Genomic DNA, 576,716 nt, shown 5'->3' on the forward strand with positions numbered 1-576,716 from the left:
GATCCTAAACCCGAGCCCTGAACCCTTAAAAGGAGCCTGAAGCCTCATCCTGGTGCCCTAAACCCTAGCTCCAAGCCCTAAACCCTAGCCCGCGCCCCTGAAACCCTAAAGTCGGACCCTGAACCCTAAAAAGGAGCCTGAAGCCCCATTCCGGAGTCCCCAAGCCTAGCACTGAGCCCTAACCCTGGCCCGCCGCCCTGAAACCCTAAAGCCGGACCCTAAACCCGAGTATGCATTTGTATGCCCAGATAGCAGCCCGTTAAAGTGAAGTCTCGCTCAATAAGAGTGGTGGATGCCGTCAGAGGGATGATTATGGACTTGGTCCAGTTAATTTATAAGCCTGAAAGTTCACCAAATCGAACAACTTCCCTAAGCACCGGGGACAGGTTGACCTCTGGGTTTCTAATATAAAGCAATATGTTGTCCGCATATGAGGACACTACCAAGTTTTAGGCAGGAAACCGGAGCCCTCAAGACAGATGATATTCCCTGAGAGTGCATGCAAGAGGTTCTGCTGGTGCTATAGCATATAGAAGATGTGATAGCTGGCATCCTTGCCTAGTGCCCCTAGAGATTTTTACTGGGGCGGTACCCATATCACCAATGAGTATTCGAGCAGTAGGCAAATTATCCAGTACTACAACCAATTTCAGGAATACTTCACTGTAGGGAAGTCTGGTAGCAGAGTAATCACGCAGGAGAAGACTTAAGGATGGACGAAGTTTATTAAGATGCTCTCGTCTTAAGTTACAGGCTTGTAAAGTCTACAACGGTTCTCAGCACCTTACACTCCACATTCCAGATATTCAAATAACAACATAGTATCCCAACATTCCCCCAAATGCACGAGCTTGTCACGAGCTATCAAACACCTGAGCGCTCGTGACAGCTCACATAAAACATATGTACATACCCAACATTCACCCACCCCCATTCTTTCCAATACTGCATGCATAAATGGCCATTCTACCAAATCAAACGCTTTCTCTGCATCTAGAAATACCGCTGTATCTTTGACCTCTGGGTTTACATGTTGGAGTGCGCCACAGAAGGTGTGCAGGCTGTATGTTGGATTACGACCCGGGAAAAACCCTGCCTGCTCTGTGCTGGCCAGACTCAGGACTAAAGGAGCAAGACGATTAGCAAGAATTTTTGCGTATATCTTGGTATCTAAATTCAGTAGCGACAATAGGCAGAACGAGGAGCACTCCTCTGGGGGCTTACCTGGCTTGAGTATAGTGACTATCATGGCTTCTCTCATTGATGTGGAAGTTCCCCAGATTCGTAGAGCTCTTCGAACAACATTGCTAAATAAGGAGATCTTTAAATTATTTGTAGAAGGCCACTGTTAAGCTGACTTGCCCTGGGGGCTCCCTGATCGCATATGGCATAAAGCCTTGTGTATTTCCCAGGCCTCCATCAGCCTCATCAGGTACTCTTGTTGTTCATTCGTGAGCCAGGATAATTTTATGTGCTCTAAATAGTTGCAGACCGTGCTATCATCTGCTTGGGATAGGGAGCGATAAAGGGATTTGTAGTACTGCCTAAACTGGTTGGCTATGCTTTCAGGGTCTACCAACATTTCACCCTCCTACGACCTGATTGCCATAATTGTTGATGCCTCTCTTCTGTGCCTCAATAACACCGCAAGTGTGGCTCCCGGCCGTTCTCCCTCCCCGTAGGTTCTAGCAGCTGCGTATTTCCCCATGTGCTTAACTTTGCTGTCAACTACCCCCTGATATTCCGCAAGCATTTTTTGCAATGTGTCGTCCCATCTTAACACAATACCGTCTTCAATTCAGTCAGACGTTTCTCCAGGAAGGCAAGCCTGCTCCTAATTGCGCGAAGCACCCTGGAGTGCTTTGATATAGCAATGCCTCTGATGTATACCTTAAATGCTTCCCAACACATGTAAAACTGCAAAGCCTATTGAATATTGTTTGCAAACAAGTCTTCAATTACCTCAGCCATTTCAGCTTTCAAAGCAGTGTCAAGGAGCGAGTACGGGGAAACTGTGCCGCTTCTGTGGACTGCGCAAGACCAAGAGTATGGGAGCAAGATCTAACATGGTTCATGGGTGAACCTTACAGAGTCTAACCTCCAAATACATTTCTCGTGACAATACCCAGTAATCTTTTCTCGCGTGGAGACCATGTAGAGCAGAATAGTGTTTATAGCCCCCTTGCCCCGGTAATCGAGCCCTCCAGACATCCACCATATTTAGTCATATTGTTGTGTCCATAATGAGTTTTGCTGAGGCTGAAGTGTGACACTCTGGGCCACCAGAGCGGTCCAGCATTGGATCTAAGACACAATTAAAATCTCCACTCACTAACAGCTGTAGTTCTGCTTCCAGCTGGGGGATGTGAAAAGGGATTGATAAAAGGGAGGGTTATCGTAATTATGTCCATATACATTAATTACAAGTAATTCTAGGCCCATCCCCCTGCACCTGGAAATGGTGAACCGCCCCTCTACATCAGTCACACATGGGTCTGTTTTGAATCCTGATTTCGGGTTAACCCACCTGAGCACCCCTCTGGTGTGGGAAGTAACCTGAGGTGTGAAACGAGCCCTGCAGCACTCTCTGTGTTAACATTGTGCTATCCATGAGTAAATGAGGTTCTTGCAGTTGGGCAATATCTACAGAGTGCAGTTTAAGATAAGCAATGACATTTCGCACCTTGCAATGACTATTAAGGCCTCTGACATTCCATGTTAAGAATCTGATTAACTGTAGAGTAAATGAAATATGTAACTCATGGTCTTTGCTTTTACTGTGGCTCAAAAAAAGGTTCCCTACAAACACCCCCCCACCCACATTGCATTAACCCCAACTCGACACAAACAATTTGCCCCCCCATAACTCGAACAAGTATGGCATAATGCCATCAGGTGGTGCACACACAGGGGTGGATGTTGCCTCTCCGCCAGCGCACTCTTGGCTACTGCTAAGAGTAACAAGCAGCCAACTCAATACCATCATGGCAGGTTGCATCTCAAACCTTAATGAATCATTCAGTCAGAGGTTGCCCGACCCATAACCACCTCACAATCAATATGTATCACTCTCCTTGTGGACAGTAGTTGCAGTACCGAGGCCCCAGCTTCCTTTAAGTGGAGCGCAACAATTTTCCCTGTTACCAATAAATTAACAGGGTCTCCTCCAAGGACTGTTTCGCTCACGTCCCCAATGAAGTTGTGAATCCACTAAATGAGCAGGCCCAGCATCCATACAACCCTATCAACTGTGCACATGAATGAGGGGGTGCGTAAGCACAATGCACCAACTCATGCTGACAGGCTAAGTGGTGGACAGCTAGGATCGATTCAATGCATCACCCAATTTAATTATGAAGCGTCAACTTGACCTGAGCATCTATGGAAACTTCAACATTCCTCCCCACCCCTCACCCCCACAACATAAATATGTCCTACTGATAGCCCAGCGTACTGTGCAAATCTAATTGTTTTCATCCTTGGGGGCCTCCTCAGCTCCCTGCAACTGTTCCACAGCAGCTGTGCATTGTTGAACTTTGGTGTAGTATGTAAGTGCTTTCTGCAGGAATTCGGGATCCAGAAAAGTATTTAAAATCCCATTCATGGTCACTCGCAGACGCACAGGGTAGAGCATAGCGTAGTCTTGTTCTTGGGCACGTAGTGCACGCTTTAATGGGGCAAACTGTCTCCGTGCCTCCTGAACTTTAGCTGTAAATTCAGGGAACAGCAATATTGCGGAGCGCTCATATTGCAATGTCCCTAAGTCTCTGGCTATCCCTATAATATAGGAATTTGGTGATGATCGGGTGCAGGGGGCATCAGGAGGGAGTCATGGGCCTAACGAGCAATGCACCCGCTCAATTACAAACATTGTAGAAAAAGTGTTGGGGCTAGCCGGGTTTCGGTGAATAGTTCCATATTCCCCGTGGGTGTGAACTCAGGAAGACCAGTAAGTCATAAATTGCTCCTCCTAGACCTAGCTTCACGGTCTTCTGCTTTGTCTTGCAGTTGCACTAGGGCCTTGCCAATCTGCTTTTGCATTGCATCAGTCTCCATGTGTGCCTGCTCAATCTCTGTCACGCACCTCTCTGCCATGTCTACCCTCTTGGTATGTTTGTCAAGGAGTTCAGACATATGGTCCACGCGATAGACTGAGTCTATTTTGCCATCTATGGCACTGAGACTGGATTGTATTGTGGACAGGATTTCCTGGAAATCTGCAGGGGGTCACCTCTCCTACATCTCCCTGTTGTGGGGGATGGGCTATTGCTGGGCTCTCGGGTCCTGGTTTCGCACTGTTCGAATGGGATTTTAGACATGACCTTGTCCACCTTCCCCATCGCTGCAGGTAGCGCCCCAAGGGGAAACACCTATGATACTTACAGTCATGGAATCTCAGGTGCTGGGAGTCGGTCAGGCATGTGTCCCCCTATCAGTTTACCAAGACAGCGTAGGGTGTAGACAGAGATCCAAAGAGGGGACGGAGGGGGGTCCCCCACAGGCCCACCCCAGCCCCGGGGAGCTCACTGAGATCACTTTGTCTCTCCGCCTCCCTGGAGGTAATCATTTATTTGAAGCAGCTTTATTGAGACACCAACCTCTGTGCTTATATTGTTATTTTTTTGTCTCCGACGCTCTGAGTATACACTGGCCACAATACCCCTGTGAAGTAGGCCAGACTGATCACTACTCCCAACTGCGCCGCAGTTCTGCAGGGGCTCCCCCAGAACTCAGGCCCCAGGGATAAGATTCATCAGGTGGAACCAGGCTTTGACCAGCGCTTCTGCTCACTCCTCGCGCCCAGAGGGCTTAGCTTATTTTCCTCAGCCCCCCAGGGGGGCCCAGCTACGCCACTACCACTAATCGCCAAGTCAGTAGACAGTCTTCCAGGGGGCACACAGACCTCTGAGCTCCTCCCTGCACCTCAACGCTGGGCCTCCAGTTTGCTGTCGTCGGGGTACTTCCCAGGGGACTTGCGGTCCTCCTCGCCGCTCACCACCGCACTGAGCAGGACCTTAAGTCTTGGTTGCTGGGCGCAGCCATGCTCAGTTGCAGGCCCACCGGGTCATCTGGACGGAATAGGGAGGGCGATCGAAGCTCCCAGCCTGACCGCATGCTCCTCTGACCAGTAGAGGTCGGCCATACCACCCCAGCTATTGGTGGTCCGGTGCTCCTTTTTCACCACCAATCTTCATGGCAGAATGCTGCCCTTCACCGTAGCTCGCAGATGGGCTCAGGGTGCTTGTCTCCTCTGTGCAGGAGTATCTCTGCTTTCTCACCTCGTAGCCCATCAAATACCCACAAAACAGCACCCCTGTGAATCCCATATAATAACTACAAAAAGAGGAACAATCCGCTAAAGAGACAAACAGGAAAAATCATCCAAGAAGGGTAGGCAATACTCCATCGAGACTGCCACTCAGATCGTGAATACCTGAGAATGTTACTGCACTGCTGTGCCTATGCCAGATCCTTAAATGTCTTTGTCTATTGATCTATCAACATGGTTTTCAACAGCATAATCACCAAGAGCCTGTCTGTGTATATTCACCTTGGTATTGTTGGCCAATATTTAAGCCTGCTCTAGCAACCAGTAGAGATGATATTTGGCCAATTAATGTCAGCTGTAGATGATAGATCCCCAAACAGTGTCATGTATGTGCATGTTTGTTTTGTACTGAGGGGATTACCAGGTAATCGTTTACGCAGCTCTCTGATGAATGTCACATGATTTTTTTTCTGAGTCCCCAGACAGATCATGCAGTTTGTGTTTTCTCCTTTGTACTGCAGGTCGCTAGTGTATTCAACTGTGTAGCTTTGGACCGTGTCATGTATGTGCATGTAACTTGCAGGATCGAGGTAACTATTAGCGGCGATACTACGTGACTCTCGGACATCTTTCAAGTGCTCTACTTTTTTCTCCTGGCCCTCCTGCCCCTTTATCCCCCAGGGGCAGCAATCTGAGGGATAGCCCCAGGTGCCACAAGCTCTAGCTACGCCTCTGTCTCCATTTGTGTCTGCATTCGCTGTTGGGGGGGAAGCACAGTGTTTCCTCAGATCGCCCCCGGGGCCTATGAGTGTGGCCGCTCATCGGGGGCTCATCTGGCAGCTCTGCTACTGCCGCACGTTTTCCGAGGTCCCCGACCGGCGCGCAGCTTCAGTGGCGGGCAGCAAGTTGTGTGTTGGGCGGCTCCGTAGCTTCAGTCAGGTGGCCATGCCCCGAGTTGTGCCACTTTATTGTCTGTGTCGCATAGTAGTAACTTCATCTCCCGCTGGGAGAGATTGAGGAAATGTGTACTTTACTCGCATTGTCATTTTTATGAATTTGTCTGAAATTATTAATATTGTTCTATGATAAAATATGGCATTGAGTTTGCAATGAATATTATTTATTATTCATGGTAGTGGGAGGTGACTGCTGGAAAAAAAGTCTTTGAAACTCTATTCCAAGCAATAAATCAAATAAAAAAAAAACCCAAAAAAACATTATGATACCGAAGCACTTGTCCCTGTGAGCTCTGCTTACTTCAGAATAAAGCAGTCTTTTTCACAAATTGAAGCGTGTCAGGACTCAGGGTGTACCTCTTGCAGAGTTTGAGCTTCCATTGATGCAGTAAATGCAGTGGCACCGGGGCCCAGAGGCCCTGTTTTTTGCTCCATTTTACCTTTCAAACAGTGGTGATGGGAACCATTTCCTTCCTTGTTCCAGGGCCCAGGACACACTGGCTAGGGTGTGTAGCTTCCATTGGTGCAACAGGTGCAGTGGCGCCGGGCACTGAGCCCCGGATTGATGTTTTATTTCAGAGTTTAAACAGTGGTCAGGGGTCCCATTTCCTTCCTTGCTCGTGGGCCCAGGCACCCTCTCCATATCTAAGGTGAATATTTCAGAGGAGCCCTCCAGTTTACTCGGTTTGGCAGAACCTTTGACCTCTGACTCCGACTTTTCTTTTTCTCTCTCACTGACATGTTCTAGTTTAAATCACTTCACTCTGGCTTTTAGAAAGATTCACAGACACATTTGTTCAACTGTTTCGTATTTTATTGAATAGAATTGCCCTTCTCAGCAGCTTCCAGTATTTTTACATAATTTGTGATTTCAAAATATCATGAAAAGAGATCAATTTATTATACACACATTTTTTGCTTTTGCGTGATTACTGCAGATAAGCACTTCTTCCGTATGCCAGGCAGATGAGCGGATATATTTTCTCTTTAAAGGTGGCGGTGTGGGTGTAGAGGTGCTTCTTTGTGTCGTCGTTGTAGAAAGACACCAGCCCCTCCTCGTAGTCCACGAAGATGCCCACTTTGGAAAGCGTGCCAATAAAACGGTGCTGTTTGTCCGTTTCATCGAAAACATCATACACTGACAACCCCTGCGTGAGGACCCAGATGCCCTCTTTGGGGATATACTGCAAGTAGTTGTGTGTGCTCACTGATGCACTGGAGACCCCCAGCCTCCATTGGTCATAACTCGCATACTCTTCCGGGAGCCACACTGACTGGCTCATAGTCACCACCCAGTACCACTTCCCAGAGAGGACCCCCGTGGTCCCCCGGACACAGCGGCTCGTGTCGAGGTTGTTGATTTCCTTCCCGTTACTGCTGATGAGAAAGGCCCTGTCTGCAGCCTTCGGATCCACCGACAGGGGCGCTGCGGAGACAGAGAACATCATGAGGCCACTCACAAAAATTGTCAACACTTCCAAGAATGCGCAGAATTTGCAGGCAGAGAAAATATAGTTAAAAATAAGGGCACTATTTATGAACGCCTTACACTGCTGTTACATCACTTTTTGTGACGCTGCAGTGGCATAAAAAATGTGCCAAGCTGCGCCATATTTACAAAGGGATACCTCTAGACAGATGTGTCAGATTGAAGCCCCTGCGCCACATTATACCTAAGATAGGTATAATGTATCCAGGGTGGGCGTCCGAAACAGGAAAGCCAGGTAGAAGTGACGCAGTGAAATCTATGAGGTTTCACTGCGTCACTACGTCAAATCCTTACCCCTGCTTGAGAAGGTGAAGGATGAGGCAGGGCTTTTCTTATTGCTGGAGTTGCATTTGTAAATCCTTGTTACAGAGCACAGTCTTGTTTTTTCTCAGCGATGTGACACTTTCCATGAATTAGGACCTGAGGGGCTTAATTACAAGCCCCTTGCACCACAGATGAGTCACTTTTAATATCTGAGAAAGTGATGCTCCATTGGGGCAAGGGGCTTGTAATAAAGCCTCTAAAACAAGGGTACTGAAAGTACGTCCCGCGGGCCAGTAGCGGCCCGGCAAGCTTTAGTGGCGACCCGCGGACCTTGAGACATCGCTCCTGTGTTATTTTTTTTAAACTTCAGCAAACACCTCTGCTAGCAGCAGTGCGAGTCAGAGACATTGCTCTGTGGGGGCCTGGTGATTCCAGCCACAGTCAAGAGTGGAGCTGCAGGGGCGCTAAGAGGTGAACAAAGCCTCATTAACAAACAAATGGTCTTTTAAAGACCTGTGAAGTACTGGGGTGCAGCTGTGTGTGTCCCCAGGCTGACACACATGGGGGGGGTGGGGGGGGGAGGAGGGGAGAGGACAGCAGGAACAGAGAGCCCGGTGAGGTGGGAGGGCAGAGCAGGGAGTGAGAGCTTGGTGAGGGAGGTGGGAGGGCAGAGCAGGGAGGGAGAGCCCGGTGAGGTGAGAGGGCAGAGCAGGGAGTGAGAGCCTGGTGAGGTGGGAGGGCAGAGCAGGGAGTCAGAGCCCGGTGAGGTGGGAGGGCAGCAGGGAGTGAGAGCCCGGGTGAGGGAGCGGGGAGGGCAGAGCAGGGAGTGAGAGCCTAGTGAGGTGGGAGGGCAGCAGGGAGTGAGAGCCCGGTGAGGTGGGAGGGCATCAGGGAGTGAGAGCCAGGTGAGGTGGGAGGGCAGGGCAGGGACTGAGAGCCCGGTGAGGTGGGAGGACAGAGCAGGGAGTGAGAGCCCGGTGAGGTGGGAGGGCAGAGCAGGGAGTGAGAGCCCGTTGAGGTGGGAGGACAGAGCAGGGAGTGAGAGCCAGTTGAGGTGGGAGGGCAGAGCAGGGAGTGAGAGCCCGTTGAGGTGGGAGGGCAGGGCAGGGACTGAGAGCCTGGTGAGGTGGGAGGACCGAGCAGGGAGTCAGACCCCGGTGAGGTGGGATGGTGGAGCAGGGAGTGAGAGCCTGTTGAGGTGGGAGGGCAGAGCAGGGAGTGATAGCCCGGTGAGGTCAGAGGTCAGCAGGAAGTGAGAACCCGGTGAGGTGGGAGGGCAGAGCAGGGAGTGAGAGCCCGGTGAGGTGGGAGGGCAGAGCAAGGAGTGAGAGCCCGGTGAGATGGGAGGGCAGCAGGGAGTGAGAACACGGTGAGGTGGGAGGGCAGAGCAGGGAGTGAGAGCCCAGTGAGATGGGAGGGCAGCAGGGAGTGAGAGCCGGATGAGGTGGGAGGGCAGAGCAGGGAGTGAGAGCCCAGTGAGGTGGGAGGGCAGAGCAGGGAGTGTGAGTCAGGTGAGGTGAGAGGGCAGAGCAGGGAGCGAGAGCCCGGGTGAGGGAGGTGGGAGGGCAGAGCAGGGAGGGAAAGCCCGGTGAGGTGAGAGGGCAGAGCAGGGAGTGTGAGCCCGGGTGAGGGAGGTGGGAGGGCAGAGCAGGGAGTGAGAGCCAGGTGAGGTGGGAGGGCAGAGCAGGGAGTGAGACCCCGGTGAGGTGGGAGGGCAGCAGGGAGTGAGATCCCGGGTGAGGGAGGTGGGAGGGCAGAGCAGGGAGTGGGAGCCAGGTGAGGTGGGAGGGCAGAGCAGGGAGTGAGAGCCCGGTGAGGTGGGAGGGCAACAGGGAGTCAGAGCCAGGGTGAGGGAGGTGGGAGGGCAGAGCAGGGAGTGAGAGCCCAGTGAGGTGGGAGGGGCAGCAGGGAGTGAGAGCCAGGTGATGTGGGAGGGCAGGGACTGAGAGCCTGGTGAGGTGGGAGGGCAGCAGGAAGTGAGAGCCCGGGCGAGGGAGGTGGGAGGGCAGAGCAGGGAGTGGAGCCCAGTGAGGTGGGAGGGCAGAGCAGGGAGTGGAGCCCAGTGAGGTGGGAGGGCAGAGCAGGGAGTGGAGCCCGGTGAGGTGGGAGGGCAGAGCAGGGAGTGAGAGCCTGGTGAGGTGGGAGGGCAGAGCAGGGAGTCAGAGCCCGGTGAGGTGGGAGGGCAGCAGGGAGTGAGAGCCCGGGTGAGGGAGGTGGGAGGGCAGAGCAGGGAGTGAGAGCCCAGTGAGGTGGGAGGGCAGCAGGGAGTGAGAGCCCGGTGAGGTGGGAGGGCAGAGCAGGGAGTGAGAGCCCGTTGAGGTGGGAGGACAGAGCGTGGAGTGAGAGCCAGTTGAGGTGGGAGGGCAGAGCAGGGAGTGAGAGCCCGTTGAGGTGGGAGGGCAGAGCATGGAGGAAGAGCCCGGTGAGGTCGGAGGGCAGCAGAAATTGAGAGCCCGGTGAGGTGGGAGGGCAGAGCAGGGAGTGAGAGCCTGGTGAGGTGGGAGGGCAGAGCAGGGAGTCAGAGTCCGGTGAGGTGGGCGGGCAGCAGGGAGTGAGAGCCCGGGTGAGGGAGGTGGGAGGGCAGAGTAGGGAGTGAGAGCCCAGTGAGGTGGGAGGGCAGCAGGGAGTGAGAGCCCGGTGAGGTGGGAGGGCAGGGCAGGGACTGAGAGCCCGGTGAGGTGGGAGGACCGAGCAGGGAGTGAGACCCCGGTGAGGTGGGATGGTGGAGCAGGGAGTGAGAGCCTGTTGAGGTGGGAGGGCAGAGCAGGGAGTGATAGCCCGGTGAGGTCGGAGGTCAGCAGGAAGTGAGAACCCAGTGAGGTGGGAGGGCAGAGCAGGGAGTGAGAGCCCGATGAGGTGGGAGGGCAGAGCAAGGAGTGAGAGCCCGGTGAGATGGGAGGGCAGCAGGGAGTGAGAACCCGGTGAGGTGGGAGGGCAGAGCAGGGAGTGAGAGCCAAGTGAGATGGGAGGGCAGCAGGGAGTGAGAGCCGGATGAGGTGGGTGGGCAGAGCAGGGAGTGAGAGCCCGGTAAGGTGGGAGGGCAGAGCAGGGAGTGAGAGCCTGGTGAGGTGGGAGGGCAGAGCAGGGAGTCAGAGCCCAGTGAGGTGGGAGGGCAGCAGGGAGTGGGAGCCCGGGTGATGGAGGTGGAAGGGCAGAGCAGGGAGTGAGAGCCCAGTGAGGTGGGAGGGCAGCAGGAAGTGAGAGCCAGGTGAGGTGGGAGGGCAGGGCAGGGACTGAGAGCCCGGTGAGGTGGGAGGACAGAGCAGGGAGTGAGAGCCCGGTGAGGTGGGAGGACAGAGCAGGGAGTAAGAGCCTGTTGAGGTGGGAGGGCTGAGCAGGGAGTGAGAGCCCGTTGAGGTGGGAGGACAGAGCAGGGAGTGAGAGCCCATTGAGGTGGGAGGGCAGAGCAGGGAGGAAGAGCCCGGTGAGGTCAGAAGGCAGCAGGAAGTGAGAGCCCGGTGAGGTGGGAGGGCAGAGCAGGGAGTGAGAGCCCGGTCGGGTGGGAGGGCAGAGCAGGGAGTCAGAGCCCGGTGAGGTGAGAGGGCAGCAGGGAGTGAGAGCCCGGGTGAGGAAGGTGGGAGGGGAGAGCAGGGAGTGAGAGCCCAGTGAGGTGGGAGGGCAGCAGGGAGTGAGAGCCCGGTGAGGTGGGAGAGCAGGGCAGGGACTGAGACCCCGGTGAGGTGGGAGGACAGAGGAGGGAGTGAGAGCCCGGTGAGGTGGGAGGGCAGCAGGGAGTGAGAGCCCGGTGAGGTGGGAGGGCAGAGCAGGGAGTGAGAGCCCAGTGAGGTGGGAGGGCAGCAGGGAGTGAGAGCCGGTTGAGGTGGGAGGGCGGAGCAGGGAGTGAGAGCCCGGTAAGGTGGGAGGGCAGAGCAGGGAATGAGAGCCTGGTGAGGTGGGAGGGCAGAGCAGGGCGTCAGAGCCCAGTGGGGTGGGAGGGCAGCAGGGAGTGAGAGCCCCGGTGAGGGAGGTGGAAGGGCAGAGCAGGGAGTGAGACCCCAGTGAGTTGGGAGGGCAGCAGGGAGTGAGAGCCAGGTGAGGTGGGAGGGCAGGGCAGGGACTGAGAGCCTGGTGTGGTGGGAGGGCCGCAGGAAGTGAGAGCCGGGTGAGGTGGGAGGGCAGAGCAGGGAGTGAGAGCCCGGTGAGGTGGGAGGACAGAGCAGGGAGTGAGAGCCAGTTGAGGTGGGAGGGCAGAGCAGGGAGTGAGAGCCTGGTGAGGTGGGAGGGCAGAGCAGGGAGTCAGAGCCCAGTGATGTGGGAGGGCAGCAGGGAGTGAGAGCCCGGGTGAGGGAGGTGGGAGGGCAGAGCAGGGAGTGAGAGCCCAGTGAGGTGGGAGGGCAGCAGGGATTGAGAGCCAGGTGAGGTGGGAGGGCAGGGCAGGGACTGAGAGCCTGGTGAGGTGGGAGGGCAGCAGGAAGTGAGAGCCGGGTGAGGTGGGAGGGCAGAGCAGGGAGTGAGAGCCCAGTGAGGTGGGAGGACAGAGCAGGGAGTGAGAGCCTGTTGAGGTGGGAGGGCAGAGCAGGGAGTGAGAGCCCGTTGAGGTGGGAGGGCAGAGCAGGAAGGGAGAGCCCGGTGAGGTCAGAGGGCAGCTGGAAGTGAGAGCCGGGTGAGGTGGGAGGGCAGGGACTGAGAGCCTGGTGAGGTGGGAGGGCAGCAGGAAGTGAGAGCCCGGGCGAGGGAGGTGGGAGGGCAGAGCAGGGAGTGGAGCCCGGTGAGGTGGGAGGGCAGAGCAGGGAGTGGAGCCCGGTGAGGTGGGAGGGCAGAGCAGGGAGTGGAGCCTGGTGAGGTGGGAGGGCAGAGCAGGGAGTGAGAGCCTGGTGAGGTGGGAGGGCAGAGCAGGGAGTCAGAGCCCGGTGAGGTGGGAGGGCAGCAGGGAGTGAGAGCCCGGGTGAGGGAGGTGGGAGGGCAGAGCAGGGAGTGAGAGCCCAGTGAGGTGGGAGGGCAGCAGGGAGTGAGAGCCCGGTGAGGTGGGAGGGCAGAGCAGGGAGTGAGAGCCCGTTGAGGTGGGAGGACAGAGCGTGGAGTGAGAGCCAGTTGAGGTGGGAGGGCAGAGCAGGGAGTGAGAGCCCGTTGAGGTGGGAGGGCAGAGCATGGAGGAAGAGCCTGTGGTTCTGAAAATTCCGGACCCTGCCATAATGGTGTACCAAGGCCTAAACACTCGTGCAGAAAATATCATCATACCACGACGAATTTGGTATCAATAGACCGGTAATGATCAGGACATTATGCCTGTGTATTTTCGTCACGATCGAGTGATGCTATCACCCTTAAATCACTGTTCTTGTCCTGAGCCCACGGCATCCATCTTGTGTCTTGCCCTTATATAGTCAATTGATTAAAGTCTGAATTTGATCCAAAGGACACGTCCACCTTTCTCTGACTTCTCCATGACCTGAACAGGCTGAATCTGCCTACGTGATGTTGGCCTCACCAAACCAGTCCATGCCCTCTAGTCAATCTATATTAAAGATCTGAGCAACTTGTTGTGTACATTGGCCTGAGCAAGATTAGAAGGCCGAATACAGTAGCCATGCCTGTTTATGACCCACAAGCATCCCTTATCCTACATTTCTATCTTCCACACCTGGCTCTGTTTCTCTGCTCCTGGGCTTTTACAATGGGGAGGTGACTGTTTATATGATGGGGAGGAAACCAGATCTATTGTGAGCTTATCCGGCCTGCACAGAAAAATATGTGAAGTTTGACATATGTTCATGATGGAAGATGGGTTGGTCAGTTTGGGCAAGTAGAATGGAATTCATAATTATAGCCTGCTTTGTTATGGTACCATGGGAGCGACCTACAATGATGTGTTTCACAGCAAGAATGTGAGCCTAGGGGCAAACTTTTTGTATAAAAGGCCTGTCTGAGAAAGCTCAGGCAGGCTCCCTCTTTCAATTGTAAAACTACGGTTGGACGACGAAGCCTCATAATAATAATAATAAAGATGTCTTTTGATTTTACAGATTGGCTGTCAATTCCTTACCTGCTTTATTATGCAAATTACTGGATAGATCCCTGGTGGGGAGAGTGAGTCATTTTACACTTTTCTTCAGTTGGCTGCCCAACTCGGGGCCTTATCATGGAGTGGTTATCTACAGGAGTATTTTGTCAAAGGATGGAGGAACTGCTGGGGAATACAAGACAGAATTCTACCAAAAAGAGGTACTCTGGGCACAGGGTTTTCTGGGGGATTATCTGTCTTTGTGGCCCAGTATGTTTTTCGATTTTTCTGACTTAAAACTCTCCTAAAGATGTCACACCTGACTAAGGAACCCATTCTTTTTTTTGCTGTCAGTATTTTTTTAAACAGACTGTTAGTGCAGTGGGGAATTGACAGTTATAATCTGGACAAATATATGTGTATATGCAAATTGCAATTTGTATAGGCAGTTGAAGAGATATTTTCTCCATCTGTTTTAGTTGAAGAATAAAAATGGGTCGCTCCCAGTCCTTGGTTATTTATTGGTCGCAGAAATGTGACGCAGTCCTTGGTTATTTATTGGTCGCAGAAATGTGACGCAGTCCTTGGTTATTTATTGGTCGCAGAAATGTGACGTTTTGGTTTGGGTACCGGTACATTTGGTTCAGTTGGTAGGCCTTTTGGTTGCTGTGGTTCAGATTATCGTTGGATAATCTTCCTCAGTATTGGTTCCTTGGTTTTATTTGAACACTGCAGTATTCAAAAACCGTGGGTCACGTACATTTGCGTGTATATCGTTGGAGATAGCCCCATGAAGTTTGAAACCCGACTAGTGAGCGCAGATGCCTGGTCGCGGTATTTTGTTTGGTATTAGTATTGACTAGGTTGCAACAAAGGATTCCCGGTTGGAGGATTCGCGTCTGATACCTCCAGTTGGAACTCCAATTTATGAGCTCTCTTTAAAGGTCTGTGAGGCTGTCTCTTTTGCAGCCTTCTGGAAATCTGTTGAAGAATTTAAAAAAAATAGGAACTAAAACGTTTTTGTTGTAAATATGGTTTACAACTAGTTTTGGCAGGTTATTTTTTAAGACAGTCTGTAGGCTGTTCCTTGTTCCTGTCCTAAGTGTTGACCTATGGGTTAAAATGTGTGTTTAAATGTCTATGTTGTTTGTGGGTTTTGTTGTACATTGCGACGGCGCTATGTACAAGAACGGCGCTATGTATGAGAAATGGTTAGAGTGCGCTGCTTTGTGTGTCCTGAGTGTTTGACCCCCCTTCTGTTTTGTGTCTGGAATGAGCTCAATGTATGTATGTGTATGGGTCACGTTCAATAGATGTAAATAAGGCTCCAAGAAGAAAAATGAAAAAACGAAATTGCGTGTTCTTTAGACGCACGGTGTTAGATGTTCGCAGCCAAGTCTTTTCAGCTGTAGTATATCTAATAAGAATGTTCTTTCAGTTCTTTCAGCTAACACCTCTCTAGTTAAACACGGGTGGTGGAATTTTGCAAACAGTCCTTTTTAAATAAATGTGGCGCAATCATCTCACGCATTCCCAGTTAGGCAGCTGCGCCTAGGCTTGTGTGTTAATATGTATCTAATTAATAGGCAAGGGATGTAGTGAGCGTTTTATAAGTAGAACAGTCACAAATAGCAATAATTAGGCTTCATTAGAATTTTTTTTTTTATTAATTATGAAAAATAATTATTAAAAACAAGTGCTACAAAAATCGTTTTTTAATATTTGTGAAGCTTAACACTCATGCTATGACCCCCTAGCATTAAAATGTTTGATTTAAGTTATGTTGTACCACGAAAATGACCAAACACTTCTGTGCGCAATTTCCCTTACCCCAGGCGCAAACAAGCTCATTTCTATAAGGTATAACTTAGTATTTTCAAAAGCATTTCTCGTAAATTGGATAGTAGACATTCTAGTAATACCCATTAACCAATAAAATTTTAGAATATTTATTTCTTAGTATCCAGAATACTAAAGTCGATTTTCAGATAAATAGACTGTTTTAAATGGTTTCAGGGCCCCTTTTTAAAGTGTCTCTTTAGTAAATACATACATTTAGATCTTAATATATATGTTTGCAGGTTGTGCCTTCTTAGGATTCAGCGAGGCAATGTGTCATAGAAATTATTTTAAATATAGTGAAATATTGCAGGTTATGTGGAAATGGTTAAACCTACTGGCCTTGTCAGCTTCAGTTACCAGGAGCAGGGGACTGGCAGAACCTGTATAACTTGTTTCCAGCAGTAGCGGCCGGCCGAGATGTTATCTTGTAAGGCTGTCTTGTTGACATTTGTGACCTTTTAATTAGGGCCTCGCCTGTGGAATGCAGCATGACATGGTTAAGCATGCATCAGCTGCCTCTTTGTATTTAAATCCCTGCCCATGCCACGGTCCTGACCTGAGGTCACTTGAATAGCCTGACTTGCTCTGATAAATTTAATTCCTGATCATGTTCATAATTTAAAAGTGTCTTCTTGTTACAAATTTGACATTAGCTGGGATGGGGTTTTTGTTTTTTTGAACTAAAATGAGCAGAGGATGCAAGGCATATGTACAGCAATGATGATTGCATTTTAGCCAAAGAATAAATAATAGCTCTAGCATGTTCCTCAAAACGCTTGTTGTTTGGTAAATTATGTCACCAACACATTCATTTTCAATTAGATATGTGCTGACACAGCATTGCATCCCGCTAATAATAATAAAAGGAACACCACACGTGGTTTGCATAGCTCCCAGTTGCTTTCAAAATGCTGCACACAAGCGCTTTATATGAGATGTAGTTGATTGTATATGATTTAAATCTGTAACCTTCATTTCATTGCAGGCTGGCTTGTTCTCATTTGCCGCATTCACATTACATCTGCGTTAAAAGCGCACATCTGAGATAATAAACAAATAGGAAAGGTATTCCTCATGCAAAATTGTAGCACCTGCACTTCATGTCTTACAAATTAAGCACTGTGTAAAATGAAGGAACATGATTTAAAAAGGGCAAATGCAAAAGTGATTTCTTTGAGAAGACAAATATCAAACATTCTGCTAAATGATCTGTAGAACTGGTATATGTGTGTCTCCATGCTAGGAACGAATTTTTTTAGTTAAGTTTATTTGACAAAATGAAAAACGAAGTGTTACATTGAGTTTTAGATAGGCAATAAATAGAAGCCCTTCCCCAAAGTTCTGCAACTTAAAGGCCTTAGGCCTGAGTGAGAATGCGCGTTTTTGCAAGGTACATGGAAAATAGGTTACAGGTAAGTAATGAAAAGTTTTTGTATGTCACGTTGTGCCATGTTTTGTAGTCTGATAAAAAGGGTTAAAATTGATGTTGTATTATGAGAAATGTGTGTGTTGTGTATCTTTTCTGCTTCTTCCTACAGATAATTCATGGATTAATTCACAAGACACGTGAGTTGGCTGGTTGAAGAGAAATGTTTTTTTTGCGTAATTTCTTTAAGAAAAAATGTGTGTGTTTATGTTTCATTTGTACATTTGGTCCATTGAAACGCGTTATTTGATACAGCAACATTATAGTTGACTGCAGAGTATCAATTACCTGATGCCCTGCTGTCAAAAGAAGGGCATGTGCCATGGTATTATGCATGACCGTTTATTCATATATGCTGTTTGTTTGTCTGGGCTGTTTTTCCTTGTGCTTGATATACAGCAAGTATATCTTATGGCTTGAGAAAATTGGATGAATATTGTATTAAGATAAATTTCACAGATATGGACCTCATACTGTGAGCAGTAAGGCAGCAGTTTTTCCAGTGTATGCCTAATTTGGCTGTAATTATTTTTTTAAGAAAACTAAAATGATATACTGGATTAAAGTATGCCATCCGCTGTTAGTCACTTAACTGCCCTTTTTCCTTAAGGACAGGCAGCTCTGCATTTATGTATCCTTGATTGGGCCTAGGGATGGAATTATAGATCCGTGACTAAAGGTGGCCTAATTTTGATATCGCATTTTTTATCACATTTTTTGATTCCTGAATAAGCCTATGGATTCATTTTTTTTCGCTGAAGAGACAACCGAACATTAGTTAGAATTATCGTGTAGGGTATAGATTGTCAGCGGTAGAGTTAAAATTCTGTAACATTGGTCTTTTCATGTATCCCCGTGCTCTTGGTGCTGTGTCACATGCCTTAGGCCACCCAAGCAAACTCTTGTCCTTCCTATAGATTTTTCTTTTTGCTTTTTCCCTGACCAATGTTGCATCATGTTTAGTTATTGAAGATTTTAGTTGTGTCCTACTTCCATTTTTTTTTCCCTTCTCCATCTTCCTTTCACCAGTCAGCCCATTTATTATTATGGGTGTATTGTTCATGTTCCACATACATTCCCTTTTGATTGATGAGACTAATTTTCAAGAATTTACTTTAGGCCCACTTCAAATGTCTTTTTCAGACTGACTGTCAGGATAGTGATAGCCTGGTTAAATGACCCAATACAAGTTTTCCATCTCAATAGGAGATATCTCAAGTTTACATTCTTTTTAGTATGGCATATTTTTATGTCTATTTTTAATTTTTCAGTTCCCTTCTGTTTCTGCTGTTTCAATTTTTTAATAAGATGTGTTCTAATCATGCAGATACCAGGACTCTCTAGTTCTTGTCCTCTTGTCTGCACAGTTGATCATTAGCCTTTGTATTACATAGCGCACTTGATGCACATTGTTTTAAAAAGGGACTTTTCTTCATGTCCTTGATAATATGTATTATGCCATTGCTCTATTTGAGATGTTCTAGATAAGGAGTTTAGGAACACCTAGGCTTCATCATTAAGGAGAATATGTATTTACCCCATTAAATAATGTACCCCATTAGACAATGCCACTGTGTGAGGGCATCCATTTTGGTTCCCATGGTGTATTGCCACTCCTTTGCAGTATTCAGGCCACTTGCTTAACTGTTTTTATATCTGACTTGAAGGAAACTAACAATTGTGTTACACTTGCCACATCACTAGGGTCCTGCTGGATTTTCCAGAGTCAAAGGAAGAGTGATTCCCTGCAGACCTGTGATCAACACTAAACCCACTCCCCATCAGTAAACATGGCAGACGACTACAGACTTCTTGGCCCTGCAATTCCTGACAGCAATCAGCAGCGTGAACAGCAATCAGCAGCGTGGGCAGCGGTCATCAGCATGGACAGCGATCATCAGCGTGCCTCCAGTGGTACCTCCTAAGCAAGCCATTTGTTTCATCAGAAGGCGTTGTGAAAAGAAAAGAAAAAAGGAGCTGTTTTGCCTCAGAAGTTCAGTGCAAAGATGCGGAGGATCCCTGCTTTTGATGGCAGGACTGTCATCCACTTTGTGCAATTTGTTCAAACTGTCATGTGCTTGAACCTCTGGCAGCGCGCGGTCCCCTGACCCCCTTGGCCTGAGTTTTTGGCCTTTCCCCACACACACCTATTTTCCCTTTGCTCCAGCAGAAAGGCAGTGCACCTGAGAATCCAAGTTTGGAAAAGGCACTACATTCCGGTGCCCATGAGAAGAGCAGCTTGATCGTCCTCTGACACTAATTGATGAGTGTTGGAGTCTGAAAGGAGTTACTGATCTTGAGAGGTTGATTCTCAGTGGTGCTTGTTTCTGCACAAGATGTTTTGTGCCCTTGATCAATGAAGAGCACATTTCCTGAGGTGTCACAAAGAAGAGACACTGGTGCATTGTTTGAAGACATTGAGACTTTCGAGTGAGCTGTGAGTGTTTGCCCGGAGGGCACTCGTACTAAACAGTATTGTCTTCTCATGAAAAAGCCTGAATTGAAGAGGCCCAACGCGAAGAAGACACTGGAAGCGGATTTGATGGACAATAGAAGCCTGCAATGAGAGGCTTTGGCGGACTCTGGGTATTTTCTGTGAGCTTGCATAGAATTGGAGTTTGGAAACTAATTTTTGCTGCTTTGCTGGCATTTGTTTTAAAGTACTATTCTGTCTAGTAAAAGCAGAATGAAGTCTCTCTGTGGAAGTGTATCCCTTTTTCATCTGAGAGCATTGATCAGGAACGCCACTGTTTCACTTGAACATATAATAGATTACTGAAATGCATAGGAAGCTATATAAAATGTTATTAAATTCTAGGATTTGCTTTTTGTTTAGGATTGTGCAAGTATTTTGCATTTGACTTTTGTTTTTCTTTTTCTCTTGCTTTTTCTGAAATTGTATTATGTTTTTTTTGTTAAATTTTTGATTGGTTACCATTTGCCAGTTGCAGGGTCACGTAGGAGTACCAACGGTTCAGTTTGTGACCTGAGTAGTGGCAGTAGGCCTGCAGGACTTGCAGTGTCCCTATGACCTGCTAATAATCACAGCTGAAGTACTCTATCAAGATCGCGTGAGCGACATTAGAAAATGGAGATTGTATTGAGGAATGACGATGAAAAGCAAGAGATGAAAAACCGAAATTATAGAATGTGGTTCTCTAAGGGTGGTATAACTTTCTCTATTTTTAATACTTTTATGTATTCTATTAGTTATTATATTACGTCTGCATCAATCCTTCTCAACCTACTCTTTCTTTACTGTTTCTTCACATAATTTTCATATTTTACCTGAACATACATTGGTTAGGCCAGAGTTTACTGACAGACCCTTCTGTACAGCTTCTACATCAACACTAGAAGATCACTAATTGTTGGGTGGGTGATCTTATAAGTATAGACCTAGATTCAGACTGACATGGGTTTAGGTTATTGCCTATATAAGGGCAAAAGGGGCGTCTGTGGTTCTGAAAATTCCGGACCCTGCCATAATGGTGTACCAAGGCCTAAACACTCGTGCAGAAAATATCATCATACCACGACGAATTTGGTATCAATAGACCGGTAATGATCAGGACATTATGCCTGTGTATTTTCGTCACGATCGAGTGATGCTATCACCCTTAAATCACTGTTCTTGTCCTGAGCCCACGGCATCCATCTTGTGTCTTGCCCTTATATAGTCAATTGATTAAAGTCTGAATTTGATCCAAAGGACACGTCCACCTTTCTCTGACTTCTCCATGACCTGAACAGGCTGAATCTGCCTACGTGATGTTGGCCTCACCAAACCAGTCCATGCCCTCTAGTCAATCTATATTAAAGATCTGAGCAACTTGTTGTGTACATTGGCCTGAGCAAGATTAGAAGGCCGAATACAGTAGCCATGCCTGTTTATGACCCACAAGCATCCCTTATCCTACATTTCTATCTTCCACACCTGGCTCTGTTTCTCTGCTCCTGGGCTTTTACAATGGGGAGGTGACTGTTTATATGATGGGGAGGAAACCAGATCTATTGTGAGCTTATCCGGCCTGCACAGAAAAATATGTGAAGTTTGACATATGTTCATGATGGAAGATGGGTTGGTCAGTTTGGGCAAGTAGAATGGAATTCATAATTATAGCCTGCTTTGTTATGGTACCATGGGAGCGACCTACAATGATGTGTTTCACAGCAAGAATGTGAGCCTAGGGGCAAACTTTTTGTATAAAAGGCCTGTCTGAGAAAGCTCAGGCAGGCTCCCTCTTTCAATTGTAAAACTACGGTTGGACGACGAAGCCTCATAATAATAATAATAAAGATGTCTTTTGATTTTACAGATTGGCTGTCAATTCCTTACCTGCTTTATTATGCAAATTACTGGATAGATCCCTGGTGGGGAGAGTGAGTCATTTTACACTTTTCTTCAAGCCCGGTGAGGTCGGAGGGCAGCAGAAATTGAGAGCCCGGTGAGGTGGGAGGGCAGAGCAGGGAGTGAGAGCCTGGTGAGGTGGGAGGGCAGAGCAGGGAGTCAGAGTCCGGTGAGGTGGGCGGGCAGCAGGGAGTGAGAGCCCGGGTGAGGGAGGTGGGAGGGCAGAGTAGGGAGTGAGAGCCCAGTGAGGTGGGAGGGCAGCAGGGAGTGAGAGCCCGGTGAGGTGGGAGGGCAGGGCAGGGATTGAGAGCCCGGTGAGGTGGGAGGACCGAGCAGGGAGTGAGACCCCGGTGAGGTGGGATGGTGGAGCAGGGAGTGAAAGCCTGTTGAGGTGGGAGGGCAGAGCAGGGAGTGATAGCCTGGTGAGGTCGGAGGTCAGCAGGAAGTGAGAACCCAGTGAGGTGGGAGGGCAGAGCAGGGAGTGAGAGCCCGATGAGGTGGGAGGGCAGAGCAAGGAGTGAGAGCCCGGTGAGATGGGAGTGCAGCAGGGAGTGAGAACCTGGTGAGGTGGGAGGGCAGAGCAGGGAGTGAGAGCCCAGTGAGATGGGAGGTCAGCAGGGAGTGAGAGCCGGATGAGGTGGGAGGGCAGAGCAGGGAGTGAGAGCCCGGTAAGGTGGGAGGGCAGAGCAGGGAGTGAGAGCCTGGTGAGGTGGGAGGGCAGAGCAGGGAGTCAGAGCCCAGTGAGGTGGGAGGGCAGCAGGGAGTGGGAGCCCGGGTGACGGAGGTGGAAGGGCAGAGCAGGGAGTGAGAGCCCAGTGAGGTGGGAGGGCAGCAGGAAGTGAGAGCCAGGTGAGGTGAGAGGGCAGGGCAGGGACTGAGAGCCCGGTGAGGTGGGAGGACAGAGCAGGGAGTGAGAGCCCGGTGAGGTGGGAGGACAGAGCAGGGAGTAAGAGACTGTTGAGGTGGGAGGGCTGAGCAGGGAGTGAGAGCCCGTTGAGGTGGGAGGACAGAGCAGGGAGTGAGAGCCCATTGAGGTGGGAGGGCAGAGCAGGGAGGAAGAGCCCGGTGAGGTCAGAGGGCAGCAGGAAGTGAGAGCCCGGTGAGGTGGGAGGGCAGAGCAGGGAGTGAGAGCCCGGTCAGGTGGGAGGGCAGAGCAGGGAGTCAGAGCCCGGTGAGGTGAGAGGGCAGCAGGGAGTGAGAGCCCGGGTGAGGAAGGTGGGAGGGGAGAGCAGGGAGTGAGAGCCCAGTGAGGTGGGAGGGCAGCAGGGAGTGAGAGCCCGGTGAGGTGGGAGAGCAGGGCAGGGACTGAGAGCCCGGTGAGGTGGGAGGACAGAGGAGGGAGTGAGAGCCCGGTGAGGTGGGAGGGCAGCAGGGAGTGAGAGCCCGGTGAGGTGGGAGGGCAGAGCAGGGAGTGAGAGCCCAGTGAGGTGGGAGGGCAGCAGGGAGTGAGAGCCCGGTAAGGTGGGAGGGCAGAGCAGGGAATGAGAGCCTGTTGAGGTGGGAGGGCAGAGCAGGGCATCAGAGCCCAGTGAGGTGGGAGGGCAGCAGGGAGTGAGAGCCCGGGTGAGGGAGGTGGGAGGGCAGAGCAGGGAGTGAGACCCCAGTGAGTTGGGAGGGCAGCAGGGAGTGAGAGCCAGGTGAGGTGGGAGGGCAGGGCAGGGACTGAGAGCCTGGTGTGGTGGGAGGGCCGCAGGAAGTGAGAGCCGGGTGAGGTGGGAGGGCAGAGCATGGAGTGAGAGCCCGGTGAGGTGGGAGGACAGAGCAGGGAGTGAGAGCCAGTTGAGGTGGGAGGGCAGAGCAGGGAGTGAGAGCCTGGTGAGGTGGGAGGGCAGAGCAGGGAGTCAGAGCCCAGTGATGTGGGAGGGCAGCAGGGAGTGAGAGCCCGGGTGAGGGAGGTGGGAGGGCAGAGCAGGGAGTGATAGCCTAGTGAGGTGGGAGGGCAGCAGGGATTGAGAGCCAGGTGAGGTGGGAGGGCAGGGCAGGGACTGAGAGCCTGGTGAGGTGGGAGGGCAGCAGGAAGTGAGAGCCGGGTGAGGTGGGAGGGCAGAGCAGGGAGTGAGAGCCCAGTGAGGTGGGAGGACAGAGCAGGGAGTGAGAGCCTGTTGAGGTGGGAGGGCAGAGCAGGGAGTGAGAGCCCGTTGAGGTGGGAGGGCAGAGCAGGAAGGGAGAGCCCGGTGAGGTCGGAGGGCAGCTGGAAGTGAGAGCCGGGGTGAGGGAGGTGGGAGGGAAAAGCAGGGAGTGAGAGCCCGGGTGAGGGAGGTGGGATGGCAGAGCAGGGAATGAGAGCCAGGTCAGGTGGGAAGGCAGAGCAGGGAGTGAGAGCCCGGTGAGGTGGGAGGATGGAGCAGGGAGTGAGAGCCCGGTGAGGTGGGAGGGCAGAGCAGGGAGTGAGAGCCCGGTGAGGTGGGAGGGCAGAGCAGGGAGTGAGAGCCCAGTGAGGAGGGAGGGCAGCAGGTAGTAAAATCCGGATGAGGTGGGAGGGCGGAGCAGGGAGTGAGAGTGACAGAGGGCAGCAGGGAGTGAGAGCCGGGTGAGGTGGGAGGGCAGAGCAGGGAGTGAGAGCCGGGTGAGGTGACAGAGGGCAGCAGGGAGTGAGAGCTGGGTGAGGCATGAGGGAAGCAGTGACTGAGAGCCAGGTGAGGTGTCAGAGGGCAGCAGGGAGTGAGAACCTGGAGAGGTGGGAGGGCAGCAGTGAGTGAGAATTGGGTGAGGTGGGAGGGCAGAGCAGGGAGTGAGAGCCCAGTGAGGTGGGAGGGCAGAGCAGGGAGTGGAGCCCGGTGAGGTGGGAGGGCAGCAGGAAGTGAGAGCCGGTTGAGGTGGGAGGGCAGAGCAGGGAGTGAGAGCCCGGTAAGGTGGGAGGGCAGAGCAGGGAATGAGAGTCTGGTGAGGTGGGAGGGCAGAGCAGGGAGTCAGAGCCCAGAGAGGTGGGAGGGCAGCAGGGAGTGAGAGCCCGGGTGAGGGAGGTGGGAGGGCAGAGCAGGGAGTGAGAGCCCAGTGAGTTGGGAGGGCAGCAGGGAGTGAGAGCCAGGTGAGGTGGGAGGGCAGGGCAGGGACTGAGAGCCTGGTGTGGTGAGAGGGCCACAGGAAGTGAGAGCCGGGTGAGGTGGGAGGGCAGAGCAGGGAGTGAGAGCCCGGTGAGGTGGGAGGACAGAGCAGGGAGTGAGAGCCAGTTGAAGTGGGAGGGCAGAGTAGGGAGTGAGAGCCTGGTGAGGTGGGAGGGCAGAGCAGGGAGTCAGAGCCCGGTGATGTGGGAGGGCAGCAGGGAGTGAGAGCCCGGGTGAGGGAGGTGGGAGGGCAGAGCAGGGAGTGAGAGCCCAGTGAGGTGGGAGGGCAGCAGGGATTGAGAGCCAGGTGAGGTGGGAGGGCAGGGCAGGGACTGAGAGCCTGGTGAGGTTGGAGGGCAGCAGGAAAAGAGAGCCGGGTGAGGTGGGAGGGCAGAGCAGGGAGTGAGAGCCCAGTGAGGTGGGAGGACAGAGCAGGGAGTGAGAGCCTGTTGAGGTGGGAGGGCAGAGCAGGGAGTGAGAGCCCGTTGAGGTGGGAGGGCAGAGCAGGAAGGGAGAGCCCAGTGAGGTCGGAGGGCAGCTGGAAGTGAGATCTGGGGTGAGGGAGGTGGGAGGGAAAAGCAGGGAGTGAGAGCCCGGGTGAGGGAGGTGGGATGGCAGAGCTGGGAGTGAGACCCCAGTGAGTTGGGAGGGCAGCAGGGAGTGAGAGCCAGGTGAGGTGGGAGGGCAGGAGAGGGATGAGAGCCTGGTGTGGTGGGAGGGCCGCAGGAAGTGTGAGCCGGGTGAGGTGGGAGGGCAGAGCAGGGAGTGGAGCCCGGTGAGGTGGGAGGGCAGAGCAGGGAGTGAGAGCCTGGTGAGGTGGGAGGGCAGAGCAGGGACTCAGAGCCCGGTGAGGTGGGAGGGCAGCAGGGAGTGAGAGCCCGGGTGAGGGAGGTGGGAGGGCAGAGCAGGGAGTGAGAGCCCAGTGAGGTGGGAGGGCAGCAGGGAGTGAGAGCCCGGTGAGGGAGGTGGGAGGGCAGAGCAGGGAGTGAGAGCCCAGTGAGGTGGGAGGGCAGCAGGGATTGAGAGCCAGGTGAGGTGGAAGGGCAGGGCAGGGACTGAGAGCCTGGTGAGGTGGGAGGGCAGAGCAGGGAGTCAGAGCCCAGTGATGTGGGAGGGCAGCAGGGAGTGAGAGCCCGGGTGAGGGAGGTGGGAGGGCAGAGCAGGGAGTGAGAGCCCAGTGAGGTGGGAGGGCAGCAGGGATTGAGAGCCAGGTGAGGTGGGAGGGCAGGGCAGGGACTGAGAGCCTGGTGAGGTGGGAGGGCAGCAGGAAGTGAGAGCCGGGTGAGGTGGGAGGGCAGAGCAGGGAGTGAGAGCCCAGTGTGGTGGGAGGACAGAGCAGGGAGTGAGAGCCTGTTGAGGTGGGAGGGCAGAGCAGGGAGTGAGAGCCCGTTGAGGTGGGAGGGCAGAGCAGGAAGGGAGAGCCCGGTGAGGTCGGAGGGCAGCTGGAAGTGAGAGCCGGGTGAGGTGGGAGGGCAGGGACTGAGATCCTGGTGAGGTGGGAGGGCAGCAGGAAGTGAGAGCCTGGGCGAGGGAGGTGGGAGGGCAGAGCAGGGAGTGGAGCCCGGTGAGGTGGGAGGGCAGAGCAGGGAGTGGAGCCCGGTGAGGTGGGAGGGCAGAGCAGGGAGGGGAGCCCGGTGAGATGGGAGGGCAGAGCAGGGAGTGAGAGCCTGGTGAGGTGGGAGGGCAGAGCAGGGAGTCAGAGCCCGGTGAGGTGGGAGGGCAGCAGGGAGTGAGAGCCTGGGTGAGGGAGGTGGGAGGGCAGAGCAGGGAGTGAGAGCCCAGTGAGGTGGGAGGGCAGCAGGGAGTGAGAGCCCGGTGAGGTGGGAGGGCAGAGCAGGGAGTGAGAGCCCGTTGAGGTGGGAGGACAGAGCGTGGAGTGAGAGCCAGTTGAGGTGGGGGGGCAGAGCAGGGAGTGAGAGCCCGTTGAGGTGGGAGGGCAGAGCATGGAGGAAGAGCCCGGTGAGGTCGGAGGGCAGCAGAAATTGAGAGCCCGGTGAGGTGGGAGGGCAGAGCAGGCAGTGAGAGCCTGGTGAGGTGGGAGGGCAGAGCAGGGAGTCAGAGTCCGGTGAGGTGGGCGGGCAGCAGGGAGTGAGAGCCCGGGTGAGGGAGGTGGGAGGGCAGAGTAGGGAGTGAGAGCCCAGTCAGGTGGGAGGGCAGCAGGGAGTGAGAGCCCGGTGAGGTGGGAGGGCAGAGCAGGGACTGAGAGCCCGGTGAGGTGGGAGGACCGAGCAGGGAGTGAGACCCCGGTGAGGTGGGATGGTGGAGCAGGGAGTGAGAGCCTGTTGAGGTGGGAGGGCAGAGCAGGGAGTGATAGCCCGGTGAGGTCGGAGGTCAGCAGGAAGTGAGAACCCAGTGAGGTGGGAGGGCAGAGCAGGGAGTGAGAGCCCGATGAGGTGGGAGGGCAAGGCAGAGACTGAGAGCCTGGTGTGGTGGGAGGGCCGCAGGAAGTGAGAGCTGGGTGAGGTGGGAGGGCAGAGCAGGGAGTGAGAGCCCGGTGAGGTGAAAGGACAGAGCAGGGAGTGAGAGCCAGTTGAGGTGGGAGGGCAGAGCAGGGAGTGGAGCCCGGTGAGGTGGGAGGGCAGAGCAGGGAGTGAGAGCCTGGTGAGGTGGGAGAGCAGAGCAGGGAGTCAGAGCCCGGTGAGGTGGGAGGGCAGCAGGGAGTGAGAGCCCGGGTGAGGGAGGTGGGAGGGCAGAGCAGGGAGTGAGAGCCCAGTGAGGTGGGAGGGCAGCAGGGAGTGAGAGCCCGGTGAGGGAGGTGGGAGGGAAAAGCAGGGAGTGAGAGCCCGGGTGAGGGAGGTGGGATGGCAGAGCAGGGAGTGAGATCCCAGTGAGTTGGGAGGGCAGCAGGGAGTGAGAGCCAGGTGAGGTGGGAGGGCAGGGCAGGGACTGAGAGCCTGGTGTGGTGGGAGGGCCGCAGGAAGTGAGAGCCGGGTGAGGTGGGAGGGCAGAGCAGGGAGTGAGAGCCCGGTGAGGTGAAAGGACAGAGCAGGGAGTGAGAGCCAGTTGAGGTGGGAGGGCAGAGCAGGGAGTGGAGCCCGGTGATGTGGGAGGGCAGAGCAGGGAGTGAGAGCATGGTGAGGTGGGAGGGCAGAGCAGGGAGTCAGAGCCCGGTGAGGTGGGAGGGCAGCAGGGAGTGAGAGCCCGGGTGAGGGAGGTGGGAGGGCAGAGCAGGGAGTGAGAGCCCAGTGAGGTGGGAGGGCAGCAGGGAGTGAGAGCCCGGTGAGGGAGGTGGGAGGGCAGAGCAGGGAGTGAGAGCCCAGTGAGGTGGGAGGGCAGCAGGGATTGAGAGCCAGGTGAGGTGGGAGGGCAGGGCAGGGACTGAGAGCCTGGTGAGGTGGGAGGGCAGAGCAGGGAGTCAGAGCCCAGTGATGTGGGAGGGCAGCAGGGAGTGAGAGCCTGGGTGAGGGAGGTGGGAGGGCAGAGCAGGGAGTGAGAGCCCAGTGAGGTGGGAGGGCAGCAGGGATTGAGAGCCAGGTGAGGTGGGAGGGCAGGGCAGGGACTGAGAGCCTGGTGAGGTGGGAGGGCAGCAGGAAGTGAGAGCCGGGTGAGGTGGGAGGGCAGAGCAGGGAGTGAGAGCCCAGTGTGGTGGGAGGACAGAGCAGGGAGTGAGAGCCTGTTGAGGTGGGAGGGCAGAGCAGGGAGTGAGAGCCCGTTGAGGTGGGAGGGCAGAGTAGGAAGGGAGAGCCCGGTGAGGTCGGAGGGCAGCTGGAAGTGAGAGCCGGGTGAGGTGGGAGGGCAGGGACTGAGAGCCTGGTGAGGTGGGAGGGCAGCAGGAAGTGAGAGCCCGGGCGAGGGAGGTGGGAGGGCAGAGCAGGGAGTGGAGCCCGGTGAGGTGGGAGGGCAGAGCAGGGAGTGGAGCCCGGTGAGGTGGGAGGGCAGAGCAGGGAGTGGAGCCCGGTGAGGTGGGAGGGCAGAGCAGGGAGTGAGAGCCTGGTGAGGTGGGAGGGCAGAGCAGGGAGTGAGAGCCCGGTGAGGTGGGAGGGCAGCAGGGAGTGAGAGCCTGGGTGAGGGAGGTGGGAGGGCAGAGCAGGGAGTGAGAGCCCAGTGAGGTGGGAGGGCAGCAGGGAGTGAGAGCCCGGTGAGGTGGGAGGGCAGAGCAGGGAGTGAGAGCCCGTTGAGGTGGGAGGACAGAGCGTGGAGTGAGAGCCAGTTGAGGTGGGAGGGCAGAGCAGGGAGTGAGAGCCCGTTGAGGTGGGAGGGCAGAGCATGGAGGAAGAGCCCGGTGAGGTCGGAGGGCAGCAGAAATTGAGAGCCCGGTGAGGTGGGAGGGCAGAGCAGGGAGTGAGAGCCTGGTGAGGTGGGAGGGCAGAGCAGGGAGTCAGAGTCCGGTGAGGTGGGCGGGCAGCAGGGAGTGAGAGCCCGGGTGAGGGAGGTGGGAGGGCAGAGTAGGGAGTGAGAGCCCAGTCAGGTGGGAGGGCAGCAGGGAGTGAGAGCCCGGTGAGGTTGGAGGGCAGAGCAGGGACTGAGAGCCCGGTGAGGTGGGAGGACCGAGCAGGGAGTGAGACCCCGGTGAGGTGGGATGGTGGAGCAGGGAGTGAGAGCCTGTTGAGGTGGGAGGGCAGAGCAGGGAGTGATAGCCCGGTGAGGTCGGAGGTCAGCAGGAAGTGAGAACCCAGTGAGGTGGGAGGGCAGAGCAGGGAGTGAGAGCCCGATGAGGTGGGAGGGCAGAGCAAGGAGTGAGAGCCCGGTGAGATGGGAGGGCAGCAGGGAGTGAGAACCCGGTGAGGTGGGAGGGCAGAGCAGGGAGTGAGAGCCCAGTGAGATGGGAGGGCAGCAGGGAGTGAGAGCCGGATGAGGTGGGAGGGCAGAGCAGGGAGTGAGAGCCCGGTAAGGTGGGAGGGCAGAGCAGGGAGTGAGAGCCTGGTGAGGTGGGAGGGCAGAGCAGGGAGTCAGAGCCCAGTGAGGTGGGAGGGCAGCAGGGAGGGGGAGCCCGGGTGACGGAGGTGGAAGGGCAGAGCAGGGAGTGAGAGCCCAGTGAGGTGGGAGGGCAGCAGGAAGTGAGAGCCAGGTGAGGTGGGAGGGCAGGGCAGGGACTGAGAGCCCGGTGAGGTGGGAGGACAGAGCAGGGAGTGAGAGCCCGGTGAGGTGGGAGGACAGAGCAGGGAGTAAGAGCCTGTTGAGGTGGGAGGGCTGAGCAGGGAGTGAGAGCCCGTTGAGGTGGGAGGACAGAGCAGGGAGTGAGAGCCCATTGAGGTGGGAGGGCAGAGCAGGGAGGAAGAGCCCGGTGAGGTCAGAGGGCAGCAGGAAGTGAGAGCCCGGTGAGGTGGGAGGGCAGAGCAGGGAGTGAGAGCCCGGTCAGGTGGGAGGGCAGAGCAGGGAGTCAGAGCCCGGTGAGGTGAGAGGGCAGCAGGGAGTGAGAGCCCGGGTGAGGAAGGTGGGAGGGGAGAGCAGGGAGTGAGAGCCCAGTGAGGTGGGAGGGCAGCAGGGAGTGAGAGCCCAGTGAGGTGGGAGAGCAGGGCAGGGACTGAGAGCCCGGTGAGGTGGGAGGACAGAGGAGGGAGTGAGAGCCCGGTTAGGTGGGAGGGCAGCAGGGAGTGAGAGCCCGGTGAGGTGGGAGGGCAGAGCAGGGAGTGAGAGCCCAGTGAGGTGGGAGGGCAGCAGGGAGTGAGGGCCGGTTGAGGTGGGAGGGCAGAGCAGGGAGTGAGAGCCCGGTAAGGTGGGAGGGCAGAGCTGGGAATGAGAGCCTGGTGAGGTGGGAGGGCAGAGCAGGGCGTCAGAGCCCAGTGAGGTGGGAGGGCAGCAGGGAGTGAGAGCCCGGGTGAGGGAGGTGGGAGGGCAGAGCAGGGAGTGAGACCCCAGTGAGTTGGGAGGGCAGCAGGGAGTGAGAGCCCGGGTGAAGGAGGTGGGAGGGCAGAGCAGGGAGTGATAGCCCAGTGAGGTGGGAGGGCAGCAGGGATTGAGAGCCAGGTGAGGTGGGAGGGCAGGGCAGGGACTGAGAGCCTGGTGAGGTGGGAGGGCAGCAGGAAGTGAGAGCCGGGTGAGGTGGGAGGGCAGCAGGGAGTGAGAGCCCGGGTGAGGGAGGTGGGAGGGCAGAGCAGGGAGTCAGAGCCCAGTGATGTGGGAGGGCAGCAGGGAGTGAGAGCCCGGGTGAAGGAGGTGGGAGGGCAGAGCAGGGAGTGATAGCCCAGTGAGGTGGGAGGGCAGCAGGGATTGAGAGCCAGGTGAGGTGGGAGGGCAGGGCAGGGACTGAGAGCCTGGTGAGGTGGGAGGGCAGCAGGAAGTGAGAGCCGGGTGAGGTGGGAGGGCAGAGCAGGGAGTGAGAGCCCAGTGAGGTGGGAGGACAGAGCAGGGAGTGAGAGCCTGTTGAGGTGGGAGGGCAGAGCAGGGAGTGAGAGCCCGTTGAGGTGGGAGGGCAGAGCAGGAAGGGAGAGCCCGGTGAGGTCGGAGGGCAGCTGGAAGTGAGAGCCGGGGTGAGGGAGGTGGGAGGGAAAAGCAGGGAGTGAGAGCCCGGGTGAGGGAGGTGGGATGGCAGAGCAGGGAGTGAGAGCCAGGTCAGGTGGGAAGGCAGAGCAGGGAGTGAGAGCCCGGTGAGGTGGGAGGATTGAGCAGGGAGTGAGAGCCCGGTGAGGTGGGAGGGCAGAGCAGGGAGTGAAAGCCCGGTGAGGTGGGAGGGCAGAGCAGGGAGTGAGAGCCCAGTGAGGAGGGAGGGCAGCAGGTAGTAAAATCCGGATGAGGTGGGAGGGCGGAGCAGGGAGTGAGAGTGACAGAGGGCAGCAGGGAGTGAGAGCCGGGTGAGGTGGGCGGGCAGAGCAGGGAGTGAGAGCCGGGTGAGGTGACAGAGGGCAGCAGGGAGTGAGAGCTGGGTGAGGCATGAGGGAAGCAGTGACTGAGAGCCAGGTGAGGTGTCAGAGGGCAGCGGGGAGTGAGAACCTGGAGAGGTGGGAGGGCAGCAGTGAGTGAGAATTGGGTGAGGTGGGAGGGCAGAGCAGGGAGTGAGAGCCCAGTGAGGTGGGAGGGCAGAGCAGGGAGTGGAGCCCGGTGAGGTGGGAGGGCAGCAGGAAGTGAGAGCTGGTTGAGGTGGGAGGGCAGAGCAGGGAGTGAGAGCCCGGTAAGGTGGGAGGGCAGAGCAGGGAATGAGAGCCTGGTGAGGTGGGAGGGCAGAGCAGGGAGTCAGAGCCCAGAGAGGTGGGAGGGCAGCAGGGAGTGAGAGCCCAGGTGAAGGAGGTGGGAGGGCAGAGCAGGGAGTGAGAGCCCAGTGAGTTGGGAGGGCAGCAGGGAGTGAGAGCCAGGTGAGGTGGGAGGGCAGGGCAGGGACTGAGAGCCTGGTGTGGTGAGAGGGCCACAGGAAGTGAGAGCCGGGTGAGGTGGGAGGGCAGAGCAGGGAGTGAGAGCCCAGTGAGGTGGGAGGACAGAGCAGGGAGTGAGAGCCAGTTGAGGTGGGAGGGCAAAGTAGGGAGTGAGAGCCTGGTGAGGTGGTAGGGCAGAGCAGGGAGTCAGAGCCCGGTGATGTGGGAGGGCAGCAGGGAGCGAGAGCCCGGGTGAGGGAGGTGGGAGGGCAGAGCAGGGAGTGAGAGCCCAGTGAGGTGGGAGGGCAGCAGGGATTGAGAGCCAGGTGAGGTGGGAGGGCAGGGCAGGGACTGAGAGCCTGGTGAGGTTGGAGGGCAGCAGGAAAAGAGAGCCGGGTGAGGTGGGAGGGCAGAGCAGGGAGTGAGAGCCCAGTGAGGTGGGAGGACAGAGCAGGGAGTGAGAGCCTGTTGAGGTGGGAGGGCAGAGCAGGGAGTGAGAGCCCGTTGAGGTGGGAGGGCAGAGCAGGAAGGGAGAGCCCGGTGAGGTCGGAGGGCAGCTGGAAGTGAGATCTGGGGTGAGGGAGGTGGGAGGGAAAAGCAGGGAGTGAGAGCCCGGGTGAGGGAGGTGGGATGGCAGAGCAGGGAGTGAGAGCCAGGTCAGGTGGGAGGGCAGAGCAGGGAGTGGGAGCCCGGTGAGGTGGGAGGGTGGAGCAGGGAGTGAGAGCCCGGTGAGGTGGGAGGGCAGAGCAGGGAGTGAGAGCCCGGTGAGGTGGGAGGGCAGAGCAGGGAGTGAGAGCCCAGTGAGGAGGGAGGGCAGCAGGGAGTAAAATCCGGATGAGGTGGGAGGGCAGAGCAGGGAGTGAGAGTGACAGAGGGCAGCAGGGAGTGAGAGCCGGGTGAGGTGGGAGGGCAGAGCAGGGAGTGAGAGCCGGGTGAGGTGGGAGGGCAGAGCAGGGAGTGAGAGCCCAGTGAGGAGGGAGGGCAGCAGGTAGTAAAATCCGGATGAGGTGGGAGGGCGGAGCAGGGAGTGAGAGTGACAGAGGGCAGCAGGGAGTGAGAGCCGGGTGAGGTGGGCGGGCAGAGCAGGGAGTGAGAGCCGGGTGAGGTGACAGAGGGCAGCAGGGAGTGAGAGCTGGGTGAGGCATGAGGGAAGCAGTGACTGAGAGCCAGGTGAGGTGTCAGAGGGCAGCGGGGAGTGAGAACCTGGAGAGGTGGGAGGGCAGCAGTGAGTGAGAATTGGGTGAGGTGGGAGGGCAGAGCAGGGAGTGAGAGCCCAGTGAGGTGGGAGGGCAGAGCAGGGAGTGGAGCCCGGTGAGGTGGGAGGGCAGCAGGAAGTGAGAGCTGGTTGAGGTGGGAGGGCAGAGCAGGGAGTGAGAGCCCGGTAAGGTGGGAGGGCAGAGCAGGGAATGAGAGCCTGGTGAGGTGGGAGGGCAGAGCAGGGAGTCAGAGCCCAGAGAGGTGGGAGGGCAGCAGGGAGTGAGAGCCCAGGTGAAGGAGGTGGGAGGGCAGAGCAGGGAGTGAGAGCCCAGTGAGTTGGGAGGGCAGCAGGGAGTGAGAGCCAGGTGAGGTGGGAGGGCAGGGCAGGGACTGAGAGCCTGGTGTGGTGAGAGGGCCACAGGAAGTGAGAGCCGGGTGAGGTGGGAGGGCAGAGCAGGGAGTGAGAGCCCAGTGAGGTGGGAGGACAGAGCAGGGAGTGAGAGCCAGTTGAGGTGGGAGGGCAAAGTAGGGAGTGAGAGCCTGGTGAGGTGGTAGGGCAGAGCAGGGAGTCAGAGCCCGGTGATGTGGGAGGGCAGCAGGGAGCGAGAGCCCGGGTGAGGGAGGTGGGAGGGCAGAGCAGGGAGTGAGAGCCCAGTGAGGTGGGAGGGCAGCAGGGATTGAGAGCCAGGTGAGGTGGGAGGGCAGGGCAGGGACTGAGAGCCTGGTGAGGTTGGAGGGCAGCAGGAAAAGAGAGCCGGGTGAGGTGGGAGGGCAGAGCAGGGAGTGAGAGCCCAGTGAGGTGGGAGGACAGAGCAGGGAGTGAGAGCCTGTTGAGGTGGGAGGGCAGAGCAGGGAGTGAGAGCCCGTTGAGGTGGGAGGGCAGAGCAGGAAGGGAGAGCCCGGTGAGGTCGGAGGGCAGCTGGAAGTGAGATCTGGGGTGAGGGAGGTGGGAGGGAAAAGCAGGGAGTGAGAGCCCGGGTGAGGGAGGTGGGATGGCAGAGCAGGGAGTGAGAGCCAGGTCAGGTGGGAGGGCAGAGCAGGGAGTGGGAGCCCGGTGAGGTGGGAGGGTGGAGCAGGGAGTGAGAGCCCGGTGAGGTGGGAGGGCAGAGCAGGGAGTGAGAGCCCGGTGAGGTGGGAGGGCAGAGCAGGGAGTGAGAGCCCAGTGAGGAGGGAGGGCAGCAGGGAGTAAAATCCGGATGAGGTGGGAGGGCAGAGCAGGGAGTGAGAGTGACAGAGGGCAGCAGGGAGTGAGAGCCGGGTGAGGTGGGAGGGCAGAGCAGGGAGTGAGAGCCGGGTGAGGTGACAGAGGGCAGCAGGGAGTGAGAGCTGGGTGAGGCATGAGGGAAGCAGTGAGTGAGAGCCAGGTGAGGTGTCAGAGGGCAGCAGGGAGTGAGAACCTGGAGAGGTGGGAGGGCAGCAGTGAGTGAGAACTGGGTGAGGTGGGAGGGCAGAGCAGGGAGTGAGAGCCCAGTGAGGTGGGAGGGCAGAGCAGGGAGTGGAGCCCGGTGAGGTGGGAGGGCAGAGCAGGGAGTCAGAGCCCGGTGAGGTGGGAGGGCAGAGCAGGGAGTCAGAGCCCGGTGAGGTGGGAGGGCAGCAGGGAGTCAGAGCCCGGGTGAGGGAGGTGGGAGGGCAGAGCAGGGATTGAGAGCCCAGTGAGGTGGGAGGGCAGCAGGGAGTGAGAGCCAGGTGAGGTGGAGGGCAGGGCAGGGACTGAGAGCCCAGTGAGGTGGGAGGGCAGCAGGGAGTCAGAGCCCGGTGAGGCGGGAGGGCAGCAGGGAGTCAGAGCCCGGGTGAGGGAGGTGGGAGGGCAGAGCAGGGATTGAGAGCCCAGTGAGGTGGGAGGGCAGCAGGGAGTGAGGGCCTGGTGAGGTGGGAGGGCAGAGCAGGGAGTCAGAGCCCGGTGAGGTGGGAGGGCAGCAGGGAGTCAGACCCCGGGAGAGGGAGGTGGGAGGGCAGAGCAGGGATTGAGAGCCCAGTGAGGTGGGAGGGGAGCAGGGAGTGAGAGTCAGGTGAGGTGGAGGGCAGGGCAGGGACTGAGAGCCCGGTGAGGTGGGAGGACAGAGCAGGGAGTGAGAGCCCGGTGAGGTGGGAGGGCAGAGCAGGGAGTGAGAGCCCGTTGAGGTGGGACGACAGAGCAGGGAGTGAGAGCCTGTTGAGGTGGGAGGGCAGAGCAGGGAGTGAGAGCCCGTTGAGGTGGGAGGGCAGAGCAGGGAGGAAGAGCCCGGTGAGGGGGGAGGGCAGCAGGAAGTGAGAGCCCGGTGAGGTTGGGGGGCAGAGCAGGGAGTTAGAGCCCGGTGAGGTGGGAGGGCAGAGCAGGGAGTCAGAGCCCGGTGAGGTGGGCGGGCAGCAGGGAGTGAGAGCCCGGGTGAGGGAGGTGGGAGGGCAGAGCAGGGAGTGAGAGCCAGGTGAGGTGGGAGGGCAGGGCAGGGACTGAGAGCCTGGTGTGGTGGGAGGGCCGCAGGAAGTGAGAGCCAGGTGAGGTGGGAGGGCAGAGCAGGGAGTGAGAGCCCGGTGAGGTGGGAGGACAGAGCAGGGAGTGAGAGCCAGTTGAGGTGGGAGGGCAGAGCAGGGAGTGAGAGCCTGGTGAGGTGGGAGGGCAGAGCAGGGAGTCAGAGCCCAGTGATGTGGGAGGGCAGCAGGGAGTGAGAGCCCGGGTGAAGGAGGTGGGAGGGCAGAGCAGGGAGTGATAGCCCAGTGAGGTGGGAGGGCAGCAGGGATTGAGAGCCAGGTGAGGTGGGAGGGCAGGGCAGGGACTGAGAGCCTGGTGAGGTGGGAGGGCAGCAGGAAGTGAGAGCTGGGTGAGGTGGGAGGGCAGAGCAGGGAGTGAGAGCCCAGTGAGGTGGGAGGACAGAGCAGGGAGTGAGAGCCTGTTGAGGTGGGAGGGCAGAGCAGGGAGTGAGAGCCCGTTGAGGAGGGAGGGCAGAGCAGGAAGGGAGAGCCCGGTGAGGTCGGAGGGCAGCTGGAAGTGAGAGCCGGGGTGAGGGAGGTGGGAGGGAAAAGCAGGGAGTGAGAGCCCGGGTGAGGGAGGTGGGATGGCAGAGCAGGGAGTGAGAGCCAGGTCAGGTGGGAAGGCAGAGCAGGGAGTGAGAGCCCGGTGAGGTGGGAGGGCAGAGCAGGGAGTCAGAGCCCGGTGAGGTGGGAGGGCAGCAGGGAGTCAGACCCCGGGAGAGGGAGGTGGGAGGGCAGAGCAGGGATTGAGAGCCCAGTGAGGTGGGAGGGCAGCAGGGAGTGAGAGTCAGGTGAGGTGGAGGGCAGGGCAGGGACTGAGAGCCCGGTGAGGTGGGAGGACAGAGCAGGGAGTGAGAGCCCGGTGAGGTGGGAGGGCAGAGCAGGGAGTGAGAGCCCGTTGAGGTGGGAGGACAGAGCAGGGAGTGAGAGCCCGTTGAGGTGGGAGGGCAGAGCAGGGAGGAAGAGCCCGGTGAGGGGGGAGGGCAGCAGGAAGTGAGAGCCCGGTGAGGTTGGGGGGCAGAGCAGGGAGTTAGAGCCCGGTGAGGTGAGAGGGCAGAGCAGGGAGTCAGAGCCCGGTGAGGTGGGCGGGCAGCAGGGAGTGAGAGCCCGGGTGAGGGAGGTGGGAGGGCAGAGCAGGGAGTTAGAGCCAGGTGAGGTGGGAGGGCAGGGCAGGGACTGAGAGCCTGGTGTGGTGGGAGGGCCGCAGGAAGTGAGAGCCAGGTGAGGTGGGAGGGCAGAGCAGGGAGTGAGAGCCCGGTGAGGTGGGAGGACAGAGCAGGGAGTGAGAGCCAGTTGAGGTGGGAGGGCAGAGCAGGGAGTGAGAGCCTGGTGAGGTGGGAGGGCAGAGCAGGGAGTCAGAGCCCAGTGATGTGGGAGGGCAGCAGGGAGTGAGAGCCCGGGTGAAGGAGGTGGGAGGGCAGAGCAGGGAGTGATAGCCCAGTGAGGTGGGAGGGCAGCAGGGATTGAGAGCCAGGTGAGGTGGGAGGGCAGGGCAGGGACTGAGAGCCTGGTGAGGTGGGAGGGCAGCAGGAAGTGAGAGCCGGGTGAGGTGGGAGGGCAGAGCAGGGAGTGAGAGCCCAGTGAGGTGGGAGGACAGAGCAGGGAGTGAGAGCCTGTTGAGGTGGGAGGGCAGAGCAGGGAGTGAGAGCCCGTTGAGGTGGGAGGGCGGAGCAGGAAGGGAGAGCCCGGTGAGGTCAGAGGGCAGCTGGAAGTGAGAGCCGGGGTGAGGGAGGTGGGAGGGAAAAGCAGGGAGTGAGAGCCCGGGTGAGGGAGGTGGGATGGCAGAGCAGGGAGTGAGAGCCAGGTCAGGTGGGAAGGCAGAGCAGGGAGTGAGAGCCCGGTGAGGTGGGAGGATTGAGCTGGGAGTGAGAGCCCGGTGAGGTGGGAGGGCAGAGCAGGGAGTGGGAGCCCGGTGAGGTGGGAGGGTGGAGCAGGGAGTGAGAGCCCGGTGAGGTGGGATGGCAGAGCAGGGAGTGAGAGCCAGGTCAGGTGGGAGGGCAGAGCAGGGAGTGGGAGCCCGGTGAGGTGGGAGGGTGGAGCAGGGAGTGAGAGCCCGGTGAGGTGGGAGGGCAGAGCAGGGAGTGAGAGCCCGGTGAGGTGGGAGGGCAGAGCAGGGAGTGAGAGCCCAGTGAGGAGGGAGGGCAGCAGGGAGTAAAATCCGGATGAGGTGGGAGGGCAGAGCAGGGAGTGAGAGTGACAGAGGGCAGCAGGGAGTGAGAGCCGGGTGAGGTGGGAGGGCAGAGCAGGGAGTGAGAGCCGGGTGAGGTGACAGAGGGCAGCAGGGAGTGAGAGCTGGGTGAGGCATGAGGGAAGCAGTGAGTGAGAGCCAGGTGAGGTGTCAGAGGGCAGCAGGGAGTGAGAACCTGGAGAGGTGGGAGGGCAGCAGTGAGTGAGAACTGGGTGAGGTGGGAGGGCAGAGCAGGGAGTGAGAGCCCAGTGAGGTGGGAGGGCAGAGCAGGGAGTGGAGCCCGGTGAGGTGGGAGGGCAGAGCAGGGAGTCAGAGCCCGGTGAGGTGGGAGGGCAGAGCAGGGAGTCAGAGCCCGGTGAGGTGGGAGGGCAGCAGGGAGTCAGAGCCCGGGTGAGGGAGGTGGGAGGGCAGAGCAGGGATTGAGAGCCCAGTGAGGTGGGAGGGCAGCAGGGAGTGAGAGCCAGGTGAGGTGGAGGGCAGGGCAGGGACTGAGAGCCCAGTGAGGTGGGAGGGCAGCAGGGAGTCAGAGCCCGGTGAGGTGGGAGGGCAGCAGGGAGTCAGAGCCCGGGTGAGGGAGGTGGGAGGGCAGAGCAGGGATTGAGAGCCCAGTGAGGTGGGAGGGCAGCAGGGAGTGAGGGCCTGGTGAGGTGGGAGGGCAGAGCAGGGAGTCAGAGCCCGGTGAGGTGGGAGGGCAGCAGGGAGTCAGACCCCGGGAGAGGGAGGTGGGAGGGCAGAGCAGGGATTGAGAGCCCAGTGAGGTGGGAGGGCAGCAGGGAGTGAGAGTCAGGTGAGGTGGAGGGCAGGGCAGGGACTGAGAGCCCGGTGAGGTGGGAGGACAGAGCAGGGAGTGAGAGCCCAGTGAGGTGGGAGGGCAGAGCAGGGAGTGAGAGCCCGTTGAGGTGGGACGACAGAGCAGGGAGTGAGAGCCTGTTGAGGTGGGAGGGCAGAGCAGGGAGTGAGAGCCCGTTGAGGTGGGAGGGCAGAGCAGGGAGGAAGAGCCCGGTGAGGGGGGAGGGCAGCAGGAAGTGAGAGCCCGGTGAGGTTGGGGGGCAGAGCAGGAAGTTAGAGCCCGGTGAGGTGGGAGGGCAGAGCAGGGAGTCAGAGCCCGGTGAGGTGGGCGGGCAGCAGGGAGTGAGAGCCCGGGTGAGGGAGGTGGGAGGGCAGAGCAGGGAGTGAGAGCCAGGTGAGGTGGGAGGGCAGGGCAGGGACTGAGAGCCTGGTGTGGTGGGAGGGCCGCAGGAAGTGAGAGCCAGGTGAGGTGGGAGGGCAGAGCAGGGAGTGAGAGCCCGGTGAGGTGGGAGGACAGAGCAGGGAGTGAGAGCCAGTTGAGGTGGGAGGGCAGAGCAGGGAGTGAGAGCCTGGTGAGGTGGGAGGGCAGAGCAGGGAGTCAGAGCCCAGTGATGTGGGAGGGCAGCAGGGAGTGAGAGCCCGGGTGAAGGAGGTGGGAGGGCAGAGCAGGGAGTGATAGCCCAGTGAGGTGGGAGGGCAGCAGGGATTGAGAGCCAGGTGAGGTGGGAGGGCAGGGCAGGGACTGAGAGCCTGGTGAGGTGGGAGGGCAGCAGGAAGTGAGAGCCGGGTGAGGTGGGAGGGCAGAGCAGGGAGTGAGAGCCCAGTGAGGTGGGAGGACAGAGCAGGGAGTGAGAGCCTGTTGAGGTGGGAGGGCAGAGCAGGGAGTGAGAGCCCGTTGAGGTGGGAGGGCAGAGCAGGAAGGGAGAGCCCGGTGAGGTCGGAGGGCAGCTGGAAGTGAGAGCCGGGGTGAGGGAGGTGGGAGGGAAAAGCAGGGAGTGAGAGCCCGGGTGAGGGAGGTGGGATGGCAGAGCAGGGAGTGAGAGCCAGGTCAGGTGGGAAGGCAGAGCAGGGAGTGAGAGCCCGGTGAGGTGGGAGGGCAGAGCAGGGAGTCAGAGCCCGGTGAGGTGGGAGGGCAGCAGGGAGTCAGACCCCGGGAGAGGGAGGTGGGAGGGCAGAGCAGGGATTGAGAGCCCAGTGAGGTGGGAGGGCAGCAGGGAGTGAGAGTCAGGTGAGGTGGAGGGCAGGGCAGGGACTGAGAGCCCGGTGAGGTGGGAGGACAGAGCAGGGAGTGAGAGCCCGGTGAGGTGGGAGGGCAGAGCAGGGAGTGAGAGCCCGTTGAGGTGGGAGGACAGAGCAGGGAGTGAGAGCCTGTTGAGGTGGGAGGGTAGAGCAGGGAGTGAGAGCCCGTTGAGGTTGGGGGGCAGAGCAGGGAGTTAGAGCCCGGTGAGGTGGGAGGGCAGAGCAGGGAGTCAGAGCCCGGTGAGGTGGGCGGGCAGCAGGGAGTGAGAGCCCGGGTGAGGGAGGTGGGAGGGCAGAGCAGGGAGTTAGAGCCAGGTGAGGTGGGAGGGCAGGGCAGGGACTGAGAGCCTGGTGTGGTGGGAGGGCCGCAGGAAGTGAGAGCCAGGTGAGGTGGGAGGGCAGAGCAGGGAGTGAGAGCCCGGTGAGGTGGGAGGACAGAGCAGGGAGTGAGAGCCAGTTGAGGTGGGAGGGCAGAGCAGGGAGTGAGAGCCTGGTGAGGTGGGAGGGCAGAGCAGGGAGTCAGAGCCCAGTGATGTGGGAGGGCAGCAGGGAGTGAGAGCCCGGGTGAAGGAGGTGGGAGGGCAGAGCAGGGAGTGATAGCCCAGTGAGGTGGGAGGGCAGCAGGGATTGAGAGCCAGGTGAGGTGGGAGGGCAGGGCAGGGACTGAGAGCCTGGTGAGGTGGGAGGGCAGCAGGAAGTATGAGCCGGGTGAGGTGGGAGGGCAGAGCAGGGAGTGAGAGCCCAGTGAGGTGGGAGGACAGAGCAGGGAGTGAGAGCCTGTTGAGGTGGGAGGGCAGAGCAGGGAGTGAGAGCCCGTTGAGGTGGGAGGGCGGAGCAGGAAGGGAGAGCCCGGTGAGGTCGGAGGGCAGCTGGAAGTGAGAGCCGGGGTGAGGGAGGTGGGAGGGAAAAGCAGGGAGTGAGAGCCCGGGTGAGGGAGGTGGGATGGCAGAGCAGGGAGTGAGAGCCAGGTCAGGTGGGAAGGCAGAGCAGGGAGTGAGAGCCCGGTGAGGTGGGAGGATTGAGCTGGGAGTGAGAGCCCGGTGAGGTGGGAGGGCAGAGCAGGGAGTGAGAGCCCGGTGAGGTGGGAGGGCAGAGCAGGGAGTGAGAGCCCAGTGAGGAGGGAGGGCAGCAGGTAGTAAAATCCGGATGAGGTGGGAGGGGGGAGCAGGGAGTGAGAGTGACAGAGGGCAGCAGGGAGTGAGAGCCGGGTGAGGTGGGCGGGCAGAGCAGGGAGTGAGAGCCGGGTGAGGTGACAGAGGGCAGCAGGGAGTGAGAGCTGGGTGAGGCATGAGGGAAGCAGTGACTGAGAGCCAGGTGAGGTGTCAGAGGGCAGCAGGGAGTGAGAACCTGGAGAGGTGGGAGGGCAGCAGTGAGTGAGAATTGGGTGAGGTGGGAGGGCAGAGCAGGGAGTGAGAGCCCAGTGAGGTGGGAGGGCAGAGCAGGGAGTGGAGCCCGGTGAGGTGGGAGGGCAGCAGGAAGTGAGAGCCGGTTGAGGTGGGAGGGCAGAGTTTAGGGAGTGAGAGCCCGGTAAGGTGGGAGGGCAGAGCAGGGAATGAGAGCCTGGTGAGGTGGGAGGGCAGAGCAGGGAGTCAGAGCCCAGAGAGGTGGGAGGGCAGCAGGGAGTGAGAGCCCGGGTGAGGGAAGTGGGAGGGCAGAGCAGGGAGTGAGAGCCCAGTGAGTTGGGAGGGCAGCAGGGAGTGAGAGCCAGGTGAGGTGGGAGGGCAGGGCAGGGACTGAGAGCCTGGTGTGGTGAGAGGGCCACAGGAAGTGAGAGCCGGGTGAGGTGGGAGGGCAGAGCAGGGAGTGAGAGCCCGGTGAGGTGGGAGGACAGAGCAGGGAGTGAGAGCCAGTTGAGGTGGGAGGGCAAAGTAGGGAGTGAGAGCCTGGTGAGGTGGTAGGGCAGAGCAGGGAGTCAGAGCCCGGTGATGTGGGAGGGCAGCAGGGAGTGAGAGCCCGGGTGAGGGAGGTGGGAGGGCAGAGCAGGGAGTGAGAGCCCAGTGAGGTGGGAGGGCAGCAGGGATTGAGAGCCAGGTGAGGTGGGAGGGCAGGGCAGGGACTGAGAGCCTGGTGAGGTTGGAGGGCAGCAGGAAAAGAGAGCCGGGTGAGGTGGGAGGGCAGAGCAGGGAGTGAGAGCCCAGTGAGGTGGGAGGACAGAGCAGGGAGTGAGAGCCTGTTGAGGTGGGAGGGCAGAGCAGGGAGTGAGAGCCCGTTGAGGTGGGAGGGCAGAGCAGGAAGGGAGAGCCCGGTGAGGTCGGAGGGCAGCTGGAAGTGAGATCTGGGGTGAGGGAGGTGGGAGGGAAAAGCAGGGAGTGAGAGCCCGGTGAGGGAGGTGGGATGGCAGAGCAGGGAGTGAGAGCCAGGTCAGGTGGGAGGGCAGAGCAGGGAGTGGGAGCCCGGTGAGGTGGGAGGGTGGAGCAGGGAGTGAGAGCCCGGTGAGGTGGGAGGGCAGAGCAGGGAGTGAGAGCCCGGTGAGGTGGGAGGGCAGAGCAGGGAGTGAGAGCCCAGTGAGGAGGGAGGGCAGCAGGGAGTAAAATCTGGATGAGGTGGGAGGGCAGAGCAGGGAGTGAGAGTGACAGAGGGCAGCAGGGAGTGAGAGCCGGGTGAGGTGGGAGGGCAGAGCAGGGAGTGAGAGCCGGGTGAGGTGACAGAGGGCAGCAGGGAGTGAGAGCTGGGTGAGGCATGAGGGAAGCAGTGAGTGAGAGCCAGGTGAGGTGTCAGAGGGCAGCAGGGAGTGAGAACCTGGAGAGGTGGGAGGGCAGCAGTGAGTGAGAACTGGGTGAGGTGGGAGGGCAGAGCAGGGAGTGAGAGCCCAGTGAGGTGGGAGGGCAGAGCAGGGAGTGGAGCCCGGTGAGGTGGGAGGGCAGAGCAGGGAGTCAGAGCCCGGTGAGGTGGGAGGGCAGAGCAGGGAGTCAGAGCCCAGTGAGGTGGGAGGGCAGCAGGGAGTCAGAGCCCGGGTGAGGGAGGTGGGAGGGCAGAGCAGGGATTGAGAGCCCAGTGAGGTGGGAGGGCAGCAGGGAGTGAGAGCCAGGTGAGGTGGAGGGCAGGGCAGGGACTGAGAGCCCAGTGAGGTGGGAGGGCAGCAGGGAGTCAGAGCCCGGTGAGGTGGGAGGGCAGCAGGGAGTCAGAGCCCGGGTGAGGGAGGTGGGAGGGAAGAGCAGGGATTGAGAGCCCAGTGAGGTGGGAGGGCAGCAGGGAGTGAGGGCCTGGTGAGGTGGGAGGGCAGAGCAGGGAGTCAGAGCCCGGTGAGGTGGGAGGGCAGCAGGGAGTCAGACCCCGGGAGAGGGAGGTGGGAGGGCAGAGCAGGGATTGAGAGCCCAGTGAGGTGGGAGGGCAGGATGCAGTGAGAGCCGGATGAGGTGGGAGGGCAGAGCAGGGAGTGAGAGCCCAGTAAGGTGGGAGGGCAGAGCAGGGAGTGAGAGCCTGGTGAGGTGGGAGGGCAGCAGGGAGTGAGAGCCCGGTGAGGTGGGAGGGCAGAGCAGGGAGTGAGAGCCCAGTGAGGTGGGAGGGCAGGATGCAGTGAGAGCCGGATGAGGTGGGAGGGCAGAGCAGGGAGTGAGAGCCCAGTAAGGTGGGAGGGCAGAGCAGGGAGTGAGAGCCTGGTGAGGTGGGAGGGCAGAACAGGGAGTCAGAGCCCGGTGAGGTGGGAAGGCAGCAGGGAGTAAGAGCCCGGGTGACGGAGGTGGGAGGGCAGAGCAGGGAGTGAGAGCCCAGTGAGGTGGGAGGGCAGCAGAGTGAGAGCCAGGTGAGGTGGGAGGACAGAGCAGGGAGTGAGAGCCCGGTGAGGTTGGAGGACAGAGCAGGGTGTGAGAGCCTGTTGAGGTGGGAGGGCAGAGCAGGGAGTGAGAGCCCATTGAGGTGGGAGGACAGAGCAGGGAGTGAGAGCCCGTTGAGGTGGGAGGGCAGAGCAGGGAGGAAGAGCCCGATGAGGTTGGAGGGCAGCAGGAAGTGAGAGCCCGGTGAGGTGGGAGGGCAGAGCAGGGAGTGAGAGCCCGGTCAGGTGGGAGGGCAGAGCAGGGTATCAGAGCCCGGTGAGGTGGGAGGGCAGCAGGGAGTGAGAGTCCGGGTAAGGGAGGTGGGAAGGCAGAGCAGGGAGTGAGAGCCCAGTGAGGTGGGAGGGCAGCAGGGAGTGAGAGCCCGGTGAGGTGGGAGGGCAGGGCAGGGACTGAGAGCCCGGTGAGGTGGGAGGACAGAGGAGGGAGGGAGAGCCCGGTGAGGTGGGAGGGTGGAGCAGGGAGTGGGAGCCTGTTGAGGTGGTAGGGCAGAGCAGGGAGTGAGAGCCCGTTGAGGTGGGAGGACAGAGCAGGGAGTGAGAGCCTGTTGAGGTGGGAGGGCAGAGCAGGGAGTGAGAGCCCGTTGAGTTGGTAGGGCAGAGCAGGGAGGAAGAGCCCGGTGAGGTCGGAGGGCAGCAGGAAGTGAGAGCCCGGTGAGGTGGGAGGGCAGAGCAGGGAGTGAGAGCCCGGTGAGGTCGGAGGGCAGCAGGGAGTGAGAGCCCAGTGAGGTGGGAGGGCAGCAGGGAGTGAGATCCCGGTGAGGTGGGAGGGCAGGGTAAGGACTGAGAGCCCGGTGAGGTGGGAGGACAGAGGAGGGAGGGAGTGAGAGCCCGGTGAGGTGGGAGGGCAGCAGGGAGTGAGAGCCCGGTGAGGTGTGAGGGCAGAGCAGGGAGTGAGAGCCCGGTGAGGTGGGAGGGCAGCAGGGAGTGAGAGCCGGTTGAGGTGGGAGGGCAGAGCAGGGAGTGAGAGCCCGGTAAGGTGGGAGGGCAGAGCAGGGAATGAGAGCCTAGTGAGGTGGGAGGGCAGAGCAGGGAGTCAGAGCCCGGTGAGGTGGGAGGGTGGAGCAGGGAGTGAGAGCCCGGTGAGGTGGGAGGGCAGAGCAAGGAGTGAGAGCCTAGTGAGGTGACAGAGGGCAGCAGTGAGTGAGAACCGCTTGAGGTAACAGAGGGCAGCAGTGCATGAGAGCCGGGACAGAGCTAGATAGGGTCAGAGACAGGGAGAGAGACAGATAGAGGCAGAGACAGAGAGAGATAAAGGCAGACAGCTTTAGAGACAGAGAGAGAGACAGAGAGAGATAGAGAGAGACAGACGAAGAGAGACAGAGGCAGAGAGAGCGACAGAGAGAGAGACAGAGAGAGAGACAGAGGGAGAGAGGGAGACATACAGAGGGAGGGATGGAGACAGAGAGGGAGACAGACAGAGGGAGAAAGACAGAGGGAGACAGGCAGAGTGAGACAGGCAGAGGGAGACAGACAGAAGGAGAGAGAGAGACAGGCAGAGGGAGAGAGAGAGACAGACAGAGGAAGAGAGGGAGACAGAGGGAGAGAGGAAGACAGACAGAAGGAGACAGAGGGAGACAGATAGAGGAAGACAGAGGGAGAGAATGAGACAGACAGAGGGAGAGAGGGAGACAGACAGACAGAGATAGACAGAGGGAAGGTGACAGACAGAGGGAGGGAGACAGACAGAAGGAGACAGAGGGTGACAGAGGGAGAGAGGGAGACAGAGGGAGAGAGGAAGACAGACAGAGAGAGAGACAGAGAGAGAGAGAGAGAGAGACAGAGAAAGGGAGACAGAGAGAGGGAGACAGACAGAGGGAGACAGACGGGGGAGATAGACAGAGGGAGGGAGACAGAGGAAGGGAGGGAGACAGACAGAGTGAGGGAGCCAGACAGATAGGGGAAGGGAGACAAATAGACAGAGGGAGACAGACAGAGGGAGGGATGGAGACAGACAGAGGGAGACAGTGGGAGACAGAGGGAGAGTGGAGACAGACAGAGAGAGAGAGGGAGACAGACAGAGGGAGAGAGACAGAGGGAGACAGACAGAGGGAGGGAGACAGACAGAGGGAGGGAGACAGACAGAGGGAGACAGAGGGTGACAGAGGGAGAGATGGAGACACACAGAGGGAGAGCCCTGTCTCCTTACAAGTAATTTACTGCACCCATTGCCATAGTAGGCCCATGGCCCCGCGCATTGCACAAAGACACGTCTGCACCCACTAGCATTCAGTGATGTACGGCCTCTGCCCGAGAGACCTTTTACTTCAGACAATACATCCTCCAAACACGAGATACCAGATACACTATAGGTGCAGGTCGTTCTGACATCCCAGACACCAGACTCCTCTACTCCCCGGCATCTCCACCAGTCAATACCACGTCATGCTCAGTTGCGCGCGCATATGTGGTAAAGGTTTCTGCTGACCCTGCAGAATTTCTCTATGCATCCGCCCATCTATGACACTTCTGTGACGTTTCCAGCACACACCTCCGTGTACGCCCCTGTACACACCTTCTTTTACGCCCATGTGTTCTTATCTCTTTCTTTTTCACTTGTTACGCCTACTGTATTCAATGCAACTGTACAGTTTTACTATATATAATGTGTGATGTTAATAAACCATTGAATATCCCTTCCTGAACCTTAGTGGTGATGGAACCCGATGTCCAGTGACTTGAGCCACTTAATTAAAGCCCGTATGACTCAGATACCACGGACTCTGCCTCTCATTTATTGAGTTATCCTTATTGTCATTTAATGTATAGAAAAATAGTCCCGGTAATTTTATTTACCACATAATCTGGCGCCCGAACAGGGACCCCTCCCCTTCCCCACGTGCCGGCGATGTAACGCAGGCCCCCTGACCCCTTCTACAGCCGTGACGGACCCCTTTCTGTGCGCACTCGCAGGTTATCCTGCTAACTCCCTCAGGCCCACGGAGGAGACGGAGACTGCGTTCCAGCATCCAGACGAGGCGGTGAGGAATGCGGAGAGTCCCAACCAGAGCCCAAGCCGAGAGAGAGCAAGGTCCGAGGTATCCGGAGGCCCACCTGTTCCGAAGCGCATGCGTGGTAGCAGCATAGTAGCAGCATAGTAGCAGCCAGACGTCGTAGCAGTCCAGTCCAGTCCAGTGTCAAGTTTCCGAGGCCTTCAGTTTTGCTTCCTGGTGAGTACCGTTGTTGGGAACGCATCTAGACGGGTTCATTAATTTGTGCCCGGTCAAGACGGGTCTGGGTACGCAGACCCGGTCCAGACATGTTCACTTAGGTGAATACGGTATGACGTGTCTCTTTATGGGACCGGTATGTCTGTACTGTTTTAGCAGTGCATTCAGTAATCCAGTATTCTAGTATTGTTTTCTCGAGAATTTCAGAATGATGTTTTACTATGTACCAGGTAGTATCTGTCTGAAATGTTTTTAATGTGTTAATGTGTTTAATGTCGTGGTATGAATGATTGTTTGCAATTCATTACTGTGGTCATTGTATTCACGTTCAAGTAAGTTCAAATATGCCGCTGTTTTTGAAATTACGTCAGATAGGAACCAGGAAAGGGATACTCGAAGAAGCAGTTCCCGTCCCGCCTAGGGACACTCCCGGACATTTCATGTACCATAAACATGGCATCGATGCCATATTGTATTTAGACTTATGGGTTGACTACACCAGAAATCTGGAAGAGAAATATAGATGGCCTGTCTCAGGGACATGGGATGCTGAATGCATCATGAGAGTAGAGGAAGCATTGTGGAAAAAGAAAGCCAGACAATCCCAGAAAGACGCCATAGAGTTGTGGCGTAAAGAAGCGCATAGAAGAACAGAGAAAGAAATTAGGAAAGCAGAAAGAAGTAGAGAATCATCAGAAAAATCCCAAGAAAAGGAGTTACTAGAAGAAGGTGAACGAGTTAGAACAGAACAGTTAGACAGACAAAGAAATGCCCTTATTAGAGGCATGTACCCCCTTCTCGCCGAGGGCCTACCTAAGGCTACCCCGGAAGTACCCCGTAATTTACCGCCACCACTGGTTCCGACTAAACTCCGTCATAAAGAGACCGCAGCGGAAATTTTCCTTTCTTCTTACTTAGATGATACTGTACCAGAGTATGCAAATACAAATCCTCCTCCGAATATTCATCCTCACAACCCTGTTAACGACACGATTCCCCCCACTGTTTCTCCTGCCACTGGTCCTGGCAATCCTTTTAATCCGCCTATAACCCAGGACCAACCTGCATTACCTACACCTACTTTACCAGTTACACTACCATCAGCGACAGCACAGCCAGTCATATTTGACGATCACACTCCAGGAGGAGCAGTAGGAGGAACATCTCTCACCCGCCTCAAGTAAAACGAACATCATTAAGGGAACTAGCATTGCAACGCACACCGAAAGTAGCTACATTTGCAGCCCTTAAACAGTGCCTTACTGATTGCATATATGATCCAGTACCAGGCGAAGACCAAATGCTTGTATATTCGATACGTGTACGACGTGTTACAAACTATTTACTCATTTTACCAGATATGAGGGAACATTTAGACAAGATATATCACTTCATTAGAACGGGGGAGGGACCAGAAATATTCATGAGGCCATGGCACACAGGAAAGTGGAGATCCAAAATATGATCTTACAGTTTTTGATAAATTGTTTGATAAGGGAACAAGATCAGCCAGGTAAAAGCAAAGAAGAGATGAAAGTCCTGACAAAATGGAGTGACAACATAGCCGATGGTAAACATAGTAAACAAGGTTGTATAGAATCCATGTATAGGAAGATTCGTAAAGAAATTCTAGACATACACAGAAGGGAAAGAGCAGAGAGAGAAGCCGAGAAGGCGGAGGATGAAGTCTCTGAAGACGATGATATAGATACTGAGCATCCAGATAGAATAGCGTACGTAGGTAGGACGAGACCCTTTGATAAACCCATACGTCCAGAATGTAAGAAAAGTTTTCTTTCTCCCATACCAGAACAATGTTCTCTTGAGCATCTATTCCAAGCCACTGATAAAGTACTGAAACAACGAATAGGTTATAGTGAACTTAGTACCATGCATGAACAGGAACTAGCCTGGTCAGCAGTACAATGGGCTGGCAATACTAGCGTATATAAAGATGACATAGCAGCGCAAACATTTTTGAATCTTTCCCCAGACGAACAGCGATTAGCTGGTATGTACATGATTCAACATCTCATTACATCGTACGAAAGTCAGCATTCTGATCCAGGTCCTCTATATAATGTATTGGAAGAGTTACTCCTAGGTAGATGGAGAGGCCTAGGTACCGATTTAATTAATGTCATTCTAGAACAGCGACACAAATACAGGACTTTCCTGACACCACATTTCGTTCCTGTTCCACCCCCAGTAAGGAAAACATTTTACATAGACAGACAGAATCCCTTACGAGAGGTTCATCCCGTTAGAGATGCTGGAGGTACCCTCCATCGAGTATTCGTATACACACCTTTGACGAAAATTGAATTATTGGAAATGAAAAAATTAGTGCCCTGTCATGATAAAGATCCAGCAGGGTTCCACCGTGAATTAAAAGACATGCTCCGCATGGGAGAATATACATATGCTGATATACTTAAAATGTTAAAAGTTCTGTTGCCTGCAGGTATTTACGAAAAACTCAAAGAAAAAGAATGGGAAGTGGGAGAGAAAAAGATTAATTGGACAGAATTAGAAGACGAGGAAAATAGACGGACCCCTGGTACCGGCCTCGGGCCCAAAGCTAAAGAATTACCAGAATTATTAGTACAAGTCTTGCCGAGGTTATTGACAACTAAAAAGGAAGACTGGGATGCTATCTCAGCCTGCAAACAGAAACAAGACGAAGACACTAGCGATTTTTATTCCAGATTCGAGAAATGTTTCATTATTAATAGCGGCCTGAAAACAAGTAGTGAATCATATCCACATCTTTTTGTGACCAAATTAGTAGAGAATTCCTTAACACAAGTTAAAAATAGAGTACTAAAAGTTGAGAGTACCTGGCAAGCTAATACCCCTTCCCAAATGTTACAAATATTACAGTACCACCAGAACCGAATTATAGAAGAACACAAACACGAACAGAGACGTATAAAAGACACGAAAATGAAAGTACTAGTTGCTCAGTCTGTCCCAGCTGATGGTCAGAAGAGGGGTATGGCACCGACTGGTCATTCTGCAGCTCCTGTTAAAGGGACATGCAACTACTGTAAACAGCCAGGTCACTATATAAATGAATGTGCCGTCCTGAAACACAATATAGCTACAGGCAAGACGAAAGAAAGACCGCGTCCTCCAAGACAGGAACATGTTCCACAGAACACGCAACCTCCTCAGAACACGCAACAGACAGTAGCAGTACCCCAGCCTATAGCTGCCACCCAACAAGTTACACAACAAATGTACCAGTATGCTCAGTCAGATTACCCCGATTATCAACAGTATTCATGAAATAGCCTAGAGAGGGAGGTTGGCTTTCCCCTTATCGAGGTTCCTGTAGATCAAGAGGGTCCCTATGTACATAGTCGGGTATTAGGGAAAGACAGAAAATTTTTGATTGACACAGGGGCGAGCAGAACTATCATCAGTCATGACGAGGTTCCAGGGGCACCCCTCTCAGGCTCAAGAAATGTTTCCCTGGGATTTTCAGGAAAGCCTATTGTTAACGAAGTGTCAAAGCCAGTTTCCCTAGAAGTTGGTCCATTGTCCGCACTACTGACTTGTTACTTACGAAATCATGTCCAGAAAATTTGCTTGGTATAAAAACATTGAAAGAACTAGGAGCAGTGATTTGTTGTTCTCCGGAAGGAGTGAGATTGTTTTTACGTGATTTTAAAGGACATTATGTGTTAAGAGATTTTGATCCAAGATTGCAGAATGTACCACAGCATTTATGGGCACAAGGTCCAACTGATGTAGGTTGTATGCACATTACACCATACCGTGTCACACTCAAGCAAGGAGTTGTACTACCCCGAATTCAACAATACAAGTTACCACCTGAGGCTGTAGTGGCCTTATTGAAAATTATTGACAAGCTCATTGCACAAGGAGTGGTTGTAGAAACTGACTCCAATGTGTGTAATTCTCCTATCATTCCGATTCTTAAACGAACTGACCCGACTGCATCACCGGTCTACAGACTGGTGATCGACCTTCGAGAATTAAACAAATGCATAATACCTCAATACCCAGTAGTTCCAGACATTTCTTCGCTATTGACTGCAATTGATTCCGAAGCTGCGTTCTTCACTGTAATTGATCTCAAGAACGCCTTCTTTAGTGTCCCCATCCATCCGGAAAGCCAGTACCTCTTCGGATTCTGTTTAAATGGCCGAAGCTTCAAATTTGCAAGGGCTCCTCAAGGGTTCACAGAAAGCCCTAGTATTTACTGTCAAGCACTGAAATGACAACTAGACAGTATTCACATGCCTACTGACACTGCCCTGCTCCAGTACGTTGATGATCTCTTGATCATAGCACGAACAGAACGTGATTGCGAACGTGCATCACTGACAGTCTTGTATTTTCTGGCCGAAAAAGGACATAAAGTGTCCCCTTCAAAGCTACAATTCTGTGCCCAGCAAGTGGTATACCTTGGACACTTGCTGTCAAAGAGGGGTACACAGTTGACACCAGATCGCATTCAGTTAATTGCACACCTTCCACAACCCAAGACACAAAAGGAAGTACGGGCCTTCTTTGGCCTCACTTCTTACTGTAGACAATGGATTCCCCAGTACGCATATCTAGCCAAGCCACTCATACAGTTGACAACACAGGAGGCAGCAACTTCGACTGTCCTCCCATGGACTCAGGAACCTACACTTGCTTTTGATGAATTAAAGAAAGCCCTATGTCAAGCACCTGTTTTAGCGACACCATGTTACAGCAAACCTTTTACACTTTTTGTCACTGAACGCGATGGCACAGCGTTATCTGTCCTCACACAAGATCAAGCAGGAAAACACAAGCCTTGTGCTTATTTTTCCAGTACATTGGATCCAGTAGCCCAGGCTCTGCCTGCGTGCCTAAAATCAGTTGCAGCAACAGCTCTAGCTATCAGACAAAGCGATTCCATAGTGTTAGGACATCCCCTGACAGTACAGGTTCCACACTCCGTGGAAGTTCTCTTAAACAGGACCCAGACTCAGCACTTGACTATAGCACGACTGACAGGTTATGAACTGACACTGTTCCAGCCACACATAGAGATCAGACGTTGCAACATATTAAACCCTGCTACTCTGTTACCCTCGATTACAGCAGACCCTACACCACATGACTGTGTGGAAGTCATTAACACCTTGACGAAACCAAGACAAGACTTGACAGACATTGCATTACTCGACCCAGACCTGACACTTTATGTGGATGGTTCGTGTATGAGAACAAGCACAGGAGAGTTAGTGGCCGCATATGCAGTGACCACTGAAACTGAAGTCATAGAAACACAACGAATTGACACCTTGTCTGCCCAAGCAGCAGAGCTAATCGCTCTGACCCAAGCCTGTATACGAGCCAAGAACCTGAAAGTAAACATATACACAGATTCACAGTACGCATTCAGAGTCGTTCACGACTTCGGTGTTCTCTGGCAAGAGAGAGGTTTTCTGACTTCTCATGGAACCAAGATTCAGCACGGTCCCCTCATTCAATCTCTGTTAGACGCAATACAATTGCCTACAGCCATAGCCATCATGAAGTGCAAAGCACATACTAAAGTCACAGACATTATTTCCCAGGGTAACGACCTGGCAGATCGAACAGCCAAACTCACAGCTCAGACTCATATAGCCATTCCAAGCGACATGACAAAGACTGAAGCACTGACAAATTGCATGACAGTCAGGGATCCCACACAAGATGTACTCGACATACAGACACATGCTACTCCAGACGAGATCAAGAAATGGACTGAACTAGGAGGGGTCCAGACAGATCAGGGTTGGTTGACGAAAGGCAAAGCCACATGGTTTCTCCCCGACTCCATGGTTCAAATTATCATTAATACCGCACATAGTCCAGCACACTTAGGAGAAAAAGCCATGTTAGACAGTATACAGCATATTTGGTTCAACAAACATTTACGTGCAGCAGCAAAACAGAAAGTGCGTACCTGCATGATCTGTTGTCAATGTATATACTTTTTTCTCATTTTAGGTGCCATCCGAGTATATTAATTTGAATAACCATATAGAAAGTCCATGTCTTAATATCCAAGAACTAGGTGCAATATCGAGCGCCATCTTATAATGGAATCTCCTACATACTAGTAAGTCCTATATAGTCCTTAATATGTCCCCCTTCCCATATAGAGTATATCTTACAGATATATGTAGGATCCGTTCATAATATAGACATACCACATTTGTATGTAAAATTCGCCTTTAATACAAAATAGCGTGCATTATTATTCTTCGGTTTTTCAGCACCATTATTGGAAGTTGTCTCCACATATAAGATTCGATCGAGACATTTCCCTTTTTCTTTTTCTCTTTTTCCATCACAATTCGTGGAGGATTTGCCCCTATCATCAGATAATGTGCGCTAGTATATCCTCGTTCTTTCAGCGCCATCTTAGAAAGGTGTTTTAATATATGAGAATCCAATGATGGTTTGTCCATCCTCTCTTTCTAATATACCCCGGTTCGAGTAAACTTTTCGCGCCCTTTTTTAACCTTAAAAGAGCTGTCATTGCCAAAGCGCTTATCCTTTTACACCGGCGAAGCTGTCCCGCTACTTGGCCGTCTGGAACTGCACCATCCTGCAGCCCACGAAACTTCTATTGCGTGAAGGTGAGAATAATACCCTCTTTAGTTATCTAGAACCACATATATTGCTATATGTGGGCTTCCATTAAATCTCCGCATATTTTGCGTTTGTCTGTAGAAACCATCCTATATAAGGAACCAAGCCACTCTATGACCGGCCAACATTCTTACTCGTTTTATATAGTGGAACAGCACCACCTTGCTGCCGGCATCTAGATACCCCTTTGAAGGTAATGATTCATCAGTCATATCGGCATATGATTAACGCTCGCGTTTCTAGTTATATGATGTGTTACATCATAAGTTATTTGTGTCATCCACTGAACCAGCGTTCTTTAAGCCTTGACATACACAGTTATAGTTGGCTTTCATTAATGCTCGTCGCCGCTTTATTTATATCTTTCAGCCTATCCAATGCCTTGGGCATTTTTATTCCGTCATTTCATCCAGTAACTAATGCGAACCACGATTGGAATATCAGCAACTACATAATTAGAGGTAATTTCCATGATCTTTTAGTTGTCAACTATGCGAGCATTTTTGAGCTTGATAAGTTACACTTCAATGTTTGTTTCTGAACATCTGAACACCTGTTACACAATAGGAATGATCTAAGATCCGTTTGTATCTTTTGTATACCTACCTGCAGTGATTGTTACTTACCACGTATTGAACATTACCATGAAGCGAAACTTCTCGTTATAGTGAACCACAACATCCATGCCGTGAAAACAATAGGTAAAGGACATTACCCAATTGATGATGGGTTCTAAATCGATATCTTAAGTGGCATAGTACTCCATTTATAAGATTTCTTATCTTTCTGTGTCTGTATTATCGCGAGCACAGTGATCTGCAACTTCTAACTTCGATCCCCACAATGTCCCTTGTCTCCAGTGATTTGCTCTTTCCGTATCAATAGATTCAGATACAGGACTAGCCGTATTAGGTTACAAAAAGAATGGAAACATATAACTCCCTACTCGACATGTATATCTTTTTTTTGACAACTACAGGTTTATTAATTTTATGAATCATACAACCCTTTCCATTAGATACTACATTGTTTGCATTAGGCAATTGTTTAAGTTAACCCATTGTGTTCAAAGTGTCCTCTTCCCTTCTCAACCATGTAGTTGACCGCATAATAATTTCTGTTCTAATTAGGTATCAGCCCCATCAAGTGGCCCTGTGTCTTTGGCCTTCTATTTTATTTAAAAAAAAACAAAGGAAGTTATCATCGATTCCTTTGTCACGAATGGAATGATATACAACACCACAAATGTAAGTGAACTGACATGTTTGTATTCAGAACTGAGATCACAATACATCATTCGTAATCAGTTTAAATTATGAGACTCTCATTGAGAAATTATTTGTAAATGTTCTTTATGACCATCAACTGTACCTATACCAATAATGAACCCTATATGATTGCCAGTTCTTTTTTGTTTAACTAAGTACTGCACTAACTTTGCACATATATCGGTCTATTATATGACGTTAAGTGACTAATTTCTATGTCTGGACCTCTCGGTTAGATCAAGAGTTGTTAAGAATTCTGTATTGTGTAATAATTAAATAGATATGCAAGTAGATAGGAGTAGTAAGTTTGTAAAAGAACATATGCACTGTTATATATAACATTCTTTCCTATAATATTCTTTCCAGAGTTTGATCAACGACTCCTGAAGAAGGCAGTTCTCCTACTGCCGAAACGCGCGTCGAGTCTACTTAATAATCTTCCAATAATTTGCAACTGCCATTTTAGTAAAAATCTTTTTGTATATAATCGTTAAAATCAGTCGTGATCTACACTGTTACTATGATGTATTTGTTTTTTAATGAATGTGTTTGATGTATTTTTTTCAATGATTATATATGTTACTATTTTACTGTATCATATAGTTTGACTTATAAATTTGAGTCTCTATATGATTTTTATCTATGTCTAATTAAATATATATATTTTTTAATATACACATTAGTTTTCGACAATTCTTTTTCTCCATTGGTCCTAGCCTTTATAGTCACTTAATTTGTGGATGGCCTAGGATTTGTACTCACATCTGTTGTCAGTTCAATCCAGGCAAAGGCATTCCCGTAGAGCAAGGTGGATTTCATCCTCCTGACCACCCTTTTGAAGTCCTCCAGATGGATTATATTCAGATGGACAGATGTCGAGGATTCAAGTATGTCCTCGTAGTTGTATGTGCCCTATCTAGATGGACAGAAGCCTACCCAGTCCCAGATTACACTGCTGTGACCACTGCCAAACAGTTGGTCCGTGAGTTTTTCCCGCGATACGGCTTGCCCGGTGTCGTGTATTCAGATAATGGACAGCCATTCTCGTCCGAGCTCATGAAACAGGTATCTCTTCTGTTAGGATACCAGTGGAAATTTCACTGTGTACGACACCCCGAAGCAGCAGGTCTTGTCGAGCGCCACAATCAGACGCTTAAGACAAAGTTAGCGAAAGTCTGTGCAGAAAAAGGCGTAGGTTGGATGGTAGCCCTGCCGGTTGCCCTCTTTTACATGCGTATGGTAGCCCATTCCAGAACCGGACTATCTCCTTATGAGGTTATTTTCGGGAGACCTCCAAATATGTGGGGTACACCTATGCCTAGAAAAATCACCGATGTTGACAGTAATATGCTGACAGATTACCTGGCTTCCTTGATGTCTGCACTACTCTCTTGTCGTTCACAGGTTGCGGCTGCTTTCCCGGACAACACCGAAGTGAAACCGCATGAAATCGTTCCGTGAGATCTTGTGTGTATACGGAACTTCGACCGCTCAAGCCCTCTGGAGCCCAAGTGGCGGGAGCCGAAGCTGGTGTTGATGACCATGAGGACCGCAGTAAAAGTGGAGGGAAGAAAAGGCTGGCTTCATTCCAGCCACGTTAAACGATTCCATGGACTGTATCCAGAGACATTTCCCAAGGACTACCCTGATTCTGATACTGACACTAAACTCCCTCTTTTAGAGAAAACTCCGCAACAGGAGTACAAAGCTAAATTACGGTCTAGTAAGTCAGACAGCGTTTAATTGTTTAAGGCCCCCTCGGGTGAAGCGGTTAGACAGGTTTCTGACATGTATGAGATAGACCCACATAGTGAGAGAGATAGACAGAAAGTCAAGAAAATGAAATACTGTAAATATCTACGCAGTAGATGCATGGTTACATTGCTTTTTATGTTTTTTCTGAGTATTACGATCATATGTATAAGCTGGACGTTACATGTTTTCTTTCCTCCTCTTGGTTCACATGTACATCCTTCTTTCAATGAGACCATAGAGCATACATTCAGTGACCTGCCCCCTCACGAACGTTCCTATCGACTAGCACTGCGCAACAACACTTTTATCCGTATGTTACACCATGCTCATCAGACCAGCAATGTCACGAATTGCTGGGTGTGTGGCCGACTCCCACCTTACCAGAAATTGAAGGGAGCTCTGCCCCTCTTTCCCTATCCGTTTACGTACAATGGTTCGTGTGGAGCATGGTTTGCTTTAATGTCCTCATTAGACAGTAAGTCCACAGTTTCCCAAGGCAATTGGATATGGGGAGACCTGAATACAGTTATGAATAAGGCATGTTTCCCAGACAAGGACGGTCTTCCCCAAAGGACAGGGACCGATCTAGAAAATGAAGTGTATGGATTAGGAAATTTTTCCCTTAGCCTCATGATTCTGAACGTTCAGTCCGAGACTACTTCGGACTTGCCGTTTATAACAGTATTACCAGTAAAAGGTGAATTATGTGTCAGAAAAAATGGTTCAGTACGCCTAGGACACAGTGATTGTAATACTGTGGTCGAATTCCATGATAAAGGAAAGTCTACTTTCAAAGCTTCCCGCCATTCTTATTTCATTTGAGGTCAGACAGCCTATATACGTCTGCCCTTCGATTGGAGTGGAACGTGTTATATTGCGTTCCTACTGCCACCTGTTTTCCTAGCTCCATCCCATTATCATCGAGATTCCCAGCTTATTCATGTAAGACACAAGAGGGAGATCGAGTCCCCAGTTGTCGACCAGACTGAGACAGCATTGGAGCAATATACAGATTTCAATAAAGGATTCTTTTTCTTTATAGGTCCCGTCCAGAACAGTAAATTAATACGCAAATTAACCAGAACATTGGAAGCAGTAGTAAATGAGACTACTTCTGCTCTAGGTAACTTGACCGAGGAGCAGTCTGCTATGAGACTTGTTGTTCTTCGGGACCGCCTTGTTCTTGACGTCATATTGGCCGATAGGGGCGGAGCTTGTAGCGTCATCGAATCGAGTTGTTGTGTGTTTATTCCTAATAACGCACCATTGGTATATAAAGCAATAACAAGGCTCCATAAGATAGCTCACGAGATACATCAAGACCCAGGCGCCTGGACTTGGTCCGGTTGGCTTTGGAATATGATATCAGCCTGGGGATGGAAAGTGTTGTCATTCCTAGGAATAATACTGCTCGTAGTATTCAGTTGCTGTCTCTGTCTGCAATGTGGGCCAGCGATTTGCGGCTTGTGCACCACTGCCTGTATTCCACGTCCACGTTCACTTTCACGTTCCCGAACAAAAAAAGATGAGCAAATGATGTTATACGAACAAATAGATGGTCTCATGAAAATAGATATATCCTAAAGAGCGCAGTAGGGGCCAAGGAGGGAATGAGGAAATAGAAATTTTTAGGTAGTCAATGTGTCCCCCACTCGCACCCTATCCATGCACCCGTGCCCCATGTATGTCATGTAATTCCCTTTCCGTGCCCGCCATGATAATGCCTCTGCATTTCCGTCCAATGTTAGCATGTCAGTTAGTGAGCCCTCCATGTATAAAGTACCGATTCCGCATTAGGGCCTACGTTTCCAATGCTTTTACATGGTGCACTTTTACATATTGCAAAGCACACGTTTTCCACGTTTTTCTGGCTCAGTCGAGCCAGGCCTTTAATTGAGGCTCCGAGCCTCTTCTGTCTCTGAAAACTGCAGTGTAGGTATGCATCCCTGACCTCTACCTTACTTCCTGCCCAGCGAAGCGGTGCCCGGCTCGGCCTGTCCTGTCTGCCAAGACGGTATTTTGCCTACAGTTATCTGCTCGGCCTCCGCAAAAACACATTCCAGTCTAGTGAAATAGGTAAACATATTCCAGCCTGCAGGGCGAAGGGCCCGGCCTTCCTGTCTCCTTACAAGTAATTTACTGCACCCGTTGCCATAGTAGGCCCGTGGCCCAGCGAATTGCACAAAGACACGTCTGCACCCACTAGCATTCAGTGATGTACAGCCTCTGCCCAAGAGACCTTTTACTTCAGACAATACATCCTCCAAACACGAGATACCAGATACACTATAGGTGCAGGTCATTCTGACATCCCAGACACCAGACTCCTCTACTCCCCGGCATCTCCACCAGTCAATACCACGTCATGCTCAGTTGCGCGCGCATATGTGGTAAAGGTTTCTGCTGACCCCGCAGAATTTCTCTGTGCATCCGCCCATCTATGACACTTCTGTGACGTTTCCAGCACACACCTCTGTGTACGCCCCTGTACACACCTTCTTTTACGCCCATGTGTTCTTATCTCTTTCTTTTTCACTTGTTACGCCTACTGTATTCAATGCAACTGTACAGTTTTACTATATATAATGTGTGATGTTAATAAACCATTGAATATCCCTTCCTGAACCTTAGTGGTGATGGAACCCGATGTCCAGTGACTCGAGCCACTTAATTAAAGCCCGTATGACTCAGATACCACGGACTCTGCCTCTCATTTATTGAGTTATCCTTATTGTCATTTAATGTATAGAAAAATAGTCCCGGTAATTTTATTTACCACACAGTGGGACACAGATAGAGGGAGACAGATGGAGGGAGATGGAGAAATGGAAGGAAAGAGAGGGAGGGAGAGAGAGAGAGAAAGAGAGGTGAGTCAGAGAGAGACAGAGGTAGACATAGAGAGAGGGTGAAGTTCCGTGACGATTTGAACCCGTATTTTCAACATTGTCGTAAACTCATAATTTTGATACCAGTGAACCGCAAATGATCCATTTAGTATATCCTGGTGTTTTCGCCATGCTACGAGCAAGAGCACTCTTGTTATAACCATATTTATTATTCACCCATGGCATCCATTTTAGATTATGGCATCCATCTTGTATTCTTGCCCTCACATAGTCAACGAACACACAGTGACCTCTGATCAATTCATTTCACTTAAGGACACGTAGGCTTTAGCCGGCAATTCACTTTGCTAATGACACGTGCACCTTAGGACAGAAACGCTATGGCCGCATGACTCGGCAAAAGCTGCCTCCTCTGCCTGAGGCCAGTCCTGCTCGACTGGTTCTCGTGTTCGTTGGCCTGATCATGATTAGGCGGCCGAAGCTGGTAGCCTTGCCCATTTACGACCCACAAACATCTCTTATCCTGTTTTTCTATCTTCTGCACCTGGCTCTGCTCCTTTCCTTCTGGGCCTTTATTAGGGGGAGGTAACGAAATTTACGATGAGGCGGTCCGGCTTTTGAATGCGAAGATGACATGGGATTATGATTGAACAGTGGGAACCTCTCATTCGTAATGTTTTGACATCAGAAATTGCTGACGATTCCTGTGTAACGCCAAATATTTATTGTTTAGGACATAAAGGTTAAGAAACGTACTAGTATGTGGAGAATGTTGCCCCCAGCTAAATAATTTGTATTTAAGGAGCAAACCACTTTGTACAAATCGAACAGGCTCCTAGATTCTGCCCGTGTGTAGTTTCTGTGACTTCTGTGTCCCTGCAGTAATAAACCTTTGGTCCTTGACGCCACCATCGAGAAGCCTGTGTTTCTGTTTATTCGTGCACCAAGACAGGTAGAACTCAGGGGTCTTCGGGTGTTGTCCCTGACACCTCTGGACCTTAATAAAAGTCCAGAACTCCAATTGGCGCCCAACGTGGGGGCGACATCATTCGGTACCGGTCCAAAAGCCTGAAGAGTTCGAGAAGCTTCGTGTGAAGATTCCAGAGGGAGGCGCCCCACTTCATCGATCCCGGCATATCGCAAAAGTGGCCCGACGTTCTCTTCCACGAGGGTTCCCGTTCGGACGGCTGCAGTGGTCCGCTGCCTTGACTGTTGCCCTGTCTTGGACACGAGGTGCAGACCTTAGTACGGCGACACATGACGGGTTTCTCCTTGGTGACGTCTTCAGTGCCTCAGTTAAGTATTTTAGTCGTCGCTACTTTGTAAGGGTTTGCTCCTGTTTGGATAAACCTTTTAGTTTTGGTTTGGTTTGGTTCCGTAAGATTATCACTGATTGTTCTGGTTACGATAGTCTTTTGGTTTGGTTTGGGTATCGATACATTAGTTCGCTTTGGTAGGCCTAAGTTCTCAGTTCGAGTGCACATCTGTGTTTGTGTTTGTTCTGTGTTCCAGTTTGTAAAATGGTAAGTCGGAAAATTTTGTATGTTTTCATGTTTTGGTTGCAACAAGGATTCCCGGTTGGAGGACTCGTGTTCGGTTCCTCCGATTGGAACTCCTCTTTATGATCTTTACTGCAAGCACGGTGTGGGTCCTATATCTTATAATGAGGTATGGATCCGCTATACGGAGAAGGATGGTGTCCTTAGTTAGCCACTACATGGTAGATTTGAACCTGAAATTCTTGATAATTTAGAAATAAAATTGTTTAAGAAGAAAGCCCGGCCGGCAATGTTTGATTCTTTCCGTTGTTGGCGAAAAGAATCTAAACAGAGAGAGACTAAAAAGTTGAAGAAAGAGCAAAAAGAGCAAGAGTTGACTTTAGAACAGTCTGCCAAGCAGCTGCAATTGAGAGAATCTGAGAGAGCGATAGAGGTAGCTGATAGAAAGCATAATTTAGCGATAGACAAGTGCTATCCTGCCTTGCCATCAAGTACTGCTAAGACAGTAGAGGACCCTGAAAATGACCCCCTGTTGTCTTACTTGTTGAGGTCACCTCCACCGTATGCACAAGGTGCTACAGCTCCACCTCTGCCAAATGTTTTGTTACCGGTTGCTGGACAGCCTGGTATACCTGCCCCTGCTCCCTTGAATCAAGCTCCTGCAATCCCTCTAGTTAACAATATTCTTCAACAGCCCCTCTTCCAGGGTTGAGGCTCCTCTGCCTATGCCTGTACCTCTAATACCTACTGTTTCTCAAATTACTTTGCCTACTACTCCTACTATTGCTGTTACTTCTGTGCCAAATACTACTCTACTTCAAACTTCTGCAAGCTATATGACTCCGCTTTCCGTTCGACGGAAAATCACTGAATCTGTTTCTAATATTCTATCTCCCTTTTACAAAACCCTAATTAAGAGTCCTGCCTCTGAATCTGTTCAGAGACGTAGTCAGCTTCCTTGTGTTGAGGAACAGGGAATATTGGATTCTACAGCCCTCAGATGGATTTTGAAAGTTGGAAGATATGACGTACAAGATGTATTAGATACATTTTTGCAATGGAATGAACCGACACAGCGCTATGCGTTTGATGTTATGTGTTCCCTTTTACGTGAAGAATGGGAGGAGAACGATTCTGAACAAATTCCGGATGAATTAATTCATGTCCAACAAAAATTTGCTGCAGGTATGATAGTTGGTCAGAGATAAAAGAAGCAATGGAACGGATTTTAGGCTTCAGGTCTGATCCTTCCCTCCATTCACCAAGGGAATTAGAGAAACGAAGCACGAAACAAGGTCGCCAATATCCGATGAGAGAAGTTCCGCCAATATGGCACGAAGCTGTTCAGGCTGATGCGGCCCATGGTATTGTAGCCGCTCCGGCTCAGTTCCAGAGAGTGTGGATACACATTCCATGGAAACGAGCTGAAGTATTAGCAGTAAAACAGGCCTTGCCAGATCCGCGTAAAAATCCCGCTGGATATTACAAAGAGCTGACCCAGACAGGTGAAGCTTGTGTAATGAACTTAGCAGACATTGACATGCTATTCGGTAATGTAGTACCACAACCAATTTGGGCTAAAATTTGTAGAGAGATCCATCCAGTTGCCCTAGGTGGTGATTGGGCAGCTATAATAGCGGCAGATGGTCAACAAATTGGTGGTTCCAAACCAGAGCCTCTAATTGCTAATTTGCCTGGTAGAATAATCGACTTAATGAAAACTCTGATGCCAGCATTGCGCGTTAACTGGGACAAATTGTCCGCATGCAGGCAGAAGAAGGACGAAAACGTCTCCGACTTTTTCACTAGATTTGAAGAAACTTTCGTAGATCACAGTGGGCAGGATATGAGCACGGAAGGAGGCCAGAGATTATTTGTTGATAAATTTGAGCACAATCTGTTGGCAGAGCTTAGTAATAAATTAAAAGATTCTGAAAGTGCGTGGGCTGTCTCTACGACTGCGCAAATACTTGCAACTGCCCAGTATTATGAAAATAGGGATAAAGAAGAAAAAGAAAAGTCAGAAAAGAAAACAAAAGATTTAAAAACTAAAGTCCTTTTGCAGCAAGCATATCCACCCCGCATGAATCAGACCAACACACAGCCAGGGCCATATCAGAGGACCGATTATGGTTCTCCGAGACCGCAATATCAGTGGAATCAGTGTGCTTACTGCAAAAAGGAAGGTCATTATAAAAATGAGTGTCCAGTGCTAGCACAAAATAATGCTGCTGCAGCTCAAAGAGGTCGTGGTGGTTCAATGCAAAATTCTAGAGGTCGAGGATGAGGTGCTATGCCTCCACAAACGAATGATCGCCCTTCTAATTATTTTGATCAGCGAAACGGATAGTCTGCTCAGCCAACTAGATCTCAACAGTATCACGTTGAGGATTACTGTGAAGTTGGTGAAGAATTCCAGCAAAGTGAATACTAGGACAGCCATGGACAAAGAGAGGGAGTAGTATCAGTTCCAGTAGATCAGAGTGGGCCTTATGTCGCAGTAGCCACATCAGGTGTAGTCGAACCGTTTCTGTTGGATACTGGTGCAGCAAAAAGTTCGATCATACATGCGAAACTCCCTGGCACACCTTTGTCCGGCTTAACAAATGTTTCAGTAGGTTTTTCAGGCACCCCTGTTCACAACCCTGTTTCTGGCCCTTTGTCTATTTCTGTTGGGCCCCGTCAATTGAAAGCACCCCTGATTTTGACGACCGGATGTAATGAAAATCTGCTTGGTTTAGACTTGTTAAAACGCCTATACGCGACTCTGTACTGCTCTCCATCAGGGGTACAGCTTACATTGGGTAAGAGAATCATCTCCCCGATGTACTTGTCAATGGATGCGCTCCCACTGGAGCTGCGTTCTCTCCCAGATACTCTTTGGGCGACTGGTCCTAACGATGTAGGTCTTTTGGAAATTCCACCTTATGTAGTTACTTTGAGAGCAAATGTCAAATTCCCACGAATCCCACAATACAAGATCTCTAGTGAAGGCGAACATGCACTTTTATTGGTAGTGCAACATTTGATCAAGAAAGATGTAATAGAGGAAACTAGAGGACATGTCTGTAACAGTCCTGTACTGCCAATCCTGAAACGCACTGATCCCTCCAAGCCTCCAGTCTATAGATTTGTAATCGACCTTAGAGAGGTCAACAAAATTGTGATTCCACAGTTTCCTGTGGTTACAGACATTACTGCATTGTTAATGTTGATTCCTGCAACAGCCACATGGTTCTCAGTGATCGACTTGAAGAATGCCTTTTTCAGCATTCCAATAGCTGAAGAAAGCAGAGATATTTTCGGCTTCTCTCTAGGAGGCCGAAGCTTCAGGTTTAAACGTGCTCCACAAGGCTATTGTGAAAGTCCATCTATTTACAGTCAGGCATTAAAAAGTCAGTTAGATTCTTTTGTACTTCCTCCTGGTTCTGCTTTAGTGCAATATGTTGATGATCTTTTAGTGGCTGCCGATGACAAGGAAACTTGCAAAGCAGCTACGATTTCACTACTGCATCATTTGTCTGATTTAAATCACAAGGTGTCACCTTCCAAAATGCAATATTGCTGCCAAGAAGTGACCTACCTAGGTCATCTCTTGTCAAAGGAGGGAAGAAGGTTGACCCCAGAGAGAATAAAAGCAATTACGCAAATGAATGTTCCTAGCACACAGAGAGAAGTGCGTGCGTTTTTAGGTATTACCTCATACTGCAGGCAATGGATCCCAAATTTTTCACTTTTGGCAAAACCATTGGTGGCTTTGACTGGAAAAGGTGTTCCGAGTCCGGTGCCATGGTCTGACGAATGTCAGCAAAGCTTTTCTGAGTTACGAAATGCACTGTGTTCAGCTCCTGTGTTGGGTACACCTGACTACAGTAAGCCATTTACACTCTATGTTCACGAGAGAGAAGGTTGCGCATTGAGTGTTCTGACGCAACGATTTGGTGATAAACAACGTCCTTGTGCGTATTTTTCATCAACATTAGACCCGGTAGCCCGAGCGTTGCCAAGCTGCTTAAGAGCCACAGCCGCAGCTGCAGTGTCCATTCGACAATCTGCTGGTTTGGTCATGAATAACATGCTAGTGGTCATGGTTCCACATGCCGTGGATACACTCATGAACCGAACAAAGACACAGCACCTCACAAATGCCAGATTATCAGGGTATGAGCTGACACTGCTAGCAAGTCATATTCAGATTAAAAGATGCAATGTATTGAATCCAGCAACACTGTTGCCGACTAACCAAGAGTCGAGTGATTCTGAACCACATGACTGTTGTTTTAGAACCGAAGAGGAGACAAAAGGACAGATTGATCTTAAAGATGTTCCGTTATCAGACCCAGATGGCACGTTGTATGTCGACGGGTCCTGTGTTAAATTGGAGAATGGTGATGTAACAGCTGCTTATGCAGTAACGACTTTGAGTACGATTGTGGAGACTGCAAGAGTGAGTCAGAATTCTGCCCAAGCTGCAGAATTAATTGCGTTGACTAGAGCGTGTGTTTTAGCTAAGGGAAAGAGAGTGAATGTGTTCACAGATAGTCAGTACGCGTCCGGCGTAGCGCATAGTTTTGGCCGATTGTGGAAGGAAAGAGGTTTTATTACATCCCATGGGACTAAGATCCAGCATGGTCAGCTAGTCAACGACTTGTTGGAATCTCTAACCTTACCAATGTAAGTTGTGATTGTGAAGTGCAGTGCTCATCGAGCAGTTACGGATGATGTCGGTCGTGGAAATGCTTTTGCTGATGAGATAGCTAAACAGACAGCTAGGAATACGATGAGTGGGATGTATGTTGCGACGTCTGCGAGATGGGTTGCTGAATCGGGAATGTGTGAGGACACAGTGGAAAGTGTGAAAGCGATTCAGGAAGAAGCGACTGAAGAGGAGAAACTTGCATGGAAAGTGAGAACGGGTAAATTAGACTCGAGTGGATGTTGGATTGATTTGTCTGAACAGCAACGTTGGATGTTGCCTGATGCGTATGTGCTTGCGGTGGTCACGATGGCGCATGGAGCAGCGCACATCAGTTCTAAAGGGATTTGTAAGACGTTGGCTCCAGTCTGGAAGAATGATGGAATTAGTAAATGTGCAGAAAGAGTGGTGAAAAATTGTATGGTATGCCTGATGCATAATCCTGGCAAGGGAACCCCCACACCCACTGGTCACTTCCCTCCTCCTTCTTGCCCCTTCGAAGTGATTCAGTTGGATTTCATTCACATGGATCGAGTTAACAATCTCAAGTATGTTCTAGTGGTAGTCTGTGCTTTTTCAAGATGGATCGAAGCCTACCCAATAAAAGATAATACTGCCTTGTCCACTGCCAAAATTCTCTTGAAAGAATACTTCCCTAGGTATGGAATGCCACGGATTGTATGGTCAGATAACAGAAGTGAATTTGTAGGGAAAGTTATGCAGAGTGTGTGTGCAGGCTTGAGTATCAAGCAGAAATTTCACAGTGCGAATCACCCCCAGTCAGCAGGTTTAGTTGAAGGGTACAATGGTACCCTGAAACTGAAACTAGCCAAGATACAAGCCTCCACGGGCTTGTCCTGGCCAGACGCACTACCTTTGGCCCTGTTATCCACGAGAGCGACCGTGCATTCTCGAGTAGGGCTTAGCCCCTACGAGATTGTGTTCGGTCGCCCTGCTAATGTTTGGGGTGTACCAAGACCTAGGGAGTTTAAACAGCTGGAATACCCAATGCTAATTGATTACCTTTTTGACTTGACTGCTAAATTGAGTCTCATTCACCAACAGGTTTTCGATGCATTACCAAAGCCTCCGGAAAGTCCAGGTCATCAGCTGAAACCCGGTGATTACATCGTTATCAGGAATTTTGGACGGACCAGGAACCTTCAACCCAAGTTCGTCGGCCCGTTTCAAGTGCTGTTGGCAACGAGGACTGCTGTACGTGTGGCTGGAAGAAAAAACTGGGTCCATGCGACGCACACTAAGCGTGTACCTCTTCCACTCCCTTATGACAATTGGGTTAGACAAGGAATTGGTGCCTCTGATTCAGAACCTGTTCCTAAATATGTCCCTTTCAGTGATGCAGAACTGATAACTGATTCACCGAACTCTGACTCCCCTTCTGAAACTGCTCCCTTGAACACTGACCAGAACACTGCATCAAACGAACATTTGTCCTCTGCGAACTCGAACATTGTTACTCCTGCTGAAAACAGACTATTTCCAGATCAAACCACTCCAGGAAAACTGAGATACAACCTACGTTCTCACTCTAAGGACAAATAAAGCAGGAAACTGCCTATTTTTCATATTTCAATCTGATACATTGCCTCCAGCCAGGAAGCTTGCTGAATATTGTGTATTTTGTTGTTCTGATTACCTTGCCGTCTGGGTCGCCGTAGGGTCGTGGCTTTGTGCCTAGTTGAATCTGCGGGGGCCAGACACAAGGTCGATCTTTCTGTTAGTTCTGGGAACTCCCAGGGCTGGTAGAGGCATTTTCAACTACGTACATATCATCAGTGGTCGCGAGCGGTTGTAGAAGATGGAGCTTCCTGTGCTGCACCGAGAGAATGCAATTTATGTTCGCAGAAATAGATTATACAAGATTCTTCATAGCAAATGTTTTTGGATGCAATGCGCAATTACGTTTTTGATTGTTTTAATAACGTTGGTGGGTGGAATCGCCTTTGGTATCCATTTAATTTTTGCACCGATAGCAACTGCAGCACCTCCCCTTGATCTTGTTTCTTCTACTGTTGCTTCTTTTCATTCCTTTCATTCATTTCCCGAACATGAGCAAGCTCGACGCTAAGAATTCATAAATAACACTTTTATACAGCTCTTGCATCAACACCAACTGGTAGTTAACACAACAGACTGCTGGGTATGTGGTTTGATACCACACACTATGGATAAAGGCATTCCCTACCTGGTCTTGCCTTTTAGCTATAATGGATCATGTCGGGCCTTCCAGACTGTATTTGTCTATGCTCTCGAGACCTATCCCCCGCGTCCTCCACGCTCCGCTAGGTATAGCTCTGTTAATAAAGCCTTGATAAAGGTAATAACTGACATGATTAAAGACGTCAATAATTCCCCATTTGTCCCTAGAGATGAGCTTCGAGTATATCTAAGTTGGAACACTACGGAATATAGCATTAGTTTGAGTGAAAGCAAGCGTAGAAGCTCCACTCCAGTTTGGGTCGTACCTCACCGAGGTAAATTCTGCTTGCAAGGTAATGGGAGAAATCTCAGAGCTCGGCTAGGAAAGAGTGACTGTGTTGAAACCTACGTGTATCCGACAAAGTCTTCCCCTGCCTTCCTCACTGCTAAGGGTACCTACTTCATCTGCCGAGATAGGGCATATACATGGTTACCTGCTGACTTTTCAGGTTCATGCTATATTGCTCGACTGTTGCCTCCGACATACACTGCTTCCCCAAACTATCACAAGACCAGAGTAGTAAGAGGTGTTTTCAGCACAGAAGATACCGCTGGTCAGGAAGCCAGAGACTTTTTCAAAGGTTTCCTTCCGTTCTGGGGGCCTATGGCCAATAGTAGAAATTTACGTCAGCTAACACGGGTAGTTGAATCTACTATTACAGAAACTGCTGGTGCCCTTAGTAATTTAACAGCTGAGCTCCAGGCGGATCGTCTCATGACGGTACAGAATCGGATGGTTCTTGACGTAATACTTGCAGATCGAGGTGGGGTATGCAGAATGATCCAATCGAGCTGCTGTGTTTATATTCCAAATAATGCTCCGACCGTATACGAAGCAATCTCTAAACTACACAAGATTTCCGACTCTATACATGTAGACAAGGGAAATTGGTCATTAATGGAATGGCTTTGGAATTTACTATCAGCGTGGGGATGGAAGGTTCTGATGGTCATTGGTATTATCTTAGTATTCCTATTCTCGTGCTGCCTTATCATCCAATGTGGTCCTGCTCTGTGTAGCCTCTGTGCTGCAACCTGTCTCAGAAAATCGCCTATGTTTGGAGACAAGGTGCGAGAAAGGATGATGCTGTAACAACATATCACTGACCTAATGAACATCCAAATAGACTCTGACATAGACTGAGTAATTGCCTATGTAAGGGCAAAAGGAGGGTCTGAAGTTCTGTGACGATTTGAACCCGTGTTTCCAACATTGTCGTAAACTCATAATTTTGATACCAGTGAACCGCAAATGATCCATTTAGTATATCCTGGTGTTTTCGCCATGCTACGAGCAAGAGCACTCTTGTTATAACCATATTTATGATTCACCCATGGCATCCATCTTGTATTCTTGCCCTCACATAGTCAACGAACACACAGTGACCTCTGATCAATTCATTTCACTTAAGGACACGTAGGCTTTAGCAGGCAATTCACCTTGCTAGTGACACGTGCACCTTAGGACAGAAACGCTATGGCCGCATGATTCGGCAAAAGCTGCCTCCTCTGCCTGAGGCCAGTCCTGCTCGACTGGTTCTCGTGTTCGTTGGCCTGATCATGATTAGGTGGCCGAAGCTGGTAGCCTTGCCCATTTACGACCCACAAACATCTATTATCCTGTTTTTCTATCTTCTGCACCTGGCTCTGCTCCTTTCCTTCTGGGCCTTTATTAGGGGGAGGTAACAAAATTTACGATGAGGCGGTCCGGCTTTTGAATGCGAAGATGACATGGGATTATGATTGAACAGTGGGAACCTCTCATTCGTAATGTTTTGACATCAGAAATTGCTGACGATTCCTGTGTAACGCCAAATATTTATTGTTTAGGACATAAAGGTTAAGAAACGTACTAGTATGTGGAGAATGTTGCCCCCAGCTAAATAATTTGTATTTAAGGAGCACACCACTTTGTACAAATCGAACAGGCTCCTAGAATCTGCCCGTGTGTAGTTTCTGTGACTTCTGTGTCCCTGCAGTAATAAACCTTTGGTCCTTGACGCCACCATCGAGTAGCCCGTGTTTCTGTTTAAACGTGCACCAAGACAGGTAGAACTCAGGGGTCTTCGGGTGTTGTCCCTGACACCTCTGGACCTTAATAAAAGTCCAGAACTCCAAGGGAAGGAGGGAGCGAGAGAGAGAGATAGAGGGAGGGAGACAGAGAGAGGGAGAGAGAGAGAAAGAGAGATGTGTATGTATGCTGGTTCATTGGCTCAGTGGATGAACGCGTTGGCTGCAGGGGCCAGTGTTCAACTTCATAGTCACAGTTTTTTTCTTTCTAGTCCCTCCCCCTCTCCCACTGACCCCACCTCCACCGGTGCGGTCATCGGCCACAAACCACAGTGTAAATTTGGCCCCCGAGAGAAAGTTTGTGAGTACCCATGCTCTAAAAGCACCTGACAATGACTTGTCCCTCACATTAACTGATGTCTTCAACATCTGCAGTGTGAGAGAGGGGCAGGCCTCTTCAAATGAGTGCAGAGCACTGGTGCAGCAGGTGCAGTGGCACCAGGCTAACCGGCGATGCTGAGCCTGTACTAGCACAGTGTGAGCAGAGGCGTACCTATCAACTTTTCAGCAGGTGCAGTGGCACCGGGCCCAGCTGGCCATGCTTGTGCAGGGGCGTAGGTCTTGTCGTAATTTGACGGCAGTTAGATTAAGCATTAGCAGAAGACATCTTAGTTTTAACTGTTAAATTGACATTTAGCGGACTCCATTTTGTATTCCCGGCAGCCATTTTGTCTGCTTCATGTTGCCTTGTGTCGACCATGTGCTTTGTCCTATCTTCCTGTTCACGACACCTGAAATCTGCCCAGCAACAAGTTATATTTATCATCCCCTACTTTTGCGCATGTCAAATAGAGTCCACATCTGTTAATGATTAGTTCCAGATAGAAATGTGTTTGTCGACCCCCAAAACTTGTAACTCCTCCCACTGATCGATTGTGCCTCTCGATATTACCTTATATGTACATAAACTGCACTCTTGTGTTTGTACCGCCTTCTTTTGAGCCCCTGTGTGGGTATAAATGAACCATGCATTCTTAGCTCGGGATGCTACTTCTTACAATGCCAAAGGGTGCTGTTTGAATTGTAGTGCCACCTCTTGAGGTTTAATAAATGGTACCTTTTGTATTCTAGTTTCCGTGCCAACTTCTTTCTATGGTCTGAGGACTTGTGCTGAGAAGGGCGAACCCCTTGCACTAGCGGGTCTGGCTGAGGCCTGATACGACAAATTGGCGCCCACCAAGGGGCTCATCGGTGACTTTGGTGCCTGAAGGAGTGGTCGTGACGAAGGACTGGGATCTCGCTGCGGACGCGTACGCATGCCAGAGGAGACCCAAATCTTGGCATTCAAGGCATTTTTTCCCTTCTTTCCGATCTGACCATCCAGGTGACGCCGGTCCTCGACTGAGATCCCTTCTGTCGACTTGCTGTGCAGTAGCCATTTAGTCGATTTAGAACTTGGCAGTCAGGACCTGGACACCCTATGATTGGTAAGGGCCGTTTTACGGCACGTACTACAGGTTTGGATACCATTGTATGGTAAGGTAGGTTTAGGAACACTTACCGTGACATATTTGTATTTGGTAAAGACCGGTCTTATATGTATTTGGTATAACTTGGTAAGATATATGTGCTGCAACACATATAGACAGGTAATGTGGACATTTTTCTCCCAATGAGTTAAATTTGAACGGCGCAACGTACTAGAAGTACCTTAAGTGCCATTTTTGTATAATAATGCATATTTTGCTTTATTTTTAGCATGCCAGTTTTTAGCACACTTTGAAAGATGTGCTGCCTTTGTATGGGGGCCCGATTTAGACTTGAAGAATCGCAACCGGCTTCCCCAGATGGGACGCCTAATAGAGACATGTACATAAAATTTGGTCTCTCTTCCATAATGTACAGCACTTTGTGGAATAGATATACCAAGAAGAATCCTGAGTTACGTTGGCCTATGCATGGGTCATTCGATGTGCGAAAGATTGAGTATGTGGAACGATGCATGTTTGAGCGGAAGTCTAGACGTGATATGTTTGAATGTCTGCGTATGTGGGAGAAAGAAGTACGTGAACGAGCGAAGCGTGAGTAAGCCTTGATTGAGAAGGAGCACCGGAAGAATGTGTATGAGAAAGCGCTGGAGTTGAGGAAGAAAGAAGTGAAAGAGCTGAAAGAGAGAGAGGAGAAAGAACACAGATTGCAGGTATCTGGCCAATATTTTGTCCGACAGCCTCTCTATCCTGTCCTTAATAATCTACCAGATGATTTTTCATTATTAGATCGACCTCCACCTCCGTATGCCGTTCCGTCCGCTCCATTCAAAGGTGGTGAGGATTCCGACTTGGATCAACGAAAAGAGCGGGACACCCGTTCTATGCTATCTGTACAACGTGTAGCTGATATTAGACAAGTTGCTCGTAAAGCATTAGGTAGTACTGATCCTGCTTCCGGTCTTTTAGCTAGTGTACAGGGATGGACGGAAAGGGAGCAGATATATTTCACTGAAACGTTTGCTGTAGAAATCATTGAATTATTTCGGAAATTTTCTCAAAATTTAGAACCTGATGATGTAGCAGCTGATTGTAAAAGTATGCGTGATGGTCTATTTACTTTCCCTCAGGTGGCTGACATGATTAGACGGTTGGTTAAAGTACGAACTGAAGCAGTTCACCTGAAGGAGCAGAAAAAGCTTGCGGACGACGCTGTGCAGAAATCTCAGCCCGGGGAGTCGCAGTCGCCTATCTTCGGAACAGATAAGCAAATGGCGGTCTATATGAAGCCTATGCAGGAAACCACTCCCCTGTATGTTCCTCCTAAAGGAGCAGGCGATAATGACGATAAAGATTCTGCAGATACTAAGGGTTATTTTGATTATAATTGGGTTTATACTCCTTGGAATAGGGCAGATGTAATGGCGCTTAAAGCAGCATTGCCCGATCCACGTAAGAATCCTGCCGCTTTCTATGAGGAAGTTAAAGGCGCTATAAATTCTTGTACTATGACTTTGTGTGATATTGATTTGTTTTTCGGGTTAATCGTACCTCTGGATATGTGGAGGACTGTTCGCAAAACTAATGACCGTGCCACTTTTGGCACGGAATGGAAAGAGTTAGAACAATTAGATATGGAAAGAAAACCCGCTAAAAAGCTGCATCAGTTAATATTAGACCTCCCTGCAGCTATATTAACTAAACTCAAAACAGTTATCCCCCCTAAAAAGATTGACTGGACTTTTTTAGCATTGTGCAATCAAAAGGTAGACACATCGGTTTCTGATTTCTTTACACGTTTTGAAGAAGCTTTTCACAATTTCAGCGGTCAATCCTTGACCGATGATACAGGCCAACATTTGTTCATTGACAAGTATGTCACAAACTTGTTACAGGGATAGCTAGTCGCCTAAAAGCCAGTGAGTGTTCTTGGACTACATATTCCCCAGCATCTGTTTTGACGATGGCTCAATATTATGAGCGGCAAGGTACTGAAGATAAGAAATCAAAAGAATTAAAAACAAAAGTTATGTTGGCTCAAGTCTATGGCCTGCCTTCTAGAGGCTATGATCATGGCAGACGTGGTTCTTTTAATCCTTCCTATAATCATGCAAATTTGTCTATTAATCAATGTGCGTATTGTAAGCAATTTGGCCACTGGATGGCCAATTGACCAGTGTTGCGTGCGCAACATGGCTCGCGAGGTCAGGGACAAATGAGGAATCGTTTTGGTTACTCAGGGCCTCGAGGAAATATAAATGATCATGCTCGATTATGATACCAATGTACGAACACAGGATAGGTTCAACACCTTTGATAAACGTAACCAGTATCAAATGCCTGATTATGTGCAACCCCATCTTTACGATTCAGCTCATGCATAAGATTGCCTAGGATGGGGTACGGAATCAGTTGAAGTTCCAGTAGACCAGAGGGTCCCTATGCTACAGCACATGTTTTCGGTTCTACTGATCAGTTTCTGGTTGATACAGGAGCTACTCGTAGCACTCTGTCTAAACAATTGCTTCCAAGGGCTCCCTTGTCTGCGTAACTATTACTTCGATAGGTTTCGATGGAACACCTTCCCTTTGTTCACTATCACAACCACTTGCATTTCATGTAAATAAGTTTGTTGCTCCATGTCCGTTTTTGCTTTCCCCAAACACTCCAGACAATATTGTGGGTCTTGATATGCTCAAGTATTTCAGAACCACAATATGATGCTCTCCTGAAGGAGTACGTGTCATTTTGAACAATAATTATTCTGTACCTGAAAGAGCTTGTCTTGTTAAAGGGAATACTGCCTTAGCCTCACTCCCTAAATCTTTGTGGACCAACTCGGACACTGATATCCGAGTTGGCCCACCAGTTCACAATATTGTCAAGGAGGGAGCTGTGTTACCACGGTTGCCTCAATACAGAATTTCACAGGAGGGTGAGGAAGCGCTACCACAAATTGTACATGACCTCATTCAAGTAGGAGTTGTTGAGGAAGTTCCCTTTAATGTTTGTAACAGCCTGATTCTCCCGATTTTGAAAAAAGACACTGACACTAGAGTTTACAGGTTCATTATAGACTTTAGAGAGGTGAACAAGATTGTAATACCACAATACCCTGTGGTTTCTGATATCACAACACTTCTTACTTTAGTTCCTCCAACAGCAACTGTCTTTACTGTGATAGACTTGAAAAATGCCTTCTTTTTGATCCCTATTCACCCTGATAGCCGATATCTATTCGGCTTCACTTTGAATAATCGATCGTGCAGATTTTGTAGAATTCCTCAAGGCTACACCGAGAGTCCAAGTATTTACAGTCAGGCGTTGAAAAGAGAACTTGATTCCTTTACTTTACCTGAAGGTGTTGCTCTCATACAATATGTCGATGACATCCTGTTGGCAGCTGATACTCCTGAACAATGTGAAAAGTGCACTCTGTCTTTGCTTTCTTTTCTTGCTTCACATTATCACAAAGTGATTCAAAAGAAATTGCAATATTGTAGACCAAAGGTAACCTACTTAGGTCCCCTTTTATCTAAGGAGGGACGTGCATTGACATCAGATTGCATACAAGCAGTTTTATATACTCCAGTACCTACCACACAGAAAGGAGTGCATGCATTGTTATGCTTTACTTCCTTTTGCAGACAATGGATTTTGGGGTTTTCGTACATGGTTAAACCTTTGTTAGCACTTTTGACAAAAGACACTTCAGTGCCCCTCTCATGGTCAGATGAATGTGAAACTGCTTTTTGGCAGTTATGACAAGCCCTTTGTTCAGCACCAGTGTTAGGTACACCAGACTACACAGAGCCCTTTACACTTTACGTGCACGAGAAAGATGGGTGCATATTGTCAGTTTTAGTTCAGTTGCACTGCGATAAGCAACGTCCCTGTGCATATTTTTCAGCAGTCCTTGATCCTGTTGCCCGAGCATTGCCTGGATGTTTTCGCTAAGTCGCAGCAACAGCTCTGTCAATGCGACAGAGTGAAGGAATAGTTTTGGCACATAAGCTGTTAGTGTTGGTACCTCATGCTGTTGATGCCCTTTTAAATCAGACAAAGACGGAGCACTTAACTAGTGCTCATCTGACAGTATATGAACTTATACTGCTAGCTCCTCACATTACATTGAAGAGATGAGCAACTTTAAACCCAGCTACTTTGTCACCGTATCCGGTGACTCAGCCTCAGTCACAAGAAACACATGATTGCATATTCTTGACTGAGGAACAGAGAAAGGGTCGCATTGATTTGCAGGATACGCCTTTTCCAGATGTGGATGGTGAATTGTGGGTTAATGGGTCTTGTTTGAAATTACCGGATGGTACGACCTCAACCGCGTATGCAATCACCACACTTGAGACAATAGTGGAGACAGCTCGTATACCACAGAAATCGGCTTAAGCAGCTGAGCTGATAGCCTTGATACGAACATGTGAGCTTAGTACAGGCTTATGTGTGAATATCTATACAGATAGCTGCTATGCCTTCGGAGTAGAGCATGAATTTGGCCTGCTCTGGAAGGAAAGAGGTTTTCTCACATCTCATGGAATGCAGATAATGCACAGAGACTTAGTGCATAATCTTTTGACTACATTGACCTATCCGAAGAAAATAGCCATTGTTAAGTGTAGTGCACATAAGAAAATGATAGATAGGATTGGACAAGGTAATGCCTTTGTAGATCACGTGGCACGTGAAACTGCGATGCAGAGAAGCACAACTTCTATGTATGTAGTGAAGTCACAAGTTGAGTGTTGGCATGATGCAACACAGGAAGTACGAGAGATACAGAAATCTGCTTCTGAAAAAGAACGTGAACAATGGTCTGAAGAAGGAAAGTTGGATGACGAGGGTTATTGGCTAAACAAGCAAATGGATAGGTGGAAGCTGCTTATAGCTTTGTACAACCTATGGTTCAGATGGCACATGGGCTAGCACATGTTGGAGCTTCAGCAATAACGAAATTGCTTACGCAAGTTTGGGAGCATCCAGAAATTGCTAGTAAGAGAGTTGGACAATCCTGCTTGATTTGTTTGCAATATAATCCAGGAAAGGGGACTCGAGCTCCAGCTGGAGGATTTGCGACACCAACTGCACCTTTTGAAGACCTGCAAATGGACTATATCCAACTTGAGAGTTGTAACAATTTGAAGTATGTCCTAGTGATGGTTTGTGCTTTCAGTAAATGGATTGAAGCATTCCCCACAAAGGATAATACTGCTATTACTACGGCTAAAGTGTTGCTGAAGGAATTCTTTGCTAGATTTGGTGTTTGCAAACTCCTATGGAATGATAACACACCTCATTTTGTTGGGTAAGTTATCAAGTATGTCCTGAAGGGATTAGGAATCAAACTGAAGTTCCATGCAGTGTTCCATCCACAGTCAGCAGGATTGGTGGAAAGGTATAATGCTACTCTGAAGCTGAAAATAGCGAAGATACAGGCTTCTACAACTTTGACTTGGCCAGATGCGTTGCCTTTGGCATTGTTGTCAATTAGATCAGTGCCACACTCTCGAACAGGCCTCACCCCTTACGAGGTGGTGTTTGGACGGCCTATGAATATTTGGGGAGTTCCGAAACCGAGTTCTATATGTGATGTACCTTGTGTTTTAATGAATGACTACTTGGCACAATTAACTGATAGCTTAGTTTCTATTCACCAACAGGTCCGAGAAGCACTCCCTGACAGATCTACTGGTGAAGACCACAACCTCCGACCTGGGGACTAGGTGATGGTGCGGTCATTTGAGAGGTCGAGCAGCTTGGAGCCTAGATGGTGTGGACCAGATCAAGTTCTCCTGGCGACAAGAACAGCAGTTCGAGTTACAAAAAAGAAAAAATGGGTGCATAGTACCCATTGTGGCAAGGTATTGTGGACCTTGGTGGAACCTGCTGTGCTGACCGATCATCGAGAGATCTTGACTACGGAGAAAGGCCAAGTTTTGCCATCTGACGAATCTGTGGAGTTCTTCCCTGAACAGACGATTCCTGGAGCATCGCGGTACAACTTGAGGCCAAGGATAGATCTACGATTTTGACAGAGACAGGTTGAGCAACCACCCTGGGTAGTAGAAACGGAATGCGGATATGACAAGGAGGGGGGATCAGCCCTGCCTAGTTTAGTGACACCCGTCTTGATCTTCGGTGAAGAAATCAACGTCTACCCTCGGGAGAAGAGCTCTTAGGGTCATTTTTGTTTTTTCTGTCTGTGTTCTCTTAGTTTTTTTTAGAAGAAGTTGACTTTGCTGCTGAAATGAATAAAAAACTAATTTTTGGTGTTGTAGGGTTGTTTGCCACTTTGACAATTATAGCATTGATCACTTGGTCTATTAAAGTGATGATCCCTGCTTGTGAACTATTTGTTGTTACTACTCCTGTCCCAGAAGAGCACCAACATTTTACTCTTCCATATCATGAACAAAAACACTGACAGTCTTACCTAAATATTAAGTTTGTTCAGATGCTACATCACACACACAGCGCTACTAATACCACTAATTGTTGGATATGTGGTATGATTCCGGCGCATCAAAAGAAAGGAGGAACCCCTTTTATCCCACTTCCTTTTTACCACAATGGCTCTTGTAGAGCCTGGTACACTCTGCTGTTTTCAGCTTGAAAACCTACAGTGGGAGGACTTTTTTTCCGTTTGAATAAAGAATGTTATCAGGACAAAGATGGGTATGCTCAAGCCAATGGAACTATATGGGAATGGGAAGAATGCCGACCGTACAATTTCTCTACGCCATATGTCTTCACCCATACAAGAGACTTTGCCAAAAATGAACAATTTGTAATTACTGTAACGAACACTAAAGAGGACTTGTGTGTCCAGAGTACTGGACGAATTCCAATTGGTGTGAGCGAATGTATTACAGTATTAAATGTAGATGGAATAAATAATAGCTCATTTTTTAAGTTCGCATAACACATATTTAGTTTGTGGCAATAATGGATATCATCAATTACCAATTGGCTGGTCAGGTATATGTTACGTTTCTTTTCTATTACCACCTGTTTTCTTGGCACCTGCATCATATCATAGAGATTTTAAACTGTATCAGAATGCTTCATTAAACAGGAGTAAGAGGACCATAATTACTGACTAAATAGATCAATCAGATACTAGCCTACAGCAATATGTTGATTTTAATCTGGGATTGTTTTGTTTTGTGGGCGCTGCACTGAACAGTAGAAACGTAAGAAGGTTACCCAGAGTGGTTTAAGCTGTCACTAACCAAACTGCTATAGCATTAGGGAATGTTACAGAAGATTGTAGCTTTACAGAATCGTATAGTCCTTGATGTGATGGTAGCAGATCGAGGAGAAGCATGTAAAATTATCGGTAGTAGTTGTTGTGTATACATACCCGAAAGCTCGCCTTCAGTGTATGATGCAATTTTTAAATTACTTAAGATAGCTACAGATATCCATATGAAAAAGGTACTTGGTCTTTTTCTGGATGGTTTTGGGCTCTAGTCACTGCTTGGGGTTGGAAACTATTGACTGTTCTATGTATCGCAATTGCAGTGATTTTTACTTGCTGTATGTGTATTCACTGTGGTCCAATGATATGTTCCATGTGTATTACTACTTGTATGCCAACCAAAGAGAGTATTTGTCGACCATGTGCTTTGTCCTATCTTCCTGTTCACGACACCTGAAATCTGCCCAGCAACAAGTTATATTTAGCATCCCCTACTTTTGCGCATGTCAAATAGAGTCCACATCTGTTAATGATTAGTTCCAGATAGAAATGTGTTTGTCGACCCCCAAAACTTGTAACTCCTCCCACTGTTCGATTGTGCCTCTCGATATTACCTTATATGTACATAAACTGCGCTCTTGTGTTTGTACCGCCTTCTTTTGAGCCCCTGTGTGGGTATAAATAAACCATGCATTCTTAGCTCGGGGTGCTATTTCTTACAATGCCGAAGGGTGCTGTTTGAATTGTAGTACCACCTCTTGAGGTTTAATAAAAGGTACCTTTTGCATTCTAGTTTCCGTGCCAACTTCTTTCTATGGTCTGAGGACTTGTGCTGAGAAGGGCAAACCCCTTGCACTAGCGGTTCTGGCTGAGGCCTGATACGACAGTCTCAATTATTCAGCAGGTATAGTGGCACCGTGCTGCACTAATGATGCCACGCCTGTGCTAGTACAGTGTGAGCAGAGGCGTACCTATCAAGGATTCAGCAGGTGCAGAGGCACCGGGCCAAGCTGGCCACGCTTGTGCAGTGTGAGCAGAGGTGTAGGTCTCAATGGTGGAGCAGGTGCAGTGGCACCGGGCTGGACCAGTGATGCCACGCCTGTGCTAGTACAGTGTGAGCAGAGGCGTACCTATCAAGTATTCAGCAGGTGCAGTGGCACCATGCCAAGCTGGCCACGCTTGTGCAGTGCGATCAGAGGTGTAGGTCTCAATGGTGCAGCCAGTGCAGCGGCACCAGGCCCACTCAGCTGCTCTCTTGCACTAGTGCAGTGGGAAAAGAAGGGCAGCAATCAACGGTGAGGAAAGTGCAGTGACACCAGTGGCAGTTCCTTTTTGGGAGCAGATGATCTTCGTACCCCCACATTAATGTGCATAAAGTATCAACAATAAAATGATAATAAAATGATTTTACTGCCATTTTAGTTTTGATGCTTTTTGCCATCAAACAGAGTATGATGACAGGGCGGGGCCAGTGCCCCTCTGCTGCCAATTATTGACAACAGTGAGGAGTGGCCACGTAAGTTTGAACGGAGCATGTTGGTTTGGCTGGCAACCGTGTAACGGCCAAACTGACATGTGCGATTCAAACATCTCCAACCCAGCTGTCTTGGATAGTTGGGTTGGAGAGCAGACGCAGGCCTACAGTGCCTTTTGGAGCATGAAGCCAGCCCGCTCCAGCCAATCAAGACACCTTATTCATGCTGCTTAACAGCATGAGAACAGTGTCTGGATTGGATGAGAGAGTTGCCTGTGGGATTCGCGCTCGGAGGACGTGCTGCAGAACAACAAGTGGCAGTGTAAGGTAAGTGATTTTTTTATGTGTATATTTATAATATTATTTCGGAAATATCATGGCACCGAAACTGCCTTAATCAAAGCCTCTGATGATGTGCGACTAATTAGAGACCATGGTGGGACAGCAGTTTAGGTACTGCTGGATCTCTCAGCCACTTTTGACACGGTCGACCATAAGATCTTGGTCAATCGTGTCGAAAAGATGGGCATCTGCCATACGGCTAAGGACCTCCTCACCTCGTTTCTCTCTGACAGAACCCAGGCCGTCACCCTTGGACCTTACCAATCTGCCAAGTTGACGCTGCCATGTGGGGTACCTCAAGGCTCATCCCTGAGTCTGATACTATTTAATATCAATGTGTCGGACCTTGCTAATGTCATCAAAGCACACGGGATGAGCCTAACCTCTTATGCGGACGACACGCAATTGGTTTTGGCCATTAAGGGTGACAGAGGGGAAGTCGCCCAACGCTTCCAAAATGTTATGACTGAGATAGGAGAGTGGATGGCAACAAATTGCCTGAATCTCAACTCAGAAAAAACTGAGGTAGTGATCTTTGGACCTCTCTCACCGGACTGGTCAGCTCAGTGGTGGCCTTCCACATTTGGAGCTCTCCCTAAGCCAGTAACCAAAATGAGAAATTTGGGAGTCACCTTCGATGATGGCCTAAATTTTATGGATCACGCCAATAAAGTGGCCTCTACAGCCCACTATAAATTACGCATGATCCGAAAAATCAGCCCGTATCTTCCAGTGGCCGCCATCAAAACCTTGGTTAGTTCCCTGGTTTTAACATCACTGGATTATTGCAATGGCCTATTTTTAAACACGCAAACCAGAGTTATGAGAAAATTGCAGTCAATACAAAATGCGGCGGCACGCCTGCTTTTTGGAATCCCAAAGTTTGCGGCCATCTCAGGCGCTATTACAAGACTTCACTGGCTGACGATCCACAACAGGATCAAATTTCAGTCATTATGTATAGTCTATAAAGCGCTAAACAGGCAAGGTCCACATTTTCTAACAGAGCAACTGATGCCATATCAACCTTCCCGTCAGCTTCGGTCTTCCAATCGCAATCACCTAGTGGTTCCTTGCGCTAAAACAGTGTCATGGGGCGATCGTCGTTTTATGGTCGCTGCCCTAAAACTATGGAACACTCTCCCCCAGGACATTAGAACCAGTTCTACTCTCCTCCAGTTTCGTAAGAGACTTAAGACGTGGTTGTTCACCCAATAACTTTAACAAATATAGGTAACTTGTGGGAGCACTTTAATATCGATCTGAAGTTTGCAAATTAACTAGCGCCAAGACGCCTGCGGGTATTTGTCGCGCTTTATAAATGGCAATAAATAAATAAATAAATGGATATTATTGTGTATATTAGTATGTGTATTTGGTATGTGTATATTTTTTGCACCCCACCAATGTGATTTGCCACCAACTACCCATGAGTGGCGCCTGGTCCAGCCGGTAGCTCTCCTATCGAAAAGCCAGTACCTCATGAGTTAGATACATGCTAAATTTCAGGACAAACCTACGAACAGGTCTGTGCTAAAATCTGGGACAAGTTGTACTAAGGTGTATGTGCAGCAGATTAGTCAAGTTTCATGTTACTTTCATGCGAAGGGATCGTGTGTTTAGTAGCTAGGCACCCCCCTCGAGCTTCTGCACATACAGTCTCACCTCATCTCATATTCTGAGATGGTGCCCATCCACCGTTCTTTCTTCAGCGCACAGAAAGAACAAAATAACTAGTGAGGAGGTAAGAAGCACTTTTTAAAGTTGCCCTGGTGAAAAAGATGCCACCCCCCCTACTGACCTTTAGACTGGTCTCTCTAGACATGGAGAGTTTGTAATATAGCTCTTCCGTGTAACATTTCTCACTTGTTAAATATGTTTGTGCAAACTGTACCTGGCAGGGAGGGGACGAAAGGTTTATATTCAAAGATGCAAAACAACTAATAGATGTACCTCTGAAGACTGTTGGGTCGAAAACACGACTCTCTGCAAAGATAAAAGAGAAAAATAACAAGATATTATTTTTTACATTGTTCCTTGGTTATATGCTGGTAATATAAACATTAATCAGCTGTATTCTTATGATCTCCTTCACCACCGACCTTCTTGGGAGACTTCCAGGGAGGCATTACCGTATTTAACCCCTTCCACGCTGATGACGAGCTGAGCTCGTCATGGCGTAGCCTCCTCGCACGCTGATGACGAGCCCAGCTCATCACGTAACATGCGCTTTTGAATATCTTAGCACAGGAGCGGAATTCCGCTAGCGCGCATGTGGTTAATGATTCCTTAGAGATGTCCTTCATACAAAGGGGCTTATTTATGACAGGCTAACTCCACCTTTTTCTGACGCTCCTCTCAATCATATATATGAGGCGATGCAAAGATTCTTCATGGTTAGCGTGGCCTCATAGATATGGAGTAAGACAAAGCTGCTACTTTGCCTTACTCTGAAACAAGGAGTCCTTCCATGGCCGTTACACAGGGTTTCCCAACGCAACACCCATGGATTTTGATGCTTCTCCAGGTTTACTTAATCACGTAAACCTGGGGCAGCAACAAAATCTTACCCCTCCCCAGAGCAGGTGTAACAAGGAGAAATATGTTAATTTCCTATTTTTGTTTCCTTTTTCCATGTGAAAGAGAAAAACACTACTTGTGATTCTTTCTTGCTCAGGGAGGGGCCCCTTCCTACACCAAAATAATCCTGCCTGCAGCAGAGGCGCCCTTCCACCACGGTGCAAGCCCGCCTACTTTGGCACTGTGGAGCAAATTGTGCGCCAGCACAGGGGGAAAGGCCGCAAATGCACAGTATTTAATTATTCCGGTGCATTCCTGCCCTCTCGCATTGGTGTAGGTCAGTGCAGCAAGAAGATGCGCAGCACTGCCCTGTGCCAATTCCTCATAAATGAGGCCCTGAGTGGGAAAAAAATCCTTTAGGTTTTATTAACCCCTTCAGCGCGGCGCAAATTTTTGCGCTGTGCTGAAGGTTCTAATGAGCCTATCGGCTCATGACGGAACGGTTCCGTCATGAGCACAGCTCAACCGACGCTCATGACGGAACCGTTCCGTCATGAGCATGGAAGGGGTTAAAAGACCCCTTGCCCACCAACCTAGTTGGTTGCATGCATCATTAGTGGAATCCCACCCGAGGCACCTAGCGTATCGAGGGTGCTTCAACGCCTGATCAGAGTGGAGTGTTTTTTTTTTTGGCTGGGGAGGTTGGTTATCTCACAAAAGGAAAGGGGGAATAAAAATTTTCTTTGGGTTACCCAGCGATGTGATATATTATTTTATATTGGCAACCTTTGAAAAGTATTGAAAGCAGTGGTGGATGTGTTCCGAGGAACTCGTACTTCTCACTGAGGGTCTACATGTTTTAGCAACAATGTCTTCCAACACGCTTAGGGGGTTATTTGCAAGCACAGTGCACCACCAGAGCATCACTTTAATGATGTTCCAGTGGCAAATACCCCGTAGATATGATATGAGGCAACGCAGCACAAGTCTCTGCGTTGGCTTACACTGTGATGGGGAGGCGTGCCATGGGCATTACGGTGAGTGCTCCGATGTAACATCTATGGCATTTGCCTCATTCCCAGATTTTTTTTTAAAGTCTTTTTATTAAACATAAACAGGCTTCAGTTAAATACTAATATACAAGTGGCATTTAAGGAGAGATAGCCGAGACAAGTTCACAGTTCTTAAAATATATCCTGTCGGCGACCCCTACTATGAGACACCCACACTCCCCCACCACAAACTCTAGCATCCTGTCTCCCACATCAACACATATCAGTTCAAAGGGCTTGCATCTAAGTTCTCTATATTCGGCCCCTTACACTCCAGATCTTTTCCCCTTTACGAGGGCAGCCCTGGCTCTGGTAGATAACCTGCTCCGCCCCACAACACCAGTCCAGGTCTCTTTTCCAGGCTGTAAGAGAAGGTTCTCTCTCTGCTCCCCATGCTCGAGCAATGTTTCTCTTGGCTACCCCACCCCCATGGGCCCACCAGGTCTTGGACCGCTGTGGCCACGTTGTTTCTCCAGTCACCCGAGGATGAGCCACGTTGGATCAAGCGGGACACTCTGGCCCACCACAATTCCCAGATTTACAACATGCTTTAAACTAGGGTGTGTGTCAAAAGCCTGCGCCTCACCAAGGGTGGTGTAAGGGTTTTTGTGAAGGAAAGTGTCTCTTCCTCCACAAAAACAACTTGATTTCAACACAGACATCCTTGAATCATGGCAGTCATTGTGCACCAGCACTGCAAAAAAGGACAGGAATGAGCTGTATCTCAAAACTCTGAGCAGCTTCTGCAAGCTTCTCTCACACAGAACATTGACACTAGGAGCAGCACCTGTACAAGTCTCTCACTTAACAGACACCAGAGGAGGAGAAAGAGCACTGTAAACACCCCTCACAATAGGGATGCACCATGGGAAGCAGGCAGCAATGACACCCACCTTTCAAGAGAGGAGTGGTACAGGTGCTATCTTTAAGAGCCTCTCTCACCAATGCAGGTGGAGGCCACAGCAGCAGAGTAACCTTAATTCTGTAAACAGGTGATCCATGTTCAGTGTGAAGGAAAAAATGTGCACAGCTGCCAAATGCAACAAGTCAAGAGTGATTTGCAGCCCGTCATGGATTTGTATCCAAAAGCTAGAGTCCTATCCATGTAGGAAAATGCCCCTTTATGACATGGTAACCCCCTCTGTTTGCCTGGTATTTGATGTGATTTTGACTGGGAGTGCACTGGGGCCCTGCTAATCAGGTCCCCAGTGCCTGATCTATTTCCCAAAACTGTACAGGTATTTTCCTCAATTGGCAACACCTTTAGTACTCCCTGTAAGTCCCTATAAAATAGAACCCCAGACACCTAGGGCATGAGGTACTAAAGAAGGGTTTCTCAGCGATGCAGAATGAATTGTGCCATCTTAAGGGACCAATCGCCAAATGCACGCCAGACAACCATTTGCAGGCTGCGTGTTTTGGTACATACAAAAGTAAAACATAACATGACAAACATCCCTGTGTGCAATGTCCCCTAACACTGCATTTAGTATTTGTAAATCACCCCTACAGCAGGTCTTACAATCCTAAGGCACATTGTTTTTTATTACATGTGAAAGAATACATTCATGAGCAGATATGTCCTCCCGCTGTTCAGTTTCACTAATGCCAATGCAAGTGATCATGGAAGCCATGCGCTGGAGACTGGTGAAAAGGAATTCCCCAGCTACACGATGGCTTCCCTGACAATAGGGATGTTTGGTTTCAAACATCTTTCATTAATAAACCCAGGCTGATTCCAGTGTTGGATTTATTAATACATGCACCCGGAGGGCACCTTAGAGGTGTCCCTGAAAACCTACCAGCCTCTTGTGTTTTGTCTGATTGGTTTCTGCCACCAGAAGTGAGTGATTGACCCCCAAGGGGGAGAGCCTTTGCTCTCAGTAGCTCAGAAAAAAAGTTTGCTTGGGAAAGGGCATTTACACCCCCTATCACAGAATGACCTGCTGATTAGCATTCCTAAGCAGATGAACTTCAAATAAGATACCACTTTTGAACTGTGAAATCTGGCTTCCTTCACAGGAGATGAAGCCTCCCGCTGTTGTCCAGATTCCTTTTTCAACTGAATAGGTGGAAAAATAGGATAGGATTTAGGTTTATAGCACACTTGAATACTAAGGTGTCTTGGCGCTGACGTAAGAAAGAAGAGATCTGACCTTCCCAGTACTGATCATTTATGCTTGAGGGAACAACCAAGATTTTATTTGCTTTCTGAACACAGTTCTGATAGGTTGGAGTCTAAGTGTAGAAGGCAGTTGGCTCCGCAACCTAACTGCACAGTCAATCAATCAATCAATCAAAAATATTTGTAGAGCGCACTACCTACCCGTCGGGTCTCAAGGCACTTGGGAGGGGGGTGGGTGCCGCTACTGCTCGAACAGCCAGGTCTTGAGCTTCTTCCTGAAGGAGAGGTGGTCTTGGGTCAGGCGCAGGTCGGCCGGGAGGGAGTTCCAGGTCTTGGCGGCCAGGTAGGAGAAGGACCTTCCTCCTGTGGTGGCTCTACGGATGCGTGGACGGCGGCGAGGGCGAGGCTGGCAGATCGGAGGTGGCGTTTGGGAGTTTGGGTGACAGTTGAATATGCTCTGCCTACTTAGTGGCATAGATGAGGCCAGAGTTAGCCGATCTAAGACTTCTAGTAGGAATATACCAATGGAAGATTTTTCATAGATCAGCAGCACCTCCGCCGTATAATGTCTTATGTACCAGACATAAGGCCTTAAATTCCAAACGTTGCTGTATTGGAAGCTGATGTAAAGACTTAATGGCAGCAGAAGTGGGTTGACCTTTTGGGATATTCAATAATATTCTGGCAGCCACGTTTTGTATAGACTGCAGTTTGATCTTTTGTGCCATGTCAATGCCTATGAATAGGGCATTGAAATGGTCTAGTCATGACAAAACTAAGGCCAATACCACTGTTTTTCTTAGCTCCTGAGGAATAAAAGGACATATCTTCCTCAGAAGCTTCAGTTTGTAGAAGCAGGTGGAGGTTACATGGTTGAGCTGGGCAGAAAACCCAAGTTGGTCATCATAGATGATCCCCAAGTCCTTATCTTTCGTGGATGGTGTTGGGCATACACCCACCTCAATCGGCCACCAGGTGTGGTTCTACTGGGACGGACCGCCACCGAGCTCTATCACCTATGTCTTATCCGTGTTTATTTTAAGGTACTTATTACTCATCCAGCTCATGATGCGAGTCAAACATGCATGGAATCTAGCGGGAACCGGCTCCGACAGTTGTGAAACAGAGATGATGATCTGTGTGTCATCGGCATAAGACACATACACGAAACCATGCTGTCTAATTAGACTGGCGAGTGGGGTCATATACAGACCCTCCAGGATATCGCAATTTCGCGATTTGCAGCAAAATCGGCACTTTTGTAAAAATGCAGTGATTTTTGCAAAAGTGCCAGCGAAATCGGCACTTTTGTAGAAATCGCGCCATTTTAACAAAAGCCGCTATATCCTGGGGGTCTGCACTTAAGTTGTTTATTGAGGCGGGCGGGAAGGACACAGAAGCACCAAAGAATCACTTTCTGGGCTTAATGGGGCATTAGCAGCTCACTGTGACGGGCTTTGAAGTGCCCCTCCCGCCTCTGGCTCCCCGCTGGAGATCCTCCCAGTGACTGGGGCGAGGCCCCGCCCTCTCTCCTGGAGCAGAGGGTCGGTATGGGAAAGAAAGGGTGATTGTTTGCTGACCTGTGAGAGGAAGGCCCAGTGGGAATACAACATGCTCAGCCAATGCTAACACGGGGCTTTTTTTTTTTAAATAGCGACATCTATCTTCGGCTGTCTATCTGTGTCTTGATGTATCTCTAGCAGCCTACCTGGCTGTCTTTTTATCTCCTCACTGTCTGCTTTGGTCTGTATCTTTCTTCCTTGATTATACTGAATTTTACAAACTAGTATGTTTTACATTCTTGGCAAAGAAATGAGGTAAACGTGATCTTTTTTTGCACGTCTGCCATCTGCCCTGCCCGTCTCGACTGTCCAGAAAGCCCCAGGCTAAAACATCAAAATTCCAGTGAGTATTCTTTCTGGCACGCATAATGAAAAAAATACTTTCTAGTGTCTCGGTTTGAGACACTAGCTCAAACCAAAGGTTTCTTAGTGACTGGACCAAACTTTTTCTTCACTGGCAGGATGCAGCAACAGCTTGGAGTGGGCAAGCATGGACAATGAACCTCTGAGAGCCGGTGGATTTGAGCTTTCTTTGGCAGGCAAAATACACCAAAGGGAAGAGCAAAATAATAGTCAAAGTTGATAATCCCAAAAACAGAAAATGTAAAAAAATTATTTCTTGAAAAAAACGCATCTTGTGCAGTTAATTCTGTCATTTTTCGTCTTCCAAAAATTCCCGATATATGCAAGTAGGAGTTCAGGAGGTTTTAACAAAAAGTAACCACTAAACCAGAGCTTTACCACTACATTGTGGACATTCATTTTGTGTAACTGTCAAGCTGTAGGAAAAGGGAATTACTTAAACCCACAATCAAGAGTGTTTCTATGGAGGAATGCTTACATTAGTATACATACATAGCTTCATGTTGTTAAATAACTAAAAAAACGAAGATATCTGTGTTTGTTGTAGGAAAAATGGCCAAATAAAATGCAGCAAAATTGCGGCTAAATTTCCATATTTGTGCCGCTAAATTTCCATTTTTGTGTCGCTAAATTTGCTAATCCATGCCGCTATAACCTGGGGGGTCTGCTTATAGATGTTAAACAGAGTCGGTGAAAGTGCCGAGCCCTGTGGGTCTCTGCATGGCAGATGGAAGGCTTCAGAATGTAGATTTTCCCAGTGAAGAGTTTGTTCCCTATCCTCTAAAGGATAGGGAACAGCCTCCGCACCACACCATATGGTTCACGGTGTCGAATGCTGCCAATAGGTTAAGGAGGATGAGGATGGTCTTCCCCCCATCCACCAGTCTCTGAATCTCCTCCATTGCCATACTAGTGCCGTCTCCGTCGAGTGCCCTGACCGAAAGCCATGCTGACTTAGATCCAACAAATTGTTGATGTCTATATAAGATGTCAGCTCCTGATTTATCGACCTCTCAAGGATTTTTGCTGCAATCAGCAGGCGGGAAATAGGTTGATAGTTCATGACCTCCAGTGGATCAAGCGCCAGTCTACTGCAGGCCTTTTTCCAGATCAACGGATAAACCCCTGACACAATCACCTGGTTTAAAATGGGAGTTAGATGTTTACTAATGGCCTCGGATGCCCTATGTATGACGGTGGGAGGATAGGGATCCCATGGGGATTGGCGTGAGTGTGCCGAACATGTTCAGCTGCTACTGCAGCGTCGGGTCCACCTTGGTAGTAAGTTGGCCATCATCGTCTCCCTGCCTGTTATTCCGTAATTCACCATAGATCGTATAGTTCTTAATTTGGAAGAAACTTGCCATTTTGTTGCAGAATGCGGAATCAGGACTAAAACGCATATTCTGACGTGGTTTAGATAGCACATCAACATTTTTAAAAAGTTCCTTGGTGCGATTACTTGCCTCTATTTTTGCTGAGTAGTACATGTTTTTTGCTAGTATAATAGCTTCTTCATATTGTTGTAGCGCTATATTATAGGATAGCTTATGCTCCGTCCTATATTCAGTTCTCCAAGTACTTTCGGCTCTCCTGCAGTAAACGTTCACCTTTTACAGTTCCGGGCCATACCAAGGAGATGGTGCCTGCGCTCTTCTAAGTTTTATCTCTTTCACAGAGGCCATCTTATTTACGGCTGTGGCTTTTGAGTTATAGAATTGGCTGGCCGCCTCATTATTATCCAGGACATGAATCGGGGGGCCTGCTATTTAGTGCCTGTTCAAATTCAATCCCTTGGATTTTGTTCTACTGCCTAGTTTTTATGCTAGCTGGTTTATTTATATCCATCTGTGTGGGTAGTGGGACCCTAAGGTTCCGTGACGATTTGAACCCGTGTTTTCAATATCGCCGGAAATACATAATATTGGTATCAGCGAACCGCAAATGATCCATTTAGCATATCCTGGTGTTTTCGCTATGCTACGAGCAAGAGTACTCCTGTTACAAACACATTTCTGATCTACCCATGGCATCCATGTTAGATCATGGCGGCCATTTTGTGTTTCTTGCCCTCACATACGCAATAACCTCTGATCACTTCATTTCAATTAAGGACACGTAGGCTTAGCCGACGATTCACCTCTTTAAGTGACACGTGCACCTTGGAACAGAACACGCTGTAGCTGCATGACTCGACAAAGGCTGCCTCCTCTGCCCGAGGCCAGCCCTACCGAACTGGTTCTCGTGTCCATTGTCCCGATCATGATTAGGCGGCCGAAGCCGGTAGCCTTGCCCATTTACAACCCACAAACATCCCTTATCCCACTTTTCTATCTTCCACACCTGGCTCCGTTCCTTTCTTTCTGAATCTTTATTAGGGGGAGGCAACGAAATTTACGATGAGGCGGTCCGGCTCTTGAATGCAATATTGACAAGGGATTGTGATGAACTAGTGGGAACCCCTCTTCGTAATGTTTGGCATCAGATATTATCGACAGTTCCTGTGTAACGCCAAATATTTATTGTTTAGGACACAAAGGTTTGGGAATGTACTAACATGTGAAATATTTGCCTGGAGCACAATTTTTAGTATATAAGGAGCAACCCTCTATGTACAAATCGAACAGGCTCCTAGACACTGCCCATGCGTGGTTTCTGTGACTTCTGTGTCCCTGCAGTAATAAACCTTTGGTCTTTGACGCCACCATCGAGAAGCCCGTGTTTCTGTTTATTTGTGCACCAAGGCAGGTGGAACTCCGGGGTCTTCGGGTGTTGTTCCCTGACACCTCTGGACGGAACCAAAAAGTCCAGAACTCCAACCCGAAGGTTGAAATTGATTGCGTATGGTCCGTCCAGGAAAGAGGGACCGAATTGCTCAGTATAAAATCAGAGCTGTTGGCAAAAATGCCATCCAGTGTATGGCCAGAAGAATGTGTGGGACCCACCATCTTGTGATAAAAACCAAAGTCTGCTAAGTTGTCTCAAGAAGCCGGCTGGTATCGGGGTTGTTATTAAGTTCTAAAGGGTAGTTAAAATCACCAAAAATGATGAGTGAATTCGAATCTGTAAAAGATTCAAGCAGGGTCTGTAAAGCTTAGAGAGAAAAGGGCTCTAGGGCCCGGCGGTATATAAAGAAGTATTCCATGTAATGCGGAAATATTGTTAATTTTCAATGCAAAATGCATTGCCTCTGCAGGCAGTAATGTAATGGGCTCAATATGCACCTTCAGGTGGTCACAGTGAATTATTGCTATCCCACCCCCTTTACTCCCCATCTTGTCTTGACTAACTACAGAATATCCTGCTGGAAGGACGCTGTTCCAGTCCGTGCCAGAGGCTTGACTAGTCCAAGTCTCTGCGAGGAAAACTATGTCCGGTGCAGAGACCTGGAGCAGGCATTCAAGATAATACGTATGCTTGCCAAGGGATCTAATATTGAGCAAAAGGCATTTTAACTGTGATTCCTGCCCCAATCCTGCCTTGCGACCAGCACAAATCTCACTAAGGGTTGAATTGTTACTACCCGTAGGAAAAATGTCTGCTCCAGCCTTCACCTCAATCCTTTTCCCCTCAGTGTACCCGCCGCCCTCCTTGTCAGTGTTACTGTCCGAAGGAGTAGAGAGCTGGAAACAGCAGCCAGGGCACTTAAACTTTTCTGAACTCTCCTGTCTAGGACACATTTTGGTCCACAGCACTCACTTCTCCTAAGCGCCATAATCTGGGATTTGTTAAGACCTTTGGACCAGAGACAACCAGAGATTCTGGCGCTGGCCTCGCTCCGGGCGCTGACAGGCACAGACGGGCGCAGACGGGCTTGTCTTTGAGCATGCTTTTTTATCCCCTGCCTAAGAAAGTAGAGCGCTGACCTTGAACAATCTACAGCCCGCTTTTACATCTGAGGACCACAAGGTCAGACACACTTGTTTGTTGCTGTGCAAGATTCCTAGGACAGCAAGGATCTCGAAGCATCTGAGGGACCTGCATTGGCTGAGGGTAGAGAACCGAGTTCGGTTCAAAGCCTTGACATACATGTTCAAGATCAGGGCAGGGACTGCACCAAAATACCTGCAAAAATTGGTTAGGCCCCATGTTCCCGCACGCAATCTCCGTTCTTTAAATGGAGCAAATTTCGTGGTTCCCAGGTTCAAACTGGCCCGAGTGGGGGGGAAATCTTTCTCCCATCTGGGACCAGTTCTTTGGAACTCCCTCCCCTTAGCCTTACGGAAGGAGGATAATTTTGCCAGTTTTAAGAAAAAAGTTAAAACTTTTCTTTTTAATAAATAATTGTGGTCCTTAACAGTTACTGCCCTCTATGTTTTGACCTCTTAGCCCTGGCGCCGGGAAACCCTTTGTGGGTATCTGTGCGCATTACAAATGCAAAAAATAAATAAATAAATAAATAATAAATAGCTCCAAAGTATGTTTAAAAATTGACTATCAGCAAAATGCTAGTCAGGTAGACTTGCAAACCCCCAGGTTAGTACGATCTCTAAGGTGGCATAACATGAGGTGGACTTGACTTTTCAGATTTAACCATCTTTGTGTTGGCAAACTTAGGAACTCTGGGACACGGTTATGCCCACTTCCCACAAGAAGTGGTCATATAGGGGCGTAGTTCCCCCAATGGTCAGTAGCCCATTGGCTACTACCTTACACTCCCTTAACACCCCTACATTCAGTATTCAGAGCCCCTGGCACCAGATAATCAGATCCTACTGACTTGAAAGAAGATGGGTGTTAAGAGTTGCGAAGAGCAAGAACTGAAGATTCAACAACTGACATGGTGACAACCCTCCTGGCCATCCAGCTGACTTGGAGAACTGTGCAAAAAGATGACTTGTCCCTGTGGTGTGTCTGATGTCCCTGACCCATCCTGTGAATAGGCAGAGGGGCTGTGTCTCCAAAACCTGGGAGACCTGCCAGTACTTCATCCAGGAACCAAGACCTCCTGTGAAGCAGTAAACCTTCCCTACATCCTGCAGGCAAATAGAAAGAAGGGAGAGGACTCTGAGATCGCAAAGGACACCACTGCGCCAATTGCTTCAAGCCCGAGTTGAACAAGGCCAAAAAGGTCAGTGTGGTCTGCCAACCCTCGTGAAACAGAGTCCACTATGGTTTTTTTACACCTTGTGAACTCTCCCATGTAAGTCCCCTAGAAGGAGAGGTAGGGGGAGGAGAGCCTCCCCTGTGACGCCTGGTCCGCCTGAGGGTGTAGACCCTATGCCGGAGAACCAGTGGCAGTCTAGCCCTGTCCTACAGACAGGAAGAGTGGAGAATGGCTACTATGTACCAGGGGTTCCTACCCCCCACTCTGTGAATAGGGAGGGACCATTGGAACCTGGGTGGCCCAGGGCCTGGTCCTGGCCGCGGACAGCTTGGGAGTACCAGCGGGTTAGCCCAGTTGTTCCAGACAGTATTTTTGGAAGGAACCCCATGGTTTCGCCGTGGCCTAGTACAGGAGGGTGTCCCTGCAGTTGCGGACCCTCATCCGTGTACTATCGCCCCAAGCAGGTAAGCCCACCACTGTGGTGATTGGTCTTCCCTGCATTTTGGCTGGAAGGGGGTTGTGTTGGACTTGGCCCTTCTGGCAGGTTCACCCCTAAACTTTTTGCTTTTGATATGTGACTTGGTGTTAGTGATTTTTGGCTTCTGCACACTTTACCACTGTGTCCCAGGGTACAATGCCTGCGTGTAGTGAGATTGGCCTGCCCTCCCATAGGAATCCATAGGAATGCATGGGGAATGTATGTGTCCCTGGTAGTTCCTGATGCGTGGGAGTGCAGGTGCGAGTTTGGTATGTTCGGACTCGTGTGATTAAATGCTGCGCGATGATGTGTATGGCATAAATGTACTGTGTGTAGTATGTTTTGCGCACCCTGTGTTCTGACACCTCTAAATGTGTTTTAATGCATATGTGTGAAGTTTCTGGCCTATACCACTAAATTTATTTTTATGCTTAGGTGGTTGTTTTTCCTAGTATAGTTATACTAGTGAGTCCATTGTTCCCTGCGTGATATTTTCCTAAGGTATTTAGGATTGCGTAGGTTGTACTTACCTTTTTCCAATGATTACTGGTGGTGTGCTACATTTTGCTATTTGGTGCTACAGTTATGATGTGTTCTATGTGATAAACGTTATTCATACAAAGTGCTAATTCTACCAAGTGCTAGTTCTAAAAGTGCTTATTCCTGACAGTGTCCCACGTGGCCTTGTCCCATGTATGTACATAATCCCCTGTAAATTCTGCCCGTGCCTATGGCACATTGTAAAGTGTGTGTTATTATCTAATGTGTTTGGTATATTAAAAAGGCTATTTTTATACATAAGCTTGGGTGGAGTTTCCTTTGTCATGGGCCTTGGGTGTTATTGCTGGGTGCGTGTGCAAATACTTAACTTACATTGCCTCCGGGATAAGCCTTACTTCTCGTGGCACATTGCCTAGAGGGTGAGCAGGGATTATCTTTGGCGTGTAACTCCCTTGCCCTGACTAGAGTGGTGCTTTCTGTCTGGCTTTGGCGCAAGCCTTAGCCAACCGGAAACCCCATTTCTAACACGCACCCTCAGGCTGACCCGAGGTCATGGGCATGAATGCCCCACCCTACCTCTACTTCTGGGGTTGCGCACTCTCCCAGGAGAAGCACCCTCCAGAACACAACTCTCCCACCAGTTTAGGACCTCTGTCCTCCAACTGCTCTAGCTCCTGGGATCCAAATTCACCAGATGCACAGTGGTCAGAGGCGAGGTCTCCCTCCCTCTGCACCACCTTCCAGAGTTCTGCACCCTCCCACTGTAGAGCAGGGTTCATTTCCTTTATGACGGGCCCTCCCTGCTCTCAGGGTCGTACTACCATAGTCAGCCAGGGACCCTAAGGATCTCAGCGAGGACTGCACCACCCCTTCTGGGAAACACAGGTTCCCTCTCCTTTCAGATGGGTCCTTCCTATGTTCACATGGGTACCTCTAGAAGGCAACCAGGCCAGGCCACTGGCTACAGTCGCCCTGCCGTTCAGGACAGACAACCACCTGAACCTGGCTCCCCAACCTAGGGACGGACCATTTGGTCAGATGCCTGGTGCACCAGAACTTCACAAGTTGAAAATAAAGTCTAAGGCTTTCTACGCTCCTTCAGCAGCAAGGCAATCACTGCAGGCCAATCCCTCAGGTCAGGGACAGTATTCCTCCTGCAGCTTTCCCAGTTCCTTCTCTTCAGTCAGAGGTTTCTTCTTGTAATTGCAGGACACTACTTACAGTTGCCCTTATGTCCAGATCCGGAACTACCGGCTACCCCCTCCCCAGCCGAAGGAAGTACCCTTTGGTCAGTTGCCTGGCACACCAGGACTTCCTTGAGGGTGACACATAACTAATGTGTCATTTAACAAGTCTGCCTGTCACTCAGGACAGAAATGGCATCACCATGGTCACTTATTAAAATTAGCAATTTATTGTTGCTTTAAATAGATGTCAATGTTTATAATGTACAGGTACATGATGGAATGAATGATAGCCATCAATAATTACAAAAAGATACATCCCTGTAAATTGATAAAAATAGTGTCATTCAACTGAATACACATAATGTATAGCCAGTAGTTTTATTTCGGTAAATCAGGGTTTCCCGTACTTAATCTAGGTTAAGGAATGATAAATTCCAAATTCATCACAACATAAAGCGAGGACTTAACTCGAAAACCGGATGCCCCTTAACTAAAAACACGGCAGATGACGCCATATAATGCTAAAAATGTGCTGCCCATATCTAAATGGCGCTGCATGCAAATAATGACGAAATGCAAAGATATGCAAGGGTGAGACAAGAAATGATAATAAATATGTATAAGAAATAATTTTATACAGATGGCGTTGTAACAAACAGAGAGTTAAAAGATAGACAGTCCGGGGATTGAACCCGCGTCCCGGCAGTCATTGGATGATTTACATCCAGAACTATTAAAATGGCTTCCATATTAGGGTATCTGCTATTAAACAGCGAAACTGGCACTTAGCACCGCTACCTTCAGACGAAAGTCTATAGAATGTGTGACTTCTGGTCACAAAGAAACCACATTAAATTATGAGGAGGGCGGGACCACATTTCAAAAAAAAAAAAAAAATTTTTTTAAAACAATCCAACCCAAGTCTCGAACCCGCGTTTTTGTAGTTCCCTTTAGAGTGACACTTGGGACTACAAAAATGGCTCCGAAGGTCGTACTCAGCATCTCTATGCTTAATGAAACACCAAAGAATGTATGAACTTGGGCACTAAAATAACACTTAATGTGAGGATTGGGTGCCTCTGTCTGTAATTCCCAAAAAATTAATCGGCCGAAGTCTTTGAAATCGCGGTTTTGTAGTTCTTAGATAGTAATATTAAAAACTACTAAAATGGCGCCCACACATTAACTCTGCCTATAATTGCACAAATGCCAATTAAGCAGCTAATTAGCAGCTAATGAGCAAATCGATAGGGTACTTAAGGCCCGGGTGCTTCACTGCTTCAACCAGTCGTGGAGGAACAGGTTCGCCGAGTGCCCGTCTTTACAGGTGAGAACTAGGCTGCTGATAGTTACTCTACAGACGGGGCTGGAATTTCCGTTAAAGTAATGAGTAGTAAACAAAACTTTATGCCTCATTGAAATAGACGCTAAGCCACTACTTTAAGGGCATAATATGGGATATTATTCAGTGCTCGCTGTGACCATGAAAATGCACATATTAAAGGAACAAACGGGACAATGCTTTTTCCAGTGCATTGATAGACATTCAGTTAAAACAGCATAGTTAAGTGAATCAGATTTTACTGACATCAGCATTAGGATTAAGCATCTTTGCAGACTGTAAGTCTGGTAACTAGGTGAACTAAGAATATAAGTACTAATAATAATAAATCTGTGTCTAGGCATAGGCCATGACAGTAATCCAAACACTACTTATTTACTATTCAGGTTGGGAGAGGACTGTACGGAAAATAGCCCCCCATCTTTAGTGCACATTTACAGCGCTCAATGAAAAGGAGAGCGCGCTGCATATCAGGCAAAAAGGGACAATATAGCCCGGAACCGGTATGTACTATCATTTATACAAGGAGCCAGTAGATAGGAAATAGACAACCTATAATTTCCATACTTACATGTACTAATCATAACGTTATGCAATTTGGCATAGGTACAAAGATACCTTTCAAAAGGGTGAAATAAAGAACAGCCTGATTGTCCGCATTTGACGCAAAAGTTATTGGTATGTATTAATCCACCCCCATACCCGCCAGTCAGTCATCCATCATTTAAAGTATATATTGACACACGTGTACTTTACAGGCACGGCATAACAACCTAACCCAGACGGTGCTCATCAGTAACAATGTACCTGCTTGATAGACATCATTAAATCACGTGTCAATAAGAACCCCATGAGTAAGTGGCCCTTGATAAATGTAAAAATAGGCCATAAGTCACTGCAGTATGGTATATAATTCCATGCTCTTTCATTATAGAAGTCAATGATTTAAATACACCTCGTAGTGAAAGAACCTATCTGCGACTAAATAAGGAGATACAGCTGTCCTGGAAATCAATAGAAGGACCTTAATCCCTATACTTCAAGTAAGGGTAGTTAACATACAAGAAGTAAAACTTCATTAGATTTATCCACAACTAGAACAAAACTCTCTGTAGGAACAGTATATTAATTATATGTATTTTCTTTTTTAGAAAGAAGTAAAATTATCTTGTGGTTCTAAATACGTCCGTCCTGAGGAAGGTGCCATAATTGTAACCTACGCACCAAAACGCGTCGACAGTGGGACTCTTAAATGTATATGTTGTATATGTATTTTGTATTTATTTTGTGAGCATAAAAACGCATGATCTTTTTAATGGGGAGTGACTCTGAGGTAGATACCGTAAATCGGAATTGTTAGATAGTATTTAAGATTGTACCAGAGCACCCAAACTATAACACTAATTGTCTGCAATTTTAAAACAATGGTTTTTAACATAAATGTTTTTGCATAATAAACTTTTGAGAGTAAAAAATGATTTTCTAGTGTGGAGTACGATTATCTATTGAAATATCTCTGTCAATACCATAATTATAAAACTGGTAATGATTTGAATGTGTAGGCCTTTTGGTCACCAAAGGAAAGATTAATACACAGAAAGGATCCTCTTTTGATAAATACTTGATACCCAGTTCTTTCTGGTCTTTGGGAAACTCTCTATTTTTTGGAGATCACCATGGTCACTCCCCGGCAACACAGCTCTTCTGGCTGGCCCCTGACCCACTGGTTTTTCCACTGGGGAGCCTATCCCCCGTGCACCCCTCCATCTAGACTTCTATACCCTCCCAACTGGAGCGGTACTGCCAGACACCAGAATTACTGGAACGCTGCTTACAGATGTTCCACGTTCTCCAGACAATGAGAGATCCTCCTCAAATGGCCTATTAGTACAGCCTAGGCCTGAGGTTCCGTGAGGTTCCGTGACGGTTCCGTGACGACTTGAACCCGTGTTTTCAAGTTCGTCGGAAATACATAATATTGGTATCAGTGAACCGCAAATGATCCATTTAGTATATCCTAGTGTTTTCACTACGCTACGAGCAAGAGCACTCCTTCCATTGACATATTTCTGATATACCCACGGCATCCATCTTAGATCATGGCCGCCATTTTGTGTTTCCTTGCCCTCACATATGCAATAGCCTCTGATCACTTCATTCACTCCACTTTGATTAAGGACACGTAGCCTTAGCCGGAGATTCACCCTCTTATGACACGTGCACCTTAAACCAGATCACGCTGTAGCTGCATGACTCGACAAAGGCTGCCTCCTCTGCCCGAGGCCAGTCCTGCCAAACTGGTCTTCGTGTCCATTGTACCTGATCATGATTAGGCGGCCGAAGCCGGTAGCCTTGCCCATTTACAACCCACAAACATCCCTTATCCCGCTTTTCTATCTTCCACACCTGGCTCTGTTTCTTTCTTTCTGAATCTTTATTAGGGGGAGGTAACGAACTTTACGATGAGGCGGTCCGGGTCCTGAAAGCAATATTGACAGGGAATTGTGACGAACTAGTGGGAACCCCTTTTCTTTGCAATGTTTGGCCTCAGATATTATCGACGGTTCCTGTGTAACGCCAAATATTTATTGTTTTAGACACAAAGGTTTTGGGAATGTATTACATGTAAAGAATTCGCCCCCAGCTTAAAATATCATATATAAGGAGCAACCCACTTTGTACAAATCGAACAGGCTCCTAGTCTCTGCCCGTGTGTAGATTCTGTGACTTCTGTGTCCCTGCAGTAATAAACCTTTGGTCTTTGACGCCACCATCGAGAAGCCCGTGTTTCTGTTCATTTGTGCACCAAGGCAGGTGGAACTCCGGGGTCTTTGGGTGTTGTACCCTGACACCTCTGGACGGAACCAAAAAGTCCAGAACTCCAATTGGCGCCCAACGTGGGGCGACGTCATTTCGGTACCGGTCCAAAAGCCTGAAGAGTTCGAGAAGCTTCGTGTGAAGATTCCTGAGGGAGGCGCCCCACTTCATCGATCCCGGCATATCGCAAAAGTGGCCCGAAGTTCTCTTCCACGAGGGTTTCCCGTTCAGGACGGCTGCAGTGGGCCGTTGCCTTGACCGTCGCCCTGTCTTGGACCCGAAGTGGTGCAGTCCTTAGTACGGCGAAACGTGACGGGTTTCTCCTTGGTGACGTCTTCAGTGACTCAGTTAAGTATTTAGTGATAGCTAGCTGGTTACTTTGTGAGGATTGTTAAAATCCTTGATCGGTTCTTGGTTTGGTTTGGTTTGGTCAGATTATCACTGGTTGTTCTAGTTACGATAATCTATTTGGTTTAGTTTGGGTATCGATACATCAGTTCGTTTTGGTAGGCCTAAGTTCTTGGTTCGAGTGCACATATTTGTTCCGTGTTTGTTTTGTGTTCCTGACTGAAAATGGTAAGTCGGAAAATGTTGTCTTGTTTTAGTTGCAACAGTGACTCACGATTGGAAGACTCTTGTCTGGTTCCTCCGATTGGGACTCCCCTATATGATTTATATTGCAAGTATGGCGTGGGTCCTATATCTTATAATGAGATATGGATCCGTTATTGTAAGAAGGATGGTGTCCTTAGTTGGCCACTGCATGGTAGTTTTGAACCAGAGATTCTCGACAACCTAGAAGCGAAATTGTTCAGGAAGAAAGCCCGGCCGGCAATGTTTGATTCTTTCCGTTACTGGCGAAAAGAATCCAAACAGAGAGAAATGAAAAAATTGAAGAAAGAGCAGAAAGAACAAGAAGAGTTAACTCTAGAGCAAGCGACTAAACAGTTGCAGGCTAACGAGTGTGAGAAGGCCATAGATGTAGCTATTCGAGAGCATAACTTAGCGATTGACAAGTGCTATCCTGCCTTGCCATCGAAAATGGCTAAGATACTGGAGGACTCCGAAAACGATCCTCTGCTATCTTATCTGTTACGGTCACCTCCACCGTATGCACAAGGTGCTACGGCTCCGCCTGTCCCGAATGTTCAATTGCCGGTTGCTGGACAACCTGGTGTTCTTGCTCCTGTCCCTCCGAATCAAGTTCCTGTACTTCCTGTGGTGAATGTGAATGTTCCTACAGCTCCTCCTCTTCCTACACTGCCAGCTCCTGTACCTACTGCTCCAGAAACTATTTTCCTCGATACTCCTACTGTTTCGTCATCTATTCCTACCTCTACTGCATTCTCTATGTCTGCGAGTGTGCTAACTCCACTTTCTGTTCGTCGAAGAATCACTGATTCTGTTACTAATATGCTGTCTCCTATATATAAAACTTTGATTAAGACTCCTACTACTGACTCTGTTCAGAGACGGAGTCAGCTTCCAAGTACTGAGGAACGGGGAGTTTTAGATTCCACGGCTCTCAGATGGATTTCGAAGAGCAGAAGATATAGTACGAGAAATGTGTTAGACACATTTATGCAGTGGGGGGAACCAACACAACGATACGTCTTTGATGAGATGTGCTCGTTGTTACGTGAAGAGATAGAAGAAGATGATGTCGAATCAGATTTGGAAGATTTAATTAGGGTTCAAAAGGAGTTTGCTGCTGGAATGATAGTGGGTGAGAATATAAAGGAAGCGATGGAACTCATTTTAAGTTTCAGGAATGATCCATCTCTTCGTTCACCGAGAGATTTAGAAAAAGGCAAAATGAAGCTAAATCGCCAATATCCGATGAGGGAAGTTCCTCCGATTTGGCGCGAAGCTATTCAAGCTGATGCGGTTGCTGGTATTGCGGCCGCTCCAGCACAGTTCCAACGAGTGTGGATACACATTCCATGGAAGCGAGCTGAAGTATTAGCGGTGAAACAGGCCTTGCCAGATCCACGTAAGAATCCGGCTGGATATTACAAGGAATTAACACAGACAGTTGAGGCTTGTATAATGAACTTAGCCGACATTGATATGTTGTTTGGTAATGTAGTTCCGCAACCAGTGTGGGCTAAAATTCGTAGAGAGGATCATCAGGCTGCTTTAGGTGGTGATTGGGCAGCTATCACTGCAGCAGATGGTCAACAAATAGGTGGTGCAAAACCCGAACCTCTGATTGCTAATCTGCCAGGTAGAATAATAGATCTAATGAAGACTCTGATGCCAGCATTACGTGTTAATTGGGACAAGTTGTCAGCATGTAGACAGAAGAAAGACGAAAGTGTCTCGGACTTCTTCACGAGGTTCGAAGAGACTTTTGTGGATCATAGTGGTCAGGACATGAGTACAGAAGGAGGACAAAGATTGTTTGTCGATAAATTTGTGCATAATTTGTTACCTGAATTATGCAATAAACTGAAAGACTCAGAAAGTGCGTGGGCTGTATCTACGACAGCGCAAATACTTGCGACTGCACAGTACTACGAAAATAGGGATAAAGAGGAAAAGGAGAAATCAGAGAAGAAAACGAAAGATCTAAAAACTAAAGTTCTTTTGCAGCAGGCGTATCCGCCTCGTGCGAATCAAACTAATACGCAGCAAAACTCATACCAAAGGACAGATTATAGTACATCAAGGCCTCAATATCAGTGGAATCAGTGTGCGTACTGCAAGAAAGAGGGTCACTATAAAAATGAATGTCCGATCTTAGCGCAAAATAATGCAGCAGCAGCTCAAAGAGGTCGTGGTGGTTTTGTGCAGAATTCTAGAGGACGAGGACGAGGTGCTATGCCTCCACAAACGAATGATCGTCCCTCCAATCACTTTGATCAGCGAAATGGACAATCTGCTCAACAAAATAGATCTCAACAGTATCTTGTTGAAGACTATAATGAAGTAGATGAGGGTTTTCAGCAAAATGGGTACTAGGACAGCGATGGACAGAGAGAGGGAGTAGTATCAGTTCCAGTGGATCAGAGTGGGCCTTATGTCGCAGTAGCAACATCAGGTGTAGTCGAACCGTTTCTGTTGGATACTGGTGCCGCAAAAAGTTCGATCATTCATGCGAAACTCCCTGGCGCACCTTTGTCTGGCTCAACAAATGTCTCTGTAGGTTTTTCAGGCGCCCCTGTTTACAATCCGATATCTGGTCCTTTGTCTATTTCTGTTGGACCATGCCAATTGAAAGCACCCCTGATTTTGACAACAGGTTGTAATGAAAACCTGCTTGGTTTAGATTTGTTAAAACGACTATATGCGACATTGTACTGTTCTCCGGAAGGAGTACAGCTTACGTTGGGTAAAAATATCACCTCTCCGATGTATTTGTCAATGGACGCACTCCCGCCGGAGCTACGGTCACTCCCTGATTCTCTTTGGGCGACTGGTCCTAACGATGTAGGTCTCCTAGAAATTCCACCGTATGTGGTAACTTTGAAAGCAAATGTGAAATTTCCAAGAATTCCTCAATACAAAATCTCGAGTGAAGGTGAGCGTGCACTTTTATTGATTGTGCACGACTTGATTAAGAAGGGTGTGGTCGAGGAAACTAGAGGAAATGTCTGTAACAGTCCTGTCTTACCGATTCTGAAACGAACTGATCCTACAAAACCTCCAGTTTATAGGTTTGTCATAGACCTTAGAGAAGTTAATAAGATTGTAATCCCACAGTTTCCTGTAGTACCAGACATTACTGCCTTGTTAACATTGATTCCTGCCACAGCTACATGGTTCTCAGTCATTGACCTAAAGAATGCCTTTTTCAGCATTCCGATAGCCGAAGAAAGTAGGGATATTTTCGGCTTCTGTTTAGGAGGTCGCAGTTTCAGATTTAAACGCGCCCCACAAGGCTATTGTGAAAGTCCATCCATTTACAGTCAAGCATTAAAAAGCCAGTTAGATTCTTTTGTCCTTCCTCCAGGTTCTACCCTTGTACAGTACGTAGACGATCTTTTAGTGGCTGCCGATGACAAGGAAACTTGCAAAGCAGCTACAATTTCCCTATTGCATCATTTGTCTAATTTGAATCATAAGGTGTCTCCTTCCAAAATGCAATACTGCTGCCAAGAAGTGACCTACCTAGGTCACCTCTTATCAAAGGAGGGAAGGAAGTTGACCCCAGAGAGAATAAAAGCCATTACGCAGATGAGTGTTCCACGCACACAGAGAGAGGTACGTGCCTTCCTAGGTATTACCTCTTATTGTAGGCAGTGGATTCCAAATTTTTCTCTTTTAGCGAAACCATTGGTAGCTTTGACTGGGAAAAATGTTCCGAGTCCGGTGCCATGGTCTGATGAATGTCAAAAGAGTTTTACTGAATTACGAAAAGCATTGTGTTCAGCTCCTGTATTGGGTACACCTGATTACAGCAAGCCATTCACGCTCTACGTTCACGAAAGAGAAGGTTGTGCGTTGAGTGTTCTGACACAGAAATTTGGTGATAAACAACGCCCTTGTGCGTATTTTTCATCAACATTAGATCCGGTAGCTAGAGCATTGCCTAGTTGTTTGAGAGCTACAGCGGCAGCTGCAGCTTCCATTCGACAATCTGCCGGTTTGGTGATGAACAATATGCTAGTGGTCATGGTTCCTCATGCAGTGGATACACTCATGAACCGAACAAAGACTCAACACCTGACTAGTGCGAGATTATCTGGTTACGAGCTGACATTACTAGCGAGTCATATTCAGATCAAAAGATGCAATGTATTGAATCCAGCAACATTGTTGCCGACTGATCAAGAGTCGAGTGATTCTGAGCCACATGACTGCTATTTCAAAACGGAGGAAGAGACAAAAGGACGTATCGATTTGAAGGATACTCCGCTATCAGATCCGGATGGTACGCTGTATGTGGACGGGTCATGTTTTAAATTGGAGAATGGTGATGTGACTGCTGCCTACGCAGTAACGACTTTGAAGACGATTGTGGAGACTGCAAGAGTAAGTCAGAATTCTGCCCAAGCTGCAGAATTAATAGCTCTAACGAGAGCGTGTGTTTTAGCTGAGGGAAAGAGAGTGAATGTGTTTACAGATAGTCAGTACGCATTTGGCGTGGCCCATAGTTTTGGCCGGTTGTGGAGAGAAAGAGGTTTCATTACGTCCCATGGGACTAAGATCCAACATGGTCAGCTAGTTAACGACTTGTTGGAATCTCTAACCTTACCGACTGAAGTTGCGATTGTGAAGTGCAGTGCTCATAAAGCAATCACGGATGATGTTGGTCGTGGGAATGCCTTTGCTGATGAAACTGCTAAACAGACAGCTAGAGACATGATGAGTAGAATGTATGTTGCTACGTCTGCAAGATGGATTGCTGAGTCTGGAATGTGTGAGGACACTATGGAAAGTGTGAAAGAGATTCAGAAAGAAGCGACTGAGGAAGAGAAACGTGTATGGAGAGAAAGTACGGGCAAGTTGGACTCGAATGGATGTTGGATTGATTTGACAGAACAGCAGCGTTGGATGTTGCCCGATGCGTATATGCTTGCAGTAGTGACGATGGCGCATGGAGTAGCGCATATAAGTTCTAAAGGGATATGTAAGATGTTGGCTCCGGTCTGGAAAAATGAGGGAATCAGTAAGTGTGCAGAGAGAGTGGTGAAAAATTGTATGGTGTGCTTGATGCATAATCCTGGCAAGGGAACTCCAACTCCAGCTGGTCATTTCGCTCCTCCTTCCTGCCCTTTTGAAGTGATTCAGTTAGACTTCATTCACATGGAACGCTGCAACAATTTAAAGTACGTCCTGGTGGTAGTTTGTGCTTTTTCCAGGTGGATAGAAGCATACCCACTAAAGGACAACACTGCTCTATCTACTGCCAAAATTCTTCTCAAGGAATTTTTCCCTAGGTATGGAATGCCACGGATTGTATGGTCAGATAACGGAAGTGAGTTTATAGGGAAAGTTATGCAGAGTGTGTGTGCCGGCCTAGGATTGAAACAGAAATTCCATAGTGCAAACCATCCCCAGTCTGCTGGTTTAGTCGAGGGTTACAATGGCACCCTCAAGCTTAAGATAGCCAAAATACAAGCATCCACAGGTTTAGCTTGGCCAGACGCACTTCCTTTGGCCTTGTTATCAACGAGAGCAAAAGTGCATTCTAGAATAGGGCTTTCTCCATACGAGATTGTGTTTGGCCGCCCGGCAAATATCTGGGGTGTGCCGAGGCCTAAACAATTTTGCTCCATTGAATATCCTATGTTGATAGACTACCTTTACGACTTCACTGCTAAATTGAGTCTTATTCATCAACAGGTCTTCGATGCTTTGCCAAAACCTCCGGAGAGTCCAGGGCATCAACTGAAACCCGGCGACCACGTGGTGGTCAGAAACTTCGCGAGGACAAAGAATCTTCAGCCTCGCTACATCGGCCCCTTCCAGGTCCTGCTGGCAACGAGGACAGCCGTACGTGTCGCTGGCCAAAAACACTGGATTCACGCTACTCACGTAAAGCGTGTTCCGTTGCCGCTCCCTTACGACGACTGGGTGAAGAAGGGAATTGGTGCCTCCGAATCTGAAACCACCCCGAAATTTATCCCTTTCAGCGATGCCGATTTGATTACTGACACTTCAAAACCTGACTCTCCTCCTGAAAAAACTCCTTTGAACACTGAACATTTGTCTCCAGCATCAGAAGAAACTTTGTTATCTGCGAACTTAAACTCTGCAACAGCTGCTAGTGATACACTATTTTCCGATCAGACAGTACCAGCGAAGCAGAAATACAACCTTAGAAGCCATAAAAAGGACAAATAAAGCAGGCAACTGCATATTGTGATTTTTGATATATTGAACTTTTGCCTTCAGCCAGGAAGTTTGCTATTGTTTTATTGTTTTTTAAATTGCCTTGCCGTCTGGGTAGCCGTAGGGTCGTGGCTGTGTGCCTAGTTTGAATTTGCAGGGATCTGACACAAGGTCGATCTTTCTGTTGGTTCTGGGAACTCCCAGGGCTGATAGAGGCATTTTCATCTACGTACACATCATCAGTGGTCGCGAGCGGATTGTAGAAGATGGAGCTTCCTGCGCTGCAACGAGAAAATGTGATTTACGTTCGCAGAAACAGACTTAATAGAATTCTTCACAGCAAATGTTTTCTGATGCAATGTGCCATTACATTCTTGATTATTTTAGCAACATTGGTGGGTGGAATCGTCTTTAGCATAAATTTGATTTTTGTGCCAGTTACTACAGTACCTCCCCTTGATCCTGCTATTTCTACTGTTTCTTCTATACACTCATTTCACTCTTTTCCTGAACATGAGCAAGCCAGACGCTCAGAGTTCATCAACAACACTTTTGTACAGCTCTTGCACCAACACCAACTGGTAGTTAACACTACAGACTGCTGGGTGTGTGGCTTGATACCCCACACTATGGATAAAGGTATTCCCTATCTGGTTTTGCCTTACAGCTATAATGGATCATTTCAGGCCTTCCAAACCATCTTTGCTTATGCCCTTGAAACCTATCCTCCACGTCCACCGCGTTCCACTAAATATGACTCTGCTAACAAAGCCTTAGTCCAGGGAATTATTGACATGGTCAAGGACGTCAATAATACTCCATCTTACCCTAGAGACGAATTGCGAGTATATTTAAGTTGGAATACTTCAGAGTATCGCCTTAGTTTAGGAGAAAGCAAGCGTAAAAGCTCAACTCCAATCTGGGTCGTACCTCACCGAGGTCAGGTCTGTTTGCAAGGTAATGGGAGAAATCCGAGAGCTCAGCTAGGGAGGAGTGAGTGCGTAGAGACTTATGTGTTTCCGGCTAACTCTTCCCCTGCCTTTCTTACTGCTAGGGGTACCTATTTCATTTGTCGAGACAGAGCTTATACATGGTTGCCTGCCGACTTCTCAGGATCATGTTATATTGCTCGACTATTGCCTCCAACATACACTGCTTCACCTGATTACCACAGAACAAGAGTAGCAAGAGGTGTCTTCAGCAAGGAAGATACCGCTGGTCAGGAAGCTGGAGACTTCTTCAAAGGCTTCCTTCCGTTCTGGGGACCTATGGCCAATAGTAGAAACATACGTCAGCTAACACGGGTAGTTGAATCTACTATTACCGAAACTGCTGGTGCCCTTAGCAATCTGACAGCTGAGCTTCAGGCGGATAGGCTCATGACGTTGCAGAACCGTATGGTTCTAGACGTTATACTTGCAGATCGAGGTGGGGTATGCAGAATGATCCAATCGAGCTGCTGTGTCTTTATTCCTAATAATGCTCCAACAGTCTATGAGGCGATCTCTAAGTTGCACAAGATTTCAGACTCCATACATGTAGACAAAGGAAACTGGTCCTTCATGGAGTGGTTTTGGACTCTGATATCAGCGTGGGGATGGAAGGTTCTAATGGTCATTGGTATCATCCTGGTATTCCTATTCTCATGTTGTCTGATTATCCAGTGTGGTCCTGCTCTGTGTAGTCTTTGTGCTGCAACTTGTCTCAGAAAACCACCTGCGTTTGGAGAAAAGACACGAGAAAGGATGATGATACAACAGCATGTCACTGACCTGATGAGCATAGAATTAGATTCTGACATAGACTGAGTAATTGCCTATGTAAGGGCAAAAGGAGGGTCTGAGGTTCCGTGAGGTTCCGTGACGGTTCCGTGACGACTTGAACCCGTGTTTTCAAGTTCGTCGGAAATACATAATATTGGTATCAGTGAACCGCAAATGATCCATTTAGTATATCCTAGTGTTTTCACTACGCTACGAGCAAGAGCACTCCTTCCATTGACATATTTCTGATATACCCACGGCATCCATCTTAGATCATGGCCGCCATTTTGTGTTTCCTTGCCCTCACATATGCAATAGCCTCTGATCACTTCATTCACTCCACTTTGATTAAGGACACGTAGCCTTAGCCGGAGATTCACCCTCTTATGACACGTGCACCTTAAACCAGATCACGCTGTAGCTGCATGACTCGACAAAGGCTGCCTCCTCTGCCCGAGGCCAGTCCTGCCAAACTGGTCTTCGTGTCCATTGTACCTGATCATGATTAGGCGGCCGAAGCCGGTAGCCTTGCCCATTTACAACCCACAAACATCCCTTATCCCGCTTTTCTATCTTCCACACCTGGCTCTGTTTCTTTCTTTCTGAATCTTTATTAGGGGGAGGTAACGAACTTTACGATGAGGCGGTCCGGGTCCTGAAAGCAATATTGACAGGGAATTGTGACGAACTAGTGGGAACCCCTTTTCTTTGCAATGTTTGGCCTCAGATATTATCGACGGTTCCTGTGTAACGCCAAATATTTATTGTTTTAGACACAAAGGTTTTGGGAATGTATTACATGTAAAGAATTCGCCCCCAGCTTAAAATATCATATATAAGGAGCAACCCACTTTGTACAAATCGAACAGGCTCCTAGTCTCTGCCCGTGTGTAGATTCTGTGACTTCTGTGTCCCTGCAATAATAAACCTTTGGTCTTTGACGCCACCATCGAGAAGCCCGTGTTTCTGTTCATTTGTGCACCAAGGCAGGTGGAACTCCGGGGTCTTTGGGTGTTGTACCCTGACACCTCTGGACGGAACCAAAAAGTCCAGAACTCCAGGCCCCGACCTGATGTTCCCATAAGAAACAATCCAGGTCCTGAGACTGGGTTTCAGGCACCTGGAGACACGCAGTTCCACCCATTCCTTCTCCTCTGAGACATGACGTGATCCCCTTCACCTGGACCTAGCTGGGCTACTCTGAACCTCTTCCAACATGCAGGGCTGGAAGACATCTCAGCCACTCCTTTTGGAATCACTCCCACCTCTATGTCTCTCTCTTCCCAAAACCTTCCCCACTCTAACATACTGTACCTAAACAGACTACAGAAATCAAAAGCAGGCTTTATTTTGGCGGACGTTCTAGAGAATAGTTTAACACAAGGAACCTAGGTGTCTGAGCTAAAACAGGAGTACACACCAAAGTATTCAGCAAGCTCCCTATCTCAGAGAACTCACAGCACACATATTCAGCAAGCTCCCTATCCCAGAGAACTCACACCCAATCATTCAGCAAGCTCCCTATCCCAGAGAACTCACACCCACTTGTCCAGTGCAACACACCATTCATCTACACACAGCCCCCCTAGACCGGTGAGACAATATCTACTGCCCCTGAATCTCAACCTGCACCCCTCTTACTGAGCACCAGGTACCATACTCTGAGAACGGGACGGGGAAGACATGCACTGGAAATAATTATGCTGCCATCACTGGATCCCACCCTTACTGGTGAATCCAGAAAATTCATACTGCACTTAGGGGATGATCTACCCTCCCGAGCTAGTGACACCCTACTCACAGTGCACAAGAAACACATTTCCAAAGAAATGACATTTTTAAAACCAAATTAAAAACAATAATCCCTTTCCATGTGACTATCTAAAATGCAGAGTTTTGCAGTGAAGCCAGTTGTCGCTGTGGTACTGCGCAAACACAAGTCCAATTTCCCACCGCTGATAACCAATGTTAGAAATTAGATTTCTGGTTGGCTAAGGCTTGCGCCAAAGCCACGCAGAAACCACCACTCTAGTCAGGGCTTGGGAGTTAGATGCCAAAGATAACCCCTGCTCAACCCCTTGGTAGCTTGGTACGAGCAGTCAGGCTTATCCCGGAACAGTGTGTAAAGCATTTGCGCACACAACCACCAGCAACAACTTCCCAGGCCCCCCACAAAATGAACTCCACACAAGGTTATATCAAAAATAGCCTTTGTATTCTCACAACACATTAGAATAATAATCACATGGTTTACAGTGTGCCAACTGGCACGGGCAATATTTTACAAGGGATTATGTACAACTGACAGGGCCACATGGACCACTGTCAGGATCATCACAAAGTGAACTTGGTAAAGGTGAATTAAAACATACAAGTAAAAATAGGTCATAGAATGTACAGTCAGTAAACACTGGAAATCACTGTACTTTGCAACAGTCTGTGACATGAAATCCATCATACACAGTATCCCACCAATCTAACTACATTAGACCCTCACCACTTAAGTAAAACCTTACACTAGGGGCATAAATCACATAGGGAAGTACAATCTCCATAACATACCTAAACAGGTAAAACAACCTCCTATGCATACATCATATCTAGAGGCATCAAAACACAGGGTGCACAAAACATACTACACACAGTACATTTCCTAACACCCAAAGCATTAGCACATAGATCACATTTAGCACATAAATCACAGCAAGGTCCAGGTTGCACCACTGTGTCAGAACCTAAATGTAGCAGCTGCCCACTACTTGCTGGGCAGCTGAGGACAAGAACAGGCCCTAAATGCTGCAGCTGGCACTAAGTGCTGCGCAGCTGTGGAAGGCCAAGGTAGGGGCGAAGGACTGCGACTCACTCCTGAGTCCAATGACAGGTCCCCTAGAAAGAAAATCTAAACCTAGCAGCTGCCCACTACTTGCTGGGCGGCTGTGGATCAAACTGCGGCATGGGCTCTCACTGGCCCTTTAGAACAACAATGCGCCAAAACGTGGGAGCCCTCTAGCTCTGGAACATGAATACCACGTTGGAGCGCCCCACTGCCATCTGGGGCCGCTCAGGACTAAGCACAGTGCCCTCTCTGGCACCCCACAGGGCTTAGTGAGACAATGGTGGCTCCTGGGCCACGCGGGCCCCTTTTAGAAATAAATGCCCCCCCTGTAGCGCACTAGCGCTCGGAAAATAATCATGCCTCGCGTTGGAGACTTCTACGCTCTGGGAGCACTGCGGGCGAAAATGCGGGGAAGAACATGGGCCCCTCTGGGCCAGTTGAAAAAAAATGTAGCCCCCGTGGGAGCCATCTGGCTCTGTGCAAATGGTGGTGCGGCCCTCTGCCATCCGGGCCCCCCCGCTCTCTGGGCAAGATTCACTTGGCGCTTTATCTCCCCCTCCAGCCTCCGGGCAGCTCCACTCACCAGCTGCTTCTCCAGGGGCGGAGGGGGCAGGCACCATATTTCACACGGTCCCCCATCTCAAGACCGGGACTGTAGGAGGCAGAGCCCTCACAGCTCCAGGCTGGCTCCTCGACCAGGGCTCTCTCCAGCACACGGGAGCCCCGCAACACTTGGGCTCCTTTCCGCTGGTGGCCCCGGGGCTCTCCCCACTTCACGGGAGCCCCAGGACGCGGGAGGCCAGGACTCGGCCAGCTTCTCTTCCTCACTCGGCGGCAGGGCGGGACTTCCTCTCGAAACCTGAATTCCGGCTTGGCCGCGGATGCGTCAGCAATCTCTTTTCGGGGAAAACGAGGGGTAGGCACCCTCGAGGTACAAAATAAAAGTAGAAACTGGGTGGGCACCCATTAAGGTGCATATCAAGAGGGGTGGCACCCTTAATAATTTTCTACATGAACACAAAGACGTAGGGTGGGCGTCTGCACACTCAGGAGCATACAAAGGGCAGGTGCGCTTCCCTCCGAGGGAAAACAACAGCGCTCTGCCCAGAAATGAAAAATAAAGTGCTCTCAAGGCACTGGGGGCACACACAGCACCAAAGGCCCCAGAGATGACCCCTACAGCAAGAAGGGTCCCAGCAACACAGGACAAGGCTTCCAGGGCAAGGAAAGTCTCCCAGCCTTCCTCAGGCCAGGCAGAAGGGGCCCCAGAAAGAAGTCCTCCAGCAATCCAGGGGCTAGGCAGGGCCCAGGGAGGCAAGCCTTCCCCTGTGCCCCAGTAGCAGCACGTCCCTGGTAGATGCAAGTCAGGAAACAAGAACATTTAACATGAGGTCACAGCCTCTTTTTATACACACATTTTCTTTGTTTCCAAAGGTGCAGGCAAGAGGCGAACCAGATGCAACTGGTTCTGGAGCACTTTGATTTGCTCAGCCCCTTTCCCTATTCACAGGACAGGCCAGGGACATCAGACACACCACAGGGGGTGGAGCTAGCATTGTGGAGGGAAGTCCCAGCACTATTCAGGGCCCAGGTGCACTCCTCCCTGCCATCAACATGCAGGTCTCTCCATTCACCACCGGGGCAGACCCATCCTGACTCCTGGAGCTAGGCACACCAGCCAGCTCCAGCCAATTACAATCCAGACAGTCAATTCACATTCACTGCACACACATGCCAACTTCTAGAAGTGGCACTTCCACACTCGACACAATAAATCTGCGCAAATTAAGGAGCAGCATTTAATCACACAAGTCCGCACATACCAAACTCGAGATTGCACTCCCCACGCCTCAGGAACTACCATGGACACACATATCCCCCAGTGTAAAGTGCTTAAGCTCTCTGAGTGCATGTGTAAGATTGGCCTGTCCTCCCATAGGAATGCATGGGGGATATGTGTGTACATGGTAGTTCCTGAGGCGTGGGGAGTGCAATCTCGAGTTTGGTATGTGCGGACTCGTGTGATTAAATGCTGCACGATGATGTGCGCGGATTTATTGTGTCTAGTGTGGAAGTGCCACTTCTAGAAGTTGACATGTGTGTGCAGTTAATGTGAATTGACTGTCTGGCTTGTGATTGGCTGGAGCCACCTGGTGTGCCTGGCTCCAGGAGTCAGGATGGGTCTGCCCCGGGGGTGAATGGAGAGATCTGCATGTTGATAGCAGGGAGGAGTGCACCTGGGACCTGAATAGGGCTGGGCCTTCCCCACAATGCTGGCTCCACCCCCTGTGGTGTGTCTGATGTCCCTAGCCTGTCCTGTGAATAGGGAGAGGGGCTGTGCAAAACAAAGTGCTCCAGAACCAGTTGCATCTGGTTCGCCCCTTACCTGCACTTTTGGAGACCAAGGAAATGTGTGTATATAAAGAGGCTGTGACCTCATTTGAAATATTATTGTTTCCTGACTTGAATCTACCAGGGGCGTGCTGCTGCTGGGGCCCAGGGGAAGGCTTGCCTCCCTGGGCCCTGCCCAGCCCCTGGATTGCTGGAGGACTTCTTTCTGGGGCTCCTTCTGCCTGGCCTGAGGATGGCTGGGAGACTTTCCTTGCCCTGGAAGCCTTGTCCTGTGTTGCTTGGACCCTTCTTGCTGTAGGGGTCATCTCCGGGGCCTTTGGTGCTGTCTGTGCCCCCAGCACTTTGAAAGCGCTTTATTTTAAATTTCTGGGCAGAGCGCTGTCGTTTTCCCTGGTGCCCACCCTGCGTCTTTGTTTTTGTGTAGAAAATTATTAAGGGTGCCACCCTTCTTGATATGCACCTTAATGGGTGCCCACCCCGTTTCTACTTTTATTTTGTACCTCGAGGGTGCCTACCCCTTATTAGCCCTGTAAAGAGATTGCCGCTGCGGCCAAGCCAGAAGTCAGGCACCCTGGTGCCTGATGGCGGGCGGGACTTCCGGTTTCGAGAGGAAATCCCGCCCCGCCGCCGAGCGTGGAAGAGAAGCTGGCCGAGCCATGGCCTCCCGCGGCCCGGGGCTTCCATGAAGTGGGGAAAGCCCACCGGCCACCAGCAGAAAGGAGCCCAAGTGTTGCAGGGCTCCCCTGTGCTGGAGGGAGGCCCGGTCGAGGAGCCAGCCCGGAGCCATGAGGGCTCCGCCTCCCAAAGTCCCGGTCCCGAGATGGGGGAGAGGGTGAAGAATGGTGCATGCCCCAGAGAAGCAGCCAGTGAGTGGAGCTGCCCGGAGGGTGGAGGGAGAGAGAGAGCGCCGAGTGAGTCTCGCCCAGGGGGAAGGGGGGGGGCCAGATGGCAGTTGGCCGCCCCACGATTTGCACTGAGCCAGATGGCTCCAACGGGGGCTACATTTCTTTCAATGGGCCCAGTGGGGCACATGTTCTTCCCCGCATTTTTGCCCGCAATGCTCCCAGAGCCTAGAAGGCACCAACGCGAGGTATGATTATTTTCCGAGCGCTAGTGCGCTCCAGGGGGCATTTATTTTTAAAAGGGGCTTGCGTGGCCCAGGGGCCACTATTGTCCCACAGAGCTCCGTGGGGTGCCAGAGAGGGAACCGTGCTTAGTCCTGAGCGGCCCCAGATGGCAGTGGGACTCTCCAACGTGGTATTCATGTTCCAGAGCTAGAGGGCTCCCACGTTTTGGCGCATTGTTGTTCTAAAGGGCCAGTGAGAGCCCATGCCGCAGTTTGATCCTCAGCTGCCCAGCAAGTAGTGGTCAGCTGCTACATTTAGGTTTTCTTTCTAGGGGACCTGTCTTTGGACTCAGGAGTGAGTCACAATCCTTTGCCTCTAGCTTGGCCTTCCACAGCTGCGCAGCGCTTAGTGCCAGCTGCAGCATTTAGGGCCTGTTCTTGTCATGATCTGCCCAGCAAGTAGTGGGCAGCTGCTACGTTTAGGTTCTGGCGCAGTGGCGCAACCTGACCTTGCTGTGATTTATGTGCTAAATGTGATCTATGTGCTAATACTTTGGGTGTTAGGAAATGTACTGTGTGTAGTATGTTTTGTGCATCCTGTGTTTTGATGCCTCTAGATATGATGTATGCATAGGAGTTTGTTTTACCTGTTTAGGTATGTTAGGGAGATTGTACTTCCCTGTGTGATTTACGCCCGTAGTGTAAAGTTTTACTTAGGTGGTGAGGATCTAATGCAGTTAGACTGGTGGGATACTGTGTATGATGGATCTCATGTCACAGACTGTTGCAAAGTACAGTGATTTCCAGTTTTTACAGACGGTACGTTCTATGACCTATTTTTACTTGTATGTTTTAGTTCACATTCACCAAGTTCACTTTGTGATGATCCTGACAGTGATCCATGTGGCCCTGTCAGGTGTACATAATCCCTTGTAAAATATTGCCCGTGCCAGTTGGCACACTGTACATCATGTGAATATTACTCTAATGTGTTGTGAGAATACAAAGGCTATTTTTGATATAACCTTGTGTGGAGTTCCTTTTGTGGGGGGCCTGGGATGTTGTTGCTGGTGGGTGCGTGCGCAAATGCTTTACACAGTGCCTCTTGGATAAGCCTGACTCCTCTTGCCAAGCTACCAAGGGGGTGAACAGGGGTTATCTTTGGCGTGTAATTCCGAAGCCCTGACTAGAGTGGTGGTTTCTGCCTGGCTTTGGCGCAAGCCTTAGCCAACCAGAAATCCCATTTCTAACAGCAACGCAGCCCTGCTTCGCTTACTGGGAGTACATGGTGGGCTAGTTGGCCCACAGGGACCCTCATTATTTTAAGGAGACTTAATCCCCCAACTTAAAATGCGCCACATGGCGCGTTTGCACACTTGTCAAATCAGGCCACGCCCCTTCTTTGCGCCACTGTGCAAACGTGCCCCCTGCTGCGTTGTAAATTGGGGAATTAAATCCCCTTGAGTCCTGAGGGTCCCTGGGGTCCAACTAGCCCACCAGCTACCTCCAGTAAGCACCACAGAGCTGCATTGCATTGAGGTATAAAAAGGGGCCTCGCCTCGGACCACCTCTCTGCAAAGCAGCCCTGTGGAACTTACTGGAGGTACCTGGTGGGACAGTTGGCCCCCAGGTACCCTCAGGATTGAAGAGGAATTAATTTCCCAACTTAAAACGCGCCACAGGGTGCATTTACAGTGTGTTGCTGGGAGAGGCCGGGGCCTCTGGCCAATGCTGTTTTTCAACTTTTAATTTTTAGAAGGGGGGATGTGTGGCCCCCCCTTCTTTTTCTTTTTTTGGAGGCCTGGGGCCCCAATACCCTAGATCCTGATCCTTTTTTTAAAAAAAAGGAAATAAATGCCATTGACGGCCGGGGGATACCATCCCTTGGGGCCACCCTGCCCCATAAAAAACCAAAAATCATTTTTGAAAGGGAAGGGGCCATGCAGCCCCCTTTCCAGGCCACTCCTGGCCCCGGGGACGTCTTCTCCTGGGGCCTGGCCTGTCCGTTGAGGACTGTGGGGGGAGCCCCAATTTTCCCATGGTCCCGCTGGCTCCCCACCCCTTGCAGGATCCGTCATTGCATTTCCACACGGGGAGCTGCTAACATGCAGCTCCCCGTGTGGAAAAGCAATCTGCTTTGGATTTTGGAAGCAAAAGCTTCCAAAATCTAAAGCAGAGTTTGCTATGACAGGGCGGGAGCCACAGGGTCCCGGGGGTCGGCACTCCAGGACACTGCAGGAGCCAGCCGTGGGGGGTGGCGGTTCCCAGGGCCCTACTATTTAAAGACCCAGGGAGGTGGTGGTCCCTGGGGCTCGGGGGTCCGTAACGGACCCCCGCACTTGCATTATTAGTGACCCGAGGAGGTGGCAGTAAACGGGCCGTGTGAATTAATTTTGATAACAAATAAAAGCCCTGGGGGGTGGCGGTCCCCAAAGCACCAGGGGGGGCAGTGTGCCCCTGCGAAAAAATTTAAGAAAGGTCCCAGGGGGGGGGCAGCTTGGGGAGGTCTTCCACAGATTAATAAAAAACAAGCCCCGGGTGTGGCGGTCCCCGGTGCTGCGGGAGGGCCGCTTGCCCTCCCACACATAATTTACATAGCCCCGGGGATGTGGCAGTTCTCGGGGCTGTGGGGGCCCCGCAGGCTCTCACTACATAAATAAATTTCCCCTGGGACTTGGCCCACCCGGGGGCTTTGAAAACGAAGCACGGGACACTTTGTTTCGGACGGATTCTCGCACTGGCGTGACCCCACCCGAAAATCTAAAAAAAGAAAAATGCTTTTTTTGGGGCCTGGATGTCCCTGTGGGACACCCTGAGAAGGCCTGGGGGGTCAGGGTGTTTTTACCCTGCCCCTGTTTCTTTTTGTTTAATCTTTATTTTATCTTTTTCTTTCTCCCTCGGTCCGAGCACAAGCTGGCTGGGGGGTCAGGGTGTTTTTACCCTGCCCCTGTTTCTTTTTTGTTTTATCTTTATTTTACATTTTTCTTTCTCCCTCGGTCCGAGCTCAAGCGGGCTGCCAACACTTCCTGGTTTGAAGTGTTGGCAGCCAATTAGAGCCAAGCTCGTGCTCGGGGGTTAGGCTACACCCTGATATAAATATGTTTTTCCTTTAATATCTCAAATACTACTGAACAGATTTACACCATTTATCAAAAAGGACTCTTTCTGAACCAAGGGCTACCTTTTTGTCAAATTTGGTTTAATTCCATTCAGCAATTCCGGCTGGAGCGTTGTCTAAAGTTTCCTATGGAAATTGTTGAAAGTGAGCCCATATTACTATCGATGCCCGGGCTGCCGGCGCAAGACGCCTCTTAGTTCCCATTCTGAATAGTTATCAAATAAAGAGATGGGCGCAGGAAGCAGGAATCACAAGAACAGGATTTATTACTCATGAGGAGAGCCTGTCATTTCGGACACGAAACACAGTGTCTTTCGGGAGGTGCTCTAACAAGTGAGCTGAGACATCGTCTTTTATACTTTACAAAACACTTGGCATTACAATCAGGACATTGTGACACAAAGAAAAGACATTCCCATAATCCTCGTGTCAATCCTACCCCACATATGTTTACAATAGAGACCCTTGAACTGCCGATAAGAGAAGGGGCAATGACGCAGCTGAGTGTTCCGCTGATTATTAGGATATGTGCGCCTGATCGTATCCCAAGGGGTGGGGAAGCCAGGATCAATAGTGGGTTCTTTGAAGAGGAGTGACTCCATACAATAAGGGGCAATAAACAGTATGTTCTGGCTTAGGCGTTGGCCTCGGACATGTGTGGACAGTCCATCGCGGAGGGAGGGTTTACTAACAGAGGGGTTATTCATGAAAGGAAAGGAGGTGCTGGTCAGGTGCGGCCGTGACTCCCAAGGACAGGGCCTTGCAGAAGAGGGAGGTTTATGACTTGTCCATGCGAGGGAGGAGGGGAGAGCCAGGGTGCGCACAGGGACAGAGTCGCACAGAGAGAGAGGTCTTATGACCCGCTCATGAGAGAACGGGGGCAGTCAGATACAGCTGGGGGGGGGTTATGTCAGCTGAGGCAAGGGATGCTTCTTCAAGAAGGAATGGGGGACTTTGCGTGGGTCAAGCAGGAGGGTTGCTTTTAGCAGGGTCGCGCGGAGGGAGAGGGTTTCATGATCTATACATGTGAGGGGGGGGGGGGGTTCAAATACGCGCAGGGGGGAAGCCGGGGATTCCGATGAGCGGGCAAAAAGGCCATGGTGCCTAAAATGGCTATCAGGTATATGTGGGCACGGGCTTTTACTGGTGGAGTGGTGTGGTTAACGTACAGGGAAGGGAATGGGAAAGGGCAAATGAACACTGCTTATGTACATCACTTTTCCTAATTTTCCACAGTCGCCGCTTTTTACATGACAGAGTTCATTTTCCTAATTGGTGGGGGGTGTACATATAAACAGGTGCTGTTGAAGAATTAGCATCTGTCAATACTAACATATGGCATATATTCATGGACAGTTGATGTGATTGGCAAACGCACTACATAGCATAAATGCTTCTGACTTTCTCAAAAATGTGACCAATGAATATTTTATCAAATAGTCGAGGGTGGAGTCCAGTTCAAATAAGATCTCTTCGTCACAGTGTCTTTTTAGCAGTGAGCCATCACTGGTAGGCTCTAGTCCGTGTCCTTTTGTTGGCGCTGTTGAGCACCGTCGGTGGAGCTATAGGTCCAGCTCGGATCCATCCTTACGCGTTGCAGGGTGCGGTCAGTCCTCTGCTGTTAGACCACAGTCCTGTTCCCTAACTAATCCTTTTAGTGGCGCCTTATGCTCGGCACCCATATTCCTGCGGCGTACCCCATTTCCACCTGGATGCTGTTCTTCCTTTCGACAAGAAGTCATGTGGAAAAGAGGGTGTGTGGTTTCGATAGTCGATGGGAGTGAGAGGGCGGAGTGGGGGCAGATTTTCCTGGGACACACCAAAGGGACCAAGGGAGCAAAGGGTAACAAGCAAGCAGGCCCATCAATCGGGCTTGAAAAGGGGAACGGAGACTTCAGGCACGCGTGGGTAGGTGGACAAAGGGCTTCAGGACAGCCTTTCATCCTTTCGTTTTACCACATTGTAGAGTGCTGCCTCGTCCCGTATTCCCGTTGTGCTGTGGCTCCACCTTTGGTCGAGGTCGCATGTATCCCATGATCGGCGGCCAGGCTGTGTGTCACATCCGACCCTCCTCCTCCAGTGATCGTATATCTTTGAATAGGTACAAAACAAGCTTTAGAGAACTGGCAGGAGAAGACATTTATGCATGTGAATTCCTCCTTCAATCCTACGCACTTGGGCAAATAGTTCATCGGTCACAGTCAGAAGTTTATTATCAAGCAGTGCATATGTCGGCATTCCTACTGAGCTCATGCCAAGCTTATTCATCGTCTATTCATGACATAAAAATAGATAGAAATTAGACTCCTATCAACTGCGCATTTCGTTACATTCATCCTTCCGGAACCTCCAGCGGAGATTTGTCTTTCAAACCCGGGCCTTAACAGTCTAACATTTCCCTCCAAAGCTGGCTATCCCTTTCAAAACTGGGGTGGGGGCGCTATCGTCGGGGGTCAGGGTAAAAACAACATTTTCCTGGGGGACGACAGTTACTCATGGTCACTATGTATATATCGGGGACAGCAGCTGGGGTCAATCAAGTGGGGCGGGGATGCTTCGGGCATTCGCGCTTGGGTGCAAAGGGGGTGGGGCAATCTGGGCATTGGGGGTCAATCTAGACATTGGCGCTTGTTTCTAACAATAACAAAAAATAGGGTGCCATTGACATATAGTTCCCCTTTTAAGAGGGCCAGATTAGGGGGGGCCTTAGTCGTCTCACCTGTCCTTTCTTTCTTAGCCAATTCGAGTTCATTCATTTTGTAGAAAGGAGAGGTAGTAATATGGCAAATCACAATCATTTTATTTTCTGTCAATTTCGCTGAACACCTTTGTGTTCAAAGAGTATCCAATCAGACTGGTGCCAGCGGGGCACAATTTTTATCACAAAAAGGAAGATGGAACAGGGGGACTCTCGCAGGGAGTGAGAGTCGTCCGCAACCTAAACGGGCCATTCAGTACACGTATGACATGTAGAGAGAGAGAGAGAAAGAGAGAGAGAAAGAGAGAGAGAGAGAGATAGGCAGATAGATAGAGGGGGAGAAGGAGAGAGAGAGATGTGTACGAAAATGGGTCATTTAGTGTGCTCACAACACAGAACAGCAGGGGTTAGGTAGCACGGAGACACGAACAGAGGGGAGGCATAAACTCATACAGTACATACACACAAAACTTCAGACGAAGGAAGACAGTACATATATTACATACAAAGAAAGTCATGACAAGACATAGAACAGTTATTGGCCAAAAAGAAAAAAATCTCCTTGCGTATGCTGCGCATTTTTAATATCCTATTTATCCATGGGTTGAGCTCTTTTTACCTTTCCTCCTTTTCTTCTCGTTTGCTATTTTTGCGAGCGCTCCCAATTGCCAATACTTACACCTCGGTCAGCCGGTCAGAAATTAACCTGGTCGGGCTATTGCCCATAAGTGGATCTTAAACCACTTTTGAGTTTCGTCTTTTGGTTGGAAGTTCTCCAGGCTGAGGCAACAGAGGGTATTGATCAGGAGAACAGTCAGACAGCTTGGTTATATCTATAAGAGTGTGAGAAGGAGGTGGTACATTTCGAACATCAACAACATTCCTACCTTCCCAGACGGGTGCTGCCTGGGTACCCTTACCTCAGGACTTTTCCTAGTCCTTTCCCTATCTAATTAAACGTCATAATCGCGTTATCTAGTGTGTTAATTTCGAGTCAATTTCCGTCATACAGTACCCGTCAAGTTTCTATGTCAGTCCATCCTCCCAGTCGTTCTAACGTGCTAATTTTGAGTCAATTTCCGTCATACAGTACCCGTCGAGTTTCCATGTCAGTCCATTCTCCCAGTCGCTATGCTCTAATGGAGGAACAGTCATATCTAAGTCTAGCATAAGTACTATGCTCAAAGCCCCTCCTTCCTTTATCGTCGGTCGTTCGATCATCGCTCTTCCATTCTTCAGCCGACGTTCCGATGCGACCTGCAGAAAGGAGGAGAAGAAGGGGGTGGGGGCAGCATTCAAAACACACCATCGGGCATAGATCCGAAAATGTTGTTACCTACCACATACTCGACCTATCTCCACGGGGTGCATTCTCTACCATCTCGGCATTTAAACCCAGAGGGACCAGCAGTGTTAGATAGATAATCGTTGATGGTCTGCGTATCTACATGAATCACCTGATCGTGGCTTTTTAGGTCATGTGCAAGGGTGGTGGTCAAGTGGCATTTCTTCGGTATCGTTTTAAGGGCGTCTGAAACACTTTTCCGGCTGTCTGTGACACAGAATGTAGTGGCTAAGTACCGGGCCCCTTTAACCTTCAACCTTAGTCATACTGTACGTTTTTTATGTCGGTGACAGTAGCCATACATTTCAATAACATTCATAAATACAAACGCTACGATAATTTTTGCGTGTTCAAGAAATTTTAATGAAAAGGTTGGCGCACAAATACGGGCCTACAACCCAGTGGGCCGGCTATGGAGCAGACTGGAACTGGGCATAAGAGGAGCGAAGTCGGGGCCATTTGTTTCATAAAGTGCAGCAGTGCAATGAAAATCATATCGAACTTTCTTAAGCGGCAAGTATAATGCGTGTCAAGCGTTCAATAATATCATCTCATTATTCTACTATTTGCTCAATATCTAATGTATATCAATTCATTGTTTAAATGCTCAATCAGTGCCTATTTCATACCGATTCATAGCTGTCAACACATAATTAGTACCCACTCTAAATCAGTTCATCATCCCAACACATAATCAATGTTCATCTTATATCGCTTTCTTTTCCAAGCACATACTCAATATCCTTCTTATCTACTTTCATTGTCCAAAAACTGCATACATATCCCGGGGCATCAAAGCTGAGCAATCAGGGTGCAACAAGGTTTATTTAAAAAGTCTCATTTTGTGTCGGCGCCATTTTGGGCGAGGTCAGGCAAGTCCCAGTATAGTCAGATTGCCTCCACTGACTCGTAGTAGGACCAGAACCTTCCGTTGGTAGTTCAAAAGTTTTTCGCAATGTGGTAACAGTCTAACAATATGGACCATCAGTCAAAGAGTGGGGAGGGCGGCAACAATTTTTCCTGCCGGGTCATTCTGGTGTTCCACCGGAACTGAACAAGTCTGTACCTTGGCTGTATTTTAGCCATTTCCAAACTGAGGCTGGCGCCGGCAGGAGTGCGCCGATGTCGCGGCTCCCAGTGAGGGGGACGGGGGCGCCCATGCGGAGGGGTCGGGGGGCCCCCCGGCTCTCATAGAATCTTCAAAGTTGAGGAGAGAAGGCATGGGGCGTGTGCCCGTCCCGGGCAAAAGACCGCTTTTCGATGTGGACCCTCTTTAAGAAAGAGCGTTGGGGTGTCGCTGGAAGCCTCCACCTGGAGGGAGGTGGGGGAGGGTCGTTCGCGCCACCTCCCCCTTCCAGCGACCCCGCGCCGTTCTTCGGCTCCAGCGCTTCGGTATTGGCCGTGCCAGCTATTGAAGATGGGGGGGGGGGGGTTGGTGGCTGAGGCAAGACATCCCCCCCTTTTTTGACATGTGGCGGAACTACCTGAAACTCTCAGGCGTGGTCATGTGGCGGGACTACCTGCAACTCTCAGGGTTGTCCGACCTCACCTTGGCTCCGGTCCTCGTCGATGGCCAGATCAGGCAAGAGAGGGGGTGGGGGGTGGTTGGTGGCTGAGGCAAGACAGCTCCCCCCCCCCCCCTGTGGCCTGCAGGGCAGCAGAAGAGGGGAAAGGGAGAGACCTCCACGATTCCTCGGGCCGTCCACCCTACAGCCTCCCCTTCCGACTGCGGCCAGCCGAGCCCTGCACGCATCGAGGCCTCGCCTTCCGGATGGGCGTAACCGCGGACCTATTGCACTTCGGGAGCTTCCGGAATGGGGGTAGGTACCTATTGGTTTGTTCCTATTTCATGTGACCGTTATTTGGGCGTAGTGGGCAATGAGGCAGACATGTTTGGAGCAGGAATAGGCAATGGAGCCTAGCTACCTCGTGGCTGTCTTGCTGTCAAACCTTTCGCCGTTTTATATTTCTCATTACGAACTATTCCTAATGTTTCTTATTTTTAGTGAAGTCGGAAGCTCATCAGGGGGTTACTGACTTAGCCCGATTTCTTTTTATTTTTCCTTCTTTTCCTTAGCGTGTTTCGAGCTAAAGTTTTCTGTTAGTAGGGTACGGTGATCACTTCATTTTTATATGTCCTTCCATTAGGGGTACTCCTGGACGGACCAGGTGAGTTACCTCCAATAAATGGTCCGGGTGGAACTAGATTATCAATCAGAGGGGAACACATATCCTTCGTTAGGGTATCATCCTGGACGGACCAAATGATGTACCTCCACTTACTAGGGTAGCCTCCTGGACGGACCAGATGGGTTACTTCCAATAAATGGCCAACAAGTGGGGGCATGTGTCCTCCATTAGGGTAGTCTCCTGGACGGACCAGGTGAGCTACCCCCCAAATAATAGTCAATCAGTGGGGAGTGGGTAGGACTGATGGATTACAACGGGGACAAAAGTCTGCATCACCTACCCTTCTCTATCTGCAAAGACTAGACAGAATATTTCTATTCCACGTTGTTTGCAAACAGAAAATACCTCAAACAAACAATTCCTTGGACAACAATGTCCAGTCAATCAATCAATCAGTGGGGAGAAAAACAGGCATGACGGATTACAACAGGGACAAACGTCTGCATTACCTGCCCTTCGCTATCTGCAAAGGGAGACAGAATATTTCTATTTGTCTCTGTTTGTGGACAGGGAAGATCTCAAAGAGCAACAATCGATTATTTAATCGATTTCAAACAATCAGTGGGGAGAAAAGTAGGCATGACGGATTACAACGGGGACAAAGGACTGCATTACCTACCCTTCTCTATCTGCAAAGAGAGACGAACGTTCCTATTCGCCGCTGTTTGCAAACAGAGAATGTCTCATTCTCAAGAAGAGAACCAATGTTTCAAGTAGCAACCAAAGCTAAATGAACCAATAACCAAACAATATCAGTATTCAAATACCGATTCCAATACAATCAATCAAACAATCAGATGGATAAAACCATCCTACCACTCAGGCGTAAAACGCCCTACTTAATCTTACCCGGAGCGGACCATATGGATAGTTCTTTATCTTCCTCCTCCAGCGCCCGATCGTTCTATTACTCCATGTAGCATTCCTGTGGGATTCCAGTCAGGACAGTAGGTCACTCGAGAGAGGTCCGTTCAGAATCGGTGAAGTTCATTCGATCGGCAGCCGGACGAGGGCCCTCTCAAGGCAGGTATACTCCGATCATTTAGATGTTCACTTCTTCGTCTGGATCTCTCTTACTGGACCTTATGTCACTGATGGACCCCGCGTTGGGACGCCAATTGTTGAAAGTGAGCCCATATTACTATCGATGCCCGGGCTGCCGGCGCAAGACGCCTCTTAGTTCCCATTCTGAATAGTTATCAAATAAAGAGATGGGCGCTGGAAGCAGGAATCACAAGAACAGGATTTATTACTCATGAGGAGAGCCTGTCATTTCGGACACGAAACACAGTGTCTTTCGGGAGGTGCTCTAACAAGTGAGCTGAGACATCGTCTTTTATACTTTACAAAACACTTGGCATTACAATCAGGACATTGTGACACAAAGAAAAGACATTCCCATAATCCTCGTGTCAATCCTACCCCACATATGTTTACAATAGAGACCCTTGAACTGCCGATAAGAGAAGGGGCAATGACGCAGCTGAGTGTTCCGCTGATTATTAGGATATGTGCGCCTGATCGTATCCCAAGGGGTGGGGAAGCCAGGATCAATAGTGGGTTCTTTGAAGAGGAGTGACTCCATACAATAAGGGGCAATAAACAGTATGTTCTGGCTTAGGCGTTGGCCTCGGACATGTGTGGACAGTCCATCGCGGAGGGAGGGTTTACTAACAGAGGGGTTATTCATGAAAGGAAAGGAGGTGCTGGTCAGGTGCGGCCGTGACTCCCAAGGACAGGGCCTTGCAGAAGAGGGAGGTTTATGACTTGTCCATGCGAGGGAGGAGGGGAGAGCCAGGGTGCGCACAGGGACAGAGTCGCACAGAGAGAGAGGTCTTATGACCCGCACATGAGAGAACGGGGGCAGTCAGATACAGCTGGGGGGGGGTTATGTCAGCTGAGGCAAGGGATGCTTCTTCAAGAAGGAATGGGGGACTTTGCGTGGGTCAAGCAGGAGGGTTGCTTTTAGCAGGGTCGCGCGGAGGGAGAGGGTTTCATGATCTATACATGTGAGAGGGGGGGGGTTCAAATACGCGCAGGGGGGAAGCCGGGGATTCCGATGAGCGAGCAAAAAGGCCATGGTGCCTAAAATGGCTATCAGGTATATGTGGGCACGGGCTTTTACTGGCGGAGTGGTGTGGTTAACGTACAGGGAAGGGAATGGGAAAGGGCAAATGAACACTGCTTATGTACATCACTTTTCCTAATTTTCCACAAAATAACATGGAGAAAATGCGTTGTGTGGCCCCCCATTTTTCTCGGCCCCTGCTTGACAAATCACCCCAAAACTTTCAAAACAGGAGCTGACTGGAGCGCCCCACTAGTTTTGAAAATTTCGAAAAGATTCATAAAACGGCACCAAAGTTATTGGGAAAAGAATAAACGCTGTTCCTATGGAAACTATGGGCCTCATTTATGAAAAGTAACGCATCGCTGCGTGAAAACAGCAATGCGTCACTTTTTACTGCGCCCTCCCAGCGACACTAATGGTGCGTCATATTAACTGTATGACGCATCATGATCGTATAGTTCTTAATTTCGAAGAAACTTGCCATTTTGTTGCAGAATGCGGAATCAGGACTAAAACGCATATTCTGACGTGGTTTAGATAGCACATCAACATTTTTAAAAAGTTCCTTGGTGTGATTACTTGCCTCTATTTTTGCTGAGTAGTACATGTATTTTGCTAGTATAATAGCTTCTTCATATTGTTGTAGCGCTATATTATAGGATAGCTTATGCTCCGTCCTATATTCAGTTCTCCAAGTACTTTCGGCTCTCCTGCAGTAAACGTTCCCCTTTTACAGTTCCGGGCCATACCAAGGAGATGGTGCCTGCGCTCTTTAAAGTTTTATCTCTTTCACAGAGGCCACCTTATTTACGGCTGTGGCTTTTGAGTTATAGAATTGGCTGGCCGCCTCATTATTATCCAGGACATGAATCGGGGGGCCTGCTATTTAGTGCCTGTTCAAATTCAATCCCTTGGATTTTGTTCTACTGCCTAGTTTTTATGCTAGCTGGTTTATTTATATCCAGCTGTGTGGGTAGTGGGACCCGAAGGTTGAAATTGATTGCGTATGGTCCGTCCAGGAAAGAGGGACCGAATTGCTCAGTATAAAATCAGAGCTGTTGGCAAAAATGCCATCCAGTGCATGGCCAACAGAATGTGTGGGACCCACCATCTTGTGATAAAAACCAAAGTCTGCTAAGTTGTCTCAAGAAGCCGGCTGGTATCGGGGTGGTTATTAAGTTCTAAAGGGTAGTTAAAATCACCAAAAATGACGAGTGAATTGGAATCTGTAAAAGATTCAAGCAGGGTCTGTAAAGCTTAGAGAGAAAGGGGCTCTAGGGCCCGGCGGTCTATAAAGAAGTATTCCATGTAATGCGGAAATATTGTTAATTTTCAATGCAAAATGCATTGCCTCTGCAGGTAGTAATGTAATGGGCTCAATATGCACCTTCAGGTGGTCACAGTGAATTATTGCTATTCCACCCCCTTTACTCCCCATCTTGTCTTGACTAACTACAGAATATCCTGCTGGAAGGACGCTGTTCCAGTCCGTGCCAGAGGCTTGACTAGTCCAAGTCTCTGCGAGGAAAACTATGTCCGGTGCAGAGACCTGGAGCAGGCATTCAAGATAATACGTATGCTTGCCCAGGGATCTAATATTGAGCAAAAGGCATTTTAACTGTGATTCCTGCCCCAATCCTGCCTTGCGACCAGCACAAATCTCACTAAGGGTTGAATTGTTACTACCCGTAGGAAAAATGTCTGCTCCAGCCTTCACCTCAATCCTTTTCCCCTCAGTTTACCCGCCGCCCTCCTTGTCAGTGTTACTGTCCGAAGGAGTAGAGAGCTGGAAACAGCAGCCAGGGCACTTAAACTTTTCTGAACTCTCCTGTCTAGGACAAATTTTGGTCCACAGCACTCACTTCTCCTAAGCGCCATAATCTGGGATTTGTTAAGACCTTTGGACCAGAGACAACCAGAGATTCTGGTGCTGGCCTCGCTCCGGGCGCTGACAGGCACAGACGGGCGCAGACGGGCTTGTCTTTGAGCATGCCTTTTTATCCCCTGCCTAAGAAAGTAGAGCGCTGACCTTGAACAATCTACGGCCCGCTCTTACATCCGGGGACCACAAGGTCAGACACACTTGTTTGTTAGCTCCAAAGTATGTTTAAAAATGGACTATCAGCAAAATGCTAGTCAGGTAGACTTGCAAACCCCCAGGTTAGTACGATCTCTAAGGTGGCCTAACATGAGGTGGACTTGACTTTTCAGATTTAACCATCTTTGTGTTGGCAAACTTAGGAACTCTGGGACACGGTTATGCCCACTTCCCACAAGAAGTGGTCATATAGGGGCGTAGTTCCCCCAATGGTCAGTAGCCCATTGGCTACTACCTTACACTCCTTTAACACCCCTACATTCAGTATTCAGGAGCCCCTGGCACCAGATAATCAGATCCTACTGACTTGAAAGAAGATGGGTGTTAAGAGTTGCGAAGAGCAAGAACTGAAGATTCAACAACTGACATGGTGACAACCCTCCTGGCCATCCAGCTGACTTGGAGAACTGTGCCAAAAGATGACTTGTCCCTGTGGTGTGTCTGATGTCCCTGACCCATCCTGTGAATAGGCAGAGGGGCTGTGTCTCCAAAACCTGGGAGACCTGCCAGTACTTCATCCAGGAACCAAGACCTCCTGTGAAGCAGTAAACCTTCCCTACATCCTGCAGGCAAATAGAAAGAAGGGAGAGGACTCTGAGATCGCAAAGGACACCACTGCGCCAATTGCTTCAAGCCCGAGTTGAAGATGGCCAAAGAGGTCAGTGTGGTCTGCCAACCCTCGTGAAACAGAGTCCACTGTGGTTTTTGTACCCCTTGTGAACTCTCCCATGTAAGTCCCCTAGAAGGAGAGGTAGGGGGAGGAGAGCCTCCCCTGTGACGCCTGGTCCGCCCGAGGGTGTAGACCCTATGCTGGAGAACCAGTGGCAGTCTAGCCCTGTCCTACAGACAGGAAGAGTGGAGAATGGCTACTATGTACCAGGGGTTCCTACCCCCCACTCTGTGAATAGGCAGGGACCATTGGAACCTGGGTGGCCCAGGGCCTTGTCCTGGCCGCGGACAGCTTGGGAGTACCAGCGGGTTTGCCCAGTTGTTCCAGACAGTATTTTTAGAAGGGACCCCATGGTTTCGCCGTGGCCTAGAACAGGAGGGTGTCCCTGCAGTTGCAGACCCTCATCCGTGTTCTATCGCCCCAAGCAGGTAAGCCCACCACTGTGGTGATTGGTCTACCCTGCATTTTGGCTGGAAGGGGGTTGTGTTGGACTTGGCCCTTCTGGCAGTTTCACCCCTAAACTTTTTGCTTTTGATATGTGACTTGGTGTTAGTGATTTTTGGCTTCTGCACACTTTACCACTGTGTCCCAGGGTAAAATGCCTGCGTGTAGTGAGATTGGCCTGCCCTCCCATAGGAATCCATAGGAATGCATGGGGAATGTATGTGTCCCTGGTAGTTCCTGATGCGTGGGGAGTGCAGGTGCGAGTTTGGTATGTTCGGACTCGTGTGATTAAATGCTGCGCGATGATGTGTATGGCATAAATGTACTGTGTGTAGTATGTTTTGCGCACCCTGTGTTCTGACACCTCTGAATGTGTTTTAATGCATATGTGTGAAGTTTCTGGCCTATACCACTAAATGTATTTTTATGCTTAGGTGGTTGTTTTTCCTAGTATAGTTATACTAGTGAGTCCATGGTTCCCTGCGTGATATTTTCCTAAGGTATTTAGGATTGCGTAGGTTGTACTTACCTTTTTCCAATGATTACTGGTGGTGTGCTACATTTTGCTAGTTGGTGCTACAGTTATGATGTGTTCTATGTGCTAAACGTTATTCCTACAAAGTGCTAATTCTACCAAGTGCTAGTTCTAAAAGTGCTTATTCCTGACAGTGGCCCACGTGGCCCTGTCCCATGTATGTACATAATCCCCTGTAAATTCTGCCCGTGCCTATGGCTCATTGTAAAGTGTGTGTTATTATCTAATGTGTTTGGTATATTAAAAAGGCTATTTTTATACATAAGCTTGGGTGGAGTTTCCTTTGTCATGGGCCTTGGGTGTTATTGCTGGGTGCGTGTGCAAATACTTAACTTACATTGCCTCCGGGATAAGCCTTACTTCTCGTGGCACATTGCCTAGAGGGTGAGCAGGGATTATCTTTGGCGTGTAACTCCCTTGCCCTGACTAGAGTGGTGCTTTCTGCCTGGCTTTGGCGCAAGCCTTAGCCAACCGGAAACCCCATTTCTAACACGCACCCCAGGCTGACCCGAGGTCATGGGCAAGAATGCCCCACCCTACCTCTACTTCTGGGGTTGCGCACTCTCCCAGGAGAAGCACCCTCCAGAACACAACTCTCCCACCAGTTTAGAACCTCTGTCCTCCAACTGCTCTACCTCCTGGGATCCAAATTCACCAGATGCACAGTGGTCAGAGGCGAGGCCTCCCTCCCTCTGCACCACCTTCCAGAGTTCTGCATCCTCCCACTGTAGAGCAGGGTTCATTTCCTTTATGACGGGCCCTCCCTGCTCTCAGGGTCGTACTACCATAGTCAGCCAGGGACCCTAAGGATCTCAGCGAGGACTGCACCACCCCTTCTGGGAAAGACAGGTTCCCTCTCCTTTCAGATGGGTCCTTACTATGTTCACATGGGTACCCCTAGAAGGCAACCCGGCCAGGCCACTGGCTACAGTCGCCCTGCCATCCAGGACATGCAACCACCTGAACCTGGCTCCCCAACCTGGGAACGGACCATTTGGTCAGATGCCTGGTGCACCAGAACTTCACAAGTTGAAAATAAAGTCTAAGGCTTTCTACGCTCCTTCAGCAGCAAGGCAATCACTGCAGGCCAATCCCCCAGGTCAGGGACAGTATTCCTCCTGCAGCTTTCCCAGTTCCTTCTCTTCAGTCAGAGGTTTCTTCTTGTAATTGCAGGACACTACTTACAGTTGCCCTTATGTCCAGATCCGGAACTACCGGCTACTGGCTCCCCAGCCGAAGGAAGTACCCTTTGGCCAGTTGCCTGGCACACCAGGACTTCCTTGAGGGTGACACATAACTAATGTGTCATTTAACAAGTCTGCCTGTCACTCAGGACAGAAATGGCATCACCATGGTCACTCCCCGGCAACACAGCTCTTCTGCCTGGCCCCTGACCCACTGGTTTTTCCACTGGGGAGCCTATCCCCCGTGCACCCCTCCATCTAGACTTCTATACCCTCCCAACTGGAGCGGTACTGCCAAACACCAGAATTACTGGAACGCTGCTTACAGATGTTCCACGTTCTCCAGACAATGAGAGATCCTCCTCAAATGGCCTATTAGTACAGCCTAGGCCCTGACCTGATGTTCCCATAAGAAACAATCCAGGTCCTGAGACTGGGTTTCAGGCACCTGGAGACACGCAGTTCGACCCATTCCTTCTCCTCTGAGACATGACGTGATCCCCTACACCGGGACCTAGCTGGGCTACTTTGAACCTCTTCCAACATGCAGGGCTGGAAGACATCTCAGCCACTCCTTTTGAATCACTCCCACCTCTATGTCTCTCTCTTCCCAAAACCTTCCCCACTCTAACATACTGTACCTAAACAGACTACAGAAATCAAAAGCAGGCTTCATTTTGGCGGATGTCCTAGAGAATAGTTTAACACAAGGAACCTAGGTGTCTGAGCTAAAACAGGAGTACACACCAAAGTATTCAGCAAGCTCCCTATCTCAGAGAGCTCACAGCACACATATTCAGCAAGCTCCCTATCCCAGAGAACTCACACCCAATCATTCAGCAAGCTCCCTATCCCAGAGAACTCACACCCACTTGTCCAGTGCAACACACCATTCATCCACACACAACCCCCCTAGACCGGTGAGACAATATCTACTGCCCCTGAATCTCAACCTGCACCCCTCTTACTGAGCACCAGGTACCATACTCTGAGAACGGGACGGGGAAGACATGCACTGGACAGAATTATGCTGCCATCACTGTATCCCACCCTTACTGGTGAATCCAGAAAATTCATACTGCACTTAGGGGATGATCTACCCTCCCGAGCTAGTGACACCCTACTCACAGTGCACAAGAAACACATTTCCAAAGAAATGACATTTTTAAAACCAAATTAAAAACAATAATCCCTTTCCATGTGACTATCTAAAATGCAGAGTTTTGCAGTGAAGCCAGTTGTCGCTGTGGTACTGCGCAAACACAAGTCCAATTTCCCACCGCTGATCACCAATGTTAGAAATTAGATTTCTGGTTGGCTAAGGCTTGCGCCAAAGCCACGCAGAAACCACCACTCTAGTCAGGGCTTGGGAGTTAGATGCCAAAGATAACCCCTTCTCAACCCCTTGGTAGCTTGGTACGAGCAGTCAGGCTTATCCCGGAACAGTGTGTAAAGCATTTGCGCACACAACCACCAGCAACAACTTCCCAGGCCCCCCACAAAAGGAACTCCACACAAGGTTATATCAAAAATAGCCTTTGTATTCTCACAACACATTAGAATAATAATCACATGGTTTACAGTGTGCCAACTGGCACGGGCAATATTTTACAATGGATTATGTACATCTGACAGGGCCACATGGATCACTGTCACAAAGTGAACTTGGTAAATGTGAACTAAAACATACAAGTAAAAATAGGTCATAGAACGTACCGTCTGTAAAAACTGGAAATCACTGTACTTTGCAACAGTCTGTGACATGAGATCCATCATACACAGTATCCCACCAGTCTAACTGCATTAGACCCTCACCACCTAAGTAAAACTTTACACTACGGGCGTAAATCACACAGGGAAGTACAATCTCCCTAACATACCTAAACAGGTAAAACAACCTCCTATGCATACATCATATCTAAAGGCATCAAAACACAGGGTGCACAAAACATACTACACACAGTACATTTCCTAACACCCAAAGTATTAGCACATAGATCACATTTAGCACATAAATCACAGCAAGGTCCAGGTTGCGCCACTGCGCCAGAACCTAAACGTAGCAGCTGCCCACTACTTGCTGGGCAGCTGAGGACAAGAACAGGCCCTAAACGCTGCAGATGGCACTAAGTGCTGCGCAGCTGTGGAAGGCCAAGCTAGGGGCAAAGGAGTGTGACTCACTCCTGAGTCCAAAGACAGGTCCCCTAGAAAGAAAACCTAAATGTAGCAGCTGACCACTACTTGCTGGGCAGCTGTGGATCAAACTGCGGCATGGGCTCTCACTGGCCCTTTAGAACAACAATGCGCCAAAACGTGGGAGCCCTCTAGCTCTGGAACATGAATACCACGTTGGAGCGGCCCACTGCCATCTGGGGCCGCTCAGGACTAAGCACAGTGCCCTCTTTGGCACCCCACAGGGCTTTGTGAGACAATGGTGGCCCCTGGGCCACGCAAGCCCCTTTTAGAAATAAATGCTCCTGTAGCGCACTAGCGCTCGGAAAATAATCATGCCTCGCGTTGGAGACTTCTACGCTCTGGGAGCACTGCGGGCGAAAATGCGGGGAAGAACATGGGAGAGGCCGGGGCCTCTGGCCAATGCTGTTTTTCAACTTTTAATTTTTAGAAGGGGGGATGTGTGGCCCACCCTTCTTTTTCTTTTTTTGGAGGCCTGGGGACCCCATACCCTAGATCCTGATCCTTTTTTTAAAAAAAAGGAAATAAATGCCAATGACGGCCAGGGGATACCATCCCTTGGGGCCACCCTGCCCCATAAAAAACAAAAAATCATTTTTAAAAGGGAAGGGGCCATGCAGCCCCCTTTCCAGGCCACTCCTGGCCCCGGGGACGTCTTCTCCTGGGGCCTGGCCTGTCCGTTGAGGACTGTGGGGGGAGCCCCAATTTTCCCATGGTCCCGCTGGCTCCCCGCCCCTTGCAGGATCCGTCATTGCATTTCCACACGGGGAGCTGCTAACATGCAGCTCCCCGTGTGGAAAAGCAATCTGCTTTGGATTTTGGAAGCAAAAGCTTCCAAAATCTAAAGCAGAGTTTGCTATGACAGGGCGGGAGCCGCAGGGCTCCCGACCTGTCATAGCAAACCACAGGGTCCCGGGGGTCGGCACTCCAGGACACTGCAGGAGCCAGCCGTGGGGGGTGGCGGTTCCCAGGGCCCTACTATTTAAAGACCCAGGGAGGTGGTGGTCCCTGGGGCTCGGGGGTCCGTAATGGACCCCCGCACTTGCATTATTAGTGACCCGAGGAGGTGGCAGTAAACGGGCCGTGTGAATTAATTTTGATAACAAATAAAAGCCCTGGGGGGCGACGGTCCCCAAAGCACCGGGGGGGCAGTGTGCCCCTGCGAAAATTTAAGAAAGGTCCCAGGGGGCGGCAGTCCCCAGGGCTTGGGGAGGTCTTCCACAGATTAATAAAAAACAATCCCCGGGTGTGGCGGTCCCCGGTGCTGCGGGAGGGCCGCTTGCCATCCCACACATAATTTACATAGCCCCGGGGATGTGGCAGTCCTCGGGGCTGTGGGGGCCCCGCAGGCTCTCACTACATAAATAAATTTCCCCTGGGACTTGGCCCACCTGGGGGCTTTGAAAACGAAGCACGGGACACTTTGTTTCGGACGGATTCTCGCACTGGCGTGACCCCACCCGAAAATCTAAAAAAAGAAAAATGCTTTTTTTGGGGCCTGGATGTCCCTGTGGGACACCCTGAGAAGGCCTGGGGGGTCAGGGTGTTTTTACCCTGCCCCTGTTTCTTTTTGTTTTATCTTTATTTTATCTTTTTCTTTCTCCCTCGGTCCGAGCACAAGCTGGCTGGGGGGTCAGGGTGTTTTTACCCTGCCCCTGTTTCTTTTTTGTTTTATCTTTATTTTACATTTTTCTTTCTCCCTCGGTCCGAGCTCAAGCGGGCTGCCAACACTTCCTGGTTTGAAGTGTTGGCAGCCAATTAGAGCCAAGCTCGTGCTCAGGGGTTAGGCTACACCCTGATATAAATATGTTTTTCCTTTAATATCTCAAATACTACTGAACAGATTTGCACCATTTATCAAAAAGGATTCTTTCTGAACAAAGGGCTACCTTTTTGCCAAATTTGGTTTAATTCCATTCAGCAATTCCGGCTGGAGCGTTGTCTAAAGTTTCCTATGGAAATAACATGGAGAAAATGCGTTGTGTGGCCCCCCATTTTTCTCGGCCCCTGCTTGACAAATCACCCCAAAACTTTCAAAACAGGAGCTGACTGGAGCACCCCACTAGTTTTGAAAATTTCGCAAAGATTCGTAAAACGGCACCAAAGTTATTGGGAAAAGAATAAACGCTGTTCCTATGGAAACTATGGGCCTCATTTATGAAAAGTAACGCATCGCTGCATGAAAACAGCAATGCGTCACTTTTTACTGCGCCCTCCCAGCGACACTAATGATGCGTCATATTAACTGTATGACGCATCATGTTGCAAGGAGTTACAGATACGTCAGTATTTCAGACGTATCTGTAGGCGCAAAATGACTCATTGCTGGAGTGTGTCACAAAAGTGACGCAACTTCAGCAATGGCTCATTACACATGGGTAAGTCCCATGTTGATAGTGTCTGCGTCAGTCTTATGCCTGCCATGAGGCAGGCATAAGATATTGACGCATTAGCATTCAAGAAATGGCGCCGTGAAATCTCATAGATTTCACTGCGTCACTTCTACGACACTTTCTTGCATCAATACGACCCCTTGCATACATTATACCTGATGCAGGCATAATGTGGCGCAGGGGTTTACAAAGTGAGGCATCTACCTAGATGCGCCACTTTGTAAATATGGCAAAACAAAGGCGCATTTTTTACACCACTGGTGCGTCACAAAAAGTGACGCACCGGCAGCGCAAAAGTGGCGCAAGTGCTCATTAATAAGCCCCTAGGTCTGTAAATGCCAGTGTGTTGCATTAATGCATTTGTTGTGCTGGGTTTGATAACAGGTTAAACATCATCAACTATTGCATAAATAAATAAATACATATACAAATATATACATATTTAAATAACCATTAATTGTATAACATTTGTTGATCTAAAATAGTTTTGAAAAACCTTATTAATTGATTATCATACCATGGGGACAGCCATTAATTTCATAATGCTGTCCTCCAATCATGCTCATAATTTGCTGTGTGTAATACATTAAATATGTGCAAACTGACAATGTCCCTTGGTATTTACTGTTTCCTATGACCAGTTCTTTTGTTGGTCCATATTCTTAGTTTAAAGTGCAAAATGTGCAAAACAAAGTGTAAGTGCCTCAGTGCTTTAATATTAAAAGATATTTTCCTGTTGTACAATTACAATATTCATTGTCCCTGCTAATATTATATATTTTATAATATAATATTCGTTTCTATCTTTTTTTAAACAAAGTTTATTGTTTTTTTTTGTTTTTTTTGTTTAGCAAGCAATAATACAGATATTCCACAAATGTCTTCATATACATCACATGCATTCTGTGCTTTATTACATCTGCATGCAGTATGTTACTTAACCATCATCATTATCATTCCAAGAGAGTTCAGTCAACATTTAGTTCTGCGCGTTAAGTTCTCCTTCCAGGATGTACAGCATATTCATCAGAATAGTCCTAATAAATGAGTACCCAAATACCCTCCTCCCTTCTAACACCCTCCACCCCCGGCACCGGCTCTAACTATGGAATGTGCATATCTATTAAAAGTCTCCAGGTAATTTGAGTTTCTATGTCCAATGTCTGATTCCACTACTTCAACTATTACCCACGGGGGTCAATCCGCAGATTATTGTGTGATCCCAGTTACTATGAAGTGTTTGGAACGTCTGTAGCAGCATCCGGGGTGATGTTTCTAAATATTTCCACCATGGCACCCCAATCTAGGGAGATTGGATGTTTCCTTAGGCCACGGGCCTCCTCCCTACTCAGCACCACGCTTTCAGCTCCAGCCCATCTAAGAATTTCAGTATGCCACCGACCTAGGGTGGGGGCTCCGGCTGACTTCCAGCACAGGGTGATGGATCTTTTTGCTGCTATAAGCGCTAGTTCAAAAAAACAAAGTTGAACCTTTTGTGTCTTCGTCCGTTTGGAAACCCCTAATATGCATTCTACAGCTGTGTTTCCCATGGGCAGCGTGTGATGTCTCCCAACATACCTGTAACCTCCCTCCAAAACTCACCCAGGCAAGCGCAGGACCACACCCTATGGAGGAGATCCGCTTCGGGTATTTTGCATCGGGGGCAGCAGTGTGCAGTCTCCGGCTACATCCTATGCAGCCTTTGCGGCATCAAGTAAGGTCTATGTAGAAGCATGCATTGGATAAATTTGAATTTAGCAACGCGTGGTATTTTCCGGAGGTATTCCAATATGTCTCCCCATTCCCTGTGCGTGAGGTCTCGTCCCATGTCCACCACCCATTGTGCCCGCTTGACATCCAGTGGAATTTGGGCATGTGTCCGGATACTAAGATATAACCATTTAAAAAGATGGCTACCGTGCCCCATGTAACACAGGAATTTAACAAATTCATTTGTCTGGGGTTCCTCCCGCTGTAGGGCCCATTGTTTTTTAATATATTGCAGTAGGGCGGTGTGTGTCATGTAGAGTGTGGGAGGAGCTCTGGTGGCGTGTATGAAAGTGTTGTGGTCCATAAGTGTCCCATTCTTAAAAAAAGCACCAATGGTCTCCACCCCCACATCCGTCCAGGGTCCAAGTATTCTCTGCGTTAGCATGCCAGCTGCCAGCGGTATTCCTACCAATAGGATGTTGGCGGCATATCTGCCGCCTTTAGAGGTATACCGTACTGCTTTCCCCTAACATGCCAGCGCCGTCCTGAGAAGTCCCGGTAGTACCTGGCGTGGTCTACCGTGGGGCAATAGTAAAGCATGGAGCATTGCTGGGATCGTTATTAATTTCCTGTAAGTTTTTGTCCCGGTGTCCAATAGGACAGCCACTCTAATTGACACGCATAAAAATAAGATCTGTAGTCTGGTGCCCCCAGCCCGCCTTCCAGTGTATTGCATTGTAGTTTCTTAAGACTTATTCGGCGTAGTCTTGTTCCCCATATTAAGTATACCAGGATGGTGTCTCAGGTATTAAAAATCACGGTGGGTACTAACAATTTCAGGTTCATGAAATAATAGAAAAGACGGGAAAGGACCACCATCTTGGATAAAGCCACGCGTCCCATAGCCGATAGTGGCAGCATAGTCCTTAAAGCCATCTGTGAGCAAATGCCCCGAATAGCCATACCAAGGTTGCCCTCCAACATGTCTGTCTGTGATCGATACACATTGATGCCCAGGTATTTCAAGGTCTGTGGGGCCACTGGCAGCTGGAGTGCTCCGAAAGTAATATAATCCGGTTGTGGTTGAACGTGAAAGAAAAAGGCATTAGATTTTGATCCATTGATGGATAAGCCTGAGATCAGTTTCAACTCAACAAAAATATGGGGAAGCGAGCCCAGACATTCCAACAGATCCGTCACATATAAGATAAGATCATCTGCATATGCTGATACCAGATGCAATAAGGTGCCTGTAGGGATACCACACCCTGCAGCCTCTCGCCGTATATGAAGTGCCAATGGCTCCAGGGCTAAAACAAATATTGGGGACAGGGGCAAGCCTTGTCATGTACCCCTGTGGATACCATATTCCCTGGAGATAAGCTTCCAGCTTCGGATTCATGCAGTGGGTGTCGCATACAATAGCTTCACCCATTTTACGTATTCAGGGGTAGACCAACGCAGGCGATAAACCTAAACATATAATTTCACGACAACGTATCAAATGCTTGTCTCATATCCAGGGATATGCAGCCAACATTTGGATAGTGTGCGAGATCAGTCAACATAATCTGGTCTAGTTTACGCAGATTTATCGAAGTGCTCCTAGCTGGTATAAACCCAGATTGATCCATATGAATCAACTTGTGGCGATATGGCTGAATTCTGTTGGCCAACACTTTGCTTAATATTTTGTATTCCGTACATAGCAAGGACAAGGGGCGATAGCTGGACATGTCTTCTGGATCCCTACATGGCTTAGGCAACAACACCACCAGCCACTGTGTGGTGGTGTAAGGGAGGCACCCCATCTCAAACGATTTCCTATATAACTCCTCCAAACGCTGTATTAATATCTCAGATTATGTTGCAAAGAATTTCCCTGGCAGCCAATACCGCCCGGGGTTTTGTTGCGTGCGAGTCCACCAATGGCTACTTTTATCTCTGTCCCGGTAATAGGTCCCTCTAGATCCTTCTGCATGCTTTTTGGGGGTTGTGGGTACGGTAGGTCCACGAGAATGTCATCAATAGGAAACTCCCCCAGAAAGTCTGGTGCCCTGTACAGTTCTTCATAGTAGTCACTAAAGGCATCACTAATTTTGCACTGTGTGGATGCAGTCGATCCCCCAGTAACATAACAAGGTTAATAACAGTAGTGGGAGGGTCACTTCTAATCAGTTTGGCTAAGAGGGTACCTGACTTATCGGCCTTCGTATGATGTCTTTGCGTGTAGGACCTATAACCTTTCAGCCTCAGCATCTCGAGCAGTTCTGCATGTTGGATGCGTATCTCTTGTAGCGGTGCCTGTTTCGTAGGGTCTTGTGTTTCCTCATGCTCTATTCGGGACATATCTGTCTCAGTGTCTTGTAGTTTTCTATGTACCTCCTGTCTCGCTCCCACTGTAGCGCTAATTGCTGCACCCCTAATAACTGCCTTCATAGTATGACACTCAACCATTGTTGTGGAGTCAGTGTTGTGATTTTCTGTAAAGTAGTTTTGTAGTGCTGTGGAGAGCACGCTGCAAAACGCTGAATCCTGCAGCGTTTGAGGCCATAGTCGCCATGTGAAGACTGAGGAGGGTTGTCTGCCCCAGCTAAAAATCGTCTTCAGTGGGTTATGGTCTAAGAATGTCTTTGCTAAGTGTGTGGTGTCTGTAATTTAGTCCACTATGGACGCGGAATACATAATCATATCTATCCTGGTGTGCAACTGGTGTACCGGGGAGAAGAAGGAATATTCCCTGTGCCATGGGACCAAGGACCAGCCCTGTACCCACTCGCTAAGTGCTTCTGCCTGCTTGATAGCTGACGCGTCTCGCAGGAGAGGGTGTGACCTGTCCATGGTGACGTCCATCACTGCATTACAGTCGCCCCCTATGAGCCATGGATATGATTCCTATCCCGCCAGTATTGAATTTTGACTCCTGAAGTATTTGTATTGGTCATAATTTGGAGCGAAAATGTTCCCTAGGACAACCGGTATTCCGTCTAGCATACCGCCCAGGAATATATACCGTCCCTGCATGTCTATTTGTTTGTCCAATACAACAAAGGGCACTCCACCCCTTATCCAGTTTGTCACCCCGTGCAAAAGCAGAGTAATTGGTGAATATGACTTGACCTCTCCATTTCTTTCTCATTTTGGAAGCCTCTGCTTCAATTAAGTGCAGTTCCTGGAGTAAGACCACCAGTGTCCCCCGGCGTAATAGGAATGCGTGTACCCTGTGCCGCTTATGTATAAAGCCTAACCCCTGGATGTTCCATGTAATGAATGTATATTTGGCTAGCGTATGTTGTGCCATACCACCATCTGAATCTTCTACTATGTAGTTTGTCATACAATCGTGAGAGATCTAACGCTATCATTCTGCCAGAGCCATAGATCCCCCAACTTAAGCAGAATACCAGGTCAGGCCTACAACTAAAAACAGGCCAGAACAAACAAAGTGAACAATAAGCCAGTAAACTATAAACTGTAGCAATTGCAAAGTGGGGACTGGTAGCCATATCCATTATGTAACGTAGCTCATAACATGGGGGGCTCCCCCGAGCGTATCATATAGAAATCATATTTATCATAATATCAGAGATATAAACAATGAAAAGGCTATACAGGGTGCAGGGGATCAGCACACCAGCAGTGTGCACAGCAACAACAATTTGTAGCAGCGAAACCATAGCAGACAAGCTGTTATCCCAGCAGTCCATCAGCCGTTTGAGGCGTTACGGTAGGGAAAAGTTTTAAGCTGACTTCAGAGTCAGAACGGACCGTGCTGTGGTCCGATGATTCCGACATTCTGTGAGAGGAGCTGTCCTTGAAGGGATTCACCACCACCAGGGCCGTTTCCTTACTGGCCTTGGCTTGCTGCTTTGTGGGGTCAGGAAAGGGCTTCATGTCCTTAGACTCTGTCACATGTTGTGACCGCCGGTGTCTCGCATTTCCAGGTCTATGTGGTCTAGGAGGGGACTGGCCCAAAAGTTGCGTAGGTTCCATAACTTCAAGCCATTCCTCGACGTCTTCCGGGCTTTCGAATAAGTAGGTATTTTGGTTGTGGATTATCTTCAAACTGGCGGGCATATTTGAGGTCCATAGTGCGTAGTTTCCTCTTTACATCTTGAAAGGCAGAGCACCTCCGTTGTACCAGAAGCGTGTAATCAGGATAGAGTGATACTTCGCAGTTCTCAAAACTGGATCTGTGTCGTCTCACGTGCTTTTTGCAGCAGCACATCACAGTCCCCATAGTTGAGGATTTTCACAATTAAGGGTCCAGACGGCGCTCCCACTCTCAGTCTTCACGTGGGGTTCCGATGCGCCCTCTCAATACCGAAAAAGAGAGGCCCTTTGGAACCAGTGCTCCATATAAGTCGACGCTTCAGCCCCTTTGCTGCGTTCCGGCAGCCTATGATGCAAATGTTGGTGCATCATGCCCTTCCCTCTGCGTCTTCGACCCTGTCCATTTAGCCCCGTGACCTGCTTCCGAAGGGACTGGAGCTGATTCTCATGATCCTTGTGCTGGGCTACCAGGTCTTCCAGTATGGAGCCATGATCTTTCACTTTGTCAGCCAATTTACTATGGTCCGCTTTTAGGAGGGTGAAACCGGTGGTGAGGGTGCCTATTTGATGCTCAAAAGCTCTCCTGGATTCTCTGACCTCGTTCAGTCTTAGTTTGTCCTGTACCTCCACGCCCCATGTGGGGGGGATCGTATTGAGTGATTACATGCTCGTAGGCACGTCTCCATCTTCCAGTTCCAGGGAGTTAGTGGCCGCTACCTCTTGAGTTTGCCCTGCTGACGGCCCATCTCTCCACTGCAGGGTATCGAACTCAAGCCAGCTGAACAGTGGATCTGGGTGTCCGATAGGTCAGAACAGGTGTTGCTGTCATACAGGTGTCCCCCTGTAGTCTGTAAGTAGTATCCAGCAGGGCTCCCACAGGAATTAGAAGAAGCAGGTTCAGCTAGGCATCTACACACAGGTTGTGTGATATAACCTATATCAGTGAACAGGCTCTCCGCTCCGACCTCATGTTCCAGGCAGGGCAGTGACCACAGAATGGAAGGCTCCTAATATCCCGGAAAGTCTGTCGCAGAGACCGTGGAGGCAGCACACAGTGCAGGCCTCCCTGTTGCCCACAACCACCAACACTATGGGCCCCGTTGACTGCACCACTGAGCTCAAGCACCGACACCGGTAGCCACGGTCACGGAGCCTCTGTTATGCCAGTTACGCCAAAGTCAACATAGGTGGAGCGGGGAGGGTGAAGCCACGTGTTCACACAGTTCCTTTCCCCCCCTCGTGATGCCTGCATTCCTGGTAGAAAACAAAGTCCTCACAGCTATTCACCATCCACAAGAGAAGGAATGTATGCCCTTTGTGAGAAGTTGGCCTGGCCTATGATGTTCACTATTCTAGTGGGCACCTTGCACCAGTCCAAGTGACCCTTATTGATGGTAGGTTGTAAAGTAAACCCTATAGAAAACTATCCTAGTGGTAGCAGTGGAGAGCAGCCATCAGGCTAAGACTTAGTGGTGAGTTAAGCAAGTTGTTTTACCAGTCTAAAATCTCTTGAATGATCAAATGAAAGTACACCACACAAGGTATATATCAAATTTATGTATTAATTCTAAACACAATCCCTCTGGACGCTGATGAGGTCAGAGGTAAATGTACAATTCAAGGAACTTAATTAGCATACGATAAGTTGCACAGAATACGTTTTGCCCTAGGGGCCTCACAACCATATACTAAAATAGTGGTATAAGAACCACCTGAGAGTTAGAAGTGAGGCCTAGGGCCTGTAGAAATGCTGGGGCAACCAGGACCCACCCAAGGTAGGGATGCAGAAGACCCAAGGGGAACGTGTGCAGTGTCTAAAACACAGCCGCAAATCACTATTGACTTCTAATGGAAAACGAAAAAGTTACAAATTTACAAGTTAAGGTCACTTAGGAGTGAACTGCGAGGAAACCCTTTTAGACTTAGACACTTCTAGAGTCAAGACCCACAGGAGCACCGGAGTACTCGTGTTACCTCCCCAGGGAAGCCGGGTGCATAGGTGCCTTTTGGTGTCAGGTTTCATCGTCGATTCCAATGGAGAGCTGCAAAGAAGTGCTGCAGGCGACCAGAGGAAAAGTATCCGGGTGTATCCAAGAGGGGATCTAAGATGTGAAGAACCTGAAAGCAGAGGGGACAGAGTCTGGGTCACATGCCAGTGACAAGGATGGTGACAGGAAGATGCCAGCCGATGTCGGGTGATTTCAGGTGAGGAGGTGAAGCTTGACTCTTCAGCCACGAGGACCAGGAGGTGTCAACAACAACCAGGTGCTGGATTCGAGCTGTACCACAAAGGATGTCGAGTGCTGAGGTGTCAGTAACCAGATTGGACCCAACAAGTTTTGGCAACAGCAATACACGCAAGATGACAAGAATGGCTTTGGTGCAGACCAGCAAGGTCTGGGTGACTCAACCTTTGGAAGGGAGTCAGGGTACATCTGGAGCAACCAGGAAAACCCAAAGAACAAGAGATTGTCCTTCGTGGGGACCCACGAGCCAACGGACTAGAGATTGCAAAGGAGCCTCAAGCGGAAATGCAAGAAGCACACCCACGGGACACTCGTGGAGTGTAGGCCTCTGAACTTCGTTGCAAAAGGTGCTCGGGCAGGGGTTTCAAATACCCCAATGCACAACTTTGGGAGACTTCGGGAAGTAGGTGCAGTTGCAAAGATGCAGGATGTCCAGGAGTTCCAGTCCCACGTCTCTCGTATCAGCTACAGGTCTCAGCTCTGCTGGGAGTTAGGGTCAGCTTCAGAGATGTTGGGAAGTCCAGTTCTTGAGTCACAGATGCTGAGTGCCCCAGCAACCGGTTTGAAATGGGAAATGCATGGAGCACCTTGTGTGCCCCAGGCAGTGTCTGAAAAGCATTCACTGAATGCAACCAACCCTGCCCCAATACACTAAAGCCTGTCTGGGGAGGTGCTGGCACCTCCCTGGACAGGAAACCTATTGTCCAGGGATCCCCCTGCCAGGGTTTGGTCCAGCAGCAGGAGGTCAGACTTGTGTCTGTGGCAGCATCATCCATTTTGTGATGCTGAGGCTCTTTTAAACCTTAACCGGGTGTACCAGTGTGTACTTGTCTTTTCGCTCTAGAAGGGTGGAATCCTACCCCCGCCATCAGAACTGGCAGCGGGGTAGTATTCCAAAGTGTTTGACACCAAACACGACATGTTTTGATAAAGCCAAACCAAAGTTAGCATTAACCACGAGGATTATAATGCACTAAAGAGTATATGGTATGGTTGTCATGGAACAGCTATAGGGAGATATTTCCGAAAGCTGCAGAGGGGCTCAGCTCATGCTAGGGCACCCTATCACACAAAACCAAGCACTCTGCCTCTAGGATTGTTAAGGCTTGCCATAGAAGTGACTTATAGGTTTATATATGTCCATATATAGGTAGATATAGATATAATATATCTAAGTAAGGGGTGATTACACCACCTTACCCAGGCTGCAATTGCAGACCTCTGGTGCCATTTTGGAAGGCTTCCCAGGGGTGGCATAATACATGCTTCAGCCCCTGGTAGGCCCTTGGTGTACCTTTGTCCTTAGTACCTAAAGTACTCTATATTGGGACTCACAAGGGTAGCCGAGTAACCAATCTGGTATTCACCTAAAGTATATGGTATCAATTTAGAGAGAGAACTGCTAGGCTGTGGTCCTGATTAGCAGGGCCACAGTCAGACTAAAGTCGAAAAAACAGTGAAGCAGAGCAAAAAGTGGGGGTAACCATAGGAAGCAGATCCTACTCTCCTACACCCTTCTCACACAGTACACAATGGTGCCAGTTTTACGTACCGTCAGAGGCAGCACATTTTCGGGGCAGCAGGCAGAGGGCAGTCCCATCAACCTCACAGTTTCTTCCTCAGCTCAATGCGTCTGGGGAGGAGGGCCTGCTCACCGTGGCCCACAGCCCGCTGCACCTCCCTGTCCCGGCGGCCTTTCAATCCAGGCCATTCACAGGATGTGATAGGGGGCGCAGTGCATCAACCCAGTTCCCCAAGCAGGAGCAGCCAGTAGCAGCAGAGTTCTCCCCGCCCAGACTCACCCCACAGGTCCCGCTCGGTCTTAGCACAACGCCTCGCCCCAGCCTCTGACATCGTGCAGTGTCAGGGTCTCTCGCGAACCAGGGGCCAGGTCCTCGGCAGTCCGCGCAGCAGAGCACAAGGCAGTCCGCACACCGAGGGCGATCGCCGCAGCCACCTCTAGGCAGATCCCGGTCACCGCACGGCTCGGAGAGGTATGTAGGTGGCTCTGTCTCCCAGCTGTGTAATGCTTGGGCCTTTCCCCCCTCAGCGGTCATTGCACAGATCTCGCTCCCACCGCCTCCAACAATTAAGGCTGACACTGTTGCATGTACCGGAGCCCCGTACACCCGCTGTACCGCACTCGCCGCACTTTCATACCGTAATTACAGGTCAGGATGATCGTTCTGCTAGGATGTTGAGCTCAGGCTACGGAGCACTCCTAATCCAAGTCCGCCAAGTTCAGTAGCTCTCCGCGCCCCTATGATATTCGCATCTAGATAGTGATTATCAATACACCATCAGATCTGCCAGAATCATGGTTTAAAATATCATAAGATCCCTATTCTATCATTTCACTTTATATATATGGGTAAATGTGTACACATTCAAGATACATCTTCTTTCTTATATCCTATATATTCATGATTTCTTTTAAATTTCTTTTTTGCAGCTATCTAGTATTGGACAGGTCTCATATGTATAAATCTATATAAATAAAAATGTAAATGTTTGTTTGTTCAAAATCTCAAATCTCTGAAAGTTCTTCACCGATTGCTTTGAAATTTTTACAAAACATTGCATTTGAATAGGCGTGTTTTCATATGCATACTATTATATAGATGTTACACCTGTGACAGGTAAAAGGCACTGGAACGATTTTGCCATCTTCATATACAGGCAGTCCACGTCATATGCATGAGTACGCTCAAGATGCAATTGCATATGTACGTCACTATGGGCGTCCAGACCTATTCATTAAATTCATATGCACTCCAGCTTGGGACGATATACAACAGCTCTTACTTCCTTGGCAATCGCCGGTGGATAGGCATGACATTACAGCACGTGTTTTCAGACAGATGCTGAAATCGTTGATGGATTTCATGGTAAAACAAGAAGTGTTTTGGTCTGTACGCTGCTGGATGTACTCAGTGGAATGGCAAAAGAGAGGATTGCCACACGCACATATACTAATCTGGCTCTATAACAAAATCACTTCAAACGAAATCGACAATGTAATATGCTCTGAAATACCCGATGCCGACGTCGAGAAGGATTTGCATGAAGTTGGGACAAAAAATATGATACATAGACCTTGTGGTACACTGAATCCAAATTCACCATGCATGATTGATGGAAAATGCTCTAAGCGACAACCTCTAGCATTACTATCCAACACAGTTACAGGAAACAATGGATATCCTTTATACAGTAGAAGATCAGCAGAAGATGGCGGTACATTAGCAACCATACAAATGCCAAACGGTGACATCGAAGTAGATAACCGGTGGGTTGATCCATATTCGCCTTTGCTATCAAAAACATACTGAAGAAGTGATAGGAATGCGGTCATAATTATCGATGAAATCGCACAGTATTGCAAAAAATATTGTATATCCACAAGCATTGTGAAATTAAACGTATCAGAAACGGGCGCTTTCTCTTTGCTTTCTTTTCAAATTAACCAGACTGAGCCACAGCAACGCATGGCCGGGTACAGCTAGTATTAAATATCTAAATGTATAAATAACATAAAACATCTTATATAAAACATAAAAGCCCTTCTGGCTTATGTATACCACTGTAGATTGCTACTTTTGTGTTACTAAAGACATGTGTACAAATCTTCTGTTGTGTTCAGCCCCCCTAGGTATTTGGAATCCATTTCATAGATATACCTAGTTTCAATTCTGCATAGCTTAGCCTTCCTATTTCCTCCTATTCTGCTGGGAGAAAAGAGTCTATAAGGAAATATTTAAATTATTGACTCCTTGAGCTGTGGTATTCATTGAAATGTCTTGCCATCGTGTATGTATTGTCCTGGTTTGTAATAGCTCTAATGTGCTGGAGTGCATGTTTATGTGCTTGGAGCTTTGTACTTCTAATGTATTGTAGCCCACAAGGACACACCAATACATTAATCACATGCTCGGTTTTACATGTCTGGAGTTTGCTGATTTTATTTTCCACTGGGCTAAAAGGGATTGAATATGTAGTTTTGTTTATCCCTTGTTGGCATGCTTTGCATGTCTTTCATCTGAATATATATATACACAGTGCTGCTGATACTTTGGGGCATGACCCGCTTGCCTCACACCTGACCTTTGGATTTCCCTGGTATTTCTGGAGTTGAGGTGAGAAAGGGAGAAGAGAGAGTTATTCACCTCTCAAGGATAATTTTGAGATCCAGTCATATCAAACATTGCTGCTGCTCCAGATTACAGACATGTAGGGGCATATTATCAAGGGGGTTTATCTCCGCTTTTTTTACTTTAAAAGCCAAGAAAGCGGAGATAAAATTATCTCCCTATTACCCAGCTGTCGCTAACACCAGTTAGCGACAGCTAGTAGGAGATAGCGACCATCTTGGGCCCCACTTTGCATGTCAGTGATATTTATCGCTAATGACACGCAAAGTGGGCGTGCCAAGATGTTAGAGACTGAAAACAGTCGCTAACATCGCTATCTCCTATTACCAATTTTGGAGATATTCGCGCTAAGCGCGAATATCTCCAAAAGCTAACACCTGCCCTGAGCAGTTCTTAGTCATGTTATCCAATGGGAGGTGGATAACATGGCTAAGAGCATTAGCTCGGTAATGCATGAATATCGCTGACTTTTCAGCGATATTCATGCATTGTGGCGATTTTTATCGCATTTACGATAAACCTTGGTAATACCAAGGTTTATTTGCGGTAAAAATCGCCGCAGCTCAGCGGTAAATTTTTGTCTCTAACCAAGCAATAGCGATAATTATCGCTATTGCTTGGTAATATGCCCCGTAGTCATTTTTTTTCCAAGGCGTATTTTGCACAAAGTATCAAAACAGTGCAACTGCAGTGATGGATGATGGACGCTATGCGGCTGAGATATAAATGTAACTGCAGTGACAACATGTGATGAAGGATAATGATGCACCTTGGGACATGCAGTGCTGTAACTTAATGTCACAAGACGTTTTTAACTGAAGCACTTGCATGCAATGTCGCAATGTTACTCACCTGTGAAAAAGGCTCAACAGCAGAAACACGTCAGGTCACGAGTATGCAGATTTGGAAATAAATTCCTGGAAGTGTTTCAAAGTCGGGCTTTGGCATATCTTTCTTTTTAAAGTAAGTTTATTTGTTAAAATATATATTAAATCTCCTTTTTTTCATTATTATTACTATTTTATATATTTAATATGTACTATTTTATAAACATATATATTTATGTACACTTAAAAAGCGATATTTAATACAACAATATTAAGGAAATCAATATTTTTCCCCCCAACTTTTAGAACTTACAGATATAAGTATAGGATTGTGATATTTTTGGCCGTGATATTTTTGTCACAATATTTCTGACCTTGATATTTTGAGGGTCGATAACAATATACCCCCACATATTGGATGGGGATGAATTCACTGAAAATGATCACCAAGAAAACAGAGGTTCTGATTGTGGGTCATGATAAGTTGGTCCGCTCGGGCACCTGGTGGCCATCATATCGGGGCCTTTTCCCCTTTCTGAAAACTGTTGTTGAGGATTTGTGGGGTTACTTAATTGAGGCCCTTTCCTTGCAATTCTGATTCTGGATAGTTGATTTCACCTTCACCTTTCATCTGAGAATTCTAAATAGAATTTTCCCATTCCTTCCTTTAGAAGGTGAGAAATTACAGCCCAGACCTCAATTTGATACTATAAATGGCAATGAAAAAATTAGGATGTTTCCCACAAAAGGATGTATGTCATCACATCGTATACTAATACCACGCATGCCAATACAACGCGGGTATTAGTACGCATCGCATGTCATGACATCACATACTTTTAGTATGCTTTTACCACGCATGCCATTGCAACGCAAAGGCATGCGTGGTAAAGCTATACTTGTGGTAAAAGTATGCAAGGTAAGTAGCATCCCTATCCCTACACCTACACAACAGACTACTCCCACCCCTACACTGCCCCAACCCAAAAACACTGCCACACTACTACACTACCGACACTACTCCTAACCTTACACTACCCTAAACCACTACTACACTACCCACAGTACTTCCAACCTTACACTACCCTAAACACTAAAACACTACTACGCTACCCACACTACTCCCACCTCTACACTACCCTAAACCCTAAAACACTACTACGCTACCCACACTACTCCCACCCCTACACTACCCTAAACCCTAAAACACTACTACGCTACCCACCCTACTCCCACCCTCACACTACCCTAAACCCTAAAACACTACTACGCTACCAACACTACTCCCACCCCTACACTACCCTACACTCTAAAACACTACTACTTACCCACACTACTCCCACCCTTACACTTACCTAAACCCTAAAACACTACTACGCTACCCACACTACTCCCACCCCTACACTACCATAAACCCTAAAACACTACTACGCTACCAACACTACTCCCACCCCTATATTACCCTAAATCCTAAAACACTACTACGCTACCCACACTACTCCCATGTCTACACTACCCTAAACCCTAAAACACTACTAAACTACCCACACTACTCCCACCCCTACACTACCCTAAACCCTAAAACACTACTACGCTACCCACACTACTCCCACCCCTACAGTACCCTAAACCCTAAAACACTAAATGTAAATGTAAATTGATACTTGTATAGCACACTACTCACCCGCAAGGGTCTCAAGGCGCTTGTATGAATACCGCTGTGGAACTCATCCTGGCTTTCCCTGTGAGGCCTCCACACCTGGGCACCCCCAAGGTTGAGGCCAGGCATCCTTAGCGTTGTGGGGGCCGTTGTGGAGATTAAGCAAGCTATTGCCCAGAGTTGCAGAGTGGGACTCCATGATTGAAATAGGCACCGAGGCGAGAATGATCAGGTCCGTGGAATTTTGAGCCCAAGACCCACCGAGGCAGGGAATTGAACCCTGGTCCCGGGCTAGACCTCTGCATCAGGGTCTGCCGCTCTAATCATTGAGCCACACTTCTCCACTGCTACGCTACCCACACTACTCCTACCCCTACACCACCCTACACCCTAAAACACTACTACGCTACCCACACTACTCCCACCCCTACAATACCCTAAACCCTAATACGCTACAATAAACAAACACTACAACACTACACTACCCTAATACCTAAATCACTAAACTACATAAACACTACACTACCCTCCCCAATACACTACACTAAACAAACACGACAACACCACAACACACTAAAACGTTTTTAAAAAAACACACACAACACAAACATTACCACACTACTTTTAAACTACCCTAAACCCTACAAAAGTAACCCTCACCCCATGCACAAGCCCCCTTACCTCTCTCCTATCCAGCATCGCACTCGGATCCTGCTTCCTCCTTCCTGCTTGCTTCACGTCGTTGTGAGGAAACAGCCTAAGTTTCATCACAACAACGTGAATAGCCGCCCCGCCACCGCCACCGCCATTACACATTATATATCGCATGCGTTGTAAAAGCACATGCGATGTAATGGTATGCGTAGTTTTACCACAAGTTGTAACATTGCATGCGTTGTAATGCATGCGATGTAAAAGCAATGCATGGTGAAACCCGCATTGTAATTGCTGTTCCCCACAAAATCATGTACTGGGGAGGGCTTAAGACAGAGATTGTGTGGCTTAAACTACTGCAGAATCTGCAGCTTGTATAATTTTTAAACAGATTCCTACTACTGCTTGCTTGCATCACTGCACTGGCTTCCTGTGAACAAACAAATTATTTTAGGCCTTCTGCATGAACCATCAGGTGGAGTACAAAAATGGACCAAATTCTTTACAGGATGCTTGTTTTCGGTCCAGGGAGGACCTGGCTTGGCAGTTCGGGCTGGACTGTTCCCATGAGGCAATGGGTCAAGACTGATTTGCACATAGCTGTGTCTGAACTGGGGTGACAAAGTGAGCTAAAGAATGATGATGGATTCAACTGAGATCTGTGACTGGGGGTGAGTGTCTGAAAAATGTCAGCACTCTGTCCATAATCTCCTTGTGTTTGCACATAGGTGACGCAAACCTCTAAGTCAGTTTTTTTAACCCCTTCCTTGCTTATGATGAGCCCAGCTCATCATGAGGCACAGTGGAGCTGTGCTCATGACGAGCTGGGCTCATCATAAAGGCCGAGGCCCACCCACACGTGGCTGATTCCCCGCCTCTGCGGGAGAATCAATCAGTGGGCTGGGTTGTGACGAGTCCAGCTAGTCAAGACCACAGTGCCACTGTGACTCATGCCGAGCTGGACTCGTCACAACCACCGTGGCGCAGTGCTCCTCCCCCAGCCCCCCGCACCATGGGGGAATTACAACCGCCACGAAAAGGTTAAAGCAATGCAAAGCCACTTTGTGTGGCTCTGAGTGGCTTCTAAAATCAGGAGAAGTAAAACACAGCACAAATCGCTGCATTGTATTACTCAGCCCTGAGTTGGCATTCGTTGGGCATTACGTGGGTGCTCCCCCTCTTTTTATGTGTGTTGCAGAATGCAGGACACATAGAAAGATCAATATGCCTCCCAGCACCTCCCTGCACAAAACCAATTCTGAGAGGCGTTTTCATCTTTCGATATGCGCTGCAGAATGCAAAAAATATTTCTCTTCATTGTGCCTGCTCTGGGGAGTTTTAAAGTATTGGCGCTGCCCGGGGTCTACATAATTAAATAAAAATCTATGGGTGATGCGTGGGAAAAAACACTGCAATGCCCATGGAAAGCCTCCTTGACACAGAGTATGGTGGAAATAACACATGTATTGGTTACTTTCTGTGAATGAACGCTTTTTTCTTCCATGATATCTTCAGCATCATCTTTATATATCCTTTCTCATGACATTGATTGAGTTATTGGATCAAAAACATGCCTAGAGCCTGCTGTTGCTTTTTGATATAGAATAAAAAAAATAATCTAAATTTGAAAAGAAAAAACAAATTTGTTCCAACTCTTGGTTGTGCCTTGAGATGGACACGTCTTTACCTTTTAACCTGCACATACTGAAGGGACAGAAGTGACAGGGTCTGATGCTAGATGTAAGTTATCTGCATATAGGGTTGTTGCACTTGTTCTCTTTTTGTTTTGTTTACAAACTACAACAAACATACAAACTAGTTCTCGTTCTGCTTTTGTTGCCTTCGAAGACTTTGCAATCTCTGAAGGACATCACTAGACTCTCCAGCTCCTAATAAATCCAATTCAGTTTGCCAAATTACTTTTCTGCATCAAGTAGGATGAATATTTTCTTGTTTCATTCATTTTTCTTATGGTTTTTGATAGTAATGTATTGTTGTTATAACTTGTGCATTTTTTGATTAATCCAACTATACTTTTTTAATTAGTTTGTGACTTTTCGATGGAGTTGAAGAATTGCTGTTGGCTTCTCTTACCTCTGCACTCCACACCACCATCCCACTTCCTCGTGCAGCTGTTGAATCCCCAGGAAGCGCGTGGACAATCGAAGAGAGACTTTTCTGTTCCTGTGCACCTGACGTCACTCATCCACACTGGGAAGATGCCATTTCGAAATACTTCACTTCTTGTTGTCGCACTGGATGCTGATCCACAGTTGAGTTGTCTACAGACCACCTCAGCATCATTCAAGTCCCAGTTGTTATCGCAGACCGTCCCCCACCGATTCTCGTGTTTGATCTCCACCCTCCCTCTGCAGGCGTCCCCGGAATTCACCAACCGGACAGTATCAGCTCCCCCTGTGAGTAAAGGACCAGAAGGAACAGGTTAGATTGATTGCAAAGGAATCCAATGAGTGAGAACAATTGCCATCAAATCTTTTGGATATCCATGTGCCCCCATTGTTATCTCTTTGTGACTACTGTGGCATGTGTGCTACCAGATCACACTCAAAAGCTCATAATTAACTCTGAACTCTTTCAGGCTAGCCAGCTGACTTCAGGATGAGTATATTAACATTTGGGATAGTTTATGGTGACTCGGTTGACTGACCTGGTGACCAATACTTGACACAGCCATAGAAAGCACAAAATATGTGTGTCCTTTTGGGGGAACTCTTCTTGATAAACACCCAGATTGATCACCTCCCTACAAAACATGTTTATGAAAAGCACCTCCCTCTCTCCCTCATCAGACCTGCCAGTAGTTCTAGGTGAATAATTCAAATCCAGCTCAGAATGTGAAATTGAGTGTTTCTGGTGGCCTCAAATAAACTCAGAAATGACAGATTCATGAGGGTTCAGAGGTTGGGTTGAGTGATGTTCGCGCAATGGGGTGTAAGAGCCCTGCTGAGATGGTGGAGACCCCTTTCTGCCATCACATGAGGTGAACCACCCACCTTATCTAGATCTCCATGCCTGCCTGGCAGGGAGAACTGGGCAGCCAGCAGCTCCACCAGATCAGGGGATGCCTCCATGCTGACATGGCCACAGTGCTTCATTCAACCCTCTCAGCATATATTCAGTGCTCACATCTACACTCCCAACGGAGAGTTTATATGGGGCCTTGTTTGTACTCTATCCCTGGGAATGCCAAATCAGTAAAAGTTGCCCCACCTTAGATGAGAAGGGGTATCCCTGAAATGTTTTACTTTTTATGTAACTTGGGACAGGAACCAGCTGTTTATTAGCACCTTACTGCTTGTGCAGGCTCTTAAACATGGTCGCCATTTTGGTTAATATTATTTAAGTGACATATTTTGTGTGAGTCTGCCTTAAGTACACGAAAGGGCAGATTTACAAGCACCTTGCAACACATTTACTCATTGCGACTTATTTACAATGTGACGCATCTAGGGAGATGCGTTACGTTGTAAAGCCCTGTGCCACATTAAACCTGCGTAAGGCTATCATATCCTCTTTAACGCTCTGTATATGATACCATGTCCTGTTTTTTAACTTGGCCTTGCCGTCCATTCACCAATCTTTTTGCCCACACCCCTGGAGTACCTTCATGTTTAGTTCCCACTTTCTTCCGAATGAGATCTCCCACCGAGGTGGGAGATCTATCACTTAGCACCCTGAAGCTGTGGTGTGACATCTCTGGGTCACATGGTTTCACAGTGTGCACCAATTGTGATGTGCTTTACGAAATACACTCATATGTTATGAGTCCAGTTTATGTCATTTCTAGCCCTGAAGAAGTCTAGGGTTTACACCCCAAAGAAGAAACATGTGTTTGCGGGACTTTGTGATGTTTCTGGAATAAAAAGGGAACAAAATAACATTTGCATTGAGACTAGACTTTTTTGGCTTTCTACTTTGGATCAGATTTTTCAAACCACACAAAACTAAGTACACAGGAGTTGACTGCTTTGCGTTTTGGACCTTGTGGTCCTCATTGGAGTGTTTTAGGGGTTTCTCCTTCACCTGTTGAACAGTTTCACTTCTGTACAAACTGACAAATAACGACACACTAAAGGTGCAGTAATTTTCTGTGTTAATCAATACCTCTTTCTGGTTACATAAATTATAATTACACCAGAGTAATTTCAGTAATTACGCATTACCTTGTGATGCAAAATTACCCTAATTATGCTATTACTCTTGCTTGAGTAATAAAGAGTGATTTGGGAAAGAATTGCTGCTGAAGGAGTGCAGGAACAACAAACTAAGAAAGAGCGAGTAGTTACTAGCTACAGCTCTACGTGCCCTGTAGCGTATTAGCACAAAATACATTCATTGGCCCATTTTTAATGCAAGGATACATTTTACACTAAGAAAATAGTTCCAAATACTGGATTAAGCTTCTCTCATAATTATGCACAATTTCAAGTAATTTTGCAGGAACTCAAGAGAATTACAGCATTTATGTCCTCCCCTGCTTGTAACATTCGTAGATGTATCTCTTAATTTCTACCATGAACTCTTAGGAGGGACAATTAGCCATCTCCCTGCTTCCCCCTCCCCCAATTTTCTATCAGATCATGAAAGGTGACATAGTGGTCAACCCTGGCAAGAAAATGAAAACACCCCAACTCCCAATCCCTGATGGGGGCCACGGAACTTGCCTCTCAATCTAGTAAGCATGGGAAAAACTTTGCGATTTCCTGTTTAGGCCTCCTTGTGTCTTCACCCACTTCAATATCAATGCAATATCCCCCTCCACCATGAAACAGAGTATTATGAAATTCGGAGCAGCTTGTTATCAGCAATAGTACAGAGCTCACCAGATTTAACCTGGCACGACTCTGTGGTTGAGAAAGAAAAAGAGAACAGTAAACAAAAACAAACAGTATCCTGAAGTCCAATGATCTGTTCAGCGGCCACAGAAGTAAGATTGGGCACCTCTTAAGGCTGGCATGGAATCCTTGGCTTCTGTTACATCCTCTCCTAAAGGGGAAGCCTCTTTGTCACTTGGTGGCCTCATTTCAGGGCTATACTGTGATGCTTCTTCCTTTAATTATTTTGCTGTTCTCTAGTGGTTTGCTCTGAAGTGGATTCATTGCACATTGTCTTAAATTCTGTATGACTGCCCTTCTGGGTTTGTCATCCAGCATCGGAGTCCAGATGGCCATTTGGTCAATTCTCTCCTTTGGACTCAAGCCAAGTCCAGACCTCACTTGGGGTGGTGAAGTATCTAGTGATATTGCCATCCAGTATGCGAGGTTGGCCAAGAGCTTCAATGAATAGCGTAAGTTCAGTTGTTGTTGTGATTTCTTGACCTCCAGGAACAATTTGTGTCTCTTTCTGGACATCAGTCCAGCCGCAGCCCATGCAGGTAAGAGCGGTGGGAAGGTGGGGCCCTGTAGGGGGATTTTCAATAGGCGACGACCAGGGAAAATGAAATATATAATTCATTTTCCCTCGTCATCGTCCATTGAAATCCCTCCAGGCCCAACCACTCTAACCTGCACGGGACTCGGCTAGCTCAGCTATTAAATCGCACGGTATGTGCGCTTTGCACTTCTCAACAGTCCAGGAGCCCTTGCTGTGAGGGAACTGGAGGATTCAGTTTCTATCCTGGTACATAAAAAGCACCACAACCCCTGGTCTGGGAGCGGCCCTTGGTTGCCCCAGGTAATGGTGATTATCTAGAGACCCTGTATGCTTGCTCTATGGAGAAGAACTGGGATTGATTACTGGCTGACACTGTTGTGGGGCCCTTTTTCCAGGTAGAAATCTGTGCTGGGGCCCTCTACTCTCTCCGGTGCCCTAACATGCGTGCATTATTCCTACAAGAGTGACCATCCGATCGCCTGCTATATCCCCTTTCAGCAACCGAGTTAGTGCCAGCATGACTTGCACTGAAGGTCTCATGGTTGCTATTGCAGATTCATTGATTGCCACATGATGTTCCAACAATTTTTTGTGATCCACTCTCAATAACCCTAGTTCCAGGGCCACTACATCTATTTTTTGCTCCTCAGTAGACTTATCATTCAATCAGACTTGCAGGATAGCCTCAAATTTTCAATGTGTTCCTTAAGGCAACTGCATCAGTAGTTGTGAGGGAGTCATTCACCTCCATCTCAACCGGATCAGTGTCCCCATGTGCCCGTCTCTTCTGGACACTTAGGCTAGCCCATGATTGCTCAGAAACCCAATGAGGCCATCACTTGACCGTTCTCAAATCAGTCTTCCAAATATGGAGGGGGAGAGCTATGGTCAGTGCTCACAATGATTCAGTGGAGGCAAGTATCACTAGCAGCTCTTAGTTTCCCCATAAGTTCAACTATGTTTTGTGGCTCCCGTTTGAGGCCCAGGATGCATGTTGCAGTACATTGCTGCAGTCACATTCTGCATAGAGGCTTTATGCGAGCAAAGAGGAGCTTGGTCAGTTCAGGTAGTGATAGGAGGAGGGGGTGTTCTGCTCCCCCAGGGAGCCAGTGGGGAGTTGCGAGCCCATGGCCAACAGAGGCAGTACACTGCAGGGTCCTGGTCCATAACCGGCCCTGATATGGCTCCGATTGCACCTCTCCTGTCTCAGGTCTCAGTAGGCAGCCTCGCTGTCCTCTTGTCCGGTGTGGTGGGCGGAGGAGTTGTAGGAAAGGGCCCTTTTTGGATGGTCGTCCCCCTACTTTTTGCCCCATTGCTAATGTCTATGACTTTCAAAGTGAACTGGAGCCTGCTGTCCAGGCCCCAGGGTAAGTGTTCTCTCCCTAAAACCAGTATGAGTGAATTGACAATCCCAATTGGCAAAGACTTTACCCCTGTTATAAGTTCCTAGTATTTCATACCCGTGGTACCCATGGCATGGGGGGTAAAGGGGTCTCTAGTGCTTCCATTACATTTAGTGCCAACCTGAGTGACCCAAGTAAACTACCTACAGCAGGCCTGCCCCTGGAGACCACAGGAACAGTGTAAACTACTCCATTTTGACTTTGGCCTCACCATGTGTGGCGAAGTCAATGCACTGCTTTTAATGAATGTCAGTCACCCCTAAGGAAGGCCCTGGAGCCCAGGAGGAGGGTGCATTATATTAAACGTTTGGGCATGTAAGTGTAAGTATATATGTCCCTATAGTAGCCATTACCATTAAAGCACTCTATAGGTGATGATAGACAGTCCAGAGCATAACATGGACTTGCACCCTGGCGGACCTGAGGCTGGTAATCCATCATGATACTGCCTAAAACTGGTTAGACTGGTTTCAAACAACGTGCCTTTAGGCCTTCTGACCCCTGACATAATATTGTGCGAAGGGTGTTTCAGCATACACACCGGTGGGTTACTTATAGATTTCCCAACTGTTGCCCCAGTTTCTCTGTGCTCTGGATGGCTTGCTTCTGTCAAGACAGGATACTGACCTCCTTCCAGGCAGTGTGATAACTCCCAGGAGTTAGGAGCATAGGCCTGAGCAGGAATGAGTTCACATATCCTCCCTCCCTGGTAGGCTCGTGAAGTGGCAGGAGTCAGGAGCATAGGCCTGAGCAGGAATGAGGTCACATATCTTCCCTCTCTGGTAGGCTTGTGACATAGCGCATCAAGGCAGTGAGCTTCAAAGACTGCATAGCCTCTGATAGGCATCCAGGTTTTCTCTCAGAGGAGTAAACAGCTCTCCTACTGTCCCAGGCACATTTGCACCTGGGCAGTTGGGAAAATTATGTATCCTTCAGGTGTACACCCTGGGAAGCTTACTCACATCTCTAGGGCGGGCTGCCTGGCTTTGCCCTGAGGAAGATTTCTGCCATTTTTAAAAGTGGTAGAAATAGTGTTTTCTGGTTAGAAAAGGTGACCTACAACCCCAGATATGATCCTCTCAGGTGTGGATTACTTGCAGGGACTAGCAGCCCATTGGCCACCAGCTTGTGTAGCCCTAACCTTTCTTAAATCTAGGATTTAAGTGACCCCCCAATAGCAGAACCTCAAAATAACCCAACTGCATCTAAGAGGACACCTGGAGAGGTCCATGTTCAAGTCAGCAGGACTTTTCACACAGCAAAAGAGGGATACTCTATCCCTTTGGCAACACATTTGGAACTGCCTCACCAAGACTTATCCTAAGCAATCTCCTGGATCCCTGAGGCATTGGAATCCCTGTGAGCACCTGAAGCTCTCTCAGATGCCTTTAAAGAAGGGGCTCTAGTCCCCTGCAAACTTCAGGTAAAACAACTCTCTGGATCAGAAAAATGGCTAGCCATCAGGCCCTCAGAGGGGTTACACAAATCCAGATAGTCTAGTGCATTGTGGGAACTATAGTCCTGCCTTTCCCAAAGGTGTAGGCAGTTACTGTTTTCCCTGGGACCACAGGACATTGAAGTAAACATGTGCTCTAGGCTTATTCCTTGCCAGTTATTCGATTCTGCACCAAGAGGGAACTCCATCAAACATTCTTCTGACATCAGCAGTGGCCCCACAAGTTATTTTTACATCTTGTTCTCGGCAGCAATGTCTAAGTGGTAAAGGTAGCTCTCAAGTGGCCCCTGTTCAGCACCAAGGACAGCCAGGACACCTCTGCACTACTTTCGTGGTGAGGGTCTCTGCAGTAGAGGCCCTCACTACGAAAGCAGAACAAAGTGTCATCAAGACAAAAACACAACACCTAATGAAGTAGGTAAGGGCAACAGCTGTTGCACAGTTGTGTGTTTGTCTTGGTGACACTTTATTCTGCTTTGCTGTGCATGATGGAGATTTGAGACGAAGCGCACCTTTACACTAGCGGCGTTCGTAGTCTTCAAAGTTTACTCTGCACTATTTGCAGGGCTTGCATTTACACCATTGGAGTTGCTTTTGGTATATATCTGAAAGGCCTGATTTCCATGCTATTTTGAAGGTGAAATCCAGTGCGCAACTGTCTTCTTTCCACTCTAATACTATTTGCAATACACTTATGATGGTGCTATTATTAAACCCTGATGAACCCATATGATTATAACAATGAAAACTTTTATAGTGGTTGTGCACTGCGGGCCTACCACTTGTCCCCAATTCCTGTGGGCTTAGTTTTTTCTTTCTTCCTTCTATATTTATTCAAGAGCATTGCCTCACGCCCTGAGCTGTTGCCAGGAGTGGTAGGTCTCCCTCCCGATTTGATACGGGTAAGTTGTTTTAATATAGAGTTCTTATTTGTCCATTCTTGAAGACTTAAGCATGTTTACATTGGAATATAATGTATCCTGTATATATAGATATAGACTTATTTCTAGCATGTGCATATGAATTTCTCTATTTCTCAACAGGGGTGCAACACCTATGCCAACATATTGATATACACAGGTATATATGGTTGTATCATTCCCTACAGTTTGTAAACATTTTCGCATACTTAAAAGTGCAGTAGTTACACCTAGGTCCTGAAGAAAGCCATGATCATAGTTAGATCTGGATTGGCTAAAACATGTAGACCACTTTATTAGCACGCTCGCACATATATTCAGATTGCGCCTCACTCCTTTTTAATCATTGACACCACAGGATACCTAATAAACTCATTCTCTTCTGGTAGTCAATTTTAATTCACTTTTCACACTGCATTACATCTTCACCACACTGCCATATGCTTCATCAATCCCAAGTGATCTAGTTCCGGATTACATAAAAAAACATCTGTGAGCCCTCCTTTACACTAGCAAGGAGTTGTAGCTCTTTGGTTGCAGTAGCTTGCAGCCAAGAAGAGATCTCAAATGATGAAGCATGCCACTTCAGTGGTTGATAGTAATCCTTCCTCTTAATCGAGACTCCTTTTTTGATTGTACTCCTTTGAGGTGTGTACGGCTGAAACGTCTGTCTATATATTCCTCCTTTTTTCTTTTAAGACCCGTGGATCTCTTGTTGTTTTCATATTTGGATTGGGGACTTATCTGCGCAGGTCTATAAACTTCCCTTGAACCCTCTCTTTACCTCGTAATCTATTAGTGATTTGAGGACCCCAAACCCCAGTCACCCAACACCAGGAATGGCCGACCATGAGCAGGGGAAGGAGGTGGGGGTAGGAAGCTGGAGTCACTGAAATCCCAGAATCATATCATTTTGAACCAACGCTAAGTCTCTACGCCCCCATGTTGAATTTAGTATCTTCCACGTCCTATAGCCAAAAAGCCCTGTGATGTGGACTGCGCTAGCCTCATCATTGAACCTTTTCAGTGACTTTAAGCCATGCTACGCATGCTGAACAAACAGCGGATGTGCTGCTAGACAACATGGCTAAACATTCACATTGAAAAGGCTAATTGCTTGGTCATTGGCAAGATGTATTGGATTTGCAATTTCCTGTTTGGTGCTGTTGGGGTCTTGCTGAACAATGTGGAAATGTTAGTGAAAAACAGTAAAAGTTCTTTGAAGTGAAGTGAGGATGTGGTGTAACGGCCAGAGCTGCCAACAGGGGAATCAGGCTTGAACCTCGAGTTCGGCTGAACACTTTGTGATTCTGGGCAAATCACTAACGCTTCCCCGTGTGTACGATTCAGAACCTGGCTACATGCAAATTAGTCTGTCCCTGGCCCAGTGCATCATGGGAACAGGGCAGACCAAACTACCAAGCCAATTCTTTTACTGGGAAGGAGACAAGCTTCCGGGGTCCGGTTTCTGGCATTACAGCCGTCTTCGACCCGGCTTGCTTGAATCCTGATAGTGCAATGAGCAAGGGACTCACATCTGAGCATACCCTTCCACGCTTGTGGTGGACAAAACGATTCAGAAAAGGGGGTGGTGATGGACAGAGTATCTGAATTAAACAGAACACTCGTACCCAGTCAACAGATCAGGGCTTGATCCATCACCGTTTTTTTGCGTGGAAGGGTATGCTCAGACATGAGTCCCTTGCTCACTGCACCATCAGGATTCAAGCAAGCCGGGCCAAAGACGGCTGTAATGCCAGAAACCGGTCCCCGAAAGCTTGTTTCCTTTCCAGTAAAAAAATTGGCTTGGTAGTTTGGTCTGCCCTGTTCCCATGATGCACTGGGCCAGGGACAGACTAATTTGCATGTTGCCAGGTTCTGAGCTGAGATGGTGCAGTGAGCTAAAAAACGGTGATGGATCAAGCCCTGATCTGTTGACTGGGTACGAGTGTTCTGTTTAATTCAGATACTCTGTCCATCACCACCCCCCTTTTCTGAATCATTTTGTCCACCACAGCGTGGAAGGGTATGCTCAGACATGAGTCCCTTGCTCACTGCACCATCAGGATTCAAGCAAGCCGGGCCAAAGACGGCTGTAATGCCAGAAACCGGTCCCCGGAAGCTTGTTTCTTTTCCAGTAAAAGAATTGGCTTGGTAGTTTGGTCTGACCTGTTCCCATGATGCACTGGGCCAGGGACAGACTAATTTGTATGTAGCCAGGTTCTGAGCTGGGATGGTGCTAGTGAGCTAAAAAACGTGATGGATCAAGCCCTGATCTGTTGACTGGGTACGAGTGTTCTGTTTAATTCAGATTCTCTGTCCATCACCACCCCCCTTTTCTGAATCCCTGTGTGTACGGCAATGAATGTGTCATTGTGGTATATAGCTGGTGAGCACCTAAGGTAGTCTAGTACCATCAGCAGGTGTTAGCAGTATGACAGATCGTGGGGAAAAAAAGCAGAAGTGACAAGGGAGAGAGTAGGAGACGTGTCAAGCATGGAAGCAGGAGGGGTTGGAGAGATGGGCAAGCAATGACAGGCAGGAGTGGGAAGAAGCAACAACGAAGGGGTATAAAAAACCTTAACTGAAGCAGGATCAGGGGCAAAATGAATTTTTTGTTGTAGAATGTAACCGTTGAGCACTTAAAGGGCTAAAATATCATTGGCTCGTGTTCACACTATGGCAAGACGGAGGACGGAGCGAGAGCTCCAATACCATTAGATCGTGCAAAAGTGCAGAACTGTCAGTTTTAAAGAGTCACATAGCAGAATAATATCAAGGAGAGATTGTTGCAGGGATTCTGCACCTACACAGAACTATGAGCAGGAAGACAGGACCTCGGTGTATAGGGGTGTACCAACCTATCACCTTAGTACCCAAAAACCCCAAACCAACTAGCTATAGTGTCTCATTTATTCTCCAAAAATCACGAAGCTACAAATAATTAGACAACCCATAACATGACTCTCTCAGAAATCGTTGTAGCAAGACATACTCTTTCGCTAACTCACTCGTACTTGTCTACAGTGAGAATAGGCAGAGTCACTGTAATAGTTGAAAATGTTTATTTTAACGAATGTGCTCTACAATACAGTATACAAGCTACTACCAGCAGCAAATTGCATAGACTAATAATTGTTAGCATTGTTACAATTCCATAGAATACAAAGGGGGAAGTCATTTTATAAAGACAATGAAATAAGGAATTTAGGGTCTAACCACACTCCACTTGGCTAGAAGACATTTCTTTATATAAATGAAGATCTCTGGGCTTTGACAGCAGACCCCATACCTTAAAGCCTGGATGGAAGGTTTACATCATAGGAACTGCAAAGCTCTTCTCCATGGAAAGTCTCTCTCCAAGTGTGTGTTAAAACAACATGCATCCCCGTAATATCAAAGCACAAGTCTCCAGAATTGCAGCTGTGTTTAGCATGTTGTGGCTAGGTGCTAGGGACTGACCAGAACAGAATAACAAGAGGCATTGTTTATTGACCTTGTACACAGTGTTCAGACTAAACTCCAGGAGCGCAGCAGAGAACGTAAAATGACGACGGTTCTCATGTGAAAGGCATAAACAGAGACTTGAAAAAATAAAGTAATTTAGTAACGTGCGTAAAAGCAGCATCATAGTAGCGAAGCTCATGCTAACTTAGTAATGTTGACAATGTCCCAAAGGGCCATGTAACAAGATTAATTTAATACAACATTTTTGTGGAACACATATATTGATCACAATCTTACCATAGTTTTATTTTTTTAACTATCCCTTGGTCCTTCTTCTTGATCCCAGTTTAAACTTATGAGATGGCTCCACCCCTTCCCTCTGCAAGATGCCAAAAATCTCTACACTTCTCTGAGTATTTCTTTTCTTTTAATGGAAATACTCCCCCTCTTCCCTGTATCCTCCCTCTTCCCTGCAAGTGCCAAGCTTATAGAAATGCCAAAGAAAAAGAAGGTGAGATGAGGGGAGGAAAGGGCAGAGGGAAGGCGGGAGAGTGGGAACGAGGTTAGGAAGGAGGAAAAGGGTGGAGGGAAGGATGGAGGGAGGGATGAAGGGTAGGAAGGAGGGAAGTGTGGATTGAGGGAAGTGCCGAGGAAAGGATGGAGGGAAGGACAAAGACAGGGTATGAAGGAAGTGCGGTGGGAGGGAAGTGTGGAGGGAAGGCTGGATGGAGAGAGAGAAGGGTGGAGGGAAGGATGGAAGGAGGGATGGAGGGTGAGTGGGAAAGATGGAAGGTCGGAGGGAGGGAAGTGCGGAGGGAAAGAGTATTGAGAGAGGGAAGGGCAGTGGGAAAGATGGAGGGAAAAACGGAGGACAGGTGGGATGGACAGAGGAAGGAATGGAAGGACAGAGGAAAGGAGGGAGGAAATGACGGGGATGGGAGGGTCAGAGAGGAAGGGTGGAGAGAGGGATGGAGAGAGATAAAGCAGATCAATGGAGGGAGGGAAGGGTGGAGAGAAGGATGGGGGGCAGGAGAAAAGGATGGAGACAAGGATGGAAGGAAGGAGGAAGAGATTGAGGGAGGGCGGGAGGGATGGACACAGGTAAGGATGGGGAGAAGAGCAAAGGGTCAGAGGGAAGGCGGGATGGAAGGAGGGAAGGATGGAGGAAGGATGAGGCAACGAGGAAGGGTGGGAGTGATGGAGGGAGGGAGGATGGAGGAAAGGACAAATGAAAGCATGGAGGGTGGGAAGGATGGAGGGAATGGGCGAGGGCAGGAGGGATGGCTGGAGGAAAGGATGGGGAAGGATGGAAGGGCAGAGGGAAGGCAGGATGGAGGGAGGGAAGCAGGAAGGAAATGAGGGAGGGCAGAGGGATGGAGGGAGGGAGGATAGAGGGAAGGACAGAGGGAAGGATGAAGTGTGGGAAGGAGGGAGGGAAGGATGGAAGGATAAAGGGAAGGAGGAAGTGAATGAGCGAGGGCGGGAGGAATGGACACAGGTAAGGATGGAGGGAAGGACAACGGGTCAGAGGGAAGGAGGGTTGGAGAGAGGGTAGGATGGGGGAAGGATGGAGGGAATGAGGGAGGGTGGGAGGGATGGAGGATGGAGGGAAGGACAGAGGGAAGGATATAGGGAAGGATGTAGGGAAGGGAACTGTGGGGAAGACTAGAGCACAGGGTAGTAGACATTGTCGGTAAGTCTTAGGATCATTGCTAAGTGCTTAAAATAAAAAAAACGCATCAGTGGATGGAGAAAACTAGACTCCGACAAGAAAAATCATAATGTCTGCTTCTAGGTGGTTCAACAGAGGGCAGGGATTGACTTGTGAAACCCTCCTTCTCCCGAAGGAGTCATAACTGTTGGGAAGATACAGAGAGCAGGAGCAAGCAGCAAGCACACAGGCAGGAAGGGGGGTTGCATGTTCCCCCTTGGCTCCAGAGTGCATAGTTATCTGCTTAAAAATATTTCATGAAGGGTTTTAATGGTTCATCCAGATCCACCTGATGAAATGCTTGCTGTCAGAGGTCACTTTTGTATTTTGACAGAAGTGAATAATGTCTTCATTATGCAATGAAGCTTGTTTTTACACTCAGCTTACACTTCTTACCTGAACAGGTCACTCCAGCATTCCTCCCCGTTGGACAGGTATTAACACTCCAGCCTCTCTGTGCACATTTCCACAGGGCAGACTCATTTCCTTGGCATTGGACATTACTCATCAGAACTGGCAAAGGGCTGATCCCGAATGATGACTGATACTGATAGCTTTGTACAGCTCCACATCTGAGCTGTCTGCAGAGCACCGACACGTCCTTCTGATCCCAGGCGTCATCACAGACTTTACCCCACACCCCATTGTGCCTGACCTCCACTCTTCCAGCACAGAGAGAGGGGCCGTTCACCAACCGGACCTCATCAGGACCTGGGAAGAGATTAAAAAGGCAATGAAAAGGAATGCCAACAAAAAAGAACTAAGAAAATATAACGTCTTTTTGATCAATAATAAGGTAATATTCAGTGACAAATGAAGTTGGAATACATCTATCAAACATGTGAACTTTCTTTTTCCAGTCTCTCAGCAGATGTGGTGACAGCATCCCCCACTACTCCTTCCCCACATGGATGTAATTGGCCAATGGGATCCAAGGCAAAGTAAAGTCCATGATCGATACATTGGGCGCCTCTTTGGACACAGCTCCACTCATCAGCTTTTTACCACGGTGGCCACAGTAATGCAACCCTACTGACAAGTACATTGGCAGTTGGTCAGCGATTATTCCCTTCACACCCTCACACTTCTAAGACATCTCAACTGTGGGGTTCTAAATATGTCCATATGGCCATGAGAATAAACCTTTCTGATTGACTTTGAATGTGGAGTCTAGTAGGCTTTACCCAAGTGTAAATGTTTGCTGTCCTGCCTCTATCTTGTCTTTCGATCTTTTCTCAATCCTTGGTAAATGTGAGTTCTTCAGTCCTTGATACCTGTTATGTGCAGATGAGACTTATCATCAACAGAAGACTCTCACTGTGATGATTCACCCTCAATCAGCAATAAAATACATGAGACACACAACTCACCTTTAACTCCTGCCTCAAGGCTGTTGCTGTATGGATGCAACACAATTCTATAAGACACGATTCAGATTTATTTATTTTAAGTTCTAAAGCATAAATTTTTTTGGGGGGTTTTAATTACTAGGAGTACTGTAGGTGTATGGGAAGGTAGAGTAAGAATACATTTATTTTTTTAATTCTAATGCTATTCAGGAGTCTGAAAATTAAATTTTATGTGGCCAGAGTGTCCCCCCCTCGCACCCTATACACGTGCCTATGCTCCATGTATGTCCATGTTATCATGTACTTCTCTTCCCGTGCCTGTCACAATAATGCCCCTGCATTTCCGTCTAATGTTAACATGTCAGTTATTAGGCCTTCCATGAATGAAACGTTAATTCTGCACTGAGGCCTACGTTGCCAATGCATTTACATGGTACACATTTAAATATCGAGAAGCACGTTTTCGTGGCCCGGCCGAGCCAGGCCCTGAATTCAGGCTCCGAAGTTTCTGTCTCTGAAAGCTGCAGTTTAGGTATGCAACCCTGACCTCTCACATACTTCCTGCTTAGCCGAGAGGTGCCCAGCCTGGCCTGCCTGCCTGCCAAGACGGTATTTTGCCTTAAGTTATCTGCTCAGCTCCGCAGAAAACACATTCCAGTCTAGTGAAAGAGGAAAACATATCCTGCCTGTAGAGCATAGGGCCTAGCCTTCCTGTCTCCATGCAAGTGATTTACTGAACCCGTTGCCATAGTAGGCCCATGCCTCCACATAATGCACGAAGAAATATATGCACGCACTAGCATTTAGTAATGAACAACCTTTTACTCAAGAGACCTTTCTGTCAGACGACACATCCTCCAAACACAAGATATCAGATATGCCAAGGTACAGGTCGTTCTGACATCCCAGACTCCAGACTCCTCTACTAGTGCTAAAGTCAACCCCCAGTTCTCCCCAGTTACACGTCAATGTTACGTCATGACCAGTTGCGCGCACATGTAGGGTAAAGGTTTCTGCTGACCCTGCAGACCTCCTCTATGCATCCACCCACTCATGACACGTTTATGACTCACTAAGTGAACGCCTATGTACACGCCTTCTTTTACGCCCATGTGTTCTTATCTCTCTCTTTTCACTTGCTCCGCCTGGAGTGTTCCGCCTACTCTATTCATTTCAATTGTATGGTTTTACTATTTTATTTATTTATTTATTTAATTTATATGGCGCGTTATAACCACAGGGGTCTCTAAGCGCTGTCTGTCCAGATTTACGTGATAAGATGTTGCATTCACTTGAAACCAACTGTGCACCTAAGGTCTGCTCCATGCTTGTTTAAACAAAACAGTTTTTAGTTTTTTTCTGAAGGAAAGTAAATTACTTTCCTTCCTGAGCTCTGGATCCAATTTGTTCCATAAAGCTGGGAGCGTGTTGGAAAATGCACGGCCCCCCACCGTGGTCAATTTGAAGCGGGATTGGGACAGAAGAGTGGCGTCCGACGAACGCAAAGTCCTACCCGGAGTGTAGGGGGATAGTCGAGATTTCAAGTATTTTGGTGCCTTGCCATACAGCGACTTGTGAGCAATACACAGTCCTTTGAAGACAATTCTCTGACGAATTGGGAGCCAGTGTAGCTCCTGCATCAGGGGAGAAGCATGGGCAGTCCTGGGTTTTTTAAATATCAGCCTAGCTGCGTCATTCATGACTCCCTGTAGTTTGTCCAGCAGCCGCTGTGGCAAACCTAAGTATAGGGAGTTCCCGTAGTCCAGCCTAGCCAAAATTGTGGCTGAGACCACGTGTCTCAAAGTAGGGAATGAGAGTAGGGCAGAGATCTTCCTTAGTTGTCTTAGGAGGCCTATACAAGTACCCACTACGGTGGTAACTTGTTTTTCCATGGATAATTTATTATTCACATATAGGCCTAAGCTCTTGACTGCGGCTGCCGGTTTTGGTGGTGCGCCCAGCTCCCTAGGCCAGAATTTCTCGCTCCAAGGGTTGCCCGAGATGGAGATGGGCAACACTTCCGTCTTATCCGGATTTACTTTCAGAGAATTCTCGGACATCCAATTGACTGTGGTTTTCAATATGTCCTGTAACCTAGTGAATGCTCCCGGACCGTCATCCAGCCGGATGATGATCTGGGTGTCATCGGCATAGTTGTACACTAGGCAATCCATCCTGTTCAGGAGAGCAATTAGTGGCTGCAAGTAGATGTTGAAGAGTAGGGGTGACAAGGCAGAGCCCTGTGGGACCCCACAGGTGATTGGAGCGGGGGTGGAAAGCAGGTCACCCAGCTGCACTCGTTGTGTCCTACCCTGCAAAAATGATGTGAGCCATGCATGTGCTGTACCCATGATGCCGAAGGATCTCAGCCGCGACAGAAGCTGTTTGTGACACACGGTATCAAATGCCGCGGAGAGATCCAGTAGTATCAGGGCGCTCGATGTTTTTACATCAGCCCGCGTTATTAACTCATCTAGAATGGATAGCATGACTAGTTCTGTGCTATGATTAGCACGGAACCCTGCCTGATTGGTCTCCAGCAGGTTGTTGCTCTCTAGATGGCCCGAAAGTAGAGCTAACACATGCTGCTCAACCACTTTAGCCAAAAAAGGCAGCTGAGAGATGGGCCGGAAATTTTTCAGACATTTTGTGTCTGCACCAGGTTTCTTCAGTAAGGGGATCAGACGAGCCTCTTTGAAAGCTAGAGGGATCTGTCCTGTGCGTAGAGAAGTGTTCAATAGATGCAGGACCTCATCCTCTACTCCTGGTAATGCCACCTTGAATATGTCAGGAGGGCAAGGGTCCACAAAGGAGCCCGATTTAACTCGGCCTATGATTTTAAGTAATTCCTGTTTGGAGATAGGGGAGAACTCAGCTAAAGGTGAGATGTTTAACGGGACGATAAGGTCCGGTAGGCGAGGACATTCGAGGGGTGCAGTTTCCGCAATTTCGTCCAAGATATCGGATATCTTCTTCACGAAGAAATCCTGAAACCTCTGACAGTCCTCCTGAGTGAACTCAGGGCTTTGCTCTTTGTTCACCCTGAGCTCCGCCAGGACGCGAAAGATTTCTTTTTGCGGATTTCTTGCAGCAGCTATTCTTTCCTCGAAGAAAGCAGCCTTCCTAGATTGTATGGCTAGTTTGTAGTGGGCTAAAGATGAGACGTATTCTTGTTTGGAGATATATAATGTGTGATGTTAATAAAACGTCAGAATCAGTATCGATATTCCTGAATCAAGATTCCCTTCCTGAACCTTAGTGGTGACGGACCCTGATTCTCCATTGACTCGAGTCTTTGTAATAAAGCCCTTTCTGACTCGGACACCACGGACTCTGCCTCTCATTTTATGAGCTATCGTTATTCTTTATTTAATGTATAGAAATTATGCCTGGGTAATTTTATTTACCACATTAATCTGGCGCCCGAATAGGGACCTGTCCCCCTCCCCACGCGCCGGTGATGTAAGTGCAGCCCCCAGACCCTTTCTATAGCCATGACGGACCCATTCTGTGCACATTCGCGGGTTTTCCTGCTAACTCCCTCAGGCCCACGAAGGAGATGGAGACTGCGACCTGGCATCCACACGAGGTGGTGAGGAGTGCGGACTATCCCGACCAGAGCCCAAGCCGAGAGAGCAAGGTCCGAGGTATCCCGAAGCCCACCTGTTCCGAGGCGCATGCGCAGCAAGCAGTAAGAAGTAGCAGCAAGAAGTCCAGTCCAGTCCAGTATCGAGTCCAGTATCGAGTTTCTGAGGCCTTCAGTTTGCTTCCCGGTGAGTACCGTTGTTGGGAAAGCATAGAGACGGGTTCATTTATTTGAGTCCGGTCAAGACGGGTCTGGGTACACAGATCCGGTAAAGACGTGTCCATCTAGGTGGATACGGTAAAGACATGTCTCTTTATGAGACCGGTATGTCTGTACTGTTTTGGCAGTGCATCAAGTATACAAGGTTTATTTTAGGATTGTGTTATTCTATGTATTAGTTAGTATCTGTTTCTAATGTAATGTTTAATGTCGTGGTATGAGTGATGGTTTACAGTCTATTATTGTGCTTATTGTGTTCTTGTTCAAGCTAGTTCAAACATGCCATTGTTTTCGAAATAAATAGGAACCAGGAAGGGGATACTCGAAGAGGCTGTTCCCGTCCCGCCTAGGGACACTCCTGGACATTTTATGTACCATAAACATGGCATCGACGCCATACTGTACTTAGATTTATGGGTAGATTACACGAAGGATCTGGAAGAGAAATATAGATGGCCTGTCTCAGGGACATGGGATGCTGAGTGCATCATGAGAGTAGAGGAAGTACTGTGGAAAAAGAAAGCTAGACAATCCCAGAAAGATGCCATAGAGTTGTGGCGTAAAGAATCGCATAGAAGAACAGAGAAAGAAATCCAGAAAGCAGAAAGACATAGAGAAGCATCAGAAAAAGCCAAGAAAAAAGAGCTACAAGAAGAAGGTGAACGGGTTAGGGCAGAACAGTTAGATAGACAAAGAAATGCCCTTATTCAAGGCATGTATCCCCTCCTTGCCGAGGGCCTACCTAAAGTGACCCCGGAAGTACCTCGTAATTTGCCGCACCATTGATCCCGACTAAACTCCGTAGTCATAAACAGACCGCAGCGGACATTTTTCTTTCCTCCTATCTAGACGACGCTGCTCCAGAATATGTAAATGAAAATGTACCTCCTGCCCCCCTCCCTAACAATCCGTTCCGTCCACCACCCGTGGTACAAGATCAACCCGCGTTACCAGCAACAGCCCTGGCAGTAGTATCAGATTCAAGCTTAGGCGACTCAAGTCAAGGAGCAGCAGGAGGAGGGCCTTCTAGAGATATACAGCACACCCCACCACCAGTAACACGAACACTACGAGATTTAGCATTACAGCACACGCCAAAGCCAAAGACATTAGCAACCCTTAGACAGTACCTCACCGATTGTATATATGATCCGGTGCCAGGTGAAGGCACAATGCTCATTTACTCAATACGATTAAGACGTGTTGCAGACTATTTGATTACTCTACCAGGCATGAAGGACCATTTAGACAGAATATACCACTTCATTAGAATGGGGGAAGGACCAGAAAGTATACACGAGGCCATGGCAAATAGAAAAGTGGAGCTTCAACACATGCTCCTACAATTTTTGGTTAATTGTTTGATCAGGGAAAGAGATCAGCCAGATAAAGAAGTAACTAAAGGTATGACGAATTGGAGTGATAACATAGCTGTAGGTAAGCACGATTCACAGAACAAAATAGAAAGCATGTACAGGAAAATTCGTAAAGAAATACTTGAGATACACAAGAATGAACAGGCAGAGAAACAAGCTGAGGAAGAGGATGATGAAGTCTCAGAGGACGATGATGTAGTAACAGGGGAAATGAATAAAATGAATTATGTAGGTAGGGCAAGACCGTTTGATAGACCCATACGCCGAGAACACAATGCACGTTCTCCCTCTCCAACACCAGACCGATATTCCCTTGAACACCTGTTCCAAGCTACTGAACATGCACTGAAAAAACGAGTAGGGAGTAGTGAACTTAGTACTATGCATGAACAGGAACAAGCCCGATCAGCAGTTCAATGGGTTGGAAATTCTGATGTATATAAAGACGACGTAGTAGCACAGACATTTTTGAGTCTTCCTCCGGAAGAACAGCGTTTAGCTGGTATTTACATGATTCAACATCTCATCATATTGTACGAGAGTCAGCATTCTGATCCAGGACCCTTGTATACATGGTTAGACAATTTGCTCCTAGCACGATGGAGAGGCCTAGGTACCGAATTAATTAATGTTATTCTAGATCAACGACATAAGTACTTGACTTTCCTGACCCCGCACTCGATTCCTGCTCCCCACCGAGAAAGAAAGACTTTTTACATAGACAGACAGAATCCAATACGAGAGGTCCATCCTGTTCGGACCGCAGGGGGTGAACTTCAACGAGTATATGTTTACACACCCTTGATGAAAATGGAATTATTGGAAATGAAAAAATTACTGCCCTGTCATGATAAAGATCCTGCAGGGTTCCACTGAGAATTAAAAGACATGCTCCGCATGGGAGAGTATACGTACGCTGATACGATTAAAATGTTGAAAGTACTGTTACCAGCTGGCATTTATGAAAAGCTTAAAGAAAAAGAGTGGGAGGTGGGAGAGAAAAAGATTAATTGGACAGAATTACAAGATGAAGACAATGCACGAACTCCAGGAACCGGTCTCGGGGACAAAGCTAAAGAGTTACCCGAGCTATTGATACTAGTTTTGCCGACATTATTGACTACTAAAAAGGAAGATTGGGATGCTATTTCAGCCTGTAAACAGAAAGAAGACGAAGATACTAGTGATTTTTATTCTAGATTCGAAAAATGTTTTATTATTAATAGTGGCCTGAAAACAAGTAGTGAATCGTACCCACATCTTTTTGTGACGAAATTAGTTGAGAATTCTTTACCGCCAATCAAGAATAGAGTACTAAAGGTTGAGAGTACTTGGCAAGCAAATAGCCCTTCCCAAATGTTACAAATGTTACAGTACCATCAGAACCGAATTAGAGAAGAGCAGGAACACGAAAAGAGACGCATGAAAGACACGAAAATGAAAGTACTAGTCGCTCAATCAGTTCCAGCCGATGGCCAGCAAAAGGGCACGGCACCTGTCAAAGGGAACTGTAATTACTGTAAACAGCCAGGTCACTTTGTACATGAATGTACAGTCCTGAAACACAATATAGCTACAGGCAAGACGAAAGAAAGACCGCGTCCTCCTAGACAGGTACACATTCCGCAGAACACGCAAACTCCACAGATAACTCCACAGAACGCGCAACAGACAGTAGCTGTACCCCAACCCATTGCTGCCACACAACAAGTCACACAACAAATGTATCAGTATGCACAGTCAGAATATCCAGATTATCAACAGTATTCATGAAACAGCCTAGAGAGGAAGGTAAGCTTGCCTCTTATCGAGGTTCCTGTAGATCAAGAGGGTCCCTATGTACATAGTCATGTATTGGGGAAAGACAGAAAATTTCTGATTTACACAGGGGCGAGCAGAACTACCATCAGTCATGACGAGGTTCCAGGGGCACCCCTCTCAGGCTCACAGAATGTTTCCCTGGGATTTTCAGGAAAGCCTATTGTTAACGAAGTATCGAAGCCAGTTTCTCTAGAAGTTGGTCCATTGTCCCGTACTACAGACTTGTTACTTACTAAATCATGTCCAGAAAATTTGCTTGGTATAAAAACATTGAAAGAACTAGGAGCAGTGATTTGTTGTTCTCCGGAAGGAGTGAGATTGTTTTTACGTGATTTTAAAGGACATTATGTATTGAGAGATTTTGACCCCAGACTTCAGAATGTACCACAGCATTTATGGGCACAAGGTCCGACTGATGTAGGTTATATGCACATTACACCGTATTGTGTCACACTCAAGCAAGGAGTTGTACTGCCACGAATCCGACAATACAAATTGCCACCTGAAGCTGTAGTTGCATTACTGAAAATTGTTGACGAACTCATTGCACAAGGAGTGGTTGTAGAAACTGACTCCAATGTATGTAATTCTCCTATCATTCCGATTCTTAAACGAACTGACCCAAATGCACCACCGGTTTACAGATTAGTGATTGACCTCCGAGAACTGAACAAATGCATACTACCCCAGTACCCAGTTGTCCCAGACATTTCTTCATTATTGACTGCCATTGATTCCGAAGCGACGTTCTTTACTGTAATTGATCTCAAGAACTCCTTCTTTAGTGTCCCGATCCTTCGGGAAAGCCAATACCTTTTCGGATTCTGTTTAAATGGCCGAAGCTTCAAATTTGCAAGGGCTCCTCAAGGATTCACAGAAAGCCCTAGTATTTATAGTCAAGCATTGAAAAGACAACTAGACAGTATTCACATGCCTACTGACACTGCATTGATTCAATACGTTGACGATCTTTTGATCACAGCACGGACAGAACGAGACTGCGAACATGCATCACTGACAGTCTTATACTTCCTGGCAGAAAAGGGGCACAACGTGTCCCCTTCGAAGCTACAATTCTGTGTCCAGCAAGTTGTTTACCTTGGTCACTTGCTGTCCAAGTGGGGTAGACAGTTGACACCTGACCGTATTCAGTTAATTGCACATCTTCCACAGCCCAAGACACAAAAGGAAGTACGGGCCTTCATTGGCCTCACTTCTTACTGCAGACAATGGATTCCCCAGTACGCATATCTAGCCAAACCACTCATACAGTTGACAACACAGGAGGCAGCGACATCGACTGTCCTCCCTTGGACTCAGGAACATACACTTGCATTTGATGAATTGAAGAAAGCCTTATGTCAAGCACCTGTTTTAGCGACACCATGTTATAACAAACCTTTTACACTATTTGTCACTGAACGCGATTGTACAGAGTTATCTGTCCTTACACAAGATCAAGCAGGAAAACACAAGCCTTGCACTTACTTTTCTAGTACATTGGATCCAGTGGCCCAGGCTCTGCCTGCGTGCCTAAAATCAGTTGCAGCAACAGCTCTAGCAACCAGACAAAGTGATTCCATAGTGTTAGGAAATCCCCTGACAGTACAAGTACCACACTCAGTGGAAGTTCTCTTGAACAGGACACAGACACAGCACCTGACCATAGCAAGACTGACAGGATATGAACTGACATTGTTCCAGCCACACATAGAAATCCGACGTTGCAACATTCTAAATCCTGCTACACTTTTGCCCTCGAGCACAGTAGACCCTGCACCACATGACTGTGTGGAAGTAATCAAGACAGTGACGAAGACAAGACTTAACAGACATTGCATTACACGACCCAGACCTGACACTTTATGTGGATGGTTCATGTATGAGAACAAGCACAGGAGAGTTAGTGGCCGCATATGCAGTGACCACTGATACTGAAGTCATAGAAACACAACGAATTAACACCCTGTCTGCTCAAGTAGCAGAGCTTGTCGCTCTGACCCAAGCATGTATACGAGCCAAGAACCTGAAAGTAAACATATACACAGATTCACAGTACGCATTCGGAGTCGTTCACGATTTCGGTGTCCTCTGGCAAGAGAGAGGTTTTCTGACTTCTCATGGGGCCAATATACAGCATGGTCCCCTCATTCAAGCTCTGTTAGATGCAATACATTTGCCTACAGCCATAGCCGTCATGAAGTGCAAAGCACATACTAAAGTCACTGACACTATTTCCCAGGGTAACAACCTTGCAGATCGAACAGCTAAACTTACAGCACAGACTCAAACAGACATTCCAACTGACACGACGAAGACTGAAGCAATGACGACTTGCATGACAGTCAGGGATCCCTCACAAGATGTACTCGACATACAGACACATGCCACTCCAGATGAGATTAAGAAATGGACTGAACAAGGAGGGGTCCAGACAGATCAGGGATGGATGACAAAAGGCAGAGCCACGTGGTTCCTCCCTGACTCCATGGTTCAAGCTATCATTAACACCGCACATAGTCCAGCACATTTAGGAGAAAAAGCCATGTTAGACAGTATACAGAACATCTGGTTCAACAAGCACTTACGTGCAGCAGCGAAACAGAAAGTGCGTACCTGCATGATCTGTTGTCAGTTCAATCCAGGCACAGGTATTCCCGTGGAACAAGGTGGATTTCATCCTCCTGATCACCCTTTTGAAGTCCTCCAGATGGATTATATTCAGATGGACAGATGTCGAGGATTCAAGTATGTCCTCGTAGTCGTATGTGCACTATCTAGATGGACAGAAGCGTACCCAGTTCCAGATTACACTGCTGTAACCACTGCCAAGCAGTTGGTCCGTGAATTTTTCCCGTGATATGGATTGCCCCGTGTCGTGTATTCAGATAATGGTCAGCCATTTTCTTCCGAATTGATGAAACTAGTATCTCTTCTGTTAGGGTACCAGTGGAAGTTCCATTGCGTACGACATCCAGAAGCAGCTGGTCTCGTAGAAAGACACAATCAGACTCTCAAAACAAAGTTAGCGAAGGTCTGTGCAGAAAAAGGTGTGGATTGGATGGTAGCCTTGCCGGTTGCCCTCTTTTACATGCGTATGGTAGCCCATTCCAGAACCGGACTATCCCCTTCCGAGGTGATCTTTGGAAGACCGCCGAATATGTGGGGTACGCCTATGCCACGAAAAATTACCGATGTTGACAGTACTATGCTGACAGATTACCTGGCTTCTTTGATGTCTGCACTCCTTTCTTGTCGTTCACAGGTTGCAGCTGCCTTCCCAGACAATACCCAGGTGAAGACTCATGAGATTGTTCCGGGAGAATACGTTTACATTCGCAACTTCGACCGTTCAAGCCCTCTGGAGCCCCGCTGGCGAGCACCCAAACTGGTCTTGTTAACAATGAGAACTGCCGTGAAGGTCGAGGGATGAAAAGGATGGCTCCATGCCCATCAAGTGAAACGTTTCCATGGACTTGGTTCAGTAAAAGACTCTGAGAACTGCCCCGAGAACATTGACATTGACATTAAGCCCCCTTTGCTAGAAAAGACTCCGCAACAGGAGTATAAAAATAAGCTACAGTCTAGTAAGTCAGACAGCGTTTAATTGTTTAAGTCCCCCTCGGGTGAAGCGGTTAGACAGGTTCCTGACATGTATAAGATCGTAGACCCAAAAAGTCAGAGAGATAGGCAGAAGAAAACGAGAGAGAAATACTGCAAGAACTTACGCAGTAGATGCATAGTAACTCTGATCATTATGTTTTTTCTTAGTATATCGATTATATGTATAAGCTTGACGCTACATGTTTTCTTTCCTCCTTTTGGTTCACATGTACATTCTTTCTTCAACGACACTGTAGAGCACACATTCAGTGATCTGCCACCCCACGAACTATCCTATCGACTAGCACTGCGCAATAACACTTTTATCCGCATGTTACACCATTCTCACCAGACCAGCAATGTAACAAATTGCTGGGTATGTGGTCGACTCCCACCTTATCAGAAAATGAAGGGAGTTCTGCCCTTCTTTCCTTATCCGTTTTCATACAATGGTTTGTGTGGAGCCTGGTTTGCATTAATGTCATCAATACAAGACAGACAGTCCACGAATTCCCAGAGTAATTGGTTATGGGGAGATCTGAATACAGTTATGAACAAAACATGTTTTCCCGATAAAGATGGTTATCCCCAAAGGAAAGGAACAGATCTAGAGAATGAAGTGTACGAATTAGGGAATGTTTCCCTTAATCTTATGGTTCTGAATATCCAGTCCGAGATCAATACAGGTTCACCGTTTGTAACAGTCTTACCAGTGAAAGGTGAATTATGCGTTAGGAAAAATGGTTCAGTACACCTAGGACACAGTGATTGTAATACTGTGGTCGAATTCAATGATAAAGGAAAGTCTACTTTCAAAGCTTCCCGCCATTCCTATTTTATCTGTGGTCAGACAGCTTATGTACGTCTGCCCTTCGACTGGAGTGGAACGTGTTATATTGCGTTCCTACTGCCACCTGTTTTCCTAGCTCCATCCCATTATCATCGAGATTCTCAACTTATACATGTACGACACAGGAGGGAGATCGAGTCCCCAGTTATCGATTATACTGAGTCAGCGTGGGACCAGTACAAGGACTACATTAAAGGTTATTTCTGGTTCATAGGTCCTGTCCAAAATAGTAAAATAATATGCAGATTAACCAGAACATTGGAAGCAGTAGTGAATGAGACTACTTCTGCTTTAGGTAACTTGACCGAGGAGCAATCTGCTATGAGACTTGTTGTTCTTCAGAACCGCCTTGTTCTTGACGTCATCCTGGCCGATAGAGGCGGAGCTTGTAGAGTGATCGGATCGAGTTGTTGCGTGTTTATTCCTAATAACGCGCCATCAGTATATGCAGCAATAACAAGGCTCCATAAGATAGCTCATGAGATGCACCAGAACCCAGACACATGGTCTTCGTCCGGTTGGCTCTGGAATGTGATATCAGCCTGGGGATGGAAAGTATTGTCATTCCTAGGATTAATACTGCTCATAGTATTCAGTTGCTGTCTCTGTCTGCAATGTGGCCCAGCGATTTGCGGCTTGTGTGCCACTGCTTGTGTTCCCCGTCCACGTTCACGTTCCCGTGCATGAATGAAAAAAGACGAGCAAATGATGCTGTATGAACAAATAGATGGTCTCATGAATATAGATGTATCCTAAAGGGCGCAGTAGGGAACAAGGAGGGAATGAGGAAAATGAAATTTTATGTGGCCAGAGTGTCCCCCCCTCGCACCCTATACACGTGCCTATGCTCCATGTATGTCCATGTTATCGTGTACTTCTCTTCCCGTGCCTGTCACAATAATGCCCCTGCATTTCCGTCTAATGTTAACATGTCAGTTATTAGGCCTTCCATGAATGAAACGTTAATTCTGCACTGAGGCCTACGTTGCCAATGCATTTACATGGTACACGTTTAAATATCGAGAAGCACGTTTTCGTGGCCCGGCCGAGCCAGGCCCTGAATTCAGGCTCCGAAATTTCTGTCTCTGAAAGCTGCAGTTTAGGTATGCAACCCTGACCTCTCACATACTTCCTGCTTAGCCGAGAGGTGCCCAGCCTGGCCTGCCTGCCTGCCAAGACGGTATTTTGCCTTCAGTTATCTGCTCAGCTCCGCAGAAAACACATTCCAGTCTGGTGAAAGAGGAAAACATATTCTGCCTGTAGAGCATAGGGCATAGCCTTCCTGTCTCCATGCAAGTGATTTACTGAACCCGTTGCCAAAGTAGGCCCATGCCTCCACGTAATGCACGAAGAAATATATGCACGCACTAGCATTTAGTAATGAACAACCTTTTACTCGAGAGACCTTTCTGTCAGACGACACATCCTCCAAATACAAGATATCAGATATGCCAAGGTACAGGTCGTTCTGACATCCCAGACTCCAGACTCCTCTACTAGTGCTAAAGTCAACCCCCAGTTCTCCCCAGTTACACGTCAATGTTACGTCATGACCAGTTGCGCGCACATGTAGGGTAAAGGTTTCTGCTGACCCTGCAGACCTCCTCTATGCATCCACCCACTCATGACACGTTTATCACTCACTAAGTGAACGCCTATGTACACGCCTTCTTTTACGCCCATGTGTTCTTATCTCTCTCTTTTCACTTGCTCCGCCTGGAGTGTTCCGCCTACTCTATTCATTTCAATTGTATGGTTTTACTATATATAATGTGTGATGTTAATAAAACGTCAGAATCAGTATCGATATTCCTGAATCAAGATTCCCTTCCTGAACCTTAGTGGTGACGGACCCTGATTCTCCATTGACTCGAGTCTTTGTAATAAAGCCCTTTCTGACTCGGACACCACGGACTCTGCCTCTCATTTTATGAGCTATCCTTATTCTTTATTTAATGTATAGAAATTATGCCCGGGTAATTTTATTTACCACAGGAGGTGATGGTGGCTAGCCTCTGAGGATCCCAGAAACCTTTAGGAATGATCTGGGGAATTTTGTGATGTGAAAATTTCAAGTAATACTTAAGATTATGCCATTATACTGCCTCATGTAAACGAGATGTCACTTTGGGTAAAAATACTCTGTTGCAAACATGGAAACAATGTGTTTATTGTGGGGCTCCAATGTAAGTGTCCTGAATGCGAGTAACATTTCTTAAATGTGGAAACCAATAAAATTACATATATTAATTATAAATATTAGCTAGGAAACAGATACAAAACAAACTCATAACATCTCTGATGACATCTCAAAAGACATCACTGATGACATCACTGATAAAATAATTGAGTGTACGTTTTTTAGGAGATTATGAGTGTTAAACACATATACTAACTATTACAAAAGTTAGATTAATATACTAGCTATACTACTAATGAGTGATACTATATCTAATATATGTGATATGAGTGCCTGCATGACTGCCTATGTCAGTATTGAGTGGGTGTCTGAGTGGCTGAGTGGCTGTGTGAGTGGGTACATGAGTGGGTGAGTGAGTAGGTTTATGACTAGCTCTCTGGGTGCATGAGTGTTTGTGTGAGTGGTTGTATGGGTGTATGAGTGGGCGTCTCTGTGGTTGTATGGACGTGTGAATGGTTTTGGGAGGGTGTGAGTAGCTCTATGGGTGTGTAAGTAGGTATGTGTGGCTGTATGGGTGTATATGTGTATGTTTGAGTGGCTAAATTAGTATTTGAGTGGGTGCATTGGTGTGTGAGTAAGTGTGTCAGTGACTCTATGGGTGAGTGATTGTCTGTGTGGGTGGCTATATGGAGGAGTGAATGGTTGTGTAAGAACTTTCTTTTTCTGTGACTGGTTTTCTTGATGTTTGAGTGGGTATGTGAGATGTTGTATATGGGTATGGGTGGGTGTTTGAGTGGTTCTGTGGATGATATCATCTGTGATGTGATCAGTGATGTTAATTTAGAAACCATTAGTGATGTCACTGTCAATGTCATGAGTGATTTAATATGTGAGGTCATAAACAGTGCACTGTGGGGGCATACGCTATAGTTTGATCAGTTACCTATAACTGCTGAATTGAAATGGTTTTGTACAAGTGAAGTCTGAGCCTAACTTTAATGTTCCAGTAATCTCTTCTTTTTTAGTGAATGTCTGTTTTTTTAATGTGATTTCATAACTATAATGTCCTGTAACCTTTGGTTGTTTAAATAAATTTCTATAGTTTTGAATCCTAGCTGTAACTTGTAACCTTTGAGATGGAATATGTGAGTGAGCACATGACTGTCTCAAAGGGTCTGTTGTTGGGGGTGAGATTGTCTTAGTTTGTCTGTTAGTGGGTGTGTGAATGTCAATCAATAGATCGGGAGGTTTGAAGTGCACTACTCACCCGTAAGGGTCTCAAGGCACTGGGAGGTGCAGCTCAGGATTGGCAGAAGAGCCAGTTCTTGAGTAGGTCTGGGTGGTAAATTCTGTTCTGTTCGCGGAATTTGCAGAATTTGGGTAATTTTGCGTTTCGCGGAGAACGCGAAATTGCCCAAAATTCTGCTTTCCGCGACTTCGCAACATTTTTGCTTGTTCGCGTTCTCAAAATGCGTGTTCGCAAGATATTTCCCCGAGCACACAAACAGCGATTGCGAACAGTAATAAAGCATCACGAACAAGCAATTTCGCGTGTTCATGGAATTTCTGCGTGTTCTGCAAATTCCGCCCACCCCTAGTGTTAAGGCTCTTCCTGAAGGTGTGCAGAGTTGGGGACCATCTGATGCCGACTGGAAGCTCATTCCAGGCTTTGGCTGTGATGTAGAAAAAGGCTATTCCACCTGCTTTGATTTTGCAAATGTGCGGGGTTACTGCCAGGGCGAGGCCGGTGGAGCAGAGGTTCCTTGTGGGTGTTTAGAAGGAGACTCTTTGATTTAGGTACTTGGGTCCTTTGTTGTGGAGGGGTTTGTAGGTGTGGGTGAGTAGCTTGAAGGTTACTCTCTTCTTGACAGAGAGCCAGTAGAGGTCTTGCAGGTGTTTAGTGATGTGCTCATGTCGTGGGATTCTGAGGTTGAGTCCGGCTAAGGTGTGCTGGATGCCCTGGCGTTTACGTAGCAGGAATTTGTTGATTCCAGCTTAGAGGGCGTTTTTGTAGTCAAATCTACTAGTTATGAGTGTGTGGGTAATGGTCTTTCTGGCATCAAGGGGGATCCACTTAAATGTTTTGCAGAGGATGCGGAGAGTGTTGAAGCAGGTGGAGGAGATGGTGTTGATTTGCCATGTCATGTGGAGGGAGGAGTCTAGTGTGATGCCGATGTTTTGAGCGTGGTCAGTGGGTGTAGGGGGTGCCGAGTGCAGAGGGACAACAGGAGTTGTCCCATGCAGCGGGGTAGGGTCCGAATACTAGGACTTCTGTCTTCTCCGAGTTGAGTTTCAGACAGCTGCTGCCCATCCAAGCTACAACTTCCTTCATTCCTTCTTGGAAGCTGAAACTGGTGGTTTCGGGGTCCTTCGTGAGGGAGCGGATGAGTTAGGTGTCGTCGGCGTAGGATACAATGCTGAGTCCATGCTGTCTGACGATGGCGGTGAGTTGAGCCATTTAGATGTTGAAGCGGGTGGGGCTGAGCGATGATCCGTGTGGTACTCCACAGTTGATCTTTGTGGGTTCGGAGAGGAAAGGCAGGAGTCTGATCCTTTGGGTTCTGTATGTGATGAAGAGCGAAGCCAGTCAGGATGGTTCTCTGTATCCAGATGTTGTGGAGTCTGACTGCAAGCATGCGGTGGGAGATGGTGTTGAGAGCTTCGGAGAGGTCATGTAGGGTGAGGGCTGCGGTATGGCCTTGGTCGAGAAGCGTGCGGATGTTGTCTGTGGCAGTTAGAAGGGCAGTAACGATGCTGTGGTTGCTGCAGAATCTGTATTGGGAGGCGTTAAGGATGGAGTTCTCTCCAATGAAGTTTGTCAGCCAGAAGTTGACGATCTTCTCAGTGACTTTGGCCACGAAGGGAAGGAGAGAGATGGGTCAGTAGTTCTCCAGGTCCATCGGGTCTTCCGAGGGTTTCTTGAGGAGGGGCTTGACTTCTACATGTTTCCAGTCACCTGAGAAGGTGCCGGATTTGATGGTGGCATGGATGGTGCGTCGTAGCTGGGAGTCAATAGCAGCGGCGGCTCTATGGAAAATGTGCAGAGGCCAATGATCTGTGGGGGCTTCTGAGTGGGTCCTCTTCATGGTGGCGGTGGTATCTTCGGTGGTGGCCAAGCTCCAAGCGGTGATGGTGTGCCAGTTGTCATCACTGGAGGAAAGGGTGGTTTCTGGAATCTGCTCACTGAAGTGGTCATAGAGGGATTTGATTTTAAGGTGGAAGTAGGAGCTGAGCTTGTTGCAGAGATCTTGGGAGGGAGCAACATCTGTGGCTTCACTGTGTGCTGGAGTTGGGGGGGATTTTGTTCCAGATGAAGGTCTTCTTTATGAATCTTATGCGTTGGAGGTAGTCTTTCATTGCGTTCTTGTAGGTGGTCAGGTCTCAGTGGTTTTGCTGTTTCTCCATTCATTCTTGAGACGTCTGCAGGAGCGTCTGGCATCTTGGAGGTCGGTGGTGAACCAGGTGGCTTTCAGGGTGTGTTGTCTTTTTGTGGTGTGTATGGGTGCTAGCTGGTCTGCGCAGTTGGTGATCCAGTGGTGTAGCTCTTTGGCTGCAGAGTTGGCATCGGTTGAGGTGGGGTGTCCTGGCTGAGGGGTGAGTGTGTCTGGAAGTGGCTGCATAAGTGTCTCACTGGTTGTGTGAGTGGGTGTGTGAGTTTCTGAGTGGGTGAATAAGTGTCAATGTCTTTGAGTGGGTTTGAGAGTACCTCCATGAGTGTGTGAGTCAATATGTGAGTGAGTGTGTGAGTGTCTGACTGGGTCAATGAGTAGGTGCATGAGTCTCTCAGTGGGTCAGTGAGTGGGTGCATGATTGTCTGAATGGGTCTCTGAGTGACTGTGAAATAGTCTGAATGACTCGGTGAATGGGTGCATGAGTGCCTGAGTGGAGCAAAACCAGATTAATTTTTTGGCTGACCTTCACTCGGACACAAGAGCAAATGTCCGTTACACCCAAGACATGAAAGTAACTAGGGATTTTAGGATAAACCGGGGGGTCAGACAGGGGTGCATTTTAGCCCCGTTTCTTTTTAATCTTTACATTAATGAACTGGAAGAGCATCTATTAAAAACAGGTACAGACTACCCATACATAGGAAGGAAGGGCGTGCCCGTCCTGCTATATGCGGACGACGCCGTCCTAATTTCTAGAACTGCGATTGGCCTTCAAACCTTGCTAGATTCATTCTTTGCATTTATGAACTCCCGAGGCCTGAGCATCAATAACTCGAAATCTTTTGTTATGATGACAGTATCAGGACCCAGAAAAACATACCCCCACTTAGTAAACGGTGAAAAAATACCGATAACTAAGACTTTTTCGTACCTTGGTGTTCTTTTTGATCACAAACTAACGTGGGCACCAGCGATACGAAAGAAAAAGGGTGAGGTAGTTCGGGCAAACGCAGCAATAATAGACTTCGCAAGGAAAATGGGAAACAGCCCAGTGGCTGCCGTGTTGAAGCTATACCAAGCCAAAAGCACTGCAGTCGCGTGCTATGGGAGCGAAATATAGGGCTTTGTTCCTTTAGATGACCTTGAGGTTACTGAAAATAACTTTTTAAAGCTAGTGTTAAGGGTCCCCAGGGGAAGAGAAAACTTCTCTGTCCATGAAGAACTTGGCATGTCCTATTTAAGTGACAGGATAGCTGTTAATCCCTTGCTGTGCTGGTTAAATAGCTGGTTGAATACAGACATACCCCTCACCAGAAACATTTTACAAGAAGCACTAGCGTGGGAAGGGAGGTACAAGATCCCGTGGATAAAATATGTCAGAAGATGTTTTCTTGAAATAGGTCGGTTGGACCTCTTCCTAGCCCCAGAGACAATAACTAAACCAGATGTAACTTATGTGAAGAACACCTTCATGTCATCTAGGTACCTAGCTAGGGAGGAGAGAGAGCTTAAGAAAAATAGTGTGAGATTGCATGTTCTGACAAAAACCTGTCTACAAATGGAACCTTATCTATCTTGGCCCATGTCGGGTTATGAACGCTTTTTGTTAACAAGGTTTCGATTTGATCTGTTTCACTTATTGTTAGCTGTACCAAGTGGGGCCCATAGAGGTCAAGTGTTGCCAGCTTGCGGCTGCGACAATAAGTCTCCACAAGATCTGGCACACTTTTTATTCATCTGCTCGTATTATATAGTTCCTCGTAATTTGTTTTTAAAACCTCTACTTAAACAGCTGTATTTTGCACAAAACAGACCTGCACTTTATTACCTTCAAATGCTAAACAGTGACTGCACTATGTTTGTATGTAGTTTTTTTAAATTATCACTCAAGTTTAGAAAAAGTATGGAAGGTTAAATAATTTTGCCACTGATAGGTATATCTTTTTAACTTAAATTGTATATTTATATCTTTTAACTCGTTATTTCGCTTGTGACCGTGGCCCTTTGGAATCACTCTTTTTTATAATTATATCTTGTGTCAAATGTTTATATTATGAAATGTACTTTTATGATTGTTAAATACAAACAATCGAATAAAGATATTTGACTTGACTTGAGTGCCTGAGTGGGTGTGAGGGCATCTGAATACTACTGTGAGTGGGTGTATGTGTGTCTGAGTGGATCTTTGAGTGTGTGTAAGAGTGTTTGAGTAGGTATGTAAATGCGTGTGTGAGTGGGTCTCTGAGTGGGGATGTGAGTGTCTGATTGGGCCAGTGAGAGAGTGTATCAGTGTATGAGTGGATCTGTCAGTGGTTGTGTGAGTGTCTGAGTATATGAGTAAGTGTATAAGTGTATGTGTGGGTGTCAGTGGCTATGTGAGTGACTTGACCACAAAGAAACTGAACCTGTGACGCAAACAAACATGAGTCCACATTTTGCACAACATATCTATCCACGTGGAGTACTCTCTGCTTGTTTATTATTAAAAGCTACCTCTTTGGATAAGTGTCTAATATGTATTCTACACTACCTTGTAATGGAGCATGAGGAAATGTCACCAGCATCCTTGTGTACTTTTGGACAATGTAATTGGTCTTGGTGCAGCTTTGTCCAGAAGTATGTCATAACATAAAGCGTCCTATAGACAAGACAACAAGACTAAGGAAAATTTCGGCCCAGGGAACCCCATCCCTTGGTGCTTGACCACATGTGAATGGGCGCTGCAAAGCCACCTTTTGAGACCCAATTTCAACCCTGTGACTCCATCCCCCAGGGACAGGCCACAAATTAAATGCCCTATCCAGTGCACCCAGTCTGCATTTTTAGGACTGTGGGAGCGGCCTCAAGGTACCTGCAATCCCAGACCGGCTCTGCCTCCTGTGGTGCCCGCATTACTGTTGCTCACGGGGAGCTGCTGGAAATTCTGCTCCCTGCATGCAAGAGCATTAGTTTCATGTCTTTACCTGCCCTCAAGTCTGTGGGCAGGAAAACTCTCTGTCGAGCAAGCAGGGGCGGATTTACAGCTCCCGTTTGCTGGGAGCGGAGTGTTTGCTTTTGCGTGGTTGGAGCTGTCAAAGCCACATCCAAGCAAAAGCAAACTGCTATATATATGTGATCAAGCCACTCCGGTGGTGAAATGCGTTATGGCTGACTAACGAGAAATAAACGCTACTTTTGCACTCAACCTGGGCTCGTGTCTGCTTTTCGTTGCATGCTGGAGACAACACGCTGCATCCGATTTCCCCAAGCGGCTCCTGGGATATATATATATATATATATATATATATATACATATATATATATATATATATATATATATATATATATATATATATATATATATATATATATTACCTACTGGCTATCGCCAGTAGGTATATATAGTTAGGATTTTTTCCCTATGGCATTTCTGAAAATTCTATGTCTAATAACTTTGGCGTTTGTGGACGGAATCGGCTGAAATTTTCAAGAAAATGGCACATTTTGTTTCTGAGCAGCCCCTAAAAATTTGGGGGGGTTTCGTCAAGGGGGGGCCGAGAAAAAAGGGGGGTCCCAAAACGCGTTTTTCCCATGTTAATTTCCATAGGGCGGTTGGACTCACTTTTAGCTCGAACGGCTGAATGGATTTGCACGAAACTTGGCAAAATTGTAGGGACTGTTAGCCCGATGTGCCTTTGCTAGGTCTCAATATATGTGCTTCAGTGGATTTTGAGAAATTAACGTTCAAATCAAGATTTATATCTGTAACAGCGCTCTGGGCAGCGATCCGGTCCGCTTACTTTTCGCGAAACGGAACTTTGCGCGCAGAAAGCTGATTGGCTCTCCGGTGTCTGTCAACATTCTAAACAGTCCGGAGCGGCCGCCATCTTGTCTCTCGGTAGGATCGAGAGAGAAGAAGAGGTGAAAAACGAAAGGGGAATTTAATGAAAGGGGGCAAGGTATCCCCCTCTTGACCCCCTAGGAATGTTGTTGGGGTTATTAAAGGGTCCCGTGGGGAAAAAAAAAAAAAATGATTTTTCACGGTAGAAGCGCTTCACGGGCCGCGAACTGGGCCGCAAACTGGTAGCGAAACGGGAATTCGCCATTTTGTGCTTCGTTAATTAAATTACTAGGTATAAGTGGGTGCGGGAGACGTATCCTAATCCCCTATGTTTCCTGAGGGTGGCTGAGGAGGCTGATATATGTTGATACATCTCTTCCAGCGGCTGTGCGTGAGCTCTTTTTTTTTTTTTGCTGCGTGACAGTCCGGAGCGGCCGCCATCTTGTCTCTCGGTAGGATCGAGAGAGAAGAAAAGGTGAAAAACTAAGGGGGAATTTAATGAAAGGGGGCAAGGTATCCCCCTCTTGACCCCCTAGGAATGTTGTTGGGGTTATTAAAGGGTCCCGTGGGGAAAATAAAAAAAAATGATTTTTCACGGTAGAAGCGCTTCACGGGCCGCGAACTGGGCCGCAAACTGGTAGCGAACCGGGAATTCGCCATTTTGTGCTTCGTTAATTAAAGTACTAGGTATAAGGGGGTGCGGGAGACGTATCCTAATCCCCTATGTTTCCTGAGGGTGGCTGAGGAGGCTGATATATGTTGATACATCTCTTCCAGCGGCTGCGCCATCTTGCCTTTTTTCCAATGTCACAATTTTGTCGTGCACGGCAGCCATTTTAGATGCCAGGCTGGTCCCAGGCTATCACCTAACCCTGCGGATGTAGTTTATGGCCCCAGCTGTAGAGAATTCAGACATGCCAATCCTCCCGATTCAGGCGTGTGACTACTGATTTCAGTGCTAGTCTCCCGCCTCCCGATTTCTGCAAGCAAAAACCCGGGGGCATATTAAGAACAACTAGCGATAATTTTTGTCTCTAACTTGTTTAGAGACAAAAATTATCGCCGTACATCGGCGATTTTTATCGCAGATAAACCTTGCTATTATCGCAGAAAAGTCAGCGATATTCATGTATTATCGAGCAAATGCTCTTAGCCATGTTATCCACCTCCCATTGGATAACATGGCTAAGAACTGCTCAGGGCAGGTGTTAGATTTTGGAGATATTCGCGCTTAGCGCGAATATCTCCAAAAGTTGGTAATAGAAGGTAGCGATGTTAGGGACTGTTTCCAGTCGCTAACATCTTGGCACGCCACTTTGCATGTCATTAGTGATAAGTATCACTGACATGCAAAGCGGGGCCCAAGATGGTCGCTATCTCCTTTTAGCTGTCACTAACTGGTGTTAGCGACAGCTTGGTAATAGGGAGATAATTTTATCTCCGCTTTCAAGGCTTTTAAAGCCAAAAAAGCGGAGATAAACCCCCTTGATAATATGCCCCACGATTCCTTGGGGGTTTCAGCTGACAGGGCTTGGTATTGTGTTACATGGTAATTTTTCCAGGAAACGTCAGAGGGTCGATGCAGGGGTTCTAGAAGAGGTGATAAACCATTTAAGCCTCATGAACAAGCGCATGGTCTTTTAAAGATTTGTGAAGTACTCGGAGCGGCGGTGTGTGTGTTTCCTCTTTCAGGAGCGGGCGGGGGGCACTGCCAGCAACTTGCCAGGTCAGGTAGTGTTCAACACGTGCATCACCCTTTCTCTGCTTGCTATTGCGCTCCATGCTTCGGAAAGGTAAGAAAAAGAACGTGCATTTGAGTTTGAAATGTCCGATCCTGCAGCAGCACACTTCCAAAGCCCACACATGACAATAACCCGATTCAAGGCCCCATTCACCCGTTTTTAAAAAAATAGATAACACTCCAACAAAGTAAGGTTATAAAACTTTATTAACTATTAACTTTAACGAACGGAACAAAAACTAAAAACATTTAAACATTTCTCAACACAAAAAGCAACAATGGTTAGAAGCTGTCTTTTGTGCGAATAGTCCCAAGGCAGCACAACGTGCAGAGTTCTGGACGGCACCCAGGTGATGTCGCCTGGGTGCCGCACTGGTTTAGGGATCCTACAATGCAGCACAGAAAAACAGCGTGGGGCGTCCCGGGTGGTGCGGGGGGAGGCCTCGTCAGTAGCGGTCTGTGTCCAGTGTCACATGGCTGACACAACATGTACGACAGGCACCCAGGTGATGTCCAGTAAACTGCCGCACTGGTTTTGGTATCCTACAATGCTGCTCCGAAAATTGGCGTGCGGCGGCCAGGGGGGGGCGTGGGGGAGGCGGCGTGAACGGGCCTCCCCAGGTGGCGGCCATCTAGCTGAGTTGCGCCCGCTCTTGCGGCTACAGCGTCTCGCTCACCATGTTGTTGAGTTGCTCCCACTCTTGCAGTGCAGCGATAGGCGGCTGCCACATGGCTCTTAAAATGGCGGACGGCTCCTCGGTTTTGGGCCTGGTCCACTGAAATGGCCCTGGGACACTTTGGAACTCGGACGCTTGCCTGCTAGGGCTTGGGCTCCATTCTCGAAAAGCGTCCCCTCAGCCGTGAAGATTGTACAAAAGTCTTGGGGGCCCCCGACTCCCGCAGGCTTCCGGTGGGGAGCGGCTGCCATGATTGCTCGCGGAATGACCACGACGGAGCCACGAGATGGTGGTGCTCTCATGCTGACGCCAGCTTCAGTCTGAATGATCCAGAAACAAGGTGGGGCTTTCATCGTTTGGGAAAAAAAAATGTTCTAAACCAATGAAAAGTGTTATTTTTAGGTCATATGACCAAGCCTTCCATCTTTAGGAAACCAAAAGTAAAATGAACCAATGAAAAGTTTTATAAACAAGTCACATGACCTGTTATGCGGCATAGGGCTACAAAAAGCGTAGAAAATCCGTTGGCACGTGAGGCGGCGTCAGTAGCGGACCGATGTGCGAATAGGCTGAAGGCAGCACAACGGGCCGAGATCCGGATGGTACCGAGGTGGTGTCCAGCAAATTGCCGCACTGGTGTGGCCATCCTACAATGCTGCGCCGAAAGACGGCGTGTCCAGCTGAGTTGCGGTCACTGTTGCGGTACAGTGACTCGAACGCGCCGAGATCCGGATGGCACCGAGGTGGTGTCCAGCAAATTGCCGCACTGGTGTGGCCATCCTACAATGCTGCGCCGAAAAACGGCGTGTCCAGCTGAGTTGCGGTCACTGTTGCGGTACAGTGACTCGAACCCGCCGAGATCCGGATGGCACCGAGGTGGTGTCCAGCAAATTGCCGCACTGGTGTGGCCATCCTACAATGCTGCGCCGAAAGACGGCGTGTCCAGCTGAATTGCGGTCACTGTTGCGGTACAGTGACTCGAACGCGCCGAGATCCGGATGGCACCGAGGTGGTGTCCAGCAAATTGCCGCACTGGTGTGGCCATCCTACAATGCTGCGCCGAAAGACGGTGTGTCCAGCTGAGTTGCGGTCACTGTTGCGGTACAGTGAGTCGAACGCGCCGAGATCTGGATGGCCCCGATGTTGTGTCCAGCAAGTTGCCGCACTGGTGTGGCCATCCTACAATGCTGCGCCGAAAGTCGGCGTGGGGTGCCCCGTTGGCTTATGAGGTGATGTCAGTAGTGGACCGATGTGTGAATAGGTCGGAACCAGCACAAGGCGCCAAGATCCGAATGGCAAGTCCTGGATGTTGAGTGCCTCAGTTGAGAGTTCTGAGCAGTGCTTGTAAGACTGTCTGAAGCTTATTTGCACCTGCTGCAGCTTCACTAGGTCCGGCGGAACTTTTTTCCTTTTCCTTTCTGCTTCTTTTCCTACAATCCGTTTCATCTGAAGACACGATCAGGTCCCTGAATGTGTGCAGGGGGACGCTATTGATTGAATGAAAATGGCGGCTTGACACAAAGCTGACTCAAGCGTTACTGTTGGTGCTATACAGACAAAAATTGGTTTTCAGTTTGTACATTCTTCAGGTTTTTTTTTTCCATCCAAGTCTGATTGAGAGTTTGTAGAAAAATGGCTTCAGATTTTCCACATACTACTCTTCAACATTCTTCCTAAATGTAACAATGTGAAACTCACTAGGAGAACGGCTGTTTCTGTTTCCTTTCAAAATGCTGCCAACAATATTTTCTGAATGGAAGACACCATCTTGTAGCATAAAGGGCCGAAAGGGGTTCTGGTCTGGCCGATGGTTGGTGGAGACATTTTGACTATATCTTGGACCTGCCCGGCCTCGCCCAAAATGGCGCCGGTATAAATGGGACTCGTAACTCCTTGCCCGCAAATGTATATCTAGAAAATGTTATTGTAAGTGGCCCTGTTCTATTTTAATTACAAAATGTATGTCCACCGATTCCGCAACTGTTAGACACCTTAGTTCTTGCAACCTAATGGCCCGCTCGTTACGTTCCTCTACAGTGTAAATGTCTCCTCATCATATACGATTTCAGTTTGCTCCGTGGCCGGCCCACGTGGTTATAGGCCCGTATTTGTATACTGACATTTTCACAATAAAGGTTTTTAAAACAAAACACGGTAGTAGTATTTACATTGGTAAAGTTTTTACTTTTAGTCACTGTTTTCGAATCAGTAAAAGGCAAGTGAAATAAAGCAGTCCAATTATATGACGGATAAAAGGTATAATATGTAGGAACGCAGTAAAGATAAATGGTCAAGGGCAGTTGTGTTTTTCATGTCTGCAACATAAAGTGATCGATAAGAATCTGATAATCAGGCGTATCGGCGACTAAGACAGCAGGCCGAATCTCTTTTACTCAAATGCTCCGTCATGGAAGGAAGAAACGCCCTTTTTCTCGAAAAAGGAATATATTTTACTTGCAAGACAGTTGTAAATTTTCCGGGAAAGTACATTAGCCTGGAATATTATAACATATGTTTGAAAAAAAAATATTGTTCGAAAATAATAAAAAGCGTAATTTTTAGGTCATATGACCAAGCTTTTCATCATTAAATTAACAAAAGTAAAATGAACCAATGAAAAGTTTTATTAACAAGTCACATGACCTGTTATGCTTACGTTACGCGCTGCGCGCCGCGCCTCGGATCACTTCCGGGTGCGCTAACGCGGCGTGCCATAAAACGCATTACGCGACAACGTAGGTCAAGAATATAGTCTAAATGTCTCCACCAACCAGCGTTCAGAACACAACCCCTTTCAGCAGTCCAAAAAGTTCTGTTAAATGACAACAGAGGGGACAGGCAACAAGAACCATCAGTCAAAGAGGGGAGGGCAAGTTCTTCTCTTCCGGGTCATGTTGGGGCGCTACCGGAACTGATCGAATTGGTAGTCTATAGTGTTTCTGGATGTTTCAGACTAAAGCTGGCGTCAGCATGAGACCACTACCATCTCGTAGCTCCGTCGTGGCCATTCCACGAGCAATCATGGCAGCCGCTCCCCACCAGAAGCCTGCGGGAGTCGGAGGCCCCCAAGACTTTTGGAGAATCTTCACGGCTGTTGGGACGCTTTTCGAGAATGGGACCCAAGCCCTATCAGGGAAGCGTCCGAGTTCCAAGGTGTCCCAGGGCCATTTTAGTGGACCAGGCCCAAAACCGAAGAGCCGGCCGCCATTTTGAGAGTCCTGTGGCAGCCGCCTATCGCTGCACCGCAAGAGCGGGCGCAACTCAACTACATGGTGAGCGAGACACTGTAGTCGCAAGAGCGGGCGGTAAACAGCTGAATGGTGGAAGAGGCACAGTGTAGCAAAAGCGGGCGGAATGGCAACTAAAACGATAAAGGGGCGCCCCACTACAGCTTGTCTTCATGTCAAACGGATTGTGGGACAAGGTCCAGAATTGAAGAGTCATCAAAAGGCAAAAAGTTCTGCCGGACCCCGGGAGCCGGCCGCCTATGTCGGGGGCGATCTCAGGCTACACCAGTGCTATAAGACTTGGGGAGGGTGTCGGAGCCAAGCGTCTTCTCCGAGTCCATGGCCATCACACCCCCCCTCAGGGGCCTCCGTCAAGCTGTTTAGGAAGGTAACATATCACATTGTTTTCTAATGCAGTCAGGTCCACAAACGACATTCACTTACTTTGAGAATAGTGAAGCTGCAGTAGGTGGAAATAAGCTTCAGACAGTGTTACAAGCACTGCTCAGAACTCTTAACTATGGCACCCAACATCCAGAACTTATGCTATTTGAGAATGGCAGTGACATCGAAGCATCTCAGGGACCAAAACCATTAACGTACTTTCACGTATGAAAATCTTACTTGGGGAGGGGGCAGGAGCAAAGCGCCCCCTCAAAATCAGCGCCACCACACCGTATGTTGAAAATCTGAAGCCATCGTTCTACAAAGTCAACCAAACTTGGATTGAAAAATCTAGAAAAATGTACAAACTGAAAACCAGTTTTGGTCTGCCTAGCATCAGTAGCAACGCTTGAGTCAGCTTTGTGTCAAGCCGCCATTTTGATTCAACAAAGCACAGGCATTGAAAAAGGCTGAAATTCAGAACTCTAAACTATGGCACCCAACATCCAGGAGCTTGCCATCCGGATCTTGGAGCCTTGTGCTGCTTTCGATCTATTCACACATCGGTCCACTACTGACATCATCTTATAAACCAACGTTATGTAAATAGTTTTTTAATAAAATGTTTTACCCTGTTTCTTTGCTGGTGTGTTGTCTATATTTTTAATATTTGCATAGGGTTTGTCGTTATTTTGTGCGGGATGGGTGATGGAGCCGAGCTGTCTTGCAGCCCTCATGGTGTGGAGCTCAGTTCATCTCACTATTTTCGTATTTCTCATTAAGGGTTGTTCCTAATATTTCTATTTTAGCGAGGTCAAAAAGAGATCCAATTAGTGGCCTACTGATTTTGCTCGATTACTTTTATTTTTTTACACGATTTTTCACTATCTGCAAAGACTAAAGAGAGTATTGCGACTTTGTGCTTGTTTGTAAATAGAGAATGATCCAAAGAGAACCAATTCTAAAACAGTAAATGCTTGGACAACAATCAATCAAATGGAGAGACAAGGAGGCACGACGGATTACAACGGGGGTAAAGGCCTGCGTTAACTACCCTTCAGGAACTGCAAAGAGAGAGTACTACTAAGACAAAAGAGGGGAGGGGGGGGGTGCAGCGTTCAAAGCACATCAGCGTGCATAAATACGAAAATGTTTTTATCTATCACGTACTTGACATTTTAAAGCTTTTCATATTTGCTATTAAAAAACCAATGAAATTCACAGAAAAAACCATAGGTTATAGTGAATATATAGTTAGGAATTTGCATTTACAAAACCTTGAAAATTCAATGAAAAAACCATTGGTTTTAGGCCATATATAGTTAGGAATTAGCATTTACAAAACCTTATTTTACTCGCATAAAACCATTGAAATTCCATATATAGTTAGAAGCGCTAACTATATATCGCGCACCCGCAATCCACTGCTGATGATGTCACATATTACATCATTCATGACATGGTCAGTGACATCACTGATGACATCACTGATGACATCTCAAATGACATCACTGATGACATCACTGATGACAACTCAAATGACATCACTGATGACATCTCAAATGACATCACTGATGACATCACTGATGACAACTCAAATGACATCACTGATGACCTCTCATTTGTCATCACTGATCACATCACTCATGTGATAATACAATGAACCTCTTCAGACTCTAATATAACCTTACATACACTCAGTATAAACAGACACTCACAGACTGTCACTCATCCATGGAGTTACTCACACACCTAGTCAGTCATGCAAAGAATCAATCACACCTCCATTTCCTCAACTATACAGTTATACACATCTTACTTATTCAAACATATAATAACACATATTTACTCTCTTATATAATCCCTGATACAAGCTCACAGTGATCGATACAGCCACTCACACATTCACTGGCTCTTATTTTCAGTTATTTATATATCTCAACTCTCACATGTATTGTGTTTTACATACGTACTTACTTGCACATGTAGCAATGAGAAATCCATTCACTCACCAACACACCCATGCACAGTCAACCGCCCATATAGCTGTTTCCACATGCACTCTTGAACTCATACTCCTAGTGAATCAACTGCTTACACATCTATGCACAGAGTCACGCACCTCCCAGCCACCCACACACACACTCAGCCTCCCATTCAAATACTTGGGCAACCAATCAATAACCCATATGGCCACTCTTATAGCTACTGATCAACACATGCAGCAGCTTACACAACAACAAACATACTGATGCACAAATTAAGACAGTTTAGTCACTAACCCATGCACTCAGTGAGACACATTTAATCACTCTTTCATACAGTCAGTCATGCACCTACTAAATTCTTCATCCAGACACTTATACATCCACTCATTCTTCAATATGTAAAACATATTTAAACTTTACAGACACATACAATCACTGGATGTTGTGATCAGTGATGTCATCAGTGATGTCATTTGAGATGTCATCAGTGATGTCATCAGTGATGTCACTGACCATGTCATGAATGATGTAATATGTGACATCATCAGCAGTGGATTGCGGGTGCGCGATATATAGTTAGCGCTTCTAACTATATATGGAATTTCAATGGTTTTATGCGAGTAAAATAAGGTTTTGTAAATGCTAATTCCTAACTATATATGGCCTAAAACCAATGGTTTTTTCATTGAATTTTCAAGGTTTTGTAAATGCAAATTCCTAACTATATATCCACTATAACCTATGGTTTTTTCTGTGAATATATATATATATAGAACGTTTTTAGGTATTAGTGAGGGTGTTGGTTTTTTGTTGAGATGACATTTTTCAGGGTGTGGGAGGGTATGGGTTTTGGGGTAGCAATAGAATTTTTAAGGTTCAGAGTGGGTTTGGGTTTTTGGGTGGCTAGTGATTTGTTCTGGTTTAGGGTGGGTTTGGGTTTCTAGATGGCAAGGAATTTTATAGGGTTTAGGGTGGGTATGGGTTTTTGTGTGGCAAGGGATTTTATTTTTATTTATTTTTGTTTAAGCTTTATATAGCGCTAACAAGACCCAAAGGTATTGGAGTGCTTTACAAGCTATGAGACTATGTCTACTCGAAATGAACACGAGGGAATCTGTGTGGGTCGGGTCAGTAATATAAAAGGGTAAAAAACATAAACATACATCAAAGATATTAGAAGATATTCACCCAGGATATAAAACAATACAGCATTAAGGTAATGTCTTTAAGACAGATGGTAGACAAGTTAAAACTGCCTCTGAGGGTCAGGTCGAATTGGGTTTAGAGTCGTATTTCAGTTTATGCATGTGTTGAAGTAGTTGTTCAGGAGAAGAGATTTAAGGTCCCTGTTTAAAGCAACAGAAAGGGAGGTTGCAGCAGAGATTTTTGGGAAGCGTATTCCAGATCCTAGAAGAATTGCCTGAGAAGGAGTGTGCCTGGCAGGATTTCCTATTTAGTTTGGGAGGTATGAAAAGAAGAGAGTTGGAGCTTCTCTGTGCCCAGTCTCTTCTTGCTCTAGAAAGTATGGTTTCATAGTATTTGGGGGTTTTGTATGAAGGGCTTTGTGAGTGATACAAGAGCTGTGTTAAAGAAGCATCTTCCTTCAGTGGGAAGCCAATTGAGACTCTTGAGGGTTCTTGAGATGAGATCAAATCATTTGGTACCTGTGAGGAGCCTGGCAGCCACATTGAGGACTGCTCTTCGAGGGGCAAGGTGGCTTATCGGGGTTCCTGTGATGATAGGATTGCTTTAGTCAAGTTTTGAGAGGACTTGTGATTGTACTACCATTTTAAGATCATCAGGGGGAATGAACGGTTTGATTATGTTGAAATGTTTCAATATGTTCAGATGTTTCAGTATGAAGAGTGCTCTTTTGGCCGAGTTGTTGAGGTGCTGCTTCATTGGAATGTTTTTGTCCAAAGTGATATCCAAGGACTTCACGGAGTTTGAAATTGAGAGGGAGCAGTTTAGAACGTTCAGATTTCTCAGCCATTCTTAAATTAGTAAGGGTTTGTTTTGATTGATTTGATTTGATTTGATTTGTACACTTATAAAGTGCACGAATGCCCAAGGGCGTCTTGGCACTACTGTTGGATGCACTTCAGGTTACTGCAGAGAGGCTGTTTCTGGCTAACAGGAGTATAACCATGTTTTGACTGCTTTTCTGAAGGTCAGAAGCGACGGGCTATTTTTTATATTAATAGGTAGAAGGTTCCATAACTTGGCTTTACTCAGTAGGAAGCTTCTTCCTCCCTACCTTGCCTGCTTAAATTTGGGTACTTGCAGAAGTTTTGCGTGGGTGGATCTTAAACTTCTTGCTGGAACATACCATTTGAAATGAGTTCTCAGGAACTGTGGTCCTGTCCCATGAAGTGCCCTATATGCCAGGCATAGACCCTTGAATTGTATCCTTTTGTCCACTGGCAGCCAGTGAAGGGCCTTCAGTTGGTGAGAGACTGATTCGGATCTAGGAATGTCTAGCACTAGACTTACTGATGCATTCTGGAGACGTAGAAGTTTGGTTAGATTTTGGGTTTGAATTCCTGTGTAAAAAGCATTGCCATAGTCCACTCTAGACAAAGCAAGCACCATGACCACTGTTTAACGTGAATCAGGTGGGATAAATGGACATATTCGACTAATCATTCTTAATATATATCAAATGGATGAGGACACATTACTGGTCTGTGCATTAAAGGTCAATTTGTAATCGAATATAAATCCGAGATTTTTGACTTTACCTACTGGAGTGGATCACCCAGACTCTCAGGCCACTATTTGGGGGATCAGAAATCTGCATTGGTGCCCAGAAGCATGACCTCTGTTTTGTCACCATTCAGCTTTAAACAGTTATGCTGCATCCATTGATTCACTTGCATCAGGCAGTCCCTTAAGCGGTCTGCCGTTTCCTCTATGATGGCCGATACTGACACAACTATTTGGCTGTCATCAGCATACAAGACCGGTAGGAACCCACATTTCCTAATAATTGCTGCCAGGGGTGCAACATAAATATTGAATAGAGTGGGGCTCAAGGCTGAGCCCTGAGGTACTCCACATGGTGGACTCCCAGTTCATCCAGACGGGCCACGAGAATCTCATGGTTCACGGTGCCGAAGGCCGCCGAAAGATCTAATAGGATCAAGTCGGCCTTCCCTCCTGCGTCCAGAGGACTTCTGAGACCCTCAGCTGCCTGACCAAGGCTGTCTCAGTTTCATGCTGCTCCCTAAACCTGCGTTGTGATTGATCCAGCTGATTTAGAGATGCTATTAAATCCTTTAATTGTTTGTTGATCAATTTCTTCCACACTTTGGCTGGGAAAGGGATTCTGGAAATTGGCCGGTAGCTGCTGGGTTCCTTAGGGTCCAGGTTAGATTTTTTTTTAAAGTGGAGTACCTGACGCTATTTTCCAGGCATCTGGGAAGATGCCATACTGGATTATCTCAGAGAACAGGGCATGCAGCTGTTTACTAGGTATTTCTGGGAACAGATGCATTATTTTAGCGGACATGGATAACTTGGGTTTCCAGATCTGATGGTTTTTACTACCTGACGGATTTATTCTACTGAAGGGATGTAAAACAGAACCCTGTTTCAGGATTTTGTATACTTAGGGGCACATGCATCAACCTATTTAGGAAGTGCAAACGGTGCGAATCGGTAAATTAGTCCGTTTGCACTTCCTAAATACGTTTTTGGGATGCATGAAACAATTTTTCAAAATTCGCTTTTTTTTGCATTTCCTAAAAATGCGAATGCATTTAAGGAATCACATTTGTGCGATTCCTTAAATGCAATGTATCAATTTTTAAAAAAATGCAGATTTTGAAATAGGAAGTGCAAATTAACACGAGGTTGACCCTCGTGTTAATTTGCGAAATTCTTCAAAAAGCACAAAAATGCATTTTGGAAAGTGTCATGTTACACACACACATGTCCTTAGGACATGTGTGTGTGAAACATAAACTTTAAAATACATTTCAGAGGTGCAGGGGGGGTCCTTCGGACCCCCCTCTGCACCCTTGCAATGCATCAACAAATTGCGAATTCCAAAAAAAAGAAATGCAAAACGGCATTGATTCCTATGGGCCTCTAGGCCCATAGGAATCAATGTAATGCCATTCCTTAATTGCGATTCGCAATTAAGGAATCACAAATTCCGAAAATTAAGAAATCCTAAAAAAATGTAGGATTTCTTGATGCATAGGATTTTGCAATTCCTAAATTGTGATTCCTTAATTTTCGCAATTTAGGAAATGCAAATTCCTACAATGATGCATGTGCCCCTTAGATCCGGGTTTGGAAGGTTAATTGAAGTCTTGTTGTTATGATTGATCTTAAACAATTCATACATCTTAGAGACTTTGTCCACAAAGAATTGTCCTAGCGTGTTGCAAAGTTCAATACTTTTGTCCATCTGATTCCTAACGGGGAGGTCTGCTAATTTTTTTAGGGGACAAGAGTAGTAGTTCTGTCTTTTGGGGGTTGAGGTTTATATTATTATTTTTGAGTCAGGTTTGTATCTTACTCGGTATGAAATTCGGATACCAGATGTCATTGGGTGATTTGATTTTGTAGTAGAGTTGACCGTTGTCGTATATAAGTGATATTTCACTCCTGTTTGGTTTAGAATAACTGTGAAGGGTTCCATGAAGAGATTAATGAGGGATGGGGAGAGGATCGAGCCTTGACGTATACCTTGTGGAACTGGTGCAGGCTTTGAGAGGTGTCTATTGAAATTTATTTTTTGCAAGCAGCGCTGCAGCTAGAATGTCAACCATCTCAGTACTGTACCATTAATACCTATGTGGTTCCTGGGTGTCTTGAATAAAGCTGGGTGATTTACACTATCTAATGCTGCAGGTAAATCAAGTAGGGTTAGGAGGCAGGAGTCAACTTCATCCAAGGATCTGTGAATGTCATCTCTTATTGAGCATAGTGGTTTCCGTGCTGTAGCCTTTTCTGAATCCTGATTGGAATGTGTCATGGAGGTTGAATTTGTTCATGTGTTGCTTGAGTTGTAGCAGGACACATGTTTTTGTGTTTTTGCTAGGAAAGGACATTTGGTGCTAGGTCTGAGATTATTGAGGTTGTTTGGGTCGTTCCTGGATTTTTTCAAAATGGGTGAGACCTGGCCTAGTTGGAGGGAGTCAGGTAAATGGCAGCATGAAAGAGTGGTGTTAATGATTTTAGTCCATAACAGGGAGATGATATGGTTAAGGGTCTGTACCAGGGTGGAGGGGAGGGGATCAGCGGTATGGGATGTGGGCTTCAAGTGTGCAATTATATTTAAGATGTCACTTTCTGTCATAGGTTTGAAGTCTACCTACTTAGCATTGTTTTTAAATGGTAGGTGATCATTGTCGTCATTAGTCGACTATAGTTATGTGCTAGGGGAGAGTTTCTATGGTAACCTGTGAGATAATGGAGCAAGTAGTCTGGGTTGGGAAAGATGTGTCTTGGATAAGAGATAGTTAAATTTTTCACAGCATTGGATGGTGGCTGTTGTTTCATGTATGGAGATATGGGTGGTTTGTTGTTTGATTATACTTAAGAGCTCCCTATGTCTGTTCTTCAAGCAATCAAGTGGATGCTAAATAAAATGCCTTTTCCCCTAATGATGTGTTTCTTGCAGGAGGACTGTTTGACTCCTAGGAGTGAGAGGTCTGCTGGAGAGGGGTTTTTCCTCCATAATCTTTCGATCAGTCTAAGCTGTCTCTTCTCTTTGTTAAGATTTGCATTATACCAGCATCTAGATTGTATTTTTCTGGATTGCTTTAGTTTGAGCGCTGCCACTTAGTCAAGAACATCATGCATTGCTGAGCTATATTAGGCAGTAAGTCAAGTCAAGTCAAGTCAGGATTTATATAGCGCGCTACATACCCGTAGGGTCTCAAGGCGCTTGAGGAGGGGGGGGGGGGGGGAAGTTGCTTGTCAAATATCCAAGTTTTAAGTTGTTTTCTGAATGCCAGGTGGTTCTGAGTAAGGCGTAGGTGAATGGGAAGAGAGTTCCAGGTTTTATCTGCCAGGTAGGAGAAGGATCTACCTCCCATGGTGGCTTTGTTGATGCGAGGTACAGTGGCAAGGGCTTGGTTGGAGGATCGTAGCTGACGGGAGGGGGTGTAGAAGGACATTCGTGTGTTGAGGCATTCGGTTCCAAGTTCGTAAAGTGCTTTGTGTGCGTGGGTTAAGAGGCGGAAAGTGATCCTCTTATTTACGGGGAGCCAGTGGAGGTTTTTCAGGTGACCAGAGATGTGTTCTTTACGCGGGATGTCTAGTATGAGCCTGGCTGAAGCGTTCTGGATGCGTTGGAGTTTTTTCTGGAGTTTTGCGGAGGTGCCTGCGTATAGGGTGTTTCCATAGTCCAGGCGGCTTGTGACCAGCGCGTGAGTGACCGTTTTTCTAGTTTCGGTGGGGATCCAGCGAAATGTCTTTTTGAGCATGCGAAGAATGTTGAAGCAAGATGATGAGACGGCGTTGACTTGTCTGGTCATCGAGAGTAAGGAGTCCAGAATGACGCCCAGGTTCCGTGCGTGGTCCGTCGGGATGGGTGCTTTTCCAAGGGCCTCTGGCCACCAAGAGTCATCCCAGGTGGAGGGGGAGGTGCCTAAGATGAGGACTTCTGTTTTGTCTGAAATAAGTTTCAGCCGGCTGTGCTTCATCCACTCGGCTACTTCTTTCATTCCTTCGTGTAAGTTGTTTTTGGCGGTGTTAGGGTCTTTGGTGAGTGAGAGGATCAGTTGAGTGTCGTCAGCGTAGGAGATGATGTTGAGGTTGTGTTGGCGTGCGATGGCTGCGATGGGGCTCATGTATACGTTGAAGAGGGTGGGGCTGAGTGAGGATCCTTGTGGCACGCCGCAGATGACTTCAGAGGCCTCTGACTTGAATGGTGGGAGGCGGACTCTCTGAGTTCTTCCGGTAAGGAACGAGGTGATCCATTCCAGTGATTTTCCTTGGATTCCGATGTTTCTGAGGCGTTGTAACAGGGTGCTATGACAGACTGTGTCGAAGGCTGCGGAGAGGTCGAGGAGGATGAGGGCGACTGTGTCTCTATTGTCCAGTAGAGTTCGAATGTCGTCTGTTGCTGCGATGAGTGCGGTCTCAGTGCTGTGTTTGGCTCGGAATCCGGACTGTGAGGGGTCGAGGGATTTGTTGCTTTCGAGGAAGGGGGCGAGCTGGTTGTTGACAGCTTTCTCTATGACTTTGGCCGGGAAAGGAAGAAGCGAGATGGGGCGGTAGTTTTTGAGTTCGGTGGGGTCAGCTGTGGGTTTTTTCAGAAGGACACTGAGTTCTGCGTGTTTCCAGCTTTCCGGGAAGGTGGCGGAGTTGAGGGAGCCGTTGATGACGTCTCGGAGGTGTGGAGCTATAATGGAGTCTGCTTTGTTGAAGATGTGGTGAGGGCATGGGTCAGTTGGGGATCCTGAGTGGATAGAGTTCATCAGGCGGATGGTGTCCTCAGTTGAGATTGGGTTCCAGTCGTTAAGGATGTTCAAGGGGGGTGAAGGTCCTGCAGTAGGTTGAGTGGGTTGGTCTCCGGGTCGGTTGTCGAAGCTGTTGTGAATGTCTGCGATTTTGTTGTGGAAGAAGGAAGCCAGTGAGTCGCATAGGGCTTGGGAGGGGGTGATGTCGTTGGAGTTGGCAGTGGGGTTGGTAAATTCTTTAACGATGTTGAATAATTCCTTGCTGTTGTGGGCGTTGTTATCTAGTCGGTCTTTGAAAGCGGCTTTCTTGGCAGACCGGATTAGTTGGTGGTGTATGCGGGTGGCGTTTTTGAAGGCGTCTTTGGTGCTGGTGTTTGGGTCTCTTTTCCAGGCCTTCTCGAGGGAGCGACAGAGTTTCTTAGATTTCTTAAGATCCTCGTTGAACCAGGAGGCGTTTTTGTTGCCAAGTTTGATTTGACGTTTTTTCATCGGTGCTAGGGTGTCGGCACAGTTGGATAGCCATTGTGTGAAGTTAATGGCTGCTTGGTCGGGGTTTGAAGAGTGGACAGGAGGGTTTTGAAGGAGCGATGAGGAGATCTGGTCGATGGTGATTTTGTTCCAGTTTCTACGCAGGGTGGGTTGAGGGTGGTTGTGGATTGTGGTCTTATTGTAGATAAAGTGAACACAGCTGTGGTCCGTCCAATGAAGAGCTGTGGTGTGGCTGAAAGAGACATGTTTGCTGGTGGTGAAGATAGGGTCGAGTGTGTGACCTGCAATGTGGGTGGGGAAAGTGACAAGTTGTTTGAGTCCGAGGTTGGCGAGGTTGTCCAGAAGGGTGGTGGCGCTGTTGTCATTGCTCTTTTCCAGGTGAAAATTGAGGTCTCCTAGTAGGATGTAGTCCTCGGAGGGGAGGGCGTGTGGGGTGATAAAGTCAGCGATGTCTTCATTGAATTGTGCACGGGGTCCCGGGGGCCGGTAGAGGAGGGTGCCTCTGAGTGTGGTCTTAGGGTCGGTGTGGATCTGGAAGTGGAGGTGTTCGGCGCTGGCAAGGTTGGCGTCAGAGCTGGTTGAGATGCGGATGGAATTCTTATGGACGATAGCGATGCCTCCTCCTGTGTGCTTGACGCGGTCTTTACGGATGATCTTGTATCTTGTAGTAAGGTAATCAATGGTGCGATGGAGAGGTTGCAAATGTAATTGGGTGAGGATTTTGGATTCCATCTCAGTTAGTGGCAATTGTTTGATGTTCCTTGTCCAGTATGGAGGTTTGCTGGATCAGGCTGGGTTGGAGGTGGGGAGGAGTGGGCAGTGTGATTGAACAGTATTAGATGGTGTTTTGTCCTATCAATCGGTATGATGGATCGAATGGAGACAAGGCACTACTGGTAAATATGGCATCTAGGGTAGAGCCTTTATTGCGGGTCTGTTCATTGCAGACTTGCCTGAGTTTAATTAATTCAAGAAGGTTTGTAAGGTTATGTGGTATCCTCTGTGTCCTTCCATTCCAGGTTGAAGTTGCCTAGGAGCACATTGTTGGAGTCAGTTAGGGTGAAATGTGATATTAGGCCAGTTAGTTCTTCAGTGAAGAGTATGCCACCACCAGGGGGTCGAAAGATGGTGTGGAGTTTGGTAGCAGTGGTGTCTTTAGTTATGAGTTTAACTCTGAGGTATTTGAGTGTCAAGTAGTTTGTGGACTCTAAAGTGTTAAATTAGGGTTCATCCCATTGGATGATAGTTAGCCAATCACCTATCAAGCCGGAACTGTCATTACTAATGATGGAGCAGCCTTGCGGTGTGAGCAAGTCTGGTATAGGAGTTAAATCAATCAATCAGTAATCTTATAACGCTCATCCACTCACCCGCGAGGGTCTCAATGCACTGAGTTGAGTGTTCATTGAGACAGATTTTCCCTAGGAATGCAATGTTGATTCCATCAACAAGAATAGTTCCAGCTATTTATGTAGTGTATTTAACCACTGATCTACAGTTAAGGAGCATGCAGGTCAGGTAGTTATGTTTATTGTTTGTGGATTGTATGTATAGTGATGTATTTGCTCAAGAGAGTCCTTGTTTTGTACCCATGATTACTAGACTTCAGGGTGGAGACTTGGGGTCCATTTGTGGGGTTACTGTAATGTAAGGTTTGCTGAGTAACATTGCTTCCATAGTGGTCAGGAGGTGTGGCCACGGGAAAGTCTGTGAGACAGCAAGCTCAAGCGAATAGAGGTCTAGCAGGTGGGCAGCCTGAGACCTGAAGGTCAGGTATAGGCAGTCCTTTTCACTAATTTCAGATTGAAATTATGTATTTATTTAGTCTGGATTGCAAGGTCACTTTTTATGGGAAACATCGTTTACAACACAACTTTTACCATGCTGTGCCTTTACGACGCAACTTTTACAACGCAAACCATTACTACCCATTGCGCTGGGGGTCGCTCTAGGATAGGGAATAGGTTTAATTTACTGTCCAACACCTTCCCTACTATCCACGGGGACTGGAGTTGGAATAATAAATTAAACTATTTACTATCCAGCGCCCCAAAGCACTATGCGTTGTAATGGTATGCATTGTAAAACCCGCGTTGTAAAAGCATGCGATGTAAAAGCATGCGTTGTAATGTTGTACATCCCTTTTTTATGTGTGAAACGTCATTATTTAGATAATCACATTTTTGTTCTATTAGTCACAGGAACAGTATATGCATGTTGAAGGGGCATCTTGCGCTGTATGTAGGTGGATAGATGTCAGGTCGGATGGTAGTAGGAGGCAAGTGATCAAAAGTAGAGGGGAAAAAATGGTGCTGTCGAATTGGAAATTAAGGTGGTTGTATGGGCAGGATGGGATATACATTGGGTGTCAGCATTGTGTTCGAGGGGAACTCAGTGGTTGAAGATGTTGAGTTATGGCTGGAGCTATTATGCCCAATTTGGGCATCATGGGGCTGTGTTTCAGTGTGAGCGCTAGTTAGGTTGGTGCAGTGGAGGTTGTACAAGGGCCTTCTTGGTTAGAGCATGTGTTGGGCATATCAGTAGAGTCCTGGAGCTAACTAGATACTTTGTTGATGGCCTGAGGCAGAAAGGAGGGGGTGTTTGGGAATCAGGACCATCTGTTGTTAAAGCATTGAGAAGTGATGAGAAGCGTCAATCAAAGGTGGTGTAGTGTTGATCTGCCACATGAATTAGTATTTTCCTTGCCCTTAAGATGGATATGAATATTTCCCCTTTGAAGCTTTGGAAGGGTGCAGTGGTGAGTTTAGTTCTATAGGTGATTTTGATTGTGTTTGTGTTTGTGTTGAATTTGAAGGTGGAGAAGGAAGATATTTCTCCATTTTGCAGGGACTTTAGAATACAAAATGGAGTCTGTTTTCTTATTGCCATTGCATGCACTGTAGTAGGTATGGGCTATTTGTTTTTCTGGAAGCTGTTTGAGTAAGTTGTTTTTGAAGGCTTGTGTTGCATTATTAGATAGATTTGTGAATATTCAATTCTCCATGAGTTGGGGCCGAATCTCTTGAGTGCAGTGTCGTGTGGATTTGGAAGAATGATTGTGGCTTTTCCTAGTAATCGAGTCAGTGTCAGGATGGGGCAGATTACTGCATATTATAATGCAAATGACTGGGTTAAAGAGTCAGTTTTCCGGGGAGACTGTAGTCTGCTGAATGACTGGAGTAGTATGTCAGTTAAATTGGATAAGAGTCTTCCTGGGAGTGGAATGAAGCATGGGTAGACCTCTTTTTATTTAGATTGATTCGGGATCAAGTCCTCTATTGCAATCAAGACCTTAGGGAAGGAGGTAGGGGAGGTGCTTAACTCCATGATGCAACATGTCCCCGGGACTTAGAACCTTACAAATTGTTAATCTGGTGGGTACTTTATATATAAAAGACTTGATATGGTTACTATTATCAACAGAGGGCTCAAATAATTACTGTAGTGTATCTATGAGCAAGTTTGTAAATTCACATAGATATGTGATGTACAAAGGACCATGGGCTGGCATCAAACAAAGTGGGGGTGTGTCACTTGACCTTTTGTTTAAATCTTTACAATGATGGCACACTCATTCGAGAGTGTTGTCTCTCATGTGCCCTTTCTCATCCTGCTCTTAACTTACCAAGTGCCATGAGCTGCCATCAAAGAAGCACTTGGATGCCTAGGAATTACAAGGTGACCTCAAGTGCATCCTTTCTCATATGGTCAGAAATTAAATTATTCTTTAATTTTGTTATTTTCCTTTTGTGAGTAGGTTGTGGTATCCTTTAGAGAAGCAACCTAATACGAACAATACCAAGTATGCAGACAGGAGCAGTCAAATGCTAGAAAGGGTTTTTCTATTAGGCAGACGATGTAGTCATTGTAATGGACAAGTGGGTTGAGGTTGGGTGAAGCCGAACAGCACATCAGCAAGATGGAAGCTCCACTGTGATGAACATGAGTGCTTTGCGGGAACAGGGAGAGGGGGAAGGAGCTGGGGCTCCAAAGGCTTCTTCTTAGCACCCTGGTCTTGTTGGCATCAGGGCAAGCGGCTTCATATCGCTCAAGGTCGGGCAAAAAGTGCAGGTCCCCTGCCAATGCTCCGACCCGAGTACAGAGTCAGGATGATTTCTTCTTACTTGCCGCAGGTTCTCTTGTTAAGCAGAGGGCATCTAGTCTGGTAATAGCCCCAGCATGAAGTGCCTCAGTGACATGATTGGTGGCTCCCTCATGAGGGGGAGCAACCAAAAAAGACCAGGCACACAGAGTAGTATGGAGGAAGAGAATCAAATGTTCAACAACTGTTCTTTTATATTGTATATCTAAGTCGTGCAAACATCAGGGCAACAGCGTCATAGAGTCATTGGTCATAAGAGGACTATCGGACCCACAAAAGGTTTAGACCTGAGAGAAGTATCAGCATGTTGGCCGACTCTTTGTTCACTGCCTCTTAACCCCAGGGCAGCAGGCGATAGACCTCAGCACTCTGGTGAATGCATAGATTATAGTCAACTCAGACGGGGCATGCTCACCTTGAACATCAGAAGGACACTTGCCCCAACCCTGCCAGGAGTTGAGAGCCTCTGGGAAGTCTAAGTAAGCAGTGGAAGTTCCCCACTTATATGCCTGAAGCTGGGAGCCTTGGATTGTCTGGAAGAGTAGTGACCAGGTACCAGATTGTTGAACAAAGAGGATTGAGGTGAAACAGGCATATGGGTAAGCCAGATGCCATTGATGGAGAGTGTTAAGGTTTAGGTTGACAAGGACATTTTTACATTGGTTGGCATGGGAATTTTTAGGGTTTAGAATGGGTATGCCTATATCTTTTGCACCAGTAGATGAATCTTCACAAAATATTCCCAAAAAAGTGTTCCAGTGATTATAGTTGTGCATGAAAGTTTCAGGGTGATCTGTCAAGAGTGGGGCAAGAAAAAAGGAGGGTGTCAAAAATAGTTAATGTCCCATGTTAATTCCCATTGAGTCTTTAGAAATCCCAGCAGACCAAAATGCTGGACAGAATTACATCAAATTTGGCAGAAAGTTTGGTTTTATTTCAGAGACATACTTTTTTTATTTGGTGTAAATCCATTTAGTAGTTTGGGAGATATCATAGGAAAAACAAATGTGTATACCTGAACATATATGGTACATTTGTAGTAACTTAGTATATATGTGTATATGAGATATCATAAGTGATGTCAAGAATGATGTCACTGACCATGTCATGAGTGATGTAATATGTGAGGTCATGAGCCCCCCACCTAAGAAACCTCCACCTCATACAGGAAAGATGCCAGTTCAAGATCCTCATGCATGCCTACAAAGCCCTCCATGACCTGTGACCTGCCTTCCTCAACCATCAACAACATTTTCATCAACCTGTGCTCACCCTCGCACACACACCCCCATTCACCACAGCGATGCCCGCTCCTTCTCCCACATCGTTGCTGAGACCTGGAACGACTTTCCCTTCCAGCTCAGTACTACCCCCTTGCTGGCAAACTTCAGAAAGAAACTCAAGACCTGGCTCTTCAATGGAGACACATCACCCAGATACCCCTATGGGGGACAGTGTTGAGCTTTACAAATGCTGTCTGTTTGTAAGCAGTGCATTGTTGGGGCATACGTTTTAGTTAGCTGAGATAACAAAAATTAAAAAAGGAAGGGGGCCACGCAGTCCCCTCCCAGAGCCATTGATGGCCCTCTGGACCTCCCCCTCCCCATCCCCCGGACCAGCCCTGGCTATGGCCTAGGGTGTCCAGCCCCAGGAATTAGCTATTTACTATGGCTTTGTGGGAGCTTTACAGCTCCAACCAGGCAATATGCTTTGTTTTCAGCAAGAAACAGCATTAATAAGTGCTCTCCTGCATGCTGAAAGTTGGGCAAAAATTGCTGTCCCAGAGAGGGAGTTGAATGTTCAGCAGCTCCGTCTCTGTTAAAGCAAATGCTGGCTCCCTCAGGAGGTAAGGAACAGACATGGACTGCTTGGGTCTTGAGGCTCTGCAGTGGTCCCAGTGGAGAGTGAGTTCCCTGAGGGCATCCACAACAAACAATTGTATCCCTGGTGCCAAAAATAGGCTCAGGGGGAGGGCCAAATAGACTGCTCCCAAATATTAAAAAAAGGCCAGCCCCCTGGAGATGGGATCCACGGGGCATAAATTTGCCCCATTCCGTAATAAAAACATTTTAAAACCTGTGCACGTCAAGTCACCCGAGAAATGATCCATGCACCACTAATGCACTCATTCTAATATCATTCTAATATCCATGCACCACTCATGCACTCCTGCTTTCATTCAATCATCCATGCACCCCTTATTCACTCATTTTAATATCCATGCACCACTAATGCACTCATTCCAATATCCATGCACCACTCATGAACTCATGCTTTCATTCAATCTTCCATGCACCTCTTATTCACTCATTTTAATATCCATGCATCACGTATGCACTCATTCTATCACCCATTCAAAAGTCATGCACTTATTGAATCATCCATGCTGTACTCATAAATTAATTCTAACATCCATGCACCACTCATGCACTCATACAATCTTCAATGCACCACTCATGCACTCCTTCAATCATTCATGCACCAGCAATGCACTAATTATAACATATTTGCAGTACTCATGCACTCATTCAATCATTTGTGCACCACACTTGCAGTCATTCTAGCACCCATGCCTCTCTTATGGACTCATTCAGTCATCCATGCACCACTCATGCACTCATTGTAACATCTATGCATCAGTCATGCACTCATTGAATCATTCATGCTCCACTCATGCACTGAATCAATCATGCATGCACTGCTTATGCACCGAATATAACATCCATGCACCCCTTATGCACTCATTCTAACCTACATGAACCTCTCATGCATTCAATCAATCATCCATGCAGCACCCATGTTCAAATTGTAACATCCATGCACCCCTCATGCATTCATTCAATCATTCATTCACCACTCTCATACTCATTCAATATCCATACACTACTCATACACTCGTTCTAACATCTAAGTACCACTCATGTACTCAATGTAACACCCATGAACCCCTCTTTTATTTTTAAAAAATGTATTAGCAGCACAGGAAAGAAATGTAATCAAAAACAAACATATCAAGAAGTTAGCAATGAGAAAAAGAAAAAGAAAAAAGAATTTCAGATCATGGACAGGATAAACGTATCATAATAAATGAATTCGCAGTAGACCCAGACACATCAAGTGTAATTCATGTTGCAGGAAAATATTATAAATCAATATTCATATGCTAAGTAGGCCTTGAATAAGTATTTGTTTCAGCAAATAACAGACCCCCAAATCTTATCAAATTTAACCAAGGCCTTATTACCTCTAATCCTAGCCAGAGTAGATTCTATACAGTGAATCTCATTAAGTAATTACCACTATTCCATGAAGTGTGGCGGTGTAGGGGAAATCCAAGCGCGGGCGATTATAAGTTTTGCGCATGATAGCATGATTGTAATTATAGACATTTGTGGAGTGTTCGCGATGTTAACATCAAGCAGAACTAAAGCAGGATCCAGGGAAAATGTACACCCTAATTTTAATTTCATTACATTCTCGACCGATGTCTAAAATTCAGATATCTTAGGGCAAGTATACAACATATGCACCAAGTCTGCCGCAGCCAACGAACATTTAGGGCATTTAGTTCTATCAGTATAGCTACTGTTAGAAGCCCATTTAGAAATTCTTTCAGGGGTATGATAAAGCATGCAAGTTGTCTTAAAATGTTGCAATCTTAAACTTGAGGAGAGTACGACTTTATGGATATTACACAAAGATCTGTTGATAGCTGCTGAACTGATATTACTCCCTAGCATCCTACTCCATTTCTCCACCAATATACTACAATCACTAACTATGTAAGTAATAAAGCATTTATAACAGTGACTTATTAGGGACTTATTCTTTTGAGAGTACAGGCTCTCCCAGATAATAGTGGGCTCTGAGATACTCTGAAGCTGCATTTTTTGAATCAGGAAATCATATATTTGCATATACTTGTATCTCATAGTATCCGTAACATTATATAGTGTTTTAAGGCTCTCAAAGCTCAACAACCCTTGTGCGCCATATAAGTCTCTGAGTGTTTTTATTCCATGCGCTCGCCATATATTGGCGGCTCCATCGTTAAATATCCCGGGTAAGCCCGGATTTCCCCATAAAATTAAATTAGGGTGAAAGAAAGTCAAATTACAAAAAGCCTGTATATTGTGACAGATTTTTACCAAATCTCTTGCACTCTTGAACCGTACTCTTTTAAAATAATTAGGGTCGTTAATCCTCCAAAGAAAAAACTTAGCATCCTTATCAAACATAAACGTTAAAAAGTAAGGTCGATTGTCTGATCCTTCCGAATTAACTAAGTATCTCATACGTCCAACATAAGCGGACCAAAAGTATAATTTAAAATCCAGAAAGTTCAGCCCTCCTGCTTCTATAGTCCCTTTTAAAAGAGTCATAGATCTGCGGGCTTTATGATATCCCCATATAAAACTACTGAAGATACCTTCCAGGTTTCTTAAGAATAAGTTACCCAAAGCCAAAGGAATAGAGCGGGATAAGTAAAGGAATTTTGGTAGTATTATCATACGTATCAGATTAGTTCTGTCTATGATATTTAAGGGTAGTTTATGCCATTTTTTTAATAGAGCTTTAGTAGTTTTAACTAATTCATCATAATTTATTTTCGTTATATTCTTAACTTGAGCAGTGATCCTAACCTCTAGATAGGTGGCCGTTTGACATAACCCAATAATTGCACTCCCCGGTTTGTAGTTGCCAATTTTTTGAGTTTTATTTGTGTTTAGTTTATATCCGGATACATCCCCGAATCTGGTTGCTTCTACCTTAATGCCTTGCATAGCTTTTACGATATCAGTTGAGTAGATAGCAATATCGTCAGCGTAAGCTGTGATTTTTAGTGTATGCGGGGCCAAATTTAAAAGGAATTATATCAGATTGAAGTTGTAGTGCTTGGAGAAATGGCTCTATTGATAATGCAAATAAAAGAGGTGATAAGGGACACCCTTGACGAGTTCCACGAGTAATAAAAAAAGGAGTTGACGTCAAGCCAGCATAGTTGATTGTGGCTTCAGGCTTATCATATAAAGATTGTGCCCAATTCAGGAATTTACCCCCAAAGCCAAACACACCCATGACAAGCCACAAGTACTCCCACCCCACTCGGTCAAATGCCATTTCTGCATCTAACATGATCATACCGAGTGGGGAGGTTTCCTTTTCTGCTATATCAAAGGCAGTTACCGCCATAGTGATGTGTGCTCTAGTATCCCTGCCCATTACAAACCCATGTTGGTGTGGGCTGACTATTTTGGGTATAAAAGGTGCCAGTCGGATGGCCAGCACCTTTGCAAAAATTTAAGCGTCTGCATTAATTTAAGGGCAATAAGAGTCGCAATCATCCGGTGGTTTCCCTTTTAAAAAAACAAACAAATTTTACCCTATTCCAAGAGTTCGGGGCTTTCCTACTACCCCCTATGAAATTAATAACTTGAAAAAAAAGCACACAGCTTATATATTTCCACTGGGATAGTGTCCTCACCGGACGCCTTCCCAGATGGCAAAGAGAAAATTGCTTGTCTATTCTCAAGCTGACTGATTTGAGCAGAGAGTGAGTCCATCCCGAGGGAATTAGGTCTAACGAGGTAATGATCCAGATAATTCTGGATAAATGTTGCTGTAGGGAAGATCTCAGGAGTATATAGTTTTTTATAGAATATTACAAATTCTTCTAGTATTTGCAATGGTTGGTCGATTATAGTGCCATTAATGCCCTTGATTTTTTAATCAAGGTATTAGCTTTCTCCTCAGCTATTTTAAAAGCTAGTAGTTTCCCGACTTTATCTCCACTTTCATATTGTGTGACTTGATTTTTATGCAGTTTTATGCTGCTTTTTTCCCAGAAGGTGGTTTTAATGGCTGACTTAAGCTGTCCCAGACGCAGTTCTAATTCAGTTGTGCTAATGGTCCGTAGGCGAAGGGCATCTGCCAATAATAACTCTACTGATAGAATGTCATTTACCAAGGTTATGTCTTTCTTGCGGTTTTCTGAGTTCTGATGAAAAAGAAATTCCTGAGTAAACCCACGTATGCTTGCCTTGCAAGAGTCCCATACCATAAGACATTTAGTAGAGTCAAGATTAAACTTAATAAAATCAGCGATGTGCACCTTCAGTTGTGAAATAAATAGAGTATTAGTAAATAAATGCCTAGGGAAGGAGAAATGTCGAGGTGCTGTGTATTTCTGTTCAATATCAAATGATAGTAATATTGGGTTGTGATCAGAATTAATTCTAGGACAGAGTTCGATGGTACTAGTACTTGTTATTCTATTAGAAGCCCAGACCATGTCAATGTGGGAACAGAGCAGATGAGGAGCCGAATATTATGTGTAGCCAGGCGCAGTTGGAAAGGCATGACGCCAAACGTCTTTTAAATTATGCAAAGCCCTAGCTCGAGAATGGCGGCCCGTGTTCTCCGCATTCGTTGAAAGGAATTAACCCTTGTAGTGTCAATCTGATAATTCATTATGCAATTAAAGTCCCCCATGATAAACAATTCTCCTGACCATTGCAACAGTTCCATATTCAGTTGATCAAATACGTACGCCTCATCAAAATTTGATCCATAAACAACACAAAATACCAGTTTACTTTTTTCAATAGTTAATTGGACTATGGCCCACCTCCCATTCTTATCACAGGAAGTTTTGTTAATTTCTATTCTAAGCCGTTTATCCCTAAGGATGGCGACCCCCCCTTATTGAAGCATTAAACCTGGAACAGGTTAGCACCTCTAAGCCCAAATGACTCAAGATTTTTTTATCTTTATAGGCTACATGTGTTTCTGATAGAAATACAAAATTGGGTTTATACAGGGGTAGTTCTTCCGGTACCAGATGCCTTTTCTTTTTACTATTTAAACCTGCAACATTCCAAACTAAGCATTTTACTCAAGACATTTAACAAAAAGAGAAAACCTCAAATACATCCTGTCGTTATGTGTAGTTAAAACAATTAATAAAGTTATCTCTAGTTGTTTAAGATACTTTTCCTCCTGTGCTATTTTTTCCAAACAAAACCCCCCTCGCCCTAAACATTCCTGACCCCCCTCCCCTCCTACCCCTTCCCTCCTCCTGAGAAAGGGTACCCCTCCCAAATATACTAACCCAACTGCCGCTGTACTGGCAGCAAAAGAGACGGAGCTGCGGCCGCGAGGATCCAGCTGTATAATGTTACCAACTCCAGACCATGTATATTATCTAACTGTATCTTTTATCACAATATAGTAATATATTCAGATTCAGCTGCTGATTCTCTTAATTAATGCCCCAATCCAATCACACTAACCAATACATGACTTAATTCAGTCTAATTTTGATTGATAATCAGAGATTATTTCATTGTTTATTTTTCTGATTTCCATTGATCCATTATTTGCTCTACCTCCCTTTCTTCCATACAGTAAAATGAACATCCGTTTTTTAGAACCTTTAACTTAGCTGGTTCTTGCAAGCAAGCCTGACCTCCCAGCTCCTTGATAGGGTCAATGTATTGTCGAAGTTTCCATCGACGATCCATCGTGAATTTACTTAGATCCGATCGTACGAAGAACGTGACTAAGTCACAAGTAACCGGGGTGTTTGGTCTTGCTTTTGATGAGAATGCTTGGCGAAGAAGAAAATTACCAAAAAAAAATCAAGATAGGGCGCGGGTACTGACTGTTTTTATTTCTTTGGGTCAGAGGGAGTCGGTGGGCACGTTGTATCTGTGAGTCCCAGTCCCAATCTGATAACTCTGGGAAAGCTTTATGAAACAAGTGAACAGTGTATGCTCTTGGATCAGCTCCTTCGACCCCTTCCGCAATGCCGAATACACGTAGATTTTGTCTTCGTTGCTGATTTTCTAAATCTTCGAGTTTGACTTGCATTTGGCAGATCCGAGCCTCGTGCTTGTTCACTGTTATTTCATAGCCGGTTGTTTTTTCTTCTGTTAAGACGACCCTTTGTTGTAGTTCTTCCATCTCTTGAGATATAGCCCCTAATTTCTGAGACATTTCATGTAGCGTTGATTGAGTCTTATTACTGTCATCCCGCATCTGCTGGTAGTGGGATTGCGCTTCATGTTTCTGCTTGTTGAGCAGTTGCAGGATCATTTGAAATGACGAGGAAACCCCCGTGAAGATTACAGTCAGTGGATGCTTCATTTCGAGTTATATTTAAGGGGGGTATATCATTAGTATAGTCTACCCCAGTTAAGCCATGACTGGCGGTTGTAACTGAAGCTGGTTCAGGTATTCCGGATATTCCAGATACCAAGCTGGGGGTGGAGATCACCCCTGGTGTTAAAATTTTGGAGGTAGGAAGAGGAGAAGACAGAGTGCCCATTGTTTCCGCCGTAGCAATCACACTATCAATTTCTTTCATCAATGCCACCACAGAAGTAATCTCATCAGCGGGGCAGTTTGTCTCCCCTGAAATAGCAGCTGCATCGGAGAGACTGTCCTAAGAAGGCTTTGATGCCAAAGATTTAGGCTGTGCCCATTTCCTTATAGGGCTACTCTCTGCTATTGCTTTTGTTGTAGTTTTTTTAGTTTTGCATGTAATCTTTTTCGTCTTATTCTTATTTTTACCTCTTCCTTTCCTTATGCCGTTCAGAAATTCCTTAGCTGGGCACGGAGGTGTGCTATTACCAAGTTCAGGGTAATCAATATAATCCTCATCCGTTTCAGTATCTTCCAAGTGTCCAGTCAGATGCTCAAACAGAAGCTCAGCCGGTCTAAGCTGTTCAGTCTTGGCTACTCTATCCACATCTTTTATTGTCTCCTCTCCTACAGCTGACAACTGCCCTACTGGCCTTATCATCTCTTCTCCGTCAGCTGTTTCTTTATTGCCGGTGTCTTCCAATATCACTACCGCTGATATAGAAGCCGACATAGGTGGAAAAGAGTCAGCGTTTGCTTTGGCATTAGCGTTAATGATAATGTCCACAAGAGCCTCTAGATGAACCGCTGGTTGAGCCTGTACAGAGCCTTTTAGTGATATTGTATTTGCACCGTTCAAGGTGGTGTTGAGTGCACTCTCTAAGACAGTATCTGAGACAATAACTATGGCATTATTCTCCCCCTTTGTTTGGTTCGCTATGGTTTTGCTCTGTGTCTCAAGAGAGATATTTGGTGTTATTGTAGAATCATTAGAGAGTACATTTTATGCATTCTTATCAAGTACCGTAATGGGTTTAACAGGAGTTGGCAGAGTTTGTAAAGCTGGTAAACAGTTAGGTGGCTTACCGATGTTTGGTGCAGGTTTCTCCAGTTTACCTGGTTTCTTTCCACCATCGGGGATTTTTGCCTCAAACGTCTCCATGACAGTTCCTACAGCTACTGTTGCAGGTACAGGATTGCTCTCCAGTCCTGTAGTCAGCCCCGTCTGTTTTGTGGTACGTGTAATCCTGGTAGTCGTCGGGGGCTTAGGTGCCATACAAGTCTCTCTGAAGCAGTTACAGATCCAAAGCCTGAGCCCAAGCTTAACCCCCAGTGAGTTTGCAGATTAAATAAACAAAACGCCGTCCAGCCCCTTGAAGTTATAGGGGAGATGTGTCGAAGTCGAATGGTCCTAAGTATTGCCTTTACTCGGCTTTCAATCAGCCGCAGACGCCACATCCAGCCCTCGCTGTTTAGAAATCCGCTTTAGTACCCCCAGATCAGTGCCTTGGCCCCCTCTTGGAGTTCCCACAGTCTCCCACGAGGACAGTTTTACCGATTCTCCTTCGTATCCGTCTCCTACGGCTCACTCGGCTCTCTCAGCTCTCCCTCTCTGCTCTCTGCTCAGAGCCTCCTCGTTTGCCTCATCTGCTTGCTTCCCTTGGAGCCTCGGAGCCTCTGCATTCGTCCCAGAGAACAGGTGAGCTGCCCCTGCTGCACTTCAGCTAGTTTCAGTATTTTTTAAATATGTTTGGTGTTTTAATGTTCAGGAGCTTGCCGTCACCACCCTTTGCCCAGTGATACCTCCGCCGGTTTCAGTGCCTCAATTCAATTCCCGTAGATATTAGGATTCTGCTGCCACCATTCCCCGTTCACATGCCGCCGCCAGAACCGCCAGAGCCATAGCCGGGACCACCCATGCAATCACCGTCAGCCGGCACAAACAGTTGATAGGGGCCGAGCTCACTTTTGATTGTTCTTTTGTTTAGTCGGACATTTGAGTCAAATTAAATCATTGCTGTTAGATCCTTTCGAGTCTGTCTCAGGTTCGTTCGCTCAGGAAAGAGAGGTTTTTTTAGCCGTAGCATTTCACGGTCAAACAGCCTGACGTAGCCAGACCCTCGCAGTAGCCGCTCTCTGTACTGGCGGCGTCCGTCAGTCCGCCATCGAAAGCACAGCACCCATGAACCCCTCATGCACATAATCATTCATCCACGCACCACTCGTATACTCATTCAATCATTCATGTTTCACTCATGCACTCATTCAATCATCCATACATGCCTCATATACTCATTCTAACATTCAGGCACCACTCATGCACTTATTATAACATACATGCACTTCTCTTGCACTCAATCAACCATGCATTTTTCACTGACATATCGCAACACCATGCCCCTTTGATGCACTATTTCATGCACTCATTTAATCCATGTATCCCTCGTGCACACATTCAAATATCAATGCTCCACTCATGCACTCATTAAATCATCCATGCACCAATAATGCACTCATTCAATTACCTATTCAAAAGTCATCAATCAATCATCAATGTCCTACTCATACATTCATTCTAAAATCCATGCACCAGTCATGTACTAATTAAATCATTCATGTACCACTCACACACGCATTCAATAATCCACATACTACAATGCAATCATTCTAAAATCCATGTACAACTTGTGCATTCATTCTAACAAACATACAACTCTCATGCACTTAATCCTCAATGCATCACTCATTACTTATTGTAACATCCCTGCACATCCCATGCACTCATTCTTGCACCACTCATGCACTCATGCAATCATCCATACACTATGCATGCATCCATTGTAACAGCAATGCACCACTCATGCACTCCTTCTAACATCCATGCACCTCTCATGCTCTCATTCAATTTATCATGTACCACTCATACACTCAATCAATCATCCATGCACCACTTTTTTGTATATTCTAACATCAACGTCCTCTCATGCACTCATTCAATGATTCATGCACCATGTATGCACTCATTCAATCACTCATACAATACTCATAAACTCATTGTAACATCCAGGTACCACTCATTTATTTGTAATATCTATGAACTTCTCATACACTCAATCAATGATCCATGCACCACTCATGCACTCATTCCTACATCCAGGAACCTCTCATGCATTCATTCAATCAATCATGCACCACACTTGCACTTAAACCACTTAAAAATATATTCTACGCACACTTATGCGCTTATTGTAACATCCATGCATGACTCATTAACTCATTTATGCACCATTCAAGCATTCATTCAATCATGCATGCATTGCTTATGCACTCTTAATTCATGTGTGCACCCCAAATGCACTCATTATAATAGCCATGCATAACTTATATGCTCATTAAATCATCCATGCACCACCAATGCACTCATTAAATTAACCATTCAAAAGTCATGCACTTATTCAATCATCCATGCACTACTCGTGCATTCATTCGAACATTTATGCACCACTCATGTACTCAGTCAGTCATCCATGCACCTTTCATGCACTTATTCAATCATCCATACAACACTCATTCAATCATCCATATGTGCAGCGTTCATGCATTCACTGAATCATCTGTACACCACTCATGCACTCATTCTAATATCCATGTCACCCGTATGCACTCATTCAGTCATCCATGTACCACTCATGCTGTCATTGTAACATCCATGTACCACTCATACTCATTCAATCATTCATGCTCTACTCATGCACTCAATCAATCATCCATACAATACTCATTCACTCATTGCAACATCCATGCACCTCCCATACATTCAATCATTCATCCATGCACCACCCATGCACTTATTATAACATCCATTTACCACTCATGCACTCATTCAATATCCATACGTTTCTCATACGTTCATTGTAACATCCAGGTACTTCTCATGCACATAATCAATCATCAGTGCAAAGTTCATGCACTCATCCTAACTTACATGCATCTCTCATGCACTCAATCATTCATCCATGAACCACTCATGCACTTATTTTAACATCCCTGCACCTCCTATGCACTCATTCAGGCGCTACTCATATACTCATTCTAATGTCCATGCACCTTTCATGTACTCATTGTAATATCAGTGCAATTCTCCTGCACTCAATCAATTGCCCATGCACCACTCATGCACTCATTATAACACCCATGTACCTCTTATGCACTTATTTATTTATGCATATGGTAATCATGTACTTATTGTAAAATCCATGCACTACCCATGCACTCATTGTAATATCCAAATGTCTCTCATGCACTCAATTAATCATGCATACACTACCAATGTATTCATTCTAACATCCATGCACCTCTCATGCACTCTATTCATCATCCATGCACCTTTTACACATGCATTGTATCATCCATGCATCTCTGATGCACTCAATCCTGCACTACTAATGCACTCATTCAATCATTCATGTACTACTCGTACTTGTTGCAACATCCTTGCACCTTTCATGCACTCATTCAAATATCTGTGTATCAATCATGCATTCAATCAATCATCCATGCATCACTCATGTGCCTATTGTAACATCTCTGCACCTCCCATGCACTCATTCATACAGAACTCATGCACTCCTTCATTCATCCATACACAACTCCTACACTCATTCTAACATCCATGCAACTCTCATGCACTCATTGTAACATCCATGTACCTCTCATTCACTCAATCCATCATCCATACACCATTCATACACTCATTCTAGCACTTATGTACCTCTCATGAATTCATTTAATTATTCATGCACCAGGCATGCACTTGTTTAATCATGTGTACAGTACTCATGCACTCATTCTACCATCCATGCACTCATTATAACATCCCCATGCCTCTCATGCACTCAATCAATCATCTATTCACCACTCATGCACTCATTCTAATATACATGAACCACTCATACACTCATTGTAAAATCCACGCACCTATCATGCACTCATTCCTAACATCCATGCACCTCCAATGCACTCATTCAATTGTTCAGGGACCACTCATGTACTCAATCAATCATCCACGCACCACTCGTGCACTCATTGGAATGTCCATGAACCTCTCATGAACAAATTCAATTATTAATGCACCAGGCATGCACTTGTTTAATCATGTATACAGTACTCATGCACTCATCCTACTATCCACATGCCTCTGATGCACTCAATCAATCATCTATTCACCACTCATGCACTCATTCTAATATCCATGAAACACTCATACACTCATTGCAAAATCCATGCACCTATCATGCACTGATTCCTAACATCCATGCACCTCCAATGCAATTAATGAATCATCCATGCACCACCCATGCACTCATCCTAACATCCATTCAGCAGTCATGCACTCATTCTCACACCTATGAACCACTCATGCACTCATTCAGTAACCCATGCACCACTCATGCACTCATTCAATCATGCAGCTTATAATTTTTTAACCAAGAAAACCGGTTCTGAAAAAAACTTTTTTTTAAATCTGTTTTTGTGTTTTTTGAACATTTTATATTTTTGGGGTGTTTTTTCCCAGAAAAAACCTGCACGAAAGAGAAGAAAACTTCAAAACATGCTGAACAAACAAGCTGCAAGAACTAAGTTTTGAAAATAAAATATCATTTGTGCTACTTTGCTGCGTCTCGAATAGCAGCAATTGAGTGCTTTCAAGCAGTGGCTACAGATGTGCAGTCAAAGCAGAACATTGCCATCTGACACAATTCAGGGGCAAACTCCACATGACAACTCTCGATTCGTGAGGGGACTTTTTGTTCTGATACAGGTGCTGTAGACCTAGATGATGATTGTCCTACCGCTTCTCTGTCCTTCCATGTGAGAAGTTGACCTGGTATATGCTGTCCACCATACTAGTGGGCACCTTGCACCAGTCTAAATGACCCCTCAGTGATGGTAGGTTAAAGACAACCTTAATAGAAAGCTATCCTAGTGGTGGCTGTGGAGAGCAGCCTTCAGGCTAAGTCTTGAAGAAATGTAAAGCAGCTTGTTTTACCGGTCTATAATCTTGTGAATGACCAAATAAAAGGAGAACCACACCAGGCATATATTTAAAATATATGTATTTATTCTAAACACATCACTCTAGTCTCTTTATGAGGCTACAGGCAAAAGTACATTCAGTAAACTTAATAGCACACAGTAAATTATCACAATATATGTTGAGCCCTAGGGGCATACCAAACCATATATCAATAAAGTGGTATAAGAACCACGACTTGCATAGATACAAGGCCAAGAGCTTTTAGAACTGCTGGGGCCACCAGGAACCACACAAGGTACTGACACAGGGGACCCACGTGGGACGTGTGCAGTGTCTAAACACAGCTGAGAATCACCATTAACTTCTATGGGGAAAGTGGCGTTGGACAATTAAAGTTAAACGACACTTCGAGGGGGACCTGGAGAATAACCTTTTAGCACTGGGAGGTTCTAGAGTCAATACCCACGGGAGTACCGGAGTACTCGAGTTACCTCACCCAGGGTAGCCGGGTGCATAGGTGTCTTTTCGTTTCGGGTTTCATCGTCGTTTTCAATGGCGATCTCCTGCAAAGTGCTGCTGCCATCTAAGTGGAAAGTGTCTGGATGGATACAAGCCTGGATCTGAGATGTGGAGAACATGAAGGCAGAGGGGACAGAGTCTGGGTCTTTTGCCAGTGAGCAGGGGCACGATAGTCGAATGCACACCGATGTCTGGTTATTTCAGGAGAAGAAGGTAAAGCCTGACTCTTCAGCCACGAGGTCCCAGAGACGTCGACGACAACCAGGAGCTGGATTTGAGCTGTCCCATGAAGGATGTCGAGTGCTGCAGTGTTGGAGCCTAAATTAAACACAACAAGAAGCCTTGGCAATAGCAATCCACGCAGAAAGCAGAGATAGGCTTCGGTGCGAGCCAGCAAGGTCTGGGAGACGCACCACTTGGTAGGGAGTCAGGGCATGTCTGGAGCAACCAGGGAAGCCCAAGAAAAGTACAGTTACCTTCGAGGAGACCCACCAGTCAACGGACCAGGGATCCCAAAGGAGCCTCAAGCTGAAATGCAAGAAGCAAGCTGACGGAACACTCGTGTATTGTAGGCCCGTAATCTTTGGTGCAGATGATGCTCAGGGCTTGGGCTACAAGAAACTCAAAGCACAACTTCAGGAAAGATAGGGAGGTTAATGCACGTAGCAAATGTGCACAGTGTCCAGGGTTCCGGTTGCACATCACACGTGAGGGCTGTGGGTCTCAGCTTTGCTGGGGACTCAGGTCGGCCTTAGAGAAGTCTGGAAATCCTCCTACTCAGCTGCAGGTACTTTAGAATCCGGTGGGAGCTTCGAAGATGCAGACTGACAAATGCTTTGTTGGTGCCTGTTTGAACAGGGGAGTCACTCCTTGACCCCAAGGGAGATTATTTGGTCCTCTAATCGTTAGTAGAGCATCGAAGTTCCAGGATTCTGGTTCAGAGTATCGTCCAAGTGTAATCTAAAGTCCTGTTGCCAGGGGTCCCTTACCTATACTAAGAAAAGGGGTTGGACATAATCTGGGGACCCTACTATTAAAGGGTTAGGAAAGAGGGGTGGTTACACCCATTTCCTTTATCCAGTTTTGCACCAGAGTAGGGGCTGAGTGCCCCTGCTACCGGTTTGAACTGGACTATGCACACGGACACCAAATGTTCCCCCATTGCGTACTTCTGGCACACTCAGAGTGCACCCACCCAGCCCCAATACACTAAAGCCTGTCTGGTAGGTGGTTACACATCCCTGTGACAGGATACTTATTATCCAGGCCTCCCCTGTTGGAGTTGCATCCAGCATCAATAGGTCAGACGCGTGTCTGCAGCATCCTTTTTGTGATGCTGGGGCTCGTTTAAACTATTACTGGTCAGATCAGTGTATGTCTCTCCCTCTCGAAGGGTGGAATTCTACCCCCGCCGCCAGGACTGGAGGAGGGTAGGATTCCAAAGCGTTTGACACCAAACACAACATGTTTCAATGCAGCCATTCCAAAGTTAGCATTTACCGGGAGGTTATAATACACTTAAGAGTATATGGTCTGGCTGCATCACAGAACAGCCTCAGAATAGATTCCGAAAGCCTCAGAGCGGTCCTGCTCATGCATGGGCACCCTCTCACACAAAACCAAGCACTCTGCCTTCAGGATTGATAAGGCCTGTCAGTGGTTTAAAGGTAGATATAGGTAACCTATATCTTAGTAAGGGGTCTATTCACCACCTTACCCATGCTGCAGTGGCAGACCTGTGGTGTCATTTTGGATGGCTTCCCAGGGGTGGGATAATACGTGCTGCAGCCCTGGTAGGCCTCTGGGGTACCTGGGCCCTTGGTACCTAAGGTAGCATATACCATATAGCATATATCATTTTAGAGAGGAAGCAGCTAGGCTGAGGTCCTGATTATCATGGCCCCAGCCAGACTAAAGTCAAAAAACAGTGAAACAGAAGAAAAAGGTGGGTGTAACCATAGTAAGCAGATCCTACTCTCCCACATTCCTTGCTCTTTTCAAGTCATTGGAGTACTCAGTTTTTTAAATGGTACAACATAGTACTTGTACCGCGGAAATACCTTTATTGAACAATTTTGATAGAGTTTTCCTGCAAAGAGAACACTTAATGCATGTTGTAACCGTCTTATACTCCCCAGACTTTATGCTGAAGAACTCCCATGCAACACTGACCTTTTTTGTTGCGGCTCTTCATCTGCAGGATCTTCTTCCTCCACCTCCTCAATGTCCTGCTCTGCCTGATGTTACACCTGATCCACCTGTACACCTCCTATTGCCATTATTTCACCCAAATATTCAAGACACCCAAGGCCTAATCAGAGGTCTGCACTAAGGGTGGGCGTAAAATCCGTTTCGCGGGCAAATTTGCGGATTTTCCGCGATTTCGCGATCCGCGAATCTCGCGAAATCGCGTAAAATCCGCAAATCAGCAGGGACGAATTTTCAGCCAAGCAAGGGTTACAGCAGCAGGTGCAAAAGTTGAACCTTATTTCTTTGTAACCTGTTACAAAAGAGTTTCAAAGAAATTAACTTCAACGTGGGTACCTGCTGCTAATTGCTTCCTGGTGCCTCGTTGCCTACTTGCAACTATTCTCTGACCCTTGAAGCAGGGTCAGAGAATAGTTACAAGTAGGCAACAAGGCACCTGTCCAAGAAATTAAACCTCACCAGGAAGCACTTACAGATATAAAAAACAGGAAGAAGGGAGAGGATGGCAAATACACCCATTTTGAGTTGTCAGGAGGGGTTAAACTAAAAGAGACCTTTACAGCACAATTTTCATATGCATTTTGCTAAAAATAAAAAGCTGTATGTTCTGTAGGGGCAACTCAGGAATCTGGCCCTTCAGAGATCCGGCCTCTCTTTCTTTCTCTCGTTCTCTCTCTCCCTCTCTTTCTCTCTCTTTCTATCTATCTATCTCTCTCTCCCTCTCCTTTCTTGCTCTATTTATCTCTTTCTCTCTCTCTTTCAAGTTCTTCCTCTTTCTCTGCTTATCTCTTTCTTTCTCCGTTGTTCTCTCTCTCTCTTTCTCTCTATCTCCCTCTCTTTCTCTCTCTCACATCCTCTCTTTCTCGCTCTCTATTTCTCTCTCTTTCTTTCTCTCTCACTCTCCCTCTTTCTCTCTCTCTTTCTCTTTCTCTCTCTTATCCTCTCTCTCTCTCTCCCTCTCTCTGTGTCTTTCTCTCTCCCTTTCCATGTCTCTCTCTCTCTTTCTCCCTCTCTTTTACTTTCTTGCTTTTTCTTTGTCTCTTTCTTTCTCTCTCGTTCTCTCTTTCTCTCTCCCTCTCTTTCTCTCTCTCGATCCCTCTCTCCTCTTCTCTCTCCCTCTCTCTCTCTCTCCCTTTCTCCCTCTCTTTCTCTCTTTCACTTTCTTGCTCTTTTGCTGTCTCTCTCTTTCTTTCTCTCTCATTCTCTCTCTCCCTCTTTGTTTGTTTCTTTCTTTCTTTGTTTCTTCCTTTCTTTCTTTCTTTCTTTCTTTCTTTCTTTCTTTCTTTTTCTTTCTTTCTTTCTTTCTTTCTTTCTTTCTTTCTTTCTTTCTTTCTTTATTTCTCCCCCCTCTCTCTCTTACTCTCTCTTTTTCTCCCTCTCTTTCCCTTTCTCTCCCTTTCACTTTCACTTTCTTGCTCTTTCTCTGTCTGTCTCTCTCTTTCTTTCACTCTCTCTCCCTCCCTCTCCTCTCTCTATCTCTCTCTCTTTCTCTCTTTTGAAACATTGCAAAGATCTTGTAGATGAAAAAGTACAAACAAGCATTTGCAATGCAATAGGTCTCGCATGTTTTGTATTTACGTGACTTAGCTGTATTGATATTACAAATTACAATGGCTTTTAATTTTTTTAAATAATTAATACTTAAATAAAAGTGTAGGTTCAGTGTATTTTATTGTGACGAAAATCCAAGAACAGAAGTGAAATATTAACATCTTTTTGTGACATTTGTAATAAAGTTTGAAACATTGAGAGAACATATTTGAACCAGTTGTTGAATGGTTGCGCAGATTGATGCTGGGGTGGCACTGAGTGGTGCTGTGGTGGTGCTGAGTGGTTCTGTGGTGATGCTGAGTGGTGCTGTGGTGGTGCTGAGTGATACAGGGATGGTGCTGAGTGATGCTGGGGTGGTGCTGAGTGGTGCTGTGGTGGTGTTGAGTGATGTGTGGTTATGCTGAGTGATGCTGTGGTGGTGCTGAGTGGTGCTGTGGTAGAGCTGAGTGATGATGGGGTAGCGCTGAGTGATGATGTGGTGATGCAGAGGGGAGAAAGGCACAAAAAGCAGTCTGACAAAGGGCAGAAGGGCAAAAAAACAAGGGAAAAACGAGTCTAACAGAGGGCAGAAGGGCACAAAAACAGTCTAACAGAGGACAGAAGGGCCGAAAAACAAGGAAAAAACGAGTCTAACAGAGGGCAGAAGGGCACAAAAAACGAGTCTAATGGGGCAAAAAGGCACAAAAACGAGTCTAACAGAGGGCAGAAGGGCACAAAAACGAGTCTTACAGAGGGCAGAAGGGCACAAAAACAAGGGAATAACAGAGGGCAGAATAGCACAAAAAACGAGTATAACAGAGGGCACAAGGGCAGAAAAACAAGGGAAAAATAAGTCTAAAAGAGGGCACAAGGGCACACAAAACGAGTCTAACGGGGCAGAAGGGCAGAAAAACAAGGGAAAAATGAGTCTAACAGAGGGCAGAAGGGCAGAAAAGCAAGGGAAAAATTAGTCTAACAGAGGACAGAAGGGCACAAAAACAAGGGAAAAACGAGTCTAACAGAGGGCAGAAGGGCTCAAAAAACGAGTCTAGCAGGGGGCAGAATGAATCCCGCCCTGCATGTTTGTCCACGAAGATGCCACCTTTTTGTGAAATACCTCTACTCAACTGGAGTACTTTCTACTGTCTAATCAGTAAGTGCTCCCTCGTTGGCTAAATGTATAGGGGCAGATTTACAATAACTGGCGCATCCCCAGGGATGCGCCAGTTATTGTGCGCCGCAGCTCCGCCACCCATGGTGCGCCCCATTTACAAAGCGGCGCACCATGTGGCAAAAACGGCACAGATGCGTCACGCATCTGTGCCATAAAAGCAGCGCATTGCTGGAGCTGCGTCGCACTTGCGACGCAGCTCCAGCAATGCTCTGGGGGGGGGGCCCTATCTCCCCAATGCTGCATCAAGCCTTGCGCCTGATTCAAGCAGGCGCAGGGTTTTGACGCAGCATTGGCCTAAAAGTGACTGAGTGAAATCTTGTACATTTCACTCAGCCACTTTTAGGAGGCTGAGTCGGAACGCCTCCTGATGGTGCAGGAATTTACAACGTGACATATCTCACAGAGAGATGCGTCACGTTGTTAATGCCCAGCACCATGGCGCATCTTTTGTGCTGCTGCTAAGTCACAAAAGGTCTCGGTAGAGGGTGGCAGTGGTGGACCAGAGGGTGGCAGTGATGAACCAGAGGGTAACAGTGATGAACCAGAGGGTGGCAGGGGTGAACGAGAGGTGCTGTGATGAAATAGAGGGTGGCAGTCGTGAACCAGAGGGTGACAGTGCTGAACCAGAGGGTGGCAGTGCTGAACCTGAGAGTGGCAGTGGTGAACCAGAGGGTGGCAGTGCTGAACCAGAGGGTGACAGTGGTTAACCAGAGGGTGGCAGTGGTGAACCAGAGGGTGGCAGTGCTGAACCAGAGGGTGACAGTGGTTAACCAGAGGGTGGCAGTGGTGAACCAGAGGTGCTGTGATGAACCAAAGGGTGGCAGTGGTGAACCAGAGGGTGGCAGTCATGAACCAGAGGGTGGCAGTGGTGAACCAGAGGGTAACAGTGCTGACCCAGAGGGTGGTAAGGGTGAACCAGAGAGTGGCAGTGCTGAACCAGAGGGTGGCAGTGGTAAACCAGAGGGTGGCAGGGGTGAACCAGAGGGTGGTGGGGGTGAACCAAAGGGTGGCAGTGCTGAACCAGAGGGTGGCATTGGTGAACCAGAGGGTGGCAGGGGTGAACCAGAGGGTGGCAAGGGTGAAACAGAGGGTGGCAGGGGTGAACCGGAGGGTGGCAGTGGGGAACCAGAGGGTGGCATGGGTGAACCAGAGGGTGGACGCGGTGAACCAAAGAATGGCAGTGGTGAACCAGAGGGTGGCAGTGCTGAACCAGAGGTTGACAGTGGTTAACCAGAGGGTGGCAGTGGTGAACCAGAGGTGCTGAGGTGACCCAGAGGGTGGCAGTCATGAACCAGAGGGTGGCAGGGGTGAACCAGAGGGTGACAGTGCTGAACCAGAGGGTGGCAGTGGTGAACCAGAGGGTGGCAGGGGTTAACCAGAGGGTGGCAGTGGTGAACCAGAGGGTGGCAGTGCTGAACCAGAGGGTGACAGTGGTTAACCAGAGGGTGGCAATGGTGAACCAGAGGTGCTGTGATGAACCAGAGGCAGGAAGTCGTGAACCAGAGGGTGGCAGTGGTGAACCAGAGGGTGACAGTGCTGACCCAGAGGGTGGCAGGGGTGAACCAGAGAGTGGCAGTGCTGAACCAGAGGGTGGCAGTGGTGAACCAGAGGGTGGCAGGGGTGAACCAGAGGGTGGCAGGGGTGAACTAGAGGGTGGCAGTGGTGAACCAGAGGGTGGCAGTGATGAACCAGAGGGTGCTGTGCCCATAAACGACTGCATGGGTAACTTCGCCATGCAAGCGGCTCACGAAGACGCAGAAAGCCCTGCGAACATGCAAAAAACTCGTGAACACGCAAAAAACCAGCAAACACGCAAAAAAACAAAAATCCGCAAATTCGCACAAATTCGCGAATTTTGCGGATCGCGAATTCACAAATCCACAAATTCGCGGATCGCGAATTCGCTAAATTCACCCATGCTTAGTCTGCACTGCAGACACACCTGTTCAGAATAATCCCACAATGAATGGATCTTTCAGGATAGAAAATACTTGAAAAGGGTCTTATCCAATAACATCACTTTCTTTCCAGATCACGTGATCTTCACGAACATGAACGTCTTCACGAACACTGGAAAACTCACCAGGCCTAAGCCAACTCATTGTTGGAGAGCAGGGCATAAGGAAAAACTCCACCACGTAGCGGTTTGTGAAGTTTTTCAAAAGTAAATACAGAAACATAAGTTTGACGTTCATGTCAATGAGCACCTTCTATCAAGCATATATAGAGTATCTGTATGTATGTTTTCACACTTTTTTAAAAAGATGCCATAGTCACAATTACAAATATCTTAGTGATGTCTGGCTTTACTGTAAAATTGGAAACTAGAATGCGAAAGTAGTTTTCTATAAAATAAGTAGAAAAATACTAGTTTAAATGTTATACTAGTAAACCCCTATTGTTGAACACACTGTAGAATGTGTTTATGTATGTAGTTTATACTTTTTAAAAAGACCCAGTTGTCACGATTACTGACTTCATTGCAACGTCCACTCTCGCAGTGAAAATGGAAAATACACTGCAAAGATGATTTTTAAATACAATAAGTACATAAACACAAGTTTAAGCATTATTTATTTATTTATTTATTTATTTAATTTGTATAGCGCGTTATAACCACCGGGGTCTCTAAGCGCTGTTTGTCCAGATTACGTAGTGGGGTTCAGTATTTACTTAATCTTAACACAACGCCTAGAGGCTGCTCCATGCTTGCTTGAACAGTACAGTTTTTAACTTTTTTCTAAAGGACAACAGATTGCATTCCTTCCTTAGTTCTGGGGCCAGTTTGTTCCACAAAACTGGGAGTGTGTTGGAGAAAGCACGTCCCCCCACCGTGGCCAGTTTAAAACGGGATTTGGACAAGAGGGTAGCGTCCGACGAGCGCAAAGTCCTGCTCGGTGTATATGGGGATAGGCGGGATTTCAAGTATCTTAGTGCATTACCATACAGCGCCTTGTGTACGATACACAGTCCTTTGAATACAACCCTCTGCCGAATCGGGAGCCAATGTAGCTCCTGCATCAGAGGGGAAGAGTGGGCAGTCCTAGGTTTCTTGTAAATCAGCCGGGCTGCGTCATTCATAACCCCCTGTAGCTTATCCAGCAGCCGCTGGGGTAGACCGATATACAGGGAGTTTCCGTAGTCCAGCCTAGCCAGAATTGTGGCTGAGACCACGTGTCTCAAGGTGGAAAATGAGAGTAGTGCAGAGATCTTCCTCAATTGTCGCATTAGGCCTATACAGGTACCCGCTACCGTGGTGACTTGTTTTTTCATGGAGAGTTTATCATCCACGTATAGGCCCAGACTTTTGACTGCAGTCGCCGGTTCCGGTGGCACACCCAGCTCCACAGGCCAGAATTTCTCGCTCCAGGGGTTGCCCGTGATGGAAATTGGCAACACTTCCGTCTTGTCTGGGTTGATTTTTAAGGAGTTATCGGACATCCAATTAACCGTGGCTTTGAGTATGTCCTGCAACCTGGTAGACGCTCCCAGGCCATCATCCAGCCGGATGATTATCTGGGTGTCATCGGCGTAGTTGTATACTAGGCAGTCCATCCTATTCAGGAGTGCAATTAATGGCTGCAAGTAAATATTAAAGAGTAGGGGTTACAGGGCAGGACCCTGTGGAACCCCACAAGTGATGGGAGCAGAGGTGGAAAGGAAGTCTCCCAACTGTACTCTTTGTGTCCTGCCCTGCAGGAACGATGTAAGCCATGCATGTGCTGTACCCCTGATACCAAAAGACCTCAACCGCGACAATAGTTGTTCATGACACACGGTATCAAAGGCCACGGAGAGATCCAGTAGTACCAGGGCGCTCGGTGTTTTTATATCAGCTCGACTCCTCAATTCATCCAGGATTGATAGCATGACTAATTCCGTGCTATGGTTGGCACGGAATACTGCCTGATTGAGCTCCAGCCGGTTATTGCTCTCTAGATGTCCTGAAAGCAATTCCAGTACATGCTGCTCAATCACCTTAGCCAAAAAAGGCAACTGGGAGATGGGTCGGAAGTTCTTCAAACACTTCGTGTCCGATCCAGGTTTTTTTAGTAGAGGAATCAGGCGAGCCTCTTTGAAAGCTAGAGGGACCTGTCCTGTGTGAAGGGAAGTGTTCAACAAATGCAAGATTTCTTTCTCAATACCTGGCAGTGCCAATTTGAACACATCAGGAGGGCATGGATCAGCCTGGGAGCCGGATTTGACTCGGTCCGTAATCGTAAGTAGTTCCTGTTTTGCAATTGGGGAGAACTCAGCTAACGGTATATTATCCGGCGAGACAGTGTGGTCAGGAGGGCGAGGACAGTCGAGGGGTGTAGTTGCAGCAATTTCTCCCAGAATATCGGAGATCTTGTTCACAAAGAAGTCCTGGAACCTCTGGCAATCCTCCTTGGCGAACTCAGTGCTTTGCTCTTTGTTTATCCTGAGCTCAGCCAGGACCCGAAAGATTTCCTTTTGTGGATTTCTAGCTGCAACTATTCTTTCCTCAAAGAAAGCAGCCTTCCTAGTTTGGATGGCTAGTTTGTAAGTCGCTAAGGATGAGATATATTCTTTCTTGGCAGTGGCGTCATACTCTTTCCGCCATGCTCGTTCTTTCCTCCTCACCCCACGTTTCATATCCCGTAAGGAGTAATTATACCAAGGAGCCCCAGCTCCTCTCTCCACCTTCTTCACCATACGAAGGGGTGCCACCAAATCAATGGCTCTCCCCAGTCTATGCTGAAGGTGTCCACAAAGGGCATCAATATTAGCGTCCTGCTCCTTTACTGAAGGAGACTCTTCCAAGAGATGCACCATTATATTAGTAATCCTCAATTGTCAAACATGCTGTAGAATGTGAGTATAAGTTTTGCACTTGTTTTTAAAAGATGCTGTCATTGCAATTACCGACAACATTGCAACACTTGGCTTTGCCGCAAAATTTGAAAAAAACATTGTAAAGATGTTTTTTTAAATCAAATGTGTGAAAAAACATAAGTTTAAATATTTTACTAGTAAACACCTATTGTTACACATACTTTGAGCATCTCTGCAGAAATCGTGGAGACGTTGCAACTACATTTAAAAAAAAACAAAATCTTTAAATTATTATTAAAGTAAAACAAATGAGAAGGATTCACAAACACAAATACACAAGCAATAAACAGTAGTCCACTAAATACTTCTAATCTATAATATCAAATAAAAAAAATAACTTAGAAATGCACTCAAAAAACAAAGGTTGCAGGGATTTTTAGTTCACTGATAAAAACAAAGGCTACAGTGACAATATAATTAAGCTAAGATTTCTCCAAAAAACCTGAGAAATTCATCAGTAATTTTTTGCTGTGCTAACTATAATTTATGACCCACAATGCACTTCTTATGACCTTACACATTACATCACTTGAAACATGGTCAGTGACATCAGTGATGACATCATACATGACACCTCAAATGACATAGCCTTTGTGTTGTGTAGTGTTTTTCCTACCGTTTCAGGAAGGTCAATTAGAGTGGGCTCAGGAACATTATCAACTTGTAAAAGACCTATGTGAGATGTGCCATTTCACAAATAAACTTAATGTTAGAACTGAGAAAAGGCCCACTTAATCCAAGCTGGCCCAAAACCCAGTAGGAGGTGAGAGTCCCTCTTTCTGTTTTAGTGGGGTTGGTTATTCCCCGTTCAACAATGGAGATGACTCCAAGATGCGGTCCACAATAGTCCCCACACGACAAAATGTAACTTTTGCCTTAAAGTCAATGTTAGCAGCACTCATGTGCTACATTCGTCCAAGTCTACAGCAGGTGGGATGGCCTAGAACAGTCTTAATCACCTATATGGCAACCATTAATCACAGGAGGACTGGGTTGCACCTGTGCTTACTCCAGTTTCTCAATGTTGTGGGTCCACAATCTATCCCAGTCATTCTTATATGATGCATCACCCTTCTCCTCCTTCAAACGACCCAATTTGAGGTCAATTTTCATTGCACAGCTCCTAAGTTCATGATGATCCAGAACAACAGCTCTGACTTCATGGTGGTGTGTTCACATATGAGGAGCTGACTTCAGACTGCACAAATCTGACACTCTTCCATTCATAGCACGCGCCCCTGTTGGCACACAAGTGGCCACAGACTTGGACACTCACGTGGACGGTGGCCTGCAGTTTACTGTACAGTTGGGAACTCATGTAATTTCATGTATCATATATACGCAAAATTACATTAAAAAAATGCAAAACAATGCATAATTGGGCAAAATGCATCACACACTTAAGAAATTACCTGAACGGGTCATTCAGCTAAAAACTTCATTTGATTTGACTCAACTATGCCACTTGCATTCAGATGTATATTTTTGTGCACAAAAATTACTAAAAAAATCTGTCTCAAATGTTTTTTAACCTCCCACTTTAAAGGAATTGCTGTTCATGTTCAAAACACTGTGGGTCATTTTCGGATTTGTGGCTTCGATATAAACAATTACCCAAATGGTCCCCTTCTGGACAGAAAGAGGCTGATGACATTGAAGCACATATATATGCGATAGCCCATACATCTCAGTGCCCCTCTTCCTGCGTTCAGTGATGTTGAAACAGACATAGGCAGTGCCCCACGCTTCACAGGAGCCCCCTTTCTGATGTACAGCAGTCGTTGACTTTGGTGCCCACACGGACAATGGACTGCAGTTTATGGTGGACCCTCCTGTACATATGGGGCTGCCAACATAGGCATGTGGACCACACACCAGGAATGGTCTCAATCAGATTGTATGTCTCAAACATTGCTCAACGCTATTCACTTTCAAAGGTTTCTGTTCGGTCTTGCTCCCCCAGGTGCTTGTCTCCTCTGCACAGGATCCAGTGGTCTTGGCACACAGGCAGAAGCGCCTTCTCCAGGCTCAAGTGTTATATTCCACATAGGTATTCTATATAGGTGCAGGTAACACTACAACCTTTCACCTATATCCTTCCCTACATTACATAAATAATGGTTCATAGGGACTGACCTGTTACCTTGATATGACACTGCATTCAGAACGCAGGTTTTTCCCTGGTTCGAGACTCATACATTAAGCATGAGGCTTCTTGCAAGCACAGGAGGACAAACATCTCCTGTATAATATCTATGTTAAAGTTCAGGCCCAACGTCATCCTTTAGCAGGACACAGTAATACAGCAACGTAGGACCCCTGGGGATGCCTGTGAGTATATATACATTCAGTCTTGCTTAGACAGACAGAGGAGACCGAGACTTCCCGGCTAACCAGAAACGCTGAGGTTCCTGCATGCAGACACTCCAGCTCACAGTGGTCTAACATCCCTTGTGGGATGTCCAACTCATGACCATGACGGGGTCCCATATTCTCTCCATTCTCAGGTAATGGGATTGACTAGACCTTAGAGGGATTCTTGGCATAAGACCTACAACGATGCTAGGTACATTTAGGTACATCTAGTTATGGAGACATTGTAGTAGTACGCTCTTTCTTATCATGTGTTTTATCTACTTATATATATTCATGATTACTGCAAAATGGTAGGACTGTACAATTCCTTTACTTTGGTAGTACTGCTAACCATATATCTCTGCTACTGTCTGATGGTTGTTACAACACATCTATTTTATATGAGAATGACAACTGTTCAATAAATTCTTATTGAAACGCCCAGCCTGTTTGTTCTGTGTGTTTCTGAGACAAACTAAGTGAGAATGAGTGACTGAGCGAAAAGTAGTATATTGTTTTCACGATCCTGAGGGATCAGAGATGTCATGTTCTGAGGTTGCCAGGAAACAATTCTCTCCCTGATAATTGTAGCTAATATTAAAAGGGACACAGCATCGGTGGTTATCTGCCAAAGCCTAAGGGATTTCAGTCTTTTAGAACAAGAGCATGAACTACTAAAAATAATTGAAACTGCGTATGCAGAATTAGGCAGAGACGGTTTGAGTGGGAAAGCTTTAAAACCAGAACTAATGGGCAGTCCTGAAAAGGACAACTCAAAGCGGACACCTGCTTCTTCTAAAAAGAAGTGGGATAATAAAAAAAAAAACATTTAAAGGTAACAGATCTCAATCCAGAGGTAGATCTCCTTCACATGAGCCCTCCAAAAAGAGGTATGACCTAAGGAATAGGGATAATATTAGGAAACCTGACAGGTATCATGTTACTGCTACATGTTCCTCTTGTTCCTTTCAGGGTTCATCGGAAAACTCAGAGAGGGAAGGACGGTCAGAAATACAAGCAGAGCGTACAAAGTCCAGAGACAAGCAGCATGCTCAAGATTACACTTCTAAGAAAGAAGAGAAGCCAAAGCAAAAGCCACAATTTAAAAAGAAGAAACTTGTAGGTCTGAAGATCAGACATGCCCAGCATTTTGAGGACTCGACTACTGAATGGGGAATGGGCTCTGATGATGCTAGACAGTTGGGCAGAAGTAACAATAGCTCGCGAGAGTCTGATGGAATTTCTGGTGACAGCAGACTTGAATGATTATATCACAATGGAAACACCTGATACTAGGGTAAGTGTCCCACATAAATTGTATGAAATACTGCTCCAAATGGAGGGGGACAGGTGTAGAAAAGTGAGAGGTCTCTTTTGGGAGAACCTTACATTTGGCTATGACCTTTTATTAGCTGAACAAGATTGGCCACCAGCATTTGTCATGGATTGCTCTAAAGGAGAAACAGTAATTTTACCAGCATTCTCAGGCCATATCCCCAGGCACTTACAACACCACACATCTGTGCAGGAGTGGGCGGTAGCCCAAGCTCTGGCATTATACAAAAACCATGTTGGATGGGATGAAGATTCAACTCATCACATCATTCCTTAAACAAATATACTCCAACTGCAAAGAGGCAGTATATTATAAAGCAAGAAGTTAAAAAACAGGTCAGGGAGATCTTAGATCATCGTGAATACCAAGGGGTGATTGAAACTTGTACCTTTCAAATTAACAATCCTTTGTTTTTGGTCATGAAACCTGACAATACATATCATCTAGTTTTAGATTACAGACATTTAAACACTTGCACTAAGACATTCACAGTCCAAAATGCACACAGTTCCACATTAAAGAATAACATTGTACAGAAAAATACAAAACAACACTTGATATCTCAAATGGATTTTTCTGCCAAAATATAGCAACTGAAAGCAGGTACTTATCAGCATTCTCAGCACTAGGGTTCCAGTAGGAATTTCAGTGACTCCCCAAGGGTATAAGAACAGCACAGGGTTGTTTTGTAACCAAGTTACTGCAAAAAATGGATGTAGTGGCATTGTCCTATGTGGATGATATATATCTGATAGACGATGACCTAGATGAACACTTGAACAGGTTGAGTACCATAGATTTGAGATCTGCATTTGAGGTCTTCAAATTAAACATTAAAAAATCAAAAAATAGCCCACCTCAGTGTCCTGTTTGTCGGATATGAGCTTTCAAGTAAGGAAAAAGCCTGGCAGCCAATTATTTTGAAAAATGCGCGCAGCTCCATCCTCAAAATCATTAAAAAATCTACAATTAATATTTGGAATATTTTAATTTGGTAGAACATACATTTTGGATAATTCAGAAAGGGTACCTTTCTACGACTTAATGAAACCTGATTTCTCAGCAAGAAACTGGACACAGAAACACACAGATACAATTTGAGCCTTACAAGCTGATATGATAGCTTCAAAACACTTACAGACACGCGTAAACATAGGCAAACCTGGGGATCTGTATAATTGCTGGTCAATCAGGGTACACCTATCTAACATATATTGAAGGTGAAACAGTACCAATTGCATACAAATCACATTTGTACACAAATGCTGAGATGCGCTTAGCATCCACAGAAAAGATTATAACAGCACTACAGACTGCAGTAGTGAGTAAAGGGGCACTGGCTCAGGGGAAACAGATAATAGTAGTGACTCCGGTTCTAGTTATAGAGGCTGCGACAAATGCAAGCGTTCCTAACTCTAAAGCATTACATCCGAGAGGGATACAAGGGGCTAATTCTCTCACTGCGGATGTATATCGGTACAACGCGATCTTTTAGATTGCGGTACTTTACAACGCGGTTTTTACAATGCAAGTCGTTACAAGGACTTGCGTTGGAGGGAGCGGATTGAGGGTTATTATAATTTTCCATTCCAACACCAGCCCACATAACAGTAGGGAAGGTGTTGGAATATAAAATTACAATATTCGTTAACCAACAACGCCATCCAGTGCAAGTCGTAGTAATGACTTGCGTTGTAATGGCAGCGTGGTAAAGGTAGTGCGGTGTAAACACAGCATTGTAAACGATGTTTCCCCTCACTGCAAAAGATGTAGAATACAGGTATGACCCAAATTTAAAAACACAAGCATTCCTGCAATATAAACAAGAATATCCTCCACCTAATGAAATATTACCTCTGGATGAGTATGAATATATTATTTACACTGACTGATCTGCTCAACCATCCATAGGGAGTAAGCAACAATACAGCGTGGCATCTGCTATCATTTTTAAGTTCAAAAAGACTTTATTAGTCAAAAGTACAAGGTATTAGTTAACAATGCATGAAATATTGAATTGAAGGAAAACAAAAAGAATAGAAAAAAAACAAAGGGAGAGGGAAAATAAAAGCAATAAAAATAAAAAGCAGAACAATAAATTCAAAAACATGAGCAAATCATGGGTGATGGATACAACAAGAGTGATGCAGAGTTATACATGTGATCAGAGAAAAATATATAAATACCATGCAATATTGAAGAGGAAAAGGAAATGCAAAGGGCATTCAAGGCAGTTTAGGAATTTCTTGTTGGGTGGGCAATGGGCCGAAGGAACGGAGAGAACATTTATCTAAATACAGTGTAACAGGAAGCCATAATTCTGCCCACTTTGCAGCCATACAAAGAGGGAAAACAAAAGCATTGCCTAGCCTATGATTATGGCAAACATTGTACCACCATGCTTTGAAAGAGATGTTGGAAGAAGCCTTCCAATTAATAGTAATTTGTTGGAAGGCAACGGCCAACAGTAGGTCAACAATATGAACATCGAGAGCAACATCTTCCCAACAAGGCGAAAGACTTCCCAGGAAACCGTCAACCGGGAAAAAGAGAATGCTTGTGCTAAAAATGACGTTAATTTGAGCCCATACCTGTATCCAAAAAGCATGTACTGACTTGCAAAGAAAAAGCATGTTGAAAAGGGTGGCATTCGATGAGGAACAGGACCAGCAAGCATCCGGAGTGGTGGAAAACCTCCTGTGCAGGGTAAAGGGAGTATGGAGTTTTTAGACTTGGACCTCCTGAGGCGAATAGTCGGGAGTCACGCACCACAGAATTTGGAAAACTGCTTTTAAAAACTGTGTTATATTGCTTTTAAATCACTTTGGAAACAACTCCCCAGCACTCACTTGAACTCCCCTAACAGCCGATGTAAACGCTGTCCAGGGGCAGAATTCGCTCGCAAGCCGCCATCACCGGCCTCAAGGAGGCACGGGACACGCCCACCCCTTTTGGCCACGCCCACCCTCCACCAAGCATAAATACGAGCCCTGACTGATAGCGCCGCATTTAGACTTGGACCTCCTGAGGCGAATAGCCGGGAGTCACGCACCACAGAATTTGGAAAACTGCTTTTAAAAACTGTGTTATATTGCTTTTAAATCACTTTGGAAACAACTCCCCAGCACTCACTTGAACTCCCCTAACAGCTGATGTAAACGCTGTCCAGGGGCAGAATTCGCTCGCAAGCCGCCATCACCGGCCTCGAGGAGCCACGGGACACGCCCACCCCTGTTGGCCACGCCCACCCTTCCAACGCCCCGACCACCCCCCTATAAACCATGTGCCAGTTCAGGCAGCGTAGCGGACGAGCGCAGCGGGCGCGACGATGGCGCGCCGAAGGCGCGCTTAAGGCAAGCTCGTCTGCGCTCGTCTGCGCTCGTCCGCGCTAGGCAGACCGCAGAGCCAAGCCATACTACTAAATCCAGCAACCAGACATGGAGATATGAAAGAGACGACTTACTCCACCTTAATAAAAAGGTACACGACTCATGCTTACATGGCCTATCCGCTGACCACTCCCCTAGCCGATGTTCTCACTGCCCTTACAGACTCACCCCCACTATACCTAAACTACCCACCCTATCCCTATACGAATGGCCCTCATTAACTGCAGATCTCTCCCCAAGCACTCGACAGAAATCCATCTTCTACTGGAAAACTATGACTTAGAAGTGCTCTTTCTAACAGAAACATGGCTAGGACCGGACTTGGACCCTGACATTGTCCACTCCCTACTCTCAGGCTTCCTCATTCATCGTATGGATCGTCCGAAGGGAAAGGGTGGGGGCATTGCCATAATTCATAAAGACCAGCTGGCATGCCGTCTCCAAGGCAGTCCCCTCGTTGACTGCGAAAACGTCATGTTCTCCATCCAGGTCTCCCCTTGCCAATCCATATCAGGCCTCCTCATCTACCCAGGACCACTAGGTCATTTTTGCGAATCCCTTACGGAGCACTCCTACACTGTGACCGCTACCAACTCCTCATGTTTGATCCTGGGTGATCTAAACATCCATTTTGATAAAAAGGAAGTCAAACCTACTGCTGACCTGATAGCAGACCTCGAAACCCTTCAATTAAAATTACTAGGCCATCTACCTACTCACACCTTAGGACATCTGTTGGACCCAGTCTTTACCAACATCAACAATCTTACTGTCCTTGACCCCATTCCAGTCCCTTGGACTGACCATCTCCTTGTCCCTTTAAACTGGCAGATCACTCGTGCTCCTCGTACCACTGCCCCCCCTAGCAAGCCTTCACGATCCTGGTCTAAACTAGATGCAGAAATCTGGAAACAACATCTAGAGAGCTCCCCGTCTGCACTCAACAACAACCCCATTAGCGCTGATGCAGAATTTTCAGCATGGATAGGCAACACCCTAGACAAAACTCTCCCCCAAAAAATCTCCTGCAATCCACAGAACAAAGCCACCTCCCCCTGGTTCACTGATGAATTGCGACTCCTAAAAAAAGCCTGCAAAAGATCAGAAAGAGAATGGAGGAAAAATTTTGACCACACCAGGAAAATTGAATACAAGACAACACTTCTCACCTACAAAAAAGCAACCAAAGCCGCACAAACCAACTACTTTGAGGAGAAAATTAAATCATCCCTCAATTCAGCCCGAGAAACGTATCAAATAGCCAGGAAACTCCTCAAAATACCGGAGCCCCCCCCCCTGGTGGAACCCTCAGTTACGTGCTGCAATGAGCTTGCAGAATTTTTTAATTCAAAAATTGTTAACATCATCAAATCACTTCCCCTACCCCCCTGGACGCTCTTACTGCTCTCCCGGACGCCAACCTGCCCACCCCACCTCCAATATTATTCATCACTCAGCTGTCAGCCTTCACCCCGCTTACAACTGACACCACCCTCCTCATACTCAGTTCCATTAAAAGTGGCAGCCCAACTGACCCTGCTCCACTTAATATTTTGAAACTAGTCGGATCTACGATTCTACCTTATCTGACAAAACTTATCAACAATTCACTCACCCTAGGCATCGTCCCTCCCAGCTGGAAAAGAGCAATGGTGAAAGCATTGCTCAAAAAACCCCACCTTGACCCACTGGAACTCGGCAACTACAGCCGATCTCCCTACTCCCAGGTATCAGCAAAATAGCTGAGAAACATGTCAACCAAAATCTCTCCCAATACCTTGAATCTAATAAACTACTGGAACCCTCCCAAACGGGATTCAGGCCAGGCCAGAGTACCGAGACCGCAATATTGGCGGTAGTCGCAGAGGCAAGGTAGATCATAGACTCAGGAGGATCAGTGGCAGTGATCCTCCTGGATCTCAGCGCTGCATTCAACACCGTCAACCACTCAATCCTGATCCAAAGACTCAGACATCTTGGAATCACAGGAACGGCTCTGGCCTGGTTAGAATCCTTCCTCAAAAACAGATCCTTCCAGGTGACAGAGGGCACCTTTACGTCCAGACCTACAGCCATCAACTGCAGGGTACCCCAGGGCTCGTCTCTGAGCCCAACCCTTTTTAACGTTTATATGTCCCCCCTCGAGAAAGTCGTCGCCCCTTACGGTATCAAACTACTGACCTATGCTGACGACACTCAACTGGTGGTCTCCCTTAACCAGCAAGACCACAACATTCCCAACCTTCACACCTGTTTAATCGAAATAACGAAATGGATGAGTAGTTCCCACCTCAAGTTAAATAACGAAAAAACCGAGATAATGTTTTTAGGCAACAAATCTTTATACAGCTCCATTTCCATTTGGCCGTCAGCCATGGGCCCTCCCCCTGTGTCCAAACCAGAAATTAAGAGCCTGGGCATTTGGTTAGACGAAGAGCTTAACTTCTCAGCCCAAGCGCGGAAAACTGCTGGAACCTGTCACGGCCTGCTTAGATCAGCAAGGAAAATCCTACCCTTGCTTCCCGCACAATCCCGCAAACTCCTCATCCATGGCCTTGTGCTATCCCGATTGGACTATGGCAACGCCCTGTACCTGGGGGCCCCCAAAAAAGTTCTAGCAAAACTTCAAACGGCTCAAAATGCGGCAGCCCGCATTCTTACAGGAACCCATTGTCGATGCTCAGCCAAACCCTCCTTGAAGGCCCTACATTGGCTCCCCATTCAAGAGAGAATCCAATTTAAGGCACTCTGCACGACCCACAAGATTCTGCACGGCAAGGCCCCTCCCATACTCCAAAACCTTATCTCACCCCACACCACCTTTAGAACGCTCCGTTCTTCTAACTGCAATTTAGCCTCGGTACCCAGGATCAGAAAAACCCGCTCAGGCGGCCGACTGTTTTCATTTAACGCGGCTAAACTATGGAACTCGCTTCCCTCAAACCTTAGAGCCAAACCTAACCTTCTCTCATTCCGCAGAGCACTTAAAACATGGCTTTTCCCATAAGGCACATCACACCAGGTTCTTGTCTATCAGCGCTGGGACGCCCATGGGCAGCCATGCGCTCTACAAATCTGTAAAATAAAATAAAAAATAAATGCATTTGCCTATTGTAAATGAAGAATAAAGACTGTGTAAGGGTCACCGCTCTGGATGACTTACGAATCTTAGCCCATATTTTGTCCCATGTGGAAACAGGCCATGAAGTGTCGAAGTCGTGCTCCCAATGCTCCTCTACCTTGAACTTAGCCCGAACAGACTCGCAAGTATGCAAATGTTTGTATAACAAGGAGGCTTTGGGAATAGTACGGAGGAGGGAATGAAGTCGTGCAACAGGAGAAGGGGTAGAGGAAGGCGTCTGTGCATGCCAGATTTGGTCCTTTGTAGGCACGACAGCTGCCTTAAGTAAAAGATACTTAGAGGTAAAAGATGAAGGTAGATCAAAGGAGGAGTGAGGAGTGGAGAACAACAAGAAGGTGGAGCCTGAAAATAATTGCGAAATCCAAACTAGCCCTTTGAGCCTCCAGGATTTCCAAAAAAAGGGCTTACCATTAGAAGATGAGTATTGTGTCAAATAGTAGAAGAGAGAAAATCAGCAATATTGGCGGGGGAGAAGGTTTAGAAGAAAGGAGAAGGTTAGTGGTATATTTATGAATAGGAGTGGAGAGTGAAGGAGGCTTACGGGAAAAAGAGAGATATTCAGCAAAAGAAAAAGGAGACAGGAAAAGGCGCTCAACCTTAGCCCATAATGGACATGAAGAATCGGGATCTTGCAGCCAAAAAGAAGCTTGACGCAACAAAAAGGCCTTCTGGTAAGCTGTGAAGTCGGGAAAATTCACTCCGCCTTCAGAAGCAGGGCGAATAAGTCTAGCAAGAGACATCCTGGACTGTTTCTTGCTCCACAAAAAGGAGGATAAGAGGCATGTGCTATCATTAAGGGTCGCATGCGGGCTGAAATTTCCATCCGAGTTGCACTAAAAGGCAATCGCTAGGAGACTGCATGGCACAGTTGGCAGAGTTTAAAGCACTGATACTGGCACTTGTAAATACGGATCGAGAATTCCCAACACTAATTGTGTGCGAGTCGTTTTACTGTGTACAGTCATATAATGAATACTTACACTACTGGGTTCAATGGGTTCAAAGACGCAAAAGGTGGCACAATTAAGTATAAAAATGCTATGAGAGCATTTAGTGGAGTTGAAATCCGAACTACCAAGGACTCGCATGGTGCTTACGCTGAGTCATCAGTATGATGGCGTTCACATTGAAGGGAATTCATTCCCTGATGAAGCCGCGAAAGGGGCTGTATGTACGGCTTCCATAACTGCAATCACTCATTCTAAAAGGAGAATAGATGGTCAGATTATGGTGGCTGTTATTGCTTCAAGCAAAAACAGCAGTACAGTACCAAAAAGATTTCCACTCAAGTACTCCTACAAGTTAGATGCCAATAACATTCCATTTCCTCAGATTCCTGGAGTGCGGGATAGAGTACTTCCAAATATAGATCATAAGTTAGGTTTGAAACTAGCAGCACACAAAAGGATTAGTTCTGCACATGCAGGAGTTACAGCAACAGTTTCATTGTTGAAACAACACTATTGGTGCCCTGGTTTAACAAAGCAGAAAAAAGACTACGTCTTGAAATGCGACATCTGTCAGCAGATGAAAGGTTCTAGCATAGCACGTCTTGCACAGACACTGTTGTTAATAGTCGACAAATCACTAGCGTGTGTTTACCTGGACCACTGTGGCCCCTTAAAAAGGGATGGGGCTAAAAGAAATATTGTGGTCGCAGTGAATTCCTGCTCGAGGTTCCTTTTGGTGTGACCCCAGCCCTCGGCTGACGCTCGAACTGTTATAAAAGATTTGCGAGTCTTCATAGGTACATACGCAATTGGCATATTACATTCTGACCAGTCCCTGCATTTAACTCTCTGACTTACAAGAAGACAATGGGAAGTTTGGGTGTAGCATTGCAGTACTCATCTCCGTACCATCCTGAGGGAAAATCGGAAACAGAGAGAAAAAAACGAGAGTTAGAGCTATCTCTAAAAGCTAGAGTTATAGGCACGGGCAAAAGTTGGGTAACACATCTATATGGAGTCCAGTGGGCTCTCAATAACATGCCAATCCTAGCCATTGAAGGAATAAGAACTGTACTTCTACCGCCTCTTGCCGGAAAAAAAGAGAAAATATTTGTCTCAATTGACCCAATCAAACCATACTCCGTGGACGATACAAAGCAGCAGGCCCCATGGTCTCCAAATTAGCAGACGCTCTCTCGCTACAATCCAAAAAGCTCAAACTGAAAGACTCATCACGTTCGATGAGTCACCTATACGGAATGATGAACTATGCAACAATGCTATAGAACTCATTCCTCTTGATCCTGAAGTTCGACTTCAAAATGAAACTCAAAATAACGCACAAAATTCTATTCGACCGAATACAGACGTCTACGTCAACATGCCTCGACAAGAGCAAAGAACGATTTCAACAAATCCTGATGCAATTCAAACAATTGATCGAACTGCTTTTGGCTACTTCATAAACTTTGATACGATTTCTTTGTATCCAAGTGAACCTGAAATGACTCCTGCCAAAAAACCACGCAAGCAGCAAGCTAAAGACTTTCTGAGGTTTCTTAAAGGAACATACCTGGTATCACTGTAGGTAGAACTATGAATAATTACTTGGGTACTTTCTTTATTTCTGGTTAGGCTTAGTAATAGTTTTTAACATGCATATTAATGGAGAATACATTTGGCAAAGCTTTGCAGCCCAAAAGGTGAATATAATTTTAAAACCACTTCAATCATCTAATCGAGAACAAAGAGACTTGGGTTTTTTTTTGTGAGGGGGAGGGAGATCGCTATGAGGTGCAACATCAGGGCACCTGTATGGGCTTGGGGGGTAGGAATATGTGGACAGCGGGAACATCCAGATTTCCTAAGGGGTGGAGGGTTTTTTGTTGAGGGAGGGATGGGGTGGTTTGTGTTTTTTGGAAAAATGATCAGGTGCTATAAGGAATGCGCAAAATGGTGGAAGAACCTATTGAAAATAGAATTGCAGTATGCTGATCTTTTTGATTTTTTTACATTTTGTAATGAGTTTATTCAATAATTGCTAAATTATTTCTGTTAATGTAAATGATATTTTGAATAGACATAAATACGGGGGATTGAGTAGGTGGTTAGTTACTTTACTTTAAAACCTCAAATTATTTTCTTAGAGGAAACTCATTTGAAATCCAATACCCCAAAATGCTATATTCCAGGAATGTTCTCAAGGTTTTTTTTTGCTTCAGCAGGTGTCGCAATGCGGGGGGTGGCAATATATTTTTCTTGAGAGTTAGATTGGGTGTTTCTTCAGGAACAAAGAGATCCCCAGGGGAGGTGAATCTGGGTACAGATGTCATTAAATAGCCAGATTGTAAATTTTGTTAACTATTATGGACCAATTTTTGATGATGAATCAGCATTACGTTCACTTTATAAACTGCTGTTAGGGGTCACAGGCCAAATAGTTTGTGGGTGTGATTTTCATTTTATTCAGAATTTGAAGATGGATACCTCAAATAAAGGGAAACAACAATTGTAACCTAAAACAAAGAAGCTCTTTGATGCTTTGATAGAGGATCTCCAGCTAGTTGATGCATGATGATTTTTAAATCGAACTAGGCGTAAATATACTTGTTTTTAACGCTAACATCAAACTGCATCTCGCATAGATATTCTACTGCTATCACGCTCTTTGATTTTTAGAGATGCAGATATTGGCGCTAATGCTTTTTCTGATCACTCTTCTGTCAAGGAAGGGACCACTGATATGTTTTCTGTTTGGAGGGGTTTTAAGGCTGCAGCCCATGGGCAGATGATTGCCACCACTGCCAAGGAAACTAGGGAACGTTTAGATAAGATAACACAACTTCAGCAGTCATTAATTAATGCTACTAATCTGGTGGGCTATTTCAATTAGACTATGCTGGAACAGGCTAGGAAGGCTTTAAGAGACTTTTTTATTTTAGAAGAAATAAACAGCTCTCAAACTTACTCTCAGAAAGTCTATGAAGAGAGCCAAATGGTCGGTAAAATGCTCGCTTGGTCAACTCAGCCACGACAATTATCTGCTTGCAATGTTGAAATAATAGATCCTCAATCTAATACAATAGTTACTGATAGAGCTGATATTTCTCGAATATTTCTCAATCATTTTGAACAAATTTATACCACTAACCATTCGGTTAAGAATGAGTTGATTGAGGAGTATTTTGCTACACTTCAATTCCCTAAATCATTGCACAATCTAGTGACAATGCTGCTGACGAAAATTATTGCAGCCGAGATAACGGCAGTGATAAAATCTTTGGCGGGAGCAAAAGCTTGCGGTGAGGATGGGTTCCCGAGTAAACTATATAAATGTTTTGCGAAAGAGTTGACCCCTTTTTTGGCAAAGTTATTTGATTATATCGAAATGGGTGTGGCGGTGCCTTCTGAATTAAAAAAAGCGATAGTAGTCAGCTTCATGAAGAAAGCTATACCATCTAATAATTTAAACTCTTACCGTCCAATCAGTTTATTGAACAATGATTATAAAATCTTTATGGAGATTTGGGCACTGCGTTTGACTTCTGCAGCTAAGGAAGTGATTCATGGGGATCAAACAGGGTATATCGCGGGTCGAATGATGTCAACTAATACACGCTTTTTGATTCAAGCTCTCAATTTTTTTAATTTGAATAAAACTCCTGCTTGCATCATGATGGTAGACGCAGAAAAGGCCTTTGATTTAGTTAATTGGGATTCATTATTTTATGCCCTTTTCAGGTTTGGTTTTCCATTATTTGTAATAACTATGATTAAAAATATTTATCAGGGGCATAGGCTCAGATTATAATTAACAGGTATCAAGCAGGGCTAATAAAGATAATTCTTGGAACTAGGCAACGCTGCCCCTAATCACCTCTTTTGTTTACTTTTTTTATCGAACCCCTTGCTATCAGAAAATGTACCAACAGGAATATGATCGAAGGGCTGGCAAAATTAAAACTTTTTGCGAATGACGCTATTTTATATTTAGATCCCGAAAAATCAAATTTACAGTCAACATTGGTGGAATTCCATACATTTCAACAAATAGGGGGTTGTAAAATAAATTCTTCTAAAATAGACATTTTAATGTTACATTCTGGGTTGGCATGTCTTCCAGAAGAACTAAAACAACAAGCAAGAAAAACTGATCCTATTAGATATTTGGGGATATACGTCACAGCTCATTATGGGGAACTGTTCAAGAATAATTATGAAGATACCAGTATTAAGATTCAAAATCTTCTGAATAAATGGTCTAATCTTCCTTTGACTTTGATAGGATGAGTGGCATTAATTAAAATGTCTATTTTACCTCTTTTGATTTTTTTTGTTTACAAATATCCCGGTTGAGGTTAAAGGAATTAATGTTATGATTTGATCGTTTGTGTGGAATAAAAGGATTGCTAGAGTGAAGCTCCCAATTCTGAAATTACATACCCAGTTGGGTGGGTTTGCACTCCCGAATATTCGTTTATATTATGAAGCATCACTATTTGATTATGTAGCATGTTTACTGTCTAAACCTTAACAGGCTGATGATTTTTTCATCAGCAAGATGATCAAGAAGCCGGAACTCATCTCCCTACTTTTTAAAGACTTTCAGCCAGATTCATGAAGCAAAATTGAGATCGCAATAGCTGCGAATAAGCTATTGCGAGCGCAATTGTCGAAAACGGTATTCTTGATGAAAAAAGCGAATTTGCCAACACAGAATAGCGAAATCGCAAAAATATTCGCAGAATCCCGGCAGTAGCCAAATAGCGAATCGGAAATTGCGAGAAACCACGGATTCTGCGAATAAAATTGCGAAATCGCAATACAATCGCAATCGCTATTCAAGAAAAATCGCAATAAGCGAAAAACCCGAAAATCGCTTATTGCGAGGCGCAATTTAAGGACAAAACACACAACAGAGCAGACCAGGTCTGGGGATGGTGTGTAACTATACTAGTGACTGTGAAACAGTTGGATGCATGTGTGAACGAATGCTATTGAATGACAAAAGCTAGAACAAATCCCATCAGCCCACCCTTATGGTGGAGTTTACGTCATGTGGGAGTTGCTAGACCTTCAATACCACGTCCGACCATATAGTGCCGGTGCAGGAATGGAAGTCAGTACTCTAGCCATGATGTTCATCATAGAGTGGTATTGATAAAGTGCAGTGCTCAAGTGAGTGTGAAAATAAAATTAACTACTCAGACTCAAGAAAACGTTCAGACAGAAGTCTATGTGTCAAGGGTTAAAAACACGCCAAGTAGTTAGACTACCCTCTGGCGCTGTGCAGGACGGTCGACATGTTTCAGCCTCTAGGGGAGTTACCCCGGCTTTCTTCAGGACCTTAGACAAGGAATAGCTACTGCAACTACAAATGATGTGTTGGGTGAAAAGTAATAAAAAATGTACTAAGAAAAAGTTACATATCTACCAGGAACTTTAACGCTTAAATGTGCACTGGAGGGAAAGAAGCATGTCTTCTTCCTATCAAAAAAACAAAAGATTTCTTACAACAACACTAGATTACACACATACAGCCGCATGAATACACAAAAACCGCATAGATAGACACACCTGCATGAATAATTTACATTCTGCATTGAAAAAGAAGCATAGTAGCTTTATCACACAGAGGCATTTCCTCACAGTGATACTCACCCAGCTTTGTGTGGGTGAAGACCTCACCTCACCCAGCAACCGCTCGGGAGTATGAGGCCCCGCTCTACAGTGTAGAAAAAGGACACAGTTAGCACACAACTCTACTGTGTCCAACCAAATTGCTCTACACATATCACCCAACAAACGTGTGATAGAGACCCATCTGTCCAAACAAGAACTGACCAACACAAGGGATCCCATAGGACACTTAGAAATTGCACATGCTGTGATATTTATCATGTCCCAGGACACAGTATACACATTCACAGGCGCCTCTAAAAAAGGGGGGGGGCTTCCTTTAACTCCCACTAGGAAAACTCATTAGATTATGAGAAATTAGTATAGACGGAAAACTGACTATAGACCACAGTATATTGGAATTTATGAGAGATACTGTTGAGCGCCCATAGATAGCTACCTTGGCCACCCAAAGCGGAAAAATCCTTGTGTGCCAAGGAACATGAATCGACAGACTCCCAAATAGAGAACAAGGTCTATGGGATTGGTGTCCACCTAGCCGCCTTCTAATCATGTCCCCTCAACAAGAACTAAGAGAGAACAAAAAGGCAAACAGACGACTCACCTGTCCGTCGGTGCCTCCGATTCTGGACCAAGCGAAAGTGGAGGTGCTTGTAGTACCGCCCTTAGCCCTATAATATAGGCCGGTAATTGGATAATAAGCCAAACAGGGCGATTGGAGGGAACCAGAGGCCAACAGGTACATCACAGCCAGCAGGCTTTATCTGATGTGGGATGTTGGTTGTCCGCTGTGTTGGTACCATCAGCCGTTGTCCAATGGTGGTCAGGATGCAGAGGTGGGTTGTCCCTTTGAGCCTGTACTGGGCAATGACATTCTCTGGTGTTGGGTCTGTGAGGTTGATGCATTTTCTGGGGTTGCAGTGTTTGTCTACGCTGCCTCAGTTTTGGTCCAGGGGGCTGGGGGGGTCCTGGGGGTGGTGGCGGTGGGTGTTGTTGCCCTCTTTGATGTCTGGCCCGCATGTTCAGTGGCTCCATGGCGTCTGTTGATATTCAGTTATGGCTGTGGGCTGGGCTCCTTTTTGTGGTGCAGGCTGTAGTCCGACTTTGCACCAGGTCAGAGCAGGTGTTAGTTTCCAGCTGCCAACGCGCCTTATCACATGTTTTGTGGTAGTTTCGCCAATCTGGCTGTTCATTGAGAATGTTGCAGAGTGGTGTTATCACACCTTTTTGCACGGGAATGCCTACTCTGCATCTCATTAGCGATAGTTGCCAGGGTCGTCTGTGGCGATCTTTTTTGTGGCTGCTATCGCGGGTAAACTGTTGCTATGGGCTGTTAGCAACAGCTCGAGAATGGGGTGATAAATTTATTGCGACTTTGGCTGCGATAAAGTGCTGTTAACTCGGCCATGACTCCTTGAGAATATTTCCCATTGGGTAGTCTTCCAGTGTAAGACTTTGCAGAGGTCTGATGTAGAGGTGATAATCAAGAATTCAGTGTTAGATTAAATATCTAAGTTAACATCCAGAATAATTACTTTAAGAGAGGTAGCATTTCAAAAAGATTATCAAGCATTAATAAAAGACTATATATCATAAAGATATGACTGGATACAAAGGGAGAAAGAGGAAAAGGAGGTGGAAATATTTCAACATTCTGACCTGGATCCCTTAGGGTTGATATAACTCCTTCATCAACCCCATAGAGATGGCCAATATTTTGCAGAATCTGAGTCTGGGGTCAAAAATGCAAAAATTTTCAATATAAACTTAACTTTTTGAATCTATAGTGTATGCCCACTATTGGAAAAGATATCACAAACCAGTTTTTAGAAGGAAAAAAAACATGTTTCAAGAGGGCACAAAATGGAATGACAATAACTGGGAGAGCCAGATCTTTATTGCCAACTGAATAGCTTTCCTCCTGGTTAGAATTCGGGATGTGGAAGAGAATGAAGAGTTTGTGTAGAACAAACCCAAGAAACACAAATGTCACAAACCAAAAGTGTACAATTTACTCCAATAGGTATTCACCCACATTTTGACTAAAGTTCTGATTTGTCAGAATAACTTTGTGGGATCTGACACGATTCTTACCTGTGCAATGTACGGACGCATCTCTTTTTTTATTACAAGATAATGATGGTATGGAGCTATAGGAACACCGTAACACGCTGGACTCATCTCCTCTGCATCCCACATTGTCTATTAAAGCAAACCTGTTTAGGGGGGCTCCAAAGACAGACCCTATAGGCGCTGAGATTGGCGTTCCACACCCCAGCTGTCTGCAGACCACTGCAGCATCGTTCATATCCCAAGATGAGTCACAAATTGTTCCTTCAGAGCCATATATAGTAACCAGCACCACCCCAGCACAAGGATCCGCAGCATTAGAGAGGCGAACAACATCTGTATCAACTGGAAAGAAACAGAGAGAAATGAAACATTTACTATATTTCAAACCATAAATGTATTAAGTGCAACTCCCTGCACAGTGCCCTCATATCAATATCACCCAATCACAGGGAGGAGGGTGAGAGAGAGAGAAAATGGAAGAGACAGAGAAAGATAAAGATACAGCAAGAGGTAAAGAGTGGGAGAAAGAGAGAACAATAGTAAGCAGGAGAAAAAAGAGGGTGAGACCAAGAAAGAAAAAGAAAGAATGAGAGAAAGTGGGGTGAGAAAAAGATAGAGATGGTGAGAGAACAGGTAAGATAGAGAGATGGATATGGAGTAAGAGAGAGATATAGGCGAACAGTGACCAAGAGAGGGAGGAATAAAGGGAATCAAGAACACAAGAGGGGGAGTGAGAACAAGAGAAATGGAGGGCGAGAAAAAGACCAATAGACAGAAAAAGATATGATAGAGAACAAGAGAAGGAAATAGGGAGTGAAAGATAAAAAATGTGAAGGGAGAGAGATAAAAAGTGGGAGAAAAAGAAAGAGAATTAGTGACAGATCAAGAGAGAAAAAAAGAAGTGTGAAACAGGGAGAGAACAGAAAGGGAAGCAGAGAGAGCATGAGAGAAGAGAGAGCGTGAAATAGAAAAAGTAAGGGAGGGAGAGATAAGAGAGATACTGAGAGAAAGATAGAGTGAGAGAGAGCAAGAGACAAGTGGAGCAAATACGAGAGAGAAAGAGTGAGAGAAAAAGACGGAGGGTGAACAAGAGCAAACATGAACAATAGAGAGGGCAGAAGAAGAGAAAGAAAGGGAGAGAGAGAATTAGAGAGAAGGGGAGAGGCCACGAGAGGCAGAGAGAAAGAGAGTGATTGAGAAGGGTCTGGAAAATAAATCTTTACTGTTCACATACTAAGAGATAGAATGTGAATTTAATGGATGAAGAGATCAGAATATTTAATATAATTTATTTTCATATCTGTATTTTGAGTGTTGTGATATTTACAAAAGCAAGTACTGAGAGGAATAACACACGGACATAGTGCATAGACTCGGTGTATTACGTCACATGCCAATACTTTTTACCCACTGTGTATTATTTCCTGTTTTGTCTCCCCTCTCTTACAGGTTGGATATATATATATATATATATGTATATATATATATATATATATATATATATATATATATATATATATATATATATATATATATATATATATATATATATATATATATATATATATATTCACTGAAAAAACCATAGGTTATAGACCATATATAGTTAGGGATTAGCATTTACAAAACCTTATTTTACTCGCACAAAACCATTGAAATTCACATATATAGTTAGTTGCACTAACTATATATCGCGCACCCGCAATCCACTGCTGATGATGTCACATATTACATCATTCATGACATGGTCAGTGACATCACTGATGACATCACTGATGACATCATCCAGTGACTGTTTGTTTCTGTAAAGTTAAAATATGTCTTACATATTGAAGAATGAGTGGATGTATAAGTGTCTGGATGAAGGATTTAGTAGGTGCATGACTGACTGTATGAGAGAGTGATTAAATGTGTCTCACTGAGTGCATGGGTTAGTGACTAAACTGTCTTAATTTGTGCATCATTATATCTGTTGTTCTGTAAACTGCTGCATGTGTTGATCAGTAGCTATATGAGTAACTATATGGGTTATTAATTGGTTGCCCAAGTATTTGTATGGGAGACTGAGTGTGTGTGTGTGGGTGGCTGGGAGGTGTGTGACTCTGTGCATAGATGTGTGAACAGTTGATTCACTAGATGTATGGGTTCAAAACTGCATGTGGAAACAGCTGTATGGGTGGTTGACTGTGTGCATGAGTGTATTGGTGAGTGAATGGATATCTCAGTGCTACATGTCAAAGTTAGTACATATGTAAAACACAGTACATGTGAGAGTTGACATATAGATCACACTTTTAGATTGGGCACAGGCAAAGGAATCCCCAGTTGGGGTGATCTTACTCGATGCTGAAAAAGCGTTTGATAGAGTAGACTGGGGATTCCTTTGGACTGTGTTAGAAGGGAAGGGGTTTCCCCCACAATTTATTCAGGCGGTGCGCTCGCTTTATTCTGCTCCTAAGGGTATAATAAGATTAGGTACTGATCATTCGAGATCTTTTTCAATCACGAGAGGGACTAGACAAGGGTGCCCTTGTTCCCCGCTTTTATTTGCGTTATACTTAGAACCTTATTTGAGTAGACTTATTTTAGAACCTAATATTCCACCAGTTCGTCTTTTTGAAATTGACCATAAAGTTCTAGCGTACGCGGATGACGTTGCAATTGTCACTTCTGACGTCTCCTCTGCGCTACCCACAATAATCGATCTGGCCAATGAGTTCGGGAAGGTCTCCGGCTATAAGCTAAACATTACAAAAACTCAGATTATACATTCGGAAACGGGTAAACCCACTGATATCCCACTAAATTCTACTGGTTCATATCTTGGTGTTACTCTATCTTCTAAGGTTGAGGATATTGTTGCATTAAACTTAGACCCCCTACTCATATCTACCAATAGAACGTTAGAAAGATTTAATAATTTACACTTGTCATTATATGGTCGAACTAATGTTATTAAGATGATGATTTTTCCAAAATTTCTGTATTTTTTCCGTACTATTCCCCTATTTTTCTCAATGTCCCTTTTCAACAGAATAGACAGAATGGTGTCGAGGTTTTTGTGGGGGTACCATCGTGCTAGAAGATCTTTAAAATGGTGTACTCTCCCATCAGATTGCGCTGGTTTGGGGCTTCCGAATTTTAAAATGTATTACTGGGCTATTGCTCTGAAAACTTTTCGGGTTCTGCTTTTTCATGATTATGTATCAGACCCAGCCATTTCACCTTCTATCTTCGAAATGCTCTTAGGTACCCATGCGCGGCAATGCCTGTTGAAAGTCATTGAACCCAGTTATTATAAAAAAACAAAATTCAAGGTGCTCCTTGCTGCATGTTTAATTTGGAGGCAAATGAACAAAATTTTACGTATAATCCCAAAATTGAATTATTACACACCTCTGTCTGATAATAAGCTATTACCCGTAATATTCCAAGATACGGTAATTTACCGATGGCATATGAGTCAGATTTATCTACTGGGTCAATTGTACCAAAACGGGTCCCTTATGTCCTTTTCTAAATTACAAGAGACATTTGGTTTATCTAGGAACGATTTTTTTAAATACTTACAGATTCGCAGCTTCCTGGAAAAAAAAAATGTTTTACTCACCGATACCATGGAAACAATTGACATTCTAGAAAGTTCCAGGAAGAACAGTCGTATTGGTATTATTTACCAGTTAATGAATAATAGGAGGCAGAACGATCTTGATCATCACACCCTGAAATGGGAGAGAAAGATTGGCACTGCAGGGATTGATTTGGTAAAAGTGTTTGAGATGAGCAATAAGACACTAATTAATAGCTCTCTTAAGAGTCAACATTTTATGTCCACCTTAGATCTTTACTATACACCTGCAAAACTGGTAAAATGGAAATCTTTAAAAGGTATTAACTGCAGTCGCTGTGGAACTTTAGCAGCCAACTCAATTCACATGTTTTATAGCTGTACCAAACTTGCTGTATATATTGAGAAGATTGAAAAGTTTCTGTCTAATTTGCTACATGTACGGATTACGCTTCATCCTACTATTATTATCTTTGGTGTTTATTTTCCCTCTCGGAATTTAAAGACAGATCAAGAACATTTTTTGTTTATGGGAATGTCTATCTATCGAGCTTGTATTACCTCCAGATGGCTGGATGTTGATCCACCAACTTTTGAGCTATGGCTGGGAAAGCTGCTAAATGTTTATAGAATGGATAAAGCAGTCTATAAATTGAAAGGACTCAAAAAGAAGACTTTTGGTCGGAAGCTATGGTTACCAATTGATAATTGGATTTAAAATGTATAATGGTTGTTCTTTGTAAAGAATTATGTTGGATTTCTCATTTTTGTTTTATCCTTGTATGTATTACCTCTGCCAGAAAAAAAAAAATAAATAAATAAATAAAAAAAACTCCATGGATGAGTGACAATCTGTGAGTGTCTGTTTACACTGAGTGATCTAAGGTTATATTAAAGTCTGAGGAGGTTCATCGTATTATCACATGAATGATGTCATCAGTGATGTTGTCAGTGATGTCATTTGAGTTGTCATCAGTGATGTCACTGACCATGTCATGAATGATGTAATATGTGACATCATCAGCAGTGGATTGCGGGTGCGCGATATATAGTTAGTGCAACTAACTATATATGCGAATTTCAATGGTTTTGTGCGAGTAAAATAAGGTTTTGTAAATGCTAATCCCTAACTATATATGGTCTATAACCTTTGGTTTTTTCAGTGAATTTTCAAGGTTTTGTAAATGCAAATTCCTAACTATATATGGTCTATAACCTATGGTTTTTTCAGTGAATTTCAATGGTTTTTTAATAGCAAATATCGAAAGCTGTCAAATGTCAAGTACGTGGTAGGTAAAAACATTTTCGTGTTTATGCACGCTGATGTGCTTTGAACGCTGCCCCCCCCTCTTTTCTCTTAGGAGTACTCTCTCTTTGCAGATAGTGAAGGGTAGTTAATGCAGGCCTTTGCCCCCGTTGTAATCCGTCGTGCCTGCTTCTCTCTCTATTTGATTGATTGTTATCCAAGCATTTACTGTTTTAGAATTGGTTCTCTTTGGTTCATTCTTTATTTACAAACAAGCACAGAGTCGCAATACTCTGTTTAGTCTTTGCAGATAGTGAAAAATCGTTTAAAAAAACAAAAGGAATCGAGCAAAATCAGTAGGCCACTAATGGGATCTCTTTTTGACCTCGCTAAAATAGAAACATTAAGAACAACCCCTCATGAGAAATACGAAACTAGTGAGATTAACTTAGCTCCACACCATGATGGCTGCAACACAGCTCGGCTCTGCCACCCACCCCACCCAAAATAACGACAAACCCTATGCAAATATTATAAATATATACAACACACCAGCAAAGTAACAGGGTAAAACGTTTTATTAAATAACTATTTACATGGCAGCCTGCTGCAACATCGATCCAAACAAGCCTTTGTATTTGGGGCTCAAAATCAACAAGTAACAGGGTAAAACATTTTATTAAATAACTATATACATGGCAGCCTGCTGCAACATCGATCCAAATGCCTTTTGGTGACTCTTCCATTGTGAACATTGTCCCACAATCCGTTTGACCTGAAACGATTACACAAATAAAACATTTGTGAGTTTTAAATTTCCAGAGAAGTATAATTCACCAATAGCTTTCTCTGTAGATCTTTTTCCATTAACAATCCCAGTTCCATCACCCGCCCAGGATATCACTACTGTTAGTTGTCATTGTTGCTTCTGTTTTAATAAAAAATGTTTTAAGGTGTTTACTGTTTTTGTTCCGATGTATATATTTATAAGTTATTAAAGTGTTATAATCCTACTAATTTTTTATCAATTTTTGCTCTTTGAGATATTCCCCGTCTATAAACAGAGAAGAATAGGAATATTCTGTCTCCCTTTGCAGATAGTGAAGGATAGGTAATGCGGACTTTTGTCCCCCGTTGTAATCCGTCATGCCTGTTTTTCTCCCCACTGATTGATTTATTGGCTGGACATTTATTGTTCAAGGAATAGTTCTTTCGAGGTATTCTCTGTTTGCAAATAACGTGTAATAGAAAAATTCTGTTTAGTCTTTGCAAGTAGTGAAGGGTGGGTAATGCGAACCTTTGTCCCCCGTTGTAATCTGTCATGCCCATTTACTCCCCACTGATTGAGAAACTAGTTCCACCCGGACCATTTATTAGAGGTACATCATCTGGCTCAACCGGAGAGTACCCCTAATAAAGAAGACATATGTAAAATATGAAGTAATTACTAAATCCTGTTAAACAGAAACTTTAGCATGAAACACACTTGACAAGGAAGGGAAAGAAATCGAACAAAATCAGTAGGCCACTGATGAGTTTTTGACTTCGCTAGAAATAAGAAACATGGAAGTGGTGAGAGTAGCCAAGCTTGACGTTACGGCAGCCACGAGGTAGCTAGGCTCTGCCACCCCCCCACTGCTCCAAGCATGTCTGTCCCACCGCCCGCCACGCCCAATAACGGTAACATGAAATAGATACAAATCAGCAGATACCTACCCCCATTCCGGAAACTCCCGAAGTGCAACAGGGCCACGGTTACGCCCATCCGGAAGATGAGGCCTCGACACGTGCAGGGCGGGGCCCGGCTAACCGCCATCAGCTGTGGGGTGGATGGCCCGAAATGTACTGATCTCCCGATTCCTTTCTTCTGCCGCCTTGCAGGCCATGGGGGGGGGATGTCTTGCCTCTGCCTCTGACCCCCCCCCTCTTATCGCCTGGTCCGGACATCACGAAAATCAACGCCAGATATCGGCGTGGGGTGCGCTGGGAGGGAGAGGCGGTGCGAACGAGCCTCTCCCACCCCCCCAGGTGGGGGCCCCTCAGCTGCACCCCCAACGCTCCACTCACCCAACCAAAGGGTCCTCGCGTAAGGTGCACCAGAAGAGGAGCCGAGGCCGACGGGATCTTCTTACCTTCATAATGGCTACGACAACACTGGGGGGAATGTCTTGCACATGCCACCGACCTCCCCCCCCTCTTATCGCCTGGTCCGGAGATCACGGATATCAACGCCAGGTGTCGGCGTGGGGTGCGCTGGGAGGGAGAGGCGGCGCAAACGAGCCTCTCCCACCCCCCAGGTGGGGGCCCCTCAGCTGCACTCCCAACGCTCCACTCACCCAACAAAAGGGTTCCTCCACTCTTGCGATGCAGCGGCGCTGCTCTCACCCGACGAAAGGTCTCGTCCACTATTGCGAGGCAATGATGCTCCGCTCACCCAGCGGGGGTCTCGTCCACTGTTGCGGTGTAACGACGCTTCTAGTTTCCTGCGTCCAGAAACGTTCTCCTCAACTTTGAAGATTCTAAAAGAGCCACGGGGGCCCCCGATGGGGAATGACTGCCATGATCGACCACGACATAGCCGCGGAACGTCGGCGCGCTCATGCCGGCGCCGGCCTCAGTCTTGAAATGACCAAAATCCTGCAAGACTACCAACTTGATCAGTTCCGGTGGGACACCAGTATGACCCGGTAGGAGAGATTGTTGCCTCCCACCCCACTTTGACTGATGGTTCATGTCGGCAGTCCCCACTGCTACCCTTCAACGAAAACTTTTGGACTGCCGAAAGAGGTCCCGGTCCAACCACGAGTTGGTGGAGACATTTTGACTATACTTGGACCTTCCTGACCTCACCCAAAATGGCGCTGGTACAAATGAAACTCTCAACTCCTTGTTGTGCCCGATTGCTCAGCCTTGATATCATGAGATATGTATGCAGTTTTTAGCACATGAATTGATATGGGATAAGACTGATTATATGTTCGGACAATGAATTGATCCGGGATGGGTATTGATTATACGTTCGAACAATGAATTGACATGGGACGGATACTGATTACACCTTCAAACAATGAATTGATATTAAGTTCTAATGCATCATTGATTACTGTATTTATTATTGAAGGTTCGAATTGTCGACACTTTTGGTACTTGCTCCCAATGAATTATTGATATGATTTTGTTGCACTTGTCGCACTTTTTACTATGAAATCAACGACCACTGTTTCTCTGTTATGTTTTCCACAAATAAATACCCTCCCCCCCATTTACAGTTCCAGCCTGCTCCGTGGCCGGCCCACGGGGTTGTAGGCCCGTATTTCGGCACCAACATTTTTATTAAATGTTTTTGAAAAAGCAAACGTAGTTGTAACGCGTAGATTGGTAAGTTTCGAATAAAAGGCCACTGTTTCCGATTTTTTTTTTTTTTTTTTTTAAAAAGCAGGTGAAATGAAGCAGCTCAATTAGTTAAGGGTTAAAAAGTATAGTACGCAGAAACATTGAAAATATCAATGGTCCAGGTTTGTTGTGTGTTTTTCATTTTTGTACAGCATAAAGCAATCGATAAAGATCCTGGTATTTAGCCTCTACTTTATATGCTACCTGTATCAGGGAAGTTGTTTTAAATGCCCCTAAGCCACCCCGAAGGAATGTCACCTGGCCCCCCTAGTACGAACGAAAACGACCCCGTACCACTGTAGGTTATCTCTCTTCCTCAAAAATGACAAAAATTACTTTCTAGGATGTTTTGGACATTGATGATTTTCATATGATCTATTTATTAAAGTAATACTCATCTCTCCGCATGAAATTAATTTTCCACATGCTACACAAGTCAATCTCATCTGCCCAAAGTTCTTTTACAGATTTGAGACCGTTTCCCTTGCCTCTGACTCACTTATTACTAAGTCATTGGTGGATGTTTTTGCCGATCGGGGGTTATCCACCAAATCTCGAAGTTGTGCTATACAATAATTAAGAGGGTGCCACCTCTCCATGTGCCGATGCATGGTATGATTACCATAGCTATATTTTTTTTCGGTCCCTCTCGAGAGTTTTTTTTTTGCTGATGAGGCAGGTAACGAACCTGGCATTAACTTTCTTTTCATGAGAAGGAAAAGAAAAAAATTGCCAGATAAAATTCACTTTCACATGGGACGTTCTTGGCATTTCTTTCAGAAACTTTTACATCACTGTGTCATTTCTTTGTCTATCCTGGTTAAAGCAATGTCATGTAAATAGTTGTTTAAATTTTTTTTTTTTTAACGTGTTTACTTTGTTGGAGCGTTGTATATATTTATAAGTTATTAAAGTGTTATAATCCTACTACTTTGTTGGAGTGCTATATATTTTTAATGTGACACATAATTGTGAAGACTTTGATGTACAAAAAGGCATCCCTGGAATCTTCCACTTCAGGCTCGGTCCCACACACCCTTACAGTGAGAATCCCCTCCCCAATCACAATACAGGATCGTTATCAGATAGTAGGAACGCGTGTGGTGTGACGGATCTCATGAGGTGGGGACCTTGTTCTACTGTAACTCTTTTGAACAAAGAGGAAATAGACTTTATGGATCAGTCTCTGGACCAAGACTTAATTAATTGTGTAGAAGAAATAGAATCATGGAATGAAAAGGAGGACATACCTGATGAATTAATGTTGGAAATTCTTTTAGATTTTGAAAAATCACAACAATAAATTTTTATTTAAAAATTAAAAATAGTTTGAGACATTGTTCTTTTTTATATGTAAATTATGAAATAGTACCAAAATAGATATAATATAAAGTGAGACTTAAAATAGACTGTGCAACTTTTTTGTGTTACATACTAACTTTGTTCATAGTTACTTCCTTTCTCCCACTATATAATCCCCAATGTGTATTTAACATCTCTTTATCATCTCCTGCCACCATGTTGTTTCGGCTTTCCAGACAGACTATGGTATGAATTCCATATACCACAATAACTTCTTTAACAACAAGCAAGATATCTACAAAGGAGACGGCGTTTATTAAATTATAGACTCTACATTGATACCTACATGTACCTACGTAAATAAAAAAAACAAAAAAAAAACAAAAACGAACAATCAATAAACATACAATAAGTTAAAAGTCAATCATTCTTGTTTCCTTATAGTACGCTCCCCAGATCGCTTTCCGGTACGCGAACCAGGCGCACCCCACGAAAAAAACAATGTTTTGGTTTTTTTTGGCCCGTGGGGCACTTTAATATCCCCTCATCAATCCTAGGGGGTCAGAAGGGGTCTACCTTGCCCCCTTTCCTTCATTTCCCCCCTTCGTTTTGGCCTCCTCTTGTCTCTCGATCCTACCGAGAGACAAAATGGCGGCCGCTACGGACTGTTTAGAATGTTGACAGACACCTGAGAGCCAATCAGCTTCGCTTCGCAAAGCTCCGTTACGCGAAAAGTACGCGAACTGGTGCTCTATCCAGGACGCTGTCACAGATATACACATTTTTAAAAACGTTAATTTCTTAAAATCCACTGAAGCACATATATTGAGACCCAGCAAAGGCACATCGGGCTAACAGTCCGTACAATTTTGCCAAGTTTCGTGCAAATCCATTAAGCCGTTCGAGCTAAAAGTGAGGCCAACCGCCCTATGGAAATTAACATGGGGAAAAATGCGTTTTGGGACCCCCCTTTTTTCTCGGCCCCCCCTTGACGAAACCCCCCAAATTTTCAGGGGCAGCTCAGAACCAAAATGTGCCATTTTCCTGAAAATTTCAGCCGATTCCGTCAACAAATGCCAAAGTTATTAGACATAGCATTTTCAAAAGTCCCATAGGAAAAAAATCCTAACTATATATACCTACTGGCGACCGCCAGTAGGTAATATATATATATATATATATATATATATATATATATATATATATATATATATATATATATATATATATATATATATATATATATATATATATATATATATATTGTAGTGTAGTTCCTAGTTTCCCAATAGGCCCTGCGCATTGGAATAACATAAACAGTAGTATCGACGTGGAACTGCGGATATTCCAGGCTTCCACTGACTATGCTAAACTTAATTGGGTTGTGTTACCAACTAGCTCAGAGGTCACTGGAAACTTTCTTCTCTGCATAGGAAGTGATCAGCTTCCTTGGCACAGACAAGAAGGGATTCAGTTTTCCAACAACCGTGCAACATGACAACTTTGCTCCTCAGATCAAGAGTCAATCTCTAGGGTCGTGTGAAACAATAGAGATGTATTTCACTCAGTCAGTCTAGTGCAGTTTACTTTCACGAGATGTAGAGAATAGAGAGACGGGCGTTTGTCAATAAAGGGTTAACATTTATTGAACAGTCTTTCTTCTCGTACAAGAGAAATGTATTGCCACAATTGCAAGACTTGTTATTATAAAAAGTACGTACAGTAAGATAAGTATTGCGAAATAGAACTGTAAAAGCATTGATATGGTTTCTTAGCCATACAATGGTTTAAAAGTAATAAAACATATATACAGTCATATATACATTAGGCTAACATACTCAACTGGTGCTTCTAACTAAGCCTACCCCAGTGTGCCTGACCTAAGCCTAACACGTGGAAGGGGAGCAAGTAAGTAGCTTTAAGTTAAGTTGGTTTTGCCAAGGTTTGTGTAGGAAGGTGGATATCTGACTATGGTTACCCCCAAACTTTTTGCCTGGTGTTTAGCTGGTTTTTGACTTAGTTGGCCTGGGATCCTGCTATTCAGGGCCCCAGGCTGATTGCTCTCTCCTTAAAATGGACTCCATGTACCTTAGGTGCATAACACAATTGGAATTGGTTCACCTTATAGGCCCCTGTAACAGTGTACCCTAGGTACCCAGGGCATAGGTGTAGCCAAGGCCTGCCAGGGGCTGCAGCATGTATTGTGCCACCCCTGGCCTGGCCTCCATATTTGACACAACTGGCTGATCACTCAGCTGGGGTAAGTTGGTGTAATCACCTCTTACTTAGGTACAGTATGCCTGTGCCTAACCCTAAACTGGACACATATGTTCCTATCAGCCACTCCTATGGAAGGCCTCATCAATCCTGGAGGCAGAGTGCTTGGAAATATGTGAGATGGTGCTCTAGCATGAGCTGAGCCTGTCTGCAGCTGTCGGGAACCACTCCCTAAGCTGTTCCGGGATATTGCCATACCATATACTCTTAAGTGCATTATAATCCTCGCGGTTATATGCTATCTTTGGTTTGGCTTTATCAAAACATGTCGAGTAAGGTGTCATACGAATTGGAATACTATCCCCTCGCCAGTTCTGGCGACGGGGATAGCATTCCACCCTTCTAGAGGGACACGACATGTGTGTAGCCTTAACCCTGGTTAAAGTTAAACAGAGCCTCAGCATCACAAAATGGATGCTGCCACCACAGACACAAGTCTGGCCTCCTGCTGCTGACCGAAACTCGGCAGATGGTGGCCTGGACAAAGGGTTTCCTGCCTTGGGAGGTGCGAGCACCACCCCAGACAGGATTTTGTGTATTGGGTAGGACAGGGCTGAATAGAATCAGACATGCCCGGGGCACACAAGGTGTCCCCGTGCATAGGCCAGTCCAAACCGGTCCTGGGGCCTTCCAGCCCCAGTCCTGGCGCGGAGCTGGACAAAGGAAAGGGGGTGTAACCGCCCCCCTTCCTGGTTCCTCCCAGAGGAGGGACCTAGTAGGTGATCCACCCCCAGTTTGGGAATAAGAGGGGGAGCAGTGCCATTGCACAGCAGATCATCCCGAAATCAACTTAAAACTAAGAAGAAGACTGGACTTCGACATTCTGCTGCACAGAAGACTGAAGAAGAATCTCCCTTGTGGCCAAGGAGTGACCACCCTGTGAACACAGGTACCAACCAGCAACTCGACGTCTGCTTTGCCGCCGCCTCCCGCCGGAGACCGAGCCCAGAGCCCAACAAGAACCAGACTCCCAGACCTCTCAGAGCCCGATCCACAGTCCCTGCGAAGAAGGGACCCGTGGAGGCACCGAGTGACATGGGACCGGACCTCTTGAAAGACACTCGAAAAGCTGACTGCGCAGCTTCTGAGGCATCCTCGACGTTGTGCTTTGGGGATTGAGAACCCCCACCACCGAGCAGCCCTTGCACCGAAGATCAGCCCTCCAGCATCTCCACGATCTGCGTGGGGCCCTTTTGCATTGTGCCACTCGACGCGCCATCCCGGCCACTAGCCACGCGGCCAGCGGCCATCTTGGCGACGAACCCGAAGATTTAAACAGCAGGTCTGGTTGCTCCAGACCTACCCAAGCTCCTGTGAAAAGGAGCACCCGCTCTGACCTTGCTGGTCCGAGTGAACAGCATCTTTCAACTTCTGCGTGGCTTGCATTTGCCAAGGCCTGTTTGCTCCGATCAGGTCGCCGACACCGCCAACAGCGAGAAGCCTACGTGGGACAGCTCGTGACCGACTCCTGGACGTCCTCGACCCCGGGTATCCACGTGGCTGCAGAAAGAAGCTACCCGACAACGCCTGTTTGCACCCGACAACGCCTGGTTCCAATCTGGTTCCACGGTAGTCACTGGCTAGTGACTTTGAACACTGTCCCCTCTGCTTTCAGGTCTTCACATCTTCCGATCCACCCTTGGATCCACCGGAACTCTTCTCATCGAGCCGCCTGCAGCATCTTCAGCTCCAAGCACCATCGACCAGCGTGACGAAACCCGACACAACTTCGACCCTGTGCACCCGCTTCCTGTGGGTGAGGTAACTCAGCTCCGCCGGTGCTCCTGCACTGGTACACATCCCAAGGGCCTGTGTTTTAAGTTTCAGCTCCGTAGGTCACTCGGAAGGTTCCTAACTTTCTAACTTTGTGCTTTTTACGCACCATAGACTTTGTATTGAGAAGTGCGTGCACTTTGAACACTGCACCCGAGTCCCGTGGGCCTTTCCCGACTTAGTTAACTCCAGTCTCGAATAGCTCCAGCGATTCCCAAGGCCCTAGGCCTCTTCACTTTCCTCTAGGTATCTCTTATACCACTTTCTTAGTATATGGTTTAGGTGGCCCCTAGGGCTCATCCATATTGTGCAACTTTTGTGTATTTTAAACTGTCTTGTGATTTTACGCTTGTGCTTCTGTGCTCATAAAGAGTCCAGGGGATTTTAATAGTTAATAAATCAATATATATTTTCAATATATATCTGTGTGGTGTCCCTTTCATTTGGTATTCAAGGGGGTTGTGTATGGTATAACAGCTGGCTTCACATGCCTTTCAGAGTTTAGCCTAAGACTGCTTTGTCCACGTTACCACTAGGATAACTGGTCTACAAGGTTGAATTACAACCATCATCATAAGGGTTGCTTGGCATGGTACAAAGTGATCACTAGAATTAGTGAGCATTATATACCAGGCCAACTTCTCACATTGGTGAGCAGCGGATTGGGATCTGAGCTTGCTGTTGTTTTACCATTACAATCTTTGAGAGTATCATTTGAAAGATCATACAGGTACCTGCTAGGTACATATAAAACAAGACTAGTATACTTAAGTTCTACTGAACTTAGTTGTTGTAGAGCAAAGGGAGTAGCACACCCTAGCTACAACTACTAGATAGGTTTAGTAGGTAAACACCAGTGTAGGTAGATTGCAACACATCCACCCACACTAGAGCAATGTCTGGAACAGAGGGGTCCAGTGGACTTACTCCTGTTGAGAGTGACCCTCCAAGGGCACCATCCCAGTTTGCTATTTTTCCCTTTAAGGAATTAAGACAGCTTTGTGTCTTAAGGGGTCTGAAGACAGGGCCTTCCCCTACTACAGACCACCTAAGAGAGCTCTTGGATCAGTCTGAGGCTCTAAAGACCTCTAAAGCAAACCCCACAGGGGATGCTGAAGGAGGCCATCCTTCAGAGGATGACACTGTAGACACCCCTGCCCCTATCATCCTGGTAGATGAGGAAGCCTCCACCACTGGAGCTCCTCAGGTAGATGTAGAGGAAGAAGAAGAGGAGGAGGAGGTGGAAAGCAGTGAGTCAGATGATGACAGAGATAGTCAGGTGCTGGTCAGTAGACTGAACCAGGCTAACTTAAGTCAACTTGGGAATGAATCAGGTAACAACCCATTCAGACCCCCAGGTGGACTTAACCAGGGCCATAGGAGGAGGAGGCATCACTCAGGTGAATCCAATACCTCCCATGTCTCTAGAGGCTCTCATGGTCACTCCAGGAAGGAGATGACTAGCCCTCAGAGAAGGGAACATGAGGCCAAGATGAGAGAGGCTGAGCTTAGGATCCAGAGGCAAGAGTTAGAGGTTGCCCTGGCCAAGGAGAAACTTGCTAGAGCAAGACAGCCTAGAGAGAGTGGATTAGGATCCACTGGTGGCAGCAATATCCAGAAGGATAAAGACAGGTCCTTTGATACAAGAAACCTGAGTAAGATTGTGCCCCCCTACAAAGCTGGGGATGATATCCACAAATGGATGACTGCACTTGAGAGAGCCTGCATGGTACAGCAGATCCCTCAGGAGCAGTGGGCAGCAATCTTGTGGCTCTCCTTTGAAGGTAGAGGCAGAGACAGACTCCTCACAGTTAGTGATGAGGATTCTAGAAACTACATGGTCCTGAAGAGTGCTCTGATTGATGGGTTAGGCTTAACCACTGAACAGTACAGGTTAATGTTCAGAGACACCCAGAAGACACAGACTCAGGACTGGTCTGAATTTGTTGAGTGTGCCACTAAGGCTCTGGAGGGCTGGTTGCTGGGAAGTAAGGTTACTGACTATACAGGATTGTATAATTTAATTATGAGAGAGCAAATCTTAAGTAATTGTCAAAATCAGCTTCTACATCAGCACCTGGTTGACTCTGATCTGACCTCCCCACAAGAATTGGGTAGGAGGGCAGACAAATGGGTCAGAACCAGGATCAGGCCTAAGAACCAGGGTGGTGACCAAAAGAAAGAGACTACCAAGCCTCAAGAGAAGGGTGGGGATAAAAGTAAGGAAAAGACTTCCCCAGGGCCCCAAAACTCCAAGAATGGGGGTGGGTCCCAAGACACTTCTACATCCCAGAAAAAGCCTTATTGTCATACCTGTAAACAGGTGGGGCATTACAAAACAGATAGCTGTTGTCCCAAGAATGGCAATAAGGATAATATACCTCCAGGTAAGGCTCCAACACCTCCTGTCACTGTTAGCAGTGGTCCCCCAGGTGGTGGGAGCACCCCCAAGAATTTGGGTGGGTTTACTTTTGGAGGACAGGTGGACTCTGGCCTATCCAGGTCCCCTAACTCAGATACTCTTGTCTATGAGACTGGCATGGGGTTTGCCAATTTCACAGCTTGCCCAAACACTTTGAGCAAGTATAGACAGGAGCCCCTCATCAATGGCTTGAAAGTTGAGGCCTTCAGAGACACAGGGGCTAGCATCACCATTGTGGCTGAATGTCTAGTCCCCTCAAGGCAACTTTTACCTGATGCCAAATATCAGGTGACAAACATTGATGGCATATAATCCAATCATCCCATGGCAGTAGTCAATCTTAGCTGGGGAGGTATCACTGGCCCAAAGAGAGTGGCAGTGTCAGCAAACTTGCCTGTAGATTGCCTACTGGGTAATGATTTGGAAATCTCAGCCTGGGCTGAGGTTGAACAGCAAACCCATTCTAGAATGGTAAATCTCCAAGGAAAGGTTAGTGGGGCTGTAATGGCTACAGCCCCAATTCAAGATGTCCTTCCTGAAAAGGTTGGGAGGGCTGAGCAAACCTCAGCCCCATCTTTAGATAACTTCCCTCCTGTAGAGAGTAGCAGGGCTGTACTAGTAACAGCCCATACCCAAACTGAGACTCCTCCTGAAAAGGTTGGTGGGGCTGTGATGGCCACAGCCCAAACTCAAACTGATACCTGGGTAGTGAAGCCTGAAATGATGGATCACTCCACCCAAACAGAGAGCATTGAGGAGGAAGAGAAATCTCCCTCCCACCAGACTTTAGGAAAGGATCAGCCTCCTCAGGGAACTGATCTTACCCCTGATGAAGGAACTGTCCCAGAGGTTGTTAGGCCTGGCCTGACAGAGCCTCTGATGGCAGTGGACCCTTCTCAGGAGGGACCCAGTCTGGAGCAGGTAACCTGCCCCTCTCTACCTTGCCTTACTCAGCCCAGGGCTGCAGAGGACAAGAAGGGCAGTGAGACCCAAAGGGCCCCCTGTCAAATAAAGCACCCCCATCAGCAGATTAGGGGCACCGAAACTAGTAGCCCTAGTGAGGTGCAAGCTTTAAAAACTCCTGAGGGATCCCCCTTAAAAGTAGTTAGGGACCTCCCCCAGATGGATATTGTTGGGCACAGCCAAACCTGGGACCCTAAGGGCCCAAACCTGACCTGTCCCTCCAGTAAGCCAAACAGAGGGACCCAGCCTCCAGCTTTAGGTAGCCAGAGGTTGACCCTGAGAGCACAGTGCAACTCAGTCAGAGAAAGAAAGGCACACATGGTGGAGAGTGATTGGAGGAAGCTGAGCCGTACAGAGGAAACTCACTTCAGTACTCCATCTCAACACCAGCCTTTGACTTTGCAAAGACACACCACAGGTAGAGATTCCCTATGGTGGAGACCCTCAGATACCCTTAGGGTGAGGGATTGCTTAGTGGACCATGAGACAGGGGGTTACCAAGCCAGAGCTGGTACTTCCTTATATGGCCACTTAGGCAATATAGGCTTACCTGGTCAAGGATAGCCTTATCTCCTTTCGTTTGGGGGGGGTTATGTAGGAAGGTGGATATCTGACTATGGTTACCCCCAAACTTTTTGCCTGGTGTTTAGCTGGTTTTTGACTTAGTTGGCCTGGGATCCTGCTATTCAGGGCCCCAGGCTGATTGCTCTCTCCTTAAAATGGACTCCATGTACCTTAGGTGCATAACACAATTGGAATTGGTTCACCTTATAGGCCCCTGTAACAGTGTACCCTAGGTACCCAGGGCATAGGTGTAGCCAAGGCCTGCCAGGGGCTGCAGCATGTATTGTGCCACCCCTGGCCTGGCCTCCATATTTGACACAACTGGCTGATCACTCAGCTGGGGTAAGTTGGTGTAATCACCTCTTACTTAGGTACAGTATGCCTGTGCCTAACCCTAAACTGGACACATATGTTCCTATCAGCCACTCCTATGGAAGGCCTCATCAATCCTGGAGGCAGAGTGCTTGGAAATATGTGAGATGGTGCTCTAGCATGAGCTGAGCCTGTCTGCAGCTGTCGGGAACCACTCCCTAAGCTGTTCCGGGATATTGCCATACCATATACTCTTAAGTGCATTATAATCCTCGCGGTTATATGCTATCTTTGGTTTGGCTTTATCAAAACATGTCGAGTAAGGTGTCATACGAATTGGAATACTATCCCCTCGCCAGTTCTGGCGACGGGGATAGCATTCCACCCTTCTAGAGGGACACGACATGTGTGTAGCCTTAACCCTGGTTAAAGTTAAACAGAGCCTCAGCATCACAAAATGGATGCTGCCACCACAGACACAAGTCTGGCCTCCTGCTGCTGACCGAAACTCGGCAGATGGTGGCCTGGACAAAGGGTTTCCTGCCTTGGGAGGTGCGAGCACCACCCCAGACAGGATTTTGTGTATTGGGTAGGACAGGGCTGAATAGAATCAGACATGCCCGGGGCACACAAGGTGTCCCCGTGCATAGGCCAGTCCAAACCGGTCCTGGGGCCTTCCAGCCCCAGTCCTGGCGCGGAGCTGGACAAAGGAAAGGGGGTGTAACCGCCCCCCTTCCTGGTTCCTCCCAGAGGAGGGACCTAGTAGGTGATCCACCCCCAGTTTGGGAATAAGAGGGGGAGCAGTGCCATTGCACAGCAGATCATCCCGAAATCAACTTAAAACTAAGAAGAAGACTGGACTTCGACATTCTGCTGCACAGAAGACTGAAGAAGAATCTCCCTTGTGGCCAAGGAGTGACCACCCTGTGAACACAGGTACCAACCAGCAACTCGACGTCTGCTTTGCCGCCGCCTCCCGCCGGAGACCGAGCCCAGAGCCCAACAAGAACCAGACTCCCAGACCTCTCAGAGCCCGATCCACAGTCCCTGCGAAGAAGGGACCCGTGGAGGCACCGAGTGACGTGGGACCGGACCTCTTGAAAGACACTCGAAAAGCTGACTGCGCAGCTTCTGAGGCATCCTCGACGTTGTGCTTTGGGGATTGAGAACCCCCACCACCGAGCAGCCCTTGCACCGAAGATCAGCCCTCCAGCATCTCCACGATCTGCGTGGGGCCCTTTTGCATTGTGCCACTCGACGCGCCATCCCGGCCACTAGCCACGCGGCCAGCGGCCATCTTGGCGACGAACCCGAAGATTTAAACAGCAGGTCTGGTTGCTCCAGACCTACCCAAGCTCCTGTGAAAAGGAGCACCCGCTCTGACCTTGCTGGTCCGAGTGAACAGCATCTTTCAACTTCTGCGTGGCTTGCATTTGCCAAGGCCTGTTTGCTCCGATCAGGTCGCCGACACCGCCAACAGCGAGAAGCCTACGTGGGACAGCTCGTGACCGACTCCTGGACGTCCTCGACCCCGGGTATCTACGTGGCTGCAGAAAGAAGCTACCCGACAACGCCTGTTTGCACCCGACAACGCCTGGTTCCAATCTGGTTCCACGGTAGTCACTGGCTAGTGACTTTGAACACTGTCCCCTCTGCTTTCAGGTCTTCACATCTTCCGATCCACCCTTGGATCCACCGGAACTCTTCTCATCGAGCCGCCTGCAGCATCTTCAGCTCCAAGCACCATCGACCAGCGTGACGAAACCCGACACAACTTCGACCCTGTGCACCCGCTTCCTGTGGGTGAGGTAACTCAGCTCCGCCGGTGCTCCTGCACTGGTACACATCCCAAGGGCCTGTGTTTTAAGTTTCAGCTCCGTAGGTCACTCGGAAGGTTCCTAACTTTCTAACTTTGTGCTTTTTACGCACCATAGACTTTGTATTGAGAAGTGCGTGCACTTTGAACACTGCACCCGAGTCCCGTGGGCCTTTCCCGACTTAGTTAACTCCAGTCTCGAATAGCTCCAGCGATTCCCAAGGCCCTAGGCCTCTTCACTTTCCTCTAGGTATCTCTTATACCACTTTCTTAGTATATGGTTTAGGTGGCCCCTAGGGCTCATCCATATTGTGCAACTTTTGTGTATTTTAAACTGTCTTGTGATTTTACGCTTGTGCTTCTGTGCTCATAAAGAGTCCAGGGGATTTTAATAGTTAATAAATCAATATATATTTTCAATATATATCTGTGTGGTGTCCCTTTCATTTGGTATTCAAGGGGGTTGTGTATGGTATAACAGCTGGCTTCACATGCCTTTCAGAGTTTAGCCTAAGACTGCTTTGTCCACGTTACCACTAGGATAACTGTTCTACAAGGTTGAATTACAACCATCATCATAAGGGTTGCTTGGCATGGTACAAAGTGATCACTAGAATTAGTGAGCATTATATACCAGGCCAACTTCTCACAGTTTGTTTCAAGAATTCTCGTCTAAGGGTTTAGTCAACACCATACCTCTGAATAGAATGATGGAGGATTGGTATCTCCTTCAGGGGTCACTCTCGATATCCCAGTCACCTGCGAGGGTAGACCGGAAACGCCGGAGCTGGATTTCTCTGCACGAGAAAGGCAGCGGGTCTCTTCAGCGCGTCGAGGAAGGAGGGGGGACAGCGTCCGCGGGCAGCTGGAATCTGCTGGATGTCTTCGCAGAGGACGGCTGTTCAGCTCCTAAGCGTACTGCACCATAGTTCGCACTCTAGCAGCGATAATGGTATCAGCATCTTCACCACCACAGGGACAACAGGCTGCAGCGACAGAGTGCTAGATTTACCAACACGGGGTCTTGCAGGCAGCTGGCATCAGCAACAGTAGCTCGCATTGCTTAAGGCAACGTTGGTAATATTTATACCTGACAGGTGCCGGGTTTGACGCAAGTTTGCTGGACATAAGACGTCAATTAAAGATGTCACTAGGAAGTGATAGTTATCAGTTGCTCATTAGAGTTCCATTACTAATCAAAACACAGCAAGCGGGGATTTCCAGGTTTGTTGAGTTTTTATCTTGTTGAAGAACTCGGAGTGTTAATCTAGGAATATCAGATAGTGACTTCTGCTCTGTCATTGCACTAATTGGTCGCAAAGGAAGTGGCAGAGAGAACTATGCTGGAATGTGGCTCTGTTCGTGTGAGGCCAGAGATGACTTTTCAGAAAATGGCACTTGAACGGTTATGCCAATATAGGGAATAAATGGATTTATAGCCGAATAGGGGCATAAGGTCACAGTATCGATCAGGAACCTAGATAAACACGCAATATATATATATATATTACCTACTGGCGGTCGCCAGTAGGTATATATAGTTAGGATTTTTTTGAATAGGGATTTCTGAAAATTCTATGTTGAATAATTTTGGCGTTGATGGACGGAATTGGCTGAAAATTTCAGGAAAATGGCACATTTTGTTTCTGAGCGTCCCCTGAAAGTTTGGGGGGGGGGTTTCGTCAAGCGGGGGCCGAGAAAAAAGGGGGGTCCCAAAACATGTTTTTAACATTGAGTTTTCCATAGGGCGGTTGGACTCACTTTTAGCTCGAACGGCTGAATGGATTTCCACAAAACCTGGCAAAATTGTAGGGACTGGTAGCCCGATGTGCCTTTGATATGTCTCAAGATATATGCTCCTGAAGTTTTTTTTCGAAAATTAACTTTGAAAAATATATATTGGGCTACATTGGGCTATATATATGTTAGAGCCCAAATGTAGCCCAATGTAGCCCAATGTAGCCCAAAGATGGCCACCAGAGACAAAAAAAAACAAATGTAGCCCAAATATCAGCCAGATGTAGCCCAACTAAAGCCCAGTGACAGAATGTCCCAGAGTGTTCTAAAGAACAACTAGAGCGCTAACAGTCTTACTTATGACAAAAGTATGGCACACCTGAAGTCATCTTGATTGGAATAAAGTGTTAACACTTAAAACATTTAATTTGCAAAGGAACAAAAGGAGGGGGTTCATTTTGCCATAGAAATTATGATTAGTGCTGAAGAAAGAAAAATTAGGGCACATTTTGAGTGACTTCTCAAATCTTCTTATATTTCATTAAAAAAATTCTGATATGCAGTCTCCCAAGATGGCCACCAGAGACAAAAGAGCCCAAATGTAGCCCAAATATCAGCCAGATGTAGCCCAACTATAGCCCAATGACAGAATGTCCCAGAGTGTTCTAAAGAACAACTAGAACGCTAACAGTCTTACTTATGACAAAAGTATGGCACACCTGAAGTCATCTTGATTGGAATAAAGTGGTAACACTTAATACATTTAATTTGAAAAGGAACAAAATGAGGGGTTTCATTTTGCCATAGAAATGTTATATATATATATATTCACTGAAAAAACCATAGGTTATAGACCATATATAGTTAGGAATTCACATTTACAAAACCTTATTTTACTCACACAAAACCATTGAAATTCCATATATAGTTAGTTGCACTAACTATATATCGCGCACCCGCAATCCACTGCTGATGATGTCACATATTACATCATTCATGACATGGTCAGTGACATCACTGATGACATCACTGATGACATCTCAAATGACATCACTGATGACAACATCCAGTGACTGTATGTTTCTGTAAAGTTAAAATATGTCTTACATATTGAAGAATGAGTGGATGTATAAGTGTCTGGATGAAGGATTTAGTAGGTGCATGACTGACTGTATGAGTGAGTGATTAAATGTGTCTCACTGAGTGCATGGGTTAGTGACTAAACTGTCTTAATTTGTCCATCATTATGTCTGTTGTTCTGTAAACTGTTGCATGTGTTGATAAGTAGCTATATGAGTAACTATATGGGTTATTGATTGGTTGCCCAAGTATTTGTATGGGAGAGTGAGTGTGTGTGTGGGTGGCTGGGAGGTGTATGACTCTGTGCATAGATGTGTGAGCAGTTGATTCACTAGATGTATGGTTTCAAAAGTGCATGTGGAAACAGCTGTATGGGCGGTTGACTGTGTGCATGAGTGTATTGGTGAGTGAATGGATATCTCAGTGCTACATGTCAAAGTAAGTACATATGTAAAACACAGTACATGTGAGAGTTGACATATATAAATAACTGTGCATAAGAGCCAGTGAATGTGTGAGTGGCTGTATGGATCATTGTGAACTTGTATCAGGGATTGTATAAGAGAGTAAATATGTGTTCGTATATGTTTGAATAAGTAAAGTTTGTATAACTGTATAGTTGAGGAAATGGAGGTGTGATTGATTCTTTGCATGACTGACTAGGTGTGTGAGTAACTCCATGGATGAGTGACAGTCTGTGAGTGTCTGTTTACACTGATTGTATCTAAGGTTATATTAGAGTCTGAAGAGGTTCATCGTATTATCACATGAATGATATCATCAGTGATGTGATCAGTAATGTCAAATGAGATGTCATCAGTGATGTCATCAGTGATGTCATTTGAGATGTCATCAGTGATGTCATCAGTGATTGTCACTGACCATGTCATGAATGATGTAATATGTGACATCATCAGCAGTGGATTGCGGGTGCGCGATATATAGTTAGTGCAACTAACTATATATGGAATTTCAATGGTTTTGTGTGAGTAAAATAAGGTTTTGTAAATGCGAATTCCTAACTATATATGGTCTATAACCTATGGTTTTTTCAGTGAATTTTCAAGGTTTTGTAAATGCTAATTCCTAACTATATATGGTCTATAACCTATGGTTTTTTCAGTGAATTTCAATGGTTTTTTAATAGCAAATATCTGTAGCTGTAAAATGTATTCTTCTTTAAATCTTAAAATATATTTTACATGTTTTGTATACAATTTAAAAAAAAAAAAAATGTGTTTCGCTCCCAGTCCGCGAACCGGTCAGCTTCCCGTTAGCTCAATTTAAAGCTGCGACTCGGTCCGCGAACCGGTAAACGTTCCTTTAGCATAACTGTTACGTTAGCATGACGTTTTGCGTTGTAGCGTAATACGTCATTTGACGCGCCAAGTTAGCGGACCCGGAAGTGGACCGGAAAGCGGAGCAAAGCGCGAAACGTAAACATAGCAGGTCTTGTGACTCGGTAATAACACTTTTCATTGGTTCATTTCACTTTTGGTTTCCTCATGATGTAATACTAGGTCATGTGATCTAAAATTAACACTTTTCATTGGTTTAGAACTTTTACTTTTCCCAAATGATGAAAACCCCTCCTTCTTTCCTCACTCTGACTTTCATCTTGGTGAGAGAAAGACCCTTTGTGAACATTGTGATATGGCTTCATTAGTAGCTTCAGCTGGTTCTAACCCACCACCTCCACCAGATCCAAGGAAGAGACGACCACCTGCTGAAGTAATTATACAACAAGAAGAGGAAGAACAGGAAGAGGAGGAAGAGCAGGAAGAGTTTTTGCCAGAGGAGCCCAGGAGGTATAATCGAAAAGAGAACTACATTTTGCAATGTTTTTAATTTCCTGAGGGGCAAAAAAAAGTGAATGCACGCTACGTGTTTTGCCGTATATGCAATGATAGACTGTCAAGGGGGACTGATAAAAAATACAGTTACGGCAATTACACTATGCATCGGCATATGAGTAGGTGGCATCCAAACAACTATAGTGCTGCCCAGCTACGTGATGAGCAACAAAATCCCCCTGCGATGGCAAGAAGATCGGTTGTTAAAGAAGTGTCGGGACCAGAGGCGAGGGAGATGGTCCCAAACATTCAAATGAAGTTTGGGGAAGTGAAGCAAGTGTGCGTGTGCTGTAATCAACTCATTTGCTACAGAGAAAGTAGCATTACTCTAATTATGAAAGCGATTGAAAATCATGTTTGCCCAAAACGCCCCAAACAATAAATTCTTCTATTTTTAGATGCTCCTGTTGAGCCCTTTTCAATGAATCGTTTTTGTTTCCCCCCTCCCCCAAAAAAAACGAAAAAATATCAAAATGTTCAGAAAATACAAAAAAAATAAAAAAAAAGTTGTGAAAAATAATAAAAAAAATTTCAAACAACAAAAATAAAAAAAAAGTTATTTTCAGAACTACCTCCCCATTATAAAAAAATTGGTAGAATTTTTGAAACTCTGCCAACCTCTATTTCTTTTAGTTCGCTTCCCGGTCCGCACTCCGGTACGCGAACCGGGAGCGAACCAAAAATTGTTTTTTTTAAAAAGAACAGTAAGTATAAGGGAAGGAAACAGACAGTTATGTTAAAAGAAAGACAGCTATAGGGAGTAAACAAAAGATACTGTTACCCGCAATCCACTGCTGATCATGTCACATATTACATCATTCTTGACATGGTCAATGACATCATCAGCAGTGGATTGCGAGTAACATTATCTTTTGTTTACTTCCTATAGCTGTCTTTCTTGTAACATAACTGTCTGTTTCCTTCCCTTATACTTACTGTTCTTGTTTTAAAAAATTTATTGTGATCAATCAAAAACAGTAACATTAATAGAGACAGAATGAGTGAATAAAAATGAAGAAGTATGAGAAGAGAGGGACAGAGAAAAATAGTGGAAGGAGTAGAATAATTAAGTAATAGAGAAAGGAATGAGGGAAGAAGCAAACACAGGAAAGTAAGGATTAAAGAAATGAAGCAGTAGAACTAATAAATGTTAAATGTGATAGATTAAATGATTGATTCAGGATGACAATAAGGTGTGGCCTCTCCAAAAGTTTGTTTAAGGTGAGGCCTACTCAGGGTTGCATTTCAAATTTATACTTGTTGAAGAATACAGAGGAGATAATACATGTGAAGGCCTACCATTAAAGTAAAACATGTCCACTTCACTCTTAAACAACGGCCAGACCTCTTCTGTGTCCATAGACAGACCTAAACTTCATCTGCACAATGTCATTCGTAAACTTAGAAAACACAAGTAATGTAATTGAAAAATGTGGAGTTTCTTTTGCTCATTTCACAATCACATCACCTGTGTTGCCTTTGCTTAGGTATCTCATAGTGCAGATGTAGTCCAGCATATGAAACAGTACCCAGAAGTGCAGCAGTGTATGCATTAACTTTGATATTCACAGAAACCTCAGTTTTTCCATGTCTACCTCACATTTCTAAATGTATATCATAAGTACAAAAAGTAGAACATTAATTATACATGTTAAATGGTTTATTTTTGCTGTTCTCAGAATGTATCAAATTTCACTTAAATCAGTGACTTGAAGGTATTCATCATGTAACAGCGTGGAAAAAAAAACACAATCAAAATGATTGTGTTTAAAAAACCCATACAACATAAGAAATCTGAATTCAAAACTCCTTAAAATTAACTTACTTTCCATAACGTCGAAGGATGTCCTATGAACAGCGTCCACTCTGCTGTGCTATTAATATTTTCAGCCCGCCACTTTCTGAAAGTAAACCTCCATCGTTTTGAAAAATATGTTACATACAATAAAAGACTTCTCACATTCTACCACATGTTTCCACTTGGCCAAATCATGTTGGAGTGATTTACAACTCTTGTAATTCTTGTAATCAAATCCCGTCATTTTCTATTTTCGCAACTTTCAAAAAGAAAACATTTAAGATTACTTTCACAATCCTGGACTACTAATATCTTACCCTTCTTGCTCACTCATGTTCTACTTTTCCTATGACACTGATACTGCTTACTATGAAGCAGACTTACTTGCATCAGGTTTATATAGTTGGATTTTTAAAATGACATTATAATTAAAAGTTTTGGACCAATAATCTAGACAGCATTGCAGACTTACATTCCCTCTACTTCATGAACCTTTTGCAGTTCCTCAGAAGAAATCCCGAGATTCTTTCCTTAAAATTTTGGTTTTAAAAACACCAGGTAAGAATTTTTAAGGTCAAACGGCAATTTTTTTTTTAAAGTTACAACAGAATCGTTGCAGAATGACCAGCCGTTTCTAGACTTTAAATAAGCTGTGTAATGTCCTGATGTTGTTGAAGGACCATCGTGATAGATAATTGCTACAGTTACAAAAGTCCTTCCTGATATTGACAGCTGAGAAGCAACACATTTTTTTTATTAAAGTTGACAATTTTGATCCATCAGGCCTACATCGTTGGATCATTAAAATGACATACTGGCCATATCTTCGTATAAATAATGTTGACATCATTTCAGATTTACATTGGCTACACTCCATGTTGTGATCAGCTGCATTTACTAGCTTATTAAAGAAAACTGATTTACTGTCCGGCAAAGTTAAATATATAAATCTTTCTGAGTCTACACTAGTAGTACTTGATACCATACAGTTCTCGCAGTCATGCTGCCATTGATAAGAAAGCCCAAACAGGTGATCTACATCTACACCCTCATCTTGCAATACATCAAGCATATACATTAAAAACTCCTGACAATCTTGCTGATTATTTTCAGAGAAGTCTGTTTGACCTGAACATTCATCTAACAGATAAGGAACTTCAGACACACTTTCTACTTTTGTTCGATCAGTGCTACATTTCTCTAACACAGAATTCAACAAACAGCATAAACTTTGTTCCGAATTGAACACAATCTGTTCTTTTAAAGTCTCTAGTGAAAGAGAACATTAACCACTACATTTGCATAGCAGTTGACACCAGAACTGTTTTCAAATTGAAAACCGACAACATCTTCAACAGAATCCGTTTTCTTTCTGCTTACAATTTTCGGTTCATCGACTTTTCGGCTTTTTGCTACAACTTCCCTACTATTAGTGATATTTCTTCGTTTACGGCCTACCACACGTTTCTCAAACAAAGGATATTGAGGCAAATGTGGCGCATACTCTCTTCTTAACCTATTGTATTCCTTAACACAATCTAGATCCGCACAAATGTTTGTGACATCACAATCAATCAAGTACAATCCCGATAAAGTTCTAACTCGTGACAATGCCACATATGCCATACCCTCTTTGAACACAGAACTGCCAATATTCACCAATGCACTATCTACACTTAAACCTTGCGATTTATGGATTGTCACCGCATATGCCAAGCAAACAGGAAACTGTTTACGGCGAACATGTAAGTCTTTAACAAGCAAAAACCTAGCAGAACAACGACCAATTAGCTGTACTTCCTCAATACCATCAAATTTAATTTTTAAAAATTCAATACCATCTCTACTTCTGTATTTCTCAAAATCAACAACATTACCCATTGATCCATTTACCAGACCTCTTTCAACATGTAAATTCCTTCTCAAAATGATTCGGCAATTTAAACACACATTCAAAGTCTTTTCAAAACCCGCTGTTTTAGATATAGTCTTCTCTAATGAATCCAATTTTGATTTCAAATTCTCAGACAAAATAATTGTTGATCCCATATGCTCTATTCTATCAATAGCTTCAAGTTTCACAATCTCTTGCTTTTCTAAATTCAACATTTTGTTGTTGAAGATGGCACATTCTGCAAGAGTTGGCATCAAACATATTCCGGACTTCGTCTCAGTAATTTTCTGAAAAATATTCTCAGGCACAACGTCTTGTTCTGGATATAAATTTGACAGTAATCGTGCATTTAAAGCTTCTTTCCCATGCTCGGTCACTTTTCCAATTCTAATATCTTGTAGAATATTCTTGTAATCTTCATCCTTTGCCTGACGCATATTTTCATGCAGTTCAGCATAATTGAAGTTTAACCATATATTGACGTTGCCAATGCTCCCTAGGCACTTCCTGGTATCTTCATGCGTGAGTATTTTGAACACAGGTTGTCCTTTTACTGGTGTCAGCTGCAGAAGATCTCCGAAAACAATGATGTGTTTGCCACCAAATAACACATCATACTCAGTTTTAAGAACTTCTTGCATTCTCAAATGCACAAAGGCAAGCATGACATTGGAAACCATGCTTACTTCGTCAATGATAAGAAGTTTCATTTTCCTCAAGACTCTTGAAACTTCACAACAAGCATCCCCAGATAACTTGTGGTATTGTAATTTGTTGTCATGCTCCACTGGCAGCATCAGTAGACGATGCAAAGTAATACCTTTAATGTTATGTGCTGCCAGTCCAGTAGGAGCGGTAACAACACAAGACAGCGATGACTCAGTCCTTTCCTGCAAATAACAAGAAATTGCTTTAATAAGGAAACTTTTTCCAGTTCCCGCTTCTCCACTCACGTACAGTCGGACAGGCTTCAACAACGTACATGAGCACTCTTTCTTCTCATGACTTAATCCATGATCAATTTGCTTGGTAACTTCATCATATATTTTCCTCTGCTCAACGTTGAGTTGTTTTTCCAAGTCTTCTAAATTAACCGCATCCTCCTGAGCATGTGCCATGGCTCTTTCCACTTCATTCATAGCAGTGGCAGCTTAATTTTTGATAATAGGTCCTCCTAGTGGATCCTGACTCAATGAAACAGAACTCTGACTGTCCTGAGAACTGTCTCTGGCAATCTCGGCTGCAATCGTTGCTTCCTGCTCAATTTCCAAAGTCAACATTTCCTGATATTTGGGAAAAGCAGGACATTCTATTGTCTCCTTAGCAGCAGTGAAAGAGTCTTCGTAACAGAGGAAATCTCCAAGCAGTTCCTCTTCTGCACGCCAAGGCTTGAAAAGTTGCAAAAGTGCTAAATAGAAAAACTCCTTTTTTTCTGGAGATTCGCCACTCAATTTTCGATGGTTTACTAATTGGCATTTTCTTTGCTTGACCAGACATCCCTCACTTCCAATTACAGCATACACTCCTTTCTCAATATCTTCTTTGATGTTCCTCTTGAATATATAATTTTGTAGAACCTCATATAGACAAACATTCTCAAGGTGACTGCTTCGATTTGGATAATATGTATCCAACATGTTGGTCTTCAAAATGTCGGTACTGTTTGGTTCCTTTTCCGCCAAATACTCAATTTCCTGGACAGGTTTTAGAACTCGATTTCGCGTTGCAGCAAGACCAAGACTCGCCCAAACGATACTCCTGGATTTGGCATAGAGACTTGCTGAAGACAACCGGTCAGAACATTCGTAAGCTCCAATTTCTCGATGCGACAACATCTTCAGACTAAAACTGTACAACTTCTTGCTGAGGCTCTTTTCATGGGAAATGTCCTCCCACATATCGTTCAATTCTGTCTTTTCTTTTTTGGTAATGTAAGATGTCACATACCGAGCCACAGCCATACAGTTGTCAGCCACAAACTGTATATCCATGTTAGCATTCCACATGGACAAAATCACTGGGTTGTAGTCGTTAATGTACTTGGACTCTTCGTTCCTTTTCAAATTGTATGTATTTTTGGGTGATTTCCTCGTCACATTATGTCGCAGCGAAGACATCAAACTGTTCACTTTTCCTTTAGAAATCACCGGTCGTGGAAAGTTGAAACGACATTTGGTGTAGAACTTGTCCTTGTTTCTGAATTTACGACGACAGTACTTTCCACAACGATGGCTTTGGAAACGTAGAACTTGTTCTCTTAGGCTTTTCTTCTCCGTTGCGTTTGGAACAGCACACGTAGAATACTGTTCTATGAAATTCATCACTAAGTCATCCGGATCTGTTCCAAATTTAGGTGCATCCTTGATCCACAGCAACATATGTATATGAGGAGCACCTCTTGCTTGGTACTCCTTTCTCCAGAAGAAATCCAACACCTCTCCAAGAGGTGGATTCTTCTTATTTGTGATGAAAGACATCATAGCTTCAAATCTATGATTGAAGTACCTGCATACATTCACTGGATCCAAAGAACACAGTTCTCCAGGTGTCTTGAATTCAATGTTTTCAATATTTCCATTTGCCTCTCGTAGAAACTCAAGTAAGTCTTCCCAGCCATACTCGGCACAGCTCAGAGTGAGGAACCAAGTTGGAGTTCCTAAGTTCCTCAGCATACATTTTAAATCACCATGACGACGGTACCAGTACTCATTAGTACCACGCTGACACGCCATGAGATTAATTAGGTGAGAATCCAAAATACTGTCTTGGACATTGACTTTATGCATAAAGTCACTTGCCGAGATGTTTCGCATCTGTATACAACTTTTTAAGATGTGGTTCACTGCATATGACAGTCCAGACAGATCGCTTTCAAACAGGAGATGAAACAAATAGGGAATGCATTGACGAAACCTAGGATCTTCTGCATACAATCGTAAAGTCCGGTATTCAGACGCAGGAATTTGATGAGGTCGCTCATCATATCTTCCTCCTTGACCTGTTGGAAATAGTTGTGGGAAACACCGAGCTTCCAAACTTTCCTCCCAAACACTAATGGGACTCCCTTTGGCTTGTTTTATTTGAAACAACTCAATAGCATTCCCCATGACTTCCTTGGAATGCAAAGGATGAACACTATAATGTTCATATATTTCTTCACTTTTAGAAGCCTCTACTTTCTCAATTTGGCCAGCACACAAATCGCTATCCTCTTCATCACTTACTTCCTCTTCTGCAACATATACATTCTTGTAGAACTTATTATTTTTCTTCAAATACAATGTTGCCTTTTTGACTTTCCTAACATCCACTAAATCTTGCCATATTTTCTTATTCTTTGTCGGAACCCCATTAACCAAGATAACCAGAGGTTCCTCTTCCACTTTTTCTACTCCAATTGTGTTAATGTTTTTGTTCAAATCTAGAGGCAAATAAACAATTCTTCCCTTTAATCCTCTCTGTAAATCTGATGGAGGCAACTTCCCTGTCTTTGGCTCCATTCTTACAATAGCCTGAAAGGGATGGATACTTTAAATCAAAATAGATTCATAAGTATTTAAATCCTTCAATTCAGAAGGAATCTCAACCAATTCCAGATTATTATGAACCGCCCTAGCGGGCATCTGGTTTTGGTTTAATTTGTTACAACAATAAGTACACACACGTTGATCCGATCCCAAATCAAAACAATTTTCTACCATCAAGTACGTGGCAAAATCCTTCCATTCACTATTATTTTCCCTTTCACTTTTTGCATATAAATCCACTAACTTACTCTGATTCTTATAATAAGTGCGTCGACAACATACACAAGTGAAATTAGGCCTCTCACTTGATTTCATCTGAAACGTGGCAATTTCCTTCTGAAATTTATCTGTACTACAAACCTGTACATTATCTTCAACATTACCCTCTACTTCTGGGTCACTTTGAACATTCTCATCTTTACTTCCAAAGTAACAAAACTCAATTTCTTCACAAATATTCTTGACATCTATTTCAGAACCATGCAAAAGAGCAGCACATAATTGTTTAAGCATAATTGCTGGACTCTTAGCATGATACAACATTCTGACTAATTTCCTGACTTTATTATGATGCACTGCTAGCATCCTGAAATGATGAAAAACACTCTGGCATACTCTCCTGGAAAGACAAGCCAGTGAATGCCCACGCAAACCTGTCATTTGTCTCACTCTGCAAGGATCTAATTCTTGCAACAACTTCATTTTCTGCTTTGAACTTTTCTTATTAAATGTCCGTACAAAATCACAAAGCAAATTGATGGAATCCTGTCGCACACTGCAAATAGAACTACACTTCCAAATGTACACAGGACCCTTAGGACGTCTTCCTAAAACCTCATTACCTAACACCTCGTCTGCCTCTGTTGTCACAAGTTTTTCTTTTTCAACTGGACAACCATCCTTCACTTCATAAGCTCGACCACTGGTGTCAACTGCAAACACCAAATCATTATCCTGAAAATAACTCTCCTCATTAAAAAATGCCTCACAACTTGAACTATGCATCCATTCTCCGGAAAAAACTTCACAAAAGTTAGTACGATTTACTACTCTCTTCCATCTACTATTTGATTTGAAATCAGAAATTACCTTGCTTAGTTTCCTAATTCTATTCATTACCAAAATAAATAACTTTCGCTTAATTTCGAAAGCATGATCAATAATTTTCTCTACATTTTTCTTCTTCTTATAAAATGCCACTTTCTGTTGGCCTTTCTTAATATTTTTTAATAAATTAACTATTATCCTGTTGCGAAACATTCGTTTTCGAATGTCCCTAAACTGTTGTTTCCTTCTACTATCATGCACAGAGTTATCTCTTGCTCTAGCAGTAACATTTTTGATTGGTCTTTCCTTTCCATTTAAATTGCTTTTCTTTTTCTGGACTGAAACATTTTTGGGAGAAATACTTTTTTTACTACAAATATGTCTTATGAATGATTTTGTGCTCTTACCCGGAGCTTTCTTGGTGATTTCACAAATTTTTTGGGGAGAGGACTGCTGCAATACTAGATGATCCTGCTATCTTTGACGTTTTCTAGCCTTTCTAATTCGATTCTTAGTTGGCATTTTTAAAATTTAAAAATGATCTGCAGTTGAATCTGTGGAAAAATATAATAAAACATGTTATTAACCACTATTACTAAACAGTAAATGAATAACAGTCATCAAAAACTTAACACCTTACTTATTATTTAACATAGCAAATCTTTTGCACCACCACTGCGTCACAAAAGTGACGCACAGTGGTACAAAACAGGCATACACCTATCATAAATCTATCCCTAACATTTTAAATGATTGATTCAGGATGACGATAAGGGGCCTCATTTATGAGGCCTTGCGTCAGTTTTACGCAGCGGATGGGGCACTTTTTGTGACGCATCTGCGGCGTAAAACATGCGCCTTGTTGCGCCATATTTAAAAAGTGACGCATCCAGGTAGATGCATCACTTTTTAAACCCCTGCGCCACATTATACCTGCGTCAGGTATAATGTATGCAGAGGTGGCGTTCCCCCGCAAAAAGCCTCGTAATAGTGACGCAGTGAAATCTATGAGATTTCACTGCATCACTTTTAGAATGCTGTTGCGTCAAAATCTTGCGCCTGCCTCACAGCAGGCGTAAGGCTGACGCAAGCTTTTTCACATAGGGCTTTCCCCATGTGAAAGAACGCATTGCTGGAGATGCGTCACTTTTGTGACACACTCCAGCAATGCGTCACTTTTGCGCTTACAGATGCGTCAGAAATACTGACGTATCTGTAAGTCCTTGCAACATGATGCGTCATACATTAAATATGACGCATAATTGGTGTCGCAAGGAGTGCACAGTGAAAAGTGACGCATCGCTGTTTTCACGCAGCGATGCATCACTTTTCATAAATGAGGCCCAAGGTGTGTCCTATCTAGAGGTTTGTTTGGGCCCAGATCTTTGGACTGGGGTAAATGTGTGTCATTGATCCACATTCGGTCCATCACCTGTTTTGTTTGTTTGAGGTGAGGCCAACACACGGTTGCAGATGAGATTTTTGCTTGTTGAAGAAAACAAAGGAGATAGTACATGTGAAGGCCTACCAATGAAGTAAGTCATGTCCACTTCACTCTTGAACAAAGGGCAGACCTCTTTTTAATCTGTGGTCACACCTAAACTTCATCTACACAATGTCATTCATAAACTTAGGAAACACTAGTGATGTAATTAAAAAATGTGGAGTTTCTTTTCCTCATTTCAGAATTACATCACCTGTGTTTCCTCATTGACTTAAAATGTCCTTAATACACATGAAAGCGTTTTTTAGATTGCCCTTGCACCATTTTTGGGTCATTTTTAACATGGCTATATAACTCCCATAATCAAAATCTAAATTTGCCAAGCACAGGTGGGAGCATATTTACAAGAAACTTGCCCCATGCAGAAAGCTCTTCAATTTAAATGGGAAAAATAATATCAGAGACACTTAAACGCCTTATAAATATGCCCCAAACAACATATGAAGCTCTAGCAGTACATATCCAGAAATGTAATTGATTTCAAAAAATCGTTTTTAAACACAGCATATAAATCAATTGTATACCTACATTCAAGAGGAAATGACTAAAAATGTCCTTAAGACACATGAAAGCGTTTTTTTGAATTGCCTTGCACCATTTATCAGACATTTTTAACATGGCTATGTAACTCCCATAATCAAAATATAAATTTACCAAGCACAGGTGGGAGCGTATTTACAAGAAACTAGCCCCATGAAGAAAGCTCTTCCATTAAAATGGGAACAATAACATCAGAGACACTCAAATGCCTTATAAATATGGCCCAAACAACCTATGAAGCTCTAGCAGAACATATCCAGAAATGTAATTGTTTTCAAAAATCGTTTTTAAACACAACATATCTGTTTCAGCTTACATGAGAGACCATGGAATGGGCTCCATGTACAACAATATCTTGTGTTACTGCATGCCAGAATGCTAAACCGAATATGCAATTACAATTTCTCAAAGAAACAAAATCTATTTGTATATTACTTGAGACAAAGCCACATTTTAAAAACACAGCTTTCTTCATCATTTTCTCCTTAAATCATACTATTCTCTATCTAAATTAAATAAATCTTTTCTCACCTTAGCAAATACTTTTTGAGTTTCAAAACAGTCTCAGAAATACTCCAAATTGTCTTCAGCAGAACAAAGAGGATGCACTCCAGAGGCTGCAGCTATAGAAAGCACAGAAATGCAGATATTCATTACACATATCTCTCATATTAGCTAATCATAACTCTTCCCTCATTTTTTTCAAATCAAAACCCTTCCCCCCTCTGCCCTCTCTGCCTTTTTTGCTTAGCAACCACCTCCTGAAAGACCTGTCATGTTTGCAAGTTCACACAACAATGTTTCAATTGAACTCTGAACTCTCAGAGCACCTGCGTATCCAGTGCAATCTTTCATTAAATGTTTTTTCCTTGACCATTCAAATTACATCTTTCAAAGAACACATCCATGCACCCTAACTTTCTGTTTTCAGAAATGGAAATGCACCAATCACTGCTAATGAATCATTAGCACTGGAAATCCACAGTTTTTTTTCTTTACAAACTCCTACTGTTTCAACTGCCCTTTCATTACCACACTTCATCTGACTGCAGCCCAACCTTCTCTCACCATGTTTAATGTCTGGATTGTTGGACATAGTTACATCTACTGGGCTCAAAGGTATGCTGAGGACAGAAATTTACCTAACCTCAATTTACAAGATGTGGAAATTAAGTGGTTTGGCCAAAGAGGATTAAAATGTCACCAATTGATACCATTGGTGAAAACCTTTATGCATTTGCCAAATCCTGACCTGTTAATTGTGCACTGTGGAGGTAATGATTTGGGCACTTTGACTGGGGTAGGTCTGGAAATGCTTTTAAAGGACACCTTTGAGCAATTAATGGCACTTTTTCCTCAAACTGCCTTGGTATATTCCAATATATACCAAAGACAGAAATGGAGGTGGTCCAACCAATTTTGTCCACAAATTGAGAAGTCGAGGAAGCATGTAAACAAATCTGTTTCAGCTTACATGAGAGATCATGGAATGGGCTCCTTGTACAACAATAACTTGCGTTACTACATGCAAGATATCTACAGAGGAGATGCAGTTCACTTCTCAGATGAGGGCAACAGAATTTTCATTTTGAATTGAAGACTGTGCATTGGTACCTACTTATAAGTACCAAAATGTACCATAAACACAAAAGCTCTTCTCAGAGCTACCCTACATCTGATCACTCACAATTATTATTTTTCTCTAACTTTTTTCTCTAATTTTCAACAAAATACGCTCAAAGAGCGCTACCCGGTACGCGAACTGGAAGCTAACCATGCAAAATTTCTAAAAAAAATGTTTTTTCCCCGCACATATGGTCCTCCTCAGCCACCCTCAGAAAACCCAGGGGGTCAAGATACACCTACCGTGCCCCCTTCTACCCATTCTGAACATTATTTGCCCTCCATTTTGTATCTTGATTCGACCGAAACACAAAATGGTGGACTCCCGTTACGCTGCTGGTTCGCGGACCGGACCGCTTCCCGGGAAGCGGTCCAATAAAAAAGGTGGGAAAGTAATTCACAGAAAAACGACTGGAGACACTCTCACCAAATATAGATTAGCTCATACTACATAACAATCCCTTTCATTTTCACAAATTTGATTGAAATTCCATTTAGCCATTAAGCCTGTAGACCTCTCTAAATACCGTGAGGTAAATTACTTCACAAAACACATCTGAAGTGTTGGAATTGACAACCAATGAAAATGTTACTTTCATTTTCTACTTTTATTACCTGACATTTGATTGGTTAAATACCTGAATATATATAAAGGAAGAGAAGAAAACACAGCCATTTTGACTGCTACTTCTTGTTGAACATTACATTTGAATTGTTAGTAAACACTTCAAGTTGTTTGTGACGGTAAGTTGTTATTTTTAAAACTGAAGTATATTGTGCACTATAACTTAATATGGTAAACTTTTTCTGATAGTTATATACTATCCCTCTGTAGTAGTAATAGATTTAGATAGACTTCTCTGTTATAGTTATGGATGGAGTTAGGCTTCTCTTAGTTAAATCACATACACTTTTTTATACTCCTACTTCCACTCTGATACTATACACTGCCAATAGATAAATTCACTGATAAAAACTGCCTATCTAAAATTAATCCCAACAGTGCCCTATCTCTAGTAATATATATTTTTTTAATCCAAATTTCAGGCAAAATGGAAGACAAGCAGCAAGTTCAATTTAAAATTGTACTGGAAGAGAGCAGCCAAGGAAACATTGATGAATTTATGGATGAAAGTAGGGACAAGGAACTACTTCAATGTGTGGAAGCAGTGCATAACCTGCTTAAAAATGAGGACATTTAACTCCCTCATAGACTTCAAAATATATTCAGTGACAAATATGAAATTTCTGACAATGAAATGTTAGAAAATTTAATAAATTATGAAACACAATCAAAATAAAAAAAAAAATGCTTAAAAAATAAAGAAAACAAAAAAATCAACAAAAACAACAAACAATTAACATACAGTATTTGAAAAGTCTATCATTCTTTTATCCTTATAGTACGCTGCCCAGAACGCTTTCCGGTTCGCGTACTAGGCGCTCACCACGCAAAAAAAAAAAAAATTTTTTTTTTTGCCCTGCTGGGCCCTTTAAAACCTCCACATAAAACCTAGGGGGTCAACGAGGGTCTACTATGCCCCCTTATGGTAATTTCCCCCTTTGTTTTGGCCTCCTCTTGTCTCTCGATCCTACCGAGAGACAAGATGGCGGCCGCTCCGGACTGTTTAGAATGTTGACAGACACCGGAGAGCCAATCAGCTTCGCATCGCAAAGTTCCGTTACGCGAAAAGTATGCGAACCGGAGCGCTACCCGGAGCGCTGTTACAGATATATATCTTGTTTTGAACGTTAATTTCTCAAAATCCACTGAAGCACATATATTGAGACCTAGCAAAGGCACATCAGGGTAACAGTCCCTACAATTTTGCCAAGTTTCGTGCAAATCCATTCAGCCGTTCGGGCTAAAAGTGAGGCCAACCGCCCTATGGAAATTAACATGGGAAAAACGCGTTTTGGGACCCCCCTTTATTCTCGGCCCCCCCTTGACAAACACCCCCCAAATTATTAGGGGCTGCTCAGAAACAAAATGTGCCATTTTCCTGAAAATTTCAGCCGATTCCGTCCACAAACGCCAAAGTTATTAGACATAGAATTTTCAAAAATCCCATAGGGAAAAAATCCTAACTATATATACCTACTGGCGACCGCCAGTAGGTAATATATTCACTGAAAAAACCATAGGTTATAGACCATATATAGTTAGGAATTAGCATTTACAAAACCTTATTTTACTCACACAAAACCATTGAAATTCGCATATATAGTTAGTTGCACTAACTATATATCGCGCACCCGCAATCCACTGCTGATCATGTCACATCTTACATCATTCATGACATGATCAGTGACATCACTGATGACATCACTGATGACATCACTGATGACATCTCAAATGACATCACTGATGACATCACTGATGACAATATCCAGTGACTGTATGTTTCTGAAAATATCAAAATATGTCTTACATATTGAAGAATGAGTGGATGTATAAGTGTCTGGATGAAGGATTTAGTAGGTGCATGACTGACTGTATGAGTGAGTGATTAAATGTGTCTCACTGAGTGCATGGGTTAGTGACTAAACTGTCTTAATTTGTGCATCATTATATCTGTTGTTCTGTAAACTGCTGCATGTGTTGATCAGTAGCATAACGATTAAGTATATGGGTTAATGATAGGTTGCCCAAGTATTTGTATGAGAGAGTGAGTGTGTGTGTGGGTGGCTGTGAGGTGTGTGACTATGTGCATAGATGTGTGAGCAGTTGATTCACTAGATGTATGGGTTCAAAACTGCATGTGGAAACAGCTGTATTGATGGTTGAGTGAATGGATATCCCAGTGGTACATGTCAAAGTAAGTACATATGTAAAACACAGTACATGTGAGAGTTGACATATATAAATAACTGTGCATAAGAGCCAGTGAATGTGTGAGTGGCTGTATGGATCATTGTGAGCTTGTTTCAGGGATTGTATAACAGAGTAAATATGTGTTAGAATATGTTTGAATAAGTAAGGTGTGTATAACTGTATAGTTGAGGAAATGGAAGTGTGATTGATTCTTTACATGACTGACTAAGTGTGTGAGTAACTCCATGGATGAGTGACAGTCTGTGAGCGTCTATTTACTCTGAGTGTATCTAAGATTATATTGGAGTCTGAAGAGGTTCACCGTATTATCACATGAATGATGTCATCAGTGATGTGATCAGTAATGGCAAATGAGTTGTCATCAGTGATGTCATTTGAGATGTCATCAGTGATGTCATCAGTGATGTCATCAGTGATGTCACTGATCATGTCATGAATTATGTAATATGTGACATGATCAGCAGTGGATTACGGGTGCGCGATATATAGTTAGTGCAACTAACTATATATGCGAATTTCAATGGTTTTGTGTGAGTAAAATAAGGTTTTGTAAATGCTAATTCCTAACTATATATGGTCTATAACCTATGGTTTTTTCAGTGAATTTTCAAGGTTTTGTAAATGCTAATTCCTAACTATATATGGTCTATAACCTATGGTTTTTTCAGTGAATTTCATTGGTTTTTTAAAAGCTAATATCTGTAGCTGTAAAATATATTCTTTATTACGTGACGTATCACGTAGCCACATGAGACGCCTCATGACGCGTCGCCTAACCGTGACGTATCGGCTCTGCTGCGCAAACCAAACCCGTAACGTAAGCGCGCCAGAGCACGCTTACAGATATATATTTTTTTTTAACCTTAATTAGACAAAATCCACACATGCACATATCTTGAGGCCTTAAAAAAGGCACATCAAACAAACAGTCCCTACAATTTTGCCAAGTTTGGTGGAAATCTATTCTCTTAAATTTTACTTTACTGTTTCTCTTGGTTTTCCTTATGTTACGCTTACCGGAACGCTACCCGGTACGCGAACCAGACGCTCCAAAAACACAAGATGGCGGACTCCCGTTACGCTGCCGGTTAGCTGCCTGGTTCGCGTACCGGGAAGCGCCTCTACCGTGAAAAATCGCAAAAATGTTTTGTTTTTTTTTGCCCCGTGGGGCACTTTAATAGCCCCCTCATCAATCCTAGGTGGTCAGGAGGGGTCTACCTTACCCCCTTTCCTTCATTTACACTTTTTTTTCCACCTCTTGTCTCTCGATACTACTGAGAGACAAGATGGCGGCCGCTCCGGACTGTTTACAATGTTGACAGCCAATCAGCTTCTCCTCAGACTCCCGTTACGCTGCCGGTTAGCTGCCCGGTTAGCTGCCCGGTTCGCGTACCGGGACGTGCCTCTACGGCGAAAAATCGCAATTTTTTTTTTTTTTTTTTTGCCCCGCGGGGCACTTTAATATTCCCCTCATCAATCCTAGGGGGTCAGGAGGGGTCTACCTTGCCCCCTTTCCTTCATTTCCCCCTTTGTTTTTCACCACATCTTGTCTCTCGATCCTACCGAGAGACAAGATGGCGGCTGCACCGGACTGTTTAGAATGTTGACAGACACCGGAGAGCCAATCAGCTTCGCATCGCAAAGTTCCGTTACGCGAAAGTACGCGAACCGGAACGCTACCCGGAGCGCTGTTACAGATATATATCTTTTTTTGAACGTTAATTTCTCAAAATCCACTGAAGCACATATATTGAGACCTAGCAAAGGCACATCGGGCTAACAGTCCCTACAATTTTGCCAAGTTTCGTGCAAATCCATTCAGCCGTTCGGGCTAAAAGTGAGGCCAACCGCCCTATGGAAATTAACATTGGAAAAACGCGTTTTGGGACCCCCCTTTTTTCTCAGCCCCCCCCTGACGAACCCCCCCCCAAATTTTCAGGGGCTGCTCAGAAACAAAATGTGCCATTTTCCTGAAAATTTCAGCCGATTCCGTCCACAAACGCCAAAGTTATTAGACATAGAATTTTCAAAAATTACATAGGGAAAAAATCCTAACTATATAAACCTACTGGCTATCGCCAGTAGGTAATACATATATATATATATATATATATATATATATATATATATATATATATATATATATATATATATATATATATATATATATATCCTACTGGCGGTCGCCAGTAGGTACATATAGTTAGGATTTTTTTGAATAGGGATTTCTGAAAATTCTATGTTGAATAACTTTGGCGTTGATGGACGGAATTGGCTGAAATTTTCAGGAAAATTGCACATTTTGTTTATGAGCGTCCCCTGAAAGTTTGGGGGGGGTTTCTTCAAGCGGGGGCGAGAAAAAAGAGGGGAACCAAAACGTGTTTTTAACATTGAGTTTTCCATAGGGCGGTTGGACTCACTTTTAGCTCGAACGGCTGAATGGATTTCCACAAAACTTGGCAAAATTGTAGGGACTGGTAGCCCGATGTGCCTTTGCTATGTCTCAAGATATATGCTCCAGTGGTTTTTACGAAAATTAACTTTGAGAAATATATATTGGTCTACATTGGGCTATATATATGTTAAAGCCCAAATGTAGCCCAATGTAGCCCAATGTAGCCCAAAGATGGCCACCAGAGACAAAAAAAACAAATTTAGCCCAAATATCAGCCAGATGTAGCCCAACTAAAGCCCAGTGACAGAATGTCCCAGAGTGTTCTATAGAACAACTAGAGCGCTAACAGTCTTACTTATGACAAAAGTATGGCACACCTGAAGTCATCTTGATTGGAATAAAGTGTTAACACTTAAAACATTTAATTTGCAAAGGAACAAAATGAGGGGGTTCATTTTGCCATTGAAATTATGATTAGTGCTGAAGAAAGAAAAATTAGGGCACATTTTGAGTGACTTCTCAAATCCTCTTATATTTCATTTAAAAAATTCTGATATGCAGTCTCCCAAGATGGCCACCAGAGACAAAAGAGCCCAAATGTAGCCCAAATATCAGCCAGATGTAGCCCAACTATAGCCCAATGACAGAATGTCCCAGAGTGTTCTAAAGAACAACTAGAACGCTAACAGTCTTACTTATGACAAAAGTATGGCACACCTGAAGTCATCTTGATTGGAATAAAGTGGTAACACTTAATACATTTAATTTGAAAAGGAACAAAATGAGGGGTTTAATTTTGCCATAGAAATGTTATATATATATATATATATATATCACAGAAAAAACCATAGGTTTCATACCAGTTATAGTTAGGAATTTGCATTTAAAAAACCTATTTAATTCACTGAAAAAACCATAGGTTTCACACCAGTTATAGTTCGCTGGAAATTTTACTGACATAAAACCATTGAAATTCCCACGTTATAGTTAGTTGGACTCACTATAACTTGCGCGTGCAATGCACTGCTGATGATGTCACATATTACATCACTCATGACATGGTCAGTGACATCACTCATGACATAATTCTCATTGAATATACTTTGTAGTCTCTGAGTGTGTAAAATGTCCTCATTTTTAAGGAGGTCATCTACTGCTTGCACACATTGCAGTAGTTCTTGGTCCCTACTTTCATCCATAAATTCATTTTCATTTTGATAAATGATTTCTTGGCTGCTCTCTTGCAGGACAATTTTAAATTCAACTTTCTGTTCGCCTTCCATTTTGCCTGAAATTTGAAGAAAAAAATATATATTAGTAGAGATAGGGCACTGTTGGGATTAATTTTAGATAGGCAGTTTTTATCAGTGAATTTATCTTTTGGCAGTGTATAGTATCAGAGTGGAAGTAGGAATATAAAAAAGTGTCTGTGATTTAACGTAAGTAAATTCATAATTATGCAAGAGAAGCCTAACTCCATCCATAACTATAACAGAGAAGTCTATCTTAATCTATAACTACTACAGAGGGATAGTATATAACTATCAGAAAAAGTTTACCATATTAATTTATAGTGTACAATATACTTCAGTTTTAAAAATAACAACTTACCTTTACAAACAAGTTGTTGTGTTTAGTGATAATTCAATTGTAATGTACAACAAGAAGTAGCAGTCAAAATGGCTGTGTTTCCTTCTCTTCCTTTATATATATTCAGGCATATAACCAATCAAATGTCAGGTAATAAAAGTAGAAAATGAAAGTAACATTTTCATTGGTTGTCAATTCCAACACTTCAGATGTGTTTTGTGAAGTAATTTACCTCACGGTATTTAGAGAGGTCTACAGGCTTAATGGCTAAATGGAATTTCAATCAAATTTGTGAAAATGAAAGGAATTGTTATGTAGTATGAGCTAATCTATATTTGGTGAGAGTGTCTCTAGTCGTTTTTCTGTAAATTACTTTCCCACCTTTTTTTTGGACCGCTTCCCGGGAAGCGGCCCGGTTCGCGAACCAGCAGCGTTACGGGAGTCCACCATTTTGTGTTTCGGTCAAATCAAGATACAAGATGGAGGGCAAATAATGTTCAGAATGGGTAGAAGGGGGCACGGTAGACGTATCTTGACCCCCTAGGTTTTCTGAGGGTGGCTGAGGAGGACCATATGTGCGGGAAAAAAACATTTTTTTTAGAAATTTTGTGCGGTTAGCTTCCGGTTCGCGTACCGGGTAGCGCTCCGGGGAGCGTAGTTTGTTGAAAATTAGAGAAAAAAGTTAGAGAAAAATAATAATTGTGAGTGATCAGATGTAGGGTAGCTCTGAGAAGAGCTTTTGGGTTTATGGTACATTTAGGTACTTATAAGTAGGTACCAATGCACAGTCTTAAATTCAAAATGAAAATTCTGTTGCCCTCATCTGAGAAGTGAACTCCATCTCCTCTGTAGATATCTTGCATGCAGTAACGCAAGTTATTGTTGTACATGGAGCCCATTCCATGGTCTCTCATGTAAGCTGAAACAGATTTGTTTACATGCTTCCTCGACTTCTCAATTTGTGGACAAAATTGGTTGGACCACCTCCATTTCTGTCTTTGGCATATATTTGAATATACCAAGGCAGTTTGAGGAAAAAGTGCCATTAATTGCTCAAAGGTGTCCTTTAAAAGCATTTCCAGGCCTACCCCAGTCAAAGTGCCCAAATCATTACCTCCACAGTGCACAATTAACAGGTCAGGTTTTGGCAAATGCATAAAGGTTTTCACCAATGGTATCAATTGGTGACATTTTAATCCTCTTTGGCCCAACCACTTAATTTCCACATCTTGTAAATTGAGGTTAGGTAAATTTCTGTTCTCAGCATACCTTTGAGCCCAGTAGATGTAACTATGTCCAACAATCCAGACCTTAAACATGGTGGGAGAAGGTTGTGCTGCAGTCAGATGAAGTGTGGTAATGAAAGGGCAGTTGAAACAGTAGGAGTTTGTAAAGAAAAAAACCTGTGGATTTCCAGTGCTAATGATTCATTAGCAGTGATTGGTGCATTTCCATTTCTGAAAACAGAAAGTTAGGGTGCATGGATGTGTTCTTTGAAAGATGTAATTTGAATGGTCAAGGAAAAATCATTTAATGAAAGATTGCACTGGATACGCAGGTGCACTGAGAGTTCAGAGTTCAATTGAAACATTGTTGTGTGAACTTGCAAACATGAGAGGTCTTTCAGGAGGTGGTTGCTAAGCAAAAAAGGCAGAGAGGGCAGAGGGGGGAAGGGTTTTGATTTGAAAAAAGTGAGGGAAGACTTTTGATTGGCTAATAAGAGAGATATGTGTAATGAATATCAGCATTTCTGTGCTTTCTATAGCTGTAGCCTCTGGAGTGCATCCTCTTTGTTCTGCTGAAGACAATTTGGTGTATTTCTGAGACTGTTTTGAAACTCAAAAAGTATTTGCTAAGGTGAGAAAAGATTTATTTAATTTAGATAGAGAATAGTATGATTTAAGGAGAAAATGATGAAGAAAGCTGTGTTTTTAAAATGTTGCTTTGTCTCAAGTGATATACAAATAGATTTTGTTTCTTTGAGAAATTGTAATTGCATATTCTGTGTAGAAATCTGGCATGCAGTAACGCAAGTTATTGTTGTACATGGAGCCCATTCCATGGTCTCTCGTGTAAGCTGAAACAGATATGTTATGTTTAAAAACGATTTTTGAAAACAATTACATTTCTGGATATGTACTGCTAGAGCTTCATAGGTTGTTTGGGCCATATTTATAAGGCATTTGAGTGTCTATGATGTTATTTTTCCCATTTTAATTCGAAAGCGTTCTTCATGGGGCAAGTTTCTTGTAAATATGCTCCCACCTGTGCTTGGCAAATTTAGATTTTGATTATGGGAGTTACATAGCCATGTTAAAAATGACCCAAAAATGGTGCAAGGGCAATCAAAAAAACGCTTTCATGTGTCTTAAGGAGATTTTAAGTCATTTCCTCTTGAATGTAGGTATACAATTGATTTATATGTTGTGTTCAAAAACGTTTTTTGAAATCAAATACATTTCTGGATATGTACTGCTAGAGCTTCCTAGGTTGTTTGGAGCATATTTATAAGGCATTTGAGTGTCTATGATGTAATTTTTCCCATTTTAATTGAAGAGCTTTCTACATGGGGCAAGTTTCTTGTAAATACGCTCCCACCTGTGCTTGGCAAATTTAGTTTTTGATTATGGGAGTTACATAGCCATGTTAAAAATGACCCAAAAATGGTGCAAGGGCAATAAAAAAACGCTTTTATGTGTCTTAAGGACATTTTCAGTCATTTCCTCTTGAATGTAGGTATACAATTGATTTATATGTTGTGTTTAAAAACGTTTTTTGAAATCATTTACATTTCTGGATATGTACTGCTAGAGCTTCATATGTTGTTTGGAGCATATTTATAAGGCATTTGAGTGTCTATGATGTTATTTTTCCCATTTTAATGGAAGAGCTTTCTCCATGGGGCAACTTTCTTGTAAATACGCTCCCACCTGTGCTTGGAAAATTTTGATTTTGATTATGGGAGTTACATAGCCATTTTAAAAATGACCCAAAAATGGTGCAAGGGCAATCAAAAAACGCTTTCATGTGTCTTAAGGACATTTTAAGTCAATGAGGAAACACATGTGATGTAATTCTGAAAAAAGGAAAAAAACTCCACTTTTTTTAATTACATTAGTAGTGTTTCCTAAGTTTATGAATGACATTGTGCAGATGAAGTTTAGGTCTGACCACAGATTCAAAAGAGGTCTGCCCTTTGTTCAAGAGTGAAGTGGACATGACTTACTTCATTGGTAGGCCTTCACATGTATTATCTCCTTTGTATTCTTCAACATGCGAAAAACTCTTCTGCAACCGTGAGTAGGCCTCACCTTAAACAAACCTCTGGAAAGGCCACACCTTATCGTCATCCTGAATCAATCATTTAAAATGTTACGGAGAGATTTATGATAGGTGTGTGCCTGTTTTGTACCACTGTGCGTCACTTTTGTGACGCAGTGGTGGTGCAAAAGATTTGCTATGTTAAATAATAAGTAGGGTGTTAAGTTTTTGATGACTGTTATTCATTTACTGTTTGGTAATAGTGGTTAATAACATTTTGTATTATATTTTTCCACAGATTCAACTGCAGATCATTTCAAAATTTGAAAATGCCAACTAAGAATCGAATTAGAAAGGCTATAAAACGTCAAAGACAGCAGGATCTTCTATTATTGCAGCAGTCCTCTCCCAAAAAAACTTGTGAAATCACCAAGAAGCTCCGGGTAAGACCACAAAATCATTCATAAGAAATATTTGTAGTAAAAAAAGTATTTCTACAGAAAATGTTTCGGTCCAGAAAAAGAGAAGCAATTTAAATAGAAAGGAAAGACCAATCAAAAATGTTACTGCTAGAGCAAGAGATAACTCTGTGCATGATAGTAGAAGGAAACAACAGTTTAGGGACATTCGAAAACGAATGTTCCGCAACAGGATAATACTGAATTTATTAAAAAATATTAAGAAAGGCCAACAGAAAGTGGCATTTTATAAGAAAAAGAAAAATGTAGAGAAAATTATTGATCATGCTTTCGAAATTAAGCGAAAGTTGTTTATTTTGGTAATCAATAGAATTAGGACACTAAACAAGGTAATTTCTGATTTCAAATCAAATAGTAGATGGAAGAGAGTAGTTAATCGAAGTAACTTTTGTGAAGTTTTTTCCGGAGAATGGATGCATAGTTCAAGTTGTGAGGCATTTTTTTAATGAGGAGACTTATTTTCAGGATAATGATTTGGTGCTTGCAGTTGACACCAGTGGTCGAGCTTATGAAGTGAAGGATGGTTGTCCAGTTGAAAAAGAAAAACTTGTGACAACAGAGATAGAAGAGGTGTTAGGTAATGAGGTTTTAGAAAGACGTCCTAAAGGTCCTGTGTACATTTGGAAGTGTAGTTCTATTTGCAGTGTGCAACAGGATTCCATCAATTTGCTTTGTGATTTTGTACGGACATTTTATAAGAAAAGTTTGAAGCAGAAAATGAAGTTGTTGCAAGAATTAGATCCTTGCAGAGTGAGACAAGTGACAGGTTTGCGTGGTCATTCACTGGCTTGTCTTTCCAGGAGAGCATTCCAGAGTGTTTTTCATCATTTCAGGATGCTAGCAGTGCATCATAATAAAGTGAGGAAATTAGTCAGAATGTTGTATCATGCTAAGAGTCCAGCAATTATGCTTAAACAATTATGTGCTGCTCTTTTGCATGGTTCTGAAATAGATGTCACGAATATTTGTGAATAAATTGAGTTTTGTTACTTTGGAAGTAAAGATGAGAATGTTCAAATTGACCCAGAAGTAGAGGGTAATGTTGAAGATAATGTACAGGTTTCCAGTACAGATAATTTTCAGAAGGAAATTGCCACGTTTCAGATGAAATCAAGTGAGAGGCCTAATTTCACTTGTGTGTGTTGTCGACGCACTTATTACAAGAATCAGATTAAGTTAGTGGATTTATATGCAAAAAGTGAAAGGGAAAATAATAGTGAATGGAAGGATTTTGCCACATACTTGATGGTAGAAAATTGTTTTGATTTGGGATCAGATCAACGTGTGTGTACTTATTGTTGTAACAAATTAAACCAAAACCAGATGCCTGCTAGGGCGGTTCATAATAATCTGGAATTGGTTGAGATTCCTTCTGAATTGAAGGATTTAAATACTTATGAATCTATTTTGATTCAAAGTATCCATCCCTTTCAGGCTATTGTAAGAATGGAGCCAAAGACAGGGAAGTTGCCTCCATCAGATTTACAGAGAGGATTAAAGGGAAGAGTTGTTTATTTGCCTCTAGATTTGAACAAAAACATAAACACAATTGGAGTAGAAAAAGTGGAAGAGGAACCTCTGGTTATCTTAGTTAATGGGGTTCCGACAAAGAATAAGAAAATATGGCAAGATTTAGTGGATGTTAGGAAAGTCAAAAAGGCAACATTGTATTTGAAGAAAAATAATAAGTACTATAAGAATGTATATGTTGCAGAAGAGGAAGTAAGTGATGAAGAGGATAGCGATTTGTGTGCTGGCCAAATTGAGAAAGTAGAGGCCTCTAAAAGTGAAGAAATATATGAACATTATAGTGTTCATCCTTTGCATTCCAAGGAAGTCATGGGGAATGCTATTGAGTTGTTTCAAATGAAACAAGCCAAAGGGAGTTCCATTAGTGTTTGGGAGGAAAGTTTGGAAGCTCGGTGTTTCCCACAGCTATTTCCAACAGGTCAAGGAGGAAGATATGATGAGCGACCTCATCAAATTCCTGCGTCTGAATACCGGACTTTACGATTGTATGCAGAAGATCCTAGGTTTCGTCAATGCATTCCCTATTTGTTTCATCTCCTGTTTGAAAGCGATCTGTCTGGACTGTCATATGCAGTGAACCACATCTTAAAAAGTTGTATACAGATGCGAAACATCTCGGCAAGTGACTTTATGCATAAAGTCAATGTCCAAGACAGTATTTTGGATTCTCACCTAATTAATCTCATGGCGTGTCAGCGTGGTACTAATGAATACTGGTACCGTCGTCATGGTGATTTAAAATGTATGCTGAGGAACTTAGGAACTCCAACATGGTTCCTCACTCTGAGCTGTGCCGAGTATGGCTGGGAAGTCAAGTCAAGTCAAGTCATAACATTTATATAGCGCACTACATACCCAGAGGGTTTCAAGGCGCTTAGGAAGGGGAGTAGGATTATTTGTCAAATATCCACGTTTTAAGCTGCTTTCTGAACGCTAGGTGATTCTGGGTGAGGCGAAGGTAAGCGGGGAGTGAGTTCCATGTTTTGGCAGCCAGGTAAGAGAAGGATCTGCCTCCCATGGAGGTCTTGTTGATGCGAGGTACAGTGGCGAATGCTTGGTTGGAAGAGCGAAGTTGGCGGGAGGGGGTGTAAAAGGACAGTCGAGAGTTGAGGCACTCTGGTCCGATGTCGTAGAGTGATTTGTGTGCGTGGGTAAGCAGTCGGAAAGTAATTCTCTTATTGACGGGTAGCCAGTGGAGGTCTTTAAGGTGACCAGAGATGTGTTCGTTGCGTGGGATGTCTAATATGAGCCTGGCTGAGGCGTTTTGGATTCGTTGTAGTTTCTTCTGGAGTTTTGCGGTGGTACCTGCGTAGAGGGTGTTTCCGTAGTCCAGTCGGCTCGTGACCAGAGCGTGGGTGACTGTTTTCCTTGTTTCGGAGGGGATCCAGCGAAATGTTTTTCTGAGCATGCGAAGAATGTTAAAGCAGGAAGAGGATATGGCGCTGACTTGTCTGTTCATTGAGAGTGAAGAGTCCAGGATGACGCCTAGGTTCCGTGCGTGGTCTGTCGGGATGGGTGCTTTTCCGAGGGCTTCCGGCCACCAGGAGTCGTCCCATGCAGAGGGGGATATACCTAGGATGAGGACTTCTGTTTTGTCTGAGTTCAGTTTCAGGCGGCTTTGTTTCATCCATTCGGCGACTTCTTTCATTCCCTCGTGTAGGTTAGTTTTGGCGGTGCTGGGGTCCTTGGTGAGAGATAGGATCAGTTGAGTGTCATCCGCGTAAGAGATGATTTTGAGGTTGTGTTGGCGGGCGATGGCCGCGAGGGGGCTCATGTATACGTTGAAGAGGGTGGGACTGAGTGAGGATCCTTGTGGTACGCCGCAGATGATTTCTGAGGCTTCGGACTTGAATGGTGGGAGGCGGACTCTCTGGGTTCTTCCGGTGAGGAACGAGGTGATCCATTCCAGTGCCTTTCCTTGGATTCCGATGTTTCTGAGGCGTTGTAACAGGGTGCTGTGGCAGACTGTGTCGAAGGCTGCAGAGAGGTCGAGGAGGATGAGGGCGACTGTGTCTCCATTGTCCAGTAGAGTTCGAATGTCGTCTGTTGCTGCGATGAGGGCGGTCTCAGTGCTGTGTTTGGCTCGGAAGCCAGATTGTGAGGGGTCGAGTGATTTGTTGGCTTCGAGGAAGGCGGCGAGCTGGTTGTTGACAGCTTTCTCGATGACTTTGGCCGGGAATGGAAGAAGCGAGATGGGGCGGTAGTTTTTGAGTTCGGTGGGGTCTGCTGTTGGTTTTTTCAGAAGGGCGGTGAGTTCAGCGTGTTTCCAGTCTTCTGGGAAGGTAGCGGAGTTGAAGGAGCAGTTGATGACGTCTCGGAGGTGCGGAGCTATGACGGAGTCTGCTTTGTTGAAGATGTGGTGAGGGCATGGGTCTGTGGGGGATCCAGAGTGGATGGAATTCATCAGGCGGATGGTGTCCTCAGTGGAGATTGGGTTCCAGGCGTTAAGGGAGTTAACGGGGGGAAGATGGTCAGCTGATGGTAGGGTGGGTTGGCTTCCGGGTTGGTTGTCAAAGCTGTTGTGGATGTCAGCAATCTTGTTGTGGAAAAAAGAGGCTAGGGAATCGCAGAGGGTTTGAGAGGGGGTGATGTCGTTGGAGTTGGCCGAGGGGTTGGAGAATTCCTTGACGATGTTGAAAAGTTCCTTGCTGTTGTGGGCGTTGTTGTCAAGTCGATCTTTGAATGCTGTTTTCTTGGCTTTTCAGATCAGTTGGTGGTGAGTACGGATGGCGCTTTTGAAGGCGTCCTTGTTACTGGTGGATGGGTCTTTTTTCCAGGCCTTTTCAAGGGAGCGGCACAGTTTCTTGGACTTCTTGAGGTCGTCGTTGAACCATGAGGCCTTCTTGGTGCCAAGTTTGTGTTGACGTTTTTTCAGTGGTGCTAAGTTGTCGGCGGTGTTGGATAACCAAAGGGTGAGGTTGGAGGCGGCTTCGTTGGCGTTAGAAGAGAGGGCTGGGGAGGTTTGAAGGAGTGATGTGGCGATCTGTTCTGTGGTGATTTTGTTCCAGTTTCTTTGTAGAGTTGGTTGGAGGTGGATGATGGGTTTCGGCTTGTTGTAGGTGAAGTGAACGCAGCTGTGGTCAGTCCAGAGGAGATCCGTAGTGTGGCTGAAGGAGACATGGTTGCTGGAGGTGAAGATGGGGTCGAGAGTGTGACCTGCGATGTGGGTGGGGGAAGTGACTAGTTGTTTAAGTCCTAGGTTGGCGAGGTTGTCCAAAAGGGTGGCTGTGTTGCGGTCGTTGATCTTTTCAAGGTGGAAGTTGAGGTCTCCCAGAAGGATGTAGTCTTTGGAGGGGAGTGCGTGTGGGGTGATGAAGTCTGTGATGTCTTCACTGAATTTTGCGCGTGGTCCTGGTGGTCTGTAGAGGAGGGTGCCTCTGAGTGTGGTCTTGGGGTCGATGTGGATCTGGAAGTGAAGGTGTTCGGAGTTGGCGAGGTTGGCATCAGAGCTGGTTGAGATGCGGATAGTTTTCTTATGGACGATAGCGATTCCACCTCCTGTATGGTCGGTGCGGTCCTTGCGTGTGATCTTATAGTCATCAGGGATAGCGATGGCGATGTCAGGGGCGGAGGAAGCGTTCATCCATGTTTCCGTTAGGAAGGCGATGTCAGGAGAGATGGTGTCTAGTAGGTTCCAAAGGTTAATGGCGTGCCTGTGGACCGAGCGGGTGTTGAGAAGGATGCATTCTAGGTGGTTGGGGTCGGGAATCAGTGGTGTGGTCGTAGCGGAGATGTTGTCGGTGCCGCTGAATTTGCAGGAGTAGCAGGAGAAAGGTCCATGGGTGTGTCCAGGGGCGGCTTGGACGCAGTTGGGGGCGCGACCGGGGTTAAGGGCTAGGAGGGAGGCTGCATCGTAGGTGATGCGGGAGGGCTGGGCAGCGCGAGGGGCAGGGGGTCTGGCGCTGGGCGCGGTCCAGGCGCGGACGGGCGTAGACGGGCTTACCTTTGGCGCACCTTCGGCGTGTCCGAAGCGCGTGGACGCTGCGCGTGGGACCATCTGACATTAATGGGCAGAGGAGGGGGCGGAGCGTGGGAGGGTGAGCTGGGAGGCGTTAGCGAAGGGGGAGGGACGGTCTGCAGGCACAACAAAATGGTGGGCTTACAATAAAGCAACAGGACGCTATGCGAGGGCAAGCCAAACACTACTGCAATGTTTCAAAGCAGCAGCGCTACACATACAGGTCAGCAACAACTGAAATCAAGCCTGAAAGGGACAGCTGCAGTTACAGAGCAGTGAACGTAGCAAACAATAGCTGAAATTGACTACGCAAATGCGGAGCGCTACACAGGGAGCTGGGCGCTTGTCAGGGATGATTGAAAATGCCAGCAACAAGCAAAAAGGAATTCGATATATAGCGCTACGATACCACAGTGGCGCTTGAAGAGTGGGAGGTGAGCTGGGAGCAACCGCTTCACGAGGAGTTCAGCTGGTCACAGGGGCTCCTCAGCAGAGAGGTTCCTAGTCCTTCGTGGGTGGGAGGGTGAGCTGGGAGGCGTTAGCGAAGGGGGAGGGACGGTCTGCAGGCACAACAAAATGGTGGGCTTACAATAAAGCAACAGGACGCTATGCGAGGGCAAGCCAAACACTAATGCAATGTTTCAAAGCAGCAGCGCTACACATACAGGTCAGCAACAACTGAAATCAAGCCTGAAAGGGACAGCTGCAGTTACAGAGCAGTGAACGTAGCAAACAATAGCTGAAATTGACTACGCAAATGCGGAGCGCTACGCAGGGAGCTGGGCGCTTGTCAGGGATGATTGAAAATGCCAGCAACAAGCAAAAAGGAATTCGATATATAGCGCTACGATACCACAGTGGCGCTTGAAGAGTGGGAGGTGAGCTGGGAGCAACCGCTTCACGAGGAGTTCAGCTGGTCACAGGGGCTCCTCAGCAGAGAGGTTCCTAGTCCTTCGTGGGTGGGAGGGTGAGCTGGGAGGCGTTAGCGAAGGGGGAGGGACGGTCTGCAGGTACAACAAAATGGTGGGCTTACAATAAAGCAACAGGACGCTATGCGAGGGCAAGCCAAACACTAATGCAATGTTTCAAAGCAGCAGCGCTACACATACAGGTCAGCAACAACTGAAATCAAGCCTGAAAGGGACAGCTGCAGTTACAGAGCAGTGAACGTAGCAAACAATAGCTGAAATTGACTACGCAAATGCGGAACGCCACGCAGGGAGCTGGGCGCTTGTCAGGGATGATTGAAAATGCCAGCAACAAGCAAAAAGGAATTCGATATATTGCGCTACGATACCACAGTGGCGCTTGAAGAGTGGGAGGTGAGCTGGGAGCAACCGCTTCACGAGGAGTTCAGCTGGTCACAGGGGCTCCTCAGCAGAGAGGTTCCTAGTCCTTCGTGGGTGGGAGGGTGAGCTGGGAGGCGTTAGCGAAGGGGGAGGGACGGTCTGCAGGCACAACAAAATGGTGGGCTTACAATAAAGCAACAGGACGCTATGCGAGGGCAAGCCAAACACTAATGCAATGTTTCAAAGCAGCAGCGCTACACATACAGGTCAGCAACAACTGAAATCAAGCCTGAAAAGGACAACTGCAGTTACAGAGCAGTGAACGTAGCAAACAATAGCTGAAATTGACTACGCAAATGCGGAGCGCTACGCAGGGAGCTGGGCGCTTGTCAGGGATGATTGAAAATGCCAGCAACAAGCAAAAAGGAATTCGATATATTGCGCTACGATACCACAGTGGCGCTTGAAGAGTGGGAGGTGAGCTGGGAGCAACCGCTTCACGAGGAGTTCAGCTGGTCACAGGGGCTCCTCAGCAGAGAGGTTCCTAGTCCTTCGTGGGTGGGAGGGTGAGCTGGGAGGCGTTAGCGAAGGGGGAGGGACGGTCTGCAGGCACAACAAAATGGTGGGCTTACAATAAAGCAACAGGACGCTATGCGAGGGCAAGCCAAACACTAATGCAATGTTTCAAAGCAGCAGCGCTACACATACAGGTCAGCAACAACTGAAATCAAGCCTGAAAGGGACAGCTGCAGTTACAGAGCAGTGAACGTAGCAAACAATAGCTGAAATTGACTACGCAAATGCGGAGCGCTACGCAAGGAGCTGGGCGCTTGTCAGGGATGATTGAAAATGCCAGCAACAAGCAAAAAGGAATTCGATATATAGCGCTACGATACCACAGTGGCGCTTGAAGAGTGGGAGGTGAGCTGGGAGCAACCGCTTCACGAGGAGTTCAGCTGGTCAACTTACTTGAATATCTACGAGAGGCAAATGGAAACATTGAAAACATTGAATTCAAGACACCCGGAGAACTGTGTTCTTTGGATCCAGTGAATGTATGCAGGTACTTCAATCATAGATTTGAAGCTATGATGTCTATTATCACAAATAAGTAGAATCCACCTCTTGGAGAGGTGTTGGATTTCTTCTGGAGAAAGGAGTACCAAGCAAGAGGTGCTCCTCATATACATATGTTGCTGTGGATCAAGGATGCACCTAAATTTGGAACAGATCCGGATGACTTAGTGATGAATTTCATAGAACAGTATTCTACGTGTGCTGTTCCAAACGCAATGGAGAAGAAAAGCGTAAGAGAACAAGTTCTACGTTTCCAAAGCCATCGTTGTGGAAAGTACTGTCGTTGTAAATTCAGAAACAAGGACAAGTTCTACACCAAATGTCGTTTCAACTTTCAAGGACCGGTGATTTCTCAAGGAAGAGTGAACAGTTTGATGTCTTCTCTGCGACATAATGTGACGAGGAAATCACCCAAAAATACATACAATTTGAAAAGGAACGAAGAGTCCAAGTACATCAACGACTACAACCCAGTGATTTTGTCCATGTGGAATGCTAATATGGATATACAGTTTGTGGCTGACAACTGTATGGCTGTGGCTCGGTATGTGACATCTTACATCACCAAAAAAGAAAAGACAGAATTGAAGGATATGTGGGAGGACATTTCCCATGAAAAGAGCCTCAGTAAGAAGTTGTACAGTTTCAGTCTGAAGATGTTGTCGCATCAAGAAATTGGAGCTTACGAATGTTCTGACCGGTTGTCTTCAGCAAGTCTTTATTCTAAATCCAGGAGTATCGTTTGGGCGAGTCTTGGTCTTACTGCAACGCGTAATCGAGTTCTGAAACCTGTGCGGGAAATTGAGTATTTGGCGGAAAAGGAGCCAAACAGTACTGACATTTTGAAGACCAACATGTTGGATACATATTATCCAAATCGAAGCAGTCACCTCGAGAATGTTTGTTTGTATGAGGTTCTACAAAATTACATATTCAAAAGGAACATCAAAGAAGATATTGAGAAAGGAGTGTATGCTGTAATTGGAAGTGAGGGATGTCTGGTGAATCAAAGAAAATGCCACTTGGTAAATCATCGAAAATTGAGTGGCGAATCTCCAGAAAAAAAGGAGTTTTTCTATTTAGCACTTTTGCAACTGTTCAAGCCTTGGCGTGCAGAAGAGGAACTGCTTGGAGATTTCCTCTGTTACGAAGACTCTTTCACTGCCACCAAGGAGACCATAGAATGTCCTGCTTTTCCCAAATATCAAGAAATGTTGACTTTGGAAATTGAGCAGGAAGCAACAATTGCAGCCGAGATTGCCAGAGACAGTTCTCAGGACAGTCAGAGTTCTGTTTCATTGAGTCAAGATCCACTAGGAGGACCTATTATCGAAAATGAAGATGCCACTGCTATGAATGAAGTGGAAAGAGCCATGGCACATGCTCAGGAGGATGCGGTTAACTTAGAAGACTTGGGAAAACAACTCAACGTTGAGCAGAGGAAAATATATGATGAAGTTACCAAGCAAATTGATCATGGATTAAGTCATGAGAAGAAAGAGTGTTCATGTACGTCGTTGAAGCCTGTCCGACTGTACGTGAGTGGAGAAGCGGGAACTGGAAAAAGTTCCCTCATTAAAGCAATTTCTTGTTATTTGCAGGAAAGGACTGAGTCATCGCTGTCTTGTGTTGTTACCGCTCCTACTGGACTGGCAGCACATAACATTAAAGGTATTACTTTGCATCGTCTACTGATGCTGCCAGTGGAGCATGACAACAAATTACAATACCACAAGTTATCTGGGGATGCTTGTTGTGAAGTTTCAAGAGCCTTGAGGAAAATGAAACTTCTTATCATTGACGAAGTAAGCATGGTTTGCAATGTCATGCTTGCCTTTGTGCATTTGAGAATGCAAGAAGTTCTTAAAACTGAGTATGATGTGTTATTTGGTGGCAAACACATCATTGTTTTCGGAGATCTTCTACAGCTGACACCAGTAAAAGGACAACCTGTGTTCAAAATACTCACACATGAAGATACCAGGAAATGCCTAGGGAGCATTGGCAACGTCAATATATGGTTAAACTTCAATTATGCTGAACTGCATGAAAATATGCGTCAGGCAAAGGATGAAGATTACAAGAATATTCTACAAGATATTAGAATTGGAAAAGTGACCGAGCATGGAAAAAAAGCATTACATGCACGATTACTATCAAATTTATATCCAGAACATGATGTTGTGCCTGAGAATATTTTTCAGAAAATTACTGAGAAGAAATCCGGAATATGTTTGATGCCAATTCTTGCAGAATGTGCCATCTTCAACAACAAAATGTTGAATTTAGAAACGCAAGAGATTTTGAAACTTGAAGCTATTGACAGAATAGAGCATATGGGATCAACAATTATTTTGTCTGAGAATTTGAAATCAAAATTGGATTCATTAGAGAAGACTATATCTAAAACTGCGGGTTTTGAAAAGACTTTGAATGTGTGTTTAAATTGCCGAATCATTTTGAGAAGGAACTTACATGTTGAAAGAGGTTTGGTAAATGGATCAATGGGTAATGTTGTTGATTTTGAGAAATACAGAAGTAGAGATGGAATTGAATTTTTAAAAATTAAATTTGATGGCATTGAGGAAGTACAGGTAATTGGTCGTTGTTCTGCTAGGTTTTTGCTTGTTAAAGACTTATATGTTCGCCGAAAACAGTTTCCTGTTTGCTTGGCATATGCGGTGACAATCCATAAATCGTAAGGTTTAAGTGTAGATAGTGCATTGGTGAATATTGGAAGTTCTGTGTTCAAGGAAGGTATGGCATATGTGGCTTTGTCACGAGTTAGATCTTTATCGGGATTGTACTTGATTGACTGTGATGTCACAAACATTTGTGCAGATCTAGATTGTGTTAAGGAATACAATAGGTTAAGAAGAGAGTATGCGCCACATTTGCCTCAATATCCTTTGTTTGAGAAACGTGTGGTAGGCCGGAAACGAAGAAATATCAGTAATAGTAGGGAGGTTGTAGCAAAAAGCCCAAAAGTCGATGAACCGAAAATTGTAAGCAGAAAGAAAATGGATTCTGTTGAAGATGATGTCGGTTTTCAATTTGAAAACAGTTCGGGTGTCATCTGCTATGCTAATGTAGTTGTTAATGTTGTCTTTTCACTAGATACTTTAAATGAACAGATTGTGATCAATTCTGAACAAAGTTTATGCTGTTTGTTGAATTCTGTGTTAGAGAAATGTAGCACTGATAGAACAAAAGTAGAAAGTGTGTCTGAAGTTTGTTATCTGTTAGACGAATGTTCAGGTCAAACAGACTTCTCTGAAAATATTCAGCAGGATTGTCAGGAGTTTTTAATGTATATGCTTGATGTATTGCAAGATGAGTGTCTAGATGTAGATCACCTGTTTGGGCTTTCTTATCAATGGCAGCATGACTGCGAGAACTGTAGGGTATCAAGTACTACTAGTGTAGACTCAGAAAGATTTATATATTTAACTTTGCCAGACAGTAAATCAGTGTCCTTTAATAAGCTAGTAAAAGCAGCTGATCACAACATGGAGTGTAGCCAATGTAAATCTGAAATGATGTCAACATTATTTATACGAAAATATGGCCAGTATGTCATTTTAATGATCCAACGATGTAGGCCTGATGCATCAAAATTGACAACTTTCATAAAAAATGTTGTTGCTTCGCAGTTGTCAATATCAGGAAGGACTTTTGTAACTGCAGCAATAATCTATCATGACAGTCCTTCAACAACATCAGGACATTACAAAGCTTATTTAAAGTCTAGAAACGGCTGGTCATTCTGCAACGATTCTGTTGTAACTTTCAAAAAAAAAATTGCCGTTTGACCTTAAAAATTCTTACCTGGTGTTTTTAAAACCAAAATTTTAAGGAAAGAATCTCGGGATTTGCTCTAAGGAATTGCAAGAGGTTCATGGAGTAGAGGGAATGTAAGTCTGCAATGCTGTCTAGATTAATGGTGAAAACTTTTAATTATAATGTCATTTTAAAAATCCAACTATATAAACCTGATGCAAGTAAGTCTGCTTCATAGTAAGCAGTATCAGTGTTATAGGAAAAGTAGAACATGAGTGAGCAAGAAGGGTAAGATATTAGTAGTCCAGGATTGTGAAAGTAATCTTGAATGTTTTCTTTCTGAAAGTTGCGAAAATAGAAAATGACGGGATTTGCTTACAAGAATTGAGTTGTAAATTGCTTTAACATGATTTGGCCATGTGGAAACATGTGGTAGAATGTGAGAAGTCTTATGTATCGTATGTAACATATTTTTCAAAACGATGGAGGTTTTCTTTCAGAAAGTGACGGGCTGAAAATATTTATAGCACAACAGAGTGTACGCTGTTCATAGGACATCCTTCAACGTTATGGAAAGTAAGTTAATTTTAAGGAGTTTTGAATTCAGATTTCTTATGTTGTATGGGTTTTTTAAACACAATCATTTTGATTGTGTTTTTTTTTCCCCGCTGTTACATGATGAATACCTTCAAGTCACTGATTTAAGTGAAATTTGATATATTCTGAGAACAGCAAAAATAAACCATTAAACATGTATAATTAATGTTCTACTTTTTGTACTTATGATATACATTTAGAAATGTGAGGTAGATATGGAGAAACTGAGGCTTTTGTAAGTGTCAAAGTTAATGCTTACAGTGCTGCACTTCTGAGTACTGTTTTTTTTGAAAACTGAATAGGTCTCACCTCAAAGAAACCTCTTGAAAGGACACATCTTATTTGTATCCTGAAACAATCATTTAAAATGTTAGACACAATTTTATGATGGCTTTACATCTCTTTTGCGCTGCTATTGCGTCACTATTGTGAGATATCAGCAGTGCAAAAGATGCACCATGTTCCAAAATAGGCCTCAGTTTTTCAGCATCAAGATACTGTTTGTTTAAAATATATATCTTTAGGATTGTGTAGGGGACGTAGAGAAGCAGAGGCTTCTGTAAATGTCAAAGTTGTTGAAAAACTGTTTGTTCTTGAACCTTTTCCCTTGTCTTTTCTAATTTTTAAATACATGTTTTAATATTTTTGAAATGTTTGTTCTCTCTTTTACAGATTGAATGTATGAAAAAAGAATTGAAAAAGTTAACAAGAATTATAAGGTAAATGTTTTCTACTCTTTCTACCCGCAATCCACTGCTGATGATGTCACTGACCATGTCATGAATGATGTAATAAGTGGACATGACTTACTTCATTGGTAGGCCTTCACATGTATTAATGAATACACTGCTGCACTTCTGCGTTCTGTTTCATATGCTGGACTACATCTGCACTATGAGATACCTAAGCAAAGGCAACACAGGTGATGTGATTGTGAAATGAGCAAAAGAAACTCCACGTTTTTCAATTACATTACTTGTATTTTCTAAGTTTACGAATGACATTGTGCAGATGAAGTTTAGGTCTGTCTATGGACACAGAAGAGGTCTGGCCGTTGTTCAAGAGTGAAGTGGACATGTTTTACTTCAATGGTAGGCCTTCACATGTATTATCTCCTCTGTATTCTTCAACAAGCATAAATTTGATATGCAACCCTGAGTAGGCCTCACCTTAAACAAAATTTTGGAGAGGACACACCTTATCGTCATCCTGAATCAATCATTTAATCTATCACATTTAACATCTATTAGTTCTACTGCTTCATTTCTTTAATCCTTACTTTCCTGCGTTTGCTACTTCCCTCATTCCTTTCTCTATTACTTAATTATTCTACTCCTTCCAGTATTTTTCTCAGTCCCTCTCTTCTTATACTTCTTCATTCTTATTCACTCATTCTGTTTCTATTAATGTTACTGTTTCTTGAGATGTCATCAGTGATGTCATCAGTGATGTCACTGACCATGTCATGAATGATGTAATATGTGACATCATCAGCAGTGGATTGCGGGTGCGCGATATATAGTTAGTGCAACTAACTATATATGGAATTTCAATGGTTTTGTGTGAGTAAAATAAGGTTTTGTAAATGCAAATTCCTAACTATATATGGTCTATAACCTATGGTTTTTTCAGTGAATTTTCAAGGTTTTGTAAATGCTAATTCCTAACTATATATGGTCTATAACCTATGGTTTTTTCAGTGAATATATATATATATATATATCCTACTGGCGGTCGCCAGTAGGTATATATAGTTAGGATTTTTTTGAATAGGGATTTCTGAAAATTCTATGTTGAATTACTTTGGCGTTGATGGACGGAATTGGCTGAAATTTTCAGGAAAATGGCACATTTTGTTTCTGAGCGTCCCCTGAAAGTTGGGGGGGGGGGTTTTGTCGAGCGGGGGCCGAGAAAAAAGAGGGGTCCCAAAACGTGTTTTTAACATTGAGTTTTCCATAGGTCGGTTGGACTCACTTTTAGCTCGAACGGCTGAATGGATTTCTATGAAACTTGGCAAAATTGTAGAGACTGTTTGCCCGATGTGCCTTTGCTAGGTCTCAAGATATGTGCTCCAGTGGATTTTGAGAAATGAACGTTAAAAAAAAATATATATCTGTGACAGCGTCCCGGTTAGTGCCCCGGTTCGCGTACCAGACGTGTAACGGAACTTTGCGAGGAGAAGCGGATTGGCTCTCCGGTGACTGTCAACATTCTAAACAGTCCGGAGCGGCCGCCTTCTTGTCTCTCGGTAGGATCGAGAGACAAGAGGTGGAAATAAACGAAGGGGGAAATGAATGAAAGGGGGCAAGGTAGACCCCTCCTGACCCCCTTGGATTGATGTGGGGGCTATTAAAGGGCCCCGCGGGGCAAAAAAATAAAATAATTTTTTTTTCGATTTTTCGCGGTGGAAGAGCTACCCGGTACGCGAACCGGGTAGCTCACCGGTAGCGTAACGGGAGTCCGCCATCTTGTGTTTCGGACACATTTAGTCACAGGATGGAGGATAAAATATGTTGGGAATGTGTATAAGGGGGCACGGGAGACATATCCTGACCCCCTAGGTTTTCTGAGGGTGGCTGAGGAGGCCCATATATGAAAAAAAATAAACCTTTTTTTTCAAATTTTCGCATGGTTAGCGCCCGGTCCGCGCACCGGGTAGCGTTCCGGAGAGCGTAACAAGGGGAAAACCAAGGGAAATAGTAAAATAATATTTTAGAGTGCTTTGAGGTAGGGTAGCTCTGAATAGAGCTGTTGTGTTGTGTGGGTGATGTAAGTACCAACATGTAGGTACCAATGAAAAGTCTAAAATTCAATGTACACCGTCTCCTCTGTAGATATTTTGTATGTTCTAATATGGGTTATTTAAATGTAAATGTGTGGAAAAGCACTTCATGCTTTAAAGCAATTGTATTTTTGAACGGATTGTTCTTTCCTCTTAGTCCTCCTCTTTGTTTTCTTTTCCCCACACTCTTCTTCAGCATGATAGTTGATAAATTTGTTCCCTCAAAAAATTTATATACATAAAAAAATTATATTAAATACATATAAAATATATTTTTCCTTTAAAAGAAGAATACATTTTACAGCTTTTGATATTTGCTAATAAAAAAACCATTGAAATTCACTGAAAAAACCATAGGTTAAAGACCATATATAGTTAGGAATTAGCATTTACAAAACCTTGAAAATTCACTGAAAAAACCATAGGTTATAGACCATATATAGTTAGGAATTAGCATTTAGAAAACCTTATTTTACTCACACAAAACCATTGAAATTCGCATATATAGTTAGTTGCACTAACTATATATCGCGTACCTGCAATCCACTGCTGATCATGTCACATATTACATCATTCATGACATGGTCAGTGACATCACTGATGACATCACTGATGACATCTCAAATGACATCACTGATGACATCACTGATGACAACATCCAGTGACTGTATGTTTCAGTAAAGTTAAAATATGTCTTACATATTGAAGAATGAGTGGATGTATAAGTGTCTGGATGAAGGATTTAGTAGGTGCATGACTGATTGTATGAGTGAGTGATTAAATGTGTCTCACTGAGTGTATGGGTTAGTGACTAAACTGTCTTAATTTGTGCATCATTATGTCTGTTGTTCTGTAAACTGCTGCATGTGTTGATCAGTAGCTATATGAGTAACTATATGGGTTATTGATTGGTTGCCCAAGTATTTGTATGGGAGACTGAGTGTGTGTGTGGGTGGCTGGGAGGTGTATGACTCTGTGCATAGATGTGTGAGCAGTTGATTCACTAGATGTATGGGTTCAAAAGTGCATGTGGAAACAGCTGTATGGGCGGTTGACTGTGTGCATGAGTGTATTGGTGAGTGAATGGATATCTCAGTGCTACATGTCAAAGTAAGTACATATGTAAAACACAGTACATGTGAGAGTTGACATATATAAATAACCGTGCATAAGAGCCAGTGAATGTGTGAGTGACTGTATGGATCATTGTGAACTTGTATCAGGGATTGTATAAGAGAGTAAATATGTGTTAGTATATGTTTGAATAAGTAAGGTGTGTATAACTGTATAGTTGAGGAAATGGAGGTGTGATTGATTCTTTGCATGACTGACTAGGTGTGTGAGTAACTACATGGATGAGTGACAGTCTGTGAGTGTCTGCTTACACTGAGTGTATCTAAGGTAATATTAGAGTCTGAAGAGGTTCATCGTATAATCACATGAATGATGTCATCAGTGATGTGATCAGTAATGTCAAAAGAGATGTCATCAGTGATGTCATTTGAGATGTCATCAGTGATGTCATTTGAGATGTCATCAGTGATGTCATTTGAGATGTCATCATTGATGTCATCAGTGATGTCATCAGTGATGTCATTTGAGATGTCATCAGTGATGTCATCAGTGATGTCATTTGAGATGTCATCAGTGATGTCACTGACCATGTCATGAATGATGTAATATGTGACATGATCAGCAGTGGATTGCGGGTGCGCGATATATAGTTAGTGCAACTAACTATTTATGCGAATTTCAATGGTTTTGTGTGAGTAAAATAAGGTTTTGTAAATGCTAATTCCTAACTATATATGGTCTATAACCTATGGTTTTTTCGGTGAATATATATATATATATATATAACGCCAAAGTTATTAGACATAGAATTTTCAAAAGTCCCATAGGAAAAAAATCCTAACTATATATACCTACTGGCGACCGCCAGTAGGTAATATATATATATATATATATTACCTACTGGCGATAGCCAGTAGGTATATATAGTTAGGATTTTTTCTCTATGGGAGTTTTGAAAATTCTATGTCTAATAACTTTGGCGTTTGTGGACGGAATTGGCTGAAAGTTTTAGGAAAATGGCACATTTTGTGTCTGAGCAGCCCCTGAAAATTTGGGGGGGGTTTGTCAAGGGGGGGCCGAGAAAAAAGGGGGGTCCCAAAACGAGTTTTTCCCATCCTAATTTCCATAGGGCGGTTGGCCTCACTTTTAGCTCGAACGGCTGAATGGATTTACACGAAACTTGGCAAAATTGTAGATATGGTTTGCCTGACGTGCCTTTGCTATGTCTCAATATATGTGCTCCAGTGGATTTTGAGAAATTAATGTTTTAAAAAATATATATATCTGTGACAGCGCTCCGGTTATCGCCCCGGTTCGCGTACCGGAAGCGTAACGGAACTTCGCGAAGCGAAGCTGATTGGCTCTCCGGTGTCTGTCAACATTCTAAACAATCCGGAGCAGCCACCATCTTGTCTCTCAGTAGGATCTAGAGACAAGAGGTGGTGGAAAACGAAGGGGGAAATGAAGGAAAGGGGGCAAGGTAGACCCCTCCTGCGCCCCTAGGATTGATGAGGGGGATATCAAAGTGCCCCGCGGGGCAACCAAAAAAAAAAATTGCGATTTTTTGCATGAGAGGCGCGTCCCGGTACGCGAACCGGGCAGCTAACTGGGCAGCTAACTGGGCAGCTAACCGGCAGCGTAACAGGAGTCTGAAGAGAAGCTGATTGGCTGTCAACATTGTAAACAGTCCGGAGCAGCCGCCATCTTGTCTCTCGGTAGGATAGAGAGACAAGAGGTGGAAAAAAAAGGTGTATATGAAGGAAAGGGGGTAAGGTAGACCCCTCCTGACCCCCTAGGATTGATGAGGGGGCTATTAAAGTGCCCCGCGGGGCAAAAAAAAAAAATGGTCGCAATTTTTCGCGGTAGAGGCCCTTCCCGGTACGCGAACCGGGCAGCTAACCGGCAGCGTAACGGGAGTCCGCCATCTAGTGTTTTTGGAGCGTCCGGTTCGCGTACCGGGTAGCGTTCCGGTAAGCGTAACAAGGGGAAAACCAAGAGAAACAGTAAAATAAAATTTAAGAGAATAGATTTCCACCAAACTTGGCAAAATTGTAGGGACAGTTTGTTTGATGTGCCTTTGCAAGGCCTCAAGATATGTGCACGTGTGGATTTTGTCTAATTAAGGTTAAAAAAAATATATATATCTGTAAGCGTGCTCCGGTGCGCTTACGTTATGGGTCTTGTTTGCGCTGCAGAGCCGATATGGCTGAGATACCCGCCACCCCCTCACAACACAATCCCCAAGGATGGGAAACCGGAAACAGTTCTGAACTTTTGGAAGACGGGAGGGAGTGACCCTCCCGGCCGTATTTATTAAAATATGAAACAAAATTAAAACATTAAAATAACAGTTTCATATTATGTACAATTTCATTACCACATTGCGATGTTTGGCTAACCTTAACATATTCTCTAATACAAAGGTTCTCCTAGCCGAACTAACATCCTACAAAACATTTAACTTGAAATTTTTGAAATTGTACATCCTAACGTTTAAGGGCCAACGGCAAGGTCGTAACCGGTGTCAAGATCCCTAAACCAGAAATATCCCCCTCACTTGTGAGGGGCGACCGCACAGAGGTGTACCTCAAGTGCAACTACCAATTTCCCTTGACTTGACGGGGGCCCCAATAAACTCGACGCCACTTAAAGGTCGTCCGAGGACTCGTGTGAGGTATCTAGAAGGTAGCGTAGACCCCCCCCAAACCCCACACAACTTACCACATCTGCCGTCGCAGATGTCCTGGCCCCGGGAAATTCTCCAGGAGGGGGCTGTAGCCCCTCCTACCCAGGAAGGGGCCTTGACCGCCTTTCCTTTCCTTTTCGGCGGCCCATCCTTAGAAGGGACCGCCTCCCCGTTGAGGGGCCAATGGCCACCTCCCTCGAGCGCTCCCATCCGTAATGGGTGACGCCCACTCATAGGGATCTTCCAATTAGTGCTCACCGATCATGACCTTACCGCCCGACCAAAATAAATACGACAATTCTAAACTAAATGACTAATTTACTTAAAAGACAGTAACACAACAACTTTATTAAAAGCATGCTTACTGATCAATACTATAGCAGGATTACTTTATTTGCAAAACATACCACAAATTGACCATTCTTTATTGCATATTCAAAGTTATCACGATAGTAATCCGAACCTGTAAACAAAATTAGAGTTACCACATCAAACTTTATTCAAAACCACTTGCTGTCCTCAGGGGCTGGTGGGTGGGTCAAAATTGGCTCTTCGTTCTGTCTCGAGCTCACGTGCAGCGAGGTGGTGCAGCTTCAGAGCACAGGAACAAGAGGATGCTTCCCTGGCTTGTTGCTGCTTTTATCCGTCTTCAGGGCGGGCGTAAACCCGCCCCTGCCTGCCCCTGGGGCGTGGCCAGCCGCGTCAGTGTCTAGGCCAGCCCACTCCAGGGCGGGAAAAGGCGCGCCCCGGCTACGCCACTTCGGGCATACCAGCCGAGACACGCCTCCCGCCCAAGATGGCTTCCCGGGGGGATCGTGGTGCTCCGCCATACGTTCGGGGGGACCGAATGGTCGCCCTTTCCATACGTCACGGTTATGCGACGGGTCATGAGGCGTCTCACGTGGCTACGTGATACGTCACGTAATAAAGAATATATTTTACAGCTATAGATATTAGCTTTTAAAAAACCAATGAAATTCACTGAAAAAACCATAGGTTATAGACCATATATAGTTAGGAATTTGCATTTACAAAACCTTGAAAATTCACTGAAAAAACCATAGGTTAGAGACCATATATAGTTAGCTGGACATTTTATTGATATAAAACCAATGAAATTCCATATATAGTTAGTTGCACTAACTATATATTTCGCGCATCCGCAATCCAATGCTGATGATGTCACATATTACATCATTCATGACATTGTCAGTGACATCACTGATGACATCACTGATGGCATCTCAAATCACATCACTGATGACATCTCATTTAACATCAATGATCACACCACTGATGATATACTTCATGTGATAATACAATGCACCTCCTTACACTCTAATATAACCTCTGTTACACCTAGTGTAAAATACAGAGTATCATTTTTGAAACCATTGACACACGAATAACATTTACTACATACGCACTCACTGATTCCTACGTCTACACACACATTCACTCATTCACCCATACAATCACTCGTACATACAGTCACTCATCATTACAACACTATCATATGCACTCATACACCTATGCATATATATATATATATATATATTACCTACTGGCGGTCGCCAGTAGGTAGTTATAGTTAGGATTTTTTTCAATGTTAAATCTCAAAATTCTATTTGGAATAACTTTGGCGCCGGTTGACGAATCTGCCTCAAAATTTCCTCAAAATGGCCTCGCGGCGTTCCGGTCCTTCCCTGAAAGTTTGGGGGGGATTCGTCAAGCAGGGGCCGAGATAAAAGGGGGGTCCCAAAACGCGTTTTCCCCATGTTAATTTCCATAGGGCGGTCGATTTCACTTTTAGCCCGAACGGCTGAATGGATTTCCACCAAACTTGGCAAAATTGTAGGGACTGGTAGCCCGATGTGCCTTTGCTATGTCTCAAGATATGTCCTCCAGTGGATTTTGAGTAATTAAGGTTCAAAAAAATATATATATCTATAGCCGCGCTCCGGTACGCGCACCGGTACGCGCACAGGGCGCTTACCGCGACTTGCGCGCAGAAAGCTGATTGGCTCTGGGGTGTCTGTAAACATTCTAAACAGTCCGGAGCGGCCGCCATCTTGTGTCTCGGTAGGATCGAGACACGAGAGGTGGCCAAAACAAAGAGGGAAATGACCATAAGGGGGCAGAGTAGACCCCCCTTGACCCCCTAGGTTTGATGTGGGGGCCATAAAAGGGCCCCGCGGAGCAAAAAAAAATAAAAAAAAAATTTGATTTTCGCGGGGTGAGCGCCCGGTACGCGCACCGGTACGCGCACCGGTAAGCGTACCGGGGAGCGTACCATGGGGAATAAGAATGACAGTTTTAAAAGTAGCTGTTTAAAAAAAAAATGTTTTGTTGTTTTTTTTATACATACACATACATATATATATTCAATGAAAAAACCATAGGTTATAGGCCATATATAGTTAGGAATTAGCATTTACAAAACCTTATTTTACTCGCATAAAACCATTGAAATTCCATATATAGTTAGAAGCGCTAACTATATATCGCGCACCCGCAATCCACTGCTGATGATGTCACATATTACATCATTCATGACATGGTCAGTGACATCACTGATGACATCACTGATGACATCTCAAATGACATCACTGATGACATCACTGATCACAACATCCAGTGATTGTATGTGTCTGTAAAGTTTAAATATGTTTCACATATTGAAGAATGAGTGGATGTATAAGTGTCTGGATGAAGAATTTAGTAGGTGCATGACTGACTGTATGAGTGAGTGATTAAATGTGTCTCACTGAGTACATGGGTTAGTGACTAAACTGTCTTAATTCGTGCATCAGTATGTTTGTTGTTGTGTAACCTGCTGCATGTGTTGATCAGTAGCTATAAGAGTGGCCATATGGGTTATTGATTGGTTGCCCAAGTATTTGAATGGGAGGCTGAGTGTGTGTGTGGGTGGCTGGGAGGTGCGTGACTCTGTGCATAGATGTGTAAGCAGTTGATTCACTAGGAGTATGAGTTCAAGAGTGCATGTGGAAACAGCTATATGGGCGGTTGACTGTGCATGGGTGTGTTGGTGAGTGAATGGATTTCTCATTGCTACATGTGCAAGTAAGTACGTATGTAAAACACAATACATGTGAGAGTTGAGATATATAAATAACTGAACATAAGAGCCAGTGAATGTGTGAGTGGCTGTATCGATCACTGTGAGCTTGTATCAGGGATTATATAAGAGAGTAAATATGTGTTATTATATGTTTGAATAAGTAAGATGTGTATAACTGTATAGTTGAGGAAATGGAGGTGTGATTGATTCTTTGCATGACTGACTAGGTGTGTGAGTAACTCCATGGATGACTGACAGTCTGTGAGTGTCTGTTTATACTGAGTGTATGTAAGGTTATATTAGAGTCTGAAGAGGTTCATTGTATTATCACATGAGTGATGTGATCAGTGATGACAAATGAGATGTCATCAGTGATGTCATTTGAGTTGTCATCAGTGATGTCATCAGTGATGTCATTTGAGATGTCATCATTGATATTATTTGAGTTGTCATCAGTGATGTCATTTGAGATGTCATCAGTGATGTCATCAGTGATGTCACTGACCATGTCATGAATGATGTAATATGTGACATCATCAGCAGTGGATTGCGGGTGCGCGATATATAGTTAGCGCTTCTAACTATATATGGAATTTCAATGGTTTTATGCGAGTAAAATAAGGTTTTGTAAATGCTAATTCCTAACTATATATGGCCTATAACCTATGGTTTTTTCATTGAATTTTCAAGGTTTTGTAAATGCAAATTCCTAACTATATATCCACTATAACCTATGGTTTTTTCTGTGAATTTCATTGGTTTTTTAATAGCAAATATGAAAAGCTTTAAAATGTCAAGTACGTGATAGATAAAAACATTTTCGTATTTATGCACGCTGATGTGCTTTGAACGCTGCACCCCCCCCCCCTCCCCTCTTTTGCCTTAGTAGTACTCTCTCTTTGCAGATACTGAAGGGTAGTTAACGCAGGCCTTTACCCCCGTTGTAATCCGTCGTGCCTCCTTGTCTCTCCATTTGATTGATTGTTGTCCAAGCATTTACTGTTTTAGAATTGGTTCTCTTTGGATCATTCTCTATTTACAAACAAGCACAAAGTCGCAATACTCTGTTTAGTCTTTGCAGATAGTGAAAAATCGTGTAAAAAAATAAAAGTAATCGAGCAAAATCAGTAGGCCACTAATTGGATCTCTTTTTGACCTCGCTAAAATAGAAATATTAGGAACAACCCTTCTTGAGAAATACGAAAATAGTGAGATGAACTGAGCTCCACACCATGAGGGCTGCAAGACAGCTCGGCTCCATCACCCATCCCGCACAAAATAACGACAAACCCTATGCAAATATTAAAAATATAGACAACACACCAGCAAAGAAACAGGGTAAAACATTTTATTAAAAAACTATTTACATAACGTTGGTTTATAAGATGATGTCAGTAGTGGACCGATGTGTGAATAGATCGAAAACAGCACAAGGCTCCAAGATCCGGATAGCAAGCTCCTGGATGTTGGGTGCCATAGTTTAGAGTTCTGAATTTCAGCCTTTTTCAATGCCTGTGCTTTGTTGAATCAAAATGGCGGCTTGACACAAAGCTGACTCAAGCGTTGTTACTGATGCTATGCAGACCAAAACTGGTTTTCAGTTTGTACATTTTTCTAGATTTTTCAATCCAAGTTTGGTTGACTTTGTAGAACGATGGCTTCAGATTTTCAACATACGGTGTGGTGGCGCTGACTGGGAGGGGGCGCTTCGCTCCTGCCCCCTCCCCAAGTAAGATTTTCATACGTGAAAGTACGTTAATGGTTTTGGTCCCTGAGATGCTTCGATGTCACTACCATTCTCAAATAGCATAAGTTCTGGATGTTGGGTGCCATAGTTAAGAGTTCTGAGCAGTGCTTGTAACACTGTCTGAAGCTTATTTCCACCTACTGCAGCTTCACTATTCTCAAAGTAAGTGAGTGTCGTTTGTGGACCTGACTGCATTAGAAAACAATGTGATATGTTACCTTCCTAAACAGCTTGACGGAGGCCCCTGAGGGGATGTGTGATGGCCATGGACTCGGAGAAGACGCTTGGCTCCGACACCCTCCCCAAGTCTTATAGCACTGGTGTAGCCTGAGATCGCCCCCGACATAGGCGGCCGGCTCCCGGGGTCCGGCGGAACTTTTTGCCTTTTGATGACTCTTCAATTCTGGACCTTGTCCCACAATCCGTTTGACCTGAAGACAAGCTGTAGTGGGGCGCCCCTTTATCGTTTTAGTTGCCATTCCGCCCGCTTTTGCTACACTGTGCCTCTTCCGCCATTCAGCTGTTTACCGCCCGCTCTTGCGACTACAGCGTCTCGCTCACCATGTAGTTGAGATGCGCCCGCTCTTGCGGTGCAGCGATAGGCGGCTGCCACAGGACTCTCAAAATGGCGGCCGGCTCTTCGGTTTTGGGCCTGGTCCACTAAAATGGCCCTGGGACACCTTGGAACTCGGACGCTTGTCTGCTAGGGCTTGGGTCCCATTCTCGAAAAGCGTCCCCTCAGCCGTGAAGATTCTACAAAAGTCTTGGGGGCCTCCGACTCCCGCAGGCTTCTGGTGGGGAGCGGCTGCCATGATTGCTCGTGGAATGGCCACGACGGAGCTACGAGATGGTAGTGGTCTCATGCTGACGCCAGCTTTAGTCTGAAACATCCAGAAACACTGTAGACTACCAATTCGATCAGTTCCGGTAGCGCCCCAACATGACCCGGAAGAGAAGAACTTGCCCTCCCCTCTTTGACTGATGGTTCTTGTTGCCTGTCCCCTCTGTTGTCATTTAACAGAACTTTTTGGACTGCTGAAAGGGGTTGTGTTCTGAACGCTGGTTGGTGGAGACATTTAGACTATATTCTTGACCTACGTTGTCGCGTAATGCGTTTTATGACACGCCGCGTTAGCGCACCCGGAAGTGATCCGAGGCGCGGCGCGCAGCGCGTAACGTAAGCATAACAGGTCATGTGACTTGTTAATAAAACTTTTCATTGGTTCATTTTACTTTTGTTAATTTAATGATGAAAAGCTTGGTCATATGACCTAAAAATTACGCTTTTTATTATTTTCGAACAATATTTTTTTTTCAAACATATGTTATAATATTCCAGGCTAATGTACTTTCCCGGAAAATTTACAACTGTCTTGCAAGTAAAATATATTCCTTTTTCGAGAAAAAGGGCGTTTCTTCCTTCCATGACGGAGCCGTTGAGTAAAAGAGATTCGGCCTGCTGTCTTAGTCGCCGATACGCCTGATTATCAGATTCTTATCGATCACTTTATGTTGCAGACATGAAAAACACAACTGCCCTTGACCATTTATCTTTACTGCGTTCCTACATATTATACCTTTTATCCGTCATGTAATTGGACTGCTTTATTTCACTTGCCTTTTACTGATTCGAAAACAGTCACTAAAAGTAAAAACTTTACAAATGAAAATACTACTACCGTGTTTTGTTTTAAAAACCTTTATTGTGAAAATGTCAGTATACAAATACGGGCCTATAACCACGTGGGCCGGCCACGGAGCAAACTGAAATCGTATATGATGAGGAGACATTTACACTGTAGAAGAACGTAACGAGCGGGCCATTAGGTGACAAGAACAAAGGTGTCTAACAGTTGCGGAATCGGTGGACGTACATTTTGTAATTAAAATACGACAGGGCCACTTACAATAACATTTTCTAGATATACATTTGCGGGCAAAGAGTTACGAGTCCCATTTATACCGGCGCCATTTTGGGCGAGGCCGGGCAGGTCCAAGATATAGTCAAAATGTCTCCACCAACCATCGGCCAGACCAGAACCCCTTTCGGCCCTTTATGCTACAAGATGGTGTCTTCCATTCAGAAAATATTGGTGGCAGCATTTTGAAAGGAAACAGAAACAGCCGTTCTCCTAGTGAGTTTCACATTGTTACATTTAGGAAGAATGTTGAAGAGTAGTATGTGGAAAATCTGAAGCCATTTTTCTACAAACTCTCAATCAGACTTGGATGGAAAAAAAAAACCTGAAGAATGTACAAACTGAAAACCAATTTTTGTCTGTATAGCACCAACAGTAACGCTTGAGTCAGCTTTGTGTCAAGCCGCCATTTTCATTCAATCAATAGCGTCCCCCTGCACACATTCAGGGACCTGGTCGTGTCTTCAGATGAAACGCATTGTAGGAAAAGAAGCAGAAAGGAAAAGGAAAAAAGTTCCGCCGGACCTAGTGAAGCTGCAGCAGGTGCAAATAAGCTTCAGACAGTCTTACAAGCACTGCTCAGAACTCTCAACTGAGGCACTCAACATCCAGGACTTGCCATTCGGATCTTGGCGCCTTGTATTTTTGTTTTGTTTTTGATGGAGGGGAAACAACAAAAAACAGGCATTGAAAAAGGCTCAACAGTGCAGGGCGCCTTGTGCTGGTTCCGACCTATTCACACATCGGTCCACTACTGACATCACCTCATAAACCAACGGGGCACCCCACGCCGACTTTCGGCGCAGCATTGTAGGATGGCCACACCAGTGCGGCAATTTGCTGGACACCACCTCGGTGCCATCCAGATCTCGGCGCGTTCATTCAATCAATAGCGTCCCCCTGCACACATTCAGGGACCTGGTCGTGTCTTCAGATGAAACGCATTGTAGGAAAAGAAGCAGAAAGGAAAAGGCAAAAAGTTCCGCCGGACCTAGTGAAGCTGCAGCAGGTGCAAATAAGCTTCAGACAGTCCTACAAGCACTGCTCAGAAATCTCAACTGAGGCACTCAACATCCAGGACTTGCCATTCGGATCTTGGTGCCTTGTGCTGGTTCCGACCTATTCACACATCGGTCCACTACTGACATCACCTCATAAGCCAACGGGGCACCCCACGCCGACTTTCGGCGCAGCATTGTAGGATGGCCACACCAGTGCAGCCACTTGCTGGACACCACCTCGGTGCCATCCGGATCTCAGCGCGTTCGAGTCACTGTGCCGGAAGAGTGACCGGAACTCAGCTGAACACGCCGTCTTTCGGCGCAGCATTGTAGGATGGCCACACCAGTACGGCAATTTGCTGGACACCACCTCGGCGCCATCCGGATCTCGGCGCGTTCGAGTCACTGTACCGCAACAGTGACCGCAATTCAGCTGGACACGCCGTCTTTCGGCGCAGCATTGTAGGATGGCCACACCAGTGCGGCAATTTGCTGGACACCACCTCGGTGCCATCCGGATCTCGGCGCGTTCGAGTCACTGTACCGCAACAGTGACCGCAATTCAGCTGGACACGCCGTCTTTCGGCGCAGCATTGTAGGATGGCCACACCAGTGCGGCAATTTGCTGGACACCACCTCGGTACCATCCGGATCTCGGCCCGTTGTGCTGCCTTCGGCCTATTCGCACATCGGTCCGCTACTGACGCCGCCTCACGTGCCAACGGATTTTCTACGCTTTTTGTAGCCCTATGTCGCATAACAGGTCATGTGACTTGTTTATAAAACTTTTCATTGGTTCATTTTACTTTTGGTTTCCTAAAGATGGAAGGCTTGGTCATATGACCTAAAAATAACACTTTTCATTGGTTTAGAAAATTTTTTTTTCCCAAACGATGAAAGCCCCACCTTGTTTCTGGATCATTCAGACTGAAGCTGGCGTCAGCATGAGAGCACCACCATCTCGTGGCTCCGTCGTGGTCATTCCGCGAGCAATCATGGCAGCCGCTCCCCACCGGAAGCCTGCGGGAGTCGGGGGCCCCCAAGACTTTTATACAATCTTCACGGCTGAGCGGACGCTTTTCGAGAATGGAGCCCAAGCCCTAGCAGGCAAGCGTCCGAGTTCCAAAGTGTCCCAGGGCCATTTCAGTGGACCAGGCCTAAAACCGAGGAGCTGTCTGCCATTTTAAGAGCCATGTGGCAGCCGCCTATCGCTGCACTGCAAGAGTGGGAGCAACTCAACAACATGGTGAGCGAGACGCTGTGGCCGCAAGAGCGAGCGCAACTCAGCTAGATGGCCGCCACCTGGGGAGGCCCGTTCACGCCGGCTCCCCCACGCCCCCCCCCCCGAGCCGCCGCACGCCAATTTTCGGAGCAGCATTGTAGGATACCAAAACCAGTGCGGCAGTTTACTGGACATCACCTGGGTGCCTGTCGTACATGTTGTGTCAGCCATGTGACACTGGACACAAACCGCTACTGACGAGGCCTCCCCCCGCACCACCCGGGACGCCCCACGCTGTTTTTCTGTGCTGCATTGTAGGATCCCTAAACCAGTGCGGCACCCAGGCGACATCACCTGGGTGCCGTCCAGAACTCTGCACGTTGTGCTGCCTTGGGACTATTCGCACAACAGACCGCTACTGACGAGGCCTCCCCCCGCCCCACCCGGGACGCCCCACGCCAATTTTCGGAGCAGCATTGTAGGATCCCTAAACCAGTGCGGCACCCAGGCGACATCACCTGGGTGCCGTCCAGAACTCTGCACGTTGTGCTGCCTTGGGACTATTCGCACAAAAGACAGCTTCTAACCATTGTTGCTTTTTGTGTTGAGAAATGTTTAAATGTTTTTAGTTTTTGTTCCGTTTGTTAAAGTTAGTAGTTAATAAAGTTTTATAACCTTACTTTGTTGGAGTGTTATCTATTTTTTTAAAAACGGGTGAATGGGGCCTTGAATCGGGTTATTGTCATGTGTGGGCTTTGGAAGTGTGCTGCTGCAGGATCGGACATTTCAAACTCAAATGCACGTTCTTTTTCTTACCTTTCCGAAGCATGGAGCGCAATAGCAGGCAGAGAAAGGGTGATGCACGTGTTGAACACTACCTGACCTGGCAAGTTGCTGGCAGTGCCCCCCCGCCCGCTCCTGAAAGAGGGCACACACACACCGCCGCCCCGAGTACTTCACAAATCTTTAAAAGACCATGCGCTTGTTCATGAGGCTTAAATGGTTTATCACCTCTTCTAGAACCCCTGCATCGACCCTCTGACGTTTCATGGAAAAATTACCATGTAACACAATACCAAGCCCTGTCAGCTGAAACCCCCAAGGAATCGTGGGGCATATTATCAAGGGGGTTTATCTCCGCTTTTTTGGCTTTAAAAACCATGAAAGCGGAGATAAAATTATTTCCCTATTATCAAGCTGTCGCTAACACCAGTTAGTGACAGCTAAAAGGAGATAGCGACCATCTTGGGCCCCGCTTTGCATGTCAGTGATACTTATCACTAATGACATGCAAAGTGGCGTGCCAAGATGTTAGCGACTGGAAACAGTCCCTAACATCGCTACCTTCTATTACCAACTTTTGGAGATATTCGCGCTAAGCGCGAATATCTCCAAAATCTAACACCTGCCCTGAGCAGTTCTTAGCCATGTTATCCAATGGGAGGTGGATAACATGGCTAAGAGCATTTGCTCGATAATACATGAATATCGCTGACTTTTCTGCGATAATAGCAAGGTTTATCTGCGATAAAAATCGCCGATGTGCGGCGATAATTTTTGTCTCTAAACAAGTTAGAGACAAAAATTATCGCTAGTTGTTCGTAATATGCCCCCGGGTTTTTGCTTGCAGAAATCGGGAGGCGGGAGACTAGCACTGAAATCAGTACTCACACGCCTGAATCAGGAGGATTGGCATGTCTGAATTCTCTACAGCTGGGGCCATAAACTACATCCGCAGGGTTAGGTGATAGCCTGGAACCAGCCTGGCATCTAAAATGGCTGCCGTGCACGACAAAATTGTGGCATTCGAAAAAAGGCAAGATGGCGCAGCCGCTGGAAGAGATGTATCAACATATATCAGCCTCCTCAGCCACCCTCAGGAAACATAGGGGATTAGGATATGTCTCCCGCACCCCCTTATACCTAGTACTTTAATTAACGAAGCACAAAATGGCGAATTCCCGTTTCGCTACCAGTTTGCGGCCCAGTTCGCGGCCCGTGAAGCGCTTCTACCGTGAAAAATCATTTTTTTTTTATTTTTCCCACGGGACCCTTTAATAACCCCAACAACATTCCTAGGGGGTCAAGAGGGGGATACCTTGCCCACTTTCATTAAATTCCCCCTTAGTTTTTCACCTTTTCTTCTCTCTCGATCCTACCGAGAGACAAGATGGCGGCCGCTCCGGACTGTCACGCAGCAAAAAAAAAAAAAAAAGCTCACGCAGAGCCGCTGGAAGAGATGTATCAACATATATCAGCCTCCTCACCCACCCTCAGGAAACATAGGGGATTAGGATACGTCTCCCGCACCCACTTATAACTAGTAATTTAATTTACGAAGCACAAAATGGCGAATTCCCGTTTCGCTACCAGTTCGCGGCCGCGCTTCTACCGTGAAAAATCATTTTTTTTTTATTTTCCCCACGGGACCCTTTAATAACCCCAACAACATTCCTAGGGGGTCAAGAGGGGGATACCTTGCCCCCTTTCATTAAATTCCCCCTTCGTTTTCCACCTCTTCTTCTCTCTCGATCCTACCGAGAGACAAGATGGCGTCCGCTCCGGACTGTTTAGAATGTTGACAGACACCGGAGAGCCAATCAGCTTTCTGCGCGCAAAGTTCCGATAAGCGAAAAGTAAGCGGACCGGATCGCTGCCCAGAGCGCTGTTACAGATATATATCTTGGTTTGAACGTTAATTTCTCAAAAACTACTGGAGCACATATATTGAGACCTAGCAAAGGCACATCGGGCTAACAGTCCCTACAATTTTGCCAAGTTTCGTGCAAATCCATTCAGCCGTTCGAGCTAAAAGTGAGTCCAACCGCCCTATGGAAAAATGAATGGGAAAAACGCGTTTTGGGACCCCCCTTTTTTCTCAGCCCCCCCTTGACGAAACCCCACCAAATTTTCAGGGGCTGCTCAGAAACAAAATGTGCCATTTTCCTGAAAATTTCAGCAGATTCCGTCCACAAACGCCAAAGTTATTAGACATAGAATTTTCAAAAGTCCCATAGGGAAAAAATCCTAACTATATATACCTACTGGCGACCGCCAGTAGGTAATATGCATATATATATATGCATATATGTGTATATGTGTGCGTGTAGAGAGAGGTAGAGAGGTAGAGGTGTAGAGGTAGAGAAGTAGAGAGGTAGCGGTAGAGAGGTAGAGATTAGTAGAGAGAGAAGAAGAGAGAGGTAGAGAGGTAGAGAGTAGAGAGTGAGTAATAGAGAGTAGAGAGTGAGTAGTAGAGAGTAGTAGAGAGCAGTAGAGAGAGTAGCAGAGAGTGAGTAGTAGAGAGTAGTAGAGTGAATAGTAGAGTGAGTAGTAGAGAGTAGTAAAAGTAATTTACAATCGTTCGGAATATCGGTGTTTGGGCAGATATGATCCAGGGACCCCCAGTATGCAAGGGGAATTAGTCCCCCCTCTACAAACGCGCCAGTGGCCTGCATTGCAGAGAGGTGTAACAAGGGTGTGGCCTCATTACACTTCTCTGCAATGCAGCTCCCTCGCGCATACTGGAGGCTCCTGGTGGACCAGTTGACCCCAGGGACCCCCAGTATGCAAGGGGAATTAGTTCCCCCTCTGCAAACGCGGCAGTGGGCTGCGTTGCAGAGAGGTGTAACAAGGGGCATGGTCTCATTACACCTCTGCAATGCAGCCCCTGGTGCATACTGGAGGTTCCAGGTGGGCTAATTGGCCCCCAGGGGCCCCCAGTATGCAAGGGGAATTAGTTCCCCCTCTTCAAACATGCACGGGGGCTGCGTTGCAGAGAGGTGTAAAAAGGGTTGTGGCTTCATTACACCTCTCTGCAATGCAGTCCCCTGGCTCATACTGGAGATTCCTGGTGGGCTTTCAGGTCTTATATAGTTAGGAATTAGCATTAAAAAAACCTTTGAAATTCACTGAAAAAACCATAGGTTTCAAACCAGTTATAGTTAGGAATTAGCATTTAAAAAACCTTTGAAATTCACTGAAAAAACCATAGGTTTCACACCAGTTATAGTTAGGAATTAGCATTTAAAAAACCTATTAAATTCACTGACAAAACCATAAATTTCACACTATTTATAGTTAGCTGGAAATTTTACTGACATAAAACCATTGAAATTCCCACGTTATAGTTAGTTGGACTCACTATAACTTGCACGCCTGTAATGCACTGCTGATGACGTCACATATTACATCACTCATGACATGGTCAGTGACATCACTCATGACATCACTGATGACACCATCCTTGTGACAGAGTGACAGACCTAATTTCAGTGTAATGTAATGCTTGAAACACATATTCAAAAATAGAAACAAACATTTTCAAAAAAATGGAGATACCCAAACCAGTAACAACAACCAATTCAGTAATTCCACCATCTATATACACATCCACTCATTCACCAACAGTTCTATATAGTCACTCATATATATACTCACTCATCATATGTAGTGATACACCTATACATCCTGTTACACATCAGCAGTCATCCAAAAGTTACTCACACACATACTCACACATGCAAATAAACTATTGAACATCCATTTATTTGCATATACATTTATACACACACTACCACCTTACTTCTAAGGAAACTTACCCATACTTACTCTCTTAAACAATCACTTATAGAAACACATACTTATTTAAACAGGAACTCCTACAATCTCTCACTATATATACTATACTCACTTATATACATCAATACTCACATATACTAGATTAAAACATATGTCGTTACTAATGAAGACACTAGTGAGACAGTCATTCACTCACTAACACACACATATACACACTCATCCACCCATACAGTCCTGCACATATGCTGTCTTCAAAACACATACAAACAGTGAGTCAGTCACCAACCCCTGCAGCCACTTATACACAAAGAGAAACACTGATACAAACATTTAAATATTTAAACAATACTCGCTAATATATGTATTCACTAAGATACACGTAATAAGCCAGTTACCCAACCAATTTTTTTTTAAAAAAACATCCATTTACACACTTATTTAAACATTTATTCTTCCATCGACCTTTACAAATGCATATATAAAACAAATTTATTTTTCAGAAAGACACACATTCACTGGATGGTGTCATCAGTGATGTCATGAGTGATGTCACTGACCATGTCATGAGTGATGTAATATGTGACGTCATCAGCAGTGCATTACAGGCGCGCAAGTTATAGTGAGTCCAACTAACTATAACGTGGGAATTTCAATGGTTTTTTGACAGTAAAATTTCCAGCTAACTATAAATGGTGTGAAATTTATGGTTTTGTCAGTGAATTTAATAGGTTTTTTAAATGCTAATTCCTAACTATAACTGGTGTGAAACCTATGGTTTTTTCAGTGAATATATATATATGTATATATATATATATATATATATATATATATATATATATATATATATATATATATATATATATATATATATATATATATATATATATATATATATATATATATATATATATATTACCTACTGGCGGTCGCCAGTAGGTATATATAGTTAGGATTTTTTCTCTATGGGATTTTTGAAAATTCTATGTCTAATAACTTTAGCGTTTGTGGACGGAATTGGCTGAAATTTTCAGGAAAATGGAACATTTTGTTTCTGAGCAGCCCCTGACAATTTGGGGGGGTTTCATCAAGGGGGGGCCGAGAAAAAAGGGGGGTCCCAAAACGCGTTTTTCCCATGTTAATTTCCATAGGGCTGTTGGCCTCATTTTTAGCTCGAACGGCTGAATGGATTTGCACGAAACTTGGCAAAATTGTAGGAACTGTTAGCCCGATGTGCCTTTGCTAGGTCTCAATATATGTGCTCCAGTGGATTTGAAGTAATTTAGGTTAAAAAAATATATATATATCTGGGCGGAGCCTAAGCACACATCTGATCTGATTGGCTGTCAGCACTTCATCCAAGAAGTGTTGGCAGCCATCTTGGGACCAATATACATGATAGCAGCTCATTAAAAAGCATTGTAGTTAATAGAGGGTTTTAGGACTTTAGTTACATTATAAATCATTTGTTGATGGTACCATACTCGTTTTCGGAATTGTGGTGGGTTCTAAGGTGATTTTACCATGTGAAAAAACCTTCTGCTGTGATATCATGAATATTGTTTGAAAGAAAACTAATATCTCATGATTTTCCCACAGTGGTTTGGAAGGGGATCTATAAGCTAAACTGAAAGCATATTTTCTGTAAATTCACATTATCTTTCTCAGTCATGTGAAAATGAAGTCTGACATTCTCAGTACATCCGACAAGGACAGAGACTGTCAGTTGATTCCTTTGTGTTCTACTGCAGCCTCCTAGAGTGTTCTAAAGAACAACTAGAGCGCTAACAGTCCTACTTATTACAAAGGTATAACACACCTGAAGCCATCTTGATTGGAAAAAAGTGGTTACTCTTACAACATTTAATTAAAAAAAAACAACATGAGGGGGTATATTTTGCCATAGAAAGTATGATTAGTGCTGCAGAATGAAAAATTAGGGCACATTTTGAGTGACTTCTCAAATCCTTTTCTATTTCATTAAAACATTCTGACATGCAGTCTCCCAAAATGGCCACCAGAGACAAAAGAGCCCAAATGTAGCCCAAATATCACCCAGATGTAGCCAAAGTATAGCCCAATGACAGAATGTCCCAGAGTGTTCTAAAGAACAACTAGAGCGCTAACAGTCCTACTTATTACAAAGGTATGGCACACCTGAAGCCATCTTGATTGGAATAAAGTGGTAACTCTTAAAACATTTAATTTAAAAAGAAACAACATGAGGGGGTATATTTTGCCATAGAAAGTATTATTAGTGCTGCAGAATGAAAAATTAGGGCACATTTTGAGTGACTTCTCAAATCCTTTTCTATTTCATTAAAACATTCTGACATGCAGTCTCCCAAAATGGCCACCAGAGACAAAAGAGCATAAATGTAGCCCAAATATCACCCAGATGTAGCCCAAGTATAGCCCAATGACAGAATGACCCAGAGTGTTCTAAAGAACAACTAGAGCGCTAACAGTCCTACTTATTACAAAGGTATGGCACACCTGAAGCCATCTTGATTGGAATAAAGTGGTAACTCTTAAAACATTTAATTTAAAAAGAAACAAAATGAGGGGGTATATTTTGCCATAGAAAGTATGATTAGTGCTGCAGAATGAAAAATTAGGGCACATTTTGAGTGACTTTTCAAATCCTTTTCTATTTCATTAAAACATTCTGACATGCAGTCTCCCAAAATGGCCACCAGAGACAAAAGAGCCCAAATGTAGCCCAAATATCACCCAGATGTAGCCCAAGTATAGCCCAATGACAGAATGTCCCAGAGTGTTCTAAAGAACAACTAGAGCGCTAACAGTCCTACTTATTACAAAGGTATGGCACACCTGAAGCCATCTTGATTGGAATAAAGTGGTAACTCTTAAAACATTTAATTTAAAAAGAAACAACATGAGGGGGTATATTTTGCCATAGAAAGTATTATTAGTGCTGCAGAATGAAAAATTAGGGCACATTTTGAGTGACTTTTCAAATCCTTTTCTATTTCATTAAAACATTCTGACATGCAGTCTCCCAAAATGGCCACCAGAGACAAAAGAGCCCAAATGTAGCCCAAATATCACCCAGATGTAGCCCAAGTATAGCCCAATGACAGAATGTCCCAGAGTGTTCTAAAGAACAACTAGAGCGCTAACAGTCCTACTTATTACAAAGGTATGGCACACCTGAAGCCATCTTGATTGGAATAAAGTTGTAACTTTTAAAACATTTAATTTAAAAAGAAACAACATGAGGGGGTATATTTTGCCATAGAAAGTATGATTAGTGCTGCAGAATGAAAAATTAGGGCACATTTTGAGTGACTTCTCAAATCCTTTTCTATTTCATTAAAACATTCTGACATGCAGTCTCCCAAAATGGCCACCAGAGACAAAAGAGCCCAAATGTAGCCCAAATATCACCCAGATGTAGCCCAAGTATAGCCCAATGACAGAATGTCCCAGAGTGTTCTAAAGAACAACTAGAGCGCTAAAAGTCCTACTTATTACAAAGGTATAGCACACCTGGAGCCATCGTGATGGGAATAAAGTGGTAACTCTTAAAACATTTAATTTAAAAAGGAACAAAATGAGGGGGTATATTATGCAATAGAAGGTATTATTAGTGCTGCAGAAAGAAAAATTAGGGCACATTTTGAGTGACTTTTCAAATCCTCTTCTATTTCATTAAAAAATTCTGACATGCAGTCTCCCAAAATGGCCACCAGAGACAAAAGAGCCCAAATGTAGCCCAAATATCACCCAGATGTAGCCCAAGTATAGCCGAATGACAGAATTCCCCAGAGTGTTCTAAAGAACAACTAGAGCGCAAACAGTCCTACTTATTACAAAGGTATGGCACACCTGAAGCCATCTTGATTGGAATAAAGTGGTAACTCTTAAAACATTTAATTTAAAAAGGAACATAATGAGGGGGTATATTTTGCCATATGAATTATGATTCGTGCTGCAGAAAGAAAAATTAGGGCACATTTTGAGTGACTTCTCAAACCCTCTTCAATTTCATTAAAAAATTCTGACATACAGTCTCCCAAGATGGCCACCAGAAACAAAAGAGCCTAAATGTAGCCCAAATATCACCCAGATGTACCCCAAGTATAGCCCAATGACAGAATGTCCCAGAGTGTTCTAAAGAACAACTAGAGCGCTAACAGTCTTACTTATGACAAAAGTATGGCACACCAGAAGCCATCTTGATTGGAATGAAGTGGTAAGTCTGAAAAACCTCAATTTAAAAAGGAACAACATGAGGGGGTTAATTTTGCCATAGAAAGTATGATTAGTGCTTCAGAAAGAAAAATTAGGGATCATTTTGAGTGACTTCTCAAATCCTCTTCTATTTCATTAAAAACATTCTGACATGCAGACTGAAACATGCACTATGAATACCAGCAGCAGACGTCCCTGGTGAGCAGTAGCTTTACTACAGTGATCTAATGTGCAACTAGAGTGCTAACATTCAGAATTTATGGCAAATGTGTTACACATCTGAATGCCTTCTTGATGGAACCAAAGTAAACAAGCATTGAAAATGCAATAGATCTCGCCCTCGTTTAAGTTAAAGCCATTCTGTTTGTAATGAAGTGGCTTTTTAGCTTTGCTTTTAATAGTGTTTTTTCAACTTTCATGTAAATAACATGCATCTGTATGCATATAAGTATATGTATGCATGCATTTATGTTTGTATTTATATAGATATACAGATGATATATGTTTATATATGTATGTATATATATATATTCACTGAAAAAACCATAGGCTATAGACCATATATAGTTAGGAATTAGCAGCTTAGAAACCTTAGAAACCACCACAATTCCTAAAACGAGTATGGTACCATCAACAAATGATTTATAATGTAACTAAACTCTTAAAACCCTCTATTAACTACAATGCTTTTTAATGAGGTGCTATCATGTATATTGGTCCCAAGATGGCTGCCAACACTTCTTGGATGAAGTGCTGACAGCCAATCAGATCAGATGTGTGGTTAGGCTCCGCCCAGATATATATCTTTTTTTGAACCTAAATTACTCAAAATCCACTGGAGCACATATATTGAGACCTAGCAAAGGCACATCGGGCTAACAGTCCCTACAATTTTGCCAAGTTTCGTGCAAATCCATTCAGCCGTTCGAGCTAAAAGTGAGGCCAACCGCCCTATGGAAATTAACATGGGAAAAACGTGTTTTGGGACCCCCCTTTTTTCTCAGCCCCCCCTTACTGAAACCCCCCCAAATTGTCAGGGGCTGCTCAGAAACAAAATGTTTCATTTTCCTGAAAATTTCAGCCAATTCCGTCCACAAACGCCAAAGTATGTAACTCCCATAATCAAAATCTAAATTTGCCAACCGCAAGTGGGAGCGTATTTACAAGAAACGTGCCCCATGAGGTACGCTTTCCATTTAAAAAGGAAAAATAACATCATAGACACTCATATGCCTTATAAATATGACCCAAAACAACCTATGAAGCTCTAGCAGTACATATCCAGAAATGTAATTGATTTCAAAAAATCGTTTTTAAACACAGCATATAAATCAATTGTATACCTGCATTCAAGAGGAAATGACTGAAAATGTCCTTGAGACACATGAAAGCGTTTTCTGGAATGCCCTAGCACCATTGTTTGGACATTATTAACATGGCTATGTAACTCCCATAATCAAAATCTAAATTTGCCAAGCGCAAGTGGGAGCGTATTTACAAGAAACTTGCCCCATGAGGAACGCTTTCCATTTAAAAAGGGAAAAATAACATCAAAGACACTCAAATGCCTTATAAATATGACCCAAAACAACCTATAAAGCTCTAGCAGTACATATCCAGAAATGTAATTGATTTCAAAAATCGTTTTTAAAAACAACATATCTGTTTCAGCTTACATAAGAGACCATGGAATGGGCTCCATGTACAACAATAACTTGTGTTACTGCATGCCAGAATGCTACACCGAATATGCAATTACAATTTCTCAAAGAAACAAAATCTATATGTATATCACTAGAGACAAAGCCACATTTTAAAAACACAGCTTTCTTCATCATTTTCTCCTTAAATCATACTATTCTCTATCTAAATTAAATAAATCTTTTCTCACCTTAGCAAATACTTTTTGAGTTTTGAAAACAGTCTCAGAAATACACCAAATTGTCTTCAGCAGAAGAAAAAGGATGCACTCCAGAGGCTGCAGCTATTGAAAGCACAGAAATACAGATATTCATTTCACATATCTCTCATATTAGCCAATCATTACTCTTCCCTCACTTTTTTCAAATCAAAACCCTTCCCCCCTCTGCCCTCTCTGCCTTTTTTCCATAGCAACCACCTCCTGGAAGACCTCTCCTGTTTGCAAATTCACACAACAATGTTTCAATTGAACTCTGAACTCTCAGTGCACCTGCGTATCCAGTGCAATCTTTCATGAAATGTTTCTTCGTTGACCATTCAAATTACATCTTTCAAAAAACACATCCATGCACCCTAACTTTCTGTTTTCAGAAATGGAAATGCACCAATCACTGCTAATGAATCATTAGCATTGGAAATCCACAGTTTTTTTTCTTTACAAACTCCTACTGTTTCAACTGCCCTTTCATTACAACACTTCATCTGACTGCAGCACAACCTTCTCCCACCATGTTTAAGGTCTGGATTGTTGGACATAGTTACATCCACTGGGCTCAAAGGTATGCTGAGAACAGAAATTTACCTAACCTCAATTTACAAGATGTGGAAATTAAGTGGTTGGGCCAAAGAGGATTAAAATGTCACCAATTGATACCATTGGTGAAAACCTTTATGCATTTGCCAAAACCTGACCTGTTGATTGTGCACTGTGGAGGTAATGATTTGGGCACTTTGACTGGGGTAGGTCTGGAAATGCTTTTAAAGGACACCTTTGAGCAATTAATGGCACTTTTCCATCAAACTGCCTTGGTATATTCCAATATATGCCAAAGACAGAAATGGAGGTGGTCCACCCAATTTTGTCCACAAATTGAGAAAGCGAGGAAGCATGTAAACAAATCTGTTTCAGCTTACATGAGAGACCATGGAATGGGCTCCTTGTATAACAATAACTTGCGTTACTACATGCAAGATATCTACAGAGGAGATGGAGTTCACTTCTCAGATGAGGGCAACAGAATTTTCATTCTGAATTTAAGACTGTGCATTGGTACCTACTTATAAGTACCTAAATGTACCATAAACCAAAAAGCTCTTCTCAGAGCTACCCTTCATCTGATCACTCACAATTATTATTTTTTTCTAACTTTTTTCTGTAATTTTCAACAAACTACGCTCAAAGAGCGCTACCCGGTACGCGAACTGGAAGCTAACCGCGCAAAATTTCAAAAAAAAAGTTTTTTCTTCGCACATATGGTCCTCCTCAGCCACCCTCAGAAAACCTAGGGGGTCAAAATACTTGTACCTTGCCCCCTTCTACCCATTCAGAATATTATTTACCCTCCATTTTATATCTTAATTCGACCGAAACACAAAATGGTGGACTCCCGTTACGCTCCTAGTTCGCGGAACGGACCGCTTTCCGGGAAGCGGTCCAAAAAAAAGGTGGGAAAGTAATTCACAGAAAAACGACTGGAGACACTCTCACCAAATATAGATTAGCTTATACTACATAACAATCCCTTTCATTTTCTCATATTTGATTGAAATTCCATTTAGCCATTAAGTCTATAGACCTCTCTAAATACCGTGAGGTAAATTACTTCACAAAACACATCTGAAGTGTTGGAATTGACAACCTATGAAAATGTTACTTTCATTTTCTACTTATATTACCTGACATTTGATTGGTTATATACCTGAATATATCTAAAGGAATAGAAGAAAACACAGCCATTTTGACTACTACTTCTTGTTGTACATCACATTTGAATAGCTACCATACACTTCAACTTGTTTGTGAAGGTAAGTTGTTATTTTTAAAACTGAAGTATATTGTGCACTATAACTTAATATGGTAGACTTTTTCTGATAGATATACACTATCCCTATGTAGTAGTTATGGATTTAGATAGACTTCTCTGTTATAGTTATGAATGGAGTTAGGCTTCTCTTGCTTAAATCACATACACTTTTTTATAGTCCTATTTCCACTCTGATACTATACACTGCCAAAAGAAAAATTCACTGATAAAAACTGCCTATCTAAAATTAATCCCAACAGTGCCCTATCTCTACTAATATATATTTTTTTAATCATAATTTCAGGCAAAATGGAAGGCGAGCAACAAGTTAAATTTACAATTGTACTGGAGGAAAGCAGCCAAGAAAAAATTGATGATTTTATGGATCAAAGTAGAGACCAGGAACTACTACAATGTGTTGAAGCAGTGGATAACCTCCTTCAAAATGAGAACATGTTACACCCTATATTCAATTTTGAAATTTCGGACACTGAAATGTTAGAAAGTTTAATGAATTATGAAACAAAATCAAAATTAAAAAAAAATACTTTAAAAAAAAAGAAAACAAAAAAAACCAACAAAAACAACAAACAATTAACATACAGTATTTGAAAAGTCTATCATTCTATTATCCTTATAGTACGCTGCCCAGAACGCTTTCCGGTTCGCGTACTGGGCCCTTTTTAAACCTCCACATAAAACCTAGGGGGTCAACGAGGATCTACTATGCCCCCTTATGGTAATTTCCCCCTTTGTTTTGGTCTCCTCTTGTCTCTCGATCCTACCGAGAGACAAGATGGCGGCCGCTCCGGACTGTTTAGAATGTTGACAGACACCAGAGAGCCAATCAGCTTCGCATCGCAAAGTTCCGTTACGCGAAAAGTACGCGGACCGGATCGCTGCCCGGAGCGCTGTTACAGATATATATCTTACTTTGAACGTTAATTTCTCAAAATCCACTGGAGCACATATATTGAGACCTAGCAAAGGCACATCGGGCTAACAGTCCCTACAATTTTGCCAAGTTTCGTGCAAATCCATTCAGCCGTTCAAGCTAAAAGTGAGGCCAACCGCCCTATGGAAATTAACATGGGAAAAACGCGTTTTTGGACCCCCCTTTTTTCTCGGCCCCCCCTCGACGAACACCCCCCAAATTTCCAGGAGCTGCTCAGAAACAAAATGTGCCATTTTTCAGAAAATTTCAGCCGATTCCGTCCACAAACGCCAAAGTTATTAGACATAGAATTTTCAGAAATCCCATAGGGAAAAAATCCTAACTATATATACCTACTGGCGACCGCCAGTAGGTATATATAGTTAGGATTTTTTTCCTATGGGACTTTTGAAAATTCTATATCTAATAACTTTGGCGTTTGTGGACGGAATCGGCTGAAATTCTCAGGAATATGGCACATTTTGTTTCTGAGCAGGTCCTGAAAATTTGGGGGGTGTTCGTCAAGGGGGGGCCGAGAAAAAGGGGGGTCCCAAAATGCATTGTTCCCATGTTAATTTCCATAGGGCGGTTGGCCTCACTTTTAGCTCGAATGGCTGAATGGATTTGCACGAAACTTGGCAAAATTGTAGGGACTGTTAGCCCGATGTGCCTTTGCTAGGTCTCAATATATGTGCTCCAGTGGATTTTGAGAAATTAACGTTCAAAAAAAGATATATATCTGTGACAGCGCTCCGGGCAGCGCTCCGGTTCGCGTACTTTTCGCGTTATGGAGCTTTGCGAAGCGAAGCTGATTGGCTCTCCGGTGTCTGTAAACATTCTAAACAGTCCGTAGCGGCCGCCATCTTGTCTCTCGGTAGGATCGAGAGACAAGAGGAGGCCAAAACAAAGGGGGAAATGACCATAAGGGGGCATAGTAGATCCTCCCTGACCCCCTAGGTTTGATGAGGAGGTTTTAAAAGGGCCCCGCGGGGCAAAACATTTTTTTTTTATTTTTTTATTTTTTTGCGTGGGAAGCTCCCGGTTCGCAAACCGGTAAGCGGCCCGGGGAGTGTACTATGAGGAAAAAAGAATTATAGACTTTTCAAATATTGTATGTTAATTGATTGTTCGTTTTGTTGCTTTTTTTAATTTTTTTATTTATTTTGATTAAAAAAAAAATTATTGGTCAGAAGTTTCATAGTTCAATAAAACTTCCAGCATTACATCATCTGGAATCTCCTCAAACATGCATGTTTCTATGTCTTGTAAGCATTCAATAAATTGTTCATCAAAAGACTGATCCATAAAATCTTCATCCAAAAATTCTTCATTTAAAATCTCTTCTGTTGTAATGTCGAAGGAAACATTGATTTTTTCGTGCTCCCCTTCCATTTTTTTGCTGTAAATTGCATAAAAAAATAATTATATTAGAAGAGTTAGGGCACTGTTGGGTTTAAGTTCAGACAGGTAGTTCTGTTTTTTTAACAGTGAAGTTAAAGTAAGAAAATTCATAATTATAGCAGAGAAGTGTAAGTCAATCAATAAATATAACAGAGGAGCCTATCTGTATCTATAACTATAGCAGGGGGACAGTAAATAATTATCAAAAAACGTTTTTACAAATTAATTTAAAGTACCACTTACAAATTATCAATTTACTTTACAGGGAGGTGAAAAGGCTCTTGAAATGTAGTTCAGGAAGTAGTAGTGAAAATGGCTGTCTTTCCTTCTCTTCTTTTATATATATTCAGGTACATAACCAATCAAATGTCAGGAAAAAAAAAATTGAAAATGAAAGTAACATTTTCATTGGTTGTCAATTCCAACACTTCAGATGTGTTTTGTGAAGTAATTTACCTCAGGGTATTTAGATAGGTCTACATGCTAAATGGCTAAATGGAATTCCAAACAAATTTATGAAAATGGCAGGGAATGGTATGTAGTACGAGCTAATCTATATTTGGTGAAAGTGTTTCCAGTCGTTTTTCTGTAAATTACTTTCCCACCTTTTTTGATGGACCGCTTCCCGGGGAGCTCCCCGGTACGCGAACCAGCAGCGTTACGGGAGTCCACCATTTTGTGTTTCAGACAAATTAAGATACAAGATGGAGGGCAAATAATGTTCAGAATGGGTAGACGTATCTTGACCCCCTAGGTTTTCTGAGGGTGGCTGAGGAGGCCCATATGTGCGGGAAAAAAACATTTTTTTTAGAAATTTCGCGCGGTTAGCTTCCGGTTCGCGTACCGGGTAGCGCTCCGGGGAGCGTAGTTTGTTGAAAATTAGTGAAAAAAGTTAGAGTAAAATAATAATTGTGAGTGATCAGATGTAGGGTAGCTCTGAGAAGAGCTTTTGGGTTTATGGTACATTTAGGTACTTATAAGTAGGTACCAATGCACAGTCTTAAATTCAAAATGAAAATTCTGTTGCCCTCATCTGAGAAGTGAACTCCATCTCCTCTGTAGATATCTTGCATGCAGTAACGCAAGTTATTGTTGTACATGGAGCCCATTCCATGGTCTCTCATGTAAGCTGAAACAGATTTGTTTACATGCTTCCTCGACTTCTCAATTTGTGGACAAAATTGGTTCGACCACCTTCATTTCTGTCTTTGCCATATATTTGAATATACCAAGGCAGTTTGAGGAAAAAGTGCCATTAATTGCTCAAAGGTGTCCTTTAAAAGCATTTCCAGACCTACCCCAGTCAAAGTGCCCAAATCATTACCTCCACAGTGCACAATTAACAGGTCAGGTTTTGGCAAATGCATCAATGTTTTCACCAATGGTATCAATTGGTGACATTTTAATCCTCTGTGGTCCAACCACTTAATTTCCACATCTTGTAAATTGAGGTTAGGTAAATTTCTGTTCTCAGCATGCCTTTGAGCCCAGTAGATGTAACTATGTCCAACAATCCAGACATAAAACATGGTGAGAGAAGGTTGTGCTGCAGTCAGATGAAGTGTGGTAATGAAAGGGCAGTTGAAACAGTAGGAGTTTGTAAAGAAAAAAAACTGTGGAGTTTCAGTGCTAATGATTCATTAGCAGTGATTGGTGGATTTCCATTTCTGAAAACAGAAAGTTAGGGTGCATGGATGTGTTCTTTGAAAGATGTAATTTGATTGGTCAAGAAAAAATCATTTAATGAAAGATTGCACTGGATACGCAGGTGCACTGAGAGTTCAGAGTTCAATTGAAACATTGTTGTGCGAACTTGCAAACATCAGAGGTCTTTCAGGAGGTGGTTGCTATGCAAAAAAGGCAGAGAGGGCAGAGGGGGGAAGGGTTTTGATTTGTAAAAAGTGAGGGAAGAGTTTTGATTGGCTAACATGAGAGATATGTGTAATGAATATCTGCATTTCTGTGCTTCCTATAGCTGCAGCCTCTGGAGTGCATACTCTTTGTTCTGCTGAAGACAATTTGGTGTATTTCTGAGACTGTTTTGAAACTCATAAAGAATTTGCTAAGGTGAGAAAAGATTTATTTAATTTAGATAGACTATAGTATGCTTTAGAGACAAAATTATGAAGAAAGCTGTGTTTTTAAAATGTTGCTTTGTCTAAAGTGTTTTACAAATAGATTTTGTTTCTTTGAGAAATTGTAATTGAAAATAATGTGAAGTATTAGCACTGTCAGGGTGTTTTTGTACATAGGAGCTGTGCAGTGTTTTCAAATTATTACTTGAAAATCGTTTTTGAGGAAAAGGAATTCTTTTAAAATGTATCACAAGGACAAAATGGTGTCTGCTTCTTTATAAGGCATTTGAGTATCTCTGATGTTATTTTTTCCATTTTAATTTAAGAGCTTTCGCCGTGGGGCTTGTTCTTTTTAAATATGCTCCCACCTGTGCTTGGCAAATTTAGATTTTGATTCTCTGAGTTACATAGCCATAAAATATATATATCTGTAAGCGTGCTCCAGCGCGCTTACGTTACGGGTTTGGTTTGCGCTGCAGAGCCGATACGTCACAGTTAGGCGACGCGTCATGAGGCGTCTCACGTGGCTACGTGATACGTCACGTAATAAAGAATATATTTTACAGCTACAGATATTAGCTTTTAAAAAACCAATGAAATTCACTGAAAAAACCATAGGTTATAGACCATATATAGTTAGGAATTAGCATTTACGAAACCTTGAAAATTCACTGAAAAACCATAGGTTATAGACCATATATAGTTAGGAATTAGCATTTACAAAACCTTATTTTACTCACACAAAACCATTGAAATTTCATATATAGTTAGTTGCACTAACTATATATCGCGCACCCGCAATCCACTGCTGATCATGTTACATATTACATCATTCATGACATGATCAGTGACATCACTGATGACATCACTGATGACATCACTGATGACATCTCAGATGACATCACTGATGACATCACTGATGACAACTCATTTGCCATTACTGATCACATCACTGATGACATCATTCATGTGATAATACCATGAACCTCTTCAGACTCTAATATAATCTTAGATACACTCAGAGTAAATAGACGCTCACAGACTGTCACTCATCCATGGAGTTACTCACACACCTAGTCAGTCATGCAAAGAATCAATCACACTTCCATTTCCTCAACTATACAGTTATACACACCTTACTTATTCAAACATATACTAACACATATTTACTCTGTTATACAATCCCTGATACAAGTTCACAATGATCCATACAGCCACTCACACATTCACTGGCTCTTATGCACAGTTATTTATATATGTCAACTCTCACATGTACTGTGTTTTACATATGTACTTACTTTGACATGTAGCACTGAGATATCCATTCACTCAACCATCAATACAGCTGTTTCCACATGCAGTTTTGAACCCATACATCTAGTGAATCAACTGCTCACACATCTATGCACATAGTCACACACCTCACAGCCACCCACACACACACTCACTCTCTCATACAAATACTTGGGCAACCTATCATTAACCCATATACTTAATCATTATGCTACTGATCAACACATGCAGCAGTTTACAGAACAACAGATATAATGAAGCACAAATTAAGACAGTTTAGTCACTAACCCATGCACTCAGTGAGACACATTTAATCACTCACTCATACAGTCAGTCATGCACCTACTAAATCCTTCATCCAGACACTTATACATCCACTCATTCTTCAATATGTAAGACATATTTTGATATTTTCAGAAACATACAGTCACTGGATGTTGTCATCAGTGATGTCATCAGTGATGTCATTTGAGATGTAATCAGTGATGTCATCAGTGATGTCACTGATCATGTCATGAATGATGTAATATGTGACATGATCAGCAGTGGATTGCGGGTGCGCGATATATAGTTAGTGCAACTAACTATATATGAAATTTCAATGGTTTTGTGTGAGTAAAATAAGGTTTTGTAAATGCTAATTCCTAACTATATATGGTCTATAACCTATGGTTTTTTCAGTGAATATATATATATATATATATATATATATATCTATCTATCTATATATATATATATATATATATATATATATATATATATATATATATATATATTCAATGAAAAAACCATAGGTTATAGTCCATATATAGTTAGGAATTAGCATTTACAAAACCTTATTTTACTCGCATAAAACCATTGAAATTCCATATATAGTTAGAAGCGCTAACTATATATCGCGCACCCGCAATCCACTGCTGATGATGTCACATATTACATCATTCATGACATGGTCCGTGACATCACTGATGACATCACTGATGACATCATCCAGTGACTGTATGTTTCTGTAAAGTTTAAATATGTTTTACATATTGAAGAATGAGTGGATGTATAAGTGTCTGGATGAAGAATTTAGTAGGTGCATGACTGACTGTATGAAAGAGTGATTAAATGTGTCTCACTGAGTGCATGGGTTAGTGACTAAACTGTCTTAATTTGTGCATCAGTATGTTTGTTGTTGTGTAAGCTGCTGCATGTGTTGATCAGTAGCTATAAGAGTGGCCATATGGGTTATTGATTGGTTGCCCAAGTATTTGAATGGGAGGCTGAGTGTGTGTGTGGGTGGCTGGGAGGTGTGTGACTCTGTGCATAGATGTGTAAGCAGTTGATTCACTAGGAGTATGAGTTCAAGAGTGCATGTGGAAACAGCTATATGGGCGGTTGACTGTGCATGGGTGTGTTGGTGAGTGAATGGATTTCTCATTGCTACATGTGCAAGTAAGTACGTATGTAAAACACAATACATGTGAGAGTTGACATATATAAATAACTGAACATAAGAGCCAGTGAATGTGTGAGTGGCTGTATCGATCACTGTGAGCTTGTATCAGGGATTATATAAGAGAGTAAATATGTGTTATTATATGTTTGAATAAGTAAGATGTGTATAACTGTATAGTTGAGGAAATGGAGGTGTGATTGATTCTTTGCATGACTGACTACGTGTGTGAGTAACTCCATGGATGAGTGACAGTCTGTGAGTGTCTGTTTATACTGAGTGTATGTAAGGTTATATTAGAGTCTGAAGAGGTTCATTGTATTATCACATGAGTGATGTGATCAGTGATGACAAATGAGATGTCATCAGTGATGTCATTTGAGTTGTCATCAGTGATGTCATCAGTGATGTCATTTGAGATGTCATCAGTGATGTCATTTGAGTTGTCATCAGTGATGTCATCAGTGATGTCATTTGAGATGTCATCAGTGATGTCATCAGTGATGTCACTGACCATGTCATGAATGATGTAATATGTGACATCATCAGCAGTGGATTGCGGGTGCGCGATATATAGTTAGCGCTTCTAACTATATATGGAATTTCAATGGTTTTATGCGAGTAAAATAAGGTTTTGTAAATGCTAATTCCTAACTATATATGGACTATAACCTATGGTTTTTTCATTGAATTTTCAAGGTTTTGTAAATGCAAATTCCTAACTATATATGGACTATAACCTATGGTTTTTTCTGTGAATTTCATTGGTTTTTTAATAGCAAATATGAAAAGCTTTAAAATGTCAAGTACGTGATAGATAAAAACATTTTCGTATTTATGCACGCTGATGTGCTTTGAACGCTGCACCCCCCCCCTCCCCTCTTTTGTCTTAATAGTACTTTCTCTTTGCAGATACTGAAGGGTAGTTAACGCAGGCCTTTACCCCCGTTGTAATCCGTCGTGCCTGCTTGTCTCTCCATTTGATTGATTATTATCCAAGCATTTACTGTTTTTCAATTGATTCTCTTTGGTTCATTCTCTATTTACAAACAAGCACAAAGTCGCAATACTCTGTTTAGTCTTTGCAGATCGTGAAAAATCGTGTAAAAAAATAAAAGTAATCGAGCAAAATCAGTAGGCCACTAATTGGATCTCTTTTTGACCTCGCTAAAATAGAAATATTATAAACAACCCTTCATGAGAAATACGAAAATAGTGAGATGAACTGAGCTCCACACCATGAGGGCTGCAAGACAGCTCGGCTCCGTCACCCACCCCGCCCAAAATAACGACAAACCCTATGCAAATATTAAAAATATAGACAACACACCAGCAAAGAAACAGGGTAAAACATTTTATTAAATAACTATTTACATAACGTTGGTTTATAAGATGATGTCAGTAGTGGACCGATGTGTGAATAGGTCGGAAGCAGCACAAGGCGCCAAGATCCGGATGGAAAGTCCTGGATATTGGGTGCCATAGTTCAGAGTTCTGAGTTTGAGCCTTTTTCAATGCCTGTGCTTTGTTGTTTCCCCTCCATCAAAAACAAAAAAAATATATAAAACTGTGCAAAAATACAAAAAAAACAAAAAATTTTTACAAAAGCAGTGCTTGTAAGACTGTCTGAAGCTTATTTCCACCTACTGCAGCTTCACTATTCCAAAGTAAGTGAGGGTCGTTTGTGGACCTGACTGCATTTGAAAACAATGTTATATGGTACCTCCCTAAACCGCTTGACGGAGGCCCCCGAGGGGCGGTGTGATGACACGGACTCGGAGAAGACGCTTGGCTCCGACCCCCTCCCCAAGTCTTATAGCACTGGTGTAGCCTGAGATCGCCCCCGACATAGGCGGCCGGCTCCCGGGGTCCGGCGGAACTTTTTACCTTTTGATGACTCTTCTATTCTGGACTTTGTCCCACAATCCGTTTGACCTGAAGACACGCTGTAGTGGGGCGCCCCTTTACCGTTTTAGTTGCCATTCCGCCCGCTTTTGCTACACTGTGCCTCTTCCGCCATTCAGCTGTTTACCGCCCGCTCTTGCGACTACAGCGTCTCGCTCACCATGTAGTTAAGTTGCTCCCGCTCTTGCGGTGCAGCGATAGGCGGCTGCCACAGGACTCTCAAAATGGCGGCCGGCTCTTCGGTTTTGGGCCTGGTCCACTAAAATGGCCCTGGGACACCTTGGAACTCGGACGCTTCCCTGATAAGGCTTGGGTCCCATTCTCGAAAAGCGTCCCCTCAGCCGTGAAGATTCTACAAAAGTCTTGGGGGCCTCCGACTCCCGCAGGCTTCTGGTGGGGAGCGGCTGCCATGATTGCTCGTGGAATGGCCACGACGGAGCTACAAGATGGTAGTGGTCTCATGCTGACGCCAGCTTTAGTCTGAAACATCCAGAAACACTATAGACTACCAATTCGATCAGTTCCGGTAGCGCCCCAACATGACCCGGAAGAGAAGAATTTGCCCTCCCCTCTTTGACTGATGGTTCTTGTTGCCTGTCCCCTCTGTTGTCATTTAACAGAACTTTTTGGACTGCTGAAAGGGGTTGTGTTCTGAACGCTGGTTGGTGGAGACATTTAGACTATATTCTTGACCTACGTTGTCGCGTAATGCGTTTTATGACACGCCGCGTTAGCGCACCCGGAAGTGATCCGAGGCGCGGCGCGCAGCGCGTAACGTAAGCATAACAGGTCATGTGACTTGTTAATAAAACTTTTCATTGGTTCATTTTACTTTTGTTAATTTAATGATGAAAAGCTTGGTCATATGACCTAAAAATTACGCTTTTTATTTTTTTCGAACATTATTTTTTTTTCAAACATATGTTATAATATTCCAGGCTAATGTACTTTCCCGGAAAATTTACAACTGTCCTGCAAGTAAAATATATTCCTTTTTCGAGAAAAAGGGCGTTTCTTCCTTCCATGACGGAGCCGTTGAGTAAGAGAGACTCGGCCTGCTGTCTTAGTCGCCGATACGCCTGATTATCAGATTCTTATCGATCACTTTATGTTGCAGAAATGAAAAACACAACTGCCCTTGACCATTTATCTTTACTGCGTTCCTACATATTATACCTTTTATCCGTCATGTAATTGGACTGCTTTATTTCACTTGCCTTTTACTGATTCGAAAACAGTGACTAAAAGTAAAAACTTTACCAATGTAAATACTACTACCGTGTTTTGTTTTAAAAACCTTTATTGTGAAAATATCAGTATACAAATACGGGCCTATAACCACGTGGGCCGGCCACGGAGCAAACTGAAATCGTATATGATGAGGAGACATTTACACTGTAGAGGAACGTAACGAGCGGGCCATTAGGTTGCAAGAACTAAGGTGTCTAACAGTTGCGGAATCGGTGGACGTACATTTTGTAATTAAAATAAGACAGGGCCACTTACAATAACATTTTCTAGATATACATTTGCGGGCAAGGAGTTACGAGTCCCATTTATACCGGCGCCATTTTGGGCGAGGCCGGGCAGGTCCAAGATATAGTCAAAATGTCTTCACCAACAATCGGCCAGACCAGAACCCCTTTCGGCCCTTTATGCTACAAGATGGTGTCTTCCATTCAGAAAATATTGTTGGCAGCATTTTGAAAGGAAAGATAAACAGCCGTTCTCCTAGTGAGTCTCACATTGTTACATTTAGGAAGAATGTTGAAGAATAATATGTGGAAAATCTGAAGCCATTTTTCTACAAACTCTCAATCAGCCTAAGCCATGGGCGATCTTTGTCCACACCAGGGCAATAGTGAAGCTGCAGCAGGTGCAAAGGAGCTTCAGACAGTCTTACAAGCACTGCTTTTCTAAACATTTTTTTGTATTTTTGCACAGTTTTATATATTTTTTTTTGTTTTTGATGGAGGGGAAACAACAAAAAACAGGCATTGAAAAAAGCTCAACAGTGCAGGGCGCCTTGTGCTGCTTCCGACCTATTCACACATCGGTCCACTACTGACATCACCTCATAAGCCAACGGGGCACCCCACACTGACTTTCGGCGCAGCATTGTAGGATGGCCACACCAGTGCGGCAACTTGCTGGACACCACCTCGGTGCCATCCGGATCTCGGAGCGTTCGAGTCACTGTACCGCAAGAGTGACCGGAACTCAGCTGGTCACGCCGTCTTTCGGCGCAGCATTGTAGGATGGCCACACCAGTGCGGCAACTTGCTGGACACAACCTCGGTGCCATCCGGATCTCGGCGCGTTCGACTCACTGTACCGCAAGAGTGACCGGAACTCTGCTGGACCCGCCGTCTTTCGGCGCATCATTGTAGGATGGCCACACCACTGCAGCAATTTGCTGGACACCACCTTGGGCAACAGTGAAACTGCAGCAGGTGCAAATAAGCTTCAGATAGTCTTACAAGCACAGCTCAGAACTCTCAACTATGGCACTCAATATCCAGGACTTGCCATTCGGATCTTGGCGCCTTGTGCTGGTTCCGACCTATTCACACATCGGTCCACTACTGACATCACCTCATAAGCCAACGGGGCACCCCACGCCGACTTTCGGCACAGCATTGTAGGATGGCCACACCAGTGCAGCAACTTGCTGGACACAACCTCGGTGCCATCCGGATCTCGGCGCGTTCGACTCACTGTACCGCAAGAGTGACCGGAACTCAGCTGGACACGCCGTCTTTCGGCGCAGCATTGTAGGATGGCCACACCAGTGCAGCAACTTGCTGGACACAACCTCGGTGCCATCCGGATCTCGGCGCGTTCGACTCACTGTACCGCAAGAGTGACCGGAACTCAGCTGGACACGCCGTCTTTCGGCGCAGCATTGTAGAATGGCCACACCAGTACGGCAATTTGCTTGACACCACCTCGGTGCCATCCGGATCTCAGCGCGTTGTGCTGCCTTCGGCCTATTCGCACATCGGTCCGCTACTGACGCCGCCTCACGTGCCAACGGATTTTCTACGGTTTTTGTAGCCCTATACCGCATAACAGGTCATGTGACTTCTTTATAAAACTTTTCATTGGTTCATTTTACTTTTGGTTTCCTAAAGATGGAATGTTTGGTCATATGACCTAAAAATAACACTTTTCATTGGTTTAGAACATTTTTTTTTCCCAAACGATGAAAGCCCCACCTTGTTTCTGGATCATTCAGACTGAAGCTGGCGTCAGCATGAGAGCACCACCATCTCGTGGCTCCGTCGTGGTCATTCCGCGAGCAATCATGGCAGCCGCTCCCCACCGGAAGCCTGCGGGAGTCGGGGGCCCCCAAGACTTTTGTACAATCTTCACGGCTGAGGGGACGCTTTTCGAGAATGGAGCCCAAGCCCTAGCAGGCAAGCGTCCGAGTTCCAAAGTGTCCCAGGGCTATTTCAGTGGACCAGGCCCAAAACCGAGGAGCCGTCCGCCATTTTAAGAGCCATGTGGCAGCCGCCTATCGCTGCACTGCAAGAGTGGGAGCAACTCAACAACATGGTGAGCGAGACGCTGTAGCCGCAAGAGCGGGCGCAACTCAGCTAGATGGCCGCCACCTGGGGAGGCCCGTTCACGCCGCCTCCCCCACGCCCCCCCCGGGCCGACGCACGCCAATTTTCGGAGTAGCATTGTAGGATACCAAAACCAGTGCCGCAGTTTACTGGACATCACCTGGGTGCCTGTCGTACATGTTGTGTCAGCCATGTGACACTGGACACAGACCGCTACTGACGAGGCCTCCCCCCGCACCACCCGGGATGCCCCACGCTGTTTTTCTGTGCTGCATTGTAGGATCCCTAAACCAGTGCGGCACCCAGGCGACATCACCTGGGTGCCGTCCAGAACTCTGCACGTTGTGCTGCCTTGGGACTATTCGCACAACAGACCGCTACTGACGAGGCCTCCCCCCGCCCCACCCGGGACGCCCCACGCCAATTTTCGGAGCAGCATTGTAGGATCCCTAAACCAGTGCGGCACCCAGGCGACATCACCTGGGTGCCGTCCAAAACTCTGCACGTTGTGCTGCCTTGGGACTATTCACACAAAAGACAGCTTCTAACCATTGTTGCTTTTTGTGTTGAGAAATGTTTAAATGTTTTTAGTTTTTGTTCCGTTCGTTAAAGTTAGTAGTTAATAAAGTTTTATAACCTTACTTTGTTGGAGTGTTATCTATTTTTTTAAAAACGGGTGAATGGGGCCTTGAATCGGGTTATTGTCATGTGTGGGCTTTGGAAGTGTGCTGCTGCAGGATCGGACATTTCAAACTCAAATGCACGTTCTTTTTCTTACCTTTCCGAAGCATGGAGCGCAATAGCAGGCAGAGAAAGGGTGATGCACGTGTTGAACACTACCTGACCTGGCAAGTTGCTGGCAGTGCCCCCCCGCCCGCTCCTGAAAGAGGGCACACACACACCGCCGCCCCGAGTACTTCACAAATCTTTAAAAGACCATGCGCTTGTTCATGAGGCTTAAATGGTTTATCACCTCTTCTAGAACCCCTGCATCGACCCTCTGACGTTTCATGGAAAAATTACCTTGTAACACAATACCAAGCCCTGTCAGCTGAAACCCCCAAGGAATCGTGGGGCATATTATCAAGGGGGTTTATCTCCGCTTTTTTGGCTTTAAAAGCCATGAAAGCGGAGATAAAATTATTTCCCTATTACCAAGCTGTTGCTAACACCAGTTAGTGACAGCTAAAAGGAGATAGCGACCATCTTGGGCCCCGCTTTGCATGTCAGTGATACTTATCACTAATGACATGCAAAGTGGCGTGCCAAGATGTTAGCGACTGGAAACAGTCCCTAACATCGCTACCTTCTATTACCAACTTTTGGAGATATTCGCGCTAAGCGCGAATATCTCCAAAATCTAACACCTGCCCTGAGCAGTTCTTAGCCATGTTATCCAATGGGAGGTGGATAACATGGCTAAGAGCATTAGGTCGATAATACATGAATATCGCTGACTTTTCTGCGATAATAGCAAGGTTTATCTGCGATAAAAATCGCCGATGTGCGGCGATAATTTTTGTCTCTAAACAAGTTAGAGACAAAAATTATCGCTAGTTGTTCATAATATGCCCCCGGGTTTTTGCTTGCAGAAATCGGGAGGCGGGAGACTAGCACTGAAATCAGTACTCACACGCCTGAATCAGGAGGATTGGCATGTCTGAATTCTCTACAGCTGGGGCCATAAACTACATCTGCAGGGTTAGGTGATAGCCTGGGACCAGCCTGGCATCTAAAATGGCTGCCGTGCACGACAAAATTGTGGCATTCGAAAAAAGGCAAGATGGCGCAGCCGCTGGAAGAGATGTATCAACATATATCAGCCTCCTCAGCCACCCTCAGGAAACATAGGGGATTAGGATACGTCTCCCGCACCCCCTTATACCTAGTACTTTAATTAACGAAGCACAAAATGGCGAATTCCCGTTTCGCTACCAGTTTGCGGCCCAGTTCGCGGCCCGTGAAGCGCTTCTACCGTGAAAAATCATTTTTTTTTTATTTTCCCCACGGGACCCTTTAATAACTCCAACAACATTCCTAGGGGGTCAAGAGGGGGATACCTTGCCCCCTTTCATTAAATTCCCCCTTAGTTTTTCACCTTTTCTTCTCTCTCGATCCTACCGAGAGACAAGATGGCGGCCGCTCCGGACTGTCACGCAGCAAAAAAAAAAAAAGCTCACGCACAGCCGCTGGAAGAGATGTATCAACATATATCAGCCTCCTCAGCCACCCTCAGGAAACATAGGGGATTAGGATACGTCTCCCGCACCCACTTATAACTAGTAATTTAATTAACGAAGCACAAAATGGCGAATTCCCGTTTCGCTACCAGTTCGCGGCCGCGCTTCTACCGTGAAAAATCATTTTTTTTTTATTTTCCCCACGGGACCCTTTAATAACCCCAACAACATTCCTAGGGGGTCAAGAGGGGGATACCTTGCCCCCTTTCATTAAATTCCCCTTTCGTTTTCCACCTCTTCTTCTCTCTCGATCCTACCGAGAGACAAGATGGCGTCCGCTCCGGACTGTTTAGAATGTTGACAGACACCGGAGAGCCAATCAGCTTTCTGCGCGCAAAGTTCCGATAAGCGAAAAGTAAGCGGACCGGATCGCTGCCCAGAGCGCTGTTACAGATATATATCTTGGTTTGAACGTTAATTTCTCAAAAACTACTGGAGCACATATATTGAGACCTAGCAAAGGCACATCGGGCTAACAGTCCCTACAATTTTGCCAAGTTTCGTGCAAATCCATTCAGCCGTTCGAGCTAAAAGTGAGTCCAACCGCCCTATGGAAAAATGAATGGAAAAAACGCGTTTTGGGACCCCCCTTTTTTCTCAGCCCCCCCTTGACGAAACCCCCCTAAATTTTCAGGGGCTGCTCAGAATCAAAATGTGCCATTTTCCTGAAAATTTCAGCCGATTCCGTCCACAAACGCCAAAGTTATTAGACATAGAATTTTCAGAAATCCCATAGGGAAAAAATCCTAACTATATATACCTACTGGCGATAGCCAGTAGGTAATATATATATATATATATATGTATATATATATATATATATATATATATATATTACCTACTGGCGGTCGCCAGTAGGTAGTTATAGTTAGGATCTACTTTCCATAGGAAATCCACAACATTCTATTGGGAATAACTTTGGCGCCGGTGGACGAATCTTCGCGAATTTCTCAAAGTAGGTGGCCCGCTCCGCTCCTTCCCTGAAAATGTGGGGGGATTCGTCAAGCGGGGGCCGAGATAAAAGGGGGGTCCCAAAACGTGTTTTCTCCATGTTAATTTCCATAGGGCGGTCGAACTCACTTTTAGCCTGAACGGCTGAATTGATTTCCACCAAACTTGGCAAAATTGTAGGGACTGGTAGCCCGATGTGCCTTTGCTATGTCTCAAGATATATGCTTCAGTGGTTTTTACGAAAATTAACTTTGAAAAAATATATATTGGGCTACATTGGGCTATATATATGTTAGAGCCCAAATGTAGCCCAATATAGCCCAATGTAGCCCAAAGATGGCCACCAGAGACAAAAAAAAACAAATGTAGCCCAAATATCAGCCAGATGTAGCCCAACTATAGCCCAATGACAGAATGTCCCAGAGTGTTCTAAAGAACAACTAGAGCGCTAACAGTCTTACTTATAAAGTGAGACTTATAGTTAGGAATTGGCATTTAAAAAACCTTTGAAATTCACTGAAAATACCATAGGTTTCACACCAGTTATAGTTAGGAATTAGCATTTAAAAAACCTAAGAAATTCACTGAAAAAACCATAGGTTTCACACCAGTTATAGTTAGGAATTAGCATTTAAAAAAGTTAAGAAATTCACAGAAAAAAACCATAGGTTTCACACCAGTTATAGTTACCTGGAAATTTTACTGACATAAAACCATTGAAATTCCCACGTTATAGTTAGTTGGACTCACTATAACTTGCGCACCTGCAATGCACTGCTGATGACGTCACATATTACATCACTCATGACATGGTCAGTGACATCACTCAGACATCACTGATGACACCATCCAGTTAATGTGTGTCTTTCTGGAAAATAAATAAATTTCATATATGTATTTGTAAATGCTAATTCCTAACTATACCTGGTGTGAAACCTATGTTTTTTTCAGTGAATATATATATATATATATATATATATATATATATATATATATATATATATATATATATTACCTACTGGCGGTCGCCAGTAGGTAGTTATAGTTAGGATTTTTTTCAATGTTAAATCTCAAAATTCTGTTTGGAATAACTTTGAGGCCGGTTGATGAATCTGCCTGAAAATTTCCTCAAAATGGCCTTGCGGCGTCCCGGTCCTTCCCTGAAAGGTTGGGGGGGATTTGTCAAGCGGGGGCCGAGATAAAAGGGGGGTCCCAAAACGTGTTTTCCCCATGTTAATTTCCATAGGGCGGTCGACCTCACTTTTAGCCTGAACGGCTGAATGGATTTCCACCAAACTTGGCAAAATTGTAGGGACTGGTATCCTGATGTGCCTTTGCTATGTCTCAAGATATGTGCTCCAGTGGATTTTGAGTAATTTAGGTTAAAAAATATATATATATCTATGGCAGCGCTCCGGTACGAGCACCGGGGCGCGCTCCGGGCACGCTACGCGACTTGCGCGTGGAAAGCTGATTGGCTCTTGGGTGTCTGTAAACATTCCAAACAGTCCAGAGCGGCCGCCATCTTGTGTCTCGGTAGGATCGAGACACAGGAGGTGGGTGAAACAAAGGGGGAATTGACCATAATGGGGCAGAGTAGACCCCCTTTGACCCCCTAGGTTTGATGTGGGGGCCATAAAAGGGCCCCGGGGGCAAAAAAAAAAAAAAAAATTATTTTCGCGGGGGGGGCGCCCGGTACGCACACCGGGGAGCGGATTGGGGAGCGTACCAGGGAGCGTACCATGGGAAAAAAAGAATGACAGACATTTTAATAATTGTATGTTTATTAATTGTTCTTTTTGTTGTTTTTTTTTAATTAAGTACCAACATGTAGGTACCAATGCAGAGTCTAAAATTTAATATACACCGTCTCCTTTGTAGATATCTTGCATGTTGTTACAGAAGTTATTGTGGTATATGGAATTCATAGCATTGTCTGTCAGGAAAGCAGAAACAACATGGAGGCAGGAGATGATAAAGAGATGTTAAATACACATTGGAGATAATATAGTGGGAGAAAGGAAGTAACTATTAGCAAACTTACTATGTAACACAAAAAAGTTGGACAGTATACTATAAGTCTCACTTTATATTATAAACATTTTGGAACTTCTTGATGAATTACATATAAAAATGAATAATGGCTCGAACAATTTTTGATTATTAAATATAAATTTATTCTTTTTCATAATTTAATAAAATTCTAATAATATATTATCTGGAATGTCCTCATTTTCATTCTGTGATTCCATTGATTCCACACAATGAACTAATTCATGGTCCAGAGACTCGTCCATAAAATAACAGTTATCATTGTCAGCAATTTTTTCTTCTGTGTTGTTGTCCAAAACAATTTCAAAAGAAATATCCTGTTCTCCTTCCATTTTGTTGCTGTAAATTCCATAAAAAATAAATATATCAGTAGAGATAGGGCACTGTTGTGTTTAAGTTCAGACAGGTAGTTTGGATTTTTTAACAGTGAAGTTATCTTTGGGTAGTGTATGGTATCAGGCTGGAATTAGAAATATAAAGAAGTGTATGTGAAAAAGCCTAAGTAAATTTATAATTATACAAGGGAAGCATAACTCAATCCATAACTATAACAGAGAAGCCTATCTCAAACTATAACTATTACAGAGGGATAGTATATAACTAACAGAATATTTTTTCTCAAATTAACTTAAAGTGCACAACATACTTCACTTTCGAAAATAACAACTTACCTTTGAGAAAGCAGTTGAAGTTCTCAGTGTAATTTCTTTTCAAATGTACTTCAGGAAGTAGTAGTCAAAATGGCTGTGTTTCCCTCTCTTTTTTTATATATATTCATGTACATAACCAATCAAATGTCAGGAAATAATCGTAGAGGATGAAAGTAACCTTTTAATTGGTTGTAAATTCTAACACTTCATATGTGTTTTGGTCATGTAATTTACCTCAGGATATTTAGACAGGCCTACAGCCTAAATGTCTCAATGGAATTCCCAAAAATTTGGGTAAATGGTAGGGACTGCTATGTAGTAGGGCCTATTTCATATTTGATGAAAGTGTCGCCAGTGGTTTTTCTGTAAATTACTTTCCCACCTTTTTTTTGGGAGCGCTTACCGGTGCGTGCCCCGGTACGCATACCGGGAGCGCTACGGGAGTCCTCCATTTTGTGTTTCGGTAGAATTGAGACACAAGATGGAGGGCAAACAACATTGGGAATGGGTAGAAGGGGGCACGGTAGACACTTCGTGACCCTCTAGGTTTTCTGAGGGGTGTTTAGGAGGGGCATATATTCCAAAATTAAAAAAAAAAAAAAATTTGCGAGGGGAGTGCCCGGTATGTGCACCGGGGAGCGTACCGGGGAACATACCATGGTGAAAAATAGTGAAAAAAGTTAGAAAAAGATAATCGTTTTGAGTGATCAGAGGTAGGTTAGCTCTGAAAAGAGCTTTTGGAATATACCAAAGCAGTTTGTGGAAAAAGTGTCATCAATTGATCAAAGGTGTCCTTTAAAAGCATTTCCCGCCCTACCCCAGTCAATATGCCTAGATCGTTCCCACCAAAGTGCACAATTATAAGGCCAGGTTCTGGCAGATGCATAAAAGTTTTCACCAATGGTATCAATTGGTGACATCTCAATCCTCTCTGGCCAATCCACTTGATTTCCAAATTTGATAAATCAAGGTTGTGAAAATCTCTGCTAGCTGCATACCTTTGAGCCTAGTGGATGTAGCTATGTCCAATAATCCACACAGAATACATGCTGAGAGAAGGTTCTGGTGCAGTCAGATGAAGTGTGGGAATGAAATGGCAGTTGGAACAATAGGAGTTTTCCCCCCAAATAATTGTGGAGTTTTCCTGTTCTTGAATCACAAGCAATGATTGGTGGATTCAGATAGTTGAAAACTGAAAGTTAGGGTGTATGGTTGTGTTGCATATAAGAAGGAATTTGAATGGTTAAGAAAAAGTCACTAAATGCAATAAAGCCCAGGATAAGCTGGTGTATTGAGAGGTCAAACAACCTTGCTGACTTAATTTGCAACATTGTAGAATAAACTTTTGAACCTGAGAGTTCAGTTAGGAGGGAGTTGCTATGGTAACAGATAGAAAGGTCTGAGAGGGGGAAGGGTGTTGGTTTGAAAATAGTGAGGGAAGTCTTTTGATTGGTTAAAATAAGGCATACGTGTGTAAAATTAGAGATTTTCTATGCCAGTCTTGGTTTCAGTGTATTGAGTGCACACCTTTTGCTCTGCTAAAGAAAAATTGGTGTGTGTGTCTGACACTGTTCTCAATCTCCCAAAGCATTTGTAAAGGTAAGTAATGATTAATTTAATTTAGATAGAGACTTGTTTGCTCTATGGAGAATATTTGGAAGCAGATAGTGAAGTTTCAGTAGTGAAATTGATTGCTTGTACATAGGACTTGTGCTGTGTTTGTAAAAAGTTATTTAAAAACGATTTTGGGGTAAAAGAATGGCTTTTATATTTTTGAGAAGTAATTAATAGTGTTTGCCTCATTAAATAAATATATTCGAACCATTTAGAATAATGTCACTTGCATTACCTCAGATTTGGAAGCAGATTGAGATTCTTCTTTATTGGTTTGTGGCATGTTTTTTGGAAATGCTTGCTATGAACATTTGCAAGATAGGGGATTTGTATTTTGTGAAACAGTGAGGTTTCAGTAGTGAAATTGAATGCTTGTACATAGGTCCTGTGTTGTGTTTCTAAAATGTTATTCAAAAAACCATTTTGGGGGCAAATCAATGGTATTTTCATTTGGCCCTTATTTATGATTGCCTTGTGCTGCCGGTGCATCACTTTAAACATGGGAAATAAGTGACACTCTGGTGCCGCAAGGCCTTCAAAAATAAGGCCCTGAGTTTGTTTGCTGTTGGTTTCTTTTTTGCTTTTTCATAATGCTTGATATGAACCTTTGCAAGATAGAGGATTTGTATTTTTGGAAACAGTGAGGTTTCAAAAGTGATATTGAGTGCTTGTACATAGGTTCTGCGCAGTGTTTCTTAAATGTTCTTCCAAAAACGATTTTGGGGGCAAATCAATGGTATTTACATGTGTCTCTTATTTATGATTGCCTTGTGGCGCCGGTACGTCACTTTTAACATGGGAAGAAAGTGACGCATTGGTGGCACAAGGCCTTCATAAATAAGGCCCTGAGTTTTTTTGTTGTTGGTTTGTGTCTTGCTTTTTGATAATCCTTGATATCAACATTTGCAAGATAGAGGATTGTTATTTTGGGAAACAGTGAGGTTTCTAAAGTGATATTGAGTGGTTCGTATTTGTGAAACACTGAGGGTTCAGTAGTGAAATTGAGTGCTTGTACATAGGATCTTCGCTGTGTTTATAAAATGTTATAAAAAAAACGATTTTGGGTGCAAATCAATGGTATTTTCATTTGGCCCTTATTTATATTTGCCTTGTGCTGCCGGTGCATCACTTTAAACATGGGAAATAAGTGACACTCTGGTAGCGCAAGGCCTTCATAAATAAGGTCCTGAGTTTGTTTGCTGTTGGTTTGTTTTTTGCTTTTTGATAATGCTTGCTATGAACATTTGCAAGATAGAGGATTGTTATTTTGGGAAACAGTGAGGTTTCAAAAGTGATATTGAGTGGTTGTACATAGGTTCTGCTCAGTGTTTCTAAAATTTTCTTCAAAAAACGATTTTGGGGGCAAATCAATGGTATTTACATTTGGCCCTTATTTATGATTGCCTTGTGGCACTGGTACGTCACTTTTAACATGGGAAGAAAGTGACGCACTGGTGGCGCAAGGCTTTCATAAATAAGGCCCTGAGTTTGTTTGCTGTTGGTTTGTTGTGTTTGCTTTTTGATAATGCTTGCTATTAACATTTGCAAGATAGAGGATTCGTATTTTGTGAATTAGTGAGGGTTCAGTAGTGAAATTGAGTGCTTGTACATAGGATCTTCGCTGTGTTTCTAAAATTGTATTCAAAAAGCGATTTTGGGGGCAAATCAATGGTATTTTCATTTGGCCCTTATTTATGATTGCCTTGTGCTGCCGGTGCATCACTTTAAACATGGGAAATAAGTGACGCTCTGGTGGCGCAAAGCCTTCATAAATAAGGCCCTGAGTTTGTTTGCTGTTGGTTTGTTTTTTGCTTTTTGATAATGCTTGCTATGAACATTTGCAAGATAGAGGATTCGTATTTTGTGAAACACTGAGGGTTCAGTAGTGAAATTGAGTGCTAGTACATAGGATCTTCGCTGTGTTTCTAAAATGTTATTCAAAAAACGATTTTGGGGGCAAATCAATGGTATTTTCATTTGGCCCTTATTTATGATTGCCTTGTGCTGCTGGTGCATCACTTTAAACATGGGAAATAAGTGACGCTCTTGTGGCGCAAGGCCTTCATAAATAAGGCCCTGAGTTTGTTTGCTGTTGGTTTGTTTTTTGCTTTTTGATATTGCTTGCTATGAACATTTGCAAGATAGAGGATTTGTATTTTGGGAAACAGTGAGGTTTCAAAAGTGATATTGAGTGGTTGTACATTGGTTCTGTGCAGTGATTCTAAAATGTTCTTCCAAAAACGATTTTGGGGGCAAATCAATAGTAATTACACTTGGGCCTTATTTATGATTGCCTTGTGGCGCCGGTGCATCACTTTTTACATGGGAAATAAGTGACGCTCTGGTGGCGGAAGGCCTTCATAATTAAGGCCCTGAGTATTTTTGTTGTTGGTTTGTTGTTTTTGCTTTTTGATAATGCTTGCTATGAACATTTGCAAGATCGAGGATTCGTATTTTGTGAAACAGTGAGAGTTCAGCAGTGAAATTGAGTGCTTGTACATAGGATCTTCGCTGTGTTTCTAAAATGTTATTCAAAAAACGATTTTGGGGGCAAATCAATGGTATTTTCATTTGGCCCTTATTTATGATTGCCTTGTGCTGCCGGTGCATCACTTTAAACATGGGAAATAATTGATGCTATGGTGGCGCAAGGCCTTCAGAAATAAGGTCCCGAGTTTGTTTGCTGTTGATTACTTTTTTGCTTTTTGATAATGCTTGCTATGAACATTTGCAAGATAGAGGATTTGTATTTTGGGAAACAGTGAGGTTTCAAAAGTGATATTGAGTGGTTGTACATAGGTTCTGCGCAGTGTTTCTAAAATGTTCTTCCAAAAACAATTTTGGGGGCAAATCAATGGTATTTACATTTGGGCCTTATTTATGATTGCCTTGTGGCGCCGGTACATCACTTTTAACATGGGAAGAAAGTGACGCATTGGTGGCACAAGGCCTTCATAAATAAGGCCCTGAGTTTTTTTGTTGTTGGTTTGTGTCTTGCTTTTTGATAATGCTTGATATCAACATTTGCAAGATAGAGGATTCGTATTTTGTGAAACACTGAGGGTTCAGTAGTGAAATTGATTGCTTGTACATAGAATCTTCGCCGTGTTTCTAAAATGTTATTCAAAAAACGATTTTGGGGGCAAATCAATGGTATTTTCATTTGGCCCTTATTTATGATTGCCTTGTGCTGCCGGTGCATCACTTTAAACATGGGAAATAAGTGACGCTCTGGTGGCGCAAGGCCTTCATAAATAAGGTCCTGAGTTGTTTTGCTGTTGGTTTGTTTTTTGCTTTTTGATAATGCTTTCTATGAACATTTGCAAGATAGAGGATTTGTATTTTGTGAAATAGTGAGGGTTCAGTAGTGAAATTGAGTGCTTGTACATAGGATCTTCGCTGTGTTTCTAAAATGTTATTCAAAAAACGATTTTGGGGGCAAATCAATGGTATTTTCATTTGGCCCTTGTTTATAATTGCCTTGTGCCGCTGGTGCATCACTTTAAACATGGGAAATAAGTGATGCTCCGGTGGCGGAAGGCCTTCATAAATAAGGCCCTGAGTTTGTTTGCTGTTGGTTTGTTTTTTGCTTTTTGATAATGCTTGCTATGAACATTTGCAAGATAGAGGATTTGTATTTTGGGAAACAGTGAGGTTTCAGTAGTGATATTGACTGATTGTACATAGGTTCTGCGCAGTGTTTCTTAAATGTTATTCAAAAAACGGTTTTGGGGACAAATCAATGGTATTTACATTTGGCCCTTAGTTATGATTGCCTTGTGCCGCCGGTGTGTCTCTTTTAACATGGGACGCACTGGTGGCGCAAGGCCTTCATAAATAAGGCCCTGAGTTGCTGCGGTATAAACTTTAATATATTGCAAATTAGTGTTTATATTGTTTGCTTTTTGTCATTACTTCGTTGTTTGCTAATAGTGGTCTTTAATGTGTTATTTTTTTCAGAACCACAGATTGAAATCAACATTTTAAAAGCAAGCAAAAATGCAGTCAAGGCAAAGGAGTAGAAAAAATACCATACGTAAAAGAACAAAATCAGCAAAGGTATTAAAGGAATCCTCTACAACAAGTACTTCAAAAAACACCAGAAAAGCTCCTGATAAGACAATTAGGTCTTTTCTTCGCAACTTATGTAGATCAAAAAGAAATGTTAACGGTAATGTGAAGATCCAGAAACACAGAGCAAATCTAATAAGGAAGGAGAGGCCCTCAAAAAATGTCTCTATTGGAGCAGGAGAGAAGAGTATGGATAGCAATAGAAGGTTAAATCAATTTAGGGACATTCGTAGATGAATGTTTCGCAATAGGGTAGTTTTAAATTTGCTAAAAAATGAAAAGAAAGGTAAACAGAGAGCTGCTTTTTACAAGAAAAAGAAAAGTGTAGAGAAGATTGTTGATCAGGCTTTTGAAGTTAAGAAAAAATTATTTATTTCAGTAATCAATAGAATTAGGATACTTAATAAGGCAATTGATGTTTTCAAATCGAACAGTAGATGGAAAAGAATTATTAATCGGACTAATTTTTGTGAAGTATTTTCTGGAGAATGGATGCATAGTTCAAGTTCTGAGCCATTTTTAAATGAGGAGAGTTACTTTCAGGAAAATGATTTGGTGCACGCAGTTGACACCAGTGGTCAAGCATATGAGGTGAAAGATGGTGTGTGATGGAAAAAGAGAAACTTATGTCTAGAGATGCAGAAGAGGTGTTAGGTGATGAAGTTTTAGGGAGACGTACTAAGCGTCCAGTGTACACATGGAAATGCAGTAGTATTTGTAGTGTGCAACAGGATTCAATCGATTTGCTTCGAAATTTCTTACGTACATATAGTAAGAAAAGTCTAAAACAAAAAATGAAGATCTTGCAAGAGTTAGATCCTTGCAGAGTGAGAGAAAACACAGGTTTGCATGGAAATTCACTGGCTTGTCTTTCTAGAAAAGTATGTCAGAGTGTTTTTCATCATTTTAGGATGTTAGCAGTGCATCATAATAAGGTGAGAAAATTAGTGAGAAGGTTGTATTATGCAAAAAGTCCAGCACTTAAGCTTAAACAGTTAAACAGTGCTCTTTTGCATGGATCTGAAGTAGATGTGAAGACTATTTGTGAAGAAATTGAGTTTTGTTATTTTGGGAACAAAGAGGACAGTGTAGAAATGGATGTAGTAATGGATGGTAATGTGGAAGACAATGTACAGATTTCAAGTACAGAAAAATTTGATAAGGAAATTACCATGTTTAAGGTGAAATCAAGTGAAAGGCCTAATTTAACTTGTGTGTGTGGTCGACGGACTCATTATAAGATTCAGACTAGGTTAGTTGATTTATATGCAAAATGTGAATTGGAAAATAATAGTGAATGGAAGGATTTTGTAAGTTATTTGTTGGTGGAGAATTCTTTTGATTTGAGTTTTGATCAGCGTATTTGTAATTATTGTTTGAAAAAATTAAATGAAAATAGAATGCCTGCTAGAGCTGCTCATAATAATCTTCAGTTGATAGATATTCCTTCTGAATTGATGGATTTAAATACTTATGAATCAATTTTGATTCAATGTGCCCATCCTGTTCAAGCTATTGTTCGCATGGAGCCTAAGACAGGGAAATTGCCTCCTACAGATTTACAAACAGGATTAAAGGGAAGAGTTGTTTATTTGCCTCTAGATGTCAAGAAAAATATTGATACAATGGGTGTAGAAAGAGTAGAAGAGGATCCTCTGGTTATTCTAGTTAATGGGGTTCTGACAAAGAGTAAGAAAATCTGGCAAGATTTAGTGGATGTTAGGAAAGTCAAAAAGGCAACGTTGTATTTGGTCAAAAACAATGAGTACTATAAAGATGTAAGTGTTGGAGGAGAGGAAACAGCTACAGAAGAAGACAGTGATTGTGCAGTTGGTCAAATTAAAAAAGTTGATGGGTCTAGAAGTGAAGAAATATATGAACATTATACTGTTCATCCTTTGCATTCCAAAGAAGTAATGGGGAATGCAATTGATTTGTTTTAAATGAAAGCAGCAAAAGGAAGTCCTATTAGTGTATGGGAAGAAAGTTTGGAAGCTCGTTGTTTTCCACAGTTATTTCCAACAGGTTGAGGTGGACGATATGACGATTGATCAGTTCAAATTCCTGCAGCTGAATATCGGACTTTATGTTATGTTATGTTACGTTATGTTATTTTTGTCTTGTATAGCGCACGGCTACTCAAAGAGTGTCCCGGCGCTTTATTGCAATCCTGTATCACAACATAACGGAAAGAAAAACCAGAAAGGTGGAAAGATCCCTAACTAACAGTCAAGACTGATATCTACAAAGTAAAAAGCCAGGTTTTAAGATTATATGCTGAAGATCCAAGGTTTCGTCAATGCATTCCATATTTGTTTCATCTACTGTATGAAAGTGATTTGTCTGGGCTTTCTTATGCAGTTAATCATATATTGAAAATTGGAGCGCATCCGCAAAATGTTTCAGCAAGGGACTTTATGGAGAAAGTCAATCTGCAAGACAGTATTTTGGAATCTCAGCTAATCAATCTCAAGGCATGTCAGCGTGGAACAAACGAGTATTGGTTCCGTCGTCATGGGGAATTAAAATGTATGCTAAGAAACTTAGGAACTCCTACATGGTTCCTCACTCTTAGCTGTGCTGAGTATGCATGGGATGACTTACTTCAATTTCTACGAGAGGCAAATGGAAACATACAAAATATAGAATTGAAAACACCGGGAGAACTGTGTTCTTTGGATCCAGTGAATGTTTGCAGATATTTTAATCATAGATTTGAAGCTATGATGTCTTTTATTACCAACAAAAAAAATCCTCCCCTTGGAGAGGTCTTGGATTTCTTTTGGAGGAAGGAATATCAAGCGAGAGGTGCTCCTCATATACATATGTTGTTATGGATTAAAGATGCACCCAAATTTGGATCAGATTCGGATGAAACAGTGATGAGTTTCATTGAAGAGAATTCAACATGTGCTGTTCCAAAGACTAATGAAGAAAACAGTTTAAGGCAACAAGTTTTACGTTTTCAATCTCATCGTTGTGGAAAGTACTGGCATTGAAAATTCAAAAACAAGGAAAAGTACTACACGAAATGTCGTTTTGCGTTTCCACGATAAGTGATTTCTAAAGGAAGAGTAAATAATTTGATGTCATCTCTACGACATACTGTGACAAGGAAATCACCCAAAAATACATATAACTTAAAAAGAAACGAAGAGTCCAAGTACATCAACGACTACAACCCAGTGATTTTGTCCATGTGGAATGCTAACATGGATATTCAGTTCGTTGCTGACAACTCTATTGCTGTGGCTCGATATGTGACATCTTACATCACAAAAAAAGAAAAGACAGAACTGAAGGAAAGGTGGGAGGACATTTCACATGAAAAGAGTCTAAGCAAGAAATTATACAGTTTCAGTCTGAAGATGTTGTCGCATTGAGAAATTGGAGCATATGAATGTTCTGATCGGTTATCATCAGCAAGTCTCTATGCCAAATCAAGAACAATCATTTGGGTGAGTCTAGGTCTTGCTGCAACACGAAACCGAGTTTTGAAATCTGTACAAGAAATTGAATATTTGGCGGAGAAAGAACCAAACAGTACAGATATTTTGAAGACAAATATGTTGGATACATACTATCCAAATAGAAGTACTCACCTTGAGAACACTTGTTTGTATGAAGTTCTGCAAAACTACAGTTATAAGAGGAACATCACAGAAGATATCAATAATGGAAAATATGCTGTCATTGGGTATGAAGGATGTCTAGTGAAGCAGAGAAAAGGCCATTTGATTAATCATTGAAAATTGAGTTGCGAAGCTCCAGACAAAAGAGAATTTTACTATTTAGCTCTTTTGCAACTCTTTAAGCCATGGAGTACAGAAGAGGAACTACTTGGAGATTTTCTCTGTTATGAAGACTCTTTTAATGCAACTAAGGATACCATAGAATGTCCTGTTTTTCCAAATTATCTGCAAATGTTGAACGAAGAAATAGAGCAAGAAACCACAATTGCTGAAGAGATTGCTAGAGACAGTTCTCAAGACAGTCAGAGTTCTACTTCATTGAGTCAGGATCCACTAGGAGGACCAATTATCCAAAATGAAGCTGCAACTGCCATGGATGAGGTGGAAAGAGCTATGGAACAAGCTCAAGAGGATGGAGTTAACTTAGAAGATTTGGTAAAGCAACTAAACGTTGAGCAGAAAAAGATATATGACGAAGTTACAGAACAGATTGAACATGGATTCAGACATGAGAAAAAAGTGTGCTCATGTACATCATTTAAGCCTGTTCGACTGTACATAAGTGGAGAAGCGGGAACAGGAAAAAGTTTTCTGATTAAAGCCATTGCAACTTATTTGCAGAAAAGGACTGAATCACAGCTGTCTTGTGTTGTAACCGCTCCAACTGGACTGGCAGCACATAACATTAAAGGGATTACTCTACATCGTTTACTTATGCTGCCAGTTGAGCATGACAATAAATTGCATTACAACAAGTTACCTGGAGATGCGTGTTCTGAAGTTTCCAGAGTCTTGAAGAAAATGAAACTTCTTATCATTGATGAAGTAAGCATGGTCTCAAATCTAATGCTTGCTTTTGTGCATTTGAGAATGCAAGAAATTCTTAGAACAGAGTATGATGTGTTATTTGGAGGAAAACGCATTATTGTTTTTGGAGATCTACTGCAGTTGACTCCAGTAAAAGGACAACCAGTGTTTAAAATGCTTACACATGAAGATACCAGGAAGTCCCTTGGAAGCATTGGAAACGTTAAAATATGGTTACATTTTAAATATGCTGAACTGCTTCAAAATATGCAACATGCAAAGGATGAAGATTATAAAAATATTCTACAAGATGTAAGAATCGGAAAAGTAAAAGAGCTTGGGGAAGAAGTTTTACATGCTCGATTAATTTCCAATTTGTATCCAAATGAAAACATTCTTCCAGAGAATATTTTTTTTAAAATGACTGAGAAGAAATCTGGGATATGTTTGATGCCAACTCTGCAAGAATGTTCCATCTTCAACAACAAAATGTTAAAGTTAGAAAATGAAGAGATTGTGAAACTGGAAGCAATAGATAATATAGAGCATATGGGAGCAACAATTGTTTTGTCAGAAAATTTGAAAACAAAATTGGATTCATTAGAGAAAAGTATTTCTAAAACAGCTGGTTTTGAAAAGACTCTGAATGTGTGTTTAAATTGTCGTATCATTTTGAGAAGAAATTTAAATGTTGAAAGAGGTCTGGTAAATGGAGCAATGGGTTATGTTGTTGATTTTGTGAATTATAGAAATAGAGATGGAATTGAATTTTTAAAAATAAAATTTGATGGCATTGAGCAAGTACAACAAATCAGTCGTTGTTCTGCTAGATTTTTGCTTGTAAAAGACTTATATGTTCGCCGAAAACAGTTTCCTCTTTGTTTGGCATATGCGGTGACAATTCATAAATCTCAAGGTTTAAGTGTAGATAGTGCTTTGGTGAACATTGGAAGATCTGTGTTTAAAGAGGGTATGGCATATGTGGCATTATCACGAGTCAGAACTTTATCAGGATTGTACTTGATTGAGTGTGATGAGACAAAGATTTGTGCAGATCTAGATTGTGTTAAAGAGTAAAATAGGCTAAGAAGAGAGTATGCTCCACATTTGCCTCAATATCCTCTGTTTGAAAAACGTGTGGTAGGCCAAAAAAGAAGAAATGAGAATAATTGCAGTGAGGTAGTAGCAAAAAGACAACAAGCATTTGCAATGCAATAGGTCTCGCATTAGGAAAGTTTGAGCTATCGGTATTGTAAATGACAATTTTTTTATTTATGTGTTGGTTTTGAAAATAGTGAAATTAATAACTTTGTCATTTACAATGCCAATAGTTTTAACTTTCGCAAATGTGACACCTATTGCATTTGTAATGCAATATAAAAGTTATTGTAATTTATAATGCCAATAGCTTTTGTAAATCACTTTTATAAAGATTATGTTCATTGTATTTTATTGTGACGAAAATCCAAGAACAGAAGTGAAATATTAACATGTTTTTGTGACATTTGTAATAAAGGTTGAAACATTAAGAGAACATATTTGAACCAGTTCTTGTTGAATGGTTGCACAGATTGATGTTGTGGTGCCCCTGAGTGATGCTGAATGATGCTATGGTGATGCGATAGATAGAGGGAGGGGGCGATAGATAGATAGAGAGCGATAGATAGAGGGAGGGGGCGATAGATAGAGGGAGGGGGCGATAGATAGATAGAGAGCAATAGATAGAGAGCAATAGATAGAGGGAGGGGGATAGATCGATAGAGAGCGATAGACAGAGGGAGGGGGCGATAGATAACTAGAGAGCGATAGATAGAGGGAGGGGGCAATAGATGGAGGGCGATAGATAGAGGGCGATAGATAGATAGATGGCGATCGATAGAGAGCGATAGATAGAGGGAGGGGGTGATAGATAGATAGAGGGGGATAGATAGAGGGAGGGGGTGATAGATAGATAGAGGGCAATAAATAGATAGAGGGCAATAGATAGAGGGAGATAGATAGGTAGATAGATAGCGATAGATAGCGATAGATAGAGGGCGATAGATAGAGTGTGATAGAAAGATGGCGATAGATAGAGGGCGATAGATAGACAGATAGATAGATAGATAGATAGATAGATAGATAGATAGATAGATAGATAGATAGATAGATAGATAGATAGATAGATAGATAGATAGATAGATAGATAGATAGATAGATAGATAGATAGATAGATAGATAGATAGATAGATAGATAGATAGATAGATAGCGATAGATAGAGGGAGGGGGTGATAGATAGATACAGACAGATAGATAGAGTGAGGGCGATCGATAGATAGAGGGTGATAAATAGAGGGCGATAGATAGATAGATAGATAGATAGATAGATAGATATATAGATAGATAGATAGATAGATAGATATATAGATAGATAGATAGAGAGCGATAGATAGAGGGAGGGGGCAATAGATAGAGAGCGATAGATAGAGGGAGGGGGCGATAGATAGATAGATAGATAGATAGATAGATAGATAGATAGATAGATAGATAGATAGATAGATAGATAGATAGATAGATAGATAGATAGATAGATAGATAGATAGATAGATAGATAGATACAGACAGACAGACAGACAGAGTGAGGGCGATTGATAGACAGAGTGAGGGCGATAGATATATAGAGTGATGGCGATAGATAGATAGAGTGAGTGCAATAGATAGACAGCTAGAGGGATGGTGATAGATAGATTGAGAGTATTTATGTTGCATTGAGTAGAGTGTAATTATGTGGCGTGTAATTATGTGGCACCGAGTGGTATTTGGAGTGTATGTTGCATTGAGTGCAGTGTAATTATGTGGCGTGTAATTATGTGGCACTGAGTGGCATTTAGAGTGTATGTTGCATTGAGTGCAGTGTAATTATGTGGCACTGAGTGGTATTTGGAGTGTATGTTGCATTGAGTGCAGTGTAATTATGTGGCGTGTAATTATGTGGCACTGAGTGGTATTTGGAGTGTATGTTGTATTGAGTGCAGTGTAAGCTTTCAAATACCTTCAGTTATTAAGCCTTCAGAGGGCATAAAAGGCAGAAAGGTCCTCTGCACCATGCTACAGTCTACTATTTGACTGTGTGGCTGATCATTAAAGACGGATTACTAGGGAGCCCCCAGCACCCCTCTATTTTGCGGCAGAGGGGATTCTGGGAGTCTCAAATCGACATTTGTATGTTCCATTCTAGCGAGTAATGCCCTCCTGCGACATGGAAGCAGTAAAGATTTCAAAGACTCTTAGTGAACATAGTAAAGGGAGTCATGCGAGTGGTGTAGCGAAACGCGAGCACTGAGGTCTGCTACCTTCATTAATGGGCCACTCAAACCCTGACAGACTAATGCAAATGGCTCATAACTCATAACTAGGAGACGGAGGGCCTTCTGCACAACGGGGGATCTGGGGCCCTATGCTTTGCCACGGGTAATGCTACCTACACCATTTGCAGTTAATGTGAATGTAAATAACAAACATTACAAACAATTAAAAAACATTTTCTTTTTTTAAAGTATGACAACACTTTTCAGTCGTATTCCTCTATTTATTAACGTTCATAGCAATCTGAGTGACACAGAGAGTAAAAAGAAAACATGGGGAGAATCCACTGTAATTTACTGAGAGGGCCAAAAGACTGGAACGCGCACGTGCACAAGCCACTCAGCTCCATGGGCATTTTATCAAAAACGTTTCACATCAGAAGCTAGGCACATATACCAATTTTCACTGGTATACGCCACGTTTCCACAAAACATGCCCTGCCTAACTGCATAAGGATGCTTTAATTTACCGGCAGTCTCATTTTAAACATTGCTAACATCAGGAATGTCACCTCTCAAAGAGACTCAACAATCATATGTCCCTATGCCATGAGCTCAATGTAATGTAGTTGGCAAGCATTCTATTTGTGAGTGTCTTTAAGCCTTTATTGGCTTTCTGACATAGAGGGTCGTACATCTATGATGTTTTAATGGAAGGTTTCGAATCGGGGATGATTTGCCGCAGCAGTGCACAAAGGGCAAATACTGTGATTCTGAAATCACAAATGTCATTATAACTTTGCCTTCTACTGTTAAACAGGTCAATGCAGTATTTTTTCACGCAGATTTAGTTTTCACATGTCGGTGTCCTGCGAGTGTGCTTGTATGTACAAGGAAAGTCCCTGGGATATACAGTCACTGTGGAACCATGGTGTAGTTCATATGTACCAAAAGATGCCACCCAATACCAGATTATGCCTTCGAGATTGTACCCTTTCAATACAGATTTAAAGCAGAAATAAGAACCTTAAATGTTTTTTTGTCGTAAGAAATATACAATTTATTACAATTTTACAAAGGTTAAAAACTTTTTTATGCACAAATAAAAAACATTTAAAATATCACAATTTAATTAAAAACAATGGATATAAGGAGTCACAGTTTGTTTTCGTTGTCAACGAAAACAAACTGTGACTCCTTAAATTTATAATACATATGAACTACACCATGGTTCCACAGTGACTGTATATCCCAGGGACTTTCCTTGTGCTTCTAACCTAGTTCTCCTTGTCCCTTATTATCACACAAAGGAGGCCTCCCTTCTTTTTTTACATGTGCTTGTATGTAAACATATTTATCAGTATGTTTCAGTTAATGCCGTTTTTCGTATGCCTAAGAGTGTGGATGTACTTGAGAAAAAAAAGTGTGCTGCTTTCACTGCTGTCAGGAGAAAGCATAAGAACAGCAGGCGGCCCAATCATTAACCTGTGTTATGGCAAACTGTACACATTTGAAGAGCCAAGGGCTCCAGGAAAAACAATTCCATCTGTACTAAACAACGTGTAAGTCTTTATTTCTTTGTAAAGTAAGTTACACTTTATCAGTACACGTTATACTTAATTTTTTTAAGAAATTGGTATAAAGTACTACCTCGCGTCTCTATTAAGTTTAAGAGGACAGAAAGCAGACGTGTGCGTCACTTTAGTAATCTGCTAAATAAACAAAGCGGAAGAGACGTGAGACCCGCGGCGACCCAGAAGCTCTTGGCCAGCCGGCCAATCCGCTCGCGGCCGACCGGAAGTCCCGCCTCCTGAGGTCCGTGAGACGCCGGCGCATGGAGCGCCCTGTCGGTCCTGGGTAGCGTGGGTCCCCAGGAGGGGGCCAGGGAGAAGGAGTGTGGCGCCTGTTGCGGGGCTCCTCTGACCTGAGGGAGCCCCGATTCAGAAGAGGAGATGAGACGTGCCGCGCCGTGAGGAGCCCCGTCGGAAGAGCGCAGTCGGTGGGTGGGGCCCAGGGCTAATGTGAAGTCTATGCGTGCCTGTGTGTATGCCTGTGGGGGAGGGGAGGGGGCGGGAGTGTGTGCGCACGTGTGTGCGTGTGTGCATGTGTGTGCGCATGCGTGACTGTGTGTGATTGAGGGAATGCGAGGCAGGGGATAGTGTGCCTGCGTGTGCATGCGCGTGCCTGTGTGTGTGTGTGTGTGCATGCGTGCATGCAGAGGGGTGGGGGCTGCCTGTGTCTGTGTGAGAGCCAGGGCTTTGCACCGCGCATGCGCAGCAATCAGACGCGCGCTCCCGAGGTGAAATCTAACAATGGGAAAGCGCGCGTCTGAGTGCTGTCCACTTTCCTAAATACGGGCAGCATAAGTTGTCGAGCTGATGCATTCATGCTTCGCATGAATGCCACATCAGCTCGACCTAAAAAGTAGATGAATCTGTAATTCAAAAGAGGAAGAAAAAGGATTCTGATGAAAATGTTGTTGGATTTCAGTTTGAAAACAGTTCTGGTGTCAACTGCTATGCTAATGTAGTGGTTAATGTTGTTTTTTTTCTTCAAACTCTACAAGAACAGTTTGTTGAAAATCGGGATCAAAGATTCTGCAGTTTATTGAATTCTGTGTTTGAGAAATGTAGCAGTGATAGAGCACAAATAGAAATTGTTTCAGAAATTTGAAATCTTTTAGACATATGTTCTGGTCCAAAAAAAATTTCATAGAACATTCAGCAGGATTGTCAGGAATTTTTAATGTATATGTTTGGTGTTTTGGAAGATGAAGGTGTAGATGTAGATAATCTTTTCAGCCTTTCTTATCAATGGCAGCATGACTGCCACAATTGTAGTTCATCAAGTACTACTAGAATAGACACTGAAAGATTTATATATTTGACTTTACCAGACTGTAAATCAGTGTCATTTATTAATCTAGTTAAAGCAGCAGATCATAATATGCTGTGTACCCAATGTAAGTGTCCAATGCTATCCACAATATTTATACAAAGTTATGGTCGGTATATCATTTTAGTTTTCCAACGATGTAAACCTGATGGAACTAAATTGACAACTTGTATCAAAAATGTTGTGGCTTCTCAGTTATCAATTTCAGGAAGAACCTTTACAACTGAAGCTATTATTTATCATGACGGTTCTTCAACAACATCAGGACATTATACATGCTACTTAAAATGTCAAAAAGGTTGGAGTTACTGCAATGATTCTCATTTGACTTATAAACAACGTTTGCCTTATGGCTTTAAAAATTCTTACCTAGTGTTTTTAAAACCAAAGTTTTAGTAAAGGTAATTGGCATTTGAAGACGGGAGTAGTTAATAAAAGTTAGTTAGTTAATTAGTCTAATGTTAAAAATTATTTATCTCACATAGGTACTGTAAGTGGATCTCATAGTAAAAAATACTCATATATCTGACACGATTTGGCCGTAAGGAAAGTGTAAGGTATGATGTTCTTAGATCTTTTTTCAAAGGAAGTCGATGAAATTGAAGTTAAAGACATTAGCAGACTTTTTTCCACCAAAAGGACCTTCACTATCTTCTATTTGGCCTCACGGAAAAGTAAGTGAATCAAAGATTACTGTACATATATGATTTCTAAGTTTTTATGGTTTTTTTTAAACACAATCTTTTGGATTGTGTTTTTTTTTCCCGCTGTTATATGATGAAGAGTTTGAACTCACTAATTTAAGTGAAATTCAATATATTCTGAGAACAGCAAAAATAAACAATGTAACCTATTGTATAAGTCATTCTATAGTTTGCATTGTGTAATATATATTGTATTCTCTTTGTCTCACACTCATTTTCCTTTTTGCACCCTTATTTAGCTGTCTTTACTCACTTACACTGCCTTTTTTCACTTTGTTTCATCGCTGTTCCTTTACTCCACTTCTTTCACAACTCCTCAATCGAATTTCAACTGTCTGCATTTTCTCTCTCCCTTGTACCACTTTTCAGCTTTCTCACATTCTCTCAGTACCACTGCTTTAGTTCTCTTCCCCTCTCTTTCCTTGTTTTGCTCCTTTTCTCTTTTTCCTTTCTTCAGTCATTGTACTGCAGTTCACTCAGTCCTTCCCTTTGTCTTTCTGTGTACTTAGTCTCTCGCTCCTTTTTCCTCTATCCTTCTATATTAACATCATTCATTTCATCCCTTCACTCTGTGACTCCCCTTCACTCACTCTCAGTCATCTTCCATTCCTCTTTCTTATTAATGGTTCCTTATTTAGACTCCTCTCCTTTTCACTCATTTTCCTTTTACTTTCTTCTCTTTCCTAAGTTCGTTTTGGTATCTCACATTCTTTTAGTATTTTACTTATCTTCAGTAATTTGTTCTCTTTCTATTTCTTTTTCCCTCTTTTTTGTCTTTCTACATTACTTTATTTCTGTTTTTGTATCCTTCACTATTGCTTTATTTCTTAGTACACTTTTTTTGATTTTTTACCTCTTGACCTGATTCTTCTATTTTAAAATATATTTTACTAATTATAACTTGTTTTTCTTTTGTCATTCACAGATACAAAGTGTAGTTAAAAGATGCAAGTAAGTTTTCATTAATTATATGGTAAGTGAGACTACAAAATGTAGTTCGTCCTCACCCTTTGCTTTAACCTCACTACTTTTCTCTCACCCTACCTCACCCCTGTTTTCTTACTCTGCTTCCCTCACTTATTCTTATCCTCCAGATTTACTTCTCTTTTTCTTACTTTCCTACCACATTCAACTTCTTTTAGTGCCCCTGCTCACCCAACCTCCCTCTCTTTCCTTTTTTTTCTGCTTCACGTAGTCCCTTTCTGACACTCCTTCCTTTACTCTCTCTGTTCTTTTTTTCTGTCACTCCCCATGTCTTACCCTTATTCACTTTTATCCACCCTCTTTCACTCCTCTTTACTTACACTCACTGCTATTTTCTTTTCCTCCGTCACCACTGTTCCTTTTCTCTGGTTCTGTCACTACCTGTCATTCCCCATCCTTTACTCTCCTTCCTTTTACTCTTATCACCCATTCACATTCTCCCAGAACATCTGCTTTAGTTTTCTTCCTCTTTCTTCTTTTCTTTTGCTTCCATATTCATTTTCCTTTTCTCAGTTACTTCCTCTTATACATTTTCTCTGTTTTACTATCTATTACACAGTCCCTCTGTGTTTCTCCCTCTAGCTCTCTTTCTCTTTACACCACTCTTTTTGTCCCCATTCCTTATGCTCACTCCTTCATTATTTTTTTTGTTGGTGCGCTGACGGGACGCGCCCCGCTACGCGCACCGGGGCGCTCACTGGTACGCGCACCGGGAGCGCACCAGAGTGAAATATAAAAAAAAAGAACATACTTTTTAATACAAAAATATTATCTTAATATACAATATAGGATTCATTTTAAGAAAAACATAGCTTTCTAAGCTATAGATATTTGCGAAAAAATAACCTTAGAAATTCACTAAAAAACACATAGGTATGAGGCCCTATAAAAAGATAGGAATTAGCAGTCAAAAAACCTATGAAATTCACTGAAAAAACCATAGGTTTCACACCAGTTATAGTTAGGAATTAGCAGTTAAGAAACCTATGAAATTCACTGAAAAAACCATAGGTTTCACACCAGTTATAGTTAGGAATTAGCATTAAAAAAACCTTTGAAATTCACTGAAAAAACCATAGGTTTCACACCAGTTATAGTTAGGAATTAGCATTTAAAAAATCCTATTAAATTCACTGAAAAAAACATAGGTTTCACACCAGTTATAGTTACCTGGAAATTTTACTGACATAAAACCTTTGAAATGCCCACGTTATAGTTAGTTGGACTCACTATAACTTGCACCTGTAATGCACTGCTGATGACATCACATATTACATCACTCATGACATGGTCAGTGACATCACTCATGACATCACTGATGACACTATCCTTGTGACAGAGAGACTGACCTCCTTTCACTGTAAAGTAACCCTTGAAACACATATTCAAAAATAGAAACTACCATTTTCAAAAAAGTGGAGATACCTATACCAGATACAACAACCAATTCAGTAATTCCACCATTTACATACACATCCACTCATTCACCAACAGTTCTATATAGTCAGTCATACATATACTCACTCATCATATGTAGTGAGACACCTATACATCCGTTAACACACCGACAGTCTTCAAAAAGTTGCTCACACACATATTCACACATGCAAATAAAATATTGAACATCCATTTTTTTGCATATACAGCTATACACACACTACCATCGTACTTCCAAGGAAACTTACACATACTTACTCTCTTAAACAATCACTTATAGAAACACATACTTATTTAAACAAGAACTCTTTCAATCTCTGACTCTCACATATACTCACTTATATACACAAATACTCACATATATTAGATTAAAACATATGTAGTTACTGATAAAGACACTAGTAAGACAGTCATTCACTTACTAACACATACATATACACATTCATTCACCCATACAGTCCGGCACATATGCTGTCTTCAAAACACATACAAACAGTGAGTCAGTCATTGATGCATCTGTGTGCTAAGTAACACCCCCACCAAATCATACAGACACTTATACTGATACTAAAAAAAAAATAATAACCCATATAAACACACATGTAGCTACTCACCAACCCATGCACTCACTTATACACAAAGTGAAACACTGATACAAACATTTAAATACTTAAACAATACTCGCTAATATATGTATTCACTATGATACACTTAATAAGCCGGATAACCAATCATTTATTTTTTAAAAACATCCATTAAAACACTTATTTAAACATTTATTTTTCCATCGACCTTTACATATACATATATAAAACATGTTTATTTTTCAGAAAGGCACACATTCACTGAATGGTGTCATCAGTGATGTCATGAGTGATGTCACTGACAATGTCATGAGTGATGTAATATGTGATGTCATCAGCAGTGCATTACACGCGCAAGTTATAGTGAGTCCAAATAAATATAACGTGGGAATTTCAATGGTTTTATGTCAGTAAAATTTCCAGGTAACTATAACTGGTGTGAAACCTATGGTTTTTTCAGTGAATATATATATATATTACCTACTGGCGGTCGCCAGTAGGTAGTTATAGTTAGGACCTAGTTTCCATAGGAAATCCTCAACATTCTATTTGGATTAACTTTGGCCCTGGTGGATGAATCTTTGCGAATTTCTCAAAGACGATGGCTCGGTCCGCTGCGCTCCTTCCCTGAAAGTTTGGGGGGGATCGGTCAAGTGGGGGCTGAGATAACAGGGGGGTCCCAAAACGTGTTTTCTCCATGTTATTTTCCATAGGACCTTTAGACTCGGCTACAGGTCGAACGGCTGAATGGATTTATAAGAAATTTGGCAAAACTGTTGAGTCCGGTTCGCAGATTACACTTTTTTTGTTTACCGTTCAGTAGTTGCTGAGAAAATTAAAGTTAAAGTCAGTTATATATCTATAAGCGCGAACGGGTGCGCGCACTCAAACGGCTGCGCGTGAGCGGAATTTCTTTTTTGCTGCGTGACGTCTGTTAACGTTCGATTCGAAGGAAATCAGGAACTGTTGACCGCCATTTTGTCACTGCGAGTAAATATTTTGTTCATTTCAAAGCGTTGAAACATGGAAAGGGGAGAAGGTACAGATAGTCTTGCTGTGTAGGTTTTCTCGGGGTGTGCAGTAAGGCTCTTAAACGTGAAAAGATATACATATTTTTTTTTTTACAGTTGCGTGGTGCGTGCACTCGGTCGCGCACACCTATTTACAAGAGTGTGAAAATGGAGATAAATCAGAAGTTTGAGTGGTTTGATATAAGGTGGCTCTGAAAAGAGCCCTTGTGTTAATTGAGTTTTTTCTGCATTTATAAGTAAGTACCGATGCAGAGCCTGATGTTGCAGAGGAAGATTCTGTTTCCCTCATCCGTGAAATGAACACTATCTCTCATATAGATCTCTTGCATGTGGTAACGCAAGTTGTTGTGGTAAATAGAACCCATGCTATAATCTCTGAGGAATGCAGAAACAGATTTATTTACATGTCTCCTTGCTTTGTCAATTTGTGCTCAATGTTGATTGGACCAATTCCATTTCTGTCTTTAGCATATATTGGAATATACCAAGGCAGTTCGAGGAAAAAGTGTCATCAATTGTTGAAAGGTGTCTTTTAGAAGCATTTCCAGACCTACCCCAGTCAATGTGCCTAGATCGTTCCTACACAGTGCACAATTATAAGGTCTGGTTCCGGGAGATGCATAAAAGTTTTCACCAATGGTATTAATTGGTGACATCTCAATCCTCTTTGGCCAATCCACGTTATTTGCACATTTAGTAAATCAAGGTTGGAAATTCGTCTGCTTGCTGCATATTTTCCAGTCTAGTGAATATAGCTGTGTCCTAAAAGCCAAACCTTCATTTTCAAGGCAGATGCACTCGTACTCCGATGGGTTCTGGAAGTGGAATGGCAGTTAGAAGCTGAAAGTCAGGATAAAAAAATGGATGAGGCTTGGTGTGGTTGAAAAACAAAAAATGATTGGTTGATTCTAATACGTGAAGATTGAAGACTACGTTGCATGTTAATGTTATGTAAAACTAAAAGTACTATTGGGTGTGAAAAAAATGACATGTAACAGAGCTGTGGATAGGCAGGTGTTTCTGGAGGGAAAATAGTGTTGTTACTTTGCTGTAGAACGTTGAGATATGAACTTTTGACCTGTGCCTTCAGCCAGGTGCAGAATGAGGTGTTACCATGGAAGCAGCCAGAGATGGCAGTGGGTGATGGGTGACTTTTATGTGACATTGAAAATATTGTGAGGGAGAACCAACTGAAACGTTACATTACGCGCTCCGCGCCGCGCCCCGGATTGCTTCCAGGAAGCTGCGCTTCGCGCCTCGCGCACCGGAGCACTTCCAGGTGCGCTAACGCGGCGCGTCATATGACGCATTACGCAACAACGCGATACGTCGTTGGGGCTCCACCGGAACTCATCGAATTGGTAGTCTACAGTGTTTCTGGATGTTTCAGACTGAAGCTGGCGTCAGCATGAGAGCACCCCGTGGCTACGTCGTGGCCATTCCGCGAGCAATCATGGCAGTCGCTCCCCACCGGAAGTCTGCAGGAGTCAGGGGCCCCAGTGACTCTTGTAGAATCTTCAAGGCTGAGGGGACGCTTTTGGGAATGGGGCCCATGCCCTAGCAGTCAAGCGTCCGAGTTCCAGGGTTGCCCAGGGCATCCTTGCAGGCCAGGCCCAAGTCTGTGGAGCCGACCACCATTTCCTGAGCTCCGTGGCAGCCGCCTGTCGCTGTACCGCAAGAGTGGGTGCAATTTAGTCGGATGGCGGGTGAGACGCTGTAATAGCAAGAGCAGGCGTAATTCAGCTGGCCGAGAGAGGCACTGTGCCTCAGGAGCAGGTGCAACTCAGCTGGCCGAGTGAAGCGCTGGGGTGTAGCTAAGAAACCTCCACCTGGGGAGGTGGGAGAGGCTCGTTCGCGCCGCCTCTCCCTTCCAGTGCACCCCACGCCGTCTCCTGGCGCAGGTATATGTGATGGTCGGACCAGGGCACCGCAGGACGTGTCTTCAGGTCAAACGGATTGTGGGACAAGGTCCAGAATGGAAGAGGCATCAAAAGGCAACAAGTTCTGCCTGACCCCGGGAGCCGGCCGCCTATGTCGGGGGCGATCTCAGGCCATACCAGGGGAACAAGACTTGGGGAGGGGGCAGGAGCCAAGCGCCCCCGCCGAGTCCATGCCACCACACCGCCCCTCGGGGGCCTCCGTCAAGCGGCTCAGGGAGGCACCGCAGGCAGCGGTTCTTCAGATCAGTTGTTCTCACCGGCAAGCAAGAGTGGGTGCAATTCAGGTGGATGGCGGGTGAGACGCTGTAATAGGAAGAGCAGGCGTAATTCAGCTGGCCGAGCGAGGCAATGTGCTGCAGGAGCGGGCACAAGTCAGCTTGTCGAGTGAAGCGCTGGGGTAGCTGGGGTAGCTAAGAAACCTCCACCTGGGGAGGTGGGAGAGGCTCGTTCGCGCCGCCTCTCCTTTCTAGTGCACCCCACGCCGTTTCTTGGACCCTGAAGTATGGCACTCAACATCCAGAACTTATGACATTTGTGCAAGGCAGGGACATCGAAGCCTCTCAGGGACGAAGCATATCCAGAGTCCTTCCTACAGCCTCTGCCTTCCTTCTTACCTAGTTATGGTTTTTTCACTCCCATTCCAGGCTTTTAGTCTGTGGATGGAAAACTATGAACCTACACTCAGCTATAAAAATGTAAAGAGTGCATGAGTCTTATGCTCGATCGATTGAGCTGGCCGGATCAGGCAACTAGAAGGTGGTGGGGGTGGCGGCATTAGCAAGGCATCCCCCCACACAACTTGTCGGACATCACCTCTGGATGTACTGGGTGTTCAATTCCAGAATTGAAACTACTAAGAACCAATTAGAAGTGTTGTTTTCATGTTGCAGCAGGCTGCCATGTAAATAGTTATTTAATAAAACGTTTGACCCTGTTACTTTGCTGGTGTGTTGTGTATATATTTATAATATTTGCATAGTGTTTGTCGTTATTTTGGGCGGGGTGGGCGGCGGAGCCGAGCTGTCTTGCAGCCATCATGGCGTCGAGCTCGGTTCCTCTCACTAGTTTCATGTTTTTTCTAACGATTTATATGTTATAGTTTGCTAGCACGATACAGCGGCTAGTCCGCATTTTATATATATGTCCTTTTTATTAGGTGGGTCCTCCGGTGGAGTCGGACGATCTACCTCTAATAAACGGTCCGGGTTGACCCAAGCTTCCAACAAACGGGGCAGAGATAGGCATGACGGGTTACAAAGGGGACAAAAGTCTGCACTACCTATCCTTCACTTTCTGCAAAAACTAAACAGAGTATTGCGACTCTGTGCTTATTTGTGAATAGAGAATGACCCAAAGAGAACCAATTTCGAACAATCATAGGCTATTGGCAGTTGGCAGAGAGGCCATGACACAGAAAATGGCTGTTACTTACGTGCATGATGGGGCCTAAAAGGGACTAGATGGCGTGGCCACTGTTTCGCGACTTTCACTTTACTTTTAACAGTGGCTGTGGTGAACATAAATGAACGCCGCTTATGTATACCTAATTTTAGTCATTTTCCACGAATTTTTTTTTGATATTTGCTATTAAAAAACCAAAGAAATTCACTGAAAAAACCATAGGTTATAGACCATATATAGTTATGAATTAGCATTTACAAAACCTTAAAAAATCACTGAAAAAACCATAGGTTATAGACCATATATAGTTAAATATCTCAAGTCCATCTCTGCACTCGATGGAGATACAGGTCGTCGATCAGAAGATGTGCTGGCCACCTGTAATGGTAATAGCGTGGCCAGGGCTCTTGTCGTTGCCTCTGCAAATTGCACAGGGTGCACTTGTTTGACATGCCGCACCATGGTATGTATGGAAAAGGAATATTTTTTTGCTGGATTTCTTCTTGAGAGAACCAAGTCCCATATCGTGCAGGTTACTTTTGGTGCATTCACTTTCTTTTGATCTTCAGGATAAGTGAAAAATTGCCAGATGAAAGATTTATGTTTTCTTATTAAAGGTAGTCGATCATTTTGGTCAGATTCGGAAGATGAATGAGATACGGTAGACATTTCACCAAAGTCTTCCGAAAGATGTAGGACGTTGTTCTCTCTTGAGAGTAGAAAAGATAGTGAGGGAAGTGGGTGGAGTGCTGCGTGTAAATTCCAGAATTGAAACTATTAAGAACCAATTGGAAGTGTTGTTTTCATGTTGCAGCAGGCTGCTATGTAAATAGTTATTTAATAAAACGTTTTACCCTGTTACTTTGCTGGTGTGTTGTATATATTTATAATATTTGCATAGTGTTTGTCGTTATTTTGGGTGGGGTGGGCGGCGGAGCCGAGCTGTCTTGCAGCCATCATGGCGTCGAGCTCGGTTCCTCTCACTAGTTTCATATTTCTCATGAGGGGTTGTTCCTAATTTTTCTATTTTAGCAAGGTCAAAAAGAGATCCCATCAGTGGCCTACTGATTTTGCTCGATTCCTTTTGTTTTTTCTAACGATTTATATGTTATAGTTTGCTAGCACGATACAGCGGCTAATCCGCATTTTATATATATGTCCTTTTTATTAGGGGTGTCCTCCGGTGGAGTCGGACGATCTACCTCTAATAAACGGTCCGGGTTGAACCAACTACCATCCTGATTTTGTATATCTTCTGAGCTGGATTTAAGCACACAATTGTTAAAGTATGAAACGTTTTATATTTCTAAAAAAAATACCAAGGTGTGTACATCCGGTAACGCACGAAAGTTTAAAAAGACATTCGGCTCCATTTACTGAAAAGTTTCATAAGAATAAAAAAGAAGTCTAGGTACAGTCTCTTTGACGTACTATAAGTTCTTTGAGGGGTGTATGAAGAAATTCAATAAGTTCAAATTGCAAAGTTTTCACGAAATATATAGACAGGTGCGCGCACTCGGTCGCGCACGAAAGCCTGGAAATGCGATATCCATTTTATTGACAACTGTTGCCGAGTATCCGCACACAGGGTCGCGCACGAAAGTTTAGTAAGGCTATTTTTATTTACAGACAAATTTTAATGCGTTCAAAAAAAAGCAAGGTACAGACTTTCGAATTCTGTATCGCTTTACAAGGAGTCTCTATGCAACTTGAACAGTGAAGAAAACGGCTTGTTTTCGAAAAAAATATTGCCAGAACTTTATTGACAAAAGTATAGGTTGCATACACGACATATTTCTGAATTAGCATTTTAAAAACCAATGAAATTCACAGAAAAAACTATAGGTTTCACACCAGTTATAGTTAGGAATTTGCATTTAAAAAACCTATTCAATTCACTGAAAAAACCATAGGTTTCACACCAGTTATAGTTCGCTGGAAATTTTACTGACATAAAACCATTGAAATTCCCACGTTATAGTTAGTTGGACTCACTATAACTTGCGCGTGCAATGCACTGCTGATGACGTCACATATTACATCACTCATGACATGGTCAGTGACATCACTCATGACATCACTGATGACACCATCCTTGTGACATAGTGACAGACCTCCTTTCACTGTAATGTAACCCTTGAAACACATATTCAAAAATAGAAACTGAAATTTTAAAAAAAATGGAGATACCCATATCAGTTACAACAAGCAATTCAGTAATTCCACCATCTATATACACATCCACTCATTCACCAACAGTTCTATATAGTCACTCATACATATACTCACTCATCATATGAAGTGATACACCTATACATCCTGTTACACACCGACAGTCATCCAAAAGTTACTCACACACACACTCACACGTGCAAATAAACTATTGAACATCCATTTATTTGAATATAGAGTTATACACACACTTCCACCTTACTTCTATTGAAAATTACACATATTAATTCTCTTAAACAATCAGTTATAGAAACACATACTTATTTAAACAGGAACTCTTACAATCTCTTACTCTCACATATACTCACTTATATACATCAATAATCACATATACTAGATTAAAACATATGTAGTTACTGATAAAGACACTAGTGAGACAGTCATTCACTCACTAACAAACACATATACACACTCATCCACCCATACAGTCCTGCACATATGCTGTCTTCAAAACACATACAAAGAGAGAGTCAGTCACTCATGCATCTATGTGCTAAGTAATACCCCCACCAAACCATATAGACACTCATACTGATACTAAGAGAAACATTGATAACCCATATACATACGCATGTAGCTACTTACCAACACATCTAGCCACTTATACACAAAGTGAAACACTAATATATATATTTAAATATTTAAACATTACTCACTAATATTTATTTTTCAGAAAGACACATATTCACTGGATGGTGTCATCAGTGATGTCATGAGTGATGTCACTGACCATGTCATGAGTGATGTAATATGTGACGTCATCAGCAGTGCATTGCATGCGCAAGTTATAGTGAGTCCAACTAACTATAACGTGGGAATTGAAATGGTTTTATGTCAGTAAAATTTCCAGCGAACTATAACTGGTGTGAAACCTATGGTTTTTTCAGTGAATTGAATAGGTTTTTTAAATGCAAATTCCTAACTATAACTGGTGTGAAACCTATGGTTTTTTCTGTGAATATATATATATATATATATATATATATATATATATATATATATATATATATATATATTACCTAGTGGCTATCGCCAGTAGGTATATATAGTTAGGTAGGTATATATAGTTAGGATTAATTCCCTATGGGATTTCTGAAAATTCTATGTCTAATAACTTTGGCGTTTGTGTACGGAATCGGCTGAAATTTTCAGGAAAATGGCACATTTCGTTTCTGAGCAGCCCCTGAAAATTTGGTGGGGTTTCGTCAAGGGGGGGTCGAGAAAAAAGGGGGGTCCCAAAACGCGTTTTTCCCATTCATTTTTCCATAGGGCGGTTGGACTCACTTTTAGCTCGAACGGCTGAATGGATTTGCACGAAACTTGGCAAAATTGTAGGGACTGTTAGCCCGATGTGCCTTTGCTAGGTCTCAATATATGTGCTTCAGTGGATTTTGAGAAATTAACGTTTAAATCAAGATATATATCTGTAACAGCGCTCCGGGCAGCGATCCGGTCCACTTACTTTTCGCGTTTCGGAACTTTGCGCGCAGAAAGCTGATTGGCTCTCCGGTGTCTGTCAACATTCTAAACAGTCCGGAGCGGCCGCCATCTTGTCTCTCGGAAGGATCGAGAGAGAAGAAGAGGTGAAAAACGAAGGGGGAATTTAATGAAAGGGGGCAAGGTATCCCCCTCTTGACCCCCTAGGAATGTTGTTGGGGTTATTAAAGGGTCCCGTGGGGAAAAGAAAAAAAAATGATTTTTCACGGTAGAAGCGCTTCACGGGCCGCGAACTGGGCCGCAAACTGGTAGCGAAACGGGAATTCGCCATTTTGTGCTTCGTTAATTAAATTACTAGGTATAAGGGGGTGCGGGAGACGTATCCTAATCCCCTATGTTTCCTGAGGGTGGCTGAGGAGGCTGATATATGTTGATACGTCTCTTCCAGCGGCTGTGCGTGAGCTTTTTTTTTTTTTGCTGCGTGACAGTCCGGAGCGGCCGCCATCTTGTCTCTCGGTAGGATCGAGAGAGAAGAAGAGGTGAAAAACGAAGGGGGAATTTAATGAAAGGGGGCAAGGTATCACCCTCTTGACCCCCTAGGAATGTTGTTGTGGTTATTAAAGGGTCCCGAGGGGGTGCGGGAGACGTATCCTAATCCCCTATGTTTCCTGAGGGTGGCTGAGGAGGCTGATATATGTTGATACATCTCTTCCAGCGGCTGCGCCATCTTGCCTTTTTTCCAATGCCACAATTTTGTCGTGCACGGCAGCCATTTTAGATGCCAGGCTGGTCCCAGGCTATCACCTACCCCTGCGGATGTAGTTTATGGCCCCAGCTGTAGAGAATTCAGACATGCCAACCCTCCCGATTCAGGCGTGTGACTACTGATTTCAGTGCTAGTCTCCCGCCTCCCGATTTCTGCAAGCAAAAACACGGGGGCATATTACGAACAACTAGCGATAATTTTTGTCTCTAACTTGTTTAGAGACAAAAATTATCGCCGCACATCGGCGATTTTTATCGCAGATAAACCTTGCTATTATCGCAGAAAAGTCAGCGATATTCATGTATTATCGAGCAAATGCTCTTAGCCATGTTATCCACCTCCCATTGGATAACATGGCTAAGAACTGCTCAGGGCAGGTGTTAGATTTTGGAGATATTCGCGCTTAGCGCGAATATCTCCAAAAGTTGGTAATAGGAGATAGCGATGTTAGGGACTGTTTCCAGTCGCTAACATCTTGGCACGCCACTTTGCATGTCATTAGTGATAAGTATCGCTGACATGCAAAGCGGGGCCCAAGATGGTCGCTATCTCCTTTTAGCTGTCACTAACTGGTGTTAGCGACAGCTTGGTAATAGGGAGATAATTTTATCTCCGCTTTCATGGCTTTTAAAGCCAAAAAAGCGGAGATAAACCCCCTTGATAATATGCCCCACGATTCCTTGGGGGTTTCAGCTGACAGGGCTTGGTATTGTGTTACATGGTAATTTTTCCAGGAAACGTCAGAGGGTCGATGCAGGGGTTGTAGAAGAGGTGATAAACCATTTAAGCCTCATGAACAAGCGCATGGTCTTTTAAAGATTTGTGAAGTACTCGGGGCGGCGGTGTGTGTGTGCCCTCTTTCAGGAGCGGGCGGGGGGGCACTGCCAGTAACTTGCCAGGTCAGGTAGTGTTCAACACGTGCATCACCCTTTCTCTGCCTGCTATTGCGCTCCATGCTTCGGAAAGGTAAGAAAAAGAACGTGCATTTGAGTTTGAAATGTCCGATCCTGCAGCAGCACACTTACAAAGCCCACACAAGACAATAACCCGATTCAAGGCCCTATTCACCCGTTTTTAAAAAAATAGATAACACTCCGACAAAGTAAGATTATAAAACTTTATTAACTTTTAACTATAATGAACGGAACAAAAACTAAAAACATTTAAACATTTTTCAACTCAAAAAGCAACAATGGTTAGAAGCTATCTTTTGTGCGAATAGTCCCAAGGCAGCACAACGTGCAGAGTTCTGGACGGCACCCAGGTGATGTCGCCTGGGTGCCGCACTGGTTTTGGGATCCTACAATGCAGCACAGAAAAACAGCGTGGGGCGTCCCGGGTGGTGCGGGGGGAGGCCTCGTCAGTAGCGGTCTGTTGTGCGAATAGTCCCAAGGCAGCAGAACGCGTTGAGATGTTGATGGGACTGTGTCCAGTGTCCCATGGCTGACACAACATGTACGACAGGCACCCAGGTGATGTCCAGTAAACTGCTGCACTGGTTTTGGTATCCTACAATGCTGCTCCGAAAATTGGCGTGTGGTGCCCCGGGGGGGGGGGGGCGTGGGGGAGGCGGCGTGAACGGGCCTCCCCAGGTGGCGGCCATCTAGCTGAGTTGCGCCCGCTCTTGCGGCTACAGCGTCTCGCTCACCATGTTGTTGAGTTGCTCCCACTCTTGCAGTGCAGCGATAGGCGGCTGCCACATGGCTCTTAAAATGGCGGACGGCTCCTCGGTTTTGGGCCTGGTCCACTGAAATGGCCCTGGGACACCTTGGAACTCGGACGCTTGCCTGCTAGGGCTTGGGCTCCATTCTCGAAAAGCGTCCCCTCAGCCGTGAAGATTCTACAAAAGTCTTGGGGGCCCCCGACTCCCGCAGGCTTCCGGTGGGGAGCGGCTGCCATGATTGCTCGCGGAATGACCACGACGGAGCCACGAGATGGTGGTGCTCTCATGCTGACGCCAGCTTCAGTCTGAATGATCCAGAAACAAGGTGGGGCTTTCATCGTTTGGGAAAAAAAAATGTTTTAAACCAATGAAAAGTGTTATTTTTAGGTCATATGACCAAGCCTTCCATCTTTAGGAAACCAAAAGTAAAATGAACCAATGAAAAGTTTTATAAACAAGTCACATGACCTGTTATGCGGCATAGGGCTAAAAAAAAGCGTAGAAAATCCGTTGGCACGTGAGGCGGCGTCAGTAGCGGACCGATGTGCGAATAGGCCGAAGGCAGCACAACGCGCCGAGATTCGGATGGCACCGAGGTGGTGTCCAGCAAATTGCCGCACTGGTGTGGCCATCCTACAATGCTGCGCCGAAAGACGGCGTGTCCAGCTGAGTTGCGGTCACTGTTGCGGTACAGTGACTCGAACGCGCCGAGATCCGGATGGCACCGAGGTGGTGTCCAGCAAATTGCCGCACTGGTGTGGCCATCCTACAATGCTGCGCCGAAAAATGGCGTGTCCAGCTGAGTTGCGGTCACTCTTGCGGTACAGTGAGTCGAACGCGCCGAGATCTGGATGGCCCCGATGTTGTGTCCAGCAAGTTGCCGCACTGGTGTGGCCATCCTACAATGCTGCGCCAAAAGTCGGCGTGGGGTGCCCCGTTGGCTTATGAGGTGATGTCAGTAGTGGACCGATGTGTGAATAGGTCGGAACCAGCACAAGGCGCCAAGATCCGAATGGCAAGTCCTGGATGTTGAGTGCCTCAGTTGAGAGTTCTGAGCAGTGCTTGTAAGACTGTCTGAAGCTTATTTGCACCTGCTGCAGCTTCACTATTGCCCTGGTGTGGCCAAAGGTGGCACATGACATAGGCAGCCGGCTCCCGAGGTCCGGCGGAACTTTTTGCCTTTTCCTTTCTGCTTCTTTTCCTACAATCCGTTTCATCTGAAGACACGACCAGGTCCCTGAATGTGTGCAGGGGGACGCTATTGATTGAATGAAAATGGCGGCTTGACACAAAGCTGACTCAAGCGTTACTGTTGATGCTATACAGACAAAAATTGGTTTTCAGTTTGTACATTCTTCAGGTTTTTTTTTTCCATCCAAGTCTGATTGAGAGTTTGTAGAAAAATGGCTTCAGATTTTCCACATACTACTCTTCAACATTCTTCCTAAATGTAACAATGTGAAACTCACTAGGAGAACGGCTGTTTCTGTTTCCTTTCAAAATGCTGCCAACAATATTTTCTGAATGGAAGACACCATCTTGTAGCATAAAGGGACGAAAGGGGTTCTGGTCTGGCCGATGTTTGGTGGAGACATTTTGACTATATCTTGGACCTGCCCGGCCTCGCCCAAAATGGAGCCGGTATAAATGGGACTCGTAACTCCTTGCCCGCAAATGTATATCTAGAAAATGTTATTGTAAGTGGCCCTGTCGTATTTTAATTACAAAATGTACGTCCACCGATTCCGCAACTGTTAGACACCTTTGTTCTTGCAACCTAATGGCCCGCTCGTTACGTTCTTCTACAGTGTAAATGTCTCCTCATCATACACGATTTCAGTTTGCTCCGTGGCCGGCCCACGTGGTTAGAGGCCCGTATTTGTATACTGACATTTTCACAATAAAGGTTTTTAAAACAAAACACGGTAGTAGTATTTACATTGGTAAAGTTTTTACTTTTAGTCACTGTTTTCGAATCAGTAAAGGCAAGTGAAATAAAGCAGTCCAATTACATGACGGATAAAAGGTATAATATGTAGGAACGCAGTAAAGATAAATGCTTAAGGGAAGTTGTGTTTTTCATGTCTGCAATATAAAGGGATCGATAAGAATCTGATAATCAGGCGTATCGGCGACTAAGACAGCAGGCCGAATCTCTTTTACTCAACGGCTCCGTCATGGAAGGAAGAAACGCCTTTTTTCTCGAAAAAGGAATATATTTTACTTACAAGACAGTTGTAAATTTTCCGGGAAAGAACATTAGCCTGGAATATTATAACATATGTTTGAAAAAAAAATATTGTTCGAAAACAATAAAAAGCGTAATTTTTAGGTCATATGACCAAGCTTTTCATCATTAAATTAACAAAAGTAAAATGAACCAATGAAAAGTTTTATTAACAAGTCACATGACCTGTTATGCTTACGTTACGCGCTGCGCGCCGCGCCTCGGATCACTTCCGGGTGCGGTAACGCGGCGTGTCATATAACGCATTACGCGACAACGTAGGTCAAGAATATAGTCAAAATGTCTCCACCAACCAGCGTTCGGAACACAACCCCTTTCAGCAGTCCAAAAAGTTCTGTTAAATGACAACAGAGGGGACAGGCAACAAGAACCATCAGTCAAAGAGGGGAGGGCAAGTTCTTCTCTTCCGGGTCATGTTGGGGCGCTACCGGAACTGATCGAATTGGTAGTCTACAGTGTTTCTGGATGTTTCAGACTAAAGCTGGCGTCAGCATGAGACCACTACCATCTCGTAGCTCCGTCGTGGCCATTCCACGAGCAATCATGGCAGCCGCTCCCAACCAGAAGCCTGCGGGAGTCGGAGGCCCCCAAGACTTTTGTAGAATCTTCACGGCTGAGAGGACGCTTTTCGAGAATGGAGCCCAAGCCCTAGCAGGCAAGCGTCCGAGTTCCAAGGTGTCCCAGGGCCATTTTAGTGGACCAGGCCCAAAACTGAAGAGCCGGCCGCCATTTTGAGAGTCCTGTGGTAGCCGCCTATCGCTGCACCGCAAGAGTGGGCGCAATTCAGCTGGATGGTGGGCAAGACGCTGTAGCCGCAAGAGTGGGCGCAACTCAGCTGGATGGGACAAGGTTCAGAATTGAAGAGTCATCAAAAGGCAAAAAGTTCCGCCGGACCCCGGGAGCCGGCCGCCTATGTCGGGGGCGATCTCAGGCTACACCAGTGCTATAAGACTTGGGGAGGGTGTCGGAGCCAAGCGTCTTCTCCGAGTCCATGGCCATCACACCGCCCCTCAGGGGCCTCCGTCAAGCTGTTTAGGAAGGTAACATATCACATTGTTTTCTAATGCAGTCAGGTCCACAAACGACACTCACTTACTTTGAGAATAGTGAAGCTGCAGTAGGTGGAAATAAGCTTCAGACAGTGTTACAAGCGCTGCTCAGAACTCTTAACTATGGCACCCAACATCCAGAACTTATGCCATTTGAGAATGGCAGTGACATCGAAGCAACTCAGGGACCAAAACCATTAACGTACTTTCACGTATGAAAATCTTACTTGGGGAGGGGGCAGGAGTGAAGCGCCCCCTCCCAGTCAGCGCCACCACACCGTATGTTGAAAATTTGAAGCCATCGTTCTACAAAGTCAACCAAACTTGGATTGAAAAATCTAGAAAAATGTACAAACTGAAAACCAGTTTTGGTCTGCATAGCATCAGTAGCAACGCTTGAGTCAGCTTTGTGTCAAGCCGCCATTTTGATTCAACAAAGCACAGGCATTGAAAAAGGCTCAAACTCAGAACTCTGAACTATGGCACCCAACATCCAGGAGCTTGCCATCCGGATCTTGGAGCCTTGTGCTGCTTTCGACCTATTCACACATCGGTCCACTACTGACATCATCTTATAAACCAACGTTATGTAAATAGTTTTTTAATAAAATGTTTTACCCTGTTTCTTTGCTGGTGTGTTGTCTATATTTTTAATATTTGCATAGGGTTTGTCGTTATTTTGTGCGGGATGGGTGATGGAGCCGAGCTGTCTTGCAGCCCTCATGGTGTGGAGCTCAGTTCATCTCACTATTTTCGTATTTCTCATGAAGGGTTGTTCCTAATATTTCTATTTTAGCGAGGTCAAAAAGAGATGCAATTAGTGGCCTACTGATTTTGATCGATTACTTTTATTTTTTTACACGATTTTTCACGATCTGCAAAGACTAAACAGAGTATTGCGACTTTGTGCTTGTTTGTAAATAGAGAATGATCCAAAGAGAACCAATTCTAAAACAGTAAATGCTTGGACAACAATCAATCAAATGGAGAGACAAGCAGGCACGACGGATTACAACGGGGGTAAAGGCCTGCGTTAACTACCCTTCAGTATCTGCAAAGAGAGAGTACTACTAAGACAAAAGAGGGGAGGGGGGGGGGTGCAGCGTTCAAAGCACATCAGCGTGCATAAATACGAAAATGTTTTTATCTATCACGTACTTGACATTTTAAAGCTTTTCATATTTGCTATTAAAAAAACAATGAAATTCACAGAAAAAACCATAGGTTATAGTGGATATATAGTTAGGAATTTGCATTTACAAAACCTTGAAAATTCAATGAAAAAACCATTGGTTTTAGGCCATATATAGTTAGGGATTTGCATTTACAAAACCTTATTTTACTCGCATAAAACCATTGAAATTCCATATATAGTTATAAGCGCTAACTATATATCGCGCACCCGCAATCCACTGCTGATGATGTCACATATTACATCATTCATGACATGGTTAGTGACATCACTGATGACATCTCAAATGACATCACTGATGACATCACTGAAAACATCTCATTTGACATGACTGATAACATCACTGATGATATCATTCATGTGATAATACGATGAACCTCTACAGACTCTAATATAACCTTAGATACAATCAGTGTAAACAGACACTCACAGACGGTCACTCATCCATGGAGTTACTCACACACCTAGTCAGTCATGCAGAGAATCAATCACACCTCCATTTCCTCAAATATACAGTTATACAAACTTTACTTATTCAAACATATACTAACACATATTTACTCTCTTATACAATCCCTGATACAAGTTCACAATGATCCATACAGCCACTCACACATTCACTGGCTCTTATGCACAGTTATTTATATATGTCAACTCTCACATGTACTGTGTTTTACATATGTACTTACTTTGACATGTAGCACTGAGATATCCATTCACTCACCAATACACTTATGCACACAGTCAACCGCCCATACAGCTGTTTCCACATGCAGTTTTAAACCCATAGATCTAGTGAATCAACTGCTCACACATCTATGCACAGAGTCATACACCTCCCAGCCACCCACACACACACCCAGTCTCCCATACAAATACTTGGGCAACCAATCAATAATCCATATAGTTACTCATATAGCTACTTATCAACACATGCAACAGTTTACAGAATAACAGACATAATAATGCACACATTCAGACAGTTTAGTCACTAACCCATGCACTCAGTGAGACACATTTAATCACTCACTCATACAGTCAGTCATGCAGCTACTAAATCGTTCATCCAGACACTTATACATCCACTCATTCTTCAATATGTAAGACATATTTTAACTTTACAGAAACATACAGTCACTGGGTGTTGTCATCAGTGATGTCATCAGTGATGTCATTTGAGATGTCATCAGTGATGTCATCAGTGATGTCACTAACCATGTCATGAATGATGTAATATGTGACATCATCAGCAGTGGATTGCGGGTGCGCGATATATAGTTAGCGCTTATAACTATATATGGAATTTCAATGGTTTTATGCGAGTAAAATAAGGTTTTGTAAATGCAAATCCCTAACTATATATGGCCTAAAACCAATGGTTTTTTCATTGAATTTTCAAGGTTTTGTAAATGCAAATTCCTAACTATATATCCACTATAACCTATGGTTTTTTCAGTGAATATATATATATATATATATATATATATATATATATATATATATATTACCTACTGGCGATAGCCAGTAGGTATATATAGTTAGGATTTTTTCTCTATGGAACTTCTGAAAATTCTATGTCTAATAACTTTGGCGTTTGTGGACGGAATCGGCTGAAATTTTCAGGAAAATGGCACATTTTGATTCCGAGCAGCCCCTGAAAATTTGGTGGAGTTTCGTCAAGGGGGGGCTGAGAAAAAAGGGGGGTCCCAAAACGCGTTTTTCCCATTCATTTTTCCATAGGGCGGTTGGACTCACTTTTAGCTCGAACGGCTGAATGGATTTGCACGAAACTTGGCAAAATTGTAGGGACTGTTAGCCCGATGTGCCTTTGCTAGGTCTCAATATATGTGCTCCAGTAGTTTTTGAGAAATTAACGTTCAAACCAAGATATATATCTGTAACAGCGCTCTGGGCAGCGATCCGGTCCGCTTACTTTTCGCTTATCGGAACTTTGCGCGCAGAAAGCTGATTGGCTCTCCGGTGTCTGTCAACATTCTAAACAGTCCGGAGCGGACGCCATCTTGTCTCTCGGTAGGATCGAGAGAGAAGAAGAGGTGGAAAACGAAAGGGGAATTTAATGAAATGGGGCAAGGTATCCCCCTCTTGACCCCCTAGGAATGTTGTTGGGGTTATTAAAGGGTCCCGTGGGGAAAATAAAAAAAAAATGATTTTTCACGGTAGAAGCCCGGCCGCGAACTGGTAGCGAAACGGGAATTCGCCATTTTGTGCTTCGTTAATTAAATTACTAGTTATAAGTGGGTGCGGGAGACGTATCCTAATCCCCTATGTTTCCTGAGGGTGGCTGAGGAGGCTGACATATGTTGATACATCTCTTCCAGCGGCTGTGCGTGAGCTTTTTTTTTTTTTTGCTGCGTGACAGTCCGGAGCGGCCGCCATCTTGTCTCTCGGTAGGATCGAGAGAGAAGAAAAGGTGAAAAACTAAGGGGGAATTTAATGAAAGGGGGCAAGGTATCCCCCTCTTGACCCCCTAGGAATGTTGTTGGGGTTATTAAAGGGTCCCGTGGGGAAAATAAAAAAAAAATGATTTTTCACGGTAGAAGCGCTTCACGGGCCGCAAACTGGGCCGCAAACTGGTAGCGAAACGGGAATTCGCCATTTTGTGCTTCGTTAATTAAAGTACTAGGTATAAGGGGGTGCGGGAGACGTATCCTAATCCCCTATGTTTCCTGAGGGTGGCTGAGGAGGCTGATATATGTTGATACATCTCTTCCAGCGGCTGCGCCATCTTGCCTTTTTTCGAATGCCACAATTTTGTCGTGCACGGCAGCCATTTTAGATGCCAGGCTGGTCCCAGGCTATCACCTAACCCTGCGGATGTAGTTTATGGCCCCAGCTGTAGAGAATTCAGACATGCCAATCCTCCTGATTCAGGCGTGTGACTACTGATTTCAGTGCTAGTCTCCCGCCTCCCGATTTCTGCAAGCAAAAACCCGGGGGCATATTACGAACAACTAGCGATAATTTTTGTCTCTAACTTGTTTAGAGACAAAAATTATCGCCGCACATCGGCGATTTTTATCGCAGATAAACCTTGCTATTATCGCAGAAAAGTCAGCGATATTCATGTATTATCGACCTAATGCTCTTAGCCATGTTATCCACCTCCCATTGGATAACATGGCTAAGAACTGCTCAGGGCAGGTGTTAGATTTTGGAGATATTCGCGCTTAGCGCGAATATCTCCAAAAGTTGGTAATAGAAGGTAGCGATGTTAGGGACTGTTTCCAGTCGCTAACATCTTGGCACGCCACTTTGCATGTCATTAGTGATAAGTATCACTGACATGCAAAGCGGGGCCCAAGATGGTCGCTATCTCCTTTTAGCTGTCACTAACTGGTGTTAGCGACAGCTTGGTAATAGGGAGATAATTTTATCTCCGCTTTCATGGCTTTTAAAGCCAAAAAAGCGGAGATAAACCCCCTTGATAATATGCCCCACGATTCCTTGGGGGTTTCAGCTGACAGGGCTTGGTATTGTGTTACATGGTAATTTTTCCATGAAACGTCAGAGGGTCGATGCAGGGGTTCTAGAAGAGGTGATAAACCATTTAAGCCTCATGAACAAGCGCATGGTCTTTTAAAGATTTGTGAAGTACTCGGGGCGGCGGTGTGTGTGTGCCCTCTTTCAGGAGCGGGCGGGGGGGCACTGCCAGCAACTTGCCAGGTCAGGTAGTGTTCAACACGTGCATCACCCTTTCTCTGCTTGCTATTGCGCTCCATGCTTCGGAAAGGTAAGAAAAAGAACGTGCATTTGAGTTTGAAATGTCCGATCCTGCAGCAGCACATTTCCAAAGCCCACACATGACAATAACCCGATTCAAGGCCCCATACACCCGTTTTTAAAAAAATAGATAACACTCCAACAAAGTAAGGTTATAAAACTTTATTAACTACTAACTTTAACGAACGGAACAAAAACTAAAAACATTTAAACATTTCTCAACATAAAAAGCAACAATGGTTAGAAGCTGTCTTTTGTGCGAATAGTCCCAAGGCAGCACAACGTGCAGAGTTCTGGACGGCACCCAGGTGATGTCGCCTGGGTGCCGCACTGGTTTAGGGATCCTACAATGCTGCTCCGAAAATTGGCGTGGGGCGTCCCGGGTGGGGCGGGGGGAGGCCTCGTCAGTAGCGGTCTGTTGTGCGAATAGTCCCAAGGCAGCACAACGTGCAGAGTTCTGGACGGCACCCAGGTGATGTCGCCTGGGTGCCGCACTGGTTTAGGGATCCTACAATGCAGTACAGAAAAACAGTGTGGGGCGTCCCGGGTGGTGCGGGGGGAGGCCTCGTCAGTAGCGGTCTGTGTCCAGTGTCACATGGCTGACACAACATGTACGTCAGGCACCCAGGTGATGTCCAGTAAACTGCCGCACTGGTTTTGGTATCCTACAATGCTGCTCCGAAAATTGGCGTGCGGCGGCCCGGGGGGGGGGGCGTGGGGGAGCCGGCGTGAACGGGCCTCCTCAGGTGGCGGCCATCTAGCTGAGTTGCGCTCGCTCTTGCGGCCACAGCGTCTCGCTCACCATGTTGTTAAGTTGCTCCCACTCTTGCAGTGCAGCGATAGGCGGCTGCCACATGGCTCTTAAAATGGCGGACAGCTCCTCGGTTTTGGGCCTGGTCCACTGAAATGGCCCTGGGACACTTTGGAACTCGGACGCTTGCCTGCTAGGGCTTGGGCTCCATTCTCGAAAAGCGTCCCCTCAGCCGTGAAGATTGTATAAAAGTCTTGGGGGCCCCCGACTCCCGCAGGCTTCCGGTGGGGAGCGGCTGCCATGATTGCTCGCGGAATGACCACGACGGAGCCACGAGATGGTGGTGCTCTCATGCTGACGCCAGCTTCAGTCTGAATGATCCAGAAACAAGGTGGGGCTTTCATCGTTTGGGAAAAAAAAAATGTTCTAAACCAATGAAAAGTGTTATTTTTAGGTCATATGACCAAGCCTTCCATCTTTAGGAAACCAAAAGTAAAATGAACCAATGAAAAGTTTTATAAACAAGTCACATGACCTGTTATGCGGCATAGGGCTACAAAAAGCGTAGAAAATCCGTTGGCACGTGAGGCGGCGTCAGTAGCGGACCGATGTGCGAATAGGCCGAAGGCAGCACAACGGGCCGAGATCCGGATGGTACCGAGGTGGTGTCCAGCAAATTGCCGCACTGGTGTGGCCATCCTACAATGCTGCGCCAAAAGACGGCGTGTCCAGCTGAGTTGCGGTCACTGTTGCGGTACAGTGACTCGAACGCGCCGAGATGCGGATGGCACCGAGGTGGTGTCCAGCAAATTGCCGCACTGGTGTGGCCATCCTACAATGCTGCGCCGAAAGACGGCGTGTCCAGCTGAGTTGCGGTCACTGTTGCGGTACAGTGACTCGAAAGCGCCGAGATCCGGATGGCACCGAGGTGGTGTCCAGCAAATTGCCGCACTGGTGTGGCCATCCTACAATGCTGCGCCGAAAGACGGCGTGTCCAGCTGAATTGCGGTCACTGTTGCGGTACAGTGACTCGAACGCGCCGAGATCCGGATGGCACCGAGGTGGTGTCCAGCAAATTGCCGCACTGGTGTGGCCATCCTACAATGCTGCGCCGAAAGACGGCGTGTCCAGCTGAGTTGCGGTCACTGTTGCGGTACAGTGAGTCGAACGCGCCGAGATCTGGATGGCCCCGATGTTGTGTCCAGCAAGTTGCCGCACTGGTGTGGCCATCCTACAATGCTGCGCCGAAAGTCGGCGTGGGGTGCCCCGTTGGCTTATGAGGTGATGTCAGTAGTGGACCGATGTGTGAATAGGTCGGAACCAGCACAAGGCACCAAGATCCGAATGGCAAGTCCTGGATGTTGAGTGCCTCAGTTGAGAGTTCTGAGCAGTGCTTGTAAGACTGTCTGAAGCTTATTTGCACCTGCTGCAGCTTCACTAGGTCCGGCGGAACTTTTTTCCTTTTCCTTTCTGCTTCTTTTCCTACAATGCGTTTCATCTGAAGACACGACCAGGTCCCTGAATGTGTGCAGGGGGACGCTATTGATTGAATGAAAATGGCGGATGGCACCGAGGTGGTGTCCAGCAAATTGCCGCACTGGTGTGGCCATCCTACAATGCTGCGCCGAAAGTCGGCGTGGGGTGCCCCGTTGGTTTATGAGGTGATGTCAGTAGTGGACCGATGTGTGAATAGGTCGGAACCAGCACAAGGCGCCCTGCACTGTTGAGCCTTTTTCAATGCCTGTTTTTTGTTGTTTCCCCTCCATCAAAAACAAAACAAAAATACAAGGCGCCAAGATCCGAATGGCAAGTCCTGGATGTTGAGTGCCTCAGTTGAGAGTTCTGAGCAGTGCTTGTAAGACTGTCTGAAGCTTATTTGCACCTGCTGCAGCTTCACTAGGTCCGGCGGAACTTTTTGCCTTTTCCTTTCTGCTTCTTTTCCTACAATGCGTTTCATCTGAAGACACGACCAGGTCCCTGAATGTGTGCAGGGGGACGCTATTGATTGAATGAAAATGGCGGCTTGACACAAAGCTGACTCAAGCGTTACTGTTGGTGCTATACAGACAAAAATTGGTTTTCAGTTTGTACATTCTTCAGGTTTTTTTTTTCCATCCAAGTCTGATTGAGAGTTTGTAGAAAAATGGCTTCAGATTTTCCACATACTACTCTTCAACATTCTTCCTAAATGTAACAATGTGAAACTCGAGAACGGCTGTTTCTGTTTCCTTTCAAAATGCTGCCACCAATATTTTCTGAATGGAAGACACCATCTTGTAGCATAAAGGGCCGAAAGGGGTTCTGGTCTGGCCGATGGTTGGTGGAGACATTTTGACTTTATCTTGGACCTGCCCGGCCTCGCCCAAAATGGCGCCGGTATAAATGGGACTCGTAACTCCTTGCCCGCAAATGTATATCTAGAAAATGTTATTGTAAGTGGCCCTGTCGTATTTTAATTACAAAATGTACGTCCACCGATTCCGCAACTGTTAGACACCTTTGTTCTTGTCACGTAATGGCCCGCTCGTTACGTTCTTCTACAGTGTAAATGTCTCCTCATCATATACGATTTCAGTTTGCTCCGTGGCCGGCCCACGTGGTTATAGGCCCGTATTTGTATACTGACATTTTCACAATAAAGGTTTTTAAAACAAAACACGGTAGTAGTATTTACATTTGTAAAGTTTTTACTTTTAGTGACTGTTTTCGAATCAGTAAAAGGCAAGTGAAATAAAGCAGTCCAATTACATGACGGATAAAAGGTATAATATGTAGGAACGCAGTAAAGATAAATGGTCAAGGGCAGTTGTGTTTTTCATGTCTGCAACATAAAGTGATCGATAAGAATCTGCTAATCAGGCGTATCGGCGACTAAGACAGCAGGCCGAATCTCTTTTACTCAACGGCTCCGTCATGGAAGGAAGAAACGCCCTTTTTCTCGAAAAAGGAATATATTTTACTTGCAAGACAGTTGTAAATTTTCCGGGAAAGTACATTAGCCTGGAATATTATAACATATGTTTGAAAAAAAAATATTGTTCGAAAATAATAAAAAGCGTAATTTTTAGGTCATATGACCAAGCTTTTCATCATTAAATTAACAAAAGTAAAATGAACCAATGAAAAGTTTTATTAACAAGTCACATGACCTGTTATGCTTACGTTACGCGCTGCGCGCCTCGGATCACTTCCGGGTGCGCTAACGCGGTGTGTCATAAAACGCATTACGCGACAACGTAGGTCAAGAATATAGTCTAAATGTCTCCACCAACCAGCGTTCGGAACACAACCCCTTTCAGCAGTCCAAAAAGTTCTGTTAAATGACAACAGAGGGGACAGGCAACAAGAACCATCAGTCAAAGAGGGGAGGGCAAGTTCTTCTCTTCCGGGTCATGTTGGGGCGCTACCGGAACTGATCGAATTGGTAGTCTACAGTGTTTCTGGATGTTTCAGACTAAAGCTGGCGTCAGCATGAGACCACTACCATCTCGTAGCTCCGTCGTGGCCATTCCACGAGCAATCATGGCAGCCGCTCCCCACCAGAAGCCTGCGGGAGTCGGAGGCCCCCAAGACTTTTGTAGAATCTTCACGGCTGAGGGGACGCTTTTCGAGAATGGGACCCAAGCCCTAGCAGACAAGCGTCCGAGTTCCAAGGTGTCCCAGGGCCATTTTAGTGGACCAGGCCCAAAACCGAAGAGCCGGCCGCCATTTTGAGAGTCCTGTGGCAGCCGCCTATCACTGCACCGCAAGAGCGGGCGCATCTCAACTACATGGTGAGCGAGACGCTGTAGTCGCAAGAGCGGGCGGTAAACAGCTGAATGGCGGAAGAGGCACAGTGTAGCAAAAGCGGGCGGAATGGTAACTAAAACGATAAAGGGGCGCCCCACTACAGCTTGTCTTCAGGTCAAACAGATTGTGGGACAAGGTCCAGAATTGAAGAGTCATCAAAAGGCAAAAAGTTCCGCCGGACCCCAGGAGCCGGCCGCCTATGTCGGGGGCGATCTCAGGCTACACCAGTGCTATAAGACTTGGGGAGGGTGTCGGAGCCAAGCGTCTTCTCCGAGTCCATGGCCATCACACCGCCCCTCAGGGGCCTCCGTCAAGCTGTTTAGGAAGGTAACATATCACATTGTTTTCTAATGCAGTCAGGTCCACAAACGACACTCACTTACTTTGAGAATAGTGAAGCTGCAGTAGGTGGAAATAAGCTTCAGACAGTGTTACAAGCGCTGCTCAGAACTCTTAACTATGGCACCCAACATCCAGAACTTATGCTATTTGAGAATGGTAGTGACATCGAAGCATCTCAGGGACCAAAACCATTAACGTACTTTCACGTATGAAAATCTTACTTGGGGAGGGGGCAGGAGCGAAGCGCCCCCTCCCAGTCAGCGCCACCACACCGTATGTTGAAAATCTGAAGCCATCGTTCTACAAAGTCAACCAAACTTGGATTGAAAAATCTAGAAAAATGTACAAACTGAAAACCAGTTTTGGTCTGCATAGCATCAGTAGCAACGCTTGAGTCAGCTTTGTGTCAAGCCGCCATTTTGATTCAACAAAGCACAGGCATTGAAAAAGGCTGAAATTCAGAACTCTAAACTATGGCACCCAACATCCAGGAGCTTGTCATCCGGATCTTGGAGCCTTGTGCTGTTTTCGATCTATTCACACATCGGTCCACTACTGACATCATCTTATAAACCAACGTTATGTAAATAGTTTTTTAATAAAATGTTTTACCCTGTTTCTTTGCTGGTGTGTTGTCTATATTTTTAATATTTGCATAGGGTTTGTCGTTATTTTGTGCGGGATGGGTGATGGAGCCGAGCTGTCTTGCAGCCCTCATGGTGTGGAGCTCAGTTCATCTCACTATTTTCGTATTTCTCATGAAGGGTTGTTCCTAATATTTCTATTTTAGCGAGGTCAAAAAGAGATCCAATTAGTGGCCTACTGATTTTGCTCGATTACTTTTATTTTTTTACACGATTTTTCACTATCTGCAAAGACTAAACAGAGTATTGCGACTTTGTGCTTGTTTGTAAATAGAGAATGATCCAAAGAGAACCAATTCTAAAACAGTAAATGCTTGGACAACAATCAATCAAATGGAGAGACAAGGAGGCACGACGGATTACAACGGGGGTAAAGGCCTGCGTTAACTACCCTTCAGTATCTGCAAAGAGAGAGTACTACTAAGACAAAAGAGGGGAGGGGGGGGGGCAGCGTTCAAAGCACATCAGCGTGCATAAATACGAAAATGTTTTTATCTATCACGTACTTGACATTTTAAAGCTTTTCATATTTGCTATCAAAAAACCAATGAAATTCACAGAAAAAACCATAGGTTATAGTGGATATATAGTTAGGAATTTGCATTTAGAAAACCTTGAAAATTCAATGAAAAAACCATTGGTTTTAGGCCATGTATAGTTAGGGATTTGCATTTACAAAACCTTATTTTACTCGCATAAAACCATTGAAATTCCATATATAGTTAGAAGCGCTAACTATATATCGCGCACCCGCAATCCACTGCTGATGATGTCACATATTACATCATTCATGACATGGTCAGTGACATCACTGATGACATCACTGATGACATCTGAAATGACATCACTGATGACAACTCAAATGACATCACTGATGACATCTCAAATGACATCACTGATGACATCACTGATGACAACTCAAATGACATCACTGATGACATCTCATTTGTCATCACTGATCACATCACTTATGTGATAATACAATGAACCTCTTCAGACTCTAATATAACCTTACATACACTCAGTATAAACAGACACTCACAGACTGTCACTCATCCATGAGTTACTCACACACCTAGTCAGTCATGCAAAGAATCAATCACACCTCCATTTCCTCAACTATAAAGTTATACACATCTTACTTATTCAAACATATAATAACACATATTTATTCTCTTATATAATCCCTGATACAAGCTCACAGTGATCGATACAGCCACTCACACATTCACTGGCTCTTATGTTCAGTTATTTATATATCTCAACTCTTACATGTATTGTGTTTTACATACGTACTTACTTGCACATGTAGCAATGAGAAATCCATTCACTCACCAACACACCCATGCATAGTCAACCGCCCATATAGCTGTTTCCACATGCACTCTTGAACTCATACTCCTAGTGAATCAACTGCTTACACATCTATGCACAGAGTCACGCACCTCCCAGCCACCCACACACACACTCAGCCTCCCATTCAAATACTTGGGCAACCAATCAATAACCCATATGGCCACTCTTATAGCTACTGATCAACACATGCAGCAGCTTACACAACAACAAACATACTGATGCACAAATTAAGACAGTTTAGTCACTAACCCATGCACTCAGTGAGACACATTTAATCACTCACTCATACAGCCAGTCATGCACCTATTAAATTCTTCATCCAGACACTTATACATCCACTCATTCTTCAATATGTGAAACATATTTAAACTTTACAGACACATACAATCACTGGATGTTGTGATCAGTGATGTCATCAGTGATGTCATTTCAGATGTCATCAGTGATGTCATCAGTGATGTCACTGACCATGTCATGAATGATGTAATATGTGACATCATCAGCAGTGGATTGCGGGTGCGCAATATATAGTTAGCGCTTCTAACTATATATGGAATTTCAATGGTTTTATGCGAGTAAAATAAGGTTTTGTAAATGCAAATCCCTAACTATATATGGCCTAAAACCAATGGTTTTTTCATTGAATTTTCAAGGTTTTCTAAATGCAAATTCCTAACTATATATCCACTATAACCTATGGTTTTTTCTGTGAATATATATATATATATATATATATATATATATATATATATATTCACAGAAAAAACCATAGGTTATAGACCATATATAGTTAGGAATTAGCATTTGCAAAACCTTGAAAATTCACTGAAAAAACCATAGGTTATAGACCATATATAGTTAGGAATTAGCATTTACAAAACCTTATTTTACTTACACAAAACCAATGAAATTCGCATATATAGTTAGTTGCACTAACTATATATCGCGCACCCACAATCCACTGCTGATCATGTCACATATTACATCATTCATGACATGATCAGTGACATCACTGATGACATCACTGATGACATCACTGATGACATCTCAAATGACATCACTGATGACATCACTGATGACAATATCCAGTGACTGTATGTTTCTGAAAATATCAAAATATGTCTTACATATTGAAGAATGAGTGGATGTATAAGTGTCTGGATGAAGGATTTAGTAGGTGCATGACTGACTGTATGAGTGAGTGATTAAAGGTGTCTCACTGAGTGCATGGGTTAGTGACTAAACTGTCTTAATTTGTGCATCATTATATCTGTTGTTCTGTAAACTGCTGCATGTGTTGATCAGTAGCATAATGATTAAGTATATGGGTTAATGATAGGTTGCCCAAGTATTTGTATGAGAGAGTGAGTGTGTGTGTGGGTGGCTGTGAGGTGTGTGACTATGTGCATAGATGTGTGAGCAGTTGATTCACTAGATGTATGGGTTCAAAACTGCATGTGGAAACAGCTGTATTGATGGTTGAGTGAATGGATTTCTCAGTGGTACATGTCAAAGTAAGTACATATGTAAAACACAGTACATGTGAGAGTTGACATATATAAATAACTGTGCATAAGAGCCAGTGAATGTGTGAGTGGCTGTATGGATCATTGTGAACTTGTATCAGGGATTGTATAACAGAGTAAATGTGTGTTAGTATATGTTTGAATAAGTAAGGTGTGTATAACTGTATAGTTGAGGAAATGGAAGTGTGATTGATTCTTTACATGACTGACTAGGTGTGTGAGTAACTCCATAGATGAGTGACAGTCTGTGAGCGTCTATTTACTCTGAGTGTATCTAAGATTATATTAGAGTCTGAAGAGGTTCACCGTATTATCACATGAATGATGTCATCAGTGATGTGGTCAGTAATGGTAAATGAGTTGTCATCAGTGATGTCATCAGTGATGTCATTTGAGATGTCATCAGTGATGTCATCAGTGATGTCACTGATCATGTCATGAATGATGTAATATGTGACATGATCAGCAGTGGATTCCGGGTGCGCGATATTTAGTTAGTGCAACTAACTTTATAAGCGAATTTCATTGGCTTTGTGTGAGTAAAATAAGGTTTTGTAAATGCTAATTCCTAACTATATATGGTCTATAACCTATGGTTTTTTCAGTGAATTTTCAAGGTTTTGCAAATGCTAATTCCTAACTATATATGGTCTATAACCTATGGTTTTTTCAGTGAATTTCATTGGTTTTTTAAAAGCTAATATCTGTAGCTGTAAAATATATTCTTTATTACGTGACGTATCACATAGCCCGTGAGACGCCTCACGACGCATCGCATAACCGTGACGTATCGGCTCTGCAGCGCAAACCAAACCCGTAACGTAAGCGCGCCGGAGCACGCTTACAGATATATATATATTTTTTAACCTTAATTAGACAAAATCCACACATGCACATATCTTGAGGCCTTGCAAAGGCACATCAAACAAACAGTCCCTACAATTTTGCCAAGTTTGGTGGAAATCTATTCCCTTAAATTTTATTTTACTGTTTCTCTTGGTTTTCCCCTTGTTACGCTTACTGGAACGCTACCCGGTACGCGAACCAGACACTCCAAAAACACAAGATGGCGGACTCCCGTTACGCTGCCGGTTAGCTGCCCGGTTCGCGTACCAGGAAGCGCCTCTACCGCGAAAAATCGCAAAAATGTTTTTTTTTTTTTTTGACCCCCGGGGCACTTTAATAGCCCCCTCATCAATCCTAGGGGATCAGGAGGGGTCTACCTTGCCCCCTTTCCTTCATTTCCCCCTTCGTTTTTCACCACCTCTTGTCTCTCGATCCTACAGAGAGACAAGATGGCAGCCGCTCCGGACTGTTTACAATGTTGACAGCCAATCAGCTACTCCTCAGACTCCCGTTACGCTGCCCGTTAGCTGCCCGGTTAGCTGCCCGGTTCGCGTACCAAGACGCGTCTCTACGGCGAAAAAATTGGATTTTTTTTTTTTTTTTTTGCCCCGCCTGGCTCTATAATATCTACCTCATCAATCCTAGGGGGTCAGAAGGGGTCTACCTTGCCCCCTTTCCTTCATTTCCCCCTTTGTTTTGGCCTCCTCTTGTCTCTCGATCCTACCGAGAGACAAGATGGCGGCCACACCGGACTGTTTAGAATGTTGACAGACACCGGAGAGCCAATCAGCTTCGCATCGCAAAGTTCCGTTACGCGAAAAGTACGCGAACCGGAGCGCTACCCGGAGCGCTGTTACAGATATATATCTTTTTTTGAACGTTAATTTCTCAAAATCCACTGAAGAACATATATTGAGACCTAGCAAAGGCACATTGGGCTAACAGTCCCTACAATTTTGCCAAGTTTCGTGCAAATCCATTCAGCCGTTCGAGCTAAAAGTGAGGCCAACCGCCCTATGGAAATTAACATTGGAAAAACGCGTTTTGGGCCCCCCTTTTTTCCCAGCCCCCCCTTGACGAACCCCCCCCAAATATCCAGGGGCTGCTCAGAAACAGAATGTGCCATTTTCCTGAAAATTTCAGCCGATTCCGTCCACAAACGCCAAAGTTATTAGACATAGAATTTTCAAAAATCCCATAGGGAAAAAATCCTAACTATATATACCTACTGGCTATCGCCAGTAGGTAATATATATATATATACATATATATATATATATATTCACTGAAAAAAACCATAGGTCATAGACCATATATAGTTAGGGATTCGCATTTACAAAACCTTAATTTACTCGCACAAAACCATAGAAATTCGCATATATAGTTAGTTTCAATAACTATATATCGCGCACCCGCAATCCACTGCTGATGATGTCACATATTACATCATTCATGACATGGTCAGTGACATCACTGATGACATCTCTGATGACATCATCCAGTGTTTGTATGTTTCTGTAAAGTTAAAATATGTCTTACATATTGAAGAATGAGTGGATGTATAAGTGTCTGGATGAAGGATTTAGTAGGTGCATGACTGACTGTATGAGTGAGTGATTAAATGTGTCTCACTGAGTGCATGGGTTAGTGACTTAACTGTCTTAATTTGTGCATCATTATGTCTGTTGTTCTGTAAACTGCTGCATGTGTTGATCAGTAGCTATATGAGTAACTATATGGGTTATTGATTGGTTGCCCAAGTATTTGTATGGGAGACTGAGTGTGTGTGTGGGTGGCTGGGAGGTGTATGACTCTGGCATAGATGTGTGAGCAGTTGATTCACTAGATGTATGGGTTCAAAAGTGCATGTGGAAACAGCTGTATGGGCGGTTGACTGTGTGCATGAGTGTATTGGTGAGTGAATGGATATCTCAGTGCTACATGTCAAAGTAAGTACATATGTAAAACACAATACATGTGAGAGTTGACATATATAAATAACTGTGCATAAGAGCCAGTGAATGTGTGAGTGGCTGTATGGATCATTGTGAACTTGTATCAGGGATTGTATAAGAGAGTAAATATGTGTTAGTATATGTTAGAATAAGTAAGGTGTGTATAACTGTATAGTTGAGGAAATGGAGGTGTGATTGATTCTTTGCATGACTGACTAGGTGTGTGAGTAACTCCATGGATGAGTGACAGTCTGTGAGTGTCTGTTTACACTGAGTGTATCTAAGGTTATATTAGAGTCTGAAGAGGTTCATCGTATAATCACATGAATGATGTCATCAGTGATGTGATCAGTAATGTCAAATTAGATGTCATCAGTGATGTCATTTGAGATGTCATCAGTGATGTCATCAGTGATGTCATTTGAGATGTCATCAGTAATGTCATCAGTGATGTCATTTGAGATGTCATCAGTGATGTCATTTGAGATGTCATCAGTGATGTCATCAGTGATGTCACTGACCATGTCATGAATGATGTAATATGTGACATCATCAGCAGTGGATTGCGGGTGCGCGATATATAGTTATTGCAACTAACTATATATGCGAATTTCTATGGTTTTGTGCGAGTAAATTAAGGTTTTGTAAATGCGAATCCCTAACTATATATGGTCTATAACCTATGTTTTTTTCAGTGAATTTCAATGTTTTTTTAATAGCAAATATCAAAAGCTGTAAAATGTCAAGTACGTGGTAGGTAAAAACATTTTCGTATTTATGCATGCTGATGTGCTTTGAACGCTGCCCCCCCCCTCCTCTTTTCTTTTAGGAGTATTCTCTCTTTGCAGATAGTGAAGGGTAGGTAACGTAAGCATTTGCCCCAGTTGTAACCCGTCGTGCCTGCTTCCCTCTACATTTGATTCATTGTTATCCAAGCGTTTACTGTTTTAGAATTGGGTGCTCTCATGCTGACGCCAGCTTCAATCTGAAACATCCAGAAACACTGTAGACTACCAATTCGATCAGTTCCGGTGGAGCCCCAACGTGACCCGGTAGAGAAGAACTTGACCTCCCCTCTTTGACTGATTGTTCTTGTTGCCTGTCCCTTCTCTTGTCATTTAACAGAACTTTTTGGACTGCTGAAAGGGGTTGTATTCCGACCGCTGGTTGGTGGAGACATTTTGACTATATTCTGGACCTGCGTTGTAGCGTAATGCGTCATATGACGTGCCGCGTTAGCGCACCCGGAAGTGCTCCGGTGCGCAAGGCGCAGCTTCCCATAAACGATCCAGAGCGCGGCGCGCAGCGCGTAACATAAGCATAACAGGTCATGTGACTTGTTAATAAAACTTTTCATTGGTTCATTTTACTTTTGTTATTCTAATAATGAAAGGCTTGGTTATATGACCTAAAAATAACCCTTTTCATTGCTTTCGAACATTTTTTTTTCCCAAATGATGAAAGCCCCACCTTTTTTTTCTCACTCTGACTTGTAAAGCAAAGGACCCAGATGCATTTACAGGTTATCACTAACAATGTTCCAGGCTAATGTATTTTCCTTGGAAATTTACAACTGTCCTGCAAGTAAAATATTCCTTTTTAGAGAAAAAGGGCGTTTCTTCGTCCCATGAGGGAGCCGTTGAGCAAAAGAGGCTTGGCCTGCTGTCTTAGTCGCTGATAGGCATGAATATCAGATTCTTATCGATCACTTTATGTTGCAGGAGTAGAAAACACAACAGCCCTTGACCATGTTTCTTTACTGCGTTCCTGCGTATTATACCTTTTAACAGTCATGTAATTGGACTGCTTTATTTCACTTGCCTTTTACTGATTCGAAAACAGTGGCTATTATTCAAAACTTTACCAAGGTAGGTACTACTACCATGTTTTTTTTAAAAAACCTTTATTGTGAAAATGTCAGTATACAAATACGGGCCTATAACCACGTGGGCCGGACACGGAGCAAACTGGAATCGTATATGAAGAGGGCACATTTACACTGTAGAAGAACGGAACGGGCGACCCATTAGATTGCAAGAACTAAGGTGTCTAACATTTACGGAATCGGTGGACGTACATTTTATAATTAAAGTACGACAGGGCCAGTTACAATAAAATTATCTAGATATACATTTGCGGGCAAGTACCATGGGTGACGTTAATTCGAACTTTCAATAGTACAGTAATCTATAACACATCAGAACTTAATATCAATAGGGATGTCAAAATGTTCAATCAATTCTCGTCCCTGCTCGCCATGTACTTCAAAACTGCATACGTATCTTGTGATATCAAGGTTGGGCAACCAGTACACAACAAGGAGTTACGAGTCCCATTTATACCGGCGCCATTTTGGGCGCGGCCGGGCAGGTCCAGGATATACTCAAAATGTCTCCACCAACCAGCGATCGGACCAGAACCATTTTAGGCAGTCCAAAAATGTTCAGTTAAATGACAACAGAAGAAATAGGCAACAAGAACAATCAGTCAAAAGAGGGGATGCTTTCGTGAATGGTGCCCATGCCCTAGCAGGCAAGCGTTTGAGTTCCAAGGTGTCCCAGGGCCATTTTAGTGGACCAGGCCCAAATCCAAAGAGCTGGCCACCATTTTGAGAGTCCTGTTGCAGCCGGCTATCGCTGCACCACAAGAGTAACCGCAATTCAGCTAGATGGCGTGTGAGTCACTGTACCGCAAGAGCGGGCGGAACTCAGCTGGAAGGCGAGTCAAACGCTAAGAGGCACCCCACTGCAGATGAGGTGCCTCCACCTGGGGAAGAGGGAGAGGCCCGTTTGCGCTGCCTCCCCCCGCCCCGGGCACCCCACGCGGTCTTTCGGCGCAGCATTGTAGGATGGCCACACCAGTGAAACTTGCTGGACACCACCTCGGTGCCATCCGAATCTCAGCGCGTTCGAGTCACTGTACCGCAAGAGCGGGCGGAACTCAGCTGGACACGCCGTCTTTCGGTGCAGCATTGTAGGATGGCCACACCAGTGTGGCAACTCGCTGGACACCACCTCGGTGCCATCCGGACCTCGTCGCGCTGTGCTGCCTTTGGCGTACTGTAGCAGCAAGAGTGACCGCAACTCAGCTGGACACGCCGTCTTTCGGCGCAGCATTGTAGGATGGCCACACCAGTGCGGCAACTTGCTGGACACCACCTCGGTGCCATCCAGGTCTCGTCACGTTGTGCTGCCTTCGGCGTACTGTAGCAGCAAGAGTGACCGCAACTCAGCTGGACACGCCGTTTTTCGGCGCAGCATTGTAGGATGGCCATACCAGTGCGGCAACTTGCTGGACACCACCTCGGTGCCATCCGGATCTCGGCGCGTTGTGCTGCCTTCGGCCTACTGTAGCAGCAAGTGCGGGCGCAACTCAGCTGGACGGCGTGTGAAACGCTAAGGGGCGCCGCACTGCACATGAGGTGCCTCCACCTGGGGAGGCGGAAGAAGGCCGTTCGCACCGCCTCCCCCCGGGCACCCCACGCCGTCTTGTGGCGCAGCATTGTAGGATGGCCACACCAGTGCAACTTGCTGAACACCACCTCCGTGCCATCCGGATCTCGGCGCGTTGTGCTGCCTTCGGCCTATTCGCACATCGGTCCGTTACTGACGCTGCCTCATGGGCCAACGGGTTTTGTATGCTTTTTATAACCCAAAGCCGCATAACAGGTCATGTGACTTGTTTATAAAACTTTTCATTGGTTCATTTTACTTTTGGTTTCCTAATGATGGAAGGCTTGATCATATGACCTAAAAATAACACTTTTCATTGGATTAAAACATTTTCCCAAACGATGAAAGACCCACCTTTTTTTTTATCTCACTCTGCAATCAAAAAAGGTTCCGTTAGATGACAACAGAGGGGACAGGCAACAAGAACCATCACTCAAAAAAGGGGAGGGCAAGTTCTTCCCTACCGGGTCACGTTGGGGCTCCACCGGAACTCATCGAATTGATAGTCTACAGTGTTTCTGGATGTTTCAGACTGAAGCTGGCATCAGCATGAGAGCACCACCATCTCGTAGCTCCGTCGTGGCCATTCCGCAAGAAATCATGGCAGCCGCTCCCCACCGGAAGCCTGCGGGAGTCGGGGGCCACCAAGACTTTTGTAGAATCTTCAAGGCTGAGGGGACGCTTTCGAGAATGGAGCCCAAGCCCTAGCAGACAAGCGTCCGAGTTCCAAGGTGTCCCAGGGCCATTTTAGTGGACCAGGCCCAAATCCGAAGAGCCGGCCGCCATTTTAAGAGTCCAGTGGCAGCCGCCTATCGCTGCACCGCAAGAGTGGGCGCAACTCAACTACATGGTGAGCGAGACGCTGTAGCCGCAAGAGCGGGCGGTAAACAGCTGAATGGCGGATGAGGCACAGTGTAGCAAAAGCAGGCGGAATGGCAACTGAAACGGTAAAGGGGCGCCCCACTACAGCAGACGAGCCTCCACCTGGGGAGGCCCGTTCACGCCGCCTCCCCCCCCCGGGGCGCCCCACGCCGTTTTTCGGAGCAGCATTGTAGGATACCAAAACCAGTGCGGCAACTTACTGGACATCACCTGGGTGCTGTCCAGATCTCAGCGCGTTCTGCTGCCTTGGGACTATTCGCACAACAGACCGCTACTGACGAGACACAGTGCAGCAAAAGCGGGCGGAAAACCGCTGAATTGCAAGTGAAACGCTAAAGGGACGCCCCACTACAACAGATGAGCCTCCACCTGGGGAGGCCCATTCACGCCGCCTCCCCCCCTTACCCCCCCCGGGGTGCCCCACGCCGTTTTTCGGAGCAGCATTGTAGGATACCAAAACCAGTGCGGCACCCAGGTGACATCACCTGGGTGCCGTCCAGAACTCAGCACGTTGTGCTGCCTTGGGACTATTCGCACAACAGACCGCTACTGACCATTGTTGCTTCTGTTTTAATAAAAAAATGTTTTAAGGTGTTTACTGTTTTTGTTGCGATGTATATATTTATAAGTTATTAAAGTGTTATAATCCTACTACTTTGTTGGAGTGCTATATATTTTTAATGTGACACATAATTGTGAAGACTTTGATGTACAAAAAGGCATCCCTGGAATCTTCCGCTTCAGGCTCGGTCCCACACACCCTCACAGTGAGAATCCCCTCCCCAATCACAATACAGGATGGTTATCAGATAGTAGGAACGCGTGTGGTGTGACGAATCTCATCAGGTGGGGGCCTTGATCTACTGTAACTCCTTTGAAGAGGGGTGATTCTTTACAGTTGAGGCCATAAACTACATCCGCAGGGCTACGTGATAGCCTGGGACCGGCCTGGACAATCAGACACAAAGGAAGAGGAATGTCAGAGGGTGCGGTAGTGAATAGGGTGAAAGGGTGGTGTCGGGCGGGCACCGGGTGTGATTCTCAGGGAAGAGCAGCACAGATGGGGGGAGGTTTATGGCCCATGTATAAGACAGAGAGCGGGGGTGACCAGTGCGTGGGGGAGATGCTTGCGAGGGTGGGGAGCCATGCTGAGGATCGGCGGCGTGCAGAGAGTGGGTCTGGTCAAGGCATCTAAAATGGCTGCCGTGCACGACAAAAGTGTGGCATTGGAAAAAAAGCAAGATGGCGCAGACAATGTTTATCAATACGAATTAATTTATAGCAATTATTTTTAACAATATATTTACTCGCAATGACAAAATGGCGGTCAACACTTCCTGATTTCCTTCGAATCGAATGTTAACAGACGTCACGATCGGCGGCGTGCAGAGAGTGGGTCTGGTCAAGGCATCTAAAATGGCTGCCGTGCACGACAAAAGTGTGGCATTGGAAAAAAAGCAAGATGGCGCAGACAATGTTTATCAATACGGATTAATTTATAACAATTATTTTTAACAATATATTTACTCACAGTGTCAAAATGGCGGTCAACACTTCCTGATTTCCTTCGAATCGAACGTTAACAGACGTCACGCAGCAAAAAAAAAAAAACGCTCACGCGCAGCCGCTGGAAGACAAGTATCAACATATACGAGCCTCCTCAGCCACCCTCAGAAAACATAGGGGGTCAGGATACGTCTCCCGTACCCCCTTATACCCATTTCTCACATTGTTTTTCCTCCATCTTGTAATTTAATTAAAACGAAACACAAAATGGCGAATTCCCATTTCGCTACAGGTTCACTACCCGGTTCGCGAACCGGAAAGCGCTTCTACCGCAAAAAATCAATATTTTTTTATTTGCCCCACGGGACCCTTTAAAAACCCCAACATCATTCCTAGGGGGTCAAGAAGGGTCTACCTTGCCCCCTTTCATTAAATTCCCCCTTCGTTTTTCTCCTCCTCTTGTCTCTCGATTCTACCGAGAGACAAGATGGCGGCCGCTCCGGACTGTTTAGAATGTTGACAGACACCGGAGAGCCAATCAGCTTCACTTCGCAAAGCTCCGTTACGCGAAAAGTACGCGAACTGGTGCGCTATCCGGGACGCTGTCACAGATATATCTATTTTTTAAAACGTCAATTTCTCAAAATCCACTGGAGCACATATATTGAGACCCAGCAAAGGCACATCGGGCTAACAGTCCCTACAATTTTGCCAAGTTTCGTGCAAATCCATTCAGCCGTTCGAGCTAAAAAAAAGGACAAACACCCTATGGAAAACTCAATGTTAAAAATGCGTTTTGGGACCCCCCTTTTTTCTTGGCTCCCCCTTGATGAAACCCCCCCAGATTTTCAGGGGCTGCTCAGAAACAAAATGTGCCATTTTCCTGAATATTTCAGCCGATTCCGTCCACAAACGCCAAAGTTATTAGACATAGTATTTTCAAAAGTTCCATAGAGAAAAAATCCTAACTATATATACCTACTGGCGACCGCCAGTAGGTAGTTATAGTTAGGATTTTTTTCAATGTTAAATCTCAAAATTCTATTTGGAATAACTTTGGCGCCGGTGGACGAATCTGCCTGAAAATTTCCTGAAAATGGCCTCGCGGCGCTCTGGTCCTTCCCTGAAAGTTAGGGGGGGATACGTAAAGCGGGGGCCAAGATAAAAGGGGGTCCCAAAACGCGTTTTCCCCCTTGTTAATTTCCATAGGGCGGTCGATTTCACTTTTCGCCCGAACAGCTGAATGGATTTCCACCAAACTTGGCAAAATTGTAGGGACTAGTAGCCCGATGTGCCTTTGCTATGTCTCAAGATATGTGCTCCAGTGGATTTTGAGTAATTTAAGTTCCAAAAAATATATATATCTATGGCAGCGCCCCGGTACGCGCACTGGGGAGCGCACTGGGCGCGCCACGCGGCTTGAGCGCAGAAAGCTAATTGGCTGTTGCGTGTCTGTAAACATTCTAAACAGTCCGGAGCGGCCACCATCTTGTGTCTCGGTAGGATCGAGACATGAGAGGTGGCCAAAACAAAGGGGTAAAACACCATAAGGGGGCAGAGTAGACACCCCCTGTCCCCCTAGGTTTGATGTGGGGGCCATTAAAGGGCCCCGCGGGGTCTTGTTTTTTCTTTTTTTTTTAGATTTTCGCGGGGGGAGCGCCCGGTACGCGCACCGGGGTGCACACCGGATAGCGTACTATGGGAAAAATAATCACCTTAAAAAAAATTTATGTTCATCAATATTTTTTTTATTTTTTTTAATTTTATTTAAGTACCTACATGTAGGTACCAATGCAGAGACTTAAATGTAATGTACACCATCTCCTCTGTAGATATCTTGCGTGTTGTTACAGAAGTTATTGTGGTATATGGAATCCATAACATAGTCTGTCAGGAAAGCAGAAACAGATCTTTTAAGCACTCCCTGAGAATTTCTAGGGGATCATGGGTAGTCTATCCTGATCCCTTATGATGAAAAAGAGGTGTAAAATATACATAGGAGATAATATAGTGGGAGAAAGGTAGTAACTATGAGTAAACTTAGTATGTAACAGAAAAAAAGTTACACTGTATACTATAAGTCTCATTTTATAATGTAATTATTTTGGTAATACTTTATGAATTACATATAAAAATGAATATTGTCTAAAACAATTTAAAATTATTAAATATAAATGTATTCCTCTGATTCTTTTTCATAATTTAATACAACTTGTAACATAATATTGTCTGGTATTTCCTCATAATTATAAGTACATGATTCCATTTGTTCCAAACATTCTATAAACTGTTGATCCAAAGAGTCATCCATGAAATCAACTTCATCTTTTTGCTCTTCTGGTTTTTCCACCTTTACTTCGATAGAAGTAACATTTGCTTGATTTTCTCCTTCCATTTTCTTTCTGAAAATTGCATACAAATTAACTATATTAGTAGAGTTAGGGTACTGTATACCAGAGAAGTGTAACTGAATCCATAACTATTACAGAGAAGTCTATCTCAATCTAGAACTATTACAGAGGGATAGTATATATCTAACAGAATATTTTTTCTGAAATTAACTTAAAGTGTACAACATACTTCCAAAATAACAACTTACCTTGGAGAAATCAGTTGAAGTTGTCAGTGTTATTAGTTTTCAAATGTACTTCTGGAAGCAGTAGTCAAAATGGCTGTGTTTCCCTCTCTTCTTTTATATATATTTTTGTACATAACCAATCAAATGTCAGGAAATAATCGTAGAAAATGAAAGAAACTTTTTAATTGGTTGTAAATTCTAACATTTCATATGTGTTGTTGTTATGTAATTTACCTCAGGATATTTAGACAGGCCTGTAGCCTAAATGTCTCAATGGAATTCCACCAAATTTGGGCAAATGGTAGGGACTGCTATGTAGTAGGGCCTATTCTATATTTGTTGAAAGTGTCTCCAGTGGTTTTTCTGAAAATTACTTTCCCACCTTTTTTTATGGAGCGCTTACCGGTGTGCGCTCCGGTACGCGCACCGGCAGTGTAACGGGAGTCCTCCATTTTGTGTTTCGGTACAATCGAGACACAAGATGGAGGGCAAACAATGTTCGGTATGGCTAGAAGGGGGCACAGTAGAGACTTCTTGACCCTCTAGGTTTTCTGAGGGGGGCTTAGGAGGTTCATAAAAGTAAAAAAAAAAAATCTTTAATTTTTCGCGGGGGATGCGCCCGGTACGCGCACCGGAAAGCGTACCGGGAAGCGTAGTTTGGTGAAATATAGTGAAAAAAGTTAGAAAAAGATAAACGTTTTGAATGATCAGAGGTAGGGTAGCTCTGAAAAGAGCTTTTGGGTTCTGTGGCTGATTTAGGTACCTACAAGTAGGTTCCAATGCACAGTCTTAAATTCAGGAGGAATATTCTATTTCCCTCATCTGAGAAGTGCACACCATCTCCTCTGTAGATGTCTTGCATGTTGTAACGCAAGTTATTATTGTATATTGAACCCATTCAATAGTCTCTCATGTAAGCAGAAACAGATTTATTCACATGTTTCCGTGCTTTCTCAAATTGTGGACAAAATTGGTTAGACCAGTTCCATTTCTGTCTTTGGCATATATTTGAATATACCAAGGCAGTTTGTGGAAAAAGTGTCATCAATTGATGAAAGGTGTCCTGTAAGAGCATTTCCAGACCAACCCCACTCATAGTGCCCAAATCATTTCCACCACAGTGCACTATTAAGAGGTCTGGGCTTGGCAGATGCAAAAAGGTTTTCACCAATGGTATCAATTGATGACATTTTAATCCTCTCTGGCCAATCCACTTGATTTTCACATTTGATAAATCAAGGTTCTGATAATTTCTGCTTGCTGCATACCTTTGAGCCCAGTGGATGTACCTATGTCAAATAATCCATACAGAATACATGATGAGAGAAAGTTCTGGTGCAGTCAGATGAAGTGTAGGAATGAAATGGCAGTTGGAACAGTAGGAGTTTACAAAAAAATAATTGTGGAGTTTCACTGCTCTTGAATCACAAGCAATGTTTGGTGGATTCAGATAGTTGAAAACTGAAAGTTAGGGTGCATGGTTGTGTTGTGTGAAAGAAGCAATTTGAATGGTTAAAAAAAGTCACTAAAAGCTAAAATACCCTGGATAAGCTGGTGTATTGAGAGGTCAAACATCCTTGCTGAGTTAATTTGCAACATTGTACAATACACTTTTGAACCTGAGAGTTCAGTTAGGAGGGTGTTGCTATGGTAACAGATAGAAAGATCTGAGAGGGGGGAGGGTGTTGGTTTGAAAATAGTGAGGGAAGACTTTTGATTGGTTGAATTAAGGCATATGTGTACAAAGTTAGAGGTTTTCTTTGCCAGTCTTGGTTTCAGTGCTTTTTGCTCTGCTAAAGAGAAATTGGTGTGTGTGTCTGACACTGTTTTCAATCTCCCAAAGCATTTGTAAAGGTAAGTAATGATTTATTTAATTTAGATAGAGACTTGTTTGCTCTATGGAGAATATTTGGAAGCAGATAGTTATGTTTCAGAAGTCAAACTGTATGCTAGTATATAAGTCCTGTGTTGTGTTTCTAAAATGTTATACAAAAAACGATTTTGGGTGGAAATGAATGTTTTTTTTCATTTGGCCCTTATTTATGATTGCCTTATGCAACTGGTGCATCACTTTATACATGGGAAATAAGTGACACTCTTGTGGCGCAAGACCTTCATAAATAAGGCCCTGACTTTGACTTCGTGTTTTTTCTTTTTTCTTTCACAGATACAAGTTTTCATTAATTATATGGTAAGTGTGTTTAAAAAATGTTTTTTGTTATCACCTTTTGTTTTATTTTCACTATTTTTCTCTCACCCTACCTCACCCCTGTTTCTTTACTTTGCTTCCCTCACTTATTCTTATCCTCCATGTTTACTTCCTACCACATTCAACTTCTTTCAGTACCTCTGCTTATCCACACTCCTTCACTTACCTTTTTTACTGGTTCACTTAGTTCCTTTGTGAAACTCCTTCTTTTACTCTCTCTCTTCTTTCTCTCTGTTACTCCCCATGTCTTACCCTTATTCACTTATATATACCCTCTTTCACTCCTCTTTACTTACACTCACTGCTATTTTCATTCCCTCCGTCACCGCTGTTCCTTTTCTCTGGTTCCGTCACTATCTGTCATTCCCCATACTTAACTGTCCTTCCTTTTACTTTTATCATCCATTCACATTCTCCCAGAACCTCTGCTTTAGTCTTCTTCCTATTTCTTCTCTTCTTTTGCTCCCTTATTCTTTTTCTTTTTCTCAGTTACTTCCTCTTACACTTTTTCTCTGTCTTACTATCTATTACCCAGTCCCTCTGTGTTCTTCCCTCTAGCTCTCTTTCTCTTAACACCACTCTCTCTGTTTCCATTCCTTTTAGCTTCATACTTTTTTTTTCTTTTTTTTGTTGGTGCGCTGACGGGACGCGCACCGGGGCGTTCACCGGTGCGCGCACCGGGAGCGCTCCTGGGATGAAAATATTTAAAAAAAACTATTTAAAAACAAAAACTAATATTATAATATACATTATAGTGTTCATTTTTATAAAAACATACCTTTCTCAGCTATAGACATTATTGAAAAAATAAGCTTAGAAATTTACTAAAAAGTACATAGGTATGAAGCCCTATAAAAAGTTAAAAATTAGCATTAAAAAAACCTATGAAATTCACTGAAAAAAACCAGAGGTTTCACACCAGTTATAGTTAGGAATTAGCATTTAAAAAACCTTTGAAATTCACTGAAAAAACCAGAGGTTTCACACCAGTTATAGTTAGGAATTAGCATTTAAAAAACCTATTAAATTCACTGAAAAAAACAGAGGTTTCACACCAGTTATAGTTAGCTGGAAATTTTACTGACATAAAACCATTGAAATTCCCACGTTATAGTTAGTCGGACTCACTATAACTTGCGCATGCAATGCACTGCTGATGACATCACATATTACATCACTCATGACATGGTCAGTGACATCACTCATGACATCACTGATGACACCATCCTTGTGACACAGTGACAGACCTCCTCTCACTGTAAAGTAACCTTTGAAACACATATTCAAAAATAGAAACTAACATTTTCAAAAAAGTGGATATACCCATACCAGTTACAACAACCAATTCAGTAATTTCACTATCTATATACAAATTCACACATTCACCAACAGTTTTATATATTCACTCATACATATACTCACTCATCATATGTAGTGATACCATATTCATCCTGTTACACACCGACAGTCATCAAAAAGTTACTCACACATATACTCACACATGCAAATAAACTAATAAACATCCATTTATTTGCATATACAGATTTACACACACTACCACCTTACTTCTAAAGAAACTTACACATATGTACTCTCTTAAACAATCACTTATAGAAACACATACTTATTTAAACAGGAACTCTTACAATCTCTCACTTTCACATTTACTGACTTATATAAATCAATACTCACATATACTAGATTAAAATATATCTTGTTACTGATAAACACACTAGTGAGACAGGCATTCAATCACCAACACACACATATACACACTCATCCACTCATACAGTCCTGCACATATGCAGTTTTCAATGTGCTAAGTAACACCCCCACCAAACTATACAGACACTCATACTGATACTAAAAAACATATAATAACCCATATACACACACATGTAGCTACTCATCAACCCATACAGCCACTTATACACAAAGTGAAACACTGATACATATAGTTAAATATTTAAATATTACTCGCTAATATATGTATTTACTAAGATACACTTAATAAGCCAGTTAACCAATCAATTTTTTTTTAAAAAATACATTAATTAAGACAATAATTTAAACATTTATTCTTCCATCGACCTTTACATATACATATATAAAACATATTTATTTTTCAGAAAGACACACATTCACTAGATGGTGTCATTAGTGATGTCATGAGTGATGTCACTGACCATGTCATGAGTGATGTAATATGTGATGTCATCAGCAGTGCATTGCATGCGCAAGTTATAGTGAGTCCGACTAACTATAACGTGGGAATTTCAATGGTTTTATGTCAGTAAAATTTCCAGCTAACTATAACTGGTGTGAAACCTCTGTTTTTTTCAGTGAATTTAATAGGTTTTTTAAATGCTAATTCCTAACTATAACTGGTGTGAAACCTCTGGTTTTTTCAGTGAATTTCAAAGGTTTTTTAAATGCTAATTCCTAACTATAACTGGTGTGAAACCTCTGGTTTTTTTCAGTGAATTTCATAGGTTTTTTTAATGCTTTTTTCAGTGAATATATATATATATCAGAACTAATCCACTTCTCCAAAGACAGAAGGGGCCGACACATGCTCGGTGAGGTGAAGGGACTTTAATTTGCCAGTTCCATCAGCGCACAACATGAATATTTACAGCAGCGAAACGCTGGGCAGACGCGTTTTAGGCTTTCGCCTTTCTTCAGTGCCGGTTTCACTTCCTCCCTGAAAACACACCTGGGGGCCTGATTAAATGCACGGTAGTCCACTCCCATCGGAGTTAGTTGTAACGCCCACTCCCCATGGTTGCAGAAGGCGCAGGTCCCTGATCCTGTCCCCTCCGGGTTTTGCAGAAGCCGCTGCAGGAGCCTATATACAGTGATTAGGCTCCCGAACACCATGTGGTGCCCCACCTTACTAGCCACAGACACAAAACTCGTAGGACAGTTTCATTGGGAGGCATAGATGGTAAGTCTCTTCAACACACACCTTTTCCCAATCCAATGTGGGTACCTCTCTCCCCAACAGTAATTGCGACCACAGTGGATGTTCTTTCCTGCCCGGGGTGCGTTGTGCTGTATTTTCAATACTTCACCACAAAGTTTTACAAGCTGTCACGAAGCTCCTGAACTAGAGGGCGTGCCGGTACTCTGTGCTTGCAACCCTGAGATAAACATCAGAACCAATCCACTTCTCCAAAGACAGAAGGGGCCGACACATGCTCGGTGAGGTGTAGGGACTTTAATTTGCCAGTTCCATCAGCGCACAACATGAATATTCACAGCAGCGAAACGCTTTCTTTAGTGCCGGTTTCACTTCCTCGCTGTATATATATATATATATATATATATATATATATATATATATATATATATATATATATATATATATATATATGCCACGAATACCTTCTCCAAAGAAAGACAGAAACCACAGTAGGGGAATAAAACGGAGTCTCTTTATTGAGGTTTAAACAGATGAGCATGGGTGTATGCATTTCGGCCCGTGTGGCCTCTTCAGCGGCCCAGGTGTAACAGGTGAGATTAGCCGCCCAACAGTTCTGCCCCAACTCAAATAGTTCTAGTTGGCTCCACCCACAAGCAGAGATCAGTGTCACCTGCTTCAATGTAACGGGGGTGAAACAAACTACATGTCCCAGCATGCAGTGGTTCTTGCCAAGACTGACGCCAGTGTGCGTGTAGGGCAGGGTCTGCAACCAGATTTCACCCGATGTCCCGCACTGCCTTTCCACAATGTTGAAGCACCTTGCGTCCCCACCTGCACAACCTCCACAGACAGGTAAATTTCCACGGGGGTAAATGCGGCAGTGCGCCTCGCCCAATGCAAAGTTGCACCACTTCTGTTCCTCCTGAATGCAGTGGTGAGCCTGGTCCTTCCGATACCTCGGACTAAAGGAAAATTCCTCCGAAACATAACAACGCCCATGATGACCAGGTCAGTTTCCATGCAGGGGCTTCTGTTGCACGTCGCTGGCTAACAGTGCAGTTTTATGCCACGAATACCTTCTCCAAAGAAAGTCAGAAGCCACAGTAGGGGAATACAACGGAGTCTCTTTATTGAGGTTTAAACAGATGAGCGTGGGCGTATACATTTCAGCCGTGTGGGCTCTTCAGCACCCCAGGTGTAACAGGTGAGATTAGCCGCCCAACAGTTCTCCCCCAACTCAAATAGTTCTAGTTGGCTCCACCCACAAGCGGAGATCAGTGTCACCTGCGTCAATGTAACGGGGGTGAAACAAACTACATGTCCCAGCATGCAGTGGTTCTTGCCAAGACTGTCGCCAGTGTGCGTGTAGGGTGGGGTCTGCAACCAGCTTTCACCCGATGTCCCGCACTGCCTTTCCACAATGTTGAAGCTCCTTGCGCCCCCACCTGCACAACCTCCACAGACAGGTAAATTTCCACGGGGTTAAATGCGGCAGTGCGCCTCGCCCAATGCAAAGTTGCACCGCTTCTGTTCCTCCTGAATGCAGTGGTGAGTCAGGTCCTTCCGATACCTCGGACTAAAGGAAAATTCCACCGAAACAGAACAACACCAGTGATGACCAGGTCAGTTTGCGTGCAGGGGCTTCTGTTGCACGTCGCTGGCAATATATATATATATATTCATTGAAAAAACCATAGGTTTCAGGTCAAATATAGTTAGGAATTAACATTTAAAAATCCTTTGAAATTGCACCTATATAGTTAGTTGGACTAACTATATTTCGCGCACCCGCAATCCACTGCTGATGATGTCACATATTACCTCATTCATGATATGGTCAGTGACATCACTGATGACATCACTGATGACATAATTCATGTGATAATATGATGCACCTCCTTACACTCTAATATAACCTTTGATACACCCAGTGTTAAATCCAGACTACCATTCTTGAAACCATTGACACATCAATACCAGTTACTGCATACGCACTCACTGATTTCTAGGTTTACACACACATCCACTTATTCACCCATAGAATCACTCACACATACAGTCACTCATCAATACAACACTAACATATGCACTCATACCCCTATACAGACACTCACACACTGCCACTCATCCATGGAGTTACTCACACACCTAGTCAGTCATGCAAAGAATCAATCACACATCCATTTCCTCAACTATACAGTTATACACACAACACCTTACTTATTCAAACATATACTAACACATACTTACTCTCTTATACAATCACTGATACAAGTACACAATGATCCATACAGCCACTCGCACAATCACTGGCTCTCATGTATAGTCATTGAATGTCTGACTAAATATCGAAATCAAAAATATCGACATACAAAAATATCGGGACAAAAATATCGAAGTCAAAAATATCGGAATCCTATCCCTAACAAGGTAAGTACAAAAATATCGAAAAAATAATATCGTAGTACAAAAATATCGGAATTAAAAATATCGTTTTTTTAAATGTATTAATAATAATGTTAAAATAATTATAAAATACATATAATGTTACAAATATTAAATAAAAATATTAAAACATAATTAAAAAATTAAAACTAATACATATACATTTAAAATAAATTAAAAACGTAATAATTTAATGTAATTTTATATTTTGTAATTTCATTTAATTGATTTAATTTAAATTTATTTAATTTTTACCCTGTACGACTGTACCCCAAAAACCCAAAACTGACCCAGAACCCTAAAAATACCCCTTAACCCAAATACTGAAAACTGACACTGAACCCTAAAAATACCCCTTTACCCATGAACTGAAAACTGACCCAGAACCCTAAAAATACCCCTTTACCCAAAAATTGAAAACTGACCCTGAACCCTAAAAATACCCCTTTACCCATGAACTGAAAACTGACCCTGAACCCTAAAAATACTCCTTTACTCATGAACTGAAAACTGACCCTGAACCCTAAAAATACCCCTGTACTCATGAACTGAAAACTGACCCTGAACCCTAAAAATACCTCTTTACCCATGAACTGAAAACTGACCCTGAACCCTAAAAATAACCCTTTACCCAAAAACTGAAAACTGACCCTGAACCCTAAAAATACCCCTTTACCCATGAACTGAAAACTGACCCTGAACCCTAAAAATACCCCTTTACCCATGAACTGAAAACTGACCCTGAACCCTAAAAATACCCCTGTACCCATGAACTGAAAACTGACCCTGAACCCTAAAAATACCCCTGTACCCAAAATTAATTAATATTATTTAATTACCAATTAATTATTAATTAACAATAACAATAAAGTAAATATATTAGCACATTTGCTGTAATTAATTTAATTTAATAATTAATATTATTTTGCACAATTAATTAATTAATAACAATAAATAATATATATAAAAATTACTTTAATTAATTTAATTAAATAATTAATAATAATTAATTACCAACTAATTACTAATTATAAATATGATAAAAAATTATAATAATTAATTAACTAATTAATAGAAATTAATTACCAATTAATTATTTAAAATATGTACAAACATATATCAATTAATTAATTATTATTAAATTACTTCCCACCCTATTCCCCTATAAACCCATAACCCGCTACAGAACATATTTATCAATTAATAAATTAATTAAAAATTATTTAAAATTAATTCTCAATCAATTAATTAATAATTCCTACTAATTAATAATTAATTTAACATAATTAAATTACTTCCCACCCTATTCCCCTATAAACCCACAACCAGCTACAGTAGTAAAAGACAATATTTAATAAAATAACATTAAAAATAAATAATAAAACATAATAAATACAATATAATATACACTAAATTTATTTAAAAATTGATATTAGTAACATCAAAGTTATTAATTTCGATATTATTAACATCGATATTTACAACTTCGATATTACTGATATCATACCAATATCGATATTTAGACTGTCGATATTACTTACCTTCGATATTTTTGTATATCGATATTTAAACTTCGATATTTTTGCATATCGATATTTAAAAATCGATATTTTGTCTGTGTACCATAGTCATTTATATATGCCAACTCTCACATGCACTGTGTTTTACATATGTACTTACTTGGACATGTAGCACTGAGAAATCCATTCACTCACCAACACAAACATACACACAGTCAACCGCCCATACAGCTGTTTCCACATGCACTCTTGAACCGATACACCTAGTGAATCAACTGCTCACACATCTATGCACAGAGTCACACACCTCCCAGCCACCCACACACACTCAGTCTCTCATACAAATACTTGGGAAATCAATCCAATCAGTAACTCATATAGCCACTCATATTGCTACTGATCAACACATGCAGCAGCTTACACAACAACAGACACACTGATGCACAGATTCAGACAGTTTAGTCACTAACCTATTGTAAGAAATGGGGTTACCAAATCTCCAAGGGGGTAGCATGGAACCAAGCGGGCAGGCCAAACTACGGAGGACATGTGAAGCACTCACGTAGTACCCACAGACGACACACCAGGCACCCCACAAAAGAGGCAGGACACCAGTTTGAGTTGGAAAAAATAAGTAGTTTAGTAGTGTTTCCAACCTGCAAGGCAAAAATGCAAAACAGTGGTATCACAACAGGACGCCAATTGGCGCCAGAGCCAAGTACATCAAGGGGAATTATTTACATGGGAAGTAAGGGCTGATTCTGTAAGTCCATGGCTGAAATAAAGAAGGTGATTACATTTGTCATTAAACCTGGGGTCACAATGGAGGGGCCAACTCAGGCTCTCATCCTTAGCAGTTTAACTTCAACCCAACCCTTGTAAAGGAAAACTTCATGGCAGCACAGTAAATCCCAACAGACAGTAACACCTGTAATAAATCAGCAATGGGATATAACCAGGGGCCTGGAATGACACGTCAGGCCAGCAACCGGGCAGGACACCTGCAGTAAAAGGGCACATCAACATTAGATATCGGTCTTACCACCTTAGGCCAGGGAGATGTCCATCTCATCAGGGTAGTAGGCACCTTGTATGCAATTGAACCTTAGGCATACACATTACGCTGTGGCATTAGGCATTTAACCATAAGCATTTCAACACTGGCGCATTATTCCTGAGCAATACCCTGGCATCTAACACATTGTGCACCTCACCAGTGCGTACATTCGGCTCCCTTAAGCAGGTATATAACACCCGTAGGGGCCCACAACGTTAGTTGTCTAACAGCCTGGAATCAGGGTAGGATCACCTAGCGGGCGTGTAACATCAACATACATTGGCATCAGTAACGGTAGTAACTTGTCACGACCAATCAAACATTTCCTATTACCTGGTCACTGTGCATGACTAAACATGTCATTAGGGCCACCCTAAATACCTCTTCAGGCGACTAACACTTCCCTAGAGAGGCAGTCGGCCTCAGCAGCATAACACATGGGGATGCCCACCACTAACAGGGGCATTAACACTTGGCCATAAGCACACTGGGCGCAAAACCATCGGCCTGAACATCAACCCAGCATTAGCATAAATTCTGGCCCTAACTAGGGAGCTTTAATAACTCCTTGGGGGACCCAGGGGCAAAGCATTCATATCCAGCCTACACCAGTTTGCACTTCAGGCCGTTGCCCAGTTCAGGGTAGTGTAAGATTACCATCCCAAGCAAGTCATTGGGGGAGGGGGGCGGACACTGACCCTGTGCCCCGTTGCCCACTCTACCCTTCACACAGTCTAACGTAGGCCCCACTCACCGGGGTTCTGGAGAGGTCTCCTTCTCAGTAAGGGCCAGGTACCAACAATGTGCCTCGAGGCCCCGGCCGCACAGCACTCTTGTCACGGGGCTCTCCTTACTCCTGCACCGGTCACTCTAGGCCCGCAAGGCCTCACTCAGGCCTAGGCCGCTCAAACAGGGCTCTCTGCAGTTCCAAGGCAGAGCGGGGCAGGCACCGGCAATGTGCCTCGAGGCCCCCCTTACCGCGGCGTCACCCGGGCCCCTCCTCCTCACTGGTGTCCGGGGGTTCAAAACGGCCTCTAGGCGGCCACACTCGCGTCACCCGGGCCTCCTTTCCTCACAGGGGCCCGGGATTTCAATACGGCCTCGGAGAGGCCTCAGGGGACACACGCGGTGTCTTGGCACACGTGGGGGAAGCCTGCCTGGCTTTCCTCCCACCTCACACGGGGCTCCCTCGACCTCCCGGGAGCCCCGCAGCACCGTCGGGTCACTTCTTCTGTGGCGGCAGGGCTGGCACCGGCAGTGTGCCCAGGCCCCGCCTCTCTCCTCTACTAGCCCCTGTCCTCGGGAGCACCACCGGCGGGGTCGGCTCCCGCTCTTGTCTCTACTCCCGGGGCTCCCTCCTCTGCACGGGAGCCCCGCAACGCCTCTGACGGCTTCACCCGGGCCACTCCCCTTCCACACGGCGAGCCGGGGCTTCCGTCAGCCTCCTCCGGCGGGGGCACTCACCGGCGGGGTGGGCACCCGCTCCAGTTCGCGGCCACAATCAGGGCTCCCCCTAGACCAGGGGGGCCCCCCAACGCCGTAGCTTCACCCGGGTCCCCCTCCTACCTCACAGGGACCCGGGGATTAGGCTTGGCTCCTCTTCTCTGGCTGCCGACGGCAGCCAATCCCTGCGCAGCCTTCCAGGGGCACAGCCGCGCAGGCCAATCCGGGCGCAGTGTTGGCGGGGGCGGGCCGATGACGCGGCCGGGCCCCCGTCACATGATGCGGGTGTCGGTGGCCTCAGGGCCTAACGCGGCCCTCTCTCCACTTCGGCGGCCCTCTCCTGGTACAGGGGGCCGCCGCAACGTAAACCACAACAGTGGGGGGCCCTTCAAGGCGGCGCCGGGCCGTGGCGGTGATTTTCACCAATGTTCACTCTGCGCAAGGCAGCGCCAACACTCCTCAGGCTGCGGCGGTGATATCAGCAGCACAAGGGTAGGCTCCCTTTATTTAATTGTTTACTTGGCGGACAGTGTGCCAAAACGAGGGTGGCTCATCCAGCTCGATTCCCCTCACAGTCTCCTCAGTAAACGGCGCTATTCACAGCGCACCGCTCCTCCCTCGCTGCTCACACAGCTCTCAGCTCCTCCGGGCACGGCGCTAACGGAGGCAGGTTGGCACCTCACAAATTATGGTGCTCAGGGCTTCACAGTGCTTCGGGGCCTCACAGCACTTCAGCCACACAGTCACGAGGGCACAGTGCTTTAGCCTGCCACAGTCCCTTGGGGGCACAATCTTCCCCGGGCAGCTCCTCTCGACCCAGCACTTCCAAAGGGCCACAGCTTCACCAGAGGGGGGTAGACATTCCCACTCCTCAGCTCCTGGGTGCTTCTTCCATGCAGCGCTGGCATGGTACCCGGTCCAAACAGCGTCAGCGACCTGGGTAGGGGCCCTCCCTTGTCAGGGGCCCGTGGGGACAGCAGAGGGGGGGTTCTAGGGTTGCAGGGCCCAGCTAACAGGCCCATGTGGCGGTAGCACCACGCAGCAGGTCCCCTCTCTTTCTTGTCCCAGCACTGACTGACTCTCTGTTGGCACATTCCCTTTACTTATACCCTCCTCCCAGGCAGTGCCAGAACCTTCTAGAATGTTGGCAAAGCTGGCGTAATCTGGCTCAAGGGGAGGGGGTGAGCACCCTGGGTGCCAGGCTTTCCCTCCAAAAGCTAGGGGTGGCTGGGTAATATTACCTAGACCGCTGACCTATGCCAGTCCGGTGGCAAAACCCATGGCCATGGCATCCATTTTTAACACAGTACATTTCAGTCAGGTGCATTTTACAATGGGGGGAATTTACAAGTGCTCACACCATTACATGACTTCACATATTACCAAGGTGTCTCACACCACTCATGGCCTATACAGGTTTAATCCCATGGGGGAGACATTTTCAGATTAGGGGGGCAAAAGCCAAAAATTTCAGGGGAAAGGCCAAGTCCAACATAACTCCCCCCAGCCAAAAGCCAGGGTAGACCGATCAAAACCTTGATGGGCTTCCCTGCTTGGGGTGGAAAAAGGTGGACGCAGGCCTGCGACTACAGGAGCACCTGCAGTCTCTCCTCCACTCTGGAACCCAATGGTTCTCTCTCGCAACCCTCCCTTTAACAAGCAAACCACCCCACTGGTGTTCCCTAGTGGGATGTGGCCAGGTCTGGCCTCTAGGCCATCCAGAAGTCTCTGGCCCTTTTTCCTTCCTTGAGTGGGAGGCTCTAGCCTCAGGCTTGTAATACTCTTGGACCACTCTCCTCTCTCCAAATTGCCACTGGTCCACCCACCTGGGGTCTACACCCACAGGCTGACCAGCCGTTAGGGGCGAGGATCTCCTCCCCCTACTTCTCCACCTAGGGTTCCGCCATCTCCTATGCCTGGGGACACCCTCACAACACCACTCTCTCCACAACCTGGAGTCGAGACCCTCAGGCTGAACCAGTGACAGGGGCGAGTCCTCCCTACCCCTGCACCCCCTCCCAGAGTTCCGCACCCCCCTATCTGGAGTAGTACCCTTGAGAGTCAAATTTCGGGGGACACAGAACACAGATGTCGCACCCGCCAGGTCCGGCAAACCCTGAACCTGGCCACCCAACCCGGGATCAGTGCCCTGTGGCTGAGCCGGTGACAGAGGAGAGACCTTCCTCCCTCTGCACCCCCTCCCAGTGTTCCGCACCCTCCCACTGGGAGAAGTACCCCAGGGAGTCAAATTTGGGGGGACTCTGAACACAGATGTCGCACTGCCAGGTCAGGCAAACCCTGAACCTGGAACACCAGTCATCTCTCATTTGAAAACAGACACCCGCAGTGAAGCCACGCTACTGCCTGAACAGGGGATACTACAATCTAAATGACCTGAAATACCCCAGCACGTAACCAAGACAAGGCAGCACACCGCGCCTCCACAAACAATCTTGATATCGAGTTATCCCCTCATATTGAGCGATTTACTCAGGCTAATGCTATAAACCAGCTCAGAAGTGTAGCACGACGCATGTCATTTACAGCGGTCGTCCAGTCGCATAAAAGTGTCCACTGATTGACGGACTTGAACCAATTCCTTAATCTTCTACTGGATAGGAATTGTATTAATAACCTGCAGATGGTAAAAACTTGACAACCTGACAACCACAGCCACTACAATTTATAGGAAGTTTCACGTACAGGAAACCTACAGGAGATCAATGAGGATCCAACTGTATGACAGACAACGAAAATAACAGTCTTGACAAAGGTGGCACCCAATTACACGTACAACCACCGAAACGCGTCGACGCAAGTTCATGTACAATTCATGCTTTTCCTCCCCGATGTATATAAGATTGTGAGGTTATAACACCAGGGCTGTTTGAAACTTTTACTGTGAATGTACGCTTTGTAATTTTCAAGTCCCATGTTTTACAATTTAGTTTTGTCTGTCTCATACTTTTGTGCAGGTCACAAAATTATAAATTTGTTTTTAATTGTTCTTTAACATCATTTAGAAGTGTACCGTATGCTATTTTAATGTTTCAATAAACTGTTATGTACTCTTAATTTTGCTTATATTTTTAACTTGTGTGATATAAATTTTACTGTGTCATAGCTAATTCTCAGCTTTTCCTGTACACAACCCAAGGGAATCTATTTGTTTTGACTTAGGTTTAATACCCCAATTCCCTTGTTCTCTTCAAGGGGTTCCTCTCTCTCTTTACATCACAGATGTCGCACTGCCAGGTCAGGCAAACCCTGAACCTGGAACACCAGTCCAGGATCTAAACCCTGTGAGTGGTCAGACCCCCGAACCACTGGAGCTCTGATTACTGATGCTCCGGGTTCTCCTGACATAAGGGGATCCCTCTGTAGGAGAGTAGGGTCTGCTATCCTATGGTCACCCCAAATTTTTGCTTTTTGCTTCACTGGTTTCTGACTTAATGTGGCTGTGGGCCTGCTAATCAGACCCACAGCCTGCTGCTCTCTATCTAAATTACTGCCAATGCACTTTAGGTGCATTACGAATTGGAACTGGTTCACCTTATGAGCCCCTGTAGTAGTGCACCATAGGTGCCCAGGGCATAGGTGTATCCAAGGCCTACCAGGGGCTGCAGCATGTATTGTGCCACCCCTGCCCTGGCCTCCATATTTGACACAACTGGCTGATCACTCAGCTGGGGTAAGTTGGTGTAATCACCTCTTACTTAGGTGCAGTATGTCTGCGCCTAACCCTAAACTGGACACATATGTTCCTATCAGCCACTCCTATGGAAGGCCTCATCAATCCTGGAGGCAGAGTGCTTGGAAATATGTGAGACGGTGCTCTAGCATGAGCTGAGCCTGTCTGCAGCTGTCGGGAACCACTCCCTAAGCTTTTCCGGGATATTGCCATACCATATACTCTTAAGTGCATTATAATCCTCGCGGTTAAATGCTATCTTTGGTTTGGCTTTATCAAAACATGTCGAGTAAGGTGTCATATGAATTGGAATACTATCCCCTCGCCAATTCTGGTGACGGGGATAGCATTCCACCCTTCTAGAGGGACACGACATGTGTGTAGCCTTAACCGCGGTTAAAGTTAAACAGAGCCTCAGCATCACAAAATGGATGCTGCCACCACAGACACGAGTCTGGCCTCCTGCTGCTGACCGAAACTCGGCAGATGGTGGCCTGGACAAAGGGTTTCCTGCCTGGGGAGGTGCGAGCACCACCCCAGACAGGGTTTTGTGTATTGGGTAGGACAGGGCTGAATAGAATCAGACATGCCCGGGGCGCACAAGGTGTCCCCGTGCATAGGCCAGACCAAACCGGTCCTGGGACTTTCCAGACCCAGGCTTGGCGCGGAACTGGACAAAGGAAAGGGGGTGTAACCGCCCCCCTTCCTGGTTCATCCCAGAGGAGGGACCTAGTAGGTGATCCAACCCTCAGATTGGGAATAAGAGTGGGAGCAGTGCCATTGCACAGCAGATCATCCTGAATCAACTTTACACGAAGAAGAAGACTGGACTTCGACATTCTGCTGCACAGAAGACTGAAGAGAATCTCCCTTGTGGCCTAGGAGTGGCCACCCTGTGAACACAGGCACCAACCAGCAACTCGACGTCTGCTTTGCCGCCACCTTCCGCCGGAGCCCGAGCCCAGAGCCCAACAAGAACCAGACTCCTAGACCTCTCAGAGCCCGATCCACAGTCCCTGCAAAGAAGGGACCCGTGGAGGCACCGAGTGACGTGGGACCGGACCTCTTGGAAGACACTCGAAAAGCTGACTGCGCAGCTACTGAGGCATCCTCAATGTTGTGCTTTGGGGACTGAGAACCCCCACCACCGAGCAGCCCTTGCACCGAAGATCAGCCCTCCAGCATCTCCACGATCTGCGTGGAGCCCTTTTGCATTGTGCCACTCAACGCGCCATCCCGGCCACTAGCCACGTGGTCAGCGGCCATCTTGGCGACGAAACCGACGATTTACACAGCAGGTCTGGTTGCTCCAGACGTATCCCAGCTCCTGTAAAAAGGACCACCCGCTCTGACCTTGCTGGTCCGAGTGATAAGCATCTTTCAACTTCTGCGTGGCTTGCATTTGCCAAGGCCTGTTTGCTCCGATCAGGTCGCCGACACCGCCAACCGTGAGAAGCCTACGTGGGACAGCTCGTGACCGACTTCTGGACGTCCTTGACCCCGGGTATCCATGTGGCTGCAGAAAGAAGCTACCCGACAACGCCTGTTTGCACCCGACATCGCCTGGTTCCAATCTGGTTCCACGGTAGTCACTGGCTAGTGACTTTGAACACTGTCCCCTCTGCTTTCAGGTCTTCACATCTTCAGATCCACCCTTGGATCCACCGGAACTCTTCACATCGAGCCGCCTGCAGCATCTTCAGCTCCAAGCACCATCGACCAGCGTGACGAAACCCGACACTACTTCGACCCTGTGCACCCGCTTCCTGTGGGTGAGGTAACTCAGCTCCGCCGGTGCTCCTGCACTGGTACACATCTCAAGGGCCTGTGTCTTAAGTTTTAACTCCGTAGGTCACTCAGAAGGTTCCTAACTTTCTAACTTTGTACTTTTTACGCACCATAGACTTTGCATTGGAAAGTGCGTGCACTTTGAACACTGCACCCGAGTCCCGTGGGCCTCTCCCGACTTAGTCACTGCTAGTCTCGAATAGCTCCAGCGATTCCCAAGGCCCTAGGCCTCTTCACTTTCCTAATGGTATCTCTTATACCACTTTCTTAGTATATGGTTTAGGTGGCCCCTAGGGCTCATCCATATTGTGCAACTTTTGTGTATTTTAAACTGTCTTGTGATTTAACGCTTGTGCTTCTGTGCTCATAAAGAGTCCAGGGGATTTTATAGTTAATAAATCAAATATATATTTTCAATATATATCTGTGTGGTGTCCCTTTCATTTGGTATTCAAGGGGGTTGTGTATGGTATAACAGCTGGCTTCACATGCCTTTCAGAGTTTAGCCTAAGACTGCTTTGTCCACGTTACCACTAGGATAACTGGTCTACAAGGTTGAATTACAACCATCATCATAAGGGTTGCTTGGCATGGTACAAAGCGATCACTAATAATTACTGAGCATTATATACCAGGCCAACTTCTCACATTGGTGAGCAGCGGATTGGGATCTGAGCTTGCTGTTGTTTTACCATTACAATCTTTGAGATTATCATTTGAAAGATCATACAGGTACCTGCTAGGTACATATAAAACAAGACTAGTATACTTAAGTTCTACTGAACTTAGTTGTTGTAGAGCAAAGGGAGTAGCACACCCTAGCTACAACTACTAGATAGGTTTAGTAGGTAAACACCAGTGTAGGTAGATTGCAACACATCCACCCACACTAGAGCAATGTCTGGAGCAGAGGGGTCCAGTGGACTTACTCCTGTTGAGAGTGACCCTCCAAGGGCACCATCCAAATTTGCTATTTTTTCCTTTAAGGAATTAAGACAGCTTTGTGTCTTAAGGGGTCTGAAGACAGGGCCTTCCCCTACTACAGACCACCTAAGAGAGCTCTTAGACCAGTCTGAGGCTCTAAAGCCCTCTAAAGCAAACCCCACAGGGGATGCTGAAGGAGGCCATCCTTCAGAGGATGACACTGTAGACACCCCTGGTCCTATCATCTTGGCAGATGAGGAAGCCTCCACCACTGGAGCTCCTCAAGTAGGTGAGGAGGAAGAGGAAGAGGAAGAAGAAGAGGAGGTGGAAAGCAGTGAGTCAGATGATGACAGAAATAGTCAGGTACTGGTCAGCAGACTGAACCAGGCTAACTTAAGCCAACTTGGGAATGAATCTGGTAACAACCCATTCAGACCCCCAGGTCCTGGGTCCCCCAAGGAGTTATTAAAGCCCCCTAGTTAGGGCCAGAATTTATGCTAATGCTGGGTTGATGTTCAGGCCGATGGTTTCGCGCCCAGTGTGCTTATGGCCAAGTGTTAATGCCCCTGTTAGTGGTGGGCATCCCCATGTGTTATGCTGCTGAGGCCGACTGCCTCTCTAGGGAAGTGTTAGTCGCCTGAAGAGGTATTTAGGGTTGTTCTGAATCTGGAAGTGGAGATGTTCCATGGTTGTTTTTTGGTCGTTTGAGTTTGTGAAAGTCGGTGGGTGTTCTTGTGGATGATAGCGATGCCTCATCCTGGTCGGTAGGCGAGGTCTTTGCAGGTGATTTTGTAGCCATCAGGGATGGCAATGGCAAAGTCTGGTCCAGACAGCGGTTGGTCCAGGTTTGCATCATAAAGGCAATGTTGGGCGAGGCGTCATTGAGGTGGACCCAGATATCTGTGGTGTGTGTTTGTAAATGGATCGCACGTTGAGTCGATGCAGTTGAGTTGGTTGGGTGTGCTGTTGGTCAGCTGGGTGGTGAGAGGAGCTGGCTTATTGGCATAGGTAAAGATGTGGCTGCAGTTCCTGCAGATGAAGGGCCCACAGGTCTCATTTGTGCAAGATGTACAATGTAGGGGTTTCCATGGACGAGGACGGTGAGGACAAGAAAGGAGAGAGAGAGACCATGGTTTGGAGGAGTTATCCACAGTAGGTAAGTTGGGACAGGAGGGATTTGTTGGAGGCGAGGAGCAAGGAATTGCCATACACTAGACAGCTAACGACCAGCACCTGGGAGAGACTGCACCAACGGAGTAGGAGGAGGAATTGCCATCGTCCACAAGAACACCCTCAGAATCTCGACCAACATGCCGACACCCTCAGTACTGCCAAACACCTGCACTTCCAGATCCACACCGACCCCAACACCACCCTCAGAGGAACCCTCATCTACAGACCCGCTGGACCCAGACCACAGATCCGCGACTCCATCGCCGACCTCATCAGCATCCACGCCCTCGCCTCCACAGACAACATCCTCATCGTGGACCTGAACTTTCACCTGGAGAACAACAATGACATCCATTCTGCCACCATGATTGCCAACCTCACCAACCTCAGACTCAGACAGCTTGTGGCAACACCCACCCACGCCACCGGTCACACGCTTGACCCCATCTTCTCCGCAAGCCCCCATGTCTTCTTTAACCACACCACCGAACACCACTGGACCGACCACCCCTGTGTCCATTTCACCTGCAGGTAGCCCACTACACACCACCGCACCCGACAGCTGCCTCATCGCTGCTTGGGAATAGTCAACGAGGAGCAGCTGGCCACCACCCTCGCCCAGAGCCCACCAGCCGACCCCACCGCAGCCCTCAACCTCCGACAGTGGATCAACGACTGCGCCAACACTCTCGCTCCACTCAAGACATCCTCCAACAGCCACACCAGCAAGAAAGCCACCTGGTTCACTGAAGACCTCCAGGCCTCCAAGCGTACATGCCGGAAATTGGAGAAGAACTGGCTCCACGAACGATCACCAGACAACTACACGGCCCTCAAGAACACCACCCGCAGACACCATCAACTCATCAGAACTGCGAAGAGGACCGCTTTCAAGGACCGCCTGGATAACAACGCATACAACAGCAAAGAGCTCTTCAGCATCATGAAGGAACTCTCCAACCCTAGCTCCAACACCAACGACATCCCCCCTTTGCAGCACCTGTGCGACTCACCGGCCACCTTCTTCTACTGCAAGATCGCCGACATCCACAACAGCTTTAACGCCATGACTGCCCCGCCAACCACCAAGACCTCCACCCCAGCGACCACTAGCCACTTGATCGCCCGGTCCAACATCAACGACGATGACACCATCAAGATCATGAACTCCGTCCATTCGGGATACCCGTATGACCCATGCCCACACCATGTCTTCAACAAAGCCAGCACAATCATCGATCCCCATCTCCGGAAAGCTATCAACATCTCCTTCGAGACAGCAACCTTCCCGGAGAGCTGGAAGCACGCCGGGATCAAAGCCCTACTCAGGAAGCCCAAGGCGGACCCCAAGGACCTCAAGAACTTCCGTCCCATCTCCCTGCTCCCGTTCCCGGTGAAGGTCACCGAGAAAATCATCAACTAACAACTGACCCGCTACCTTGAGGACAACAACATCCTGGACGCATCCCAGTCCAGTTTCCGCATCAACCACAGCACCGAAACCGCCCTCATCGCCGCCACTGACGACATCAGGACCCTGTTCGACAACGGAGAAACAGCAGCCCTCATCCTCCTGGACCTGTCTGCCGCCTTCGACACGCTCTGCCACCGCACACTACGAACATGCCTACATGGCACCAGGATTCAAGAGAAGGCCCTGGACTGAACCACATCCTTCTTCTCTGGCAGAACTCAGAGTATCCGCCTCCCACCCTTCCACTCCACCGCCACCGAGATCATCTGCGGTGAACCACAGGGCTCTTCCCTAAGCCCAACGCTGTTCAACATCTACATGGCACCCCTTGCCCACGTCGCCCGACAGCACGACCTCAACATCATATCCTACGCCGACGAAACCCAGCTGATCACCTACCTCACCAAAGACCCTCACATCTCCAAAACCAACCTCCACGAAGGAATGAAGGCCGTCGCCGAATGGATGAAGAACAGCCGACTCAAGCTGAACTCGGACAATGTGGAGATCCTCGGCTCCACCCCTTCATCCTGGGCCTGGTGGCCTACATCACTGGGAGCAGTCCCAACACCCTCCGACCACGCACGCAACCTGGGGGTCATCTTCTACTCCACCCTCTCCATGTCCAAACAGGTCAACGCCGTCTCCTCATCCTGCCTCAACTCCCTCCGAATGCTCAGCAGGATCTTCAAGTGGATCCCCACTGAAACCACAAGAACAGTCATCCAGGCCCTCATCACCAGCAGGCTTGACTACGGAAACACCACCTATGCAGGAACGTCAACCAAGCTCCTGAGATGGTTGCAACACATCCAGAACGCCTAGGCACAAATGATCCTCAACATCCCCAGCTGCAGCCACATTTCACCCCACCTGAGAGACCTACACTGGCTTCTCGTCAACAAGAGGATAACCTTCAAGCTCCTCATCCATGCATACAAGGCCCTCCACAATGCCGGCCCAGTGTACCTCAACAGACGACTCTGCTTCTACACCTCCACCCGCAAGCTCCGCTCCGCTGGCCTCACCCTTGCGACAGTCCCCCCATCTGAAGAAAGACCACTGGTGGCAAATCCTTCTCCCTCCTCGCCGCCAAGACCTGGAACACCCTCCCCACCAACCTACGGAAGACCCAAGGTCTACTGGCCTTCAGAAATCTTCTCAAGTCCTGGCTCTTTGATCAGTAGCAGCACCCCCTCCCCCCACTGCCTTGAGACCCTCATAGGTATGTAGCAAGCTTAACAAATGTCCTGATTGATTGATTGAGTGTTTTTCATGATTAGTTCCATAGTACAGTAATGGCCGGGAAAAGATGGAGGGAGAGGATGAACCTGATTTTGCTTTATGTAGTGAGTCGATCATTTGAGTTAGTGAGATGGGCTTTAAAAATAATGAGTGTCACAAGCTAGAGCGTTGTTGTCTTGCAGTGGGGGAGATGACTACGGATTGAAAACTATTGACTATGGTGTTACTTTTAGTTTGAAAGTGAGTTGTCAGGGTATCACAGATGATTTGAGGGCTGATAGGTCAGAGGAAAAGGCATGTGGTTGGACAAAGGTTTTTACAGTTTTAAAAAGCACCTTCAATGAGTTGCTGCTTGATCAACTTCATGGACAATGTACTAAGTTTGGCATGATAGGATCGTAGTGCATCTTTAAATAATTGTTTGTCAAAATTGCATTTAGATAGCCTCCAGTTGCACTGAAGCCTTTTGCAGCGGGTCTTATCATTTTTCAATTCAGCCGAATACCAAGGTGCGTTGTGCCAGAAATATTTCCTAGTAAGTGATTTATCAGGAGCCACAATGTTGTTGTTGTTGCACTACTTTATTCGATATTTACATATCATAAAAGTACAAACAATACAAACATAAAAACACATATTAAAAATCTACTATTCAATGCATTTCATACCATGATTTAAAAAGATAAAATCAGAATATTTACATTTAAAATAAAAGGGTTCAATAGTACATTAGCCAACAGTCTGATACAGATGAACCACGCACTGGCTAAATATTTAGCGACCCCGCATACAACTAGCATAGATGTAACTTCTGACAAGAGCATACGCAAGGCAGTTCTGGTCTCTCTCACACCTAGCTCTCTGCATACCGGTTTTAACCATTTTGTTCTAGGTCTTTTATAAGCCGTGCACGCGAATAGAAAGTGTAAAAGTGATTCGCTTGTACATGGGTATCCTGGGCAGCTGGGAGAATGGGCATGAGCCCCCCTTCCTTTCCATCCCTCAGTAAAGTTTTCAGGGGTAGTGTCCTGTATCTCATTTTTAGGAAGAGAGACCTGTCCCTAGGTTTTTGGATACAATCTAGGAAGGGTTTAAGTTTTTACTGGGTTTGAATTCCATGAAGGCAGTTGTTAATGCCCCCCACTTAGCATGTTTCTTTTCCTCCTCCTGGACCCAATCCCAATATATTTTTTTGATGATATGCTTGTGGGGAGGGGACTGGGTGGTCCAGAATTCTCCCAAACCTAGCTTCAAAACCAGCTGCTTAAGTTTGGTCAACCACGGTATCTTGTTTGCACTGTTTCAGCATGTAAGTTTCCAGGGTGTCAGAGTAGATCAAAATCAGGTTTGGGCAAAAAGTGTGTATTTCAATAACATGGAAACATGCAGAAGGAAGAGTAATTCGGGGCATTGCTTATGAAAAGTGACGCATCACTGCGTCAAAGCAGCGATGCCTCACTTCTCAGTGTGCCCTCCTTGCGACATACCTGATGCATCATATTTACAGTATGACGCATCATGTCGCAAGGAGTTACAGATACATCAGTACTTCTGACGTATGTGTAGGTGCAAAAATGACGCATTGCTGGAGTGTTTCACAAAAGTGACGCAAATCCAGCAATGCATCATTTCACATGGGCTGGTCCCATGTGAAATGTGCCTGCATCAGTCTTACGCCTGCAATGAGGCAGGCGTAAGATATTGCGTCATTTGCTTATTAGAAGTGGCGCAGTGAAATCTCATAGATTTCACTGTGTCACTTCTATGAGGCTTATTTGCGTCAAAACGCCCCCCTCTGCATACAATATACCTGGTGCAGGTATAATTTGGTGCAGGAGTTTACAAAGTGATGCATCTACCTAGATGCGTCACTTTGTAAATATGACGCAACATGCCATATTTTTTACGCCGCTGGTGCGTCACAAAAAGTGTGGTTCACTGGTGAAGAAGTGTGGCTCACTGGTTAGAGCGGCAGACTCTGAAGCAGAGATCAGGCCCGGGACCAGGGTTCAAGTCCCGACGCGGCAGGGTCTTGAGCTCAATGTCCGCGGACTCGATAATTCTCGCCTCGGTGCCTACTTTAATCATGGGTCTCACGCTGCAACTCTGGGCAATAGCTTGCTTAATCTCCACAACGGCCCCTACAACACTCGGATGCCTGGCTTCACCTTGGGGGTGCCCAGGAGAGGCATCTCACAGGGAGAGCCAGGAAGGGTTCCACAGCGTTATACAACACTGGGACGCCCCATTGGGGCAGCTGTGCTCTTTACAAAATACACTACAAATACAAAGTGACACACCAGCGGCGTAAAAGTGATGCATGGGCTCATAAATGAGCCCCTCTGCTGCAGATTTACCAGAAAGTGACACATCTGTGAAGATGCGTCACTTTTCCTGCGCCATTTTTAGAAACCCTTGCACCACAATGGATGCGCCGTATTCAAAATATGGCGCACCATATTGCAAGTATTGACAGATGCCTCAGAAATTCTTAAGCACCTGTTGACACAAAAGTTATGCATTGCTGGAGTTGTGTCAAAAGCACGACACAACTCCAGCAATTCAGGGGAGGCCTATCCTCATTGTGCTCACTCCTTACGCCTGCTTCAAGCAGCGTAATAATTTCACGCAGTGGTGTCCTAGAAGTGGCGCAGTGAACTCTTGTAGATTTCACTGTGTCACTTCAATGAGGCTCTTTTGCGTTGGATCGCCCACCCTGCATACATTGTACCTAACGCAGCTATAATGTGAACCAGGGTTAACAACGTGACGCATCTCCCTAGATGCGTCACGTTGTAAATTGGCCGCATATTTATGCTGCTGCTGCGTCATAAAAAGTGAGGCAACTGCGGCGCAAAAACGACTCAAGGGGCTTGTAAATCTGCCCCATTGTATTTAGTGCTATTTTCTGTGCACAAAAATGCCTTTCACATCCAACCTATAGGAGAGAATACATTTTCTGCTAAATCAAAGAACTAACTGTGACTCGTGAATAGTGAGATGCCATTCACCCCAACTAAATATCAACTTGTGTGAGGAAATTCCACCAACTTACTCCCAGCATTTGATTCTAATTTCTTAACCAAAATGCACCCTCACATTCAAAAGGTAAAAGAGAATGTATTTTGCACTAAGAAAATATAACTGATTGCAAAAGAATGGAAGCAGTAACTTGAGCAGCCACTTGTGCTCCTGAGGAAGGATTGCTTCTTACAACTTACTCTGAATTATGTGAGTAGGAATAATCGCATCTTTATCAGTAATTCAGCTTCAAAGAGTAATGCGGGAATGCTGTGATTACTCTGATGGATGACTCTGGCATAACTGAAATTCCATCCGGGTCTAATCAAAATATAATTTAAATAGACAATATGAAACACATCAGAAAACCTCCTAATATGTCATCAATAAAACACTCAAATACTGCAGGAGCAACGCAAAGAATGACCTGGTATTGTGTGAGTCTGAACTTATAATGGATCTCCATTTCCTATTGAATGTCTCAAGAACTCTGACTGGGCTGAAAGGTCTTTTAAGATGTAACTTTGTAAATAGTTTAACCTTTCTGATCTGATCTAATAAATCAAATGGCTCCCACTTTTAAAGTAGAGGAAATAATTCGGAAGAGCGAGGACTGTAAGGGCTTAATAAGTCCATAAATCCAAGCAATGCCCCTAAACTCTGGAACTCCATACCAACAAACATCATGACAAACCTCTCCTTCTTGAGCTTTAAGAGACATCTAAAGGTTCTGTACTCAACAGGCACCTCAAGTAGGGGGGTCATTATTCGTCCAATGTGGACCGGCTCTTTATCCCATGCTCTCTTCATACCTCACCTAAGCTACTTCTCTCCCTCTGTTCTCAACCAATTACATGATTAAACTCAAAACAGCTGTCCTGATTTTGTGTAAACTGAGTCCATGAGCTGTAAAGCGCTCTGATATCCTTTGATACTTAGTAGCGCTGTATAAAACTCCTTAAAACAGATTTATTCTTGATACTGTCTGGAATATGTTGCATCTGATTCAAAAACTACATGTACTTCACTGTAAGAAATGTGTGCAATTTGCTCCAAATCAATCTTGCAGTAATAACATTTTTGCAGTAGTAGCACAGTTTTGTTTTCCTTACAAAAAATCATTACACAAGTCTTTTTATTAGAAGTGGGTAAATCAATAGTACACCCAATAGCTTGCATAACACCCAATCCTGAGAGTATCTAAACAGCATGATTTGTTCCACCGGGCCTGGATTCAATAACAGCACAGGCCAGGATAGAACGGTTGGAGTCTGATGACGTTCTGACAATATGAGCTTTAAAGGAGTTTCACTCTCTACAAACGGTGTGCTACAGAAAAACTCTCTCCTTAGAGTAAACAATGCTAAGAGTATCCACTTTTCTACTTATATCCACTTCATTTCTCATTGTAGGTTCAGTAGCTGTCAGCAATTGATGCAGGTAAAAACTGTCTGTTCGAGGCATTAGTTACATAACAGAGTGTTAGTATCTGAGGAGCTTGGTTTTCCCAGGGCAGCTGTATACAGATTGAACATTGTGTGCAAGAGAGGTTAATGTTTCAACTGCAGTTCATAGGCACCATGAAGTCGGATACCCATGAAGTGATGGTACAGGTCAATGTTGCACATAACACGACCTTGCTTTATCTATTGTGTTTGTATACATGATAACAGCAATGATGCTTCATACTATTCTGAGCTATTTTATACTTACTTTTACAGCTCTAATGCTATACTCATTTATAGAGCAATTGGATGATGCCATTAGTGGTGTAATCAGTAAGGTCATCAATGATGTCATTTGAGATGGCATCAGTGATGTTATAAATGATGTCATAGACCATGTCATGAGTGATGTACTTTGTGAGACCATAAACAGTCCATGGTGGAGGCACAAGTTATAGTTAGCCATGCTAACTGTAACTGGGGAATATATGTTGTTTCAGTTCAATATGTTAATGTTGTCACTGATATAATCAGTGAACTATAATGTTACTTTAACCTTTGTTTTTGCAGTGAATTGCTAAGATTTTTTTTAAAGTAACTAAATGTTTTGTTTTCAGTGTATATATAGTAGGATGACTAAAGAGTCTATCCTGTCTGCACACCTGACTTCCAAAGGGAATGGCTTTGTATTGTAATATTACGGGAGAATGTGAACTGTTTGGTGAAATCTATGTGATACATGTTGTCTGATTGTAATAGGGAGTAATAACATTTCCGTTGAGGTAGTCCAGCCTCCCAGTTCTTGTTGGTGTCACAATAAGTGATCTTCTCAGCAAGTTCAAGACTAATTTAATACAATGGCTGTGAAGGGGTTTTACATCAAAGAGGTGATTGCAAATCAGAAAAAGAGTGTGATCACTTCTTTCAATAATATATACCTTTAGTATTAACCATTTAAATCTATAATTAAAGGTGATTTCATTACTCAGGCAAGTTGTGCGGGAAGCTCGCAAAATCGTACACTCATTAATTTTGTTATATAGTGTTGTATACAGTTGTCATTCTTATGTTGACTTGGTCTTTAATACAAATGTATAGTAAGTGTGTCATGAAAATATGTCTATTATTTAATTGTTTTATTAATGAATGACTCCTGCATGCTTTTCTGTGGGGAATGTACTTCCTGTTAGGCTCTTGCAGATGGCCCACAAGATTGTATATTTGAAATCTGGTTTATAATAGAATTTTATTGTAATTCTGAAGAAATTATACCACTAGAAATTATGTAAAATTTACAAAAATTGATTATGTATTGTACCGTTTAACACGTATATTAAAAAATTTTATGACGATCCCATGTCACACTCACAAGTCACTCTCTAGAGCTCTATGAGAGGAAAGACAAACCCCAAGGAACACATTATGTTTGGTTCATATCAATGTCAATACATGCAAAAGGAAGAATCCATCCTTTTGGCCTCATTTATGGTTCAGATGTTGGTGTGGGCAGGTCTTGCTTACTGATTCCATTTCCTTATAGCAAATCTATTTTTTCAGAGCACACGGTGTCTCCCTCCAGCTAGGATTAGCAGCCAGGAGGAGTTCCACCACCTTAGCCTGCTCCACCAGCCAAAGAGTCTCTTGTTTCTCAATTCTCTGAAATGGGAGCAGGAGAGAAGAAAGTGTTTGCTTAGTTTGAAAACTGCAAACATTGCAATATCGAGCTTAGTAAGGGGACTAAGAAACAGTATCGCATGGGCATTAGTGGAATGCGGGGGCATGTAAGATCAATGCATCCACGGAGGCTAGCTCATGCAGAGTTGGCTTTTGTTACAGAGGCAGACAGGTCCTCAGGAGCATACACATCTTTTCAACCTGGGGACACTGTACCTGCTCATGTTCTTTCAGAGCAAGTTCAAAATAATCCTGCATAATTGCACGATTAAATGAACCTTATTATTATTTTTTTCATCCTAAACAAGCAGCGCTGGGCAGGATAAGCTCACACATGACCATAAATGCCCCCGAGGTAATAGCTTTAATTTTTTGGGAGGGTGATATTTTTTTCCAAGTTTTCTTCGAGTTTTTTTTCAAATAAATATGAACATGTTTTAAAATTGTTCAAAATCTTGTCATAGCTGTAGTGTTATTAGAAATGGAGCGACCTCATAACCCTGAACCCCTTGGTGTATGTCAACCCCCTCCTTCAAGTCTGGTGCCACATCTCTGGGTCATAAAAATTCTCAAGAGGATCCTTCATTATCTCTCTCCCTCAGCACGTAAGCAGGTGGTAGTGGCATTGGTGGGCTCCAGGTTGGACTACTGCAATGCACTCTATGCAGACTCCAACAAGGGACTCATTCATCGACTCCATGTTGTGCAAAATGCGGCTGCTCGTTTTGTTCTGGCACTTCCCAATGCATCCTCTGCCACTATGGCCAGAAAGAGTCTTCATTGGCTCCCTATCCATCTGAGGATCTCGTTTAAGATCCTATGCCTAGCCTACAGAGCTCTGACAGACGGGTCTTCTGATCCCCTAGGCGCTTTGCTGACTCGCTATTTGCCCTGTAGATCTCTTAGATCTTCAGAGATGAATCTGCTGGTTGTTCCTCGTGCCAAAAGGGTACGTTGGGGCAATAGAGCATTTTCCATTGTTGCCCCCAAATTATGGAACTCGCTTCCCCAAGAGATTAAGATTCAACCATCTTTGTCCTTTTTTAAAAAAGCGCGTAAAACCTGGTGTTTCATCAAGGCCTACCCACAATAAGAGTACACTTTAATAGCTGGTATTTTTTGGTTATGCGCCTTGATGCCCATCAGGCTTAGTTGCGCTATAGAAATTGACTTTCATTCATTCATGTACTTCTCCCTCAGCATTAGTCACTATATTTTTACTGCCACCATCTGAGCTGGTCTCCACCCACCTGGCTGTCACCTACAACTCAGCAGAGCTCACTTACTGAGCTACCCACATTTCCTTTTTCTTTTCTAAGACACTCATGGCCACAAGCCTTTTGAGCTAATCAGCAAACTCTTTCATTCTTATCTCAAGTGCTAAGATCAATCTTTTTCTCTTCCAATGCATATGCATTTTTGCTGATCTCTGCCTTTACCTGGACCTCCAACCGATAATCTCAGGCTCTTTTCCTTTCCTCTAAATCCTCTGGAGAAAAAATCATGGAAGAATGATTGCAGGAAGCCACAGAGGCTGCTTTCCCAATAGGCAAATCCTGGGATCTGTAGCTGCTCTCTGGCAAACCCCCAACTGCATCATCTGTCTCCCCAGGTTCTCTGGCCTCCCACCAGGCACTCAAGGGCTTCTAAAGCTCTTCTTTCCTAGAGGTGCTTCTAATGGGGCATTCAAAGATTTTGTAAAATAGCTTGAGCTGCTCTACTTTGTAGGTATGCAACATGTCAATGCTAAACTCCAATTCTGCTTCTTCTGCTGGTTCGCCATTTAGCAACATGGGGCGTGGATACTTCAAGGGTCACACCAAAAATAGAACCAAAATTAAAACACAGTATTAGGCTGCATAGTTGTTTGCATTAAACTAGTGATGTACACCAATCACTGAGGGTCAAGTACAAATACAACATCAAATCATCAACACTGACCAAAAATGTTAGGAATGGGGGTAGCTTTGTCCAAACAAGGACCCTTGTTTCAAGTCAGGGTAAGGGGGACACATACTTTAGATAACCCCTGCTCACCCCCTGGGTAGCTTGGTACGAGCAGAAAGGTTTATACCAAATGCATTGTGTAAAGTATTTATACTAAAAATACACAGTAATATAATGATAATACCACAAATGGACACCACACCAGTTTAGAAAAATAAAGTATCTACCTAAACTCAACAAGACCAAAACGACAATAAATCAAGCATAGCGGTAAAAAAAAATGACTTATAGAATTTTTACTGCAAAAATAAAGGTTGTAGAAAACAAATAGCTCTACCTGCGACTATTGCGATATCGTGAGATCAATAAATCCATAGTACGGCGCCGACCGCGGGGAGTGAAGCATCAGGCATGGTGTCATACAGACCCCAAAACAAACAGTACTGTGGAAGCTAAGTCTATGACAATGCAAGGCATTGTGGAGGTGTGGCATCAGTGCCGAGGTCAAAGCCGGCTCCCTGACGGCAACGGGGAGGCAAGGCATCGTATTCATGAGGGGGCGTCATGTCCAGGACAATGGAAGATGGTTGCATCGGCATTGAGGCATTAGTTCCAGTGATGATGCAAAGTCAGCAATTTTTTGGGATTCACCCTCAGCAGTAATCGGCACCATGACAACAATATGCAAACGCTGGCAATGAGGGACTTGGTGCGAGCACTGGCTAGCTGCAGGCATCGGCAGTAAGCATGGGCCTAAAATCCGTTCTGCTCGCGGAATTTGCGGATTTTCGGCAAATCCGCAATTCGCGAACTCTCGTGAATTTGCCGAAAATTCGCAAATTCGCATGCAGCAGATTTTTTTGCTTGGTGATACAATAATGCGGCGCGCGGCGTTCACTTACCGTCATTCAGCGTTTGCAGAATTGTTTTTCTCCATAATTTGCGTGTGCTGCGCCATTTTGGATCTTGCTGCGGGATCCCGCGGGAGATTGGCGACCGCGATTACGTCATTGCGGCTTGTCACCTTGCACAGCATGCATCGCGAGGGTTCGCAATTGCGAACACGTAGATGCGGCGGGCAGCAACAATCTCGCACTTGCGAAATTGCAAAATTTGCAATTCTGCACAAAAAATCCACCAGCAAGCAGCATAAACCTTCTGAAAATGATGATTTTTATCAGAATAGCTCCTCAGGTTGACATTTGCCTGCACTTTTTTTTGCAAGGAGTCCTATTTGGGGGGGGGTGGAAGGAAGGAAATGCCCCACAGTCTCCAACTTCCTGTTCCTGTCCAGCAGGCTCCTCCCAGTGCTTTCTTCATGTGCTGGTCACTTTGATTTGGATCTTGACCTGGAAGGATTACTTTTTGTGGATGCCGCTGGATATTTGGATTTGAGGACTTTTTGACTTTCTTTGGATCACTTTTGGATTAGAAATTTCACAAATAAGTTTGTTTGGGGCTTTACAGTTGCTGCAACTACAATTTTGGAATTTTCGATTTTTGGGCTGTTGTTGGGGCCTTTTGGCCCAGGAGGTACTCAGTGGTGCATGGACTGAGTCTTTCTGTGTAGTCTCTTTAATGTAAACATCATGGAGGGCATGAAAGGCATTGGATTGTGGTGATTTTTGTGTGTTTTTCGATTTTTGGGCTGTTGTTGGGGCCTTTTGCCCAGGGGTACTAAGTGGTGGATGGACTGAGTCTTTCTGTGGGGTCTCTTTAAAGTAAACATCATGGAGGGCATTGATGGCATTGGATTGTGGTGATTTTTGAGTGTTTTTCAATTTTTGGGCTGTTGTTGGGGCCTTTTGCCAGGGGTACTCAGTGGTGCATGGACTGAGTCTTTCTGTGGGGTCTCTTTAATGTAAACATCATGGAGGGCATGGATGGCATTGGATTGTGGTGATATTTGTGTGTTTTTTGACTTTTTGGGGTGGTGATGGGGCCTGTCCATGTGGGTGGGGGCCATTTTGAGGACTTGTACAGGCAGGGCCTGGCCACGTGGTGGGGGTCTAGGGGCCATTTTGAAGCCAGGCAGTGTGCTTTGTTGTGCCATAGGCCTGCACCCAGTCTGCCTTGTTTTCATCCATTATGCCCAGGGGTACTCAGTGGTGCATGGGCCTAGTCTTTCTGTGGGGTGTCTTGAATTTGAACATGATTGAGGGCATAGATGGCATTGGATTGTGGTGATTTTTGTGTGTTTTCCAATTTTTGGGCTGTTGTTGGGGCCTTTTGCAGAGGGGTACTCAGTGGTGCATTGGCTGAGTCTTTCTGTGGGGTCTCTTTAATGTAAACATCATGCAGGGCATGGATGGCATTGGATTGTGGTGATTTTTGTGTTTTTTTTTACTTTTTTGGGTGGTGATGGGGCCTGTCCATGTGGGTGGGGGCCATTTTGAGGACTGGTACAGGCAGGGCCTGGCCATGTGGTGGGGGTCTAGGGGCCATTTTGAAGCCAGGCAGTGTGCTTTGTTGTGCCACAGGCCTGCACCCAGTCTGCCATGTTTTCATCCATTACGCCCAGGGGTACTCAGTGGTGCATGGGGGTGTGGGGTGTCTCTAATTTGAACATCATTAAGGGCATGGATGGCATTGGCTTGTGGTGATTTTTGTGTGTTTTTCGATTTTTGGGCTGTTGTTGGGGCCTTTTGCCCAGGGGTACTCAGTGGTGCATGAACTGAGTATTTCTGTGAGGTCTCTTTAATGTAAACATCATGGAGGGCATGGATGGCATTGGATTGTGGTGATTTTTGTGTGTTTTTCAACTTTTTGGGGTGGTGATGGGGCCTGTCCATGTGGGTGGGGGCCATTTTGAGGACTGGTACAGGCAGGGCCTGGCCATGTGGTGGGGGTCTAGGGGCCATTTTAAAGCCAGGCAGTGTGCTTTGTTGTGCCATAGGCCTGCACCTAGTCTGCCATGCTTTCATCCATTATGCCCAGGGGTACTCAGTGGTGCATGGACCTAGTCTTTCTGTGGGGTGTCTTGAATTTGAACATGATTGAGGGCATGGATGGCATTGGATTGTGGTTATGATTTTTGTTAGTTTTTCGATTTTTGGGTTGTTGTTGGGGCCTTTTGCCAGGGGTACTCAGTGGTGCATGGACTGAGTCTTTCTGTGGGGTCTCTTTAATGTAAACATCATGGAGGGCATGGATGGCATTGGATTATGGGGATTTTTGTTTGTTTTTCGACTTTTTGGGGTGGTGATGGGGCCTGTCCATGCGGGTGGGGGCAATTTTGAGGACTGGTACAGGCAGGGCCTGGCCATGTGATGGGGGTCTAGGGGCCATTTTGAAGCCAGGCAGTGTGCTTTGTTGTGCCATAGGCCTGCACCCAGTCTGCCATGCTTTCATCAATTATGCCCAGGGGTACTCTGTCAGTGGTCATTTTATTGGTCCTTCCATTTGGTGGGGTGGGTATAATAAAAATGCTTACTTGCAAACTATTAAATGAAGCGCTACATATGCAACATTTATTTAACTGATGTTCCTCTGGCTTCGTTTGCTTTTAGGTGCAGAAAGACGAATCATCAGCCTCATCGTTCCTCATCATCAGTGCCAGGAACAAGTCCTGCTGCAGTGTGTACAGCACAACGTCACGTGTGGCCACAGACAACTCTGCAACTTGTGCAACTGCGGCCTGCTGTTCTGACATCTGAAGAAGATGACCCCAAAAAAAGTTCCCCGTAGCTCCTCTAGCAAGAAAGTTGCCAGTAAGGAGCAGAAGAAGCAAGTGGCGCCACTTACCAAGGAGACTGCTGTGCCGACCGCCACATTTTTTGGGAAAAAAAGTACGCCTGCAGCAGCAGTGGGGTCTGCTGGGGACCAAGCTGGGAGCAGCACCACCGCTCCATTGGGCTCAGTGCCACCACCACAACGCCAACTTAAGTCCAAGCCCTTGAGTGCTTTAGAGGCAGCCAGTATAGTGTTCAATCACCATCGACCAGTGATGTTGGCTCATCGCAAGAAAGTAGCAGCATCCCTCAATCAACACAGGTTGTTGTAACTCATCTGATGAGTGTTCAACAACCACAGCCGCAACAACAACCACATGTGCAAGTACAAGCCCAAGTACATGTGGAAGGAGAGGCAGTGCAAGGAGATGCGCAAGCAGAGGTGCATGGAGCGGCACAAGTGCCCACAATAGTTGTTCCTCCCGAAGTAGGGGCACATCAGGAAATCGACATTCACGCCTAAGTATCATTTGAGGAAGCCACTCCTCCTGATCATTCATTGTCTTCCAGATCCCTAGCAAGGAAAAGATCAAGGATGGTGTCTACTTTTGATGATATGGATCCAAATTGGGAACCATCACTGCCATCCGAGAGTGAGGCACACCATGATCTGACAAAGGTAGCTGAGCGTAAAAGGAAGGTCCCTGAAACTTTTGTACTTATGGAGTGTGATGATGAAGTTAAACATGAAGTGGCGTATACCACTGCTGATGAAGACTCTCACGATGACAACGCAGTAATCATAAACGTCACTGCAGCCCCAGTGGGCATGCAGCAAACAGACATTTTTACCCTAGCCCGAAAAGCTGCTGAGCGTGATGTTGTCGACAAGGCAATGGGACCACCACCAATGCTGTTAACTAGTACACCACCACCTACCGCTTCCATATTTTCTCGCCAGAAGGGACCTCCATCCACCTCGACCTCCATTTCCTCAATTAGTGGTGCTGCAAGTGCACAACGTAGTAAAGTTCAGCAACACACATCCTCCACTTCATCTGACATTAGCATTACCAGTATTGCCTCCTCCGCCCCCCAGAGACATTTGAAGTCCGCAGTTTGGGACTTCTTTAGTGTTAGCACAACAAGGGAAAACATAGCCATTTGTACCATTTGTAAGCTTGGAGTTAGTCGTGGTAAGCTTGGTACCAACTATGGTAGTGGAGGCCAGAGAGGTCATCTTGAGAGATAGCACACTGTCAAATGGCATGCGCACCTAAAGGAAATCAAGGAACCCTGAATTGCAAGTCAACAAACAGTATCCGTTGATGTTTCATCTGATGATGACGAGGAGGAAGAAGCGTCAAACATTTCTTCACTTACACCCAGTACCCCTGTCAACAGCACACCCCCTGCAAGATATATGAGGCATACTAAGAGTGTGGGAGAGAGTGAGTTACCAATGTGAAATGAGCCAATGAATCAATAACTTTCTTTTTCGTCCTTATTCACTTTTATTCCTGTGTGTCTGTCTTTCATTGTTTTGCAAAATCTATATAAAAAAACTGTAATCACCTAATCACAAAAACAAGCCCATCAGCAGAACTGTCTTCACTTATTTGCTTATTGATTTGAAGGTGCCGCAGTCTGCATTCCTCAGGTTCACAAGTTCACAAGAACATGCTCCTCTATCCTCCTCCTGCAGACTCCTATTTCCCTCAATGGCTGGAATACGCCCAATGAAGAAAGACTCTGCACTTGTGGGGGTGTTCTACTTCTTTGCGGATGAGTTGACGGGTCTGGGGCCTTTGCTGGGAAGGTCTAATACTGGATAAAAGCGGGTTGGAGAAAATCGGAGCAGAAAAAGATTTTGCGCTTTTGATCACTTGCCTGTCTTTGGGGTGCTGTTTGGCGGGCTTTTAGGTGGTTATGGGTGGGTTTTGGGGTCTGGGAGCACTGCTGGCACAGTCTAATGTGGATTGCATTTGTTTTTCAGGAAATCCATGGTGGAAAAGGGGCGTTAGGGCCAAGCTGCACAGCGCGTTTGGACAGAATTGAAAGAAGGCAGAAAATATTCTAAGTATGAGATTTTACATTTTTGCTTTTTGCCTGTATGGGGGTGTTCTGCCTTTTTGTGGGTGGGTTGGCAGGTCTTGGGGTATTGCTGGATAGGTCTAATACCGGATAAAAGTGGTTTGGAGAAAATCCATGCTGAACTGGGTAGGAGTGGTCTGCTTAATTCAGACACTCTGTCCATCACCACCCCCTTTTTTGAATCGTTTTGTCCACCATAAGCGTGGAAGGGTATGCTCAGACATGAGTCCCTTGCTCACTGCACCATCAGGATTCAAGCAAGCCTGGCCGAAGACGGCTGTAATGCCAGAAACCGGTCCCCGGAAGCTTGTTTCCTTTCCAGTATAAGAATTGGCTTGGTAGTTTGGTCTGCCCTGTTCCCATGATGCACTGGGCCAGGGACAGACTAATTTGCATGTAGCCAGGTTCTGAGTTGGGATGGTGCAGTGAGCTAAAAAATGGTGATGGATCAAGCCCTGATCTTTGGACTGGGTAGGAGTGGTCTGCTTAATTCAGACAGTCTGTCCATCACCACCCCCTTTTTTGAATCTTTTTATATAGTGGCACAATTAGTGATTTGGCCCATGATTTTCGGAAGTTCCCCATTCCTGCAGTGTTAAAAATCCTTATTAGGATGGGTACCCATAGATCCATTAGATCCTTGTATAGATCAATTGGGACCCCATCTGGGCCCGGGGCCTTCCCCCCTTTACTGTGTAGGAGCTCTTCCTCCACCTCATCAACTTGAATCAACAAAGGAATGATAGGCCATGTAAGATCATCAGTTAAAAGGGAAGTTAAACATAACCTATCTGGGTTAAAAATATCCCATAGGTTAAAATCTCCCAGTACCAGCAGTCTGCTATGTGATATTGACATGTTATTAAAAACAGCAATCAATTCCTGATGTTGTATTGCATTGATATGCCCCGGTGTCCTGTAGCAGATTAGGCCCGTGAGGCAATGGCCTGAATCATGTCTGATCGATATCCCTAGGATTTCAGCACATGAGACCATGTCAACATCCAATGTTGCAATATTTAACTCCTCCTTGAAAATTATTCCTATACCTCCTCCTCGTCCTATAGTCCTGGGTTTATGAATCGGGAGGGATCTAACGTTTAGTAATCCACTGATTAATTCTCCCTTAGTAGTGTGCTTAGATTCAGCGTGTGTTGACGGGATATGCCTATTACCTGAGATCTGCTCAGGTTTCAAAAGTGATTCAAGTGGGAGGGGATTGATGTGTGGCAAGCGCCCTAGGCAGTTGGGACAGGGGTTCTGTCCTCAGATGCTATGCTAGGGGTTAGGCGTGGGCAGTTGGCTCTGCCTGCCAGTGGGTTCAGCAGCATAAGTGTTACACAGAAGGAGGTTGGCTACAGCCCTTTTGAACTTCTGTGTGGGCACCCTGTAAGTAGGGGTGGGCGGAAAATCCGTTCCGCTCGCGGATTTTGCGGATTTTCGGGAAATCCGCAATCCGCGAGATTTGCGAATCTCCCGCAAAATCCGCAAATCCGCGAGCAGCGGATTTTGCTCGCACTGCTCACACTGTTCGCGTGAGTTCGCATGAGTTCGCGCCCCGCGAATAAGTGCAAAATTGCAGAAATACGATCTTAGCAAAACTGAAAGTAACTACTTACCAGGTTCAAAAGTTCAGGCTCATCATTAGTAGCCATTTCCTGTAGTGCTTCCTGAGGGGCCCCTCCAGAGTTCAGTTGCCAGTTGAAACTATTATGTGACCCTGCTCTGAACCTCAGAATAGTTACACATATGCCACAAAGGTCCTGAATTACAGCTAAGGGAGACAAGCAGGAGCCAGGCTGGAAGTTAAAATCCATTAATCAGCCCCTAATTCATTATTGTCAGTTGGGGCAGGGCAGGTGTTGTAACTAATTTTGCAACAATGAAAGCACTTAGCAAGTGCAAAAGATCACTAATCAGGGCGCACTAAGGAAGCAGGTGCCAGCTAAAAAAATATTCTGTGACACATTAATCAGCCCCAAATTAATTCAGGTCACTTGAGGCAGGGAAGGTGTGCTTTGCTTTGCCGAAAATAATGTACACTGGACAACCAGAGGGTGTGGTGATGAAACAGAGGGTGGCATGGGTGGGCCAGAGGGTGGCATGAGTAGTCAGAGAGTGGCAGTGGTGACAGAGAGTGGCAGTGATGAAGAAGAGTGTCCCAAACAGGCTGGACACGTAGAAACAACAAGTTCGCGAAACTTGCGACCCGACAGGTAAGTTCGCAATTTGCGAAAGTGTACAAAATCCTCGCGAACTGGCAGAAACACGGGCGAACACAAAAAAAAAAAAATCCGCAAATTTGCGGGAATTCGCGGATTTTGCGGATTGCGAATCCGCAAATCCGCAAAATTCGCGAACGCGAGATCCGCAAAATTCGCTCATGCCTACCTGTAAGAGGACCACTTTGTCTGGTGAAGGAAGGATGTGAGTTACCTCTCAAACTTCCCAAACAGAATATTGTGGACTAGGTACTTGGTCTCAGCTCCAGGATAGCTGAGAACATAAAAAAGGCATACAAAAACCTTGAAGCTAGCCAGGAATTACAGAAGGCCTGACCAAACAGATGTACTTACTGCTTACCAGCCACGACAGAAAGTGTTGGTGTTGGACCCTGTGGCCCCAGAAGCTATCCAAGACAAGTGGAGTGGACCCCACACTATTGTTGAACAGAAGGGAGAGGTTACCTATTTGGTAGATCTTGGAACTCCTAGGAGCCCACATAGGGTGCTTCATGTCAACAGACTGAAACCATATGTTGACAGGGCAGAGATGGGCTTGCTCATGGCTACTGATGAAGGACAGAAGGAAGTGAGTGACCCTCTCCCATACCTGTCTAATAAATCACAGAGTGAGGGGCCCCCCGGGGTAAGATGTGAGGCAGATCTGCGGGGGAGAAACAGTCAAAATATATAAAGGAAAGGGTAGATCTGCCCCGTATTTGATCAAGGATACCTGCTCTCTCAGAACTCTGATGATGGGTCAGTAGATGGTGTAGCATTGGCAGGCAGCCTCACTGAGCAGCAGCAGGCTGACTGCAGACAAGTTCTGCAGCAGTATAGACATATGTTTCACTGACTACAAGTCAGACTACCTGGTGCAACCATGAATGGGAAACTGGGGACAGTCTGCCTGTTAAAAATAAGATTTACAGGCAACCTGATCATGTCAGGGACTGTATTAGGACTGAAGTCCAGAAGGTGTTGGAATTGGGAGTGCTTGAAAAACTTCAGATAGCCCTTGGGCTAGTCCAGTAGTCCTAGTACCCAAACATCACACCCAGGGTGGTAAGAGAGACATGAGGTTGTGTGTAGACTACAGAGGTCTCAATGCTTACACTAAGACAGATGCCCATCCAATACCCAGAGCAGATGAGCTCATAGATACTTTGGCATCAGCCAAATTTCTGAGTACATTTGATCTAACAGCTGACTAATGGCATATCAGACTATCTGTTGATGCAAAGCCAAGAACAGCATTTTCAACCCCTTGTGGACATTATCAGTTTGTGGTAATGCCCTTTGCTCTGAGGAATGCACCTGCCACATTTCAACGGTTGGTGAATAAAGTCCTCACAGGCCTGGAAGACGACTGTGCAGCTTATCTTGATGATATTGCTGTCTTTAGCTTCACCTGGGAAGATCACCTGATCCACCTGAAAAAAATTTGGAGGCCCTGCAGATAGCAGGCCTAACTATCAAGGCTACTAAGTTCCAGATAGGGCTGAGTCAGGTTGTGTACCTGGGCCACCTTGTAGGTGGGGGCCAGGTTCAACCATTGCAGAGCAACATCCAGATCATCATGGACTGGGGAAGGACATGCTCCTACTTCTCTCCAAAGGAGAAGTCCCCCAGACCTTGCTGGTCTGCATTGAAGCCAATCTTAAAATCCTGCATGGATTGCATTTGCCAAGGCTTGTTGAGTCCAATCTGGATGCAACACCGCTGTCAACTATATCATTTGTGGCACAGCTTGAATCCAGCTCCTGGTCATTGTCGACACCTCCTGGACTACGTGGCTGAAGAGACAAGCTTCACCTCTTTCACCTGAAATCACCCAACATTGGCTGGCAGCTTCCCATTGCCATCCTGGTCACTGGCTATTGAACCAGACTCTGTCCCTTCTTCTTTCAGGTTCTTCAGATCTTCGATCCACCCTTGGATCCACCCGGACACTTTTCCTCTGGGCGCCTGCAGCACTTCTTCGCAGCTCTCCATTGGAATCGACGACGACACCCGACACCAAAAGTCACCTACGCACCCGGCTTCCCTGGGTGAGGCAACATGAGTACTCTGCTGTTCCCATGGGTCTTGACTCTCTAAGTAGTCTAGTCTAAAAGGGTTCCATCGTAGTTAAACTAGAAGTGTCCTTAAACTGTAAAATTGTAACTTGTTTGTTCTCCATAGAAAGTCAATGGTAACCCGCGGCTGTGTTTAGACACTGCACGCGTCTCCGGTGGGCCTACTACACCCTAACCTTTGGTGGTTCTAGGTAGCCCCAGCGATTTCACAGGCCCTAGGCCTGTTTTCTATTCCAGAGGTGGTTCTTATACCACTATTTTAGTATATGGTTTGTGAGGCCCCTAGGGCAGAAAGTATACTGCAACTTATCGTATGCGAATTAAGTTCCTTGTATGGTACTTTTACCTCTGACCTCATAAAGAGTCCAGAGGGGTTGTGTTTAGAATAAATACATATATATTTGATATATACCTTGTGTGATGTGCTTTCATTTGATTATTCAAGAGATTATAATTGGTATAACAACTTGCTTAACTCGCCTCTAAGTCTTAGCCTGAAGGCTGCTCTCCACAGCTACCACTTGAATAGCTTTCTATAAGGTTGACTTTACAACCTACCATCAATAAGGGTCGTTAGGACTGGTGCAAGGTGCCCACTGGAATAGTTGCCATCATATACCAGGCCAACTTCTCACAACAAGGGCATCATTGAACCAACAGAATCATCTTTGCAGTTGTCACCTTTAGTTGGGGCTTGCAAGAGAGGTGGGCAATTCCGTGTATGTGTGGACCTTAGATCCCTCAACAAGGAGATCTTGGTTGATTATCACCCATTGCCTAAAACCAATGATCTTTTCATGTGTGTGAAAGGTGCCCAAGTGTTCTCCACTTAGTTAGACCTGTTTAGTGCATACCATCAAATGGAACTGCATCCCAACATTCTCTCTGGCTGCTTTTGTGTCTCCTCTTGGAACATTTCTATATCGAAGGATGCCTTTTGGCCTAGCCTCCCCTGCATCAGTGTTCAAGAGAGTCATGCAGAATCTTTTGAGAGAGGTTGAAGGGGTGCTCGTATTTCAAGAGGATGTGTTGATTGATGCAAAGGACAATGATTTGCTTGACACTATCCTTAGAAGTGTGCTTAATATTCCAGCAAAAAATTAGTTGTTCCTAAAACTGAAAAATGCAAGTTTGTCTGCAAAGATATTGAATATCTTGGTCATTTGCTATCAGATCAAGATATTAGACCTAGATAAGGACTTGTTGATGCCATTACAAATGTTTCTATACCCAAAGACTGGTGTCAAGACTTTGTTAGGTTTCTTTCAATATTATTTTAGGTTTATTCCTAATTTTGCTTCCATTGTATGACCCATAAGTATTTTCTTAAGATGGGAGTCAGATTTGAATGGTCTGAAGAATGTGATTGTGCGTTTGATGGAGTCAAGTCTTCTTAAAAAAAAAGTGATGCCCTCAGGCCATTTGATCCTGATTTGTCTTGTTGCATAGCTGTAGATGCTAGTCAAGTTAGGTTGGGGTCAATTCTCACACAGAGTGGTGGAGACGAAGAAAGCACTGTTGTTTTTGCATCAAGGGTGTTGAGAAGTGCTGAAATTCAGTATTCTGTCATGGAAAAAGAATTACTTGCGTGTTTGTGGGCCATTGAAAAGTATCATCTCTATGTGTTGGGAAGATATCTCAAATTAGTTACTGACCACAAACCCCTGGGGGCTTATTTATGAGCCCCTGCGTCACTTTTGCACCACCGGTGCGTCACCAGTGGCGTAAATATTGCGCCATGTTGCACCATATTTATGCAGTACGCATCTAGGTAGATGCGTCACTTTGTAAACCTCTGCGCTATATTATACCTGCACCAGGTATAATGTATGCAGGGTGGGCGTACCCCCGCAAGAAAGGGTCGTAGGAGAGGTGCAGCAAAATCTATGAGATTTAACTGCGCCATTTCTAGGACACCAATGTGTCAAAACCTTACGCTTGCCTCATGGCAGGCGTAAGGGTGACGCAGGCCCTTTCACATGGGGCTTGCCCCCTGTGAAAGGAACATTGCTGGAGTTGCGTCAGGCTTCCGACACATCTCCAGCAATGCGCCACTTTTTGCACTGACAGATACGTCAGTTATACTGACGTATCTGTCCTTCCTGGCACCATGATTCGTGATATTGTAAATATGACGCATCCATGTTGTGGCAAGGATGGTGCACTAAGAAGTGGTGCATCTCTGCTTTCACACCGCGATGCGCCACTTCTCACAAATGAGGCAACTGGTTTCCATACTTGGCTCTGGTCCCAGTAAGTGCTGCACACCTAGGATAACAAGAATTATTAGCCACTTGTTACAATATCAATTTGATGTCTCACATATTCCTAGTGGGAGACATGGAAGGGAAGATTATCTGTCTCGCTTTCCTCAAAGCAATGATGGATGTGAGGGAACTAGTTTTCAAGAGCTGTGTGTGGAAGATACCGAAGATTGTTTTGTGGCTGCTATGACATTTCTGGTCTTGTTGTGGGATCAGAAGAGGATTGAAGAGCAGCCTTATTAGAAGAGAACCTTCTCCGATAAGTAAGTGTGTTAGTCGGAGAGGGGGGGGCCTAGAGAAAAGGGTTTGTCCCCTCTCTTACAGCCTTATTGGAAAGTAGAATCTGAAATCTCATTAGAGGATGTTATAGTCATGAGCTGTGATAAACTTATTCCTCCTCACTCTGTATGACCTACTATTTTCATGAAAGACACTTGGGTGTCACTGTCACTAAACGTTAGACAGCCATTAAGTGTGTTGCGCCAGTGTAGCCCTTTGCAATGTGCTTGCATGGATAGTTGAGCAATGAGATAGCAGTTTAACAAATTCAAATCAATGATAAGCTTGAGAATAATGTCATCTAATAATAATAATAATTTTAATTTAAATTTTTTTCAATTATAACTTATATTTTTTTTACCATTTTCATAACATTTGGCATCAATGAATCAACCCGATGTCTCCTATAGGTTCACAACAGCAATCATCGTGTAAGGATTATTTGATTGCCAATGCATTTGTCAGCTGCACCTCCCTGCGTGCCACATCTGCATATGTGGATCTACTTTTTAATGCAATAGCTGCGGGGGAGAGATTTCAGATACTTATAGGGCACTGGAAAGAATCCTGATCTTAAAAATCAAGGCCAACGCTGGATGCCCGTCAAACTGTAGATCTATTAGTTTACTAGATAATCGAAAAAATATATTTTCTAGGCAGCTCTTGAGTAGAGTGCAAGATTAGATGGATCATCAGAATATATAAATTCACTTTCAGGCAGGATTTGCTACTAAAATTAGCACACTACTTCAGGTGTTTGAGTGTGCCCTTCTTTTTTTTTTTAACATTCTAGCATCAAATTATTTAATCCCATTCACTCATATAATTTCCTTGTGTATGTATTTGGTTATAGGGTGACAATATTTACAGAACCAAAAAACTGAGATGATAGTAAACGTCGAAATGGGCCAAATTTTGACACTGATCATCAACACGAAAGGACTACAGTACAGCGCTCTACCACTTCCCGTAAACCTAAAAAAGCCTACAAATAAAGATAAAAACAGACTAGAGTTTGAGGTTGTGTACTTTGTTCAATTGAACTTTGTTCATTTTAAATGTTAAGATAAGTCAACAAAAGAACTTAGAACTCAGCTGGTTTCAAAGGACATGAGCAACTCCTTCTGTTATTCAGTCTGGTTTCTTTGCATCCTGGTACACGCAGTCCTTTTTTAAGTCCCGCCTGAGCCAGCGCATGTGCTGCTCTGGCGAGACTTTTAGTATGTGGGCTTCAGAAAATGCTACCACATGGCTTGCGGTTGCGCGCGCGGGCGCCCGCTGGCTTTTCTCGTGGCACCCTTCCGTCATGCTCTATTTTTATCCCCCCTCCAGCTTTGCACTTTCAAGGCCGCGTCACTTTCACAGCCGCACACGTCTCTCTCAATGTCTGTGTTCGTGGATTCCTGGAAGTTCTTTGCACGCCGTGGCTCGCTCCTTCTTTTATTTTATTTTTTGTAAAAAGATTTTTAATGTTTTCAACTTCCTTCAGAACATCGCAGATGATAGTCATATAGAAAGCCATTATACAAGTGGCTCATCAAACATTCTCATTTCAATCAGGGTCACTCAGTTATCCCCCCACCCTCCAACAGTCCTAACACTCCCTCCCCTTTAGCCCCACCTCCTGTCAGTGTGCCAATCCTATTCAGCCCCCCGTTTGGAGCCATCCATCTGTCTTGTCTTCCAGCCGAACAAACAACACAAACCTTCTGTTGGTAAGAGATATGTTCCCCAATGTCACCACTATAGTTCACTAGTGGTACTAAGCCCGGAATATGCAAGGTGGCCTTCCCTCATGTTACAACTTGGTACATCCTCTCATGCCTTTCTTCCTATTAATTTGTCAATGCTGCCCTCTCAACCTGATCCACATCTACATCTTTCTCCCCTTCTTCAGTGTCCACAGCAGGAGTTGGGAGATCTGCCACCAAAGCCCCCATGCCCTGGCCGCCTCTAGTGCCTTATCATTAGCTGTACGCCTAGCCAGCTGCAATCGAAGTGTCCCCTCTCTACCTGCCCAACTTAAAAAATTCACTCTCCATCTCAGATAATTAGGCCCTGTCTTCGACTTCCAGTGCATGGTAAGCTCCCTTTTCGCCATAATTAACCCTAAGTCATAAAATTTACTAGTAATCTTTGTGCGTGGTATGTGGGAACGAAAGCAACAAGCAAGTCCCCATCTCTGCTTCTATCGTACATCCAGTCGCCTGATTCAAACATGGTATCACCTCCTCCCAGTAAGACCCCAACCCTGTACAAGACCAGAACATATGCCGGAAATCTGCCCCATCTGCATTACACCTCGGGCACTGCAACAGGGAGCCACTGAAATACTGTAGGATTTTAACCAGCGTTAAATAGGCCCTATGTAATGGGAAGAACTGAACCACTTGGAACCTGGCGTTTCGTGTACCTTTCCAGGCACACCGCACTAGGTGAGGCCATGTCGTCCCTGGTATGGGCTCCCAATATCCGCTTCCCACTTGCCCTTCAGAGCAGCCAGGGGTGGCAATTGCTCGGTCGACAAGCGCCCATATAGGCATGTGATAGCCTTGAACGTACCTGCCGCCATGACCACATACTGGCAACCCAGTGAGGTCGGGGGTTTCAATAGTCCTATCCTCCACTGCTGTTGAATCCCCATTATTAGGGCAGCATGCAATAAATAATCTCCCTGCGGTATCTCAAAAGTACTCTGCAAGTCTTGAAAGGATAACAGAGCCCCGTCTCTGTATAAATCTCCCAACATATGGACCCCAAGCTCCTCCCAAACCGCCAGCGCAGACCAGTTCCCTCCGTGTGGAAGGGCTGTGCACATGCCCAGATTGATCTCCGGAGCATAGGGGCGAGTAAATCCCGCTCATGTTTGGCTCCGATTCCAGCATAAGCAGAGTGTGCGTTCCTCAAGGGTGAGCTGATTGAGATCGATCTTCTGTTGGAGAACTATAAATGACAATACATGCAGGGGAATCAATTTACCTTGCGGTCCTTCTGGGCCTCTAAACTCCAGAGCCAACACCTTCGTGAGCCACTGTAATTGCGCCGCTAGGTAGTACCTTTCAAAGTCAGGGACCGCCTGGCCCGCATCAGCGTGGGTAGTGCAACCCGCCTTCTACCCGATCCCCAGATGAACCCTGTAGTCAAGGTCCTAAGCCTCCGAAAGACTGATGCCGGGATGCATACAGGTAGGGTGCGAAAAAAGTAGAGCAAACGTGGGAGTGCCACCATTTTCAACAGTGCCAGCCTCCCTGCCATTGACAGTGGGAGGGTTTGCCAGAACCCCTTGCTGCTCTGAAGTCCCCTCATGGCCCTGCCCACATTACCCTCCAGTAGGTCGGGTTGAGTATGATAGATGGTAGTACCCAGGTAAGGCAGACAATGAGGCTCCCATCCCAAATCCCCCACAGATAGAGGCACACAATCACCCGCGGTCAATGGGAACAAACATGTCTTACCCCAATTCACCTTTAACCCAGAAAAACCCTGCAAATCCCACATCGCCACGTCCGTCGCCTTCTGGGCTGGCTCCAGCGCCTCCAAGGTAAGTTCTGTTTGCTTGACACGATCCACCACTTTTCCGTGGTCTGCCCGCAGCAGCCCCAAACTCGTCGACACCTGCGCAATTCATGGTGTAGCGCTCCCCTCATGTCCGAAATGGCATTCAGAATTTTGTCCATCTTCTGTAGTTGCAGCCCCGCCATCTGTGCCCTGGATGGATCTTGGTCCTAGCTGTCGGGCAGTTCCTCCATGGGGTCAGGAGGCATCACGCCCGGTTTCGCCCACGGCTTACCCATATCCCAGGCCCCAGTCACTCTCCGATACGTTCGTCAGCCGGGATCTTACAACGGCAGCCCCCAGCAGTGTGGGCGTTGGCGCGGGCAGATAGCTGTCGCCAATCAATGCAGGTAGGGTTCCAACAGCTCTGTTCACTATTCTACAAGTTCCTCAATAGTTTCAGGGGGATATCTCAGGGGCCCAGGTGCAACTCCCAGAGACTCCATGTCCAGACGGCTCTCCAATCACTACCAGGTGCTGTACAGGCACAGGTGAACTTCCCCCCTAGCGATGGAGCACTTCTCCGTGGCAGCCCCCGTCAGGCCAGCTCCAGCCGTGAAGGGCCAGCTCTTATTTCACCTTCTCAACCCCTGGGCGAAGGATCCTGTGGAGGCCGTTCCTATAACCTCTGCGGCACACACCAGCCCCTCCAGTGTTGCCGCGCTCTTCAGCACTGTCTCGTCGGATGCCCGATCTGCCTTGAACAACTCCCCAGGGTAGGGGAAGGTCCGTCAATCAGCCGTGCCCCAACCCAGCAATCTGCAGTCCAGGTAGGCCCCAAGTCTCGTCTAGCCCTGTGGGCTTCTCAGGAGTCCTGGCCGTGTCAGGCGGGCATCAGCAGCCGCTCCCAGGAGCCCAGTCTGCGATCGGAGGGGGCTGCCGCCCAGCCGCTGACAGTCCAGTCGTGGGCAGTGCGTCCCCGCACCTCACTTATGCCTCACGATCTTCTCCTCGGCAGGTCACCAGTGAGCACCCTCTGCCACCTCCACTGACCGGCTCCTCTTTCTTGGACCCTCCGCCAGCGGCTACGCCGGCCCTGCGGGGACCCGTCTTCAATCCCCTTGCTGTCGCAGCACGCACTCAAAGCGACGGGCCCTCGCTGCTATGGCGGCGATGTCCTGTCACTGGTACCGCATTTGTGTCACTGAGCTGGCTGGCCTCACAGTTGCTCAGTGGCCACCCGTTCCTGTGCTAGCATTGTGCGTTGCGCAGGCGTCCTCCAGCCGCTGCCGATTCTCACCAACAATGTCCCTCGGTGATCGGAGCCCCTGCAGTACTCCACCATCTGCTCCGGTCACCATCCAGGCCGCCTCGTCGTTGCCTCCAAACACTGGTACCAGTTGAGCCGCACCGGGCCCACCCGCAGCTGTGGCCGACCAACCCTCTCTCCGTGACAGCCTCTCAGCCACGCAAGGCCGAGGATGCAGCAGAGGGTACAGGCCTCATCAAGATGGCCTGCACCCCTCGGGAAGGCCGACAGAGAATCCTGCTCCGGTCCAGCAGGCAGTCGCCTCCCGCACCCCCTAGGTGCCGCACAGGGATCCACGTGGTCCGGGGAGGCTCCTCCGAGCCACAGGCTTCGTCAGGGCAGTAGATAAAGCAGTATAATCACTGAGGCAAGAGCGGAGCGGAGCTCTCAGCTCACGCGTCCATGCTCGTCGGTGCTCAAGCCACGCCCCGTGAGTTCACCCTACTTTATTGGAAATATGTCCTGTTAGGCATCTTTATGTGGCATTCATCGATATCCTGTACTGGCCCAAAACATCTACACTTTGCAGATGTTTTTCTTTTAATTTCTAAATCCCCTATAGGGTAACACAATCTGCTAAATAAATTCCTTGAGTTCTGCAGTAACAGGGGTCAGGAATCAAAAGCAGCAAAACCTAAGTTTATGGTTTTTGGTAAGAGTATTTAGAGCTTCTCTGTAAGGGCTGGAAAATACCATTTCAAACAGTTTTTTAGCTTTGATTATCTGGGGAAGGCCCCCTCTGATAAATTTAAGTGGGGCCACCAAATAAATAAGGGAGCATTCTAAATATACATCAAAAGCTAATCTCAGCTTTCAGAAGAATACATACTCGCATTCTATTTTTCCTGTCCTGGAACCTTACCGTGCCAAAGCCCAAAGTGCTGCTTTGTATGGTGCAGAAATCTGGGCTACATGGACAGTAATAGGCTCACTGTAGTGAAGAACAATTTTATTAGCTCATTGCTGTCTGTTCCGATTTGCATCCCCCTTGTACCTCATTATTTTAATATTGGGATGAAAAGAGTGTCAGACCTGGCCCAAGTAAAACCCTCATTATTTTTCACTTTAACCTGGACAACCCCTGAACTAGCTGAATACAGAGCTCCCTTGAGAGTTGGAAAGGAATTGGACCATGTTTTGGAGGTTCCTGGCTAAGATATATTTACAACTGGTGTAAAAGACTGGGCTTGCTCAAAATATGGGATTCTCCTGAACTGATCTCTATGGCGGACAAACTGGTTTTAATATCAACCTTCTTGTCTTTTGTGAATGAAGAGGAAATTTCTAGGTGCTCCCTGAGTCAAATAACTGAGCAGTTTTTTCATTTAAATCGACCTTAGCCTTTGAAAGTTATATGGATAGGAGAATACCACCACTGGCTAAGAGCTTGTATATACAATTTAGATAGGCTGTTTGTTCCTTAAATCATTCAGCACAAACTGGAGTGATGACCTTGCTGTTTCATGGCCAGCATGTGGCATGAGCCCTGGGACCCCTGACCATATCATGTCTGTGTGCCCTGAATATTGTGGCGTTCGAGATGATGGCTGTGACTGATCTTTTTGACCATGAGGGTACTTTATTGCAGAGAAACAAAGCAAATATTGATGGCTACATTAATTTTTCCTTGTATATTGTTAGCCAAATGACGGAAAGAATCTCCACCATATACCACTCCGTGTTATTGAGATTCCCCTTCTACGCTTACGCCAACAGACACTTGAATTCTCTGGCCCTCATTTATGAGAAGTGACGCATCCCTGCGTGAAAGCAGCAATGCGTCACTTCTCAGCGCGGCCTCCCTGTGACATGATTGATGCGTCATATTTACTGTATGACGCATCATGTCACAAGGAGTTACAGATACATCAGTGTTTCTGACGTATCGGTGTGGCGCAAAAGTGACACATTGCTGGAGTGTGTCACAAAAGTGACGCAACTTCAGCAATATGTCCTTTTACATGGGGTACGTCCCATGTGAAAGGGCCTGCATCAATCTTACACCTGCTGTGAGGCAGGCGTAAGATATTGACGCATTTGCTTCCTAGAAGTGACGCAGTGAAATCTTATAGATTTTGCTGTGCCACTCCTACGACCCTTTCTTGCGTCAGAACCCCCCCCCTGCATACATTATACCTGGCGCAAGTATAATGTGGCACAGGGGTTTACAAATTAATGCATCTACCTAGATGAGTCACTTTGTAAATAAGATGCAACAAAACACATTTTTTACGCCGCTGGTGCGTCACAAAAAGTAACGCACTAGCAGCGTAAAAGTGACGCACAGCCTCATAAATAAGCTGCTATATGTGCACAATGTGACATGATTAATGGGAGAGGAGCACACAAGTACAGCAAAGGACATTAACATAAAAGATATTTTTCCACACAAAATAACAGAAGAACACACATAATTAAATAAATCAGGAATAAAAAAAACATTGCAAAAGAAACATATACTAAAAGATACATAGTGGACACCATTAGAATGTATTAAGCTGATTTGTACAGTACACAGAAAACATATAAAAGAGTCCAAATGTTGGACACATTAAGTAATGGTCTGAGTTGGGTATGTGTATACAGTGACGTGTCCCATCCTCAGATGTGATTAAAAGATTTTAAGATGGAATCATGTATCCATAAATTTGTGCTTTTTATTTATATAACTTCGACTTCCTATTTACTTCACAGGATGAGCACAGTATGAGGGACCGATCAGAAAAAAAAGAGACAAGAAACATTGATTGATAACGGAAGAAAGAGAAAGGGAAAAAAAATGAGAACAGGCTGAGACCAGCATTTAGAGCAAGAGGTGATATACGTATCCAAATGTCCCTTTGTTCATGGTGTTCTCACCTTAAGAAGTAGTATAAACAATCATAGTCCTCACAAGTAAAGAAATCATGTTCCAGATCTAAAGGGTTAAATGACAAGGGTATGACCAAAGCCCGGTGTTTTGACACCGCCAAAGTTAAAGTTATAGATCTACCACGGTCGTCTCGCCCACGTTACGAGCCTGGTTATGCGATGTAACTCCATGGAGGAAAGTCAAAACCCTTCATGGTGTGGTGCCCAAAGCGCTGAGCCTGCTATAGGGATGACAGCATTATTGATCACAGTGTCCCAGTAACTCTATAATATTGGCATGCCACCATATTGCCCTTATTCAGCCTTGTTGAAATGGGTCATACAGCCCCATTATCCCCATATACAATGAGCACAGGCTTAAGATGATGCCAGTACAGCCCTCATGTAACAAGCAATGAGCCGGGTGTATGGTGGGGATCCTTTCCGCCATTTGACTAGCAATATACAAGGAAAAATAAAGTTTTTGGTTGTCCTGTGTGGGTTACAATGTCTTTTATGTTTATACATGTTGTTTGGTTTGTGTACATGTTTTTTGATTAGGCTTTTATGTTAATTGTTTTTCCAGCCCTGACGAAGTTCCCACGTCTGGTAATGAAACGCGTTGGCTGCGCTGTTTTGTTGTAATAAGGAATTACATTTGGAAAAAGAATAGGAATAAAGGTTTTTAAAAAAACACTACATCTGCCTTGACTTCATCACCTGACACACCTCCCATTGCTTTATGGACTAAAGATCCGGAAAACAGGGGCACTGTACAACAGCGAGTGCCGGAGTAATTGTGCGCAGGACAATTCACAAAAAAACAAAACTAGTGTGAGGGGTAGAATGGAAAGTCCCCCATTGGGCTCTGTTCTATTGATAACTTTAATACTATTGGTCCAATCTTAATGATGGCCCTTTTCGTGCTCAGTGCAGCATTACGTTTATGATATGATATGGTATAGATGCGTTTTACACATTTTAGATTGTGGGATAGTATTAATAATTAATTGTGGTACTGTATCAGCAGTTATTGACATGTGGGAGTATCTCTGTATTAATTGACCAGCAACAATTGTAATATAAGCATAATTTAAATGAAGTCTATCGCACGTTGTATGAATGTTAAGGTTTTTTAACATATTTATGACAGAAGTATGATGATTAATGTCATATGTTTTATGGATTTTTGTAACTTTGTTGGTAAAGAAACTGAATAAAAGATTCTTGATTACTTGTGCCCTCCATCATGCACTGCTTATGAACTCACATAATACATAAGTCATGACGTGTTCTAAGACTTCATTTACGACATCACTGATGATATCTCAAACTACATCACTGACGACCTCACTGATGATCTCATACAATGAGTGTGTTAGTTTGTTTTATTCCGGCGGGTAATTATCATAGTACTACCTGTTTTTGTTCAGTCTGGGTCCAGCTAACTGGCGTAAATGTGTGGGATTATTGAATATGTTTGTATCTTTCTATTGAAGAGCAACACTGTATGACAGTGATGATTTGTGTTCTCTATGTTCCACACAGGTTTTTTTGGTACAGTAGAAAAATGTTTTTAAAGTATTTTAAGCAGCCTTGAGCTATTCAACAGAACATTGTCATTTAGACCATGTCTTCTTAACATATGACTGTGTGTGATGTTATACATTATGTCATCAGTGATGTAATATGTGAGGTCATGTGCAGTGCATGGTGGGGGTGGAAGTCACTGACATATTCACCTAACTACAACATCACCTTTGATTTTTATTTATCTCAGTGAATATGTATATAGATACCGATGTATCATCATAAGTTATAATATGTAATTGCAATATAATGTAATGGTATTCTGTGCTGTGGTAAGTTGTTATGGTAAGTCATAATGTGTTATACAATATTATGTCACACCAGCATTTTTGACCTCACTGTCCTAGAGTCATTGAGCACTCGTCCTGATTCTTTTGATGCCCTGCAGAGGACCTGAGGTAACAAATGCTTTTGCTGCACAAACCTAACAATACAGAGTGGATCCTCACTTTATTCTTGCACTAAAAGCTGTACATGTTCAAATCATCAGACAGTGGCATTGACCTGACAGACAAACAGCACTCACCACAGTCAGGGCAGAACACCGCTGATGCCCTCAGGGCAAGAAGCAGGAACACAATGTACCCCAACATTTGAAGATCTGAAAGAGAGGGCGCACGTTGGCAATGTTAGTGAGAATGTCGCAGTTTGCACCTGCGTCTTAGCGACTCATTCCTATCAAGGTGCACACTGCTCCTTTCCTGCCTTTGTACAATTCAAGTGACTTGGAAGCATGAGGTGACCGTGAGAGTGTCCAGTGCTGTGGGACGTGCACTGTGTAAGATGAGCCTTTAGCACTTTGAGTCCACGGTTCATGTTTGCCCTTGGACTCTGAGAGTTGAGGTGGAGTCAAGGACTACATGGGTCCATTGCAGACATGACAAGCACGACGCCGAGGCATACATGCACATTACACATACCAAGGCTCATTGACAACTTTGGTGTGTGTAGGTGTAAGGGGTAAGATGGTGGGTGTTTCCCAGGTTTAGGTTGTGAGATTACGAGGTAGGCATTAGTTATATGTACATAGGTATTCGTAGGTGTAAATTACTTACAAATATGTTATAATAACAGCTAATACATGTATGATTTATTAGAAATGCATGATGATTGTGCACTGACCCTTATAGTAGTGAATGAATTATTTTTAGTTCCCTCTCCTCTAATCTATTCATTACCTACATCACTGTATTTGGATGTGCATTGCACCTGCTACTACTATCTTTATAGTAGTTATAAATACTTGTAATAAAATCATCTGTAAATTCATTGTAGACTCATTAATGGAATAATGGGAGATCAGTATATTTATTCATACATTACACCCCTAAAATGTGTGAACCCCCTATATTTGTTTTGTGAGTAAATCTAAAAGAGGATACGGTCTTTTTGAATGACAATCTCTCTAACACTGTCTTGGGTACATCCATTTGTTGAGCATTTAAATCGGAATATAAAGCTGCTTCAGTCATGCATTATAGGACATAAAGACTAATATACTTATACATAAAGACTGCGTAGATTATTTTCATTAAATGCTCAGCCATATAATTGTAACTCACTCTTGCATGTCTACACGGGCCTTCAACATCTTTGTGAATCACACCTAATTTGCACACTGGCTCACCATTGGCTGGGATATAATGTCGAGTCCTAAAGCTGGCACATCTTGCTCACAGAGTTCAATGTCAGGGACTAACAGCCTTATTCATGAAGGGGCCGTTTTGCGAGCCCCTAATAGCGAATCATAGCGATTCGCTATTAAGGACTCGCAAAACGGTAATCATGTAGGAATCGCATAATAAAATGCGATTCCTACTGATTCCTTATTTGCGATTAGCAAATTGCTAATCGCAAATAAGGAATAACTCGCCATTCATTCCTATGGGCCAAAAGGCCCATAGGAATGAATGGGGAGTATTCCTTATTTGCGATTAGCAATTAGCTAATCGCAAATAAGATTGCGATTTAAAGGGTGCCAGGGGTGTCCACAGGACACCCTGTAGCACCCCTCAAATGATCTGTGACACAGGTGTTGCACACACACATGTCCAAAGGACATGTGTGTGTGTAACATGCAACTCAGAAAAATGCATTTAAATGCATTTTTCTGAGTTTTCGCAATTTACCGCGAGGTCTGACCTCGCGGTAAATTGCGCCTAGAAATAGCGAAATCGCAAATTGAAATAGGATGTTGAATAGCATTTAGGGAATCTCAAATAGAGATTCCTTAAATGTCATTTCCTCGCACATTTGCGACATCGCAATTAGCGATTTTTGCTTTTGGGATGCTGAATCCCAAAAGCAAAAATCGCACTCGCAAAGGGCCGGATTCTCAGAATCCGGCCCTTTGCGAGCCGATTTAGCCTTCATGAATGAGGCTGTTAATCTCCTGCTCTCTCCATACACTGCAGTCAGCGCTGTCAACACTCGGAGAGGTGAATACAGCAACTCACTTTGCAGGCATCTCCTGCGCTGTCCATTTCTCTGCTTTTGCTCAATCGAAGAGGTACATGGACCAAACTAAGGGCCAGATGTATGTAAAAGCAGTTTAGGTAGTCCTCAATAGCGATTTTTAGGGAATCGCTATTAAGGTCTCGCAAAATGCTATGTAGGTAAGAATCGCAATAATTTTTGCGATTCCGACACATTCCTTATTTGTGAGTCGGAAATAGCGAGTCACAAATAAGGAATGGCTTCTCATTCATTTCTATGGGCCAAGAGGCCCATAGGAATGAAGGGGAATTGCGGGCCCAATTTGCAGTAGGTACTCGCAAATTGCGCGCCCAATTTCAAGGGTGCAAGGGTTCCAAAAGGACACCCTGTTGCACCCCTTAATTGGGCATGTGTGCACATGTGGCACATATACATGCCCTAAGGACATGTATTTGTGCCACATGTCACTTTGAAAAAAGCAAAAAAGTGCTTTTTGAAAGGAAATCGCTACTTAATTTGCGAATCCTTAAGGCATTATCGCAATTTGTGATGCAAACTAGCATAGCATTTCGGAAATCACAACTTGTGATTCTCTAAATGCTTGCGCCAAATGAGGAATCGCAATCTTTGAGATTCCTTATTTTGCAAGTAGGTATTTGCCTACTTACATAGCACACAGCTACATTTCGATCGAAAACGCTGATATTCTGCCAATTTCAGCATTTTCAATCGCTATTTCGCTTGCTACATCTGACCCCATATCTGTTATCACTCCTTCTGATAGGTAAATAATCTTACTCACTCTGATGTCATTCTCTTAGAAGTTAAGTACCTCCTACTTGTACTAATATTTCTCCCACAGAGAAGTAAATAACTCCCACTCACTCTGCTATTGCTCCTGCAGAGAGGTATATAACTCCTACACACTGTGTGGGAATCTGCATCATCTCAGGCACTTCCATTTATTTGCAAAGAGTTAAAAAAAACAATTGATGTCTCAAATTCACAATAAAGCATACCGCTTGTTTATCAATTTTTCAGGGAGTGTAAGAGAAGAAAAACTGCTGTTCAGGTTGTACTCAATGGTGCTAAATGTGTGCTGTGTCCTGTCCTGTATGTAATGTTGACATGTTTTTCTGAGGGAGTTAAATGGCACAAACTCACTGTTTCTAATCTCTTGTGAAATATCCAACTCTTCCATCTCTTCTTATTGAATTAAATGCCTCATTGAGTCTCTTGTACCCTTAACTGACTGTCTATAATCTACTGCACTAGCCCCACTGCTCTCAATTCTTACCATATTATATACCCCATGCTCACTGCCTCTAATCTCTTATAGCCCATACTCACTATCTGTAATCTCCTGCACTAATCCCAATGCTATCATCTCTTCCCTATTGAGTCAAATACCCCATACTCACAGTTTCTATTCTCCTCTACCCCATACTTATGTTCCCTACACTCCTGTACTCCCTAGTCATTATCTGCAATGTCCTATATCTCAGACCCACTGTTTCCAATCTCTTGTATCCCATACTCACTGTCTGCAATCTCCTGCACTACCTCCAATGCTGCCATTGCTTCCTTATTGTGTTAAATACCCAATACTTACTTGCTCTACTCGATACTCTGTGCTCACTGTATCGAATCTCCTGTATCTCATACTCACTCTCTCAAGGATGCTGTACGCCAAATTCACTGTCTGTATCTCACATAATTACTGTCACAAATGTCTTGTACTCTGTACTCACTGGCTTTGATCTCCTGCACTTCCTCCAATACTGCATCTCTTTCTTATCAAGTGAAATACCCCATACTCAATGCTTCTAATCTCCTGTATTCCATACTCACTGTCTCTAGTCTTATGTACCGCTACTCACTATATCTAATCTATTTTACCCAAACTCACTGTCTGTAACCCTGTACCCCATATTCACTGTATCCAATCGCCTGGATCCCATAGTGATTGCATCTAATCTCTTGTACCCCATACTTACTGCCAGCTGTGCATCGCATTACCTTAATTGCCACCATCTTATTTTTACTGAGGTAAATATCCCATACCCAACACTTCTTATCTTCTGTACCCCATACTCACTGTCTCTAATCCCCTGTACCCCATATTCACTGTCTTTAGTCCCCCCAGCCATCCATTGCTACTATCTCTTTCTTATTGAGTTCAATACCCCATACTGACTGCCTCCAATCACCTGTACCCAGTGCTTGATTTGTTAAAAATAAATAAGCTCTGGGGCCCTCATCAGGAGGACACCCCAGCGTGCACCAATCATTGCTACTGCCAGAGGAGCAGCCAATAACAGCACATGCACAAACGCCAATCACCACACTGTAACAATTCAGACTTTTCAAAGCCCCCAAAGCAAGGAGAATGGCTTGGAGGCAGAAATTAGTAGTTTTAATGTCTATTTGACTAATTGAAAAACTCTTGTTGTGTTCTTCTCTGTATTACACAAACATGTGACAGCTGCCGCAAGTGCCGGTGTTGACAATTAAGCGCTGGTGCCAAGCACCGGAAACCAAAGGCTCAAATTAAGCACATCGTGTACCCCATGTTCACTGCCTTTAATCTCTTGTATCCCATACTCACCGTCATTAATCTACTTTCCAATACTCACTGTCTGTAATCTCCTGCCATACCGCCAAAGCTGCCCTCTGCCATCCCCTTCTTGTTCAGTTAATACTCCATGTGCACTGGTGAGACTCTCCCGTCATATCTGGCATGGTCATGTCTTGCTCACACTCTGAAGTGTGGCACATTATAAACATCCAGAGATCTCTTTCTCGGGTGAAATCCATTCCCTGTCTGGAGTTGTCTTTTTAATCTCTCCCAGTTCCACCTCATCCTATAGGATTGAAACACATAATACTCACTCTCTGGAGCTCCACAGGTCTGTCCGGTACCCACAGGTGTGCAGTGGTGGCTGGGTGCTCTATAATTTGAGGGAGACTGCCCTTATATACTTGACCCGGCATGTGGGGAGGGAACTGCCGCCCCTCCAGCATCCAATTATATTCCTTATATGTTTCAATCCTTTGAAGCTTCATGGCTGACATCAACTCCACCCACCTACATCTGTTTGAACATGTAGATCTCATCCAAGCATTACCTACCTGGGAAAAACGTTTTTCATGCGCAAACAAAGACACACAGAACAGCATGCACACAGACATAAACAAATGGATATGCATATAGAGGTACAAACTCAAATAAATGTAATTAATGACACACTTATTTTGGGCCATATAAACACAATCACACATGGAGACAAAGAGGATAGTTTAGACTTTTCCTTGAGGTTGCCACTGTCAGATTTTTTTTCCGTTCTTGCTGTCGTTGCTAGGAGGCGCACCTCTCCGGCAATGCTCCTTTTAAGATCTTGCAATTGGTTATTAAACCCTGGCTCCTTCCTGGTTTCTATCTTCTTTTGTCGTCCTGCAATAACTGGGAATTTTTGAATGAGAACCGGCCCCAAGAGTTCCCAATTTTTGAGTGCTTCTTCTTCTTTTTGTATCCCCTGCATCTTCACATAAGCTTGGATTGTGTCCATTATTATATTTGTATCTTGTCCCCGCCACTTCAGTTTCCTCAGACTATATTTTTCTGGATATTGTGCCAGAGACTTTAATATTTGTGTTTCGTTAGAGTAATGTTTTTTTTTGTAATCTGTGGAAAATGATCACTTTCTGGACGTGTGCAGATTTGGGAGCATTTTATCATAGGAAAGAGATTATTACTGACAATGGTGAAGTCTATCATTGATTGGCTGGGCGCTGGTCTTTCTCTAGTTACGTTACTGATACCGTTCAAGGTGATTAAACCTAAAGCTTCCAGCTCTTGGATTGTTGATTTAATTCCTAGGGCATTGCTCCTCTTACTTCTGGACTGTTTGCTGTTTGTGAGATTACTATTAAAATCTCCTAAAATTATCAAATTACAAAGTTTTTTGAGAGATGTCAGTTTTCAGTATTCTTTCTGACTCAAGACAGGAACTAATGCCCATATTTCGGCAAATGGGTTTAATCCATTTCTTCCTAGGTTTAGCATAAGCAGGGCAAAAGAATAATATATGTAGGTCATTTTCTAGAGTATTCGATTGGCATAATACACAGCACTCACTATTGGTCTCCCCTTTATTAACTGACCCATTTCGATGTGTTTGAGTTGGTTTGCAGAACATCACATCGAAATTTCATGTATAGTGATTTTGCTAACTGTGGCTGTTCTTCATCCAGAAATGGCTCAAAATTCGAAGTTGGCTTCATAAGAAGAAACTGAGCTGTTAGTGTACCAATAGGAATTATGGCACACACTATTTTGGATGTACGCCCAAAAGGTGGATTTTAATATTTTATTAGAAGCCAGTGTCAGTTGAGCAGGTTCTTCACAAAAGTGCTTCAGCTCTAGTTTACAAAGCCAACAGAAAACATGCTTAAGCCACTGGAGATTCGTACTCTGGTCAAACCTTCTTCTCATCCAGCAAAGACATCGCCTTCAGTCACGCCACTGGACTCCACTGGACGGACCACAGCTACGTCCACTTCACCTTCAGAAAAATGACGATCCACCACCACCAGCAACAGGTTGCTCGAAGAAGCTGGAACAAGATCACAGCCGACCAGCTCGCCGCCTCCCTGAGCCAGCACCCTCCCGCCAGCTCAGCGAACCCCAGCCAGGCCGCCGACAACCTCACGAAGTGGATCAGCAACTGCGCGGACGAACTCGCCCCACTGAGGACCCCGCCCAGCAGACCCGGCAGCAAGAAGGCCCCATGGTTCACCGACGAACTCAAGAGCTCCAAGAAGAACTGCTGAGCCCTAGAGAAAGCCTGGAGAAGGGAACCAACACCGGACAACATGACCGCCCTCAAGCTTGCAACCCGGAAGCACCACCAACTGATCCGCGCCACCAAGAAAACTGCATTCAAGGACCGGCTGGACAACAACGCACACAACTGCAAGGAACTCTTCAACATCGTGAAAGAGCTCTCCAACCCCAACGCCGGAAACAACGACATCACCCCATCGCAAGACCTCTGCAATTCCCTCGCCTCCTACTTCCACAACAAGATCGCGGACATACACAACAGCTTCAGCACTCAACCGACGCACGCCACGACCGAACCACCGCACCCCACCACCACCCTCCGCGCCTGGACTCCGATCAGCACCGAAGACACCGTCCGCATGATGAACTCCATCCACTCCGGATCGCCGACCGACCCCTGCCCTCACCACGTCTTCAACAAGGCCGACGCTGTCATCGCACCCCACCTGCGGGACATCATCAACACCTCCTTCGACACCGCCACCTTCCCGGAGAGATGGAAGCACGCCGAACTCAGCGCCCTACTAAAGAAACCTACAGCGGACCCCACCGAACTCAAGAATTACAGCCCCATCTCGCTCCTCCCGTTTCCAGCCAAAGTCATCGAGAAGACCGTCAACAAACAGCTGGCCGCCTTCTTCGAGACGAATGGATCCCTCGACCCCTCACAGTCTGGCTTCCGAGCCAACCACAGCACCGAGACCGCCCTCATCGCTGCCACCGATGACATCCGAGCCCTGATGGACAACGGAGAAACAGCGGCCCTCATCCTCCTAGACCTCTCCGCGGCATTCAACACTGTCTGCCACCGCACCCTAGTGCAGCGCCTCAGCAACGTCGGAATCCAGGAGAAGACACTGGAATGGATCATCTCCTTCCTCGACGGAAGAACACAGAGAGTCCGTCTACCACCGTACAAGTCAGAGGCCACCGAAGTCATCTGCGGCGTCCCTCAAGGATCCTTGCTGAGCCCCACCCTCTGCAACGTCTACATGAGCCCCCTCACGGCCATCGCACGCCAACACAACCTCAACATCATCTCCTATGCTGACGACACCCAGCTGATCCTCTCCCTGACCAACGACCCCGCCGCTGCCAGAGCCAACCTTCACGAAGGGATGAAAGACGTAGCCGAGTGGATGACGACCAGCCGCCTGAAACTGAACTCAGACAAGTCCTCATCCTGGGCCCCTCACCCTCCGCCTGGGACAACTCCTGGTGGCCCCCTGCCCTGGGCACCGCACCCAAACCGACAGACCACGCACGCAACCTGGGCTTCATTCTGGACTCCTCCCTCACCATGACCAGACAAGTCAACGCCGTCTCCTCATCATGCTTCAACATCCTGCGCATGCTACGGAAGATCTTCCGGTGGATCCCCACGAGACCAGGAAGACGGTCACCCAGGCCCTCGTCACCAGCCGACTGGACTACGGCAACGCCCTCTACGCCGGAACCACCGCCAATCTCCAGAAGAGACTCCAGCGGATCCAGAACGCCTCAGCCAGACTCATCTTCGACATCCCACGACACAGCCACATCTACGGACATCTGAGAGACCTGCACTGGCTCGCCGTCAACAAAAGAATCACCTTCTGTCTCCTCACCCACTCACACAAAGCCCTACACGATCAAGGCCCAAGCTACCTCAACAACCGCATCAACTTCTACGCTCCCAAACGCCATCTCCGATCAGCCAGTCATGCCCTCGCCGCCGTCCCCCGCATCCGAAGAACGACAACAGGAGGAAGGTCCTTCTCCTACCTGGCCGCCAAGACCTGGAACTCCCTCCCGACCGACCTGCGCCTGACCCAAGACCACCTCTCCTTCAGGAAGAAGCTCAAGACCTGGCTGTTCGAGCAGTAGCAGCACCCCCCCCCCCCGCCCCAAGCGCCTTGAGACCCTCCGGGTAAGTAGTGCGCTCTATAAATGTCCTTGATTGATTGAATGATTGACCTTAAAATGTCTTCTAGGCCATCTTTATAGTGGACAAGTTCTGTTGTAGACCACAGTCGCACCCAAATCAATAATCGTCTCAGTATGGCTTGATAATCTATATGTTTAATATTTAGGTCCATAACAATGGAGATTAGAGGTGTTCGCACTAGGAGACATAATAGCTTCCGGAGAAACAAAAAAAATCTCCTACTTAAGTTATTCTTAAATGAGGGCCCACATATTTCCGCCCCATAAAGGGATGCCGATTGTGCTCTGTACTTGTATACCTCAAGGGCAGGGAATACTGCCTTGGAAGTACTACCCTGTGTTTCTTTACTATCTGTAGGGAATTTTGCAGCAAGATAGTCTTGCTTTTCTCCAATTGCGGTTTCCAGGTCATTTTGGTATCCAAGGTTATGCATAAATAAATACAATTTTGCACATATTCTAGCTTCTGATTTTTAACCCTTAAATTCGTTTTAAAAAATGTATGTGGCTTAACTGCCATGTATTTTGTTTTGCTATGTTGTATTTCTAGGCTTTCTAGTATCACAATGTGCGCTGAAAGCGTCTATTAGACATTGTAAACCTTTTGGGGTTTGAGATATTAAAATAGTGTCATCTGCGAATAAAAGGGCTGGTACTTGCGCCCCCCCTAACTTAGGTGAACCCCATCTAACTTTTACATAGTTATTCTCATTCAATCTTATTATTTGCACGAGGAGTTCTCCTTCTACCCCTTGATCTTTTAATGATTGCCAGAGTAGGTTTCTAGGGATGAGGTCAAATGCGGCCTTCAGGTCGACAAAGGCAATATGCAAATGATCTTTCTTTAAAATTTCCAGCTCATACAGAGAAATCTAAAGACCTGGTCAATTGTGCTGGTTCTGACTCTAAATCCAGCCTGATATTTTGAAAGAATGCATTTCTTCTCAATCCTGTCATTTAGTTTTGGTAAAATTAAAACTTGCCTAGCATACATTTTTTGTAAAGTATTTATTAAATGAATCAGTCGGTAATGTGAAGGCTCTTGACGATTACCTTTCTTAAAAATGGTGGTCATTTCGGCCCCTTTCCATGATTCTGGGATTGGTGCAACCGCAGCTATTGAATTACAAAGAGAATTAATGTAAGGGATCCAAACAGTTTTAACACCACCTTGTAAATATCATACCCTTTGGTGCAGTTTTCTAGGTCAAAGTAGACTGCAGCGGGTGTTGCTGTGGGTGGACCCGGGCGACACCCATTGCTTTTTGACACGGCCCCAGATTTACATGAAATAGTCAATCTGAGGCAGCGCCAAAAATTAGCGCCATTGAAAAGGTGGTGATACAATGGCGCAACTAGAGAAAATACTTATCTCTTCTATTTTTTTTCTCTTTCTATGTGTGCTACATTCTGCAGCACACATAGCAGGTGCAACATACAATTAAAGATTATTTATGTGCTGGAAGTTTTCCCTTCCTGCACATAAACAGTCATCCCTTTAACGGAGGCATTCATGCACCATGGTGCAACGGAGCCTGTGCTAGCCAGTTTTTCAGCGCAAGGGAAACCACAGGGGTGCACCCTATTTTTGTAAACAGGGTGCACCCCTGCGTTCTTTTAAAGGACGCAGTGCAGTGCAGTTGAATTGCTTGAAGCTCTGCGCCATTTCATTGTACATATTCCCCTTAGTTACTCAAAGCTGCGCATTGCTGTCCCTTGTGTTAACTTTGTCAATGAGGCGTCCCATGGGTGGTGCATGGGTGGCGTCCCATGGGTGGTGCATGGGTGGCGTCCCATGGGTGGTGCATGGGTGGCGTCCCATGGGTGGTGCATGGGTGTTCTCATTTAAACTCATATGAGCCTCATTTATGAAAAGTGACGCATCGCTGCGAGAAAACAGCGATGCGTCACTTTTCATTGTGCCATCCTTGTTACACCAATGATGCGTCATATTTACAGTATGACGCATCGCGTCACAGGGAGTTACAGATACGTCAGTATTTCTGACGTATCTGTAGGCACAAAAATGACGCATTGCTGGAGTGTGTTGTGAGAAGTTGAGCTGGCGTATGATGTCCACTATTCTAGTGGGCACCTTGCTCCAGTCCAAACAACGCTTATTGATGGTAGGTTTGAGACAACATTTATAGAAAGCTATCCTAGAGGTAGCTGTGGAGAGCAGCCTTCAGGCTAAGTCTTTAAGGAATGTAAAGCAGCTTGTTTTACCAGTCTATAATCTCTTGGAAAATCAAATGAAAGTACACCACACAAGGTATATATATAAAATATATGTATTTATTCTAACCACAACCCCTCTAGTCTCTTTATGAGTCTAGAGGCCAAAGTACAATACAATAACTTAAATAGCACACAATAAACTAGCACAGTGTACGTTTTGCCCTAGGGGCCTCATAAACCATATAGTAAAATAGTGGTATAAGAACCACGTGAGGGATAGAGGTGAGGCCTAGGGCCTGTAGAACCGCTGGGGCAACCAGGAACCACCCAAGGTAGGGACGCAGGAGACCCACGGGGGACGCGTGCAGTGTTTAGACACAGCCACAAATCACCATTGACTCGTATGGAGGAAAAGCAAGTTACAATCTTAAATATTAAAGACACTTGGGAGTGAACTACGATGGAACCCCTTTAGACTTAGATACTTCATGAGTCAAGGCCCTCTGGAGCACCAGGGTACTCTTGTTACCTCACCCAGGGAAGCTGGGTGCATAGGTGTCTTTTGGTGTCTGGTTTTGTTGTCGACTCCAATGGAGAGCTGAGAAGAAGTGCAACAGGTGAACAGAGGAAAAGTGTCCGGGTGGATCCAAGGGTGGATTGGAGATCTGAAGAACCTGAAAGTAGAGCAGCCAGAGTCTGGGTCACTAGCCAGTGACCAGGATGGCAACAGGAAGATGCCAGCCGTAGTCAGGTGCTTTCAAGTGAAGTAGGTGTGCTTGACTCTTCAGCCATGAGGACCAGGATGTGTCGACGACAACCAGGAGCTGTATTCTAGCTGTCCCACAAAGGATGTCGAGTGCTTCAGCATCCGAATCCGGATTGGACCCAACAAGCCTTGGCAACAGTAACCCACGCAAGATGACAAGATTGGCTTTGGTGCAGACCAGCAAGGACAGAGGGACTCACCCTTTGGAGGGGAGTCATAGCATGTCTGGTGCAACCAGGAAAGTTCAAGAAACGAAGGATTTCCCTTCGTGGGGACCCAACTAGCCAACAGACTAGAGATCATGAAGGAGCCTTGAGCTGCGGTAAAGAAAGCAGACTCACTGAACACTCATGGAGTGTAGGCCTCTCAGCTTCGGTGCAAAAGGTGCTCGGGGCAAAGGCAATACATAGCCCAATGCACAACTTCGGGAAACTTCTGGAAGTAGGTGCACTTGCAAACTTGCAGGACGTCCAGGAGTTCCGGTACCGCGTCTCTCGTGATAGCCTCAGGTCTCAGCTCTGCTGGGGGCTTGTGTCAGCCTTGGAGATGTCTGGAAGCCCATGTCCTGTGTCACAGATTCTTTGGGATCCGGCAGGAGCTGTGAAAATTCAGACCAGCAAGATGCTTCTTTGGTGCCTGTTTGAACAGGGATATTACTTCCGTCTTCCAGTTAAAATGGAATGTCGAAGGTCCAGGATCTATGTTTCAGAGTTTCGTCCAGGGCAATATAAAGTCCTAGGGACTGGGCTCCTATACTTATACTTAGTTTAGGGGTTGGACTAACTCTAGGGTCCCACCTTTGGGAGGACCTGGGGAGAGGGTGGTTACACCCCTTCCCCCTTTGTCCAGTTTCATGCCAGAGCTGGGCCTGAGTGCCCCAGCAACCGGTTTGAACTGAGAATTGCATGGAGCACCCTGTGTGCCCAGGCAGTGTCTAAAAAGCATTCAATGAATGCAACCCAGCCTGCTCTAATACACTAAAGCCTGTCTGGGGAGGTGCTGGCACCTTCCTGGGCAGGAAACCCATTGTCCAGGCCTTCCCTGCCAGAGTTTTGTCGAGCAGTTGGAGATCAGACTCGTGTCTGTGGCAGCAGCATCCCTTTTGTGATGCTGAGGCTCTTTAAAACATTTACCGGGTGTACCAGTGTGTACATGTCATCTCCCTCTAGAAGGGGAGAATTCAACCACCACCGCCAGAACTGGCAGGGGTAGGATTCCAAAGAGTTTGACACCAAACACAACATGTTTTGAAAAAGCCAAACCACTCTGGAAACTATTGGACCCGAGGTGGATATTTTTGAAAAAGCAGTTTCTGTGAAAATGTAAAAGATCAATATATATGTATCCAGGCCCCCTGGTAACCTGCCAAGAGACGAAGAAAACATCCTGTTATCCTTGAAGGAGAATAAACACCTTAGCATCAAGCCATGTGATAAAGGTGGGGGCATCGTCATTTTTGATACCCCCACCTATGTTTATAAATTGAATCTCCTTCTTTCCTCTAACAAACATTACAAAAGAATCATGAGAAATCCTGAACCCGCCCTGAAACACCGTATTCTCACTATGGTTCAACAAGCTGTGAACGTGGGGTACATCTGTCCAAAGGAAGCTGAATTTTTGACTCATAGCTTCACTCAGATGCCTATTATCTATGGGGTCCCCAAGTCTCACAAGAATGTCCATGACCCTTCCCTAAGGCCGATAGTATCCACTATCGGATATGCCACGGAGCCTTTGTCCAAATATATTGACTGCTTCTTAAAACTCTTGGTTAGTAATTTGGAATCCTTCGTGAAAGATACCGGCCATTTTATTGCCAAAGTTGAGAGAACTCCTTATCTAGAGAACAGAGAGCTCTTGGTCACCTTGGACCTTGAGTCTTTGTATACTAATATACCACAGAGAGGAGCCCTGAGGGTTATGGAGGAAATTCTGCCATCGGAGCACGAAACCAGCAATGCTCCCTTTATCATGCAGTGCCTCAAAGTTGTTCTCAGTGAGAACTACTTTGAGTTTAATAACTGCTATTTCCAGCAAATCCAGGGAGTGAGCATGGGGGCGTCGTGTGCCCCTAGTATAGCTTGTTTATTCATGGGACACTTTGAACAAATCAACATCTACAATAAGATGACCTCCTTCCATGAAAAGTTTGAGCTTGGTCTCAATTCATTGATGACATCTTTTTCATATGGAAGGGGGACCAGGTCTCTCTAAATTTGTTCATTCTCTGGATCAACGCAGCGGATCACAATCTGAAGTTTACCGCCCACTCGAGTAATGTAAGAGGGGAGTTCCTTGACATCTGGATTGAGCATCGACAGAATGAGATTTTTGTGTCCCTTTTCACTAAGCCAACTGCAAGGAATACCTTGTTGCAGTATGGCAGCTTCCATCCCCGCTGCCGAAGGGATAGCAATCCGTTTAGTCAGTTCCTTCGGATTCGAAGGGACTGGTCGGATTTGAAAGACTTTCTCATCCAAGCAGATATACTCAAGGAAAAACTGGCCCACCACGGTTACCTCAATAAATTGATAAAGGAATCCTTTAAACGGGTCAGATACTTCAACCGTGAGACCATGTTCATGCCAAGGGAGAAGGAATAGGTGGACAAACTGGTTTGTGTGACCAGGCATTCCAACATCAATCACACACTTAGACAGGCCATAAACTCTTGCTGGCATGTGCTCAATCTAGGGAATGGGGAAGAATGTTTCCCCAAACCAATCTTTGCCTTCAAGAGAAATACAAATCTAATGAACCATCTTGTCAGAGGGAAGATGCAGGACTCCCCTACCTTGGCACAGACAGCTGGCCCTGGTCCCATCAAAGGCAACCATCGATGTGGTAAGTGCCAGGCTTGCCCCAATGCTCTAGTGGGAGATACGATCATAACCCCTGAACGGACTATCTCTCTGGCTAAAATGACCAACTGTCACACTTCTAATGTTGTGTACATCATCTTTTGCCCATGAGATCTTCTTTATGTTGGAGAAACTGGGCGGGAGTGTAGATTGAGGATAGGGGAACACAAATCTAACATACGGATTAGAAAAACGTCATCTCCCCTTGTCACTCATTGGCTTGAGAAAACTCATTTTGAGAGTGATCTGAAGTGGTTGATTCTGGAATAAATTCAGTTACACCCAGGACTAGACCCATCAGTCATGCGCAAGAAAAGAGAGGTCTTTTGGATATACTTGTTGAATGCTGTGAAGAAGGGCTTGAATGAGATCTGCCCATGGGAGAATGCCATTATCTAATGGATTTATCCTTTTGATTCCCAGTATATCTGGCATTTTTTCCCTTTATTCATTCTCTGCTTTATATATATATTTTTAGGTCGGATTATCCACTGACCTTGGACTACGGTCAAGCGATGGATTTAGTGGGGACCTACTGATCGATTTTGATGGTCCACCTTTCTTATGGGAATCAGTACTGAAAAATCCTGGTCATTTTATGATTCGTCTCTATTTTTGTAGTGGTTTGAAATTCTTCCCCTTGTATTTTAGGTTGGGGGAACTCTTTATCTTTTTTTACTTTAGGCTGTTTTGAGCTCCAGCGCATCTTTCCAAGATGGCCACCACCTTTTATCACATTCTCTCTTCCTACCGTGAGGCTATGTCAGTCCTCTTTCGTTGTTCATGACTTTGACGCCTCCGCGTACAACGAGGCTGACTCAATCGTGGTTAAAATGGGATGGAAGCACCCTCAGCACCACACACTCCCTGAAACGTCTGACGAGCGCAGAGTCTGGTTGTTGGATCCCTGCCTCTCTTAGAAAGAACTAGTTCTTGAAGGTGAGTGGGTTCCCTACATCAGGTGGCGGTTTTTTAATGTGTGGACTAAAGGAGTGCTGCCCTTGGTTACGTTAAACTGCCATTTTTACCCTTGGGCGTATCTTGATCCTGAAATATATGGAGGTCTCAGCATAGTTTGTCTTGGTCCTTAGTGGGGCTGCCGGGCCTCTTTGTACACCAGAGACCTTTGCTGACCTCTTAGGCAGCTCTCCCTGATACTTTGGTACCGCAGGCGCCGCCCATAGAAGTTTTTGCCCTACAGTTAAATTTGGAACTTTTTGCTGTATGGGGCCACCACGTTAGACCTGCTAAGGGGAGAACCGGGGCTTTGTGCTTTGTAGCGATTAACATTCTTTGCTGTCCGTGGCAGCATGGGACTTACTTGTAGATTTTAATTTCGGGCACTCTTAATTTAAACTGTAGAGGTCTGCGTGCCTTATTAGTTCTGAACTGTGTATCTTTCATTGGGGGGGAAGGTTTTCCATATAAACGGTTACATGTGTCCCAGCTTTATATCCCTTTGTTGTCCCTCTGTATCTTTCAGATTCATTTCGTATGACTCAACTTATGAATCATTTTTTTGTCCGATAGAACCAACATTTCCCTGCATTGTTCCACTCTGGAGGAAGGGGGAAGAAAAAACCTCGACAAACTTTCTTGGCAGAAATGCCCATCGTGAATCTATTTGGTAGGTCCTTGGGTGTTCTGTTGTATACGAATGGTTGTAGCTATTATGAAGGGGATGCGCTCATTCCTGTGGCACTCCACTAAGATAATTCTAAACTTGTCTCCCTTCATTTTTCTTGTCTCTACCTCTAGAACCCTGTGGTGAAACCTCCCTGGGCGGGGGTCCCCCATACGTCGCTTTTGTGTCCGAAAGTATCTCAGGCGCTCTGCGCCTCCCCTCATGGGTATGCTATCCTAAGATTACAATTTTAATTCTTCAAGCACTCTTGGTATGGGTTTTGATTTTTATTCTATTGCATGTCACTGGGTTCGAATCTTGGTGTTCTGTTTTCCAACACTGGTATGCATACAGCACTCTCTAAACTTTCCCTTCTATCTTTGTGAGTGGAATTGTTTGAAATGACACTCGGTATGAGTGGCTTGGAACATTGTTGACCTATGTGCACTTTGTGGTCTGTGAAGTGTTTTGCCTCTGCACTCTATTCCATCTGGACTACATATGTATTGATAAAATTATTATGTTCCCCGAGCTTATCAAAGGAGCTTTTTGGTGATTGGATTCTTAACTTATTGTCTGTTAAAAATTAGCTATTATCCTTAAATGTGTATTCTCTCTTTTTACATTTCCAGGCGCTTTGTCCCACCCCCTATTGTCCATTTCCTCCCAGATGAAGGTGTAGCCCCGGCTGGGGCAACACACCTAAACGTGCGTTGGTGTTGCTCGTGAGGGGCTCAGCTGGAGTGTACCTAACCCTACCCCCACCCTTATGATGACTTGTTCTATTCTGTCATCTGACCATCTTGCAGCTGTTTTGCACAATTTTTAATATTGCCTATGTTGTGAATTGTGTGACTGATGTATGTGTCGTTTTTGTATGAAGGTATGAGTGGTATGTATGACCTAGGTGTGTGGGACTTTATTTATTTATTGAATTTTGTGTTTTTGAACTATGATATGTTTTGAAGATTATGTTGAGTACCTCTAAATTAATGAGATGGTTGCTAAAAAAGTAATACAATTGCTATATATTTTGCAAAATTAAATGTGTACTTCCATCCTTACACTTGATCTTCTCCGGTGATTGTAGATTTATTTGAGGACCCTTTTCTAGGGCCCAGTTTGAAGATTTGGGGCAGGTAGTCTTTTTGCCTTTGGTGTGTCTCATTTCCCCTGCTTAGCTGCCTCTATACTTTCAGGGGCCCCTACTCAGTAGTACCGGTGTGTACATGTCTTCTCCCTCTAGAAGGGTGGAATTCTACCCCCGCCACCAGAGCTGGCAGGGGGTATGATTCCAAACACAACATATTTTGATAAAGCCAAACCAAAGTTAGCATTTACTGGAAGGTTATGATGCACTTAAGAGTATATAATATGGTTGTAACATAGAACAGCTATAAGGAAGGGTTTCTGAAAGCTGCAGATGGGCTCAGCTCATGTTATGTTATGTTATGTTAGTTTTGTCTTTTATAGCGCACGGCTACTCCATAGAGTGTCCCGGCGCTTTTAATGAAAACCAGTCGCAGAGTAACACAACACAATAAAGCAAAGTGGATCAGCAGAAATCAAGAAAAACAAATTACTGGGCGAAAAGCCAAGTTTTGAGGCCCTTCCTAAAAGTCAGCAGATTAGGGGTACTGCGTAGTGCCAAAGGCAACGTGTTCAGGATCTGTGGCGCCAACAGCCTGAAAGAGCGATCCCCAATGCGGACCCTCTTTACTCGAGGTACCACTGCAAGAATCAGTGATTCAGATCTCAAAGATCGGGTCGGATGGTAAAAGGCAATCCTCCTTTGGAGATATTTAGCTCCCGTGGCATGAAGAGCCTTGTGGGCCAAATTCAAGGCCTTAAGAACTATCCGCTTACGGATAGGCAGCCAATGGAGCGACTGCAAGAGGCCTGAAACTCTGGCACGTCTATAAAGGCCAAAAATGGCCCGCGCGGCCGAGTTCTGGACGACCTGCAGACGTTGCAAAAGATATTCCGGCAGGCCAAGATACAGGACGATGGAATAGTCCAATCTTGAGCCAATCAAGGCCTGCAACGTCATCTTCCTATGATCTTCTGAGAGCAAAGGAAGAAACTTACGGTGCATCCTGAGGAGGCCAAAACATGTTCCGTAAGACCAAGAATCTGAGATCTAAACGTCAGGCCATTATCCATCTTGATCCCCAGGTTCTTAGCTAGCTGGGACGAGTGCGCTGGAGGAAACATGTTAACAGGCCACCATTCCAGCCAGTCTGGGTCATATGGGCAGCCGAAGAAGAGTACCTCAGACTAATCTGAGTTGCACTTGAGGCTGTTAAGCTGGAACCATTTAAAAACAGCCCCAAGGCACTCACTGATACTCTCTCCATCAAAATCTTCTCCTTTCCTGCAAGTAAAGAGGAGCTGGGTATCGTCGGCATAAGATACGATCTGGGCCCCATAAGACTCCGCCAATGCCGCCAGAGGGGTCATAAAGATGTTGAAAAGAGTCGGGCTCAACACAGATCCCTGGGGAACTCCGACTCCCAAAGGCGGCATCACGGCGGAGCTGAGTGAAGCCCAGACCGTTTGTCGACGGCCGGCCAGGAATGATGCAAACCAGCTAAGCACCGTCCCCCTCAGACCGATCTCATGAAGTCTGGTGAGGAGACCCTCATGGGGGACGGTATCAAAGGCCGCCGACAAGTCCAGCATTACGAGCATAGCTTTGCCCCCCGAATCCAGCACCTCTTTAATAGCCCCAGAAACCTCCAAAAGCGCCGTCTCGGTGCTTAAATTTGGGCGGAAGCCAGATTGAGTGGAGTGCAGCAGATCGTGAGATTCCAGAAAATTGGAAAGCACGATATGAACATGCTTCTCCAGGATCTTAGCCAACGCAGGGAGGAGAGAGATTGGCCTGTAATTGACCAAGGCCTCCGGGTCTAGACCCGGCTTCATAAAAAAGGGAATGACCATTGCCTGCTTCCAGGCCTACGGGACCACCCCCCGACTCAAAGAAAGATTTAAGAGTGGATTTGCCAACGGGTTTACAACGTCGGCCATTTTCACCAGGAATTTGGCCGGACATGGGTCAAGGGGCGACCCAGATTTAAGATTGGCCATAAGTGACAATGACGAAGGAAGTGAAATAGGCGGAAAATCTGCCAAGACTGAACCCGAAAGGGCCCACGGACTTGACCCATCTTCAAGGCTCGGGGGTACTTCAACTACCCTCGAGGGGAAAGAATCCTGGATCAATTTGATCTTGGTGGTAAAGAAGTTGGCGAGAGCAGAAACCCACGAGTCAGAGGGGGCGGCCTGGGTCGAAATAATTTGTGGGGCTGTGAATTCCCTGACGATCGTGAAGATCTCCTTGCAAGAATTAGAGGCAGCCTCTATCCTCCTAGCAAAATATCCTTTTTTCTCTGAGAGGATGTCCCGATGGTAGGCCTTAACCCCTGTCCTATAGACAAGCCTGGCCGCTGGATCGTACTGAGAGCGCCAAGCCCTTTCAGCCACCTTGCACTGCCTTCTTGAAGCCAACAGTGCTTCAGTGAACCAAGGGGCAGAAACCCGTTTCGATGTAAATCGGGGGGCTGTCTCAGGGGCTAGATCGTTCAGCCTATCCGTTAGCCACGCCTGCAGGGACTCTAAATCTCTCTCAAGGACTCCTGTAAAAGGGCAGGGATGATCGAGAGATGCCTGAGCCAGCATCTCTGGAGTCACCCGATGAAACGCCCTAGGGGCTCGCCCCAGCTGCCTAGGAGCGGTGCTAGATAGTTTCTTTATGCCTAGTACATGGAATTTGGCCATCCTATGGTCTGACCAGAGCACCGGCAGAAGAGACATGACCTCAATGGGAGACGTGGAAAAAACCTGATAAAAGGTATGACCCTTATCATGCGTTGGCCCGAAAAGGTAAGGCGCCAGGCCTAGGGGGGCTGTGATCTCAAAGAGTTTGATGGTATCAGGGTCCGATCCCTCATCCATATGGAAATTAAAATCCCCAGCCAGGATGCAGTGCTCCGCTCTCAAAGCCAGGACCGAAATTGCCGACTGGAGCTCGTCGAAGAAAGAACCAGCCGGTCCTGGGGGCCTATAAACTAAGAGCCCTTTAAGGGATTGATGCGGCGCCAGAGCTATAGAGAAAGCAAGGGCTTCCGATCCAGTAATAGCATCCATAGGAATAATGGAGCAAGCTGCAAGTTTATTCACCACAAGTGCTACACCCCGCCCCTCCCATCCAATCTATCTTGCCTGACGATATTATATTCTGGGGGTTTGCTATGGCTATATCGGGATTAGAAGAATCCTCAAACCATGTCTCTGTTAACATCAGACATAGCGGCTTTTCAGCGGCCAAGAGATCATAGATATCCTGAGCATGCCTGCGTGCTGATCTAGTATTTAAAAGCAGGCAGAGATGCTTCACACTGTCCAGCTCCCTATATGGTAAGGTGGCTGGGGCATTGTCTGGTACCCAACCACAGCCAGGGCATCGTCTCTTACCCTTGTATCGACCCGGGAAAACTTTATGACAACCACAGGGTGTCTTTAGCAGAGACTGAAGCTCAAGCGACGTGTAGCAAACCCTACTATCAGTAGGAGAAGGTAATCCCGGAGATAGAGCCTCGCCCGCCGCTCCGCTCGCCTCTGGGACGCTGATGGGCGCAGACGGGCTGCACTCTGGCGTGACTCCGGCGGTGATCCGGCGTTCCTGCTGCGCGTGACCGCTGCGCGTCAACATGACTTCCTTAAGAGGATGTCGAGTGTCCTTGGGCGCTAGAGCGTGCACTACACGCCCAGCGTCCTTCCCTCACCTAATATGGCCGCCAAACTACACAACTGCCGAGAGGCAGAAACAAAAGGACCCGGGACCCGCAAAACGCGGAGAAATGCCGATTATAGTGCAAGTATGAGGAGCAGGTCTTAAAAACAGGGGAAAGGCAAAATAAAATAGAACATAAATAAAAAACTAGGAGATTTTAAAAATGCTTGCAAATCAAGCAAATTGCACCACTAGGCGAGGTGTGACCGCTCTGCTCAGGTCAGATCTTCTTCTGATACTTCATCCAGCAAGACAGAGCCCTGGATTTACCTTCCTGAAGAGGAGGTCGAGCGTCCTTGGGCGCTAGAGCGTGCACTACACGCCCGGCGTCCTTCCCTCACCTAATATGGCCGCCAAACTACACAACTGCCGAGAGGCAGAAACAAAAGGACCCGGGACCCGCAAAACGCGGTGAAATGCCGATTAAAGTGCAAGTATGAGGAGCAGGCCTTAAAAACAGGGGAAAGGCAAAATAAAATAGAACATAAATAAAAAACGGGGAGATTTTAAAAATGCTTGCAAATCAAGCAAATTGCACCACTAGGCGAGCAATGCGGTGTGACTGCTCTGCTCAGGTCAGATCTTCTTCTGATACTTCATCCAGCAAGACAGAGCCCTGGATTTACCTTCCTGAAGAGGAGGTCGAGCGTCCTTGGGCGCTAGAGCGTGCACTACACGCCCGGCGTCCTTCCCTCACCTAATATGGCCGCCAAACTACACAACTGCCGAGAGGCAGAAACAAAAGGACCCGGGACCCGCAAAACGCGGAGAAATGCCGATTATAGTGCAAGTATGAGGAGCAGGTCTTAAAAACAGGGGAAAGGCAAAATAAAATAGAACATAAATAAAAAACTAGGAGATTTTAAAAATGCTTGCAAATCAAGCAAATTGCACCACTAGGCGAGGTGTGACCGCTCTGCTCAGGTCAGATCTTCTTCTGATACTTCATCCAGCAAGACAGAGCCCTGGATTTACCTTCCTGAAGAGGAGGTTGAGTGTCCTTGGGCGCTAGAGCGTGCACTACACGCCCGGCGTCCTTCCCTCACCTAATATGGCCGCCAAACTACACAACTGCCGAGAGGCAGAAACAAAAGGACCCGGGACCCGCAAAACGCGGTGAAATGCCGATTATAGTGCAAGTATGAGGAGCAGGCCTTAAAAACAGGGGAAAGGCAAAATAAAATAGAACATAGATAAAAAACGAGGAGATTTTAAAAATGCTTGCAAATCAAGCAAATTGCACCACTAGGCGAGCAATGCGGTGTGACCGCTCTGCTCAGGTCAGATCTTCTTCTGATACTTCATCCAGCTAGGGCACCCTCTCACACAAAACCAAGCACTCTGTCTTCAGGATTGTCAAGGCCTGCGATAGGAGTGACTTATAGTTTAATATGTGTCTATATATATATATGTAGGTAGATATAGGTAGACTATATCTCAGTAAGGGGTGCTTTAACCCACCTTATCCAGGATGCAAGTGCAGACCTGTGGTGCCATTTTGGAAGGCTTACCAGGGGTGGCATAATACATGCTTCAGCCGCTGGTAGGCCTCTAGAGTACTGATGCCCTTGGTACCAAAGGTACCGTAAACTATGGGCTCGCAAGGTAACTCAGTACCCAATCTGGTATGTACCTAAAGTACATGCAATCAATTTAGAGAGAGAACAGCTAGGCTGTGGTCCCGATTAGCAGGCCCACAGCCAGACTAAAGTTGAAAAACCAGTGAAACACAGCAAAAAGGGGAGCAACTATAGGAAGCAGATCCTACTCTCCTACACAACCCCTCCCCCCAATGCAGGGACATTAAACTAACCGTGACCAGTTGAGTCTTCATGTTCTAAGTTGAAATATCTGGACAGTCCATCTGCATTGGCATGGTTACTCCCAGTTCTATGTTCCACTGTATAGTCTATCCCCAGCAGGGAAATGGACCACCTGAGCAGTTTGGAATTTTCACCCTTCATCAGTTTCAGCCATAAGAGCAAAGGCCTCCCTCTGAATAGCGGACCAAAGTTTCTCTCTAGGGGTCAGCCTTCTGCTAATAAAAGCTACTGGCTGGTCCTGACCTTAATCATTCAATTGTGACAGCACAGCCCCTACCCCCAACTCAGAAGCATCTGTTTGGACAATGAATTCTTTGAAGTAGTTAGGACATTGCAGAATTGGAGCAGTGCACATGGCCTGCTTAAGGTTATCAAATGCCTTTTGACAGCTGACTGTCCACTGAACTATCTTATGCATTCATTTAGAAGTTAAGTCATTCAGGTGTGTCACTATGGGACCATACCCCTTAACAAATCTCCTATAGTACCCAGTCAGGCCCAAGAAAGCTCTGACCTGAGTCTGGGTGGTTGGAGCAACCCAGTCCATTATGGTCTGGTTTTTGCTCTGCAAAGGTCGAACCTGGCCTCCACCTCAAAGTAAGCATGGGTTGAAAATCCGTTCTGCTCGCGGAATTTGCGAATTTTTGGCAATTTCGCGGTCCATGAATCACGCAAAATTGTCCCAAAATTTGCAATTTGCAAGCTGGTGAATTCTTTTGCTCGGTCGCGCTTTAAAAATACAATCTTGCGCGCGTGGCGTTGACTTACCTTGATTCTGAGTTTGCCGAGTTGTTTTTCCACCCGGTTTGCGTGCGTTGCGCCATTTTGGATCTGGCTGCATGATCGCGCAAGCCTTTTCGACAGCGAGTACGTCATAGCGGCCCGCCATCTTGCACTGTGAGAGTTTGAGAACGCTACTACGTCATAAGGACCCGCGATCACGCATCGCAGGAGTAAACAATTGTGAACACATAGATGGGATGCGCAGCTGACTTCCGGCAGGAGATTTTAACTGCTCGCCTTCCCGAACTTGCAAAAATTGACATTTGGCTGCACTTTTTTGTGCAAGGAGTCAATTTTTGGGGGGGTGGAGGAAGGAAGTGCCCCAGAGTCTCCAACTTCCTGTTCCCGTCCAGCAGGCTCCTCTCAGTGCGTTGTCCATGTCCTGGTCACTTTTCATTTGGATCTGGAGCTGGAAGGATTACTTTTTGTGGCTGCTGAAGTATATTTGTATTTGAGGACTTTTTGTTTGGATCACTGTAGGAAGGTGGATACCTGACTATGGTTACCCCAGATTTCTTTGCCTAGTGTTTAGCTGTTTTTCGACTTAGTTGGCCTGGGATACTGCTAATCAGGGTCCCAGGCTATCTGCTCTCTCTGTAAAATGGACTCCATGTACCCTAGGTACATCTCCAATTGGATATTGGGTCACCTCATCAGTCCCTGTACAGTGTACTATAGGTACCCAGGGCATAGGTGCATCCAAGGCCTACCAGGGGCTGCAGCATATCTTTTGCCACCCCTGGCTGGCCATCCAAAATGACACAACTGGCTGATCACTCAGCTGGGGCAAGGTGGTGTAATCACCCCTTGCTTAGATATAGTATACCTATCTGGACACATATACACCTATAAGTCACTCCTATGGCAGGCTTTAACAATCCTGGAGGCAGAGTGCTTGGTTTTATGTTAGATGGTGCTCTAGCATGAGCATGAGCTGAGCCTGTCTGCAGCTTTCGGAACCAATTCCCTTAGCTGTTCTGGGATATTGCCATACCATATACTCTTAAGTGCATTATAACCCTCGCGGTTACTTGCTAACTTTGGTTTGGCTTTATCAAAACATGGTGTGTAAGGTGTCATACCCTTTGGAATACTACCTCCTCGCCAGTTCTGGCGACGGGGGTAGCATTCCACCCTTCTAGAGGGAGAAGACATGTTACTTTGCTTAAACACCGTTAAATCTAACCAGAGCCCCAGCATCACAAAATGGATACTGCTGCCACAGACACAAGTCTGGCATCCTGCTGCTGACCGAAACTCTGGCAGGGGAGGCCTGGACAAATGGTATCCTGTCACAGGGAAGTGTTACACCACCCCAGACAGGAGATACTGGATTTTAGCAGGGAGGGTTGAATGAAACTAGGCACTGCCTGGGGCGCACAATGCGTCCCATGCATAGCCCATTTCAAAACGGTGCTGGGGCACTCCAGACCCAGCTCTGGTGCGAAACTGGACAAGCGGAAAGGGGTGTAACCACCCCCTTCCTGGGTCCCACCCATAGGAGGGACCTATCAGGTGATCCAGCCCCTTGATTTGGAATAAAGGTAGGAGCTGTGCCAATGCAATTTATCCTGACAGAAACTTTGAAATGAAACTCTGGACCCTTCGACATCCTACTCAACGTAGAAGACTGAAAAATCTCCCTTGTGGTCAAGGAGTGGCCACCCTGTGCAAGCAGGTACCATCAGTGCGACAAGACTTTCTTTGCCGTTGCTCCCGCCGTAGCTCGAACGACAAAGACCAACAAGATCTGAACTCCCAGACTTCCAACAGCCCGATCCACTGTCCTAGCAAAGCTTAGACCCGTGGAGGCGAAGAGAGACGTGGGACCGGCCATCTTGAATAGTCGACAAAGTGCTTCCTGTGCAGCTCCCGAGGCACCCTCGCCGCTGTGCTTTGGGGTTTGAGAAGCCCCAGCTCCGAGCAGCCTGTGCTCCAAAGATCACCTCTCCACACTCCCTGAGTGCTGCGTGGGGCCCTTTTGCACTTTTCCTGCTTGACGCACTGTCCGGTCGCTTGCCCGTTGGCTAGTGGCCTCTGTGACGATGAAACATCAAAACTACACTGCTGGTCTGGTTGCTCCAGACTGGTCCCAGCTCCCCTGAAAAGGAGCCATCGATCTGACCTTCCCGGTCCGATCAAGAAGACATCTTCGAGTCCTGCGTGGGTTGCCTTTGCCAAGGCTTGGTAACTCTGAATCGAGTACTGACACCGCCGACAGCAAGAGCCTTTGTGGGACAGCTCGTGTTCACTAGCTGGTCATCCTCGATCCTTCCTGGTCCAAGTGGCAGCGGAGACAAACACCTCAACATCACCTAATTGCAACCCGACATCGCCTGGTTCCTTCCTGGTTTCTCGCTGGTCACTGGCTAGTGACCTGAACTCTGTCCCCTCTGCTTTCAGGTACTCTACATCTTCGATCCACCCTTGGATCCCACTGGACTCTTCTCTCCTGGCCGCCGGCCAGCATCTTTTCCTCCAGGCTCCATAGAACTTCACGACGAAACCCGACACACTTTGGCACCTATGCACCCGCTTCCTATGGGTGAGGTAATGATATGACTCCGGTGCTCCTATAGTGGTTTACACCTCTAGTGTCCTAGTTTTAAGTGGCTAAGTTCTAGTCCAGTCGGAAGTCTACGAAACCTAACACTTTCTGATTTTTATGCACCTTTGACTTGTATTGTAAAAGCGGTTGTCTATAGACTCTGCACCCGCATCCTGTGGGCCTCCTATGTCCTAAACTTCATTAGTCCAGTGTAGGCCCAGCGATTGGCCCAGCGATTCCCTAGGCCCTAGGCCTGTTCATAGTTTGTGACGTGGTACTTAAACCACTTTCTTAATATATGGTTTGAGTGGCCACCCGGCCTATCCATAATTGTGCAGCTTATTGTATGTTATACTGTGTTCTTTGTTTAACGCTTGTGCTCCTGTGCTCATAAAGAGTTAAGGGGATTTTATCTAGAGATAAATACATATATTGTGTAATATATAACTTCTGTGGTTTTCTTTCATTTGGTATTTTAAAGGATTGCACATGGTAAAACAGCTGGCTTCACATGCCCTCTTGAATATAGCCTAAGTCTGCTTTTGTCCATGCTACCATTAGGATAGCAGGTCTATAAGGTTGACTAACAACCAATCACCATAAGGGTCGTTTGGACTGGTGCAAGGTGCTCACTAGAATAGTGAATAGCATATACCAGGCCAACTTCTCACAATCACTTTTGGAATACTTTTGGATTTGAGATTTACAAGTAAGTTGGTGTTGCTTGTTTGGGTCATTGCAGTTGCTGCAACTACAATTTTTAAACTTTTTCATAACTTAAAAAACAATATATTGTGGGTAGGTACAGTATCCAGTAGGCACAGGGTTAGTCATGGGTGCATGATACAACTGTTTCTGTGAGTTTTGTTGAACTTAAATATCATTTATGTCATGGAATTGAATAGCTCACTGTTATATGTGGAATTTATTTTAATTTTGGGGTGCCTGCAAAGCCACACTAGCCAGTAGGCACAGGGGTAGTCAGTGGTGCATGGACCAAGTCTTTCTGTGGAGTGTCTTGAATGTAAACATCATTTAGGGCATGGATGGCATTGGATTGTGGAGATTTTTTGGGGTGTTGTTGGGGCCTGGCCATGTGGGTGGGGGCCATTTTGAGGCCTGGTCCAGGCAGGAACTGGCCATGTGGGTGTGGGTCAAGGGGCCATTTTGAAGCCAGGCAGTGTGCTTTGTGCCATAGGCCTGCACCCAGTCTGCCTTCTTTAATCCATTATGCCAAGGGGTACTTAGTGGTGCATGAAACAACTCTCTCTCTGTGGTCTCTCTTCTATTAATGTAAACATCCATTTTTGATTAGAAAAAATTGAAATTTTAATTTTTTGGGTGTGTTGTAATAATAATAATAAATGCCTAGTTGCAAATATTAATTGAAGCACAACATTTGTGACATTTATTTAACGGATGTTCCACTGGCTTCCTTTGCTTTTAGGTGCACAAAGAGAACGACACATCATCCTCATCGTTCTTCATCAGTGCCAGGAAGAAGTCCTGCTGCGGTGTGTGCAGCACAACATCACGTGACGTCACGTGTGGCCACAGACAACTCTGCAACTCGTGCAACTGCGGCCTGCTGTTCTGACATCTGAAGAAGATGGGCCCAAAGAAAGGTGGCCGTAGCTCCTCTACCAAGAAAGTTGCCAGTGCCACTGCCAGTAAGAAGGAGCAGAAGAATCAAGTGGCGCCTCTTACCATGGAGACTGGTCTGCCCACAGATGCTTTATGGGGGAAAAAAAACTACGCCTGCAGCAGTGGTGTCTGCTGGGGACCAAGCTGGGAGCAGCACCTCAGCTTCATTGGTCTCAGTGCCACCACGCCAAGTTAGGCCTAAGGCCATGAGTGCCGCAGAGGCAGCCACTTTAATTGCTCAATAACCATCGACCAATTATGTTGGCGTTGAATCATCGCAAGGAAGTAGCATCCAATCAACGTAGGGTGTAACTCATCTGATGAGTGTTCAACCACAGCCACAATGACAACCACAGGTGCAACAAGGAGAGGCGCAAGGAGAGGCGCAAAGAGAGGCGCAAGGAGAGGTGCAAGAGAGGCACAAGGAGTGGCGCATGGAGTGGCGCAAGCAGAGGTGCAAGCAGAGGCGTAAGGAGTGGCACAAGGCGTGGTGCAAGGAGTGGCGCAAGTAGAGGCGCAAGGAGTGGCGCAAGGAGTTGCGCAAGGTGTGGCGCAAGGAGTGGCAAAAGGAGTGGCGCAAGTAGAGGCGCAACACAGGTACCAACACAGGTACCTACTACACCTACAGCTGCCATATTTTCTCTTCAGAAGGGCCGGCAGGGACCTCCATCCAGCTCGACCTCCGTTACCTAAAGTAGTGGTGCTGTAACTGTAAGTGCACAACAGAGTCAAATTCGGCCACGCCCCTCCTCCGCTTCATCTGGCATTGAAAGTAGCACCTCCACCACCACCACTAGAAATCTCAACTTCCCAGTTTGGGACTTCTTTAGTATTAGCAAAAAGGCGGAAAACCTAGTTGTTTGTTCAATTTGTAAAACTATAGTTAGTGGGGGTAAGCTTGTTACCAACTATAATACCAGAGGCCAGAGAGGTCATCTCCAAAAACACCACACTATCCAGTGGGAGGCGCACCTAAGTAAGATCTGGGAAGCCAAAAGTACAACAAATCCAAATGTATCCATTGATATTGCATTTGATGATGACAAGGGGCTGATGATCATGCAGGGGGGAGGTGATGAAGCTACAGACATTTTTTATGGTACACACAGTACCCCTCACAGCAGCACTTCAGTGGTAGCGCCCACACCCTCTACCGTAGCAAATCCTATGAGGCACACTAAGAGTCTGGGAGAGACATCAATGCGAAAAAGTACATCAATGAGCCTAACTGGGTTGAAGAAGTCTGGTTCATCATCATCACGTATGAAAACGGTCCATACCACCATTAAAAGCATGTTTTGGTCGGAGGCACCATTTGAACGCGACCACCCAACAACACGTCTGTATAACGCAAAGCTGGCTAAAATGTTAGCGCTGGACCTTCTCCCTATTTCTTTCGTGGAAGGGGTTGGTTTTTGAGAATTTGTGGCAACAGTCTGCCCTAAATGGAAGGTTCATAGTCGGTCCTATTTTGCCAGAGTTGCGGTTCCAGCACTACATTAAGATGTTCTGGAGGTGATCGGGGCAGCTTTGCAGAATAGTGCTGTTCACACTATCCACCTGACAACAGACATGTTGACCAGTTGCCAAGCCCTTGATTACATGTGCATCACTGCACACTGGGTCTCTTTTGCAGGGGTTAGATACAAGATGTATGCAGGTGTTGACACTTACAATTTTTCAAGCAAGTCGGAAACATGCAACAGTAGCCATGTTTGCCATGGAGAAATCTCCTACTGCAGTAAACATTTTGGAGGAGTTTAACAGTGAGGTCTTTGAATGGCTGCATCCAAGAAAGGGCGTGATTGGTTATGTTTCCACGGATAATGGCAGTAATATAGTTAGGGACATGAATGATGGTGGCTATTTCAGAGTGCCGTGTTTGGCGCACAGTATTAACATTTTTGTTCAAGATTTCTTGTAAAAAAGAAAGCAAAGTCAGCAAGTTACTGACCACCTGCCGAAGAATCAGCACATATTTCAGCCATTCTTTTAAGGCCTGGAAGCACCTGAGGCTCATTCAACGTGGCCGTAGAGTGCCAGTCATAGGACTCATCCAGGAGGTGGTAACACGTTGGAAATCAACCTTCTACATGCTTGCGCGTTTGTCTGAGCAGTGCTTGGTAATCAATGAGTATATCTTTGCACGGGGTTCTTCTATGAAAGACATGAGGCTAGAGTTGGAGGAATGGGATATTGTTAAAAGCCTGACAGACATTCTTCAAACTTTTGAGGTCTTCACGCGTGAAGTCAGCAGGGAGGACTGTACTTTGGGCAAAGCTATACCATTGTTGCGCATGCTAGAGCACCAACTGAAGGCGTTGTCTTCAACGTTCAAAGATGATACTGACAAGCAAGACGCATATCAGTTGGCGGAAAACTTATTAACCCGCCTAGTTGACAATGAAAGGCTTAAAAAAATAGATACAGAACAACATTACATTTGTGCCACTAATCTGGATCTACGGTACAAAAAGGCACTGGTCAGCAAAGCATTCATTCCTTTTAATGAAGCAGACATTTCAAAGTACAAACATTGGCTAGCTCTGTCAGACACTCGGTTCAAAAAAGAGCGGCAGGAAATTGAAGGAACCAGCAGGAGTACTACTGGATCAGCAGGCCATCCGGCGTCAAGGTCCACTTCTGTGGCCGAAAGCAGTCACTTTCCCTCACAGCCGTTACCGACACCAGCAACCATATCATCATCCTCCCCTGCACCAGGCCCAACCATAATATTGTCGGAAGCGGATTGGATAACTCATCAAGGGTGTGCTCGTTTCAGTGTTGATGCAAAGGCCTCAGATGGTACGCAAACTTCAGCACCCCTGGATGACCTTGAGTGGATGGTGCAGGCCTATCTAGGTGACTCAACAGAGGTCTACATTGATCATAACCCATTGCTGTATTGGTATGGGAAAAGGGGTCAATGGCCACTGATCACCAAGCTGGCTCTAAATTATTTGTCTTGCCCACTCACAAGTGTGTCTTCTGAGCGTGTTTTCAGTGCTGCTGGTGCCATTGTAACTTCAAAAAGGAGCTGCCTCTCGCCCAAAAATGTGGAGAGGTTAACAATGATCAAGATGTATCAGCACGTCATACCACCAGATTACAAAATACGTGAATCAACGCAGGAAGAAGAGGACACCTACGGAAGTTCTTCTCTGTTAGCTGACCTACTCCTGTCTCAATTCACAGAGTTTGAGGACGAGCTCTTCTTCCCTGACACCTATGCCTGAAACTGACTTCCTTTATTTTTCGTCCTGACTCCTTATTCACTTTTACTCCTGTGTGTCTTTCTTTATTTGCAACTTTTACCACAACACAACTCTAATCAGGACAAATCCATCAGCAGCACTGTCTTCGTCTTATTTCCTTATTGCAGGTGCCGCTGTCTGCAATCCTGAAGTTCACAAGTTCACAACTCAGTCATGCTCCTCTATCCTCCTCCTCCAGACTCCCCCTATCCATTTCCCTCAAGGCAGATGGCTGGATTACTCAGAATGAAGAAACTGTCGCTTCGTAGACGAGTCCCCTCAAAAGAAGTGGGACTGGAATTACTGACTATATGCTGATTGCTGACAGTTACTTCTGAAATTGGCACGAGAGGCTGCCCTGTGGGCCTTCACTTTAAGAATAAGATGCGGACAAAAAGTGGAACAGGTAATGAATAATGAGATGGCATGCAGTGGACAGCACTAGCTGTCTGGCTCTGATGAAAGCAATTGCTGTTTCTTTGTTGTGCATGAAATGAATCATATGTCTTCTGTTATTATTTAATCTTTTACACACTAAATGTAACTAAAGTCTACTCTGTTTTTTTTTACCTTGTTTCATTCAAATTGTACTTCTACTGCAGGGGCCACTACGTTGCATTTTTTAATATGCAAAATGTCCTTGGACCCACTGTGTGTGTAGACTGCGACTGCATGAACAACATTGAGTTTGCCAATATACCATGATGATGATGAGTCTTGATGATCAAAGTTACATAATATCTTTTTTCTTTACAGTCACTCAGTGGGATGGATGGATCATCATCGTCGGAGAAGTGTGGCTCAATGGTTAGAGCGGCAGACCCTGATGCAGAGGTCTAGCCCGGTACCGGGGTTCAATTCCTCGCCTCGGCGGGTCTTGGGCTCAAAATTCCACGGACCTGATAATTCTCTCCTCGGTGCCTATTCCAATCATGGAGTCCCACTCTGCAACTCTGGGCAATAGCTTGCTTAATCTCCACAACGGCCCCCACAACGCTAAGGATGCCTGGTCTCCACCTTGGGGGTGCCCAGGAGTGGACGCCTCACAGGGAAAGCCAGGATGGGTTCCACAGCGGTATTCGTACAAGCGCCTTGAGACCCTTGCGGGTGAGTAGTGCGCTATACAAGTATCAATTTACAATTTTACAGAAGAACTGTGGCCATTTAGTGAGTGGCAAACAGGTAAACCAGTCAACAACAACTACAGCAGAACTACATAACTGTCTAGTCGTGGTATGGAGTGGTTGAGCCAGTGTAGTGTTGTTATGGCAGAGTCCAGACAGCAGTTTATGTAAAATTGCGGCTTTGTGGCTTGCTGCATACAATTAGATATGCTTTGTCTGTCTGTGTCAAAGAGGTATGCTATATGGAGGTTTGTTCACTCAGTGGTGCCTGCCTTGACCATCTGCATGGCCCTGGCCTGCTGTGTGCTATTTACTATCCTTGAAAAGGAGACTCAGAGTATGCACTTTAGAAATGATGCTTGTATGTAATACTGTTGCCTATGAAGCTGAAAGTGTTATTTTTGCACTACACACCGTACCTTATGTTTTTTTTTTGTGTGGTGTTTTTTAATATCACTTCTTGTTTTTCCATCAACAATTACAGGCCGGCTTTTACCCTGTGTGATGGGAAAAACGATTAACTCAGGCTTACCATTAGAGATCCTCCATTCCGCATCCGCCAGGCAGGCAGTGCAGTGAGCCTGGTCATCAGCAAGATTGATTGACGGAGCGTCAGATGGAATGGAGGAGTACCGTGAATAAGAGGAATGGCAGAATGCATGCAACTTCCCAAATTGAACAGGACAACTACAACATACAGTTGCAGTATCCTCTCCACGTCCCCTTATCTTTCAGATAATGTTATTGTTGTGAACTTCTATGAGTGTGACTATTTGCGTTTGTTTGCTCTCTGCTTCAAATTCATCCCTCCAGCTATTTGGTAAGTTTCTTTGCTATTTCTAAAACTAATTTAATGTACTAATAAGTGTTTATTCTCTCTGAGGGCAGATATGCAAGTGAAATTGCGTAATTACTGCAGCCCTGTACTGTCAAATTGTTTCTTCATAGTTAGTAAGTTGTAGTAAGTACTACTTTTCAGTAACCTAGCCATTCATTTAACAACTTCATGCATGCAGTAGTGCACTTCCTTTATGTCCCTTAAAAGATTTATGGATATCTTCGTATCGAAGGATTTGTTTTTTTTCATTTGTTGTTTGTGCATGCTGTGTTTTTTTCCTCTCTCCACAAAACATTCCCAAAAAACCCCTTTCCCATCCATTTTTCACACCCTAACCCTCTTTCCCCAGGCTGTGTGGTTTTCAGTGAGGTGTGTGACTAATAATTCCACACACTTGCTAGGGAGGATAAGGTCAAAGCAACAGAAAATCAATTTAAAGGCAGGTCAGTGAAGGAATCCGAGGATATATTCCTATTCTGCTTGACACACATCCATGTGTATTTGCATTTTGCAACTCATTTCAGAATTTCTTGCCCGCCATCAAGTGAATTCATCAACAACAACCTTCTCCTAAATGTGACAAAAGTTTACACTGCTGTGTCCTTCAGTACTAGTTCTTGTAGTACCCATAATCTACTCAACTACTAGTTAACTAAACTTTTGAATGAATACTTTAGCATTGCTTTGGCTACAATTTAATTTATGGTGCTGTTCTTGTGTACTGTACTATCGTACTGTTCTAACGCTCCTCTCAGGCCACTCAATGTCTCATTTCCTTTTTTTTCATATGCTGCTACTGCCGGTGTGTACCACTACTACTACCACCACAACGATGCCATTTCATCCGTCCAGGATTCCATTGCCAACCTTAATCGCCATTTGCCATGCAGCCAGCCCTGTGCCTAGTCCTATTCTCAAACACTAATGACAGGTAAGATAAGCATTTTGAGGGAGGAAGAATAATGGAGTAGGAGGAGAGGAGAGACTTACGGTAGTACTAGTAAAGTAGAAGGACAATTGAATTCACTAACTGTCAGTGGCACTTTTGTAGAAATGTGGGCGATTACTTACACAATTGGAATCAAGCAGCCAGTTAAGTTCCAGAAAAACAAACGTACAGTTGAGTTGACCCCACCCTGCCTCACCCACAAAACATGAAATGCTATGCTATGTTTCAGTAGAAAATAAATAATAATTTTGTCCCTAACAAAAATAAACTACCCCACAAGACCCAACCCACCCCCCTCCCTAACCCCAACCAATGTACATGAAATCAAATGTCCCAAAATTCCAAAAACTCCAACGCCCAATTGCCCCCCCCCCCAGAAGTCTTTTAAAAAGGGGCAAGGGACAGTCTCTCTCCACCTACTTCTGCCGGCGGTGTCCTGTGGCCAGGTGGTCGCGGAGCTCTTGACGGAGGGCCTTGAGCTGGGCTTTCTGCCTTGACAGTTGGGCCACCTGCTGCTCAAGGTAGGCCACTCTCAGGGACAAACGGTGCATCCTTGCCTTGCAGGCACTGTGGGGGGCAGCTGTTGATGTCACTGCTCTGCGGCGGCGGGTGGCTGCCAGACCACGGCGCCGTAACGCTGGAGGATTGCGCTGACCGGATGTCCCATGGGAAGCAGAGGAGGATGCAGCTGTTGTCGATGTCGACTGCGATTCCTCCTCCTCCTGGGCCACCAGCCGCCAATATTCGGCGACAATTGCCTCCAGCTTCCGGCACCTTGCCCGGATAGCCAACTCCTTCCGAGATAGTTGAGAAGAAGGAGTATCTAGATGAAGAAAAAGATAAATACTGTAACCAAGTTCAATACTCTTTAAGATTAGCACAAAATAATTCAACAGAAAGTTGTGTCACAGTAGCACTAGCAACTTGCAAGCACAGTACATAACATTTGTGTAGCATGTATATATCGAACCTACAACTTCGTCGGCCTCTGCTCTAACATTAGTGGGAGTTTCAGGAATTCTACAAGCACTATCTGGACTCACTACATTAGACTCAGACAGTACACCAGTCTTCTTCTTCTCTCTTATTTAGCTAAATTGGTACGTAAACTTGTGGAAGCCGGCATAATGCCAGCACAGTCAACTTGCACCCGAAAAAAACCAGCTGCAAGACATGATGACACAGACTTAAGTCACTGTTACCAGTCCAGTACATGCAGGTGGTGATGCTCTTACTTTTCTAATACGGATGGCACTGGCCATACTCTGTACAAGGGCCACTGCTCAATTAATTTAACTTTTACCCTGCCCTGCCCCTGACTACTACAAATGGAAAATGAAGAAAATAATATGATCATCTATCCCTTCACAGGATATTTGCTTATATAAGGGATGACTTTACGTGCCTTGTTTTTATTGATTGAGTGAACATCGATAGGCCACACATGAACGACAGAGTTGTAAAAGAATTATTAACGGAAGTAGTGAGTGGTCCCCGTAATCACCGGAGGAAGGTACTTGTGACTTGTCTTGATAATGTGAACTATACAATAAAGATACACAATATATGCTGTGCTTGCAAAGTACTGTTAGTCAAGGGAGTATTCTGAAAAAGTACAACTTATTCATTCCTCGGCTTTGCTACTCTAGCACGGACGTGCGGTGTTACATGCTCTTCAAAGTAACACTCTTAGTTTTCATCCAGTGACCGTCTACTCTGTCTACTCTACATGCACCTATGCTATCTATGAGGAAGACACCATCCTGGCATCCATCCATTAAAAGTAAATGTCAATCATTCTTCTTAATGGACAACCCTTACTTTTTCTCACCAAATAACACCCTTTTTACTTGTTTTTTGAAAGCCGCCAGTCATGCATCCGTGCTTGACTTGCATTTGAATTTGCACCAAAGGATATTTTGCGCACACATACATTTTCTGTTTCACCCACCCAGGCAGTCCTCTTATATTTCTCCTTCTACCCATCCTTGCTTCAGCCTTCAACCGGTCATGCATCAGATTCACAGCCAACTGTGCCTGCATTCAAAACACGTATCATTCTTTGCCAGCCATTAATTTAACTTGCTCGTCCTTCCTTACACCCCTTTTTCCCTTTTCGTTCATCCCATCCATCAAGTTCATCTCTGATCTGACTTGGCTTCTCGATAAAACTTTCACAGCTGAGTTGAAGTCAAATTTAGAGTAGGCCATTGGTTACTCGTCAACTCCTGCCGCTAATGCTATTGCTAATGCAAAGTCAAGGGTGACTGTCTTCAGTTCTAAGTTCTACTTGGTTGACAAAAACTTGCTTCTAAATTTGTAAGTCCTCTTAACAGTAAAGTGTACTTACTTGTACTGTACAACATATACACCCCTGCAGCGAGCCTACTCTGCAATCTCAATAAGGAAGGAATATAATAGCTTAAGCTTACCACTGCCCACCACCACTGTGGCATCCCCCACAGCATTTCCTGCTGGCACCGCATCCGCCACTGGAGTGACCGCCTTCGCGCTGACCCCGGCACTGGTGGTTGGCTGTGCCGATGGTGTTACGCCTAGAAAATACATGTGACATTTTTAGATGCCATACGCCACTCCCTATTTTGTCTAGGAATGAAAACATATGTTACTAAACAAATTTAATTATTTGTGACTCTCTAGTCTAAACTAAAAATTCCCCTTTCGGAAGGGCAGGGTGTTTTTTTAATGCTTAGCCATGATAAGAAGCTACACTTTTTGGCACAACTGATGAATGCTTACTTTTTAACACACCATTTTGTAATAACAGACAGAAGCTTCCCTTCTACGAGTACGAACAAGAGCAAGATGTTACTCGGAGTCGACTCGTCATCATCACCACCAAGACTTTAAGTTCCAACCAAGTGAGGGGTCTCCCACAATTAATGTGAAAAATAAATCAGCCACTGTTCAGTTTCAAAGACTTCACCGTTTAACTTATATGAATACATTTCATTGTAATTATAATGCACAATTGAAATGTAATGTACTGACCACTGAGTACCCATAGAACTAGTTGTTTTACTTTTAATAAAGCTTTAAAACTTCCATAAACTCTGTGGTTTTTTGGTCATGAGTGAGTGAGCGAAAGGGTTTGCAATTTGAAAGCATGATTCCGTGACTCTGAGAGGTCAGGAGTGGACTGTGACTCCGTAGTCTTATGTTCTGGGTTGTATAATCATTGGGGATCATCACTGCATTCAGGAGCTAAATAAAGACTCCGACACACTAGCTAGTCTCAGTATTAGGAGATTGGGGGTTCAACTTCTCTTATGACTGAGGTATGTGGAAACTGGAATGTCTAACTGTGCCTATTATCACAAATGCCCTATTTCTTGTCCATAGTTCTGTATGTGCAGAATAGTCCCCGCAACAGTAGTAGTATGTCCTCATATCAAATCAAAATGTAAACTAGTATTTTATTCTTGGTGGCCACTGACATTTTATTGTTGGGAATTGTCAAAGCATAAACATTAAGAAGACTTCAATAGACATTATGGACAACCCAGAGGACTGCACTCAGTGCCTAGAGCTATTGCTGAATAGAATGGGAGTTTTTTGTTTAACACCTTTTGCCAACTGTGCAAGCTTAGCTAGCTACACAGACAGACTAATAATAATAATCTAGTAGTAGCACAGAGAGTCATAGTAGAGTCAGGATAAGAATTTAGAAACAGTCTACAAGAAGATCAAAAACGATTTAGGAAAAAATATAATTATGAGGAACGTTTGGAATAAATAGGTGCTGTAAAAGATAGGGAAGTATAATTAACATTATTAACAGGAAAACTTACTGGGGCCAGCAGAGGAGCCCTCGACTGACCTATCCTGGCCTTACTGTTCCTGCTCCGCCGGTGCCGCTACCTCCTCCTCTGTCCTCTTACCCCTGGAGGAAGCTGATGTACAACATGAAGGAAAGACACAAACATGGATGATTGTTGTCAGCCAAATCAAACATTTAAAAAAACAATAACAAATTATTTTGGGGAAATAGACAACAATTGCACTAAATGTATTGACCTATCTGATGTGGTCCACTAGGATATTAGTATTGCTGGATTTGCGGACCTTCTACTTGGAAAGTTAGGTAACTCACTACACCAACTACAAAAAGGTTCTACTAGCACTCCACAGCATGCAAAGTGACAGACACAGTCCATCATGATTGCGGACCAAAAAGTTTCCTACTAAATAGTAAATAACCAGTCATGATATACTCAACCTATCAATCCACCACCACTATCTCTTCTTAGTGGCAGGAGTACAAAGGAAGGACTGGACTTGAGTCTCTATTGTCTAGCATTGCGCAGTACTGTAAAGTACACTCATACATAATCACCCAGGCCAAATGAGCACAAAATTGAAAACAAGTAAGCATAGTGCCACCGCCAGTGAGCAGGCGAGCACCTGCAATCACAGAAGCTTTTGAAACATAATTTACCTGCAATTTAATCAGCAGCATTCTTGCTCTTCGGAAAAAAACATTATTTGCAAATCATAATAACACAGAGCAGGAGAAAACAAAGTAGTGATTAAATAGCTACTACTACTCACCAAGCCCAGGGATCTCCATGCCAAGCAGGTCGAGCAGGTCGTGTTCCCGGTCCAGGATGTCGGACCACCGGTGTGTCACCTGGTTATAGGTGCGCCGGACCCCAGTCTCCCGATACATGGCACGGCACACCTTCCCCCATAGCTGGTGACGCTCCCGGAGCCCGTACCAGGTAATGGGCCTGCCGCCTGCCGCAACGGTATTGGGGAGGTGGCGCTGTCCAAAGAAAACCATTGTGGCCACCTCCACTACGATGAAGACCTCCCGGGCACTTACTGCCTCCCCCCTAAGCGCCCGCAAGGGAGCCGGGTACGGGGTACGGGACCCTTCCCCTTAAGGTTCTTCCCAGCTCCCTTTGCTATGGTCCTGGAGAGATGAAGAAAAAAAATAGGAAAGAATAGGGAAAAAGTAAACAAAAAGAAAAGAGAGTTAGAAAACAGTAGTTTTAAAGTAAACAAAAGTAGAAAAAACACAAAATATAAACGTACAAAAATAAAGAGATAGGTAATGAGTAAAAAAAAGTAAAAAAAAGTTCAAAGAAACAAAGGATTGCAAAGATTAAGGGAGGATTGAAAAAGCATGCCCAGAACCCTGGCAATGAATGAAAAAAAGATGGCCACGCCCATTGCGGCCGCGTGGGTAAGTTTGCGCGATACTTTCCCCGCGAGCACGTAAAAACAGACGCAAACACGTAATTGCGTCCCGCACTTAGGAAATGCACAAAGCGAGCATGCAACAGGTGCCCGGAAACAGAAATACGCAACGCGAACACTAAAAACAAGATGGCCGCGCCCATGTACGACCGCATGGGTAACTTCGCGGTCGCCGTGCTGAAAAAAACCCGCGAATACGCAAAGCGCCCCGCGAACAAGCAAAAAAAGAATTCCGCAAATTCGCACAAAATTTGCCAATTTTGCGGACCGTTAATTCGCCTTCGTGCAAATTCGCATACCCCAAATTCGCAAATTTCGCCCATACTTATCTACAAGGTGGCCCAGGTACACAGCCTGACTTCCCCATCTGGCACTTAGTAGCCTTGATATTTAAGCCTGCCTTTTGCCGGGCCTCCAAACCATTTTTCAGGGATGATCAGGTGATTTTCCCAGGTGGAGCTAAAGCGAGCAATATCATTTAGATAAGCTGCACTATAGTCTTCTAGGCCTGTTAAGAATTTATTCACCAACCTTTGAAAAGTGGCAGGTGCATTTTTCAGACCAAAGGGCATTACCACAAATTAATAATGTCCACTAGGGATTGAAAATTCTGTGTTTGGCTTTGCATCATCAGCTAGTCTTATCTGCCTGTAGCCAGCTGTGAGATCAAATGTGCTTAGAAATTTTGCAGATGCCAACATGTCTATGAGCTCATCTGCTCTTGGAATTGGATGGGCATCAGTTCTAGTGACTGCATTGAGACCTCTGTAGTCTACACAAAACCTCATCTCTCTCTTACAACCCTGGGTATGAGGTTTGGGTACTAGGACTACTGGACTAGCCCAATGGCTATCTGAAGGTTCAATTACTCCCAGATCCAACATTTTCTGGACTTCTGTCCCGATACAGTTCCTGACATGATCAGGCTGCCTGTAAATCTTATTTTTAACAGGCAGACTGTCCGCAGTCTCCACTTCATGAGTGCACCAGGTAGTCCGACTTGGAGTCAGTGAAAACATATGTCTAAACTGTTGGAGAACTTGTCTGCAATCAGTTTGCTGCTGTTCAGGGAGGCTGCCTATGAAGGCTTCTCCATCAACTGATAAAACATCAGGGTTCTGAGAGAGCAGGTCTGGGAGAGGGTCACTCTCTTCCTCCTGTCCTTCATCAGTAGCCATGAACAAGCCCATATCTGCCCTGACACCATATGGTTTCAGTCTGTTGACATGAAGCACAATATAGGGGCTCCTGGGAGTTCCAAGATCTACCAAATAGGTAACCTCTCCCTTTTGTTCAACAATAGTGTGGGGCCTACTCCACTTTTCTTGCAGAGCTGCTGGGGCCACGGGCTCCAACACCCACACTTTCTGTCCTGGCTGGTATACAGTCAGTACAGACTTTTGGTCATGCCAGGCTCTCTGTAATTCCTGGCTAGCCTCAAGGTTTCTCAATGCCTTTTTCATGTACTCAGCCATCCTGGAGCAGAGACCAAGTACACAGTCCACAATATCCTGGTTAGGGGGTTTGAGAGGTAACTCTCATCCCTCCTTTACCAGACACAGTGGTCCTCTAACAGGGTGCCCAAACAGAAGTTCAAATGGGCTGTACAGGGAGGTTCTGTGGAACCTCCCTGTATGCAAACAAAAGGCAGGGTAGCAGGATATCCCATCTCCACCTGAGCTTTTCTGGGAGATCCTTATTCATACCCTTTAAGGTCTTGTTGAATCTTTCAACCAGACCATTGCACTGTGGATGATAGGATATGGTGAACTTGTAGTTCACTCCACACTCCTTCCAGATTGCAGTCAAGAAACTAGACATAACGTTTGCACCTCTGTCTGATACAACCTCCTTACGGAAACCCACTCTTGATAAAACTCCCAAGAGGGCTCTTACCACAACAGGTGCTGTAGTGGTCCTAAGCGGTATAGCTTATGGGTACCTGGTGGCATGATCCCCTACCACCAGGATAAACCTGTGCCCAGATGCTGTTTGAGGATCCATTGGTCCAACAATATCAATCCCCACTCTTTCAAAGGGAACCTCCACCACAGGTAGTGGTAAAAAGAGGGCATTTGTTGTGCCACCTACTTTGCCACTGACTTGGCAGGTTACACAGGAACTACAAAATTCCTTTGTGTCTTCTGATAAGTGGGGCCAGTGAAAGTGAGGGACAAGCCTGTCCCAAATCTTGTTCAGTCTAAGATGTCCTGCTATGGGAATATCATGGGCTAGTGTCAAAAGGAAGCCCCTGAATGCCAAAGGTATGACCAACCTCCTGGAAGCTCCTAGCTTGGGGTCTCTACTCTCCGAGTCGGAATACAGGTGTCCTTCGGATGTATGACAGAATATCGTAAATCAGAATATCGAGATACCCAAAAAATTGCAACAAAAATATCGATGTCAACAATATCGAGATTCTATCTACAACAAGGTAAGTACAAAAATATCCCAAAAAATATATAGATGTCAAAAATATTGTTTAAAAAAATGTCATTATTTTTTATTAAAAACAACATGTAAAATTAATTAAAAAATACTTACAAATATAATAAATATAGTTATACATATTTTATATTATTTACAATTAATAAGTAATATACATAATTGAATTAAAAAATATGAAACAAATACATATAATAGATAATATATATACTTACTTAATAATCAATTTTAATAATTATTGCAATAACTTATAAAGAATTAACAATATTATGAATTACAAATTCAACTATAAACATAAAATAATAACATAAATAAAAATGTTATAAATTAACAAATCAAACAAAAAAATGTGTTTACTTTAAATATTTCTAAAATTAATTATATACTACATTAAGTAAAACAAAACAAAAAATATTAAATAACAGAGGAAATTAAATACTATTCCAACTCCCCCAAAAAAAACAGTAAGGAAAATGTTGGATAGCGTAGGGTTAAAAATTACTATTCCCACTTCAGAGAATGCAACAGTAGGGATAACTTTGGATAGCGTAGGGGTAAAAATTCCTATTCCTACTCCAGAGAGTGCAACAGTAGGGAAAAAGTTGGATAGAGTAAGGGTAAAAATACTATTCCCACTCTAGAGAGTGCAACAGTAGGGAAAACGTTGGATAGCGTATGGGTAAAAAATACTATTCCAACTCCAGAGAGCGCAACAGTAGGGAAAGTGTTGGATAGCGTACGGTTAGAAATTACTATTCCAACTCCAGAGAGTGCAGCAGTAGGGAAAGCATTGGTTAGCGTAGGGGTAAAAATTACTACTCCCACTCCAGAGAATGCAACAGTGGGGAAAGCGTTTGATAGCGTAGAAGTAAAAATTACTATTCCCACTCCAGAGAGTGCAACAGTAGGGAAAGCGCTGGATAGCGTAGGGGTAAACATTACTATTCCCACTCCAGAGAGTGCAACAGTAGGAAAATCGTTGGATAGCGTAGGGGTAAAAATTACTATTCCCACTCCAGAGAGTACAACAGTAGGGAAAACGTTGGATAGCCTAGGGTTAAAAATTCCTATTCCCACTCCAGAGAGTGCAACAGTAGGGAAATCGTTGGATAGCGTAGGGGTAAAAATTACTATTCCCACTCCAGAGAGTGCAACAGTAGGGAAAACGTTGGATAGCCTAGGGTTAAAAATTCCTATTCCCACTCCAGAGAGTGCAGCAGTAGGGAAAGCATTGGTTAGAGTAGGGGTAAAAATTACTACTCCCACTCCAGAGAATGCAACAGTGGGGAAAGCGTTTGATAGCGTAGAAGTAAAAATTACTATTCCCACTCCAGAGAGTGCAACAGTAGGGAAAGCGCTGGACAGCGTAGGGCTAAAAATTACTATTCCCACTCCAGAGAGTGCAACAGTAGGGAAATCGTTGGATAGCGTAGGGGTAAAAATTACTATTCCCACTCCAGAGAGTGCAACAGTAGGGAAAACGTTGGATAGCCTAGGGTTAAAAATTCCTATTCCCACTCCAGAGAGTGCAGCAGTAGGGAAAGCATTGGTTAGAGTAGGGGTAAAAATTACTACTCCCACTCCAGAGAATGCAACAGTGGGGAAAGCGTTTGATAGCGTAGAAGTAAAAATTACTATTCCCACTCCAGAGAGTGCAACAGTAGGGAAAGCGCTGGATAGCGTAGGGCTAAAAATTACTATTCCCACTCCAGAGAGTCTAACAGTAGGGAAATTGTTGGATAGCGTAGGGGTAAAAATGACTATTCCCACTCCAGTGAGTGCAACAGTAGGGAAAACGTTGGATAGCCTAGGGTTAAAAATTACTATTCCAACTCGAGATAGCGCAACAGTAGGGAAAGTGTTGGATAGCGTAGAAGTAAAAATTACTATTCCAACTCCAGAGAGTGCAACAGTAGGGAAAGCTTTGGATAGCGGGAGGGTAAAAATTACTATTCCAACTCCAGAGAGTGCAACAGTAGAGAAAGTGTTGGATAGCGTAGGGGTAAAAATTACTATTCAAACTCCAGAGAATGCAACAATATGGAAAGCGATGGATAGCGTAGGGGTAAAAATTACTATTCCAACTCCAGTGAGTGCAACAGTAGGGAAAGTGTTGAATAGCGTAGGGGTAAAAATTACTATTCCTACTCCAGAGAGTGCAACAGTAGGGAAAGTGCTGGATAGCGTAGGGGTAAAAATTACTATTCCAACTCCAGAGAGTGCAACAGTAGGGAAAGTGTTGGATAGCGTAGAGGTAAAAATTACTATTTCAACTCCAGAGAGTGCAACAGTAGGGAAAGTGTTGGATAGCGTAGACATTAAAAATAACATACTTATAAATAAATTTAATATTTTAAAATATTAAAAATAATTTTTATTAAATAAATCTAAACTATTTACAAATAACAATAAATAATGATAAAAAATAATTACCAATTAATAATTAATATCCAATAAATTAATTACCAATACACAAATATTAATGTAATAACTACTTAATTACATATCAATTACTTTACACACTATTCCCCTATGAGCGCACAACAAACACCAATAATAAAATAATACACTTAACATATTTATCCATTAATCAATTAATAAAAATGAATTACCAAATAATAAATATTAATTAGCAATTATTATTAATTAACAACAATATAATTACCAAAAACAATTAGTAAAAAAAGTATTACTTAATTACATTTAAATTAATTCCCACTCTATTCCCCTATAAACCCATAACCCACTACAGAACATAATTATCAATTAATCAATTAATTAAAATAAATTAATAATTAATAAAAATTAATTACCTATTAAGTAATAATTAATTTATAATTCCTAATAAATTACTAATTCAATTACTATAATTAAATGACTTCCCACCCTATTCCCCATGTAAACCCATAACCCGCTACAGAACATAATTATCATTTAATCAATTAATTAAAATAAATTACTAATTAATAAAAATTAATTACCTATCAATTAATAATTAATTGAACAGAACATAATTATCAATTAATCAATTAATTAAAATAAATTACTAATAATAAAAAATTAATTACCTATCAATTAATAATTAATTTATAATTCCTAATAAATTAATAATTAATTTAGTATAATTAAATCACTTCCCATCCTATTACCCTATATACCCACAACCCGCTACGGTACTAAAATACAAAATGTACTTAAATTACATAAAAAAAATACATATTAAATACATAATAATATACATAAAAATCATATAGAAATCGATATTAGTAACATAGATAATATTAACATTGATATTACTTACATCGATATTAACAAAATCGATGTTACTTACCTTCGATATTACTTACCTTCGATATTACTACTTCAATATTATTGCACTTCGATATTAACAATTCGATATTTTGTCTGCCTACCGCGCCCTTCATCCCAATATAGTTTATGGGTGCCACTAGCATTCCCCGCAGCCCCAGCAGCAGCTTGCTGTATGAGGGGTTCAAGAGAAGGGCAGTCCAACTGTGCCTGCCTCATATCTACCCTGGAAGGCCCCCCTGTCCCCAAAAATAAAACTGATCAGGCTCAAGCTCTTCTTGGACAGTTCCTTCTTCAGGCTCATAATCAGCTTTTTCAGAAGGCTGATCCTCACTCTGAGTCAGGGGGGACTTTTTCTTGGTAGGCAACTGGTCCATTATTCCAGAATCCAGTGCCTGTCCAGTGTTAGACTTTTTGACCTGTGACCTAGTCACTGCAAGGACATGTGCTGAGACACCTAACATTTCTGTATGGGTCCTAAACTCCACTTCAGAGCAGGCTGAAGTATCTAGGTCATTGCCAGATAAACATTCTACAGGGAGGTCTGCACTTATCACAACCTTCCTAAGGCCAGTTACCCATCTCCAGGATGGTCTTCAAAGTCTGGTATCACCATTGTGACACTTGCCCCTGTGCCCCTGTAGGCCTCAGTCTTCTTTTCATTAATCAAATGTGTGTGTCGGTACTTACCCACATTACTGGGACTCAGAGAGGAGGTCATATCCATGCCTCCATCACAGATCAAAACAGTTTGAGTTGGCACTCTGACTTGACCAGAGTCCATCTCAGATGCTGGGAACCACCACTTGTACCTGATCAAGGGGGAACAGTTGCCTTAGGGACAATGGTGGCTGGAGCTGTCTCTTTTCTGGTGCAATCACTAGTCCAGTGACTATAAACCTTACAAACTTTGCACCATGGTTTTCTTTGGCCTTCTTTCTGTTTATATTGGGGACCCCCACCATCAGAAGCTTTTTGGGGACCTTGTGAAGACTTCTGGTCTTTACCTTTCTCCCCACCCTTTTGGTCTTGCTTCTTTTGGTCACCACCTTCGTTCTGTACCTTCTGCTTCACCATGGTTCTGACCCATTTGTTTGCCTTCTTTCCCAATTCTTGGGGAGAGGTCAGATCAGAGTCAACCAAGTGCTGATGCAACAGTTGGTTCTGAAAGTTAATAAGAATCTGTTCTCTCATGATTAGATTACATAATCCTGTATAGTCACACACTTTACTGCCCAGTAACCAGCCCTCCAGATACTTATTAGCACATTCTACAAATTCAACCCTGTCCTGAGTCTGTGTCTTTTGGGTGTCTCTGAACTTCAACCTGTACTGTTCAGTGGTTAGGCCAAACCCATCTATCAGAGCACTCTCCAGGACACTGTAATTGTCAGCATCCTCTTATCTTACAGTGAGGAGCTTGTCTCTACCTTTGCCTGCAAAGGCGAGCCACAAGATTGCTGCCCGCTGTTCCTGGGGTACCTTCTGAACTTTGTAGGCCCTCTCCAGTGCAGTCACCCATTTGAGGATGTGATACCCAGTCTGATAGGGAGGGACAATCTTGTTCAGGTTTCTATGTTCATAAAACCTAACCCTACCTCTAGGGATAATGCTGCCACCATGGGGCTCTAGTCCCATCTTTTGTCTCTCTCTCTTTCAAGAGCTAGGGTCTCCTTTTCTAAGGCTACTTCTTCTATCCTTATCCTAAGCTTGGCTTCTCTCATCCTAGCTTCATGTTCCCTCTTCTCACTCAAGTGAGGTACCCATCCTCTGAGAAGAGGCAGAAGACCCTATGAATGTACCAGAATGAGTAGATTCCACTGAAGGTGAGCTATTCCTTCTTGGCACACCATCAACTCTGCTTGGGGGGAAAAGGGGAGACTCATTTTGGCCTTCCTCATCTCCTGGCAGATCTGGATTCCCCAGGTCTAGGTTATTGTCACCTACCTGGTTGTCATCAGTGTCAGGGTCCAGTGTTCTCTTCCTCTGATGTATCCACCCCATTGCCTACCCTCTCAGGGTCAGATACTTTCTTAAAGTCATCTAGCATTAACACCTCTATAAGGTGTTGGGTATTGGCATACTTAGATGTCTGTTCTGGACTGACATCTGGGACAGACCCATTGGATCCCGCCTTTGAGGACATGACTCTAGTGAGGTGTGGTGTATGCACCTACCTACACTATTTGGTTTCCTACTAAACTTCTCTTGAGTTGTAGAAAGGGTGTGCTAGGCCCTTTACACACAACTCTATGTTCAGTAGAACTTGCTGTATTCTAAGCTTGAACTATATGTACCTACCGGAACCTTTAGTGATTTTTCAAATGATATTCTCAAGAATATCTGGTAAAACAATGCAAGCTGGAATCCCACACGCTGCACATCAATGTGAGAAGTTGGCCTGGCATATGCTGTCCACTATTCTAGTGGGCACCTTGTACCAGTCCAAATGACCCTTATTGATGGTAGGTTTAAGACAACATTCATAGAAAGCTATCCTAGTGGTAGCTGTGGAGAGCAGCCTTCAGGCTAAGTCTTGAAGGAATGTAAAACAGCTTGTTTTACCAGTCTATAATCTCTTGGACATTCAAATGAAAGTACAACGCACAAGGTATATATATATATAAAATATATGTATTTATTCTAAACACAACCCCTCTAAAAGTGACACAACTCCAGTAATGGATCATTACACATGGGCAAGTACCATGTGAAATGTGCCTGCAGCAGTCTTATGCCTGCCATGCGTCACTTTGTAAATATGACACAACATGGTGCATTTTTTACACTGCTAGTGCATCACAAAAAGTGACGCATCGGCGGCGTAAAACTGACACAAGGGCTCATAAATAAGCCTCATATAAGGTTTGATGCAAATCTGAAACAAGATGCTGACGGATGGGCACCAAAATCCTGCACCTCCTCTATACCTATGTTTTGCCCTCTCAGAACTTGTGCTGGAGTCTACAGAAAAAGTGGGAAGCTCCCCCAAGCATAGTCTTTGGACTAGAAGGAAGTCCATTCAGTAGAAAAAGCTACACTTCACACAATGCAGACTCTGTGACGCACGGTTCCTGTGATGGTACATGGCATCCAAAGGGTGCCTGAGAAGGGAGAGACGGAACAGCGCCACATGTTAGTAGATCTGGTGCTGTACTGATCTCTCTCCCATTCATGCAACACAGCGCAGTGAAACGCAGCACAGGGCAGCGCAGTGCAACGCAGCGCAGGGCAGCGCAGCGCAGCACTGCAACTTCACTTGCTTTGCTGAGTTGTGTGAATTTTATGCAAAGCTGGGCACGGGTGTTTTCTTTGGAAATTTCCCCTTTAGATAAACATAACAGATTGAAAGATGGATGTTAAATTTATACTTTAATACCGACAATTCTGCTTTCACCTGATGCCTCCTAGGTAAAATAATTAATTATAGAGTTAATGACAGGTACAGGCATTGGAGCTCAGGTAATAAGTAGAGATGAGCATAACTGGTGTAATTTTCTATAGTTTAATTTCTCGTAAACACAGCAAAATTACAAGTAATTGTAGGCAATAATATGAGAAGCATATTCCAACAATTGGCATAATTTTCTTGGTACAAAATGCACCCTCGCTTCCAATATGGGTCAGAGGAAGCATTTTGCCCTCAGAAAATAGCACTAGATGCGACAGGACAGGGTCTCTTAGATCATTGCTCCTGGGCTCCTGCAGTGCGATTTCCCCCCCCCAAATTACTATTGATTACTCTTGCTTGTTTCTTAAGTAATGTTTCTATTTTTGCATCCCTAGAGTAATTTGAGATTACTGAAATTACTCTGATTAATCCCAAGTATAATAATCCCATGCTCAGATGCTTTATTCAAGTCTATAAACTCAGCTCCATCAATTCAGGTGATTAGTGTGCCTAGAGCCTATTAAGACGGTTCGCCAGCTGCACAGCGCTGATCTCAGAGCAACAAACAATGCCCGCCAGGGCAGAACTATTCCGGTCGCCATACCGCATTGTGCTAGTAGTGTACACACCGACCAGGTAGGTCCACTCTGCTTTGTTTGCTTTCTTCTGTCATTACTAGGTACAGATCCGATATTGTTGTCCTAGAGGTCGTTACTAGATGCTTAGCAGTACACTTAGTGCCTCCTGCAGGGACAGAGCCTCCTTAGTGTAACCGGCAGGGACAAGTCATCAATAGTGCCACTGGCAGGGACATGTCATCCATAGAGCCAATGGCAGGGACAGAGCAACCTTAGTGCCACCAGCAGGGACAGTCGTCTTTAGAGCCTTTGGCAGGGACACTACGTCTCTAACAGTGTTTACACCACCTTCTCTTTGGATGCAGTAGCAAGCAATGGCCTCTATACAACTTTAAGAAGCTGATGATGATTTTTACTAACAAACCAGCAGAACTAAAATGTATTTATTCCGATATGGTAATGAAGGCAGAGATAATGCTAGCCGAAAATATTAAATTAGGTTAGGGTATTGAAGAAGCCCAATTAGATCTGACTATTAAACGGAGCACAGTCTATTCTCATATAGCCGATCAGATTGCACTTAAGCACAGACAATAGAAGACGGAGTGTTATGAACTCAGCGAGCAAACAGGGAGAGTGTTAGCTCAAAAATTAAAGCAGAAGGCCGCATCTAATGATATTTTAAAAATGTATGATTTGAACGGGGTTATGCAGGGATCTAAAACAGAGGTATTAAAAGCATTCTGTGATTTCTATCAATTATTATATAATGAATCTAGTGATGGTATGGATGCAGGAAGGAATGCTTCACAGTATTTTGAAAATCTTGATATTGTAGGACTCTTGGAAGTACAGACAACCTTATTAGCTACCCCTATTTCATGGGAAGAAATTGAAATAACCATTTTAGGCTTGGCTTCTGGGAAGGAAATGGGACCAGACAACATACTGTCAGTAATGGAGTATTTGTAGCCAAAAACCCACCCTCAGCATCTTCCTGCAAGGTCCAAAATGTTACCAAAATTTCTGATTTCCCAGTCAGTTGGAGGGAATTGATTGCGAGATTCCATTCCAAAATGTCTGAAGCGATTCCCAGGTCTTCAGAACGCTTGAACGGTTAGTGCTCGAGTGTTGTGCTCCTCGCGCTGCCTTGTGTATATGGAGCGCGAGTGAGCGTTCTTCTGCGCACTTCAACCGGCATTTCTGAGAGACGGTAGCTCCGTGCTCTCTCTCCTTTCTGTATCGCTATTCTTGCAATAGTAATTCCAGGACTGGTCTTCAGCCCTTTTCCCTGCCCGACACTCTCTTCAGGCTCGCGCATTTATGTCGGAGCCCGAGTGTCTCTAGCTCTCGAGTCCTGAAGAATTTGCCTCAGCAAGTCAGCGGCAGCGGTTGCTGAATTCTCCTCAGCAAGTCAGCGGCAGCAGTAGCTGTATCCTCCTCAGCAAGTTAGTGGCAGCGAAAGCAGCAGGTGTTCAGTTTTCATTATTTAACTAGTGGGCTCCAGTCACCTCCTTGCCTTACTTCTCGGTAAGAACTTTCAATTCAGTTCTATCTGCAACTTGTGGTATTTACAAGCAACCATTTGCCAGCAGTGTTTTTTGAAAGAATTCAGTCAGGCTAAATGACAGAGCCTCATTTCTGAACTATTCATTTCAAGACCTTGTGGTAGAGACTATTATTAAGAACCAGAACTTGGCGCACTGAACCAGACTTAGTTCCTTGGCGCCTACCAGGATTTTGACTGCAGATTTATTCTTTGATGTTCTGTTGGATATTCAGTCAGTTACCAGAAGACAACAGCTATTCTGTTTCCAGACGTAGATGGAAATATATATATATATATTTTTGCTTACCACCTATAGCCTGGAATATGAACTTACTTAAGTACTTTCAACTTAAACCTTTTGAGTTCCAGTTCCTAAAAATGTCAATCCTGAATATCTAGAGAGTGGCAAATGTCCACACTCATACAGGTAAAGGAAGATGATGAGTAAGGGTATTACATGTTAAACCAGAAGACAAAATTGTAAGATCGTAGTAATTGTTTGTTAACTATTTTAGGTGAAGCCTTCCTCTTTGAAGAAGAAGTGAAGACACCAGTGTGGCAGTCTCTCTGTTTTTTTCTTCCACTTCCCCTTTCCCCCTCGCCTCTTAGACCAGAGTCTTGACACATACCCCTTGAATTCTATCGTATTTTTCATAGATTGCTAAAATCTGAGATGCCTAAAGTGTTTCATCAAGCTTTTTTGGGCTATCCCCCTGAATCATGGTCTTTGGCTACTATAGTTATCTTGCGGACAGTAAGATTTTCTCTAAAATTTTGGCTAATTGGTTGAATGACTTCATGCCAGCCTTGATCTCAATAAGACAGCACATATTTATTTTAAACAGGAACACAACGGATCATGTGAAGAGGATCATCTCACTTTTGGACTGGGCACAAGCTACAGGATCTTCGGTCGCGGTGGCCCTGTTGGATGCGGAAAAAGCATTCAACAGGGTCTCCTTGAGGTTTTTGTGGTCTACACTGATTTGGAAGGGATTTGCCAAAGAATACATCAATGCAATAAAGGCACTATATAGTCATCCTAAGGCTGCAATCCGAATAGCAGGTGATGTTTCTGATAATTTTGTAATAAGAAGGGGACAAGGCAAGGTTGTCCTTGTTCCCCTTTCTTATTTGCGTTGTGTATTGAACCTTACCTAAATAAATTGGAAAAAGAAGCTGAAATTGCTCCGGTTAGGATACACCAGACTGAATATAAAGTGTGTGCGTATGCAGACGATATCGCCATTACCACTTCAGATATTAAGCGAGCCTTACTTAAAATAATTGAACTGGCTCAGGAGTTTGGGGGGTACTCGGGATATAAATTAAACGTTTCAAAAACTCAGCTGATTCATTTGGTAGAGGGTTGTCCAAATGATATGGTTTTTGCTTCAGACGCTCTTTATCTTGGCATTATAATATCAGCAAAAATAGACGATATAGTACGGCTTAACGTTGATCCCGTATTAAACTCAGCTAATAGAACTTTGGAGAGGCTGAATAATTTACGTTTTTCATTATATGGCCGCACTAATATACTAAAAATGTTAATTTTCCCGACATTTTTATATTTGTTTCGTACAATTCCTTTTCTGTTTTCATCCACTTTTTTTTGCAAGATAGATAGAATGTCCTCAAGGTTTCTTTGGGGCTACCATAGATCTAGAAGTACTTTGACATGGTGCACTCTTCCGAGAATTAAAGGTGGCTGGGGGATTCCAAATTTTGGTTTGTAATATTGGGCTACTTTACTGAGATATATGGGCATTTTAATCTTTCAAGATGTCAGGTTTGGAGAATCGGTTCAACCTTCAATTTATGAAATGCTATTAGGGAAGGCGGCTAGGCAATGCCTAGTAAGAATAATCAAGCATAGTTACAACAAAAAAACACATTTAAAAATATGATAACTGCCTTTCAAATATGGAAGCATTTAAAAAAAAGATTTGGTCTCTGTTTTGATATGAATTATTATACGCCCTTAGCGAATATTCGGATTCTACCCGAGATTTTTAGGGACCAAGTGATGACAGGATGGCATTCTGCAGGAGTCAGTACGCTAGGAGATCTCTACCAGGGGGATCAGGTCGCTTCTTTTACTTATTTACAGCATAAATATAATCTTTCAAGAATGGATTTTTTCGAATTTCTTCAAATGCAAAGTTTTTGGGATTCTAAGGGGCTCCTAGATCACCCTCTGATGAATAAAATTGATATACTCGAAGTTAGCAGAAGGGAAAAGAAAATCCGTTTCGTGTACCATATGATGAGAAACAGACTTCAAGATGATTTTTGTTTATTTGAAAACAAATAGCAAATAAAACTGGAAATAGACAAAATAGACATGTCCAGAGCAATTAAACTGTCAATCAAAATTTTATTTAATGTCTCACTAAAAAGTCAACATTTTATGTCCATTTTTGATTGATATTACACCCCAGCTAAATTGGCAAAATGGAAATCGAGAAATGGTGATAGGTGTAACCGATGTGGTTATACTGCTGCTGACTCTATTCATATGTTTTTTAATTGTCCTAGACTGTCTAAATTTATTACGGAAGTCCAATTTTTTTTAAATACTAGTTTGGGGATTCATGTACAAGTGTCTGCAGAATGGGTCATTTTTGGGCTTCAGACAAAACAAATTGGAATCAGGTCAGTATCAGAGGAAGGATTTTCATTTATTTGTATGTCGATATACCGATCTTGTATCACTTCTCGATGGCTAGACCCTGACACACCGGTTTTTAATAACTGGCAACTGAGATTAATATCCATATATCAATTGGAGATCGCGGTTTATACATTGAAGGGGGTAAAAAGAAAAACACTTGGTCGAAATGTTTGGGTTTCTATTTCAAAATGGATTTGATTTTTTCTTATTAATATTGATTAACTATTTCATGAGCCTTCAATGCTGTTTGTTTCTTATGCGATTGTATATAATGACGGTTCACTTGGATCCTTCATAAGGGAGATTCATTTCTTTCTTTCTTTTTTTTCTTTTCTTTTGTGGATAACTGCTTGCTCATATAAAATCAATAAAAATATTTTTTTTCAAAAATGGAACGAGGACATGTCATAAAAGCCCCACACTCCAGCCCCAAAGATCGCAATACTTATACACTTTGGGCTCATTAGGATGACGGGCGGACTTTGTCCGCTCGCCATCCTGTTGGTCTTTTGGACCGCCCGCCATAAGGGCGGGGATCCCGTGGGGGTATTAGGATGTGCCCTCCACAGTGGCGGGCACATCCTGTATTTTTAGCATTGTGGCGGGCGGTGCTTGCTGCACCGCCCACCACAATGCTAAAAATGCATTTCAGCATTTGCATTTAGCGGTGCCTGCCTCTTTGTAAATGTAAATGAAGGGGGGTACCACAGGTACCCCCCGTAGGCAGCCCCACCCCTCCTTTACTCTGAGGGCCCACAGGGGGACCCCAGAGTGAAGACCGTTTGCCTTTCCGTGGCGGCATTCCCGCCATGGAAAGGCATTGTAAAATGCCCATTGTAATATGGCTGGCAGTGTCTGACAGACACCGCCACCATATTATTCCATTCCCGCCCCGGCCGCAAAGCGACCAGTGCGTAAAAGCGGCGGATGATCTTTCCGTCCGCCGAGGTCCCTCCCGCCATACTAAAATGCCGGGGGGGGGAATGAGTGAGGATGTTCGGCAGATTGCCCCCGCCAGACTGGCGGTGGATACCGCCAGCCTGGCGAGGGCAATCCGCCCGACATCCTAATGGACCCCTAAGTCCGGTAAATCTTAAGAAGTATACCAGGGGGCCTTTTTCCTATTTTTTGGGAGAAGTTAACGACAGCTGCAGTCGACTTCATAAATAGTTGACTCCTGCTCTTCACCGCTGGGCCTCAAGAGACTGTTTTGCAACTAAGATGCCCAGGTAGGTAAAGATATTTGTGGAGTCTACCCTTTTATTGCCCAGGGTGAGGCTGTTACATTTATTTCTCCCTCGCTCGTAGGTCATAACTAAGGTTTTTTTTGCAACCAAATTTAATCCTAAATTATCCATAAAGCTAGTGTATGTAGTAAGGGCTTTCTGCAAACCTAGTTGTGTGCGGGCCATAAGTACTGCATCATCTGCGTAGAGGAGAGAGACTATTGGCCGTTTGTTGTCATACGGGGCATCTTGCAATGTTCCTTCAAGCTCCTGTCCAAGGAACAGCACAAGAACACAGCCTTGTCTCACCCCCCTATCACGTTAAATGGCGCTGTACATTCCCCTTTGGAACCATAGTGCAGCTTAGCAGTGGCCCCAGACTATAATTGTTTTAAAAACTGGATCAGTACCGGATCGATCTTAAGTTTTGTTAAGATGTTCCACCGTTTATTATATATGATGCAATCAAATGCAACTGTGAGATCTACAAATGCCACATAAAGTTTCCCACCCTTTGCCTGAGTGTACTTTCTAATTAAAATAGTAAGATTTAAAACCTGCTCTTTTGTCACTAACCCCTGTCTAAAATCATATTGCACATCACTTATTATATTATTCTCGTCTGCCCAGGTTTGTAATTTGTTCAGGACAACCCTTCCCATTACCTTCATTAAAGAATCAAGTAGGGATATCGGGCGATAACACGCCGGGGCATATTACCAACGATTAGCGATATTTATCGCTAACTAGGCTTAGCAACAATTTTTTTTATCGCTAAGCATCGCCGGAAATTATTGCTGAGATAACGTGCTATTAGCAACGTTTAACTCCAAAGCGATACATTTTCCGGCTATAGCGTGAATATCGCTGAGAATACAGCGATATTCACGCACTATCGACGAAATGCTCTTAGCCATGTTATCCACCTCCCATTGGCTAACATGGCTAAGAGCTGGTCAGAGCACGCGTTAGTTTTTGGCGATAGCGGGAATATTTCCATCGCTACGCCTGCCTTGCTAATAGGCGATGGCGACGTTAGCGACTGCTATCAGTCACAAACTGGTTGGGTATGCCCACTTTGCATGTCATTAGCAATAAATATCACGGACATGCAAAGCGGGACCCAAACCGCTCGCTATCCCCTAAAAGCTGTCGGTAACACTAGTTAGCGACAGCTTGATGATAGAGCAATAGAATAATCGCCGTTTAGCGGCCGAAAATGACCGCTAAACTGGCGATAATTGCCTATCGCGACCCTTGGTAATACACCCGCTGGGTTTTCATGTTACCCTTTTTTTTAAATTGGTGTTATTACTTACTCCGACCAGGTCTTCATAAAACCCTTCACGCAACTAGCTTGAGGGACCCTTGTTATCAGTGGTGACCAGAGTAGTGGGATAGATTTATTTAGGTCAAGAGGGAGCCCATCGGGCCTTGGGACCTTACCACTCTTGCTTGCATTAATTGCCCCAATTACCTCATCATGGGGGATTTGGAGATCAAGGGGTGAGAAAGTAGCAGAATTTTCCACCTGTTGATTTAAAGAGTCGGGAATAATTTCCTCGTTCCCCTGAGTGCTATAGACCTTTTGAAAAGAAGTCTACCCATGTTTTTTCATCTATTGCATTAGTAACATCCTTATTTTTAAAAGACGTGCGTTTACTGCCCACCAAAAGAAGGAGCTATCTTTACTCAGTGATGCTTTATGTGGTCCAACCCATGCTTGATTTTTTAGCTCTTTCTTTTGGGTTATTTGTGCCAAATTATAAGACTTTCTACATTTTCTAATCTTGCCTTGGTCTCTCTCTCTGTCCTATGAAGGGATTCTTTTAATCGAAAATATAGTAAGTAAGTAAATTTTTTATTGTCTTAGGTTAATTAAAACCATTACAAAAAATACATTGAGCTCATATCATCAGGTAAAAGATTATATGAAAACATTTTAAAGAAAGAAAACTTTAGTTATAAAAGTAGTAGCTAAAATCAGTTTGATATGGGAGCGTGTTCATAGTGTCATGTTTTGGCCATAGTTCAATTGATCTGGTCAGGGCCAAATTCATGATTTTTTAGTTTCAGTTCCAAAAGTTTCAGGAATTTCACCCACTTCCGATTTAATGGCGGAAGACCTGGGTTGAAACAACAAGAACTGCTTGTCTGCATGTGCAGATTTTTTGTTCATTAAAGGCAGTTTTTAGCAGGGCTGCTCTTTCCTCTTTCAGCCTCGGGCAGGTGCATAACAGAAGTTCGAAGTCTTCATTCTCTGCACCGCACGGCCTGCATTTTGTCCCAAAGTCCCTTCTCAGCCATGGTTGTAAATGTGGAATGGATGGTAGGATTCCTAGCCTATGTTTTAAAAAGGCTTCTTTAGATTTCCTGCCATACCCCAGACCAAAGTATGCTTGTAGCCCTGGCGATTTGTATGTGGACAGAGTCATCCAGGCGTGCCGCCTGTAAGAAAAGGTAGCTTTGTCTTCCACATGCGATAGTCTTTTTATGCACTTGTTTACAACATGCTTGAATTGTGCATGTGGTAATGGAGTTTCCCATAATTCTTTCAGACCTGTGACAGTCAGGGACTCCTCTAAGAATGTTTTCGCCGGCAGTTTGGAGGAGCTGCTTAAGTCTTGCCATAGCTCATAGTTCAATGCGTTTTCTGGTGAGTTCTTTATTTTCTGCCAGCACTTTATGTAAGACCCTCTTCTTGCAAGCATTTGGCAGGTCAGCGCAAATTTTAACCGGATCTGGGCTTGTGAGGTGTAGGTTGGCAGGTTAAAGAGAAGTCGGTAGGCCTTTGCAATGGTTGTGTCCAGCAGTTTTGCGTGTGTGCCTCTTAGAGCCTCACTGCCGTACGTGATAGATGACTCTATTTTGACTTGCGCCATGCGGAGCAGTGGGAGAAGAGTGAGGCAGTTCAGGTTTGACTTTAGCTGTTTAAGTGTAGTAGCTATCAGCATCGCTTTCCTCTTTATTGCCTCTAGTTGGTTTGAGAAGCGACCTCCTTTGTCGACCAAGATTCCGAGATATTTGTATTCTGAGCAGTTTGCGACAACTTTTGTTCCCAGGAACAAAGTGTGCTGCTTTTTGTTCACAGTTATAGACAGAACTTTGGTCTTGTCGATGTTTACTTCTAGTAGGTTTGCTTCGGCGTATCTGTGCAGCGTGTTGATGAGATTTTGAACACCTACTTTCGTGTGGCTAACCAGGACCACATCGTCTGCATAGGATATGCTGGGCAGCGATTTGCCCCTCAGACGTGGAGCGTGCGCATTGCAAGCTTCTAGGGCAGGTGGTAAGTCGGCTGTAAATAAATTGAAAAGGGTCGGTGCTAAAACGCACCCTCGCTTTAGGCCTTTTGTGGTCGTAATGCACCTGGAGAGGTGTGTGCCGTTTCCGAGCTTTACTTGAACCCATGTGTTGGTGTGCAGTTCAATCAGGAGGTTTAGTAGAGGCGCGGGGACCCCCCAAGAGGCCAGTTTTCTCCAAAGGTTGCCCCAGTTGACATTTTCAAATGCCGCCTTTAAGTCCACAAAGCAAAGGTGGAGAGCCTGTTTGGTCACCCTTGCTTTGTCGATAAGTAGCGAAATTGCCAGCAGATTTGATGTTGTTCCCGTTTCACTGCAGAATCACGTTTGACTGGGTGGAATTATGTTGCGGTTTGTTGCCCATTCGCGCAGTTGGGTCAGTAGGAGCCCTGCAAAATATTTAGCCTCAATATCCAGGAGTGCTATCAGCCGGTAGTTTTTTGGCAGTGTTCTGTCCCCCTATCTTAAGTGTGGAACACACTTAACCTCGGTGCACTGTTGCTGTTGTGGTTCAACCTAAAGAACAACACTCTGCTTTTTCCAAATTTTTCTTATATAACAAAAATAATAATCAATCTTCATCAATTCGATTAAGTCCGTTCAGATTTACTTCAAAAACTTCACAATATTAACTTTCATATAGAATTAACATCAGCAAAAACAATTCAGACCATTATTGTATTGAGTCACAATATATCTTGTCCAATTTTAACATGATCAAAACTAAATGCGAAACATCGTTATAGATGACTCTTCTTTGTGCCCAATGCATTCAAGCTCAACGAGCTCTTCATCAGGGGCCTGTGAACTTAATTTAATATACAATTACTCAACTGTATAGTGAATAGGATTTCAAAGTTTCACAAGGTACATGGCAGAATAATACAAGAAAGGAAAGATAAGGGTACCGCTTCAAGCGTGCACGCGCTGGAGTGGGCGTGATGTGGGGGCGTGGTTAACTGAAGAAGAAAGACTTCAGTGATTAGCTGAAGGCTGCGCATGATCGAGGGGCATTGTGTTCGGCATGAAAACAAAAGATTGCGTATTGCTGGTAATTAATAAATGCGAGGAGCCCTTGCTACGCAATCTGAAAAGTCGTCATTGGAGCAGGATGTGGGTAAATCACACGGCAGCAAAGAACATCAACATGTACATTCATTAATCAGACACAGAAAAACTCGGGAATAGCACAGGGTGTCAAATTACAAACGTCAAATATCCTTGATGAGGCCTATGCGCAACGTTGTTATATGTCAAAATGCAGAGTGCCATATGAAATGCATAAATCAAGGTGAATAAATAATTTCTATAATTACAATACCGTGTGATGCAAGTAGTGAGTAATCTTGAGGATAGTCATTAGGATGCAGCAGAATTAAGGTTAAATGACATATTTACAACCAGTGGCAGAATTATCATTGGAAATTACATTTGTATGCCACAAATGGAAACCATGGGTCTCAGTTACGGAGTTGGGTCAACAGGATCACCTCTCATGTATGCAGATACTTTACACAGTTGACATATGAGAACAGGGAGACGATTGTGCATGAATGAAATAACAATGTCATCATTACTGGCGGAGTGTGCAAGGGGTCAAAGTACACTAAAGGCATTGGCGATAGAAAATCAGTTAAAATCACAGAACTGGAAAACTTCCTTCAACAAGTGCAGATACTTGATGCATTTGCGCACAGATGTTCAGAACTGTTGGAGACATCACACTTATTACATAGTACATATGGTAAAAGGACACATTAACGTAAGCCTAGACATGCCAGCTGGGCATTGCTAGTATCTTGCCCGTTGAGCCCCTTGGGGATAGAATCGAATTTTAGCATCTATTTTGACTCCCTTACATTAAGAATGGAGCCTATATCCCCGCCTCTAGGGCCTAGCTCAGCTTTTTCAAGGACCAGTCATCTCATTTGGTCTGGGGAATGTGATTGATTGACAAAATGATCGACTAGGGGTGCTCCCTGTACTTGGCAATGCATTCTACTCTGGTGTTGGAGTATACTTGCCTTAACTTTCTGTTGGGTTTGGCCCACATACAGCAGGTCGCAGGGGCAGAGGATTGCATAGATGACATTCTTCGAATTACAGGTTGTGAATCCATTAAGGTCTAGTCTTTTCTCATTGTGGATGAAAGTTTTTGTCTGAAGTGAGGTGGCGCATGCATTGCCCACATCAGTGATGGCCCATGACAGGCGGCAGGTTCCACATTGATTGTATCGTGGGGTTCTGATCTGTGGCTAGAAAAGAGTTCCCTACATGGTCTTTGATATTTTTGGCTTTACGGAAAGCGTGCATTGGTGGCTCTGGTTGGTTAATGTCATCAGCCACCAAAGTCCAGTGGCGGTTAATCACTTTTTTGATTTTATTGCTTTTGGTTGAAAAAGTGGTAACGCAGATTATTCTCTGTTTAGCTGGTTCTGGTCTATTGCCTGGAGTCAAGAGGTCCTCCAGAGGGCTGAACCACGCCCTTTTCTGCGCCCTTTTAACCATTCTTCTTGGATAACCACGGGCCATGAGTCTGGCGTTAAGATGTCGGATTCCCTCTAGTAATCAGTTTTTTTGGAGCAGTTTCTCTTAATTCGTAAAAACTGTCCCACCGGGAGGTTATCTCTAAGGGCCCTGGGGTGATGACTGCTGTATCTTAGCAGCGGGTTCCTCTCCGTCGTTTTGCAGTATAGTGTAGTGTACAGTTTGTTGTTCTCATGACAGATCTTGATGTTCAGGAAGGCAATTTAATGCAGGTCTGACTGCTTAGTGAATTTGATTTCGTTGTCACACTGATTCAGCCAGTTGTAGAAGGTGTCCAGCTCAATTTCAGTACCTGTCCATATTAGAAGAATGTCATCTATATAACGTCTCCAAAGATCTATGTTCTGATTGTATGGGTTATTAGAAAAAATGAAAGATTGCTCAAGATGATCCATATAAATGATGGCCAGGTTTGGGGCGAATGCAGCCCCCATGGCCACCCCCTTGGTCTGGAAGTAGTAGTGGCCTTGGAATATGAAGAAGTTCCTTTTCATTGCTATGGTGAGGTAGTTGATGATAAATTTAGTCGGCACCTCCACAGGTGCTGGGCTTCTCTCAAGATACGTGGTTATGATCTTCAAAGCGGGGTCCTGAGGGATACTGGTATAAAGGGCGACCACATCACAGGTAACTAATAGCTGGGTTGCAGAATTGAAAGGACGATCATCAATTAGTGCTATAACTTGCATGGAATCCTGCAAGTATGCCAACGTGTTCTCCACAATGATATCTGGCAGTACTATGTCAATACTTAGGGGCAAGGGGTCACTCAAAAAATTGGGTGGATTTCATAATTTGCTAACCAGTTTGCATAACAATTTGTAACAATTAAAATCTATTATAGATTGGAAGCCTCTACCTATAAAGGTATAATCAAAGTCCACTCTAGGGGAGCACAACCGGTTTGCAAAACCGTAGTCGTGAGAAAGCAGAAATTCATTGAACTTTTCCCCCCTTTCCGAATGATCAAAATGTGTTACTGGGTCATCCTCTTCTGACGTTAGGCCACAGACGTCTAGCCCTACTTTTGAGCATAGGTTAACATTAACATGTCCCCGCCCCAGATAGAAGTCATATCTGTATCTTTTGGAATCCTTAATTTACCAACATCATCACTAAGCTGTCTCAAAATGTCCCCCAGTTAGACCTTCCCTATATTATTGTAAACATTTATTACAGTTAAAATACAGTTTGGGTCCACATGTATCGATAATATCTGGTAATAAGTTGCAGATTTTATCAAGGTAATTTTTTGTACCTCCCGCAGATTTGAAATGTAGAGGCAAAGCCCCCCTTGTGTCTGCCATATTTTGAGTGTATTGCTGATGTGTTATATGTCTTATATCCTTCAATATGGACTTCCTCTACAATCCAGGTCTCCTGGAAACACAGGATTTCAAATTTATTGATAAAATCAAGCCAAGCTAGGTTATTTTCTTTACGGAGACTTGCTATATTCAAAAAGAGAACACTAATAACCTTCTGAGAAATCGGTTTGTTTGGGATCATTATTTAGGGGGTGGGATTTGGTCTGACAAGCCAGCTCAGGCCCTGTACTCTTGTCCCAATTTGGGATGCCGGCCAGACTTAACTTTAATGGTCCACTGGTTCTAGGCCCCGACCCAGTATCTCCTTCTTTTACATCTTTGTATACACTCCTACCTGTTTTTGGTTTGTTTTTATGATTGGTCCTACGTACCTCATAGTCCACTAAGTTATCGAGCGGGCGATTCACAGAACTAACTTAAGACAAAATCCTAAACTAACTATTTTTGGTATTCACAGAAGTTAGGATTTTGTCTTAAGTTTGTCTTAAGACAGACTTAAGACAGACTTAAGACAGGCTTAAGACAAACTGAAGACATACTTAAGACAAACTTACAACAAAATCCTAACTTAAGTCTGTCTTAAGTCCATCTTAAGTTTTTCTTAAGTCTGTCTTAAGTCTGTCTTAAGTCTCAAAATCCTAACTTCTGTGAATACCAAAAGTAGTAAGTTTAGAATTTTGTCTTAAGTTAGTTCTGTGAATCGGCCCAATGATCCCTCATATCAAACATCTGTTCTCTATTTACAGGTAGTCAATCATTCTCATCTAATGATTGGAGGGGCCCAAATCTATTTGACACCTCCAGGTTATAGTACATTTGAGCAGTAGTCTGTGCTCCAGGATGACTCTCATTCTGCCTATTAATCCAATTGGGTCGATAAATGAAACCCAAAGGGAGGACGTCTATGCCTGTTTCAGTGATGATTTTACCTCGTACTCTGTTCAACACTTCCCTAACCAGGGATGGTAAACCAAAGGAAAGAATGACACAATCCCCTCTAAAAGTTGTTCTACTTTTTCCTACCCAGGGTACACGCTTTACTATCTTAAAAGCCCTAAACATTTCCATAGTCTGGCCTACTCTGCTGCCCCGGCAGTGAATGGCCTTGTTCCTCACTATGATCCACGTTTCAACTTCTCCTGACTGGGGAGCAGGGACATTTGCCAAAATCACTGTAAAGGGGGTTGATGCCGGGGGAAGATTTAGGTTATGTACATGTCGAAGAATTTCATTGGAGTTAGGTGTAATTGAACGTGGACTTATTTGCGTTTCGCATACTAGACTACCCCCATGATATCTCTCTGGTGTTCTCTTCCCTAACATAAGTGCCCCTCCAACCTCTCGTGTAGTGCTACTATGTATGTATAAAGCGATACAAAAGGGGATGATGGATGGAGCGTTTGAGCAAATCAAATACTCACCCCCAGTCAACTGATCTGGGTTTAATCCTTCACCATTCTTTAGCTCACTCAGCCTCCCCAGTTCAGACATGGCCATATGCCAATCAGTCTGACCCTGTGCCTCATGGGAACAGTCCAGCCCGAACTGCCAAGCTATGTCTTCCCTGGACCGGAAACAAGCATCCTGGGACCGGTTTCGGATTCATAATCCTCATCAGCCAGGCTATCTTGAATCCAGTGGCCAAGTGAGCAAGGGACTCACGTCTGAGCATACCCTGCCAACTTAGGGCGAACAAAGTGATACAAAAGGGGATGATGGACGGAGCGTTTGAGCAAATCAAACACTCAACCCCAGTCAACTGATCTGGGGGTAATCAATCACCATTCTTTAGCTCAATCAGCCACCCCAGTTCAGACATGGCCATATGCAAATCAGTCTGACCCTGTGCCTCATGGGAACAGTCCAGCCCAAACTACCAAGCTATGTCTTTCCTGGACCGGAAACAAGCATACTGGGACCAGTTTTGGATTCATAATCCTCATCAGCCAGCCTATCTTTAATCCAGTGGCCAAGTGAGCAAGGGACTCACGTTTGAGCATAACCTGCCAACTTAGGGCAACAAAGCGATACAAAAGGGGATGATGGACGGAGCGTTTGAGCAAATCAAACACTCACCCCCAGTCAACTGATCTTGGTTTAATCCATCACCCTTGTTTAGCTCACTCAGCCACCCCAGTTCAGACATGGCCATATGCAAATCAGTCTCACCCTGTGCCTCATGGGAACAGTCCAGCCCGAACTGCCAAGCTATGTCTTCCCTGGACCGGAAACAAGCATCCTGGGACCAGTTTCAGATTCATAATCCTCATCAGCCAGGCTTTCTTGAATCCAGTGGCCAAGTGAGCAAGGGGCTCACGTCTGAGCATACCCTGCCAACTTAGGGCGAACATAGTGAGTGGCCCTATCTTTTTGCTACTCTTGGTAAGCTGGGGGTGGGCCCGGAGTTTGTCTCTTGGGTCCGCCTCCTGTATTCTGGCACTCTGGCCCGAGTAGTCGTTAATAACCACAGGTCGGCATACTTCGCCCTGGGGAGAGGCACCAGACAGGGCTGTCCTCTTTCTCCGCTGCTCTTTGCATTGGCGCTCAAGCCGCTAGCGGCATGGGTTCGTGGGATAGGTCAATCAGGGGACTCAGCTGGACGCCAGACTGGGAGGACAAGATATCTCTCTATGCATATTATATTCTTTTGTACCTAACCTCTCCCCGAGCATCGCTTATGGCATTTTTGGATGTACTGGAGGTGTTCAGTAGGTATTCAGGTTTTGCTATTAATTGGACGTAGTCTGTCTTGTTCGTGTTGAGCGGTGACCCCCCTGTGGTCCCCCTGTGCTGCCCGGACAAATTGGAAGTTCTGGGCTTTAAATATTTAGGCATTTTAATATCCTTGGACCCACGGAGTAGATATTCCAACAATTTGCTGCCTCCATTGGTTCGGCTACGGTAAGATGTTGATTGCTGTAAGGCACTTCCCCTTTCCCTTCTTGGCCGAGCCGTTTTGTTTAAGATGATGGCTCTCCCTCATTGTCTTTATGCGCTCCGGAATTCTATGGACCTGGTTCCGCCGTCGTATTTTACATAGGTCGAGTCTCTCCAGAGACAACTTCTCTGGGAGGGGAGGCCCTGTATTGCGTTTGCGAAATTGACACTACCTTAGTATGATGGCGGGATCGGTTTACCCAACATTAGGAAGTATTACTGGGCGACACAGCTGGCTGCGGTTAACCAGGCTATATATGTTTCTCCACTGGACCCCGGCTATTTTGTGGACCGTGGTCAGGCTCCTGGAGGGGACTTTACTCGGACACTGCATGCTAGGCAGGGGCGCTTTCCGATGGTGGGACCAGCAGCGGTGGCTGTTGGGGTCTGGTATGAGGCGAACCGCTCCCTGGGGTGGGAGGGGAAGATCATGTTGGCAACTCCCCTCTGGAACTCGGAACGGTTGGGCAGCCTATGGAAATCTAAGTGATTCGACAGGTGGGACCTCATTGGGATCTCCCGAGTCGGGGATCTATGGGGGAAGGATGGTATCCCCCCATTTGAGACCCTGCAGGAACGGTATCAGATGCAAGGGAGCAGGAGTTTTCAGTATCTTCAGGTCAGGCATGCGCTGTTAGCTAACATCCCCCTTGGCGTGACGCCCCCGGAGGCCTCCCCTTTGGAGGATCGGGTGCTGGATGGTCACCTCCCATTGAAAACAATTTCTTTGATTTATAAGAAGCTAGTTAACCATGCGGAGGATCCCTTAGTGGCCCTGAGAGACTAGTGGATAGTGGATGGTTTAATTCATGATGACGAGGACTGGAGGGAGGCAATGGCCTCTCCACGGGTCGTTGCCATTCAGATGAGGCTTCGGCTGGTTCAACTGAAGATACTCCATCGCTGTTACGTGACTGGCCCCTGGTTGGTGCGAATGGGCTTGGCGGTGAGTGGAGATTGCAAGAGAGGATGTGGTGAGCTGGGAACGTTTTTTCATGTATTGTGGGAATTTGCTTTCGTTCTGGGGTTTTGGTCAGCTATTCATGCCAAGGTAAGGGAGGTGTGGGGAGTGGGGTTTGAGCTGGAGACTCGGCGTTGTATCCTGAATGTTTGGGACCCGACTGATCTCACTTCTCATGGAAAGGTGTGTGCTACATTGGCATGTAGTATTGCGAAGCGTAATATAGCTCAGCTGTGGGGGGGGGGCGGCTCAGCCACCGACGGTCGGGAAATGGATGGATGATCTGGATTGGTGCATGTTCAGAGAACGGGCAGTGTATGTGGCAAGGGTAGACCCAAGAAATGGGTGATGATCTGGGGGCCCTGGAATCCATACAGAGGTGACATATGTACTCCTCTGGTGACATCGTAGGATCCGGAGGTGCTGGTTGATCCTTGAACCCGAAAACTTTTAGTACTGTTGATTTTTATGACATAGGAGGATGTGAACAGACTCATTGTGCAGAACAGCGTTTCAGTGCATTTAATGTAAGTGTATTATTTTATATGTGGTTAGTAAAAATAACTTTACAAAAAATAAAAATAGTGCCCAGTTTACATGGGCTCTCATTCTGCAGTACAGTATTCTGGTTTTCAATAACCTTCCTTAGACCTATTTCAATTCGGTCTAATCTAGCTTCCAAGATGCCTATAGAGTGTTTAGCATGACTTGTTAGCTCTGTAAGTAGATTTTCCATTTTATTACTTTCAGTTATGTATTGTGAGTTGCATTTGTTTTTTGAACGTGGGGCATTATCTTTTCCCTTTTGGTTCTGCAAGCTACCCTTTTTCCCCTGTTGTTCAATTGGAATAGTCTTAGACCGACCATTCACGGGGGGAGCCTGATGTGTTTCTACCTGGATAGTTTCGGGTTCCTTTGACAGCCTTGGATTACACAGTCTTTTGGGGGGGTAGGGTATCAGTATATCGACATCATCAATATCATCCATAACAACTTGAATGCAACCATTTCTACTTTGCCCTGGACTCAAGTTTTCTGATGGGCAATCCTCCACAGTCCCCTTACAAGGTATACATTCTTCTTGACTATTCCTTGTTAACCCTTGTGATTCTACACTTATTCACTCTTCTGCTGTGGAGATCTTTTTTACAATGTTGCCCACTTCGCTCGGTAAGGTAGTTTAGCAGGGTAATTTAACATCTTTTAGATTGCTAAACTGTTTCTCTGAATCAGTAGGGGGTAATTTCCTTTTCCCATTTTAAACATCCAATCTGCATGCAACCTCCCACTAGTAGCTTACTTAATAACTACAGGTATCAGAGTCCAGAAGCTATTGTTTGGAGTAAAACGTACAGTTCAGATAATATCCAGAATATCACCTCCATTCACGGTGTGATGAAACCAAGAGAGGGAGCCCAGCCCAGTGTCCTCCAGCTGATCACAGGCGCGGATGGGCCCATCCTTGTACCGGGCTTCACCCAGGCGCAGCCCGCACGCGTCCCGCGACACGGTGATCGTTGGCGGAAGCGCTATAAATCATCCCCCTTGGAGTTGAGTGGATTCTAGGGCTTGTGGTCCCTCCTGGATGGCGCTGCATGGCTGTTGGCGAGTTGGTGGCGTGTTGCAATCAATCCTTGCTTGAAAGCATGTCAGCCGGCCGGGTCTCTGGCTCTACAAGGTATGCAGTTTGGTTCAGAAAACCGGTCCCACCGGGGCCCCAGGCTCCTCACTCCGCCTTCCAAGTCAGCTTTTACCTTTCCTCTGTCTGGGAGCCTCGATAAGTCTAAGATGGCCGCCCCGCAAATGACGGTTACCACGTGACTCGCCGAGAGGCAGGGACGCGCGGTGCGTTCTGATTCGCTGTGACCAATGTAAATAACCCTGCCCGCCGAGCTCCGACATCTACTCGAGCTCGGCGGAGAAGGGTAGGTCATGCAGCCAAGGCACAAGTGATCAGAGGTGAGTGGTATAACGGGACAACAGGGCTCTAGACAAGGATTCCCTTGAGGTAGAGAATACTGCTCTCTTATTAATGGTTACCTGGTGGTTTTGTTTACATTTTTACCCCAGTTTTGACTTTTGGACTCATCCTTGATGCCTTATCCCGCCGACCCCTCTGGTGGCTGTTAGTTCTTGACAGATAGGTGAGTGGGCAATGTGATTTTGCTAGAACTTAGGCACCTTTGAGTCAGAGTGTATGTGCAATTGTTCACTTCATCACCTTCATGATTTTGTTGGGTGTCTCCAGCTATTACTTACTGTTGCCTCCACTTGGTATGAACCCAGATGCACATTTGAGCCTGCATAACTGCTGCATGTTAATCCCTTTTTAACCTTTTTTTAAACCTCCTCACACTCCACAGAAATACCCACCTCACCTTCTTAGTGGATGTTTTGTGTGCCATACTGCAGACACTTGGCATACATGATCACTCAGGCATGCAATGACTGTTACAAGTACACTTATAGCATGCCACGTTATTCACAGTTGTTTCCCATGGCGTGACCAACTTTGCATCTTGCAAATTGTTTTTAACCATTGTTGTTTTATCTCTTCTCCATGTTTAGGCATAGGACAACTCCCACAGAGGTAATGCACGCACAAACTCACACATGACACCAGCATGTGGTAAATCACCTTTTAAAGGTCCTGATGAATCGCGGGTAACTTTTGCCCACTGCGAGAAACATGTCGACCGTTTGCACCACTAGCCCTATCTAGGTTCACCTGACCTTACTTGTTGACTCCTAGTGAGCTAGCCCCCTGTTTTTAATTGCAGCGAGGGACCCCCAGAATAAAGTTGATTCCGGTACCCTTAGCTACATTTTAATACCCCCTTTTTCACTATCACATACGACCCTGCCCACACACCCACACCTCACCATAAGGCTGTTGGATCAAACGATCTCCGCCAAAGAGCCCCTCTTTGAGGTGAGCCCGTCGGGGATTGCACCGCCTCCCCGACGAGGAGCAACCGCCGATGATGAAGCATGACATCCTTCGGGGTGTGTGAGGCAAATCCATCCAACAAAATGGATGCCCTTGGGTGTTACATTTACACCTTTGGTCATGCCAGTTAGTCTTTCCCTCAGTCACGCTTAGGAACAGTCCAGCACCCCCCCTTGCTGTAGCCTCGATAAGCTTGTCACCGCTCCCCTGTCTCGGTAATCGCAGGAGCCAAACATCACCTCAGTTTGCGGCTCCTTGGGCTCTGGAACAGCCACTGAGGATGTCACAATCTGAGTGGGGCGCCACAGTACATCACAAATTCAGTTGAGGCCTACCAGCCTTGGGTGCCCCCTGTGGAGGTCCTTGAAAATATTGCGTCAATAGGGCGTTCAGGCATTTCTTAAGCCCAGCGGGCTCAGTCCAGACATCCGGGCCACCGCCGCAGGCACCAATCTCACCGGCCACCCAATTTGTGCAGTGCAGTTTCTCCGGAGCCCGGCCTCGATGTCTCGCGGCCACGCACAGCTGCTTACAAGTCCCACAAAAGTAGTTAATATCAATTGATTTTTTAAAACACTGGCTTTAGAGAGTTCAATAATCAATTTGAGATTTTCCAAATGTGTTGTTGCTTCCTTTTCAACGTTTTTCTACTGATAATATCTAACAGTTCTGGTTTCTCAAAGAATTCAGGATGAGCCATGTCACAAATAACACTGGACATATTCCAACCGTGCATTGCGTGAATATGAAGTTGATTTAAGACAATCACCTATTATTGCAGGATTGAGGTCTGTATACTCTGATTCGGAGGTCCAGACTTTATGCCACAGCATACTTGGTCTAAGTTAATTATGTTTGTGAGAAAAGGGGCAGCAAGTTTGGTATGGGATATGTATACAGAAGTACTTTTGTGGGTTGCTAGGAGGTATCTAAAAAATTAATTTTCTTTTTTTTGCACCTCTGCACATTTTTTGTATACCCATATAACCGCCCCATGAAGTGCTATCCTAAGCATTTTTCTTTGTGTATCTTTATCGTCATCTCTGGAGGATTGGAGCCCAGTCGTTTTACGAAGCTTCTGAGAGCCCAACAAGCCTTGATAAATAGTGTCTTTCTATTGTCAATGGCCTTGTTCCATAGACCATCCTTCCTGCACTTCGAGATAAAAGTTTATGATTGGTTGACTTGGAGACCCAATTCCTTAATATATCCGTCAAAGTTGGTCAGCAGTGACTGTAAGGCAAGTGGGGTGCGAGCCATGAGAACTGCATCCTCAGCGACTCCCACGGTGGCATGTTGGTCAAAAGATGTGGGATACTGCAGCAGCAGATGGAGTTTTACAGTAAACTGCTTCCTCCTCGAAACTGTCCCGAAAACTTTTAGGAGTTATACCAAAGTTATATAGCTGTAAAAGAACCTGAGACAATGAGCGCTGACAATCCTAATGCATGAGCGAGTGGAGCATGGACGTGGCACATAGCCGCAGATAATCCGCAGAGCATTGGTGATCGATGAAGATCCCGAACCATGACTGCTGGGATCGATTACTGCTTCTGGTTGAAGAGTGATGTATGAAGGCAGGTGTGTCTCTCGGAACAACAATGTTGTAATGATGTCTGCGCAAGAGTACAGACATGCAGCTCGGATTCTAAGGTTTGAACAATGTAATGGTAAAGAATGAGTTACAAGATGGTAAGACACACGGAAACGTTGTTTCATAACAACTTGTGCTATATTAGTTTACGTTTACTGTTAAAGGAAATGTATGTACATTTTGATGCCAATATAATTCAATAAATAAAAAATAAAAAACAAAAAGTGATTCTTCGCCTTTAACAGAATTTGTCACATATTGTAAAAGTGGCCTCTACTGATGGGAGCGTTAAATGCAATGTGTATAATTTTACCGAACAAGCACTTGTTTTATAATAAATGCACTTATAACAAACGCGCTTTAATTAATTTACAAAAAAATGAATATTTCCAAAAGAGCCAACATGTGAAAAAACGCGATGTGTTTTACTTCAGGGTATTTGTACTTATTTTATGTTGCTATGTTTTTTAACCTCTTCTGTGTTGAGAATGTAACGGTTACGTCCTTGGCAATGGTAAAGCTGGGGTGAGGATGTAACCATTATGTCCTGGCACTGGCCTGCGTGGGAAGCGCTGACACTCCCCCTGTGGGGCACCACCCTTGCATGCCCCCACTGGTGTTGGCTCACTCCTTGTGTTTGCTTGATACCAGTGCTTTAAATGGGCTGGTACTGTCCGGTACACAGAACCGGCACTTTTTTGTTTTGAGAGGGAGAGTTCCAGAACTTCTCAAGAGAAATGCTATACCTCTAATTGGAGAGTACCGGCACTTCTCAGAGACAAGCAGGTACTCTGTTGCAGAGTACCTGCACTTCCATTTTCCCATTTCAAGTACTGCTTAATACAACACATACATCACAATTTAGCCTGCATATCAGTTCCAGGGAAGGCACAGAGTTTAACCTACAGAAGAATGAGAGGCAATAGAGCTCTGGAATACATATGGTACATACATTAAGTGGCTGTTTTGTTAAACATTACTCTACAGTGTACACTCTGTGAAACACATTGAGTTACTTGCCTGTTCTTCGGACCCTGTTGGGGACAGAAAGCATTCGGTGTAGCCTCTTCCTAGTCATAATATGCCGTCTGATGTCTGCGGGGTAACTTGAGGAAGTAGAGTCAGGGAAACAGAGGTCAGCGCTAGCAGAGTCTTCCTCTCTGTCACAGCCTGTTGTCTGCAGTGCCCTCATTTGTTCTATATTGGGGGCGTGTTCCAGTCTCCAGTCGTGGTTCCTGCATCGTTTCCCCCTATGGCCTTCATGTTCAGCCAAGCCTTGAGATCTCATAGGGAGCCATGGGCAGGTCTCTCATCTAATCTACAGCCTGAATACTGAGGAATCCTACCTGTCAGTGCAGCGGCCGGGCTTGGCTCTGCCATTTCGTCTCTGCTACCGACCGGCCGGGCTTGGCTCCGCCGGTCGTACTCTACCTCCCAGCAGCCTCCAGGGGGGGGCGCTGACAACATCAAACAGCGCGCCAGGCGGGAGGCGCCGGACGAAGCCCGGGTAAAGGGCGGGCCCTCTATGCCCTCATCGGCAGGAAGAGACAGGGACAGGGCCCGGAACGCTGCCCAAAACATCATTTGTGAGTTGTTATTTCTAACATTTAGTGCTGCAATTGTAGGAAGTCATCCTGTGCAATAGTATTGTTCGGTATAACTCGGGGGCAACCACCGTCATAGCCTTTAATATGTCGAAGCCTAAATCGATCCAAGCTGTCAATACTATTGATAATTACATGGTCCAGGTGGTTGCAAAAATAAACAGTGACAGGAGATCCTCATTGGGGTTGAGCCTTTCCCCTGTATTGCCACCTGATAATACACCTCTTGTTACACCTGCTCTTGACATTAATAATGAGGTATTTCAGCCACCTGAGAATAACCCATTAACCCAGCTATTAGTAGCATTAGCAGACTCAGCCTCTGAGAGTATACCTGATGAAGACATAGTATTGCTAGAAGAGGAGCCCCCAGCACTGGTACCAGCCCCAAAAGCTACTAAGGGGGGGGGGGGGGGGGGGAAGAGTCTCTCAAAACGGGTCAGCCTTCGCTCAAGCAAAAAACGCCTATATGCAGCCCCACCGAAAAGTACTGGAGAAGATGTAAGGGTAATTTCTGGGGGGAAGTTACTCTTGGACGAAGACCAATTTAAGAAACTGTTAAACGTCCTAGATAGTAAAATCAAGACCATAACTAAACCTCTCCTATGTAAAATTGATCACCTCACTGAAGAGGTGAATAGGCTGGGGGGCCTTTTGCAAAAAACACTAGGGGAAGCAGCAAAAATTGCTAAGCAGGAGACACTTAGAGTTGAGTCAAAAAATACACAGACAGCCTCCAGGCCAGAACCCTTGGAAAATACTCCCCTTATCCCTATACTGTCCAAAGTTACAGGGGGGGGGTTCCCGGGGGACAAGGTATTAACATCTGTGATTCTGAAGGGCCAAGGCAAAGGGACAGGCTGGTAGATTCCAACATAGTGAAGGGACCAGTAGAATTAATTGTAGAGGCATCCCCCCTGGTACTTGTCCTGGCGAATGTTACCCTCCTAGAACCTGGGCAAGTAGAGAACCCATCTTCCTTAATAAATAAATCATTGCACTGGCTATCAAGGAACATGGCTTTTTCCCCGGGGGGTATGGACCAGCTGGCACAAGAAGTTGTGAAGGTTAGAAGAGTAGAATGGATCGGGGGTGGTAATAAAAAATTTAGAGGGGATTGTGTGGTGTTACACTTCTCTGATCCCGAAGTGCTGCCAAATATATATCCTCCCCAGCGCAGATCCACAGAGATAGTCCCTCTAACGCTAGATTTTTTCTATGCAAAGAAAGGGAACATTTTAAATCCCACAGTACTTAGAACAAAATGGAATTCTGTGGTAAGAAAAGGTAAACCCCTCGGCATAAGAAGTAACTGGGGCATACCGATGGAAAATAGATTCTCTGCCCTTTCTGATCTCAACGAGTGTGATTGACTGATTGGGCGGATGAGCACAGTCAAGGGTAATATAGCTGGGATTCAAGAGAGGGGAACTGGCATTGCTAGAAAGTTTATTGATACTAATCCTAGTAATAGGAGGATACCCTGTTGTATTGGGGATCATTCTTGTACCATGGGGCACTTGGCTCCCACTCCCTGCACCATCGAATATAGCAGGGCAACTAGCCCCCCCACCTATTCTGGCCCAACCCCTGCATGCCCAATATGTATCACCATTGAATAGTAGGGCCAGGCAGCCAAAGGAAGGTCTTAAATTTCTATCCGGGAATCTGGCGGGAATTCTCCATAAATTAGAGTCCCCAGAATGGGGCGAATTTGTTGACAGCCACAATATAATTATGTTCCAGGAAACCTGGGCAGTGATTCCTGTCCATCGCCAGGGTTTTTTAAATTTCTTTGTCCCTGCAAAAAAGAATCCAAAAGGGCGGCCCTCAGGGGGACTAATCACATGGGTATGCCAATCATTACAATGTACTATCAGAGCAAGGCCCGTTAATAATTGTGACTTACTCCCAATTGTGATAACCTGGGCTGACGGCCATGAGATGGCCCTCTACAACATATATGCCAGGGGAACACAAGGGGGTAAAACTGCAGAGGTGGTAGTGGCATTAGATAATGATCTGGAGAATCTTACAACACATATTACCATCCTATTGGGGGAGACATGAATATCACATTCGAACCGCTAGGTCAAGAGGATAATGAAATGTCCTTAGAGGAAGATATTAAATGGGGAGTTCCTCAATTGGATTTACCCGCGGTAAAGAAATGGTCTGAAGTGGCAATACAAGTAAATAGTTTGTGCTTGGCTAGGGGGTTGAGGGCAGCAAATGGCCGCACCCCCTCAGACCTCCAGGGTGTTCATACCTTTGACAACACAAGGGCAAGTAGTCGGATAGACTACATCCTTGTGGATGTCAGAGATCGGCATAAGATAATAGATATGAAAGTGACACCAAGATTGGAGAGCAACCACAACCCGTTGTGCTTGCTCTTCAAATCGGACCAGGGAGTAATTTTGCCTAATCCGGAAAGGGGCGTCATGCCACAAGATATCATTTCAACTAACAACCTTCGCCACATTAAATGGGCAACTCTGTTGGATAAGCCAGGGGAAATGCAGGATTTATTGGAGGCTGTTGTAAAAGAGGTTAGTAGATTGCAGGATTATTGTAATGAACCGAATTTTAATAAATTAATCGAAGAGTCACACCCCAAGTTTTTTGCTAATATACAGGGGTTCTTCTTAAAAAAAGTTCATCAGGGAAAGGGTGCTTGTCCCCGGAGAAATAAAGGATGGTATGACTACTCTTGTAGAAAGGCACGGCAGAACCTCAGCCTAGCGTTGAGGAGTAAAGAAGGAGTGTTGAAGGCCAGGGACGACTATAGAAAAGTTCAAGCTAGGGCAAAAAGGTTGTGGGATGAAAATCAATGGCTAGATCTTAAAAAAGCCTGCGCAGCTAAACAGCAGAAAGAGTTTTGGGCTATCTTAAAATGGGGCAGGGGGGGAATTGCAGAGTGTCCAAAAAATCATGTGGCTAAGGAAGCATGGGAGGATTTCTTTAAACCGCAATATGCTGATAATTCGCTTTTGGCCTTTCACCCGCCCCCCAAAATGGTATTTTATTGTCATGAAGTATTCACACTGAGGGACGTAAATGTAGCATTGGATGGGGTGACATGAGGTAGGGCTCCAGGAATTGATGGGATACCGTCAGATGTATTTCTATCTGACCGGGCTAACTGGTGCCTATATTTTGTATGGCTTGCAAACTCCATTGCTCAAGGATCCATGATACCAGCTTCATGGAAGGGCGCGGAGATCATTCCAGTTTTTAAAAAAGGGGACAAGTCTTTACCAAGTAATTATAGGCCCATCAGCCTTATCGACTCAGCACAAAAACTGATGGGTAGAATGATACAAAATAAAATACAAGCCTGGACAGATGATAAGGATATCCTCTCCCCGTACCAAGCTGGCTTCCGCCCCCTAACTAGCTCTGTTGACCAGGTATTCCATTTTTTAACCCTGTACTGGAAAAACGTGACCTTGACAAATGGTCCATTATATGCAGTTTTTGTCGACTTAAAGTCAGCATTTGACTTAGTACCTCGACAAAAACTATAAACTGTTCTTAGCGAGCTTGGAATTAGCCCCGAATTATTGACATTGCTAGTGCGTATGCACAAAAACAACTACACCAGGATTAGGTGGGGTGCACAGGGGGACATCACAGATTCTTTCCCCGTGGAGCGTGGGGTGAGACAGGGATGCATCCTGGCCCCCGCCCCATTCTCCCTTTATATCAACGGCGTAGTAGATTTTCTAAAGAAATCACCAACTGATGCCCCTACGCTAGATGGGGAGTGGGTTCCAGTATTAATGTTTGCTGATGACACTCTACTGGTCTCGCGGGCCCCTAGCGGATTACAAAAGACAATTGATGCATTTGGAGATTTCTGTCGGACTCGGGGCCTAGAATTAAACACTACAAAGACCAAGTTTATGAACTTGAATCCCGCTAAGCAATTCAAGGGAAAAATAAATTTTAATGGGTCTGTTTTGGAAGAGGTGAATGCTTTCACTTACCTTGGTATTTCCTTGCAGGGCAGTATGAATTGGACATCTCACATTGATTCTGTGGTTTTAAAGTTCCATCAGCTGGCCGGGGCCATAGCACAAAAATATAGATCTTCATTAACAAAACCCATCAAGCCTATAATGGAGATTTATAGCATGAAAGTGCTGGGCGCCTGTCTTTATGGATCAGAGCTATGGGGCTTCGCCAATCTGAGTGTCTTGGCTATTGCAGACAACAAATTCCTTCGCCGGTTGATTGGTGTCCCGCAGAGCACTCCATCGATCAAAACCCTATATGATCTTGGGAGGAAAAAGATCGAGGACATGGCTCGATTGCGCCCACTTTTATATTGGAGGCGCATAAAGACTACACCTGAATTGGGTCATTATGCATCTGCTCTCATGGACATTATTAGCTCTGATCGGTTCCATAAAATAACTTGGCTTAAAGAAATCAGGAACTTGCTACAAAAATTGCATCTAGACCACCTATGGTCTACTACTGACCCCTCCGCCTTTCCACCTAAGGCGTTGTTGAAAAAAATTTACTGGGACATGGTACACCAATCTGTTGTAATTTCCAATCAGCCCTCTATGTTGACATCCCAGTATCTGGCGTCTAAACTAAGTCCAAATTGTGAACAGTCCTGGGAACTGATTACGAAACCCTTGGATAGAAAGCTGTATTTCCAGTTCAGATTTGGCTGCCTACCGCTAAATGCTTTTACTATAAAATGGTCTTCAAGTAATGTTAATACATGTTGCTACTGCAAGGTTCACGTTGAGGATATTCCACACTTTTTGTTTGTATGCCCCTTGTATGCTGCCCCAAGAAGTAGATGGCTAAAACCAGTTTGCAAGAATTTGGGTGTAAGAAAATACCTAGAAGCACTAAGAATATTAAGATCAAATTGTGCCCCCAATCTTGCAATTGCCCTAGCCAAATATTTGGGATGGGCCTGGATTATCCGCACTCGCACTTTAACTGCGACTGATCATGTATGATGAAAAGTATTTCGTTTTAAGACCAGACTTATTTTTTATGTACTAGGCACAGTGACCATGATTTTTAAACTGTATAAATTCTTTTTAGTGGCAAGAATACGCCAGCATTTTTGTATTTAATGTGTATCTTAAATTGATCTTAAATTTAGTATAGTATTTATAAATGTCTAGAATAGGGATAAAATGCTTTTATGACAATGCTGTCGAATAAAGTATTGAAACTTGAAAACTAGACAAGCAGGTACTCTGTTGCAGAGTACCTGCACTTCCATTTTCCCATTTCAAGTACTGCTTAATACAACACATACATCACAATTTAGCCCGCATATCAGTTCCAGGGAAGGCACAGAGTTTAACCTACAGAAGAATGAGAGGCAATAGAGCTCTGGAATACATATGGTACATACATTAAGTGGCTGTTGTGTTAAACATTACTTTACAGTGTACACTCTGTGAAACACATTGAGTTACTTGCCTGTTCTTGGGACCCTGTTGGGGACAGAAAGCATTCGGTGTAGCCTCTTCCTAGTCATAATATGCCGTCTGCTGTCTGCGGGGTAACTTGAGGAAGTAGAGTCAGGGAAAGAGAGGTCAGCGCTAGCAGAGTCTTCCTCTCTGTCACAGCCTGTTGTCTGCAGTGCCCTCATTTGTTCTATATTGGGGGCGTGTTCCAGTCTCCAGTCGTGGTTCCTGCATCGTTTCCCCTTATGGCCTTCATGTTCAGCCAAGCCTTGAGATCTTCTAGGGAGCCATGGGCAGGTGGACTTGTGATGCAGGCTCTTAGAGTCCAGCCATTTTCAGGCCACTTCAGGGTCATCGAAGGAGTATGTTTCCCTGTGCCACCCTCGTATGCATGCACGGAACAATCGAGAGTATTTGACCTTAAGAGAGCACAGACGGGGGCGTGGCTTGCGAGCAGCCAAGATGGCCACATTCTTTTAAGCTATGTCGCATCGCCGGGAGGTCACACGATTCAATACATGACTGAGCCCGTCTTTACTGATACGGAGGATGGATTTTGGTAGCGGAAGACACAGAGAGTAGAATGGTGTTTTTGTCTTAAGCAGTTGCTGTGTGCCCTGGACTTCATTATCTTCGTTGCTGTTGTTCTCTCAGGAGTGACCCTTATAATGGCGGCGCAAGCAACATGACTGTAATAGTGGCACTTTCATGATAAGTACTGTTGGGTGGTGCTGATTTGCGGAAGTCCTTTTCAGTCCCCGCTTCTTTATTATTTTTACTTTTGCTCTTCACCATGCAGATTCTACAGTGCAATATTCAGGAATACATTTTTCTGCTTCAAGTGCTACTCTATTATTCATTGCTTTAGTCATAACTTTCTTCTGTAGAGGATACTGTTGAGCATGCATTCTCATTGTGTTTGACTATTTCGCATGCTTGTTTCTTCTCTAACATTACCTCAGTAACGTCGTCAAGTAGTGGACAGCGTTATTATATTTTTAGTGGTCTGCCTGGAGAAATTGGCTTTCTGCTGCTCTGCTAAGACATTATTTTTGAGTGCAGGTGTGTGCGCTGTATTTAGTTTGGTGTTGGAGGGCAATAAAAGTCTTCTGAGTTACACCCTGCGTTATCCACACCATGGTTCTTCGAGAAGTTGCCCTCTGACTGTGAAGTTTCTGCTGCTTCCTCAGTGGTAGTACAGTCCCGTTGAGGGCTCCCCCGTTTATCTCTATTGCCCTTGTTTTTCTAATGGCTCATAATATGGGTCTTTCTTCCAAAACCAAGGACTCTAAAGAAAACCTTAAAAGATCCAAACAAACTTCTCCTACTCCAGAGCTTGTACCGAAAGACTCTGGTACTACCCTAGACCCTATTCTCTCTCGTCTGAACGCTGTTCATGATATTGCCCAGAGCACTAAAACAAATACTGATTTACTTCAGATTGAAGTTGCGGCTATCAGGAATCATTTCAAGAACTTATCACTTCGGGTTTCCAATGCGGAATCACAGATAAGTGTTGTGGAGGATTCCTCAGACCAACAGGTTAAATCTATGCAGAATATGGAGCGCTCCCTGGTTGCTTTGCGGAGAGATCCTACGGAGCAGGAGGACAGAAATCGTAGAAGCAATCTCTGTATATTTGGTTTACCTGAAAAGCAGAGAAAATGGCGCCATCCATGCTAGAATTTTTGCTTAATTGGATCCCTACTGTGCTGAATATTCCTTTTCAGAGAGAGTTTGAAATAGAGTGCGCACATAGGGTTCCCACATTTAGGCCAAAGTCTTCACCATATCCTAGACCGGTGGTCTTTAAACCGTTGACACATCAACAGTCTGAACAAAATTTGGCACACTTGAAGAAAATTAAAGCGATTAATTGGGAAGGCCACAGAATTGCTATATCTCAGGATTTTGCTAGAGATACTGTCATCAGACAGAAAGGTTTATGGAGTCTACTTCTTCTTCTTCTCCTGGTCCTTCTGGGTCTTAAGCATTCCTTGTGAGATGTCTGTAATTGTGCTCTTACTTGTTACTAGTATCCCTGTGATAATGCTAGGGTATTTGTTACTACTTTAGGAGATGTGTTTGTTGATATTTGCAGCTCTAAGTAGGCTCTAACCCGTTATTTGCAGGTTCTGCTCCCATGATACAAGATGCGATTATTTTCATGCCTCTGTTTTTCCTTTTTTTGTCTATGGTTCCAGTAACGGTGTTCTTTATTACTGTTCTCCTTGGTCCACTTTCCTATTCTCCTTTTCTATTCTCTCTTAGAGTGGTATCCCTCATTTCTTGGTTTTTGGGTATTGCTGGGGAACTACGGTCATTCCTTGCTCGAGGTTCTAGTTCCTTGGTAATTCTTATTCCAATATGTTATACAGCTATTTCTCCTCTTCTCTTTTTCAACTTAGATAGCTAAATATATATATATATATATATATATATATATATATATATATATATATATATATATATATATATATATATATATATATATATATATATATATATATATATATATTGTGTTGATGTCTTGTTCATTGTTTGTTTTTTCCTATCTTTAGCTCCAACAACGGTGTTCTTTATTACTCTTTTCTTTCGTTTGCTGTCCCACTCTCTTTTCCTATTTTTTCTTAGAGCATTCTCTCCCACTTTTTGATTGGTAGATTTTCCTGGAGAGCTACTATTACTTCTTGCTCTAGATTCTAGTTCTTTGGTAATTCTTAGTCTAATGTGTTCTGTAGCTACTTCTCTTTTTCTCTTTTTTCAAATTGGATAGCTTACTATATTTATATATGTAGGGCTGAGGTTTTGTTCATTGTCTCTATGACTTCTTGTTCTCTTGCTTATCTCTATTGATGTGTCTGTGTTCGTTTTATCTGTTGTGAGAAAGTGTCATCTTTCTTGCCTTGGTATGCCCCCACTTTTTTCTGAACTGCTGATGTGCTTAGACTGATTGTGCCCTGGGTCCCAGCCAATCAGGTACCCAGGGCCTGTGTTCCTTCCCTTAAAACTATGCTGAAACAAAATACCCAATTGGCATCTCTGGCCCCCTGCGAACACCTAGTAAATGGTACCCTAGGTACCCAAGGCCTGGTGGCCAGAGAAGACCCCTGAGGGCAGCAGCACTGATTGTGCCTCCCTCAGGGGCCCTGTGCCCTGGTACCCCCACCCAGCCTTTGCTGGAAGAGTGCCTAAGTACAGAACTAAAACAAGAGGCGGCATGTCACTCATCCCTGTGTGCCTTGCCCACATAACCCACTGCCCTGGCATACCTCAGTCACCCCTCTAGCCGGGTGCCCTATGCCAGAGGTAAGGGTACAGGTGCATGATCCCTGTGCCCCTACAGTACCCAGGACCATTCCAGGGCAGTGTAAGTGCAGTGATGCCATTTAAGAGTAAATGGTGCTGGGAGGTTGTCATTTCGAATTCCAAAGCACCATAATGGCTACACTGAAGAATGACAAGTTTGGTATCAAACTTCTCAGGACATTAAACCTGCACTGATGCCAGTATGGGAGTTAATGTAACATGCACGAGAGGGCATCTCAGAGAGGGCATATCCAAAACCTGAACCTACAATCCACGTCTGGGATAAGTGGCTGCAGAGGCTGCCACACAGCAGACATGTTTCTGGATCCCTGGGTGGAGAGCCCCCCGCTCTCCTGGGTCTGCAACAAAGCACATCCTGGGTGTGGTACAATGTCTCCTCCCCCAGGATGGACAGGGGGAAGCTTCAAAGGCATACCGCCTCTGAGAGTTTCTCCAGACCAATTGCAGTACCCAGCAACCAGCCCCCCACCAGTTCTACCACCAATCAGGCAGGAAGACTGGCGGGACAAACCATGTCAGGAAGGGGGGGTGTCAACCTCAGGTGGAGGAGGCGAGGTGAAGCATGACCCCGGGCTCTGGACATCTTGTAGATGGGGAGTCCTTCCCAATCCCAGCTAGGCTCCTGCCCCCCTCCCACAGGAGAGGAGCAGGCTTAGGGGTGTACTCACCCCAGGACAGGGACCCATTGGTCCCTTCCAGTGCCCTACCTGTAAAGCCCCTAAATTTACTATTTAGGGGCTCTGGGGTCCTTCCTTCCTCAGATCCCAATATCAAAGAAAACAGAAGATCAAGAAGAAGAAGACCCGCTGTGCAGCTGCTAACAACAGGATAACAACAACTGACTTGGCCCCAGCCCTACCGGCCTGTTGATCCTGGAACCTGCTCCTGCCTTAACCCGGTGACCTCCGTGGCCAGCAACCTTGGGACACCCAGAGGACCTGCCTGCCTTGACCCTCTCGACGATTGGGACTCTCATCAGCAGGGGCTCTGCTGCAACAACCCACCTGGTGTACACCAGGAAGCTCCGGAGCCGCTCACTCTGCACCAGCCGAGCCCGTGCCGGGCCAACACGAACCAAGACCACAAGGACATACCCCGATGACTGGGACCCGAAGTCCAGTGCTCAAAGACCCTCCTCGATGAACCAGCCTACGCCTGCAGACTCAGAACCAGGGGCCACCCCAACCACGACCAGCCGAGGGTAAGCTTTTCCGACACCTAAAGACACCCCTGCACCCGGCGCCCTACAGCCCCCTGTGCCTCACTTTGGGGTACCTACCTGTGCTCCAACATCCCAACTTACCTCTTGAAGTGCTGGTCGCCCCTGGAGAGTCACGGTCCCCAAGCCTGCAGCCTTTGTTCCTTTTTAAAGATTCTCTTTGGATAACATAGAGCGCGCGATGGCTCAAAAGCACCCTGCACCCAGCCGCCCGAGTGCTGCTGGCTATGACCTCTGTCCCTATCCTACTTCCCCCCTTGCCCAGAGCAAGTGACCAGGAGCCCAGCTCCCAGTGCCGCGTGGCCTGCTAGCCAGCCACCACCAACCAAAGGCCCCCTTTTCCTCATTGGATAACATTGGGCCTATCTACCTCTGCACCCAGCTGCCCCTGTGCTGTTGGGACTGAACTAACTGTACTCACCTGACCCTGGGGGACCCCTGAGTCTATGCCCAGAACCCTAACTTCACCAACCAAGTACTCACCTGGAAACCGGTAATTCACTTACCTGCCATTGGATAACATTGACCCATTTTTGACTCGAACATTTTCTAAGTGTGAAGTTTTTAAAACTGAAAATATTCCTATAAAATCAGCCAAAGTCTGAATTCGAAAATACTCACCCATAATCAGGAGAGAAGCCAGTACTGTACCTTTCAGCCCAGTACTGAACCACAGAAGTAATCCCTAGCGGGTTTACTAGTAACCTGTATTTTCTCCATAGGAACCCATTCTCTGCTTTTCTAGGAAATTTCTTTTAAGTGTCTACTTTTGAAAACTGCAAATATTCTTTAAAAATCGTACGACCGACTGAAACGCACTTACCTACCTGTTTTAAGTTAAGCCCCCAGTGCTAGCCCTAGGAGCCTAGTGCTGGGTTACAAAAGCAACGTGATCGTACTTTACCTGTAACCTGAATTTCCTCCCGTTGATTAACATTGTGAGAATCACCTCGAAAAGTTTCTAAGTGTGAACTTTTAAAACAGCTTCATATTCAGGAAAAATCATCACTGTAACTAAAACATTTTTGCTAATCGGGTTTCAGCTTAGACCCCAGGACTGAATCCAAGATCTAGTCCTGGAACTAACAAAGTAATCCATTAATTAATCAACTGTACTTTCCTATGAAAACCCATTGAGCTCAATGCTAGGGTGTGTTTCAGAACTGTATTGCTATTAGCTAACCTGTGATTATTGTGTGAACAAACTTGTTGATACCCCTGCAAAGTAATTACCTGAGAGTACTCGTAATGTGAAAGGTATATTTTTATAACTGTTGGTTCTAAAAATAAAACACCTACACCTAAGGATATAATAATAATTGGCCTGGAGTTCAGTTCTTTGCTGACTGAGTGTGTACAACAAGTGCTTTACACTGTCCTCTGGTACTGCCTTACTGCTCGACCAAGCTACCACTTTGGAGAGTAAGGTCAGTTCTGACTTTAACCTCTGTTAAACCTTTGGGGTTAGTGGACTCTATACACACTGTACTGCCTTATTGACCAGTATATATAAAGCCACCTTCTCACATTGGTGGATCAGTGGTGGGATACAAACTTGCATTTGTTGGACTACATGGTTGCCATCTGATCACACGACAGAACTCATAAATTGCCTTTAGAATTCTGAAATTGGTCTTTTCAAAAAATACTAAAAATCTGATAGGGCCTTGCTTAAGTCCCATTAGAATTTTGTGAAAATAAAAGTCACTATAAGCTAGGGTAGAGGGTTAGAACTACCAGGTTAGAATGTCTCAAAAGAACCCAGCTGTTAGTGAAGATAATACAAACATGGTTGAGGAACTCGACCTCACACCCTACTTGCACCTGGACTTCAAGGAATTGAGGGCCCTATGCAAAGTAAAGAAAGTAACTGTAGGTCTGCATCCGACCAAACGAAATCTCCAAGAGCATTTATACGAAAAAGCAGCAGCGGACCTTAGAATGCCGCACCTAAACTCCAGTGCCAGTGAGTCTATGATCAAGTAGGTTTGATATCGTGCTGCCAACCCCGACACCAGCTGCTGTTTGGCGTCGCTGTGCTCTCCAGATCAATTAAACAGTTTTTAGATACTCATGGGGGCGCACCAAAAAGAACGTCCAAAAAGAATAAGTAGAAAAATGTTCTTTATTTATTTTTGTCCAGCTAAAAAGCACATCAATAAAATATGTAGCGGGTTCAGCCAACGCGTTTCACTCCCTACCAAGGAGTTTCTTCAGGGCGCTGCAGATATTTTCGGTGTGTTATATTTGTAAGATTCCTCTGTGACCACAATGGTATTTCTCCAGTCGTTTCTTTATTCCGACATGATTCTAGTCTTAAAATTCATAGGAGTACCTCTCTTCCCTTGCCTTTTCTCGTTATCGCGGACTTTGTAGGTCTTGCTCGAGAGAGCAGTTCTGGTACTCCAATAGCTACCCGTCCCTGGTTGTGTTTGTTCCAGGTGGGTACAGTGCTGTGGAAATAGTCGTTCGGTTTCAGCGTCTCGGCATAGCGTCTGGGCAAAGGGCCCCAAAAACCTGGTCAGGTGGGTGGGTCCCAAACTACTCCCTATGTGCCTCAGCCCTATAGGGGAAGAAACTTTGATCCGAACAAGGCCGAACAAGGCCTATTGTACCAACTGTAAGAAGTTGGGACATTTAACTGCAGACAAGAACTGCCCTACAACAAAGCCCCTAAGGCACCCATTCCTGCTTCTCCAGGGACAGTGAATCTACAGATGGGATCAGAGGAGTGCCCAGAGCAAATCTGGGAATACACTCAGGCTAGTCTGGTCTGCTTGGGGAACAAGGAGGTTGCCAGTGTGGCTGGGTGGCCAACCAACTGTAACAAACATCTGCAATACCCCTCCATCAATGGAACCAGAGTAGAAGCCATGAGGGATACAGGTGCCAGCATCACTATGGTAAGGGAAAGCTGGTTTCCCCAGAGCAATACCTGATTGGGAAAATGTACCCAGTCACCAATGCTGACAGCATTACCACCCAACGCCCCTTAGCTATGGTGACATTAGGATGGGGGGAGGTTACTGGCCTGAAACTGGTAGTGGTCTCATCATAATTGCCAGCTGACTGTCTGCTTGGGAATGACCTGGAGACCTAAACCTGGGCTGAAGTTGAGCAAGTAACCCATGCAGCCATGCTGGATATCCCTAGATTGGTGTGTGTGCAAACCAGAGCACAGAGCAAAAAGAAGGGTGAACAAGTGGGGTTGGAGCCTGAAAGTATGGCCCAACCAACCAAGAGAAAAAGCAAGGAAACTGGGGGACCAGCTTCTACACAGCCAACCTCTCATGACCCCTCTCCTCAGGGAGAGGACTTGGAAACCCTAGAGGGAACTGAGCCTATGGAGCTTGAGCCTTACCAGGCTGGACTCCTGGGCCCAGGGGGACCCACTAGGGAAGAGCTGTGCCAGGGCCAGCGAGACTGCCCGACTCTTGAAAGCCTGCGGCAGCAAGCAGCTGCAGAAGAAAAGGGAGATGTCAGTGGTACCCACAGAGCTTATTGGGAAGAGGGATTCCTGTATGCTGAGGCAAGAAACCCCAATCCTGGAGCTACCAGGAGAGTGGTAGTGCCACAGAAGTACAGGGAATTCCTCCTAACTTTAGCTCATGACATCCCCCTAGCTGGACACCTGGGGCAGACCAAAATTTGGGATGGGTTGGTTAGATACTTTTACTGGCCCCAGATGAACCAAAAAGTGAAGGAGTCTGTGAGCTCCTGTGTTACCTGTCAGGCCAGTGGCAAGACAGGTGGCAAACCAAAGGCCCCCCTGATACCACTGCCAGTGGTGGGGGTGCCCTTTGAAAGGGTAGGTGTGGATATTGTGGGTCCACTGGAACCTCCCACAGCCTCAGGGAACAGATTAATTCTAGTGGTAGTGGATCATGCCACTAGGTACCCTGAGGCAATTCCCCTTAGGGCGACTACAGCTCCTGCAGTAGCCAAGGCCCTCCTAGGTTTCTTCACCAGGGTAGGGTTTCCTAAGGAGGTGGTCTCAGACAGAGGTACCAACTTCATGTCTGCTTACCTAAAACACATGTGGAAGGAGTGTGGGGTGTAGTACAAGTTCACTACCCCACACTACCTACAAACCAATGGTCTTGTAGAAAGGTTCAACAAGACATTGAAAGGTATGATCATGGGGCTCCCTGAAAAACTCAAAAGGAGATGAGATGTCCTATTGCCATGCCTGCTTTTCACTTATAGGGAAGTGCCACAGAACGGAGTGGGGTTTTTACCCTTTGAACTTCTGTTTGGTCATCCTGTAAGGGGACCACTCTGTCTTGTAAAGGAGGGTTGGGAGAGGCCTCTCCAAGAACCCAAATAGGACATTGTGGACTATGTGCTTGGCCTAAGGTCCAGAATGGCTGAGTACATGGATAAGGCATCCAATCTTGAGGCCAGCCAGGAGCTGCAGAAGCACTGGTATGACCAAAAAGCTGCCATGGTTGAATTTCAACCTGGGCAACAGGTGTGGGTTTTGGAGCCAGTGGCACCAAGGGCTCTCCAAGACAAATGGAGTGGCCCTTACCCTATCCTAGAAAAAAAGAGTGAGGTCACTTACTTAGTGGACCTGGGCACCAGCAGGACACCCAAAAGGGTTATCCATGTGAACCGCCTCAAGCTCTACCCTGACAGGGCTGACCTCACCATGCTGATGGTGATTGATGAGGAACAGGAAGCAGAGAGTGAACCTCTCCCTGACCTCCTCTCTACCAGCCCAAAAGATGGGACAGTGGATGGAGTGGTCTTTTCAGACACCCTCACTCCCCCACAGCAGGCTGACTGCAAGCAAGTCTTACTGCAGTTGGCTAGCATCTTTTCCTTGACCCCTGGCCTGACCAGCTGGTGTACCCATTGTGTGGACACTGGTGACAGCAACCCTGTCAAAAACAAGATCTCTCGACAATCAGACCAAGTCAAGGAAAGCATCAAAGCAGAAGTCAGCAAGATGCTGGAGCAGGGGGTATTGATCCCTCTGAAAACCCCTGGGCCAGCCAAGTGGTTCTAGTCCCTAAACCTCATCAACAGGGTGGAAAGACAGAGATGAGGTTCTGTGTGGCCTATAGAGGGCTCAACTATGTCACCAAGACAGATGCTCACCCCATTCCAAGAGCAGATGAGTTGATAGACAAACTAGGGGCAGCCACATTTCTAAGCACCTTTGACTTGACTGCAGGATACAGGCAAATTGGCATGGCCCCAGGAGCCAAAGAGAAAACAACATTCTCCACCCCTGATGGGCACTATCAGTTTACTGTGATGCCTTTTGGGTTAAAGAATACCCCTGCCACCTTCCAGAGGTTGGTGAATCAAGTCCTGACTGGGTTGGAATCCTTCAGGGCAGCCTATCTTGATGATATTGCTGTCATTAGCTCTACCTGGCAGGATCACCTGATCCACCTTGGGAAGGTTCTGCAAGCCCTGCAATCTGCAGGACTGACTATCAAGGAATCCAAATGCCAGATAGGGCAGGGCACTATGGTATACTTGGGCCACCTTGTTGGTGGAGGCCAAGTCCAACCCTTACAGGCCAAGATCCAGAGCATCCTGGACTGGGCAGCTCCAACCACCCAGACTCAAGTTGGCTTGACTGGATATTACAGAAAGTTTTGAAAGGTTATGGGTCAATTGTGGCTCCCCTCACAGAACTCACCTCCAAGAAAACGCCCAAGAAAGTAAACTGGACTGTTAGCTGCCAGAAGGCTTTTGACACCCTGAAAGAAGCAATGTACTCAGCACCGATTCTAAAAGCACCAGACTACTCCAAGCAGTTCCTAGTGCAGAATGATGCCTCAGAGCAGGGAATAGGAGCAGTCCTCTCCCAGATCAATGAGGAAGGCCAAGACCAACATGTTGCTTTCGTAAGCAGGAGGCTACTTCCCCGAGAGAGCGGCGTTACAGTGCCAGTGAGAGGGAGGCCTTTGCTGTGGTTTGGTCCCTGAAGAAGTTGAGGCCCTACCTGTTTGGGACTCATTTCCTGGTTCAAACTGACCACAGACCTCTCAGATGGCTAATGCAGATGAAAGGGGAAAATCCAAAACTACTGAGATGGTCCCTCTCCTTACTGGGTATGGACTTTAAAGTGGAACACCGACCAGGGGCTACCCATGCCAATGCAGATGGACTTTCCAGGTTCTTCCACTTAGACAATGTAGACTCCCCAGGGCAAGGTTAGTCTCATCACCTTTCGTTTGGGGGGGGGGTTGTGTGAGAAAGTGACATATTTCCTGCCTTGGTATGCCCCCACTTTTTTCTGAACTGCTGATGTGCTTAGACTGAGTGTGCCCTGGGTCCCAGCCAATCAGGTACCCAGGGCCTGTGTTCCTTCCCTAAAAACTATGCTGAAACAAAATACCCAATTGGCATTTCTGGCCACCTGTCAGCCCCTAGTAAATGTACCCTAGGTACCCAGGGCCTGGTGCCCAGAGTAGAACCCTGAGGGCTGCAGCACTGATTGTGCCTCCATCAGGGACCCTGTGCCCTGGTACCCCCACCCTGCCTTTGCAGACTGAGTGCCTAAGTTCAGAACTAAAACAAGAGTCGACATGGCACACATCCATGTGTGCCATGCCCACAGAACCCACTGGCCTGGCATACCTCAGTCACCCCTCTAGCTGGGTGCCTTATGCCAGAGGTAAGGGCACAGGTGCATGAGCCCTGTTCTCCTTCAGTACCCAGGACCATTCCTGGGCACTGTAAGTGCAGTGATGCCATCTAAGAGTAAATGGTGCTGGGAGGTTGTCATTTTGAACTTCACAACAACATAATGACTACACTGAAGACTGACAAGTTTGGTATCAAACTTCTCAGCACAATAAACTCACACTGATGCCAGTATGGGATTTAATGTAACATGCACGAGATGGCATCTCAGAGATGCCCTCCAAAACCCAAACGTACAATCCACTTCTGGGCTGAGTGCCTGCAGAGGCTGCCACATAGCAGACATAATGCTGGACCCCTGGGTGGAGAGCCCCCCGCTCTCCTGGGTCTGCAACAAAGCACATCTTGGGCGAGGTGCTATGTCTCCTCCCCAAGGATGGACAGGGGGAAGATTCAAAGGCATACCGCCTCTGAGAGCTTCTCCAGACCATTTGCTGTACCCAGCAACCAGTACTCCACCAGTCCTACCCCCAATCTGGTGGGAAGACTGGAGGAAAAACCACATCAGGAAGGGGGATGTGCCAACGTGGGCCAACTCCACCCCTCAGGTGGAGGAGGCGAGGTGAAGCACAACCCCAGGCTCCAGCCATCTTGTAGATGGGGAGCCCTGCCCAATTCCAGCTAGGCTCCTGCCCGCCTCCCACAGGAGAGGACCAGGCTAGGAGGTGTACTCACCCCAGGACAGGGACACATTGGTCCCTGCCCGTGTCCTACCGGTATAGCCCTCAGATTTTGTATTTAGGGGCTCCCTGAACCTTCCTTCCTCAGATCCCGATATCAAAGAAAACAGAAGACCCGCCGTGCAGCTGCTAACAACAAGACAACAACAACTGACTTGGCCCCAGCCCTACCGGCCTGTTGATCCTGGAACCTGCTCCTGCCTTAACCCGGTGACCTCCGTGGACAGCAACCTTGGGACACCCAGAGGACCTGCCTGCCTTGACCCTCTCAACGATTGGGACTCTCATCAGCAGAGGCTCTGCTGCAACAACCCACCTGGTGCCCACCAGGAAGCTCCGGACCAGCCCACTCTGCAACCAGCCGAGCCCGGGCCGGGCCAACCCGAACCAAGACCACAAGAACGTCCCCCCCGGTGACTGGGACCCGAAGTTCAGTGCCCAAAGACCCTCCTCGATGAACCAGCCAATGCCTGCAGACTCAGAACCGGGGGCCCCCCAACCGCGACCAGCTGAGGGTAAGCTTTACCGATACCCAAAGACACGCCTGCCCCCGGTGCCCTACAACCCCCTGTGTCTCCCTTTGGGGTACCTACCTGTGCTCCAACATCCCAACTTATCTCTCGAAGTGCTGGTCACCCCTGGAGAGTCACCATCCCCGAGCCTGCTGCCGTTGTTCCTTTTTCAAGATCCTCATTGGATAATATTGAGCGCCCGACGGCTCAAAAGCACCCTGCACCCAGCCACTGGAGTGCCGCTGGCTGTGACCTCTGTGCCCTATCCTACTTCCCCCCTTGCCCAGAGCAAGTGACCAGGAGCCCAGCTCCTAGAGCCGCGTGGCCTGCTGGCCAGCCGCCACCAACCGAAGGCCCCCTTTCCTTCATTGGATAACATTGGGCCTATCTACCTCTGCACCCGGTCGCCCCTGCGCCGTTGGGACTGAACTAACTGTACTCACTTGACCCTGGGGGACCCCTGAGTCTATGCCCAGAACCCTAACTTCACCAAACAAGTACTCACCTGGAAACCAGTAATTCACTTACCTGCCTTTGGATAACATTGACCCATTTTTGACTCGAACATTTTCTAACTGTGAAGTTTTTAAAACTGAAAATATTCCTATAAAATCAGCCAAAGTCCGAATTAGAAAATACTCACCTGTGATCAGGAGAGCAGCCAGTACTGTACCTTTCAGCCCAGTACTGAACCATAAAGGTAATCCCTAGCGGGTTTACTAGTAACCTGTATTTTCTCCATAAGAACCCATTCTCTGCTTTTCTAAGAATTTTTTTTGAAGTGTCTACTTTTGAAAACTGCGAATATTCTTTAAAAATTGTACGACCTACTGAAACACACTTACCTACCTGTTTTGAGTTAAGCCCCCAGTGCTGGCCCTAGGAGCCTAGTGCTGGGTTACAAAAGTAACGCGATCGTACTTTACCTGGAACCTGAATTTCCTCCCGTTGAATAATATTCTGAGAATCACCTCGAAAAGTCTCTAAGTGTGAAGTTTTAAAACAGCTTTATATTCAGGAAAAATTATCACTGTAACTAAAACGTTTTTGCTAATCTGGTTTCAGCTTAGACCCCAGGACTGAATCCAAGATCTAGTTCTGGAACTACCAAAGTAATCCATTAATTAATCAACTGTACTTTCCTATGAAAACCCATTGAGCTCAATGCTAGAGTGTGTTTCAGAACTGTATTGCTATTAGCTAACCTGTGATTATTGTGTGAACAAACTTGTTGCTTCCCCAGCAAAGTAATTACCTGAGAGTGCTCGTAATGTGAAAAGTATATTTTTATAACTGTCAGTTCTAAAAATAAAACACCTATACCTAAGGATATAATAATAATTGGCCTGGAGTTCAGTTCCTGAGTGTGTGAAACCTTTTGCTGACTGAGTGTGTACAACAAGTGCTTTACACTGTCCTCTGGTACTGCCTTACTGCTCGACCAAGCTACCACTTTGAAGAGTAAGGTCAGTTCTGACTTTAACCTCTGTTAAACCTTTGGGGTTTGTCTACTCTATACACACAGTACTGACTTATTGTCCAGTATATATAGAGCCACCTTCTCACATCTGTTATGCCTTTTTATGTTTGTTTTGTTTTAAGTGTATTATGCAATAAATTTCTATTTACTCTCAGATTATTCAGGCTACTGGTTCATATTTCAATTTAACTTTGTTGTTTCATTATTTTTATGTTTTGTATCACATTACAATGCTCCAGTACCCTGTTATTAGATAGCCTATTAGTATCATGAATTTACCGAAAATCCGCAAAATCCGCAAACGTAATGGATTTTCCGCCCATGCTTACTTTTTAGTATGGTTCCTCTACGGTCTTTATTTTTGTAACATGCTATTTGAACTGTTATGTAGGAGCTATATTTGACAGTATTGACACTGATATTTGTATTGCTCTCTGTCAGTGTATTACATCTTATGTATCTTAACTATTTATATGTCCTTTTTAAATTTATAAAGCTATTAGAAAAAAAGAAATGCACACTCGGTGCTTCACAGTCAAAAATGAGTTCCTTCATTTGCACCATAAGGGTGTAGTCTGGGAATAGCATTACTTGAGCATGATCTAATTGTATAAGCGAGAGATTACGAGCTTCCCTCAATATCATGTGCCTGTCTTTGTAGTGCCTGGTGGGAGGGCTCTCGTTGGAGCCCTGTGAGCCCTCTCAATGGGACCAGACCGCAAACCCAGCGTTCAACACAGACAGTAGCATCTCTTCATAACGTCACCCCTGGTAGCCCCACCACACAAATATTATTTCACTTGGACCGCACCCCCACCTTGTTTGCCCTACATTCCAGGGCATGCAACGTACCAGACTGCCGATATCGAAAAGTCTCCACCGTGGGGGTCTTAGGGATAACTTCCTTCAGGGTATCTTCAACTGAGCATGTTTTATCTTTAACTAGTGGTGATCCTTATATAAAAACAAGCATTCCTGCAATATGAACACGAATGTCCTCTGCCTACTGAAATTCAACCTCTTGACCAGTGCAAATTTATGATTTATACTGACGGATCTACACAACCCGCTAAGAGGGGTAAACCAGCTTATAGTGCAGCATGCACGATCGTTAAAGGTCGTTGGTGCGATTGCAAATTCAGACCTATGTTCACAAAAACGCAATCTCTAGGAGATTGTACAGTTCAGCGAGTTGAACTACAAGAATTCAAAATAGCACTTGAAAATACGGATCGCCAATTCCCCACACTCATAGTGTGCGATTAATTTTACTGTGTTCAATCTTACAATGAATATTTGCCAAACTGGCTTCAAAATGGTTTCAAAGATGGAAAAGGTGGCACAATCAAGCATAAAACCCTCTGGGAACAAGTAGTTCAGTTGCAAAACAGACTACAAAACACTCAGGTGATACACACGCTGAGTCGTCAACATGACGGCATTCACGTTGAAGGGAATTCATTGGCTGATGAAGCTGCGAAAGAGGCTGTGGAAATGGCTGACGTAGCTGCAATCACTCGTTCAAAAACAAAAATAGACAGTGAAATAATACTGACTGTCAATGCTTCGAGCAAAGGCAGCGGAGCAGCGTTACCTAAGGGATTCCCCTCAAATACTCATAAATAATTGATGCAAACAATGTTCTGTTTGCTCGAATCCCTGGAGTGGGGGATAGGGTGTACTGCATTTGCCATTTTCCACATGCTAAATTAAATGTTGACCTTGATTCCATGCAATGCTCTGATCTTCCATTTTGTTGCATCGCACTTCCATTTTGTGCTGCCTTGCCCTGTAGTTACACTTCACCAGTAACATAAACATGTTTTTCACATAAACCAGTACAAGCTGGTGCGAGGCTTCTCGTGAGGTTATGTTGTACCTTCAGCTTGTTTTCGTGCATTCTATGCTTATCTCTAGGACAGAGGGAGGATGAGCCGTGCAAAGCTCCAAGGTCGGAGATAGGGAAAGGAATGTCTTTTGCCTTGGCACACCCAAACAGAATCTGGCCAGCTCTGTGCGGGTGGATCTGATGCAGAGATCGGGCCAGCACCTGTGAATAGATGGGCGAGAGAACATGTTGATTTAAACTATAAAAAGAGGTGTCTGTGGGGTGGAACTCAGGAACTCAGTCTTGGAGTGGACGCACTCACGGACAACTTTGGTGCCAAGGGAGAGATTACTTCCTGTGCCCCGGTCTCTGCAGGGTTCCCGACTTCATGTTTTCAGTGCTTGGCCAGGGATGTTGAAGTCTCCAGTGCAGATGCATTTGGTGAGGTGCTTTGTACATTAACGGCTTATATACCTGTATTTACAGTTTCATATTTATAAATATATTGTGGTGTATTCATTGTTTATTGCTTTTCACTTGGTGCCTAAGAATTTACTAGCTTCAGTGAATTATTGCCTTTGCCTTCAATATTAATAAAGCTAATTTTTACCTCCAGAGGAGTGTTGGAGTTTCTGTGTGAGTAAGTGGTGTGCGTAAGTTCTGATTACGCATGTGGGCAAAGCAATTCCAAACATGGAACGTAAATTACTGAATCTGAAATGTAGGGAGCACTCAAATGAGTGCATTGCACAGTTAAGGATTCGTTATTTACCACCAAATAAAGGTTGGTGATAAATATCGAAAACCTTTATAAAAAGCAATGTTGTGCTTTTTTTACTGTCCCATGTGGCAGACATACATGCCCTTAGGGCATGTATGTGTGTCACATGTGCACCATGCACTATTCAGGGCTGCAACAGGCTGTCAATGTGACACCCTGCCACCCTTGAACATGGTCCCCCTATAACCGATTTGGTATTTACCGAATCGATATTTACCTATTCGGTAAATGCCGAATCAGTAATTCCCAATCATTCCTATGGGCCTCCTAGGCCCATAGGAATGAATGGGAATTACTGATTCAGTAAATACAGAATCGGTATTTACCGATTCGGTAAACACCGAATCGGTAATACCGAATCCTACCGATTCGGTAAAATTTACCGATTAATTAGCTACATCCCATTTACCGATTCTGGTTAAATGGGATGTAGGTAAAATTCAGTGTTTTAGAATCGGTAAAATAGGATTACCTACATCTAGCCCCGAATGACCATAATCCCAATTGAAAAGCTGAATGAGTGGTCCAAATGATCACGTAAAACGATGGAAAGCAGCAATAGATTTAAAAGTACTTTGTGAGAATATTTTATGTTTGCAAGAAACTCATATTGAGGGTGCGAGTCGAAAGCGCATGGGCACAAACTTATTGCTAATACTACACAAGAAAAGAGAACAAGAGGGAGGGTTATCTTATCCCGTAGGAGAGATAATATTTTGAAAAGGCGTGTGTCGGATAAATATTGGCCCTGGTTGTTAGTTGAATATTGCTATAATAAACATGTTTTCACCATTTGTTCTATATATGGGTCTACCGGAGATGACCATGAGGTTTTTGGATTTCTTAATAATGAGTTAGAGCTGTTGTCAACACGATAATACTCCATGTGGCCATATTTAAAGCCTCTCGACCCTGGTCAAGTCAAGTCAAGTCAAAAGAATTTATATAGCGCACTACATACCCAGAGGGTTTCAAGGCGCTTAGGGAGGGGAGGAGGATTACTTGTCAAATATCCTCGTTTTAAGTTGCTTTCTGAATGCTAGGTGGTTCTGGGTAAGGCGAAGGTAAGTGGGGAGTGAGTTCCATGTTTTAGCAGCCAGGTATGAGAAGGATCTGCCTCCCATGGTGGTCTTGTTGATGCGAGGTACAGTGGCGAGGGCTTGGCTGGAAGAACGTAGTTGGCGGGAGGGGGTGTAGAAGGACAGTCGTGAGTTGAGGCATTCTGGTCCGATGTCGTAGAGTGATTTGTGTGCGTGGGTTAGCATTCGGAAAGTGATCCTCATATTGACGGGTAGCCAGTGGAGGTCTTTCAGGTGACCAGAGATGTGTTCGTTGCGCGGGATGTCTAGTATGATCCTGGCTGAGGCGTTTTGGATTTGTTGGAGTTTCTTCTGGAGTTTTGCGGTAGTACCTGCGTAGAGGGTGTTTCCGTAGTCCAGTCGGCTCGTGACCAGAGCATGGGTGACTGTTTTCCTGGTTTCGGTTGGGATCCAGCGAAATGTTTTTTGAGCATGCGAAGAATGTTGAAGCAGGATGAGGAGACGGCGCTGACTTGTCTGTTCATTGAGAGTGAAGAATCCAGGATGACGCCTAGGTTCCGTGCGTGATCTGTCGGGATGGGTGCTTTTCCAAGGGCTTCCGGCCACCAAGAGTCGTCCCATGCAGAGGGGGATGTACCTAAGATGAGGACTTCTGTTTTATCTGAGTTCAGTTTCAGACGGCTGAGTTTCATCCATTCGGCAACTTCTTTCATTCCTTCGTGTAGGTTAGTTTTGGCGGTGCTTGGGTCATTGGTGAGAGAAAGGATTAGTTGAGTGTCATCCGCGTAAGAGATGATGTTGAGGTTGTGTTGGCGGGCGATGGCCGCGAGGGGGCTCATGTATACGTTGAAGAGGGTGGGGCTGAGTGAGGATCCTTGTGGTACGCCACAGATGACTTCAGTGGCCTCGGACTTGAATGGTGGAAGGCGGACTCTCTGGGTTCTTCCGGTGAGGAACGAGGTGATCCATTCAAGTGCTTTTCCTTGTATTCCGATGTTACTGAGGCATTGTAAAAGGGTGTTGTGGCAGACTGTGTCGAATGCTGCAGAGAGGTCGAGGAGGATGAGGGCGACTGTGTCTCCATTGTCCAGTAGAGTTCGAATATCGTCTGTTGCTGCGATGAGGGCGGTCTCAGTGCTGTGTTTTGCTCGGAAGCCAGATTGTGAGGGGTCGAGGGATTTGTTTTTTTTTTAAATTTTTTTTTTGGTGTAAGACATTTATTTGTAACAAAGGAGAAGGAAGATGTACACTGCGTCACGCCAACAACCCGGAGGCAGGCCGCTATCAGGAAGTTCATACAGAGATCACTGAGAGACAGACCGGAGTCTTTCACCCAGCCGGGTAAAACATACAGATGAAAGCATGAGACACAATAGAATTTTGAGCATACGCAGTACAACTTCAGCAAGGAAACGGTCTTACTTTTCTCATAGTGCTGTCGACATTTGAAAGATATAGAAAATCAACGAGGTCGCCCCTGAGTAAGGAGCGGTTAATCCCCCGTCACAGCGGTTCGGTAAAAGGATGCGTCTGTCAGCACCATTTTTCTCCCAACAAACCCCCCCAGCAAGTCTAACCAAACACTACAAACAGAGGTGCAAGTACATGGACAAACCATCCACACAACACGGCTGTCCACAACAAGGTCATATGGGCCAGCCTCAGGTCATGCAGGTAGAGGGCTAGCTACATACAGGGCGGGAATGTAAGGATACCTGGTCCGGTTATGTATAGACTAGGGGAGCATGGGCGATGCGGGGGGGAGGGGGCCAGGGACAGAGGCTAGAACACAAGACTGCCAGTGGGGCGCAGGGTGGCCAGGGTCTCGATTCGGGTCAGCGTGGGCAGCAGTCTCATAGCGTGCGTCCGGTCAGGGCTTGTCAGTGTAAGCGCGGGACTGCGGGATCATCATAACTAACTTACGCATTGCGCACCTTCAGCCCATGTCGTCTGAAACACTCGTATCACGGGAGGTATCTGGTGAGTCAGAGCTCTTGCGTGCTGTGGCCCACTGTATAAACGGGCCCCATATGTCAGTGGGTCTGGAAGCGGTGGGCATAGACTCCCAATAGTGCGTTAATTGCGTGTGGCCGTAAGTCACGTCCCTGATCCAGCTCTCAAGAGAGGGGGGGGCTGGTCTGCCCCAGTGCAGTGCGATCTGTCGCTTGGCATATAAAAGGAGTAAGGCATGCAGTTTCCTGTCGCAGGGCTCAGTGTCTTTAACATACCCCAGCAGACCTAGCAGCGGGGAAGGTGAGTCCTCCCTTCGGGTGATTTGATTTATGGCCGTGAAGACCTCTGACCAGTATGTAGTCAGCTTGGGGCAGTTCCAGGTCATATGAAGAAAGGACGCTTCTTCACTTCCACATCTCCAGCAGTTGGCATCCTCACGGACGCCCATTCGGCGTAGTAGAGTCGGAGTGCGGTAGTATCTATGTAGGAATTTGAAGTGGATGAGCCTCAGACGATAATTTGGGGACAGGGCTGTAAGTTGCGCACAGCAATACTCCCAGGCGTCGTCTGGTAGCTCGTCCCCCAGGTCCTCAGCCCAGGTGGTTTTGGCCGTGGCTACTGTCGCCGGGGCCTGTTCCTGCATGCAATTATATAACCTGGACACCAGCTTTTTGGGGGAAGGTCGTGAAAGCAAGTTTTGGAGGGCGGCAAGTGTGCGGGGTTCCTCCGGGAAGCACGGCCCCATCTTCTTGCAAGACTCCCTAAGGGAATGAAATAGCAATTTGTCATTAAATGTACAGAGCCGGTCGGCTCCCTCGGCAGGCAGCTCGAAAAAAGTACCATCTGGATATAAGTCCGCAAAAGTGAGTAGCCGATTCCCAAGGATAGTGAGGACGTCGCCTCTGGCCGTCAGACACGGCAGCATCGGGTTGCCCCTCAGGGGGATAGCTGGTGCATAAAGCAGGGAGAGACCGGCTCTCTTTTGAAGTTCGCGCCAGGTCCAGCGGACCATCTCTACTGTGTCTACCTCGCGTGACGGGCATGTAACCTTACCGTACAGTGCCACTCGTAATGGCAAGGGGGCGACCACGGCTAATTCCACCGCCACATGCGGCTGGTAAGGTGTAGGGAATGCCCAGAAATGCAGGAACTGGGCTTGCGCACAGAGTGCGTAAAGTTTCAAATCTGGGGCACCTAGTCCCCCTTGTCGTAGCGGAAGCGTGAGTAGGTCCCAGGAGATTCTAGCCTGTCCTCCAGCCCACACCAGTTTAAGCAGCAGTGAGCGGACCCGGGCGTGGAAGCAAGCTGTCATAGGCAGTGGCACATTTACGAACAAATATAAGAATTTGGGGAGGACCACCATTTTAGCCAACGCAATTCTCGCTACCAGGGAAAGCGGTAGTTTATTCCAGATCTCAACCCTCCCCTCCAACCAGTCCACCGCTCTACCGAAATTCATCAGCCACAACTCCTGCACATCCCTGCTGATCCAGATGCCCAAATATTTGACAGTTTCAGTTTCCCATCTGAGGGGGTAGTCAGGAGCAGGGCGTTCAGTGCTCTCCGTCAGGGGGAAGGCCACTGACTTCGCCCAGTTAATGGATATCCCCGCCAATCCCTCAAATCGTACAAATTCCCGGAGTAGCGGGCTCAGGTTCTCTTTAGGATTCAGGACGTACAGGGTTACATCGTCCGCATATAGCGAGATTAGTAAGCTTCTAGCACTAAATCCGATGCCCCTGGCGGTATGGTGTTGTCTGACTCTGGCCGCCAGCGGCTCCATCGCAATTGCGAAAAGGAGCGGCGATAGGGGACAGCCTTGCCTAGTGCCTCGTGTAATACTGAATGGCTCGGAGACGAGACCATTGACGCACACCCGGGCCCTTGGTTCCATGTAAAGAAGCTTTATCAGGGTCATGAAGTTCTGACTGAAACCCATCCGCCTTAATACACTGAAGAGGTAGGGCCATTCTAATGAATCGAAGGCTTTGGTGGCGTCCAGAAACACCACTGCTGCCTGTACTGACGGGTGTAAATAGTGAAGGACCGAAAAGATCGTTCTGAGATTGTGTGACGTCGCGCGTCCAGGAATGAAGCCTGATTGATCTGGGAGCGCTATCATAGGCAACATCGGCTGTAACCTATCCGCGATGACCTTTGCGTATATTTTAGCATCAACGTTTATAAGGGACAGGGGCCTATAGGAGTCCAGCTGCTGTTCATCCTTATCCGGCTTGAGCAGTGTGATAATGAGAGCCTCACGCATGGAGTCAGGGAGGGAATTCAATTCGAGAGCCTCGACAAATACAGAATGTAGTCTCGGCGCCAGTTCAGTAACATATGTTTTATAGAAGGAGGTGGTCAGGCCATCAGGGCCAGGCGCCTTATTGGCCGGCATACTCTTAATCACCTGGGCTATGTCTTGTACTGTGACAGTGAGGTCCATGTATTGCCTGTGGTTGTTGTTGAACCATACAAGTGCTATGGAGTCAAGAAAGTCTCGCAGCGATGCCGGCGGAGTGGGTTGTCGCGAGGTGTACAGGGTAGCATAGAAGTCTGCGAAGGCGTTCAACACTGCCTCCTGTCCCACCACAAGGCGTCCGGTGGCATCATAAATAGTGTGTATAAAATGTGATGGTGCGCGGGGAGTTATCAGTCTGGCAAGGGTCCTGCTTGGCCTATCACCCTCCCCATACCTGCGCGCTTCTGCTTGTTTCCCTAGAAACTTCACCTCCCGCTCCGCCTCCTCGTTAAAGGTCAGCAGTTTGGCCTTTAGAGCGCCTGCAGTCTCTAACGACGGGTTAGCACTAAACGCGACATCTAGGGCTTTCAGCTCCCTCTCAATTTTAGCCAGCTCATCCCTGATGGTACGCAGCACCCCTGCCTTGCGCGCTATACATTGACCTCTGATGACTGTCTTAAATGCATCCCATACAATGGCCTCAGATGTGGCAGACCCCGCATTCTCAGCAAAGTAATTGTTTATGTCTTCTCTTATCTCTTCTACGAACACAGGGTCTGTGAGCACGTGTGGAGGGAGGCGCCACTGGAATGCCCTATGTGGAGCTCCCGGGGGGCGTAGTTCCAACATGCATGGGGCATGGTCGGACAAGGATCTAGCCATGATATCAACCTTTGAAACCCATGTCGCGACTTCGGGAGACACCAACCAGAAGTCCAGCCGCGACCATGCATCCTTATGGCAGGTGTAACAGGTCCCCACTTTCGCTCCCGGGTGTCTAGCACGCCATACATCAGACAGCAGACCTTCACTCATGATATCAGATATCGCCTGGCGCGTTCTAGTGTGTTGCGGCCTGCTTACGCCTCTGCGATCCATGTCATCATTCAACACAGTGTTAAAGTCCCCTCCCAACACTACCGACTGACAGTCCAGTAACACAATTTTCGCCCAAACATTTCTGAAAAAATCCGGATCGTCTACATTGGGGCCATAGAGTGCAGCTAGGACAATCTGTCGCCCCTGTAATGACCCATGCAGCAGAACATACCTACCCTCCTCATCCCGCACCTGGGAGTACTCCCGCCAATCCAACCCCCTGCGAATGAGTATGGCGACACCCCTCGCATAATTCGAATAGATGGAAGAATAAACATGCGCCCATCTGGAATTTTTCAGTCGAGCTGAGGGGGCGACATTCAGATGAGTTTCTTGAAGGAAGCATACATCTACATTGTGCCTAGATAACATTCCATGCAGTAAGCGGGCTTTCTTGTAGTCCCCCAGGCCCCTAATGTTCCAAGTCCAGAGTTTGATACCTCCCATTAAAGTACACAACTGTAACCAGCCCCCACCCCACCTCCCCGCCCTATAAGGCCCCTCAGGCATCCAGACGCCATAATTGCAGACTTAGCACGCGAACACATAGTCAATTGTAGTAGTACATTGCACCAAATACAAACAGGAACTCGCAACTTAGGAATAACTCCCATCCACCCCCCACCCTCAGCAACCCCCCAATTAGGTCGTGATATACCCCAAAAGTCTTCACGCAATGCGTGGAAGTACCCCAACAGCAACAACAAAGGGAGGCACCCCATGAGGCGTGGTGCGCTCGGCCAACACCCCCGCATACACGGGGTGGCTACAGTCAAATTTCCGTGTCCCTGGGACCTGACAGCGTCCCCCATCCAGTAATCCACCAGTGACAAAGTCAACCAATGTCCCAGCAGAGGCACGGAGTCAGCAGCAAAAGGTAGTATAAAGGCGGCCCAATGACTTACCCAAAAGGAGGCAGTCCAGCAGGAGCATACCTTTACGAAAGATTGTTCCAGGCCTCCCAGCCCCAGTGTAACAAGCAGTTCGGTCACCGTGCCGGATGAGCGTTGTATAGGTTTCAGTCATTGTCACTGAGTTGCTCCGAGGCGTCCTCCAGTCGTGGCGATTTTCTCCTGGCTCCAGCACATATGTGTTTGGCAAACTTGAGGGCTGATTTGGCGTCAGTGAAGAAGTGAGAGGTGTTTTCGTGATGAACCTTCAATTTCGCCGGGTATAGGAGTGAGTAGGGCACTCCAGCTTGCAGTAGGATCTTCTTCGCCGGTAGGAATTCCTTACGTGCCGCTTGCACCAGAGGGGTGAAATCCGGGTAGAAGGAAATGTGGTTTCCCTGATGCGTGATTGTACCTTTCTCTCTCGCCAGGCGTAGCACGACGTCTCTGTCCTGGTAGTTGAGTAATTTAGCCAGGATTGGGCGCGGTGGGGCGCCCACTGGGGGCTTTTTTCCAAGGGATCTGTGCGCCCTCTCCACCGTGAAAACCGGGGACAGATCCGGATCGAACAGTTCATGGAGTAGGTCTGATACATACGATTCCATCTTCCCGGTGTTTGTAGTTTCTGGAATGCCTGTAATGCGAACGTTGGATCTTCTGGAACGTGCTTCCAAATCGTCCGACTTGGCGCGCAAGCTGTCAATTTCCCGCTCCAGCGTTGTGATGTGTTTCTTGGCCTGTTGCTGGAATTCACAACACTCAGTTTGTCTATTCTCGAGACAGTCCAGCCTCTTCTCGTGAGTGTCCACTTTCGTCTTCACGGTTTCGAGTTGCGCCGCCATATTATCAAGCTTGGCGTCTATGCTTTTCAAGCTGGTTCTCACTTCCATGATGAGGGCTCCAAAATCTATGTCCTGGGCACCCCCTTGCGATGACGTTGCGCCTCCATCCGACTCCACCGGCGTGGTCTTTGGCGTTTTTCTATTATCAAAGCTCAGCTTTGGTTGCTTGGCTTCATTTTTCCCCATCTTCGCGAACAGAGTAATTCACCGGTCACACAGTGGGGCAGCACTCCACTGCGTCCCAGCGAGCAAGTGTCCTGTGTGAGCGCGGTCGCCCAGGTGGTGCCAGTGCACTCTAGACGTGACTATGTAGACTCAGCAAGAAATGGAATCCGCTATAAGCTCTCATGCGCGTATTCAGGGCCTCCACGCGGTCCAAAATGGCGAGCGCTGGCAGCGTTCTCTAGGACCACCTAAACACCCGAGAAGGAGCAGCTCAGGGGTTCCAGGGGATCAGGGCGGCAAGTAGGCGCACCAAGCGTGCGGTGTTGAGTGTTGCCGTGTCTCAGAGCAGCGGGAGGGCCATGCGCAGCTATCCACCAGTACGTTTCACCATTCGAAACTCCCAACTCTGCAGTAGCACCCGCTCACCTCCGCTCTCGCACTGCAATGGTGAGGATGGTGCAGGCGCGGCCACTCTGTCCTCCACCGGGCGCCACTCGTGTCCGCGCAGTCTCCGGCGGCCGCAGGATCCCTGCCACTTCTGCGCAACAGCACCTGTACAGCCGCTCCGGCCTCCGCTATCTTCCCGCGGCCGCGCGCCAGATGGAGCCACCGTCAGCTTCAGCGGGAGAGCAGCGTCAATACTCCTCCGGCAGCGCCCCTGGCAGCGGCGCGATATTTCTCCTCCGCAATATGCCCTCGATCTGCTGGGGCCTATGCAGCCTCGGTCCACAGTGTTCCGCGGCGCCCAGTAGCAGGCACTTCCGGTTGGGGACAGGAGCCGCCCGCCGGCCGGCGAGAACGGAGGACGGTCCCGTCTCCGAGGGCAGCCGCCCCCGCGTTCAAAACTCGGGCTGGAGGAACAACCGGGTCTCAGGAGCAGAACCCCGAAGGAATGGGGGACTGCAGTCACCAGGAACAGGATCAGGTAAGGATTAATAAAAGTAGCCGGCGGAGCTCACTCAGAGAGCGGCCATCTCGCTGCTCGGCTAGCCACGCCCCCGGTCGAGGGATTTGTTGGCTTCGAGGAAAGCGGCGAGCTGGTTGTTGACAGCTTTCTCGATTACTTTGGCCGGGAATGGAAGGAGCGAAATGGGGCGGTAATTTTTGAGTTCGGTGGGGTCCGCTGTGGGTTTTTTCAGAAGGGCGGTGAGTTCAGCATGTTTCCAGTTTTCCGGGAAGGTGGCGGAGTTGAAGGAGCAGTTGATGACGTCTCGAAGGTGCGGTGCTATGACGGAGTCTGCTTTGTTGAAGATGTGGTGAGGACATGGGTCTGTGGGGGATCCTGAGTGGATAGAGTTCATCAGGCGGATGGTGTCCTCAGTGGAGATTGGGTTCCAGTCGTTAAGGGTGTTCACGGGGGGAGAATGTTCAGCATATGGTTGGGTGGGTTGGTCTTCGGGTTGGTTGTCGAAGCTGTTGTGGATGTCTGCAATTTTGTTGTGGAAGAATGAGGCTAGGGAGTCGCAGAGGGCTTGAGAGGGGGTGATGTCGTTGGAGTTGGCCGAGGGATTGGAAAATTCCTTGACGATGTTGAAAAGTTCCTTGCTGTTGTGGGCGTTGTTGTCGAGTCGATCCTTGAATGCTGTTTTCTTGGCTTTTCGGATTAGTTGGTGGTGAGTGCGGGTGGCGTTTTTGAAGGCGTCCTTGGTGCTAGTGGTTGGGTCTTTTTTCCAGGCCTTTTCAAGGGAGCGGCAGAGTTTCTTGGACTTCTTAAGATCATCGTTGAACCATGAGGCCTTCTTGTTGCCAGGTTTGCTTTGGCGTTTTTTCAGTGGTGCTAAGGTGTCGGCGGTGTTGGATAACCATAGGGTGAAGTTGGCGGCGGCGTGGTCTGGGTTAGAAGAGTGGGCTGGGGTGTTTAGAAGGAGCGATGAGGAGATCTGGTCGATGGTGATTTTGTTCCAGTTTCTTTGCAGAGTTGGTTGGAGGTGGTTGATGGGTTTTGGCTTGTTGTAGGTGAAGTGCACGCAGCTGTGGTCAGTCCAGAGGAGATCCGTAGTGTGGCTGAAGGAGACATGATTGCTGGAGGTGAAGATGGGGTCGAGTGTGTGACCTGCGATGTGGGTGGGGGAAGTGACCAGTTGTTTAAGTCCGAGGTTGGCGAGGTTGTCCAAGAGGGTGGTGGTGTTGCGGTCGTTGATCTTTTCAAGGTGAAAGTTGAGGTCTCCCAGAAGGATGTAGTCTTTGGAGGGGAGTGCGTGTGGAGTGATGAAGTCCGTGATGTCTTCACTGAATTTTGCGCGGGGTCCTGGTGGTCTGTAAAGGAGGGTGCCTCTGAGTGTGGTCTTGGGGTCGATGTGGATCTGGAAGTGAAGGTGTTCGGAGTTGGCGAGGTTGGCGTCAGAGCTGGTTGAGATGGGGATTGATTTCTTATGGACGATAGCGATTCCTCCTCCTGTGTGGCCGGTGCGGTCCTTGTGAGTGATCTTATAGTCTTCAGGGATGGCAATGGTGATGTCTGGGGCGGAGGAAGCGTTCATCCATGTTTCCGTTAGGAAGGCGACGTCTGGAGAGATGGTGTCTAGTAGATTCCAAAGGTCAATGGCGTGTCTGTGGACCGAGCGGGTGTTGAGAAGGATGCATTGTAGGTGGTTGGGGTCGGGAATCTGTGGTGTGTTCGTAGCGGAGATGTTGTCGGTGCCGCTGAATTTGCAGGAGTAGCAGGAGAAAGGTCCATGGGTGTGTCCAGGAGCGGCTTGGACGCAGTTGGGGGGACGGCCGGCGTTAAGGGCTAGGAGGGTGACGGCGTCATAGGTAATGCGGGAGGGCTGGGAGGGATGGGGGCCAGGGGGTCTGGCGCTGGGCGCGGTCCAGGCGCGGACGGGCCTAGACGGGCTTACCTTTGGCACACCTTCGGCGCGACTGGGGCGCGAACGCTGCGCTTGAACGCTGCGCGAAAGTGCATCTGTCATATATGGGTAGTGGAGGGGGAGGGGCGAGGGGGGTCAGCTGTGAGGCGGGAGCAGTTACAAATATATGCAGCAGTCTATCAGAGGCGGGCACACGCTATCCCAAAACGCCGAAAGGTAATCAAATAAGCAGTTACAGATATATGCAGCAGTCTATCAGAGGCGGGCACACGCTATCCCAAAACGCCGAAAGGTAATCAAATAAGCAGTTACAAATATATGCAGCAGTCTATCAGAGGCGGGCGGGGCAATAATATATGCAGGCTGAGGCAGTGCGAGGGCTTGTAGAGCTACGATACCGGTCAGGAGCAGCGGGAGGAGCGGCCGTTTCTGCTGGTAGCAGGACGGTCACAGCGCTACAGTGGCTGAGCAGCCTCGTTAGTATCTGTGGGAGGGGGGTCAGCTGGGAGGCGGGAGCGGGGTGGAGCTATGGGCAGGGAGGCACAACTAACAACAAACCAACAAAATGGCGGCAATGGGGTAATTGACCAGGACTGGGGTCCGATCTGCAGAGTCTGTATCACAAATGGCAGTGGAGTTGGCAATCGGGCAGCGGAAGACTGCAGGCAGCACGAGTCACACAGTATCTGTCTAGCGCTGCTTTCGAAGGTGCCTCCGCTAATTTAAATACTTAAGGGCGGGCGGGGCAATCACACGCTATCTCGATACACCGAAAGTGAAGCAAACAGTTACAAATATATGCAGCAGTCTATCAGAGGTGGGCACACGCTATCCCAAAACGCCGAAAGGTAATCAAATAAGCAGTTACAGATATATGCAGCAGTCTATCAGAGGCGGGCACACGCTATCCCAAAACGCCGAAAGGTAATCAAATAAGCAGTTACAAATATATGCAGCAGTCTATCAGAGGCGGGCGGGGCAATAATATATGCAGGCTGAGGCAGTGCGAGGGCTTGTAGAGCTACGATACCGGTCAGGAGCAGCGGGAGGAGCGACCGTTTCTGCTGGTAGCACCTATTGTTCAGCCCCCCTCATAAAATTGTAGCAAGGCTAGACTATTTTATTGTCCCTGGTCTTGTGCTGTAGTATAGAGAAAGATCCTCAATTGATGTCAGATCATAGTCCCTTGGTGTTGGAAGTAACCTTTATGGGGGTGGAAAGAGTGGAACTTTTGAAAGGGGCTTTCTGCATCATCAAAGTTATATTCCACAAATTAATAAATGGATTGAGGAGTTGCTGGAGATTAATAGATATAATGCAGGTAGTGGCATGGTAAGGATGCGTTCAAAGCAGGGATAAAGGAGGAGACGCTTAGCTATAGTTTGCAGCAGAAAAAGAAGGAAACACAACACCTAAAGGCTCTATACGAAGCACTGGCAGATGTCAAGGCGGAGCATGTCGGGGCTTTAACTACGGGGCTGCCCACAGAGAGTATTGGCTTAGACTTGCCATCGCAAGGGCTGCTACAGAGGAAATCTCTGCAGACAGAGCAGCGGAAAAGTATCTTGCATAGCTTTGGGATTGTCATGAGCTCAATGAACGGGTAGGACAGACGCTGGCAGTACGGACCAGACAGAAAACAATCAGGGGTGAGATCCTTGAGATTAAAAATACAAAAGGTAACCTGATAACTAGCCCCACAGGCATTCACGAGGAAATCCATAAATATTATGAGAATCCATACCGTGAAGATCACCAAATCAAGGATGGCCTAATTACAGAATACCCTAGCTGTATAAACCTAGAGCAGTTCACCCAGACTCTGAATATTTAGATGCTCCTTTTTTAAACAATTAAATAAATAGAGCACTCTAGCGTCTCTGGAAAAGCTGTGGGACCAGAGCAAAGCTCAGCTGTAACGTTGGTCAGTATTCCTGCTGTGGCATTGTTAACGGTACAAAAGGGGGTGGTGATGGACGGAGCATCTGAATCAATCAAACACTTACACCCAGTCAAAAGATCTGGGTTTAATCCATCACCGTTCTTTAGCCCACTCTGCCACCCCAGTTCAGACATGGCTATATGCAAATCAGTCTGACCCTGTGCCTCATGGGAACAGTACCGCCCGAACTGCCAAGCCATGTCTTCCCTGGACCGGAAACAAGCTTCCGAGGACCGGTTTCTGGCATTCCAGCCGTCTTCAGCCCGGCTTGCTTGAATCCAGTGGCAAAGTGAGCAAGGGACTCGCGTCTGAGTATACCCTGCCACACTTATGGTGGCAAAAAGTGGTACAAAAGGGGGTGGTGATGGACGGAGCATCTTAATCAATCAAACACTCACACCCAGTCAGGCATTGTTAACTCCATCTACAAACCCTTGTGAGTCTGCGTATACTACGGCTGTTATGCATAGGGTCCCAAAATGGTAAAATGCCCTTCATGGCATCTGTAAATTACTGCAATGTAGTGTCGGTATGATCTATATCTTTCATGTCAATAACCCTTCTACCTTGAGACAAATACACACTCCTGCTTTGTAACCTGTGGTCTCTGTGATAATTGGATGGTGCGATATACACAGGGAGCAAAAGGAAGGACACGTAGCACACACCAGACCACCCCCTAGGAAGCCATACGTAAGCTTGGGACCCACAAACAAAATACACATTGTGGGGCATGAGCAGTGGTAGACTAGTAGTTGTGTTTAAATCATAAGTATAGTTGCAAGTACTCTCTCCTACTGGAACCTTTCCAAAACCTCAGACACAGAAGCTAGTTGTTGTATTAATTATCGGTACTGGCATTGCCTTATTCTTAGTAATATTGCGGAATTGAAAAGACCCGAAATATTCAGTGATATTATAGTCCTGGAAGTCCATCATCTCATTCTGGAGCCATGTTACATTCTTTTATGCTTCATAGACATGCATGCAGGCATCAGTATGAAGAGTACCACTAGTCCCATCCCTCACTGGGGTAAATCCTAGGTGAGTCACCATATATCCCAATACAGCCTCATAATCAAGGTATGTCATATTCAATGCATCAGCATGATAATGGATATACACTATGGTGAACAATTGAAACCAGGCTTCACAGCTGGACAATAAGAGAAAGTTATGCATCACAGAAGGCAGTAAGCCACGGACCCAACAATTTGTGACATTGGTGGTATGGTGAGCTTGATGGAGCATTTGCAGGATGACATTTTCAACTTAAGTTGGTTTGTGCCTCTCCTTATGAGGGGCCAAAGTGACAAACAAGTTCAGGGGAACAGGAGTAGCACCGGTCAAAGAATGCACATGATGTCTTTCTTCAAGGAACCATATGATCCCTAATGCTGCTACCAAAGCAACAAAAACTATTATCAGGAACACTATCTTAGTCTTGGTGGCTCAGCTCTACCAGGTTGGGCTATTTTGCTCAAAACCGGGGGTTGCAAAAGGCGGTTCTTCTTTCATAACAATGTAGGGGAATATTTTAATATATCAAACTACCAGAGAAATGTCCTTACTATGGAGCCAGGTATATGAAAGCGAAAATTAAAAAGGCACAGTTCATTGTCCGTAGCCTATTGTTGTTCATTAACCCCATGCACGCCACACTAATTCTCCAGCAGTGCGGACGAATTAGCGAGTGGGTGGGATTTTGACAGCCCCTGGCCTTGTTCCGCACACACCCACTGTCACGTGGGATAGCCGGGGGCCGTCCACACCACCGAAGGGGTTAATGATGGTGGGGCTGCATGGTCACAAACCTATCTGTCTCTTTGTTCAGGGAAGGCACCCCCATTTATCCTGTCCAGTGACTAAAACAATGCACTAACCTCCCCTTCCCTGATCTATCGCTGGTACCACAGACAAGGAACATGGACCCCATGCAGCCCTTACTTCTGGGGGAACCTCCTCATTCATATCAGCATCCTTCTCCTCCTACGGCTGTGCCCAGGTCAGTTGGGCACCCAAAAAGTAACAAAGTGTGGCACCTTCTTCTCCTCGTGGTCCCTCATTTGTAGTTGGGGAGAGGCAGCGGGACTCAGCGGCAATGCGATGAGTTAATCTAGTGCTTCCAGCTGTCCACCTTCACTGCAGTCCACATGGCGAGCAGGACTTGCTGGGGATTTTTCCATCTTTATTTATTTTATTTATTTATTTATTTAATTTGTATAGCGCGTTATAACCACCGGGGTCTCTAAGCGCTGTTTGTCCAGATTACGTAGTGGGGTTCAGTAATTACTTGATCTTAACACAACGCCTAGAGGCTGCTCCATGCTTGCTTGAACAGTACAGTTTTTAACTTTTTTCTAAAGGATAACAGATTGCATTACTTCCTTAGTTCTGGGGCCAGTTTGTTCCACAAAACTGGGAGTGTGTTGGAGAAAGCACGTCCCCCCACCGTGGCCAGTTTAAAACGGGATTGGGACAAGAGGGTAGCGTCCGACGAGCGCAAAGTCCTGCTCGGTGTATATGGGGATAGGCGGGATTTCAGGTATCTTGGAGCATTACCATACAGCGCCTTGTGTACGATGCACAGTCCTTTGAATATAACCCTCTGCCAAATCGGGAGCCAATGTAGCTCCTGCATCAGAGGGGAAGAGTGGGCAGTCCTAGGTTTCTTGTAAATCAGCCGGGCTGCGTCATTCATAACCCCCTGTAGCTTATCCAGCAGCCGCTGGGGTAGACCGATATACAGGGAGTTTCCGTAGTCCAGCCTAGCCTGGATTGTGGCTCAGACCACGTGTCTCAAGGTGGAAAATGAGAGTAGTGCAGAGATCTTCCTCAATTGTCGCATCAGGCCTATACAGGTACCCACTACCGTGGTGACTTGTTTTTTCATGGAGAGTTTATCATCCACGTACAGGCCCATACTTTTGACTGCTGTCGCCAGTTCCGGTGGCACACCCAGCTCCACAGGCCGGAATTTCTCGCTCCAGGGGTTGCCCGTGATGGAAATAGGCAACACTTCCGTCTTGTCTGGGTTGATTTTTAAGGAGTTATCGGACATCCAATTAACCGTGGCTTTGAGTATGTCCTGCAACCTGGTAGACGCTCCCGGGCCATCATCCAGCCGGATGATTATCTGGGTGTCATCGGCGTAGTTGTATACTAGGCAGTCCATCCTATTCAGGAGTGCAATTAATGGCTGCAAGTAAATATTAAAGAGTAGGGGTGACAGGGCAGAACCCTGTGGAACCCCACAAGTGATGGGAGCAGAGGTGGAAAGGAAGTCTCCCAACTGTACTCTTTGTGTCCTGCCCTGCAGGAATGATGTAAGCCATGCCTGTGCTGTACCCCTGATACCAAAAGACCTCAACCGCGACAAGAGTTGTTCATGACACACGGTATCAAAGGCCACGGAGAGATCCAGTAGTACCAGGGCGCTCGGTGTTTTTATATCAGCTCGACTCCTCAATTCATCCAGGATTGATAGCATGACTAATTCCGTGCTATGGTTGGCACGGAACCCTGACTGATTGAGCTCCAGCCGGTTATTGCTCTCTAGATGTCCTGAAAGCAATGCCAGCACATGCTGCTCAATCACCTTAGCCAAAAAAGGCAACTGGGAGATGGGTCGGAAGTTCTTCAAACACTTCGTGTCCGATCCAGGTTTTTTTAGTAGAGGAATCAGGCGAGCCTCTTTGAAAGCTAGAGGGACCTGTTCTGTGTGAAGGGAAGTGTTCAAGAAATGCAAGATTTCTTTCTCAATACCTGGCAGTGCCAATTTGAACACATCAGGAGGGCATGGATCAGCCTGGGAGCCGGATTTGACTCGGTCCGTAATCATAAGTAGTTCCTGTTTTGCAATTGGGGAGAACTCAGCTAATGGTATAATATCCGGCGGGGCAGTCTGGTCAGGAGGGTGAGGACAGTCGAGGGGTGTAGTTGCAGCAATTTCTCCCAGAATATCGGAGATCTTGTTCACAAAGAAGTC

General features: G+C 45.4%; 1 protein-coding gene and 1 long non-coding RNA gene across 2 annotated transcripts; one reads left to right on the forward strand and one right to left on the reverse strand.

The window, feature by feature from the left end:
• Positions 1–7,073: 7,073 nt before the first annotated feature.
• On the reverse strand, positions 7,074–466,374 carry LOC147725159 (CD5 antigen-like). The gene is made up of 6 exons (XM_086966547.1): positions 466,308–466,374; positions 249,996–250,316; positions 164,831–165,145; positions 152,198–152,518; positions 82,026–82,058; positions 7,074–7,651 (listed from the first exon to the last, which is right to left on the reverse strand). Exons 1-6 carry the CDS (start codon positions 466,372–466,374, stop codon positions 7,155–7,157), a joined length of 1,554 nt encoding a protein of 517 aa, XP_086822673.1. The 3' UTR covers positions 7,074–7,154.
• On the forward strand, positions 15,904–21,503 carry LOC147725160 (uncharacterized). The gene is made up of 2 exons (XR_015309958.1): positions 15,904–16,826; positions 18,892–21,503. It is a non-coding gene; the product is annotated as an uncharacterized LOC147725160 (long non-coding RNA).
• Positions 466,375–576,716: the final 110,342 nt, after the last annotated feature.

The sequence above is a fragment of the Lissotriton vulgaris genome, chromosome 4_1, assembly GCF_964263255.1.
Source record: "Lissotriton vulgaris chromosome 4_1, aLisVul1.2, whole genome shotgun sequence".
NCBI classification, from domain to species: domain Eukaryota; kingdom Metazoa; phylum Chordata; class Amphibia; order Caudata; family Salamandridae; genus Lissotriton; species Lissotriton vulgaris.

Bases quoted from the DNA above. Each gene is read 5' to 3' on its own strand.
- LOC147725159 (XM_086966547.1), bottom strand. From the start codon at position 466,374: ATGTTGGGGTACATTGTGTTCCTGCTTCTTGCCCTGAGGGCATCAGCG. The intron at 152,519-164,830 runs GTAAGAAGTGTA...CTTTACTCACAG, and splicing joins TGCTGGAGTGACCTGTTCAG to GGGGAGCTGATACTGTCCGG. The intron at 82,059-152,197 runs GTAAGAGAAGCC...TTATCTTTGCAG, and splicing joins TGGTGGTGTGGAGTGCAGAG to AGAGTCGTGTTTTCGACCCA.